This window comes from Rattus norvegicus, chromosome 15 (genome assembly GCF_021556685.1).
Source record: "Rattus norvegicus strain SHRSP/BbbUtx chromosome 15, alternate assembly SHRSP_T2T, whole genome shotgun sequence".
NCBI classification, from domain to species: Eukaryota; Metazoa; Chordata; class Mammalia; order Rodentia; family Muridae; genus Rattus; species Rattus norvegicus.
The window spans coordinates 29,433,091-29,975,000 of NC_141548.1; the positions used below are offsets into that span (position 1 = coordinate 29,433,091).

The 541,910-nt window shown below is 41.0% G+C and overlaps 2 protein-coding genes, 1 long non-coding RNA gene, 2 pseudogenes and 11 gene segments (V, D, J or C); all 16 read left to right on the forward strand.

Annotated features, from left to right (window-relative positions):
- Positions 1-10,093: 10,093 nt before the first annotated feature.
- Positions 10,094-10,920, forward strand: LOC120097160 (T-cell receptor alpha chain V region 2B4-like). The segment is given in 2 exon segments: positions 10,094-10,142; positions 10,321-10,920. Coding segments are annotated over 2 exon segments (399 nt in total).
- A 12,913-nt stretch (positions 10,921-23,833) lies between these two features.
- Positions 23,834-29,478, forward strand: LOC691067 (T cell receptor alpha variable 22-like). The segment is given in 3 exon segments: positions 23,834-24,298; positions 24,409-24,471; positions 28,515-29,478. Coding segments are annotated over 3 exon segments (420 nt in total).
- A 3,096-nt stretch (positions 29,479-32,574) lies between these two features.
- Positions 32,575-33,587, forward strand: Trav12-3 (T cell receptor alpha variable 12-3). The gene is made up of 2 exons (NM_001408611.1): positions 32,575-32,740; positions 32,920-33,587. The coding sequence occupies exons 1-2, from the start codon at positions 32,692-32,694 to the stop codon at positions 33,267-33,269; spliced, it is 399 nt and encodes a 132-aa protein (NP_001395540.1). The 5' UTR covers positions 32,575-32,691; the 3' UTR covers positions 33,270-33,587.
- A 55,050-nt stretch (positions 33,588-88,637) lies between these two features.
- On the forward strand, positions 88,638-89,338 carry LOC148000930 (T-cell receptor alpha chain V region 2B4-like). The segment is given in 2 exon segments: positions 88,638-88,791; positions 88,984-89,338. Coding segments are annotated over 2 exon segments (399 nt in total).
- Positions 89,339-131,860: 42,522 nt separating this feature from the next.
- On the forward strand, positions 131,861-145,819 carry LOC134482265 (T-cell receptor alpha chain V region PHDS58-like). The segment is given in 3 exon segments: positions 131,861-132,127; positions 132,222-132,563; positions 144,610-145,819. Coding segments are annotated over 3 exon segments (435 nt in total).
- Positions 145,820-164,903: 19,084 nt separating this feature from the next.
- On the forward strand, positions 164,904-487,296 carry LOC148000932 (T cell receptor alpha variable 22-like). The segment is given in 2 exon segments: positions 164,904-165,034; positions 486,547-487,296. Coding segments are annotated over 2 exon segments (348 nt in total).
- On the forward strand, positions 207,007-219,971 carry LOC134481963 (uncharacterized). The segment is given in 6 exon segments: positions 207,007-207,151; positions 207,311-207,616; positions 208,113-208,322; positions 212,118-212,310; positions 215,400-215,687; positions 215,783-219,971. Coding segments are annotated over 3 exon segments (678 nt in total).
- LOC134478812 (T cell receptor alpha variable 22-like) lies at positions 224,607-226,727 on the forward strand. The segment is given in 3 exon segments: positions 224,607-224,781; positions 224,957-225,982; positions 226,224-226,727. Coding segments are annotated over 2 exon segments (348 nt in total).
- Positions 246,792-249,626, forward strand: LOC134482191 (T cell receptor alpha variable 9-2-like). The segment is given in 2 exon segments: positions 246,792-247,008; positions 247,127-249,626. Coding segments are annotated over 2 exon segments (408 nt in total).
- Positions 335,057-346,217, forward strand: LOC148000933 (uncharacterized). The gene is made up of 4 exons (XM_087586739.1): positions 335,057-335,108; positions 335,268-335,554; positions 344,397-344,790; positions 344,886-346,217. Exons 1-4 carry the CDS (start codon positions 335,057-335,059, stop codon positions 345,197-345,199), a joined length of 1,047 nt encoding a protein of 348 aa, XP_087442865.1. The 3' UTR covers positions 345,200-346,217.
- LOC134482269 (T-cell receptor alpha chain V region 2B4-like) lies at positions 359,126-361,279 on the forward strand. The segment is given in 2 exon segments: positions 359,126-359,240; positions 359,781-361,279. Coding segments are annotated over 2 exon segments (477 nt in total).
- Positions 369,256-370,071, forward strand: LOC148000934 (T-cell receptor alpha chain V region 2B4-like; annotated as a pseudogene). Its single transcript, XR_015638752.1, has 2 exons — positions 369,256-369,386; positions 369,640-370,071. The product of XR_015638752.1 is annotated as a T-cell receptor alpha chain V region 2B4-like (transcript).
- On the forward strand, positions 382,080-388,669 carry LOC134482193 (T cell receptor alpha variable 8-3-like). The segment is given in 3 exon segments: positions 382,080-382,159; positions 387,868-387,986; positions 388,110-388,669. Coding segments are annotated over 2 exon segments (384 nt in total).
- On the forward strand, positions 390,601-395,812 carry LOC148000935 (uncharacterized). Its single transcript, XR_015638766.1, has 4 exons — positions 390,601-390,749; positions 390,879-391,937; positions 392,602-393,559; positions 394,131-395,812. It is a non-coding gene; the product is annotated as an uncharacterized LOC148000935 (long non-coding RNA).
- Positions 487,297-528,896: 41,600 nt separating the features above from the next.
- Positions 528,897-529,638, forward strand: LOC120093112 (T cell receptor alpha variable 9-2-like). The segment is given in 2 exon segments: positions 528,897-529,043; positions 529,162-529,638. Coding segments are annotated over 2 exon segments (408 nt in total).
- Positions 529,639-532,068: 2,430 nt separating this feature from the next.
- Positions 532,069-532,831, forward strand: LOC148000936 (T-cell receptor alpha chain V region 2B4-like; annotated as a pseudogene). Its single transcript, XR_015638751.1, has 2 exons — positions 532,069-532,220; positions 532,414-532,831. The product of XR_015638751.1 is annotated as a T-cell receptor alpha chain V region 2B4-like, transcript variant X2 (transcript).
- The last annotated feature ends 9,079 nt before the right edge of the window (positions 532,832-541,910 follow it).

The window sequence follows — 541,910 nt, forward strand, 5'->3', positions numbered from 1 at the left end:
TGTCTACAACCCTCGTTTTTATACCTGGCAGGATCTCAGAGGCATTCCTTAGCAGATAACCTATAGTTACCACACTCTTCCAAGAAACAGAGAGGGCAACAGAAAACCAAGGAACAGAACAAACATCCAATAAAGACAAAACCAGACACCATCACCTAGAATTGTAATGATCTCAAAGTCAAATGTCTAGGTTCCAGAATTAAAACAGCCAGGATGGTATCTTTCCACTAAATACCAGAAACCCTACTACAGTAGGTCCTGAGAAATGCAGTATAGCTGAATTATAAGACAAGAACTTCAAAATAGACTTTGTGAATATGATAAAGGTCTTTCAACCCAAACCTAAAGATGGACATGGTTATAAAGGTACAAAAATGTTCCAGACTACCAAATAAATTAGACTAGAAAAAAGAAGTCCCTTCATCACAGAATAATCAAAACACTATACACAGAGAACATAAAGAATATTAAAAACTAAATAGTGAAATACTGGACCTAGCAGCCATCATGAACCATATAGATACAAGATATCTACAGAAGATTTCAGTCAAGCATCAAAGAATATACCTTCTTAACAGCACATCACAGAAATTTCTCTAAAACTAACCACATGCTCAGTCATGGGTAAATATTTACAGACCCAAGAAAATTGAAGTAACCCTTTGTATCCTATGAGACCACTATAGATTAATACTGGATTTCAGCAATAGCAGAAATGATATAAAGCCTACAAACTCATGGAAATTGAACAACTCTATCCTGAATGATTACTGGGTCATGGCTGAAATAAAGAAATTAAAGACTACCTAGAGTTCAGTAAAAAATGAATATACAACACACCCAAATTCATGGAACATGATGAGAGCAGTGGTAAGATAAAAGCTTATAGCACCAATTACCTTCCTAAAGAATTGGAGATATGCCACACTAACAGCTTAATGGCATACCTGAAAGCACTAGAAGATAAAGAAGTAAACAGACTCAAGAGTAGATCAAACTTAAGGCTGAAGTCAATATGTGAGAGAGAGAGAGAGAGAGAGAGAGAGAGAGAGAGAGAGAGAGAGAGAGAGAGAGAGAAATCAACAAAACCAAGAGCTGGGTCTTTGAGAAAATCAACAAGATAGATAAACTCTTATTCACACTAATTAAAAGACACAGAGAGAATATCTAAATAAAATAGGAAATGAAAAGGGGTGCTATAACAACAAACACTAAGGAAATCTAAAAAAACACTAGGTCTTTCTTTAAAAACTCATGCTCATTGTCTGCTTGCTGAGTCCTCTGGATCAAGCAGAGCTGCCCTGAGCAGCCTGCTATCCCATGGGACCTCCATTTTCCCACAACTTCTCTGCCTACCTCATTGGATTTGCAGCTTCTAAACAATACAGACCTGGAGATCTGGAATGATACAACCAAAGGATAGCTATCAGAGGCCTGCCACACCAGGACCATTGAGGCTAAACCCACCTCCTAACACCTACTACAACAGCAACATCAAAGAACCAAAGCCATCCAGATGGGTAAAAGTCATTGAAAGAAAACAGTGAAAAACACAATATGACACCTTCAGAGCATACTTAGCCTTCTACAGCAAGCCCTGGATATCCTAAAACTGAAGCACAAGTAAATGACCTTAATTCCAGTCTCATAAAGATGATAGAGGCCTTTAAAGAGGACACAAATAAGACCCTTAAAGATACACAAGAAAATGCAAATTAAACTGGTGAAGGAAATCAATAAAATTGAGCAAATCCTGAAATTGGAAATACAAATAATAAAGAAAACACAAAATGAGGGAATCATGGAGATGGAAAACCTAGGGAAAAGAGCAGAAACAACAAATGCAAGTATCACCAGCAGAATACAGGAGATGGAAGAGAGAGTATCAGGTGCAGAAGATATAATAGAAGAAATTGATACATCAAAGAAAAGGTTAAATATAAAATATTCCTGACCCAAAATCTGGGATACCATGAAAAGTCCTAACCTAAGAATTATAGGAATAGGGGCTGGGGATTTAGCTCAGTGGTAGAGCGCTTACCTAGGAAGCGCAAGGCCCTGGGTTCGGTCCCCAGCTCCAAAAAAAAAAAGAACCAAAAAAAAAAAAAAGAATTATAGGAATACAAGAAAGTGAAGAGTCCCAGATCCAAGGCCCAGAAAATATCTTTGACAAAATCATAGGAGCAAATCTTCTCAACCCAACGAAAGAAATGCCTATAAGCATATAAAAAGCTTGTAGAACACCTCCTAGGCTGGACCAGTAAAGAAAATTCACCTGCCACATAGTAATCAAAACACAAAATCTACAGAAAAAAGAAGGAATATTAAAAGCAGTAAGGGGAAAAGGACAGGTAACATACAAAGGCAGACCGGTAAGAATTATATCTGACTTCTCAAAAGAGACTCTAAAAGTGAGAAGAGTCTAGACAGATACCTTACAATCTCTAAAACACCCAGATGCCAACCCAGACTACTATACTCAGCAAAACTTTCTATCACCGTAGAAGGAGAAAACAAGATTTTTCATGACAAAACTAGATTTAAACACTATCTATCTACGATTGCATCCATACAGAAAATAATAGAAGGAAAACTCTTGGATAACTACATCCAAGAAAATATAGGAAATAAATAATTCTATAGCAGCAAAAGCAAGGGAAGGGCTACACACACTCACACACACACACACACATTCACACACACACACACACACACACACACACACAAACACACACACCCCATCAACATCAAAGTAACAGAAAATAACAATCACTGGACATTACTGTCTCTCAATATCAATGGATTCAATCTCCCAATAAAAAAACATAGACTAACAGAATGGATATGAAAATGGGATCCATAATTCTGCTGCATACAAGAAACACATCTCAGGCATAAAGATAGACACCACCTCAGAGTAAGAGTCTAGAACAAAGGTTTTGAAGCACATGGACCCAAGAAGCAAGCTGGAATAACCATTCTAATATCTAATAAAATAGACTTTCAACCAAAATTTATCTAAACAGATGTGGAAGGGCATTTTATACTTAATCATCAGAGGAAATATCTACCAAGATGGTATCTCAATTCTGAACATCTCTGCCTCAAACACAAGGGCACCCACATTTTGTAAAAGAAACATTGCTAAAGCTTAAATTACACATTGAAAGCCCTGAGGGCCAGAAGAATGAATGGAAATATGCAACCTTGGTGGGGGAGGGGGTGTGGGGACTGTGTTCTAGAATGTACCTCTTGGGAAGTGAGAGACTCTCAAGACACAAAGGGCAGGACCTTAGACGAAATGGCCTGCAGTGAGGAGAGGGTACTTGTAGAGACCATCTCCAATAGAAAGACAGGGCCTCAAGTGGAGGGATGGAGTTGCCATCCCACAGTCAAAAACTCTGACCCAAAATTGTTCCTGTCTAAAAGAACTACAGGGACAAAAATGGAGAAGAGACTGAGGAAAGGGAGGTCCAGTGACTGGCCCAATTTGGAATCCATTTCAAGGGGAGGCTCCAAGGCCTGACACTATTCCTGATGCTATGGAATGCTTATAGACAGGAGCCTAGCATGGCTGTCCTCAGGCAAAACAAGCAGCTGACTGAGACAGTTGCTGATAGTTACATCCAACCAATGGACTGAAGGTGGGGATCCCTGTGGTTGAATTAGGGAAGTTGAGGAGGAGGGTGACCCCACAGGGAGTCCAGCAGTCTCAAGTAACCTGGGCCCCTGAGATCTCTCAGATACTGAGACACCAATCAGCCAGCATACTCTAGCTGGTATGCAGCCCCTGACATATATATAGCAGAGGACTGCCTAGTCTGGCCTCAGTGAGAGAAGATGAGCTTAACCCTCAAGGGACTTGAGGCCCCAGGAAGTGGGGAGGCCTGGTGGAAGTGTTCAGGTTGGGATGTGTGGGGTAGGGTGGGGACATCCTCTTGGAGATGGGATGGGGGCAGGGAGTGGAGAAAGGAATGGGATGAGGAACTGTGGGAGGGCAGACTAGGAGGGGATAACATTGGTGGAGGGGGTAACTGGGAAGTGGGTAAATGAAGGAAATGATTAATAAAAAAGTAAAAGTAATAAAAAATAAAAAATTAAATACAAAAAATTACACATCAAGCCAACACATTAATAGTAGAAAACTTCAACACTCCACTTTCATCAATTGACAGGTCATTCAGACAAAAACTAAACAAAGAAATAATGAAACCAAAAGACATTATGAAAGAAATGGAGCTAACAGACATTTGTAGAATATTTCACTGAAACACAAAAGAATATACCTTCTTCGCTGTCAGGAGCCTTAATAGGGCAAGCTAATAACTAGCAGGTGATCTTCCTGAGATGGTCTTCTTGGGATTATAATATAATCTGTGGCAGATTTACTCATATTTTGGCAAGGCCTAAGAGAATTTATTTTAGGAAAGATTTCTGCTACTAATATACTTTTACTGTTATTATTAAACATATATAACAATAACTAGGCATTAGTCCACCCTTTCGAGCAGATCTCTGCAGATCTACAAGGATGCACTGTCTTGTAGTGATGCTATATAGACAAATACGTGACTTCTTAAGTCTTAATGATGATCCTATAAGAATTCCTGAAATTATATCAGTGATTATTAAGCTCTTTTACAGTAGGACTGCTATTAGGTCCTTTTCTGATAGACAAAACTTCAGTGAGAACTTTGCCAGTCTCCCAAGTGTCACCAGTTAATTGTTCTTATATAGTAACCAGACTTCCTCCTACTCAGAACACATTCCAAGAGGTTGTAAAACAACCAAAGATCATCAAAAGGGAACTAATGATTTATGATCAGTGCTAGGACAGAAGATAAAACATTGACTGGTTTTATCTATACAAAACTTCACTAATAACTTAGTTATGGTTTAAATCTTCAGTGAACCTGTGCAGCTGAGACAGGTGAAGGATGTTTAGCCAGAAAATTACTCCCAGTGGATATGCATGAAAACATTCTCTGTTGTAAACTTCTATTTCAATTTATGATTTGATTTTTTGTGTGTGAATTTGTGATGAACTTTTCAACATGTGATCATGTATTCTGAAAGATGTATAAGTACTGAGGACAAAAAGATGAGAAGAGAGAGAGAAAAGAATATTTCCCTTTCCCTGCTTAGGATCTTTCCACTTTCCCCCTTAGATAGCTTTCATAGGAAATCTTTTACAACTTAGTAATAAATGCTATAATTACTTTTCTAAGTGTCCCCCTTTCTTCCTGTGACTTCCAACTAGTAGGCTAAAAGTTGGAGTAGTCATTTCCTGCTGATATAGAACAAAGGCCACACTACTTAATCTGAGCTGTTAGGCTACAGGTGTCAATCGCATAAACCAGCAGCTTTTTACCCTCAGAAAAAACAAGAAAGTTTTTAGGATTTTTTTAAAGAAGTTATCATCAACATTTCAGTACAGTTAGAGAGCTAGAATGTCTGGAGACCCTCAGACTCTAAAGCCACACCAGAGTCCTACTATGTGCCCCCTGACACTACCTTCTTCAGTCCAGGAGGCTCTTGGCACTTCACAGCACTTCATGGATCCTTCTTCAGAACTGACCACATAGCTGGGCAAAACACAAGTCTCAACAGGTCCAAGAAATTGAAATAATGCCTTGTATCCTATCAGACTACCAGGGCTTATTGCTGTACTCCAACAACAGCAGAAACACTCAAAGAAACCAGTAGCTCTCCTTCATACAAATGATAAACTGGCCAAGAAGGAAGTTAGAGAAACAACACCTTTTACAATAGTAATAAACAATATAACATATCTTGGTGCAATTTTAGCCAAGCAAGGGAAATATCTGTATGACAAGTAGTTCAAGTCCCTGAAGAAAGAAACTGAAGAAGATATAAGAAGAGTCCCTAAGCTCCATCTACTGATTGGCAGTTGGTGTCTGTATCTGTCTAGTTTGGCTGCTTGGTGGAGCCTCTTGGAGGACAACTTGATCATCTGCAAACATAACAGAGTATCATTAATATTGTTAGGGATCGGTGCTTGCCCATGGGATGAGTCTCAAGTTGGGCTAGTTATTGGTTGACCATTCCCTCATTCTCTGCTACATCCCCTGTGCCTTCATTTCTTATAGACAAGATAAAATTTGGGGTTAAAAGTTTTGCGGGTAGGTTGGTGTCTCTATTTCTCCACTGGGGTTCTTGCCTGGCTACAGGAGGTGACTTCTTCAGGTTCCATATCAACAATGTAGTGAGTCACAGCTAAGGTCACTCCATTTATTCTTGGTTCTTTCCCTTATCCCATGTCTCTGTGTTGACCTGGAGATGTCCCATAACTTCTGACCCCTGTCAGTTGCAGATTTTCATTCATTTTCTTGGCATCTAGCTATCTCGCCTGTCTTTCCCCACACCAGATTTTGAAGCCCTCATTCCATTCCTCCTCCCTCCAAGTTTCCTCCATCCATCTGCCTCTTATGACTATTTTATTCCTCCTTCTAAGTGAGATTCAAGCTTCTTTGCTTAGGCCTTCCTTCTTGCTTTGCTTCCTTGGGTTTGTGGAGTTTCTGTATTTTATGGCTAATAACCATTTATAAGTGAGTGCATACCATCCATGTCCTTTTGAGACTGGTTTACCTCACTCAGGATGATATTCTCAAGTTCCCTCTATTTGCCTGAAAAATTTACTATGTCTTTATTTTTAATAGCTTAATAGTATTGCAAAACATGTGCCTCTTACCAAGAGGAATATACAGATTTAACACAATCCCCATAGAAATTAGAACACAACTTTTCATAGACCTTGAAAGAGCAACTCTCAACTTCATGTGGAAAAACAAAAAACAACAACAACAAAACAAACAAACAAACAAAAAAACCCGGATAGCCAAAATAGTCATGAACAATAAGAGAACTTCTGGAGGCATCACCGTCCTTGTTCTCAAGCTGTACCACAGAGCAAGAGATACTGATGTAAACTGTATGGTACTGATACAGAGACAGACAGGTTGATCAATGGAATAGAATTGAAGACCCAGAAATAAACCCACACACCTGTGGACACTTGACTTTTTGATAAAGAAGCCACCACACACACACAACCGAAAGAAAGCATCTTTATCAAATGGTGCTTGTTGTGGTAATTATTAAATAATGGAAATAATGGAAGCTTATATCCCTCGCTAGTGCCGGCACCACTGGGTCACAAGGCATACCTTCATCTCACCAGTGGCTGGTTCCAGTGTGGCACCACACTATGTCACCTTTAGCTGTCTTCTAGCCCCAGAGGTCTGTCTCTCTACCTGCATTGCTAGCCATCTCTCCTGGCTGGTCAGTTGCAAACTCTCTGATCCCAGCTACCCAGTAAAATCAGGAAACTAGGGGTCCAGCAGTGGCTGGCCTATTAAGGCTTCCTTTTGCAGACTCTGCTCACACTCCCAGAAACTGCCCCCTGGTAGTTATAGTACAAACTCCCAGCAACACATTAAAATCAAGACTCTAAGCTGAAATTTAGCAATCAGATTTATATATTAAATTCTCAGTCCACAATGATTCCACACAATAGATTCACAACCAATTTATAAAGATATAATCCACTAACCTAGATAAGATAAATTGACCTCTAGAAATCCATTCCTTAAGAAATATTCATAACGACAGGTAAGACCAACTTTTCTGCTGCAAGAGACCTGCCTGGTGAACTCAGGACACACAGAGGCAAAATTCCTCTAGGACCGGGCACTTCCGGTGTTTACCGGGAGTCCCAAACCCGCGGATCCCGGCCCGCAGCAGTTCTCTGCTCCCAGACCCCATGGGAGAGAGACCTCACCGCCTGGTCAGGTGGGCACTCCTGAGGCTGCAGAGTGGAAGAGACCACCAACACTGCCCACCCCTGCCCACATCCCTGGCCCAAGAGGAAACTGTATATGGCCTCTGGGTTCCCGTGGGGGAGGGCCCAGGAGCGGCAGGACCTCTGTGCCTGAGACACTGCCGGAACCTGAAGGGACAGACCGGATAAACAGTTCTCTGCACCCAAATCCCGTGGGAGGGAGAGCTAAACCTTCAGAGAGGCAGACACGCCTAGGAAACCAGAAGAGACTGCACTCTGCACACATCTCTGACGCCAGAGGAAAACACCAAACGCCATCTGGAACCCTGGTGCACGGAGGCTCCCGGAAAGGGCGGCGCAGATCTTCCTGGTTGCTGCCACCACGAAGAGCTTGTAGGCAGCACCCCACGAGCAAACTTGAGCCTCAGGACCACAGGTAAGACCAACTTTTCTGCTGCAAGTGACCTGCCTGGTGAACACCAGACACAGGCCCACAGGAACAGCTGAAGACCTGTAGAGAGGAAAAACTACACGCCCGAAAGCAGAACACTCTGTCCCCATAACTGGCTGAAAGTAAACAGGAAAACAGGTCTACAGCACTCCTGACACACAGGCTTATAGGACAGTCTATCCACTGTCAGAAATAGCAGAACAAAGTAACACTAGAGATAATCTGATGGCGAGAGGCAAGCACAGGAACCCAAGCAAAAGAAACCAAGACTACATGGCATCATCGGAGCCCAATTCTCCCACCAAAGCAAACACGGAATATCCAAACACACCAGAAAAGCAAGATCTAGTCTCAAAATCATATTTGATCATGATGCTGGAGGACTTCAAGAAAGACGTGAAGAACTCCCTTAGAGAACAAGTAGCAGCCTACAGAGAGGAATCGCAAAAATCCCTGAAAGAATTCCAGGAAATCATAATTAAACAAGTAGAAGCCCATAGAGAGGAGTCACAAAAATCCCTGAAAGAATTCCAGGAAAACACAATCAAACAGTTGAAGGAATTAAAAATGGAAATAGAAGCAATCAAGAAAGAACCCCCAGTGAACTAGATTGTTGGGGGGAGGGCGGCAATGGGGGGAGGATGGGGAGGGGAACACCCATAAAGAAGGGGAGGGGGAGGGATTAGGGGGATGTTTGCCCGGAAACCGGGAAAGGGAATAACACTCGAAATGTAAATAAGAAATACTCAAGTTAATAAAAAAAAAAAAAGAACTTTCACAGATCAATTTCTGTCAACAGGACTTAATCAGGACAAGAGAATAATTAGAGAAATGAACAAGTTCACTAGTTTCCATTTACAGTTTAGGTGTTGCATTCACCCCCGTCTCCTGTGCCAACTCAAGTAAAATTCTGTTTACTTGGTCCTGGCTCCAAATAGAATGAAGAATTCCAGGCCTATCTAGCTCCCACCTAAATAAACAGCCTGTTTAGACCATTTCTGAAGCTTGAAATATATCGTACTGTGTCCCACAGTATATGTACAATGAGATTTTATTTTGTTTTGTTTATTTTTATTTGTTTTTTATTTTGCTTTTGGTGGGGGAAGGGAGGTTACAAGGAAGGAAGATGGATACAAAGTGCCCTGGATATGAATGGAATTGGGCTACATGATGTGAAATGCAGGGGATGAACAATAATAAAAAAACTCAGAAACAAAAACTAAATTTAAAAATGCATTTGAATGAAGATGTTTGAGGTGATAAGAGTTAAGAGTTATGCTGTCAAAAACAAAACAAAACAAAACAAAACAAAAAAACCAAAACAAACCAAAAAAGACCCAAAAAACAAACTCATTCAGATCTCCATTGCAGACTTTTCATAGGTGACTTTTTAGTGCAGGTGACTACTTATGAGTGAAACCTATTATTACAGAGAAAGAGGACAACATCTGCTAAGTGTAAACAAACAAGCTCGCCTATTCCCTTCTTCCTCCCCCAATCCTAACTTGGAGCAAACGTCTCTTCAAAACTCCAACTAAACTCTCAAGTGTTTTGCTTTTTACTAGTTAAGTCAGAATTCTTCACAGTTTGAATCTTTCTTTGGTCACTTTCATGAGTCCACAAGATGGCAATGTTTTCTTTGGGATCTCAAGATTTCAAGAGGGAGAGAAGTGGGGGATGGGGTAGAGTGGGGGAGAAGAAGAGTACAGGAAGAGGAGGAGGGGGCAAAGAAAGGGGTGGCAGAAAGGCTTGGTGCTTCTGAGGTCACAAAAAGATCCCTTTTCTAGTTGTCAACTTAGAGTTGAGGATTTCAGTCCTCAGTGAAGAGGGAGGAGGCGAGAATGAAATCCTTCAGTGTTTCCCTAGTGGTCCTGTGGCTCCAGCTAAATGGTAAGTTTGGAAATTCCTTTGGGATCCAATGTGGGATGTAAAGTTCTTGCCTGCTCCAGGCAAATGGTAGAAACTCAGGTATTTTAAATCTCCAGTTAGGAAGTGAGAAGCCCATGGAAAAGTGTTAGAATCCATATGCATCTAGTCTTGATTTTGTGACCTTTGTCTTTCTGCACAGGGGTGAGCAGTCAGCAGAAGGTGCAGCAGAGCCCAGAATCTCTCATTGTCCCAGAGAGAGCCAAGACTTCTCTCAACTGCACTTTCAGCAGTAGTGCTTCTCAGTATTTCGCATGGTATAGACAACATCCTGGGAAAGAACTCAAGGAGCTAATGTCCATCATCTCCACTGGTGAAAAGGAAGAAGGCAGATTCACAATTCAGCTCAATACAGCCAGCCTACATGTTTTCCTGCACATCAGAGACTCCCAGCCTGGTGACTCTGCTCTCTACTTGTGTGCAGTGAGCACACAGTGCTACCCAGGCACCTGCAGGCTGCATGCAAACCTACTGTGCAGCATCAAGTCCTGACATAGGTCACAGACCACACAGCAGAGACATTCTGTTTCCATTCTATTCTATATGCTGTGGGACTTATAAGCAGGAATACAGAGGGCATGATTATCCTGGAACATATTTTAACATTAAGAAAAAAGTAATCCTGATAGGAAAGGCACATTACTAGTTCGGGTGAAATGTTTTCCACTTTTTTCTTCTTACATGTGGATGGTTATACAATAATGCACACACTACTAAAGGGCATATGTTGTTGAGCTGGAAGAAAAAACACATGGCCATAAGGCTTACCACATACCATGCCATAAAGACAACCATCAACTCTACAGCCCTGTGCTTTTAAATATCTTTCAATAAAAAATATTTGTTTTCTAATTTTTGAAAGCTAACTTACGATGTAGCAGGTTTCTCTATGGCAGTTTCATACACATTTACTTTTGGTTGACCCATTCCCAAGCTTATCCCTTCTACCATTTCCTCGTTCCCCATTCTACCTTGTGCTCCATTACCTCCCTAGTCATCTCCCTGAGTGCCCCTTTCACTTTATGTGCAGCTTTCTACACACATTCATAGTCACATGAGTGCATAGAGATAAAAATTAGAAGCTAAGATTCATATGCACTTTTCTATATGAGGACAGAATAATTCACACTACAGTATTTTCATGGGAATTCTATAATTTCATTTTTCTCCATTGCTTAATTACACACACACACACACACACACACACACACACACACACACACACACACATATATCCACCAAATTTTCATTATTCATTCTTTTATTGATGAATATCTAGGATGCCTTCATTCCATAGCAATTTTTTTTTCTTATAAAAGAAAACCTTTAATTGGGGCTGGCTTACAGATTCAGAAGTTTAGTTCAATATCATTATGGTGGAAAGCATGGTAGCCTACAGGTAGACATGGTGCTAGAGAAAGAGCTGAGAGTTCTACATCTGGATCTGAAAGGAGCAAGCAGGGAACTATGGACTACCAAGGCCAGGCATAAGCATCAGACACCTCAAAGCCTGCTCCCACAGATACATACTTCCTCCAACAAGGCCATACCTACTCCCACAGGACCACACCTTCTAATAGTGCCAAGAATTCCAACAAATGAGTTTACAGGAGCCATTTCTATTCAAACCCCCACAAGCTGTATACCAACCCCTCAACCTCACATACACACAGACAGACAGACATGTACAGAGAATTCCTTCTAAATGTTTCATATCCTAACTCCTTTCATTCCCATTCAGATTTTTTCAGTTGAATAAAATTGCTTCCATTGTATCAAGTACTCAACACCATTCAATATAATGTTTGGGGTGAAAAGTACAAGAAGTCACTTGAATTTAGCATCATTACACATCTTCTTATATACTATGTCTCAATTTTTATACTTCAGCTAGAAACCTTTTTTTTCTCTTTTCTTTTTTTTTTTTTATTAACTTGAGTATTTCTTATTTACATTTTGAGTGTTATTCCCTTTCCCGGTATACGGGCAAACATCCCCCACCCCCCTCCCCTTCCTTATGGGTGTTCCCCTCCCAACCCTCCCCAAATTGCCGCCCTCCCCCCACCAGTCTAGTTCACTGGGGGTTCAGTCTTAGCAGGACCCAGGGCTTCTCCTTCCACTGGTGCTCTTACTAGGATATTCATTGCTACCTATGAGGTCAGAGTCCAGGGTCAGTCCATGTATAGTCTTTAGGTAGTGGCTTAGTCCCTGGAAGCTCTGGTTGCTTAGCATTGTTGTACATATGGGGTCTCGAGCCCCTTCAAGATCTTCCAGTTCTTTCTCTGATTCCTTCAACGGGGGTCCTATTCTCAGTTCAGTGGTTTGCTGCTGGAATTCGCCTCTGTATTTGCTGTATTCTGGCTGTGTCTCTCAGGAGCGATCTACATCCGGCTCCTGTCGGTCTGCACTTCTTTGCTTCATCCATCTTGTCTAATTGGGTGGCTGTATATGTATGGACCACATGTGGGGCAGGCTCTGAATGGGTGTTCCTTCAGTCTCTGTTTTAATCTTTGCCTCTCTCTTCCCTGCCAAGGGTATTCTTGTTCCCCTTTTAAAGAAGGAGTGAAGCATTCACATTTTGATCATCCGTCTTGAGTTTCATTTGTTCTAGGTATCTAGGGTAATTCAAGCATTTGGGCTAATAGCCACTTATCAATGAGTGCATACCATGTATGTCTTTCTGTGATTGGGTTAGCTCACTCAGGATGATATTTTCCAGTTCCAACCATTTGCCTACGAATTTCATAAAGTCGTTGTTTTTGATAGCTGAGTAATATTCCATTGTGTAGATGTACCACATTTTCTGTATCCATTCCTCTGTTGAAGGGCATCTGGGTTCTTTCCAGCTTCTGGCTATTATAAATAAGGCTGCGATGAACATAGTGGAGCACGTGTCTTTTTTATATGATGGGGCATCTTTTGGGTATATGCCCAAGAGAGGTATAGCTGGATCCTCAGGCAGTTCAATGTCCAATTTTCTGAGGAACCTCCAGACTGATTTCCAGAATGGTTGTACCAGTCTGCAATCCCACCAACAATGGAGGAGTGTTCCTCTTTCTCCACATCCTCGCCAGCATCTGCTGTCACCTGAGTTTTTGATCTTAGCCATTCTCACTGGTGTGAGGTGAAATCTCAGGGTTGTTTTGATTTGCATTTCCCTTACTACTAAAGATGTTGAACATTTTTTTAGGTGTTTCTCAGCCATTTGGCATTCCTCAGCTGTGAATTCTTTGTTTAGCTCTGAACCCCATTTTTTAATAGGGTTATTTGTATCCCTGCGGTCTAACTTCTTGAGTTCTTTGTATATTTTGGATATAAGGCCTCTATCTGTTGTACGATTGGTAAAGATCTTTTCCCAATCTGTTGGTTGCCGTTTTGTCCTAACCACAGTGTCCTTTGCCTTACAGAAGCTTTGCAGTTTTATGAGATCCCATTGGCCGATTCTTGATCTTAGAGCGTAAGCCATTGGTGTTTTGTTTAGGAAATTTTTTCCAATGCCCATGTGTTCCAGATGCTTCCCTAGTTTTTCTTCTATTAGTTTGAGTGTGTCTGGTTTGATGTGGAGGTCCTTGATCCACTTGGACTTAAGCTTTGTACAGGGTGATAAGCATGGATCGATCTGCATTCTTCTACATGTTGCCCTCCAGTTGAACCAGCACCATTTGCTGAAAATGCTATCTTTTTTCCATTGGATGGTTTTGGCTCCTTTGTCAAAAATCAAGTGACCATAGGTGTGTGGGTTCATTTCTGGGTCTTCAATTCTATTCCATTGGTCTATCTGTCTGTCTCTGTACCAATACCATACAGTTTTTATCACTATTGCTCTGTAAACTGCTTGAGTTCAGGGATAGTGATTCCCCCTGAAGTCCTTTTATTGTTGAGGATAGCTTTAGCTATCCTGGGTTGTTTGTTATTCCAGATGAATTTGCAAATTGTTCTGTCTAACTCTTTGAAGAATTGGATTGGTGTTTTGATGGGGATTGCATTGAATCTGTAGATTGCTTTTGGTAAAATGGCCATTTTTACTATATTAATCCTGCCAATCCATGAGCATGGGAGATCTTTCCATCCTCTGAGGTCTTCTTCAATTTCCTTCTTCAGTGTCTTGAAGTTCTTATTGTACAGATCTTTTACTTGCTTTGTTAAAGTCACACCGAGGTACATTATATTATTTGGGTCTATTATGAAGGGTGTCGTTTCCCTAATTTCTTTCTCGACTTGTTTCTCTTTTGTATAGAGGAAGGCAACTGATTTATTTGAGTTAATTTTATACCCAGCCACTTTGCTGAAGTTGTCTATCAGCTTTAGTAGTTCTCTGGTGGAACGTTTGGGATCACTTAAATATACTATCATATCATCTGCAAATAGTGATATTTTGACTTCTTCTTTTCCGATCTGTATCCCCTTGATCTCCTTTTGTTGTCTGATTGCTCTGGCTAGAACTTCAAGAACTATATTGAATAAGTAGGGAGAGAGTGGGCAGCCTTGTCTAGTCCCTGATTTTAGTGGGATTGCTTCAAGTTTCTCTCCATTTAGTTTAATGTTAGCAACTGGTTTGCTGTATATGGCTTTTACTATGTTCAGGTATGGGTCTTGAATTCCTATTCTTTCCAGGACTTTTATCATGAAGGGGTGTTGAATTTTGTCAAATGCTTTCTCAGCGTCTAATGAAATGATCATGTGGTTTTGTTCTTTCAGTTTGTTTATATAATGGATCACGTTGATGGTTTTCCGTATATTAAACCATCCCTGCATGCCTGGGATGAAGCCTACTTGGTCATGGTGGATGATTGTTTTGATGTGCTCTTGGATTCGGTTTGCCAGAATTTTGTTGAGTATTTTTGCGTCGATATTCATAAGGGAAATTGGTCTGAAGTTCTCTTTCTTTGTTGTGTCTTTGTGTGGTTTAGGTATAAGAGTAATTGTGGCTTCGTAGAAGGTATTCGGTAGTGATCCATCTGTTTCAATTTTGTGAAATAGTTTGGATAATATTGGTATGAGGTCTTCTATGAAGGTTTGATAGAATTCTGCACTAAACCCGTCTGGACCTGGGCTCTTTTTGGTTGGGAGACCTTTAATGACTGCTTCTATTTCCTTAGGAGTTATGGGGTTGTTTAACTGGTTTATCTGTTCCTGATTTAACTTCGGTACCTGGTATCTGTCTAGGAAATTGTCCATTTCCTGTAGATTTTCAAGTTTTCTTGAATATAGGTTTTTATAGTAAGATCTGATGATTTTTTGAATTTCCTCTGATTCTGTAGTTATGTCTCCCTTTTCGTTTCTGATTTTGTTAATTTGGACACACTCTCTGTGTCCTCTCATTAGTCTGGCTAAGGGTTTATCTATCTTGTTGATTTTCTCAAAGAACCAACTTTTGGTTCTGTTGATTCTTTCTATGGTCCTTTTTGTTTCTACTTGGTTGATTTCAGCTCTGAGTTTGATTATTTCCTGCCTTCTACTCCTCCTGGGTGTATTTGCTTCTTTTTGTTCTAGAGCTTTTAGGTGTGCTGTCAAGCTGCTGACATATGCTCTTTCCTGTTTCTTTCTGCAGGCACTCAGCGCTATGAGTTTTCCTCTTAGCACAGCTTTCATTGTGTCCCATAAGTGTGGGTATGTTGTACCTTCATTTTCATTAAATTCTAAAAAGTTTTTAATTTCTTTCTTTATTTCTTCCTTGACCAGGTTATCATTGAGTAGAGCATTGTTCAATTTCCACGTGTATATGGGCATTCTTCCCTTATTGTTATTGAAGACCAGTTTTAGGCCGTGGTGGTCCGATAGCACGCATGGGATTATTTCTATCTTTCTGTACCTGTGGAGGCCCGTTTTTTTGACCAATTATATGGTTAATTTTGGAGAAAGTACCATGAGGAGCTGAGAAGAAGGTATATCCTTTTGCTTTAGGATAGAATGTTCTATAAATAACCGTTAAGTCCATTTGGCTCATGACTTCTCTTAGTCTGTCTACATCTCTGTTTAATTTCTGTTTCCATGATCTGTCCATTGATGAGAGTGGGGTGTTGCAATCTCCCACTATTATTGTGTGAGGTGTAATGTGTGTTTTGAGCTTTAGTAAGGTTTCTTTTACATATCTAGGTGCCCTTGTATTTGGGGCATAGATATTTAGGATTGAGAGTTCATCTTGGTGGATTTTTCCTTTGATGAATATGAAGTGTCCTTCCTTATCTTTCTTGATGACTTTTAGTTGAAAATTGATTTTATTTGATATTAGAATGGCTACTCCAGCTTGCTTCTTCTGACCATTTGCTTGGAAAATTGTTTTCCAGCCTTTCACTCTGAGGTAGTGTCTGTCTTTGTCTCTGAGGTGTGTTTCCTGTAGGCAGCAGAATGCTGGGTCCTCGTTGCGTATCCAGTTTGTTAATCTATGTCTTTTTATTGGGGAGTTGAGGCCATTGATGTTGAGAGATATTAAGGAATAGTGATTATTTCTTCCCGTTATATTCATATTTGGATGTGAGGTTATGTTTGTGTGCTTTCATTCTCTTTGTTTTGTTGCCAAGACGATTAGTTTCTTGCTTCTTCTAGGGTATAGGTTGCCTCCTTATGTTGGGCTTTACCATTTATTATCCTTTGTAGTGCTGGATTTGTAGAAAGATATTGTGTATATTGGTTTTGTCATGGAATATCTTGGTTTCTCCATCTATGTTAATTGAGAGTTTTGCAGGATACAGTAACCTGGGCTGGCATTTGTGTTCTCTTAGGGTCTGTATGACATCAGTCCAGGATCTTCTGGCCTTCATAGTTTCTGGCGAGAAGTCTGGTGTGAATCTGATAGGTCTGCCTTTATATGTTACTTGACCTTTTTCCCTTACTGCTTTTAATATTCTTTCTTTATTTTGTGCGTTTGGTGTTTTGACTATTATGTGACGGGAGGTGTTTCTTTTCTGGTCCAATCTATTTGGAGTTCTGTAGGCTTCTTGTACGTCTATGGGTATCTCTTTTTTTAGGTTAGGGAAGTTTTCTTCTATGATTTTGTTGAAGATATTTACTGGTCCTTTGAGCTGGGAGTCTTCACTCTCTTCTATACCTATTATCCTTAGGTTTGATCTTCTCATTGAGTCCTGGATTTCCTGTATGTTTTGGACTAGTAGCTTTTTCTGCTTTCCATTATCTTTGACAGTTGAGTCAATGATTTCTATGGAATCTTCTGCTCCTGAGATTCTCTCTTCCATCTCTTTTTTTCTGTTGGTGATGCTTGTATCTACGGCTCCTTGTCTCTTCCTTTGGTTTTCTATATCCAGGGTTGTTTCCATGTGTTCTTTCTTGATTGCTTCTATTTCCATTTTTAATTCCTTCAACTGTTTGATTGTGTTTTCCTGGAATTCTTTCAGGGAATTTTGCGATTTCTCTCTGTAGGCTTCTACTTGTTCTCTAAGGGAGTTCTTCACGTCTTTCTTGAAGTCCTCCAGCATCATGATCAAATATGATTTTGAAACTAGATCTTGCTTTTCTGGTGTGTTTGGATATTCCATGTTTGTTTTGGTGGGAGAATTGGGCTCCGATGATGCCATGTAGTCTTGGTTTCTGTTGCTTGGATTCCTGTGCTTGCCTCTCGCCATCAGATTATCTCTAGTGTTACTTTGTTCTGCTATTTCTGACAGTGGCTAGACTGTCCTATAAGCCTGTGTGTCAGGAGTGCTGTAGACCTGTTTTCCTCTCTTTCAGTCAGTTATGGGGACAGAGTGTTCTGCTTTCGGGCGTGTAGTTTTTCCTCTCTACAGGTCTTCAGCTGTTCCTGTGGGCCTGTGTCTTGAGTTCACCAGGCAGCTTTCTTGCAGCAGAAAATTGGTCTTACCTGTGGTCCCGAGGCTCAAGTTTGCTCGCGGTCTGCTGCCCAAGGGCTCTCTGTGGCGGCAGCAACCAGGAAGACCTGTGCCGCCCCTTCCGGGAGCTTCAGTGCACCAGGGTTCCAGATGGCCTTTGGTGTTTTCCTCTGGCGTCCGACATGTGTGCACAGAGAGCAGTCTCTTCTGGTTTCCCAGGCTTGTCTGCCTCTCTGAAGGTTTACCTCTCCCTCCCGCGGGATTTGGGTACAGAGAACTGTTTATCCGGTCTGTTTTCTTCAGGTTCTGGCGGTGTCTCAGGCAGGGGTCCTGCCGCTCCTGGGCCCTCCCCCACGGGAGCCCAGAGGCCTTATACAGTTTCCTCTTGGGCCAGGGATGTGGGCAGGGGTGGGCAGTGTTGGTGGTCTCTTCCGCTCTGCAGCCTCAGGAGTGCCCACCTGACCAGGCGGTGAGGTCTCTTTCCCACGGGGTCTGGGAGCAGAGAGCTGCTGCGGGCCGGGATCCACGGGCGTGGGACCTCCGGCAAACACAGGACGTGCCCGGTCCTAGGTGAACTCTGCCTCTGTGTGTCCCGATCTCACCAGGCAGCTCTCTTGCAGCAGACAAGTTGGTCTTACCTGTGGCCCCGAGGCTCAAGTTTGCTCGCGGGGTGCTGCCCAAGGGCTCTCTGCGGTGGCAGCAAGCAGGAAGACCTGTACCGCCCCTTCCGGGAGCTTCAGTGCACCAGGGTTCCAGATGGCCTTTCGTGTTTTCCTCTGGCGTCCGAGATGTATGTACAGAGAGCAGTCTCTTCTGGTTTCCTAGGCTTGTTTGCCTCTCTGAAGGTTCAGCTCTCCCTCCCACGGGATTTGGCTGCAGAGCCATAGCAATTTTGAATAGAGTGGAAATAAGCATAGTTGAACATGTATCTCTTTAGTGAGATGCAACAACGTCCTTCAGATATATTTATCCAGAAATTACATAGATGGAATCTCTAAGTTTTTCTCTTTTAACTTCATGAGAATACTTCCCACTCATTTCCACAGTTGTTACATCAGTTTAATGTTTCCATCAATTTCTCCGGACTCTAGTTTTCCCTCTCTATATTCCTCCTAGTTGACTCACACTCTCCTCCTCCTCAGACACACTTGTCCATTTCCCTTCAGAAAAGAGTTGGCCTTCCAGGGACAGCAACTAAACACAGAATGGTAAGTTACAAAAGAACCAGGCAGAAACCTCCATATCAGATCTTGATGAGACAACCCAATAGGAGGCAAAGGATCTAATGGGCAGTCAAAAGAGACTGTGACACCCACACTTCCACTGTTAGGTATCCCACAAAAACACCAAGCTAACAATCCTAATATATTCGTGGAAGACCAAGAACAGACTCATGCAAGCTCCATGATTATTGCTTCAGTCCCTGTGAACCCCTCAGAGCCCTGGTTAGTTGGTTCTGTGGGCCATTTTTTCCTGGTACCTTCAACTACTTTGGCTCTACCACTCTTCCTCCCCTACTGGGCTCAGACATTGGCTCCAATGTGAGGAACCCAATGGAGAGCTCCAATGTGAGTCATTCCTCAGACTAATGTTTGCCTGTGAATCTCTGCATCTCCTCATATCAATTACTGAAGGACTCCTCTCTCATGATGACTGAGCTAGGCATGATCTACATGTATAGCAGAATATCACTAGGAATCACTTCATCGATTTTTCTTCTATACTAGGACTCTGGGCTATTTAACTTCCCCATCCTGGTCATCCAGGCAGTGTTGGGCACTGGCTTCCTTTGTTGGCACGAACCTCAAATTAGGCCAGCCACTGGTTGGTCCTTCTAACAATTTCTGTACCTCCAGTGCTTCTGCACATCATGGAGACAGGATAGATTGTAAGTCAAAGGCTTTGTGACAAGTTGGTTTCCCAGTGATACCACTGGAAGTTTTTTGGTTTCAGACGATATCTGGATTAAGCTTTGTGTCTTTCATTACTAGAAATCCTCACAAGGGCCACCCTAGGAGAATCTGGGAGTTTCTACTACACTAGATTTTTACATTGTCCCTGTGATGCACTCCAGCTCCAGTTATCTCCTACCATATTCTCTCCCCCCCTCAACATGTGATGCCTCCTGTTCTCATCCTACCTCACCCTCAGTATAACCATTAGATATGTTCTATTTCCTCCTCCCAGGAAGATACATGAATCCATCTCAGTGCCCTCCTTTTTACTTATCTTTTCTGGGTCTATGACTTGTCTCATGATTATCCTTTACAGCTAATTTATTTTATACGTGAGTACATAACATGTTTGTCTTTCTGGGTCTTGGTTACCTCATTTAAGATGATTTTTGCTTCTTGTTGAATTCCTTTGCCTGAAATTTTCATGTCATTTTCTTTTACAGAGGAGTAGTAACCCACTGTGTAAATGAACCACATTTTCTTGATCAAATCTTTGATTGAGGGACAACTAATTTGTTTCCAGTCTCTGGCCATTATGGATAAAGCTGCTAAGAACATAGTTGAACAAGTACCCTTTTGGTAGAACAGAACATCCTTTGGATATTCTGGTGGTATAGTTGTGTCTTAAGGTAGATTGATTTCCAATTTCCTGACCAACTATCATATTGATTTCCATAGTGGTTGTCTAAGTTTGCACTCCCACCAGCAATGGAGGAGTGTTCCCCTTGCTCCATGTCCTTGGCAGCATGAGGTGACATGTTTTTGAGTCATTCTGATAGGTTTAAGATAGAATCTCAGAGTCTTTTTCATTTGTATCTCCCTTATAGCTAAGGATGTTGAATATTTAAGTGTTTCTTGGCCGTTTAAGTTTCCACTGTAGATAATTCTCTGTTTTGACCTGAACCTCATTTTAAATTGGATTATTTTGTTTGTTGATGCCAGTTTCTTGAGTTCTCTATGCATTTTACATGTTAGCCCTCTGTAAGATGTAAAGTGGATCAAAATCTTTTCTCATTCTTCAGGCTCCACTTCTGTCCTTTTGAAGGTTTCCTTTGATTTACACCAAGTCTCATTTAATAATTGTTGATCTTAGTGTCTGGACTATTGTGAGTCTGTCCAGAAATTATATCTTAGGCCAATGAATTCAAATGGATTCCCACTTTCTCCCCTACGAGACTTAGTGTATCTGGTTTTATGTTTTTATATTTGATGCACTTGAAATTGGGTTTTGTACAGGGTGATAAGTCTAGAACTATTTGGATTCTTCTACATGCCAACATCCATTAAGACAGCACCATTTGTTGAAAATTCTTTTTTTATTGTATATTTCTGACTTCTTTATACATGTGTAGATTTATTTCTGGGTCTCTGATTCCATTGCATCGATCAATGTATCTGTTTGTATATCAAAACCATGTGGGTTTTATTACTATAGATTTGTAGTTCTCTTGAACCAGGAATTGTGATACATCTGGTAGTTCTTTTATTGTATAGGATTGTTTTAACTATCCTGTGTATTTTGTTTTTCAATTTTGAAGTTTTATATGATTTTTTTCAACGTCAGTAAAGAATTGTATTGGAAATTTGATGGGTATTGCCCTAAATCTGTGGATTGGAAGCATCTTTTGGTAAGATGGACATTTTTATTATGTTGATCCTATTGATCCATGAACATCAGAGATCTTTCTATCTTCTGATATCCTCTTAATTTCTTTCTTCAATAACTTGAAGTTTTTATCCTACAGGTCTTCACCTGATTCTGAGAGACAAGCAGAAGATGCTTTGGTTATTATACCTGTCCTAGTTTGATTTCTGTTGCTATGATAAATTATTCTGACAAAAACCAAGCTAGAGGAGTGTGCCTACACTCAGAACATATACTGCCATGTTATTTCTCATATATGCGTCTTAGGTTCTATCTTTAGATTTTTCTGTTTAAAGTGAAGTCACTGCATAGGAGTGTATAATGGGCCACTGGAAGAAAAAAGTCTTAATGGAAGGTAATAATATTGCATGTATACAAAGCAATAGATATCATTACATGAAGCCATGGGTTTGTAAATGATATTTCCAAAACTAGGTGTGTAATACCTTCATGTGAGTTATTGCTCAGGGAGGTCCCACAGGTCTCCAAAGCAGAATACAATATTGTCATTACTCTTTGCTATGTAACATAATTGATAGGATCCTACTGCTGAAGAGGTCATATATTTTCATATATAATGTAGGATATTTTCTTCTAGTTATAAGGCTGCTAGGGGAGATATATCATCATTGGAACTCTGGCTGTGTATCCTTCTGTGTGTTAAATGATCAACCTGCCAACAAGATGTGCCCACTGATTCAGTAGTGACATGGCTGTTTTAAGGAGACATCAACTATTATCTCATTAGACTTGAGACCTCTTCTTTGGGGAAAGGCATGCACATGGTATGTCAGCCTATACAAAAGCCTATGTCTATGAAATAAAAAATGAAAGAAAATTTTATTTTAATAGGTAGGTGATAATATGGGAACCCAGTGTTAATCACGTGTTATGAAAGAACTATTGAAGTTGTGCATGAGCAAAGTTCAGATGGATTCACCATTCATTACCTTGAATGTTAGGAAATAAAGGTTTTGTTCAAAGGCTGCCATTTATAGATTACATTCATAACTAAAAATACAACAAAAAATAGGAAACAGATGTGGCAAATGTAAGAAAGAGCAGCTTTGTGAGGAGACAAATTCTGTTAAGGAGAAAAAATTACTAAGAACAAAGGAAAGTGAGAAGGAGCTTCCATAGAAACATGTTAGCCCTGAAAGCCAGACTCATGAATGGAAGCACTGACACTTGAAAAACGGAGACTTTTTTAAGACACATAGGTGAACTGGCTTCTTGGGGTACCCTCTACACATCTGCAAGGAAGAGCCACAAATGTCTCCACAGTCCCAAATAATAGTCAACTTCCTGGTTCATAACAGCAGGCAACACAGGTCACAATGACATTTACAGAAAAGAAAAAAAGCCATACCCTGCATATGATGCAATGAAATAACAAGTGAGACCTGCACCACAGTCACAACTGCTTCCTTTGTTGTGGTTGTCCTGTGCAATTACTGTGCAAACATCATTTCTATACACCAATGACATCCTAACTAAATAGGCAATACCAGCCCATTATTTCAATCTTCTAGAAGGTGAAAAGAGCAGACTGTAATGAGTATACATTCTTTGGATCACCTGATAATTTCTCCATTTCATAATAACTTTAAGAAAAATTTAAAGATGTATTTGTCTTATTTTATGTGCATGAGTATTTTGCTTACATTAATATTCATGTACTTTGTGTGTCTGGTGGCCAAGGAGGTCAGAAGTGGGAGTGAGTATGGGGAACTGAAGTTACAGATGGTTTTGAACCAGTATATATGGGTTCTGAGAATCAAACCTGGGTCCTCCGAAAGAGCAACAAATGCTTTCAAGCAATGAACCATCACTCCATACACACATTGTATCTTACTACAAATTTAGATCAGTGAAAATAAACTCCTATAATGTAATTCTTGTCATTTGTTTATTAAGTGATAAATGCCAACACAGAAAATCTATCAGTTTGTGTACCCGACAATTCCATGTCAGGTAGAATGCTAAGAATGTTATCATTGAATACGTCAATGGCCATAGTTTATATTCATTACATTGATAAGAGATACTTTGTCCCGCGCTTCGTCTCGCCAGCAGGAACGACGCGGCACACACAGGATCCTACTACAGAAAAGCTTTAATGCGTCTTGAGAGGGAGAGCATAAGCTTACAATGCGGAGACGGAGAGTGAGGAATAACCGTCCCTTATATAGGAAACTATCCTCGCCTAGGACGTGTCACTCTCTGACTGGTCGCTGCCAATTATGCCAGATGACGTACCAAAACGTACGTGTCCCTTTGAGTAGGGACGTTACCAGGCGCCTGCGTATTGCCCTTTTTACTAGGTGCGTTCTGCCGGATGCCGGTGCCATCTTGTAATGGAGTTTGTGAGGACAGCTCCTCACATATGTGAGGACAGCTCCTCGGACAGCTCCTCACATCTCTGTGAGGACAGCTCCTCGGACAGCTCCTCACAATACTTCAAGTCTGATGTGTGCCTCACAAACAATTTTGAGGACAAGAACACATAAGTGATTCTGAGAGGTTTGCAAGAGGCCCTAGTTCGGTCTCTGTCCACCAGGGGGTGGAGTTTCCTAACACATGATCATTATCAGTGTGAACTATAAGTGTCATAGGTTCATCATTTTGTGTCATTCCCTCATGTCTTCATGTGAAGAGTTGAGAACATCACTCTGATGATGATGAACATGAACGCTTCTCCAGCTTTAGTGACTGTGATGCTGCTGTTCATGCTTGGTAAGTAAAATGTCTTCGAATTTCCACTCTTTCTTCTATGATGTTAGAATATATTGAACCATCTGTAAAATTTGTCCTTACTGAAAACAGATATCCTCTTCTTCTTCCAGGGATGAAGAAGACCCATGGAGACTCAGTGACCCAGAAAGAAGGTCAAGTGACCCTCTCAGAAGGTGACTTCCTATTTATAAACTGCACTTATTCAACCACAGGATACCCAACTCTTTTCTGGTATGTCCAGTATCCTGGAGAAGGTCCACAGCTCCTTTTTCAAGTCACGACAGCCAATAACAAGGGAAAAAACAGAGGATTTGAAGCTCTGTATGATAAAGGAACCACCTCTTTCCACTTGGAGAAAGCCTCGGTGCAAGAGTCAGACTCAGCTGTGTACTACTGTGCTCTGAGTGACACAGTGGCAGAAACCACAGGGGGAGCTGAGCACAAAGTATGAGAAGCAAAAAGAAGCCTCATATCTGATCGTCTGCCTTTGGATCACCCTGTTTTCTCCACAGTTAGTGCTATGTGCCCTTGTGTTTCTCTGGTTGATGAAAATCATACAAATGGTCTGAGCAGAACCAGAAAGAGATATTAGTACATCTGGAATTTCATATGGGAAACTGCAACCCTAGGCACATCAGTGGCTCCTCATGCAGGTAATAGTGATTTTACAGGAAAGCCATGGATATAGTAGCATTGTCAGTTGTCTTTATCTCCATGTACAAGTCATTATCTTCATGTTGTTGTATGCCATGTCCAGCATAACATAGAGGACCAAATATGCCAGGAATGGTGGCATTTAGATGATTATGGCTGATACTATGGAAGGACAGGTTATCAGAGGGCCACAGCCTTTCATACCTCAAGGTTTCTAACAAATATGGGAAGAGAAGAAAAGAGAAAGGATGACAGAGGTAGGTAGGCAATCTTTAGATTTTCAATGTTCCTGATCTTCTCTAAGTCCAGCTCCCTGGTTTCATCCTCAGTCTTCTAACAGACTACCTGCTTGGCCTCTCCTTCCTCATTGTGCCCATTCACAGAGGACAAAGAACACCATGATGTCATAATCTGACTTCCTACCTACTATGGATGCCCTTACCCCAGAGTTTTTTTTTGGCAATCCCCATGCAGAAGTGTCTGTACTCAATACCAAGAGGCACATTATTTCTAGAACTATAGTATTCACACCTGTCAAGATGTCAGAGCATTCCTTTGCAGGCAACCAACAGCAACTGAGCTCTCTTAAAAACCAAAGGGTGCAATGGAAACAAAGAAATCAAATAAGAACACACATCCAACAGAGACAAGACCAGATATTGTCATTAAGAATTTCTATGATCGGGTTGGGAATTTAGTTCAGTGGTAGAGTGCTTGCCTAGCAAGCGCAAGGCCCTGGGTTCGGTCCCCAGTTCCGGAAAAAAAGAAAAAAAAAAGAATTACTATGATCCCAAACACAAATGCCCAAATTTTAGCATAAAACAATCAATAACAGCCAGGACAATATGTATCCACTGAAGCCTAGAAAATTTACTCTAGTTGGCTCTGAGAATTGCAATATACTTGAAGCCCAAGACAAGGACATCAGAAGAACCTTTACAAACATGTTAGAAATCTTGAAGGAGAAACTGGATAATCCCTTTAAAGAAATCTTTTAAAACACAAATAATGGGATGAAATGAAGAAAATTGTTCAGGATATGTAAGTGGAAGTAGAATCGATAAAGAAAATAAACGCTGAGGGAAAACTAGAAACAAAGAATCTAGAAACTTAAACAGCAAACTCACCAAGAGGCAAACCTCACCAAGAGAGCATACAAGATAGAAGAATCACATCCATTGAAGACACAATAGAAGATATGGATAACTTGGTTTAAAAAATGTTAAATCTAAAAATATCCAGGCACAAAACATACAATAAATCTAGAATATTTTGAGAAAACAGAATATATAAATAATAAGAATAAATGAAGGAGAAGAAAGGTCAAAGGCACAGAAAATGTTTTCAACAAAATGATGTAACTTAAATGGCCAACCCTTAAAAGGAGGTATTTATCAAGGCACAAGGAATACACAGAACATCAGATAGTGTGGACTAGAAAAGAAAGTCTCATGTTACATGACAATCAGAATACTTAATTACAGGATGAATAATGGGCATGTACTGACTAGTTTTGTGTGTCAACTTGACACAAGCTGGAGTTATCACAGGAAAGGGAGCCTCAATTGTGGAAATGCCTTCATGAGATCCACCTATAAGGTATTTTCTCAACTAGTGATCAAGGGGGGAGGGTCCTGCACATTGTGGGCAGTGCCATCCCTGGGCTGGTAGTCTTGAGTTCTATAAGAGAGCAAGCTGAGTAAGCCAGGGGAAGCAAGCCAGTAAGTAACATCCCTTCATGCTCTCTGCATCAGCTCCTGCTTCCTGACCTGTTGAGTCCCAGTCCTGACTTCCTTTAGTGATGAACAGCAAGGTGGAAGTAAGCTGAATAAACCCTTTCCTCCCCAACTTGCTTCTCAGTCAAGATGTTTGTGCAGGACTAAGACAGGATATTAAAAAGTACAAGAAAAAGAAGTCATATATAAGGAAATAACATAAAAATGCAGTCATCTCAATAGAGACTGTAAATCCAGAAGGCTTTGGACTGTTGTTGTACAAAGTCTAAGCATCCACATATGTCACTCAGACTACTACACTCAGGAAAAATGCAGTCATTGTAGATGGAGAAGCCGAGTCAAAATATATTCCAAGTTAAACAGAATTTACCTACAATTTCAGCTTTACGTAAGGTGCTAGAAGGAAAACTTCAACCTGAAAAGGATAACCTCATCAAGTAAAACAAGGAATAAATAATGTCAGACCAACAATTAAAATAAAATAAAATAAAATAAAGCTAACAAAAAACACAAGGAAATATACCTACCACCATAACAAATACTCAGAATCAACAAATACTGCTCACTGATAACTCTTAATACCAAATGGTCTCAATGCCACAACAAGAAGAATGAGAGCAATAGAATGAGTTAAAAAACAGGACCCATCCTCGTGCTGCATCCAACTGACACACCTTAGCATCAAGGATAGACATTACCTCAGGGTGACAGGATTGAAAAAGTTATTTCAAGAAAGGACCTAAGAAGCAAGCTACTGTAGTCATTTTGTTAATGACTAAATAGACCTCAAACCAAGACTGCTCAAAAGTGATATGGCCTGAAATCACGTTTGTTGTTGGTGTCAGTCCACTAGGGGACATTGCAGGTACTTTTTCTTAAGTCACCCTGAGGTTAGAAGCACTGAGAAGAGACATAAGGACATAAGGCAATCGATTCCCAAAGCAAGAGGTACAAGCAATCTGTTGTAGTTCACCCGGGTCTTTAGTTCTCAATGGTTCTGTAGAAAGCCACAGATATCTAGAGCCTGTTTATTGGATCCGTGTGTCTATAAATCTATTTTAAGAGTAATTCTCCAAACAGATATAAACAAAATAGAATTACAGGGCATTATGACAACAGACACTCAAGAGAAAACATCTCTACTTTTTTTTGCTTTTAGGTTTAAGTCTAAAATTCCCCAAACTCAAAAAACTGGAATTATTCCAAAACAACTTATATCACACATGCGAACGAACAGACACACACACACACACACACACACACACACACACACACACACACACACACGATTAGTTTTTCCACCAGCATTCTGTATTTATGCATTCTCCTTCTTCAAACATCCTCAGCCCCTCAAACTCCTTATATTACAAGTTACATTAGAAACACAGTGTCCTGGGCTCTACATCAATGTCCTCCACAGTCCTGGAGCAATTACAGTGCAGTCATGAGGTGGAGGTGGGTGGAGTTTCTTGTTCAGATGGATGAGGAAGCTCAGTGACTCAGAAAGAACCTGTAGTCTGTAAGCACAAGTTGTCTGGGTACAAGGTTTGGCACCCTTTAGAGTTGGAGAGAAGACATCTCACCAAGTGGACAGGGGCCATGGAGAGGAACCTGGGAGCTGTGCTGGGGATTCTGTGGGTGCAGATTTGCTGTGAGTTGTGCTAAGCTAAGTTCCTATTAGGGATTCTCCAGAAATGTCGGTGGTGGAGGGGGAGAAAGTAGATGAAAATCTCCTGTGCATTCTTCCTCATGTGCGTCTCCTGGGTATTTGACTGGTGGGGGTGGATACCTCTCTTTGATTCTGTTTTGTTTTCTGTTTCCAACAGGGGTGAGAGGAGATAATGTGGAGCAGAGTCCTCCAGCCCTGAGTCTCTGTGAGGGAACCAATCCTGCTCTGAGATGTAATTTTTCTACCTCCATGAAGAGTGTGCAGTGGTTCCTACAGGATCCCAGGGGCAGCCTCATCAGTCTGTTCTTCCTGGCTCCAGGAACAAAGGAGAACGGGAGGTTAAAGTCAACATTCAATTCTAAGGAGCGCTACAGCACCCTGCACATCAGTGGTGCCCAGCTGGAGGACTCAGGCACCTACTTCTGTGCTGCTGAGGCACAGTGCTCCCAGTGAGCCTGCAGCCTGGCCCCAAACTGCAGCTGGCTGTGCAGGACAACCCCTGCCATGGAAGACTCTGCCTGAGGCTTTGCACAGCTGTGGCTTCATCAGATCTCCACAAATCACAAAGATGTGAGGAAACATAAAAATACCACTGTAGTTCTCACATTCTGATATGACACTGACTTCTAGAGTGCTAAATGCTCAGAAATATCAGCATGCATGACTAAAATATACCCCTTTATTTTTCCATGTTTGTGCTAATGTCATAGGATATGAACTTTTCTTACATATTGGAGAATCATTCAGGTCATTTGTTATAACTCGAAACTGTAAGCAACTGTTTTCATCCTTTGTTTAAAGAGCACAAGACAAAACTGAGGTAATCTGCTCAATATGATGTTGATAAATTTATTAATTCATCTAATAAATTACGTGGTAGAAAGGCAAGAGAAATCTTATTATTAGATCAAGACATTATAGAAATGTCTTGATATTATATTAAATATATAACACATTTAATTCTGCAGTGCAAAACAGATATTTTATATCATAATTAGGAGCCAAAAGATAAAATAAAAGTAGGAAGATGTATTTGCAATTTATGTCACAATAACACTTGTAGCCAATGATTCTACCTTATGTGCAAAACTTTTCATTAAAACACTGCTTTCAAAAGAAAAGTGTGAGGAAATATTCTAAATATCATACAATAGGGGACTGATTTATTATACAATAATTAAATGTGAACCAAATAAGTGGTTTATTTTCCAAGGGTTGAGTGATTATATTCCACAGTTGAAAACTATGGCATGTCCTTGTCTCTGTAAGGAACTGGGAGTCAGCCATGCCATTCATCCACGCATCATCTCTCCATTGTTTTTGAAAGAACCTAGCTCGAGTCTCAAGATGGTGCGCCCCAGGAAACACCGATCCCGGAGGAGCCCCCAAATGAAAGATCCCACGCAGAGAGAGACCCTTACTCAAGTCTCAGGAAATCGTGGACCCCAGACACAGAGAGACCATTTTGGATGTAATAAGCAAAGGCGAGGTTTATTACGGAGATCTATTATGGGGATCTCTGGGCCGACACGTACCCCACACAGGAGACAGAGGTGTCGACCCCGAAACTCAAAAGTCAGGGGTTTATATAGGGAAGGCTAGGGGGTTTGGCGCGGTTACACACAACTGGCTAATTTCTGGCATGGCTATAAGTGATTGGCTCATTCAAACAGACAACACAGCAGAAGAGTACGTGCTGACTGGGGCGTTCAGGATTTTAGAAGCTAGGGGCGTATCAGGGTTTGAAGGACATCTGGTTAAGGTATGACTCTGAGTAAGCTGGGGGAGGTGCCCTTCTGCATCTTTATGGCCTGTCAGTCCTGGCTGCAGGGCGGGCCCCGCCCTGACTGGATTTTGAAACTTATTCTTTTAATTTTATATTTTTAAACCTTAAATCTGTATAATTTTTCTTTTCAGTTTTCACTCAGGAACAGCGGCTTGTGTGAGTACAACAGCAACTGGATGGCCTTTCATTTTCTTTCTAGAGCTTCACAGATTAACTGAAACCTTGTGATTCATTCGGCTTCATCCCCATTGTAACTATACTTCCTTAAAATATATATTATCCTGACTTCCAGGACAATAAATAATCCCTAAGGGTTAATAAGATTTTGTGGGCATGGCTAGAAGTTATGTCAACATTCACGTAAAGATCCAGTCACCTCAGAGAGGTCACAGATAGCAGCCATCGGAACCCTTGCTCCTTGGTAGGGTACAGCCATGGAATCAGGTGAGATTGGAATGTGGCAGTTAGGCACAGGCAGGGGGTACTCTGAAAAGGCATTCTAACTGATCTTGGTAGATCTTTTTCCCAATCCCATTCTGACTTAATCTTGACTTGAAAGTGTTTGTTTAATAAACATATGAGCTTGAGGACTACACACAGCAGTTATAGAAAACTTTTTATACAAGCAGACAATATAGGTTTAAAAAAAGCACAATATAAATTATTGTCTGCTACAAAGTCTTAAAATCAAAATTGAAATTAAGTAAAAAACAAAATGAGAAAAGGTTGTATCAATTGAGGAAGGCACCCTTCCATTCTGCTAGTTCCGCATTGACAGCAACCAAGTGTGAATACCGTGTGGTCCACCCAGAAATCATATACATACAAATTGCATTATATACTCTGAGCAGGTGCTATCTATATATTTCAGACTCTATATGTAACAACAATTAAAGAAAAAGCAGCAAGACAACATTAATTGCGGGAGGGTCTATGTAGAAGAGGTGGAAGTGAGAAAGGGATATGATTTTGCTCTTATTTTTTCTTTTTTACTTTTTGTTTGTTACTTTGCTTTGTTTGTAGATATCTATAGATCTTGGGAGCAGGATGGTCATCCCAGACAAACACTCAATTTAAGCTATATTTGTGTATGTATGCATATACATGTATATAGATTTTTTTCATTTTATGTCCTTTTTGGTACATAGATAGTGATATGCTTCCTTATGACATTTTTAGACAGAGTCACTTAATCCCACATTCCTCCATCTCTCTCCTTCTATGGTGACCTCCCCTCCACTCCCAGCCACCTCCCTTCATCTTCCCTGTGTCTCCATTACAATATCAAATTACCAAAGTCTGAACCAACACTGCTGCTCTGTTGAGTTGATCCAAACTGATATTTACTTTCCTGGACGTGGAGCCTCAGAGTCCTGCAGGACAGTTGTTTCCTGACTGGTTTCTATGTGGTCCTAGTTCAGCCCTGGCAGAGATGTTCCCCTGTACATATGGTTTGATGATGTGTTAGAAATGGAGAGTGAGATAAAGTGAGAGGGTTGGGGAAGAAGAGAGAGAAGAAAGAAAGGGGAGAGATAGAGAAGGTAAGAGTCAGAAAGTGGGAGGGTGAGAGAAACCTCATCAAGAACTTTCACAGATCAATTTCTCTCAACAGAAATGAATCAAGAAAAGAGAATAATTAGAGGAATGAACAAGTTCACTAATTTTTATTTACAGTTTAGGTGTGGCATTCACCCCCGTCTCCTGTACCAACTCAAGTAAAATTCTGTTCACACACAAACTTGGTCCTGGCTCCAAATAGAATGAATTCCAGGTCTTTCTAGCTCCCATCTAAATAAACATCCTGTCCAGACCATCTCTGAAGCTTGAAATATATCATAGTGTGTCACACAGTATGTATGCAATGAGAATTTTTTCATTTTGTTTATTTTTGTTTGTTTTTTATTTTGCTTTTGGCGGGGGGAGGAAGGTTACAAGGGAGGAAGACAGATAAAAAGTGCCCTGGATATGAGTGGAATTGGGCTACATGGTGTGAAACACAAGGAATGAATAATAAAAAAACTCAGAAATAAAAACTAAACTTAAAAAGATTTAATGAAGATGTCCAAGGTGATAAGAGTTACAGTTATGCTGTCAAAAACAAAACAAAACAAAACAAAACAAAACAAAAAAACCCAAAACCAAACAAACTCATTCAGATTTCCATTGCAGACTTTTCATAGGTGACTTTTTAGTGCAGGTGACTACTTATGAGTGAAACCTATTATTACAGAGAAAGAGGACAACATCTGCTAAGTGTAAACAAACAAGCTCGCCTATCCCTGTCCCCTGTCCCCCCTCCCCCAGTCCTAACTTTCACGAGTCCACAAGATGGCAGTGTTTTCTTTGGGATCTTCAGCAAAGATCTCAAGAGGGAGAGAGGTGGGGGATGGGGTGGAGTGGGGAGAAGAAGAGTACAGGAAGAGGAGGAGGGGGCAAAGAAAGGGGGGCAGAAAGGCTTGGTGCTTCTGAGGTCACAAAAAGATCCCTTTTCTAGTTGTCAACTTAGAGTTGAGGATTTCAGTCCTCAGTGAAGAAGGAGGAGGCGAGAATGAAATCCTTGAGTGTTTCACTAGTGGTCCTGTGGCTCCAGCTAAATGGTAAGTTTGGAAATTCCTTTGGGATATAGGTGTGAGATGTAAAGTTCTTGCCTGCTCCAGGCAAATGGTAGAAACTCAGGTATTTTAAATCTCCAATTAGGAAGTGAGAAGCCCATGGAAAAGTGTTAGAATCCATATGCATCTAGTCTTGATTTTGTGACCTTTGTCTTTCTGCACAGGGGTGAGCAGTCAGCAGAAGGTGCAGCAGAGCCCAGAATCTCTCACTGTCCCAGAGGGAGCCAAGACTTCTCTCAACTGCACTTTCAGCAGTAGTGCTTCTCAGTATTTCGCATGGTACAGACAACATCCTGGGAAAGAACCCAAGGAGCTACTGTCCATCTTCTCCACTGGTGAAAAGGAAGAAGGCAGATTCACAATTCAGCTCAATACAGCCAGCCTACATGTTTTCCTGCACATCAGAGATTCCCAGCCCGGTGACTCTGCTCTCTACTTGTGTGCAGTGAGCACACAGTACTCCCCAGACACCTGCAGCCTGCATGCAAACCTACTGTGCAGCATCAAGCCCTGACAAAGGTCACAGACCACACAGCAGAGACATTCTGTTTCCATTCTATTCTATACTGTGGGACTTATAAGCAGGAATTCAGAGGGCTTGATTATCCTGGAACGTATTTTAACATTAAGAAAAAAAGTAATCCTGATAGGAAAGGCACATTACTAGTACAGGTGAAATACTTTCCACTGTTTTCTTCTTACATGTGGGTGGTTATACAATAATGCACACACTACTAAAGGGCATATGATGTTGAGCTGGAAGACAAAACACATGGCCATAAGGCTTACCACATACCATGCCATAAAGACAACCATTAACTCTACAACCCTGTGCTTTTAAAAATCTTTCAATAAAAATAATTGTTTTCTAATTTTTGAAAGCTAGCTTACAAAGTAAGCAGGCTTCTCTATGGCAGTTTCATACACATTTACTTTTGGTTGACCCATTCCCAAGCTTATCCCCTCTACCATTTCCTCGTTCCCCATTCTACCTTGTGCTCCATTACCTCCCTAGTCATCTCCCTGAGTTCCCCTTTCACTTTATGTGCAGCTTTCTACACACATTCATAGTCACATGAGTACATAGAGATAAAAATTAGAAACTAAAATTCATATGCACTTTTCTGTATGAGGACAATAATTCACACTACAGTATTTTCATGGGAATTCTATAATTTCATTTTTCTCCATTGCTTAATTACACACACACACACCCACACCCACACCCACACCCACACCCACCCCCCCACACACACACATATAATATATATCTCCACCAAATTTTCACTATTCATTCTTTTATTGATGAATATCTAGGATGCCTTCATTCCATAGCAATTTTGAACAGAGTGGAAATAAGCAGAGTTGAACATCTATCTCTTTAGTGAGATGCAACAACGTCCTTCAGATATATTTATTCAGAAATTACATAGATGGAACCTGTAAGTCTTCCTCTTTTAGCTTCATGAGAATACTTCCCACTGATTTCCACAGCTGTTACATCAGTTTAATGTTTCCATCGATATCTCCGGACTCTAGTTTTCCCTCTCTATATTCCTCCTAGTTGACTCACCCTCTCCTCCTCCTCAGACACACTTGTCCATTTCCCTTCAGAAAAGAGTTGGCCTTCCAGGGACAGCAACCAAACACAGAATGGTAAGTTAAAAAAGAGCCAGGCAGAAACCTCCATATCAGATCTTGATGAGACAACCCAATAGGAGGCAAAGGATCTAATGGGCAGTCAGAGGAGACAGTGACACCCACACTTCTACTGTTAGGTATCCCACAAAAACACCAAGCTAAGAATCCTAATATATTCGTGGAAGACCAAGAACAGACCCATGCAAGCTCCATGATTATTGTTTCAGTCCCTGTGAGCCCCTCAGAGCCCTGGTTAGTTGATTCTGTGGGCCATTTTTCCTGGTTCCTTCAACTATTTTGGCTCTACCACTCTTCCTCCCCTACTGGGCTCAGACATTGGCTCCAATGTGAGGAACCCAATGGAGAGCTCCAATGGGAGTCATCCCTCAGACTAATGTTTGCCTGTGAATCTCTGCATCTCCTCACATCAATTACTGAAGGACTCCTCTCTCATGATGACTGGGCTAGGCATGATCTACATACATGTATAGCAGAATATCACTAGGAATCATTTCATCGATTTTTTTCTTCAATCCTAGGACTCTTGGGTATTTAACTTCCCCATCCTGGTCATCCAGGCAGTGCTGGGCACTGACTTGCTTTGTTGGCACGAACCTCAAGTTAGACCAGCCACTGGTTGGTCCTCCTAACAATTTCTTTGCCTCCAGTGCTTCTGTACATCATGCAGACAGGATAGATTGTAAGTCAAAGGCTTTGTGACAAGTTGGTTTCCCAGTGCTACCACTGGAAGTTTTTTGGTTTCAGAAGATATCTGGTTTAAACTTTGTATCTTTCATTACTAGAAATCCTCACAAGGGTCACCCTAGGAGAATCTGGGAGTTTCTACTACACTAGATTTTTACATTGTCCCTGAAATGCACTCCAGTTCCAGTTATCTCCTACCATATTCTCTTCTTCCCCCCCAACATGTGATGGCCCCTGTTCTCATCCTACCTCACCCTAAGTATAACCATTAGATATGTTCTACTTCCTCCTCCCAGGAAGAGACATGAATCCATCTCAGTGCCCTCCTTTTTACTTATCTTTTCTGGGTCTATGACTTGTCTCAATCCTTTACAGCTAATTTATTTTTATACGTGAGTACATAGCATGTTTGTCTTTCTGGGTCTTGGTTACCTCATTTAAGATGATTTTTGCTTCTAGTTGAATTCTTTTGCCTGAAATTTTCATGTTTTCATTTTCTTTTACAGAAGAGTAGTAACCCACTGTGTAAATGAAGCACATTTTCTTGATCAAATCTTTGATTGAGGGACAACTAATTTGTTTCCAGTTTCTGGCCATTATGAATAAAGCTGCTAAGAACATAGTTGAACAAGTGCCCTTGTGGCAGGATAGAACATCCTTTGGATATTCCGGTGGTATAGTTGTGTCTTAAGGCAGATTGATTTCCAATTTCCTGAGAAACTATCATATTGATTTCCATAGTGGTTGTCTAAGTTTTCACTTCACCAGCCATGGAGGAGTGTTCCCCTTGCTCCATGTCCTTGGCAGCATGAGGTGACATGTTTTTGGGCTTAGTCATTCTGATAGGTGTAAGATAAAATTTCAGAGTCTTTTTCATTTGTATCTCCCGTATAGCTAAGGATGTTGAATATTTAAGTGTTTCTTGGCCATTTAAGTTTCCACTACAGAGAATTCTCTGTTTCGACCTGAACCTCATTTTTAAATTGTATTATTTTGTTTGTTGATGCCTAGTTTCTTGAGTTCTCTATGCATTTTAGATATTAGCCCTCTGTCAGATGTAAAGTGGGTAAGAATCTTTTCTCATTCTTCAGGCTCCACTTCTGTCCTTTTGAAGGTTTCCTTTGATTTACACCAAGTCCCATTTAATAATTGTTGATCTTAGTGTCTGGACTATTGGGGGTCTGTTCAGAAGTTATCTCCTAGACCAATGAATTCAAATGTCTATGAAATAAAAAAGGAAAGAAAATTTTATTTTAATAGGTAGGTGATGATATGGGAACCCAGTGTTAATCACATGTTATGGAAGAACTATTGAAGTTACGCATGAGGAAAGTTCAGATGGATTCACCATTCATTACCTTGAATGTTAGGAAACAGGCTGGCATTTATAGATTACATTCATAACTAAAAATACAACAAAAATAGGAAACAGATGTGGCAAAGGTAAGAAAGAACAGCTTTGTGAGGAGACAAATTCCGTTAAGGAGAAAAAAATTACTAAGACCAAAGGAAGGCTAGAAGGAGCTTCCATAGAAATATATTAGACCTGAAATCCAGACTAATGAATGGAAGCATTGACACTTGAAAAACAGAGACTTTTTTTTTTAATCTTTATTAACTTGAGTATTTCTTATTTAGATTTCAAATGTTATTCCTTTCCCCATTTCCAGGCCAACATCCTTTAACCCCTCCTCCTGCCCTTCTATATGGGCTTCCCCTCCCCATCCTCCTCCCATTACCACCCTCCCCCCAACAATCACATTCACTGGGGTTCAGTCTTGGCAGGACCCAGGGCTTCCCCTGCCACTGGTGCTCTTACTAGGATATTCATTGCTGCCTATGAGGTTGGAGCCCAGGGTCAGTCCATGTATAGTCTTTAGGTAGTGGCTTAGTCCCTGGAAGCTCTGGTTGCTTGGCATTGTTGTTCATATGGGGTCTCCAGCCCCTTCAAGTTCTTCCAGTCCTTTTTCTGATTCCTTCAACGGGGGTCCCATTCTCAGTTCAGTGGTTTGCTGCTGGCATTCGCCTATGTATTTGCTGTATTCTGGCTTTGTCTCTCAGGAGAGATCTACACCCGGTTCCTGTCAGTCTGCACTTCTTTGCTTCATCCATCTTATCTAATTGGGTGGCTGTATATGTATGGGCCACATGTGGGGCAGGCTCTGAATGGGTGTTCCTTCTGCCTCTGTTCTAAACTTTGCCTCCCTATTCCCTGCCAAGGGTATTCTTGTTCCCCTTTTAAACAAGGAGTGAAGTATTCACATTTTGGTCATCCTTCTTGAGTTTCATGTGTTCTGTTCATCTAGGGTAATTTAAGCATTTGGGCTAATAGCCACTTATCAATGAGGGCATACCATGTGTGTTTTTCTGTGATTGGGTTACCTGACTCAGAATGATATTTTCCAGTTCCATCCATTTGCCTATGAATTTCATAAAGTCATTGTTTTTGATAGCTGAGTAATATTCCATTGTGTAGATGTACCACATTTTCTGTATCCATTCCTCTGTTGAAGGGCATCTGAGTTCTTTCCTGTTTCTGGCTATTATAAATAAGGCTGCTATGAACATTGTGGAGCATGTGTCTTTGTTATATGTTGGGGCATCTTTTGGGTATATGCCCAAGAGAGGTATAGCTGGGTCCTCAGGTAGTTCAATGTCCAATTTTCTGAGGAACCTCCAGACTGATTTCCAGAGTGGTTGTACCAATCTGTAATCCCACCAACAATGAGGGAGTGTTCCTCTTTCTCCGCATCCTCGCCAGCATTTGCTGTCACCTGAGTTGTTTACACCTTTTGTTTGTAAACCTTCTCGAGTTCTGTAAATTGTATCCTGGGTATTCTGTTTTTTGTTGTTGCTGTTGTTCTTGTTTTTTGTTTTTTTGTTTTTTTTGTTTTTGGATTTTATTTGGCTAATATCTACTTATTAGTGAGTACATTTCATGCATATAATTTTGGGTCTGAGTTACTTCACTCAGGATGGCATTTTCTAGCTCCATACATTTGCCTGCAAAACTCATGATGTCCTCATTCTTAATAGCTGAATAGTGTTCTTTTGTATAAATGAAGGTCAAGCTATTGGTGGCTTCCCTTTCTCCTGAGTCCCTTCTCTAGCTCCATATGGCAGAAGTAGCAAATGATGCTAATGACATGGGCACATGACATGGCCATCTATTCAGATGGATTCCTTCCAGAGTTTGAGTGATGAATAATATGAGAAAGAAGAGGAGGAGGAAGAGGAAGAAGAGGAAGAGGAAGAGAAAGAGAAAGAAGAAGAAGAGGAAGGAAGAGGAGAAGGAGAAGATGACAATGAAGAAGATAATGAAGAAGAGAAAGATTTCATTTGTAGGAGCAGTGGAAATTAGAGCAAGGTGAAGTTATTGATAGGGGAGCTGACAGTGGAGCTGCACTGGTGTTTGTGTCTATGTGAGAAGCCTTGCAAGCACCTCCTGCACAGTTCAGAACTCAGAGGGACTGTGGACACTCAGAGGAGTGTCTCTGAAGAATCACATGCTTCTGTCTTGTAGTTTTGATGCTAATTCTCTGTATTTACTTGAAATTCTGAAGCAAAACTGGTTCGGTGAATTTCCTTTCTAGTCATCACAGCAAATCCCATTTCTGCTGTTTGCTAACTTAATGACAACCTCATTCCAGCACAAGACACAGCATTGACAGAAGAGCACACACACGTTCACGGAGACTGTGATAACTGCAAGAACTTCAGCTACAGCTCTTAAAGGTGTTTTGTAAATGCTGCCCTCAGGAACTCTTGTGAATTCTCACCTGACTCACATGTCAGTTTCACTCTAAGCTTGAACCAGGGTTGATAGAACTCCTTGGTCACAAGTCAGGATTTTTTACAAATGGCCTTTCTTACCTATTGGTCATCACAGAAAGAAGAAAATAATTCAGTATGAGAGCTGCCTTATCATTTTCCAGCTGCATAATGGCAGTTTTCCTAGCACCTGCAGCTGACCTGGAACCCTTTGGCTGAGTCCTGGGAAGCCCAGGGAAAGAAAGATTGCAGAACTGTCCTAGGTCCTTATGGATGTAAAAACATCCTCACCCCATCCTTATAAGGAGCCACTGCCACCCTTTCCCCACACAGACACTTTCCTATGGGAGAGAGTCTGTCCTTTACTGCTTTGGAATAAAGAGCCCAGCCTGTAGACATCAGCCTCTAGTCTCCTTTCCTGCCTTCTGTCTCCTTCCAGGACCTCAGAAATCTAACAAGAGTTCAGTAAGGGCAGAGACTACAACAGCATTGCATTCCAGCAGTGCACACTGCTCCCCACTGCAGCCATGCTCTCTTAGCAAGAAGATGGGGCCACCAGCAGATGTCAGGGTTCCTCTTCCTCAGATCTTGACTCAGATGCAGACTCTGGTTTGAAATCAGAGAGATGGGGGAAAGGAGGGAGGAGGACAGATGGTTGGGGAGAGAAGGGGGGGGCGATGGTGAGGGTGGTGTCTGAACTCACTTCTGAGATCTTCACAGCAGACACTCAGAAACCAACCAACCTGAGCAGGCCTGGAGCTCGTCCTTTGGGATCTGATCTTCATAGGGAAGAATGCACAGATTCCTGGGGGTGTCGATGGTGACACTGTGGCTGCAACTGACAAGTGAGTTTGGGTTTCCAGTGAGGGGAACAGGGACAGCAAAGTTCATAGTCTACATACATGTGAGGTGAAGCCTTTTTAATAATATGGAAATACAGTTTGAAAATGTAACCACTAACTGTTCTCTGACTTGTGTTTCTACGTAGGGTTGAACAGTCAAGTAGCAGAAGAGAATCCTTGGGCCCTGAGGATCCATGAGGGTGAAAATGTCACCGTGAACTGTAGTTACAAGACATCCATAGCTGCCCTACAGTGGTACAGACAGAAGTCAGGCCAAGGTCCTGCCCTGCTAATGTTAATACGTTCCAATGAGAGAGAGAAGCACAGTGGAAGACTAAGAGCCACCCTTGACACCTCCAGCCAGAGCAGCTCCCTGTCCATCAGTGCTGCTCAGTCTGCAGACACTGCTGTATACTTCTGTGCTACAGATGCACAGTGTGAGGCAGGCACCTACAGCCCTGACACAAACCCTCAGAGCTGCTCCCTAGACCCCAACTGTGGGTGAAATGCTTCTGTGTCATCTGAATGTAATGCTAAATCTGCAATTTTTAAACTTTATTTTTCTAACCAGAGTTGCAAAGAAAAGACACAGGAAATGGATACCTGATACCCCGAAATTCCAGGAAGGAGTTGGTAATGATCTCTATGGTAGTTACACAGAGCTACACTGGTTAGACAAGATCTTGGGAAATGGCCAGATTCCTCTTCAGCTTATAGTCTACTGTGGATAAAACAAGAAGAAAAGAAAAGAAAACAAACAAAAAACAAAATAACTCTCTCTCTCTCTCTCTCTCTCTCTCTCTCTCTCACACACACACACACACACACACACACACACACACACACACCATAAAACAAGACAGAAAGGCTTAAATCCACAGTGTCAAAAGAAGAAAGATCTCTACACAACACTACATCTAAGCTCGAAGACCACTGTGGCTTCTTAGACATCTGCATGTAAGCTGTGGTCTTTAGAATAAGGACAGAAACTTCCTTGTCATCTGTTTTCTGCAAACTATTAATTACCCTGTATTCTGAGCCTCCTTCCAAGTGGTATCATGGACAATATCCCCATGATTTATGAAGAAGACAGATTCTTTTCAGTTTCATTCTCTGTCCCATACAGTTGCTTGTTCATGTACATAGGTCTACACAATTTACTGTATACGAGTCTCAAAGCTACAGCTAGGAAAGGGAGAAGCAGGATTCTAGTACTGGGGTCATTCAAGGAAACTGCACTCATAGACTTCCTTTTCTGAAACACGATTATTTATTACTCATAATAATTTAGTAACATGATTATAAGTGAAAATTCTATTTTTCATGCACTTTTTAAACTAAGATGACTTTGAGGCACATTTCTGTATTATTTTCAAATTATTGGAAAGAATTCTGATTGTTAGTACCTTTATTTCCTCAATTCAATCCTGCCTTCATTAAATCAATTCAAAAAAATGGCCATGGTAGGACATGTCCTTCAGTTAGATAATGCCAGAGGATGTTTTCCACAGCACATCTTTTCTTAATGTTTTAAAACATGATGCACCTCCTTCACATGAGCCCCATCTCTTCTATCTACTTGACTTCATTCCACCTAAGATACTTTCAACCTCTAGGCCCACATTGCTCATACACCCTCTTTTCTGTCACAACCTGCTCTGTCCACATTAGACACAGAACTAGCAAAACATCACATGCCCAGTTACAATTGCAAAACTGCAAACAACATAAAAGATCAAGCCATCATCTCCATTTTAAAATCCAGTCCTACAGAAGCATTAGCCAATGAGAATTACTTTAATTAAAATCAATTAAATTCAGTAAAAATAACTTAGGAGAATAAATGCCTGAGTGGTGCCCAAAAAAACATAAACATAAGGCTTATGGAAATGAGGAAGACAATTCAGGAATTGAAAATGGAATTTACAGACACCGTGGGAGAGAGACCCGACCGCCTGGTCAGGTGGGCACTCCTGAGGCTGCAGAGCGGAAGAGACCACCAACACTGCCCACCCCTGCCCACATCCCTGGCCCAAGAGGAAACTGTATAAGGCCTCTGGGCTCCCGTGGGGGAGGGCCCAGGAGCGGCAGGACCCCTGCCTGAGACACCGCCAGAACCTGAAGGAAACAGACCAGATAAACAGTTCTCTGCACCCAAATCCCGTGGGAGGGAGAGCTAAACCTTCAGAGAGGCAGACAAGCCTGGGAAACCAGAAGAGACTGCTCTCTGTACATACATCTCGGACGCCAGAGGAAAACACCAAAGGCCATCTGGAACCCTGGTGCACTGAAGCTCCCGGAAGGGGCGGCACAGGTCTTCCTGGTTGCTGCCGCCGCAGAGAGCCCGTGGGCAGCACCCCGCGAGAAAACTTGAGCCTCAGGACCACAGGTAAGACCAATTTTCTGCTGCAAGAAAGCTGCCTGGTGAACTCAAGACACAGACCCACAGGAACAGCTGAAGACCTGTAGAGAGGAAAAACTACACGCCCGAAAGCAGAACACTCTGTCCCCATAACTGACTGAAAGAGAGGAAAACAGGTCTACAGCACTCCTGACACAGGCTTATAGCACAGTCTAGCCACTGTCAGAAATAGCAGAACAAAGTAACACTAGAGATAATCTGATGGCGAGAGGCAAGCACAGGAACACAAGCAACAGAAACCAAGACTACATGGCATCATCAGAGCCCAATTCTCCCACCAAAACAAACATGGAATATCCAAACACACCAGAAAAGCAAGATCTAGTTTCAAAATCATATTTGATCATGATGCTGGAGGACTTCAAGAAAGACGTGAAGAACTCCCTTAGGGAAACACAGGAAAACATTAATAAACAAGTAGAAGCCTACAGAGAGGAATCGCAAAAATCCCTGAAAGAATCGCAGAAATCCCTGAAAGAATTCCAGGAAAACACAATCAAAGAGTTGAAGGAATTAAAAATGGAAATAGAGGGAATCAAGAAAGAACACATGGAAACAACCCTGGATATAGAAAACCAAAAGAAGAGACAAGGAGCTGTAGATACAAGCTTCACCAACAGAATACAAGAGATGGAAGAGAGAATCTCAGGAGCAGAAGATTCCATAGAAATCATTGACTCAACTGTCAAAGATAATGTAAAGCGGAAAAAGCTACTGGTCCAAAACATACAGGAAATCCAGGACTCAATGAGAAGATCAAACCTAAGGATAATAGGTATAGAAGAGAGTGAAGACTCCCAGCTCAAAGGACCAGTAAATATCTTCAACAAAATCATAGAAGAAAACTTCCCTAACCTAAAAAAAAAGAGATACCCATAGACATACAAGAAGCCTACAGAACTCCAAATAGATTGGACCAGAAAAGAAACACCTCCGGTCACATAATTTTCAAAACACCAAACGCACAAAATAAAGAAAGAATATTAAAAGCAGTAAGGGAAAAAGGTCAAGTAACATATAAAGGCAGACCTATCAGAACCACACCAGACTTTTTGCCAGAAACTATGAAGGCCAGAAGATCCTGGAGTGATGTCATACAGACCCTAAGAGAACACAAATGCCAGCCCAGGTTACTGTATCCTGCAAAACTCTCAATTAACATAGATGGAGAAACCAAGATATTCCATGACAAAAACAAATTTACACAATATCTTTCTACAAATCCAGCACTACAAAGGATAATAAATGGTAAAGCCCAACATAAGGAGGCAAGGTATACCCTAGAAGAAGCAAGAAACTAATCGTCTTGGCAACAAAACAAAGAGAGTGAAAGCACACAAACATAACCTCACATCCAAATATGAATATAACGGGAAGCAATAATCACTATTCCTTAATATCTCTCAAAATCAATGGTCTCAACTCCCCAATAAAAAGAAATAGATTAACAAACTGGATACGCAACGAGGACCCTGCATTCTGCTGCCTACAGGAAACACACCTCAGAGACAAAGACAGACACTACCTCAGAGTGAAAAGCTGGAAAACAACTTTCCAAGCAAATGGTCAGAAGAAGCAAGCTGGAGTAGCCATTCTAATATCAAATAAAATCAATTTTCAACTAAAAGTCATCAAAAAAGATAAGGAAGGACACTTCATATTCATCAAAGGAAAAATCCACCAAGATGAACTCTCAATCCTAAATATCTATGCCCCAAATACAAGGGCACTTACATACGTAAAAGAAACCTTACTAAAGCTCAAAACACACATTGCACCTCACACAATAATAGTGGGAGATTTCAACACCCCACTCTCATCAATGGACAGATCATGGAAACAAATTAAACAGTGATGTCGACAGACTAAGAGAAGTCATGAGCCAAATGGACTTAACAGATATTTATAGAACATTCTATCCTAAAGCAAAAGGATATACCTTCTTCTCAGCTCCTCATGGTACTTTCTCCAAAATTGACCATATAATTGGTCAAAAAACGGGCCTCAACAGGTACAGAAAGATAGAAATAATCCCATGCGTGCTATCGGACCACCACGGCCTAAAACTGGTCTTCAATAACAATAAGGGAAGAATGCCCATATATACGTGGAAATTGAACAATGCTCTACTCAATGATAACCTGGTCAAGGAAGAAATAAAGAAAGAAATTAAAAACTTTTTAGAATTTAATGAAAATGAAGGTACAACATACCCACACTTATGGGACACAATGAAAGCTGTGCTAAGAGGAAAACTCATAGCGCTGAGTGCCTGCAGAAAGAAACAGGAAAGAGCATATGTCAGCAGCTTGACAGCACACCTAAAAGCTCTAGAACAAAAAGAAGCAAATACACCCAGGAGGAGTAGAAGGCAGGAAATAATCAAACTCAGAGCTGAAATCAACCAAGTAGAAACAAAAAGGACCATAGAAAGAATCAACAGAACCAAAAGTTGGTTCTTTGAGAAAATCAACAAGATAGATAAACCCTTAGCCAGACTAATGAGAGGACACAGAGAGTGTGTCCAAATTAACAAAATCAGAAACGAAAAGGGAGACATAACTACAGAATCAGAGGAAATTCAAAAAATCATCAGATCTTACTATAAAAACCTATATTCAAGAAAACTTGAAAATCTACAGGAAATGGACAATTTCCTAGACAGATACCAGGTATCGAAGTTAAATCAGGAACAGATAAACCAGTTAAACAACCCCATAACTCCTAAGGAAATAGAAGCAGTCATTAAAGGTCTCCCAACCAAAAAGAGCCCGGGTCCAGACGGGTTTAGTGCAGAAGTCTATCAAACCTTCATAGAAGACCTCATACCATTATTATCCAAACTATTCCACAAAATTGAAACAGATGGATCACTACCGAATACCTTCTACGAAGCCACAATTACTCTTATACCTAAACCACACAAAGACACAACAAAGAAAGAGAACTTCAGACCAATTTCCCTTATGAATATCGACGCAAAAATACTCAACAAAATTCTGGCAAACCGAATACAAGAGGACATCAAAACAATCATCCATCATGATCAAGTAGGCTTCATCCCAGGCATGCAGGGATGGTTTAATATATGGAAAACCATCAACGTGATCCATTATATAAACAAACTGAAAGAACAGAACCACATGATCATTTCATTAGATGCTGAGAAAGCATTTGACAAAATTCAACACCCCTTCATGATAAAAGTCCTGGAAAGAATAGGAATTCAAGGCCCATACCTAAACATAGTAAAAGCCATATACAGCAAACCAGTTGCTAACATTAAACTAAATGGAGAGAAACTTGAAGCAATCCCACTAAAATCAGGGACTAGACAAGGCTGCCCACTCTCTCCCTACTTATTCAATATAGTTCTTGAAGTTCTAGCCAGAGCAATCAGACAACAAAAGGAGATCAAGGGGATACAGATCGGAAAAGAAGAGGTCAAAATATCACTATTTGCAGATGATATGATAGTATATTTAAGTGATCCCAAAAGTTCCACCAGAGAACTGCTAAAGCTGATAAACAACTTCAGCAAAGTGGCTGGGTATAAAATTAACTCAAATAAATCAGTTGCCTTCCTCTATACAAAAGAGAAACAAGCCGAGAAAGAAATTAGGGAAACGACACCCTTCATAATAGACCCAAATAATATAAAGTACCTCGGTGTGACTTTAACTAAGCAAGTAAAAGATCTGTACAATAAGGACTTCAAGACACTGAGGAAAGAAATTGAAGAAGACCTCAGATGATGGAAAGATCTCCCATGCTCATGGATTGGCAGGATTAATATAGTAAAATTGGCCATTTTACCAAAAGCAATCTACAGATTCAATGCAATCCCCATCAAAATACCAATCCAATTCTTCAAAGAGTTAGAACAATTTGCAAATTCATCTGGAATAACAAACAACCCAGGATAGCTAAAGCTATCCTCAACAATAAAAGGACTTCAGGGGGAATCACTATCCCTGAACTCAAGCAGTATTACAGAGCAATAGTGATAAAAACTGCATGGTATTGGTACAGAGACAGACAGATAGACCAATGGAATAGAATTGAAGACCCAGAAATGAACCCACACACCTATGGTCACTTGATTTTTGACAAAGGAGCCAAATCCATCCAATGGAAAAAAGAGCATTTTCAGCAAATGGTGCTGGTTCAACTGGAGGTCAACATGTAGAAGAATGCAGATCGATCCATGCTTATCACCCTGTACAAAGCTTAAGTCCAAGTGGATCAAGGACCTCCACATCAAACCAGACACACTCAAACTAATAGAAGAAAAACTAGGGAAGCATCTGGAACACATGGGCACTGGAAAAAATTTCCTGAACAAAACACCAATGGCTTACGCTCTAAGATCAAGAATCGACAAATGGGATCTCATAAAACTGCAAAGCTTCTGTAAGGCAAAGGACACTGTGGTTAGGACAAAACGGCAACCAACAGATTGGGAAAAGATCTTTACCAATCCTACAATAGATAGAGACCTTATATCTAAAATATACAAAGAACTCAAGAAGTTAGACCGCAGGGAAACAAATAACCCTATTAAAAAATGGGGTTCAGAGCTAAACAAAGAATTCACAGCTGAGGAAGTCCGAATGGCTGAGAAACACCTAAAGAAATGTTCAACATCTTTAGTCATAAGGGAAATGCAAATCAAAACAATCCTGAGATTTCAACTCACACCAGTGAGAATGGCTAAGATCAAAAACTCAGGTGACAGCAGATGCTGGCGAGGATGTGGAGAAAGAGGAACACTCCTCCATTGTTGGTGGGATTGCAGACTGGTACAACCATTCTGGAAATCAGTCTGGAGGTTCCTCAGAAAATTGGACATTGAACTGCCTGAGGATCCAGCTATACCTCTCTTGGGCATATACCCAAAAGATGCCTCAACATATAAAAGAGACACGTGCTCCACTATGTTCATTGCAGCCTTATTTATAATAGCCAGAAACTGGAAAGAACCCAGATGCCCTTCAACAGAGGAATGGATACAGAAAATGTGGTACATCTACACAATGGAATATTACTCAGCTATCAAAAACAACGAGTTTTTGAAATTCGTAGGCAAATGGTTGGAACTGGAAAATATCATCCTGAGTGAGCTAACCCAAACACAGAAAGACATACATGGTATGCACTCATTGATAAGTGGCTATTAGCCCAAATGCTTGAATTACCCTAGATCCCTAGAACAAACGAAACTCAAGATGGATGATCAAAATGTGAATGCTTCACTCCTTCTTTAAATGAGGAAAAAGAATACCCTTGGCAGGGAATAGAGAGGCAAAGATTAAAACAGAGACTGAAGGAACACCCATTCAGAGCCTGCCCCACAGGTGGCCCATACATATACAGCCACCCAATTAGACAAGATGGATGAAGCAAAGAAGTGCAGACCGACAGGAGCCGGATGTAGATCGCTCCTGAGAGACACAGCCAGAATACAGCAAATACAGAGGCGAATGCCAGCAGCAAAGCACTGAACTGAGAATAGGTCCCCCGTCGAAGGAATCAGAGAAAGAACTGGAAGAGCTTGAAGGGGCTCGAGACCCCATATGTACAACAATGCCAAGCAACCAGAGCTTCCAGGGACTAAGCCACTACCTAAAGACTCTACATGGACTGACCCTGGACTCTGACCCCATAGGTAGCAATGAATATCCTAGTAAGAGCACCAGTGGAAGGGGAAGCCCTGGGTCCTGCTAAGACTGAACCCCCAGTGAACTAGACTATGGGGGGGAGGGCGGCAATGGGGGGAGGGTTGGGAGGGGAACACCCATAAGGAAGGGGAGGGGGGAGGGGGATGTTTGCCCGGAAACCGGGAAAGGGAATAACACTCGAAATGTATATAAGAAATACTCAAGTTAATTAAAAAAAAAAAGAAAATGGAATTTAATGAAGAGATAGAAACATTGAGGGGAGCTCAAGTTGAAATGAATTTGGAGTTGAAAATCCAATAACCGAACTAGAAAAGGGAATCCTTGCAAGTACACTGAATCTAACAGAAGACAAAATGCCAGGACTAAAATTTTTCTAGCAGAAAATCTAGACCACATAAAGAAGGAATATTAAAGATTTAGAAACACCCAGGAAAGGAACATGCAAGAACTGTGGACACTGTGAAAAGACCAAACCTCAGGATGATAGGCAAAAATGAGGGAGAGAATCCCAAATTAGTGACATAGACCACGTCTTCAATAAGATCATAGAAGGAAATTTCCCCAGGCTAAGGAAAGACATACTCATGAACATGCAAGAAGCACGCAGATCATCCAGATAAGGCCAGACAAGACAAGAATATCCCCATGGCATATCAAAGTTAAAATGTTAAAGATATGGAACAAAAAAGTGTATTGAAAGTTAACTTAGAAACACACAAACAAAAACCACAAATCACAAATATAGGAAAACCTATCAGAATAGCAGCCAATTTCTCAATGGAAACTTTGAAAGCCAGGAGAACTCCAGACAAATGCATCCTAAGTCCTAAAAGACCATGCATGACAGGCAACCTAATATAGTCAATAACACTATCCACCATAGTTAAGGAGAAAGTAAAGCTTTCCATGATAAAAAGCCTTCTAGAATTTATATTCAACAAAGCAAATCTAAAGAAAATGCAGGAAGCAGTGTTCTAGGCTGAAGAGAGAAATAAATATACCCAAGAGACTGTGGAAAGAAATATGAAGCCATAATTATTTGTGGTTTTGTGTTTCCCCTTGTGTCTGGGGTATCTGGATGCTACTTGGGGAGGTGAAACACAGAGCACTTGGGTATTTTCTCCCTATTTGGTGTGTCAAGTTCTTGGAAGTCTGATGCCCTGGCTCAGGGGAGGCAGAGTGCAACCTTAAAATATGGACAGGAAACTGGTAAGGGGAATAACATTTGAAATGTAAGTAAAGAAATATATCTAATAAAAATTAAAAAATTAAAAAAAATAGGGTACCTAGTTCATGTTTCTCTGGGTGGAAAATGGCACAGACTGGGACAAGTCTGTAATTCTCAAGCTCCTGGGCACCCAGATATCAATAGGAACCTTGAAGAATTGAGAGATGGTGGAGGAGGGGCTTGCGGGCTAAAATGGGCCCTGAGTGGCAGTTGGGGGAGGGGAGGATCTGGCTTAGCTCAGGGTGAGTGCCAGGAATGCAGAGAGAGACTTCTGTGGGAAATTAGGAGGGATCTGTATGATGAAGACTTACCCCACAGCAGTCTTTGAGTAAGGAGACAGTCCTTACTTGTCCGAACTCTTTATTCATGGTGGAAAAGGATGCATACAACTTACTCAAGGTGGACCAGAGATTAAGTACCTTTCTTAGTAGATACTTGGGAAGGGAAGCTCATTGGCTAGACATTCAGGACCTAGCTAGATATCTCATCAGTATGGAAAAATCTAGTCACTGTTGGGAGCAGCCTCAAGATGGCGGAAGCAGCCTTCAGGTTAAAAAGTAATTGTATTCTAGCCTTAAGTTTGAAAAGCAATAGCCTTAGGTTAGATCAAAGCAGCCTGTACCTACAGCTCTGCTTGAGTTCAATAGATAGAATAAATCTAGTTGTCAGATCACTGAGTACCGGGGGTCAGGCACTGGTGGTCAGGTCACTAAACAACCCACCCTGCTGTTCCCCCTGTGTGGCCGATTTACCCAGTCAATATCCGGGTCATCTAGCCACGCCCATTCTTTTGTGGTTACCCAACCCCTCCCCACATTTTGCTCCTACCAGTATATCTTCTGCCGGAGAAAAATTAAAAATTGTCAGCTTGATCAGACTTCTTGACTTGCTATCCGTTCTTCGCATCTCTTGTCCTCCATTCTTTCCTAGGTGGATCCCCGTCCCTGGTAAACTGCCCTGCAGGTCCGGGCAGGTTACATGATCAGTTGTCTTAATCCTTTTAGTGATGTATCATGGTCATGTGCCCCAGGCAGGAACCAGGACAGGGGCAGATTCAAAAGCTTATCATTTTCAATTATGAGAATTTCTGGGGTTCCTTAATCTGCTTGGCCTTACCAGTTTTTCTGTCTGGTGACACAGTTCTACTTGTCCCACAATTATTCAGATACAAAATTCCCCTGATAACACAAACAACACAAAAATTATTGTCCTAGGAAGCATTTATGAATCCCCAAAACCACCAAGGAGCTGATTCTGATGCAATCACACTAGGGTCTCTTTATTACAAGCTCGAACTTGGGCTCTGCCCCAATCTTGACACAGCAAGACAAGAAGGTGGAGTCCCAATTTCAAGCAGGCAAGAAGCAAGTGTTTAGCCTGGTACACAAATGACTGGGGGGACCATATATTCTTTAACATAACTGCCTGGTGCTGGGAGCCTAACCATAAACTTAATTTCTCTTTTCCTCCTGTTTGGTGGTTGTCTAAGAAGTGTGAGGTGTCAGGGGCAGGTTTATAACCTGGAGGTGCAGAACTGGTACCAGGTGTCAGTTTGTTAGTCAATTCGAGTCCAACCTTTGGTCAGGTTCTCTAAGATGAAGTCTGAACCCAAAAGATCTGGTCTCTCAAGGTCCACTACACAATGACTACATCTAAAACACACACTTCAGTAACATTAAATGTCAGTGATCGGGGTTGGGGATTTAGCTCAGTGGTAGAGCGCTTGCCTAGCAAGCACAAGGCCCTGGGTTCGGTCCTCAGCTCCGAGAAAAAAAAAATAAATAAAAAACAAATGTCAGTGATCTCAGTTCTCCAATAAAAAAAAAAAGCATACTAACCAAATGAATCAGGAAACAACATCCCTATGCTGCCTACAAGAAACTCATCTCAACTTTAAAGACAGTCACCGCCTTTGATAGGGAAACCTACTAGAGCTGGGTGGAACCAGGAAGCAAAGAGCTGCTCTCCTAACAGCTGATAAAATAGACTTCAAACTAAAATCAGTCAGAAAAGAGGGACATTTTGTTTCAATCAAGAGAACAGCTAATTACTCTTTTAAATATGTATACACCAAACTCAGAGATGGCAAGTTTTATAAAAGTTGTTCTTATGTATTTAAAGCACAGTTTGACATCAATGCATTAATAGTGGGTTATTTGAGAACCACAATTTCTCTAACAGACAGGTCATTGAGACAAAGGTAAACAGAGAAACATCAAAATTAAAGGCATCATACTTTAAATGAACTTAACAGATATCTACAGAATATTCCACTCAACCTCCAAAGAATACATATTAATACACATTAAACTCAGCAGCGCACAGAAGCTTCTTCAAAATGGAGCGCGTCTTGATGCCCTGTACAACAAAATAAATATTTTAAAACAATTTAGTTGTTTGTCTCTCATACAATCCCAACTGCAGTTTCCTCTCCTGTTGAATTTTGCTATCTATTGTAATGTTAAGTGCATGCCAGCACTCAAGACCTGGTTGTCCCAGAGATTAGGGAGTCCACATATACACCTTGGCCTCAAGTAAATTCTGATCAGTAAATAAAGCTGCAAACAGCCTAATAGCTAGGCAGAAGGGACATAGGTGGGGTTTAGGTTTCCCAGGCTTGGGAGTTCAGGGAGGAACCACAAGGAGAAGAAGCAGGTGAATGGAGGAGAGAGAAGCCCCCATGGGTTAAGAGGAGGAGGGAGAAGCCACTCTGCCCTAGGTGAGTCATAAAAACATGGCCCTGAGGGCTGGCTGATTGGAGTTAAGAACAGCCCAGATGAACATAGTAAATAGTGAGTAATAACTTGAGGTTATTGATAGGAAAGTAGATTCTAACAGCATAGAGGGTAGGCAGCCGCCCAGCTCTTGTACTGTTTAAGGCTTATTGTAAATATAAAGGCCGTATGTGTGTGCCTTTCAACCTGGAACTTAAATAGCTAAGGCAAGGTAGAAACCTCAGGATGGGATTAATACATGTTACAATACTCTTTCTCCAATCCCTCAGATCCACTTCTTCCCTTCAGTAAAATGTAGGCCTCTCAAGGATATGAATCACACAGGGCATAAAGAGAAAGATCAAATGTAGGCATAAACCCTTATATCAGGTCTGGCGATGGCAAACCAGTAAGAGCAAAGGGGTCCCAAGAGCAGGTAAAAGAGTCAGAAGCAATCCCACTCCCACTGGTGTCCCACAGAACATCTAGTTATCAGCCATAATATACATGCAGCGGGCCTACTGCGGACTCATGCAGGCCCCTTCACTGCTGCCTCAGTCTCTGTGAGCCCCTGTGAGCCTTGCTTAGTTGATTCTGTGGGCTGTGTTCTCCTGCGGTCCTCCTCTGGCCCCTATAATTCTTCCTCCCCCTATTCTGGGGGAGGAGGTTCCTTGAGCTTTGAGGGGAGAGATCTGACAAAGATCTCCACCTTGGGCTCTCTGCCCAATATGTGGCTCTGGGTCTCTGAGTCTGCCCCCATCGTCCCCTGGAGGATACCTCTTTCATGATGATTGGGCTACATTCTGATCCATGAATATGGCAGAATAGCATTAGGATTATTTCATTGATTTCTTTTCATCTTAGGTGTCTCAGAGATAGACACACACACCGTGTGTGAGAGAGAGACACACATACATAGAGACAGAGACAGGGACAGAGAAAGAGAAAGAGAGAGAGAAATGGAAAGGAAATCTCAGATCAAAGAGCCATCTGGCCAGAAGAACAAAACTAAACCTCAAATTGATTTCTCTTGTTCTGGTTTTCTATAAAAACTCTAATAAGAAAATAATGGGGAAGGCAGATTTTTTTCTGGCTGCCCAGATTGAACATAATACACTTTAAAGACTCAGTTTCTGGTGTTTGAATGTATGACAGGCAGCATGATTGTTTGCAGCTTCCTGCTTTTATACCCAAGTGATAATAGGCCCAAAATATAATGTTTTATCATGTTTTTCTAAAGAAAATGACCTTTTTTTCATTAGGTTAAAATTCAACATAGCATAGGTTAGTAAAATGAAGTGAGTTCTAGACAGAACACAGGTTTGCTTCAAAGATTCAGTTTCCACTGCCCACCAGAGGGCAACATTGCACAGACTACACATCTCCATATATGAAGTGACCCCCACCTCCAGCCCCTCCCCTTTTAACTCAGTCCCTCCCTGAATCAGGCTGAGTTCCTAGAGTATCTGACAACTGAAGACAATCAGAGGCCAGAAAGAAGTTCCAAGAATACGGACCACTTTTGCAGTCTTTTGTTTTTGTTTTTGTTTTTTGTTTTTTTAATTTTACCTAAAACAGGAAGGTGTCTAGTCAATCTTGTGACAAACTGTCTCCAATAACAGGGAACTGTAGTCATTTTCCTGTGAGAATCAAGCTTTTCCAGAAAGGCACATGAGCTGTTTCCAGTGCTCAGCCATGCTCCTGGTCCTCATCTCACTCCTGGGGATACATTATTTCCTGGGTGAGTCAAATATCCTGACAGTTGTAGATGCACACAGTTCACTGCTTTCTCACTTAATTTTGTTAAGAATATTCTTCTTTATGAAGCCTGTATCACAATATGGATTTGTCATTGATTTTGCAGGAGGTGTCCAAACACAGACAGTTTCTCAGTCTGATGCCCATGTCACTGTCTTTGAAGGAGACTCCGTGGAGCTGAGATGCAAGTATTCCTATGGTGGAACCCCTTACCTCTTCTGGTACATCCAGCACCATGGCCATGGCCTCCAGTTTCTCCTCAGGTACTATTCAGGGGACCCCGTGGTTCATGGTATGAATGGCTTTGAGGCTGAATTCAGCAAGAGCAACTCTTCCTTCCACCTGAAGAAAGCCTCTGTGCACTGGAGCGACTCGGCTGTGTACTTCTGTGCTGTGGGTGCACAGTGTCTGGGGCTGCAGGGGGAGCTGATCACAAACCTGTAAGATGCTGAGGAAGATTCTGCAGCTGAGCAACTCTCGATCATTCACGCTCATCATCCATGGAAGGACTAAGTAAACTCACTCATCCTCCAAGTCGGACTTCTCTGGAATTATTTTGGTCTATCCTCGGAACCCTATGTGGGGTATATCCAAATTTGGACATGGCTCCCAGGAAAAGTGACATAGCAAGATAAAAATCATTAAGTAGCCCTTGAGACACGATTGCCTTCTTAATGTTTGTTCTGTAGGTTGCGTTTTCTAATGACTAATTATGTCCATTAGACTTAAGATACAACTCAGTTCTACATAACCAGTAGCTGCAGTGGGTGCTTACACGGTGTGCAGCAGAGGGAGAAGTATTGGCTTCTGTCAGCTCCACACCGAGGTCAGTGATAAGGAAGTTCACTGCTTGCACTCCACACCTCAAGAGCCTCGGAAGCACTCCCCAACTGTGATCTTTAGTTTAGTTCCCTTGACTCAGTGTAGAATCATCCTGAAGAGGATCTCAATAAGGAGTTTTCTGGATTAGGTTGTCTTGTGTGTATGTCTGTGGCAGATTACAATAATCTCTGTGGGAAGACACAGTCTGCACATGGGACGCACCATTCCAGAGTTTAGTCCCTGCACACTGCATGAAATCCAGAAGAGTTAGTAGAGCATGGCATGCAAACACTCTATGCTCTTTGTTCCTGATTACGGATGTGATGTGACAAGTTGGCTCAAGCTTCAGTTACTGAGACAGGCACATGGTCCATGCTATGATGGACTGTGACCTTAATGATTAAGTCAAATAAACCATCTTCCTTCTAAGCTATTTTCATTAAGCTGTTTTGTCACAGCCACAGTTAGGGAAGTAGGAAGCCATCCTCACTCCAGCAGACATAAGAGCGCAGAGTTAAGAGACAGAAGGTAGGAAGGAGACCAGAGTCTGACCTCAGGAGATGAAATGATTTCAAACAGCAAAGAGCAGACACTCTTTTGCAGGAAATGGGCATCTTCAAGGAAGGAAAGGGAATATTTGGAGTTTATAGAGAAGATTGGGATAAGGAATCTTATGACATCGCAAGGGGCTATGTACAAGTCTGCTGTTTCTCGTTTCTAGTATTTCCTGCTCATTTGAGACAGACTATCATGGGAAACAGGCTATTTTACAAAAGCATTTCCTTTCCCAGGCTCACTGATAAAGGCTGGAGCAAGGACAGCGGGAGTCTTGCAAGGATTTTGTTTGTACAACTGAGGCACAGTATAATGTGTGAGTCATGCAGTATTATTTATTCCTCTGTAGGAATTCAATGATGCAGTGACATTTTGGCTCTTTTATTTCAACTAAGACACCTGGTAGCTATTGGATGGAATTTCTGTTATTCTGAACAGTAGTTGTGATAGGCTTATTTGCACCTTGTCTGTTGTCTTATCTGGGACCACCATTCTATGCCATTTCTAAGTTTCTTATGTAGCTAGTTGTGGACATGTGGTAGTCCACTAGGAAAATGGCACAAGCACGGAATGTATTTAAGAACACAAATGAAGAGGTGGATGCCCACAAAGCTTTGGATGGTTGTATTTGTTACTTGAACAAATTATAACAGTTTAGGTATATATATCTAAGTCAATATAATTTCACTCAGTATAAAGTTTAACTAACTTTAAAACCAATAAAATTGTCCTTTTTCAGATTTTTCTCCACAATGTTATTCCCTGTCATTCTCCAACAACAAAACTTATAATCTTTATTTCTCAAGTTTCTGTTTTACATTTCTAATATATATGTGTGTTTGTTAACAGTGTGTATCTCTGTGATTTTAAAATACATGCCAATAATAAAACAGTGTAACCGTGGCTGTGAAGCTTGTCATTTTCACTAAAATAATTTGGAGACATGGAAAATTTGCTATATTTCATTTCAATATTTTTAATTGCTATGCATCCCAATTCAGGAATATGTGACAGCCACTTTGATGGTCATTAGGGCACATGGTGCTGGCAGAAGCAGTGGCAGTCTAGGTCAGAGGTCAGGTTCACAGAGGTCAACAGGCCTCCCCCAGTCATGTTTCCAAGGTGGTGCTTCATCCCTCTGCACAGCTCAGTCTGAGAATATAGGTCAGCAGTCCTCTGGGTTAGCGCGAGTATGTGTGGGGGTGTGTCTATCCAGCACATACACATTTCCTGTTTTATTCTGAGCTTATATTTATCCTTTCCCTACAACCTAACCTTTCCTGTCTTAAGAGATTAGTATTCACACTCTCCAGTGGCTCAGAAAATGAACTCTTGTCCTGAACTGGTGATTGCACTCTTCTTAATGTTTGGTAAGTGGAATGGTACATTGAGCTTCTGTCTTGTGTCATGATATTGATGTAAAATTTAACAACAGTTTCTCTTGTGAGGCAGAATACAGGTCATCATTGCCCTGAATCGTTACTAATTTCACTGTTTAGGAGGAAGCAATGGAGACTCGGTGACTCAGACAGAAGGCCAAGTGACACTCTCTGAAGGGGCTTCTCTGACTGTGAACTGTTCCTATGAAACCACACGGTACCCAGCCCTGTTCTGGTATGTGCAGTATCCCAGAGAAGGGCCACAGCTCCTCCTTAGAGCCTCAAAGGCCAACGAGAAGGGAAGCAGCAGAGGTTTTGAAGCTACGTATGAGAAAGAAACCACGTCATTCCACTTGCAGAAAGTCTCAGTGCAAGCGTTGGACTCGGCCGTGTACTACTGTGCTCTGGGTGACACAGTGGCAGATACCACAGAGGGAGCTGAGCACAAACTCTGAGAATCAGGGGGCTGGCTGCTGAGTGTGTCTGTGATCACTCATTTAGGGTCCATGGGCAGGTCTGCTATTGTTGATACCACACATGAAAACATCCACATTAACACTAGGAACACATTAGGAGAACAGTAAGAAAGCATGCCGCACTTTAGGATTAATCAGAGCGAATGAAGGCAGTCACACATCACAGTGATCTCCTTTTTTTTGTTTTTGTTTTGTAGTTGGGACTTTATGTAGCCCAGGCTGGCCTTAAACGACTTTGGAACCCAAGGCTGGCTCTGAACTCTTCCTTCTGTCTAAATCGACACTGGTCTGGAGTTGCATGCATGAACCATCACACTAGGTTGAATTTGTGATTTCTTAAATACAAAATCTCTTGTTGAATGAAAGTATGTATTCATCATTGCCTATAACCCTAACCCTCTGACCCTGACTCATGTCATTCACGGAGCTATCATGTGTAGAGACAGCCCTGGCTTATATGGCTATATGTGCTCCATGTCTTCCTGCAATAAGAAAGGATTATTTCATTTTTCCCCCTCTCAAAATCTGATAATTTACTTGTTACTTGTACAGACTTTTAATTTTGACTGATTTAAAAGTAGAAGCTTTCAGTGGAGATAGTCCCCATCTTGTGGAAATAGGTTCCTGCCCTTCTTGTTTGGCTCCCTTCATTCTGTTGGCCCAAAAATGTAGCATATTCTTCAGCCTCTTCCTCATGTTTGTGGTGTGTTCTCTTTTTCAGTGTAATATGTCAACAGTTGGGATACACATGGAGTCAAAGGATGCTGAATGTTGGGGGCTTTGGTCCTCGGAGAAAGTGAATTAAGATGAAAAGATGAGTGTAGTCAATTCTGTTCATAGGTCAAGTGAAGGGAACTGAATAAGGCACTGGGAAAGCTGGAAGACATTGGTGGGAGAAAGAAACTTGGACTGTGGATTTAGGGGATAACAGAGGTTAAGAATTAGGTATAGTGGCATAGACAGCTACTCCAAAGAGATTCATAGACCTTGAACAAAACTAGGGACCAAGGCATGGATATACACGTGTTAATAGAAGATGTATTTATTCTTTCTGTAGTATATTACAAAAATATCCATTTTAAATTCCTCCAATTATACAGCATATAAAGAATACCTCAGAAGATCTGTTTAAGTTATAAAGCTCTAGAAAGATGAAAAATCATATTGTACAAATATAGCATTAAAAAACAAACAAGCAAAGGGAAATCCAGTGGCTTAACTTTTTAATTTGATCCAGAGTTTGTCTCCTTTTCACAAAGACTTATCCTTTTGTACCATTGAAATATCTGGTTGGTCCTAAAGATTTCAAGTCCTGTACACTGGGTTTCCTGGATCTCTACTTGGTAGAGTACATGTTCTTTTTAAAAAAAAATCAGTCATATAAATTTTTTTAAAAAAATAAGCAATCTTAATTATTAAAACAAACCAACAAAACAAAATAAACATCTCCTACCCAATCACTTCCTAGTTCATTCATGAGAAGCCCAAATGTTTTATTAACTTAAGTACTAGGTGTCACTGCAAACTCTAAGAAAAGTACTTAGTGGATATCTCTTCATTCTTGCTTTGAAAATCACCCCCTTGACTATGTTTATAATTTCCATTTTTTTTGCTCAAATCTACTTCAGTGACATTTTCTCTAAGCACCATATATAGAAGAGTAACTCTTTTCATGTCATCCATGTTAGGGTAGAAATCTCAGCTTGCATCTGGGCACAATGGGCCAACATGTTTCCACATGGAGATAGTTAATGAAAGAAGAAGACTAGAAGAGGAGAGGAATAGAGGCCATCAATAAGCATGTGGAGGGAAGGGGGAAGGGAATGGGGGAGAGAAGGGCCAGAGGGGAAGAGGGCAAGAGCAAGGAGCAAGAGCAAGAGAAGAAAGAGGGGAGAGAGGAGGGAACAAGCAACCCCTTTATAGTTCATCAGGCAAACCTAGCTGTTGCCAGGTAACTGTGGGAGTGGAGCTTAGACAGAATAGCAACAATTCAGCCTTAGTCTTTTCTGCATGGACACATGTATGCTGTCTGTCTGTCTGTCTGTCTGTCTACTTACCTACCTACCACAGTTCTGCAGGGTGGAATTCCAAGATCAAGATATTGACTAGTTTTCTCTAAGGTCCACCACTTGACTTGTATGCAGATGACCCCTCCTCCCTAAGTCCTCACACGCTTTTGCTCTGAGGATGCTCATCTATTCTTACGTGAGCATCAGTCTCATTTAATTAGAGTTGGCCTCATTTGCCTTGATCGTTTTGAAAGTGCCCGTCTTTGAATACAGACACATTCTGAACTTCTTAGGGTCTCAGCTTCAATGTAAACATGCTGGAGAGGGTGCAACTCAGGGTTTACCCGACCTGACATTAGATAAATACTAAATGTATAAAGAATGTAGACTCCTTCTTTACCAGTGCCCTTGAGATTTCTGGTGACACAGAAATCATATATACCCTGGATGATGAGGCTTCTCCACTTTTTCCTAAATGTATTTTTAGAGGAACAAGAAACATTCAGTCACAAAAATTTCTTCAGAAGTGATGATTCAAAACATAAAGGTTGGAGCTAAATGGACTAGTGATAAAAATTAAAAGTGTTTATTCAATTCAAGTGCTTTTTCCTCTGTGATTAGAGTATAAGTATATGGGATTCTCTTAATTTTAGTTTTATTCGTTTGAGTAGCTAATTCTTAATTTCTATTAATATTTTATCTTTGCTCATACTCCCACTTTCTAATTATCTTCCTGTATGAACTTTAATTCTGCTTTATTTTAACTTTTACATATTTTTCTCAGATTTTATCTTCTTAGGAGCTATTTTAGTTGAGTAATTTACACTTCTCCTTTACCACCACAGTTATGAAGCCTCTGAGAATTTTATTTTGGTGGTTGTAGTGAGGTAATGTGAGGGAGATGGCTGTGGTCCCTTTCTTATACAATCCAGGACCATCTGTCCATGAGTGACACTACTCACAACTCATTGGGCCCTTCCATACCAATCATTAACCAAGAAAGCATCCTACAGACATGCCCACAGGAAAATGGAATGGAGTCAAATCCTCAGATGACATTCTCTGTTCCCAGATGGTGCTAGATTGTTTCAAGTTGACAAAAACTATCCAGTAAAGTTCATCCCTTGACAGCTTGACACACAAATGATCATTATTGCATGATAAACTTCCCCCCAATATCTAATGCAAATATAAGAATATAAAACACAGTAAAACTTTTACAGTCCCATAGTCTTCAAAAAATGCAAACATTTTAAAAGTTCAGTCTTTTCAAAAATATCCAACCTGGGCTGAAGAAATAGCTCAAATGTTAAAAGCTATGAAAGAAAAGAAAAGATAAAATATCCAAAGTCTGTTTAAAAGCCCAAAGTCTCTCAATTGTACTTCTTATTCTGAGAGGGAAGAAGCAGGGCAGAGTTGCCATTAGATAAATGCAAATCCAAACTCCAACAGTGCAAATAGCTCAGGGTTCAGGGTCTGGGACTCACTTTTAATCTTCTGGGCTCCATAGGGCTTGGGTAGGCTTACCTCTTCATTTCTACCATCTGCAGCATAAGCAGCTTAACTCATGGGTTCAGTCTGGCTACAATCCACAGCTGCCAGTGTTCTTGGTGATCATTTCATGGTCCTAGGATCTTAAATGCCATGTGCTCTCCACTGCAACTGAGGCTGCACCATCACCAATAGCTTCTCTTCAGGAAGATTCTGATCCTGCTACATAGTATCAAGCCCTAATAACTTTTTCATATCCCTTTCACATTTTCAAAAAGTTCATGCGGGAAACACAGAATTGCCAACTTCTGCTGCAGTTTATTACAAAATCTATGTCATGACCTTGAGAAAATACTTCCCAGAAGAGATCGACTCAGCCATGCTGTTTTATTATTAAGAACAGTGGATTTTCAGCTCTATACAACTAGCATCAATTGTCCCTGCAAAGTGAAGAAGTTTTCACTTCTACAGATACTTAATTCAAATATATAACACAAATCATCCTGTTTCCATCTTTATTTCCCTCTGTTACTTCCCCAACCCTTCCATCCACTCCCTCCCATCTCCCTGCCCTGGCTTTCCCTACACTGAGGCATTGAGCCTTCACAGGGCCAAGGGCCTCTCCTCTCACTGATGCCGAATAAGGCCATCCTCTGTTCCATAGGTGGCTGGAGCCATGGGTCCCTCTATGTGTACTCTTTGGTTAGTAGTTCAGTCTCTGGGAGCTCTGGGGGGGGTCTGGTTGGTTGATATTTTTGTTCTTCCTATGGGGTTGAAAACCTTTTCAGCTCTTCAGTCCTTTCTCCAACTCCTCCATTAGGGACCCCGTTCTCAGTTTAATGGTTGGATGCAAGCACCTACCTCTGTATTTGTTGGGCTCTGGCAGAGCTTCTCAGGAGACAGCTATATCAGTGTCCTGTTAGCATGCACTTCTTGGCATCCACAATATTGTCTGGGTTTGGTGACAGTATATGGGATGGATCCCTGGGTGAGGCTGTCTCTGGATGACATTTCCCTCAGTCTGTGCTCCACATTTTGTCTCTATATTTCTGCCTGTGAATATTTCATTCTCCCTTCTAAGAAGGACTGAAGCACCCACTCTTTGGTCTTCCAACTTCTTGAGCTTCATGTGCTCTGTGAATTGTATCTTGGGTATTCCAAGATTTTGGGCGAATATCCACTTACCAGTGTGTTCTATTATGATTGGGTTTCCTCACTCAGGATGATATTTTCTAGTTCCATCCATTTGCCTATGAATTTTATGAAGTCAGTGTTTTTAATAGCTGGAGAGAACTCCATTGTGTAAATGTACGACATTTTCTCTATCTATTCCTCAGTTGAAGGACATCTGGGTTCTTTCCACCTTCTGGATATAATAAATAAGGCTGCTATGAACATAGTGGAGCATGTGTCCTTTTATACTTTGGAGCATCTTTTGGGTATATGATCAGGAGTGGTATAGCTGGGTCCTCAGGTTGTACATGTCCAATTTCTGAGGAACCTCCTGACTGACTTCCAGAATGATTTACCACGTTACTATTTTTAAAAATCAATCTCAGGATTCTAAATACCAGCTGTATATTCAATAGAGTTCAGAGTGCATCAGGTTGGCTTATAAATTGTCCTTGCAATGCATGAATAAGAATTAATAAAAACAATATGGAGAACATGATCTCTCTCCTCATAATCAGAGCCTCTACCAACTTCCCATTTTATCTGCTTGCTATATGGAGTTTGGAATTTTTATGCTCTTAGGTAAAATATCTCAACGTTCACAGACCAAGAAAGTTTTTTAGTTTTACAGATATCCAATATTTTCACAGAAAGTGCAGGCAAAAATATGCAGATAAGAATAAAACTAGGAAACTTAAGATACATAAGTAGAAAGGGATATAGAGGACAGTAGTGTGTATGACCAGTAATACATGGCATGATCAATCTCTATTCAGGAACTTTTGTCTGACTTGAACTTGCACAGGTCTTAGGCATCTATCACAACCATCACAGGTTCATATGTAAAACTGCACTGCTGTGTCTAGATAGACTTTGTAGTCACCCACCAACTCCACTCTTAAATTTTTTCCATTTTCTCTTCTGCAAAATATTCTGAGAGGTCCCATTTTCGGCTGGTCATTTTGCAGTCTCTTATATCTGTATCTTGACTGGTTATGGGTCTCTGTGTTAATTTCCATTGACTTCAAATAAAAGTTTCTCTTATGAGATTTGAGAAAGGCATTCACTTATGGGTATGGCAATAAGTTTTTAAGAATTGATTTAATATTGTATCCAGTTATCAGATTGACATTATTAGGTTCTCCTTTGTTTCAGAAATGGATTTCATCTCATAGATCAAGCCTTAAAAATCCAATCAGAAGATACGTGGTTGTCGTCAGTATATCCATGCCTCTATTAAGCCAGTGTTCATGGCTTGCCAGACCAGTTGTTATTACTGCACTCAGAATTCACAGCTGGCTAAGACTTACTCTTGTGGTAGGGTGCATAGCATCTTCCATTCCTATGAAAGTTGACCAGTAGAGGTGAAGCTTCCAAGTGAGTAAAAGCTCAATCTCTTCATGTTCATTCATTAACTAAAGGTGCATAATCTCTGTAATAAGTTCTTACCATCAAGTGCTGTAGTGTAACTAAGAGCATTGGCATTAGCCTGTAATGTTTGAGGAGAAGGTCAATGAGAACTCATTGGCCATCAATTCCAAAGAGGTAACCTATTGTTTGCACTGAACTCATTTTTAGCTTATCATGCCTAGTAGGGGCATAGTTTCCTGGTTATAGGATGACTTCATTAAAACTCTTTTTATAACTGTGATTGCATATCTTTTAGGAAGCTTCTAGAGGCTTCTATGGGACTTTTCTGAAAACTGCTCAGGGTTGGTTCTCCTTCCTCTTATGCAATAATATAAAAGGATAAAAGGAAATAGTGAAACAGAAACCAATTCTTAGTTGGCTCTTTGGAGTCAGTTTCCTTTTATACAACCCCTGCAGCAGATCCAGGAAATGTTTGACTATCCCAAGAATTACTCTAAAGGAGCAGTAAAAGCATCAGGAAATTAGAGTAGAACGAGATGGATTTTAGGCAAAAGGAAACAGTGTTGGGAATGTAGAGCTGAAAGGTTTTCTTTCAGTCTTTGTGGAAACACACTATTGTAAAGTTTGGGAGAAAAATGAGTGACCAATGCAGCCAGGACTCATGTTTAGAGGCTTGGCTCCCATGCTAGAGGAAATGCCAGTAATGCCATCCAGTCACTGCATTTAAGGATATAAAATCTATTTTAACGCCAGAAAATTAAGCATAGTCAAAAAATAAACTTTCAGGGCTAGGACATAGTTCAGTGGTAGAATACTTGTCTAGCATGCATGGAAATCTGGATTTGATTCCCATCACAAAGGAAAATAATAAATAAAGAGAGAATAAGTTTGTACATGTTTACCTTTTACAAAAGAGTAGCATGATGATTTTTGAGATTCTAATTTTTCTTTTACCACCCAGTCACAGGGAAACATTTCTCAGAGCAAGCCAGATTTCTCCTCGTAATTGCTGAGTCATTTTTTTTCTAATATGGGAGTAGAAACAATTCTAGGGCTTTTCTCAAAGCAAGTCAAACATTTCTCAGAGCAAGCCAGATTTCTCATTGCAATCTCAGACCAAAATGGTTTCTAATTTTAGAGTAGAAAGAGTTCAAGAACTCATTACCCCACCTCTTTTTCACAGAGATAGAATCTGTTCATTTTATTATAGTCATCTGTGTGATGAAGACAAGATTGTTGATTATTAATAATGCCTCAAGTGAGGTCTCTATCAAAACTATTCTTGTAGAGAAGAGTTTGAGATAATACACGACTTTCAATATAGAGTGCCTCTCTCACATTCATTTTAAAACGATTTTTATAAGGAAATCAGAATAGGGGTTCTTCAAAAAAATGAATTAAAAAACTACCAACAAAACAAACTAAAACTAGATATATTATGAAGACTAGCTATACCTCTTGAAATTTCTCCACATGTGTGTGTGTGTGTGTGTAAAAATGGTCTTATGTAAAATAAAATAAAAATTTAAAAGAAACAATGTGCTGACCAGTTGTGAGTCTATGTGTTTCCCACCAGCTACTGTACAAAAGATTATTTATTTATTTATTTATTTATTTATTTATTTATTTATTTATTTATTTATTTTATTAGCTTGAGTATTTCTTATATACATTTCGAGTGTTATTCCCTTTCCCGGTTTCCAGGCAAACATCCCCCTCCCCCCTCCCCTTTCTTATCGGTGTTCCCCTACCCATCCTCCCCCCATTGCCGCCCTCCCCCCAACAATCTAGTTCACTGGGAGTTCAGTCTTAGCAGGACCCAGGGCTTCCCCTTCCACTGGTGCTCTTACTAGGATATTCATTGCTACCTATGAGGTCAGAGTCCAGGGTCAGTCCATGTATAGTCTTTAGGTAGTGGCTTAGTCCCTGGAAGCTCTTGTTGCTTGGCATTGTTGTACATATGGGGTCTCGAGCCCCTTCAAGCTCTTCCAGTTCTTTCTGATTCCTTCAACGGGGGTCCTATTCTCAGTTCAGTGGTTTGCTGCTGGCATTCGCCTCTGTGTTTGCTGTATTCTGGCTGTGTCTCTCAGGAGCGATCTACATCCGGCTCCTGTCGGCCTGCACTTCTTTGCTTCATCCATCTTGTCTAATTGGATGGCTGTATATGCATGGGCCACATGTGGGGCAGGCTCTGAATGGGTGTTCCTTCTGTGTCTGTTTTAATCTTTGCCTCTCTATTCCCTGCCAAGGATATTCTTCTTCCCCTTTTAAAGAAGGAGTGAAGCATTCACATTTTGATCATCCGTCTTGAGTTTCATTTGTTCTAGGCATCTAGGGTAATTCAAGCATTTGGGCTAATAGCCACTTATCAATGAGTGTGTACCATGTGTGTTTTTCTGTGATTGGGTTACCTCACTCAGGATGATATTTTCCAGTTCCAACCATTTGCCTACGAATTTCATAAAGTCATTGTTTTTGATAGCTGAGTAATATTCCATTGTGTAGATGTACCACATTTTCTGTATCCATTCCTCTGTTGAAGGGCATCTGGGTTCTTTCCAGCTTCTGGCTATTATAAATAAGGCTGCTATGAACATAGTGGAGCACGTGTATTTTTTATATGTTGGGGCATCTTTTGGGTATATACCCAAGAGAAGTATAGCTGGATCCTCAGGCAGTTCAATGTCCAATTTTCTGAGGAACCTCCAGACTGATTTCCAGAATGGTTGTACCAGTCTGCAATCCCACCAACAATGGAGGAGTGTTCCTCTTTCTCCACATCCTCGCCAGCATCTGCTGTCACCTGAGTTTTTGATCTTAGCCAATCGCACTGGTGTGAGGTGAAATCTCAGGGTTGTTTTGATTTGCATTTCCCTTATGACTAAAGATGTTGAACATTTCTTTAGGAGTTTCTCAGCCATTCGGCATTCCTTAGCTGTCAATTCTTTGTTTAGCTCTGAACCCCATTTTTTAATAGGGTTATTTGTCTCCCTGCGGTCTAACTTCTTGAGTTCTTTGTATATTTTGGATATAAGGCCTCTATCTGTTGTAGGATTGGTAAAGATCTTTTCCCAATCAGTTGGTTGCCATTTTTGTACAAAAGATTATTCCTCTAATTAGGTTCGACTGCCACACTACTCTATTGGTATTGTGAAAGTAGAGGGAAGTTTGACAGTGCATCCATTAAGCAAAAATAATAGTAGTAGTTTCCCCATCTGAGACCTATATTTCCCACGGACATAAGTGCTTGACCTGTTTATAGTACCAGTTATACATTTTTCTACCATGAAGTAGGGCTGAAATTAAAATAAAAAGTAGTTCACCACTCTAATAACATTCACATTGTCCTTTTCCCAGTGGGCTTATCTGTATCTTGCCATGATGGTCACTACTGTAGATCTGAGGGCTCACAGCAGGCTAAGATTTGTTAAATTTTCTCCCCTGGCAGCCTTAGTCACACTTTTGACACTATAAAATGTGGTCAGTAAGGGGGAAGCTTCCTCATTAGTACTGGCTGGATTGTGCTAAGTCCTGTGACCAAAACATGCAGTGTCTTCAGCACTGTGGTCCTGCCGTCAAGTTCTGGTGGGTGACCAAGAGCAACAGAAACAGGTTCCATTATTTCAGGGGTCTCTGTGGCTGCTCCAGATCAACACTAGGGGATGTGTCCCATAGCTGGTTTTGAGCTTTTTATTTGGCATTATATTGCTTGGGGGGTATTATGCTAATTCACTTTGTCTCTCTCTGCCTGTCTCTTTGCTTTCTTTTCTGTTTTGTACACACACACACACAATTCTGAAACATCCTTAGTGTTAGTTGGCCCTCCATGCACCCATTCTTTCTGCCATACTCTCTTCTCTCTTCCTCCCTCTGTACTTAACCCTTCATTGCCCAGAAAAATGATATTGACTGAAAATTAAAAATTTACTTGCCTTCATACATAAGGATGAATCGAAGTGCCATTTTGATTTCAAATGTTTATCCTAGCCCATGATTCAGTGGTACAGAGTGTGTGCACCTCTTTCCAGGTTACTAATAATGACTCAGTAACATTCAAAAAAAAAACCAACCCCATCTCTATATCTTTATTCATGGCTTTCAGTAATTAGAGAGGTGGCGACAAGATGGCAGTAGGGCGCAGCTGATGAGAAGCACAGCAAGCTCATTTCCTTGCATCCTGAAGCACTGCATCCGTTTTCTTATTGGCTAGTAAGATAACACAGGAAGCTGCTATAACTGTTAGAGAAAAGGGACAACCTGGAAAGACAAAGAGCTTGCTTGGCAGGAGATTGCAAGTCTACATTAATCCCAGGCAGGAAGAACAATGAAGGCATCCATTCACACTGTATTCCTGTTCTCCTGGCTGTGGCTGGACTGTGAGTTGAAGATTTGGGGTCAAGAGAAAATATTTGGTGGATGTGTCTTAGAGATTCGTGGGCAGTCTATTTTATACAGTTCCCTCTAGTTGTTGTGGACAAAGAGATTAAGCAGAGCACTGCCTGACTGCTCTCCTCCTGTCTGTTTCCCTTTCTGTGTAGGGGAGAGCCATGGAGAGAAGGTCGAGCAGGTTCTTTCTACACTGAGTGTTCAAGAGGGAGACACCGCTGTCATCAACTGTACTTACACAGACGGTGGTTCATCATACTTCCCTTGGTACAAGCAAGAAGCTGGAAAGGGTCTCCACTTTGTGATAGACATTCTTTCAAATGTGGACAGAAAGGAAAATCAACGATTTAAAATTTTACTGGATAAGAAAGCCAAGAAATTCTCCTTGCACATCACAGCCACACAGGCTGAAGATTCAGCCATCTACTTCTGTGCAGCAAGTACACAATGTTTCCCAGGCACCTGCAGCCTATCCTCAAACTTGCTATGGGGGTTGGAGCCCAGTCCACATCCTGTGTCTTGTAGTAAAGCACTTGTCATATGGTTTAATTGCAATGGAAACTATAACATACACATATTTAAAACATATATGAGAAAGTTCAACTCTGTGTGTGTGTGTGTGTGTGACAGAGAGAGAGAGAGAGAGAGAGAGAGAGAGAGAGAGAGAGAGAGAGAGAGAGATAGTAGTGGTTCATACCTTTAATCCCAGAACTCAGGAGGCAGAGGTAGGTGGATCTCTAAATTCAAGGTCATCCAGGTTTAAACAGACAAATCTTATTTCGAGAAATAATTCCAAAATAGTTTATTTTTTAATTTAAAATTCCTAACCATTTTTTGTATACTCTTATATCTTAGTTTTGTATTGCTGTGAAGAGGTACGATGGCCAAGGTAACTTACAAAATGAAATCATTTAACTGGAGTGATGGCTTACAGTTTCAGGGGAGGAGTCCATGATCATCATGTCAGGGAACATGGCAACAATCAAGTAGGCAGGATGCTAGATAAGGTATTGGGGGCTTACATGTAGAGATGACAGCCTTAAAGCAGGGCAGGAGAGAGAGAGAGAGAGAGAGAGAGAGAGAGAGAGAGAGAGAGAGAGAGAGAGAGAGAGAGAGAATGGCATCCCCAGTGATACTCTTACAACAAGGCCACATTATTCAAGACCCAAGACATCTACCAACTGGTGACAAAATACCCAAACATATGATCTGATCCTATCGATGCTTATCACTCCTACCACCACATGATATGGGAGCTACACTATTCTTTGGGTATAGGTTCCAAGTTTAGAATACAGTTAGAAATAGGACTGGATTAGGGAAGTGACTTTAATAGTTTCTCATCCAGGGTTCATTGCTTAGTCAGACATGTATAGTGGGCTAGGCTTAGAGTATTGGGCATGGATTCCATCATGTTAAGTAGGCTTTATGCTGGCTAATTATGCCAATTTTACACAAGCTGAAGTCTTCTATCTGGATAATGGCAACAGAATATATAGTTTTGGGGGTCAATGGACTCCCCTGATCAACAATTCAAAAGGAGATATGCGTTGCCTGATGGTGGGTTTTTTTGGGGGGGTTGTTTTGTTGGGAATAATTGCCACATCAAAATGTCATAATTTCTTTAAATATATGCATGTATGTATAAGATGCACTTACATAAGCAAGTTTAAGCAAACATAAGATAGTATGATTCTCTATGGCTCTTTCAAACATCCTTGGAGTTGTTTATCCCTCTTCTCTCCCTCCCTCCCCCTCCCAGTGTTTGCTGCTTTCTGCTCATCAGGTAAGTATTCCTCCATGTTACCCATGTCTCTCTCATAGCTCCTGTGTCTATTATTCTCCTCTGAAGACCCCCATGCTTTCTTTTAACGCTCCTGCTTTCTGCACTTACTCCAGGTGATATATTCAGAGCTGAAGATTCAGAGATGGGTTCTGGAAGTAAGTGAGTATGTGTAGCATTTGTCTTTCTGAGTCTGCGATACTCCACTCAGTATATTTTCTAGATCCATCATTTACTTTCAAAGTTTACTGTACCACATTTTCATTATCTATGAATCTGTTAAAGGGCATTTAGTTCATATTTTCTAGCTACTATGAATAGAAGAGACATGAACATGGCTGAACAAGGATCTGTGGAGTAGAATGACCATTGGGCATGTGCCAAGGAGAGGTATAGATGGATCATATGGTAGATCTACTTTTAGCTTTCAGAAGATTAACCACACTGATTTTCACAAATGCATTAGTTTGCAATTCTACCAATGTGAATGAATGTTTCTCGTTCCCCATATCCTCGTAAACATATTCACTGGCAGTTTTTAATTTTTTCTTTTTTTATTGGATATTTTATGTATTTACATTTCAAATGTTATCCCCTGGCCTGGTGTCACCCTCTCCCATCCCCTCTCCCTCTGCTTCTATGAGGGTGCTCCCCCTCCTACACACCCACTTTTACCTTACCACCCTGGCATTTACCTATACTGGGGAATAAACAGATACCAGGTACCAAAGTTAAATCAGCATCAAGCAAATCTTTTAAACAGTTCCATAAACTCTAAAGAAATTGAAACAGTCATTAAAAGTCTTCCAACCAAAAAATGCCTAGGACCAAATGGATTTAGTGCAGAATTCAACCACACCTTCAAAGAAAACCTAATACCAATACTCTTCACATTATGGCACAAACTAGAAATAGAAAGAACACTACCCAGTTCATTCTATGAAGTCACAATTACACTTATACCTAAACCATACAAAGACAGAGTACTTCAGACCAATTTCCCTTATGAACATTGATGCAAAAACATACAATAAAATTCTGGCAAACTGAATCCAAGAACACTTCAAAACAATGATCTATCATGATCAAGTAGACTTCATCCCAGGGATATAGAGATGGTTCAACATACGGAAATCCATCAATGTAATCTACTACATAAACAAATTCAAATAAAAAGAACCACATGATCATCTCATTAGATGTTGAGAAAGCATTTGACAAAAATTCAACAGCCCTTCATGTTAAAAGTCTTGGAAAGATCAGGAATTTAAGGCCCATAACTAAACATAGTAAAAGCAATATACAGCAAACCAGTAGCCATCATCAAACTAAATGGAGAGAAACTTGAAGCAATCCCACTAAAATCAAGGACTAGACAAGGCTGCCCACTCTCTCCCTACCTATTCAGCATGGTATTGGAATTCTAGCCAGAGCAATTGGACAACAAAGGAAGGTCAAAGGAATACAAATTGGAAAGGAAGAAGTCAAAATATCACTATTTGCATAGGCTTTAGTGACCCAAAAATTCCACCAGAGAACTCCTAAGCCTGATAAACAACTTCAGTAAAGTGGCTGGATACAAAATTAACTCAAATAAATCAGTAGCCTTCCTCTTCTCAAAGGATAAATGGGCTAAAAAACAAATTAGGGAAATGACACCCTTCACAATAGTCACAAATTATATGAAATGTCTTGGTATGATGCTAGCCAAGCAAGTGAAAGATCTGAATAAAAAGAATTTCAAGTCTCTAAAGAAAGAAACTGAAGAAGACCTCAGAAGATGGAATGATCTACTATGTTCATGGATTGGTAGGATTAACACTGTAAAATGGCTGTCTTGATGAAAGCTATCTACAGAATCAATGCAATCGATCAAAAATCCAACTCAATTCTACACATAGATAGAAAGAGCAATTATCAAATTTATCTGGAAAAACCCAGGATATCAAAAATCATTCTGAACAATAAAAGAACTTATGAGGGAATCACCATCCCTGATCTCAAGGTGTATTGTAGATCAATAATGATAAGAACCACATGGTATTGTTACAGAGACAGACTGGTAGAGCAATGGAATAGAATTCAAGACCCAGAAATGAACCCACGCATCTATGATCACTTGATCTTTGACAAAGAAGCAAAACCCGTCCAGTGAGAAAAAAAAAAAGAGAGCATTTTCAGCAAATGGTGCTGGTTCAACTGGAGGTCAGCATGTAGAATACAGAATGCAAATTGACCCAGTCTTATCTCCTTGTACAAAACTAAAGTCCAAGTGGATCAAGGACCTCTACATAGAAGAAGATACACTGAAACTAATAGAAGAGATAGTAGGGTAGAGTCTCGAACACATGGGCATAGGGGAAATGTTCCTCAACAGAACACTAATGACATATGCTCTAAGAGCAAGTATGACAAGTGGGACTTCATAAAATTGCAAAGTTTTTCTAAGGCAAAGGACACCATCAATAGAACAAAGTGGCAACCAACAGACTGGGAAAAGATTTTTACCAATCCTATGTCTGATAGAGAGCTAATATCTAATGTATACAAAGAATTCAAGAAGTACGACCCCAGAGGACCAAATAACCCTATTAAAATGGGGGTACAGAGCTAAACAAATTCTCAGTTGAGGAATATTGAATTGCTTATAAGCACCTAAAGAAATATTTTTTTTATCTTGATCACTCTGCCTGAGGTAAGAGGAAATCTCAAAGTAGTAGAAAACTGAGATTGGATTCATACGTAGTAGAAGAATGAGATTGGATTGAAACTTACCACTTTAACAAAAATTAACTGGAAATGCATCAAGGACCTCAATGTAAAACCTAAAATGTTGAAACTGCTATGAGTAAACATTCACACCATTTGAATTAACATTCACACCATTTGAATTGCATTTCCTTAATTGCCAAAATTGAACAATCCTTCTGATATTTCCTAGATATTTTTATTTCTTCTTTGTTGGGAACTGTCCTGATTCATGGCCCATTTTCAAATTGTGTCACTTGTTCTGAGTTGTTTGTGTATTCTAAATATTAACCCTCTACCAAATGTTTCGCTGGAAAAGATTCTCTCCATCTCTGTGGGGTGTTTGTACTTCTCTCTGTTGCTTCCTTATCTGTAGGCGAGATTTTCATTTTACAAGGTCTCTTATGTCAACTATTGACATTAACTCCTGGGCAATTGGGGTCTGGTTTAGAAAGTTCTTTCCTAAACCTGCACCTTCTGGGATTGCCTGTGTTTTCTTCCAGCAGATTCATCATTTGAGATTTCACAATTAGATCTTTGATCAATTTGGAGTTTATTTTTCCTAAGGTGATAGATAGATCTAATTTCCTTCTTGCACACGTGGACAACCAGTTTTCTCTGCACCATTTGTTTATTTGTTTAAGATGTTGTCTTTTCTCCAATGTGTATTTTTGACATCTTTGTCAAGTATCAAATAGGTTGTTGTTCCGTGTACCCATGTTTCAATCTTCCATTTTGTTTCATTGGCTTCCTGTCTGCTTTTTTAATTAAACTATATCTTATATTACTGTGAATAAAATTGGACCCATAACTATCGCCTTCACAAAATTTAACTCCAGATTTTCCAGGTACCACTCCATCTGCCCCCACTTAACTCACCACACTTGAACATTCAAATTAGACCCCCTTTCTCCCTGATTCTGCTGCCTACCAAATCCCCAGTCATACCCGCATCCCTGAGCTAGCTTGCCTGGTGTCAGCCTAGCTCTACTGTTTGGCTACTGCTGCTGCTATGCTGGCCACCACCAGACCTGCCACACAAGGACTATCCAGGTTAGATCTGCCCTTCATTGCCCTGAGTCCCCTTGGACATACCCAGCTACTCTGAGCTGTTTCCTATCACCATGGCCAGATCACTTCCATTAGGCTTGCATCACCAAGGGCATCCAGGTTAGTCTCTTCCCTCTGTCCCCAATCCTCTCTCCTCCACCCCCTGGGTCATTTCCAGCTGCTCTGAGACTTGCACTGCCCCATTGTGTTTCATAATTCAGTCCCAGGAGGCCTGCTGCACCAGGGACATCCAGGGACAAGCAGATGGCTTGAGGCCAATTGTAAGATCACAATCAACAAAAGCCAGGGCTGTAGGGCAACTCCAGAGCACAACTGTCCCACTACAGCAAGCTCTGGATATCCTAACACAATTGAAGTACAAGAAAAATGACCTTAAGTTCAAATGTAAAAGATGATAGATACCTTTAAGGAAGAAAAGAGTAAATTTCTCAAAGAAATACAGGAAGGTACAATCAAACAGGTAGAGGACTTTAAAGAGGTGAGAGACCCCCCCTTAAAGGAGAATCATAGAAGCTTAAGATCTACAACTATAAAATTAAAAGAGTAAGCCCCAAAAGCCACAAACTCAGGGCTAAGCCGTGCCGCCAGGAATAGCAGACCATAAAGATAAAGAAAAGAAATACAAAAACCAGTTCAGGCTATCAAGGACTGACCCATAAACCATCCAAAGACATCCCTCCAGCTTACTCAGAGTCATACTTTAACCAGATGTCCTCCAGACCCTGATAAGCCCCTACTTGTGCTTTTCAGCCATTGTGTCCTACAGAGAGCATTCCAGGAAACCGGACAGCCCAAGCCTAACCAGAGGTGTTTCAAATACAGATGCTTCATCAATTTTGACAAACTTTTAAAAATAATGAGGACCTAAACACCCAACCGTTCTGCTGATTTAGTAGCTCTGTTCCAGGAACCAGGGGGCCATAAAACCTTTTAGCAAAAGAATCCTGTAACTTGTGGTACCTTCCCCTTTGACACCCCCATCCCCTGGGCTCACAGCCTCTGCCTTTAAATACTCTTTCTCCCAGCCTCTCGGGTGGACACCTCTGTCTCCTGCGCAAGAAACGTGTCGGCCCAGAGATCTCTGTAATAGGTCTCCGTAATAAACCTCGCCTTTGCTTATTACATCCAAAATGGTCTCTCTGTGTCTGGGGTCCGCGATTTCCCAAGACTTGAGTAAGGGTCTCTCTGCGTGGGATCTTTCAGAGGGATGAATAAATCTCTTAAAGAAATACAGGAATATACAGGTTAAGAGGTGAAGGATATGAATAGAACCCTTCAAGAATTGAAGTGGAAATAGAAGTAATAAATAAAACAGAACCTGAGGGAATCCTGGATTTGGAAAACCTAGGGAAGAGAATAGGAACAACAGACACAAGCATCACTAACAAAATATAGGAGATTGAAGAGAGACACAGGCACAGCAGATACAATAGAAGAATCTGATATATCAATAAAGAAAAGTTAAATCTAAAAAATTTCTAACACAAAACTTCAAGTAAATCAGGGATAATATGTAAAGACCTAACCTAAGAATAATAGGAACAGAAGAAGTTGAAAAGTCAGAAGGACCAGAAAATACAAAACCATTAAAAAAATTCCAACCTAAAGAGATGCCTATAAACATACACGAAGCTTAGGGAATACCAAGTCGCATGCAAAGGCTGACAATCAGAATCACATAGACTTCTCAACAGAGACCTTGAAAGCTGGAAGGGCCTGGACAGATGTCTCACAGCCTGTGAACCCTGAAGTGCTGACACTGCTATGAATACCAATTCTGGGGTGGTAGCCCCATCCCTAGCTCTATTTTTCTGCTGCAGATCACTTTAGCTAGCTTGAAACTTTTGTGGTTTCATATAAACTTTAGTTTTATTTCTGTGACAAATTGGGATTTTGATTGGTACTGCATTGATCTATAAATTGCTTTTGGTAGAAAGGTCATTTTCATAATGCTATTTCTATCAAACCCTGAGCATGGTATGTATTTTCATCTCCTAGGGTCCTCCCCAATCTTTTTTCTTTTCTTTTTTTTTTTTCTTTTTTTCGGAGCTGGGGACCGATTTTTTTTATTTACATAAATAAATTTCTTTATAGATTAGGGATCTTCCATTTCCTTGGCTAGGTTTATTCATAGACCTTTTTGGAAGTTGTTATGATGGGAATGTTTTCAAGATGCCTTTCTCAGCATGTATGCTATGGATGTATAGAAAGTCTATTGATTTTGTATATTACTATTTTACTGAAATTGCATTAATCACTTCTAGGAGTGCTCTGATGAAATATTTACAGTCTGCTATGTATAATATTCTACCTTCTACAAAGAGAGATGATTTAACTTATTTTTACATGTATCCCTTTAATTGCATCCTCTTGTCTTATTGCTATAGTCAGTTCTTCACGTTCTACATTGGAAAGGAGCAGAAATACTGGCTAACCATTTTTTGCAGGTTGTATGAGTTAATATTTCCAATACCAGGGAGACACGCAAGCGCATCACTTTCTGAGCTATCCCATGGACAAGACACTGTCAAAGGTCTCAAAAGAGGAGGACTGGACGTGTTTGCTCCTGCTCCTGGTCTTTGGTAAAGAGACTTCTGAGCATATAGCATGGACTTGGCCAATACTGAATCACTACTAGTTCCTCACTCATACTTGATAGATCCCCCTCCCTACCAAAAAGACAGAAACCTCATATGAAAAGTTGGGAGAGGAGGAACATTGGCTGTTCATGCCCATGTTTTTGTGCTGGGATCTAGGCATCTGTAGTAGTTATCTTTGAGGTGTTTTTTGGTGGCAATATCTAGTCTTGCATTTGATGGGTGAGTTTTATCTAACTGCTGTTGCCTTCTCTGGAACCTAGGCAAGGGTGGTGGCTATAGGTTTCCTTGTAGAGTGTTTCTGTGGGTTGTCAGGTGACAGGAAGAATTGGAGATTGACTAGGAGGGTATTCTGAGAGTGTCTAAGGGAAAGAGCTAGGAGGAATGGGTTCTCAGTCCATGGAATAGAAGTGAGGTTGGAGGAGAGGCTCCAGTAAGCAGGCTATTACTGGACTAAGAGTAAGTCTGGAGAGACTGTAATGAAAGATAGGAAGGCTCCTGAGTCCAGATCTAGTAAGACCTCTATGGGTCCCTAGTAGAAAGAGTTACACACACACACACACACACACACACACACACACACACACACACACACCTTCATTTAATACCTTTTTTCTTGTTTGTTTTTCTTTATGTTTAATATTTTATCAGCAAAATGCTATGGGACAATTAGTTTTCTGAGGCTTTATATTTTGTATTCTCCATGCTTTTTTATTTATTTGGGTTTGTCTTGCCTTAAAGTAGATGGTCTGCAATGCATTCATACTAAGTGTACTACTAAATTTTATTATGGAGTCAGTCATAGCTAACCTTGGGCCAAGAGCTAAAAGATGGCACACAAAAGTTCAATCTTGATAGACGTGTAACATTTATGTCAAGAAATTAAACATGCAGTAACACAGCAAGAATGAAAAACTATGCCCCTCTGTTTATTATGGAAAATATTGACTGTCTAGTGTGAAACATGTTTTATCATGGAAACTTATTGTATTTTATAGCCCTCCACAATTATAGCATAAAACGTCTCATTTCCTGTATCTAAGTTTATCTGCTGTGTGCCAATCCATGCTCTTATCAACAAGCCAATCATGATTAGTACCTCGAAGTCCACTGGAAAAATGACAGCTATGAGTCCTTTTCTTCAGCCTCACCCTTCACACAGTTCTTCTGAATTGGCATTCACTGCTGCCGTGTGGAGTTTTCTACACAGCCCCAGGTCTGCTACCATAAACACGTTCTCACCGTCCCAAATTCTCATTCTCTGACTCCTTCCTTCCGTCTCTCACATTATGTTCTATATGTGCACAAAGTTACAATGGTGGAGTTTGGCTAATAAATTATCCTGTATTGTAACCTCCTCTCTCTTTCCAAGTGGAACTCCAAGGTGGGGCTTAGGACCTATGAAAGGCACCAACTTTACAGTACTTGTAAGTGTGTTAAGTGATGCATGTTCAGAGAGAACGTTTACCACCTCACATATAGTATAGAAGTTGAAGGAAAAAACGTACAGGTTTGTGAAAAAACACGGTAAGTATATGTATAAAATTATCAACCAGTGAATTAAAAATTAGTAATAAAAATTTAGGTAATGTTAAGTACATGCATATTTGTTGCATACCCGTCTACCTGTAGAACTCTTTATTGTGTGAAAATAAAGCTACATACTTTAAAAAAAATCCTGTTTCATCCAATCCTTATGTTGTTGTCATGTATAAGAATTAATTTTTTATCTGGTGTTTTCTAAGTATCACAGCATAGTTCTGTAAAGAAGTCCTGCTGGTGTGACTTGTAAACTGGAAAAGAAGGAGAAGGGATTCATGAACTCAGAAGAGCAGGCCTTGAATTTGTTATTTGTGTCTGTATCTGAGGAATTTTCACGGTTGATTCTTTATGGAAAGTGGGTACCAGCCAGGCCCCAGTGCACATCAATGTGGAAGGAATCCTTCCTGCTGGACCAGCATGAATCACAGCATCAGCACCTGCCTGATGGTTGATTATCCCGTGTTGAAGACGAGAAAAGTTATGAGCAAATACGACATCAATATCAGATCATTCGGATTCAGTTATTTACGTTGTGGAGCTTGTTCTGCCTAGAATTCATACTTTCCACTTTCCAGTGAGTGATTCTGAAATATTAATTAGTACTTGTATATGGATTATACAATGTGAAAAACTTCTGTGGAAAGATGACAATCTGAAAATATAGTTCTTTTAGAACAGAGAAAATGACTTTGCATCCCAAACCATTCATTATTCATTTTTTTATTTCCTTTGATAAATATAAATTGTCAATAGCTCCTTTACATGTTCTGAAAAACAGAATCCATCAGCATGAGGAGACTTCTTAATGCTTTCTGTGAGTTTAACCTAAAGCACTTTCATGGGAGTTCCCTGGATTGCAGCTTGGCTCACAGTCGATACAAGAACATATAAATCTCTGTGTTATTTGTATGTGTGTGCTTAGAGCTGTGATCTGAAGTAAAACAACCTTGAGATATTTTCTTTTTAAAGTTGCAACAGTGTCTCTCTATGTTCTTTGTCCATCCAGGAACTCTATTTTCCAACCAGGCTGGCCCCAAATTCACAGAAATATACCATGGTAGATGGAAATATTGACATATGCCTTGTTGATAAGATCAGGAAGGCACAAGGCAAATGTTAATTCATGCTCAGTTCAGCTTCTGTCCACCAGGGGGCGCAGATTCATAGCACTAGCTCATGACCTGAGTAATTTCTATCTAAGAAGACTCAGAGTTTCTCTGAGTTAACACTTCATCATGCTAAACATCAAGACCACTTTCTAGAAGACACTAAAGATGGACTCTTCTCCAGGCTTCGTGGCTGTGATACTTCTCCTACTCGGTAAGTAAACAGAGAAGTCTTCAGCAGTGAGTTATGAAAGACCATTATCTTCAAGGAGACACAGAGCTCATCTCCCTCTCCCTTTCTCTCCTTCCATTGCACTGTAGGAAGGACTCACGGAGACTCCGTGACTCAAACCGAAGGCCAAGTGACCATCTCAGAAAATGGATTCCTGAGAATAAATTGCACTTATTCAGCCACAAGCATAGCTTACCCTACTCTTTTCTGGTACTTTCAATATCCTGGAGAAAGTCTTCAACTCCTCCTGAAAGTCATTACGGCTGGCGAGAAGGGAAGCAGCAGAGGGTTCGAAGCCACATACAATAAAGGAACCAGGTCCTTCCACTTGCAGAAAGCCTCGGTGCAAGAGTCAGACTCGGTCATGTACTACTGTGCTCTGGGTGACACAGTGGCAGAAACCACAGGGGGAGCTGAGCACAAACCGAGAGGCCACAGGTGGTCTGGCTGCTGAGAAGGTGCCTCTGAGATCACCTGACTTCAGCACAGCCTTCTGTGCGAGACCGAACTCAACTCTGTTGGTGAAAAATCATACAAGTGTCCTCCTGCCAGGCGACATTAACTTCAGAAATCATTAGAGAAACGAACAAGTCTCCGGGGTCATTGTGGTATCACATTTAAGTTATTTGTCTGCAGTGCTGGGTCAAACCCAGAGCCCCATGCAAGCAAGGCAAATGGTCTACCACATTTTAAACTCCATCTACGTTCAGACAATCAAATGTGCTGGGGAAAGTGGTGTCTGGGTAGTATGACCTAAACAGAGTCGGGAAGGAAAGATGTGAGAGAGCAGCAATCGTTCCCTAACAAAGGCCTGCGGAATTCTTGTCTGAAAAAGGTTATTATCCTCTAATATATTATAGTCCAACCACAGTTTTCCCTCCCTCTCATACCCTTAGTTTCTCCCCCTACCTTCCTCTCCCCTAGATCCACACCCCCACCTCCCCTCAGAAAAGAGCAGGGCTCATGTGACATTAACCAAACACAGTGTGAGGAGACCAGGCACATAACCGGCACATCAGGGCTGTCAAGGCAACCCAATAGGAGGAAAGGGTCCTACAAGTAGGCAAATGAGTCAGGGACAGTCCCTGCTCTCACTATTAGGATTCCCCCCAAACACTAAGCCACTTGGCCATAACATAGATGCAGAGGAGCTAGGGGAGACCCTATAGGATCCCTGATCTCTGCAAGTCTCCGTGAGTCCCAGTCAGTTGATTCTGTGGATCTTGTTCTTCTGGTGCTGTCGTCCTTGACGCCTCTGTTTCTTCCAGTCCTTCCTCCCCATCCTCTGCAGGACTCTGTGAGTGTAGCCGACTCTGAGGCTGTGGACTCTGTGAGTGTAGCCGACTCTGAGGCTGTGGACTGTGTGAGTGTAGCCGACTCTGAGGCTGTGGACTCTGTGAGTGTAGCCTGCTATGAGGCTGTGGACTCTGTGAGTGTCCCTGCGATGAGGCTGTGGACTCTGTGAGTGTAGCCGACTCTGAGGCTGTGGACTCTGTGAGTGTAGCCTGCTATGAGTCTGTGGACTCTGCATCTGCTCCCCTCTGCTGGTCTCTTTGATGATGATTCTGTTAGACTTGGTCCCAGAACACTCTGCAAACTTTCAAACATACTTTGGCATTTATTTTCAGGTGAGGAAAGTAAGTATTAACTGTCTTACATAGTCCTGAGATAAATTATTATAGACACCCTCCTGTGGTTCTTATACACACATACATACATACATACATACATACATACATACATACGTACGTACATACATAGGAGTTTACATTTGGCACCAAATTGCCAACAGTAAAAAGCAACCACAGAAAGCTGACTCAGAGATTTTGAGCAAGTACAACTCTGACCCCCAAGATGGCAGTGCGAGCGTTAGTCCTCCCTCAGGAGCTGGTGAGTGTGTGCCTGCCTGCGTGCAGGCCTGCGTGAGTGCGTGCGTGCATCAGTCTCTGACTGGCTGGCTGTCCTTCCTGAGAGTCTCCATTTAATGCTAGAAGAAAAAGCTGATGAATCACCAGCAGCTTTGGGCTAGGCTTCTGCAGAAAAACCATGGGGAAGCACCTGAGTGCCTGCTGGGTGCTTTTGTGGCTGCATCATCAGTGTGAGTGAGTGGAGGTGTTAGCTGGGGGCCACAGGAAGGCATCTTAGGATTTGGGGAAGGATGTAATTCTGTGTGCCAGGAGAGACACATGGGCCTGCTTGTGGATAACCTGAGATGCTTGTAGAGAGTAAGGAAGGATCTCATCTAAGCTTAGATGGTTGATTTCTGGACTCTCTCACTGTTTTCTGAATAGGGGTGGCTGGCAGGACCCAAGTGGAGCAGAGTCCCCAGTCCCTGGTTGTCCATCAGGGAGAGAGCTGTGTCCTTCAATGCAATTACACTGTGACTCCCTTCAACAACTTAAGGTGGTACAAACAAGACAGAGGCAGAGGTCCTGTGTCCCTGACAGTCCTTGCATACAAAAAGGAGACGACATCAAGTGGAAGATACTCAGCAACTCTGGATGAAGACGCTAAGCACAGCACCCTGCACATCACAGCCTCCCTGCTGGATGACGCTGCCACCTACATCTGTGTGGTGGCCGCACCATGCTCCCCAGATACTTAGAGCCAGTACCAAAACCTGCTCCTGGAGGCTTTGTGGAGGCATAAGTGACAGAGAAGTCTTTCAAATACTGTACTGGGAACTGAAATTCCCTTTTTGGGCCACTGTCTCATTAGAAAGACAATTTTAAAACAGTCTGAAACGAGAGATTGAAGGAATTTTCAATAGATTTCAAGAGAAAAACTTTGTAGGAAAGCAGAAAATCCTGGCAGCCACCATAAAGGGAGGAGGTAGAGAAAACATTAGCCTTTTCATTAACCAGGGAGGTCACAGAAACTGCTAGAAAGTACTGAATGTTATGGAAAAAAGTAAAGGAGGGCTGAGCCCTGCATTTGTGTGCAGAGGGAAGCCAGTACCGCACTCTTATGTCCCAGGTAAAAGGACTGCACCTGAGATATGTGCTTAGAAGTGACAACAGAAACTCATTTGATGGAACTGAACCAATCCCACAGCTCCCTGTACCCAAATCCTGTTGGGGAGAGAGCTGAACTCTCAGAAGGATGGAGAATCCTGAGCCCTCAGGACAGACAGCCATTTCTGGCCACTTCTGCCCACATTCCCAGCCTGAGAGGAAAATGCATAGTGCCTCTGGATACAGGAATATAGGAGCAGTCAGAGGCAGGAACTGGCTGGTTTCTACCTGCACCCAGAACTGAACTGACCCAGTACCACAGCTCCCTACAGCCAAATCCTCTGTGGGAGAGAGCTGGGGCCTCATAAGTGTGGACACTTCAGAGAACACAGAGGAGACAAATACTTTCTGCCCACATTCCTGACCCAAGAGGAAATTACTTAGTGCGATCTGTACCCTCTGGGCACAGGACCTAGGGGTAGTCAGAGGCAGGAAACTTCCGGTTTCTGCCTGTGACAAGAGTTGAAAGCCAGTCGCCAGGAGCACCAGGAGCGCCTACACACCTGAGAGCAGAACTCACTTTCCCCAGATCTGGCTGAAAGCAAACAGGTCTACAGGAGTGCTGACACACAGGACTACAGGAGGGCAAAGCCACTTTCAGAAACAGCAAGACAAGCTAACACCAGAGACAACCTGATGACGAGAGGCAAGCGCAGGAACCTAAGACTACTTGGCATCATCAGAGCCCAACTCTCCCACCAAAGCAGATACTGGATATCCAAACACACTGGAAAAGCAAGATTTGCATTTAAAAATCACATTTTATGATGATGATGGAAGACTTTTTTTAAAATTTATTCATTTAATGTATGTGAGTACACTCTAGCTGTCTTCAGACACAGGAGAAGAGGGCATCAGATCCCACTACAGATGGTAGTGAGCCACCATGTGGTTGCTGGGAATTGAACTCAGGACCTCTGGAAGAGCAGTCAATGCCATTAACCACTGAGCCGTCTCTCCAGCCCCCATGCTGGAGGACTTTAATAAGGACATACATAACTCCATTAAAGAAATATAGGCCAGCACAAGTAAACAAATAGAAGCCCTTAAATAGGAAACAAATATCCCTTAAGGAATCCATTAAAGAATTATAGGAAAACACAACCAAACAGGTGAAGGATATGGACAAAACACTCCAGGATTTTAAAATGCAAATAGAAACAATAACGAAAGCACAAAGGGAGACAACCCTGGAGATAGAAAGCTAGGACAGATTTCAGGAGTCACAGATGTGAGCCACACCGACAAAATACACCAGATAGAAAAGAGGATCTCAGGAGCAGAAGATAGCAAAGAAAATGACACAACAGTCACAGATAACATAACATGAAAAAAGCTCCTAGCACAAAACATTCAGGAAATACAGGACACAGTGAGACGATCAAACCTAAGGATAACAGGTATACAAGAGAGTGAAGACTCCCAACTTAAAGGGATAGGAATATCTTCAACAAAATTATAGAAAAAACTTTCCTAACCTAAGGAAAGAGATGCCCATAAACTTACATGAAGCCTACAGATCTCCAAATAGATTGGACCAGAAAAGAAAATCCTCCCGTCACATAATAGTCAAAACACCAAATGCACAAAACAGAGAAAGAATTTTAAAAGCAGAAAGGGAAAAAGGTCAAGTAACATATAAAGGCAGACCTATCAGAATTGCACCAGACTTCTCAACAGAGACTGTGAAAGCCAGAAGACCATGGGCAGATGTCATACAGACCCTAAGAGAACACAAATGCCAGTCAAGGCTGCTATATCCAGCAAAACTCTCAATTAACATAGATGGAGAAGCCAAGATGTTCCATGACAAAACCAAATTTACACAATATCTTTCTAGAAATCCAGCCCTACAAAGGATAATAGATGGAAAACTCCATCACAAAGAGGGAATCTACAACCTAGAAAAATCAAGAAAGTAATCTTGCAACAAATCCAAAAGAAGAGAGACACACAAGCATAACTCCACCTCTAACAACAAAAATAACAGGAAGCAACAATCACTATTCCTTAATCTCTCTTAACACCAATGGACTAAATTCCCCATTAAAAAGACATAGACTAACAGACTAGATATGTAAAGAGGACCCAGCATTCTACCGCACACAGGAAACAAACCTTAGAGACAAAGAGAGATACTGCCTTAGAGTAAAAGGCTGGAAAACCACTTTCCAAGCAAATGGCCCAAAGAAGCAAGCTGGAGTAGCCATTCTAATATAGAATAAAATCAACTTTCAACCAAAAGTCATCACAAAATGTAAGAAAGGATACTTCATATTCATCAAAGGAAAAATCCACCAAGAAGAACTCTCAATTCTAAATAACTATGCTCCAAATACAAGGAACCTACATTCATAAAAGAAAGCTTATTAAAGCTCAAAGCACACATTGCACCTCACACAATAATAGTAGGAGATTTCAAAACCCCACTCTCATCAATGGACAGATCATGGAAACATAAATTAAACAGAAACACAGAAAACTTAACAGAAGTTATGAGTCAAATGGACTTAGCAGATATTTACAGAATATTTCATCCTAAAGCAAAAGACTATACCTTCTTCTCAGCATCTCATGGTACCTTCTCCCAAATTGACCATATAATTGGCCACAAAACAGGCCTCAACAGATACAAGAAGATTGAAATAATCCCACGCATCCTATCAGATCACCAAGGAATAAGACTGGTCTTCAATAACAAGAGAAAGCCCACAGATACAGGGAAGTTGAAAAACACTCTACTCAATGATAACTTGGTCAAGGAAAAACTAAAGAAAAAAATTAAAGACTTTTTAGACTCTAATGAAAATGAAGGTACAACACACCCAAACTTATGGGACACAATGAAAGTAGTGCCAAGAGGAAAACTCAAAGCTCAGCCTGACTTCAAAAAGAAACAGGAGAGAGCATACATTAGCAGCTTGGCAGCACACATAAAGCTCAAGAACAGAAAGAAGCAAATACACCCAGGAGGAGAAGAAAGCAGGAAATAATCAAACACAGGACTGAAATCAACCAAGTAGGAACAAAAAGGACTATGCAAAGAATCAACAAAACCAGGAACTGGTTCTTTGAGAAAATGAACAAGACAGCTAAACCCTCAGCCAGACTAATCATATCCAAATTAACAAAATCAGAAATGAAAAGGGAGCCATAACAACTGAATCAGAAGAAATTTAAAAAAATCATCAGATCCTACGACAAAAGCCTATATTCAACAAAACTGGAAAATCTGGAGGAAATGGACAATTTTCTAGACAAATACCAGGTACCAAAGTTAAGTCAGGATCAGATAAATCATCCAAACAACCTCCTAACTCCACAAGAATTAGAAGTCATTAAAAGTCTCCCTACCAAGAAGGGCCCAGGACCAGATAGGTTTAATACAGAATTCTATCAGACCTTCATAGAAGACCTCATACCAATATTGTCCAAACTATTCCACAAAATAAAAACAGACAAAGAACTACCCAAGTCCTTCTATGAAGCTACAATAATTCTTATTCCTAAACCACACAAAGACCCAACAATGAAAAAGAACTTTAGACCAATTTCCCTTATGAATATTGATACAAAAATACTCAGTAAAATTCTTGCAATCTGAATCCAAGAACACATCAAAACGATCATCCATCATGATCAAGAAGGCTTCATTTCAGGGATGCAGAGATGGTTCAATATAGGGAAATCCAGAAACATAATCCACTATATAAACAAATTCAAAGAAAAAACCAAATGATCATTTCATTAGATGCTGAGAAAGCATTTGACAAAATTCAGCACCCCTTCATGATAAAAGTCCTGGAAAGATTAGGAATTCAAGGCCCATATCTAAACATAGTAAAAGCAATATAGAGCAAACTAATAGCTAACATTAAACTAAATGGAGAGAAACTTGAAGCAATCCCACTAAAATCAGAGACTAGAGAAGGCTGCCCACTCTCACCTTACTTATTCAATAAAGTATTCAAAATCCTAGCCAGAGCAATCAGACAACAAAAGGTCAAAGGGATACAAATTGGAAAGGAAGAAGTCAAAATATCAGTATTTGCAGATATGATAGTATCCTTAAGTGACCCCAAAAGTTCCGCCAGAAACCTACTAAGCCTGATAAACAACTTCCCCAAAGTGCCTGGTTATAAAATTAACTCAAACAAATCAGCAGCCTTCCTCTACTCAAAGAATAAACAGGCTGAGAAAGAAATTAGGGAAATGACACCCTTCACAATAGTCTCAAATAATAGAAAATATCTTGGTGTTACTCTAACCAAGCAAGTGAAGGATCTGTATGATAAGAACTTCAACTCTCTGAAGAGAGAAATTGATTTCAGAAGCTGGAAAGAGCTCCCATGCTCATGGATTGGCAGGATTAATATGGTAACAATAGTCATTTTGCCAAGAGCAATCTACAGAAGCAATGCAATCCCCATCAAATTTCCAACGCAATTCTTCATAGAGCGAGAAAGAGCAATTTGCAAATCCATTTGGAATAACAAAAAACCCAGGATAGCAAAAACTATCCTCAACAATAAAAGAACTGAGGGAATCACCATTCCTGACCTCAAGCAGTATTACAGAGCAAGAGTGATGCAAACTGTATGGTGTTGGTACAGAGACAGGCAGGTAGATCAGTGGAATAGAATTGAAGACCCAGAAATGAACCCATATACCTATGGTCACTTGATCTTTGACAAAGGAGCTAAATTCATCCAATGGAAAAAAGATAGCATTTTCAACAGATGGTGCTGGTTCAACTGGAGGTCAGCATGTAGAAGAATGAAAATTGATCCATTTTTATCACCATAAGATCAAGTGGATCAAGGTCCTCCACATCAAACCAGATACACTCGAACTAATAGAGGAAAGAGTAGGGAATGGGTACTGGGGAAATTTTCTGATAAAAACAGCAATGGCTTATGCTCTAAGATCAAGAATCGACAAATGGGACCTCATAAAACTACAAATTAATAAAATATAATAAATTAATTAAATAAAAATTAATTATTAAAATTAATAAAATATGGAGACTACTGCAAGCTGAAATACAAAAGCAACATTCAATAGCTTGGAGTGATGCAAAATTAATGAACATGATAAAAATTGATATATAGATAAATGCAAAATTAATATCTTTTGTAGCATGTTTCCTTTGACATAGCTCAAAAAATAAATGCATAAGATACAATAGATAAACACTAGATGTGTTCCTAATAACATATTAGATAACTACATGTATAGTTTTCTGTATATATAAGGGTTCTGACATAATTTTTAATAAAATTTTTATATTTGAGGTTTATATGCTTTGGAATAAATAGCCACTTATTCCCATTGAAAACAAAGGAGCAACACTAAATGTACTGTTGCTTTTTTTGGCTCATGGTCAAATGTAATACTCTCCTGTGTGAACCTGTAGGTCTTCACACTCCCTTACCATCATGTTTAGCTTTTCCAGTACAATCCTGATTTCAGCCAGTATAATTTGTTAGTTTATCATTGCTATGTGGTTCTTGCATTTCTACTGCGTTCAATGTATTATATATTTTATCTTGTCATTGTTAAAAATCATCTTATTAATAGGTGTGCTTATTATAAACACTGTGCCTCTGGTCCACGCATTGTCTTTAAGGCTTTCTATTGAATATTCAGACATTTTCTAAGTCATGGCAGATGCTCTCATATGCCATTGCTATGCATCTTTGGGCCTTCACATTTATTGAGAAATTCATTTGTTATGTTTTTAAAGAACAAGGTATTTGTGAAGAAAAGGATTTGGCTCCTTGGCTTCTACCACACACAATAGATAACTCTGGCTTCCTAGTTGGACACAAGTCTGTGATTAGTGCAAAATACAATGATATTTCCTAAGGGACTCTGAATATTTGTTAAACTTATATTTTAATGTCAAAAACAATTACAGTTAAAATAAATAAAATTATAGAAAATTATCATAGAAAACTACTATTATAGAAATTGTTATAACATTTAAAAGCGTTCCCAGTACAGCTTGATCTGTACAGACTTCCAGGCCATCCAGAACTACAAAGAGAGGCCCCGTGTCTTAGTTAGGATTTCTACTGTTATAAAGGGACATCACAACCACGCCAACTCTTATAAAGGGTAGCATGTAATTGTGGCTAGATCACAGTTTCAGAGATGTCAGCATGTCTACAAACATGGAAACATGCAGGCAGACACGTTGCTGGGGAGGAGCTGGGAGTTCTACACCCAAATCTGCAGGCAGCAGGAAGAAAGCGTCCCTGGTCTCTCGAAGTCTTAAAGCCCATGCCTAGTGACACACTACTCCAAAACCCATACGTCCTAGTAGTGCCGCTCACTCCCTGTGAGCCTATGGGGGGCATTTCCATTTACACCACCACGTCCTGTCTGACTTTTCTCCCAGTGTGATGAGTCCTTGTGAACAAGTTTAACGGGGGTTGACAGTTCAGAGGTTGAGTCCATAATCATCATGGCAGGTAGCATGGCAGTGGCAGGCAGGCAGGCAGGCATAGTGCTAAAGTAGTAAGTAAGAGCTTTCAGCCTGCTGTCTGAGAGCCAACTGTGAACAGCTTGGTGGTTTGAAACCTCTAAGCCCATCCCCAATAACAAACCTCCTCCAAAATCCCTCATCTATTAATTCTTCCCAAACAATTCCACCAGTCAGTGACAACGCATCAAATATATGATCCTAAGGGAGAAATTCCAGTTCAAACCACCACAGCGGACCCTGTCTCAAAAAAAACAAAAAACAAACAAAAAAAGAAACCCCAAAACCTCCTTATATTTATGATGGAACCATGTTTATTAAGTGAGATTTTAACCCAGTGGGTTTTTCCAGAAATCCTTTAGTTAGAGACAGTCTTTCCATTCAAAGGTGAAGTGTTTTACACAGGTGTGTTGTCTGGCACCAAGAGAAGCTGTTCAGTGTGAGATAATCCTGATCTATAAGATCTCACTTCGAGGTGGTCACAGAAAAAGTATCAGTCATTGGGCCCAGGAAAGTGGCTGCTTGAGGTAACAGGAAATATTTCAGTTCTAACTTGAAATACACGAAAACATACACTTTCTCCCACATTGTCTTGGAGTAAATGCCTCTTGATTTCGTTTTGTCACTAAGCTGTCAGACTTTTACTTTGAACATCTCAAATAGGAAAGGGCTTTTTTTTGTTGTTGTTTTGTTTTGTTTTGTTTTGTTTTGGTCACTGTCAATATCCACAAGATGGCAGCCTCTTCTCAGAGACTCTGGAGGAAACTCTCAAGTGTTTTTGAATGAGAGTCCTGGGGGAGTGGTAGGAGAGGAGGGGGAAGGGAAAAGGGAGGGGCTTGCTGATGAAACAAGGGTGTTGAAAAGTTGCTCTACTTGGTGGAACATCATTTTTATGTTTCCAGAAGGAGAAACATTAGAAATGTGAAACTCATTTTTAGGGGCTTAAGATCTGAATCCCCAGCAGAGAGAGATAAGGGGAAATGATGAAATCCTTGAGTGTTTCACTAGTGATCCTGTGGCTCCAGTTTAATTGTGAGTTTTGGGCATTTCTTTTGGATAGAAGGTGTGATGTATGATGTCATTGTCTATTTTAGGATAGTGGTAGAAACACAGATGTTTTAAGTCTCTAGTTAAAGGATGGGAGGCCCATGGAAAAGTTATTCTAGAATGTTACCATCCAAGTGCATCCAGTCTTATTTGTCTGACCTTTGTCTTTCTGCACAGGGGTGAGCAGCCAGCAGAAGGTGCAGCAGAGCCCAGAATCCCTCATTGTCCCAGAGGGAGCCATGACGTCTCTCAACTGCACATTCAGTGATCGTGCTTCTAACGACTTCAGGTGGTACAGACAGCTTTCTGGGAAAGGCCTTGAGTTGCTGGTGTCCATCTTCTCCGATGGTGAAAAAGAAGAAGGCAGATTCACAGCTCACCTCAATATAGCCAGACTGCAAGTCTCTCTACACATGAGAGACCTGGGGCCCAGTGACTCTGCTGTCTACCTCTGTGCAGTGAGCACACAGTGCTCCCCAGGCACCTGCATCCTGCACCCAAACCTTGGGCCCCACAAGGCCTGAGCTAGAGCAGACTTGATTTGAAGTCTTTACCTTATGCCAATACCTCAGTCTCAACAATACTGCTCTAAACTTCCTGAGTCTTCTCCCTCCTCCTCCGTTTTATTTTTCATAATCTAGTGACTCTAATGAGTGGTACCCCTCTGCTTATGGGTGTGGATCATTGACTGATACACGGGCATCCTACAAGGGCATCCTTTCTAAGGAATAATGACTCTCCTTGCCCCAACAGCCACCAATTCCTCCTCAGCATGGAAGGGGCCTCAGGAGCCTCTTTACTCTTCATACTTGAAGTTTTACATGTCTTGATCTTGTGCATGTCTGGTACAAGAACTGCAGGCCCTGTGAGTTCATGTTGGACAGCAGTTCTGTCATGTCCAAAGAAAAGATTTTAAAGCTTTCATCCTCTCAGTCTTAGGTTTTTTTTTCCACTTCTCTTCTAAGACTTTCCATAAGCTTTGTTGGGATGAGGAGTGGGTAGATGTTTCACCTGTGGCTAAGCACTCTCTGTCTCTTATTTTCATAACTGTGAGCATTCCTCTGATCCCTGACTTTCTACAGTTCTTCAATCCCCTCTTTTGTGACATTTCCCCAGCCTTGGAGTGGCTGATATAGATATCCCATTTAGGTTTGAACCCTCAGCACTTACTCTCCGCACCTCAGGTAGTTTTTATGCATCTCTGCATTAGTTCAATGAAAAGAAAGCTTCCTGGACCAAGGTTAAGAACAACACTATTCTGGTCATTGGCTTTTGTTTAAACTCAGTCACATTCCTTCCTTGCATCTTGTAGGCACATTTTAACTCTTCCTTTGGATGATCAGATTATCAATTTCGGTTCAAGAAAACTTCATAGATAAAGTCTCAGATCTGGTCATACTTTTATGACTTTCCTCAGGGCTCTAGGTATAAACACTGGCCATGCTCCTATGCAGCCCATGCTATCATCCTTTGTACTGTTTAAAGCCTGGGTCAAAGTCCTTATGTATATTTTGATTTCTGTCACTTTACCCCTTGTTTAATTTTGTGCAGATCCAATTTGGTTTCCTTTCTGCATTCTCACAGAATTTTCTGTCCCGTATAGCATTTTCTTATTGGTCCAAAGAATAAAAAGCTTAATATAGTTAACAGCACTAGAGGCATCTGAGATGCACAAGTGTCAACACCAGCCAGTGACTATCAGCTATTAGGCAGTCAAGGTCAGCATCCAAGAAAGCACAATTCTAAGGTAGGTAGAGGAAGCTTTGTCAACTTCTAATGGGTGGTTAGTACCTGAACATCACATGGTCATTTCCCAAGTTTAGACATGCATAGACCATGATCACCCAGATAAGTAACTAATATCAGCATAATTACACAGGCACATGTCCAGTCTCTTCCATAGCCCTATAAAGACCTTAGATAAGGTTGCCAGTTCTTTTCTTTCTGAAATCTGTCTCATAACTTTCTTTTACTTTTTCTTATTATCACTTTTCTATAATTCTCTTAATAAAGATTGCCTTGGCTTTGCATACACATATAAGAGTCCACATTTTTACTTTCATTGACTTGAGGTCACAAAATCATAGCCACTGTCCCAGGTCAATCTTTGGTGATGTCAGTGTCTGGCACCAGGCCCTTTGGTCATGCACAAGCTGAGTTGTGAATGGGCCTGCCAAACAGATCTCTGCATCCCTGGGAACTGTGTAAAACCCTTTCCACATCCATGTCTTACTGAATTAAACTGTTGCCTCTTAACTGTTCTAGAATGAAATGGCTTTGTAATTTCTCCTGAATAGCTCTGGATTCAGGAATCCCACAATATGTTCTAATGGCAGAATGAGGTGGCAAGTGCCAGATGGCAGATGGCAATGTGGCAGTGCTTCTGTCCCTTTAGGTGTGTGTGTGTGTGTGTGTGTGTGTGTGTGTGTGTGTGTGTGTGTAGACTAAGCTTTCTTCTGACTAAGGGCTCTGGAAAATAGACTAGAGTGTGTTTTCAGTATCGGGAACTAACTCTTCTTTTGTAGGAATCTATTTCCAAATAAGAGTTCAGAGCTGCATCCCGTGTGATAGAAGGGAGAATTGATCAACTCTGGGAGCCTTCACGGCTGCATGCCTTCAACTACCTGGTGAACTTAATCTATTGGTAACGGGAAAAGGGACATCTAAGTTCAGAGACTGTATCTTTCAAGAGGCCAGGTCTTGATAGTTTGGAAATGTACTTGGTAATGTAAATGCTAACCTCTGATCTCCAGCCTTTATTTCTGTCTAGAGGTGAACAACTTACAATAAGTGAATCCTCAGGCCCCACGCATCTAGGGGGCTGAACATATCACCAAGAACTGCAGTCGCATAGCTTCCATAGCTGCCCTGCAGTGGCACAGGCAGGACTCAGGTGGAGGTCCACCCAGCTACTTAATAAATTTAACTGTGACAAAGAAACAGTGGAAGACTAAAATCACTGTTGACACAGAGGGAGTAGGAGTGAAATAGATTCACTGTTAGGCAGACAGGTAGGGAGGAGGGCCATATAGTTACCCACAATGATGGACTTCAAAGATGGCTGGCTTCTTCTTCACCATCTTACCTGAGATGAAGCTTGGCAGTTTAAAACAGAGGCATGGTGTGACTTTTGTCCACAAGTAGCCCCTACCTACACTGATGCTAAATCTGAACATGGTCAAGACCTGATCAGGACAAGTTTACACCAAAGCTAGGGCCAATCAACCATCTTGTGTTTATTCAAACTGACCAGACATAAATGAGGGGAGGAAATCTTCTTAAAGATCCTTATAAACACCAGCCCTGCAGAAGACACTACACTTTTGGGTTCCTGAACGCCACCTCTGTTCTGCAGAGGTTCTTTCTCTGTTCTCTGTCTGTCTGTCTGTCTGTCTGTCTATCTATCTATCTATCTATCTATCTATCTATCTATCTATCTATCTATCTATCTATCATCTATGTGTTTTCTCATGATAATATAAGATTCTCATCATCAGTTGATGCTGTCTACTGTGTTCTCTCTGCTTCTATATTGTGCTCAAGATTTTCCTACCTACTAATTTTTTAACTGACAGAGAAAAGGAATTTATCACAGTCCCAGAAGGTGAAAAGACCTCTCCTCAGAGCACTTTTCTGTCCCTTTCCTGGCTGCACACACTGCTGCTGTGCTGTGGTTACAGTGCTTGTTATATCATATCATTTGCTTCCAACAAACCCCAACTATAGATGGAGTTAGTATTTATGTCTTCTCGAAAAGAAAAGGATGTTGTTAGTAGTTGAGGTGAACCCTTTCAAAACTTGTGACTTTTTAAAAAAAATATTTATTTATTTAATTTTACACTCAAGATTTTATTCTCCTCCTGGTCCACCACCCCTCCCCCAAGAGTTCCACATTCCATACTTCATCCAGGCCCCCCACACTCCCTCAACCCCTATCTCCACAAGGATGTCCCCACCCCACCCTCCCTACCAGACCTCTAAACTTCCTGGGGTCTCCAGTCTCTTGAGGGTCAGGAGCATCTTCTCTGACTGAACCCAGACCCAGGAGGCCTCTGCTGTATATGTGCTGGAGGCCTTATCTCAGCTGGTGTAGCTGCCTGGTTGGTGATCCAGTGTCTAAGAGATCTCAGGGTTCCAGGTTAATCCAGACTGCTGGTTCTCCTACAGGGTTGCCCTCCTCCTTAGCTTCCTCCATCTTTTCCTCAATTCAATCAGAGGAGTCAGCAGCTTCTGTTCACTGGTTGGGTGTACATATTCTCATCTGACTCTTTCAGCTGCTTGTTGGGTCTTTTGGAGAGTAGTCATGGTAGGACCCTTTTTGTGAGTGCCCCATAGTTTCAGTAATGGTGTCAGGTCTTGGGGCCTCCCCTTGTTCTGGAACCTACTTTGGGCCTGTCGCTGGACCTTCTTTTCCTCAGGCTCTTCTCCATTTCCACGCCTGCATTTCTCTCAGTCAGGAAGAATTATGGGTCAGTGCATTGTCTGTGGGATAGCAACACCATCCCTCACTTGATGCCAAGTCTTTCTGCTGGAGGTGGATTCAATAAGTTCCCTCTCCCATCTGTAGGGCCATTCATATAGGGTCCACCCCTTTGAGTCCTGAGAGTCCCTCACTTCCCAGGTCTCTGGTACATTCTGAGGGTCTTCCCAACCTCCTTCCTGTCAAGCTCACCTATTTCCATTCTCTCTGATGGCCCTCAGGCTTCAGTCCTTTTCCCCACCCAATACCAGATCATGTTCCTCTCTCCCCCACACCCATCCCTTTCCCTCCCCTGTCCTTTGATTGAGGCAAAATACCACGAGCTTAGATTAAAACCTGAAAAACCAGGCTCAACTCTGGCCATTCTTGTGTACACATCTTCAAGTGTAATGACCTTGCATTTCTTCAACTGAAATGAAAGATGTAGATGAACAATCACAAAATATTCTTCATACGCTAATATCAGAATAAAGAATTTTTCCTTTTGAATAAGTTAATAATTATTTTACTAAAATTAATTTGTTTTACTTATGGCTGCTGCCCTTCCAGTTACTCCCTCCCACAATCCTTCCCCCATGCCCTTCCCTTTCTCACTTTCTCAGGAGAGCAAGTGAGGGCTCTCCTGAATATCTCCCTCCCCATCCTAACATGTTAAGGCTTTACAAGGTTAGACACTTTCTCTCCCATTGAAGCCAGACAAGGCAATTCAGCTTGAAAAACATATCCCACATACAGGCAAGAGCTTTTCAGATAGCCCCCATTCCAGTTGTTAGGTACCGTCATGAAGACTAAGTTGCACATCTGCTACATATGTGTGGGGAGGCCTAGGTCCAGCCTGTGTATATTGTTTGGTTGGTGGTTGTGATGGTTTGCATATGCTTGTCCCAGGGAGTGGCACTATTAGAAGGTGTGGCCTTGTTGGTGGAAGTGTGTCATTGTGGAGGTAGACCTGGAGATCTACCTCCTATCCTCCTGAGGATGCCCAGTCTGTTCTTGGCTCCTTTGGAACAAGATATAGAACTCTCAGCTCCTCCTACACCAGGCCTGCCTGGATGCTGCCATGCTTCCACCTTGATGACAATGGACTGAACCTCTGAACCTGTAAGCCAGTCCCAATTAAATGTTGTCACTTATAAGACTTGCCTTGGTCATGCTGTCTGTTCACAGCAGTAAAAATCTAACCATGACAGTGGTTCAGACTCTGAGAGACCCAGGTTGGTTGATTTTGTTGGTCTTCCTTTGGAGTTCCTATCCCCTTCAGAGGCCACTCTTATTCTTCCATAAGAGTTTCCAAGCTCTGTTTATTGTTTGGCTCTGGGTGTCTGTTACTGTTTGAGTCAGCTGCTGGGTGGGGCCTATAAGACAACAACATGCTCCTGTTTGCAAGCATAACATGGTATCATTAATAATGTTAGGGACTGGTGCTTGTCCATGTGATGGTCTCCTGTTGGGCCAGTTATTGGTTGGCTATTCCCTCAGTCTCTGCTCCATCCCCTGTGCCTGCATTTCTTGTAGTCAGGATAAATTTTGAGTTGAAAGTTTTATGGGTGGAATCGTGTTTCATTGTTCCACTGGGGTTCCGGTCTGGCTACAGGAGGTGGCTTCTTCAGGTTCCATATCCTGTAATGAGTCACAGCTAAGGTCATCCCATTGATTCTTGGGCGCCTCCCTTATCCCAGGTCTCTGTCTCATCCTGGAGATGCCTCCTACTTCCTCACCTCCACTAATTGCAGTTTCCCTTCATTTTAATGGTCATTTAGCCATCTCTCCTGTTCTCCACACCTGATCCTGATTCCCCCATTCCCCTATCTCCCTTCCCTTCCTCACAGTACCCTCCCTTCATCAGCCTCTTATGACTATTTTATTCCCCTCTGTAAGTGAAATTCAAGCTCCCTAGATTGGATCTTCCTTCTTGTTTAGCTTCTTCAGTTTTGTAGAGTGTAACGTGGTCCCTGCATTTCATGGCTAATATCCACTTATGAGTTCATATCATGCATGTCTTTGGGCATTGTGTTACCCTACCCAGGGTGATATTCCCAAGTCCCATCCATTTGCCTGCAAAGTTCATTATGTCTTAGTTTTTGATAGCTGAATAGTATTCCATTGTGTAGATGTACCACATTTTCTTTATACATTATTCAGTTGAGAGACTTATAGAAGAATGAAAAGAGATCCATAGTCACCACCCTGGACAAAACTCATGTCCAAGTAGTTCAATGACCTCAAAATAAAACTAGATATGCTAAATCTCATAGGAGAGAAAGTGGGAAATACCCTTAATGAATTGGCACAAGAGATGAGTTCCTGAACCAATGGCTCATGCTATAAGATCAACAATTCATAAGTGGGACTTCAAGAAACTACAAAGCTTTTGTAAGGCAAAGGACACTGTCAATAGGACAAATAAGCAGCCCACAGGTTGAGAAAGAATCTTTACCCATCTTATATCTGACAAAGGACTAACATCCAAGATTTACAAAGAACTCAAGAATTTAGACACCAACAACCCAAATAACCAAAAACTAGGTAAAGAACTAAACAGAATCCTCAATAGAGGAATCTCAAATGGTCAAGAAACACTTATGGAAATGTTCAAAGTCCTTAGTCATCAGGGAATGCAAATCAAAACAACTATAAGGTCCCATCTTATATCCATCAGAATGACTAAGATTAAAAACTCAAGGGACAGCACATGCTGCAAGGATATGGAGCAGGGGGAACACTCCTCCATTGCTGGTGGGAATGCCAACATTTACAACCACTTGGGAAATCAATTTGGTGGTTTCTGAGAAAGCTGGGAATATTTCTGCCTCAATACCCAGCTATACCACTCCTAGGCATATACCCAAACGATGCTCCAACATCTTACAAAGGCACTTGGTCAACTATATTCATATATATATATATATGAATATATATATATATATTAGCAGATTTATTTATACTGTCCAGAATAAAAAGGTTTGAATACTTGTGGATCATGAGGAAGGACTTAGTAGTGAAAGGCCCCTAATCTCTGTGTGTAGCATTAAGTCCTAGATGGGCCCTTGACTTACTGAGGTAAATCTTCCAGTTCCAAGAAGTGCTGAACATGAGGTGTTAAAATGAGCAGCATCCTGAAATGGTATGGTTTGGAGGTAGGTGTTTGTCTTAGTCAGGGTTTCTATTACTGCGTAAACATCATGGCCAAGAAACAAGTTGGGGAGGAAATGGTTTATTCAGCTTACACTTCATCATGAAAGGAAGGCAGGATTGGAACTCAAGCAGGGCAGGAAGCAGGAGCTGATGCAGAGGACATAGAGAGATGTTACTTACTGGCTCGTTTCCCCTGGCTTGCTCAGCTTGCTCTCTTATAGAACCCAAGACTATCATCCCAGGAATGGCACAATTGGCTGGGCTCTTCCCCCTTGACCACTAGTTGAGAAAATGCCTTACAGCTGGGTCTCATTGACATATTTCCTCAACTGAGACTCCTTTCTCTGTGATAACTTCAGCTTGTGTCAAGTTGACACATATAACCAGCCATTACAGTATTCCTATGATTAAATGCACTCTAATATCTAGTTATACTTGCTTCTACTATGCACATGCATTAGAGTTTTCAAATCTTGCAGATTTGCTCAGCAGACATTTACTCTTCCTGGAATCTGAAACACTCAGTGGTCACCACTATGACTTGGGTTTTGCCAACTTCACCCTTTGGCCTCTCAAGGCTTTCAGGAATCTGGTTGTGCTGTACCGTGCCTGGTATCCCTAGCTTTCCTGTGGGCCTCAGTGCAGGCATTGGTGATACCAGGCTGGTACATTCTTCAAAACAAGCATTAGGCAAATGACACTGAATTCTCCTGCCAAGTTCCCCTGTAGTCTGGACCCTTTATCACTGATACAGGGAATGGCTCCTGAATGTCTAAGTGACTAAATTAAGGAAAACACTTCCCAGCATAAACTTTTTCCAGAAAGGGCCCGAAGAGACTGTTTTGCAGGAACCTTTTCTTTAAGTGAAAAATCTTCTATTCTTTTACTCTGGGGTATCTTACCGTCCAGGCACCATTTCCAGCATTCCAGTGAAAAGTAGCGTGTACTCTCTATACCAGCATTGATCTATTGAATGATTACGGTTGATGTTCGTCTGCACCTATCATGTCTGTAGCTTTAAACACGTTATATCTTTCTATTTTTATTCTCTCCATTCTCACTAAAAAGTCTGGGTAAAAGCAGCAAGTAATTACCTAGTGAAGGACTGGATGTCTTGGGACCATAAGGAAGTGAGTGAGTGAGTGAGGAGTGAGTGAGTGAATGAGTGAGTGAGTGAGAGAATGAGTAAGCCAGTGAATAAATGTGTCTGTTGGTGAGTTTCTAAGTGAGTACCAGCTTCATTTCTTAATGTTTTACTACTTAAGCATATGTTTCATTCAGAATAGGGTTTTATCATCAAGTTCTGGACAGTAACCAGAGCACTGCCAATATACAGCCAATATAGAGAACTGGCAATAAAGTGTAGTACTTGAGGGAATATAGAACTCCATTGGACAATAACTTCAGAAAATAATACTCATCCTGGCACTGGGATTTTAATTTGTTATTCCATGGTGTCTTTTAGGAGCCTTGTTGTCCCATTATAGGCTCAGTCTATTTAATATGTGTATAGACATAGGAAACTTATACAGTAGTAGATATAATTTTATGTGACTTTCCACTTCTGCTTTCCATTCTATACTCTGCTCTGACATAAGGTCAGCAAGCAATAAACAAGATCCAATGAAACTAAACACCTTCTGCACAGCTAAGTGCTCCAACACGTGCGTGGAGAGCCATCCTACAGAATGAGAAAATCCTTTTCAGCTATACATATGTAGAGTATACAAGCAACTAAAACCCATAACCATCAAGAAACAAGTCCAATTGAAAAATTAAAGATGGAGCTAAACAAAGAATACTGAATACTGAATGGCTGAGAAACATTTTACAATGTTCAGCATCCCCACTTATTACATAAATGAAAATTAAAGCTGCTTTGAGATTCTATATTACTTGGGTAGTACTAAAATGATAGCTAAGAACCAAAAAGCAAAGGATGAGAAATAATGCCTTTGATTTGGAGAAAGGGAAACATTAATTCACTGCTGATGGGTGTGCATACTAATGGATCACTATGGAATCAATGTAAAGTTTCCTCAAAGTCTAGAAATAGGTTTATCAGATGATCCTGGGATATTTTCTTTGTTCTGTGTTATTGACAACTCTGTAACTCTATAGACTGCATCTGATCATTCATGTTCATTGTTGTTCTGCTCATGGTAGTTAGGGAATACATAGAGCTGATGAATTGGTCATTAAACAATAGTACATTCATTGTTTCTGATTTGCTTGTTTATTTGTTTGGGCATTAGCCATTATTTCTGGGTAAAATGAAACCGTGAAGTACCTTTAATCTGTATTGTGATGATATCTAGAGGTGTTAACACTAACTGTCCTTCAGTTTTTGAGAACTATTTATATAGTTCCATGCTCCAATTTTATTTGGTTGTTTGATTTATTGATGTTTAGATTTTTATGTTCTTTTAATATTCTAGGTACTTAATGTTCTTGGATGTATATGTGAAAAAATGAAGCTCTTTTCCCATTGTGCATTTTGGAAATTTCACATCGAAATGAATTACAGATCCTTCCATAAATAAAATAAAAAGCAGAACATGATACAGAGAAGACGACGTTGTAGCTCACTCAGCCCCAGATGGAACATGTACATCCCACACCCTCCTCCCAAGACTCAGAGTTCATTGAGGACGAGGGGGTGGGAAGACTCTATGAACTTGTAAAGGAAACAGCATTTTCTGGAGACTGCAGGACAGCTGCACATATGAACTCACAGAGGTTGACAAGCCTTGCAAACGATCAGGTCAGTCAAAAATTCTGTCACAAAGAGGGAAAGTGGGCGTTCCCATCCTTACTAAGGAACTATTGGCAGTTGGTATCTGCTGGAGATGAGATTCCATTTTCTTTAAAGGTACAGACACTGGCACATAGATCACTCTCCACTGAAGGCCATGTATCCAAGAGTATATGAATAGTACAAGCTCTAACACAAAACTTCTTATGCTTTATTTTTAAAAGGGGTGGGGCAAATTGATTTGGTATGAAAGAGGGGATGGATTTGGCAGAAAGGGAGGGAGCAGGTGAGTACAAACAAAATTCACTGCAGAGCAATCTTTAAAAACTAAAAATCCAAGAGAATATAGATAGATTTTTAACAGATGTGTTTGTATACTTTATGTATAATCATTGTGCTAAATATCATAGGATACACGTAGTCCAGTAACAGTTGTGATTTCAGCCATCCACTAGGGGCTTGAGACCTTCCTCCTTTTGGTGAGGTTCTAAGTTTATTTACAAGGTGCTGATCTCTGTGGTACAGGTTGAAGGGAAATCAGCAGAGGGCGCTGCCTCTTCAGATGTGGCTAAGATCTCATTCAGGAGGTGACTTAACATGAGAGACTCACTGTGCAGACAGAGGTCCTTGTCTCTGAGTGAGGAGTTTGAGGAGAGCCTGCAGAGGACTTGCCCTGTGACTTTGGTGCACTCAAGGACCAAGTGTCATTTCTTCTATGAACATGCTTCCTGACACCTGCTCTGTTCTCGTGCTCCTCCTAATACTCAGTAAGTTATGTTTAACTCTAAGGGTTAATGACGTCCTTTTCTTACAACTCTAGAAGTCTTTAGTGTTCCTCTTCACATACAAAAGTAATTCTTATCTATCTATCTGTCTGTCTATCTATCTATCTATCTATCTATCTATCTATCTATCTATCTATCTATCTATCTATCTATCTATCTATTTCAGGAAGGAGCAATGGAGACTCAGTGACCCAGACAGAAGGCCTGGTCACTCTCACAGAGGGGTCGCTTGTGGTGCTGAACTGCACCTATCAGACTACTTACTCAGTTTCTACCCTGTTCTGGTATGTGCAATATCTCAATGAAGCCCCTCGGCTACTCCTGAGGAGCTCTACAGACAACAAGAGGACCGAGCACGAAGGGTTCCACGCCGCTCTCCATAAGAGCAGCCGCTCCTTCCGTCTGCAGAAGCCCTCAGCACAGCTGTCAGACTCTGCCCTGTACTACTGTGCTGTGGAGACACAGTGAGGGAGACGGCAGGGGAAGCTGCACATGAACCAAGGGTGCAGGAGGGCTGGGGGCTGAGGGTGGGAGCCTAAGAGCTTTCAGTAAGTGGTATTTCCCTAGCTTCCTGAAAAACACGAACAAATGTCAGATCAGACACCTAGAAATTTAGGAATTAGTGGATTTTCTGACAGGATAGCATGGAAGTCATTACTAGAGACAATCCAAGCTTTGATCCTCAGAAATAAAGTACTCTCCCTAGATGGGGGAACTCTCACAGCAAACATTTCCAAGAAAACCCTGACATGGGATTTATCTCTACCAGGATGTCTTACAAAATATAGTGATTTAAATTCTCCAACAATCTTCTTCCATTACCCCTCAAATTTATGACCGAAATGAGAAACATAGACTCTAGTCTTTAAAAATATGTTTGAGTTTCCCTCTATAAGTTACTTATATTCTTCTTTTCCTTGGTTCTTACAGAGAGTTCTGCCTGACTTCACATCTGAGGTTTTTGTTTATTGCTGTAAAGAGATGCCATGATGAAATCAGCTCATAAAAGAACCCATTAAATGAGGACTTGATTAGGGTTTAGAGGGTGAGCCCATGACTGTCATGGTAGGAAACACAGTAGCAGGCAGGACGGCCCTGGAGCAGTAGCTGAGAGCTTATATCTGATCACATAAGATGCAGAGAGGGAGAGACTGGGCCTGGCTTGGGCTTTGAGAACAGAGCTCACCACCTGCCTCCTCCATTAGCAAAGCCACCCCTCATACCTCACATCTAAATAGTCTACCAAGCTTGAATCAAACTTTCAGATATTTGAACCTATGAGCCATTCTCTTTCAAACCACCGCATTCCCTGACAGCCTTCACTTAGAGAAGCCGCTCATGAAACACAGCCTTTGGAACTCTCAAAATGATGCCCTGAGATGCAGGTCCTTCTTTGTCCTAAGCACTGTGTATAGTGCAGCCTGGTCCTAAAAGACTGTCCAGAAGTCCCTTCCTCTTAAAGTCTGCTCTTGTCTAACTTTTGTTAAATCCTGACATCCTGGTATCTTCAGTCATCTGATATTAGAATTAGATCCTCTGACAATTGTTCTGAAACATGGGAAAGAAGGCCAAGGTTTCTGAAAAAAATACTGGGTTAAAAATAAAATGCTCTAGTAGTCATATTTATATCTGTAAAGGAAGAAAGATCTGAAATCAAACACTACAGTGCCATAGAGTCTCTCAAGAAAGACTCATGTTTGTGTACACAAAGAAGATATCCTCATTATCTTACTGGTTACGGAGCAAAGTGGAATGTCTAATTAAGTTTCTTTTTTTAAATATTTATTTATTTACTTTATGTGTGTGAGTACACTGTAGCTGTCTTCAGACACACTAGAAGAGAGCATCAGATCTCATTTACAGATGGGTGTGAGTCACTGTGTGGTTGCTGGGAATTGAAATCAGGACCCCTGGAAGAGCAGTCAGTGCTGTTAACTGCCGAACCATCTCTCCAGCCCCCTAATTGAATTTATAAATGCCAAATCTACTTCAAATGGCACAACATAGAATAGAATCTGTCAGATGAGCAATCCTCAATCGTGGAAGGAATATCAGGTCTAATGAAAGCTCCAGTGCCAAGTATGGAACCCTTCCCTCGGGTGTTACCTGGGGGTGTCAAGAGACTCCTTTAAATAAAATAGGCCCTTGGTTGCCCTCCTAGATTTGAAGTTAAGACCCTGTTTTTAAGGAAACTGCAGGCTTCAGACATAAGAACCTGGAGGGATTTAGTTAGAACTAACTTGAAGATTCCTCCTAGGACAAGTTCTCATAGTAACCAATGGTGCTATGCATGAGTCCAGGGAAAAGAGCAGTAATTACTCCTACCAAGATGAATAAAGACGATAAAGTACAATGAACCATAACAATGTGCACCATGGCAATATGTCCACAGGGATGCAACAGTAGCACTTTTATCTTGGGGGAAACTAACATCTGCCCAGAAACCTAATTAACTCACATAGATAGAAAGGTCAGAGACCTTAGGGGAGAACTTACTACGGCCACTTTACTAAATCAATGTAGTTCCTACTGTATCCTATATATTTATAATTATACACACAGATCAGTGTAGTTCCCACTCTCATAAAAGACACGTATTTTTTTATATTTTAGGTATTTACATTCAAATTGTTATTCCTTGTCCCCCTCTCCCACACCTCCTGCCCTTGCTTCTGTGAAGATGCTTCCCCTCCCATCCACCAACTCGCACCTCAACACCCTGGTATTCCCCTACATTGTGGAAATGATCATGGGCTTCTCCTATTGATGCCAGACAATACCACCCTCTTCTACATATGTGACTGGAGCCATAGGTCCCTTCATGTGTCCTCATTGGTTGGCGGTTTAGTCCCTGGAAGCTCTGGGGTGTCTGGTTGGTTGATGTTGTTGTTCTTCCTACACAATTGAAAATCCCTTCAGCTTCTTCAGTCCTTTCTCTAATTCCTCCATTGGGGTCCCCATGCTCAGATTAGCTGCAAGCATCCTCATCTGTATCAGTAAGGCTCTGGCAGAGCCTCTCAGGAGACATCTACACCAGGCTCCTGTTAGCAAGCACTTTCTGGCATCAGCAGTAGTGACTGGGTTTGCTGATTTCATATGGGATTAATCCCTAGGTGCGGCTGCCTCAGGGTGACCTTTTCTTCAGTCCCTGCCTCACTCTTTGTTCCTGTATTTCCTCCCATGAGCATTTTATTCCCCCTTCTAAGAAGGACTGAAGTATCCACATTTTGGTCTTCCTTCTTCTTAAGCTTCACATGCTCTGTGAATTGCTTTTTGGGTATTCCGAGCTTTTGGGTAATATCCATTTATCAGTGAGTGCATACCATGTGTGTTCTTTTATGACAGGGTTACCTCACTCAGGATGATATTTTCTAGTCTCATGTTTGCCTAAAAATTTCATGTAGTCATTGCTTTTAATAGCTGAGTAATACTCCATTGTGTAAATGAACCACATTTTCTGTTTCCATTCCTCTGTTGAAAGGCATCTGGGTTCATTCCGGCTTCTGACTATAATAATTAAGGCTGCTATGAACATAGTGGACACATGCAGACACACACACACACACACACACACACACACACACACACACACACACGGAGTGGGGATCGATTACTGAGACTTGTTAACCCTCAGAATACCAGCTAGAGTAAGAATTGTGGTACTGGAATTAGAAGATGATGCTTATAAAACTCCTGCCCCCTGGTGCCTATGCACTGCATAATCTCTCCTGTGGGCAGGGCCTAGAATACAGCAGGTGACACTGGTGAATTGTTACATTTGGCAAGAAAACCCAAGGGACTGGTAATACTCAGAATAGGTAACCGAGGTTCTCATGAATTTGATTTCTGATGAATTTGAGTTCATGAATGAAGATTGTCTGTGGTGGGCTGTTGCACCCAACCTCGACCAGCAAGGAAGACACGACCAGAGGAGATCTTCTTCAAGCAGTTTACTCAGGAACCTTGATACAATCTTCTACCCTAGGGAACGTCCTACATCAGCTTAAGTACCCAACGCCAACCAACCCCAAAGTGCCACGTGGGTCATGCAGACAGGCTGTCACTATTCGGAACCTAGCAGGCCAGGCAGGCATAGCCAAATAAGGACTTGTTTACTACAAGGAGCGCACACCATCGGGAGGGTGGAAGGCAGAAACCAGAGCCATCTTTGAGGCGCAGCCCATTGCAGCTCCCTACAGTGGGCTTGTTTTTCTTTAATGCATGTTCCCAATGTTTATTCAAACTTATACTTCTTAATTCAGTCTCCATATTGTAATACACCTGCAGTGTTCTTGGCAACACCAATCACATCTTTCCCAGGCATTTTGACGGCATTGTGTAGAAGTCCAGTCACTCCTCAGTGTCTGAATTCTATCATCCTGGCTCTTGATTTGCAATACAGAAAGATGCTGTAATTTTATCACTCCAAAATATTTTCTCCATTCCAGTTCATAACTTTATACTCTTGTTAAAAAAAATTCATAAGTTTTGCACTTAGAAAGCATAAACTTTCCTCTGTGCATGATTAGAATCCCTTAGAATTCACCCTGGGGAGGCAGCAAGGGCAGTGGGAAGTCCACTGTAGCTGTGAACTTCTCCTTTGTTTATTGGGTCTCCAAAGCACACTCCCTTTAAAAGAGTAAATGGCTACTTCATTGATGAGAATAAACTCACACAAACCTCTGTCTTAGCCCTGCCCTGCCATCCTGTCCTGCTTCCCACTTACACACTCCTTCACGGCCCCCCTTTTGACATTAAACTATCTGCATTCTACTACCCTATCTTGTACTCTTAAACTTGCTTTTTCCCCACTGCCCTACTTTTAGGCGTTGGCAGGGGTGTGGTGGTGGTAGGGTGGGTAACATGTAGTGGGTTCTGGGAGCAGTTGTAATGGGAGAAGGGTGGTGGTGGATTTGGTCTGAATACATTATACTCTTATATTAATTTATTATATCATTTTAGAACCTCTTCAACTGCCTCAGTAGGTGTTCTGACAGAGCACATTTTACACAGATGCCTGAGGCAGGCCAAGGGAAAGGAAAGTGTCTCTTCCTAATTGTTTCTCCGATGTTATTAGGGTGAAGGTATCTAGGCCTCTGTAAGCTCAGAGCACCCACTGTCTACCTCTCCTCCTCTTCAGCCTTTATTTGCTTCCTGGGAATCTCTCAAGAAGGAGTGAGCTACTTTCTGCTCACCTTGGTGACCCTGCTGTGTATACAAAAGCTTGGAGAGCTCTGTGAATGTCACTCTGCCTCAGTAGGTGTTCTTCACAGAAAGAACAGTGTGTGGCTTTAGTCTGAACAGAGACCCTCCTGTGGCTGAGTTCCCCACACAGCACTGATGCTGTAGGAGGGTGCAGAACCAAGGGGTGCCCCACCATGATGGCTGCACCTGTGCAAGCTCAGCAGCTGCTCATCCCTTGTCCCTCAGGATCCTTCCCTGCATGTGTGACACTCTCATCTGGGTCACCAGTGCCTCCTGAAGCTCACACAGGAATTCTGTTTGTCTCAGGCGTGGGGAACTTTCAGGTTCAGTGCAGGAAGGGTGAACATCTCTCCACCTGAGGATCCCCTGACAATGGGACCAAGGGAGCTGGGTGCTCTACTGCCCTGAGTCACAAGTGCTGAGCTGGACACAACCTGAGCCTTGCAGAGTAGGAGACCAGGGTTCCAGCCTCAGGCACTTTCAGGGACTTGCCATGTTCTACAAAGGCAACGGTACAGAGAAAGTAGAATGGTGGGAAGTGCTTCATTCCCATGGGATAGCTATTAATTGGCACTCACTTGTTTAGAATTGGAATGATCTGATTCAGCTTGAGAAACAACATTTTTACTCAAGAGGAAAATTTTATCCTAATTGTGCCAAAGGATTGTGATCAAAGTAGAAATCATTCATTGTTCTAATATTATATGAGAGAATGATGGGCTCAGAGGGTAGGAGGTTGGCTGTAAGCTGTTTTTGATCAGATTATGTGATTTGTCTTTTATCACTAGTCTCCTTTCCCATCTAGTCTCTTCATGGTGAAACTTTTAAAACGCATTCCTCTGCACAGCACAGTGTTTCCTGCAGTCACCATGTGCACCACCACACCAGGGCTGCTGCCCACCCTGCCCCTGTCACTCTAGAATGCAGCACTCCTGCATTAGTTTTCCCCAGTGCACTTCTTTCTTATGGTGTCACATTTTTCACCAGCATTTAGAACACAAGTGACTGTTGCAGGAGCGTCCCACAGTTTAAAATGCACCCCAAAGCCAGGAAACATTACACTTGGCTGGATCTTTGTGTTCCTCTTTCTTTTTCTACAGCACTGATCTCACTTAAATTATTTCAGTGGTGAAGACTTTCCGTTTTTGGTCAGGTGTATGAGTGTGTGGGTCTGTGTAAACATCTGGTACCTGTGTCCAGGTTCTAAGGAGGACAGAAGACAGCATCTAATCCTCTGGAACTGGAGTAAGAGGCAGCCATGAGTCACCCGATGTGAATGCTAGCAAGGGAGCTAAGGCCTCTGGAAACAAAAGTAAGCTTAACTGCTCAGCCATCTTTGAGGCCCCAGTAAAAGGTCTTTTCTTAGAACATGCACCTGTTTCCTTAGTTTAAACTTTGTTTTTTTCCTGAGTTTGCCAGGCTCTGTACACAGCTGAGGCATGTTCTCTTGGAATGTCTTAGTCCTCCTCCTCCCTGGCTCCTGGTTTCCTAAACCCATATATCTCTTGGGTCATCTCAAAATGTACCCTCCCCTCACTGTCCTTCACCAGGACTCTTAGTCAGGTCTGGTTTGGGAGGAGGAGTTCCAGGCTTTGAAGGTTGGGAGGGAACTCAGCAGGGTGTCACCTGGCAGAGTTCCTGGGTGGAGCTGTCTGCAGAAGGAGTTGGGCAGAGGTTGGGGGTGGGGCTAACACCACAGCCACCCTGACACCACAGCCCAGGGTTTGGTTACTTGCTTCTCCAGCAGCCACACAAGCACCATGAAGAGGCTGCTGTGCTCTCTGCTGTGTCTTCTGTGCACCCAGGTTTGCTGTGAGTCTGGCTGTCAGCATTCAGGGCACCTGAGAGGATCTGGCTCAGCACATGGAGGGGTGGGAGAGCAGCTTAGGAGTCCTGCAGAGCTCCCACCTTCTCAGAGGACACGGGTGTGCTCAGGGCTCTGTGGGCACTGCAGTGACAGCCATCTGTGTCTCTTTCTCTGTTTCTAATCAGGGGTGAAAGGACAGCAAGTGCAGCAGAGTCCTGTGTCCTTGGTTCTGCAGGAGGGAGAGAAAGCAGAGCTGCAGTGCAACTTTTCCACCTCCGCAAACCAAATGCAATGGTTTTATCAGAGTCCTGGGGGAAGCCTTGTCAGACTGTTCTACAATCCATCTGGGACAAAGCAGAGTGGAAGACTGACATCCACGACAGTCACTAAAGAACGTCGAAGCTCTTTGCACATCTCCTCCTCCCAGACCACAGACTCAGGCACTTATTTCTGTGCTGTGGATGCACAGTGCTCCCCACACACCTGCAGCCTGTGCACAAACCTTCAACTGGGTGGGTGTGTCTCTTCTTAGTCACAAGACATCAGGAAACCCCAAAGAATATCTGTCCAATTTAATATTCCTTTCCTGTATTGGTAGAGTTGTAACCTCAGGTAAGCTTTTGGCCTCCTATGATCAGCACATTGGTGTTTATCTTCATTGCTCAATACACACCCCCCCAAAGCATAAATGTCCATCTTAGAACTAGCAGAGAAGCTTATGGGGGACAGAATCAATGTGATCATTTAAGCCACAATGTACAGAAATCATAAATGATGAGGAGAAAAGGAATGGAAGGGAAAGCAGGCTTCCAGGTAGAACTGCTCTGACTGGGTCAGGGTTAGCGAGGAGACAACCTCAGCGACAGTAAAAACAGTGAACCATGCGAGATGCAGGATGCACAGAACCTGCCCACTCCAGTCTCCTTCTTGCTGCTATGAGAAAACACTGAGTAAAGTTAACCTAGAAGGGGATCAGATTTATTTAGGTTTCACTTCCAAGTCATAGTTCACCCTTGGTGCTAATCAAGGCAGGGACAAAACAGAAACCGTGGACGAAGGCTGTTGTTAGTTCACTCACAGACGCATCCTTAATTAGCTTCCTTATACAACCCAGGACCACTTTCCCACACAAAGGTGGTACCCTCAGTGACTTTTGAATCTTCTAATTTATTAATTTTATTCATCATTAATTTAAAAATTTTCGAATAACTTTAAATATCTTAAAAGCTTTTACAACTCAAAGAGAATGATTGACTCATTTTATAATGAACAAAATAAGCAGACTCTCTAAATGCACATGCATGGGATAAGGACAAAAACTGAGAATGCAGCTAGGGGTTGTCTGGTTTAGTACAGCGTGGTTATGGGGTCTCCATGACTTTACTAGAACATGGAAGCCATTGCAGAAAACCACAGCAAATCAAAGTGAGGAGCTGTGGATCCTAGTGAAGGTGGGCGTGTCTACAGTACAACCCCTGCTCCTGCTGAGGTTCAGGAAACCCTGGAGAGGACAGCAGGAAGGATGGCGGGAGTCAGAGGATCAGGTGACACTGTGTAACTCACTGTGTCTCCGAGGAATGTTGGAAGCCGCACAGATGAGGTCTCACCAACATAACTGCCTCAACAGGAGCTGAAACACAGCAGCTAAAGTGGATGGGAAAAGCACACACAGTCTCCATTCTAGACAATGAACTACTGGAAACCGAGAATGCCGATGGTGGGGAAATGGTCTTTCCCTGAGACGAGCACACCGATTGGTTATCCAATACGGATTGGTCAGTCCTGAGGAATATATATAATATAATATATATTATAATATATATCATATATATATAATATAAAACAAGAATATAAAAAAAGAAGCCATAACTTTCAAAAGACAGCATGGAGGACTATATGGAAAGTTTTGAAGAGATGACAGGGAAGAGGGAATTTGTGTGATTATATTATAATCTCAAAGAATAAAATATAAGGATTTTAGTGAAAAAGAATATTTGTGGATTAATAATCACCATGTGTACAAGTAGTCTAACTAAGGGGTTAATAAATTATAACTCGTGTCAAATGCAGTCATTTGCTTATTACATAAAGGTCTATTGTAAGTAGTGAGCATTTTCATGTTTTTATTTTGTATGAGTGGATTTTCTCATTTCCCAGAAGAAAGTGGTTTTAGGCAGGATAGAAAGATGGGGACTCATGATGTCGCATGGAGAAAAGGCTGGGAGGGAAGGAAAGAAAACCATCCTTAACTGACCTCAACATAGACAAACTCTCTTTCCTTCTCAGAACTATTGTCCCCCAGAGAAATATTCAATGCATTTCCTCAGGCCTAGGTCTTAAGTCAGGAAACTGCTGAGTGAAGACCTTCCTGTGTGGCCACAGAGGGGCAGTGCTGCTTCAGGGCGGCTGAAGGCCCTGCCTCTTCAACGTGTTTCTCAGTAAACTAGGATTTAAAATTATTAAAATAATTCAAGGATTGTTTTCTATAGTGCCTAAGTTGAATTAGAGATCAAATTCATGTATCTATCCAGTCATTTACCTATATATCTGTTTATCCTGGGCCCATAGTGTTGACAAATAGGAATTTGCAGGTGAACACCATGAAGATGCCTGCTCTCCCTGAAGGCCAGGGCTATGCTTCTGCTCAGATGAAAGGGTTGCCTGAGACCTAGAAGCTCAGGAACCAACAGCTCTGAGGGATAAGGTATCCCAGTGGGAGGGAATCCAGATACATGGAGCCCAGAAACCACACGTCTCTGAGGTGGAACAGTATCACAAGGAAGGGCATTCCGAGACATGGGAGCTCAGGAACCACAGAGCTCTGAGTGGCTACATAGGGGATGGATTTTCATGTGTGGCAGTCTCTGGATGGCCTTTCCTTCAGTCTCTGCTCCACTCTTTGTCCCTATATTTCCTTCTGTGAGTACTTTGTTTCCCCTTCTAAGAAAGAATGATGTACCCATATTTTGGTTTTCTTCTTGAACTTCATAAAGTCTGTGAATTGTATCTTGGGTATTCTGATATTTGGGGTTAATATCCACTTATCAGTGAGTGCATACCATGTGTGTTCTTTTGTGAGTAGGTTAGCTCGCAAAAATATCAGGGAGATATTTTCCAGTCCCATCCATTTGCATAAGAATTTCATGATGTTATTGTATTTAATAGCTGAGTAGTACTCCACTGTGTAAATGTACCACATTTTTTTTCTGTCAATTCTTTGGTTGAAGGAAGTCTGGGTTCTTTCCAGCTTCTGGCTGTTATAAATAAGGCTTATATGAACATAGTAGAGCATGCGCCCTTGTTACATGTTGGAGGATCTTTTGGGTATATGCTCAAGAGTGGTGCAGAGCGTTTTCAATCCTCTCTCACTGATATGGAGACCACAGACTTTCCAGGGTGGATCATCCACTAACTCCTAATTTATTGTTCGCAGGCATATTTTCAGATACATTTAGTTAACCTGGTCTTTATTTTATAAAGATACAATTGTAAGAGGATGTAAAATGTGAACACCTGTAAATGATGATTACAAAACTTAAATTCCCTGAATTGAAAGGACCATATGTTTTCTTTGGTTCATCTGGTTCATAACCAGGACTAGTAATAAGATATTATAATTAATTATTGTCTTGAATATGTATGATTCATAATTGCAAAAAATCCCCAATGCTCAGCGCATGAAGAGTTGGCTCAGTGGTTAAGTGTACTTTCTGTATTCATGCTTATATTGTCTGTCCACGCTAGGATTTTGTCTGCCTTTACCTTGCACGGACCTTCTGCAGGCTGTCACTGAAACTGTGACTTCATCTAGGCAACTTTCCTGCTATACCCAGAAGACACTGTTTACTTAGAGTCATCGACCACCTCTGACACCTTTTATACTTTTTATTCGACAATAATCCCTAACCTTGGGAGGACAGGATGTGGTACAAATGTCTCATTAGGGCTGTCTATAACACAGACATTCCCTGCATATGGACCAATAGTGGGACACAGTGTTAATCATAAACTACTGCAATTAGTTCCTCTAACGAGAATTGAGATTTCCATTAATCTATGTGTACAATGCTAAGTGATTAGTGGTTGGATCTGTACTATGTGTACTTAGTAGAATAGTAATAAGTTCTCCCCTAGGGCATGGTATGCATAGTCAGAGATTCTTGATATAATAATGGTGCCAGTAGTGGGGTATCTCTTATGGAGTATTATCAGAGAGTGGTTGGTTAGTACCATGATATTTCCACAACTATTGCCCAATGGGTGTGTCTTGTCAGGGCGGTTTTTATTATAGCTCACAGTGCTCACAGCTAGGTGAGACTGATCATCACTTTTCTCCCCTGGTAGCATTCTTAGTGCTTTCCAGCAATATGAAAGCTCTCCAGTAGGGATGAAGTTTCCAGATCAGTACCAGGTGGATTTATCCATGTTCTATGACTCAAGTGTGTAATACCTTAAGCAATAGATTCTTACCAACAAGTTACTGCTGGTAAACAAGAGTATTTTAGTGTTTGGCCAGGATGGTCTATGGTTCTATTAGTCAACAGCAATGTTCTGGTTACATGTTTTCAAATATAGATATTCAGGGAAAGATAACATCTCCTGAGAAATTATTCCCCTCAGATTAGCATATGGGCATGATATGGTAGGGCCCAGTCCAGTCGTGCAGTGTCACTCCCCAGCAGGTAGTCATGGGTTGTATTAGAAATAAAGCTAAGCCATGGATTGCAAGCCATTAATTAATGTTCTTCCATTTTCTCTGCTTCAGTTCTTGACTTCCCGCAGTGATGGATTATAATCTGGGACTAGTAAAATGTAATAAACTCTTTGTTGGTTTTGGTCAGACTTTCATCACAGCAGCAGAACGTGATTAATATAGAAATTAGTATCTAGACATGATGATGATCCTGACCACGTTGCCTTTTGGAAAGACTGTGAAAATGTTTTGGAATTTGGGGCTAGAAAATACCATAGAGAGATCAGATTTAATGAGCTCTTCTGGGCAGTTGAAACATAAGTATGTTGAATGAGGTACACATAATGGGGCTTGGTTTGTAAAGCTTGAGGTAGATGAGTAGATGAGTAAAGCTGTGATCAGGACAATTGAAGAGTTATTTTGAATGAATAATCTGGATATGAAACCTGAATCAACTGACCCTGATTGGCTGTGGCTGAAGAATCAGCTTTAATGAATTAGATTAACTGAAGCCAATCTTCTGGGAGTTATCTAAGGTCCCACATAGAGAAACCGAGGCCTGGGGAGGTCAGGATTTCACTTCAATCTGTAAACCCAACCTGGTAATGTGTAAGAGTCTCCCATATGACAGGTTTTGCAGAGTGAAAGCTGCAGGACTGAAGGGAACATGGGTAGAAGCTAAGGCTAGGCACCGGGAATTTGCTTTGTTTGATTTAAGTGTGCCCTGGTTCTTATCAGTTGGATTATGAAGTTTGTAACTTGTTTTGAATTATATAGGAACCCAGTTGTAGAAGACTTTAAATGTTAAAGTCTTTGAGTTTTTTAAAAGACTGGTTACTTAAAATTTATAACTGTCTGTACTTTGTGTTCCAAAAATGAGGTCTTGGGGAATCAACAAGCAAATAAAGATTATGGTAAAAATAATGCTGTTTTTATATGTCAGGTTGACAAGTGGTAAGTTGTGATGATTAATTTTTATTAACTTGACACAAACTAGAGATACCCAAGGGAAGAGAGTCTCAGTCAAATGGTTTTATTTGTCTTACTGTTTTGGGGACATGTCTGTGTATATAATCTTCATGAATTATTGACGTGAGAGGGCCCAGACAACTGTGAGCATTGTCACCCCTAGACGGGAGGTCCTGGGTTGTGTAAACCAATAAGATGAGCAGGCCAGGGGAAGCAGGCCAGTAAGTGCAATCATCTGTTTCCTGCCAGTTTTCCAGCTTGAATCCCTGATTTGACTTTCTCCTGAGCCATCGATGATTTGGATGTAAACTGAAAGAATTTTATTCCCTATCTCAGTGGCTTCTTAGTTATTTATCTTAGTAATAGATCGAAAATTTACTGAAACACCCAAAGAGGTAACCCATTTCTGGCACTGCCTTTTTGTTCATTAGCCTGTGGTGTCTGGTCGGCCTATTTGTGACCCATGTATAGTGATTCCATTTTAAGTCTTTTTATGTATGTGTGTGTATAAGCTTTTAGAATGGAAAAAATTCATCCATTCTTAATCATAAATATCATAATTCTTAGCACACATTAATTGTACAAGTTAGTAGGTTTGCAGTAACATTTTAATATATGCATTTGTAGTGATTCCCATCTCCTTGCCTTCCCCTTTGCTGTCCTCTCCTTTCCCCCTCCAAATCCCCTCTTCTACTCCTTTATCCAATTTCTATTTTCTTTACTTTCATTTTCCCCTTCTTTCATTTTCTTTTTGTTTTTACACCAGAGAATACACATGTATGTGTATCTCTACACATCTGGTTTATTTTGCTTGACATCATGTCCTTCAATAACATTAATTTTTCTATAGATGTTCATATTTCTTTGTGGCTGCATATTACTCTCTTGTTTCAGATATAATTAATGTTTTGCTCATCCATTGTCTGACTAGGTTGCATACTTATCTTGGCGATGGTCAATGGTGCTAGAATAACATACAGACACAGGTATCTGTCTTTTATGGTGACCTCAGTTCCCTAGATAAATGTATATAAATGGTATTACATTAGCTGGATCATTGGTCTCCCTTTCTTCCTTTCTTTCTTCCTTCCTTCCTTCCTTCCTTTCTTTCTTCCTTCCTTCCTTCCTTCCTTCCTTCCTTCCTTCCTTTCTTTCTTTCTTCCTTCCTTCTTTCTTTTCTTTTTATTTCAGAAAATCCACACTGCTATACTTGGTGGCTTTATCAACACAAATTTTACCGACAACATATGATGGCAGAATTACAATGTCAGGGTTCCTGAGTCTCAGGACTCTGCTTACAGCAGTACTAAATTTGAGCAGAATGGGAAGTGCTTCATAGGTCAGAAAGAGCTTTAGAAGAAAAAGTGTTTGTGAAGGGTGGAGCCTCCTAAAAGGACGGAGGTGCCTGTGAAGTTGGAGACAGTGCTCTGTGGGGAGATAAAAGGCCACCTGAGTTCCCCACAAGCTTCAGTCTAGGAGGAATGGACAAGATCCTGACAGCATCGTTTTTACTCCTAGGCCTTCACCTGGCTGGTGAGTCATGGAGGAGAAACCCGAGGATATGGGATTCATGTGGAGGCACAAGAGAATTGGGGCACCAGGAAGTCATGATATCGTAAGCAGGAAGTACATTCCTGGGACGCTAACAACAGTTGTCATTTCTCTACACAGGGGTGAGTGGCCAGCAGGAGAGACGTGACCAGCAGCAGGTGAAACAAAGTCCCCAATCTCTGACAGTCTGGGAAGGAGAAACCACAGTTCTGAACTGCAGTTATGAGGACAGCACTTTTAGCTACTTCCCATGGTATCGGCAGTTCCCTGGGGAAGGCCCTGTACTCCTGATAGCCATAAGTTCAGTGTCCAGTAAAAAGGAAGACGGAAGATTCACAATCTTCTTCAGGAAAAGTGAGAAACGTCTCTCCTTGCACATTGAAGACTCTCAGCCTGGAGACTCAGCCACCTACTTCTGTGCAGCAAGGGCACAGTGTTCTCCACACACCTGCAGCCCAGACCCAAACCTGCAGCTGAGGCTCCAGCAAAGCCCTGCTGTGGGCTGAGCCTGCAGAGATGCACAGGAGTCGCCATTTGTAGGAACAGTGGGTGTAAGGATTAGACTCATTCAGTCCGGAGACTGCCCAAGCTAAAGTCACAGCTTCCTTTTCTCTACTCCCCTTGTTCCTCAGAAACAGCTGGAGTTTTCCATGAATTTAACCAGTTTAGATGAATAACTCTTCAGAGTAGTTGTACAACTAGTTCTCTGTGTGGTTGGTTTGTACTAACTGTAAGTTATAAAGGCCCCGTCTACCTACTCTATGTAAATGTGTATGTTACAACCCAGGGTCAGGAGACCTTGACTTTGACTTCTGGGATCGAAATCACATAGATGTTTGTTTTACCTTAATTTTGTCTCGTTACCAGAGAAGTGGTGATTTACATGACCTCTCACCTCTTCTACTTCCTCTAGCTTTGCCTCTCATATCCACATCTACCTTCAAGAAACTCAAATATGTAAACAGGAGCTCCTCACAAGGATGAAGGTGTATCTACAACAGACAAATGACGTCAGACGGGAAAGAAGAATTCAATTTACACACATAATGAAAGCTGACAGAGCCCCAATTCCAGCTTTCATATTACAGAGGGCTTAAGATTACTTGTATAAATTTGGGAATTCTATGGAATAATTATTAGGAATTATGGCATCATCAATTTGTCTTCATAGCATTGCTACAAAAAAGTATGTCTTAGTTGCTCTCCAGAAAATCTGCCCAATAAGGTGGGCTAATGCAAAGGAATTGTTATATTGATCTAATAATGACTGAAAAGCATATCAGCAATAAGACTCAATCCTGATGTCAGATTTCTGAAAGCCTTGCAATTCAGAATTATCCATCACAGCCTTGTAATATGATGTGTTATCTCCAGAAGGTCACTTGTATGTGTTAGCCTTCCTTAGCTGGCTCCTGACAGATAAATATCATTGAAGATGTTTGAATCACAGTGATCAGAGAGAGCAGAGAGAGCAGAGAGAAGAGAGCAGAGAAAGAAGACAGGCTTCTTTTAACCATGTGCTTTTCATACTCAATCAAAAGAAGTTTTTCTTTCTCTAAGCAATAAAGGGTAAAGCTTATTTTTCTTCCAGAATGTATGAAGTTTTCCTGGATTGGGATTTACTCTATGGAACTTGCTCATGGGGGCTTTTGCTCCATCCATATGCATACGCAAGTATAGGCATGTGCATGTATGTATGCATAAATACATGCGTGGTTGATGAGACAGGTGATCAGGCCCAGAGTGTGTGTTTGTGAATGAATATGTGTATGAATGTGTATGTATGTCTATGCATGTTTGCTTATGTAAAAGTACTTCTTTCTGTGCACATGACTTTCTTTTCCTGATTCACTAAATTTAATTGCTCTAAGCTTCCCTCTAGTAAGAGGCTGGACTTCCAGGCAGGAGAGAAAAGAACAAAGAATTTCTTTACTTAATCCTCAACTGCTATAAAGCATATGCTAATTGCCAGAGAACTATATATTAAATTTATAAAGTAAGAGTTAAGATTCCCAGCATTTATTTAAGCACTGAGAATTATAAAGTAAATTATAACAAGTTAAGAATTCCAGTACTTAGGCAAGAATAGAGAATTATAAAGTAAATAATGAGAGAGATAGAAACTTAAGTTTCCCCAGTGTTTAATGAAACACAGAACCGTAATAAAAATTTAAGTTTCTAGCACAGAACAGTAAGAAAGAGTTAAGTTTCATGCAAGGCCATAAACCATCAATCTTTTGACTCTCATCCAATGCTGTTTCACTCAACCCATTCCAGCTGGGGGAGGCCCTCAGTATTTATCTTCTCTCCTCTCCTTTATTGGCCAACCATCCCACTTTTGAATTAAGCACACCATTATCCTTATTTTCCTGAATTATTGATTTGTTTTTAATGATTCCTTAAATATTAAGCTTTATTGTTTTTAAAAGATTTTATTTTTGTTTGTATACGTATGTATGAGCATACTCAGACTTGTGTGTAGGCACACATGTGTGCATGTGAAGGCCAGAAGATTGTGTCTACTCCCTCAAAGCTGGAGTTGCAGGTTTCACAGGACACTAGCTTGTCAAACGGGTCCTGGGAGCTGAGCTTCTGCCTTTATCATGAGCAGCAAGTGCTTTTCATTGTTGAGCAATTTCCCTTAAGCTTTATCTTCACTGAAGTATTGTCAGTCAATTAAATCACAAGGAGAGACCAAGGAGCATTTAGAATGAGACAGATTTTCCAGCCCAGGACTCAAACCCAATGCACTCCAAAGCCACATCTCAGAGGCTGTGGTCATACAGAAGAACATCCACCTGCTCTGTGGAGAACTAGAGCAGGGGCAGAACCCTGCCATCCTGAGCTCCTCAGGCTTCTGTGGCTCCCATGGTCTCCTGCTTAGTACAGAGACTGCAGTCCAGGGCATATGATCTCAGCTCTCAGCAGTGAAATGGACAGAGGAAGATACCTCAGAGTTCAGACAGTAGTCTCTGACGTACTTGCTTATTAGTCATTTGATCTCAGAGAGACCTGGAACTCTTTCAGAGACCTTGTTTGTATTTTCTCTTTCGAGTCTCTTTTGAGTTATTGCATCCATTGGGATAATGAGAGCAAGTGAAAGATTATGAATTGCATTCTAAATGGCAATAGCATAGCACACAAAAATCCAACCACCAATGTACATGGCACTGACATGCCCCTCAGTGATTGCAGGTTATTTGTACCATGCACATGTAATAGTCTTGAGGCAGAGAGAGACATGGCAACCTTATCAATGACCATTTTGTAAATTGAAATTAAATAGAATTTAACAAGTAAGACTTCAGGGCAATGGTATGGAAACTTTTAGGACATATAATATGTAGAGTTCTCTATCTAAGAGTGCAAGAACCGTCTTCTGAATGAACCTTAATTTTAGACTTTTTAAAGTTAATCTGTGTTTATAAATATGGGTTTTTTAATTATCATACTTTATCTCTGTTTGTGTTTCTCGGATTCTATCTCTTTGTCTCTGTCTCTGTGTCTCTGTGTTCCTGTGTCTGTCTGCCTGCCTCTGCCTCCCTATTTGTCTGTCTGTCTGTCTGTCTGTCTCTCTCTCTGTCTCTCTGTCTCTCTCTGTGTCTCTCTGTCTCTCTTTCTCATTCTGTGTCTGTCTCTCTCTGTCTCTCTGTCTCTCTGTCTCTCTGTCTCTCTGTCTCTCTCTCTCTCTCTCTCTCTCTCTCTCTCTCTCTGTGTGTGTGTGTGTGTGTGTGTGTGTGTGTGTGTGTGTTTGTCTGTGCGTCTGTGTATATTAACCTGTGCTCATGGTCAACATTTGCTATCTTTCTCTATTGCCATCCACCTTTTTATTTGGGGTTGGGGTAGACACTCTCACTGAACTTGAATGTCACCAACTCAACTACACTGACTGACTTGTGAAACCCGAGAATATTTCTGTCTTCGCTTTCCCGGTCTGGAACTGCAGGTGTACCCTACAACATCTGAATTCTTATGTGGCTGCTGGTGATGCACACATAGGTCCTCATGGTGTACAGAATGGACTGACTCCATGAGTATCTCTGAGACCTCCAAAGACTATCATTCTATTACTGTCACAATTTCACAGAACTTAAGCAGACAGAGGTCTTCTGGAATCCGAATGGACTGCCCTTTACTACAGGATTTAGAACTAGCTTTGTTGATTACAGAATTTGAATAAACCCTAGCACTCATTAAAGGAGGAAGGTTATTTCAGATCAGTGTTTTATGGGGAGATGCAAGGGCCTGTGAGGACTTTTTCCTTGTTAACCTTTATTAGCAACTTGATGTAGAAAAGTCAACATAGGATAATGGTCTGTAAGTGCATTTCTTATCACATATGGTTCATGATAAATTATCCTACTGAATAATACACATGTGTGTAATGAGGTTCGTCCTCAGAATGGATTTCCCTATGCTCCCTTTAAAGTGCTGCCTCATTTATCTAACAAGAAAGAAAAGGATGTAAGTAAAAGTCTGCGGTGAACTACACCTTTTCTCTCTCTACGTAGAACTTGTTGCCTATGATCTTACAAAAACCCATTTCCTGTTTGGGGTGCTATGTAAGAATGTAAGCAGTGAACATGTACACTGTCAGGCACTCAGACACTGATCTCTGAGCTGAGAGAGAACGGACACACTCCTGCAGGGGGACATGTGCCATATGCCTCCTTACAGCCTGCTCTGTGTGCTGATGGCCTTGGCTTTGTCTGGTATGATGCATCATGTATAACTAAGAGTATCCAACAGGATCATTGCCCCAGGCATATGACAGTTCCTATAGACATGAGGGGCAAAAAGGATTGGAGGGAAGCCAGCACAATGTGTATTCAGTCAGCTTTCTCTTTGGATCCTAAGGTGCCCAATTCCAACAGTGTTTTGTTCACACTGTCACAGGATAAACTTTTAATTTGTTCTTCTGATTGCTTTTCAGGATTTAATGTGGCTCAGGTTCAGTCAACAGCAAGCATGCAGGAGGGGGAAGAAGTCACCCTGGACTGTTCATATGAGACAAGTCAGAACATATATCATCTTTTCTGGTACAAGCAGCTTCTTAGTGGAGATATAATTTTCCTTATTCGCCAAACTTCTTTTGATTCTCAGAACCAGAGGAGTGGCCGCTATTCTGTAGTCTTCCAGAAATCACTCAAGTCCATCAGCCTTGTCATTTCAGCCTCTCAGCCAGAGGATTCGGGGAAGTATTTCTGTGCTCTCTGGGAATTGACACAGTGGTAGAAGTGACAGCACAAGCTGAACAAAAACTGGGGCTCCTTAAACAGAGCCCCTCTGAGGGAGGGAGCCCAGCTGAGAAGCCCACCTGCACATCCTGAACAAGAAGATCTCAACTGTGGATGCTCCGTCTGCGGTCTTCGTCAAAACTGTGTTTCTAAGTAAAACCTCAGGGCATGCAATTTAGAAAGAATTATGGTGAGCGGCTTTCTATAATACTTTGTCTTGACACAGAGTTAAGAATAGATCACAGAGAACAGGTGTTGTATTTTCCTCAGTTGGGAATCTTGCACCACAGTAATTTGTTAAGTATCGGTTTCTCTTTAAGTTGAGAACGGCACATACCTCACATGTGGTATCTGGAATAACAAAACTTATTTCCTGGTAAAGGTTCCACTCAGAGAAGGAAATCCAGCATGAGTGAAGTAGGCGGAGACAGATTATAAGGAGTTTTCCCCATGAAATCGTTGGTGGTGACTGGGTTATCACCACAGAACTTTGTCTTTGCATCTGGGACTGAGCCTGAAGTGCTGAAGGTCAGCTTGACCAGCAACTGGGAGGGACAGCTGCATAAAGACATCTCATGTACTGAGATTTGTGAAAGTACAGTGAGACCCAGAATGCAATTGGTGCCTAGAAAAACAAATCTTTCTTATCCCAAATCTTGTATGTGTATGTGGCTGGAGTGGAGGGTGGAGGTGGGGGTAGGGTGGGGATGGGACTTCAGAAGAAGCTGTGTCACTTGCCAACATGCTGCACATACACTTAAATCAAGATGAAAATATGCTATAGGAAGTAAGGGTCCAGGAGTCAATAATAAAGCCATCAGGGACTAATTGACATCATACGTACCTTGGGCCTGAATTTTCAGAGCAAACAGAACATGAATATCAAACCTCTTTTTCAAGTTTTCTACATTTGCCTTTTCTATGTCCAACATCTAACCTGAGCAACATGGAAAGTAAATTCTGGGTAATGTGTTTTCAGTTATGTTTTTAAAGATTTATTTTTAAAGTATCACTTTTATAAATGTTTTGCTTGTATGTATGTGTGTGATTTGTGTTCTCTGATGCTCATGGATGCCAGAATAAGAAATTAGAGAGCTTTAACATCGAGTTATTGAAAGGAATGTGTTAACAGATGGGTGCTAGGCACGGAACCTAAATCATCTAAAAGAACTGCAAGTTCTTTTATCCAAATCTCCATCCCCTATTTCCAGGTAGTTCATGTGGAGACTACAGAGCTCCTAGCGCACATCTGGGTAAACTGTCAGACAGCACTTGGGTTTCTGGGATAACATGAAAAACGGCTAAGGTAAAAGCGCCATGTGTCATTGAAGAGAAAGAACTAAAGCAAACAAAAGGGGGCTGTCCTTTCTCCACATAGAACCAGCCAAGCAAGAGAGCTGTGCTGCGCTGTGTCTGCCTGACAGTACCCGCTGTGGTCAGCAGTGAGGCGTCCATCTGTGTGGGCTTTGTGAGAGTCACAGACTGAGAATTCAGCTGTGCTCATGAATTCTTTCCTCATCTCTGCTTCAGGTCCTGCCTCCAGGTTCCTGTCCTAAGTCCTGACTTCATTCCTCAACGGTGGACTGTGAGGTAGAGGTAGCATCTGAAATAATCTTTCTTATCCAAATTGATTTTGTCAGTGTTTCATTACAGCAACCAAAACAATCCAAACAGGGGTCTCACAACAGCAACAACAACAACAACAACAACAACAACAACAACAGCAACAACAACAACACTTCTGACAGAAAAGTGGTCTTTCATCTGGAAGGACCCACCGAGGACTTGGTTCAATTCATGAGACTGGCAGATCTTTCTACCTGTGGAAACTGATACATAATCCACCCAACCAGGGAGACCATGTCATCCTGAAGAGGAAGAAATAATGACTCTAAGCATGATATCTTCTACTTCAAGCTATTGGGTATTTTAAAATTTAAACTTATCCTTTATATATATATATATATATATATATATATATATATACACATATATATACATATATATATACATATATATATATGTATCTGTGTGTGTTTATTTATATATGTACTTTGATTGCATTCCTCCATTATCCTGACTATTCTTTCTATCTCCATGAACCCCATCTTCTTTCAACAGTTTTCATTCATGTCTTATATTTATGTCCTTCCCTTTAAGTGGCCCACTGCACTTAATTAGGGTTTCTTCCACTAGGGTGGATGTGAGTGAGGGAGTCATTGGAGCACAGATAAATTCCTTGTCAGTACCTATACCACTGAGGATATGGCTTTCCCTCCTCCAGCAAGCACCAACAGAATGTTGCTCCTCTTATAGGGTTGGAGCCTCATGACAATCATAGAATACTAAGAGGTCCAATATTGTGTATGTATCCATGGCTTTTGTAAATTCATGACTTCATCCTCAATGTCCTTCCTAGAAGACTGCATATTTGTTATTAGTATGTGTAGTTTTATATTTTGTTATGTTGTTGCCTTGCAATTTAATCTTGTTATCAAATCTAGTCTTACAACAGCTTCCTTCTCTACTGCCCAAAACTATGATCATCATGCTTCCTTTCTCATTTAAGTCCTTCTCTTTTGCGTTTCCTTAATCATTTCACTAGTTAAATATTAGTTCAAAATCTGAACATTTTCATCCAAATGTCATTAAATTCTACTGGGGATTTGGAAAAATGTTGTAGTGTTTTCCACTGCAAGTCATCACTGGAAATTTGGCTTAGTCATTATGTCTGGTAGTACAGACATATTCTCTGCTGAGCAGCCATAGGTAACACAAATCACCAGGAGAAATCATATATGGCAAACTAAAATAAAAAAAAACAGATGAAGAAAAAACTTAGAAGACACATCCATCAATTGCACAATGTTTAATGAATAAACAAAATACACGAGGCAGCTGCCCACTGTGACATCCACCCAAAGTTATAGCTCCCCAGTAATAGACATGGAAGGAGACAGCCAGCATATCAGATAAAGACAGGGTGATCTCCTTTGAAATAATATAAATGACCATATATGGTAGAGTCAAGTACATATAAGAACAATTTAGAAAAGTCAATCAGGATGTGGATAAGAAAGTTATAAAAATGAACAAAATAGCCAGTAACTTAGCAAAATAAAGCAAAGCAAAACAAAACAAACAAAAATGTAGGAAAGTGTCAGCAAGGAAATTGAGACTCTGAAAATGAACCAATTAGATAAAAGAGAAACATCAGAGAGTGTCATTAACAGGTAAGATGGATGAATTTTAGAGAAGGATGAGGTTGACATAGCAATACAACTAGAAAAATATATAGAAATAGAGTGAAGACACCCAAACTCCAAGACTGTTGGACACATCCAAAAGGCCAAATCCAAGAACTAATGGGGCAGAAGAAGGAATTTAGAAATGTCTGAGAACAGAATTTATTCAATCAAATGATACCTGAAGTCTTTAAACCAAGTAAAAATTAGGAGATCTAAACTAGAGAGCATTGAAAACTTAAACAGCCATGACCGAAGAAGAACCACTCCATGACATGTAAAAATGACATTAAGAACGATAAGTGACAAACGCCAATATAGAAATTCAAACCAGAAGCATCAGAAAAGACAAGGTTACTCACAAGAGCCAATTAAAAATGGGCTGACATATTTTAAAGCCTGAGAGTACTTAACTATCAGTCAAGGTGGCTATATTTGTCAAGTGATCTTTTCAATTCCATAGAGAAATGAAAAAATTTTTAGAAAAGCATGAATTTAAACAATTCACAACAACTAAGATAACACTGCAGAAATTCTTTAGAGCAACTCTATAAATGGAAGGAGAAAGAACACACACATAACAAATTTCATAGAAAGAAGGGATAAAAGGAGGAGAGCCAGGAAGGAACCTATCATGTCCAAGACAGTCAACCAACAGACCCCTAATATGACCATGAAAGGATGAGAAGACACCAATGATCCATGCAACCAAAACGTCAGCACAATCATGGCAGACAGCAGGCTGCAATAGAAATTAAAGTTAAAAGTAAATGGGTTGTTATTAAATGAAGATTAGAAGGTGAAGCGCGCTGGAATCGTCTGCACCAACTGTACATAAAGGATGATGCTAGCAATGATTTGGAATTCATTCTTCTTAAGGGTTACTTGATTAGACTTCATGGCCCCTGACTGTGGTTTCGAGTTCTGCTCTGTCCCTGGGGTGTGGGAATGCTTCTGGGCAGAGAGAATATGGAGCCTAAGCCTGGATTTACCCTGCACTGCCTTCAGGTGCTAGGCTTGAGTGAAGCGCCTGATACACAGCTCAAGGAGTGGGACAACACAGTCTGAGATGTGGGAGGCTGAAGCTAGGGCTCCCTGACTTTTGGACATCTAATTACCACTGGAAACTGCAGAGAGTTTGAAATGGAGGGTCTGGGTCCACAGGCCAGCGATGAGGTGTCCAGGGGCTCCCAGTTTCCTGGACATCCAGATACTACTGCGGTTTGCGGAGTTGGGAATGAAGTTGGGGAAATGGGCTGAGGAGCCCATGGGAGGAAAGGGAACTCTGCTTAGCTCAGTCAGTGGTGGTGAGTCTGGGAGTGCAGAGGGGCCTTCTGTGGGTGCAACTCTGTAGATGAAGGCCTTCTCCATGCTCCCTACAATGTTTTTTCGATGAAAGAGAAAGCCCCTGGTTCTAAACTGTTTATTGGTTGTTCATCCTGGAAATTGTGTGCAAACCACCTTCTCAGGGTGGACCAGAGACTAAATACCTTTTGTAGGAAGCTGTGTCCAGGAAGGGAAGCTTATTGGCTAAACCCCCAGGGCCTCTAGATACCTCATTAGCATGGAGAACTCTATTCTGATTGACCTGACCTGTCAAGTTCCTATGTAAGGAGTGTGGTCACGTGACAGGTGCCTGGTCAGAAGCAGGTGAAGCTCCTACTGTCCTCTCAGAGGTTTCCAGGGCATACAACCCACTCAACCTTCCCAAATTTCCTGGCACTGTCCACTGCCCCACACCTGACTGTAGATTTAAGTGACCTATACACTTGAATCAGAATCAAATACAACAGCTACAACCTCCCTAAAACAAAACAGCAATAAATTTAATTGGCACACTGGAATCTTATTTTTGCTATGAACAGTTTTTTTTTTACTGTCTTTGAAGAAATAGAGTTCTGCTATGCTGCCCTTTCTGATTACAAATTATTATTCTGTGCTCAAACGGCGGTCCTCTTTTCTCAACCTGTGTACTATAGGCAAGAGCCACGGTGTCTGTGTCTGCATTGTGCATTTTTTAAATTAATTCAAATACCGAGTATATAAGAAGTTTATAAATCCAGGAACATAAGGATCAATAAAAATAGTAAAGCTTGGCCATTTCACAAATTCACCTGCACCAGGCCTGCCCATGTGAAATCGAACAGTCCTCTGAGGGGGAGTGAGGATGATTATAGGAAAATCGGAAAGAAGACTATGAGACAAAATTAGAAATTGGGAGGGCTGCAGGGATGTACCATGCCAGCAGTGAATGTATTTCTCATCACCTTTATAAACTTTACAGTATGGTGGAAAAAAGGAGTCACAAGCTAACACAGACAATGGCCAATGTACACAGGGTTTCTGTTCCTACTCAGAGGCCTCCCTGTTCCTTCCACCAATATTAATAGAATGTTCAGCCCCTCACAGTGAGCTTAAAGTCTATCTCCTCTTATCATTCTATATGTTAGCAGGCCAGGGAATCTGCCAGCAGACCAAGACTTGTCTTGACTCTGGCTGACAGGCAGGCTTTCACATTATGTGACTCAATAAAGAAGCATATAAAATCAATTCCTTAATTGTGCCCCTCCTGCTGCTGGCTCCCTGACTCCCCCTTCGAGACCCTTCCAGTTTCCTGTTACCTGTATACTGTTACTCTGTCTTTCTGCTTATCTTCCACTTTCAGCACTCCATTAAGAGCTTGTTTTTTTCTCTCTCTTATCCTCTTCTAGTCCAATAGTCAATGACATTTTTCCACACATCTATGCATATATACACCTTAAAATCTAGGACCTGCGTATGCATGACCCCCGCCCCCTGTGTGACAAGGAAGGAAGGGATGGGTAGATGGGTTGGGGAACACCCTCACAGATGAAGGGGGTGGGGGAAAAGGTAGGGCTTTATGAACGGGAAACTGGGAAAGGAGATAACATTTGAAATGTAAATAAAAATATCCAATAAAAAAAGAAAAAGAAAAAATAACGCAATATTTGTGTTTCTGAAACTCAAAGGGAAGTAGTTTTTGACTGAATCTGCCACCAGACATCGAACTGAAGTATTTGATATTTCAGCTGAGCTCCTGGCTGCCCTCTAGTGTTCAGGAGTTAAAATGGAAGAATGCCTAGTGGTTGACACAGCTATCCTTGATGATCTGAAGATAGAATTTGGAATAATCATGGCAGGCAAGATTCAGTAAGAAGGTTGTGGTATTTGACCCTCAGCTGTCAGGTGCAATGGTGATTCATGCAGGAGTGTCAAATGTGATTCATGGGTGTTTTGAGCTGGAGAACAGAAGATTGCTTAAGATGTGGAGCTTGTTCAGATGTGGTCTAAAGAATACCCAGGTACATTATGTTCCCTGGATTGTTCTTGGACGTAATTTTGTGCCTTGTATGACAAACGCAATCAACTTATAAGGTATATTTATTCTTGTTGGCTATCAGAATGTATTTATAGAACCTAATCTGGTCAGTGTACCCTGAATCTGAATATGGCTTTCTGCCTTGTTTTCATTGCCTTCCCAGATATAATCTATACTACATGCCAGGAAGCTGTGTTCAAATTGGTCTGCCTTGAGAAAGTTCTGGAAAAGGGCTGCTTTGTTAATATTTAGTCTTTGCTTACTGGTGCTTATTTATATGTTTTTTGAACTCAAAAACAATCTTCCTCTCATCATTGCTTTCTTTGATACATTCATGTATAAAAGTGTACTGAAGCTGTAATAATGTGTACAGCATTAGATTGTAGTCTGCTACAAACATTCAGGTCCTCAAAGCCCAGAGCCAGCAGACAAGATATGCATGGCTTGACAAAAGTTCACAGAACTTAGACATGTTGCCTAAGTTGGGATTGTTTTTCTTTGCTAGATGAAATTTATGCCTATATTCTGACCCTTTGTGAACTAAAGAAATATCCTGAGTTGTAGAAACAAGTTATTGATGCAGAAGAAGCCCCTGTATGTAGCACGATATAGAGAGCAGCACAGCGAAACAAAGATGGCGCCGACATCCAGCCTTGTCTGGATATAAACGACTTACTGCGCATGTGCAGGCTTGTCCCCTTGCTAGGCTAGTGGTGAACAGCGGTACTGCACATGTGCGGTTTATGCACCAGGTGTCAGTTGACCGTTAATATGCTAATGAGGTGATTCATTCTCCGCCAATCCCTGGAGGACAAGTAGTGGGGTGATCCAAGCCCCACCAATCCCTGAGAGATAATTAGCATACTGTTGTCTATATAAGCCGAGCGATTTTGCTGCTCGGGGTCCCTGTTCAGAAGAGCTCTAACACTAAGAAGAGCTGTAACACTGAGAAGAGCTGTAACACTAAGAAGAGCTGTAACACTAAGAAGAGCTGTAACACTAAGAAGAGCTGTAACACAGTAAAGGCTTGCTTGCAGAAGAATCCTGTTGCCGCGCGTCGTTCTTGCTGGCGGGACATTGGGCACGCGACAGCACGACAGAGAGCTCTCACTACCTTCTACTCTGCCTCCCACCCTCCCAACATGATGTACTCCCATTACCATTAGGACATGTGACAGAACACAGATGTTTGTGAGAAGCTGCAAAAGCTTCAGATACCTATGACCAACCTTTGGACTGACCCTGGGGACCCCAGTGGAAGAGTGAGGGGAAGGACTGAAGGAGCTGAAGGGGATTGCATCCCCAAAAGAGTACACATGGAGGGACCCATGGCTCCAGCTACATGTGTAGCAGAGGTTGCCTTATCTGGCATCCATGGGAGGAGAGGCCCTTAGCCCTGTGGGGCTTGATACTTCAGTACAAGGGGATGTGATAGCAGTGGGGAAGGAATGGGTGGGCAGGTGGGGAAGCACCCAGGTTCACAAGAAGTTCTTTGATCTCTTTGGAGTTAGGTTTTGTACAAGGTGATAGGTAAGTACATTTGTTCTTCTCTATGTGGACATCAGAGTATCCCAGCATCATCTGTTGAACATCCTGTAGTTTATTCCAGTGTGTCTTTTTAGCATCTTTATCAAATATTAAACGGCTAAACTTTTGTGCACTAGTATTTGAATCTTTGTTTTCTATTGGTACATGCATTTTAATGCTAGCATCATATTATTTTATATATCACGTAGTTTGTTTTGTGTCTTATTTGGTATTTTGTGTCCTTGTATTGTATGCAAGTGTCTTTCCTTGTCTTAGAGGAATTTTCCTGTGTGATCTTGTTGAAGATTGGGGCTATACCATTAATCTGGGACTCTTCTTCTTCATCTCTGTCCATGATTTCAAAGTTTTAGTTTTTTTTTCATGGCATCTCAGAGTTTCTGCATGTTCCTTTCATGTATTAATTTTTCAAATTCGTTGCTAGTGTAGAGTAATTTATCTACCTGATTCTTCCTATGTTAAGGTTTCTCCCAGCTTTTCTAGTTGTGTTATTTAGTGTTTCCACTTCATTTCCATTTCACATTGAGGTCTTTTCATTATTTTTCCTGTTTCCTACTGGGTTTCAAATCCTAGACTTGCCTTCTTCATTTCTTTCCTATGTTTATATTTTCTTGGGCATAACTCAGGTGTTTCTCAGTGTTCTCATTAGAGCTATGTCTTCTTTGGATTACTTGCTGAACTGTTGTTTTATGTTCTGTGTCCTAAGGTTTAGATAGTTCTCATTGAGGAACATTTCTATAGGACGGATTGGTTTATGGGAAGATTTATAGGCTTGGTCTTTTATACTGTCCGTGTTTTTCTGGTGAGGCCTGAAGGTGTGAACTTCTTTTGTTCATTTGACTTCCAATGTAACTTTCTAGGTTGCCTCCATTGAGTGGAAGCTGTGTTTTGTTTTAGTTGTTGTCCAACCATTGTTGATTTTAGATCAGGTATATTGAGTTAATAATCAGGTTATACATTTAGTGTTTCTTTTTTTTTTATTCTTTTCTTTTTTCTTATTTGGATTTGGGTTGCAGGAGTAAAGGTGATTACAAAGTTTGAGGCCATGACAAATGAACAGATGTGCTCAATCTACCATACAAGCTGCACTACCTGAGTCATACCCAGGAGCAGGAGAATGACATGGGTGGCCTGAGAACTTAGTAAGTCACCAGGCTAGGCTAGCACACAGGGTTGGTAGCTTAAACAAAGCCTGGAGATTGGAGATAGCATGACAGTCACATTCCTGTGGCTCACTAGGCTAGAGAAATGCACAGCTGTGCACTGTGTAGTCCAGACTAGGTCAGACCGAACCCTGATATAGAGTGAGCGGTTTGGGAAAGGCCTAGAGATTGGAGGTGCTGTGGCCAGAGAAAATTCAGATGAGCTAACCAGACTGGGCTTTCGCACTTGATGCGAAACCAGGGCCCACCTTTATTTTGTGAATAATGGTCTCTCAGTAGCTTGGGAACCACTGACTAAGCTCGACTGACTGACAAGAAAGGCCAGGGATCAGCCTGTCTCTATATATCCAGTACCAGAATTACAAGCGAATGTTTGAACCTATATTTGTAGGTTTCATTGTTTCGTTTTATGTGTGTTCTGGAGACTGAACAAAGAACCTCATGTTTGTACAAAAAAGCACTTGCTGATCTCGGATATCTCTCCAGCCCTGAATAAGGTATTATTACAAGTGAATTTGTCCTTTCGAAATTAAATTTATTTTTTTATAATAATTGGTTATTATATACAAAATTAAATTAAAAATGTTATTTATTACTCTTTAAAAACTGTTTGTGTTTTGTAAGTCACACACACACACACACACACACACGTGCTATATTAGACAAATAGATAGATAATATAACCAAGGGATTTATACAGGATAAAACTGAAGTAGGATAGAAATCCAGGAGAACTGTGGGGTCATGAGGAAGAGGAGGGTCTCCTCATCCTGGAGCCTGGTTGAAACTTCTCACTAGCTGAGAAGCAAGAGCTCAAGCACAATAAACATTCACTTCAAGGGATGCCCGTGTTGAATTACTATCCCCTTCACATTGTGTTACAATTGCAGAGACACAGGTTTTCAGCCTGAATACACATGACCTTGGCCAGAGCTCCATCAAGTGTGGTGTGGGCAGTTTCTACTCAAATGTGTTCCTAGTTATATCCAGGTGTGAGAGTACAGGATCTGATCAGCCCTGATGTGTTTAAGTCCATGAGTAACAGTCCACAGTGTGTCTTTTGAATAAGTAGTTCAGGGTACTGTCATTACCCTACATGAAAAACAGGGACACATTTTGATGGCTCCATGTGAAAGTACTGGGACTCTTCTTTTTTATGCAATAAATAAAACCTAAGTCTAAACAGACCCCAGATTAGAATATTAATAAAAAAGCCATAGAACACACGTGAATAAACATTGGAGTGTGCATTCATGTGCAATGGTTTGAGCAATCCTTCTTAGGTATTATACTCAAATGGAGGGGAAAATGAAGATAGGAAAATTATCTTTATGCTCTAGAGGAGATCATCAATAGTATAAAAATGGCATCACAATGGGAATTTTTTTCACATATGATTTTTCTGATAACACCTTTCAAACAACAATGAGTAATTACCTCTATCCTACAGTGGAAAACAGAGAAATAACATAGGTTAAAAGTGAGCAAAAATGTGGATAGACAGTTTCCATGGATGATGTGAAAATACTAGATCAGAACATGAAAGAATGTTGAACATTGCATTTTTTAGAAAAGGAAAAGATACAACAAAATGTCCCACCATCGCCGCTAAAACAGGGTATCTAAATACAGATGATAGTCTTGTCTAGGTTGTGAGGAATGTGAAATCCACAGGTAGTGTTAATGGGAAGGAAAATATTGAATCTGCTTCCGGGAATACCAATTCATTTCCTAGTAACCTACTAAAGACAAATGAAGGTGTGTGTGTGTGTGTGTGTGTGTGTGTGTGTGTGTGTGTGTGTGTGTATGTGTGTGTGTGTGTGTGTGTGTGTGAGCGCTCATAACTTCATATTCGTAATGTCCCAAAGGGGCCATCAACTGATGAATGGAAAAATGTAGCCTACCTATGGAATGCAATGCCCTATAGCAATGGAAAGGAAGGACGTACTGACTCCTGCTATAAAAGGAAGTTTGAAGTACACAAAAGTACAAGAGACCACATGAAACAAATGTCTATTTCTATGTAACAGCTGGTATACAAAACTCTATCAGTGGCAGGATTTAATGGAAGGAGATGGGGTTACTGTTCCTAGGTATGGAGTTTCTTTTTGTGGCAAGGAATTTTGATAAAATCTATTTGATGCTGCTGAGAGAGTTCTGTGAGTAAAGCAATAATCTTCAAATACCCTTTGAATGGCTGCGTTGCATGGAGTCTGAATGGTATTTCAATAGAACATTTACAAGACAGATCTCTCACAAATTGAAATCCTTAATTAAGAGAGTAAATATCCATGATGTGAAAACAAAGCTTCCCTCTCCAAGCCTCTTAAGACTCTGCCCATTTTGATCGTGTCCTGGATTGGGACACTCACTGCCTCCTGCCTTGGGCTTCCCAGTCTGCTCACTGCACCAAAAGTTCTGTCCTTGTTGGAAGTCTGTCTTTAGACAGCAGGGTTTACCTAGTGTCCTAGTTTTCCTTTTATTGCAGCAATAAAATCCGAGGAAAACCAGCTTGTAAAGTAAAGGATTAATTTGGCTCACGAGTTACAGGCCATCATCATAGGAAGCCCAGGCAGGAATCAAGGAAGAACCCAGAGTCAGGAACTGAAATAGAACCATGGAGGGAAGCTGCTAATTGAGTTGATCCTCAATGATCCTCATGTTTCAGAAGACTTGATATTCTTAACCAACACAGGACAACCAGACTAGGAGTCACACTGCCACAGTTGGCTTGGCAATCTCATATTGATCACCAAGAAAATGCTCCATACATTTTCCTACTGCTGATTGATAGGGTTTTTGTCTTTTGCTTTTTTGTTTAATGTGAGGTTCCCTTTTTCCAGATGACTCTTGCCCCTGTCAAGTTGAGAAAAGGCAGAAGAAGTTGACACATTTTCTTCTTGACACACGAATCACCAATGCTAAAACCCTAACCCTGTGCGTCTTATTTGTTCCAAGGTGTGGTGGCAACACTACAATGGGCTTTGCCAAAGTTTTCTACATCTGTGAAACAGGAACACAGCAGGAGGCCGAATGGGGACCCGCAAGACACTTGGTTCCTCATGTGGCCTCCAGAGGGCGCTGCTGCACTCACTACTGCTCCTTCTTCCTTTAAGATCTCCACCTGTTCACCTCATCCTTCTTGCAGCTGGCTGAGTATTTAGCAAAGGCAAGAGACAAGAATCAGATATTCAAAACTTTCCAGGCTCCTATTTGCAGCGTCAGTTTTTATTCGAGCATAAGACTTTTCCAGCAGACTCTTCCCTACACCTGCTTTTAAGCTCCTGCTTTCCTCAGTCACTTTCCTGCCTGTCCTGTTCCAGAGTTTCTCCCCAACAGAGCTGCAGCCTTCCCAAGGCTCAACCATGTTCCTGGCGCTCCTCCCAGTGCTGGGGATAAACTTTCTTCTGAGTGAGTACAGCTTCCTTGTGGCCTCTGAATCTCTGGATTCTGACTGTCCTCACTGAATCTGCACTGTACTTACTGACCTAATATTCCTTTCCAGGAGTTGCCCAAGCTCAGTCAGTGACTCAACCTGATGCTAATGTCACTGTCTCTGAAGAAGCCTCTCTGCAGCTGAAATGCAAGTATTCCACCCCTGGGGCGCCTTCCCTGTTCTGGTATGTCCAGTACCCACAGCAAGGACTGAAGATGCTCCTCAAGTACTATTCAGGAGACCCCGTGGTTCAAGGAGAGAATGGCTTTGAGGCTGAATTCAGCAAGAGCAACTCTTCCTTCCACCTGCGGAAAGCCTCTGTGCACTGGAGCGACTCGGCTGTGTACTTCTGTGCTCTGAGCGCACAGTGTCTGGGGCTGCAGGGGGAGCTGATCACAAACACCCATGACCGTGGGTGCTCAGACACAAGATCTCTCCTTGTGCTCTCTGAAGCGTCTCTTTCAACTTGGCGAGGAAAGAAGGGAAGTTGTGCTGTCCCAGCTGCCTTTCTGCAACTCATTTCCAGCTAAACCGTCCACTATATCTAATGCTCAATCGTAGAATGAGCTCATTCTGTGGATTGGAGGCGACTGTGTTGTTATCCTGAATGTTATTTCCTGAGTGGACATTGCTTGGACAGTGACTAGACTAAGCAGATGATGGGGAAATACCAGATGCTGGACTTTGAGTTTGTCACTTTATGTATCATTTGCACAGAAAGTGAAAAGTGTACTCTACAGCTTTTGTCCTGGAATTTTCCTCCTCTTCTCAATCTTTTATGCTAATCTCCCTATAAACTCTTTTCCTGCTAAATATACTGATCAGAATTGGTCATTTATTTAAGTTCTGTCGTCTTGGAAATAATTTGATGCCTTGGTAGTCAATATAGGATTTCATCAGTGATACAAAAGTTTTGAAATCTGTCATAATTATGTAAGTTCTAGCCACTATTAAAAAGAAAACGGGAGAATAAGGAATTCGAGCTCATAGATTTTTTTTTCCAAAGAATTCATCAGATGTAAATGTACTGTCTTGTTTTTGTTACTGTCTCCAAATCTTCTCATCTCCGTGGTCTGAGTCCTTCTGCATCTTTTTTAACTGCTCATTGCTTTCACTCTAGGACAGAATTCCAATGATGGATTCCTTTTTTCTAACATAGTCCTGCCCTGCTCTAATACAGGCAAGAGTCACAGGGAAAGTGAGTGCTCTCTGACTACAGTGAGGAATTTTAGTTTCTTCTCCATCCGAATGGGAGGATTGTAGAAGATCTTATACTCTCTTGCATACAGCAGAGGAGGGTGAATAGTCAGGATAAGAGAGAAAGAAAGGAAGATTTTTCTAGTGCTGCTCAGCTCCGAAATGGAAGTAGGCGGGCACCATGAACCATGAGCACCTAAGCACGATTTTCAGCACACACATCAAAGCTGGGCATGGTGGCTGTGCTCTCCAGCCAGCCTAGACTAACCGTGAGCTCCAGGTAACAGTGAGAGAGCTTTCTCCAACAAACAAGGCAGATAGCTTCAGAAAAACGACATCCAAGATTGATTTCTGGCATCCACATGCAAGCACTTACACACACAAACACACAGACACACAGACACACAGACACACAGACACACAGACACAGAGAGACACACACAAGCTCTTTAAAACATGAAGAACATTCAAGGTTTTTCTCTAGTGCCTACATGTACACATACACATGTGCTTTTACATGCCCCACTCAGTTGTACCCACACACCAGGAGCACATACATGTACACATAAATATTTTAACATAGAACAGAAACACAAGTTAACTGAAGATTCTAATATTAAGTAATCTACCCCACACATTACTGTCACTCTCTTAGTTTTGACTTTCTTTATAATGAAATGAGAAGGCAGGGACAATATATACAATTGTAAGACACAGAGCCTACATCAGCCCAGGAATGCTCATGTATGCCTTTCCAGTCTACTCACCTGCTGCAAGTGATGAGGTTCCCCATTCTTGCCACTGCACATTTGGTCTGTTTGACCAAACACACATGCAGTTGATAGATAGATCCATGTATTCTTATGTGCGTTGTCATCATCACCATTATCATCACCACCATCACTATTATAATCACCATCATCATCGTCATCATCATCACCCATCACTGTCATTGCAGTACAGTACCTCATAACCAAACGTACTGCACTCTGTTCCACTGTGTCTCTCCATAGCTAGACAAGGAATTGTTAGGGATTAAATATTTGGTTATTAGTGGGTCTAGGTACAGTCTATACTATGCAACATGCTTCTACTCTTGCTAGAGAAATCTACCGTGTGATATCCCCTATGAAATGTGATGATACCTTGTGTATTTATCATGTTGTTGTCAACAGAATTTCAGTTTCTTCTGTCATTGTCTTTATTTAAAATGCCATCTGGCAACCCCTGGAAGGAGCATTCTTGAAAGGCTTGGCTCACACTTTGAAGTGAGAGTAACTTCAGTGGGACATAAGCAATAGAGCCTGTCTGAATCAAAATGATTTAATGTTAACTGTAAACCTACACAGTTGTACCTGTTTACAGATATTTTTGTGGTTGAGATGTGCAGACGTTGCAAAAATTTTAGAAATAGCGCCTGCACACTCTGAAGATTTATAAGATTTATGCCAAGCAGATTTTCCTTCTCCATATGTGTTCCGAGCAAACCTAAGATGTCCTGGTGCTGTGATACAAGCACAGGGTGTGAAAATATCAAAAGCCTTGTTAGAAACCTACAGGGGGGAATTCACTTCTTTACCTTAGCACTGGGGGCTCAGTGCAGGAAATGCAGACCCAGTCTTCTCAGCACCTTGACAAATTGGTGAGGCCATCAGACCTTTAGGTAGAATTCTCAGGAGGATTTTGGCAAGAATGGGGAAGTATTACCTGGGAGACAATAGCTCTAAAACAAAATAAAATAGTAGAATGACAAACGGTTGAATTATTTCATCTGTCGAGTTATGTCTCCAGAAGCTTTTTTGGCTGTGCTTGTGTAGTAGAATCTAAAAATGGCCAACTATATTCATTTGGAGGGGGGATTTCACAGCACACCACAGGTTGTGTGGCTGAGAGAACAAAACTTCTTTTCTTGAAGTCTTAGAGGGGACAGTCCAAGATGGAGTTGTGAGCAGGACCCACTTTCTCTGAGATCTCTCTCTGTGGTCCCAGAAGTCCACAGTAGTGAGTCCAAACAAGGTCAGAGGATGTGCAGGTCTGTGCTCATCATCAGTCTGATTGGTCTGGCCCTCGTGTGTACATTCATTTTACTTCAGTCAACTTTTAACCAACTGTCTTCAAGTGTCATCACACTGGAGTCCTTGGCGTGAGCACTCCAGCATATATATTTTGCGTAGCACATAATTCAGATTTTAATATCCTTTTAAGAATAATAATGTTATCTGTATGATATTATATGGAGTTCTGCTGTGCACGTGAATACATATACACACAGACACACATGCATGCATGTGCACAGGCACGCGCGCGCGCGCGCACACACACACTCACACTCATACACACACACACACACACACACACACACACACACACCTGGACAAATTCTATCCTATATGCTCAAATATTGGGTTGTTTTATTTTATATTGTTCTAAAGTAGTGCATTGCAGTACTTAACATGATAATTCAGCAAAACAGTCACCTTTTAATGTAATTTTATTCCATTTGGTGTATACATGTGAATAAGCATGGAAATGTATGTATATGTGAAGTGTATATATATATATGTATGTAATATATATATATTATATATGTGTGTGTCAGTGTATATGTATGTGTGTATATATATAAGCTTGAATGTATATAAGTCTAATAATGAGTCAAGCTGAATCACATGTAAGTTTGATGATTGCATTTACACACAATCACTTGCATGTTTCTAGAAGAACCTGAAACAAAATAAAATGAGGTAATTGTGAAGGAATGGAAGGAACCATTATCCAGAATTGGCTATGCAGCTCTCTATCCTCTCAGTACATGAAAATTTCTCAGTTTTGGCTTCATTTTTTTCTGCTTCATTTTTTCTTGGTCTTTCTCCTCTGCCTATTTCCCATTTTCTCTTTGATCTAAATGTTAAGTCAACCCTCACTCACACCTCTCAGAAACACGGTTTCTGTGTAGCATGAGCTAATTCACCTGACAAACTTGACTGTCTCCTAGGCCGTCCTCTCTCTCACCTGAGAGCAAAACAGGCCTGCTGTGGAGAAGGCTGTGGTGGTTATGGTGAGTGGGTTAGAGAGAAGGCGTCAATCCTTCCACAAGGGGAAACGTGTCCTATGTTGTCTTCAGCATTGGTGGTTTCTGATTAGAGTTTCCCAAAGTAACATGTGCTGTAACTTTAATTTTTCAAAACTATTTTTAATGATGGACCTTGTATGTTGATGTCTATATGAAGGTGAGGGTTGACTCAAGTTAGGTCAAGGCCATGACTGGACAGTAAATATAAGGCAGAAGCAAAGCTTTTGAAGGCAGAGGAGAAGGGGGAGGAGTGGAGAATCAAGACGAAGATGGAGAAGGATGACCCAGATCTGGGTGGTCTTGAACTGTCAAGGTAGTTGGGATGGATTTCTGTAGGCAATCTATGTAGAGCTTACCTATGTAGGAGGTTTATATCCTTATCAATTGGTTGTGAGTTCATTGGGAGGATGTATTGTGGATTGAGAATTTAACATATAAATCTGATTGAAAAATTACAGTTTATTGAGTCATGATTTCACTGGGTTGTTGAGATCATGAGCAGAGTCTGTGGCAGAGAGACATACTAGGCCAGCCCATGCTGGACTTCTAGAGCCCTGATTTTACTGGGCAGCTGGAACCAGAGAGTTCACAGCTAGCAGAGAGCCGCTGGCAGAGGTGCTAAGTTAGGATAAATTATGCTTAGTTCCATTTGGCTCCCTCTGTTGCTGGAACTAACTCTAGAGACCAGGGTGGCAAGGTTCCACTTGGAAGGGACTGCAGACCCCCAGGTTTAGAGAGGACTTGAGTGCAGTGTGGCCTCTGAGATAAAGATAACCCGCAGTGTCATTTGGTCCCATGGGTGCTGGCACTAGCATGGATAGTTCCTTTTGGCCCAATGAGGCTGGAAATTGTGAGAGAGCAACTGCCAAGGTTAGAGAGAGCCCAGAAGAGAAGCACAGGGCAGTAGGGGCAGGAACCGGTTGCAACACTTTTTATTACTGCAAGTGTTCTTAAATGTTTTACCCTCCCTTTTAGCCTACCACCCACCAGAAGTAGTGGATAAAAAAGGATACAGGGGAAGTGGATCTGTTTAGAAATGGTTCTTTGAAGCAAATCCTATCTGCATTGTCAAGAAATGAGCAGTTCAGTTCACAGGACAGCAGCTCAACCCACTTGGAAACACTTCATGGATACACCAGCAGTCCAGTTCAGTAGTGTCAGGATAGCACCAGCAGTGGCACAACCTAGTAGGAACAGCCAGGCCTCAGCTGAATCTCTGTGTAAGCAGGAGAGACCAGGATCACCAGGAATGTCAGGGAAAGTTCTTGGCTGTGCCTCTTTGGGTGAAGCCAAGATCAGCCAAAATGTAAGACCGAGAAGCATTTAGCTATGCAAGCAAGCCAAGCAAGCTTCCGTCACTGTCTGCTGAGTCCTTTATGTACTCCTCCAAACACCATGTGTCCTCCATGGGTCTTGCCTCAATAGGTGCGTCCATCTTAGATGACATCACTCTGCCAATCATCCTGAGTCTGAGGAAGTAGCAAGAAATAGCAACAGAAGTTTTCTGGTGCAGTCCTGAAAAATGGAGTTCAACTACATAGTGTGAGGCAGACCAATGCATGCATATCATTAATGAATCCTTCATCATCTGTTCTTTCACATGCTTGCTTCAGAAAAAATTCTTTCACCCGTGTCTGCTTCAGAGAAAGATTCCTTCATGTGTTTGCCCCAGAAAAACACTCTTCAACACAACTAACTTTTCAAAGAACCCTTAAGTTTCCACTTCAATGTACAAAGAATTAAAGTTTTGATTCATTCAAAAGATCTTTTTTGATAAACATTTATACAACTTTTACATTTTGATACCGTTTTAATACTTCAGTGTTTTTGGTAATCTCAATTTTTTTTCTTTTGTTGTTTTGACAAAGATTTCATTGTTCTCTTTGGCAAAATGAACTGGAACATCTGCATACAGAAGTGTATTTCAGTTCTAATGATGAAGTCCATTGTTGAAACTATGTGCATATATTGTTACACATAAATATGTATTTGTCAAGCTGTTTGAAGGTGGGATGTGTAACCTGAGATGTGTCCATAACGCAGTGCAAGGCAAAAGCAGAGGCTACAGCTGCTAACGTGAGAAAGACTCATTTGTTTGTTAGTTGTTTGTTGTGATGGAGCTTCATGGGGTTCAGGCTGACATCAAGTGAATTCAATTCTTAGCTCACAATGAGGTTGAGCTTCTGATCCTCCTTCCTTGACCTGCCAGTTGCTGGGATCCCAGACATGCCCCAGCATCCTCAGCTAAGGCTTATGAGATTGCAAATAAAATTACAAAAGGAGCAACACAAATTCCAGATTTTATATCAAACAGAAAATGAGACATGAAATACTCTACATTTCCTGTTAGTTTGCACATATAATATATAATTATGATTTTTGAAGAAAACACCAGGCAGCATCAGCTCCAAAAGGAAAGCTGAAGGAGAAGTTTAGGATGGTGAGTGATGAATTCAACAGGATGGACCAGGGTGTTCAGGGTATATGCTTTTACCATGAATGGAGTGTGCTTTTAGTCTTTTAAAAGTAACTTACGTGTTCATGAACTTATTCAAATACTAAGACTATTAAGTTATAAAGGGCAATTAAATCTTCCCACCTTTTCATTTTTATAATAAAAAAGGTGTAAAAAAATATACACCTTTAATTAACTTTGCATCCTAACTGCAGTTTTTCTTCCCTCCTCTTCTCGCAGTCCTCCCTCCCTCCACATCCATCCTCACCCCCACAAATTCCTTTTCCCTTTAACTTCAGGAAAGGGGACACCTACCACATGTATCAAACAGCCTTGGCATATAAAGTTACAGTAAGGCCAGGGTAGGTTCATCTTCTCCTGTTGAGGCTTAAGGATGCCACTCACTTTAGGGAAAGAATCCCAGAGGCATGAAAGAGAGTCAGACACAGCCCCTGCTGCTGCTGTCAGGAGACCACCCACATGAGGGCCAAGCTACACAACTGTCCCATAAGTGCAGAGGGCCTAAGTGAGTCCCATGCAAGCTCTCTGGTTGATGGCACAACCTCTATAAACACGATGGGCTCAGGGTAGTTAATTGTGTAGGCTTTCTTGTTTTTTGACTAGTATTGCTCCTACTGTCCTTCCTGTGCATCTTTCACAGGATTCCCCAAGCTCCACCTAATGTTTGGTCTCTGCATCAGTTTCCACTAGTTCCTCCATGAAGCCTCTCTGATGATGGTTATGCTAGGCACCCCTATGGGAAGCATAGTGTGTCAAGTGGGCAACCTCATGGCAAGGTTATCAGGCTGGACTGGTAACTGTTTAGGAATCCTTCATTGTCTGCTCCATCTGTACCCCTGCACATTTTGTGGGTAAGAAGGTTTTGTGGCTTGGTTGCTGTCTCAGTCCCTTCATTTGATGTCTTGCTTGGTTACAGGAGATGGCCAGTTCAGACTCCATGTCCTACATTGCTAGGAGTCTTAACTAAGATCATTTAGTAGATTTCTGGGAGTTGCCATTGCCCCAGGTTTCTAGCTCAACCCAGAATTCCCCCTCAACTCCAATTGTCCCATTATTCTCTCTTTGTCCTCCCTCAACGTGATCATATATGTTCACTGTCCTACCCTCAACCCCATTCTGTTCCAGCTCCACATCCACCCACCATGACTATTGTATTTCTCTTTCTCAGTGAGAATCATGTGTTCCCCTCCCCCATTCATCCTCCTTGTTACTTAGCCTTATTGTGTCTGTGGATTGTAGCATGATTCTTCTTCACTTCATGGCTAATGTCCACTTATAAGTGAGTCCACACTGTGTTTGTCTTTCTGAGTCTGGATTTCCTCAGTGCAAATGATTTTTTTTTCTTGCTCCATCTTGCTCTACTTTCCTGCAAGTTTCATGATGTCATTGTTTTGAAAACTGAGTAATACTCATTTGTGTACATGCACCCCATTTTCTGTGCTGACCTCCCATCCCTTCCCAGCTATCTCTGTTCTTCTTCCTATTGTTCCCATTAACTTATGCTTATCTTGCCCTTACTTTCTCGGGTGCTTCTCCCCAACCCCGTGTTCCCCTTTGTACCTTTCCGGCCTCTGTGGTTACTCCAGGTTCTATCTGTCCATCTGAAAATGTGGAGCTGGGAGTCTCTGCAATTTCCACTGCAGTCAGCTCAGTGTCGGAATGTGTGGTCTTTGTTTTTCTGGGTCTCAGTCAACTCATTTGAAATTATCATTTCTAGTTCTGTCTATCTATCTGCAAAATTTGTGGGGATGTTTTTCTTTACACTGAAAAATACTCCAGAGCTTATAAGTGCCACATTTTCATTCTGCACTCACCAGGAGGAGGACATTAGGCTGTTTCTATTTCCTACTTCCTGTGAGTGGAGCAGCGATGAACAAAAGCAGGAATCTGTGGAGCAGGATGGCGAGTTCTTTGGACGCACACTGAAGTAGAATAGATGGACCGTGTGCTACATCTGTCTTTAGGTTTTTGAAGATTTTCCACAGGATCCAGAGCAGCTCCACAAATTTTCAAGTTCCCCAACAATGAATGTGGGTTCCTTTCTCCCAACACCCACCTCAGCATTTGTTGTCAGTTGTTTTAATTTAGACGTTCTAACTGGTGTAAGTTGAAATCACAAAGTTGTTTTAAATTGTGTTCTCCTAATTACTAAGGATAATGAGCAATTTTGAGATTTTTAAAGCCATTTTTGTTTCTTCTATGGAGAACTCCATCTAGACACTCTTGTCTTCTGACCATTGACATTTCCTTCACCAGGAAGTAAAGGGCTGGTTTAATGAGGCTTGTGGAGATGGCCTGAAGTCACATTTGTTGGCGGTGTCAGTCCACTAGGGGGCACTGCAGGGTTCCTAGAAATTACTGATTCTTAAGATGCCCAGAGGTCTGAAAGGCTGAGCTGAGACACAGGACATAAGTCAATCCACGCACAAAGCAAGGAATAGTGGTGATGATTCAGAGTTATACAGACCCTTAGCTCCCTGTCACTTTTTTAATAAAACCACAGATATCCAGAGCCGGTTCACTGGATCTCATATGTGTATAAATCTCTTTAAAGAACAATTCTCTGATGAGATGTAAACAAAACAGAGTCTCCCTGAGGATGGACACACAAGAGCAACTTTTATCACTGTTTTTTCTGTATCTTAGAATTTCATCTATAATTCCATAAAAAACATACTGTGGTGTGTGTGTGTGTGTGTGTGTGTGTGTGTGTGTGTGTGTGTTGTATTCTAAACTGGAAAGAAAAAATAATTGCTTTTTTAAAAAGGAAAACTAGAAGATATAAGGTATGGAAACTAGAAGGGAGCGAGCCTCCCTGAACCTGAGCCGGCGTCCTTAGCTGTGCTTCCCTGCAGAACCCAGCAGAACAGCAGAGCAGACGTCCAGAGACAGAAAAGAAACCAGGGTTGAAACAGGGCATGTCTTGTTCTTCCTATAACCAACAAAACTGTGCTGATGATCTTAATTGCAAGATATTCTTTTTATTCGGTGTAGTAGATTATATGCTGATTTGCCCAATTGTGTAATTTAAGAGTCCTGCCAGGACTTCCTTGTGTATGCCTTTTCTATTGACCACACAGCAGAAGATGGCCAACTCACAATGCCTTATCACTTAGTTTGAACATGTTTTGTTTTAATGGTTCTTCGTCCGTATTTTATAGTTTCCTGTCTTGTGGTGTGTGTGTGTGTGTGTGTGTGTGTGTGTGTGTGTGTGTGTGTGTGTGTATGTGCATTTCATCTTTGTTAATTTTCATTTACTTCTGTCTGAGGGCTGTTTGTTTACGTGTTTGCTTTCTAAAGAGAGAGAAAAGAAAGGGCTGGACTTGAGGAATTGGGAAAAATTTGGAGGTGATAGAGAAGGGAAGAGAATGATCAGAATACAGTGTGTAAAAAACATTAGGACAGAAAAGGTCAAACAGTCTCGCTAGGACTCTAAAGGCTCCGCTTTACACACTGAGCCATTAGTTTTCCTATTGGCATTCATCATTAATGTGTTCCCGTTCCTCACACATTTTCCTCAAACTCTCTTATATTACGTGTTACATTAGAAACACAGTGTCCTGGTCTCTACATCAATGTCCTCCACAGTCCTGGAGCAATGACAGTGCAGAGTCATGAGGTGGAGGTGGGTGGAGTTCCTTGTTCAGATGAATGAGGGAGCTCAGTGACTCAGAGAGAACCTGTAGTCTGTGAGCACAAGTTGTCTGGGCACAAGACTGACGCCCTTCAGAGCTGGAGAGAAGACATCCCAGCAAGTGGACAGGGCCATGGAGAGGAACCTGGGAGCTGTGCTGGGGATTCTGTGGGTGCAGATTTGCTGTGAGTTGTGCTAAGCTAAGTTCCTATCAGGGATTCTCCAGAAATGTGGGAGGTGGATGGGGAGAAAGTAGATGAAAATCTCCTGTGTATTCTTCCTCATGGGTGTTTCATGGGGTAGTTCATTGATATGGGTAGATACCTCTCTTTAATTCTGATTTCTTTTTCTGTTTCCAACAGGGGTGAGAGGAAATAATGTGGAGCAGAGTCCTACATCCTTGAGTCTACATGAGGGAACCAATTCTTCTCTGAGATGCAATTTTTCTAGTGCCATGACAACTGTGCAGTGGTTCCGACAGAATTCCAGGGGCAGCCTCATCAGTCTGTTCTACCTGGCTTCAGGAACAAAGGAGAATGGGAGGTTAAAGTCAACATTCGATGCTAAGGAGCGCTACAGCACCCTGCACATCAGTGGTGCCCAGCTGGAGGACTCAGGCACCTACCTCTGTGCTGCTGAGGCACAGTGCTCCCAGTGAGCCTGCAGCCTGGCCCCAAACTGCAGCTGGCTGTACAGCTACAACCCCTGCCATGGAAGACTCTGCAGGAGGCTTTGCACAGCTGTGGCCGTATCAGATCTCCACCAATTACAGAGAAGATGTGAGGAAATATAACATCTTTGTAGAAGTTCACACTTAGATTTACCTAAATTCAGACTTACGAGACACTGACTGCTTGTATGTCAAATGCTCAGAATCATCATCAGCCCACAACACTAAAATACACACTTCGTTTTACTAAATGCTTGTGCTAATGTCACAAAATAACACCCCCCATATATACTCCAGAATCATTTGGGTCATTTCTCAGGATCAGAAACAGAGAGCAACTGTTTCTGTCCTTTGTTTAGAGAGCACCTGACCAACTGTCAGATAATTTGTCAAATATGAAGTTGATAAAAGTTTAATATTTAGATCTAATAATTTAAGCTGTAGAAAGGGAGAGTAAACTAATCTTATTATTTAATCAAGACATCATTTCTACCATGTCTTTGCATTTAACAAAATAATACATTTAATTACGCAATATGAAACAAATATTTCACATAAAAATTATGAGAGCCGAAAGACAAATGACTCACTAGAGAGTGATGTATTTGCAATTTGTATCACAGTAGTATTTACAGCAATTGACTCTTCTGAAATATTTATACATTTGCAATGTAATAGATATATAAAACTTCTCATTAAAACACTGTTTTCAAAAGAAAACTGAAAACTTTCTAAATATCACAATAGGGGATTAAGTCATTATATCATAATTAAGTGCGAGACAAACAATTGTTTTTCCTAAGTGGTGGCTGACTTCATATTGCAGTTGAAGGAACCTTGCTTATCCTAGTCTCTGTAAGGAACTACAGACAGCCATGCCATTCACTCACTCAGGTATTGTCTGTCCATTGCTGTTTTCACTTAGAACCAGCAGCTGAGTGGCTAAGACAGTGAGTTGATTGATGGAAACATCTCCTTTCTTGAGCTTCACTAACTAATTTACCCCCTTGTGATTCTCTCAGATTCTTCCCCAATGCAATTGTATTTTGAAGTGAAAATTTCTGGTTCTTTGGAAACTCAATTGTAACATGTGATGCTTTGCTGGAAGCTGTCCTATGATAGGATTCTTTGTTGAAGCAGACATGTGAGAGGGTGTTTTACTGGAGTGGACACTTGAGAGGTTTTGTGATATTTGGAAGTCTAAATGGTACCCAATAAACAGTAAGAGAACACTTTTGCATTGATATGCCTTGAAATACTTCACTGGTCTTCACTGGACTGTCTTCTCTTGGTGTCCCACACTTAGCAGGGCTTCACTGGGCGTCACCAAGAACACTATTGCATTGGTGTACCTTGTAATGCCTCATTGGTCTTTGCTGATTGATCTTGGTTTTCCTGATTTTATAGAGAAATGTGCTAAAGAACTTTTCGTGGTTTTTCTGGAAGCTTCTTGACATTTCTGCTGACTTGTGCTGATTTGACAGAACCTCACTCAAAGGTTCTGCTGTTGCTGGACCCCCATTACTGAATCATGCTTGATGTTTGCTATTGGACTGGATTGCTGCCATCCTGAGAAGAAACACTGGAAGCATCCCAAAGAACTACTTCTAAACAGGTCCACATCCTTGCCTTAGTAATCATCTTTCTCTTTTGGTTCATGGGCTAGAAGAGAAGTTGAAATGTTAAAGAACTCCAACTAAAGGAGGTTTTGAAAAGATCCAAGCCTACATATGGTGCTCCATGTATGAAACCATATGTTAAAAAATTATAGCTGATTGCTTTCCCAGTCCTGCTCCTGGAATGACGACTCTGAGGCTAAATATCTATTAATAAATTCCTAGGCCACAACCTTTTGCTCATTCCCTGACTAGCTCAGAACTTATTTACCCATTTAAACTATCCTGTGTCTGCCATGTGGTTAGTTACCTCACCTTCAGTCCCTGCCTGCTTCTTCCTTCATTTCTCCTCAGCGTCTCCCTTCTAGTTCATGTCCATCTCTTAGGTCCACCTCTCATCTCACCCTTCTCAGCTCTCTCCATGCCTCTGTTTTATCTCTTGCTATTTCCCAGAATTCTCTCTTCCTGCCAGGGTCCCACATCCTATTTCCTGCCTCAGCTCATTGGCCATCAGCTTTTTATTGACAGGTGATGTTTATAAGAGATTCTCTCTACAACCTTGTTTAAAATACAGATTATCTGAGCTTCCCAGATGATAAACAATTCCTATTTACCAGAAAGATTTATGAAAGCATGGCTAGAAGTTGTGTCACTACAGTGGCAGCCTTTGCAGTAAGAATTGTTGATTCAGTCATCTCAGAGAGTTCCCAAATTGCAACCTCCCTGATCCTAGTTCCTTTATAGGGTATGAATGTGGAATTAGATGAGATGGTGATGTGGCAATTTGGTGTAGACAGGGATACCGTGATAAGGCGTTCTAACTGATCTTGCTAGAATTTTTTCCTAATCCCATTCCTAATTATTTTGTACTCAGAAATTCCTGTTTAATACACAAATATGCCTGAGTATTATAGATGACTATTTAAGACTTTTTCTAGTCAAGACATAGAATTGAATTTTGAAAAGCAATATAAATGTTATGGTCTCTGAAAATCATTAAAATAAAATCAAAATTAACATTAATAAAAATAGAAAACGAGAGGTTTTATTTATTGAGAAAAGCACTTTCTATTCTGCTGTTTCCATCGACCGTCATCGTGACTGCATCCCTTTCATCCCATGCTCTCAGAAGGTCTGTGAGTTCTCACACTTGAAGTTGATGACGCCCATTCTCTTGTTAAATCTGGTTTACCGTAAATAGTATCTGTGTGATGCACAACTAACTTCATCCTGTTATAGTCATCTGTTCTCTGTTCCACTTCTTGTACTGATTCTTTTAGATATTTTTCTCATTTCTTGTTTTTGAATTTCAGTTTCCTCATTAGCTTCCATTAAGGTCTGAACTTCAACCAAATATTGAACAAGTTTACACTTCTTTTTAGAAGTGGCTGTCACTGTCTTCTCTTCCTGATCAAAGGGATTACTTTTATGAATCTACATATTTCTGGTCCTCAGTAATGTCCGACAAAGTTGCTGTTTATCTTCTTAATTAGCTGTTTCCATTTTCTGCATCCCCATTCACAGAGCCAAGTTTGCATTAACTTTTTTTCTATTCAACAATTTTCCACACTCTATAAGTTTTTATCTTTTTATTGCAATTGTTTTTCAAGTCAACAAATTTCATCACATAAAATGAGTACCATGTCCACCTGCAGACTACTAGACTATCTTAAATTTCACTTCTTTAGTCTTTAGTTGATTTTCAAATTCTTTTCCAGAATTTTCAACTTCTCCAAAGCCAGGGCTGCCTCTTGAGCTGTCACCTTCATTAGTGACTGAATAATTATGAATAGATGTGCCATGTTTGCTCCATCTTCATATTTAATTCATTTATTTCCACTCTTGATGAAGCAATCAATAATTTATCTGCCAACTTTTCTTGAAGTGGCAGGTCATCTGGATCAAATGTGATGGTTCTCAGTTTATACTAGTGAGCATTTTAAATTCTTTCATTGTCTTTCACCTTCTACACCGAGGCTCGCAAATGGTTGCGGTCACACATTGACAACAAAGCCCTCTCTAGGTTATCTCTGGCTCAGTCTCTCTCTTCCTGTAGCCCTCATCACACACTCAGGTTCCACCCACTCTGGCTGTACAATCTAACAAATGGTGGCTTGTAGGTGACACATTTCCCTTCATAAATATTTTTATATAAATTACAATGCTGAATTTTCAGTGTATAAGCTAATTTTCCTGAGTAAAAATTCTGTGTGTTTTAAAAGGTTGTTTTTTTCTGGATCTGCAGAGAGAAACAATTTTCTGTTTTACATCAGGTATCACAAGCTTTATCAGTTGAGAATTTGAGCCTCATTGTTGCCCGTGTGAAGAGGGTACATAACTCCAGAAAGCTTGCAAGATAAGACCATCAGCGTGACTTTCACTCCTATATTAATAAACAATCTGCCATTCTCAGGTTTTTAAAGTTGCAGGGTAAATATATTTCTTACAAGAAAGGTCTGTTAGATTTAGTGATTAAACCCCCCCTCATAAAGGAACATCCTGCCTCTCTCTGTGTAGGCTACAGAGTCTACCCCCATATCACATCACATATGATCATTATTTTTTAGCAAATTATATTTTATTTGACTATAAATATTAATGTCCCCATGATCCACTATCAATCCCTTTATGTTGTGGGAGGTTTAGAAATGTGGACAGGATCCTGTCTGATAATTCAGAGGCCCACGGTCATGTCAGTGAAATAGCAGGTTTGTTAGATGCATAAAAATGTGAATGAATGGTCTTAGGTTTCCATATTATTTGACACTTTCTCCCAGTCCCATTATACACTTTGTCTGACACTACTTTCTTTGCATAGTTTCTATGTTCAGTAGTACAAAAGAATTTCAGAGCCAGAAGAATTCATAGAAGTCCCTTATCCAATTCCATTACAAAACAGAAATTATGAGAAAATTATTCCAGATTTCCTCATTAGCGTTATGTCTCCACTTCATTCCTTCAGGAAGAATCACCCCGTAGAAAATCCACCATTTTCAGCTTGAATGCAGAATCTGGAAAGGAAATGTGTAATCTGTCTGACCTCAAGAATCAACAGCTCAAATATGTGTAACATGCGAATTTTGAGCAAGCAAGAATCAGGCTGCACACGACTGCTATTTTTGTTTTTAAGTGGAAGTGGATTTTTTCATGCAATGCTTTCTGCTCAGTGTTTCCCCTTCCTCATCTCCTTCCAGATCCAACCCAGGGCTGAAATCAACCAAGTAGAAACAAATGGACTATACAAAGAATCAACAAAATCAGGAGCCAGTTCATTGAAAAAATAAAAAAGATAGATAAACGCATAGCCAGACTAACCAGAGGGCACAGAGACTGTATCCAAATTAACAAAATCAGAAATGAAAAGGGAGACATAACAAAAGAAACTGAGAAAATCAAAAAATCATCAGATTATACTACAAAAGCCTATACTCAACAATACTGAAAAATCTGGATGAAATGGACAATTTTCTAGACCAAGATCAGATACCAATGTTAAATCAGGAACAGATCAACCATCTGTCACATATATACATTTACATATGAAAACATCACATATATAGCTTGCATGTGAAACAGAATAGTTATGATATGTGAGATTTAAATATAAATATTATCCACATTAGTGTGTAAATATACTTTTCTGGATTTCCAAGTCCAGGAACCCATTTAACATGACATATTGTGTGTTGTGAGTCTGGGTATCTCATAGGATAAGAGCACTAGTCCTTGCTTGTTAGGGATGCAACCACAAGGTGTTATTAGATCTCAAATATTGGGGAGAATGCAGAGAAATCTCTTTGGTGTATGTTGATGGTTCAGGCTTTGGGAAGAAGCAAAGCTGTTTTGTCAGTGGCTGAGGGGTTGACTCTAGATCTAGAATTATTACTAAGAATGAACAACCAATTTGGAGCAGAGACTGAAGGAAAGGCCATCTAGAGACTGCCATACATGGGGATGCATCCTACATGCATTCACCAAGCCCAGTCACTACTGGGGATGCCAAGAGGTGCATGCTGACAGGAGCCTGATATAACTGTCTTCTGGGAGGCTCAGCCAGAGCAAGACAAATACAGAGGGCGACACTCGCAGCCAACCATTGGACTGAGAATGGTGTCCCCAATGGAGGAGTTAGGGGAAGGACTGAAGGAGCTGAAGGGGTTTGCAATCCCATAAGAAGAACAACAATATCAACCACCAGATCCCCCAGAATTCCCAGGGATTAAACCACCATCCTGAGAGTACACAGGGATGAACCTATGGCTCCAGGCACTTATGGAACAGAGTATGACCTTGCTGCATCAATTGGAGGAGAGGCCTGTCAAGGCTGGATACCCATTGTAGGGGAAAGCCAGGGCAGGCAGAAGGGTGGGAGGGAGTGGGTGGATGTATGAGGAGCACCCACATAGATGCAGGGGATGGGGGGATAGAATGGGAAGGTACTGGAGGGAAAACTGAAAGGGAGATAATATTTGAAATGTAGATAAAAAATATCCAATAAAAATGAATAAAAAAACTAAACTAAACTAAATAAAAAACAATGAACAACACCCTGACAGCTATATAGTACCCACGAGTCATCACGATCTTCATTGGCTTTTACCTTATTTGGGAAGAACAATGGAGACATAATTCCTACATTATTGCTATTTCTGTGGCTGTATTGTATGATGAGTTAATATTCTAGGGCCACAGAATAATCAATGAGACATATAGGGGTATGCTATCTCACTCAGGTTTTCTCTAGCTACTGTAGAAAGAAGACGTCTGTAAAGTAATGGCCTCACAGTCTTTCTCCATCCTTCCATCTCTGCATAGGGATGAGCTAAGGTGGGCAGGTGGAGAGCAGCTCCACTCCATCCTGAGAGTCGAGGAGAGGACCAGTACTCGCATCAGCTGCACTTGTGTAGACAGTGCCCTGCTCTATTTCCCTCGGTACAAGCAAGAACCTGGGAAGCATCCTAAGCTCCTCATTGACATTCGTTCAAATATGGAAAGAAAGCAGCCCCAAAGATTTATAGTTTTACTGAATAAGAAAGCCAAACATTTCACTCTGCACAAGCCATTGAGACTCAGCCATGTGCTTCTGTGCCAAAAGTGCACACTAGTCAATGGCTCCTGTAGTCTGTCCTGAAACCTGCCGTGGGGCCTGGAGCCCCATCCACATCCTGTGTCACACGCCTTCCAGTGCAGCATTTGCCAGGGGTTCCTTTTAAGTGGCAGCTACAGTGTAGACATAAAAACAGAAACTTGAATGTCAGCTTCAACTCAACCCATTTAGGACAATTTTCTCTATCCTTTTTAAAAATAGTTTTAAAATTGAAATATAATTTTTTCTTTTTTTTTCTTTTTTTCGGAGCTGGGGACTGAAGCCAGGGCCTTGCGCTTGCTAGGCAAGCGCTCTACCACTGAGCTAAATCCCCGACCCCGATAATTTTAATACTTTCTGTCTGGCAGCACATGGAGGCTATGAGAGAACAGAACTCATTATGCTGCAGAGACAAAAAGACTGTAGCTGACTCAGCCCCATGTGGAACATCTACATCCCACACTCTCCTCCCTTGGCTCAGAAGTCATCGAGGAAGAGGCTGTGGACAAACTGTGAGAGTGGTGGATGACTACACAGAAGCAGTGTTTCCTGCACATAGCAGGGCAGCTGCACATGTGAATTCACAGAGGTTGACAGTACACACGAGTCCTGCAAAGGATCAAGCCAGAAAGATTCCATCACAGAGAAGGAAGATGGACATTCCCACCTTTTTTCATTAAAGTTGCAGCTCCTGGTGCAAAGATTGCCTTCCAATGAAGGCCACATATCCAAGAGTACATGGGCAGTGCAGCCTATAACACAAAACTTGCTGCATTTTATTTTAAATGGGACGATGGGACACAAACTGGGTTGTTATAAAAAAGTGGATAAATCTTTTCAGGACTGGAAAGAGCAGAGGATACTAAGCAAAATTCATTGCATAATATTCTGTAAGAACTAATAAAAATCTAAAAGTACATGAATTATCAGAAGTCTATTTGTGTGTGCATATTCTTTCATGTATACTCGCCACACTAAACACGGTAGGAGACACATAGCTCAGTAGCACTAGTGATTTCAGGAATCCACTGGGGACTTGAGACCTGCCTCCTTTGGGCGAGGTTCCAAGTTTATTTACACTGTGCTCTCCTGATCTCTGTGGTGCAGGTTGAAGGGAAATCAGCAGAGGGCGCTGCCGCTTCAGATGTGGTTAACATCTCATTCACATGGTTGTTTAAAAGGACAGACTCACTGTGCAGACAGAGATCCTTGTCTCTCAGTGAGGAGTTTGAGGAGATCCTGCAGAGGACTTGCCCTGTGACCTTGGTGCACTCAAGGACCAAGTGTCATTTCTTCTATGAACATGCTTCCTGACACCTGCTCTGTTCTCGTGCTCCTCCTAATGCTCAGTAAGTTATATTTAACTCTAAGGGTTAATGATGTTCGTTTCTTACAACTCTAGAACTCTTTAGTGTTCCTTCTCAAATAAAAAAGTAATTCCTCTGTATTTATGCATTTATGTACTTATTCATTCATTTTTTATTATTTATTTTCAGAGAGGAGCAATGGAGACTCAATGACCCAGACAGAAGGCCTGGTCACTCTCACAGAGCAGTCGCCTGTGATGCTGACCTGCACCTATCAGACTACTTACTCAACTGTTACCCTGTTCTGGTATGTGCAATATCTCAATGAAGCCCCTCGGCTACTCCTGAGGAGCTCCACAGACAGCAAGAGGACCGAGCACGAAGGGTTCCACGCCGCTCTCCATAAGAGCAGCCGCTCCTTCCGACTGCAGAAGCCCTCAGCACAGCTGTCAGACTCTGCCCTGTACTACTGTGCTGTGGAGACACAGTGAGGGAGACGGCAGGGGAAGCTGCACATGAACCAACAGTGCAGGAAGGCTGAAGGAGGAGGCTCTGTGAGGGAGCCTAAGTGCTTTCACTAAGTGGTGTTTACCTAGCTTCCTGAAAACATGAACAAATGTCAGATCAGATAGAAATCTAGGAATTGGTGGATATTCTAACAGGGCAGGATGGACATCAGTGCCAAAAAACAAAAAACAAAACAAAACAAAAACCCAACCAAACAACAAACAAACAAACCGAAACAGGATTTGATTAACTGACATATTGTTCTCTCCCTGGAGACCTCTTGCAGGAAACATCTCTGGGAAAACCCTGACCAGGATTTATCTCTACCAAGATGTCTTACAAAATTCAGTGGCTTAAATTCTCTTACAATCTTCTGCAAATCTCCATTAATTCATGACCTAATGAGGAACGGAGACTCTAGTCTTTAAATATTTTCTTCAGGCTCACTCCTTAAGTTATGTATATTCTTCCTCTCCTTGATCCATGAAACAGAAAATTTAGCCCAAATTCTAGACTTGCTTGCTTATCTATGACTGTGAAGAGACTATGTTCAAGACATCCTATTAACCATAAAAACAATGCCAACCAACAAGAGCTTCTGGGGACTAAACCACTACACAGACTGACCCAGGGCTGCAAATGCATATGTAGCAGAGAATAGCCTTGTTAGGACACCAGTGGAAGGGGAAGCCCTTGGTTCTGCCAAGGTTGGACCTCCCCCAGTACAGGGGAATATGAGGTGGCAGTAAGGGGGATGTATGGGGGGAATACCCATATGGGGGAGGGAAAGGGGAATAACATTCGAAATGTAAGTAAAGAAATTTATCTAATAAAATTTTTAAAAAAAGAAGAGACCAGCATCACTGAGATGTATTCTTCTGGGAAATGTCTTCTGACAGAATTAAGAAGCTGTAATTCAGAGATAGCGAAGGTTGTACCTTGTGCTGCAGCTGTATTTGGCTCATGTAAGAGTCACTCAAGTGGTACTGGTTTTAATGTCATGAAGAGCAGCTGACTCATTGCACTGTGAGAGATCATGGCAGGCTATTGGTGAAGGTTCAGACTCAGTTGCAGTTGATTGACCAGGACTGAAGGAGTCATGCAAAGGATTTGAGGCTTGGCATCGTGAAGAGTGCCTGTGAGAGACTATTAGTGAAGCAAAAGACCTTAGTGTATTGGAGATGCCAGTACCATGGGATGATCACCAAGAACAGCAGCAACACTGGAGTGGATCAACCTGAGCTTAGAGTGCTACAGAGGTCAGAGCTGGCGAAGTGACATCAGCCTTTTGGAGGAGCCCAGAAGATCATATGTTGCCTAGGAGACCCCAAGATGTTTGACATGCCATAGTGATGGGCAATCTGTTGAGGAAAGCTGCTAACAGGGAGTGGAACCAGCCCAGGAGAAAGAAGTTTGTTGCAGTCAACAAAGATGAAAAAGGAGCTGGAGATCTGAAGACCACCTTGACATCAGACATGGAGATGGCGGGGTTGGAAGTTTGCTCAGCTGGTTTCCTGTCTTGTTTTGGGGATTACAGTTAAGTGATTGGATGAATCTCAGAAGAGACCTTGAACATTAAACTTTAATATTGTTGAAGCTGCTATAGACTATGGGAACTTTGGAAGGTGGACTAAATGTGGTTTTTTATTGTGCTATAGGTAGATATGGCCCCCACAGACTCAGGTGTTTGAACAAGCCTATGGGGATCAGGGAGTGGAATTTGATTTGTATATGCTTAGCCCAGGAAGTGGTACTATTAGGAGGTGTGGCCTTGTTGGAGTAGGTGTGGCACTGTGGGCATGGGCTTAAAACTCTCATCCTAGCTGCCTGGAAGTCAGTCTTCCTCTAACAGCCTTCAGATGAAGATGTAGAACTCTCAGCTCTGACTGCATCATGCCTACCTAGATGCTCCCCTGCTCCTACCTTGATGATAATGGACTGAACCTCTGAACCTGTAAGCCAGCTCCAAGTTAATGTTGTTCTTTATAAGAAAAAAAGACAACCTACTAAAAACCATTTAATTGGGGGTTTGATTAAAGTTTCACAGAGTTAACCACCTTGGTGGGGAGTGTAGTAGCAGTCAACCAGGCATGGCATTGGACCTGTACCTGAGGCTGTACAACTTACCATAAGCAAGGGGTAGGGAGGGAGATATTGGTTCCAAAGCTCACCAACAATGACATGGCTCCTTTGACAAGACCAACTCTCATGATGATATCTAAACAGACTACCAACCAGGAACCCAACTCTCACACTTTCTGACTGCCTTCATTTGATGAAGCTTTTCATGAAATACAGATAGACTCCATGTATAAGAAGAGTCTAGAGGTGTGAGCACATGATATGTCATGGTCTTGAAATTCTTAACTTGATATAATTTATTTACATTTCAAAAGTAATCCCCTTTCCCAGTTCCCATTTATGAACCTCCTATCCCATCCAACCTCCCTGTTCTTCTATGAGGGTACTCCCTATTCAACCACCAACCCCTTCTCACCTCCCTGCCCTGAAATTCCCCTACACTGGGGGTGTCCAGCCTTGGAAGGTCCAAGGGATTCTCCTCTTATTGGTGTCCAACAAGGCCATCCTCTGCTACATATGCAGCTGGAGTCATGTGTCGGTCCATGTGTACACTTTGGATGGTGGTTTAGTCCCTAGAAGCTCTGGTTGGTTGGTATTGTTGTTCTTATGGGGTTGCAAACCCTATCAGCTCCTTCAATCCTTTTTCTAACTCCTCCAATGGGGACCCATTCTCAGTTCAATGGTTGGCTGAGAGCATCCACTTCTGCATTTGTGTTCTTTTAAGGTCTGTGTGACATCTGCCCAGTATCTTCTAGCTTTTGTAGTCTCTGGTGAGAAGTCTGCTGTAATTTTGATAGGTCTTCCATTATATATTACTTGACCTTTTTCCTTTACTGCTTTCAATATTCTTTTTTGATGTTGTTGTTTTGTTCGTTGGGTGTTTTGACTACTATGTGACAGGAGGAATTTCTTCTCTGATCCAATCTATTTGGAGTTCTGTAGGCTTCTTGTATGTTTATGGGCATCTCTTTCTTTAGGTTAGAAAAGTTTTCTTCTATAATTTTGTTGAAGATATTTACTGGCCCCTTAAGTTGGGAATCTTTACTCTTTTCTATACCTATTATCCTTAGGTTTGATCTCCTCATTATGTCCTCCATTGTCTGGATGTTTTGGGTTAGGAGCTTTTTCATTTCACATTGTCTTTGACAATTGTGTTAATGTTTTCTATGGTATCTTCTGCCCCTGAGATTCTCTCTTCTATATTTTGTATTCTGTTGGTGATGCTTATGTATAAGACACCTGATCTCTTTTCTAATCTTTCTATCTCCAGGGTTGTTTCCTTTTGTGATTTCTTTATTGTTTTTATTTACATTTTTAGATCCTGGGTGGCTTTGTTCAGTTCCTTTAACTGTTTGGTTGTGTTTTTCTGTGATTCTTTAAGGGATTTTTGTGTCTTCTCTTTAAGGGCTTCTACTTGTTTACCTGTGCTGTCCTGTATTTCTTTAAGAGAGCTATTTATGTCCTTCTCAAAGTACTCTATCATCATCCTAAGATGTGATTTTAAATCCAAATCTTATTTTCCTGTGTGTTGGGATATCCAGTATTTGCTTTGGTGGGAGAACGGTGTTCTGATGTTACCAAGTAGACTTGGTTTCTGTTGCTTAGGTTACTCCGCTTGCCTTTTGCCATCTGGTTTTCTCTGGTGTTAGCTTGTCTTGCTGTCTCTGACAGTGGCTTAACCCTCATGTAATCCTGTGTGTCAGCACTCCTGGAGATCGGCTTTCTCTCAGCCAGGTCTGGGTACAGAGAGATGGGTCACAGGGTCAGCTCAGGGAGCAGGCAGAAACTGGAAGAATCCTGTTCCAGACTGCTCCTAGGTTCCTGTGCCCAGACAGCTCCAGGCGAGTTCCTCTAGGGCCAAGAATGTGTGCAGAAGTGGTGGTATCCCCTGAGTTCTCAGGATTGTCCACACTTCTGAGAGTCCATCTCTCTTTCCCAAGGGATCTGGGTACAGAGAACTATGTGAAAGGGTAAAGGCCATGTTCTTGAATTTTAAATTGTATTCTAAAAGTAAAAGATTCTGAAGACTGTTCCTCAGCAAATACTCCTCAATTACAAATATTGTGGCAATAAATATATTTTGGATCTGGCTAGGATTCATGATTGCATTACGTTGGACTTATTTATGTGACCCATGACCTTTAGCTAATGCTGGTTTACATTTTGAGTATTTGCTCCCTGGTTCCTTAATTCAAAATCACATGTTTATTTCCAGACAGTGTCTGGTGTTGGAACATGTATCTCAACTCCGTACCTATGCAGTATGATATGTTTGGAGAGGATTCTGTCCTTCTTGTGCTGTATTTAGCAAAAAATTGCCTCACTGAATGGGCCTGTTAAGGTCTCAGTTACATCATTTTGGTGATCAACTTCTGTCTTATTTAGGGTTTCCATCGCTGTGAAGAGACACCATGACCAAGGCAAGTCTTATAAGAACATTTAATTGGGGCTGGCTTCCAGGTTCACAGGTTCAATCCATTATCATCAAGGTGGGGGCATGGCAGCATCCAGGCAGGTTTGGCAATGAAGGAGTTTAGAGTTCTACATATTCGTCTGTAGGCTTCTAGGAGAAAAATGACTTCCAGGTAGCTAGGAGGCACACTTCCTCCAAAAAAGTCACACATACTCCAACAAGGTACCATTGCCCAGGCCAAGCATATTCAAACTACCACAATCATACTCATGCACACATACATGCTGGGTACTGCAAATTGCCAAAGTAAACTGAAAGCCAGCAGGAATTGCTGGCCTTTGTTTTTCATGAGCTTCCTTCCTTCTGACCAAGTTTCAATGTGACTCTATCTCTTTCCATCTTCTTCAAGTATTTGTAAATCTGAATTCTTAGATGACTGTTATCTTCTAAGTCTTGTGAATTTTGGCTTGTTTGGGGGAAATTTGAAAAAATACTGAAACACACACACACACATCACAAACACACACACATCACAAACACACTCAATTGCTGGCATAGATAATGCTCCCTTCCCCCAGGAAAGACAATCACTACAAGAAAGAACAGGTAAGAGAAAACCCTTTGGAAGAACTTCCTTTTCCAAAAAACATATGTATTAACACTGAGCCATTGCATTCCATTGACCCAGAAAAAAACTAACATTTTTAATCCTGTTTCTTTCACAAAGGTCAGTACTATAACCAGCCATTGAGGTCTCACAGTTGCAATTCCTCTAGCTTTAGCAGTCAGCCTTTCTTATCTAGAGTCCTGTCTTGTCATTGACAGCAGAGGCAATCTCACTCCGAGTGTTTTTCATTGTCTCTGTGCTGCAGGGCATCCACCAAGGGCCATAGCTGTACCATAAAGCCTCACCATCATCGCTGTGCTAGTCATCCACACTCAGTCTGAGACAGTTGCATCTGAAGTCTGGGTTTAGTTCATAATCTGGTTTCATAAGGAATATTAACAAGCCATCCACGTCCACCAGATGCTATAACTAATGCCTCATCATACATTAGGAAAGGAGCAGTGTGCTTTGGGAAAGTTTTGCTTCGTTAAAACAGGAACAGAGCAGGAGGAAGGCTGTGGACCCTCAAGACATTTGGTTACTCATGTGGCCTCCAGAGGGCGCTGCTGCACTCACTAGTGTTCCTTCTTCCTCTGAAGATCTCCACCTGCTCACATCTCATTCTGGCAGTTGGCTCAGTATTTAGCAAAGGCAAGTAACAAGAATCAGATTTTCAAAACCTTCCAGGCTCCTGTTTGCAGCATTAGTTTTTATCTGATCGGGAGACCTCTCCAGCAGACCCTTCTTCACAAGAGCGTTCAAGCCCTCGCTTTCCTCAGCTATATTCCTACCTATCCTGTTCCTGAGAGTTCCAAGGCTCAACCATGTTCCTGGTGCTCCTCCCAGTGCTGGGGATAAACTTTCTCCTGAGTGAGTACAGCTTCCTTGTGATATCTGCATCTCTCCATTCTGACCGTCCTCACTGAAGACTGCACTGAACTTACCTAATATTCCTTTCCAGGAGATGGCCAAGCTCAGTCAGTGACTCAACCTGATGTTCGTGTCACTGTCTCTGAAGAAGCCACTCTGCAGCTGAGATGCAAGTATTCCTCCTCTGTGCCACCTTCCCTGTTCTGGTATGTCCAGTACCCACAGCAGGGGCTGCAGCTGCTCCTCAAGTACTATTCCAGAGACCCCGTGGTTCAAGGAGTGAACGGCTTTGAGGCTGAGTTCAACAAGAGTGACTCTTCCTTCCACCTGAGGAAAGCCTCTGTGCACTGGAGCGACTCGGCTGTGTACTTCTGTGCTCTGAGCGCACAGTGTCTGGGGCTGTAGGGGGAGCTGAACACAAACACCCATTTCAGGGGATTCTCAGACTCACGATTTCTATCTTTGAGGTTTATGAAGCATCTCTTTGGACTTGGTGAGGAGAGAAGTTGAGCAGTCCCAGCTGTCTTTGCTCCACTAATTTCTAACTAAAATATCCACTGTCTGACTTTGTCTTAGAAGTCCTTTGTGCATTTTCAAAATTCTCTAATGTTCAATGATAATTCTTTAGAATAAAGGAGACAACTGTTATTGTTCATGAGAACTATTTTCTGAATGGACGTTACTTCGAGAGTGACTAGACTAAATGGCTGATAGTGGATACCAGAATGTGGACATTAATTTGTCGTTTTATGTGTTGCATTTACAAAAATGAAAGGACTGCTCCTCAATTTTAGTCCTGAAATTTGCCTTCTCTACTCAGTCTTTCATGCTGAATTCCTTGCATATTCTTCTTTCAATGCTAAATATACTGATGAGAATTGGTCATAATATTTAAGTACTTTCATTTCAGAAAGAATTTGTTGCTTGTTAGTTAATATAAAAATTTACCAGAACCAGGAATTCTTAGAAATCTTTCATAATTATGTCATTTCTCACAACCACTAAAAATAAAAGAATAATGAATTCTAGCTCATTGGTATTTTTTTCCAAAGCAATCTTCACAGTTATAAATGTATTCTTCTATTTTTGTTGTCACCTTAAATTCTTCAAATCTACTTGAAAATTTGTAGTATGATTCCTCCTGTGTCTTTATTTTGTATGCATATGCATATTTTATATGCACCGTCTTCTCCCTGGTGTGTGTGATTCCACTATGGGAACATCAGAAATCGACTCTTTCATCCTAACATCTCCATGTCCTGCTGAGATGCAGGCAGGAGTCGCAGTGCTAGCACAGTAGTGCTCGCTGGCTCCAGGACAGAACTTTAGTTTCCTCTCCTTCTATCGGTGATGATTGTACAAGAAGATATTTTACTTCTATGAACACAGCCTAGGAGGGTGAATGCTTAGGAGTAAATAAAAGGAAAAAGGAAAAGTAAGAGGGAATTCTCAAGCTGTTGCTTGGCTTAGAAATGCAAGTGAGTAAACGCCATGTATCCGTGAGCACCTGAGTAGGATTGCAGCACACAGAAAGGTTGGGCAGGTGGCTGTGCTGAGAGGTAAGAACAGACGGATCCCTGTAGCCTGATACTCAACCATCAATAATGAACTCCAGGCATCAGTGAGAGAGCTTGTCTACAATATACAAGGTAGATAGCGTCAGAAAAATGACACCCAAGATTGACATCTGAGCTCCTCATGAATATGCACATATAGATAGCTAAACATATGCATACACACAGTATTATTATATTATATTATATTACATTATGTTATATCATATCATATTATATTAATCCCAGCACAGAGTTAATACCTACCTCAGTGGTTTATGTTCCCAAATGAAAGTCACCAAACAGCCTTTAGATTTTAATACGCCTTAAGCAGTACAATAACTGGATGACTGTCTATCCTCTATGCTGTTAGAATCTACCTCCTACCAATAACTCTGAGTTACAACTTACTAATTTCTATGTTCCATCTTGACTGCTTTTGACCAAATTGACCAGCCCGCTGGGTCATGTTCTCCTGGTCCCCTTATATGGTGGCACTGCTTCTCCCTCCTCACATTATTACCCCTCCATGGCAACTTCCATGTCGTCCTCCTTCCTCCTCCTGGTAGTTCCAAGCTCAGGAAGCCTAAACCACACCAATGTCTCTCCTTCCCAGCTATTGGCTACGGGCATCTTTATTTACCAATCAGAATTAACTGGGGGTATGCTCCCAGAAGCTACAGGCAGACCCTCTCGTCAAAACAATTTTGGTGGACCCAATTGGAATACAAGCTACACAGACACACACACACACACACACACACAAACACACACACACACACCTCTTCAGAATATGAGAAACAATATACAAGGTTTTTTGCCTATCTCTACATGTACACATGAGCATGCACATACATATATACATACATACATACATACATACATACATACATACATACATACACACACACATGTGATTGCATATACCCTGCACATTTAATTTGTGGCAAGCTTGCCACTGGACAAAGAAAAATGTTCTAATCATATCTACAGACTAAAATCTGTCCAAAAGAAAATGGATGCAGGGAAGTGGCTTGTTAAGCTCTGCCATTACAGGGAAGGCAACTCCTTCATAATCCCTGCTTCATAAAACATCTGTCAGACATACTGAGGCAGAAAATGGGTACTCCAATGCTGTAGAGCCAATTCTGGGGGCTGTCCAGCCAGTCTGCTTGTCTCTGCCATTTGTATAATGTTTGGAAGCTGAGTCCCTGCCTACCCAGGTAAAATTTATTCCTCACGTCTCTGATGAAATTGAAGACTATAAAGTTATAGTTTTACTATAAGCTTAAGTTGTTTAGGATATAAGATGATGATCTAGTCTAAGAAGGTCTTAGCATGGTAATGCTAGTTAGGATAAAAATATATTTAGATAAAGAACTCTAAGTATATCTATATAGGATGGATAATTTTACTTAGTTACCAAATTATATTTACTGGACCTTTAAATTGGGAATCTTCACTCTCTTCTATCCCTATTAGTCTTAGGTTTGATCTTCTCTTTGTGTCCTGTATTTCCTGGATGTTTTTGGTTAAGAGCTTTTTATGTTTTACATTATCTTTGATGGTTATGTCAATGTTTTCTATGGTATCTTCTGCCCCTGAGATTCTCTCTCTTATCTCTTGTATTTTGTGTGTGATGCTTGCATCTAGGACTCCTGACCTCTTCTTTAGGTTTTCTATCTCCAGGGTTGTCTGCCTTTGTGCTTCTTTATTGTTTCTATTTCCATTTTTAAATCCTGGATGGTTTTGTTCATTCCCTCCTCCTGTTTGGTTGTTTTTTCCTGTGATTGTTTAAGAGATCTTTCTGTTTCCTCTCTAAGGGCTTCTACTTGTTTACTTGTGTTGTCTTGTATTTCTTTACGGGAGTTATGCATATCCTTCTTAAAGTCCTCCATCATCATCATAAAATGTGATTTTATACCTAAATCTTGCTTTTCCAGTTTGTTTGGATATCCAGTATTTGCTTTGATGGGAGAAATGTGCTCTGACGGTGCCAAGTAGTCTTGGTTTCTGTTGCTTAGGTTTCTGGGCTTGCCTCTCGCCATCAGGTTGTCTCTGGTGTTAGCTTGTCTTGCTGTCTCTGAGTGGCTTGACCTTCCTGTAGTCCTGTGTGTCAGCACTCCTGTAGACCTGTTTTCTTTCAATCGGATCTGGGAACAAACTAGACGATTTCCTCTTGGATGGGAAATATGGGCAGAGAGTAGCCTACTCTGAATTCTCAGGAGTGTCTGCACTTCTTAGGATCCAGGTCCCTCCCACACGGGGCTTGGGTGAGGGGAGCTGTGTGACTAGTTCCGTTCAGTTCTGGGCGAAGGCTCAATCCAGCCTATCAATGAGCGTATTGGGTACCTGGAAGAGAATAGGGGGCAAGAGACACAAAGAAAGACACCAAGAGAAGAGTCTGATCAAGGAGACAATTTTATTTATCCCAAGGCTGAATTTATACCATAACAAGGGTAACAGAGGGAGGGGGGAAGTGTGACACATTTACACAGGCCAAGGACACAATATGTGTATGGTCAGGGAATGGACTGATATTGACAGGATGTCAGAAAGTTCACAGGTTTGTCATATTAGTCAGCAGGATGTTGGTTTTTCAGAAAGGTTACAGGTCATCACAGTGGGTGTCTTGACGTCAGATGTATTTCTTAGCAAGAGAAGTTTATCATATTATTATTCATCTTGACCACCAGATTTGTATTAGTCTTCTTCAGCTGGCTGGGGATTTTCCATGAACCCAGTCATACTTAAATCTAACTATAATAATAACATCACTAATGGAGGGCTTCAAGGGCATCGCTCCCAACACCAGCAGGTTTCTGCTGCTGACTGATCCTATACTCCTGTATTCAGAGGCGCTATGCAGTTTCATCTTGGGCCAGAGATGTGGGGAGATGTGGGCAGAAGTGGCGGTCTGTCGTGCGGTCTCAGGATTGTCTGCACTTCTGGGTGTTCAGCAATCTCCTCCAAGGGATTTGGGTGCAGGGAGATGTTGGGTCAGTTCAGTTCAGTCCTGAGATACTTATGTTCTTTTTAAAGGCATGGTTATTGTTATTTCATCTTTCTCCTTCTCCTTCTGTGTTGACATCCTTTCCTTTCCCAACTACCCTGCCTTTGTTTTTCCTATTTCTCCCATTAAATTTTGCTTGTCCTGCTCTTTCTTACTCTAGTGCTTCTCCCCAAACACATGCTCCCTTGTACCTTTCTGGTCTCTGTGGTTACACCAGGTTATTTACTTTATTTGAAAATTTGGAGCTAGGAACCTCTACCATTTCCTATGGAGTTAGGAATTCCGTGGCAGAATATGCGGCCTTTGTCTTTCCAAGCCTTGGTCAAGTCATTCATTATAATCATTTCTAATTCTATCGATCTACCTGCAAAGTGTATGATGCCATTTTTCTTTACATTGAAGAACATCCCATTATGAAGAACATTAGACACCACATTTTCATTATGCTCACTAGTTGAAGCACATTAGGGTGTTTCCATTCCCAACGTACTGTGAATAGAACAGCATAGAACACAGCTAAACAAGTATCTGGAGTAGGAAGTAGCATTCTTTGGACATATACCAAGAGGTGGCATTGGTAGGTCGTGTGATATATTTATCTTTAAATTTTTAAAGATTTTTCACACTAATATCCAGAGCAGCTTCATCTCCTCCAGCAATGAATGTGGGTTCCTTTCCCCATAGCCACCACTAGAAATTGCTGTCTGTTGTTTTTACTTGAGTGAGATGAAACTTCAAAGTTGTTTAAATTGCATTGCCCTGGTTGCTAAGGCTGATGAAAAAATTTCAGATATCTTTTAGCCATTTTTATTTCTTCTATTGAGTTCTCCATCTAGACACCCTTGTCCTCTGACTTCTGCATTTCCTTCACCAGGAAGCAAAGGGCTGAAGTAATGAGGCTTGTGAGGGTGGTCTGAAGTGACTTTGTTGGTTGTGTGGGTTCACTAGGGGGCACTGCAGGGTTCCTAGAAATTACTTTTTCTTAAGTTTCCCTGAGGTTTGAAGCACTGAGAAGTGACATAAGGACATAAGGACATCCACTCAGAAAGCAAGTAGTGGGGATGATGAAGTGTAGCTACCTAGCACTACAGCCATTAGCACTGGGTCATTCTGTATGAAAGCAGAGATAGCTAGAGCCTGTTTAAAGGACAAATCTCTGAACAGATTTAGACAAAATAGAAACTCCTCTATTATGAGGTTGGGCCCACAAGAGAAAAAAATCTCCACTGCTTTCTGTTTTTTAGTTTTACACCTAAAATTTCATAAAATCAAAGAGCTAGACATTAGTGTAATATCTTTTATATGATATGTAATAAATGTAATGTACGTGCTAAATTAGAACAAAAAATAGCTACTTCTAGAACAGAAAGTTGGTCAATTTAATGTATGAAAAACTAGAAGGAAGAGGGCCTTACTTAATCTGACCAGTCGTCTGTAGCCTGTTCTGAATCAGTTGTGTTTTCCTAATGAGCACAGCAAAAGAAGTCAAGAGTTAGAAAATAAATCAAGGTGAAAACACAGACATGCCTTGTTTTTCTTAAAACTGTGTTGGAAACATTTTCTATGCATAAGAATATTTTAATTGCAAGAAATTATTTTCATTTTGTGTAGCACATTGCACGCTGATTTGTTACATTGTGTAATTTAAGAGTCCTATCAGGGCTTCTCTAATTGGGTACAATGATCACACTTAAGGGTGGGCCCTACACTCAGCAGTAGAAGACCAATATGGAATGAATCCAGTGGTGTCCTTGTGTCATATTGCTTAATTTGCGCTCTCCTTCCTCCCTTCTTCCCTTCTTCCCTTCTTCCCTTCCTTCCTTCCTTCCTTCCTTCCTTCCTTCCTCCTTTCCTTCCTTCCTTCTTTCCTCCCTCCCTTCCTTCCTCCCTTCCTTCCTTCCTTCTTTCCTCCCTCCCTTCCTCCCTCCCTCCCTTCCTCCCTCCCTCCCTCCCTCCCTTCCTTCCTCCCTCCCTCCCTTCCTTCCTCCCTCCCTCCCTTCCTCCCTCCCTTCCTCCCTCCCTCCCTTCCTCCCTTCCTTCCTTCCTTCCTTCCTTCCTTCCTTCTTTCTTTTCTTTTTCTTGTTATACTGGTCTTTCATCTCTATTTTAGGGTTACATGCCTTGTGTTTTTATGTTTGTGTTTGTGTGTGTGTGTGTGTGTGTGTTTGTGATTCTTTCTTGTTGTTTTTATTTTAATTCTGTTTTAAGGGGTTTTTACTTGTTCCCCTGTTTGTTTGCTTTCTAAAGAGAGAAAAAAGAAAGGCCACAGAGTTAGGTGGGTGAGGAGGTGGAAAAGATCTTGGACGTGATGGAGGAGTGGAGACAATGACCAGATCATATTGTCTGGAAAAAATTCAGAACAACAAAAGGTCAAACAGTCTCGATAGGGTTCTGCAAGGCTCTGCTTTACACACTGAGCCATTAGGTTCCCCACTGGCATTCTTCATTAATGCATTCCCCTTCCTCACACATTTTCCCCAAACTCCTTATATTACACATTACATTAGAAACACAGTGTCCTGGGCTCTACATCAATGTACTCCACAGTCCTGGAGCAATGACAGTGCAGAGTCATGAGGTGGAGGTGGGTGGAGCTCCTTGTTCAGATGAATGAGGAAGCTCAGTGACTCAGAGAGAACCTGTAGTCTTCAGGCACAAGTTGTCTGGGCACAAGACTGACCCCCTCAGAGCTGGAGGGAAGACATGCCAGCAAGTGGACAGGGGCCATGGAGAGGAACCTGGGAGCTGTGCTGGGGATTCTGTGGGTGCAGATTTGCTGTAAGTTGTGCTAAGCCAGGTTCCTATTAGGGATTCTCCAGAAATGTCGGTGTGGAGGAGGAGAAAGTAGATGAAAATCTCCTGTGCATTCTTCCTCATGGGTGTTTCATGGGGTATTTGATTGATATGGGTGGATACCTCTCTTTAATTCTGATTTCTTTTTCTGTTTCCAACAGGGGTGAGAGGAGATGGGGTTGAGCAGAGTCCTTCAGCCTTGAGTCTTCATGAGGGAACCAGTTCTGTTCTGAGATGCAATTTTTCTATCACCACTACAATTGTGCAGTGGTTCCGACAGAATCCTAGGGGCAGCCTCATCAATCTGTTTTACCTGGTTCCAGGAACAAAGGAGAATGGGAGGTTAAACTCAACATTCAGTTCTAAGGAGCGCTACAGCACCCTGTACATCAGCAATGCCCAGCTGGAGGACTCAGGCACCTACCTCTGTGCAGGGCAGGCACAGTGCTCCCAGTGAGCCTGCAACCTTGCCACAAACTGCAGCTGTGTGTGAGACTGCAACCCCTGCCACAGGAAGACTCTGCAGGAGGCTTTGCACAGCTGTGGCTTCATCAGATCTCCACCAATCATAGAGAATGCATTAGGAAAAATAAAAATCTCACTGCAGAAACGCACAGTTAATTTCATACTGAATAATGTTGATTTGTAGAATGTTAAAAGCTCAGAAACATCAGTGATTAAAATATACACCGCATTTCATCAAATTCTTATGCTATTGTCATAAAATATAACCCCCTCTTAAATAGTGCTGAGTCATTTGGGTCATTTCCCAAAATGAGAACTGAGAGCAACTGTTTCCATCCTCTGTTTCGAGAGCACCACCAACTCTTCCAGCTAATCTGCTCAACATGAAGCTAATAAGAGTACTAATTCCTGAAGGTATAATAAATTAAGTCATCAAAAGGCAAGACAAACAAATCTTATTATTAAATCAAGACACCATTTCTATTGTTTTTACATTTTAAAAATATAATACATTTAATTATGTATTATAAAAAATATTTTGCTTTAGAAAGAATCAAAGCCAAAAGTTAAATTATAAATTACAGAGACCTTATTTGCAACTTTTATCACAGTCCTGCTTTTAGCAATGGATCTACCAAAATGTTTATATGTCATATAATAATATATTTTCATAAAGCATGTTGTATATCTATAAGTAGTATATCTATATATCTATATATATTTAAGTATACACATGCAAAACCTCATTAAAACAGTGCTTTCAAAATAAAAAGTGAAAACCTCCCCAATAACATACAATATTGGACAAATTATTTAATTAAATAATTAAATGTAATCTTAACAACTGATTTTCCCCACGTGTTGGCAGATTATATTGCACAGTTGAAAACACCTGCCTTGCCACTTTCTGTGAGGAACTGGAAACCATCCAGCCTTATGCATTCACGTATTGTCTGTCCATTGCTGTTTTCCCTTTACAACTGCAGCTGAGTGGCTACAATGGTGATGGATTGGCTGAAACCTTTTCTTTCTGGAGCTTCACAGATTGACTGACCCCATTGTGGTTCAGACAGCTTCCATCCCTATTGCAACTACATGCCTTTAAAATATAGACTTTTCTGAGCTTCTCAGACAATAAACAATTCCTAATTGCCAGTAAGATTTCTGTGAGCATAGCTAGAAGTGGTGTTACTAGAGTAATAGCCTTTACAGTAAGAATTATTGATTCAGTCATCTCAGAGAGTTCACAAATAGCAACCACCGTAAGCATAGATTCCTGGTAGGATATGGCTATTGAATTAGGTTAGATCTAAACATGGAATCATGGTCCAGAAATGTGGTACCCAGAACAGGCTTCCTAACTGATCCAATAGAGCTTTGTCCTAGTTCCATTCCTGATTAGCCTTGACTTGAAAGAGTTTGTCTCATAAACAAATGAGCTAGAGGACTACAGATAGCAATTTTAGATGTTTTCTAGACAAGATATAAAATGAACTTTTAATATTATTATTAATTTTAGTTTATTATTTAGGAATCTCACAGCATATGCCCTGACCATGCTCACCTCTCAATTGTCTCATACCCATGCCTTCTCCTCTTGACCTCCTCCCACATAAAAGAGGGGAAATGTCCCTTTTGTATGGTCCATTTCGTCACCAAAGCATCATCAAATTCCTAGTGGCAATACCCCAAAAAGAGAAAGAATCTTCCTCCTCCTGCATCCATGCCAAAAACCATCATCTGAAGAGAACTATGAGGTGTCTGGAGTTAGTTTTCCCATTCCTTACCCTCCCATACTGCAGTGCTTTGGGCCAGCTCTCCATCATCCATAGCTAGTGCCTCTGTGTGACTGCCACTAAGGGGAGGGGCCAACTCCTCCCGTAGTCTTGGGCAATAACATGGCTTCAGGCAGCACTGGCTTAGGTGGTAACATAGGTGAAGACATAACACTGACCTTGGTTATATCAGGACCAGTGACCAACTCATGGCCCTCAGTGACTGCATAGTCGAGGAACCTCAATGTGGTCTCCGGTGGTTTACATATACTGCTCACCTCAACATGGCTCCACGAGGGAGCAAAGCCCGAGAACTTCACCAAGGCATCAAGAAGTAGTACAGACTGTGTAAGTCCTCATGTTTCTCAGGCTTTGTTGCAGCCTGGCACAGCAGCATGGACCACCAACAGCAACATGGCATCCTGTGGAATCACAGACTACAGTGGTTCTTCAAGGAGGCTCAATTCAAAAAGTGAATCTTTCCTCATCTTGGGCCTCTGTCATTGCCTAGAACAAGGAGGTATCCTCCAGCCAGGGATTAGGCTTCTGTCTCCACCTCACTCCTGCAGAAACCATCACCTCTTGTTAAATCCACCATTTTCAGTTATGTATGTTGGGTCTGGAAAGGACATGGTCCAATCTGTCTACCAACAAGAAACAAGAGCTCCAATCTGTGTAACATGGGTACTTGGAGCAAGCAAGACACAGACTGAACAACTGTTATTCTATTTTTTATTGAAGATATATGGTTTTCATGTAATCTATCCTGACCAGAGCTTTGCTTCCGTCATCTCCTACCAGTACCTCCTCACCTCCCCACACATAGAACTCTACACCCTCCCTCTATTTTTAGAAAACAAGCAAGCAAATAAACATATCAGAATGGAACAAAAGAAACAATCAGAAAAAAAACACAACCAAGTAAGATGCATGAGAAGCACAAACACATGCAGAGACATGTGCACAAAAATCCATAAACACACAAATTTCAAAACCATCATGTACAAGAAAATGACAAATATGGTAAACAATGCCCAGACAGAACATCCTGAGAGGAGAAAATATTTCTGAAAATACTTTGAATTTATATGAGTTTGCCATCTACTTCTGGACATGAGGTTGCCTTCAAGTGTGGTTTATGTACACAGTCGAACTCTGTTGGAGAAAACTAAGTTTTTTGGTTTTTTTTGTTTTTCTGACATTGTCAATTGGAGACTTCTCGTTTAGGCCTGAGCATCATGCCCATTTCCTCCTGTCGTAAATGAAACTCTATCTGTATTTGATCTGTGCAGGCCGTGTGTAGGTTGCCGTTATTACTGAGTTCACATGTAAATCACTCTTAATGGTTCTAAAAGGCATTATTTCCTTATTGCCTTCCATGTCCACTGGATCTTACAATCTTTCTGCTTTTCTTCTATAAAATTACTTGAGGGAAGAAGTTCAATGAAAACATTCTATTTAGCACTGGAAGTTTCAGAATCTCTCATTTCTGTGCATTTTCCAGTCATGGACTTGTAGGTTTCTCTGTTTCCATCTACTACAGAGGATGCTTCCCTACTTATTTCCAAACAAGACAATGATCTCAGGCTATAGCAGAAGTCATTAGAAGTCATTATATTGATACATGCTTTAGGAGAACAATATGTGGTTTTCCCAGGGTCTATGCCCTATCTAGTTTGAGGTTTTTGTCCACCACAGAAGAATGAGGCACAGGTTCCTCCTCATGGAGTGGGCCTTAGTTCCATTCAGAGGTAGTCCAGTATCATTTGTGCCATTATTGCACTAGTGTACCATTTAGGCAGGTCAACATTGTAGGTCAAAGTGTTTAGAGCTGTGTTTGTGTTTATCTCTCTCCTCTGACAGTGTTCAGAGTCCTTTCCTATACCATGAACATTATTAATCCACAGGGCTGAAAACTCTAGTTAGGCAACAGCCTGACATTGCCATTTTTAATGGGATGTGTATGTATTGTCTTCAACAACAGTGTGTTACCATCAGTTTGTGGAGAGAAACCAATAGCCTTGAAAACTAGGAAATCGCTTGAGTTTTTTTAAATATTTCCATGGGGCACCTTTGGCTAACAACTCAGATGATACCCATTCTTGGAACTGGTGGATTCACTTGTTGGTAAGTGATGTCTACTTGGTTCTTTGTCTCCCTGTTATTTGATAATTTCATTTAGATTCCATTTACACATGCACACGCACACGCAGATGAATGTATTTATTAAGAAGCCTCCTCTGGGATTGGGGATTTAGCTCAGTGGTAGAGCACTTGCCTAGGAAGCGCAAGGCCCTGGGTTCGGTCCCCAGCTCCGAAAAAAAGAACCAAAAAAAAAAAAAAAAAAAAGAAGCCTCCTCTGTAGTAGGTTCCATATGACGTCTCAGTTGGAGCTTAGTTTCTCATCCTCTATCCCCTCCCTTATCCTCTCATCCCTCCTACTTTCTTTTAGTCCTCCTGTTCCATACTCACTCTGTCTCTTTTACTATCTATTCTATTTTTCCTCTACTCAGGAAAAATAATCCCTCTACCCTAATCACTATCTTATTCTGAACTTCTGTAGGAGTAAAGATTGTAGGAAGCCTATTGAAGACTTAAAAGCTAATATCCACATTTAAGCAAATACATACTATATTTGTTTTGGGGGTCTGGGTAACATGACTCAGGATGATTTTTTTCTAGTTTCAACCATTTACTTGTAAATTTCATAGCTCAATACTGAGTGATATTTCATTGTGTATATGTACCACATCTTCATTACCTATCCTGGGATCTAGGCTGCTCCCAATTTCTAGTTATTATGAATTGAAGAGCAGAAAACAAGTGTTTCTGTAGTAGGACAGAGTCCTATGAGGATGTGCCCAATGTGGGGTAGTTGAGTATTGAAATGCATCTAGTTCTGTCTTCCTGAAGAACATCGCACTTGGTTCCATAGTGGCTGTCAAAGTTAGCACTCTCTCCAGCAGTGGATAAGTGTTCCCTTTACACTACATTTTCACTCACATAAGGTATTTATTTTATTGATTTTGGTCCTTATTACTGATGTAAGGTGAAATCTCATAGAGGTTTTAATTCACATTTTTCCTGAGGTCTAAAGATGTTGAAATTTTCTTTGAATATTTTTCAGCCATTTGTGTTTTTTATTTTGAGAACATTCTGTTTAGATCATACCCAGTTTTACTTAGGTTGTTTCTTTTCCTGATGAGCAGTCTTTTTATTTTTTATTTATTTATATTAGATATAATTCCTTGTACTAGCTGGTTTTGTGTGTCAACTTGACACAAGCTGGAGTTATCACAGAGAAAGGAGCCTCCCTTGAGGAAATGAGGAAATGCCTCCATGAGATCCAGCTGTAAAGCATTTTCTCAATTAGTGATCAAGGGTGGGAGGGCCCATTCTGGGTGGTGCCATCCCTGGGCTGTGTTGTATAAGAAAGCAGGCTGAGCAAGCCAGGGGAACAAGCCAGTAAGCAGCATTCATCCATGGCCTCTGCATCAGCTCCTGCTTCCTGACCTGCTTGAGTTCTGCCCTGACTTCCTTTGGTGATGAACAGCAATGTGGAAGTGTAAGCTGAATAAACCCTTTCCTCCCCAATTTGCTTCTTGTGCATAATGTGTTTGCAGGAATAGAAACTCTGACTATGACAGTCCTATATCATATGCATAATTGATAGTGATAATTTCTCCTTCCATAAAGTCCCATATTGTTCAAATCATGGCCTATATACAAGTTTTTCAGTTTCATGAAGTTCCACTTATCAATTATTGTTTTTAGCAACTGTGCTATTGATGTCCTGATCAGAAGGTTTTTTTCCTGTACCAATGATTTCAAGACTATTCCACATTTCTCTGTTAGATTCAGAATATCTTTACATCTATTCATGTCCTTGTTCTATTTATACTTGAGTTTTATGGACTTAATGTCTGGTCTTTAATTATATTCCCTTGATCAACATGTCTGTTTTAATGCCAATACCATGCTCTTTTTCTGACAATAATTTTGTAGAACAACTCAAAATCCAGGATTGTGATATCACAAGCAGTTCTTTTATTGTTCTTGATTGTTTTAGCCATCTATGTTTTTGGTGTGTCATATGAAGCTGAAGTATTTTTCTACTTGTGTGAAGATTTCTGTTGGAATTTTGATGCAGATTGCATTGTATCTGTCAATTGCTTTTTGTTAGGATGGCCACTTTCACTATATTAATCCTGCCAACCAATAAGCCTGGGGTATCATATCTGATTTCTTCTATTTCTTCTGTGTTTTAAAACTGTTCTATATACACTTTTCATTTACATGTGTAGAGTTTATACAAGATATTTCTATATTTTTGAGACTATTGTGATATGTGTTGTTTCAATGATTTCTTTCTTAATGTGTTTGTTTTTACTATATGGAAGTCTACTGAGTTATACATGTTTCTTTTCTCTCTTGCTGCTTTGCTGAAAGTGTTATCAGCTGTAGGAGTTCCTAGGGGAGTCTTTAACATATAAAAATCATATAATTGTCAAGTAAAGATACTTGACTTCTTCCTTCCTTATTTGTGTCTTCTTGATCTTTAATTGTCTTATAACTCTAGCTAAGATTTCAATCACTAAATTGATTAAATGGACAACTTTGTATGGTTCCTGATTTTGGTGGAAATGCTTTAAAATTTGCTCCATTTAGGTTGATTCTTGGTTGTGAGTTTGCTGTATATTGATTCTTTATTTTGTTGAGCCATGTCCCTTGTGTCTAGTCTCTTCAGGACTTCTATTATGAAGTCATGTTTATAAAAGTATCTCTTATTCGCCAGATGTAATTGTAGTCTCTGGAGCTTACTGCCTGTGTATACTAGCCTCAGTCTAGTCCTGGAAGCGTGGGAGCATCTTCACAGAAGCGGGGCCAGGGGGAAGTATGGAGAAGGGGAAAGGGGGATAACATTTGAAATGTAAATAATAAAATATTCAAGAAATATAAAATTTAAAAAAAGAAAGGGGGTGGGGACACAGAACTGGGTTAGACTGGAAAGAACAGATAAATACAATCAAGCTTCATTGCATAACATTCTCTAAGAACGAATAAAATGAGAAAAGGTAGATAAATTTTATCAGAGGTGTATTTGAATGTGTATATTCTTTTATATATGCTCACCACACTAAATACCGTAGGATACAAATAGTTCAGTAGCACTAGTGATTTCAGGCATCCACTGGGGACTGGAGACCTGCCTCCTTTGTGGAGCTTCCAAGTTTCTTTACAATGTGCTCTCCTGATCTCTGTGGCACAGGTTGAAGGGAAATCAGCAGAGGGCGCTGCCGCTTCAGATGTGGTTAACATCTCATTCACATGGTTGTTTAAAAGGACAGACTCACTGTGCAGACAGAGGTCCTTGTCTCTGAGTGAGGAGTTTGAGGAGATTCTGCAGAGGACTTGCCCTGTGACCTTGGTGCACTCAAGGACCAAGTGTCATTTCTTCTATGAACATGCTTCCTGACACCTGCTCTGTTCTCGTGCTCCTCCTAATGCTCAGTAAGTTATGTTTAACTCTAAGGGTTAATGATGTCCTTTTCTTACAACTCTAGAAGTCTTTAGTGTTGCTTCTCAAATAAAAAAGTAATTCCTCTGTATTTATGCATTTATGTACTTATTTATTCATTTTTATTATTTATTTTCAGGAAGGAGCAATGGAGACTCAGTGACCCAGACAGAAGGCCTGGTCACTCTCACAGAGGGGTCGCCTGTGATGCTGAACTGTACCTTTCAGACTGCTTATTCAGATATTTCCCTGTTCTGGTATGTGCAATATCTCAATAAAGCTCCTGAGCTACTCCTGAGGAGCTCTACAGACAACAAGAGGACCGAGCACGAAGGGTTCCACGCCGCTCTCCATAAGAGCAGCCGCTCCTTCCGTCTGCAGAAGCCCTCAGCACAGCTGTCAGACTCTGCCCTGTACTACTGTGCTGTGGAGACACAGTGAGGGAGACGGCAGGGGAAGCTGCACATGAACCCAGGGTGCAGGAGGGCTGAGGAGAGGGAAGGCCGGGGGAGGGAGGCTATGTGCTTTGGCTAAGTGATTGTTTTCCTAGCTGTCTGAAAATACCTACAAATCACAGGTCAAATTCCTAGAAATGTAGGTATTTGTGGTTATTTTGACAAGATAGGATGGATGTCAGTGCTAGTAAGAACCCAGGTTTTGATCCCCAGAAATAGCGCCAGACCTCTCCCAGAAAATACCTCCAGGGAAACCCTACCATGGAACTTAGCTCTACCTGGCTGTCTTACAAAATTGAGTGATTTAAGTTTTCTAACAATCGTCTGTTATTACCCCGCGAATTTATGACAAATGAAGAACATAGACTCTAGCATTCAAAATCTGCTTCAGTCTCACTCCATACGTTATGTACATTTTTCCTCGCCTAGGTACATCTTTCAAAGATTCCCTCCTTATTCCCATCTCAGTTCTTGTCTTTTGTTGTGAAGAGACACCACAATCAAGACAATTTACAAAAAGGGCATTTAATTGAGGGTTTAATCACAGTATCAGAGGGTGACCATTATGATGGGGAGTGTAGCAGTCAGGCAGGCAGGCAGGCAGGCATGGCCCTGGAGCAGTAGCTAAGGGCTTACATCTTATAACAAGCAAGGGGCAGAGAGAGGGAGAACTGGGTCTGGTTTTGGCTTTGAGATTTCTAAGATCACCACCAATGACATGTTTCTCCTGACATGATCTCACCTCATGATCCTTCCTAAACAATCTACCATCTAAGAACAAAACATTCAGATATTTGAGCCTATTGGGGCCATTCTCATTCAAACCACCATACTCCGTGACAGTCTTCACTTAGTGAATGTGCTCATGAAATACAGCTGGTGGAGCTTTCAAGATGATGCCCGGAGAGGGAGCTCGTTCCCTCCCTTCCCAGTTCTACATCTTGTGAAGGAGGGAGCTTGTGTATCAAGAAAACTCTCCCTATTAATGACCACTCTCTTCCTCCATTGCACTTTGACTAAATCCTGATAATGTGGTGTAGCCACTCACCTGGGATTTGGGTTCTTTGATAATATGGGAAAGGAGAGAAAGGTTTTGAATCTTCTCAATTCTCTAAACAAAATATTAGTTTAAACTCAAATGCTCTGGTATTCATGTTTATCTCTTTCTAAAGAAAGAAAGACCTGAAATTTAAAAAATAAAAAAAACAAACTGTAATGTGTGTTAAGAAAGACTCAGTTTTCTGTACATAAAGAAGTGAATGTTATCTTACAGTTTATGTAGAAAAATGGAATGTCAAATTGTGTTTCTACTCCAAAAACTCTTACTAATGGCCCAGCATAGAACAGAGTCTCTCAGGTGAGAGCTTGTCAAGACTGGAATGAGTGCTAAATCTAATAAAAAATCCCAGTGTCAGGCAAGGGAACCCTCCTTTAAAGTTGTTGGTCAGGGGATTTCTAGAGTTTCTTCCAAATAAAATTGGTTACTACCACTGCCATTGATTGCCTCATAGAACATGAAGGTAAGACCATTTTGTTTAGGGCACCATGTACTTCAGACATAGGGCTTGGAGGAATATATAACTAGAACTGCCCTGAAGACTCCTCCCTGAGGTGAGTTCTCATAGTGTGCAGAGGTGCTCTGTAAGACTCCACTGGAGAAAAGCAATGAATAATCATACCAAAATGTAAAGTCTCTGAAAGAAAACAATGACCAACGTGTCAGGATATCCACAGGGTGTAATAGCAGCACTTCCACATTGGGAGAAGCTAACATATGCCTTACTGAACTTAAGGCACGTTCAGTAGGAGGGAACTTCAGCCTAAAACTCTAAACCTAGTAAACTCCCCATGGCTGAGAATGTCATAGACACTAAAGGAGAACCCACTCCAGCCGCTTTCCTAAATCAGTGTAGCTCCTAACTGTATTCAAATTATTTATAATTACACACAGAGACAAATGTAGTTTTCAGCCCTCATCAAGGAACTTTCGTTTTGAAGCAGATGAGGCCACTACAGCGATGACAACTGACCCGAATGCAGAGTGAATGGCTATGAGATGTCCAGTCCCAGTTGTGCTCCAGAGTCCCTTATCCAGATAGACTCCAGGTATAAGAAGTGCCAGTGGTGGGGTCACATGGCATAGTCTTGAGTTTTAAACTGTGTTTAAAAAGTACAACATTTTGAAGACTGTTCTTCACCAAATGCCCCTCAATTACAATTTCACCCACCAGGTGATGAGGAAGTGGCCATAAACATATTTTGGATCTGGCTCGGTTGCATGGCTGAGTCCACAGTCTCTCCATTGTAGATGCTGCCAACATCATTTCTCAGCTTTTAGCCAATGCTGGTTTACATTATGAGTATTTGCTTCCTGGTTCCTTAACTCAAATCAAAGTGGTTTATTTCCAGACAGTGTCTGGTGTTGGAACCTGTATCTCTCCCCCCTCCCTAACTGCTTCTAATATGCTTTTCTGCTCTCACTGTTCACTGCTTCGACACTTTGTGCTCTCTGACCTGTCTAAGGAGGATTTGTCCTTAGTGAGCTGCCTTTGCAAAAATTGCCTCACAGAATGGACCTGTTAAGGTTCTCAATGCCCTCATTTTGATTGATCACGCACACACGCGCGCGCGCGCGCACACACACACACACACTGGGGGAGGCAGGCAGGAGAAGAAGAGGGGGAGGGAGAGGGAGATTAACCCTTGCTAGACTGAGAATTGTGGTACTGGAACAGGAAGTCGATTCTCATAACCACTGCCCACTGGTGTCCATGCTCTGCATAGTTTCCTCCTGTAGGCAGGACTTACAGTATGGCAGGTGGCAATCCTAAGTTATGTTGAATTCATAAGAAAGGAAGGCACTACACAGGTAACTAAGGCTCTCATCACTTTACCATTTGTTGATGGGACTTAGAGTTCACCAAACTGAAGATTGTCTGTGCTGGACTTGTTATTTTAAATGTACTTTCACAATGTTTATTTGAATATATACTTCTAAATTCACTTATTCATATGGAAACACATGTGCAATATTCTTAGCTGCATAAATCACACATCTTTCTCCGCATTTTGATGACATATTCTAGAAATCTAGTAACTCCTCAGTTTCTGAATTCTGTGTTCCTGGCTTTTGTTTGAAATGAGTAAAGAAGCTGTGATTTTATCACTGTATAATATTTTTCTCCCATTTCATTTCATAACTTTATATTCTTCTTTTTAAAACCTATAAGCCTTACAGTTAGACACACATTACCCTTTCCATGTGGATGATTACCAATCCTCCTTATTCACCCTGGGAAGGCAGCAGGAACAGAGGAAAGTCCACAGCAGTTGGGAACTTCTCAGTTCTCAGTTGAGCCTCTTGAGGACACTCCTCTCTGCAAAATGAACGGTTTTGCCATAGATTACAGTCAACTCAAGGAAACCTCCCATCTCTGCCCTGCCCTGCCATCCCCTCTCATCTTAACTCACCTCTCCCCATAGCATATTTAGCTTTATACTACCTGTGCTTACTACCCTATTTTCTTACCAACTCATTCTTGTCTTACTACCCCATTTTAGTTTCCTGGCTTTGGGAGGGTGAATGGGATAATAGTGGGTTCTGGAACGAGTTGTAGGAGGTGTTGGGAGGTGGTGGTCATGAGTGTATTATGTTCGTGTATGAAATTACTGAATAATTATTTTTTAAAACCTCTTCCACTTTCAGTAAATGTTCCGACAGAACATTTGCTCTACCTTACACAGAGGGTAGAGGCAGGCCAAGGAAAAGAAAATGTCTCTTCTTAGTTGTTTCTTCAGTGTTATTAGGATGAAGGTTTCTAAAGCTCCTTCAGCTCAGAGCAACCTCTGTCTACCTCATCAAACTTTATTTGCTTCCTGGGAAGGAGTGAGCTGCTGTCTGCTCACCTTGTTGACCTTGTTGTGTACACGAAAGCTCAGAGAACCCTGTGAGTGTCACTGCCTCAGTAGGTGTTCTTCACAGAAAGAACAGTGTGTGGCTTTAGTCTGAACAGAGACCCTCCTGTGGCTGAGTTCCCCACACAGCACTGACGCTGTAGGAGGGGGCAGAGCCCAGGGGCGCCCCACCATGATGGCTGCACCCGTGAATGTTCAGCAGCTGCTCATCCCTTGTCCCTCAGGGTCCTTCCCTGCATGTGTGACACTCTCATCTGGGTCACCTGAAGCTCACACAGGAATTCTGTTTGTCTCAGGCGTGGGGAGCTTTCAGGTTCAGTGCAGGAAGGGTGAACATCTCACCAAATGAGGATCCCCTGAGAATGGGACCAAGGGAGCTGGGTGCTCCTCTGCCCTGAGTCACAAGTGCTGAGGTGGACACAACCTGAGCCTTGCGGAGTAGGAGACCAGGGTCCCAGCCTCAGGCACTTTCAGGGGGGTTGGCATGGTCCCTGAAAGCAACAAGCAGAGAAAGTGCAATCTTGGGAAGTGCTTCATTCCTATGGGATAAATCTGAGCTGCCATTTACTTGTGTTTTGTTAGAAAAAGATATCTGATTCTTGAGGAACATTTTCACCGAAGAGTAAAAATTGTACAAAATTACATTAATGAATTCTGATCAAACTAGAGGTAATTAATTGTTTTAATACTGTATGAGACAACTACAGGCTTAGATGTCATAATGTTTACTGTGAGCTAGTTTTGAGGAGATTGTGTGTGTGTGTGTGTGTGTGTGTGTGTGTGTGTGTGTATGTGTGTTCTTACTAGTTTCATTTCTTAAGTAATCTTCATTATGGTGAAACTTTAAAATGCACTCCTGTGTTGTTATGAATGCAAGCCCATGGTTTCCTGCAGTCACCATGTGCACCAGCACACCAGGGCTGCTGCCCCACCCTGCCCCTGTCACTCTAGACTGCACACTCCTGCATTAGTTTCCCCAGTGTTCTTCCTTCGTACACAGTCACCATTTTCTGCAGCATTTAGAACACATCTTGACTATTACAGGAGTGTCCCACATTTTAAAATGCATTCCAAAGCTAGGAAACCATTACACTTATGCTATATCTCTATTTTCTCTTTTTTTCTTCCTTTCTTCCTTCCTTTCTTTCTTCCTCTCTCTCTCTCTCTCTCTCTCTCTCTCTCTCTCTCTCTCTCTCTCTCTCTCTCTCCCTACTGCAGTGATTTCATTTAAATTATTTCACAGTGAAGACTGGTTTTTGTAAGGTTTGTTAGTGAGTCTATGCCAATGTCAACCCATGCAGAGGTTCTGAGGAAGACAGATGAGAGCATCAGAATCCCTGGAGCTGGAGTTACAGGCAGCTGTGAGGCACCTGGTGCAGATGTTAGGAAGGGAACTAAGGTCCTACCAGGACAGCAGGCACCATTATCTGCTGACCCATCTTTCAGGCAGCAGTTCATGGTCTTTCGGGAGAGCACGCACCTGTTCCCTGGTTGTTGTTTCTCTGAGTTTCCAGGCTACTGTGCGGCTGAAGCATGTTCTCTTTGATGTGCCCGGTCCTCCCCTGCTCCTGGTTTCCTAAGTACATAGAACCCCAGGGTCATCTCAAAATGTACCCTTCCCTCACTGTTCTCCACCCAGATTCTAGGCAGGTCTGGCTTGTGAGGAGCTTCAGACTCTGAAGTCAGGGAGGAAACAACACAGGGTATGGCCTCTTAGGGTTCCTGGGTGGAGCTGATTAGTCTCAGGAGGAGGGGTCACTTCACCATCCCCACTGTCACCACAGCCCAGGGGTTGGTTACTTGCTTCTGTTTCCAGCAGCCACACAAGCACCATGAAGAGGCTGCTGCGCTCTCTGCTGGGGCTTCTGTGCACCCAGGTTTGCTGTGAGTCTGGCTGTCAGCATTCAGGGCACCTGAGAGGATCTGGCTCAGCACATGGAGGGGTGGGGGTGAAGCTTAGGAGTCCTGCAGAGCTCCCACCTTCTCAGAGGACATGTTCAAGGCTCTGTGGGCACTGCAATGACAGTCATCAGTGTCTCTTTCTCTGTTTCTAATCAGGGGTGAAAGGGCAGCAAGTGCAGCAGAGTCCTGTGTCCTTGGTTCTGCAGGAGGGAGAGAACGCAGAGCTGCAGTGCAAATTTTCCACCACAGCAACTGAGCTGCAGTGGTTTTTCCAACGTCCTGGGGGAAGCCTGGTCAGCCTGTTGAACAATCCTTCTGGGACAAAGCAGAGTGGAAGACTGACATCCACGACAGTGGTTAAGGAACAAAGCAGCTCTTTGCACATTTCTTCCTCCCAGACCACAGACTCGGGCACTTATTTCTGTGCTATGAATCCACAGTGCTCCCCACACACCTGCAGCCTGTACACAAAACTTCAGCTGGGTGGGTGAGTGCCTAACCAGTCACAAGACATCAGGAAGCCACCACAGAATGTCTGCCAGGGTTAATATCATTTTTTTATTTATATTTGTAGAATTTTAACTTCATGTAAGCTTTGGCCTATGAGGTTAAGGACTTTGGTTTTTATCTTTATTGTTCAATACATGCTTTGTTCTGAGGCATAGATGTCCATTCTAGAACTAATAGAGAGGCTGACAGGAGGTTTGAATCAATGTGATCATTTAAGCCACACTGCAAAGACAGCTGCTGTGCTCTCTGCTGGGGCTTCTGTGCACCCAGGTTTGCTGTGAGTCTGGCTGTCAGCATTCAGGGCACCTAAGGATCTGGCTCAGGAAATGAAGAGGTGAGGGAAAGCTGCTCCATTGTTCTGCAGAGCACCCATCTTCTCAGAGGTCATGGGAGTGTTTACAGGGCTCCTGGATGCTGCAATGACAACCATCTGTGAAACAGCTATTTCTCTGTTTCTAATCAGTGGTGAAAGGGCAAGAAATTGTAAGGAGAAACGGAGTGGAAATCAAAGGCAGGCATCCAGGTAGTACTGCTGTGGATGGGGTCAGGGTTAGTGAAGAGAAATCAAACTGCAGCAACAGCCAGAAGATCAAGCCATGTAAGCTATAGGAGGCACAGAAAGGTGGATGCTCCAGCATTCTTATCGCTGCTATGAAAAAATGCAACCTAGAGGGTGAAAGAATGTATTGTGCTTTTGCTTCCAGGTCATAGTTCATCGTTGGTGGTAATCAAGGCAGGAACTCAAACAGGAGATTCAAATAGAAACCGTGGAGAAAGTCTGTTGCTAACTCACTCACAGACTCATTCTTCATTAGCTTCCTTACATAGACCTGGTCACTTTCCCACAAAATGGTGGCACCCACAGTGGGCTGGTCTCCAATACATCAAAAAATGCTCCTTAGCATTATAGTGTAATTTTATTAAATTTACAGAAAACTTTAGGGTATATTGAAGCTATTGAATCTTCCAGTTCATTCTTTTGAGTTATCTTTTCATTCATTTAACTTTACTTGTCACTGCTTTGAGATTTTCTAGACAGACATCTGAAGATCTTCAAGAAAATAACTATAAAATATGAAAAAAGAACTCAACCATGTATTATTATTAAACAGTATATATAACACTATTACACATAGTTTAAATAACTTTAAATAGAATGTTTTCAAAGCTTTTACAACTTGATAAAAGAGAATGACTGACTCATTCTATAATGAACAATATAATGACTCTCTTAATGCGCATGCATGGGATAAGGACAAATACTTAGAATTCAGCTATGGATTGTCTGGTTTAGTACAGCGGAGGTTGTGGGGTCTCCATGACTTTAGTAGGTGATGGAGGCCATTACAGAAAACCACAGCAATTCAAAGTGAGGAGCTGTGGATCCTAGTGATGGTGGGTGTGTCTACAGTACAACCCCTGTTCCTGCTGAGACTCAAGAAACCCTGGAGAAGTCAGCAGGAAAGATGGTGGAAGCCAGAGGGTCAGGTGATGCTGTGTAACTAACTGTGTCTCCTGGGAATGTTGGAAGCTGCACAGATGAGATCTCACCAACATAACTGCCTCAACAGGAGCTGAAACACAGCAGCTAAAGTGGACAGGGAAAGCACACACAGTCTCCATTCTAGACAATGAACTACTGGAAACCAAGAATGCCGATGATGGGGAAATGGTCTTTCCCTGAGAGGAGCACACCAATTGGTTATCCAATACTGATTGGTCAGTACTGAAGACATACACACAATTAACATAGAGACTGAAGAAATTGTATTTCTGTATGCATGAATAAATGTGTATGCACATACATATGTAACAATATTTAATGAAAACAGAGGACATAGATTTGAAGAGCAAGGAGAAATAGATGGCCAGTTTGGGGAAGAGGAAAGGGAAGGAGGGGTTGATGTGATTATATGTAATTCCCAATACTAAGAGAAACATAAAATTAGTGGAAAAGTTATGTTTATGGTTTAATAATAATTTGTACAAGTAGTTTGTATTCGGGGTAAATAAAACATAACTCATGTCAAATTCAGCCATTTACTTATTTTATGATGGTTTAATATAAGTAATGTGCATTTTCATTTCCTCATTTCTTATGAGTGGCTTCTTGTTTTCCAGAAGGAAGTAGTTTTAGGCAAGATAGGAAGATGGGGACTTGGAGAAATGTCTGGAAGGGAAGGAAAGAAAGCCATCCTGTGGTTGACCTCAACATAGGTCAGAAATATTGTCCCCCAGAGTGTCCATGAATTTCCTCAAGGCCTGAACCTTAAGCTCAAAAATCTGCTGAGGGAAGACTTCCCTATGTGGCCACAGGGGGGCAGTGCTGCTTCAGAGCAGCGGAGGGCTCTGGCTCTTCTGCACCGCTCAGTAAGATGGAATTTAAATTGTTTAAAATAAGTAAAGCCTTATGTCCTATGTTGCCTAAGTTTACTTAGAGATCAAATCCATGGATCTATCCAGTCATTTACCTATAGTATATCTGTTAATCCTGGGCCCTTCTTGTCAACAAACAGGAATTTGCAAGTGAACACTAGGAAGATGCACGTTATCCTTCAAGGACAAGGGCACATTAACTTCTCTATTGTCCATCTCTAAGGTTGTCACCCACATGTGGTCCTTCTCAAGCCACACTGATATAACCCAGTGCTTTCCACTGGGAAATCTGTGTTTCATTTGAAGCCAGTTCAATCTTCTCCATCAAGATCTTCTCTGACTGGATGGGGAGGCGATATCCACACTCTTTCCTTCATCATCTTCTCTAGACACATAGGTATCTGTGGTCGTCTTCAGTTTTCTGTTCCTGAGTGCTGAGGCTAGTTCAAAGACTAGAACTGTGCCTGTCATGGAAAGACACGGAAACACAACCCAGAGAGTTGGAAGTTAGGCACTCAGCGAATGATAGCACTTCTTCCTCATCCTTCTTTGACTTTTTCAGTTTTCAAGTCTCTGTATTCAGTCACAGTCTTAAAATAAATATTCAATGAGAATCTTAGAGATAGTTGAAATCACCCATCCTCTCTGGCAGTATCAGAGACCCTCACCATTGATATGGAGCAGCTTTGGCCAACGTCTCCCTGCTGTGCATGTTACAGGACTTTTTTACCAAGCAGCCATGTGTCACTATAAGGACTGTTCAGGTGTCACTGTGCTGTGTGGCTCCATTTTCTCTGCTTTGGATCCTGTCCTAACTACCCTCGGTGCAGGACTGTAATGTAGAACTGGTAAAACGGAATAACCCTTTGTTGTTTTGGGTCAGAGTTTCATCATAGCAGGAAGTAATTAATACAGAAATTAATCCCAGGAGCATGAGGGTGTTGCTATGTCGAACCTGACCATGCTGCCTTTTGGGAAGATTGTGGGAGTCTTTTGGAATTTTGGAAGAGAAAGGCCATAAGTGCTCAGAATGTAATGAGCTCTACTGCTGGGGTGTTAGGACATAAGAATCATGTGAGATGTACAGACAGTGTAGGCCTGGCTTAGAAGATTTAAAAGAGAAGAAAAACCCTACCAGGACAGTTGATTAGATGATTTGAATTAAAATCTGTGCAAATGAATCCTCTGCTTTTTGGGGACAATTTGTTCTGATGAGGTAGGCCTGAAGAGTCAGTTGTAATGAACATGGGATTAACTGAAGCAAATCTTCTTGGAATTCTCTCCTAAGGTTCCACACACAGAAACTGTGGTCTGGGGAGATCAGGGCTTCAACTGTAAAAACAACATAGCAATCAAAGTGTAAGAGTCTCACATATGACACCGTTTGCAGAGCAGAAGCTGCAGGACAGAAGGGAACGTGGGAGAAGCTAAGGCTTAGCACCAGGAATTTACTTTGTCTGCTCCAAGTGGACTCTGGTTCTTACCACTTGGAGTAAGAAGTTTGTAACTTGTTTTGGATTTTACAGGAACAGAGTGTTAGAGAAGTTTAGATATTAAAAAGGTTTTGAACCTTTAAAGTACTTAAAATATTTTAAAAGACTGGTTATTTAAAAGTTATATTTTGTTTTATATTGTGATACTAAAATGAGAACTTGTAGCTCAACAAGAAAAGAAAGATTGTCGTTTAATAATGATTTTTATGTATCAGGTTGACAAGTGGTAAGTTGTGATGGATAATTTTTTGTCAACTTGACACAAAGTAGATACCCAGGAAAAAGGAACCACAATCCAAAACTTGTATTTGACTTACTAACGGTTCGGAGGCATGTATGTGAACATTTTCTTCATTGACAATTGATATGAGCTTGACATCCATGTTTGACATCCATTTTGGTAGATATCCCTGGGAAGCTTGCCTTTTCCAAAGTTAGATGTAGGAGGAGAGAATCTGGAGAACAAGAAACTGGGAGGAGGGTCTGAGAAGAGAGGGTAGAGGGGAAACTGTACGTGGGATGTTATATATGAAGGAAGAATAAATAAAAATAATTGATTCGGAAGTGCCCAGCTCACTGTTAGCACTGTCACTCTTGGGCAAGAGGTCCTTGATAGTATAAAAATCAAGATGTGCAAGCCAGGAGAGCAAGCCAGTGAGCGCTTTTTGTTTATGTTTCCTGACACGATTTCAGCCTGAAATCCTGACTTGACTTGTTTAGGGATACACAATAATCTGAAATGTAAACCGCAGAAATCATTTCCTCTCCAAGTTGCTTCTGGTCATTATATTTATCTTGGCAGTAGAAAAAAAAAGCTAATTCACACACCAAAAGAGGCAGCCCATTCTTTGCGCTGGCTTTTTTATTTGCTAGCCTGTGGTGTCTTGTAGGAGCATTCCCCTTAGCCCATGTGTGTGTGTCTATGCTTCTAGGATTGAGAACCTTTAAATTTATCCTTTCTTTCATCACATCATCAAAGCTATCAGCACACATTAATTGTACAAATTACTGACTTGTGAAATATTAATATACACATATGTGGTGAGGTTTTTCATATTCATCTTGCCTTCACTCTCCATTGTCCTCTTGTTTTCTCTGCCCCTGTCCCCCTCCCCTTACGCATTTGTCTAACTTACAGTTTTAGGTCATCTTTACTTTCCCCCATCTTTATTTATTTGTGAGTGTGTGTGTGCTTTCATAAAGAAGAATACTTATGTGATGTGTGTCCCTACATGTCTGCTTTACTTATAATATCACGTCCTTCAATACCATCCATGTTCCTACAGATGTTGTGAGTTGCTATTTCCTCATAGATGAATATCACTCTGCTGTTTTAGGTACAAGATTTTCTCCATTCATCAGTAGACAGGTGGTGCATGAGTTGCACCTCCATTTTGGCAATGGTTTTAGTGCTAAAATAAATGTGCATATGCAGGTATCTCTTGAGCAAAATGGGAAGTACTTCTTATGTCAGAAAGAGCTTCAGAAAAAGTGTTTGTGAAGGGTGGAGCCTGCTGAAAGGACTGAGGTGCCTGTGAAGTTGGAGTCTGTTCTGTGGGGAGATAAAAGGCCACCTGAGTTCCCCACATGCTTCAGTCTAGGAGGAATGGACAAGATCCTGACAGCATCGTTTTTACTCCTAGGCCTTCACCTGGCTGGTGAGTCATAGAGGAGAAACCCAAAGATAATGTGGATTAATGGATTAATGTGGAGGCACAAGAGAATTGAGCCACCAGGAAGTCATGATATCATAAGCAGGAAGTAATTCCTGCGAAGCTAACAACAGTTGTTATTTCTCTACACAGGGGTGAGTGGCCAGCAGGAGAGACGTGACCAGCAGCAGGTCAAACAAAGTCCCATATCTCTGACAGTCTGGGAAGGAGGACCCACATTTCTGAGCTGCAGTTATGAGGACAGTGCTTTTGACTACTTCCCATGGTATCAGCAGTTCCCTGGGGAAGGCCCTGTACTCCTGATAGCCATACGATCAGTGTCCAATAAAAAGAAAGATGGACGATTCACAGTCTTCTTCAGGAAAAGTGAGAAACAGCTCTCCTTGCACATCGAAGACTCTCAGCCTGGAGACTCAGCCACCTACTTCTGTGCAGCAAGGGCACAGTGCTCTCCACACACCTGCAGCCCAGACCCAAACCTGCAGCTGAGGCTCCAGCAAAGCCTTGCTACGGGCTGAGCCTGGCAGAGATGCACAGGAGTTGTCATGTGCAGGAGCAGGTGAAGAGGTCACTCAGTGAGTGTGAGGATTAGACCATTGGTCCAGAGACAGACCAAGCTGGAGTCATGGCTTGCTTTCTCCAGTCTCCCTCAAGAGCAGCTGGCGTCTTCCATCCATTCCCTTAGCTAGTTTAGATGAACCACTTTGCTGCGTAGTTGTATAAATAGTTCTCTGTGTGATTGGTTTGTGGCAACTATAAATTACAGAGTCCCTGTCTCCCTGCACTCTTGTCAACAATGTTCTGAATGTGTGGTATTACAGTGCAGTGTCAGGAGGCAATGACTTTGGCTCCCGGATAGGAATCACATAGAGCTTTCTTTTACCTTAATTTCCTCTGATGACCAGAGTAGTGGTGATTCACATGACCACTTCCTCTTGTTTTGCCTCTCATATCCTCATCTACCTCCAACAAATTCAAGTACGCAAAGCAGGAGGTTTTCACAAGGATGCAGTCATGTCTACAATAGACAGAAGACATCAGTGGGGAATGAAGAATTCAATTTCCTCATATAATGAAAATGCATAACCTTCATTAAAGAAATAATTTCACATGTGTATTTCATAGATGAACAAAATATAAAGTAGATGTAAAACTCTTATCATATAAAATCAGCTCCCATCTGTACAGACATCTGCAATGCAAAGAATTGAAAAAGAACCTCTTATTGCATAACACTTTGCCAGGCTTACTCATTTGGTGCTGTAGAAATGCCAACCAGATTTCTAATGGAAAAACTTTCATTGTCTTATACGTTTAAATATTTTCTTGTCACAGAGTTGATGTGACAAGATGGAAGCCAAGTGAGGAGGAATGTGAGCCTAGGACTGGGAATCTCGCCTTAGCAACACAGTGGAACTCTGTCTCAGGAGAACAACATGAACAAAAGCACTGTGGAAGATATTTAATTTAAGAATGTGAACGCTATAAATTCTCTTTCTCATCCACAGTGAATAGATTTTTCAGTATCACAAAGGGAAAGTTACAAAGGAAAATAAAGCCAGTTGGCATTAAGCATAGGAGATATATCTCAAAATACCAGTAAGTGACCTTCCCATGTCCTTCAAAATCTTCTATCCTTGTCACATTTTAAACTAGAGTCAGAAATTGGAAACAGTATTTGCATCTGATTGGGTAGGATTCACAGAATGCAGACACTGAGCTTGGATGTCAGCAGGAGAGGGAAAGCATACTTAAGGATGTACCACAGAGAATTTGGAAACTCTGGGTACCTTGAGGCCGAACCCTGAGCTTCCTCTGGAATGAAAGGCTGCAAATTATTTAAAGAGAGCTGAGAGAGAGAGTTATGACAGATTGATGTAGTATAACATAACAATAACCACTTCGGTGTCTTCCTGTGGTGGGCAAGCAAACGTCTGCTTTTGGAGTTTGAGGTTTGACATAAATTCCTTTGCCAGATACATTTTCAGCCTGCAGTCAATTGTGTGTGGGGGTCTCCATGCTTCAGTGTCTGAAGCAATAAATATTTTGGCCATTGCTGATGTAGTCATGGTTTTGTGAGAGAAAGATGATTTACAGAAGGGTTTTCTTTTTCTGAAAACTCTAACAATAACTGAAGAACAACACCAACTATAGGCTCCTGTGACAGTGAATGGCATCACTGAACATCTAGATACTGAAGCTCCTCACTCTCATGCTTCTCCTTCTCCAACTCCTGCCAAGATTCCCAGAGCTGTGTCATCGGATAAGCCTTTGTCAGGGCCATTGGCTCTTCAGGACCCAACGTGACAGTTCAGTCTCACAAATCTGTTTTGATTTTATTTTTCTGTGATGCTTTGCGGATGTGAATTCCCAGTAGTTTGGGGGTAAGGAGGAAGGAAGGGTAAGGATTTCTGGTTTGTCTCTGCAAAAAGCCAGGACTGGTGATCATGCTTCACCTTTAATCAGACTGGACTCAGAACAGTTGACAGTTGAGTGAGTAAAGGCAATAGAGTGGGGACTCATGCTCATCTTCCCAACTCCCCTTTCCAGTCTACCAACTTCATGTTCTTTCTCCCTCTCTCAGTTTCAAAAATCAAAATAAAACAAAAATATCACCCACCCCAAACAACAAAATCAAAACCCACAAAATAATAATCAAAACAACAAACAGGCCAATAAATTTAAACGTGCCAAAACAAAGCAAAACTGACATGACAGGAGTTATGGGAGGGAAAACCTGAATAAACATGTAATAGGAACAAAGTGTTGATTGCAAAAGGGAAGAAGCTGCTGCAATTGGTTCCTGGTGCTAAAGAAACCACTTTTCTTCCCTGTCGACCACGACATCAGTGAGGCAGCTCTGTCTCCTAACTCCATTTTATGTCTGTTTTCACATTCCTCAGTTGCATCTGCCTTGACTACACATTGGGAATCTCTATAACCCTGACCTTGGTCCAGACATATTTACCAAAATGTTATTTATAGTGACTAAATATGAATAAAATAATTGAAGACAGAGTCGAAATAAATGTTATGTTGTACCTGAAATACCTACTACGTTCTGTCAAAATAGAAGTTACAAAGTTACTAAGACACTAGCTGAACTTTGATATAACTTGGTCTTTCATGGTTTTTATAAAAATGCTGTATGCCTGACCTTTGACACCAAGAGACTCTAAGGCATTACCACTTTATTGGTCACTGGCCAAAAATTAAAGGGCTCTTATAATCTTGATTACCCTAATTAGCATGGTAGTCTGCATTCCACCTACACTACAGGGCAGGACCCCTAACACATAATGGATTACACATTCTCTCTGTGCTTTTGATTTGGTTTGGTTTTGTCTTTTCACTGTTTTTTTAATCTATTACATTTTTTAAAAAAAATAATGGTTTTGAGGCAGACAGACAGACAGAGGAGAGAGAGAGAGAGAGAGAGAGAGGGGGGGGGAGATCATGGAGTTGGGTTAGGTAGAAGGTAGGGGAAAGGATTTGGAAGGTGTTGGGGTAAGGGGAAAGAATATGATTAAAAATATTGCATGAAAAACTTATTTTATGAGGCAATAAATAAAAATTAAAAAATTTTGTTCTGAGATGTCCCCTCAGGCCTTATCACAGATCACAGATTGATTTATTAATTTTGATATTTTAAGTTATTATTTTTATTTTAATTAAAACATATTTACCTCATTTTCCCCTCCTCTTCCCTCCCTGAAACACCTTCTGTGTCCACCACCTCCAGCTTCACTTAAGCTCTCCAATAGTAATTTCAAATCCATGGCCACTTTTTCTATGGTTACCCTTTTACACATACACATACACATACACACACACACACACACACACACACACAAACACACGCACGCACGCACGTGCACACACACACACAAACACACACACCTCTAATGTGTGTATATGACTATATAAATACAACCTGTTGTGTTGTGTCTGGTGTTGCTTGTGTGATTTCTGTGCTGACAACTTGATGCTGTAGCATTCATCAAATGCTCCTCCCTGGGGATGTCTATTTGTCCCTGGCAGCAGTACTCAGTTGTCTGTAGTTCTTTGTCTAGGGATGGAGCCCCATGACATTTACTATGTCTATGGGCGCCATCATTGTTCAGGACTAGTTATGCAGTCTGTTGTGGTATCAACCAAGAGCATTGTTCCATGTCATTTCTAACAGACAGTCTTACAGCAGACTTCCTGGCCTTCTGACTCTTAGACTTTCTTGCTGCCTTCTTTTCTCCAGTGTTTTCTGAGTATTCAGCATAGATGTGGATGTAGAGAGAGATACAGCGTCTTGCTGTAGATGTATTCAAGGGGCTGACTATCCCATGATCGATTGTTCGCTATATTTTGACCAGGAGTTTCCTATAACAGTCTCCATCTGCTGCAAAGGAAAGCTTCCTTGAGAAACAGGAGAGCGACACTTACTCATGGGCATAAGGAGGAGTATTTAGACTACAGTTTATAAAGGTTTCTAGTTTATTAAGTGGTAATAGTAGATTCTCCTCTAAGACCCATAACTTCATGAGGTTTGAGTAGGTAGCTACCGTTTAATGCCAAGCCTGGTTTCCCTCTTGAGAGGCATTGTTTACAACCATTGCACCTGTGTAAGTACCTTGCAGGGTTGTTCACTAATGTGATTCATAAGAATCACGTCAAGGTAGAACTATTGGTGTCTTCCCTGCTTTGGCAACTTGAATGGTACCTTTTGATGTTATGAAAGTTAGCGGTCAGCAGCGAGGTTTTCAGGTCAGATCCAGTTCAAGTCTTTAAAGTCCTATGAACAACGTGCACTGTATCTTCAATAGGGACTTGACTTCAATCTCTGGTATCCAAGGACAACAGGAATAGCCAGCACTCTTCCTAGAGCCTCTTGGATTCCCATGACCCACATATGGAGAGAAGTTTCTCATGCCTGGTATTTGGTTTCTTATTAGATGATCTGTCTCTTGAGGGGGTATTGCCACCTTGAGTGGGATAACTTCATTGAAAAATACAGAATCTAATTCAAGTAAAAATGAAACAATAAGTATCTTTAAGGCTATTTGAAACATCCTCAGTGGCATTATTCTCTCTCTCTCTCTCTCTCTCTCTCTCTCTCTCTCTCTCTCTTTCTCTCTCTCTCCATCTGTATTAAACTTCCTTTCCCCTTCTGAACTAAGCACACTATTATCCCAATTTTCCTGAATTACTAACTTCTTTTTATGACTTTTGAATGTTAAGCTTTATTCTTTTTACAAGGTTTGATTGATTGATTTTGTGTGTGTGTGTGTGTGTGTGTGTGTGTGTGTGTATGCTGTCACACACATCTGTGTGAGTACACAAAGACTTGTGTATATACATGGTTGATCACTCCTGTGTGCATGTGAAGGACAAAAGATGGTGTCCAATCCCTCAAGGCTGGAGTTGGAGTTTTTGCAGGACACTTAGCTTGTCAAATGTCCTGGGAGCTGAGCTTCTACCTCTATCATTAGCAGCAAGTGCTGTTCACTGATGAGCTGTCTCTCTGCCAATCTTAAACTTTATCCTCACTAGGAAGTATTGTCTATCAATAAGTCACAAGGAAAGACACAGGAGCATTTAGAATAAGACCAATTGTTCAGTCCAGGACTTAAACCCAGTGTACTCCAAAGCCACATCTCAGAGGCTGTGGCCATGCAGCAGAACATCCACCTGCTCTGTGGAGAACTAGAGCAGGGCAGAGCCCTGCCGTCCTGAGCTCCCCAGGCAGCTGTGGCTCCCATGGTCTCCTGCTAAGTACAGAGACTGCAGTCCAGGGCATGTGATCTCTGCTCTCAGCAGTGAAGTGAACAGAGGAGGATACCTCAGAGTCCTCAGTAGTCTCTGATGTACTTGCTTATTGGTCATTTAATCTCATAGAGAGGCCTGGAGCTGTTTCAGAGACCTTGTTTGTATTTTCTCTTTTGATTGCTTCTTGGATTAATGACTACACCTGGAAGATGAAGAGCTACATTCAGAATAGGATACAGCAGGACACAGAAATTCCACCACCAAGTCACCTGGAATTAGCATGTTTCTAAGTACAGACGGTTTATGTGTAGCATGGACATGTAATAGGTTTGAGTCACAGAGAGACCTGGCAAGTTTATTATGAGACCATTTTGTAAATTAAAAATACACAGAATTTAACAAGCAAGACTGAATATTCATGTCAGTGAGACAGAAACTTCAAGGACATGTAATAAGTATAGTTCTCTGTTTGGAGAGAAATGAACATACTTTCTGAATAAAACTTGATGTTAGACTTTAAAAACCTAATCATTTTTTGTAACAGTGGGTTTTTTAATTGGTATAATGTCTGTCTGTCAATCTTCCCCGCCCCATCTCTGTATGTATGTTTCTCTGTGTTTGTTCATCTGTCTCTCCGTGTGCCTATGTGTGTTTGTGTTTCTATGTGTCTTTGTGTATGTATGTATGTATGTATGTATCTCTGTCTCTCTGTTCATCTTTCTCCGTGTGTGTGTGTGTGTGTGTGTGTGTGTGTGTGTGTGTGTGTATATAAACAAGTAGTCAACATTGGGTATCTTCCTCTATTGCTTTCTACATTTATTGATTGGATAATTGTTTGTTTGTTTGATTAATTGATTGATTACTTAGTTGAGGCTTTCACTGAGACTGAAGCCCACCGACTGACTGACTAGTGAGATTCCAGGATTCTCTTGTCTCTGCTTCTTAGTGCTCAGACTTCAGGTGCATCCACAGCAACTGACTTCATGTGTGACTGCTGGAGATGACTCATGATTCGTAACTGACCCCTGACACACTGAGCATCTACTTAGCCTCTAAAGATTATTATGTCATTCCTCTCACTATTTTACAGACTATGAACAGACAGGGATCTTTAATAATTCTGATCTACTATCCTTCACCATGTGATTTAAAACTAACTTTGTTCACTGCAGAATTTAGATAAACCAACACACTCACTAAGAGGAAGATAATTTCAGATCCCAAAGGTTCATGGGGTAATTTATGAGATCCTTGAGAACTTTTTTTCTTTATTAAGCTTAATAGGACAACAGAATAGCACCCAGGTGTGTAAAGCAGCTACATCCTCAGCAGGCATGAGTTTTCTGAAGTTCCCTTTTCTAAGTGCTGCCCATTTTGATGACTAAGAAAAACAAGGAAGCAAGTAAAGGTCTGTGGTGAGCTACACATTTGATCTTTGTGTATGGAACTTGTGGCCTATGTTCACACAAAACCCCATTTCCTGCTTGAGGAAAGACACACAGGCAGTTCATCTGCACACTGCCTGTTGCTCAGACTGAGAGCTGAGCTGGGACAGAACGGACACACTCATGCAGAGGGACAAGTGCCACATGCCTCCTCGGAGCCTGCTCTGTGTGCTGGTGGCCTTGGCTTTGTCTGGTATGAAGCATCATGTATAACTAAGGGTATCCAACAGGAAGCATTGCCCCAAGAATATGACAGTTCCTATAGACAGGAGGGACAAGAGGGATTAGAGGGAAGCCAGCACAATGTGTATTCAGTTAGCTTTCTCTTTGGGTCCTAAGGTTCCCAATTCTAACAAGATTTGGTTTACACTGCCACAGGATAAGCTTTTAATTCATTCTTCTGATTGTTTTGCAGGATGTAATGTGGCCCAGAAAGTGACTCAGGTCCAGTCAACAGCAAGCAGGCAGGAGGGGGAAGACATCACCCTGGACTGTTCATATGAGACAAGTTATGTCACATATTATCTTTTTTGGTACAAGCAGCTTCTTAGTAGAGAGATGGTTTTCCTTATTCACCAAATTTCTTCTTCTACTGCAGAAAAGAGGAGTGGCCGCTATTCTGTAGTCTTCCAAAAATCACTCAAGTCCATCAGCCTTGTCATTTCAGCCTCTCAGCCAGAGGATTCGGGGAAGTATTTCTGTGCTCTCAAAGAATTGACACAGTGTTCAAAGTGACAGCACAAGCTGAACAAAAACTGGGGCTCCTTAAACAGAGCCCCTCTGAGGGAGGGAGTCCAGCTGAGACGCACACCTGCACATGCTGAACAAGAAGATTTCAACTGTGGATGCCCCATCTGTGGTCTGCATCAGAACTGTGTTTCTAAGTAAAACCTCAGACCATGCAATTTAGAAAGAACTATGGTGAGCGGCTTTCTATACTACATTGTCTTAAAACAGAGTTAAAAATAGACCACTAAGAATATATGTAATATTTTCTGCACTTGGGAGTCTTGCACTGCAATAATTTGAAGTTTCTCTTTAATTTGTTAACAGCACATATCTCAGAGGAGGCATCTGGAATAGCAAAGAACATAATTTCATGAAGAAAGTTGCACTCAGAGAAGGAGGTCCAGCATGAATGTAGTAGTCAAAGATAGACTATAAGGATTTCTCTCAATGAAATACTGGTGGTGACTGGGTTACCCCACCAATCTTTATCTTTGTATCTAGTACTGAGCCTGAGGTACTGAAGGTCAGCTTAACCAGCAGTTGGGGAGCACCGTACATGAGCATAGCACCTGGCTGTCCTGAGATTTGTGCGAATTCAGTGAGACCCAGAAAGCCAATGGAATCTAGAAGGATAAATCTCCCTCACCTCCTCAGTCCCTCTGGTTTGGGGGAGCATCAGAAGAAGTCATGCCATTTGCCAACGTGATATACACAGACTCGACCTGAATAAAAAAAAGCTGTAGAAGTGAGGAGTAGAGAGTTAATGGTAAAGTGAGCTGGAATCTAATGGACATCAAATATTTATGGGGCCTGAATCTGCAGGGCTATATAAAAATAACTAAATATATTACACCTGTTTCTTAAGTCTTCTACAGTTGTCTTTTCCATGTCCACCCCCAAAACACAGCAACATGGAGAAGGAAACTCTGAGAAATGTGTTTCCAGATATGTTTTTAAAGATTATTTTTATATCATGTGTGTAACCTTTTTGTCAGCATGTATCTACGGTATATACTCACTGGGTGAAGTCTGGTGCTCATGGAGGCCAGAAGGGGATATTTGATAATGGAAATTGGAGTTATCGAAGGAAAGGATTTACCATGTGGATGTCAGGCACTGAATCTAAGTCCTCTGCAAAAGTAGTGGCTGCTTTTAATTAGTGAGTGTATGTTCCAGCCCCTGTTTCTAGGTAATTTGCATAAACTGTACATAATAAAAGAGATAAATAACTTTAATTCACAAATTAAAAACAATAGGCTACCTGTGGGGCATTAACAAAGAATACTATCTGTGTCTCCAGGAAACACCTCCCATAGCTAAGAACATCAAACACTGAAAGTCAAACCATAGAGATCAGCATAGGAAGTAATTGAAAGCTGTAAACATGGCACTGCACGTCTCATATTTGACAAAGGAGACTTCAGGCCACAGCTAGTCAGAGAGCTGAGGAGAGCCACTGCATAATCACAGAGGGTAAGTCTTGTGCATGTGAGTACACGGAGCATGGCTCCCAGTTCAACAAAATAAACTCTAATTTTCAGAAAATGTCACATGTGTCCCTAATCAGTAATGATCTTAGACTTCAATGTTTCACTGTGACTTTAGCAAGTCTTCCTAAATTAAAAACCAACAAAGAAACTTCAGAGCAAAAGATTCTGCAAGTCCACCTCTCTGAATTTGGCAGGAGAATACCAGGCAGAGAAGGGAAACCAATGTGCACTCAGAGAACTCACTGAATGCAAGCGACAGAATCTTAACAGATGTAAAATTTATATTCTTTACTCTAAGAAATAAAAACCTGATAAGTCAACAAGGGACACAAATTTAAAGAACGTTTTAATGAATAAATAAGTGTAATATCCTATGAATTTGCTTGTAGTTGTCCTTTTTAAAGATTCCTCAGGAATTGTATAGCTGGGTCCTCAGGTGGTAGTATTCCCAATTTTCTGAGGAACGTCCAGATTGATTTCCAGAGTGGTTTTACCAGCTTGAAATCCCACCAGAAATGGAGAAGTGTTCCTCTTTCTCTACATCATTGCCAGCATCTGTTGTCACCTGAGATTTTTATCTTAGCCATTTTGACTGGGGTGAGGTAGAATCTCAGGGTTGTTTTGATTTGCATTTCCCTGACAACTAAGAATGTTGAACATTTCTTTGGGTGCTTCTCAGTGATTTGTTATCCCAGAAAATTTGACACAGTACTACCTAAGGACTCAGCTATACCATTCCTGGGCATATTCCCAAAAGATGCTCCAACATATAACAAGTACAGATGTTTCACTATGTTCACAGCAGCCTTATTTATAATAGCCAGAAGCTGGAAGCAACCTAGATGCCCTTCAACAGAGGAATGGATGCAGACAATGTGGTACATCTAGACAATGGAGTACTACTCAGCTATCAAAAACAATGACCATGAAATTCATAGGCAAATGGATGGAACTAGAAAATATCCTGAGTGAGGTAACCCAATCACAAAAAAAAGAAACACACACACACACACACACACACGGTATGCACTTACTGGTAAGTAGATATTAGCCCAAAAGTTTGGATTACCCAAAATACAATCCACAGAACACATGAAGTTCAAGAAGAAGGATGACCAAAGTGAGGATACTTCTATCCTTATGGGGAACAAACATATTCATAGGAAGAGATATGGAGGCAAAGTTTGGAGTAAAGGCTGAAGAAAAGGCCATCCAGAGACTGCCCCACCTGGGAATCCAGTCCATGTACATATAGCCACCAAACCCAGACAATATTGCTGGTGCCAAGAAGTGCATGCTGACAGTAGCCTGATATAGCTGTCTCCTGAGAGTCTCTGAGAGAGCCTGACAAGTACAGAGGCGAATGTTCACAGTCAATCATTGAACTGAGAATGGGGTCCCCATTGGAGGAGTTAGAAAAAAAGGATTGAAGGAGCTGAAGGGGCTTGCAACCCCAGAACAACAATACCAACCACCAGAGCCCCCAGGGACTAAGTCACCATCCAAAGAGTACACATGGACAGACCCATGTCTCCTCTGCAAATTCAAAGGATGGCCTTGTTGGGCACCAAAGGTAGGAGCCCTTGGTCCTGCCAAGGCTGGACCCCTCCAGTGTAGGGGAATATCAGAGCAGGGAGGGGAGGTGGGAAGTGTTGGGTGGCTGGGTGGGAGAAAGGAGATAACATTTGAAATGTAAATAAAAAATATCCAAAAAAATATCACACAGTGTTTGTTCTGACAAAGAAAACAATGTTTTTGACCAAATCTACCACCAGAGGTCTAACTGAAGTATTTGATATTTGAGCTGAGCTCCTGGCTGACCTCTAGTGCTCTTGAATTAAATTGGAAGAACACCTCGTGGTAGCAGTAGCTATCGTTGCTGATTTGCAGTTAGAAGTTTTTGACAATCTTGGCAGGGGAGGATCCAGGAAGAAGGTTATATTTTATCTACAGCTGTCAGATACAATGCTGATTCATGTAGTAGTGCCAAGTACGATCATCTATGTTCTGCACTGGTTAGCAGAAGACTACTTAAGGTATGGGGCTTGCCTTGTTGTCCAAGGTGGGGCATTTTTCTTTGCTAAGTGAAATTCATGCCTATATTTTGACCTTCTTCATACTACAGAAATATCCTGAGATCTAGGAACAATGCACTGATGGAGAAGAAGCTGCTGTAGGTAGTGTATCCTAGTGAGTTCTTGTTGCCTTCTATCGTGCATCTACCCTTCCAACTTAATGAACAGTTTCCCCCTTGGCAGTAGGGCAGGAGACTGATCACAGATATCTGTGAGAAGCCATGAAAGCTGTCGTTAGGATGCACTGTCAAACAGACCTCAGAAGACTCTATGAGTTTGTCTTATGAGAGACACTGGAACTTCAGAGCATGCCTGTTAGTCTGTATGGAGTACATGGTAAGCAAATCCAGTTAAGCTTTTGAAGTAGGGACGCTTCTGTGCTGTGTGGTTTCCATGTGCTTTCTTGTTTAGTACTTAGCAGACATGCCAAAGTTGTTGAATCTCCCGTCCTGGGACAGCATAGCGATGTTCAGGAGAATAGGGCCTGGGTTCAAGTTCTGAACCATCCACTTAGTAGCTGAGGGGACTTGAGCAGACTGCTTTATGAATTTTGTGCTTGGTTTCCTCATTCCTACATATGATTATTGGTAATATCTATTGCAAAATTCACTATGATGGCTGCCAATCCTTAGTAACCCATGTCAAAAAGTGTAAAAAGTCAATTACAGAAACTGAAATTGTGTATATGAGTAAATGAATACTTGTCAAGTTCCACAAAATGCCCATCACAGTTTGGCTTTCCTGTGCTCTTGTATGAGTATGCTGTCTTAATGAATGACACATCTGTGCTTAGCTGCATTCCTTTGCAATGAAATGCTTGTTAGAGTTCTCACAGGGGAAGAAATTACAGTCACTACGAGAATCTCAATTATTTTAGTCAATGTGCCCAATAATGTGTTTTTATGACATTTTCATCCAAATATATCATCGTTTGCTCATATTTACCTCAGCACCATCCCTTGTACCATCCCTACTCCTGCTATTGTGATCTTCCTCCAAATGTTCCCAGTCGGCATTTGTCTCTCCCTTTTTCTCCATATATATGTATACATACATATTTACACATACACATATATATACCTCATGTACAGATACATCATATACATATGCATCATATATACATCATATACATATACATATACATGTATAGTTCATGCAACCTACTGAATCCATTTGGTATTGTTCATGTGTACATGTGTTTAGGCCTCATGAGACAGGATTTGAAAACCTATGTGGGAGTTTGTTGCTGGAGGAAACTGATTCTACCTCTGTTTGCAGCTTTTATCACCTTATTCTTTCTATTTTGATGAATTGTGAATATTTGTCCTATTTGAATGGGGACCTTCATAGAGTTGTCTTTGGAAATTGTCTTGGTTGTTAATAACTGCTGGGAGGTCCAGCCCATTATGGGCCAGATCATCCTAGCCAGATGGTCCTACATTGTCTAAGAAATCTCTGTGTACAAGGTGACCTGCAGGCCAGATAGTAAACAGCATCTTTGATAGAGTAAAAGCTCTATCCTTTTGGCTGTAAAGTGGCCAGAGGTAATACGGGATAAAATAGCAGGCAGGGCTGCCTTCAAGTTTCTGCACTGACTTCTCTCAGGGATAGACTATCATCTGGAATTATAAGCTAAGATAAAGCTTTTTTCTTTCCCAAGTTGTTGCTTTGTTTGTTTGTTGTGGTCATAGCAACAGATACCAATTCCACTAAGTCTGGTCAATATTTATATTGGTGTGTGCATGGGAAACCTACAAATGCCTACATCTTCAAAGAATAGTTATTTGTCATTCTCCAGAAGTTATCAGCTGACAATAGTCCTTTGCATGGAGTGAGGCCCACGGAGCACTTCCCTATTCATCTGGCATATTTGGCTGGCTTAGTCTCATGTAAGGAGAGGTCATGTCAGAAATCACATATGCTAGGAATTCATAACTATGACAGCCATGTCATGCTGGGAAAACAGCAATCCCCAGCAATCCTTCCTATCTTCAGGCTCTCAGATCTTTGTCTGTATATCTACTTCCCCGCCTCCCTGTCTGTCTGTCTATTTACCTAATCTATCTATTTTTTCAAAATATTTTGAGACAGGGTTTTTCTCTGTTGCCCCAGCTGTTTTGGAACTTGCTTTGTAGATCAAGTTGGCCTCAAACTCAGAGATTAACCTGACTTAAGTTCTGGAATTATAAGTGCGTGCCACCACCACCTAGCTTTGATATTTGTTCTACCTCCTTTTCTTGAATGTTCCGTGAGCCTTTATCAGAGAGGCTAATAAAAATGTCCCAGTTAGGGTTGAACACTCTCAGTTGTTTATTTTTCGTTCTTTGATTTCTGCATTGAATGGTGCCCAATGCTAAAAGAAGCTTTTTGACACCACTGGCAGCCTAGGGGTATAAACATAAACATTTTGTCCTAGCTTGTGTCTCTGTTGCTGTGATAAAAATAACATCAACAAGGGATTATTCCACCTTGCCAATTATAGCCTGCCCTAGAAGGAATCTAAGGCAGAAACTCAAGGCAGGAGGCCAGAACTGAAGCAGAGATAAAAGAAAAATTTTGCTTTCTGGCTGTCTGGTTTTCTGGCCCACTCAGCTTTCTTAGAGAAGACAGGACCACCTGTCCTAGGAGGTTATCTGTAGTGGACTGGGCCTGCTCACAGACATTATTAATCAAGATAACACTACACAGATATGGTTAGACACCATTCTGAGTGAAGAGATTGCTCAGTTAAAGAATTTTTTCTTCCCAAATGACTGTAGATTGTATTGAGTTGCCTAATATAAATGCCACAGTGGAACACTTGTGTATTTGACGTAAACATACCAGTACTGTCATAACCTTTCCTTTCTTGGTGATTCCTAGGATTTCATGTTACTGTTACAATATATAACAGAGTATGACTTTAAAATGTTCACAGTCTTTAAACAATTCACATCTTCAGAGACCTTTTAAACGCTGTTAAAATCCAACTTAATATCTTAAGGATGGATTCTTGCACAATAAGAACAAATTAAAACCAGGGAACAGCTACAATCAGATTAAAGATAAGCCCACCAACATGAATGTTCATTGTTTGGTATCTGGAACTCACTCATGATTTTCTGAGCTCCAAGGGGCTTGGCTATCTCCACTTCAACAGGTTTGCCATGCACAGCACATGTGGCTTCTTTCATAGGCTCAAGGTGTGCCCACCCTACAGCTGCCACTGTCCCTGATGACTGACTGTCCCACAGCCAAGTCCTAATGTCTTCAACATGTCAGAGTCTCATTCTGCTGAGGCTGCACCCTCATTAAAGGCCTCTCCCTGCTGTTCACCATTGACTCCTTTAATCTTGGATCCCCAGTGAAATTATGTCTATATGTCTTCATCCTGCCATTTTAATTGTTTGGTTCTATAGTACATTTGAAATCTGTAACTCCCTCACCATCTTTGTTGTTTGTGATCGCTTTAGCTCTCTTTGGTCTTTTGTACCTCCATACAAATTTTGTAGATGGTTTTTCTCTCTTTGTCCATGAAATGGCTTTGAAATTTTGTTTAAGGTTTACGTGAATTAATCTTGTAAAACTTGCAATTCTACCAAAAACCAGAATGTACATATGATACAACCATAGTGAAAAAAAAACAAAAAAAAAAAAAACAAAACAAAATAAAAAACAAAAAAAAAAACCTGGTATATTCTTAATGTGATTTCCCTTGTCTTATCTTTTCAGTAATTAGTGTTTGAAGATCTTGTCTTAAATTTGGTTAATGTTTACTTAATTTTGCACAGGGTGACAGCCATCATTTCATTCTTTTACATAATCTATTTTTCACCAGCACCATTTATTAAAGAAAGTGTCTTTTCACTACTGCATGTGCTAGAATTGTGCTGTTTTACTTCTAAGTTCTCAAGTCCAATTCCACTGGTGTGTGTGTGTGTGTGTGTGTGTGTGTGTGTGTGTGTGTGTGTGCGTGCGTGCATGCGTGTGTGTGTGACTTGAGTTTTGTAGCAGGTAAAGCAGATATCACAGGATATTTTCATATATTTTCTTCAGTTTCTACAAATGGAACATGTTGAAAAGCATGGATATAGTTCATTAAAGGTCTGGGAGAATCTGGCATTCGGTGTCCTGTCCTGACCATATCTCTGTGTGGAGGCTCTGGTTGCTTCACTCTCACTGCCTGCTATGGATCTATTTATGTGGTTTAGGTCTTCCTGAAGTAAACTTGGCAATTCACATATATATCCAGGAATTTATCAACTTTTATATTTTCATCTAATTTTATATTTTCAACTTCTTAGAGTATAGTTTAAAAATAAACAACCTTAACAGCCCACAGGATTTATTTATAACTCAAACCACCCATTTTACCTATAGCTTTATGAATTTGTGTTAGTGCATCCCTTTGTTAATAGGGATAATAAAAGATTTTCAATCTTTTCCTTTAACAAACTATTTTTGTTTTATTTTTAATTTTTTGTCCTATACCTTCCATTTCATGTTCTGCATTATAATTACTTCTGTTTTATTACTTCTTCTGTTTTGAGGTTTTGCTTCTTTCTTTCTCTAGGACCTTGAGGTGTATCATTAACATTAGTTTGTTTAGTTAATGATTCTCCTACTTTATTTTTATCTTGCCTATCTTTTTAGTTGTTACTTGAGAATTTCATAATATATAACTTTTGTTTAATCAAATTCAATCCTCATTCCCCAATTTCTAAACACACTTCTATTCAACTTATAATACCCTTCCCATGAACCTCAAGTCCTATCTTTGTTTAGAGCTACTGAGTCTACTTAGAAGTTCGGTATGTGGATGAATGTGGAACCAGGTACTGGATCATCGGTAGATGTCCATGGCAACATGACTGAAGAATACTGACTCTCCTTCTCTAGCAGTTACTGGCCATTAATAGCTTGTTCCTTGGGGTGAAACTCCATGAGCCTATCCCCCATCTATGTGGTAATTTTGGATGGCTTGATTGTATACATCTTGTGCATGTGTCACAGCCAATTATCCATTCAATCGCTAATGGACTGTTATTCTGTTTCCATGTCCTAGTTATTGCAACCAGTGTAGCAATGAACACGGATAATCAAGTCTCTTTGTAGTAAGGATATAGTGTCCTTTGAGAATCTGCCCTGAAGTGGTATAGCTGGATCATAAGGTTGGTCTATTTTTACTTTTCTGAGTAACACCCACATAGTTCCCATAGTGGCGACACTAGTTTACACTACCAAGAGTGATTAAGAATCCCCCTGTCTCCACATCATCATCTGTCATTTTTCTCTTTGCCATTCTGACTGGAATAAAACTAAACCTTAAAATAGTTTTAATTTAAATAGCATCCTGAGTGAGGTAACCCAGTACAAAAGAGCACACATGGTACGCACTCACTGATAAGTGGATTATTAGCCCAAAAGCTTGGAACACCTAAGAAAAAATTACACAGATCATATGAAGCTCAAGAAGATGGAAGGCCAAAATGTGGATACTTCAGTCCTTCTTAGAACAGAGAGCAAAATACTCACAGGAGGAAATACAGGGACAAAGAGTGGAGTAGGGACTGAAGAAAAGGTCATCCAGAGACTGCCCCACCTGGGGATACATCCCATATGCAGCCACCAAACTAAGTCACTATTGCTGATGCCAAGAAGTATTTGCTGACAAGAGCCTGATATGGATGTCTCCTGAGAGACTCTGCCAGAGCCTTACTGAAACAGATGAGGATGCTTGCAGCTAACCACTGGACAGAGAATGGGGACCCCAGTGGAGGAGTTAGAGAAAATACTAAAGGAGCTGAAAGGGTTTGCAACCCCATAGGAAGAACAACAATATAAACCAACTAGACCCCACCAGAGCTCCCAGGGACTAAACCCCAATGAATGAGTTCACATAGAAAGACCCATGGCTCCAGCCACATATGTAGCAGAGAATGGCATTGTCCAGCATCAATAGGGGGAAAAGCCCTTGGTTCTGTGAAGTCTTGTTTCCCCAATTTAGGGGAATGCCAGGGTGTTGAGGTTGAAGTGGGTGGGTCAGAGTGGGAACATCCTCATAGAAGCAGGGGGAGGAGGAGGAAGTATGGGAGGGGGAGGGAAGGAGATAACATTTGAAATGTAAATACATAAAATATCCAAGAAAAAAAAACAAAAAAATTAGCTTTAATTTTCTTTTCCCTGGTGGGTAATGATTTTGATATATAAAAAAATTTATATTTGTATTTCTTCCTTTAAAAACTATCTTTATTTCAAATCCCATTTTTATTAGGTTGTTTCTGTCTTGCTATTTCGTACTTGTCTTCAGCAGTGTGCATCTGAGAAAGGTGTTTCCATTCCCTAGGCTGCCTCTTCACTCACATGATGGTCTTCTGTGCGGTATAGAAGGTTCCAGTTTCACAGAGTCCTGATCATTGATTGACAGTCTTGGTGCCTGTGCCACTGGAGCCCTGTTTAGAAAGTGCCTTTAAGTTGAAGCAAATTCCCTACTTTCCCTTCTAATAGTTCAGGATGTCAGGTCTTATGCTGAGGCTCTTGATACACTTGGAATTGAGCTTTGTTCAGAGTGACACATAAGGATCTAATTATAGTTTGTAGGAGAAAGCCTGTCTATCACGGTTGATGTGTTCTTTTTTGAAGAGTTCTTAAGTTTGATTTGAAAGTCCTTTATTGAGAGTTTTTGCTTGTATGTGCATTATGAAAATTTGTCAAATTTTTTTCTTTTTGTTAACTTTTTGTACTGGACTTGGTATCAGGGTAATACTGCATTCATTAAAAGAATTTAGAAATATCCCTTTCTTGTGGATTTATGGAATAATTTGAGGAATACAGTGTCAGTTCTCTGAAGGTCTAATAGAACTCTGTGCTGAATTCATCTGGCCTTTGTCTTTTTCTAGATGGAGAAAGGATTTTGTTTGTTTGGTTTAGTTTTTGTTGTGTTTTGTTTTGACAAAGTCTTTCTGTGTTGTAGCACTCACTGTCCTGGAACATGCTATGTAGACAAGGCTGGCTTGTAACTCAGAGTTATTCAACTGTCTCTGCCTTCCTACTGCTAGGATTAACAGCATGTGTCTTTTCCCTTCCTGGATAGGGGATTTTAATTACAGCTTTCATCTTGTAGATTGTAAAATGTCTTGTTCAATGTTTTTACTTCATTTTGATTTAACTTTGGTAAGTCTTAGGAAATTGATCTGTTCTCTTTAGATTTTCTAAAAAGACTTAAACATAAATGTTTGTAGTACATTCTTCTGATTTTATGAATTTCTTTTGTGTCTGTTATAGTGTATTCTTTTCATCTATAACTTTATTAATGTTGACTTTATCACTTTCTTTTGATTAATTTTGACTTTATCACTTTCTTTGGGTTAATTTGGGTAAAAGCATAATAGTCTTTTTAAAGACCAAGCCTGGGTTTAATAAATAAATTACATTTCTTGCTTTTAATTAAATTCATCCCTGATTTGATTATTTCTTTCTATTTATTATTTTAGGAGTGTCATTTCTAAGAACTTTCTAAGGCTTTTCAGTATATACTTAGCTACAAACTGGATATTTCTCAATTTGTTTTGATGTAGGTCCATCTCCTTTGCTGGGTGTGGTAAGCATGCCTTCAACCCCAGCACCCAGGAGGTAGTGGCAGGTGGATGTTTGTGACTTTGAGGCCAACCTGATGAGAACTCACAACTACATAGTGAATTCCAGGACAACCAGGATTAGAAATAGAGAGACTGTCTCAAAATAGAACAAATAAATAAACTTCCTTCTTATAAATGCCTCAGTGTGCCCCATAGATATTGTTATGTTGTGTTTTCATTTTCTTTGAATTCTAGGGGTTTAAAATTTCCCATCTTGGCTCCATTGCCAGTCACTAGTGTGGTATTTAGTCTCCATGGCTTGTGCTCTTGCTGCAGTTTCCACTGCTTTTATCAGCCATCTTTATTGCACTGCTATGAGATATAATACAAGATTTTATTACAATGTCCTACATTTGTTGAGACTTGCTTTCTGTCATAATACACGGTCAATCTGTAAACATTTTCATGGGACATTGAGATGTATGCATATTCTCCAGTGCTTGGGTTCAATATTCTATGTGATCTATTCTATTGGTAAGAATTTTCACCAAAGTCTCATTTCATTGATGGTTTAATTTTCTGCAACATTTCAGTTTGGTTTTCTTCAGCAATTGTATTATGTTGTTAAACTGTGTTTTCATGACTTGGATAACTCCCTTATTTCATTCATTTCTTTCATTTGTTTGCTTTGTTTTGGATTTGTTTTGTTTTGTTTTTACTGTATTTGTGTCTGTGTTCAGTTGTTTAAGCACACTTATAATCACTCTTTTGAATTCTTTGTCTGGAATTTCTTCCAGGCAATGTGTATGGGATTAGTGATGTGTGGAGTAGACCTATATCTTGGTTTTACACTTGTTTATGTATTGGAATTTCACATCTAGAGTACATTGTTGGTTATGGTTCTTCCTTCTTCTTTTCCTTCCTTTACTACTCCCCCATCCCATGATCCTGTTCAATCTGCCTTTCTTCTTAGTAGAGGCACGTTTAATGTACAGGAAAAGATTAAGTGTGAGTAATTTTCCTACATGGGTCTGGCATAGGATGTTCCAGAATAGTATGTGTTATCCTGAGCTGGAGCAGTCAGGTAGCCTACTTGTTACTGTGTGTGGCCTGGGCTCCTGGAACGAAGTTCCTCGACGTTTTAGATGGATCTAGTGCAGCAGGCTGGCCAGGGACTGGAGGATAATTTCTACGATGTGTACAGCTAAGCAGGGGAAACAAATCCTTTTCTGGAGGAAGCCCATGGATTGTGTTTCTTGTTTACTAAGTTTCTGGGTGAGGTAGGCACCTAAGCATAGGAATCCATGTTTCTTTCTTGTTGTAGGAAGCTGAGTATGATAAATTTCTGGAGCAAAATTTAAGGGATTCCTGGAAGCTGTTGGTGGGTCTGGTTCATGTGCCCATGGACAATCATGAAGCTTAGTTCCCAGGTGGTATAAGTGGGTCTCACCAGAAGAGGTTTTCTCTACTATTCTAATGAAAGGTTTATAATTATAAACCTTTCTTTTAAAACTTAAATCTTCTGTAAACCTTTTAACCTAAAAGTTATATTGAGAGAGAGAGAGAGGAAGAGAGAGAGAGAATGAACTTGGTGGTTAACATTTGATGGATAAAATATGCACATGTCTTTGGAAGGTAACTATGCTCACCATCACACCATCAGAGCCCCATTCATCTTTACATAGAACATGCTAACTAATAATGAGGAAAGAAATATCAGAATTAAAAGACAACATGGATCTAACAGACATCCACAGAACACTTCACCTAAAGCTGCAGAGTACACGTTCCTCCCAATAGCACATGGAACATTTTCTAAAACAGATCACACTACTGGCAATAATTTAATCCTTAACAAATACAAAAGAATTAAAACGAATGCTTGTTTCTCATAAGATTGTTGTGTAATAGTATCAAAAGTCAGTAGCAAGAAAAACTGAACAATTACATGGAGATGGGAAAAGAGTCAATGATTCATTGAAAACAAACAGGGAAAAACTTCAAAATTCTTAGAGTAAAATGAAAAATAAATCACAAAATATGGAAACATTTTAGGTACTTTAAAAGCAGTTATATAGACAGGAATATGGTTTACTGTGTAAACTGTCTGCCTTTCTCTTCCCTCCTCCTCCTCCTCCTCCTCCTCCTCCTCCTCCTCCTCTTCCTCCTCTTCCTCCTCCTCCTCCTCCTCCTTCTTCTCTCTCTCTCTCTCTCTCTCTGTCTCTTCTCTCTCTCTCTTTGTGTTTTCGAGGGTCAGTTGCTCAAAAGCATTGCATTCACTTTATGGGTGTCCATTTTCTGTGTACTTGTCTTGTTTGATTGCTATCAGTGTTAAAATCTTTTCACTGTGTAGGTTATCACTGGTTCCAGAAATTCCATATTTGTACATCTTGGGGTGGCTAGTGTCTGAACAGGCATTGTATCCTGGTTGGGCTGGCAGGAGAGCAGTGAGATCCATTAATGGAGTATCTGTCTCAATGTCTTCTAATTCTACTTAGCATTAACTATTCTGTATGATCATGAAGCTGTCAGGAATGTCTCAGAAATATTTATTCTAAGATCATAGAAATATATTAAACTGTGTGCTATAGGTAGATAACATTCAATCAGTTCTCAGCTCTGCATTCTATAACTATAAGACAAATTTTGAATAAAATCAAAAATTAAATGAAGAAAAGTAATATCATAAAGGGGACTGGAGCAGCTGGTGCAGCAGAAAGGAGCTATCCACAAGGGGGCAGAGCATCTCCGTGACTGCAAACTCACAAAGAGACTCTCTGCTTGCCTGTCCTAAGAGCAGCCTGCAATCAGCAGCCCTCTGCACAGACAGATGAAGAAGCCTCAATGCTTTGACACAGAGCTGATCACAGAAGCATCCTGTCTGACTGAAGGCCACAGTCCAGAGGGAGAGCAATGAAGACACTGACTGGATCTTTGTTCCTGTGCTTCTGGCTGCAGCTGAACTGTGAGTGAGAGCTTTGGGGGAAAAAGGTGTTTGTCAGTGTTCGTTATCAGTCTGTGGAGCAGACTGGCCTTTTCCAGATTTTCTGAAATCACTGGAGGAAGGAAAGCAATGTCTGGAGAATGACAGCCTCATGGTCTCCTGCTCTTTCCTTTTGCACAGGTGTGAGCAGAGGAGAGCAGGTGGAGCAGCGCCCGTCTCACCTGAGTGTCCGGGAGGGAGACAGTGCCGCTATCGTCTGCACCTACACAGACAGCTTTTCCTCTTATTTCTACTGGTACAAGCACGAGCCCGGAGCAGGTCTCCAGTTGCTTATGGAGATTTTCTCAAGTACAGAAGTAAAAGAAGGACAAGGATTCATTGTCCTACTGAACAAGAAAGACAAACAGCTCTCGCTGAACATCACAGCTGCACATCTTGGGGACTCTGCCACATACTTCTGTGCAGTCAGAGCACAGTGCTCCTCAGGCACGTCCTGTCTGTACATAAACCTGGGACCAGGTCCAGAGACAGATGCATTTTCCTCTGCTGAGACCAGGAGTTTCCTGTATTTTATGCTTAGGAAACAGATGTTCTAAAACATCTTAAAACCCTGTTTCTAAAACATACAATGAGTGCTAGAGCATCGTGAATGATGTCTTAGTGAGAATAACTAATTAGATGTCAAGACTCTAGAGTTGATTGACAGGTGTCATTTAGATTGCCCCCACTCTAAAGACATCTCAGTGCAACTGGTGGAGAATACTCATTATACAAAGGTTCTTATCTTTTAATAATGGTACTTAGTATGTTCACTAGGATATTAATGGACACTATAGAAAATCATTAAAATAGAAAGCAATTTTTTCAAGTATCAGAACTTGATATGTGTGTGATATGTATTTCATTTACATATAGCATATATTATTTTAGACAAACATTACATATGATGCCCTATGTTGGCTCCTTCTCCTCCTCCTCCTAGGTGTATCCTCTCCTACTGAGGCCAGACAAGACAGACAAGTTTTGGGAACAGGATCCACAGTAGGCATCAAATTCAGGGAGAGCTGCCACTCCAGTTGTTGACAGACCTGCATGATGATGCACTTCTGCTACCTATGTGCAGGGGGCCTAGGGCCAACCATGTGTGCCCTTTGATTGGTGCCTCAGTCTCTGAGAGCCCGCAAGGGTTCAGGTTAGTTGACTCTGTTTTTCTGTTGTTGTTTTGTTTTGTTTTGTTTTGTATTGTATTTTTTTTTGGAGAGACCTTGTGTTTTCTGGGTCTACCAGTCTGTCCCCTAACTTTTCCACATGACTCCATGAGTTCCATCTGATGTTTGGCTGTGGGTCTCTGTATTTGTTTGTGATAGTTGGAGCCTCTCAGAGGACAGTATACTAGGATCCTGTCAGCAGGCATAACAGAGCATCATTAGTAGTGTCAGAGATTGGTTCTTATCCATGGGATGGGTCTCAATTTGGGGGCAAGTCACTGTTTGGTTCCTCCCTTTGTCTCTATTCTATCTTTGTCCCTGAACATCTTGTAGGCAGGACAATTTTGGGTCAAAGTTTTTGTGGGTGGGTTACTGTCTTTATCCCCCATTAGTAGTCCTGCCTGGGCACAAGAAGTGGCCATTTTAGGATCCATACGCCCACTACTAGGAGTCTCAACTAGAGTTGCACATACAGACCCCTTGCTCCCCTCCCCCGTGCAGGTCTCTGGCACATCCTAGAAAAACCCCCTGACCACTCTCCACTCACCACCTCTGCCCAACACTGATTTCCGTTCTCTTTTTCCACACATGATTTCCCATTTCCTGCTCTTTTCCCTCCGTTCCTTCTTTTCATTCACCTTCAATATATATTTTATTTCCTCTTCTGAGAAAGACTCAATCAGCCTCCCTTGGATCCTCCTTGTTATTTGGACTCCTTGGGTCTGTGGATTATGATATGGTTTCCCTGAAATTTATGGCTACTCTCCATGTAAAATGAGTACATACCATGCATTTCCAAAAATGGTCTGCGTAACCTCACACAGCAAGATATTTTTTAGTTCCATCCATTTGCCTCCAAATTTTTTGATGTCCTTGGTTTTAATAGCTGAGTAGTATTCTACTGTTTAAACGAACCACATTTTCTTTATGTATTCCTCAGTTGAGGGAAATCTAGGTCGTTTCCAGCTTCTGGATATTACAAATAAATCTGCTTGAACATAGTTGAGCAAGTGTCCTTGTAGGATGGTAATGAATCTTTTGGGTTTATGCCCAGGAGTTGTACAGCTGGATCTTGAGATAGAACTATTTCCAGTTTTCTGAGAAACTGTTAAATTGATTTACAGAGTGGTGTGACAAGTTTCCACTCCCAGCAGCACTGGAGGAGTGTTCCCCTTGTTCCACATCCTCAGTGATCTTAGCCATTCTGATGGGTGAAGGTGGGATGTCAAGGTCACTTTGATTTGTAGGAGATTTCTCTGTTCTGTTTAGCTCTGTGCCTTATTTTTAAATTGGGTCATTTGTGTTGGGGTCTACCTTCTTGAGTTCCTTATATACTTTAGATATTAATCCTTTGTCAGATGCTGGGGAGGTGAAGATATTTTCCCAATATGTAGAGTGTCATTTTGTTCTATTGAAGAAGTCCTTTGACTTACTGAAGATTTTCAGATTTATGAGGTCCCAGTTTTTAGTTGTTGATCTTAGTGCCTGAGTTATTGGTGATGTGTTCAGGAAGTTGTCTCTTTACCAAAAAGTTTAAGGCTACTCTCTACTTTCTGTTCTATTAGATTTAGTTTATCTGGTTTTATGTTGTGGTCTTTGATCAACTGGGATTTGAGATTTGTGCAGGGTGATAAATAGGAATTATTTGCACTCTTCTACATGAGGACATCCAGTTAGATCAGCACTATTTGTTGAAGATGCTCTAGCTTTCCACTGCATGAATCTGGCTTCTTTTTCAAAAAATCAAGTGTTCATATGTGTGTGGGTATGTTTTTGCGTGTTCTATTTGACTCCACTGATCAGCCTGTCTGTTTACAAACCCAAACCAAGCAGTTTGTATTACTATTGCTGTGCAGTAGAGCTGGAAGCCAGGGATAGTGATATCTCCAGAAGTTTGTGCTTTTTTCATTTTGCAGGTAAGTTTAAGCTATCCTGTTTCTTTTTTCTACATGAGGTTGAGAATTGGGGAACAAATTTCGATGTTCCTGTGTGAAAAAGTATGATGACACCTCTATTTAAGTATGATGACACCTCTATTTTATTCAATACATAAAATCTAAGTCTGAATGGATCCTAGATTAAAAACAAAATAGCAAAGCTATAAACCATATGTTAACAAAAATGTTGTAGATTCTTGTGAATGGTCTAGGCAAGTCTTAAGTATTTTACTGGAATGGGAAGGAAAAATGAGAACAGATAAAATGATCTTTATGGTTCAAAGTACATTAATGATAACATGAAAATGGCCCCACAATGGGAACAAAGTACTTACAATTCCTTTGTCTGATAGCACACTTCAAACCACAATTCATAAGCCTCTCCTTACCTTAGTAATACACAGAGAAGTAACTTAGTTTTAAAAATGAGCAAAAAGATAAATAGATGGTCTACTAATTATTTTATGGAAATGCTTGATAAACACACAGAAGAACGTTGAACAATGCATTTTTAGAGAAGGACAAAATTACAAAGTATACTGTACAGGTGGTGGTTTGAATAGGTACACCCATCCACATAGATTCCTGTGTTTGAATATGGAGTGGCACTATTAGTAGGTATAGCTTTATATGAGGAAGTGTTGTCTTGTTAGTGGTAGTATGGCACTGTGGAGGTAGGGCTCTGAGGTCCTAAGTGCATCCAGCCTGTTTTCGTTGCCTGAGGATCAAGAGGCAGAACTTTCAGCTCCTTCACCACCATGACTGAGCATTACCAGGCTTCCCACCATGATGATAATGGGCTATACCTGTCTATTATCTGTAATGTCCATTAACTGTAAGCTAGCCCCAATTAAATGTTTTTATTGAAACAGTTGTCTTGTTCATACTGCCTTTTCACAGCAATAAAACCATAAGACAATACCACTCCCAGTAAAACTGAAAATATAAAATAGAGACAATATAACAAGTTTTGTCTAAAGTCTGGAGAATTTAAGTAAGCATGCATTGTTCATGGGAAGGAAAAATATTGAAGCTGCTTTGGAAAATAGTAATTAATTTCCTAGTAATGTACTAAAGAGAAGTGAGAGTGTGTATTACATAAGAAGTAGTATACAAGTGCTCATATCTGTGTACCCATAACTTCACAAAGTGGGAATAACCCAGTGGCTGCCAGTAGATGACTGGAAAATATGTAGCCAACCCATGGAAAGCAATGTCACACCGATGGGAAAAAATGACATATTGACCTCTGCTAAGAAATGAAGTGTGAAATACAAAAAAGCACATGATAGTAACCAACTGCAACAGACCACATATGTAATAGCTATTAACCTATTAACAAGATTTTATCAGTGGGAGAATTAGAGGGAAAAAGCCAGGAGTAACTATTCCTAGGTATAAAGTTGATTTTTGTGGTGAGGAACTTTGTTAAAATTTATTTGATGATGTTGAGATAGTTCTGTGTGTAAAACAATAATCATAGACTACACTTGAATGGCTGAATAATACAGTGTATGAATGCTCATTCAATAGAATATTCACAATACAAAGCTATAACAAACCGAAAAACATTAAGAGTAGACAGCTTGAAAGTGAAATCAAAGCTCTCCCCTCCAAGCCTCTTAAGACCCTGTTCATTTTGATCCTGTCATCTGGACTGGGACACTCACCACCTCCTGCCTGGGGCTCTCACAGCCTGCTCACTACACCAAAGCTTCTGTCCTTCTTGGAAGTCTGTCTTTAAACAGTGAGGTTTACATACTGTCCTAGTTTTCTTTCTATTGCTGAAATAAAATCCGACCAAAACCATATTGGAGAGTGAAGTGTTAATTTGGCTCACAGGTTACAGACCATCATCATCGGAAGCCAAGGCAGGAAGTCAAGGAAGAACCCACAGTCAGGAACTGAAATAGAACCATGGAGGGAAGCTGCTAACTGAGTTGATCCTCGTTGGTCCTCATGTTTCAGGAGAATTCTTATTTTGAAACAACACAGAACTACAAGAATGGGAGTCCCATTACCCACAGTGAGGTTGGTACTTTCACTTTGATCATTAACCAAGGAAATGCTCCATAGATTCGCTTACATGCCAGTGGAAATGCATTTTATCCAGTATCGGTTCCTTCTTTCTAGATGACTATTGCTTGTGTCGAGTTGACAAAAACTAGTACAAGTTTATCCCTTTACTTCTCACCACATAAACACCAGTAGTAAATCCATAACCTTCCATTTCTTGTTTGTTCCCAAAGATGTAATGCTAATACTGCAATTAAAATATAGTATAACTTTAAAAGTTCAACCTTATTTAAAATGTCTCTTTCAATATCCAATTTTCAATTGTGTGCTCCTATAAAAATTATATGTGTGTGTTTATATATATGTATACATTACATATTATAATTTAAACACATTATATTATGTATAACAATGTAGTAATATTATATAATGTTATTTTATATCATATATTATAATATTATAAGTAATGACATTATAATGTAAATATATCACATTATATAATAACATTATATATGTAATAAATGATAAAATTTTTATACAAGACAACAATTAAAAACTGCACTTTTGAATCAATCAACCAATCAGACACCACAGAGCTCACAGGGAATAAACCACCAACAAAAGTGTACGCATGGAGGTACCCATGGCTCCAGCTGCATATGTAGTAGAGGGTGGCCTTGTTGGGTATCAATGAGAGGAGAGGACCTTGTTCCTGTGACTACTGGATGCCCCAGTGTAGGGGAATACCAGGGCGGGGAGGAGGGAGAGAGTAGATAGGGAACACTGTCAAAGAAGCAGGGGGAGGGTGGATGGGGTAGGTGGTTGCCAGAGGATAACCTGGGAAAGGGAATAACATTTGATATGGAAATAAAAAGAATAATGAATAAAATAAATTAAATAACATAATATTAAAATACAAAAAACTGTACTTTTAAAGAGACACTGGATATTATAAATAGGCATCAAACTTTTAAAGTTAAAATGATATATAATGGGCTGGAGAGGTGGCTCAGAGGTTAAGAGCACTGTCTGCTCATCCAGAGGTCCTGAGTTCAATTCCCAGCAACCACATAGTGGCTCACAACCATCTATAATGAGATCTGGTGCCCTCTTCTGGCCTGCACGTGTACATGCAGGTGCAATGCTGTATACATAATAAATAAATCTTTAAAAAAATGATATATAATATATATTTATCACATAGATTGTTTCTGTGTGCTTGTGGCACTGTGTGTGTGGGTGTCTATGTTGTGTGTGATATGTATGTTAATATTTGTGTGTGCATGTGATGTGTTTCTGTCTATGTGATGTTTGTGATGAGTATGTATGTGTATGGCATATATTCAATAAGTGTCAGTACTGTGTATGGTGTGTGTGTAGTTGTGTGTGTGAGATGTTTGAGTGTAGTGTTTATGTATGCTCATCTCTGTAACTGAGGCATTCATGTGCCTTGGTGCATGTATGTTGGTCAGAGGACAACCCGAGGATATCATATATTACAATATTATAAATTTTAAAAAATGTAATATATTTACATATTTTCACATTCTACCTTGTTTGAGACAGGGTCTCGTCTTCAGCACTCTAGGTTACCTGCTCCCAAGTGCTTCCTGGGAGTATATTCTGTCTTTACCTCCCATCTTGCTTTGGATCAGTGGTTCTCAATTTTCCCAATGTTACCACACTTTAATACAGTTCCTATGTGTGATGACCCTCAACCATAAAATCATTTTCATTGTTACTGTATAACTGCAGTTTTGCTGCTGTTCTTAATTGTGACGTAAATATCTGAAACTTCTGATAATCTTAGGGGACTCCTGTGAAAGAGCCCTTTGATCCATCCACCTAATGGTCTTGACCCACAGATTTAGAAGTGCTGCTCTAGAAGAAACGGGTTTGTGGACATATGCTGCCATGCCCAGTCATACACGAGCTCTGGAAATCTGACCTCAGGGCTTCCTATTTGTGTGCTTTTAAGCACTGAGACATCTCCTAGCTGACGTATTAACATTCTTAAACAAGAATATGAGGTTAGTAATTCAAGTGATTTTTCTGATGTTCTTCAACTATGGGAGTTGAATTCTGTCAATGTAGACAAGTAAAGAATCCTGCTGTATTATATCACTGACAAGGAAGCCGGGTTGCTCTAGGCAATATGGCGTCCTTGGATTTTACACATGCTGGGCTCTGTAAATTGCCACAGTAAACTGAAAACCAGCATGAGTTGCTGGTCTCTTTGTGTTGTGTCTCTTTCTTTCTGACCAGACTTCTGGAAGTATTTGTCTATCTGACTTCCTAGATGATTGTCTTTGTTGTAACACTTGTGGATTTGAGTTTATTCTTTTTTCTACTGTTGCTCTTAAAGTTATGGGGAAATTTGAAAGAAACACACACACACACACACACACACACACACACACACACACACACACACACACACACACACAGAGCTTCCACAGCCTCATTCATAGGCTAAACATTCACACATTGCTGGCATGTTGCTGGCATAGGTAACTCTTCCCTGGGAGACAATCCCCACAGGGAGGAACAGATGAGAGCAGACCCTCTTCCTTCTTGTTCCTGGAAGGAAAGAGGCTGCTGTGACTCAGTCAATGTGCTCCACTGGCCCAGAAAAAGCTCAGGTTTTAATCACAAGTTTCTTTCCTGGGGACAGTCTTTCAACAGCCATGGAGGTCTCTAGGTTGTAATTCCGCTAACTCTAGCAAGAAAACCTTCTCATCTGGAGTCCCAGCTTGTCATAGAAAGCAGAGGCAATCTAACTTCGTAAAATACCTGTGCCATAATGCATTGTCACCATGGCTGTGGTCGTCATTCACACTCAGACTGAAAAAACTGCACACAAAATCTGAGGTACACTTCATAATCTGGTTTCATAGGGAATATTAACAACCCATTCATTTTCACCAAATACTAGAACTAATATCTTAAATTAGAAAAGACACAATGTACTTTGTGAGAGTTTTGCTTTGTCTATGAAATAGGAACATAGCAGGAGGCAGCAGGCTGTGGACTCTCAAGACACTTGGTTCCTCATGTGGCCGCCAGAGAGCGCTGCTGCACTCACTACTGTTCCTTCTTCCTTTGTAGATCTCCACCTGCTCACCTCATCCTTCTTGCAGCTGGCTGAGAATTTAGCAAAGGAAAGTGACAAGAATCGGGTATTCGAAACTTGTTTCAGGTTCCTGTTTGCAGCATCGGTTTTTATCTGTGTGGGAGACTTCTCCAGCAGACTCTTCCTGCTTTCAAGCTCTTGTTTCCTCTGGTACTTTCCAGTTGGTCTGTTTCAGAGTTCCTCCACAACAGAGCCGCAGCCTTCCCAAGGCTCAGCCATGCTCGTGGCGCTCCTCCCAGTGCTGGGGATAAACTTTCTCCTGAGTGAGTACAGCATCCTTGTGGTCTCTGTATCCCTGCATTCTGACTGTCCTCAATAAAGTCTGCACTGCACTTACTGACCTAATATTCCCTTCCAGGAGTTGCCCAAGCTCAGTCAGTGACTCAACCTGACGCTCATGTCACTGTCTCTGAAGAAGCCTCTCTGCAGCTGAGATGCAAGTATTCCACACCTGGGGCACCTTCCCTGTTCTGGTATGTCCAGTACCCACAGCAGGGGCTGCTGCTGCTCCTCAAGTACTATTCAGGAAACCCCATGGTTCAAGGATTGAATGACTTTAAGGCTGAATTCAACAAGAGTGACTCTTCCTTCCACCTGCGGAAAGCCTCTGTGCACTGGAGCGACTCGGCTGTGTACTTCTGTGCTCTGAGCACACAGTGTCTGAGTCTGTAGGGGGAGCTGAACACAAACACCCATGGCTGTGGGTGCTCAGACACAAGGTCTCTCCTTGTGCTCTCTGAAGCATCTTTTTGGACTTGGAGAGGAGAATAGGGGTGTCGCGCAGTCCCAGCTGCCTTTGCACGGCTCATTTCCAGTTAAAATATCCACTGTCTGACTTCGTCTAAGAAGCTCTTTGCATATTTTCAAAATTATATAATGCTCAATCATAATTCTTTAGAATGGAGGCTACTGTCATTTTTCCATGAGAACCATTTCCTGAGTGGCCATTGCTTGGACAATGACTGCGCTAAGCATCTGGTTGTGCTCGTGAGGAAAGACCGAAGCTTTCATTTGTCATTTTGTGTTTGTCTACACAGGAAGTGGAAGGTGTGGTCTTCAGCTTCTGTCCTGAAGGCTACCTTCACTCCTACCTTTTATGTCAATTTTCCTATAAATTCTTCTTTTGGTGCTATATACACCGATCAGAATTTGTCACGATATTTAAGTACTCCCATTTAGGAAAGAATTTGATGCATTTTAGTTGATATAGAAATTTATCAAAAACAGAAAGGCTTAGAGATCTGTCATTATTTTGTCAGTTCTAGCAACCATTAAAAATAAAACAGGAGAATAAGGAATTGGAGCTCATTGGTATTTTTTCAAAGAATTCTTCGCAGTTATAAATGTACTATTATAATGTACTATTCTATTTTTGTTGCCATCTTAAATTCTTCAAATCTAGTTTGAGAATTTGTAGTATGAGTCCTTCTGCATCTTTTGTTAGTATGCATTGTTTCCTCCCTACCTTCCATGATTTTACTACAGCAATACTAAACATAGATTATCTTATCCTAATATCGCCATGTCCTGCAAGACAACAGAGGCAAGAGTCATAGTGGACATTAGTGCTCACTGGCTCCAATATGAAATTTTAATTTCTTCTTCCTCTATTTGAAACAATGGTAGAAGATGACATTTTATTGCTGTGCATACAGGAGAGGAGGATGAACACTCAGGATAAAAGGAAAAGGAAGGGAGAATTTTCTAGCTGCTGCTGGCTCTGAAAAGGAAGTAGGTAGGCACCATGGAGTCATGAGCACTTGAGCATGATTTCTAGCATGCTCAAAAACGCAGGGCATGGTGGCTGTGCAGGGAGGTGAGGACAGACAGATAGATCTCTATAGCCTGCTATCCAGCCAGCCTAAGCTAACCATGAGCTCCAGGTATCAGTGAGAGGGCCTGTCTCCAATAAACAAGGCAGATAGCTTCATACTAAGGACATCAAAGATTGACTTCTGGCATCCACATATGTGCACATAAACACGCACACACACAGAGAGGGGGGAGAGAGAGAGAGAAAGAGAGAGAGAGAATCTCTTCAGAACATGAGGAAGAACATCCAAGGGTTTTCTCTAGTTTCTATGTATACCCATAGGCATGCACATGCATATACATGGGCTAGTACATGTCACCACGCACTTGTACCCACACACCATGAGCACATTCACATACACATGCACACATATATAATTTAGCATTGAACAGAAACATGCTCTCAGCTATATCTCCCAGGATTTCTCTACACCTGACCCCCTCACCCCCAGAAATCAGTGTGGGGGCATCTCTAGTGGGTGCCAGAGACATGATTTAAAGAAGGGTGCAGGGAGGCTATGAGATGACTCAAGCTGAGACTCCTAGTAGTGGGGAATATGGATCCTGAAGTGGCCACCTCCTGTAGCCATGCCATGTATCCCAGTGGAGAGATAAGGACACCAACACACTCAGAAATCTTTCAACCCCAAATTTGTCCTGCCTACAAGAAGTGCAGGGACAAAGATGGAGCAGAGACTGAGAGAGTGACCAACAAGTGGCCCAACTTGAGACCCATCCCATGGGCAGGAGCCAATCCCTGACACTGTGAATGACTCTGCTATGCTTGCAGGCATGACACCAGCATAACTGTCTTCTGAAAGGTTTTATACTGCAGCTGACCAAAACATGTGCAGAAACCCACAGCTAAATATTAGATAGAGCTCTGTAAATCTTGTATAAGAGTTGGGGGAAGGATTGAGGAACCTAGAGGGATAGATACTCCACAAGAAGACGAACAGAATCAATTAACCTGGACCTCAGAGACTGAACCACCAACCAGAGAGGATAAATGGGCTGGGCTGGACCTAGGTCCCCTGCATGTACATAGCAGATACATAGCTTGGTCTTCGTGCAACTCCTCCAAGAACTGGAGCTTGGGCTTACCCTGACTCTTGCCTGTCTGTGGATCCTGTTTTCTTAGCTGGGCTGCCATGTCTGTCCTCAATGGGAGAGAATATACCTAGTCCTACAGTGACTTGAGGTGCCAGGGTAGGTTGGTACCCAGGGAGGGGATCTCCCCCTTCTCAGAGAAGGGTTGGGGAGTGGGGGGCGCTGTGTGAGGAAAGGAATGGAAGGCAGGCTGCGATTGGAATGTAAAGTGAATAAATAATGAACAAAAAGCAAACAGAAGCACAATTTATCTGAAGATCTTATACCAAGTGACCTTATGTATTACTCTGGGTATCTCTTAGGTTTTTGTTTTTTTGTTTTTTGTTTTTTGTTTTTTGTTTTTTGTTTTAATGAAATGAGAAGACCATGGTATTTGTCCTATCTCTGATAATCTCTTAGTTTTGACTTTCTTTATAATGAATGAGAAGGCAGGGACAGTGTAAGCAATCATAAGACACAGAGCCTACACCAGGAATGCTCATGTCTGCCTTTCCAGTCCACTCACCTGCTGCAGGCCATAGGTTTCCCCATTCTTGCCACTGTGCAGTGGCTGAGAACTTCAGGCCTGGGGAGTTACATGACAGGGCTTTCTCTGTTTCTCATTCTGCTCACCCACATAGATAGATCCACATGTTCTTCTGTGCACTGGTGGCGGCAGCCGCCATCACCACCACCACCACCACCACCACCATCACCATCATCACCATCATCCATCACTGTCATTGCAGTACAGTACCTCATAGCCAAATGTACTGCACTCTGTTCCACTGTGTCTCACACTGGCTAGACAAGGAATTGTTAGGGATTAAATATTTGGTTGTTAGTGGGTCGAGGTACAGGAGATGAGATCAGTACCCGCTTTTTCAGAGATTTCTTTCTGTGGCCACAGATGGGTGCTGCCTTCCTTAAATCCTCACAGGGTCCTTCTCAGAGAATGTGCAGGTCCGTGGTCATCACCCACGAGGTATGCCATGTTTATTTGGAAAATTTATGTCTCTAATGTACTTTAGTCAAATCACAAAGAAGGGGATAGGGAGGCAAAGTTTAGAGCAGAGACTGAAGGAACAGCCATTCAGAGCCTGCCCCACACTTAGCCCATGTGTATATACAGCCACCAAAACTAAATAAGATGGATGAAGCTAAGAAGTGCATGCTGACAGGAACCGGATATAGATCTCTCCTGAGAGACACAGCCAGAACATGTCAAATACAGAGGTGAATGCTAGCAGCAAAACACTGAACTGAGGATGGGACCCCTGTTGGAGGAATTACAAGAAGGACTGAAAGAGCTGAAGGGACTTGCAACCCCATAAGAACAACAATGCCAACCAACCAGAGCTTCCAGGGACTAAACCACTACCCAAAGACTATACATGGACTGACCCTGGACTCCAACTCCATATGTAACAAAGGATGGCCTTGTTGGAGCACCAATGGAAGGAGAAGCCCTTGGTCCTGCCAAGGTTGGACCCTCAGTGTAGGAGAGTTTTGGGGGGCCATTATAGGGGATGAATGGAAAGGGAAAAACCTTATAGAAGGGGAGTAGGAAGGGTTAGGGGGCTGATGGACAGGAAACTGGGAACGGGAATAGCATTTGAAATGTAAATAAGAAATGCTCAATTTTTAAAAAATGGAAAAAATAAATAAATTAAAACAACAACAAATAACCAAAACTATCTATCCATGTGGGACAGTGGACCTTGACGGAAATCCCGGTAAAGGCTTAAATGGATTGGAAGCCCTGGAACCCAAAGGGACAGTAGGAGCTTCACCTGCCACATAGCCACAGTCCCCCATAGAGAGGACTGTGACCATCAGAGCCCCTAATTCTCTCGACATGCTTATGAGGCATCCCTAACATCTCAAAACAGGTCAATAGGAAACATATGCTGTCAGACCCCACCTCCCTCAAAACTGTATATAATCCTAACCAGACAGAATAAAGGTATGTGAGAATGATAATAATAAAAGAACCATCATTAAAAAAGATCTTTTAAAAATCATCTTTTTCTGTTTGGTCATACTATGTAATAAGCCAATGCTCTGCTAATGAAATGTGATGTATGCTATCCCGTGAGATGAGATGAGACTTTTGTAGTCACATTGTTGCAGTAGGATTTCAGTTTCCTCTGCTATGGTCTTCATGTAATATGGTAGCTGGCAACCCCCGGAGGGTACACTCCTACACATACATAGTTATACATGTGCACCATTTCTTTTGGTAGTTGATATGTGCACATGCTACTAAACAATGTTAGCAATGGTCCCTGCAAACTATCAAGGTCCACGCCATGCTACTTTGCCCTTTTCTATAGTTATCCTAAGCAAACTTAAGATATAGGGATGGATGCTTGGTTCAAGTGCTGAACCCAAAAACACTTAAAGCCTTTGCTAGGAAACTACAGTAGGATTTCATTCCTTTGTCACCAGCATTGGGTGCACTGTACAAAAGAGGCAGACTCCACTCTTCCCAGCACCTTGACAAAAGTAAGATCATCAGACCTTTAAGTATGATTCTCAAGAATGTTCTGTCAAGAATGGGTAACTTCATTGTAGGGGACAGCTGCTCTAAAAGAAAGGATGAAGGGAGAATGATTGAAGGTTGGGTATTTTCATCTCTACAGTTATGCCTTCCAATGGACTCATTTTCTCATTTCACAACACAGCACAAGGTGTGGCTGAGACAACACGAAGTTCTTTTCTTGAAGCCTTAGAGGTAGAAGTCCTGTATGGAGGTGTGATCTGGACCTACTTTTCCAGAGATCTCTTTCTGTGGCCACAGATGACTGCTGCCTTCCGTGAGTCCTCACAGGGTCCTTCTCAGAGCATGTGCAGGTCTATGGTCATCATTAATCTGATGGTCCAGGCCTCCTGTGCTATTTTATTTATTTTAGTTTGGTTACCATTTAATGTCCTATCTTCAAGTGTCACTGAAGTCCTTAGTGTGAGGGCTCCACCATAATTATTTTGGGAGAGACACAGTTCAGTCCTTAACAGCCTTATAAGATTATTCTTCACATATAAAGATTGTTGGGTTCTCCTTATTCTAATATTTATTAGTTTCTGCTGTGCATATGAACATGCACATGTGCACACATGCACATACGTACACACACACACACACACACACACACACACACACACACACACACACACCAGAAAGAATCTTACACTATATGGTGAAATTTCATTGTAGATTTTTCTAGAGTGGGTAGCAAGATTTAAGATGATTCAGCAAAACTGTTGCTTTTTATGTGATTTTATTAAATGTGAGTGTATAAATGTACATATGTGTTTAGTGTGTGTATGTGTGTGAGTGTGTATGTGTATGTGAGTGTGTATGCATTTAAGTATGAGTGAATGTGCGTGTGCATGTACAAAACTGAGTCCACTGGGAATCAGGTGAATTTTGATGACTGCCTTTTCTTACCATTGTCTGCATGTTTCCAGAAAGAATAAAAACAAACTTATAATTGATGAAGAAGCTAATTATGAAAGACTGTAAGTACAAGGACCTGTGGTAATAACTGAATCTGAAGGAATATTGGCTGAGTAGCAATCCAACCACCATTTCAGAATATGAAAACTTTAGATTTAGCTTCCTTCTTTTCTGCTTCATTTATTCTCGGTGTTTCCCTCAGCCTAATTCCCATCCCCCATTCTGTCTAAATATTAATTCAACCTTTACTTGAACCTCCTCCTGTTATCTGAGCTGATTCACATGACAGGCTGGCCACTCTCCTCACACACTCCCCCCTCTCTGGCCGCTGGCACAATGGACATGCTTTAGGGAAGGCTGTGCTGCTTACGAGGGGTTAGTGGGTTAGAGAGCAGATTTCAATCTGTTCAGCACTGTCAAGAGGACACAGCCTGCCCTACAGTGTCTCCTCAGCATTCTTGGTTTGGGTTACATTTTTCCAAAGAAGTATGTGCCAAGAATTAAAGTTCTGACTCACCCAGAAGATTGCCTTTTATAGACAATTTGCTAATTTCTATATCTGGGTAGTTTTAATATTTTCGTGTTTTTGGAAATCTTGATTTTTTTCCTCCTTCTGTTGTTTTGATTAAGCTTTCATTGTTCTCTATAACAACACGTACTGGAACATCAGCCTACGGAACTGTGTTTCAGTTCTCATGGTGAGTTCCACGATGCCTCAATGACATGGCTGCCTAGAGAAGACCTAAACAAGATGGCACTAATCGACAGCCACTACACATGTGAATGTTGAAGGGGAAAATCCCGCAGAGCCCCAACTGTACACAAACACTGTGGTCAGCTAAGAAATGCTGAGAACAGTCTTATCCAAGGAAGAACCTCCCAATTTATTATTGAATACCATGTGGTCTACCCTGAGATCATATACATACAAGTTACATTCTATACTCTGAGCAGGTGTTATCTCTATATCCCAGACTCTATATGTAACAACAATTAAAGAAATAGCAGCAAGACAACATGAATTGGGGGAGGGGCTATGTAGAAGAAGTTGAAGAGAGAAAGGGATATGTTTTTGTTCTTTGTTAGTATTTTTTTTGTTATTTTTTGTTCGTTGTTTCATTTTGTTTTTAGAGATCTATGGATTTTGGGAGCAGGATGGTCAGCCCAGACAAACACTTAATTTAAGCTAAGCTATGTTTATATATATTCATTTTTATTTTATGTACTATTTGGTACATAGACACTGATATGCTTCCTTATTGCATTTTCAGACAGAGTTACTCAATCCCACATTCCTCCATCTCTCTCCTTCTATGGTGACCTCCCCTCCCCTCCCTTCACCTTCCCTGTGTCTCCCATTACATTTTGCTTGCCTTGCTCTTCCCATCTCGAGTGGCTCTCCCCAGCCACATGTCCCTTGTACCTTTCTGGCCTCTGTGGTGACCCCAGGTCACACATTTCCGTCTGAAGATGTGGAGTTAGGAGCGTCTGCAGTTTCCACTGAGGTTAGGGCTTCAGGACTTCGGGGCAGAACACATGGCATTTTTTTTCTGGGTCTCAGTCAGCTCATTTACAAGAATCTTTTCTGGTTCCATCATCTAACTGCAACGTTTATGATGCCGTTTTCCTCTGCATTGAAGAACATTCCATACTATGTAGGCACCACAGTTTCATTGTCCATTCACCAGATGAAGGACATTTATGTTGTCTCCGTTTCCTCGTTACCATGAGGAGAGCAGCAGTGGACATAGGTAAGCATCTGTGGAGAGGGACAGAGACCAAGAAGTGGCATAGCTGGGTCCTGTGGTAGATTGAGTGTTCGTGGTTTAAAGATTCTCCACACTGGTTTCCAGAGGAGCTGCACCAATCGTTATTCCCCTGAGAATGCGTGCAGGTTCCTTTACCCTCTATGCACCTCCCCAGCATTGTTGTGAGGTGTTTTATAGATTTACATATTCTGACTGGTGTCAGATGAGATCTCAAAGTTGTTTTAATTTGCATTTTCCTAATTGCTAAGGTTGATGAACAATTTTAAGATTTTTAAAGCCATTTTTGTTTCTTCTATTGAGAACTCTCTCTAGATGCTCTTCTCTTCTGACCATTGGCGTTTCCTCCAACAGGAAGTGATGGGCTGGTTTAATGAGGCTTGTGAGGATGGCCTGAAATCACGTTTGTTGTTGGTGTCAGTCCACTAGGGGGCACTGCAGGGTTCCTAAGATTACTTTTTCTTCAGTCACCCTGAGGTTTGAAGCACTGAGAAGAGACATAAGGACAGAAGGCAATCCATTCCCAAAGCAAGAGGTACAGGTGATGGTGATGAGGTGTAGTTCACCTGGGTCTTTAACGCTCAAACATTCTGTAGACAGCCACAGATATCTAGAGCCTGTTTTCTGGATCCGTTGTTCTATAAATCTATTTTAAAAATAATTCTCTGAACGTATATAAACAAAATAGAATTACTAGGCGTTATGACAATGGACACTCAAGAGAAAACAATTCTACTTTTTTTTAAATTTCTTTTAGGTTTATGTTTAAAATTCGCCAAACTAAAAAAACTGGAATTATTCCAATACAATTCGTATCACACACATGTGAATGAACACACACACACACACACACACACACACACGTGATTAGTTTTTCCACCAGCATTCTGTATTTATGCATTCTCTTTCCTCAAACATTCTCACCCCCTCAAACTCCTTATATTACCTGTTACATTAGAAACACAGTGTCCTGGGCTCTACATCAATGTCCTCCACAGTCCTGGAGCAATGACAGTGCAGAGTCATGAGGTGGAGGTGGGTGGAGTTCCTTGTTCAGATGAATGAGGGAGCTCAGTGACTCAGAGAGAACCTGTAGTCTGTGAGCACAAGTTGTCTGGGCACAAGACTGACCCCCTTCAGACCTGGAGAGAAGACGTCCCAGCAAGTGGACAGGGGCCATGGAGAGGAACCTGGGAGCTGTGCTGGGGATTCTGTGGGTGCAGATTTGCTGTGAGTTGTGCTAAGCTAAGTTCCTATCTGGGATTCTCCAGAAATGTCGGTGGTGGAGGGGGAGAAAGTAGATGAAAATCTCCTGTGCGTTCTTCCTCATGGCGTCTCCTGGGTATTTGCCTGTTGGGGGTGGATACCTCTCTTTGATCCTGTTTTCCTTTTCTGTTTCCAACAGGGGTGAGAGGAGATAATGTGGAGCAGAGTCCTCCAGCCCTGAGTCTCCACGAGGGAACCAATCCTGCTCTGAGATGTAATTTTTCTACCTCCATGAGGAGTGTTCAGTGGTTCCGACAGGATCCCAGGGGCAGCCTCATCAATCTGTTCTACCTGGCTTCAGGAACGAAGGAGAACGGGAGGTTAAAGTCAACATTTAATGCTAAGGAGCGCTACAGCACCCTGCACATCAATGATGCCCAGCTGGAGGACTCAGGCACCTACTTCTGTGCTGCTGAGGCACAGTGCTCCCAGTGAGCCTGCAGCCTGGCCCCAAACTGCAGCTGGCTGTGCAGCTACAACCCCTGCCACAGAAGAACTCTGCAGGAGGCTTTGCACAGCTGTGGCTTCATCAGATCTCCACAAATCACAAAGATGTGAGGAAATATAAAAATACCACTGTAGTTCCCACTTACATTCTGACTGACATGACACTGACTTCTAGAATGCTAAATGCTCAGAAACATCAGCATGCATGACTAAAATATACCCCTTTATTTTTTCAGTTTTTGCTAATGTCATAGAATATAAACCTCTCTTACATATTGGAGAATCATTTGGGTCATTTGTTAAAATTCGAAACTGAAAGCAACTCTTTTCATCCTTTGTTTAAAGAGCACAAGACAACACTGAGCTAATCTGCTCAATATGATGTAGATAAATTAATTAATTCATCCAATAAATTAAGTGGTAGAAAGGCAAGAGAAATCTTATTAGATCAAGACATTATAGATATGTCTTGATATTTTAAATATATAATACATTTATTCTGCAGTGTAAAAAAATATTTCATGTATTAATTAGGAGCCAAAAGATAAAATAAAACTAGGAAGATGTATTTGCAATTTATGTCACAATAAAACTTGTAGCAACTGATTCTACCTTATATGCAAAACTTTTCTTTAAAACACTGCTTTCACTGGAATTGGAACAGGCAGTCATCCCCAGGGAAAGGAACAGGGAAAGACTAATTGTCTAACACCAAATGGTAAGTACTGAGACATAGTTAAAATGAACATTTTATGGAATCTACAGTGTATATTACAAATATATATATATATAATTAAAACAATTAATAAAACTATTAGTGAATAAAAAAGAATACTGCTTTCAAAAGAAGTGTTGAAACATTCTAAATATACAGTAGGGTACCGATTTATTATACAATAATTAAATGTGAACTAAATAACTCGTTTATTTTCTGAAGGTTGACTGATTATATTCCACAGTTGAAAACTCTGGCCTGTCCTTGTCTCTGTATGGAACTGGGAATCAGCCATGCCATTCATCCACGCATCATCTCTCCATTGTTTTCGCTCAGAAACAGCGACTGTGTGACTACAACAGCAACTGGATGGCCTTTCTTTTTCTCTCTAGAGCTTCACAGATTAACTGAAACCTTGTGATTCATTCGGCTTCATCCCCATTGTAACTCCACTTCCTTAAAATATATATTATCTGGGCTTCCCAGACAACAAATAATGTCTCAGGGTCAATAAGATTTTTGTGGGCATGGTTAGAAGTTATGTCAACATTCACATAAGGATCCAGTCGCCTCAGAGAGGTCACAGATAGCAGCCATCCTAACCCTTGCTTCTTGGTCGGGTACAGCCATGGAATCAGGTGAGATTGGTGTCTTTTTTTTTCTTTTTTTCGGAGCTGGGGACCGAACCCAGGGCCTTGAGCTTGCTAGGCAAGCGCTCTACCACTGAGCTAAATCCCCAACCCCTCAGGTGAGATTGGAATGTGGCAGTTAGCACAGGCAGGGGGTACTTGGAAAACACCTTCTAACTGATCTGGATAGATCTTTTTTCCAATCCCATTCCTGCTTAATGTTGACTTGAAAGTGTTTGTTTAATAAACAAATGAGCTTGAGGACTACATGTAGCAGTTTTAGAGATTTTTTTAGACAAGACAGACAATACCAAATTTTAAAAAAACGAATATAAATTATTGTCCGCTGCAAAGTCTTAAAAAATCAAATTTGAAATTAAATTAAAAAAAAAAAAAACAAAATGAGAAAACATCGTATCAATTGAGAAAAGCACCCCTTCTATTCTGCTGTGTTCGCCTGGACGGCCATCAAGCCTGGGTCCCTTTCATCCCTTGCTCTCAGAAGGTCTGTGAGTTCTTCTCACACATGAAGGTGATAACGCCATTCTCTTTTTAAATCTGGTTTACCGTAAATAGAATCTGTGTGATGCACACTTAACTTCGTCCTGTTATAGTCATCCGTCATCTGCTCCATTTCCTGAACTGACTCCTCTAGATCTTTTTCTCATTTCTTCATTTTGAACTCCAATTTTCTCACTACCCTTTACTAAGTCCTGGATTTCATCCACATGTCGAACAAGTTCACTGTACTCTTTAGACTTCTGATTAGTTGTCACTGTCTTCTCTACTTCCTGGTCAAAGTGATTACTTTCGTGAATCTATTAGTTTCTGGTCATCAATAATGTCCTGAGTAAGCTCTTCATTCTTCTTCATTTGTTTTCATTTTCTACATCCTCATTTCAAAGAGCCAGTTTTTCATTAACTTTCTTCTCTTCATCTGACTTGTTTTTGCACATTCTTTAATTCTCTAAATTTTTATTCCAATTGGTTTCAAGTTGGTGAACTCTAGCACACAACAACAGAGTATCATGTCCCCCTGCAGACTACTAAACCATCTTCAGGTTCATTGCTTAGTCTTAGTTGATTTTCAGATTTTGATTGTCCTTCTCCAGCCTTTTCAACTTCTCCAAACCAGGGCTGCTTCTCGAGCTGTCACCTTCATTAGTGACTGAATAATTCTGAATAGATGTGCCACATTTGCTCCATCGTCAGAGTTTCGTTCATTTATTTCCACCTTTGATGAAGAAAAGATAAATTAGCTGGCAACTTTCTTGAAGTGGCAGGTCATCTAAATCAACTGTGGTTAGTTATTTCTGGTTTAAATTAGGTGGAATCTTGAATTCTTCCACTGTCTTTCCTCTCCTAAACCAAGCCTTCCAACCAAGAACATTCACCTTCTACAGCAACTGTCACTCCTCAGGGTCCATCCCTGGCTCAACCTCTCTCCTGCTAGACCCTTCCTCACACACCTTTCCGACCAACTCTTCCTGCACAAGCCAGAGACTGTTGGCTGCTGGACAACACCACTCTCTGTATTGATATTTTTGTATAATTTACAACTACTTTTCAGTATGTAAACTAATTTTACCTCAGCACACACCCTGCTGTGTTTTAAAACAATGTAAGCCCCCTTCTCTGCATCTATAGAGAGAGAAATGATTTTCTGTTTTACATCGTCTCACAAACTTTATCACTATCCATGTTGAGAATTTGAGCCTCCATTTACCCCTGGAACAAGAACACTTAACTCTAGAAAGCCATATATTGTTAAACCATATGCCATTCTCAGGTTCTCCAAGTCACAGAGAATATGTGTTTCTTACAAGAAAAGTGTGTTAGATTTAATGATTAAACCAGATCCTCATGAAGGAGCATCCTGTTTATCTCTGCCCAACTCTCCAGTCTACAACCTTATCACACGACTTTATCACAATAGTTAGCAAGGTTTAATTTTATTTTATTTGGCTATACATTTCACCTCCCCATGACCCACTATCAATCCATTTATGTTCTGCATGCTATGGAAACCCAGATAGGATTTTATCTAATTTTTCAGGGATCCATCAAGGAAATGGCAGGCATGTCAGACGCCTGGGACTGAGAATCAGTTTAGGTTTCCATACTGTGAGTCAATTTGTCCCCAGTCCCAGGCCACTCTATGCCCCACACTTCTCTGTGTATTTTCTATGTCCACTAGCATAAAAGAATTTCAAGGCCAGAAGAATTCATAAAAGTCCCTTATCCAATTCTATTACTAGGCAGCAACTACATACAAAATGCCACAATAAAATGATCAATGAATGTGAATAGGAAGAAGTCTTGTTTCCAGATTTTCTACTTAGGAATGTCTAGGCCTTATTTCAGGAGGAACAAGCGCCTCATGGAAAATCTACTATTTTCAGTTCTGCATTTTAGGTCTGGAAAGAACATGGTCCAGTCTGTCTGACAAGAATCAAGAACTCCAATCTGTGCAAACATGGGCACTTTGAGCAAGTTAGACTCTGGCTGTACATTCCTCCTCCTCCTCCCCTTCCTTTGAAAATAGATTTTTTCATGTAATATATTCTGATCACATGTCCCCTTCCTCATCTCCTTCCAGATCCTCCAAACATCCCCACACATCGACCTCCACATCTTTTTCAATCTCTTTCTTTTTCTAGAAAATCAGCAAGCAAAAGCAAGCAAAAGCAAGCAAACAAACAAAAAACAGACAAACAAATGAACAGGGGGAAAAGTCTGAGAAACACATATACATGCAGCATCCAGAAACATACACACGCGCACACACACACACACACACACACACACACACACAATCTGTAAAACACAACATTTGAAACCATAATACATAAGAAAGCAACCAACGTCCAGATAAAGCATTGAGGGGCAAAAATCCCTCTAAACTACCACTCAGTTCAGTTGGATTGGGCTTCTACTGCTGAGGCCTGAGGCCTGCCTTTAAGTGTGGTTTGTATATCTAGTAAACCTCTGTAGGTGAAACTAAATTTCCCTGTGTGATTGGTTGTCAGTTGGATATAGTTTCTTGGTTAGGGATAGGGAATTACATGTGCTTCCCCTTTTAGTACTAGGGACACGTCTGTATTGGACCTATGCAGCACCCATGCATGCTGCCGCCATCTCTATGAGATTACATGTGAGCCATCTTTCTGAACGGCATTATTTCCTTAGTGTCTTCCATCTGCACTGACTCTCATAATCTTTCTGTTTCCACTTTTGCAAAATTCCCTGAGCCCTGAATGGGGAAGTGTCATGGAAACATTCTGTTTAGGACTGAGTGCTGAAGGTCTCTCATTCTCGGCACATTTCCAGTTGTGAAGTTGTGGGTCTCTGCGTTTGTTCCACCTACTCTAGATAGAAGCTTCTTGATGATGACTGAATAAGGCATCGGTCTATGGGTGTAGCAGAAAGCAATTCCAAGTCATTATATTGCTACTTATCTTTAGGAGAGCAATAATATTTGGTTTTCCTCTAGGTCTACAGCCTAACGAGTCAGGTTCTTGGCTGTTGGAGCAGTATAAGGCAGGGACTCTATCCAATGGAGTGAGTCCATTCAGAGTGTGGTTGGTTACTCTAATACCATTCGTGCCATTATCACACCAGTGTATCATGCAGGCGGGCCACCATTGCAGAACAAAGAATTGGTGTTTACCTTTCTTTTCAGGTAACATTCAGACTACCTTCCTGTATACCATGAACACCAGTCCAAAGAGATAGAAGCTCTAGTCAGTCACCAGCTCAACTTCTCCATGTTCAGTGAGATACGGAGGTGTTGTCTTCATCTGTTTGTGAAGAGCAACCAATAGTCTTGGCAATAGCTTGAGTTGTTCAAGCATTTCCATGGTGCCCCTTTGTTCAACATCTCAGTTAGATGGCATCACTTCTTAGCCATTCTGCAGGGTATAAGATGAAATCTCATAGTGGTTTTAATTGCAATTTCCTAATGACTAAGGATGTTGATCATTTCTTTCAGCATTTCTTAGCCATTTGTGTCTCATGCTCACTGTTAGATCTACACCTATTTTTTGTGTTATTTCTTTTCTCGATGTTTACAGTCTTTTAAGTTCTTTATATATTTTAGATATTAGCCCGGTACCAGATGCATAATTGGTAACAATACGTTCCATTGCCAAAACAAGCACTGGTTCAAATGATGGTGTCTTTTGCCCATACATAAACGTTTCAATATTTTGAAGATCCATTTATCAATTTTTTTTTTACTGATTGTGCTGTTGGTTGGTGTCCTGCTCACAAAGACTTTTCCTGTGAGCAATTTTAATCATTTTTCTTGTACTTGATTCAGAATATTTTGACATATGTTGAGATCCTTGATCCATTTGGACTTGAGCTTTGTACAGGGTGATAAAAATTATTCTATCCACATTCTTTTACATGTTGCCATTCAATTTGACCAGCATCATTTGTTGAAGATGCTGTCTTCTTTCTGGTATGTGTTTCTGGGTTCTTTATCAAATGAGAGGTTCATAGGTATGTGGATTTTTGTCTGGGTATTCAATGCCATTCCACTGATTAGCGTGTCTGATTTACATACATATCTGATGTTGGGCTTATTATTATTATTATTATTATTATTATTATTATTATTATTATTATTATTAAATCTTTTTTTTACAGGCCAGACTTTATTCCCCTCCCAGTCCACCCTCCGATTGTTCCATATCCCATACCTCTCCCTCTCCATCTCTATAAGGATATCCCTACCCAACGCCCACCCCACTCCCTACTCCCTGGGGCCTCAAGTTTCTCAAGGGTTAGGTGCATCTTCTCTGATTTAGTCCAGACCCAGAAGTGCTCTGCTTTACATGTGTTGGGGTCCTCATTGCAGCTGGTGTATGCTGCCTGGTTGGTGGCTCAGTGTCTGAGAGTTCCTGAGAGTCCAGGTTAGTTCAGACACTGATTTCCTATGGAGTCACCCTCCTCCTCAGCTTCTTCCAGCTTTTCCCTCATTCAACCACAGGGGTCAGCAGCTTCTCTCCATTGGTTGGGTAGAAATATCTGCACCTGACTCTTTCAGCTGCTTGATGGGCCTTTCGATGGGCAATCATTACAAACCCTTGTTTGTAAACACACCTTAGCATCAGTATTAGGGTTAGGCCTTGGGGCCTCTCCTGAGCTAGATCTCAGTTTGGGCCTGTCACTGGGACCTCCTTTTCCTCAGGATCTTCTCCATTTTTCTTCCTGCAGTTCTTCCAGACAGAAACAATTCTGGGTCAGAGTCTTTGATTGTGGGATGGAAAGCCCATACCTCTATTTGATGCCCTGTTTGTTTGTTTGTTTGTTTGTTTGTTTGTTTTTACTGGAGGTGAACTCTACAACTTCCCTCTCCCCACTGTGTGGCATTTCATCTAAGGTGTCTCTTTTTGAGTCCTGAGAGTCTCTCACCTTCCAGGTCTCTGGAGCATTCTAGAGGTTCCCCCCACCCCCTACTTCCCAAATGGAGTTTAGAACTAAACAGAAAATTCACAACAGAGGAATCTCGAATGGCTGAGAAACACTTAAAGAGATGTTCAAATCAAAACAACCCCGAGATCCCACCTTATGCCAATCAGAATGGCTAAGATCAAAAACTCAGGTGACAGAACATGTTGGCGAGGATATGAAGAAAGAGGAACACTCCTTCACTGTTGGTGGGATTGCAAACTGGTACAACCACTCTGGAAATCGGTCTGTGGGTCCTCAGAAAACTGGAAATAGACCTACCTGAAGACCCAGCTATACCAGTCTTGGGCATATACACAAAAGATGCCCCACCATGCCACAGGGGCACGAGTTCCATTATATTCATAGTGTGATAACCAGAAGCTGGAAACAACCCAGATGTCCCATAACAAAAGATGCCTCAATCCCACTTGGGAGGATCAAGAAAGCAATCACAAGAAGGGTGGAGGGAGGGAGGGATCTGGGTGGGAAAGGGAAGAGGGGAAGATGATCAGGTATTGGGGGAGAACAGGAACAGGAAAAAACCCCTGAGGTCCAGCAGAAAGATGTTGTTTTTTTTTTTTTTTAAACTATAACTTGAAGTCTGGGATGATAATGATGCCTCAAGTTCTTGTATTATTAATGGTTGACTTAGCTATCCTGTGCTTTTGTGATTCCATATGAATCAGAACTGGTTTGTGTTTTGTTTTGTTTTAATTGTTGTGAAAATTAATTTGGAATTTTTATAGTTTGAATTGAGTCTTTCAATTGCTTTGGGTAGGATGACTACTTTCATTATATTAATTCTACCAAACCATGAGCATGAGAGGACTTTTCATAGACTGATATCTTCTATTTCTTTCTTTCATGTTTTAAAACTTTTACTATACAAAATTTTTACTTGCATCGTTAGGGTTTTTCAAAGACATTTTTATTTTGGAGGTATTATAATCGGCTCTATTTCCATGATTTCTTTCTTAGTGTGTTTACCATTATAATACAGAAAATCTACTAAATGTTGCAAGTTACTTTTTATCCTGCTACTTTGCTGAGAGTGTTTTTAGGTCTAGGAGTTTCCAGTGGAGTCTTTAATATATAAAGTCATATCATCTTCAAAGAAACATACTTTGACTTCTTCCTTCCCTATTTGTGTCACCATACTTCATCATGGTGGATAATTTTGTATGATGTGTCTTGTATTCAGTTTGCAGTATTTTGTTAAGAATGTTTGCATCTATCTTGATAACAGACACCAGAGTGTAATTTTCTTTCTTTGTTGCACCTTTGTGCAGTTTAGATATCGGGACAATTGTGTCCTCATAAAAAGAATAGACAATGGTCCATCTGTTTCTGTTTTGTGAAATGATTTGAAGTTAGGGACAGTAATTATTCATTCACTGTCCATGAAATTTTATACTTTCTGTTTCTGATATTCATATATTGAATTTTTAATCTAATCTCTTAGTCTCATGTCTTTTTATTGGAAAATTGAGACCATCAGTACTGAAAATTATCAATGAGCAGTGTTCATTTACTCGTGTTATTTTGTAGCTGTGGTCTGTGCTTCCCCCACTCCTAATTTGCTAACTGGGATTATTTATTCCTTGTGCTTTCTTAGGCGTGGTTTACCTTGTCAGGTTCTCCTCTATCATCTTCTACAGACATGGATTGGTAGACGGTTATTGCTTAAGCTTGTTCTTATCGTGGAATGGTTTTGTTTCTTCATTACTTGATAGTTGTTCACATGGAATGGCATCTTTCTCTCAGTGTCTGTGTGTCATCTTTCCAGGCTCTTCTGGCTTTTGTAGTGTCCATTGAGGTGTCGGTTATTATTATGTCTGTTTATTGGAGTAGGGTTCCTGGGTTCTTGTGGCAACAGATTGTCTTGGGTATTAATGTTCGTATTTTTGTACTGGTCTCTGGGCCTGGGGTGACTTTGTTTCCAAGTGTTGATATATAGTATTGTCTCTGTAAAGTGGATGAATTCCTTGGTTTCTGTTGAATTCTTCAAATCTTGTTGAAGTGATTTTCTGTGAAAAAGTACTTCCATGGGCCAATGTGTAGCAGAAAGGAATAGAGGTGGGCTAGGAGAAAAGGCTGATAGATGCTTCAGTGACATGCTAAAGGGATCCTGTTCATACGTAGAGGTGGGAAACATAAGGGGTTGAGAGCATAGTGCAAAGAAAGGATCCTGTAAGTAGGCAAAGACTTATGTAAAGAGATGGGGGATTACAGGGCTAGGAACCCTGTGTCTGAATTAAGAGTTGAAGTGTCCGGTGAATGAAGTACAAAAAGGGGAGTTCTAAGCGGGTTTTTACCAGGCTAAAGATAAGAATGGGGATATTGCAGGGAAGGAAGCATTTTTATGCTTTGGAGGGTGTCAAGAAGGAAAGGGGATGAACTAGAGTCATTGCTTAAAAGGTTCACAGTAAATGGGGAGCTGCGTCATCTTCAAGGTTTGTTGGAGTCCCTGGGAATTGGAAATAGAAAGAAGAACGGAATCCTATGAGTGGTCTGCTACAGGGCTAGGGGTAAAACTGAAAATTCCAGTGTAGAACATGAACATGAGTTAAGATGGACTACCTGTTTTCTAGACAGGTGTGGCCACCAGGTTCACAGGTGGAATGTCTCTATTGGCCTTTGAAACAAAGGAACAGGGATGAGGAGAGGAAATGCAACAAGGTTCAGCTGAGTCCCAGTGGATGCAGGAAGAGTGAGAGAACAGCCCCTGTAGGTCATAGGGTTGAGAATGGTACCACGCGAAATGATAGAGAGGGCAGTGAGGATGGCCCACCTGCTTCCCAAGCCCATGTGAACATTGAGTTTCCAGATAGACAGTGTTTGTAGGTATTCATAGTTGACACATAGGAAAGTAAATGGGCTAGAATGGAGGCCCTTTGGGAGAGTCCACAGGAAGGAGAAAACCTGGGCTTTTTGCAAGATTTTGTGCATTCTCTGTGGCATTCACACTGCTATTTTATCAGCAATTCAGCCTCTCAACACTGGATGCTTTTGGAGTGAGCGAAATGAACAGTGCCATCCTCAAGGTCAAATGACTGCTCAGAACTTCCCTAAGAGTAGCTATTGGTATTTGTGATTCCAGGACAGATTCTCTAGAAGGTAAGATTCAAGTATTAAAAACATCACATCTGTAATGTCAGCTAGAATTCCCTGAAATAGGAGGAACAGTGTCCGGGAGGCCTTCCAGGAGGGCCTTGGAGAAATAGAGAAGAGAGATGAAGGATCCTTCCAAAAGAAGAGATAAGGAGTCAGCCAGAAGAGGAAGTGAGTCAGGCTTGATGGTCAGGGGAGATTCACAGCTGACTCGCTAAGCCTCTAATAAAAAGAGACATTAATTCTATAACCTATTCTGTCCAGTCAGAGTTTGTCAATTGTCTCTATTTGCCCAGCACCAATTATACTATTTGAGATAGTTCAGGGCAGATACCCCAAGAAGATTCCTAGAGTAATCTCATCTATGTGTTATATAATGTGCTCTCTATATAATGATCTCCAGGGAATATGGAATATTTCCAAATAGTGACCAGATAAAGTTAATTTTAGGATTTTTTAGGATTTTCCTAAAACAACTAAGGTATATGTCTTCTCAGGAAAAGACATAAAATGAATCATAATGCAGAAAGTGTCCAATAATGGAACATGCAGAGACCAAAATGCAAAGTTAGAGACGGAGGGACAGCAACTGCAGCCATTCCCTCAGCTCTGCTGAAACTGTGTAAAGCAGGGGTGCTGCTTCCATGACTCTCGCTATTTCTAGTGGATATGGCTGTGCTGGATTTGATTAGCAAATACAGTTCTAGACAGAAGAAATGTTTTACACACACACACACACACACACACACACACACACACACACATGAACATACAGCATATATACATTTATATATGAAAACATCACTTATGTACCCTGACATATGAAACATAATGTATATGATGTGTTATACACATATATATATCTTGATCTCTCAACACTAAAACTCACTTGAGATGACTTATTATTGTTTGATGTGTCTGAGTCCCTCATATGTTCGAAGAGAACTTAGACTGAAGCCTCAGTGGTTAGGAATGCAACCACAAGGTGTCAGTAGATCTTAACTGCTGGGGAGTATGCAGACAATGCACTTCCTTGTATGTTGATTATAAAGGCTTTGTGACAGAAGCAAAACATTTTTCTCAGTTGCTGAGCAGATGACTCCAGAGGTACAATTGTAACTGAGAAAGAACAACATCCTGATAATTATAGCTGACCTCCTGTGCATAACAATCTGTACTGGATTTTAATTTAGTTGGGAAGAGCAATGAAAACTTATGTTCCTGCATTATTCATTTTTCTATGGCTGCAGCTGGATGGTGAGTTAATATTTGAAGGCCACAGAACAATCAGGGGACATTTCTGAGACATCTATGGGGAACTCTATTTTATTCAGGTTTATTCTAGTTACTGTAGAAAAAGAGAATCCTGGAAGTGGATGACGTCACACCTTTCTCCTCTCTTTCCATCTCTACATAGGGATGAGCCAAGGTGAGCAAGTGAAGCAGTTTCCTTCCATCCTGAGAGTCCAGGGGGGATCCAATGCCATCCTCAACTGCACTTATGTAGACAGTGCCTCCCTCTACTTCCCTTGGTATAAGCAAGAGCCTGGAATGCATCCTCAGCTCCTCATTGACATTCGTTCAAATATGGAAAGAAAGCAGACCCAACGACTCATCTTATTACTGAATGAGAAAGCCAAACACTTCTCCCTGCACATCACAGACACCCAGCCTGGAGACTCAGCCATGTACTTCTGTGCTGCAAGTGCACACTGCTCCACGGGCACCTGCAGCCCAGACCCAAACCTGCCTGGAGCCCCATCTACATCCTGTGTCACAGGCCTCCCAGGGCAGCGTTTGCCAGTTGTCAGCTTGCAGTTCCTAACTAATATAGACATTAAAATACAAAATAAGAAAGTCACTTCAAGTCACTCAAAACAATTTAGGACATTTTCCTACAGTTTTTAAATTTTATTTTAAAATTTGAAATATAATTTCATTAATTGGCCTTCTTCTTTCATCCCTCCATCCCCTTATACATTTCCTTCATTCCCTCACAAACCCATAGTCTCTCCTTTTTAACTATTACTATTACATATATGTATAAAGACAATCAGTTGTATATCATTAACATTGGTCGTATTATATAATTTTAGATCCAAACATGTTGTGGTTTGCCTTGGAGTTCTCTCTGAATTTGTAAAATAAAGGCAAGAGCTCGAGATTTGGGCAGAGGGAGGAGTCGGGAGCGAGAGGGGAGGAGTCAGGAGAGGGGAGGTGTCAGGAGGGGGGAGGAGTCAGGGGAGGAAAAAGGAGAGAAGCGAGGAGAGAGTCGTCATTGGAGAAGGAGAAGCTGAAGACCTGGCAAGTAAAAGGTGCAAGGGATGAGGGATTTGGGAGCTAGGAATAGGACAGTGTAGGGTGGATCTGCCCAATCTAGACGCTAGATTGTTTTCATATTAATTGAGTTGCGTTTTCTTTGTACGGGCCAATTCGGGTTGGAGAGGATACTGCAACACAAACACTTACGATTGGATAGCTAATTAGGGAGATTATCCTCCGAGATGAATAATTTCCCCTCTCTCCCTTAATTGTTTGTAGTTATTTGTCTAGAAAGTAGACCACTATGAGATTTGAGCAACAAGATAAGACATGGATATCAAAAGGGTACGAACATGAAAAAAATAAATGAAGTTATCAGATGCTGTGGTATTATACATAAGAGATCTCCCAGACCCTACCAGAAAACTTCTAGAAATTTTCAGCGAGTACAGCAACATGGTAGGGTACAAAATCTACTTACAAACATCAGTAGCCTTTCTGCATCCCAACAACAAACATGCTGAGATTAAGATCATGCGCACATTCCCACTCACTGTAGTTTCAAAAAAATAAAATGTCTGTGAATAAACCTAAGGAAGTCAAATTCTTCTTCAAGAAAAATTATAAATCTCTGAAGAATCAGAGAAAGATACTAGAAAGTGGAAAATCCTCTTAATGCTCACTGATTAGTAGGGCTAATATTGTAAAAATTACCATTGCACTAAAAGTAATTAAAGATTCAGTGCAGTCCCAATCAAAACCTCACAGCAGTCTTCACAGACATAGAAAATAAAACACCTAATGATTTATACAGCAGCGCACAGAACACTGAATAGACAAAACCAAAAATGGTAATGTCCCATGTCATATCACAGTGAAAATACTAAGTATATCTAGAGAAGAAATTGTTATTGAAAACTGAAGGAGAAAACACACAGGTCCAAAATAAAGGAAAGCTTATTATAATGAGAGTTTATTTCAAAATGAAAATTGGAAAGCCAGAAGACCCTGGAGCAATGCATTCCAAATCCTAAAAGAGTGTAACAGCCATTCTAAAATAGTAATATGCAGCAAACCTATCTGTCATGATTGATTGGGGGAGCAAGAAAGATTGTATATCTAATAAAGCAAACCTAAAGAAAATATGAGAAGCATTATTTGGAGCTGAAGAGAGAAATGCGGATACGAGAGAGCCTTTGGACAGAAATACAAAGCCATAAATATGAAAACATACCATACCTCTGAGAACACAGACAACCCCCAACATCAACAACATGACGACCACATCTAACACACACATTTCACTAATAACTTTACATATCAAAAGGCTCAGTTATTCACTCAAAACCCACTGTGTGACTAAATGGATGAAGAGACAAGATCCATCTATCTGCTGCCAGCAAGAGAGGTGACTTAGTTTTAAAGTTAGGCACCACCTTAGAGTAAAAGGATGGGCAAAAGTATTACAGTCACATGGGTATGGAAGCAAGCAGCCATTTCCACCTTAAAAATCTGACAAATCTCCTGAGAGACACAGCCAGAATACAGCAAATACAGAGGTTAATGCCAGCAGCAAACCACTGAACTGAGAACAGGACCCACGTTGAAGGAATCAAGAGAAAGAACTGGAAGAGCTTGAAGGGGCTCGAGACCCCATATGAACAACAATGCCAACCAACCAGAGCTTCCAGGGACTAAGCCACTACCCAAAGACTATACATGGACTGACCCTGGGCTCCAGCCTCATAGGTAAGAATGAATATCCTAGTAAGAGCACCAGTGGAAGGGGAAGCCCTGGGTCCTGCTAAGACTGAACCCCCAGTGAACGTGATTGCTGGGGGAAGGGCGGCAATGGGGGGAGGATGGGGAGGGGAACACCCATAAAGAAGGGGAGGGGGGGTTAGGGGGATGTTGGCCCGGAAACCGGGAAAGGCAATAACACTTGAAATGTAAATAAGAAATACTCAAGTTAATAAAAAAAAAAAAGAAGTCATACAAGTTATTTGTATTTGTAGTGTTCCTTATTTGTCAAAACATAAAGAATGACAACCAACACCAGAGATATAACCAAACTAAATAAAACAATCTTGTTTAATAACTAAAAAAAAAATCTGACAAAATAAAAACTTCTTTAGCAATACACAGACTCATGGAGATTAAACAATTCATTACTAAATGATGAAGGAATCAAAGATGAAATATGAAAGTATTCCTGGAATTAAATGAAAATGAAAGCATAATACAACAAAACCCTTTGGCACACATTGAAAACAACTGTGAGTTTTATGGCTCTGAGTACCTACCTTAAAAGAATTAAAGCACAAATAAATGACTGAGTGATGCAACTGAAAAATTTGGCAAGAACAAGCAAAAGCAAGCATACAAAAAAATCAATGAATCTAATGGATGTTTTTGTTTGTTTGTTTATTTGTTTATTTTAAGAAGAGTAACAAGATTGGCAGATCTTTGGCCCAACTAAATAACAGAAAGAGGTGACTCAAATTATCAGACTCAGAAGTGAACAGGAAAACAATGCAAGAGACACCAAAGAAATCCAGAACAATTTAAGGGAAATGCATACTCTGTTGAGCTGGAAAACATAAAAGAAATGCATGAATTTCTAGATTCAGCCAAGTCATCAAAATTAACCAAGAAGAAACCAACAACCTAAACAGACCCATAGCAAATGAGAAATTTGAGTAGAAATAAAAAGGCTCCAACCTAAAAAACAATTCCTGGACCAGATATATTGATAGCAGAATTCCACCAGATATTCAAAGAAAATCTACAGACAGTCTTGTTTAAACAATTAAAGAAAATAGAAAGAGGGGCATTCCCAAAGTCCTCTGAAGCCACTGTCATTATTCCCCAACCAGGCAAATACAACAACAATAAATAAAACTACCAGACAATATCCCTGGTGAACATAGACTCTAAAATACACAATAAAATACTTGTGAGGAGAATACAGACATACATCAAAAAGATTATATACCACAACCACAACTGCTTTATCCCTGAAATGCAGAATTGGTTCAAAATGCACAAGACAATTAATGTAATAAAGCACATAAATGGACTTAAAAACAAAAGTCACATCATCATCACAGAAGATTCCGAAAAGACCTTTAACAAAATCAAAAATGCCTTTTTGATAAAGTCCTAGAGAATATAGGGCTAGGAGAAACATACCCCAACATAAAAGCTACACAGGAGAAGCCCAGAGCTTCATCCTAAATCTCAACTTAGGGAGTGCTGACCCTTTGGAATCAAATGACCTTTCCACAGGAGTCACCTAAAATCATCAGAAAATACAGATATTTACATTATGATACATGACAGTAGCAAAATTATACTTATGAGTAGCAATGAAATAATTTTATGATTTAATGATTGGTGGGTTGTCACAATATGAGAATCTGTATTAATGAGTTGACACAGTAGGAAGGTTGAGAACCACTGTGCTAAATAAAGAAAAGCTTGAACCAATCCTGCCAAAGTCAGAAATGAAATAGGGATGTTCACTAGCCCTGTTCCTTGTCAGCAGTGTGCTTGAAGCACTAGTTGACGCAATAAACCAAGAGAAGGAAATTAAGGATGCAAATAGAAAAGGAAGAAGTCAAACTATCCCTATTTGCAAATGATAGGATACTATAGAGATCCTATAGATCCTATAGAGTTTTTTATCAGAAAACTTGTAGAAGTTATTTAAAAATTCAACAGCTATTAAAAACAATGACTTCATGAAATTCATAGGCAAATGGATGGAACTAGAAAATATCATTCTGAGTGAAGTAACCCAGTCACAACAGAACACACATGGTAGGCACTCACTGATAAGTGGATATTAGCCCAAAAGCTTAGAATATCCATGATACAACTCAAAGATCATATGAAGTTTAAGAAGAAAGAAGACCAAAGTGTGGATGCTTCAATCCTACTTAGAAAGGGGAAAAAATAATCGTAGGAGTTAGAGGGAGGAAAGGGCCTGGGAGAGAGAGAGGTGGGGGAGGAGCAGGATCAGCTGTGGGAGGAGACAGGAGAACAGTACAAAGGTCAGGAAACAGAACAGAAATATGTAGCAATTGGGGATGGGGAGCTGGAACTAGAAAGTCCCAGACTCCAGGGAAGCGAGAGGTTCCCAGGACTCAACAGGGATGACTTTAGCCAAAATACCCAACAAAGGGGAGATAGAACCTGTAGAGACCACCTCCAGTAGACAGGCACAGCCCCCAGTTGAGGGATGGGACCACCCACCCATCTCAAAAATTTTAAGCCACAATTGTTCCTATCTAAAGGAAATACAGGGACAAATAAAATGGAGCATAGACCGAAGGAAAGGCCATCCAAAGACTGCCCCACCTAGGGATCCATCCCACCTGCAGACACCAAACCCATACCTTATGGCTGATGCCAAGAAGTGCTTGCTGAAAGGAGTCTGGAATAGTCATCCCCTGAGAAGCTCTGCCAGCACCTGGTCAATACAAATGCAAATACTCACAGCCAACCATCTGACTGAGTGAGCTCTGGAACCCCAATTAGGGAGTTAAGGGAAGGACTGAAGGAGCTGAAGGGGTTTGGAAGAACAACAAAATCAATTAACCAGACGACCCCTCCCCCGCCAGAGCTCCCACAGACTAAACCACCAACCAAAGAGTACACATGGAGGGGACACATGGCTCCAACTACATATGTAGAAGGGATTGCCTTATCTGCCATCAATGTCAGGGGAGGCCCTTAGTCCTGTGGAGGCTTGATACCTCAGTGTAAGAGGATGCTAGAGCAGTGAGGAGGGAATGGGTGAGCATGTGGAGTAGCACTCTCACAATCTGCCTCCAGGGTTTTGTCCTGCTTGAGCTACTGTCCTGACTTCCTTTGATGAAGAACAGTGACATGTAAATGTACGCCAAATAAACCCTTTCCTCTTCAAAAACATAATTCAACAATATGGCAGTATTCAAAATCAATTTGTGAAAATCAGATTTCTATACCCCACTGAGAAACATACAGAGAAGGAGTTCATGGACACATTTTCATTCTCAGTAACTTCAAAGAAATAATGTATCTATGAATAAACTTAACTGTGGAAGTGAAGGAACTCCACAAAGGAAACTTTAAGCCTCTGAAAAGAAAATAGAAAAAAATCATTAGAAAGTCGAAATACCACACACTCATGGATTGGTAAAATTAACATTGTAATAGCGACTATTATACCAAAAACTATTTAGAGATTCCGGACAATTCCAATCATTATTCCCACCTTATTCTTCACAGAAAAGTAAAAATCTACCCTCAGATTCATATAAAAATCACAAAACAATTGGTTATATAAAGCAATCATGAGCAAAAAGAACAATGCTGGTAAAAAATTGTAATTTCAAATCAAGTTATGTTACAGAGCCATAGTAATAAACACAATATGGTACTGTCATAAAAACAGATTAGAGTAGACTAATGGAACAAAATTGAAGGCCTACATGGGAATATGTATGTAACTTTAACCACTTAACATTTGATAAAGATGCCACAAAACATTTGCTGGAGGGAAAAAAGCATATTCAACAAATAGTGCAGGTAAAACTGGACGTTCATATACAGAAGGATGAAAATAGACCTATTATCTATCACCTGGCACAAAAAATAGTTACAAATGTAAAACCAAAGGTCTGAATGTAAAACACAAAACATTGAAACTGCTAGATGAAAACATAGGCAGTGCCCAACATGATGTAGGGGAAAGGACCTTCTGCTAAGACTCCATGGGTCCAAGAACTAAAGCCAACAATTGAAAGTGGGAGTTTATGGGGTTGGGGATTTAGCTCAGTGGTAGAGCGCTTGCCTAGGAAGCGCAAGGTCCTGGGTTCAATCCCCAGCCCCAAAAAAAAGAAAAGAAAAGAAAAAAAAAAGAAAAAAGAAAGTGGGAGTTTATGAAACAAAACAAAACAAAAAAGACACATTCAAAACTCGACCTGGGAAGGGAATAGGGAAGTCTCAAAACAAACAAACCAAAAAAGACTAAAATATCCACACACAAAAATGTGAATCGTTCCTAGAAATTAGAGAAATGAAAACAGAGCAACTTTGAGATTTCCACAAATATCCATGAAATAATTGAAAACAAACGCTGGAGAGGGTACAGAAAAAACGCAAACCTTGTTCACTATGGATACGATTGCAAATTGATGTAGCCATCATTAAAAGTAGTGTGGATACTTATCAAACGCTAAAAATTAACACCTCATTTGACCCAGCCAGCCATACTACACCTCAGCATATGCCCATAGGACTGGACACACTACTTCACAGACACTTGCTCTGTCGCGCTCACTGTAACTTGATTCACCATAGGTAGAGAGAGAAAACAATGTAAACATGGTATGGCTGATGAACGGAGGATGACCATGTGCTGCAGAAATACTATGGGGTGCTTTTCCTCTGTAAAGAAAAATGAAGTCAGAAACTCTGCAGGTAAACAGATTGATCTAGAAAAGACCATAGTGGGTGAGGTAATCTAGACCCAGAGAGGCAGACATCACATCCTCTCTTATTTTATGCTCCATCTCCAAATCTTCAGTGCTGAGTCCATGGGGTAACTACAGAAACCAGGGAAGTAAATAGGACCATTTCCAAGTTACGAGGTAACAGAACAACAGCGGGAGACAAATTATGTGATCGAAGAAATGGGAAAAACAAGGGCTCTTTAGGGAGGGGGAGGGATGTGAGCACAGAAGAAAATGAAGGAGGGTAGAGGGGACTATCAGGATACAAGTAATCTGATTACATGAGGTGGCCACATCAGGGTCTATATCCTCTGCTGCTGGGAGTCTCAGCTAAGGTCACCCCCATAGACTCCCAGGAGCCTCTCCATCCCACTGTTCATCTCTGACTCATCCCAGAAATAGCCTCTCCCATTACACTGATTTCCCTTCTCCTCCCAGCCCTCTCACTCCATCTCCCCAACACATCTCCCACCCAGTCCCCTCTATCCATCCACTGCCCCACCTCTATTGTATTTCCCTTCTGTGTGAGATTCTGGCATCCACCTTGGACTCTCCTTGTTATTTAGCTGCTTTGGGTGTGTGGGCTATCTTGGGTATCCTGTAATTTATGGCTAATATCTATAGAAGTGAGTACTACCATGAGTGTTTTCTGGGTTTTGGTTATCTCACTCAGGATGATATTTTCTAGAACCATCCATTTGCCTGTAAATTGTACAATGCCTTTGTTTTTAATAGCTGAGTAATAATCCACGGTGAAAATGTAACATAATTTCTTTATCCATTCTTTGGATGAGGGAAATCTAAATGGTTTCCAATTTCTGGCTGTTATCAATAAAACTGTTATGAACATAGTTGAGCAAATGTCCTTGGCTATGGTGGAGCATCTTCTGGGTAGATGACCAAGGATGGTATAGCTGGGTCTTCAGGTAAAGCTATCCTCAATTTTCTGAGAAACTATCAAATTTATTTCTGAAGTGGTTTACTAGTTTGCACTCCCACCAGCAATGGAGGAGTTTCCTCTTTCTCAGGATTCTCCCAGCAGGCCAGCGTGTGCTATCACTTGAGTTTTTGATTCTGACAGGTGTAAGACACATTCTCAGAGTCATTTTGATTTGCATTTCCCTGATAACTAAGTATGTTAAAATTTCCTTAAGTCCTTAACCCCTATCAAGGAAACGTCTTTTTGCAATAAAGACCACTGAAGAATACCACTGCCAATCAAAATGAAGAGCTGTGGAGCCCAGTTCCAGTGGATACATCTACAGAATACCCAGGAACATTGCAGAAGAGGAGGCAGAATGATTGTAAAATCCAGAGGTTGAGGAGTTTGCTGAAGCATCATGTCTCCTCTAATATCAGAATATATAATATATATATATATATTGCCCAAAAACACGATGTCTACAATAGGTAACTGAGAAAAACTGGGGATTAGAGGACCTGGGTTTTACACAGGGAGCAGCTCACTACTTGGTTGTCCAGAGCCACCCTAAAAACATTCATACACATTTAGGAATGTGTGTTCCATATATATATACATATATACATATATACATATATACATATATACATATATACATATATACATATATACATATATACATATATACATATATACATATATACATATATACATATATACATATATACATATATACATATATACATATATACATATATACATATATACATATATACATATATACATATATACATATATACATATATACATATATACATATATACATATATACATATATACATATATACATATATACATATATACATATATACATATGTATATGTATATTGTGTGTGTACGTGTGTGTTTATATATGTATGTATGTATGTATGTATGTATATATCCTCATATGCATGCAGCAACAAATAGTAGAAAATGAGATCATGGATTTGAAGGATAGTTTGGAAGGGGTGCATGGGAGAGTTTTGAAGAATGAAAGGGAAGATATTGTGATTAAATAATAATCTCAAAAATAGTAATAAAACAACAAAATAAAATCTGAACTAGAAAGATCAGGATGGTACCTCAAACTGCATCTTTTATTTCCTTTTCCCCCACATGGCTGTGTACTCTTATCCTAGAGAGGAAAGTCCATTACAGATGCTCCGTTTCTCCTACAGCTGATAATGCCATGGGATAGAAGCATGGCTTGCTTCTCAAGTGTTTTTCTCTATTGAAACAGAGAGGTTGTAATTATCTTAAGCTACTGGCATATCTCAGGATGTAGGTTTTTCTTATAGAAGAAAAAATGTAAACGGTGCATAAAAAAAGTGGCTGTAGATTTTGTTATTTGGTTCTGTTTTAGGACACAAAATGACCCATAAAAGAATTAAAACAATGACCACACATGGCGTCTAAACAATTTTATGCAAATAGTTATGAACACGGTAACAGGAAACTAGAAGAATGTCTATTGTTATTACATTTCATCTCAGAATTATCTTAGTAGAAGCAAGGAAAGAGATTTATATTTTAAATATATATTAGGAACTTAATGTAAACACCGAGAGAAGCCCAGTGCAGATGAAGGCAGAAAGTCAAGTCTGTTCTGCAGACATAGCTCACGTAAACCGGCTTGTTCATGTTAGGAGGAAATGTTTCAAGGGAGAGGGGAACCTTTTCCAAAAATTCAGGCCACTCCGTGGGATTCAATAACTTGTGCTTCTTCCATTTTCCTGAAATTTAGAAATATTGAGTATTTTTTATGGAGTGTGGTTTCTCTCCTGGATAACTTAAATTAAAAATTCCGTAAAATTGCCATTCTCTTAGAAGAGAGAAAACATGACCTTTGAAGTACAGGAGATCTCTCAACTCTCAAAGAGTTCTTTGTGTCTTTTAGCAAATATTGCTCCATTTAACTTGCTTTACTCTCTGGCCACCAGAGGGCAGAGCATCCCAACACTACAGCATTTCCTGTATGAATTTAAGTTTAGACTAATCGCTTCTCTCTGTGTTTTCAACATCTAAGGACCATGAACATTGTCGAGGTGTCTCTAAAGATGGACTCTTCTCAGGGCCTCCTGGCTGTGATGCTCCTCATCCTCAGTAAGTAACGTGACTTGAAACCGTCACCTTTTTATATCAGAAAAATCTCGAGCCCTAACTTCATCCCAGAGCTTTGTCTTTAATGACATTCATAGCTGATTTCCATTTTCTTCCCTAGCAAGGGCCCATGGAGACTCAGTAACTCAGACGCAAGGTCAAGTCGTCCTCTCAGAAAAGGACATTCTTACTATACACTGCAACTATTCAGCCGCAGGGGACCCGGCTCTGTTCTGGTATGTGCAGTATCCCGGAGAAGGTCTACAGCTCCTCTTTAGAGTCTTAAGGGCCAACGAGAAGGGAAGCAACAGAGGTTTCGAAGCTACGTATGATAAAGAAACCACGTCCTTCCACTTGCAGAAAGCCTCAGTGCAAGCGTCGGACTCGGCCGTGTACTACTGTGCTCTGAATGACACAGTGGCAGAAACCACAGAGGGAGCTGAGCACAAACTCTGAGAAGCAGAGGCCTAACCGCTGAGCCTCTGGGATTGATCTGGTTCCTCTTTGTGCTGTGTGCCTCTCGGTTTCTCTGGTTGGCACAAAAATTACACGAATCGCCTCAAGAGAAAGAACAAGAAGTAGACACTTTCACCCTGGTCTTGACTGGGACTAAACCAAAATCCGATGCAAAAATACCTCGTGCAGAGGGAAAGGAGCCTCACAGTAAAGCTCTGTGAATAAGGAAGTGGTCTCTCTGCTCTTCACAGTAGATGAAGTCTGTCCTCCAAATTTTCTTTCCACAGCTCTGGTAAAACTAGTTGTATTTTGTATTTGCAGGCAACAGGGTTTGCCAGGAAAGGGGGCTTCTGCGTATTGTCTTTGGAAAGTATGGCGGCAGAAGTCCCAGGATGAAGTGAAGGCTTCATCTCAACAAGGCCTTAGATTCTTCTGAAGGACTGAGCACCTCAGGGGCAGCTGAGCCAAGTCATTCATTTTCTTTTTTTAAAGTAAATATAATGACACCACTCCTGCTTCCTCTCGGTCCCCCAACCCCTCCCATGAGCGTCCCCTTGCTCCCTCAAAACTGTGGTCTCATGTATATGTTATCATTGCGCGTGCGCACACACACACACCCCCACACCACCCTCCCCACACACCCCTGTTTTAATAAAAACTGGAAGAGTAGAATTAGTCACTCCCAGGGATGAGACTTTTATTGATTAACTGATTGAGCAGTCAGTCATTCCTCAAGCCATACGAAAAGCAAAATGGACTCAGTAGGTTTTATTTGTGTATATTTGTGCGCATATACACACACACTCACACACACACATATACACACACTCACACACACATACACACACACGCACACACTACATGCTTGTAACAATAATAATGAGAGAAAGTGCTATCAATTTGAGAGTTGAGGACAGGAGGGTTCGAGAGATGGTAACTCTGAGAAGCTTAGAAGATGTGAAGGAGGGTGAAGTGGGTAATTTTATTTCAATTACAAATATATTTTTTAAAAAGCTGAACTGAAGCTAGAGGTGAAAAACTAAATAAACTGAATAAAAATTCAGAGGATGTATTCATAGGTAAGATTTAAAATGTTTAATTATTTTAATATTTTAATACAAAAGTCAATTATCAGCAAAAGCTCAAAATCTTATCAAGCCTTTAAAGAAAATGGAGACACTTTTTTTTTCTTCCAAGAAAAAAAATTAGTGGAAAGCCCCACCAGCATAGTGGATCACACAGAAGAGAGACTATCAAGGCTGAAAGACAAAGGAGACGTCATTCAATCAAGGAAAACGATGAATGTAAAATCCTTTGAACAGCTATTCACCAACTTTGGGACACTGAAATGATCAAATCTGTGAATTATGAGCACAGAAGTAAAAGAACTCAAGTTCAAGGGTCTAGAACCTAACTTAAGGGAATCACAGAGCAAAGTGTTACAAAGTCAAGGAAAGAAATGCCCATCTGGGTCTAAGAGGTACAAAGAACACCAAATGGATAACACTGGAAAAGAAACTTCCCATGTATTACAGGGAACAAAACGAAATATAGAAAACAAAAGTGGTTCTTGAAATCTGCAAGAGAGAAGCCACAAATCACAAACAAAAGGAAAGACATGATAATAGCAGCTGACTCCTGGGAAAAGTTAAAGGACAGAAGAGATTAAAGCAATGAATCACGTCCTAAAACGCGATGAATGCAAACCCATACTCTCTGGGATACATGGAAAGAGTCCTGAGGGAGAAAGTTATAGCACAAAATGTTTGCTCTTATCTGTACATGTTAGCTTTGAATTTAGATATGTGTGTTCCATTTGGAATATCCATAAAGGACCTAAAATTACAAAGGGGCCGTGGTGGGCTGGCAGGGGGGAAGGAGTGGTTTCAAGGAAAGGTTGAGAGAAGCATCAACATAAGATGTTTAAAAAGGAACTATAAAACAGAATGGATTAATGATTAAATGGGGAAAGAGGGAGATTGGATAGAGAAGTGGTTGCTGGGAGGGAAATTAACACCAAAGACTGAAAAAGTTCCATGGAAACCTACCACTGTAGAAGCTTCCCAAAGGATACATGGACCTGAAGAAAGGGATATCTGATATTTTTCATTGATTTTTGAGTTTATACTAAAACTAATTTAAATAAAATGGTTAATTAATTCTTTGAGAGTTTCATACAACTTTATCCATAGCTTAATCATATTCATTCTTCCCCAACTCCTTCCAAATCCACTTCACTTCCCTACCTGCCCAACTCCTCTCTCTGTCTCTCTGTCTCTCTGTCTCTCTGTCTTTCTCTGTCTCTCTCTGTCTCTCACTCTGTCTCTCTCTGTCTCTGTATGTGTTTGTCTGTCTCTCTGTCTATGTCTCTCTGTCTCTCTCTCTGTCCCTGTCTCTCTCTGTATCTCTGTCTCTGTCTCTCTCTGTGTCTCTCTCAGTGTCTCTCTGTCTCTGTCTGTGTTTGTCTCTGTCTCTCTGTGTCTGTCTCTGTCTCTCTGTCTCTGTCTCTCTCTCTGTCTCTCTCTCTGTGTCTCTCTGTCTCTAGCTCTCTCTCTGTGTCTCTCTGTCGCTCTCACTCTCTGTGTGTCTCTGTCTCTCTGTCTCTCTGTCTCTCTGTGTCTGTCTCTCTGTGTCTGTCTCTCTCTGTGTCTCTGTCTCTGTCTCTGTCTCTGTCTCTCTCTGTCTCTCTCTCTCTCTCTCTCATATGTTGGGAACTACTATTAATTGTAGAATCTGCCCTGCTGTGTGGCCCATATACCAGGAACCACACCTTTATAAAGAAACTAACTCCCCTCCTCCCAGCAGCTATCAAATGCTAGTTTCTGGTAAGAATCGCGATTTTTGCTCCCTCCCATCTTCCGTACAAGAATTTTGTCAGCGCTGAGCTTGGCACAGGTCATATGCATGCTGTCACATCTGCTGCGAGTTCACATGCACCTGGTTTGTTTTGTTTCCGTGAAGTCGTCCATTACCTCTGGCTCTTACAGCTCTTCCATTCCTTTTCCTGTGAGGAATCTTGAGTCCTTATGGGAGCGGTAGGGTATAGATGTCCTACTTAGGACTGAGCACTCCGAAGCCTTTTCTTCTCTGCACATTGACCAGTGGGGGGTCTCTATATTAATTGCCCCCTACTGTAAGAAGAAGCTTCTCTAGAGAGGGTTCTGTGGCGTACTGGTTTGTGGATATCACAACATGCCATTAAGCGGCTTTCTAAGGCTAAGTCCACTTAATAATAATACTAGGTTCTCTCTAAGTCCTATAGCCTATCTAGTTACATGTTCTTTGTTTTTTTTTTTCAATGTTCTGTTTCCTTTAATGACCCCCATCTCCCTTGAAGGGTAGGTGCAGGCAGCTAGGCGACTGGCAACACATGTTCACTTGAAGATCTCGCCTTGATTGACCACTTTGCCCACATGCTGGAAGGCCCCCTCCCAGGAAAAGTACTCTTGAACCAGGGACTGAGTCTCCTCGCTACCAGGATCCAGTTGCCGCCATGTATATGACTCATAATCCACCTGCCAATCTGGACTCAGGGGAAAGGCAAGCTCTTGGCCTCAGAAGACCCAAATGCCAGAAATGGAGCTGCTGTCGTTGGTTCCAAACAGGATAATACTAGCAAAGGCATTCTTCCTCAGTTTGTCCAATCACTGGAACATTCCAGTGATGAGGGTGCAACTCATGAAGGTCTGAATGAGCTCTTCAGGGAAGCAGTACTCAGCTCACCACAGGGAGCAGCCATCTTTATCAAAGTGCTCCCAAAAATATGGTAGAGAGGGTGTCCTCATTGGAGTACTTATGCTTAAACTCATCCACCACAAAGGTACTCTTGGGCAGGTGAGCAAAAGGGGCCTTGGCCTTGGGCTCAGCAGCCAATGCCTGCTCACCCTCACCCATCTCTTCCTCAGGAGCTGGGACAGCTGCCTATTTTCTTCTTTCTCCTCAGTCTGGGGCTTCTGTTTCTCTTCTTGTGAGCCCCTTTCTTTCTTTGGGGTATCCTTTTTTGGCTGGCTCTCTAGTTACATGTTCTTTAAAAATTGATAATTAGGAGATAATGTAGGAGTGTATGAGCTGTCACCAAGAATAAAGAACATCAACTATTATTTAATTGTAAAAACTTTAGAAATGTTATGGAAAACTGACTAGGGAGACACTTTTTAACTGAGAAAGTAAGCTGTCATTTGGTGAAAAACGTATGCATAAGCACACACATAGATAAACATGAGTGAACGTCTTCTCACCTGACTAAGTCACCACCTATTTTAATATTTCACATTAGAAGAATCTGGGCTTAAGTATTTATCTGACACTAAGGTGAACCTACAGGAGGGCAGTATCTTCACAAAGACCCAGAGGTACTGTCTCATATGGTCCTGTGTGTGTGTGTGTGTGTGTGTGTGTGTGTGTGTGTGTGTGTGTGTGTTAGAGGGTGGCTTAGAGAGAGGAGGAAGGCTTTTGATGTAGCAGTGAAAACTAGAATCTACTTTCTGATTGGATGAACAGTTTGGGGTTTTTCTTTTTTGTGCATCTCCAAGCAGAAGAACTTGAACTGCCCAAATGCCACCCCGTGTGCTGTGCTTAAAGTGCGAATCTTCAGTGAAAACAGTAATGCCTCCTCTATGAGTTTCACTAGTGGTCCTCTGGCTTCAACTGAGTGGTGAGTTTGGCCGTTTCTATGGGAAGATAAAAATACAGTATATCATATTGCCCATTTTAGCCTGGAGGGTAAAAATACTGTTTTTCTCATGCTGCAACTAAAGCAGGTGGGAGGCCTATTTAAAATTATTCTAGAGTATTAACGTCCATATGTATCCAGTTCAGTTTGTCTGACCTTTGTTTTTCCTCACAGGGGTGAGCAGCCAGCAGAAGGTGCAGCAGAGACCAGAATCACTCAGTGTCTCAGAGGGAGCCATAGCCTCTCTCAACTGCACTTTTAGCGACAGTGCTTCCCAGTCCTTCTGGTGGTACCAGCAGCATCCTGGGAAAGGCCCCAAAATGCTGATATCCATATTCTCCAATGGCAACAAGAAAGAAGGCAGATTCACAGCTCACCTCAATAGAGCCAGCCTGCGTGCTTCCCTGCACATCACAGACTCTCAGCCCAGTGACTCTGCAGTTTACCTCTGTGCAGCGAGCGCACAGTGATCCCCTGGCACCTGCAGCCTGCATCTAAATTTACTGGGCTTCCACATGGTCTGAGCTAGAGTTCAGAATGTAAAGGGGAGAGATTCTGCTTATTCTCTTTGTCCTCCATATGCAATGGGAATTGGGAGGCACATAAGGGTTTGGCTTATAGGGATACTATTTTATTATTCTGACGATGCATAGCACAATATTGGTATGGCTGAAATATTTTTCAGTTTAATTGAAAAAATATATACACTATATTCTTATTCTGATCATGATTTGAACTCCTCCTATTCTTCTGTATTCTCTCCACCTCCCCATACAACAAATATTATACCTACGTTCTCTATATATCTTTAGAAGACAATCAATCACATAAAAATTTAAAAGAAAGAAAACGCAGAAGATACACACATATGAGCCACTTGGGACTAGGAGGTGACATTCCTATCCTAATTCCCTGCCTGGCTCCAGTCCTCCCAGCAAACCCAGCAGTAGAAAGAGCACGTTCTGACTTCTCCTTTCTGTAATTCATTCCCTGAGTCACAGCTCTGACTCCCTGGAGGCCTGCTGTCATCTGGGACAACCAGGTGAAACTCCCATGATCCAATCACCTCCCTGCTGGTCCCCTGTTGTAAACCCAGCAGCCTTGAGGTCTGCTCCATCCCCTATATGCTTCAACTTCTTGTTCACATCTCTACACACATTCCTGGAGGTCTGCAGCTATTGGGGACCACCATCTCTGCCTGCATCCCTGGAGGTGATGTGGCTACCCAGGTCAACCAGAGGCCTGAAGCTATCAGGGACTACCAACTCTGCCTGCATCACTGGAAGCTTACTGCCCCCCAGACACCTGCTCTATCTGTAACCTCAAAGACATTAGGGACTTTAAGTTCTACGTGCAGTCCCAGAGACCTGTTACTATCAGGGACTACAAGGCCTGCCAAAACCAGGGACAACCAGATGGCTAAAGGCCAGCATAAGGACACAATCAATAAAAGCCTGGGAAATATTGCACATCCAGAACACAGCTATCCTACTACAGAGGCCCTGGATACCTAACACACCTAAAACACAAGAAAATGGCCTTAAACCTAATCTTATGAAGAAGATGATAGAAGCCTTTAAAGAGGAAACAAATAAATTCCTTAAAGAAATACAGGGAAATAAAATCAAGCAGGTGAAGGAAATGAATTAAACTGTTCATGTCCTTTGGAAATAGAAGCGATAGAGAAAACACAAATGGAGGGAGTCCTGGAGATGGAAACCTAGGGAAGAAAAGGAAACCCAGATGCAAGCATCACCAGCATAATACTAGAAATGGACAAGAGAATCTCAGTCACAGGAGATACAATAGAAGAAATTGACACATTGGTCAAAGAAAATGCTAAATCTAAAAAGCTTCTAGCACAAAACATCCAGGAAATCTAGGACACTATGAAAAGGTCACACCTAAGACTAATAGGATTAAAAGAAAGAGAAGATTCCTAGCTCAAAGGCCCAGAAAATATCTTCAACAACCTAACCTAAAGAGATTCCCATAAACATACAAGAAGCTTACAAAACACCAAATTAGTGTGCCTACAAACAGACTGATAGGCAGCCCACCCCCTAATGGAGCTGCCTTTGAGATCCTACACACTCAGTGTAGTCTAAGGTGCCACATGCCATTTACTAGCTTGTCACAAGGCATAATAACAGGTGTCAATTATGATTCTTAAAGAAAAAAGATACGATCTATTTTTATTAATGATTTTTGTTTGATCATCAAGGACCTTTAATTTTTTATTTTGTTTTAATCATGTGTGTGTGTAGGGGGCTGGGGGGTGACCACAACAGTGGTGGTTGGAGCACAGCTTTCCAGGGTCATTTCTTTCCTTCCCTAGTGAAAACTCAGGGTGATCTGAGTGTCAGACTTGCATAGGGAGGACTATCCAGTCCTTCTCTAAGCAAACACATTTTCCTTCTGCAAGTATTTAGTAGCTGTCTGTACGAGGAACAGGAAAAGTGTTCCAGGGTCAGATCACTGATATCGGCTGGGCTAACATGCCAGCAGTTCCATTTGTAGCACCATCACGTAAATGAGCACACACAGACTTCCTGTAACATCTGGCTGTCACCTTGCAAATGCCTGAGCCCAGCCCCAGAAACCACAGACACTCACTGTGGCAAGTGCTGTTCTAGTAATGTCTGTGTCAATGGGAATCACAAGCTACGAAGTGGTTAATTTTTATTTTCTTCATCTACATGTTTGTATATGACCTTGACAACAATTTGAATAAATAAGCAATTGATATTGGGCTACTTGTTAATTGTCATTTGAGTGAAATAGACAATAATCTGCATTGCTCATCTGTGAATGCTTAGCATCACAGTACTAGAGGCCTGAGGACCATCAACCCTCCTCTTTCCTTCTTTCCTTTCAGTAACTAACTTGATTCCTTCCTTCTCCACAGTGAGTCATGGTAAACATTGAATTAAAGAAACTTAAACGTTGGGCAGAGCAGTCTTCATGTCTCTGGAACTGTGCAGCTCAGTGCTGAGGGTGTGGCAGGAGTTATCAAGCTATGAGCAGAAGTCAGAAAGAAGAGTGGGCCATCTGTCTTCATAAATGGAGCTTTAGTGGTCAGCAGCTGAGCCCACTCACGTAGACACTGAGCACCCGACTTCATGCCAGAATGGTGAGCTGAGTACTTACATCAGAACTCAGAAACCAAACTACTCAGAGTCTGTACAGACTGGGCTTTCTGTGGAGAAGTTTTCAAAAACTGGTGTTTTTGAGATGTTGAGTTTTTCTTTTAGACAAAGGAATAACATTTTTTTTTGCTTTTAATGTTTATTTCATTACCACATTTGTTTTACATAATGTTCAATGAGATGATTCCATAAATGTGTACAGTATGCACTGATCATACATCATCTCCCTTACACATACCCCATACAATACTTCTCAGTCTTCAGCAACAATTAGGATGTTTTCACAGGGACCTTTTTTTTAACATCTAGGCAGAAGAATATGGGACATTTGTTTATTTTGGGCAACCTGTCTCATTTCACTTCTATTTTTTTTTGCTGAAAGTAATTAAGTTTTGGTCATCTTTTTGGCTGAAAATAATCTTCTTGACTCTACATGTGATCTACTCTGGAGAGAGCTACATACATGTGCATGTGCATGTGTAACCGTGTTATACCATAAACGTGTGTGTGTGTGTGTGTGTGTGTGTGTGTAAAACTATGTTTTCTGAGTGGGCTTCCAGACATGGGATAAACAGTAGTTATGATTTTGATTTTCTGAAGCATTTCACATGACTTTCCACAGTGGCTCTATTTATTTATATTCCCTTCACTATTCCTGAATCCGTTCACCATACTCCCTCCTCAGCCTGGTCTTTAATGGGATGAGTGACCTGGCGCCTAACCCTGGTTTTGTTTTCCATTCCTCCACCGGCTATCGACACTGTGCACTCCACATCCTTGGCTGTTTGACTCTTCTCCTCTCTATTCGCATCTTCTGTCTGTTATTAATTGTGTAACTTCTTTTGTTATTGTTTTCAATTTAACCCTGTGACAGAGAACAGTTGGAAAATAATTTCTCCTATTATGATTCTTAACTTTACAGATTGTTTGACTCCGTTGCAGACCTTTTTAATCTGATATAACACATTCCCTCATTTTTGAATAACTATTTCAAATTACCTAGATGACTAACTTACAATAGAACATCTTCCTTGATTTGAAGCTTTCATTTTATAATTTTCAGCAAACTGAGGACTAAGTGGGATAAAATATTCTGCAAATCCTTGTATCATAGATGTTTCTGTTAGTAAAGTTTTCAGAATAGCATGAGTATGACTTAAGCTATTGTATACAGAAGGACAAACTCAAATGAATCTGCATTAACACTGTCACTATTTTCTTTCTTTGCAACAGGGATATGAACTGGGTGGTGGTGGTGCACGTCTTTAATCCCAGCACTTAGGAGGCAGAGGCAAATGGATCTCTTGGGTTCTAGGCCAATCTGGTCTACAGAGTGAGTTCAAGGACAGCCAGGGCTACACAAAGAAGCCCTGTCTCAAAAATAAAAATAAAAAATGAAAAAGGTATGGGATATAGTGCTCATGCCCATTGTTTTCATGCAAAGCATGAAATCAAATGGACACAAATGCCAATAAATTCACAATATATACTTTCCAGAGAGGGCTCCTTGTAGTTTCTTTAAACAATAATATTATACAGTGAATGTTTATTAACAAATTCCCAAAGTAATTGACAAAATGAAAAGAACCTATATACTATTACTTATAACACAGAAATAGAAAACCAAGGGAAAAAAACTTAGTCAATTACACCGTTATCAGTCTGTTGTGTTATAACTGTGAGCAAACCCGTTTGTCCCATTATCCTTTTCAATAATACTCCAAGTTGAATTTTGTAGAATCTTTGTAGTCCTTTTTCGTTTGGTAATTGTGTAAAATCTGGGACATAAACAATTTGGAGCTAATTTTGCCTGCTCTGTGTAATTTTAGGGACCTAGAGAAGTGGCTCCTTACAGAAGAATCTTTATTTTTCTTAATTCTGAGAGGCACTGATACATCCGGGTTCTTGGAAGAAACTGGTCATGCTATGCTCTGAAACATATTTCTACAAGCTGAACCTCACACCTTACGGATTTGGCCACCAGTCATACTCACTGATATTTATATATTACATATTTACTCATTTTCAGACATTCTGGCATATTTTATGAGCTAAGGGCATATACATTTTAGAAACTGGACTACTGATGCTGATAATATCAAGCTTCTTAATTCAGTATTAAAATACCTAATACTAAGTATTTGGACTCAAGAATGCCAAGTACTGATTGGAGAAATGGGAAGCACAGGACACTGCTCTGACGTTTGAAGAAGAGGAATGGATGTTATATAAGTGTGGAGGGAGAAAAGATGCACAAGGACTCTTTCTAAAGGGATGACTGGTGCTCTCCTCAGGAGATCAGGAGGTGGAAACATATCAGTTCTTAAAGAATGAATGGACTAATCCCGGCAAGATGAGAGAGATGGGAAGGCATTAGAAGGCTCATGTCCAGGTATGTGTACCACATGGGACCCTGAAAGTGTACCTGCACCCGTCTGAACTCTCCTCAGAGCTCTGGCAGTGCTTCTGCAGCACAGAATATGTAGCCAAGTCTGACCCCTTCACAAATCGGTTTTCAAACTGAAGAAGCTGTGATCCACAGGGAAAATAGGGAGGACAGCTCTGCTTCCTGACTCCTCAACTAATGAATTCCTGAGGGGAAGCTTCAGGAGCTTGCACTGCAGCTATCAGTGAAAGAAAGTAAGGTGCCGGACTGGTACATGAGGTTCAGGCCTGGAACTGCTCATGAGGTAGGGCAAGTGGCCTCCTGTAGACCACAGAGACACCAGAGTTCCTGCTAAGAAAATAACGGCTTTTTGTGCTTGTGATGTAAGAAACTATCTTCAAGTTTGAGGGGCTGTCATCCTGAAACCAAGGAACAGAACATCTTGGGCAGTTGAGTAAATGTTACTCTTTGTATTTCAACAAGCCCAATGCCCTGAGTAGGAATTGCTGGCTGAGATACAGTGGACCTTTGCTTTCTTTTTCCTCCACATTGTTTGCTTACACCAACGCCGAGAGAGTTCTTTGACTAATTACTTGGTACCTTGTGGGATTTTTAAAAAAGAAAATCTGGCTCTTATATTAGCAAGACTAATACTTTCCTGACTGTTCGGGGCCAGAGGTAGAATCTGGGAAGAGCTGCTTAGAAGCCTTGAGTGAATTTGTATAAATCAAAGACATGAAGGACACTTCTCCCTGACAGTTCATCGCTGTTTGGCGCATGCTCTTCCTTTTGAATGTAGTGATTTTGCCTTACGTTGTAGACAACCAGGAAGGGAAGCAGATGTCTGTGGCCTGAGGGGGGCTGCAAGAAGAGTGCACCCCAACATCAGGTGTGTTCCTGAATCCTGACCTAAAGTCAGATTCCCTGCCTTGAGCTTGCTTCTTTTGTCCTGGCCAAATTCCTGCTAAGTATCTAGAAGCAAGTAGCACCAAAAGGCTCTCCACATCTCCCCCTTATTTATTTCATAAACAAGACTGAGCCTGTCTTAGGTCTTTCTGACAAGAATGCCTTCATTACCTATCCTGGAATATGCATTATAAGAAGCAATGCTATTGTGTTTTAGGTTGGTAAGTCTCTGTGCAGAATCTTATCCGTCCTTGGCTTGCCAGCCCGTTAAATTAATAACTCTGTATGGGGATCCACTTTTAGTTTCAAGCCATGTATTTTGGCAGACAACATATTGATGTTGTTAAAAGCAAGTTTTGTCACAATGGGCAGGAATAATATTATTCACAGGACAAAAAGGGCTAGCATGATCAAGTTATATATGCCATCCTTGAAGCTTGACCAAGATAGGAATACTGAACTCAGGCCACGAATAATTTTATCAGCAATATCTGTGGCATCAAAGCTCAGCAGAGCAGCATTCTTTAAATTTAATTTATAATCTTGGTTTGCAAAGTTAAAACTTCCAGAGGTTTTAGAATTATGCCAAATACTCTACAAGTGTCTTTCAACCTTTTCCCAATTATAGTGACTATCACTGTAAATTTTAGAACTAACACAAACTTATTGATATTTATCATGACACTCAAAATTGCCTCTTATTCTTAAACTCTGATCCTCATCTCCAATAATGTGAATGGTATCTTAAAGAACATCAATCTATTGTTCCAAAGGCCTATCTAAATGTTCCTAAATCCTCTTGAATACTTGTAACATTAGTAAAAAATTTTGCTAAATGATTAACAAAAATAGCTGTCTTAATTTCTTGTATCAAAGCAACTACAGAAACAGGGGTGCCAGCTATTAATGTAATTAAAGCTGCTATACCAGCCATAATCAAGCCCACTACCCACTTGCTTCTGCTTAAAGCCTGATTCACTTCTAGTATTTGCAAGCTTTGTTCAGAATAGCAAGGCCCTGTACTACAGGCAATAAAACAAAAGCCAGTTGATAGTCAATTATAACCGACATGCCAATTTCAATACATTAACAAAATTAGAAAGTGTACAATCAATACAACTTACATTAAATACTGTGGAAGAAACAAAAGTAATTTTAACATGAACAATCAATAAGAGATTGGGAGCCATAACACACTCACTAACACGTGTTTGTCATCCAGATCCTGTCCCATTCAATCCACTATAAATGTAACTTCATACAAGGCAACTTTCAATTCTCAAATGTCTCTGAGAATGTCCAGAATCAGCCTGCCAATTGGATTGATTTCTAGTCCAGTCTATGACTGAGTCAGAATAAATGGTCATATTACAGGAAGGAGAAGAGTCGTCATAACTTCTCTTATTTGATTAATATTTTGAAGGCAGTTTCCACAGTCTCCATGTTCTCTGTCCCACAAGGTCTGAAAGCTTAAGGCAAGGCAGCTTGTCCAATCTGGGATACAGACAAGAAAAGGTGAGTCAGGAATATATACCCAATACAGCTTCCCAGTCACCATTGTCAGGGCACTCAGCAAGCTCACAGGCCAACATCATACTCTGTCCCAGCATCAGCCTGTCTCACCAGTCACTCTGGCAACTAGCACACTCCTGCAGTATCCTGCAGAAAAAACACAAACATGCCATATGCAGGGTGCCATAGACACTCAGAGAGTTCCTTGGCAACCAAATTTTAAATTTTAAAACAAAAAGAGCATGATTTAAATAATTGTGTGGTGTACAGGGATATAACTCCCCCTTTTTATTTTATGAAGATATTGATTTAAAGTCCACAATACCTGTTTCACAATACTTTGTCCTTGAGGATTATAAGGAATCCCATAATATGAGAAATATTAAACTGTCAATAAAACATCTCAAATGCTTGACTACAATAACCATTTTCATTATCTGTTTTAATCTGATTTGGAAAACCAAACATAGAAAAACAACGGAGGCAATGACTAATTACATTTTTAGTTGCTTCTCCAGTTACAGCAGTTGCAACTAGAAAGCCTGAAAAGTGTCAATAGTCACATGTACATATTTTAATTTTCTAAAATCAGAAATATGAACAACATCCATTTGCCATAATTGATTAGGTACAAATCCTGGATTAACTCTTAAATATCCTATAATGTTAGAAACAGTACAGTCTCTTAAATTGAGTTGTATTTGCATAAATAATTGCCAAATTTGAGAATTAGCAGTATCTAAAAAAAGGAAACATGTCAAACAATTGCAAACCATTAGCTATGTTTTGGCTATCAGTATATAAATTAAACTTGATTTTTCAACATATCAAAAACAGTGGCTATAGCACATAATCCAATTTTTTGTTCTGAAGTGGAGGGGGAATGAACATGTGATCCAATTACATATGCTGCCTTCTCATTAGATGAGCCATCTATAAATACAATAAGTGCATTTTCTATGGGCTGCATGTGTAAATTTACAGGAAGTACAAAAGCATGCATAAAGGCCGACTGAAACAACTTGCCTTTTGGATGATTATTAATTTTGCCCAAAAAGTTTGCACATGCAATAGGCCAAATATCAGTCTCCTACAATAACCAATTTAATTGCTGTTTGGAATAAGAAATACATATTTATCAGGTTCTTAAGACATTCATTCCAAATACTTTCATGATTCTATCTTATAATTCTGTATTAACAGAGCAACAGCTTCATAATAGGGTGTTAAAACTATGTGGAGAAGAAGAAAGATAAATCTACATTAATGGTCCCTTTTATCAAAGAACTGCTGTGGGTACAAACAACCAACAATTGATCATAGGCTGTTTAATGTATCTGTTGTTGGCCAATAGCTTCCTCTACTTTCTGCAAAGCTATTCACCTCTCATCAGTTAATTGTTGATGGAGATTAGGATTTGCATCCCCCCTGAGAATATCAAATAGAAACTTAAGTCCTGTGGTAAGCTTAAAGTGAGATCTTAGCCAATTAATATCTCCTAACAGCTTTTGAAAATAATTTAAAGTAAGTAAACTATTTTTTACTTGAATTTTCTGTGCCACAATTTGTTTAGGAAATAACTGATGTCCCAAATATTGAAAAAGATAATGACTTTGAATCTTTTCTAGAGCAACAACTACTCCAAAAAGTTTAAAGCTTTTGTTTAAGAGCAGTAGTAATACTCTTTCAGAGGGATCAGCTAATAAAACACCATCCATATAATGAAAAACATACCCTGAAAGATTTAAAGTCCTAAATTCTTGTATTGAAGTAGCGACAAATTTTGTTACATAATGTAGGACTATTAGCCATTCTTTTCCAAAACTTTCCAATAATATCACTTACTGGGCTCTCCAAAATTATAAGCAAGCTCACTCAATGCAAACCTCCCACTGCTCCCAAAGGAGCAGTGTCAAAACAATCCCCCAAATTCTTAACAATTCTGTATGCATTTCCTGAAATGGCAGTTGGAGGAAGGGAACAGGTTGTGATGCTCTCACAAGTTCCATAGATATGTTCACTAGTGAAATCATGATCCAAATGTTATGGGAGTAATTACATGGCTTCTGATTGTATTTAAGCCATACACAAGATGGAATCCCTGCCTAGTAACACTAACTGGGACAAAACTCCATGTCTTGGTAAGTCACAGGCCCGAGGAGAGAGCTTAGTACTATCATTCCTCTAAATAAACTTAGCAATAAACTGTCACTTCACTAATAGTAAGCTGGTGAAAATTCCAATGAAATTAGGAGAAAAAGTAGTGGTGACTAGGGCAGGAATATAAAGGGCGGGTATGGGGTGCATTATATCCAATCACATTTATATGAAGGTGAGAATTTCAAATAAAATATTTAATAAAAATAATGTCATACAATAATAAATGAAATATAGCAATTTAATAAAAAATTCCTTTGGGAACGTTTAGGGTAAACAATCCAGAATATGTCCTTGTGCTTGGAGAAAGATTAATCAGACCCCTTTGCACAAACAAGTCGTATTGCAATAAAATTAAAAAAGGGTGCATGCTCTTCATGACTGATTTTGCACGCACCACTTCTCACCCTCTCTCCTGACCTCCTTCTGATCCAGGCAGTCTGAGAGCCATGGTAGTGTGGCACCCTGTCACGCTGCCCCACCTGCACTCACAGCTCCCTTAGGAGGGTGCCACCATACCAGGCACGCAAATCCCAATTCCATGGTCGGCCCAGTGTGTCCCGCCACCACATATTCTCTTGAACTCAATTAAGTCACCACATGAAAGAACACACCATACAATACTCTGACCCAATTGATAAGATATAATTTGCCCATCTAGATAACACAAAATCTTATATACACCCATCCCTTAAAAATAGTCATGACAACCTGTAACTATGCATAGAGAAGAATCTTAACCTCTGTCGCCATGTTCTCTCAGCTTCTTCTCATTCAAGCTTCTTCTCTTATCCTCTCCGACCCTTCTAAAAACTCTGTTCCTGCCTTCCCTCCTTCACATCCAGTGACAGGCCTCGTTTTGTCTTGTCTGCCCTCACCTGCATAGTGACATCAACCTATAAGTTCCAAGGACTGAGAAGAGCATGGGGGTATGTCCAAATGGTCTAAAGTTGCATATTGTTCTCTAAAGGTAAAGCATTTTGGAGGAGTCTCCCTTTCACATTCCTCTCAACTATAACTTTTCATTGCCAGGTGATGATAAAGTGGCCTTAAATATGTTTCAGATATGGATAAGGTGAATGGTTAGGTTGGACTGACTGATGTGATCGATCCACAGTCTCTATGTTGTATGCTTAGGGGTCACCACCAAATTTCGAAACCTTAAGCTACTATTTTACATTCTGACTGACTTCCTGGCTGGTTTCTTAACTCAAAGTCATGACTTATTTGCAAGCAGTTTCCAGTTGGAGTGTGTCCTCCCTTCCTGCTTCCAGTATTTTTTCTCTGCTCTCACTCATCGCGGCTACCTCACTCTGATCTGTCTGAAGAGGATTCTGTCCTTTGTGTTCTTCCTTTGGCACAAATTTGCCCCACTGAATGAAATGGCACCTGTTAAGGCTTAGAATGAGTTCTTTTTTTCTCCATTAATCTATTTATTCACTTTACACCCCATCCTGGCACATCAAGTCTGGGCACAATGTCTCCACTGAGGCCAGACAAGGAACTTGCTCCACTATGTTCACAGCAGCTTTATATGCAAAAGCCAGAGATTGGAAACAGCTCAGATGTCCCTCAACCAAAGAATGAATAAAGAAAATGTGGTACATCTACACAATGGAATACTATTCAGCTATTAAAACAAGGATATAGTGAAGTTTGCAGGCAAATGGATGGAATTAGAAAATATCGTCCTGAGCAAGGTAACCCAGACCCAAAAGGACATGCATGGTATGTATGTACTGACTCATAAGTGGATATCAGCCATAAGATACAGGACACCCATGTAGGATGATGTCATTATGCAATAAGGCAGATCCAGGATAAGGCAAAGCTTATCACTGGATGAGAAGGAAGGGTAGGTGGGGAAAAGTCGAGGAAGGACGATCGAGAGGAGGAGGATTTCGATCCAGGTGGTCTAGGTCAATTTTGTCTTGTCTAGGTGGGCAGTCTATATATATATATATATATATATATATATATATATATATATATATATATATATATATATATATATACATATATTAATTGGCAGTGAATTTATTCTGTGAATGTATTGTACATTGAAAATTTAATATATAAATATAACTTTTAAACTACACGTTTCTAGAGCTTTGACCTTACTGGGCTATAGGGGATGTGAGCAAAGTTCCTAGTGGGCAGAGAGACAAACTGCCTCAGTTCTGGGAGCCATGCTAGGTTATAGAATGCCTGGGGCTTGCCTGACATGGTGCCATGTTAGAACAGACTGCAGCATGAGGTGTAGGGGTGTGTGTGTGTGTGTGTGTGTGTGTGTGTGTGTGTGTGTGTGTGTGTTTAGTGGTAACTATCACCTAGGGGGCCCAGAGGAGAGGGCAGCTAAAAGGGAGACAGCTGGGAGTGGGTGGCTTGCAGACTGCAGAGTAGCAGCCAGATTGAGCAGATCTGGCTCACAGGAACTGATAGCAAACGATCCTTTTTTAATTTTTACCACAACATACCCATGCTACAATCTACAGACCCAAAGAAACTAAATAACAAGGAGAGTCCAAGGGAGCATGCTAGAATCTCACACAGAAGGGGTAATAAAATAGTTATCTGAGTTAAATGGAGGGAGAGAGCTGAATGGGAGAGGGACTAGTAAAGGGAAGTTGTGACTTCTTGGAATTGAAAGGTGATGCTTACAATGTTTGCCTCCTGGTGTGCAAGCATAGTGTAGTCTCCTACTGTAGGAAGGACCTAGAATATGACAGAGTTCACCCTGGAATTGGATTACATTTCATAAGAAAGGCAGCAAGATTTTTGCATCGGCAGCTAAGCCTCTAACACATGATGAGTTTGTCTTTGAGTTTATCAAAATAAAGTTATCTGTATCAGGCTGTCTAACACATGTTGATTTTGGCCCAGTACTTCCTAGCTGGTTCTTCTTGTGACAACACATTTGTCGTGTTTCCTGTGGAAAGAAAAAGGAAATGCAGCCTTTATTGCTAGCAGTATTAATCTAATTGTTTACTCTCTATGCACCTTGGCTATGTCATTTAGATTTTAGCAGTAAAATAGCATTGATTTTCTGAGTACTTAGGGCTTTTCTGACATTTTCCTTTGAAATATATAAAGGTGGGTGTTGTGATTGTCTCAAACTAAAACAGTTTGTGTCCATTTTCAGTGTATAACTTTATACTCTTGTCTTTGTAAAGGTCACAAATTTCGTGCTGTAGAAAGCACAGATCTTATTCTGTTTATGATCATGAAGCTTTGAAATTCAGTCCTAGAAAGGTTGTAAGACACACACAGAAATCATACAATTTTATTTCTCGGTTCAGCCCCTAGGGAGTACTGCTCTCTAACTGGGAAAGGGCTTTTTAATGCAGATTGAATCACAGATACCAAAACCTAATTTCTCTACAATTTAAATCATTGTTTTGACTGAACGTGTATTAGATAGTGCAAACACCAGAGACAGGCTGATTGCCAAGACTTACACTCCCTAATAGTTTGATCAATGTTGCTGTGGAAAAGGTATCAAAATCCCTCTGTCTACCTCTCCCATTGTTTTGTCTTTATTTCCTCCCTACGTATCTCCCAAGGAGTGAGCTGCTTCTTGCTCACTTTGGTGACCTTGTTGTGTATCCTGAGGGTCGGAGTAGCCCTACTGTTCAGTGTTACTCATCCTTAGTCCATCTTCACAGAAAGAACACGGTGTGGCTTCACTCTGAACAGAGACCCCCCCCCCCCCTGTGACTGAGTTCCCCATACAACACTGATGCTGCAGGAGGACTCAGAGCCCAGGGGTGCCCCAGCTTGATGGCTGCACCTGTGCATGTGCAGCAGCTGCTCTGCAGCTGAGGGGCAGCTGCTCATCCCTTGTCCCTCAGGGTCCTTTCCTGCAAACCCTCACCTCCATCTGCAGCCCCTCCTGAAGCTCACACAGGAAGGTGTCTGTCTCAGGCAAGGGGGTAGGGTAGTGTTCAGGGTCAATGCAGGAAGAATGACCATCTCTCCATCTGAGGATCCCCTGAGTGAGGGAGCTGAGTTCTCCTCTCGCCTGAGTCACAAGTGCAGAGTTGGACACAACCTGAGACTTGCAGAGTAGGAGACCAGGGTCCCAGCCTCAGGCACTTTCAGTGATATAACATGATCACTGAAGGCAGCAGTCAGAGAAAGTGGAATCTTGGGAAGTGCTTCATTCTTCTGGGATAGAAAGTTGGCATTGTTTCTCATTTTGCAAAGGAAGGGTCTGATTCCAGAAGGACAACATTTTAACCCAACTCAAGATTCGACTCCAATTATCCTTCAGGAGCCTCCTCAGTGATGGGCTGAGGTGAATAAGGTCGCCTGTGAGCTAATTTTCAGCAAATTCTTGTGTTGCTTTACATTGCTAGTCTCATTTCTCAATCAATTATATCTATAATAAAACTTTAAAGCACACTTCTCTGCTGTTAGGAATGCACAATACATTATTTCCAGTGGTCACCAAGCGCCAACTGCGCACTACCACAGTCCCCTGTCACTTTGATATGCAGCACCCTGCATTAGTTTGCCCCATTCCGCTTTCTTCTTATGGGTGGAGAGGGGCATTTAACAGTCAAATGTAACACAAACCCTTATTATAATTAAAATATCTATTAAAATAAACATTGTGAGTGTCTGAACACATTCATAATAGCCTCAGTGTACCCAAAATATTTCAATGTTGCTCTTTGAAAAAGAAATTAAAAAGCACTCTTTGGTATAATTTAAGAGAAAGCCTGGTTGTGAATTCTTTGCTCCTCCTTCCCTGTGATTTCTGTTATTCCAGGTCTCTGTCTGTCTGTTGTGTGAGTTATACCTGTGTCTCCTAAGCATGTTGTCTCATTTGTTCCTGTGTCTATGAAGGTCTATCTCCCACAAAGGACTTCTGTTCTATATTGAACAGCACAGAAAGCATCACATGGGGAAAGAATGAGGGATACTTTACATAATTTTTAAAAGAATTTTACAAACATCATTGACTCCAACCTATACCAAGTGGTCCAGATAACAAACAAGCAAACACTATTACATGATGTCTATGTGTTGTCTTTAATAGTCGTGGCAGATATTATTTTATGATTGATTTCAATGTATGTTTGCTATTTTAGGCACTTATCATCACAGCATACATACACACATGCCTTACTCTGGGTCAGGGGCATTGAAGTATACATGGTTTAATATCACAGCTGTGCATTAGCATACATTGTAAAACTTGACCAAGAGGGGAAACCAGAGCAAATAAGTTGGTTCTTAAACTGTTCTTTTGATGGCAGGTTAAAAAAACAGGTTGAGTCTACTCTAGGGTAGCAGCCCTCAGCGAAAGGTCCAGTCTCTTAGACTGTAAGGTATTTTTATAACAACGCATTTGCCACAAGATATATTTCATCCATTCCAAGAATAGGAAATCATTAAAAACAGTTAGATGTGTTTTACTTTCCATGATTGAAATGCTTCTCACGTTATTTAATTCATAGGTCAGTAAAGATTCTTCAGTTTCAGATACATCTGTTTCCTGGCATAAATATTTAAGTTGTTTCTTTTTTTTTTTCTTAGTGTTCTTTAGTCTCCTGTTATAGAGCTGAGACAATTTTCCTCAAAGATCATCCACAGAGCTAAAATACCACGGTCATCTCAAAAGGTCCCTCTCCACTCCACTGTGCTCCATCCAGACTCTCAGCCAGTCTGGGTTTGGGAGGAGCTTCAGGCTCTGAAGTCAGGGAGGGAACTCAGCAGGGTGTGGTCTGGCAGGGTTCCTGGGTGGAGCTGACTGGTTGCAGAAGGAGGACAGAATAGTTCAACAGCCACACTGACAGGGGTTGGTTACTTGCTTCTGTCTCCAGCAGCCACACCAGCACCATGAAGAGGCTGCTGTGTTCTCTACTGTGTCTTCTGTGCGCCCAGGTTTGCTGTGAGTCTGGCTGTCAGCATTCAGGGCACCTGAGAGGATCTGGCTCAGCACATGGAGGGGCGGGGGTGCACCTTAGGAGTCCTGCAGAGCTCCCACCTTCTCAGAGGACATGGGTGTACTCAGGGCTCTGTGGACACTACAATGACAGTCATCTGTGTCTCTTTCTCTGTTTCTAATCAGGGGTGAAAGGACAGCAAGTGCAGCAGAGTCCTGTGTCCTTGGTTCTGCAGCAGGGAGAGACAGCAGAGCTGCAGTGCAGCTTTTCTACAGGTTTGAACAGTATGCAGTGGTTTTACCAGAGTCCTGGGGAAAGCCTCGTCAGCCTGTTTTACAATCCTTCTGGGACAAAGAAGAGTGGAAGACTGACATCCACAACAGTCACAAAAGAACGTCGAAGCTCTTTGCACATCTCCTCCTCCCAGACCACAGACTCAGGCACTTATTTCTGTGCTATGGATGCACAGTGCTCCCCACACACCTGCAGCCTGTACACAAACCCTCAGCTGGGTGGGTGTGGCCCTTTGCAGTCACAAGAGATCAGGAAGCTGCCACAGAACATCTATCTAGTTCAATGTCTCTTTCCAGAGTTGGCAGTATTTCTCCCTCAGTCAAGCTTTTGGCCTTGTTGGGTTCAGGAGTTTGGTGTTAATACTCATTTCTCAATATATGTTCCCTCCTGAAACACAAATGTTCATCTTGAAATGAACAGAGAATCTGATGGGAGGAATGAGTCAACATGAAATTTGGATACATCAACAAAGCTTGTGTGTGTGTGTGTGTGTGTGTGTGTGTGTGTGTGTGTGTGTGTGCAGCTAAGTCTCAGGTAACAATATAGAGAGGGGGCAGAAAGATCACAAGAGCAAAAAGATTAGGAAGATCGCTGTGAGATTGTGCCTCCTTCTAACATCTGTTAACATCAGAAAGATAAATCTCACCAAAATGACTGCTCAAACACGAGATGAACAAGAATGACATCAATACACATTCTAAACTGAACTGGGGAAAGCCCGCAGCATTTAAGCCACATGTCCTGAACTCCTAAAAGTTATGGAGCAAAAGGATGATTGCAAAAGCTGTTATCTGACATTGATGTCTCAAGCACCATCACTCCTGGCCCTAGTGGCCCACAGCACGGGAAGACACATGTGTCCGACCTACTGATGGAGCAGGAAAACATCCTCAGATGTTTCTATGCTGTTAAGTAGACTCGAGGGGCACTTAGGGTTATTTTCCCTCCCTTGGGGTCTTGTTCATATCCGTGGAGTGTCTCTGGATTAGCACCTGTGTACAGCACTCTTCTTAGAAACAAGCATGTTCATAAGAATGATAATTTCCTAATACCCCTTCCCTAACACACTCAGGGGAGAATGCCATGCTTTGATGCTACAACCCTTGCCACAGCCCTGTGTGACTAGATAGACAGCCCATTTCCCAACACCTATATGGCAGCTAATGTCATCTGTACCTCTAGGTTCAGAGAACCCAACAGCCATGGGCTCCATGGACACTGAATACATGTGGGGCATAGATATACATGGAGGCAAAAACACTCATTCATATACAAATAAAAATAAATGCATGTTTATAAAACAAAGCACATGGCTGGCCATCCACCTTTTACCACAGGCCCTTGAGTGAAACACACCATTCTTATTTTACTACATTTTGCCCTCAGACTGTGATCTAAATGTGTGAGTTTATGTCCACAGTCTTGTATTCGCAGTGGGCAGCAGTCAACGAAGACATCAAACTGGTCAAAGTACTGAGAATGAAACACTGAGTGTGCAACCCTAATGAACGCCTTTACCAAGCCCACGAAGGTGCAAGGGGCATTGAGGAAGAAAGGGCAGAAAGAATGTGTGTGACAAAATGCACAGGGAGTGCTGTGAAATGCTGTCTTCTGCGCATGAGGGTCTGTCATACTAGTGAACTCACAGTAGCTATGGTTACATGCAAAACCTATACAAGACCAAGCCAACCAAAATTTGTACATAAATGGGAAAAAGGCCCAGTCCTTACTGAGGACCTATTGGGTGTTGATGTTTGCTGAGGGAGGAGATTCTTCTTTAAGGAAGTGGTTACTGGTAGATGTGCAGTGCTACAGTGGATTGCTCCACACCCATCCAAATGTGGACAGAAAGAATTGGACTTAGTGGGATATAGAAAGAGAAAAAGAAACAATAAAGTGGAGAGAGAGAGAGAGAGAGAGAGAGAGAGAGAGAGAGAGATATGTTTGGTATAGAGAAGGAAATAAAAGGGTTTATGAAATGCTCAAGGAGTAACAATAATTCTTAAAAAATACAAGCTTTTAAAATATAAAGAAAAACCCTGATAAATGTGTAGTTTAAGAAGGAAATCAGAACCAGAAGATAGGTGCACTGAAGCTGCAGGTCCCCTGAGCCCCAGACACTGCCGGAACCTGAAGGGACCGGATCAACAGTTCTCTGTACCCAAATCCCATGGGAGGGAGAGCTAAACCTTCAGAGAGGCAGACACGCCTAGCAAGTCAGAAGAGACTACACTCTGCCCACATTTCTGACTCCAGAGGGAAACAGCAAACACCATCTGGGACCCTGGTGCACTGGGGCTCCCGGAAAAGGCAGCGCAGGTCCTCCTGGTTGCTGCCCTCACGGAGAGCTCATAAGCAACACCCCACGAGAAAACTTGAACCTCGGGACCACAGCTAAGACCAACTTTTCTGTTCCAAGTGACCTGTCTGTTGAACTCAGAAAACAGGCCTACAGGAACAGCTGAAGAACTGTAGACAGGAAAAACTACAAGCCCAAAAGCAAAACACTCTGTTCCCATAACTGGCTGACAGAAAACAGGAAAACAGGTCTACATTACTCCTGACACACAGGCCTATAGGACAGTCTAGCCAGTGTCAGAAATAGCAGAACAAAGTAACACCAGAGATAATCTGATGTCGAGAGGCAAGTGCAGGAACCCAAGCAACAGAAACCAAGACTACATGGGATCATTGGAGCCCAATTCGCCCACCAAAGCAAACATTGAATATCCAAACACACCAGAAAAGCAAGATCTAGATTTAAAATCAAATTTGATCATGATGCTGGAGGACTTCAAGAAAGACTTGAAGAACTCCCTTACAGAAACGCAGGAAAACATAAATACATAAGTAGAAACCTATAAAGAGGAGTTACAAAAATTCCTGAAAGAATTCCAGGAAAACACAATGATACAGTTGAAGGAAATAAAAATGGAAATAGAAGCAATGAAGAAAGAACACAGGGAAACAACCCTGGATATAGAAAACCAAAGGAAAAGACAAGGAGCTGTAGATACACGCATCACCAACAGAATACAAGGGATAGAAGAGAGAATCTCAGGAGCAGAAGATTCCATAGAAATCATTGACATAACTGTCAGAGATAATGTAAAATGGAAAAAGCTACTGGTCGAAAACATACAAGAAATCCAGGACTCAGTGAGAAGATCAAACCTAAGGATAATAGGTATAGAAGAGAGTGAAGACTCCCAGCTCAAAGGACCAGTAAATATCTTCAACAAAATCATAGAAGAAAATTTCCCTAACCTAAAGAAAGAGATGCACAGAAGCATACAAGAAGCCTACAGAACTCCAAATAGATTGGACCAGAAAAGAAACTCCTCCTGTCACATAATAGTCAAAACACCAAATGCACAAAATAAAGAAAGAATATTAAAAGCAGTAAGGGAAAAAAGTCAAGTAACATATAAAGGCAGACATAACAGAATCACACCAGACTTCTCGCCAGAGATTATGAAAGCCAGAAGATCCTGGACAGATGTCATACAGACTCTAAGAGAACACAAATTCCAGCTCAGGCTACTGTATCCTGCAAAACTCTCTATTAACATAGATGGAGAAACCAAGATATTCCATGACAAAACCAAATTTACACAATATCTTTCTACAAATCCAGCACTACAAAGGATAATAAATGGTAAAGCCCAACATAAGGAGGCAAGCTACACCCTAGAAAAAGCAAGAAACTAATCGTATTGGCAACAAAACAAAGGGAAGAAAAGCACGCAAACATAACCTCACATCCAAATATGAATATAACAGGAAGAAATAATCACTATTCCTTAATATCTCTCAACATCAATGGTTTCAACTCCCCAATAAAAAGACATAGATTAACAAACTGGATACGCAATGAGGACCCTGCATTCTGCTGCCTACAGGAAACAGACCTCAGAGAAAAAGACAGACACTACCTCAGAGTGAAAGACTGGAAAACAACTTTCCAAGCAAATGGTCTGAAGAAGCAAGCTGGAGTAGCCATTCTAATATCAAATAAAATCAATTCTCAACTAAAAGTCATCAAAAAGGATAAGGAAGGACACTTCATATTCATCAAAGGAAAAATCCACTAAGATAACTCTCAATCCTAAATATCTATGCTCCAAATTCAAGGGCACCTACATACATAAAAGAAACCTTACCAAAGCTCAAAACACACATTGTACCTCACACAATAATAGTAGGAGATTTCAACACCCCACTCTCATCAATGGAAAGGTCATGGAAACAGAAATTAAACAGTGATGTCGACAGACTAAGAGAAGTCATGAACCAAGTGGACTTAACAGGTATTTATAGAACATTCTATCCTAAAGCAAAAGGATATACCTTCTTCTCAGCACCTCATGGTACTTTCTCCAAAATTGACCATATAATTGGTCAAAAAACAGGCCTCAAAAGATACAGAAAGATAGAAATAATCCCATGCATCCTATCAGACCACCATGGGCTAAAGCTGGTCTTCAATAACAATAAGGGAAGAATGCCCACATATATATGAAGTTGAACAATGCTCTACTCAACGATACCCTAGTCAAGGAAGAAACAAAGAAAGAAATTAAAGACTTCTTAGAATTTAATGAAAATGAAGGTACAACATACCCAAACTTATGGGACACAATGAAAGCTGTGCTAAGAGGAAAACTCATAGCTCTGAGTGCCTGCAGAAAGAAACAGGAGAGAGCATATGTCACCAGCTTGACAGCACACCTAAAAGCTCTAGAACAAAAAGAAGCAAATACACCCAGAAGGAGTAGAAGGCAGGAAATAATCAAACTCAGAGCGGAAATCAACCAAGTAGAAACAAAAAGGACCATAGAAAGAATCAACAGAACCAAAAGTTGGTTCTTTGAGAAAATCAACAAGATAGGTAAACCCTTAGCCAGACTAACAAGAGGACACAGACAGTATACAAATTAACAAAATCAGAAATGAAAAGGGAGACATAACTACAGAATCAGAGGAAATTCAAAAAATCATCAGATCCTACTATAAAAGTCTATATTCAACAAAACTTGAAAATCTGCAGGAAATGGACAATTTCCTAGACAGATACCAGGTCCCGAAGTTAAATCAGGAACAGATAAACCAGTGAAACAACCCCATAACTCCTAAGGAAATAGAAGCAGTCATTAAAGGTCTCCCAACCAAAAAAAGCTCAGGTCCAGACGGGTTTAGTGTAGAATTCTATCAGACCTTAATAGAAGACCTCATACCAATACTATCCAAACTATTCCACAAAATTGAAACAGATGGAGCACTACCGAATTCCTTCTATGAAGCCACAATTACTCTTATACCTAAACCACACAAAGGCCCAACAAAGAAAGAGAACTTCAGACCAATTTCCCTTAGGAATATCGACGCAAAAATACTCAATAAAATTCTGGCAAACCGAATCCAAGAGCACATCAAACAATCATCCACCATGGTCAAGTAGGCTTCATCCAAGGAATGCAGGGATGGTTTAATATACGGAAAACCATCAACGTGATCCATTAAATAAACAAACTGAAAGAACAAAACCACATGATCATTTCATTAGATGCCGAGAAAGCATTTGACAAAATTCAACAGCCCTGCAAAGAATAGGAATTCAAGGCCCATACCTAAACATAGTAAAAGCCATATACGGCAAACAAGTTGCTAACATTAAACTAAATAGAGAGAAACTTGAAGCAATCCCACTAAAATCAGGGACTAGACAAGGCTGCCCACTCTCTCCCTACTTATTCAATATAGTTCTTGAAGTTCTAGCCAGAGCAATCAGACAACAAAAGGAGAAAAAGGGGTACAGATCGGAAAAGAAGAAGTCAAAATATCACTATTTGCAGATGATAAGATAGTGTATTTAAGTGAACCCAAAAGTTCCACCAGAGAACTACTAAACCTGATAAACAACTTCAGCATAGTGGCTGGGTATAAAATTAACTCAAATAAATCAGTAGCCTTCCTCTACACAAAAGAGAAATAAGCTGAGAAAGAAACTAGGAAAACGAAACCCTTCATAATAGATCCAAATAATATAAAGTACCTCGGTGTGACTTTAACCAAGCAAGTAAAAGATCTGTACAATAAAACTTCAAGACACTGAAGAAAGAAATTGAAGAAGACCTCAGAAGATGGAAAGATCTCCCATGCTCATGGATTGGCAGGATTAATATAGTAAAAATGGCCATTTTACCAAAGGCAATCTACAGATTCAATGCAATCCCTATCAAAATAGGGATTCTTCAAAGAGTTAGACAGAACAATTTGCAAATTCATCTGGAATAACAAAAAACCCAGGATAGCTAAAACTATCCTCACAAATAAAAGGATTTCTAGGGGAACCACTATCCCTGAACTCAAGCAGTATTACAGAGCAATAGTCATAAAAACTGCATGGTATTGATACAGAGACAGACAGATAGACCAATGGAATAGAATTGAAGACCCCAAAATGAACCCACACACCTATGGGCACTTGATTTTTGACAAAGGAGCCAAAACCATCCAATGGAAAAACGATAGCAAATGGTGCTGTTTCAACTGGAGGTCAACATGTAGAAGAATGCAGATCGATTCATGCTTATCACCCTGTACAAAGCTTAAGTCCAAGTGGATCAACGACCTCCACATCAAACCAGATACACTCAAACTAATAGAAGAAAAAGTGGGGAAGCATCTCGAACACATGGGCACTGGAGAAAATTTCCTGAACAAAACACCAATGGCTTATGCTCTAAGATCAAGAATCGACAAATGGGATCTCATAAAACTGCAAAGCTTCTTTAAGGCAAAGGACACTGCGGTTAGGACAAAACAGCAACCAACAGATTGGGAAAAGAAATCAGTCTGGAGGTTCCTCAGAAAATTGGACATTGAACTACCTGAGGATCCAGCTATCCCTCTCTTGGGCATATACCCAAAAGATGCCCCAACATATAACAAAGACATGTGCTCCACTATGTTCATAGTAGCCTTATTTATAATAGCCAGAAGCTGGAAAGAACCCAGATGCCCTTCAGCAGAGGAATGGATACAGAAAATGTGGTACATCTACACAATGGAATATTACTCAGCTATCAAAAACAATGACTTTATGAAATTCATAGGCAAATGGAGGGAACTGGAAAATATCATCTTGTGTGAGGTAACCCAGTCACAGAAAAACACACGTGGTATGCACTCATTGATAAGTGGCTATTAGCCCAAATGCTTGAATTTCCCTAGGTGCACATAACACATGAAACTCAAGACGGAATATCAAAATGTGAATGCTTCACTCCTTCTTTAAAAGGGGAACAAGAATACCCTTGTCAGGGAATAGGGAGGCAAAGATTAAAACAGAGGCAGAAGGAACACCCATTCAGAGACTGCCCCACATGTGGCCCATACATATACAGCCACCCAATTAGACAAGATGATGAAGCAAAGAAGTGCAGGCTGACAGTTACCGGATGTAGATCTCTCCAGAGAGACACAGCCAGAGTACAGCAAATACATAGGCGAATGCCAGCAGCAAACCACTGAATTGAGAACGGGACCCCAGTTGAAGGAATCAGAGAAAGGACTGGAAGATCTTGAAGGGGCTCGAGACCCCATATGAACAACAACACCAAGCAACCAGAGCTTCCAGGGACTAAGCCACTACCTAAAGACTATACATGGACTGACCCTGGACTCTGACCCCATAGGTAGCAATGAATATCCTAGTAAGAGCACCAGTGGAAGGGGAAGCCCCTGGGCCTGTTAAGACTGAACCCCCAGTGAACGTGATTGTTGGGGGAACGGCGGTAATGGGGGGAGGGGAACACCCATATAGAAGGGGAGAGGGTGGGGTTAAGGGGATGTTGCCCGGGAAACTGGGAAAGGGAATAACAATCAAAATTTAAATCAGAAATTCTCAAGTTAATTAAAAAAAAAAAAGAAACCCAATTACAGTGGGGGTTGGGGATTTAGCTCAGTGGTAGCATGCTTGCCTAGCAAGCACAAGACCCTGGGTTCGGTCCTCAGATCTGGAAAAAAAAAGAAATGAACAGAAATAAAAATTGTTGGTAACATGGGGAAGTGAGATCCCCTCATGCACAGACTGTTGGGCAAAGAACAAATTATAGTTCTACCTTCTCCATAACGTTAGCTCCTTTCACATTTCTTAGTTTTCTATGGACCGGCATGGCTCCACCTTGGGTTTCATCTAACACTGACTATCCTAGACTCTTCTCCAGCACTGTCTAATCACACCTGCCCCACTCAACAGTCCCTCCCTTTCCTTTATCCTCCCTTTGTTTTTATTTCCTTTCTTTCCCTCTCCCATCATTTTTTCATACACAGAATATCTTAAATCCAAGCTCGCACATTACTGACACACTGTGGAGGATCTTGCCCCCTTTCACATGGCTCTGCATGAAGATCTCCTTTCCTGCAGCAGTAACAGAGTTGGAAACATGCCCTAATATGGTGGAACCCTATCTGTCTCATCATTGACTCTCCACATCTCTGGAGAGGTAGCGCTGCCCCACCATTGCTTGCATTATTGTCCATTACAAAGGATGCAGGCGGCTTCTGGGCGGGTAGATCTCAACCTACCTTGAAGGCCTGACTGGGACACCTGTTCTTCACCACCCCTACCTTTCCTGCCACAGAACCTGAAAATCTTAGATATGCGGTTCTTGCAAAACGTAGTTCCGTGTCATTCATGTGCTGAAACCTGAATGCCCAGTACCTCAAACATGGCTGACCTTAGATATTTGTGTCTTTGTCAAAGAGGACTTAGGGACACAAATAAACAGAGAGGGAAATGACCACATGAGAACAGTGAGAAGGCGATAATTTTCCAGTCAAGGAGAAAAGCCCCAGGAGAAGCTGAGGCTGCTAAACTTCAATTTTAAACACGAGGTCATCAGAACTATGAGAATACATTTTTGTCGTTTAACCTGCCCAGGCTATGGCATTTTGCTATAGCTGTGCTGGCATAAATAACGCTTGGAAGCTCTAGATGCCTGGATGTGAGCACATGGCTTAGACCCTAGTGTCAGATGCATTGTTGGCCACCTTTGACTTTGAAGTTCCTCACACAAACAGACACAATTAAGAGATTCCTTTTGTAGGCAGCTTTAATTTCACCAACATGAAGAAGAAGGCAGGACTGTGGACTGAGGCTGCACATAAGGTCTTTTGAGAGAGGCTTTGCATACACGGCTTGGAGTCTGCAGCTCAGACTACCGCCAATGGATCTTCTTCTTCTTCTTCTTCTTCTTCTTCTTCTTCTTCTTCTTCTTCTTCTTCTTCTTCTTCTTCTTCTTCTTCTTCTTCTTCTTCTTCTTCTTCTTCTTTATTAACTTGAGTATTTCTTATATACATTTCGACTGTTATTCCCTTTCCCGGTTTCCGGGCAAACATCCCCCTCCCCCCTCCTCTTCCTTATGGGTGTTCCCCTCCCCATCCTCCCCCCATTGCCGCCCTACCCCCAACAGACTAATTCACTGGGGGTTCAGTCTTAGCAGGACCCAGGGCTTCCCCTTCCACTAGTGCTCTTACTAGGATATTCATTGCTACCTATGAGGTCAGAGTCCAGGGTCAGTCCATGTATAGTCTTTAGGTAGTGGCTTAGTCCCTGGAAGCTCTGGTTGCTTGGCATTGTTCTACATATGGGGTCTTGAGCCCCTTCAAGCTCTTCCAGTTCTTTCTCTGATTCCTTCAACGGGGGTCCTATTCTCAGTTCAGTGGTTTGCTGCTGGCATTCGCCTCTGTATTTGCTGTATTCTGGCTGTGTCTCTCAGGAGATATCTACATCCGGCTCCTGTTGGCCTGCACTTCTTTGCTTCATCCATCTTGTCTAATTGGGTGGCTGTATATGTATGGGCCACATGTGGGGCAGGCTCTGAATGGGTGTCCCTTCAATCTCTGTTTTAATCTTTGCCTCTCTATTCCCTGCCAAGGGTATTCTTGTTCCCCTTTTAAAGAAGGAGTGAAGCATTCACATTTTGATCATCCGTCTTGAGTTTCATTTGTTCTAGGCATCTAGGGTAATTCCAGCATTTTGGCTAATAGCCACTTATCAATGAGTGCATACCATGTACGTCTTTCTGTGATTGGGTTAGCTCACTCAGGATGATATTTTTCAGTTCCTACCATTTGCCTACGAATTTCATAAAGTCGTTGTTTTTGATAGCTGAGTAATATTCCATTGTGTAGATGTACCACATTTTCTGTATCCATTCCTCTGTTGAAGGGCATCTGGGTTCTTTCCAGCTTCTGGCTATTATAAATAAGGCTGCGATGAACATAGTGGAGCACGTGTCTTTTTTATATGTTGGGGCATCTTTTGGGTATATGCCCAAGAGTGGTATAGCTGGATCCTCAGGCAGTTCAATGTCCAATTTTCTGAGGAACCTCCAGACTGATTTCCAGAATGGTTGTACCAGTCTGCAATCCCACCAACAATGGAGGAGTGTTCCTCTTTCTCCGCATCCTCGCCAGCATTTGCTGTCACCTGAGTTTTTGATTTTAGCCATTCTCACTGGCGTGAGGTGAAATCTCAGGGTTGTTTTGATTTGCATTTCCCTTATGACTAAAGATGTTGAACATTTCTTTAGGTGTTTCTCAGCCATTCAGCATTCCTCAGCTGTGAATTCTTTGTTTAGCTCTGAACCCCATCTTTTAATAGGGTTATTTGTCTCCCTGCGGTCTAACTTCTTGAGTTCTTTGTATATTTTGGATATAAGGCCTCTATCTGTTGTAGGATTGGTAAAGATCTTTTCCCAATCTGTTGGTTGCCGTTTTGTCCTAACCACAGTGTCCTTTGCCTTACAGAAGTTTTGCAGTTTTATGAGATCCCATTTGTCGATTCTCGATCTTAGAGCATAAGCCATTGGTGTTTTGTTCAGGAAATTTTTTCCAGTGCCGCCAGTGGATCCTCTTAGAGATGGTCTGTGTTATGATTTGTGCTGTTCCTGTCTATGAGGCTGTTGATCCTGATTCTCAGACCCTGTGGATTTTGTGGACATTGGCTTTAAGACCCTCATCCTAGCTCCCTGGAAGCCAGTCTTTGCCGAGCTGCCTCCTGAACAGCTCTTCCTGCATCATGCCTGGACGCCGCCACCTTCCTGTCATGTTAGTAATAGACTGAACCTCTGAACCTGTTGTGGATTTTGAGTGTAACCTATTATTAATTTATTTTATTCATTTTCTACTCAATCTAATAGGCGTCTGTTTCTTCTACACACCAGTAAGATACTTCACTTACACACAATATCATTCAAGCATTGGGAAGAAAAATCTTTTTTTTTAGGAAATTCACAGGTACATTTTAATTTGTACATTTTACTTATTACCGGTGTGTGTGTGTGTGTGTGTGTGTGTGTGTGTGTGTCATGTTTTATGTGGAGGTCAGAGGACCACGTCCTAGAGTTGGTGCTGTTCATCCATTGTGTGTCTATGGAATGAACTCCAGCCATCAGGTTTGCATAGCAAACACCACCCAGTGAGCCATCCTTCTGCCTTCTCAGGTACATTTTCAGGAATTGCACTGAATTGCTTAGTGTGATGGTTTGAATATGCTTGGCCCAGGGGTGGCCCTAGGAGGAAGTGTGACATTGTTGAAGTAGGTGTGGCCTTGTTGGAAGAAGTGTCATTGTGATCATGGGCTTTAAGACCTTAATCCTAGCTCCCTGGAAACCAATCCTCACCTAGCTGCCTCTGGGACAGCTCTTCCTGCACTGTGCCTGCCTGGACACCACCATGTTTGTGCCTTGATGATCATGGACTGAACCTCTGAACCTGTAAGCCAGTCCCAGTTATATGTTGTCTTTATAATTGTTGCCTTAATCATGGTGTCTGTTCATAGCAGTAAATCCTTAACTAACACACTCTAACAGGGCTTCGTTCAGATGTATTCTGTAAATCCTTGACTTCGGTATTCCTCTCCACTGACCTCTCACCAGAAATAGTCTATGCATTCTCTCACTCTGTGCCAGAAGAAGGCAAAGTAAACCAGGCTTGTAATTGCAGCACCCAGCTCTGCACAGGGCTCCATTCCAGAACCCTTAGGTTCCAGCCGCAGAATGCTGTGCCCACCACCAGAGGGCAGTGCATCTCCGCTAGAAAGATGGGAGTCGCAGTTAGGGTTGGGTGAGGGTGTTGAACCAAGCCTGTCTCTGATTGGCTAGAAAAACCCTGAGACTCAGAGGGACAAGAAATTAAATATTCATCATCCAGAACTGACTCCTCTGCCCTAGGAGCCAGGCTCCACTTCAGGGTGCAGCACAGCGTTTCCTGTGGTGTCAATAAACAAGAAGAATGAACGAATTCCTGAGAGTATCTTTGCTGATTCTCTGGTTCCAAGTGGCCTGTGAGTTGGGGCTGGTAGTGATAGGCATGGGGAGAACTGAGTTCAGAGGCCACATGGCTGAGAAGTGTTCATTTGGAAAAGCAATTTGAAAACATATCCACTGACTATTGTTCTCTGGTCTGTTTCTATGTAGGGGCGAATAGCCAACGGGGAGAAGAGAATCTTCTGGCTCTGAGCACCCAGGAGGGTGACAATGTCACCATGAACTGCACTTACAAGACTTATACAACTGCTGTACAGTGGTACAGACAGGACTCAGGCGGAGGTCCTGTCCTGCTAATGTTAATACGTTCCAATGAGAGAGAGAAGCACATCGGGAGACTAAGAGCCACCCTTGACACCTCCAGCCAGAGCAGCTCCCTGTCCATCACTGCTGCTCAGTCTGCAGACACTGCTGTGTACTTCTGTGCTACAAATGCACAGTGTGGGGCAGGCACCTGCAGCCCTGACACAAACCCTCAGGGCTGCTTCCTAGACCCCAACTGTGGGTGAAATACGGATTATGTCACTCCAGGAGTGTCTCCTGGTAACTGGAAGGAGAACTGCTTTAAATGTGTCATTTCTGTTTGTTTGTCTTTACCTCTGTAAGCTGGGTCAGAGGGCAGCAGGATGCTGAAATGACAGGCTTTGCTCTGCCTGTGTCCTCAAGCTCATGGTCAGTGTGAGGTCTCCAGTTTCTCCATATGAAATCTGAGCCAGTGAGCCTGAGGAGACTTCAGGCTTAGGTTTTTAATAAGCCTGGTGTCCTTGTGCAGGGTGAGGGAAGGTCCCATCTGTCCCTTGTGCAGCCCTGAGGTCTGGTTGGCTCCTCGAGAGGCCAAGATCATTCTTACATCTCTCTAGTTCCAGGTTAACGAGCATGTGCCAGACGTTAGAGGAAGAAGCCCTCCGCACGTTACCTCAGCCTCTCAGTTTACAACTGGGGCATGGGGCCACTGCATAGCAGGGAGGCAAAGATTCGAATCTCTAAGACAAAGAAACAGACATCTAAATCTGGTTCTGTCTTTAAGAGGACTGTGGTTTTTAAGACCCTGTTTTACACACTGGGAAAAGGAAAACTTAAAGTCAGTTCCCCTTCCAAGCAGGGAAGCACGCTCCCCGCTGCCCCATTCTGATGTGCTCTATAGAAGGAAGGATACTGAGAAGGGGAGGGCATGTAAGAAAAGTGCTCTTAGTGATAAGAAATGAAATCAGTTTTGGCTAGCATATGAGCTAGAATAGCAGCACACCCTCAATGAGGAAATTACCTCGTCTAGGAAGGAGCAAGTAGGATCCAGGTGAACAGAAGTCTTGTGTGTGGTGACAAGATCCATCATCCATCCTTGCCTAGATCACAGCATTCACTCTTTAAGAACCAGTTTTTCCCATCATCTTATGACAGTCCCCATTCATCACAGTTACATACAATCCTGGAACCCTTCCAAGAGGTGGCAGCCCAAACAAAGCTTGGCCTTCCCATAGCAATCAATATTCAGGAAGAAGTACCACACACTTGGTTACAGATCAAGCTGATGGGAACAAATTTTCAGTTGAGGATACCTCTTTCCAGGTGATGCTAGTGTGTGTCTTGTTGAAAAAAAATGCTACAGCATATAAATATATATATAAATATATATATAGCATTTATTTTACTAATTTATGTGTTATTAAGGTTCAGTGAGATGTTCCCATACATGCATACAGTATATCCACTGATCAAACCTCCTCTCTCCTCTGTATGCACACATCCCAAGCCTTCTAGGCTTTCAGGTGAACACAGTATACTTGTGTGCTTTATTTGTTTGTTTATTTATTTATTTATTTACTGTTTAGTTTAGTTTTTTCAGGGTAGCACAGGGGTAGGAATTTAAGTCTGGCTTTTTTCATTTAATGCCCTCCAGGTCATCGGTTTTCCTGAAAATGACAGTTTTATTCTACCTTTTCCTGAGTAGTGTTCTTCTTTGTGATGCTGCACTTCTGTCTGCCCATTTGCTGATGGTAACCTAAGTTGACTTCCAATCTAAGCTGCTATGACTAAAGGTACATAAACCTGTGGGTAACTATGGCGTGCCAATTTCGTCTTCTCTGAGTTTATTTCCAGAAAGAGAATAAACACTAGCTTTGCTTTTGATTTTCTAAGCATTTCACAAGGCTCGCTGCAGTGGCCCTCTTGATTAACCCCCTCTGCCCATCAGCATTCCTGAATCCCATTACCATGCACCCTCATCAGGCCTCATGGCTTCCACACAGTGAGTGATCTGCTGTCTAATACTTGGTTTTGTTTTGCATTCCACCAAAGGCCAATGACACCAAGCATGCCTCATCTGCTTCTTGGCTGTGTTTCCTTCCTCCTCTGTTCAGATCTTTTGTCCATTCTTTAATTTGTAACTTCCCTTTTTGTTCTTGTTTCCAAATCACCCCTGTGACAGATGAATAGGTGGAAAATAAGTTCTCCTATTCTGTAGGTTGTCTCTTCAGTATAAAAATTCTTTGATTTCTAAATAAAACCTTGTTAATCTGATATAATCTGTTCCCTCATTTTTCACATAAAATTGTATTTCTAATTACTTGGACGACCAGTTTGTAACAGAACATCCTCCTTGATTCGGGCCTTCTATTTTATAACTTCAGCAAACTAAGGACAAGTGGGATGATAACATTGACAATCCACACATCCTGGATGTTTCATAGCATCATAAGTTCATAATAGCACGAGTATGACTTTGGTTATGACCTACACAAGGGCAAACTCCAAGGAATTTGCATTAACAATGTCATGATAGTCTTCCCATTGGAAGAGCATTTTCACTATTTGTATGTATATACTTGAAATTCAATAGACACACAATGATGTTACAGGCACAGTATAGTTTCCTGAGGTGACCCTTTGTGGCTCTGCTACATAGTAAAATTTTGTGCAGGTTTATTAAAGAACTCTTGGGGTTAATTTAAAAATTGCAACCCCCCCCCATCAGAAATAGTCATGACGCAGTTAATAGGCAAAACAAGAGACAGACGAAAGCATCTAATCAAGGGGTCCATCCTGGGCTCCAGGGAAACGGTGACCAGACGTCAAGAGATCTCAGAACAGCCTTTGTCATGCTCACAGTGAGCTGGGAGATGTTTATAAAGAGAAGTAGTATAGACATTACATTTGAGGACTGGGGAAACATAGGAAGCCCTCTTTCCCTCACATGTCAAACAGTTAACAAAGCTAAAGCCCACTTTTGAAGACTGAGATACCCTGATAAACTCTGCAGAACGTTTTTGGTGTAGCATTCTTGCATTCCCATGCAGATCACAATGTTACAACTTAATGATCCAGGACAAATTACCACACATAGAAAGTCACGCTGCAGTACAGACAGGAACCACAAGGGGGAGCTACCCCTCTATGCTATTGATAAATACAAATTCACCCAGTGCCTCTAAACAGAATTCCCAGGCTGAGGGGAGTGATTGTCTTACTTAATATATGAGACGACAAATCTTTAAAAAATCTTGCAAATGATTTGATGCCAGTCATGTTTTTCTGCAAGAACCTTTGTTACTGCAAAAAGAAGCTTTTGATGAGGAACAGTGTGTGCGCGCGCGCGCGCGCGCGTGTGTGTGTGTGTGTGTGTGTGTATGTGTGTGTGTGTGTATGTTTGTATGTATCTATGTATGTATCTATGTATGTATGTGTGTGTTGTATGTATGTATGTTTGTATGTATCTATGTATGTATCTATGTATGTATGTGTGTTGTATGTATGTATGTTTTATGTTTGTATGTATCTATGTATGTATCTATGTATGTATGTGTGTGTTGTATGTATGTATGTTTGTATGTATCTATGTATGTATCTATGTATGTATGTGTGTGTTGTATGTATGTATGTTTGTATGTTTGTATGTATCTATGTATGTATCTATGTATGTATGTGTGTGTTGTATGTATGTATGTTTGTATGTATCTATGTATGTATGTATGCATGTATGCATGTTGAAATTATTACAGTTGGTCTGACATAAGAGCCACAGACTAACTTCAACCCAATACCATGACTCTCAAAATAATATACGCTGTTGTTCTTGCTCTTAGCTACAGCTCAGAGGTGGAACATAAGTCCCTATGCAGAGGACACCACACACTTTGGACATAGGACTCCACAGACTCCAATAGATCTAACCTGAAAGTCTTCTTCTGTCAGTCTACCATTCATGGTACATGAATGTGCTAGGTAAGCTTCCAAGAGAGTGAAGCAACCAACAGGTTTGTCCAACTGTGACACCTTTGAAGGACACAATAAACAGTGTGGCAAGATATCGCTACCTTCCTTGTAACCAAAGCTCTTTAATGGGAATTAAGATCTGATCAAGGGGAGGAAATTGTGCCTAATACTGGAAACGTAGTCAACTCCTTGGAGCTTGTAAGGTCACAGACCTTAGGGGAGACTGTACTACTTCCACTTCACTAGAGTGAAACAGTTTTTAATATCCCATTCTACAGAGAGGGACAGCAGAACACAGAAAGGGGAAAAGGGCTGGTGTGCTGATTTTATGAGGAATGAAGGTTTTAAGAGTCCTTGTGAGAAAGCCATTCCATCTTCTCATTCAATAAAAGTTTTGTGAATTTATTTTTGTTCATTCCTGTAAGTATGAAGCACACATTAACATGTAGATAGACAGACAGGTAGGGTGTGTGTATGTGTGTATGTGTGTTTATGTATGCATTTATGTGTATTTTCCTTCTGTTATTTGACATGTCACATATGCCTGATTTTGTTACTCAGGGGACATATGAAAGCTTTCACTAAGAACTACCAGGAGCCTGATATAGCTGTCTCCTAAGAGACTTAGCCACAGCATGACAAATACAGAGTAGAATGCTAGCACATGAACTGAGAACTGGGTCCCTGTTGGAGGAGTTAGAGGAAGAATTGAAGGAGCTGAAAGGATTTGCAACGCAATAAGAACAACAATACCAACGAACCAGAGCTCCCAGGGACTAAACTACCACCCAAAGAGTACACATTGACAGATCAATGGCTCCAGCTGCATATGTAGCAGAGGATGGCCTTGTTGGGCACCAATGGGAGGAGAAGCCCTTGGTCCTGCCAAGGCTGGATCCCCCAGTGTAGGGAAATGTTAGGGCAGGCAGGAAGGAAGAGGAACACCCTCATAGAAGAAAGGGGAGGGGGAATGGGATAGGGGGTCTATGCACAGGAAACTGGGAAAGGGAATAAAACTTGAAATGTAAATAAAACATATCCAATTAAACAAAAAGGATTTCTCTGATCAGTCATTTTATAGAAACTCATGAAAAATAAAAATGTTAGTTGCCAAAAAAGAAATCCTTATTTCTCATATAAATTTCCCAAATCCCATCATTAGAATTTTAGCAAGACTGAGATGAAGTTTTGCATTCTTTTTAAATTGTCAACCTTTTGTTTTTCTCTAGTGAAAAAAGGATGAATCTATAAAACCAGAAGCAGCATGGCTAGGTCATTCACATATTACTAGATTTCATAATAAGTTGCATGTCCTGCATTATCTATCTGAGCAATTTGAAAATTAGTTCATCTTCTTACGATGGTTTCCAGTCGATTATAATAAGATCGACAGGTCTTCAAAGCAGTCTAACATTCTCCCACATCCATACAGGAAGTTATCACAGGGCACAATTAAACCTGCCCCATAACTGACAGCGGTATTTCCTGTTGGGGTGGTTGCACCACACAGACCAGTAACTTTGCTTGTTCCTCTGAAGCACACAGTATAGGTTAAGATCTGGGTTGAAAGAGAACATAGAAAATTTCACTCAAGACAAGAGTTAACAAGATGCTGGTTCTAAGCCTTCTGGGAGCAGCTTTCAGCTCCATTTGCCTTGGTAAGGATGTTTCCCAGCATAGGGTCAGACCCTTATTCCTGAAGGTCACTGGGAGAGGTTATTGTTCTCTGCTGAGGCTCAAAAGAGAGAGATCATTGGAACTCTGGCTCATAAGCTACTTCATCCTTTGGACTCTCGCTGTTGTAGTTAAAGAGGCTGATATCTCTGTGTTTTGTCCTTTAGCAACCAGCATGGCCCAGAAGGTAGTGCAAACTCAGGCTTCAATTTCTGTGATGGAGACGAAAACTGTGGCAATGGACTGTGTGTACGAAACCCGGGACAGTTCTTACTACTTATTCTGGTACAAGCAAACGGCAAGTGGGGAAATGGTTTTCCTTATTCGTCAGGATTCTTACAACAAGGAAAATGCAACAGAGGGTCGTTATTCTCTGAACTTCCAGATGTCAAAAAGTTCCATTGGACTCATCATCAGAGCCACGCAGATTGAGGATTCAGCAGTATATTTCTGTGCTATGAGTGAGGGCACAGTGGCAGAGGCATCTAAAAGAGCCCCACAAAAACCTCAACCAGAGACAAAGGTTCTGAGAATATACTCCACAGACAGGAAGAGGCAAGGACTATGGTAGCACAGGAAAGGGTTTGGCAATAAACTTTAGTACAATTCATGTGAGATGTCCATTTTAAATCAGTTACCTGAGGTATCCATGTTCAGGGCTAGCACAGGTCGGCACTAAGTCCTCTGCATCTATCATGGCTTCCAATTGAGTGGTTTTGTGGGATCCTAAGTGTTCAAACAAGTGGGTTTCTGATTCTTGTGCCTTCCCTTGAATTCTTTTCTTTCTCTTGGTTTGTCTTGTTCAATTTTGATGTGATAGACTTTATTTTATCATTATGTTATATATTATTTTTTAAGTTTTGTTGTTTTTTTCTCTAATATTTTCTAATGAAAGGCAGAACATGAGTAGACCGAGATGGGAAGGTCAGTGGGGAGGAACTTGGAGCCAGATGCAGTAGTGAATGTCTGTAGTCCCAGAGCTCAGAGGTAAGCACAGACTAGCATTTGGAAAGTATTTCTTTGTCTACCCACAATTTGTATCTAAGCAAATCAACAGGACTCAGCCACTTGATTAAATCTGCCTGGGACAAAAACGTATATGTAGAAAAAAGTAAAACACAATTCAGTACAGCTTCATAATCTACTGTTGGTGTTATTCAGGTGGGAAAACTATTAAACTACTTTCAGATCAAATGAGTAATTCTACTGTTAAGTTTTTTAACTTGAAAAGTTGTTCTGTCATTTCTGCAGTATTTTTATGGAATGTCTAACTGCCAGACAAATTATTAAATAAGATGTCATACACTGACTTTTATCAAAGCTAGAATTGGGACCAATTAAGGCAGAAAAGTTTCTTTTAAGTTAGACCTCTTTCTATAATCATACTACAAAAGCCTTTGTGCAACAAGGACAAGTATAAAACTTCCACAAATGCCCTCTTCTGGGCAAAAATATAATTTTGAAATCTGCCTAAATATACCGATCTCATTTGGAGGCTTCTGCTGAGGGGACATTTCAGGTGGGTCGCCTGTCCAGGGTCTTCATTATAAACTGTGTAACTGAGAAGGAGTCAAGTCCCGGATGTCAGTACCATGCCAGCACACATCAGATAGTAGAAGGCAGTGTCTAAACAAGTGCGACTCAGGAGGAGAAGAAGACAGAGAAGGGGAGGAAGGAAAGGAGAGAAAAAGTTAGGATGGTGAAGGAGGTGGAAAAAAAACAGGGGGTGAGAATAGGCGATAACACATAAGTAAAGTGATTTCCCATTGAATTCATGTTATGGTTCCTTTCACAAAACGTTAGAAATGTTGTTAGTATGTTAGGCTGAAGAAATGTGGAAGATGCCCACATGATCATTCTGAACTTCACCAGGCATCTGGATTTTCCAGTGACCCCTCTTGTGAAAGATGAGAGTCGGGTAGTCATAGAGATCTTGAATCCTGGATTCCCCTTATAAAGTAATAGTAAAAGTTCATCTTTTGGGGACTTAAGAGCCTTGTTCCTAGGTGGGGTCTCTTCAACATCAAAGCCTCAGCTAGTGCTGGGTTACAAAGGCCAAGCTGCACAGCTGCTAAGAGCAGAGAGAAAAAGAGTATGGCCGGCCAAGTTTTTATAAAAGGTATGACCCTGGTTCTGTGTCACTTGGCACAGGACCCTGGCTTTCAGAGAATGACAGAGGTGACAGGGTAAACCCCGCTAATCCTCGGAGGTCTGTGATGTGTGTGGGGGGGGGGAGGCAACAGTTATTAACAGTGAACAATTTCAATTTAAATCCAAGTCCTAACTGATTCAGGCTGCAAGCATGTAAAAGGTGGACAGGCCAACGCAGGAGACATAACAGCGCACATCTTTCAGGGTGAGGGCCACAGATCCATTATCACAGACTGCAGGAGGGTTATTCCAACTTCTGTAAGTAAGGTGATTGATAATGGCCGCCAGGCTCCAGACTCTGCTGCAGTCTAGAGATTCTGCTGTTATTTTAGGGGTTTCCTGAAATTACTCACCATCCACCCCACATCTCAGAGACCCTTTCTTGCTCATCATAGCTCCTCTTTGTTGCTACCGAGTCCTCTGGTTGGAATTTTTTGTTAGGTCTATGTTGCACTCAGTAACTTGATTAAAAACTGCCTGTGACAAAAATGTATATGTAGAAAAAAGGAAAACACAATTCAGTACAGCTTTATAATCTAGTGTTGGTTTTATTCAGATGGGAAAACTATTAAATTACTTTCAGATCAAATGAGTAATTCTACTGTTAAGTTTTTTAAAGGAAAGTAAAACTAGCCTTCCCTTGCTGCTTCCCTCCTCCAACTGTCTAGGGTCTCGCACCTTTGCTTACCCGGCTTCCTATTCTGCATCCAGTGGACTGGGATACGTTTCTATTTTGAAAACAGAATGAAGGTAGTTATTAAGCAGGTACTACATTTGATACAAAGCATTGCTCGTCCTTACCTATTAGCCTGTCCCTTGTCTGTCTGTAACCATTGTCTTTGTCTTGCCCTAGCTGAACCTGCCCACAACCCACATGCTTTACTCTGCTTGTCCTTTTTGTCATCTTGTTCCAGACAAAAAGACACAGGCTTAGTAGCTTGATGTTCCCCGACATCAAGTGACATGATAGTACACAGGAGAACTGAAAGACAAGAGGTACGTGCTCAGTCAGCAAAGGGCTTATGTGCAAATGTGAGTTCCTTACTTCAGTCCCCAGCATCACCTCAAAGTAAAGCTAACTAGTACAAATGGTCGGTCCTAAAGGCTTATACACACAAGCAACACTCAATGGACTCACCAGGTTATATTTATATATTTATTCCCATGTTATATATAAATATACAACATACATACAACACACATATGATGTGTATGTGCACGTGTATGTGCATGCTTACATGCGTGCTTGCATGCATGCATGCATGTGTAACAATAATAGTTGAATAAAAGAGGCTGTGGATTTGAGAGGGGATAGAGGAATACAAAAGGGGCTGGAGAGAAAAGAGGGAGAATGAAATGGTACAATGCTATGTTAATTAAAATCAAAATTTTGAAACTAAAGCTAGGACTAGTGGCAAGTTCTGGCAATCTGAACACTAGGGAAGAAGGTCACTGGTGCTCAACTGACCCGAGAGCACAGCAGAATCAGTGAGCTCAGCATCAGGGAGAGACTCGTCTCAAAAAAAATGGCGAAGAGTGGTTGAAAAAAAATCTAACAATTTCCTCAGGCCTCTACATACTTGTATCCATGTTCATGTGCACATATATGTACATGCTCATAAAACATACACACACAGACACACACAGACACACAGACACACAGACACACACACACACACACACACACACCACAGAAAGAGAGAGGGGGAGCACTTTGCATAGATTTCAGTGACGTGGTTCTTTCTCATATTCCCAGCACACTCGAGGATACCCCCACGTCTAGCACAATAGCCAACCCAGGAAATATGATCTTGGAGTCCTGGATGAGTGACTCTGCCTAGCTCATGGAAGAACAAAGCTGACTGTGGATAGCAGAGGCTCTGGGTATACAAAGAAGGAAGATATTTAAAAACAAACAAACAAACAAAGGAAAAACCCGTCTTTGCTAGACATCAAGTACGAGTGCAAAACAGACTGAGCGCTAGCAGAAACCAAGAAAAGACAGCGGTCGCCAGACAGTCCCCTCTCCTGCACAGAGCCCACTTCCTCCAGTTTTTAAAGCACAAAAATGTTACCCAAAGCGTCATCCTTTTCTTTCTTTAAAACTGAATATTTAGCAGTGCATTTACTTAATTGTGTTTAATGAACCTTTCTAATGTTTTATCCCCCTTCATACACACCTCCAACTTTGTTCCCACGTCATCTTCTCTCTTACGGTCACCTGCGCTTCTCCATCTCTCTGTTACGCTGTTAGTAGTACCTTCATCGCTTCCCTTCTCGCATTCATTTAACTTCATTTTGAACTTTCATTGCCATGTCAATTTAACTCTAAATTCCTGGGAAGTTTTATTTTATTTCTTTTGCTTTTGTTATGTTCTAGTACATTGCTCTTTTCTGCTTTCCCCATATCATTGCCTCCGTTCCGTTTTATTTCTAGAAATTTATTTAATCTCATTTCTACTCTATTTCTGTCCTTCCTCCACCTCAACAGTAGGTTGCTCAATGCAAACTCTCAGAGGTTTCCAAAGCAATACATGGACAAATAACATCACAGAAACATAAGAAATGTGAAAACTATAACTTTATACCCAAAGCTCATAACTCTCCAACTACTAATTTTACACCTGAAGGGTTCACATTTTTATATTTTAGATTTTTTAAATAAATGATCGATGCAACACCTTAAGTTCCAGAAAATGACTGGTCAACTACTAAATTTAAAGATGAATTCAATACAGGGCATAGAGAATAAAGTCAGACTGCAGAGGGAAGGGAGTTGGTATGAGAAAAGCAGTTCTAAGAATGGAAAGACAATGTGGAAGAAAGATTCATGTTGCAATCAATGGCCCCAGACCCACGCGAGTATAAAAAGCCTTCATTGGAATTAATGGACTACGAAAAAAATAAAATTAAGTTAGGAAGGGAATATTGGGAGGTGGAGGATACAAAAGCCAGTATACAGATACCAGAGACCTTCTGTGTGCAAGTAATAAAAAAAAACAGGCATAAAGTAAATCAAGAAAAATTATTTCACTATGGCTTAAAAAATGCATAAACAAAGAGGTGGAAGATTCCCAAAGAAAACTTTAATGAAGGAAGAATTGAAAAGGACACTAGAAGGTTGTCTAGTTAAAGTTTCTATTGCTGTGATTAAACACTGTAACCAAAACAACTTGGGAAGGGAATGTTTTATGTTTCATTACCTACGAAAATCAAGGCAGAAACCTGGAGGTAACAACATGCAGAGGCTGTGGAGGAGTTCTGCTTACTGGCTTGCCCCATGCGGTATGCTCAGCCTGCTTTCTTATTCCATCCAGGACCACATGACTGAGCTGGGCCCTCCCACACCAATCTTCAACCAAGCACATGGCCTAAAGACTCACTACAGATCAAATTGTGGAGGTATTTTCTCAAGAAAACTCGAAGACCAAATCATTTAACCAATTTATGAATGAATGACCTGAATAGATACTCAAAAATTCAATGCAAATAGCCAGTAAGTATTATAAAAGGTTTTCAATCACTTTAGCTCTCAGGGAAACACAAATGAAGGCTTCAGTCAAATGAATGTCACTTCAGCTAAGTCATTATTATAAAACTAACACAGACACCACTAAGGACGTAAGGAAAGAGAAGTCCTTATACATTGCAGAGGGGTTATAAACTGGTATGGTCACTGTACCAACCAGTGTGGAGGTTGCTCAAAAATTGAAACCAGAACGGCCATATGATCCAACCACGTGATTAACACATATATCCAATGGACCCTCAGACCATGAACCACAAAAATACCTGTACTTACACACTTCCCACCAACTAGGAGATGGGTACAACCCAAGTGACCTCCAATGGGATAATAAATAAGTTATGCATTAGCTTAGGCTGTACAAGCTGATCACTCGCCTTCCTTATGTAAAAGGTCAGTGTCTGTATTTCTTGTTTTTCACTGGTATGAATATTAAGGTGATAAACGGATACATTAAAATATTTGTTGTATCATTTAGATGATAAATGATCTAAAAACTTCCACGTGGGATTAGAAAGTTCATGTTTCAGAGTTTCTTACTTTGAGTCGTAGGCCTAAGAAGAGCCCTCAGGGATGTCCGCATGGTTTTGAGTTTTATATTGTTTTTAAAACTAAAATGTATGGAAAGCCTTCTCTCTCCGAATTCCCTGTTATTACAATTTTATTTTGCTTTTAAGCTTTATTATAAGAAAGTCTTGAAAATAAATAAAAATATCACACACCAAAATTAACTAAACTCCGATTCTACACAACTTAATGAACCCTTTACCCACACTTAGGATTGGCCGATGCCAATCATTATGACTTTAATTTTCCAAGAGATGATAAGGTGGCCATAAAAAGTATTTTGGATTTAGAGGAAGTGAATAACTGAGTTTCACAGACTTGGGTGGCCAACGTATTTTTCATTGTACACTTCGGTGTCACCAAGATTCTACAGTCTTTAGCTGCAGCTTTTTTTTTTTTTTTTTTTTTTTTTTTTTTTTTTTTTTTTTTGGTTCTTTTTTTCGGAGCTGGGGACCGAACCCAGGGCCTTGCACTTCCAAGCTGCAGCTTTTTTATATTGTGATTTCTTTTTCAGTTGCTTAACTCAAGAGTCAGTTTATTTCCCAACAGGTTCCAGTGTTGGAATCCTTATCTTCCCTCCCTGACTTCCTCCAGTTTTCTTTTCTGCTCTCACTCTTCACTGTGGCCACACCGTCCCCTCTGGTCTTTCTGAGGGGGCTTCTGTCTTTTGTGTGCTGCCTTTGGCACAAAATTGCCTCACTGAATGGACCTGTTAAGGCTTACAATAACTATTCTGATTCTTCTATGTTTCTTTGCATAATTTAATACACAACCCCTCACTAGAACTACAATTGTGGCAGTAGAAATGGAAGGTGATGCTCATGACTGCCGCCCTCTGCTGTTCAAGACTGGAATAGTCTCTTGTTGACAGCCCTACACTATGACAGGCGTCATTCCTAGGACTTGGTGACACGTCAGAGAAATGGCAAAGAGACGTTCCCATGGCTAACTTAGTCCCTAATCAGTGTGACACCTGTTGAATTTAATTCTGAATTAGTGCAGCAAACTGGAAATTGTAAGTTTCAAGCCTGCTATAATAGTTTTTATTTACTTGATTTACTTCTGTAATTCTTTTTTAGGTTCAATAATTCTTAATTGGGTCTTCTTGTAACTGTACATTTTTAATGTTTCCTGGGAGGGGGGAAAAAAGAAATCCTGATGTAGTAGCATCAGTCGAATTTCTACCGACGGTGCATTTTGATGATGTTTTGAACTTTAGCAATAAAATATGTTATAGTTTTCTGAACTGTGATATTTCTGATAAATGCCTTTAATATATCAAGATATTGTATTTTTCACACTAAAATTTTTGTGCACATCTTCTGTTCACAAAAAATTTTAAAGTCACAAGTTTAACACTTTAGATTCTAACATTTTAGAATTTATAGCTAAATTTAGAAAATATAACTTTTCCTTGATACATGAATGTTCCAGCTACTTTTCCATTTGCTATAACAAACGATGGGCCAGAAGCAAGTTGTATATGAAAGCTCTTATTTCTGTTTAGAGGCTACAGGCCACCATTGAGGAAGTCAGGGCAGGAACTCCAGGCAGGCGTTAAAGCAGAACCAGGAAGATGTACTGCTTTTTGGCTGGCTTCTTGTGTTTGCTCAGCTCGCTCTCTCATACAAGCTAAGACCATGTACCTTCCCAGGAGTGGAATTGTCCACAACGAGCTAGGAAGTTCCAGATTAATCACCAATCAAGAAAGTACCTCAACAAACATGCCCACAGGCTAATCATAAGGAAGCAAACACTTAATTGGGGTTCTCTCATCCCAGGTGACTCTAGTTTGTGTCAAGTTGATAAAAAACTGACCCATAGAATTGACCCTTTTTCAATTTGACACACAAAGGCAACACAATTAAAACATGGCCTTTCTTTTCTTGTTATTTCTAAGATCTCTTGCTAATATGATATAAAGCACGGTATAACTTTAAAAGCCCTACATTTGTTGTTCGGTCTCTAAAATACTCAGACTCTCTTGCAGAATCAAAAATGATGGACCAGGGCACAGTTACAGTCATATCAAAGAAAATCCCAACATTCCCCAGTGCAAATCAAATAATGGAGCTAAGTATCTGGCCTCTGGAGTTCACTCATGGTCTTCCCGGTTCCAAAGAGACTGGCAGTTCAATTTCTCTGACTCTCCAAGCCACTACAAGCCGTGCTTGTCTCATATGCTTATATGAACAAGCTCTTCTTCATATCAACTGCAGTTCCTGGTGCTCCCCACAGAAGTCATGACATCTTTACTATGCTAGGATCTCCACTACCACTGAAGCTTCCCGTTTACTAAGACCCTCTTACAACATCTTCAAGGACTCTAACTCTACCTCAAATCACCAAGCCTCAAATTCTCTATATGACCTCTTCAATCACTATGTATTTTTCTGAAAGACATTTATACATTATTGACGAAATTTGGCTGCCATCTTGAGATGCAGTTTGGGTCCCCTCTGAACCACATCTGTGTGTAAACCTTGAGGAAATACTTTCTAAATTTCACTTTAATTATTCTTGTCTCTTCTTAATCATAGGTGATTTTTAATATTCACTTAACCAGCATTAATTATCTTAGTAAAGCAGAAATTTCACTTCACAGCTGATTCTTCAGTCCTACCTGACCAGAAGCCATAGATTCTTATCTCAAAATACCACACACACATTCCAAGTAGAGTCCATGGGGGAATCTTAAGCTTCCCTCAGAACTTTTCAAACGGGGATCATCACTAACATTCTTTTCTTCCATATTCCCACATCTCATTAAGCATGGTCAGAAGCTCCAAATTCTCTACCATTCATAAATAAAATCGTCCAAGGCATAAAAATTCACATGATCAGATCCATCAGAATTGGTACCAATTTCTGTTCTAGTTACTGTCCCTGTTAACTGAGATGAAACCAACTTAGAAAAGAAAGGGTCTATTTCAGCTTACAGGCTGTAGTCCATCATTAAGCAAAGTCTAGGTATGGAATCCTGGAGAAACTAAAGAAGCGCCATGGAAAAATGTTGTTTATTGGCTGGTTCCTCATGGCGTGCTCAGCTCGCTATTCTACACAGCCCAGGATACAAGGTCCACTGTGAGTCAGTTCCCCAACCTCAAGGAGACAATTTTTGAGTTGAGGTTTCCCATTCCCAAGTGACTTTAGTTCATGTCGGGTGAAAGCCAGACAGTGAGAAGCACATCAAAATTTTATACTTATTTTGAAATTTGTTCTCTACAGGACACTGTTCTCTAATTAGGAAGTGAGTTTTCTGTAGATTAAAGGAAAGATACAAAAACTTGCTTTCCCTACTGAAGTGGTAATTTCTGGTTTCTTTGGAGACTCGACTCTGTCATGTGATGCTTTTCTGGAAACTGTCTTATGAGAGGAGGTTTTGCTGAGACACGTGTGTTTTTTCTGGATGCTGTCTTGTGAGAAGGTATATGATGTTTTCCTGGAGCAGATGCTTGAGAGTGTGAGGGATGTTTATAAAAAGTATAAATATAACCCAACAGACAGTGAGAGGATGCTCTTGCATTAGTTTACCTTGCAATGCTTCACTGGTCTTTACTGAAAATGCTCTTGCATTGCTATGCCTTACATCACTTTGCTGGTCTCCAAAGATTTTTGATTGTCATGACTTCATAGAGAGAGATTTGCCAAAGAATTTCTCATAGTATTCCTGCTATTTCTGAAGACTTGTGCCAATTTGATGGAGCCTTGTGGTTTCTTCTGGTTATGGCTGCTGCTACCGTTCATGTTTGGGTGTTTGCTGACTGGACTGCAGCTACTGCTTGGATGGCAGCTCCTGATTCATGTTTGATGTTTTGGACAGGACTGCTCATATTCTGACAATGAACATTACAATCTCCCCATAGAACTACTTCTAAACAGCTGCGTTTCTCCTTATCTGATTATCCATCTTTCTCCCCTACCTTTGATCAATGTATTAGAAGGAAGGTTAAGCATTTACGAATCCTTATTAAAGTAGGTTATGAAAAGTCTAAGTCTGTACTCTACTGCGATGGCAATAGTCCTGACTAGGCATACTTTAGTCAGAAGATTTTTAACAATGGAAGAAGAATCTCAGATACCAGAGGAAGATCATCACCAAGAATTGCTCTTCTTGCCAGTCCTTCCAATCTCCCTGTAGTGAAGGAAGCAACATCTCCTTAAGCTCAGAGCAACCTCTGTGCTCTTCTCTGGGCACTGGTGGTGTCCTGGTTATATTTGTTTTCTAGAGAATCCCTGACAGGAGTCAGCTGCTTTCTGCTCCTCTTGGTGATCTTGCTGAGCATCCTGAAGCTTGGACAGCTCTGTGATTGTCACCCATCTTTAGTCCATCTTCAGAGAAAGAACACTGTGTGGTTTCACTCTGAACAGAGACCCTCCTGTGGCTCTGAAGCTACACACAGCACTGAAGCTACAGGAGGGTGCAGAGCCCAGAGGTGCCCCAGCATGATGGCTGCACCTGTGCATGTGCAGCAGCTGCTCTGCAGCTGAGGGGCAGCTGCTCATCCCTAGTCCCTTGGTGTCCCTCCCTGCATGTGTGACACCCTCACCTGGCTTTCTAGTGCCTCCTGAAGCTCACACCAGGAAGTCAGCTTGCATCAGGCATGGGGGCTTTCAGACTGAGTGCAGGAAAGATAAAAAAAAAAACTCTCTTGATCATTAGACTGAGGCAGCTGCATGCTTCTCTGCACTGAGTCACGAGTGCAGGCTGGACACAAACCACCTGAGAACTGAACATTAAGACACTCAGCCACTTTCAGGGATTTTGTCCTGTTCTGAAAAACTTTAAAATGCATACTTCCGTTGTTACAAGTGGGAAGTACACTGTTCTGTGCAGTCACCAAGTGCAATAGCACATCAGCACTTCTTGCTCCTGTTCCTCAGGAGTTTACAGACTGGTTTGTTTTCTCTTCCCACTTCCTCCTCACAGGCCCTTTAAAACTATTTACCACAAACTTTGGTTGTAAAAGGAGTGACCAAATACATGTGCCTTATCTATTCCAAGAAAAGGAGATCATTAAATCTATATTACATAATAATTATTATCTTGTTACTCTGTATGACTGGAGAATCTCCTTTAAATCAATTTATAGGGCAATGAAAGCATTTTAGTCAGAGCATGCACCCATATTCTGGATATAATATTCAGTTGTTCTTTTGTACACCACTCCTCAGGCCCTTGTTGATACAGTCGAGAGATTTTATTCTCAGGATAAACTGGTCCCCTCCTCCTCAAAGTTTCCTCAATTGTCTTAGGATCCCAATATCATCAAAGAACCATGTCCCCTCACCTCCTCTACTCAGACTCTCAGCCAGGTCTGGTCTGAGAAGAGCTTCAGGCTCTGAAGGCTGGGAGGGAACTCAGCAGGGTGTGGCCTGGCAGGGTTCCTGGGTGGAGCTGACTAGTTGCAAAAGGAGGGGACACTTCAACAGCCACCCTGACACCACAGCCCAGGGGTTGGTTACTTGCTTCTGTCTCCAGCAGCCACACAAGCACCATGAAGAGACTGCTGTGCTCTCTGCTGTGTCTTCTGTGCGCCCAGGTTTGCTGTGAGTCTGGCTGTCAGCATTCAGGGCACCTGAGAGGATCTGGCTCAGCACATGGAGGGGTGGGAGAGCAGCTTAGGAGTCCTGCAGAGCTCCCACCTTCTCAGAGGTCATGGGTGTGATCAGAGCTCTATGGTCACTGCACTGACAGTCATCAGTGTCTCTTTCTCTGTTTCTAATCAGGGGTGAAGGGGCAGCAAGTGCAGCAGAGTCCTGTGTCCTTGGTTCTGCAGGAGGGAGAGAAAGCAGAGCTGCAGTGCAGCTTTTCCACCTCAACAACCCAGCTGCAGTGGTTTTACCAACGTCCTCGGGGAAGCCTTGTCAGCCTCTTCTTCAATCCTTCTGGGACAAAGAAGAGTGGAAGACTGACATCCACGACAGTCACAACGGAACGACGAAGCTCTTTGCACATCTCCTCCTCCCAGACCACAGACTCAGGCACTTATTTCTGTGCTGTGGATGCACAGTGCTCCCCACACACCTGCAGCCTGTACACAAACCTTCAGCTGGGTGGGTGTGTCTCTTCTTAGTCAGAAGACATAAGGAAGACACCACAGAATATGTATCTAGCTTAATGCCTCTTTCCTGTATCTGTAGAGTTTCACCCTCATCTAAACTTTGAACCTCGTAGGTTCAAAAGTTTGACTTTTACCTTCATTTCTCCATATAAACTCCCTCCTGAAGTAGAAATTTTCAACTTAGAACTAACAGAAGTTGATGGGATTACTGAATCAATGTAAACATTTTAGCCACAGTGTGCTGAACTTGCAAAGAGTAAGGAGCAAAAGGAGAAACAGGCAAAGGCTGACATCCATGTAAAACTGCTGTGGACAGTGATGTAGCTTAGATGTGCCTCAAACACATTCAATCCTGAGCAGAGTGGTTCATGGCAAGGGTGGACACATCCGTTTGGCCTATTGATGCGCTGGGAAAGCATCCCCCAAATGTGTCTATGCTGTTAAACAGATGTGAGTGAGATTCACACTGTATTTTTTCCTCACCTAAGTTCTGTGCATATCCTTGGAGTTTCTCTGTACCAGCAACTTGCCCTATTCTGAAGAATGGCTCCTGCATATTTAAGAATATGTTCTTGGCTGAATGGATATTTATGAGTTTTGGGGTCCAGGAATTGCTTCACAAACCCCACGAACACCAATCTCAGTCAGACAGGAATAGTTCATTAAGCATATGCCAGGGTCACAGCCCTGATTAAGGAATTGAACCATAATACCAGGTGCAGGTCCTCCAGAACTTTTAAAGCCTGAGATCTACAAACACCTGTGCCAAGTTTTTCCACCAATCAGGATTTAGGGAGATTTCCTTAGGGACAGCTCATCGTTGTACACTACTCCCAATGGTTGGGGTATTCAACTGTGGCATGGTACTTGCCTTTTCTAACATCCATGTCTTCACTTGTCTACCAGGATGGGACTTGTCTAACACTCATGTTTCTTTTTGCCAAGTAGTATGTCAGTTCCAAGGAGGGCTTGGAAACTTAAACTTTACTCAATCCCTACTCAAAATGGAAATCTTATTTTAAATAGTTTCTTCTATCTCTTATGTTAGGGGTCCATGCCCCTGGTAGGCTATAAAAGCTAATACCGTAAAAGCTTACACACAGGTGCAGGAAGAGCTGCTGGGTGGTTAGTTTGGGTCCAAGTTTACAGTGAGTAACTATACCAACAGTTCTACTGATTCTATCATGATGGTTCCCAAGAGCTTAGAATATAACAGAATAAATAATCTCCTTGGGCATTAGAAAGTTTCCTAGTAACAGCAGAGAAAATTTCCCTATAATGACAGGTTAGCCAGGTAACTGTTACCTAGGCCTTAACATTTTACTTAGGCCTTAACATTCCATTAGGCCTGTACTGGCTAGTTTGTGTGTCAACCTGACACAAGCTGGAGTTATCACAGAAAAGGAGCCTCAGTTGTGGAAATGCCTTCATGAGACCCAACTGTAAGGCATTTTCTCAACTAGTGGTCAAGGTAGGAGGACCCAGCCCATTGTGGGTAGTGTCATCCCTGGGCTGGTTGTCTTGGGTTCTATAAGAGAGCAAGCTGAGCAAGCCAGGGGAAGCAAGCAAGTAAGAAACATCCCTCCATGGCCTCTGCATCAGCTCCTGCTTCCTGACCTGCTTGAGTTCCAGTCCTGACTTCCTTTGGTGATGAAAGAGCATGTGGAAGTGTAGGCTGAATAAACCCTTTTTCCCCAACTTGCTTCTTGGTCATGATGTTTGTGCAGGAATAGGAACCCTGACTAAGAAAGGCCTTAATACTTTACCTAGACCTTCACAGTGAGATAGTGTTGCTACCGTCTATTTTCTTTTTGTTATTTCTTCACTGTTCCTATTTATTACTAACAGTGAAATACTGGAGTCTCTGACTATTCTTGTTAAATGATCTGTTTCTACTGAAGCTCAGTCAGTTTTTGCTTTATGTATTTGGAAGATTTTTATTAAGTACAATGTAGATGTTTTATCTTCCTAATGAATACCATTTATTTCACCTAAGATCCAACTGAGGAAATCACTCTGGCACTAAGTTATGTTCCTAACTTTGAAACTGATTATTTGGCTGCCTTCCTGTGCCCCTTTCCATACTCTGCCTTTAGGTAGGGATATGTATCCCATGCTCACTAGCCTCACTACCCCCGACCAATCACCCTTAAGCTTCATCCCTATTTGAGTAGCCTAGACTCCTCCCAACTGAGCTCTACCCAGCCCTGCCAACCCCTTCCTCCTAACTGTACACACTTAGTCTCTCCTTTAGGGAGTCACCAGATTTAAAACACTATCCTACCCATCACTGCAAGGCAATGATTACCCCTTCCTAATGGGAAACACTAGACCAGCAACTCCACACAATCCCACTACTTGCTGAGGTACACATGGTGTCTAACACACCCGCCTTCCTTCATATCTTTTGGCATACCCCCATCAGGTAAGGGCAGCCAATTCCTTCAAATAAACACAGCCAGGCCCACTGAATATATTTGCCCCCATCTGTCGCGCCTGCCTCGTCCGGCAAGGAAGACGCAACACCTTCGGATTCTTCTCAACAGCCTTTATTGCAGGACCACCTCTTTGCTGATACGGGGACCTCGACCTGCAAAAGCACTCACCTTATATACACAGCAGGCTGAGGCTATGCTAATTGTCCTTCAGGGATTGGCAGAGCATGAATCCCTCATTAGCATATTAACGTCCCAGCCAACTGAAGCCAGGTGCAAAAACCGCGCATGTGCAGTACCGTTGTTCACCACAGGTATGCGCCGGATCACCTCATTATCCTACGGCCGTCCTGGCAAGGGGACAAGCCTGCGCATGAGCGATAAGTCGTTTACTACCAGACGGGACTGGATGTCGGCGCCATCTTTATTTTACCATGCCGCTCCCTACACCCATCCTCAACCGGGGAGACTAGATTCACCCCAAACTCAACTCTGTCTATCTACACTAATTCTACCCACCCTCATTGTTCACACCCTTTCTCTAAGTAGACACTAGAGTCACCCTACCAACTGTACTCATCAGTGAAACAGTGTGTTCTCTGGGGAGGAACACTAGACCCACCCTTTCACTCACCTGAGGATTATGTGCCCCACATCTGCCTTCCAGCACTCTTTCTTCTCCTTCTTTTTATGCAGGGAATCCGAACTCACTAATATTCATTACCTGAGGAATCAGCAATTCTACCAATGCCAATTTCTTGTGGTAAAGGCCAGAGTACCTATTCTGAACTCCAGAAGTTTCACTGTAAAATTCCTTTAACCCTACAGAAGTTCTGCTCCCGAGTTAAGAAGTCTCACTTAGCTTAAGCAGAGTTGGGACTACTTCTGAAACCCTCTTCGAACATTAACATTGATTTTTCCACAGACTGAAACCTAAACCCCATACAGCTAGTTGGAATAATAGTAGACACAGCTTCAAACACCAATTTTATAGAATAAAGATAATATTTCTATACCAAAAATCAGTAGCAATGATGTAACTCCAGATGTCTAGGTACCATTGCGAATACACAAACAAGAAAAAACAAAACAATTGGACTCTACCAAAAATTAGTGCTACCATAAGTAATATACCCCAAGAAAAGTGACTTAGATGATGCACAGACATGTTTTCAAAATAGCAATAACCAACATGATCAAAGAACTCAAAAGAACATGGATAAATGCTAGAATGAAGGCTCAAAAACATAAACAATTTGATGGAATATTGAATCAATACATGATACAAAATATAAAAATTTAATAAGTAAATGCTTTGAAAAAACACAAATGAAACTGTAAAAATTCAGAAACATGTATATATATATATATATATACACACACACACATATATATATACATACATACACAGAGGTAAACTTCAAAAATAAATGGGCCAATTAGAGAATGTCAAGTCTTGAAGACGGAGGAATTGAATTACTCAGAAAAAGAAATGTCAAGAAGAAGAAGAAAGGAGGAGGAGGAAAAGGAGGAGGAGGAGGTGGAAGAGGAAGAGGAAGAGGAAGAGGAAGAGGAGGAGGAAGAAGAAAAGGAGCATAGTCTCCTGTCCACTCAGAGGGTGAAACAAAATGAGACAAATGGTTTCCACATGGCATTGAATCTTGCAGGAATCCCAGGAGTGTTACAGTCCTCAGAAGAGAAGTGAGGAGGGGTCTGGGCATCTTGTAGAGAACAGGTAGCTGGGATCATGGGTCTCACATCAGCTACCATGGCAGCATCAACATCAACAGTAGAGGTGGCAGCAGAAGCAGCAGCAGCAGCAGCAGCAGCAGCAGCAGCAGATTCTTGAGCCTGGCCTGCAGCAAGGCAGGTTCAAGGCCCAGCAATGAATGCTTTAGGAGAGAGAATTCTTCCCCAATATGTGACTGATTGCCCATGGTCCTCTCAGGGAGGTGTTGTGGTTATATGTTCCAGAGCAGGTACTGAAATTGGTAGGAAGTGACTTGACTCCTGCTGATCTCAAGTCTCAGAGATTCCTGGGGTCTGAGCTCACTCAATCTTACCAGTTGAGTGAGCCCACTTGCCCTTCAGAGGAGGAGGAAGGGAAGGATGAGGATATGAGAAGAAATAGACCCACACAGAAATTCTGGACCAATAAAAATGTATAAGTAATAGATATAGAAGGAAAAGTGATTCAGATCAAATGCACAAAATATATTTTCAACAATATAGTAGATAAAACCTTTTTCAGTCTGAGGAGACAGATGCCTTTCATGATCCAAGAGGCATAGAGAGCAGCAAATAGAACTATAATGATAACCCTTGTATTTTCTGACCACCAACACATTAAATTTATAGAACAAAGATAATACATTGAAAGAAGCAAGAGAGAAAGATCAAGCCACATACAAAGGTAAACCTATCAGAATAACAGTATATTTTCCAGTGGAGATCATGAAACTCAGAAAGCAGTGGTCAGATGCTCTACAAGTTATGAAAGCCCACAGATGCCAGCCAAGACTATACCAGCAGAACTATCAGTCATAGTGGAAGGAAAATGGAAAATGTTCTACAATAGTCTTGAATAATATATAACCATTAAGCCAGCTCAAAAGAAGATGGTGGAGGTAATACCTAAGCTTGAAGAGAAGATTAAATGGTTTCATCACATTGAATCAAAATATGTCTAACAGGAAGTCACAAAGGCAAAACCCACAGCAATTAATACAAATTTTCAATAATTTTTAACATTTATGATATCAACTCCCTAATGATACAAGAGATACAGACTAACAGATTAGATCAGAAAGCAAGGTACAACATTTTTGCTGTTTCTAAGGAATACACCCCAGTACAGGTGGACACCATCTTAGGAAAGAAACATACCTCAAGACAGGTGGACACCATCTTAGAGAAGAGGAAAAATAGTCTTAAGCAAATGGGACGATGAACAAAGATGTGTAGGTACTCTAATATCTGACAAAACAATCAGAAGACACACCCCATGTGTAGATCCCAATTTGGGTCAGTCACTAGATGGCCTTTCCTTCAGGCTCTGCTCCAGTTTTGTCCCTGTTTTTCTTTTAGTCAGGAACAATGCTGGGTCAAAAACATTTCTTAAAGTGTGTTTCTTAAGACATAAAGCAGGATGCATAGAGCCAGGGGTCTTATAAGAGTTGGTAAAGTGGGGAGAATATGACCAAACACATTCTATGAAACTGTCAAGTAACAAAAATAATAGAAGCTGATTCCTTATCTCTATCTACTTTAGATCCACTTTATGTCTGATCTAACAGTAGTGTAGTGACCACGGCTCCTTCACAGTTGTCATACAGCATGTAAGCTTTCTAACTTATTTGAACTTGTACAGAGAGGATTATGAATGCCCCTAAAATGCTCAAGGTTAAAGGTTATGCTCCAGGTTGTAAATATTAAGATTCTAAGATTTGACATCACGGTTTATTTGGGTCTTGACCTGACAGAGATTTAGTAGAGATCTTTTGTTCTTTCACTCATTGATTGAGACTTTCTTCTCCCATTGTATTTATTATTCCTTTGATATCTATTACAATTGTAGCCTGATGGCCGTGAACTCCCTCAGCTCATGCTTATTTGAAATGTCTTTATTTCTCCACCAGTGCTAAAAGTTAATTTACAGAGTAGAGAAATATTGTTTAGCATTTATCTGCTTTCAGTGCTTCAATTATACCATTCTGCTTTGAAGGAGACTTTAACATTATTCTGGAATTTCTATCTTTGTATAGAGTGATATTCCGCCTTACATCTTTTTACATTTTCTGTTTGCTTTGTATTTTTGACATCTTGACTAAAATATTATCTAGACTGGTTCTTCTCTGTTCATGGATACTCAAGGTTCTAAGGACCTTTGGTTTCAAATATTTGCTTCTTTCTCTACATTTGGGAATATTTCTATCATAATATTTTGAATAGTCTCTCTATGCTATTAGTGTTTTTATCAGGTCCTTTTCCCCCCATGAGTTTGGGAGTTTAGTTTCTAGATAATTTCCCAGAAGTCTTGGTCATGCTCATTCTTTTTTTCTTTTAATATCCTAAATAATGTTTGAATGCAGTATTCATCACCTTCCCCCATCCATAATGTCAATCTCAGCAATAACCATTCAGTAATAGTTCCTTTATTCATTCATTCTGTTTGGTTAAGTATTTTAATAATGCTTTCCACTCTGTGTTTTCACTCATTATTTTTTATTTCCAACAATTTTTCTTTTCTTTTTTTAAATTTTTAAAAATTTTTTTACTCTTTCTTTTTTTCATTTTTCTTTTTTTTCATCTTCATTAAATTGGGTATATCTTACTTACATTTCTTTTTTTGTTTTTCATCTTTATTAACTTGAGTATTTCTTATTTACAGGATCTTAAATTCCTTAAATTCCTTGCCCTATTCTAGTTCAGTTTTGCTGACTTTTTTCTTTTTACTGCTTCCTCCCCAAGTTCTGAATTCAGAAGGAGTCTAATCAGAAATGCAGTGCCTGCGGGCCCACTGTGTGCTCTGTAAAAACCTCACTCACATCAGGTATGGTACAGACATCACATTGTAAAGGATCGTTCTTCCCAGTAATCTTAAGCAAATTCTCCAGATCCCTCTGAGGCTCGCCTCAGTGTAGGAGAGAAAGTGTGACAGCTGCTCTCAACAGGACAAAATCTCTTTCCATGGATAGGAATATTGGTGCCAAAGGAAAAGTTAGTGAGATAACGGTCTCTGCGTAGAAACTCTAGGAAGCTCTGGAAACTGTTGAGTGAAGAGCTCTGTATTTGGCCACAGAGGGGCAGTGCTCTATCAGAGGAGATGAAGTGTGTTTCCTCTAAGTACTTATCAATGAATCAACGAGATTATGTACTCAGATTGCATTTGCATATTTATTTGCATATATACACAATTTTAAAGGGTCCATGAATTTGTGGAAGGGAACAGAGGTAGGGTTATGAAAGAGATTGGGGGGAAGAGAGGAAAGAGGTAAGTTATATAAATATACTTTAAATTTTAAAAACTGCATACAAATAAATCATCTCCTAACATGCTTAAGTAGAATTACAAGGAAACAAATACACACACCTATCTGGCCATCTAACTATATTGTGCTTCTTTATCCCAAACTCAAAGGGTTGACAAAAGGACTTTAGAAGTGAACACTATTAGATTCATGCTATCCTTCGAGGCCAGTGCCACATTAACTTCTCTATTGTACATTTATAATGCTGACACCCATACCTTGCCCATTCTTCTGCCATACTAACATGACCCATACATAGAACTATGTTATTTATCCTTTCCACATGAAATTGACTCGTGGTTTGAAGCCATTTCAAACTCTTCTTCAATCAGAATCTTTTCTGACTGGATCAGGAAACTGGGTCCACACCCTTTCCTTCATGGACTTTGTCTAGACACACAGGTGTCTTAGGGAGCCTTCAGGTTTCTGTTCTCTGTAGAAGATTGGAACTGGGCATGTCATGAAAGACACCCAAGCGCTGCCCATGCAGTGGGCAGCTGGGCACTCAGCAAATGCATAGCAGGTCTGCCTCATCTTCAACCTAACTTGCTTCTGTCTTCAGATCACCTTATGTTTTCCTTTCTAGTTTTCACACATAAAAACAAATTATGATCTATTTCTTTATGTGTTGATGCTACTTAACATCATATCTTCCAGCTCTATTTTCCTACAAATGGCAGGATTTTGTTCCTTCACATGGCTGAGGACACTCTCTCTTCTCATGTGCAGTATCTTGTTCGTCTGGTGACAGGTGGTACCAGGCTGGTTCTGCATCTTGGCTATCATGGCCTTGCTGTGGTAAAATGCATATGTAGTATCTCCCTAGCATTGAGAAATACATAGAAGTAGAAGATCTCAATCATTGGTAATTTCCTTTCTTTTTTAATCTTTATTACTGTTTAAAAATTTTATTAAACTTTTAATAAAACTTATTTTGATCATAATTCAGCTCCCCTGCTTCTCTCCACAACCCTACCTACCTGAATTTATGATCTTTCTTCTTATCTCTCTTTCCACTAAAAATATAAACATCAAAATAAACAAACAAAAACTAATAATAGAAAATATAAAAACAAAACAAAATGAGTCAGAAAGCGCACACCAAAACAAAAACACAAATCAAAACAAAACCTCAATCATAGAGCCAATTTTGTAGGGCACTGGACCGACTATGGAACAAGGTTGATAGACCTGATAATACTCCACTGGGGCAAACTGAAATTAATTGAAAATACTGCATCTGTCTATCCCAGGATCATAGGACTGACAAATAAGACTTTAGAATTAAATGTTACCAGATTCAAGACCAGGGCCACATCAAGTCCTCTAATATACATTTGCAAAGCTGTCACCCAGACCTTGTCTGTTATTCTGCCACACTGATATGACCTGAGCCTAGAATTGTTATATCTCCTTCCCACTGGGAAATCTACTCATGATGTGAAGAGAGCTAAAGCATCTCCTCAGTCAGGATCTTCTCTGACTGAATTGGGAGCATTGTCCACACTCTCTCTCTCTTTCTTTTTTTTTTTCTTTCCTTCTTTCTTTTCTTTTCGTCTTCATTTCAGAAAATACACACTGCTATACTTGGTGGCTTTATCAACACAAAATTTTACCAACAACCTATGATAGCAGAATTACAGTGTCAGGGTTCCTGAGTCTCAGGACTCTGCTTACAGCAGTACTAAATTTGAGCAGAATGGGAAGTGCTTCGTAAGTCAGAAAGAGCTTTAGAAGAAAAAGTGATTGTGAAGGGTGGAGCCTGCTGAAAGAACTGAGGTGCCTGTGAAGTTGGAGACAGTGCTCTGTGGGGAGAAAAATGGCCACCTGAGTTCCCCACAACCTTCAGTCTAGGAGAAATGAACAAGATCCTGACAGCATCGTTTTTACTCCTAGGCCTTCACCTGGCTGGTGAGTCATGGAGGAGAAACCCGAGGATATGGGATTAATGTGGAGGCACAAGAGAATTGGGGCACCAGGAAGTCATGTTATCATAAGCAGGAAGTACATTCCTGGGAAGCTAACAACAGTTATTTCTCTACACAGGGGTGAGTGGCCAGCAGGAGAGACGTGACCAGCAGCAGGTGAAACAAAGTCCCCAATCTCTGACAGTCTGGGAAGGAGAAACCACAGTTCTGAACTGCAGTTATGAGGATAGCACTTTTAGCTACTTCCCATGGTATCGGCAGTTCCCTGGGGAAGGCCCTGTACTCCTGATAGCCATAAGTTCAGTGTCCTATAAAAAGGAAGACGGAAGATTTACAGTTTTCCTCAGGAAAAGTGAGAAACGGCTCTCCTTGCACATCGAAGACTCTCAGCCTGGAGACTCAGCCACCTACTTCTGTGCAGCAAGGGCACAGTGCTCTCCACACACCTGCAGCCCAGACCCAAACCTGCAGCTGAGGCTCCAGCAAAGCCCTGCTGCAGGCTGAGCCTGGCAGAGATGCACAGGAGTTGTCATGTGCAGGAGCAGGTGAAGAGATCACTCAGTGAGTGTGAGGATTAGACCATTGGTCCAGAGACAGACCAAGCTGGAGTCATGGCTTGCTTTCTCCCGTCTCCCTTAAGAGCAGCTGGCGTCTTCCATCTATTCCCTTAGCTAGTTTAGATGAACCACTTTGCTGCGTAGTTGTATAAATAGTTCTCTGTGTGATTGGTTTGTGGCAACTATAAATTACAGAGTCCCTGTCTCCCTGCACTGTTGTCAACAGTGTTCTGAATGTGTGGTGTTACAGTGCAGTGTCAGGAGGCAATGACTTTGGCTCCTGGGATAGGAATCACATAGAGCTTTCTTTTACCTTAGTTTCCTCTGATGACCAGAGAAGTGGTGATTCACATGACCACTTCCTCTTGTTTTGCCTCTCATATCCTCATCTACCTCCAACAAATTCAAGTATGCAAAGCAGGAGGTTTTCACAAGGATGCAGTCATGTCTACAATAGACAGAAGACATCAGTGGGGAATGAAGAATTCAATTTCCTCATATAATGAAAATGCATAACCTTCACTAAAGAAATAATTTCACATGTATATTTCACAGATGAACAAAATATAAAGTGGATGTAAAACTCCTATCATATAAAATCAGCTCCCATCTGTACGGCCATCTGCAATGCACAGAATTGAAAAAGGACCTCTTATTGCATAACAGTTTGCAAGGTTTACTCATTTGGTGCTATAGAAATGCCAACCAGATTTCTAATGGAAAAACTTTCATTGTCTTATACATTTAAATATTTTCTTGTCACAGAGTTGATGTGACAAGATGGAAGCCAAGTGAGGAGGAATGTGAGCCTAGGACTGGGAATCTCGCCTTAGCAACACAGTGGACCTCTGTCTCAGGAGAACAACATGAACAAAAACACTGTGCAAGGTATTTAATTTAAGAATGTGAACGCTATAAATTCTCTTTCTCATCCACAGTGAATAGATTTTCAGTATCACAAAGGGAAAGTTACAAAGGAAAATAAAGCCAGTTGGCATTAAGCATAGGAGATATATCTCAAAATACCAGTAAGTGACCTTCCCATGTCCTTCAAAATCTTCTGTCCTTGTCACATTTTAAACTAGAGTCAGAAATTGGAAACAGTATTTGCATCTGATTGGGGTAGGATTCAGAATGCAGACACTGAGCTTGGATGTCAGCAGGAGAGGGAATGCATACTTAAGGATGTACCACAGAGAATTTGGAAACTCTGGGTACCTTGAGGCCGAACCCTGAGCTTCCTCTGGAATGAAAGGCTGGAAATTATTTAAAGAGAGCTGAGAGAGAGTTATGACAGATTGATGTAGTATAACATAACAATAACCACTTCGGTGTCTTCCTGTGGTGGGCAAGCAAATGTCTGCTTTTGGAGTTTGAGGTTTGACATAAATTCCTTTGCCAGATGCATTTTCAGCCTGCAGTCAATTGTGTGTGGGGGTCTCCATGCTTCAGTGTCTGAAGAAATAAATATTTGGGCCATTGCTGATGTAGTCATGGTTTTGTGAGAGAAAGATGATTTACAGAGGAGTTTTCTTTTTCTGAAAACTCTAACAATAACTGAAGAACAACACCAACTATAGGCTCCTGTGACAGTGAATGGCATCACCGAACATCTAGATACTGAAGCTCCTCACTCTCATGCTTCTCCTTCTCCAACTCCTGCCAAGATTCCCAGAGCTGTGTCATCGGATAAGCCTTTGTCGGGGCCATTGGCTCTTCAGGACCCAACGTGACAGTTCAGTCTCACAAATCTGTTTTGATTTTATTTTTCTGTGATGTTTTGTGGATGTGAATTCCCAGTGGTTTGGGGGTAAGGAGGAAGGAAGGGTAAGGATTTCTGGTTTGTCTCTGCAAAAAGCCAGGATTGGTGATCATGTTTCACCTTTAATCAGACTGGACTCAGAACAGTTGACAGTTGAGTGAGTCTAGGCAATAGAGTGGGGACTCATGCTTATCTTCCCAACTCCCTTTTCCAGTCTACCAACTTCATATTCTTTCTCCCTCTCTCAGTTTCAAAAATCAAAATAAAACAAAAATATCACCCACCCCAAACAACAAAATCAAAACCCACAAAATAATAATCAAAACAACAAACAGGCCAATAAATTTAAACATGCCAAAAGAAAGCAAAACTGACAAGGCAGGAGTTATGGGAGGGGAAAACCTGATTAAACATCCAATAGGAACAAAAGTGTTGATTGCAAAAGGGAAGAAGCTATTGCAATTGGTTCCTGGTGCTAAAGAAAACCACTTTTCTTCCATGTCAACCACGACATCAGTGAGGCAGCTCTGTCTCCTTACTCAATTTTATGTCTGTTTTCACATTTCTCAGTTGCATCTGCCTTGACTACACATTGGGAATCTCTATAACCCTGACCTTGGTCCAGACATATTTACCAAAATGTTATTTATAGTGACTAAATATGAATAAAATAATTGAAGACAGAGTCGAAATAAATGTTATGTTGTACCTGAAATACCTACTACGTTGTGTCAAAATAGAAGTTACAAAGTTACTAAGACACTAGCTGAACTTTGATATAACTTTGTCTTTCATGGTTTTTATAAAAATGCTGTATGCCTGACCTTTGACACCAAGAGACTCTAAGGCATTACCACTTTATTGGTCACTGGCCAAAAATTAAAGGGCTCTTATAATCTTGATTACCCTAATTAGCATGGTAGTCTGCGTTCCACCTACACTACAGGGCAGGACCCCTAACACATAATGGATTCCACATTCTCTCTGTGCTTTTGATTTGGTTTGGTTTTGTCTTTTCACTGTTTTTTTAATCTATTACATTTTTTAAAAAAAATAATGGTTTTGAGGCAGACAGACAGACAGAGAAGAGAGAGAGAGAGAGAGAGAGAGAGAGAGAGAGAGAGGGAGAGGGAGAGGGAGAGGGAGAGATCATGGAGTTGGGTTAGGTAGAAGGTAGGGGAAAGGATTTGGAAGGTGTTGGGGTAAGGGGAAAGAATATGAGTAAAAATATTGCATGAAAAATTTATTTTATGAGGCAATAAATAAAAATTAAAAAATTTTGTTCTGAGATGTCCCCTCAGGCCTTATCACAGATCACAGATTGATTTATTAACTTTGATATTTTAAGTTATTATTTTTATTTTAATTAAAACATATTTACCTCATTTTCCCCTCCTCTTCCCTCCATGAAACACCTTCTGTGTCCTCCACCTCCAGCTTCACTTAAGCTCTCCAATAGTAATTTCAAATCCATGGCCACTGTTTCTATGGTTACCCTTTTACACATACACACACACACACACACACACACACACACACACACACACACACAAACACACACACCTCTAGTGTGTGTATATGACTATATAAATACAACCTGTTGTGTTGTGTATGGTGTTGCTTGTGTGATTTCTGTGCTGACCACTTGATGCTGTAGCATTCATCAAATGCTCCTCCCTGGGGATGTCCGTTTGTCCCTGGCAGCAGTACTCAGTTGTCTATAGTTCTTTGTCTAGGGATGGAGCCCCATGACATTTACTATGTCTATGGGCACCATCATTGTTCAGGACTAGTTATGCAGTCTGTTGTGGTATCAACCAAGAGCATCTCTTCCCTGTCATTTCTAACAGACAGTCTTCTTACAGCAGACTTCCTGTCCTTCTGACTTTTAGACTTTCTTGCTGCCTTCTTTTCTCCAGTGTTTTCTGAGTATTCAGCATAGATGTGGATGTAGAGAGAGATACAGCATCTTGCTGTAGATGTATTCAAGGGGCTGACTATCCCATGATCGATTGTTCGCTATATTTTGACCAGGAGTTTCCTATAACAGTCTCCATCTGCTGCAAAAGAAAACTTCCTTGAGAAACAGGAGAGCGACACTTACTCATGGGCATAAGGAGGAGTATTTAGACTACAGTTTATAAAGGTTTCTAGTTTATTAAGTGGTAATAGTAGATTCTCCTCTAAGACCCATAACTTCATGAGGTTTGAGTAGGTAGCTACCTTTTAATGCCAAGCCTGGTTTCCCTCTTGAGAGGCATTGTTTACAACCATTGCACCTGTGTAAGTACCTTGCAGGGTTGTTCACTAATGTGATTCATAAGAATCACGTCAAGGTAGAACTATTGGTGTCTTCCCTGCTTTGGCAACTTGAATGGCACCTTTTGATGTTATGAAAGTTAGCGGTCAGCAGCGAGGTTTTCAGGTCAGATCCAGTTCAAGTCTTTAAAGTCCTATGAACAACGTGCACTGTATCTTCAATAGGGACTTGACTTCAATCTCTGGTATCCAAGGACAACAGGAATAGCCAGCACTCTTCCTAGAGCCTCTTGGATTCCCATGATCCACATATGGAAAGAAGTTTCTCATGCCTGGCATTTGGTTTCTTATTAGATGATCTGTCTCTTGAGGGGGTATTGCCACCTTGAGTGGGATAACTTCCTTAAAAAATACAGAATGTAATTCAAGTAAACATGAAACAATAAGTATCTTTAAGACTATTTCAAACATCCTCAGTGGCATTACTCTCTCTCTCTCTCTCTCTCTCTCTCTCTCTCTCTCTCTCTCTCTCCATCTGTATTAAACTTCCTTTCCCCTTCTGAACTAAGCACACTATTATCCCAATTTTCCTGAATTACTAACTTCTTTTTATGACTTTTGAATATTAAGCTTTATTCTTTTTACAAGGTTTGATTGATTGATTTTGTGTGTGTGTGTGTGTGTGTGTGTGTGTGTGCTGTCATCCACATCTGTGTGAGTATACAAAGCCTTGTGTATATACTTGGTTAGTCACTCCTGTGTGCATGTGAAGGACAAAAGATGGTGTCCAATCCCTCAAGGCTGGAGTTTGAGTTTTTGCAGGACACTTAGCCTGTCAAATGTCCTGGGAGCTGAGCTTCTACCTTTATTATTAGCAGCAAGTGCTGTTCACTGATGAGCTGTCTCTCTACCAATCTTAAACTTTGTCTTCACTAGGAAGTATTGTCTATCAATAAATCACAAGGAAAGACACAGGAGCATTTAGAATAAGACCAATTGTTCAGCCCAGGACTCAAACCCAGTGTACTCCAAAGCCACATCTCAGAGGCTGTGGCCATGCAGCAGAACATTCACCTGTTCTGTGGAGAACTAGAGCAGGGGCAGAGCCCTGCCATCTTGAGCTCCTCAGGCTGCTGTGGCTCCCATGGTCTCCTGCTAAGTACAGAGACTGCAGTCCAGGGCATGTGATCTCAGCTCTCAGTAGTGAAGTGAACAGAGGAGGATACCTCAGAGTCCTCAGTAGTCTCTGATGTACTTGCTTATTGGTCACTTGATCTCAGAAAGGCTGGAGCTGTTTCAGAGACCTTGTTTGCATTTTCTCTTTTGATTGCTTCTTGGATTAACGACTACACCTGGAAGATGAAGAGCTACACTCAAAATAGGATACAGCAGGACACAGAAATTCCACCACCAAGTCACCTGGAATTAGCATGTTTCTAAGTACAGATGGTTTATGTGTAGCGTGGACATGTAATAGGTTTGAGTCACAGAGAGACCTGGCAAGCTTATTATGAGACCGTTTTGTAAATTAAAAATACACAGAATTTAACAAGCAAGACTGAATCTTTCATGTCAGTGGGACAGAAATTTCAAGGACATATAATAAGTATAGTTCTCTGTTTGGAGAGAAATGAACATACCTTCTGAATAAAACTTGATGTTAGACTTTAAAAACCTAATCATTTTTTGTAATGGAGGGTTTTTTAATTGGTATAATGTCTGTCTGTCTATCTTCCCTGCCCCATCTCTGTATGTATGTTTCTCTTTCTCTGTGCATCTGTCTCTCTGTGTGCATATGTGTGTTTGTGTATGTTTGTGTGTGTATGTGTGTGTATCTTTGTCTCTCTGTTCATCTTTCTCCCTGTCTGTGTATATTTGTGTTTGTGTTTGTGTGTGAACCAGTGGTCAAATTAGGTATCCTCCTCTATTGCTTTCTACATTTATTGATTGAATAATTGTTTGTTTGATTGATTGGTGTCTTTGGTTGAGGTTTTCACTGAGACTGAAGCCCACTGACTGACTGACCAGTGAGATTCCAGGATTCTCCTGTCTCTGCTTCTTAGTGCTCAGACTTCAGGTGCACCCACAGCAACTGAATTCATGTGTGACTGCTGGAGATGACTCATGATTCATAACTGACCCCTGACACACTGAGCATCTACTTAGCCTCTAAAGATTATTATGTCATTCCTCTTACTATTTTACAGACTATAAACAAACAGGGATCTTTAATAATTCTGATCTACTATCCTTTACCATGTGATTAAAACTAACTTTGTTCATTGCAGAATTTAGATAGATCAACACACTCACTAAGAGAGAAAGATTATTTCAGATCCCAAAGGTTGATGGGGTAATTTATGAGATCCTTGAGAACTTATTATTTTTATTTAGCTTAATTTGACAACAGAATAGCACCCACGTGTATAAAGCAGCTACACCCTTAGCAGGCATGAGTTTTCTGAAGCTCCCTTTTCTAAGTGCTGCCTCTTTTGACTACTAAGAAAAACAAGGAAGCAAGTAAAGGTCTGTGGTGAGCTACACATTTGATCTCCATGTATGGAACTTGTGGCCTATGACCACACAAAACCCCATTTCCTGCTTGAGGTAATGAAAGACACACAGGCAGTTCATGTGCACACTGCCTGTTGCTCAGACTGAGAGCTGAGCTGAGGCGGAACAGACACACTCATGCAGAGGGACAAGTGCCACATGCCTCCTCAGAGCCTGCTCTGTGTGCTGGTGGCCTTGGCTTTATCTGGTATGATGCATCGTGTATAACTAAGAAAATCTAACAGGAAGCATTGTCCCAGGCATATGACAGTTCCTATAGACACGAGGGGCAAGAAGGATTGGAGGGAAGCCAAGCCAGCACAATGTGTATTCAGTCAGCTTTCTCTTTGGGTCCTAAGGTGCCCAATTCCAACAGTGTTTGGTTCACACTTCCACAGGATAAGCTTTTAATTCGTTCTTCTGGTTGTTTTGCAGGATGTAATATGGCCCAGAAAGTGACTCAGGTTCAGTCAACAGAAAGCAGGCAGGAGGGGGAAGAAGTCACCCTGGACTGTTCATATGAGACAAGTCAGAACTTTTATCATCTTTTTTGGTACAAGCAGCTTCTCAGTGGAGATATAATTTTCCTTATTCGCCAACCTTCTTTTGATTCTCAGAACCAGAGGAGCGGCCGCTATTCTGTAGTCTTCCAGAAATCACTCAAGTCCATCAGCCTTGTCATTTCAGCCTCTCGACCAGAGGATTCGGGGAAGTATTTCTGTGCTCTCTGGGAAAGTGACACACTGTTTGAAGTGATGGCACAAGCTGAACAAAAACTGGGGCTCCTTAAGCAGAGGCTCTGTGAGAGAGGGAGCCCAGCTGAGACGCACGCCTGCACATCCTGAACAAGAAGATCTCAACTGTGGATGCTCCGTCTGTGGTCTGCTTCAGAACTGTGTTTCTAAGTAAAACCTCAGGGCATGCAATTTAGAAATAATTATTGTGAGCGGCTTTGTATACTACACTGACTTAAAACAGAGTTAAAAATAGACTGCTGAGAATATGTGTAATATTTTCTGTACTTGGGAATCTTGCACCACAATAATTTGAAGTTTCTCTTTAATTTGTTAACAGAACATACCTCAGAGGATGCATCTGGAATAGCAAAGAGCATAATTTCCTGGAGAAAGTTACACTCAGAAGGAGATCCAGCATGAGTAAAGTAGTCAGAGACAGACTATAATGATTTATCTCCATGAAATACTGGTGGTGACTGGGTTACTCCACCAATCTTTACCTTTGTATCTAGTACTGAGCCTGAGGTACTGAAGTTCAGCTTAACCAGCAGTTGGGGAGGACAGGTACATGAGCGTAGCACCTGGCAGTCCTGAGATTTGTGAAAATTCAGTAATACCCAGAAAGCCAATGGAATCTCATAGGATAAACCTCCCTCACCTCCTCAGTCCCTGTGGTTTGGGGGAGCATCAGAAGAAGTTGTGCCATTTGCCAACATGATACACACAGACTCGACCTGAATAAAGAAAAGCTGTAGAAGTAAGGAGAAGAGTGTTAATGGTAAAGTGAGCTGGAATCTAATGGACATCAAATATTTATGGGGACTGAATCTGCAGGGCTATATAAAAATAATTAAATATATCACACCTGATTCTTGAGTCTTCTACAGTTGGCTTTTCCATGTCCACCCCCAAAACACAGCAACATGGAGAATGAAATTCTGAGAAATGTGTTTCCAGATATGTTTTTAAAGATTATTTTTTATATCATGTGTGTAACCTTTTTGTCAGCATGTATAGACTGGGTGAAGTCTGGTGCTCATGGAGGCCAGAAGGGGATATTAGATTCTGGAAATTGGAGTTATCGAAGGAAAGGATTTATCACATGGATGTCAGGCACTGAATCTAAGTCCTCTGCTAAAGGAGTGACTGCTTTTAATTAGTGAGTGTATGTTCCAGGTCCTGTTTCTAGGTAATTTGCATAAACTGTACATGATAAAGGAGGTAAATAACTTCAATTCACCTATTAAAAACCATAGGCTAGGACACCGCTGGAACCTGAAGGAACCAACCAGATAAACAGTTCTCTGCACCCAAATCCCTTGGGAGGGAGAGCTAAACCTTCAGAGAGGCAGACACGCCTGGGAAACCAGAAGAGACTACACTCTGCCCACATCTCTGACGCCAGAGGAAAACACCAAACCCAATCTGGAACCCTGGTGCATGGAAGCTCCAGGAAAGGGTGGCGCAGATCTTCCTGGTTGCTGCCCCTGAGGAGAGCTCATAGGCAACACCCCACAAGCAAACTTGAGCCTCGGGAACACAGGTAAGACAAACGTTCCTGCTCCAAGCAACCTGCCTGGTGAACTCAAGACAAAGGCCCACAGGAACAGCTGAAGACCTGTAGATAGGAAAAACTACACGCCCGAAAGCAGAACACTCTGTCCCCATAACTGGCTGAAAAAAAAACAGGAAAACAGGTCTACAGCACTCCTGACACACAGGCTTATAGGACAGTCTAGCCACTGTCAGAAATAGCAGAACAAAGTAACACTAGAGATAATCTGATGGCGAGAGGCAAGCGCAGGAACCCAAGCAACAGAAACCAAGTCTACATGGCATCATCGGAGCCCAATTCTCCCAGGAAAGCAAACACGGAATATCCAAACACACCAGAAAAGCAAGATCTAGTTTCAAAATCATATTTGATCATGATGCTGGAGGACGTCAAGAAAGACATGAAGAACTCCCTTAGAGAAACACAGGAAAACAGAAATAAACAAGTAGAAGCCTACAGAGAGGAATCACAAAAATCCCTGAAAGAATTCCAGGAAAACATAAATAAACAAGTAGAAGCCTATAGAGAAGAATCACAAAAATCCCTGAAAGAATTCCAGGAAAACACAATCAAACAATTGAAGGAATTAAAAATGGAAATAGAAGCAATCAAGAAAGAACACATGGAAACAACCCTGGATATAGAAAACCAAAGGAAGAGACAAGGAGCCATAGATAAAAGCATCACCAACAGAATACAAGAGATAGAAGAGAGAATCTCAGGAGCAGAAAATTCCATAGAAATCATTGACTCAACAGTCAAAGATAATGTAAAGTGGAAAAAGCTACTGGTCCAAAACATACAGGAAATCCAGGACTCAATGAGAAGATCAAACCTAAGGATAATAGGTATAGAAGAGAGTGAAGACTCCCAGCTCAAAGGACCAGTAAATATCTTCAACAAAATCATAGAAGAAAACTTCCCTAACCCAAAAAAGAGATACCCATAGGCATACAAGAAGCCTACCTAACTCCAATTAGATTGGACCAGAAAAGAAACACCTACCGACACATAATAGTCAAAACACCAAATGCACAAAATAAAGAAAGAATATTAAAAGCAGTAAGGGAAAAAGGTCAAGTAACATATAAAGGCCGACCTATCAGAATCACACCAGACTTTTCGCCAGAGACTATGAAAGCTAGAAGATCCTGAACAGATGTCATACAGCCCCTAAGAGAACACAAATGCCAGCCCAGGTTACTGTATCCTGCAAAACTCTCAATTAACATAGATGGAGAAACCAAGATATTCCATGACAAAACCAAATTTACACAATATCTTTCTACAAATCCAGCACTACAAACGATAATAAACGGTAAAGGCCAACATAAGGAGGCAAGCTACACCCTAGAAAAAGCAAGAAACTAATCGTCTTGTCAACAAAACAAAGAGAAGAAAAGTACACAAACGTAACCTCACATCCAAATATGAATTTAACAGGAAGCAATAATCACTATTCCTTAATAACTCTCAACATCAATGGTCTCAACTCCCCAATAAAAAGACATAGATTAACAAACTGGATACGCAATGAGGACCCTGAATTCTGCTGCCTACAGGAAACACACCTCAGAGACAAAGACAGACACTACCTCAGAGTGAAAGGCTGGAAATCAACTTTCCAAGCAAATGGTCGGAAGAAGCAAGCTGGAGTAGCCATTCTAATATCAAATAAAATCAATTTTCAACTAAAAGTCATCAAAAAAGATAAGGAAGGCCACTTCATATTCATCAAAGGAAAAATCCACCAAGATGAACTCTCAATCCTAAATATCTATGCCCCAAATACAAGGGCACCTACATACATAAAAGAAACCTTACTAAAGCCCCAAACACACATTGCACCTCACACAATAATAGTAGGAGATTTCAACACCCCATTCTCATCAATGTACAGATCATGGAAAGTGAAATTAAAGAGAGACGTAGACAGACTAAGAGAAGTCATGAACCAAATGGACTTAACATATTTATAGAACATTCTACCCTAAAGCAAAAGGATACACATTCTTCTCAGCTCCTCATGGGACTTTCTCCAAAACTGACCATATAATTGGTCAAAAAACGGGCCTCAACAGGTACAGGAAGATAGAAATAATCCCATGCGTGCTATCAGACCACCACGGCCTAAAGTTGGTCTTCAATCACAATAAGGGAAGAACGCCCACATATACATGGAAGTTGAACAATGCTCTACTCAATGATAACCTGGTCAAGGAAGAAATAAAGAAAGAAATTAAAGACTTTTTAGAATTTAATGAAAATGAAGGTACAACATACCCAAACTTATGGGACACAATGAAAGCTGTGCTAAGAGGAAAACTCATAGCTCTGAGTGCCTGCAGAAAGGAACAGGAGAGAGCATATGTCAGCAGCTTGACAGCACACCTAAAAGCTCTAGAACAAAATGAAGCAAATATACCCAGGAGGCATAGAAGACAGGAAATAATCAAACTCAGAGCTGAAATCAGCCAAGTAGAAACAAAAAGGACCATAGAAAGAATCAACAGAACCAAAAGTTGGTTCTTTGAGAAAATCAACAAGATAGATAAACCCTTAGCCAGGCTAACGAGAGAACACAGAGAGTGTCTCCAAATTAACAAAATCAGAAATGAAAAGGGAGACATAACTACAGATTCAGAGGAAATTCAAAAAATCATCAGATCTTACTATAAAAGCCTTTTTTCAACAAAACTTGAAAATCTGCAGGAAATGGACAATTTCCTAGACAGATACCAGGTACCGAAGTTAAATCAGGAACAGATAAACCAGTTAAACAACCCCATAACTCCTAAGGAAATAGAAGCAGTCATTAAAGGTCTCCCAACCAAAAAGAGCCCAGGTCCAGACGGGTTTAGTGCAGAATTCTATCAGACCTTCATAGAAGACCTCATACCAATACTATCCAAAGTATTCCACAAAATTGAAACAGATGGAGCACTACCGAATTCCTTCTATGAAGCCACAATTACTCTTATACCTAAACCACACAAAGACCCAACAAAGAAAGAGAACATCAGACCAATTTCCCTTATGAATATCGATGCAAAAATGCTCAATAAAATTCTGGCAAACCGAATCTAAGAGCACATCAAAACAATCATCCACCATGATCAAGTAGGCTTCATCCCAGGCATGCAGGGATGGTTTAATATACGGAAAACCATCAACGTGATTCATTATATAAACAAACTGAAAGAACAAAACCACATGATCATTTCATTAGATGCTGAGAAAGCATTTGACAAAATTCAACACCCCTTCATGATAAAAGTCCTGGAAAGAATAGGAATTCAAGGCCCATACCTAAACATAGTAAAAGCCATATACAGCAAACCAGTTGCTAACATTAAACTAAACGGAGAGAAACTTGAAGCAATCCCACTAAAATCAGGGACTAAACAAAGCTGCCCACTCTCTCCCTACTTATTCAATATAGTTCTTGAAGTTCTAGCCAGAGCAATCAGACAACAAAAGGAAATCAAGGGGATAGAGATTGGTCAAAATATCACTATTTGCAGATGAATATGATAGTATATTTAAGTGATCCCAAAAGTTCCACCAGAGAACTACTAAAGCTGATAAACAACTTCAGCAAAGTGGCTGGGTATAAAATTAACTCAAATAAATCAGTAGCCTTCCTCTACACAAAAGAGAAACAAGGCGAGAAAGAAATTGGGGAAACGACACCCTTCATAATAGACCCGAACAATATAAAGTACCTCGGTGTGAATTTAACCAAGCAAGTAAAAGATCTGTACAATAAGAACTTCAAGACTCTGAAGAAAGAAATTGAAGAAGATTTCAGAAGATGGAAAGATCTCCCATGCTCATGGATTGGCAGGATTAATATAGTAAAAATGGCCATTTTACCAAGAGCGATCTACAGATTCAATGCAATCCCCATCAAAATACCAATCCAATTCTTCAAAGAGTTAGACAGAACAATTTGCAAATTCATCTGGAATAACAAAAAACCCAGGATAGCTAAAACTATCCTCAACAATAAAAGGACTTCAGGGGGAATCACTATCCCTGAATTCAAGCAATATTACAGAGCAATAGTGATAAAAACTGCATGGTATTGGTACAGAGACAGACAGATAGACCAATGGAACAGAATTGAAGACCCAGAAATGAACCCACACACCTATGGTCACTTGATTTTTGACAAAGGAGCCAAAACCATTCAATGGAAGAAAGATAGCATATTCAGCAAAAGGTGCTGGTTCAACTGGAGGTCAACATGTATAAGAATGCAAATCGATCCATGCTTATCACCCTGTACAAAGCTTAAGTCCAAGTGGATCAAGGACCTCCACATCAAACCAGATACACTCAAACTAATAGAAGAAAAACTAGGGCAGCATCTGGAACACATGGGCACTGGAAAAAATTTCCTGGACAAAACACCAATGGCTTATGCTCTAAGATCAAGAATAGACAAATGGGATCTCATAAAACTGCAAACATTCTGAAAGGCAAAGTACACTGTGGTTAGGATAAAACGGCAACCAATAGATTGGGAAAAGATCTTTACCAATCCTACAACAGATAGAGGCCTTATATCCAAAATATACAAAGAACTCAAGAAGTTAGACCGCAGGGAAACACATAACCCTATTAAAAAATGGGGTTCAGAACTAAACGAAGAACTCACAGCTCAGGAATGATGAATGGCTGAGAAACTCCTAGAGAAATGTTCAACATCTTTAGTCATAAGGGAAATGCAAATCAAAACAACCCTGAGATTTCAGCTCACACCAGTGAGAATGGCTAAGATCAAAAACTCAGGTGACAACAAATGCTGGCGAGGATGTGGAGAAAGAGGAACACTCCTCCATTGTTGGTGGGATTGCAGACTGGTATAACCGTTCTGGAAATCAGTCTGGAGGTTCCTCAGAAAATTGGACATTGAACTACCTGAGGATCCAGCTATACCTCTCTTGGGCATATACCCACAAGATGCCCCAACATATAAAAAAGACACGTGCTCCACTATGTTCATAGCAGGCTTATTTATAATCCAGAAGCTGGAAAGAACCCAGATGCCCTTCAACAGAGGAATGGATACAGAAAATGTGGTACATCTACACAAAGGAATATTACTCAGCTATCAAAAACAATACCTTTATTAAATTCATAGACAAATGGTTGGAACTGGAAAATATCATTCTGAGTCAGGTAACCCAATCACAGAAAGACATACATGGTATGCACTCATTGATAAGTGCCTATTAGCCCAAATGCTTGAATTACCCTAGATGCCTAGAACACATGAAACTCAAGACGGATGATCAAAATGTGAATGCTTCACTCCTTCTTTAAAAGGGGAACAAGAATACCCCTGGCAGGGAATAGAGAGGCAAAGATTAAAACAGAGACAGAAGGAACACCCTTTCAGAGCCTGCCCCACATGTAGCCCATACATATACAGCCACCCAATTAGACAAGATGGATGAAGCAAAGAAGTGCAGGCAGACAGGAGCCGGATGTAGATCTCTCCTGAGAGACACAGCCAGAATACAGCAAATACAGAGGCGAATGCCAGCAGCAAACCACTGAACTAAGAACAGGACCCCCGTTGAAGGAATCAGAGAAAGAACTGGAAGAGCTTGAAGGGGCTTGAGACCCTTTATGAACAACAATGCCAAGCAACCAGAGCTTCCAGGGACTAAGCCACTACCTAAAGACTATACATGGACTGACCCTGGACTCTGACCTCATAGGTAGCAATGAATATCCTAGAAGATCACCAGTGGAAGGGGAAGCCCTTGGTCCTGCTAAGACTGAACCCCCAGTGAACGTGATTGGTTGGGGGGGGCTTCAATGGTGGGAGGCTGGGGAGGGGAACACCCATAAAGAAGTGGAGGGGGAGGGATTACGGGGATGTTGGCCAGGAAACCGGGAAAGGGAATAACATTCGAAATGTAAATAAGAAATACTCAAGTTAATTAAAAAATTTAATTAAATTAAAAAATAAAAATAAAAAAAAACATAGGCTACCTGGGGGCATTAAGGAAGAATACTATCTGTGTCTCCAGGAAACACTTCCCATACCTAAGAACATCAAACACTGAAAGTCAAACCATAGAGATCAGCATCGGAAGTAATTGAGAGCTGTAAACATGGCACTGCACGTCTCATATTTGACAAAGGAGACTTCAGGCCACAGCTGGTCAGAGAGCTGAGGAGAGCCACTGCACAGCCACAGAGGGCAAGTCTTGTGCATGTGAGTACACGGAGCATGGCTCTCGGTTCAACAAAATAAACTCTAATTGACAGGAAATGTCACATGGGTCCCTAATCAGTAATGATCTTAGACTTCAATGTTTCACTGTGACTTTAGCAAGTCTTCCTAAATTAAAAACCAACAAGGAAACTTCACAGCAAAAGATTCTGCAAGTCCACCTCTCTGAATTTGGCAGGAGAATCCCAGGCAGAGAAGGGAAGCCAATGTGCACTCAGAGGACTCACTGAATGCAAGCAACAGAATCTTAGCAGATGTAAAATTTATATTCTTTACTGTAAGAAGCAAAAGCCTGATAAGTCAACAAGGGAAACAAATGTTAAAGAACGTTTTAATGAATAAATAACTGTAATATCCTATGAATTTGTTTGTAGTTGTCCATTTTAAAGATTCCTCGGGAGTGGTACAGCTGGGTCCTCAGATAGCACTGTTTACAATTTTCTAAGGAACCTCTAGATTGATTTCCAGAGTGGTTGTACCACCTTGAAATCCCACCAACAATGGAAGAGTGTTCCTCTTTCCCCACATCCTTGCCAGCATCTGTTGTCACCTGAGTTCTTTATCTTAGCCATTCTGACTGGTGTAAGGTGAAATCTCAGGGTTGTTTTGATTTGCATTTCCCTGACAACTAAGGATGTTGAACATTTCTTTAGGTACTTCTCAGTGATTTGATATCCCAGAAAATTGAACATAGCTTTACCTGAGAACACAGCTACACCACTCCTGGGCATATTCCCAAAAGATCCTCCAACATAAAACAAGCACACAGGCTCCACTTTGTTCATAGCAGCCTTATTTATAATAGCCAGAAGCTGGAAACAACCCAGATGTCCCTCAACAGAGGAATGGATACAGGAAGTGTGGTACATTTATACACCGGAGTACTACTCACCTATTAAAAACAATGACTTCATGAAATTCATTGGCAAATGGATGGAACTAGAAAATACACTGAGTGAGGAAACCCAATCACAAAAAAAAGAAACACACACACACACACACACACACACACACACACACACACACACACGGTATATGCTCACTGGTAAGTGGATATAAGCCCAAAAGCTTGGATTGCCCAAGATACAATCCACAGAACACATGAAGTTCAATAAGAAGGATAACCAAAGTGCTTATACTTCAGTTCTTCTTAGAAGGGGGAACAAACGTATTCACAGGGAGAGATATGGAGACAATGTTTGGAGCAGAGACTGAAGGAAAGGCCATTCAGAGACTGCCCCACCTGGGGATCCAGCCCATGTACATATAGCCACCAAACCCAGACAAAATTGCTGATGCCAAGAAGTGATGCTGACAGGAGCCTGATTTAGCTGTCTCCTGAGAGTCTTTGCCAGAGCATGACAAGTCGAGTGGCGAATGCTCGCAGCTGACCATTGAACTGAGAATGGGGTCCCCATTGGAGGAGTTAGAATAAGGATTGAAGGAGCTGAAGGGGCCTGTCACCCCTGAACAACAATACCAACCAACCAGAGCCCTCAGGGACTAAATCACCATCCAAAGAGTACACATGGACAGACCCATGGCTCCTCTGCATATGGAGACGATGGCTTTGTTGGACACCAAAGGAAGGAGAAGCCCTTGGTCCTCCCAAGACTGAATCTCCCTGTGTAGGGGAATGTCAGGGTGGGGAGGTGGGGAGTGTTGGGTGGTTGGGTGGAGGAAAGGGGATAACATTTGAAATGTAAATAAGAAATATCCATTAAAAAATTCACACAGTGTTTGTTCTGACAAAGAAAAAATGTTTTTGACCAAATCTACCACCAGACATCTAACTGAAGAAGTTGATATTTGAGCTGAGCTCCTGGCTGCCCTCTAGTGCTCATAAGTTACACTGGAAGAACACCTAGTGGTAGCAGTAGCTATCATTGCTGATTTGAAATTAGAATTTTGTGACAATCATGGAGTGTCAAGTATGACTCATCTATGTTCTGCACTGGCTGCTTAGCAGAAGACTACTTAAGATATAGGGCTTGCCTTGTTGTCCAAGGTGGGGCATTTTTCTTTGCTAAATGAAATTTATGCCTATATTTTGACCTTCTTCATACTACAGAAATATCCTGAGATCTAGGAACAATGCACTGATAGAGAAGAAGCTGCTGTAGGTAGTGTGAGCTCTTGTTGCCTTCTATCGTGCATCTACCCTTCCAACTTAATGGACAGTTTCCCCCTTGGCAGTAGGACAGGAGACTGATCACAGATATCTATGAGAAGCCAGGAAAGCTGTCATTAGGATGCACTGTCAAACAGATGTCAGAAGACTCTATGAGTTTGTCTTATGAGAGACACTGTAACTTCAGAGCATGCCTGTTAGTCTATATGGAGTACATGGGAAGCAAATCCAGTTAAGCTTTTGAAGTAGGGGTGCTTCTGTGCTGTGTGCTGTGCTTAGTAGACATGCCAAAGTTGTTGAATCTTCCCTCCTGGGACATCATAGCAATATTCAGGAGAATAGGGCTTGGGTTCAAGTTATGAACCATCCACTTAGTAGCTGAGGGGACTTGAGCAGACTGCTTCATGAATTTTGTGCTTGATTTCCTCATTCCTGCATATAATTATTGGTAATATCTACTGCAAAGTTCACTATGATGGCTGCCAATTCATAGTAACCCATGTCATAAAGAGTAAAAAGTCAATTACAGAAACTGAAATTGTGTGTATGAGGAAATGAATACTTGTCAAGTTCCACAAAATGCCCATCACAGTTTGGCTTTCCTGTGCTCTTGTATGAATATGCTGTCTTAATGAATGACACGTATGTGCTTAGCTGCATTCCTTTGTAATGAAATGCTAGTTAGAGTTCTCACAGGGGAAGAAATTACAGTCACTAAGAGAATCTCAATTATTTTAGTCAATGTGCCCAATAATGTGTTTTTATGACATTTTCATCCAAATATATCATCATTTGCTCATATTTACCTCAACACCATCCCTGTTCCATCCCTACTCCTGCTAGTGTTATCTTCCTCCAAATGTTCCCAGTCTGCATTTGTCTCTCCCTTTTTCGACATATATATATATATGTATGTATGTAAGTATGTATATATATGTGTGTGTGTATATATATATTCATTCACGACACATACATATATATCATATACATATGCATCATATATAAACATTATAGAAAAAATTTGCTTTCTGGCTTTCTGGCCCACTCAGCTTTCTTAGAGAAGCCAGGACCATCTGTCCAAGGGAGGACTACCTATAGTGGACCGGGCCTACTCACAGACATTATTTATCAAGAACACGCTACACAGATATGGTTAAACGCCATTCTGAGTGAAGAGGTTGCTCAGTTAAAGTTTCTTCTTCCCAAATGACTGTACATTGTATCATGTTGCCCAATATACATGCCACAGTTGAACACTCATCAATTTGACATAAACATATCAGTAAAAAATCATAAGCTTTCGTTTCTTGGCAATTCCTAGGATTTCATGTTAATATCATAATCTAAAACAGAGTATGACTTTAAAATGCTCACCGTCTTTAAACAATTCATACTTTACATTCTCAGAGACCCTTTAAATGCTCTTAAGAATCCATCTTAATATCTTAAGGATGGATTCTTGAACAATGAGAACAAATTAAAACCAGGGAACAGCTACAATCAGATTAAAGATAAGCCCACCAGCATGAATGCTCATTATTGGTGTCGGGAACTCACTCATGATTTTCTGAGCTCCAAGGGGCTTGGCTATCTCCACTTCAACAGGTTTTCCATGAACAGCACATGTGGCTTCTTTCATAGGCTCAAGGTGGGCCCACCCTACAGCTGCCACTGTACCTGACTGACTGTCCCACAGTCCCAAGTCCTAATGTCTTCAACATGTCAGAGTCTCCACTTCTGCTGAGGCTGCACCCTCATTAAAGGCCTCTCCCTGCTGTTCACCATTGACTCCTTTAATCTGGATCCCCAGTGAAATTATGTCTATATGTCTTCATCCTGCCATTTTAATTGTTTGGTTCTGTAGTACATTTGAAATCTGTAACTCCTTCACCATCTTTGTTGTTTGTGATCGCTTTAGCTCTCTTTGGTCTTTTGTACCTCCATACAAATTTTGTAGATCATTTTTCTCTCTTTGTCTATGAGAAATGGCTTTGAAATTTTGTTTAAGGTTTATATGAATTAATCTTGTAAAATTTGCAGTTCTACCAAAAACCAGAATGTACATATGATACAATCATAGTAAAAAAAAAAAACTGGTATATTCTTAATGTGATTTCCCTTGCCTTATCTTTTCAGTAATTAGTCTTTGAAGGTCTTGTCTTAAATTTGGTTAATATGTACTTAATTTTGCACAGGGTGACAGCCATCATTTTAGTCTTCTACATAATCTGTTTTTCACCAGCACCATTTACTGAAGAAAATGTCTTTTCACCATCGAATGTGCTAGAGTTGTGTGTTTTACTTCTAAGTCCTCGAGTCCAATTCCACTGGTGTGTGTGTGTGTAGGTGTGTGTGTGTGTGTGTGTGTGTGTGTGTGTGTGTGTGTGTGTGTGTGACTTGAGTTTTGTAGCAGGTAAAGCAGATATCACAGGATATTTTCATATATTTTCTTCAGTTTCTACAAATGGAACATGTTGAAAAGCATGGATATAGTTCATCAAAGGTCTGGGAGAATCTGGCATTCGGTGTCCTGTCCTGACCATATCTCTGTGTGGAGGCTCTGATTGCTTCACTCTCACTGCCTGCTATGGATCTATTTATGTGGTTTAGGTCTTCCTGAAGTAAACTTGGCAATTCATATATATATCCAGGAATTTATCAACTTTTATATTTTCATCTAATTTTATATTTTCAACTTCTTAGAGTATAGTTTAAAAATAAACAACCTTAACAGCCCACAGGGTTTATTTATAACTCAAACCACCCATTTTACCTATAGCTTTATGAATTTGTGTTAGTGCATCCCTTTGTTAATAGGGATAATAAAAGATTTTCAATCTTTTCCTTTAACAAACTATTTTTGTTTTATTTTTAATTTTTTGTCCTATACCTTCCATTTCATGTTCTGCATTATAATTACTTCTGTTTTATTACTTCTTCTGTTTTGAGGTTTTGCTTCTTTCTTTCTCTAGGACCTTGAGGTGCATCATTAACATTAGTTTGTTTAGTTAATGATTCTCCTACTTTATTTTTATCTTGCCTATCTTTTTAGTTGTTACTTGAGAATTTCATAATATATAACTTTTGTTTAATCAAATTCAATCCTCATTCCCCAATTTCTAAACACACTTCTATTCAACTTATAATACCCTTCCCATGAACCTCAAGTCCTATCTTTGTTTAGAGCTACTGAGTCTACTTAGAAGTTCGGTATGTGGATGAATGTGGAACCAGGTACTGGATCATCGGTAGATGTCCATGGCAACATGACTGAAGAATACTGACTCTCCTTCTCTAGCAGTTACTGGACATTAATAGCTTGTTCCTTGGGGTGAAACTCCATGAGCCTATCCCCCATCTATGTGGTAATTTTGGATGGCTTGATTGTATACATCTTGTGCATGTGTCACAGCCAATTATCCATTCAATCGCTAATGGACTGTTATTCTGTTTCCATGTCCTAGTTATTGCAACCAGTGTAGCAATGAACACGGATAATCAAGTCTCTTTGTAGTAAGGATATAGTGTCCTTTGAGAATCTGCCCTGAAGTGGTATAGCTGGATCATAAGGTCGGTCTATTTTTACTTTTCTGAGTAACACCCACATTAGTTCCCATAGTGGCGACACTAGTTTACACTACCAAGAGTGATTAAGAATCCCCCTGTCTCCACATCATCATCTGTCATTTTTCTCTTTGCCATTCTGACTGGAATAAAACTAAACCTTAAAATAGTTTTAATTTAAATAGCATCCTGAGTGAGGTAACCCAGTACAAAAGAGCACACATGGTACGCACTCACTGATAAGTGGATTATTAGCCCAAAAGCTTGGAACACCTAAGAAAAAATTACACAGATCATATGAAGCTCAAGAAGACGGAAAGCCAAAATGTGGATACTTCAGTCCTTCTTAGAACAGAGAGCAAAATACTCACAGGAGGAAATACAGGGACAAAGAGTGGAGTAGGGACTGAAGAAAAGGTCATCCAGAGACTGCCCCACCTGGGGATACATCCCATATGCAGCCACTAAACTAAGTCACTATTGCTGATGCCAAGAAGTATTTGCTGACAAGAGCCTGATATGGATGTCTCCTGAGAGACTCTGCCAGAGCCTTACTGAAACAGATGAGGATGCTTGCAGCTAACCACTGGACAGAGAATGGGGACCCCAGTGGAGGAGTTAGAGAAAATACTAAAGGAGCTGAAGGGGTTTGCAACCCCATAGGAAGAACAACAATATAAACCAACCTGACCTCACCAGAGCTCCCAGGGACTAAACCCCAATGAATGAGTTCACATAGAAAGACCCATGGCTCCAGCCACATATGTAGCAGAGAATGGCATTGTCCAGCATCAATAGGGGGAAAAGCCCTTGGTTCTGTGAAGTCTTGTTTCCCCAATTTAGGGGAATGCCAGGGTGTTGAGGTTGAAGTGGGTGGGTCGGAGTGGGAACATCCTCATAGAAGCAGGGGGAGGAGGAGGAAGTATGGGAGGGGGAGGGAAGGAGATAACATTTGAAATGTAAATACATAAAATATCCAAGAAAAAAAAACAAAAAAATTAGCTTTAATTTTCTTTTCTCTGGTGGGTAATGATTTTGATATATATATAAAAAAATTATGTGTATTTCTTCCTTTAAAAACTATCTTTATTTCAAATCCCATTTTTATTAGGTTGTTTCTGTCTTGCTATTTCGTACTTGTCTTCAGCAGTGTGCATCTGAGAAAGGTGTTTCCATTCCCTAGGCTGCCTCTTCACTCACATGATGGTCTTTGTGTGGTATAGAAGGTTCCAGTTTCACAGAGTCCTGATCATTGATTGACAGTCTTGGTGCCTGTGCCACTGGAGCCCTGTTCAGAAAGTGCCTTTAAGTTGAAGCAAATTCCCTACTTTCCCTTCTAATAGTTCAGGATGTCAGGTCTTATGCTGAGGCTCTCAATACACTTGGAATTGAGCTTTGTTCAGAGTGACATATAAGGATCTAATTATAGTTTGTAGGAGAAAGCCTGTCTATCACGGTTGATGTGTTCTTTTTTGAAGAGTTCTTAAGTTTGATTTGAAAGTCCTTTATTGAGAGTTTTTGCTTGTATGTGCATTATGGAAATTTGTCAAATTTTTTTCTTTTTGTTAACTTTTTTTACTGGATTTGGTATCAGGGTAATACTGCATTCATTAAAAGAATTTAGAAATATCCCTTTCTTGTGGATTTATGGAATAATTTGAGGAATACAGTGTCAGTTCTCTGAAGGTCTAATAGAACTCTGTGCTGAATTCATCTGCCCTTTGTCTTTTTCTAGATGGAGAAAGGATTTTGTTTGTTTGGTTTAGTTTTTGTTGTGTTTTGTTTTGACAAAGTCTTTCTGTGTTGTAGCACTCACTGTCCTGGAACATGCTATGTAGACAAGGCTGGCTTGTAACTCAGAGTTATTCAACTGTCTCTGCCTTCCCACTGCTAGGATTAACAGCATGTGTCTTTTCCCTTCCTGGATAGGGGATTTTAATTACAGCTTTCATCTTGTAGATTGTAAAATGTCTTGTTCAATGTTTTTACTTCATTTTGATTTAACTTTGGTAAGTCTTAGGAAATTGATCTGTTCTCTTTAGATTTTCTAAAAAGACTTAAACATAAATGTTTGTAGTACATTCTTCTGATTTTATGAATTTCTTTTGTGTCTGTTATAGTGTATTCTTTTCATCTATAACTTTATTAATGTTGACTTTATCACTTTCTTTTGATTAATTTTGACTTTATCACTTTCTTTGGGTTAATTTGGGTAAAAGCATAATAGTCTTTTTAAAGACCAAGCCTGGGTTTAATAAATAAATTGCATTTCTTGCTTTTAATTAAATTCATCCCTGATTTGATTATTTCTTTCTATTTATTATTTTAGGAGTGTCATTTCTAAGAACTTTCTAAGGCTTTTCAGTATATACTTAGCTACAAACTGGATATTTCTCAATTTGTTTTGATGTAGGTCCATCTCCTTTGCTGGGTGTGGTAAACATGCCTTCAACCCCAGCACCCAGGAGGTAGTGGCAGGTGGATGTTTGTGACTTTGAGGCCAACCTGATGAGAACTCACAACTACATAGTGAATTCCAGGACAACCAGGATTAGAAATAGAGAGACTGTCTCAAAATAGAACAAATAAATAAATAAATAAATGCCTCCAGTGTGCCCCATAGATATTGTTATGTTGTGTTTTCATTTTCTTTGAATTCTAGGGGTTTAAAATTTCCCATCTTGGCTCCATTGCCAGTCACTAGTGTGGTATTTAGTCTCCATGGCTTGTGCTCTTGCTGCAGTTTCCACTGCTTTTATCAGCCATCTTTATTGCACTGCTATGAGATATAATACAAGATTTTATTACAATGTCCTATATTTGTTGAGACTTGCTTTCTGTCATAATACGTGGTCAATCTGTAAACATTTTCATGGGACATTGAGATGTATGCATATTCTCCAGTGCTTGGGTTCAATATTCTAGGTGATCTATTCTATTGGTAAGACTTTTCACCAAAGTCTCATTTCATTGATGGTTTAATTTTCTGCAACATTTCAGTTTGGTTTTCTTCAGCAATTGTATTATGTTGTTAAACTGTGTTTTCATGACTTGGATAACTCCCTTATTTCATTCATTTCTTTCATTTGTTTGCTTTGTTTTGGATTTGTTTTGTTTTGTTTTGTTTTTACTGTATTTGTGTCTGTGTTCAGTTGTTTAAGCACACTTAGAATCACTCTTTTGAATTCTTTGTCTGGAATTTCTTCCAGGCAATGTGTATGGGATTAGTGATGTGTGGAGTAGACCTATATCTTGGTTTCACACTTGTTTCTGTGTTAGAATTTCACATCTAGAGTACATTATTGGTTATGGTTCTTCCTTCTTCTTTTCCTTCCTTTACTACTCCCCCATCCCATGATCCTTGTTCAATCTGCCTTTCTTCTTAGTAGAGGCACATACAATGTACAGGAAAAGATTAAGTGTGAGTCAGTTTCCCACATGGGTCTGGTACAGAATGTTCCAGAATGGCATGTGCTATCCCAAGCTGGAGCAGTCAGGTAGCCTGTTTGTTACAAAAGCCTGTGGCCTGGGCTGCTGGAACGAAGTTCCTAGAGGTTTTAGATGGATCTAGTGCAGCAGGCTGGCCAGGGACTGGAGGATAGTTTCTGAGATGTGTACACCTAAGCAGGGGAAACAAATCCTTTTCTGGAGGAAGCCCATGGATTGTGTTTCTTGTTTACTAAGTTTCTGGGTGAGGTAGGCACCTAAGCATAGGAATCCATGTTGCTTTCTTGTTGTAGGAAGCTGAGTATGATAGATTTCTGGAGCAAAATTCAAGGGATTCCTGGAAGCTGTTGGTGGGTCTGGTTCATGTGCCCATGGACAATCATGACGCTTAGTTCCCAGGTGGTATAAGTGGGTCTCACCAGAAGAGGTTTTCTCTACTATTCTAATGAAAGGTTATAATTATAAACCTTTCTTTTAAAACTTAAGTCTTCTGTAAACTTTTTAACCTAAAAGTTATATTGAGAGAGAGAGAGAGAGAGAGAGAGAGAGAGAGAGAGAGAGAGAGAGAGAGAGAATGAACTTGGTGGCTAACATTTGATGGATAAAATATGCACACGTCTTTGGAAGGTAACTATGCTCACCATCACACCATCAAGCCCCATTCATCTTTACATAGAACATGCTGAATAATAATGAGGAAAGAAATATCAGAATTAAAAGACGCCATGGATCTAACAGACATCCACAGAACACTTCACCTAAAGCTTCAAAGTACAAATTCCTCCTCTCCATAGCACATGGGACATTTTCTAAAGTAGATCACACTACTGGTAATAATTTAATCCTTAACAAATACAAAAGAATTAAAATGAATGCTTGTTTCTTATAAGATTGTGGTGGGATAGGATTAGAAATTATTAGCAAGAGAAACTGAACAATTACATAAGATGGGAAAAGAGCTGATGATACATTGAAAACAACAATGGAAAAACTCCAAAATTCTTAGAATAAAATGAAAAATAAATCACAAATTATAAAAACATTTTAGGTGGTCCCCAGCTCCAAAAAAAGAAAAGAAAAGAAAATCTTTTAGGTTCATTAAAAGCAGTTATAGAGACAGGAATATGGTTTAGTGTGTAAACTGCCTTTCCTCTCTCTCTCTCTCTCTCTCTCTCTCTCTCTCTCTCTCTCTCTCTCTCTCTCTCTCTCTGTTTTCAAGGGCCAGTTGCTCAAAAGGGGTGCAATCACTTTATGTGTGCCAATTTTCTGTGTAGTTGTGTTGTTTGATTACTATCAGTTTTAAAATCTTTTCACTGTGTAGGTTCTCACTGGTTCCAGAAATTCCAAATTTGTACATCTTGGGGTGGCTAGTGTCTGAACAGGCATTGTATCCTGGTTGGGCTGGCAGGAGAACAGTGAGATCCATTAATGGAGTATCTGTCTCAATGTCTTCTAATTCTACTTAGCATTAACTATTCTGTATGCTGGATGAAGCTGTCAGGAATGTCTCAGAAATATTTATTCTAAGATTATAGAAATATATAAAACTGTGTGCTATAGGTAGATAACATTCAATCAGTTCTCAGCTCTGCATTCTATAACTGTAAGACAAATTTTGAATAAAAGCAAAAAAATTAAATTAAGAAAAGTAATATCATAAAGGGGACTGGAGCAGCTGGTGCAGCAGAAAGGAGCTATCCACAAGGTGGCAGAGCATCTCCATGGCTGCAAACTCACAAAGAGACTCTCTGCTTGCCTGTCCTAAGAGAAGCCTGCAATCAGCAGCCCTCTGTATAGACAGATGAAGAAGCCTCAATGCTTTGACACAGAGCTGATCACAGAAGCATCCTGTCTGACTGAAGGCCACAGTCCGGAGGGAGAGCAATGAAGACACTGACTGAACCATTGTTCCTGTTCTTCTGGCTGCAGCTGAACTGTGAGTGAGAGCTTTGGGGGAACAAGGTGTTTGTCAGTGTTCGTTATCAGTCTGTGGAGCAGACTGGCCTTTTCCAGATTTTCTGAAATCACTGTAGTAAGGAAAGAAATGTCTGGAGAATGGCAGCCTCATGGTCTCCTTCTCTTTTCTTTTGCACAGGTGTGAGCAGAGGAGAGCAGGTGGAGCAGCACCTGTCTCACCTGAGTGTCCGGGAGGGAGACAGTGCCGTTATCATCTGCACCTACAGAGACAGCCTTTCCTCGTATTTCTACTGGTACAAGCAAGAGCCTAGAGCAGGTCTCCAGTTGCTTATTATGCAGGATTTCTGGAGTACAGAAATAAAAGAAGGACAAGGAATCATTGTCCTACTGAACAAGAAAGACAAACGGCTCTCGCTGAACATCACATCTGCCCATATTGGGGACTCTGCCACATACTTCTGTGCAGTCAGTACACAGTGCTCTTCAGGCACGTCCTGTCTGTACATAAACCTGAGACCATGGCCAAAGACAGATGCATTTTCCTCTGTTGAGATAAGGAGTTTCCTGTATTTTATGCTTAGGAAACAGATGTTCTAATACATCTTAAAATCCTGTTTCTAAAACATACAATGAGCATATTGAATGATGTCTTAGTGAGAATAACTAATTAGATGTCAACACTCTAGAGTTGATTGACAGGTGCCATTTAGATTGCCCCCACTCTAAAGACATCTCAGTGCAACTGGTGGAGAATACTCATAATACAAAGGTTCTTATCTTTTAATAATGGTACTTAGTATGTCCACTAGGATATTAATGGATGCTATAGAAAATCATTAAAATAGAAAGCAATTTTTTCAAGTATCAGAACTTGATGTGTGTTTGTGTGATATATATTTCATTTACGTATAGCATATATTATTTTAGATAAACATTAGATATGATCCCCTATGTTGGCTGCTTCTCCTCCTCATCATCTTCTTCCTCTTCCTCTTCCTCTTCTTCTTCTCCTTCTTCTTCCTCCTCTGCCTCTGACTCTGCCTCTCCTCCTCCTCCTCCACCTCCTCCTCCTCCTCCTTCTCCTCCTCCTCCTATTTCCCTTCCTCTTCTTCAATTGAGATGGTCTCACTATGCATCTCTGAATGTCTTGGAACTCACTGTGAATAAAAGGCTGACCTCACTCTCTCAGATATTCACCTGCCTCTGCCTCCCAAATACTGAGATTAAAGCCATGTGCTATTTCCTATGGTTTTTAAAACACACGTAGTGCTAGTCATTCCTCTTCCTTCTTCCTTTTTTTTTGTGTATATTGTTCTCTATCCAGTATCTCCAATTTTTCCTATTTCTTTATTTAAAAAAAAAAACGCACCCTTGGCATTCTAAGCCTCTCACTATAATGCTTTCTCCCCACTACGATACTTTTTTACTTTTCCAGTTTCTGCATTTCCTCAGGCCAATTACTCACATCTTAAGACTGTAATCTGGAAATCACAATTAAGAGAGACTTTGTGGGTCTGGGTTACCTCACTCAGTGTAATATTTTCTAGTTCCAAGTCCCATCCATTTACCTGCACAGGTCACGACTTTATTTTCTTTATACCTGAATAGTACTCCATAGGAAATGCACCAGTTTTTCATGAGCTCTTCATGAAAAGGCATTCAGTTTGGGGGCATTTAGCTCATTTCTACTTCCTAGCTATTATGAATATAGGAGCAGTGAGCATGGCTAAGCAAGTATTAATGGAAAAGAATGTCTAGTCTTTGAACACATACAAGGAGTAGGACGGCTAGGTCATGTGGTAGATTTATTTTTAGGGTTCTCCACATGGGCTTCCAGAGTGACTGGACCAGCTTCCCTTCCTATTAACAGTCAGTGAGGGCTCCAGGTCCCCACAGCCTTCCCAAGATTTGTTGTCAATTGTCTTGTGTATCTTAGCTATTCTTATTAGGATAAGATGAAATCTCAAAGTATTTTTAATCTGACAATTGTCAAGAATATTATATACTTTGAATATTTCTTAGCCACTTTTATTTCTTCTTTAAGTGCTCTCTATCCTAAACCATAGCCCATTTTGTAACTGAGTAGTTTGGTTTTGACAATTTAAAAATTCTTTTATATACATAGTAGTCCTTGGTCATGTATCTAACTGGCTATAATTCTCTCTCATTTTGTGAGCTTCCTCTTAATTGGCTTGTTTCTTTACTGTGTAGAAACTTTATAGTTCTATGAAGTCACATGCTTCCCTGCGTCCACTTACCTCATTTGGTAGCCAGGCCCATTTTTCCCCAGGCTGAACTTGATGGAGGGAAGCTTAACTGGATGTGTGTGAGTGCAGTGTAGCATCACACTTGGGAACACACTTGGGCCCAGCTTCAAAGAACTGGTTTGGATTTTTTAGGGCAAAGGTTGCATTTATGCCCCTGGGGAGGTGGCCAGGGTCTCTGGGACAAGATTTGTGTGGTTGTGTAGCATTGGCTAGGGCAGAGGCATTTGAAGAGACTTCATCTGCATACTCAGGGGCTGAACCAGGGCGGGGACTCATGAGGTGAAACAAGCAGTGAAGTAAGTTCTTCCTAGTGTGGATGGTGGGAGAGTCAGCTTGATGGTGCCAGACTGGGAGGAAGGAGGAAGCCAACTTCTGCCATCCTCCTGTTTGAGGTATTCAGGATTGAATCTCCCTTAGCCCTTCCTCCATAACCCTGGGCAATCAATTATGCTCCCCCCATCCTACAGGTCAGATTTTGTCCTTAATTTTTGGACAAAATGAATCCTCTTAAGAAACTCTTTCCCTACATCTACATGATCTAAGGTACTATCTATGTTTTCTTCTATCAGTTTCAGTGTTTCACATTCACAATGGGAACTTTGATCTACTTGGGTTTAGGCTTTGTGCAAGGTGATAGATAAGTAAGTTCATTTTTCTACAAGTGGGCATCAAATTTTTCCACATTGTCTGGGGAAGGTCCTGGTTTTCAGCACCATAGTCAAAATAGGAGATGGCAGAACTTTTATGCACTAGTGTTTGGGTCTTTGTTTTCATTTCATTGGTCCATGTTTTTAATGCTACTATCATATTATTTTATATGCCATGGCGAGTTACTTTTGTGATCCTTATGGCATGATTATACACACACATGTGCACGCGCGCGCGCACACACACACACACACACACACACACACACATACACACACATGACCGTGGCCAGAGCCCCATTCAAGTGTGGGCAATTTCTACTGAAATGTGTAAATGTGTTCCTAGTGTTGCTAGTTATTTCCAGGTATGATAATAAAGGATTTGATCTTCCCCAAACAGTTTTAACTTCCTGAACAATAGAGCAAAGTGTGCCTTGTGAATTGAACAAGACTAAAACCAGAAACATTTTATTATTATTATTATTATTATTATTATTATTATTATTATTATTATTATTATTAATGGATTTACTTATTCACTTTGCATCCCAATATCAGTTCTCCTTCTCACAATACCCTTTCACACAGATTTTACCTCCATTCTCTTCTTACTTTTTCCCCTGAGAAGGAGGAGACTATGAGTATATACTCTCCCCAACACCCCCCATCCATGCACATCCAGACACTGGATAAGGTGGAATGTCAAGGTTGCTTTGATTTGTAGGAGATTTCTCTGTTCTGTTAGCTCTGGACCTTATTTTTTAAATTGGGTTATTTGTGTTGGTGTCTACCTCCTTGAGTTCCTTCTATATTTTAGATATTAATCCTTTGTCAGATGTGGGTAGGTGAAAGTATTTTCCCAATATGTAGGGTGTCATTTTGTTCTATTGAAGGGGTCCTTTGACCTACTGAAGATTTTCAGATTTATGAGGTCCCATTTTTTAGTTATTGATCTTAGTGCCTGAGCTATTGGTGATGTGTTCAGGAAGTTGTCTCTTCACCAAGAGGTTTAAGGCTATTCTCTACTTTCTGTTCTATTAGATTTAGTTTATCTGATTTTATGTTGTGGTCTTTGATCAACTGTGATTTGAGGTTTGTGCAGGGTGATAAATAGGAATTATTTGCACTCTTCTACATGAGACCATCCAGTTAGATAAGCACTTTTTGTTTAAGATGCTCTAGTTTTCCATTGTATCAGTTTGGTTTCTATTTCAAAAAATCAAGTGACCACATATGTGTGGGTTTGTTTCTGGGTGCTCTATCTGATTCCATTGATCAACCTGTTTGTTTATATACCCAAACCAAGCAGTTTTTATTACTATTTCTCTTTAGTACAGCTGGAAGTCAGGGATAATTATATCTCCAGAATTTTGTGCGTTTTTTTTCTTTTTGCAGGTTAGTTTAAGCTATCATGTTTCTTTTTTCTATATGAGGCTGAGAATTTGGGAACAAATTTCGATGTTCCTGTGTGAAAGTATGATGATACCTCTATTTTATTCAATACATAAAACCTAAATCTAAATGGATTCTAGATTAAAAATAAAAGAGCAAAGCTATAAACCATATGTTAACAAACATGGTGTAGATTCTTGTGAATGGTCTAGGCAAGTCTTAAGTATTTTACTGGAATGGGAAGGAAAAATGAAAACAAATAAAATGATCTTTATGGTTCAAAGTACTTTAACAATAACATGAGAATGGCCCCACAATGGGAACAAAGTATTTACAATTCATTTATCTGATAGCACGCTTCAAACCACAATTCATAATCCTCTGCATACTTTAGCAATAAACAAAGTAATAACATAGGTTTAAAAATGAGCAAAAAGTTGCGTAGGTGGTCTTCTAATGATTTTATGGAAATGCTTGATAAACACATGGAAGAATGTTGAACACTGTGAATTTTTAGAGAAGGACAAAATTCTAAGAGTATACTGTACAGGTGGTGGTTTGAATAGGTACACCCACCCCAAAAGATTCCTGTGTTTGAATATGGAGCGGCACTATTAGTAGGTATGGCTTTATTGGAGGAAGTGTGGCCTTGTTAGTGGAAGTATTGCACTGTGGAGACAGGGCTTTGAGGCCTTAAGTGCATCCAGTCTGTGTTCATTGCCTGAGGATCAAGAGGCAGAGCTTTCATCTCCTTCAGCACCATGACTGAGCATTACCAGGATTCCCACCATGATGATAATGGGCTACACCTGTCTGTTATCTGTAATGTCCATTAACTATAAGCTAGCCCCAATTAAATTTTTATTGAAACAGTTGTCTTGGCCATACTGCCTTTTCACAGCAATAATATCATAAGACAACACCACTCACTCCCACTAATACTGAAAATATAAAATAGAGACAATAGAACAAGTTTTGTCTAAAGTCTGGAGAATTTGAAATCAGCATACACTGTTTATGGGAAGGAAAAATATTGAAGCTGCTCTGGAAAATAGTAATTAATTTCCTAGTAATGTACTAAAGAGATGTGAAAGTGTGTATTACATAAGAAGTAGTATACAAGTGCTCATACCTGTGTACCCATAACTTCACAAAGTGGGAATAACCCAGTGGCTGCCAATAGATGACTGGAAAATACGTAGCCAACCCATGGAAAGCAATGTCACAGCAGTGGGAAAAAATAACGTATTGACCTCTGCTAAAAAATGAAGTGTGAAATACACAAAAGCACATGATAGGAACCAACTGCAACAGACCACATATGTAATAGCTATTAACCTATTAACAAAATTCTATCAGTGGCAGAATTAGAGAGAAAAAGACAGGAGTAACTATTCCTAGGTATGAAGTTGATTTTTGGGGTGAGGAACTTTGTTAAAATTTATTTGATGATGTTGAGATAGTTTTGTGTGTAGTACAATAATCATAGACTACACTTGAATGGCTGAGTAATACAGTGTATGAATGCTCATTCAATAGAATATTCACAATACAAAGCTATAACAAACCGAAAAACATTAAGAGTAGACAGCTTGAAAGTGAAATCAAAGCTCTCCCCTCCAAGCCTCTTAAGACCCTGTTCATTTTGATCCTGTCATCTGGACTGGGACACTCACCACCTCCTGCCTGGGGCTCTCACAACCTGCTCACCACACCAATGTTTCTGTCCTTCCTGGAAGTCTGTCTTTAAACAGTGAGGTTTACATACTGTCCTAGTTTTCTTTCTATTGCTGAAATAAAATCCGACCAAAACCAGATCAGAGAGCGAAGGGTTAATTTGGCTCACACGTTACAGACCATCATCATAGGAAGCCAAGGCAGGAAGTCAAGGAAGAACCCAGAGTCAGGAACTGAAATAGAACCATGGAGGGAAACTGCTAACTGAGTTGAACCTCGTTGATCCTCATGTTTCAGGAGAATTCTTATTTTGAAACAACACAGAACTACAAGAATGGGAGTCCCATTACCCACAGTGAGGTTGGTACTTTCACTTTGATCACTAACCAAGAAAATGCTCCATAGATTTGCTTGCATGCCAGTGGAAATGCATTTTATCCAGTATCGGTTCCTTCTTTCTAGATGACTATTGCTTGTGTCAAGTTGACAAAAACTAGTACAAGTTGATCCCTTTACTTCTCACCACATAAACACCAGTAGTAAAACCATAACCTTCCATTTCTTGTTTGTTCCCAAAGATGTAATGCTAATACTGCAATTAAAATATAGTATGACTTTAAAAGTTCAACCTTATTTAAAATGTCTCTTTCAATATCCAATTTTCAATTGTGTGCTCCTATAAAAATTATATGTGTGTGTGTATATATATGTATACATTACATATTATAATTTAAACACATTATATTATGTATAACAATGTAGTAATATTATATAATGTTATTTTATATCATATATTATAATATTATAAGTAATGACATTATAATGGAAATATATCACATTATATAATAACATTATATATGTAATAAATGATAAAATTTTTATACAAGACAACAATTAAAAACTGTACTTTTGAATCAATCAACCAATCAGACACCGCAGAGCTCACAGGGAATAAACCATCAACAAAAGTGTACGCATGGAGGTACCCATCGCTCCAGCTGCATATGTGTAGAGGGTGGCCTTGTTGGGTATCAGTGAGAGGAGAGGACCTTGTTCCTGTGACTACTGGATGCCCCAGTGTAGGGGAATACCAGGGCGGGGAGGAAGGAGAGAGTAGATAGGGAACACTGTCAGAGAAGCAGGGGGAGAGTGGATGGGGTAGGTGGTTCCCAGAGGGCAACCTGGGAAAGGGAATAACATTTGATATGGAAATAAAGAGAATAATGAATAAAATAAATTAAATAACATAATATTAAAATACAAAAAAACTGTACTTTTAAAGAGACACTGGATATTATAAATAGGCATCAAACTTTTAAAGTTAAAATGATATATAATGGGCTGGAGAGATGGCTCAGAGGTTAAGAGCACTGTCTGCTCATCCAGAGGTCCTGAGTTCAATTCCCAGCAACCACATAGTGGCTCACAACCATCTATAATGAGATCTGGTGCTCTCTTCTGGCCTGCACGTGTACATGCAGGTGCAATGCTGTATACATAATAAATAAATCTTTAAAAAATGATATATAATATATATTTATCACATAGATTGTTTCTGTGTGCTTATGGTACTCTGTGTGGGTGTCCATGTTGTGTGTGATATGTATGTTAATACTTGTGTGTGCATGTTATGTGTTTGTGTCTGTGTGATGTTTGTGATGTGTATGTATGTGTATGGCATATATTCAGTGTCAGTACTGTGTATGGTGTGTGTGTAGTTGTGTGTGTGAGATGTTTGAGTATAGTGTTTATGTATGTTCATCTGTGTAATTGAGGCATTCATGTGCCTTGGTGCATGTATGTTGGTCAGAGGACAACCCGAGTAGATCATATATTACAATATTATAAATTTTTAAAAATGTAATATATTTACATATTTTCACATTCTACCTTATTTGAGACAGGGTCTCGTCTTCAGCACTCTAGGTTACCTGCTCCCAAGTGCTTCCTGGGAGTATATTCTGTCTTTACCTCCCATCTTGCTTTGGATCAGTTGTTCTCAATTTTCCCAATGTTACCACACTTTAATACAGTTCCTATGTTGTGATGACCCTCAACCATAAAATCATTTTCATTGTTACTGTATAACTGCAGTTTTGCTGCTGTTCTTAATTGTGACATAAATATCTGAAACTTCTGAAAATCTTAGGGGACTCCTGTGAAAGGGCCCTTTGATCCATCCACCTAATAGTCTTGACCCACAGATTTAGAAGTGCTGCTCTAGAAGAAATGAGTTTGTGGACATATGCTGCCATGCCCAGTCATACACAAGCTCTGGAAATCTGACCTCAGGGCTTCCTATTTGTGTGCTTTTAAGCACTGACCCATCTCCTAGCTGACTTATTAACATTCTTAAACAAGAATATGAGGTTAGTAATTCAAGTGATTTTTCTGATGTTCTTCAACTATGGGAGTTGAATTCTGTCAATGTAGACAAGTAAAGAATCCTGCTGTATTATATCACTGACAAGGAAGCCGGGTTGCTCTAGGCAATATGGCATCCTTGGATTTTACACATGCTGGGCTCTGTAAATTGCCACAGTAAACTGAAAGCCAGCATGAGTTGCTGGTCTTTTTTGTGTTGTACCTCTTTCTTTCTGATCAAACTTCTGGAAGTATTTGTATATCTGACTTCTTAGATGATTGTCATTCTTCTAACACTTGTGGATTTGAGTTTATTTTCTTTCTACTGTTGCTCTTTAAGTTATGGAGAAATTTGAAAGAAACAGAAGCACACACACACACACACACACACACACACACACTCACACACACATCTTCCACAGCCTCATTCATAGGCTAAACATTCACACATTGCTGGCATATTGCTGGCATAGGTAACCCTTCCCGGGAGACAATCCCCACAGGGAGGAACAGATGAGAGAGGACCCTCTTCCTTCTTGTTCCTGGAAGGAAAGAGGCTGCTGTGACTCAGTCAATGTGTTCCACTGGCCCAGAAAGAGGTTTTAATCACGAGTTTCTTTTCTGGGGACAGTACTTTCACCAGCCATGGAGGTCTCTAGGTTGTAGTTCCTCTAACTCTAGCAAGAAAACCTTCTCATCTGGAGTTCCAGCTTGTCATAGATAGCAGAGGCAATCTAACTTCGCAAATTATCTGTCCCATAATGCATTGCCACCATGGCTGTGGTCGTCATTCACACTCAGTCTGAGAAAACGGCACACAAAATCTGAGGTACACTTCATAATCTGGTTTCATAGGGAATGCTAACAACCCATTCACTTTCACCAAATACTAGAACTATTATCTTAAATTACAAAACACACAATGTACTTTGTGAGAGTTTTGCTTTGTCTATGAAATAGCAACATAGCAGGAGGCAGCAGGCTGTGGACTCTCAAGACACTTGGTTCCTCATATGGCCTCCAGAGGGCGCTGCTGCACTTACTACTGTTCCTTCTTCCTTTGTAGATCTCCACCTGCTCACCTCATCCTTCCTGCAGCTGGCTGAGAATTTAGCAAAGGAAAGTGACAAGAATCGGGTATTCGAAACTTGTTTCAGGTTCCTGTTTGCAGCATCGGTTTTTATCTGTGTAGGAGACTTCTCCGGCAGACTCTTCCTGCTTTCAAGCTCTTGTTTCCTCTGGTACTTTCCAGTTGGTCTGTTTCAGAGTTCCTCCACAACAGTGCTGCAGCCTTCCCAAGGCTCAGCCATGCTCCTGGCGCTCATCCTAGTGCTGGGGATAAACTTTCTCCTAAGTGAGTACACCTTCCTTGTGGTCTCTGTATCCCTGCATTCTGACTGTCCTCAATAAAGTCTGCACTGCACTTACTGACCTAATATTCCCTTCCAGGAGTTGCCCAAGCTCAGTCAGTGACTCAACCTGACGCTCATGTCACTGTCTCTGAAGAAGCCTCTCTACAGTTGAAATGCAAGTATTCCACACCTGGGGCACCTTCCCTGTTCTGGTATGTCCAGTACCCACAGCAGGGGCTGCAGCTGCTCCTCAAGTACTATTCAGGAGACCCAGTGGTTCAAGGATTGAATGACTTTGAGGCTGAATTCAACAAGAGTGACTCTTCCTTCCACCTGCGGAAAGCCTCTGTGCACTGGAGCGACTCGGCTGTGTACTTCTGTGCTCTGAGCTTACAGTGTCTGAGTCTGTAAGGGGAGCTGAACACAAACACCCATGGCTGTGGGTGCTCAGACACAAGATCTCTCCTTGTTGTCTCTGAAGCGTCTCTTTCAACTTGGCGAGGAGGAAAGGGGTGTCAGGCAGTCCCAGCTGCCATTGCACAACTCATTTCCAGTTAAAATATCCACTGTCTGACTTCATCTAAGAAGCTCTTTGCATATTTTCAAAATTATATAATGCTCAATCATAATTCTTTAGAATGGAGGAGACTGTCATTTTTCCTTGAGAACCATTTCCTGAGTGGGCATTGCTTGGACAGTGACTGCGCTAAGCAGCTGGTTGTGCTCATGAGGAAAGACAGAAGCTTTCATTTGTCATTTTGTGTTTTGTCTACACAGGAAGTGGAAGGTGTGCTCTTCAGCTTCTATCCTGAAGTTTGCCTTCACTCCTATCTTTCATGTCAATTTTCCTGTAAATTCTTCTTTTCGTGCTAATTAAACCGATCAGAATTTGTCACGATATTTAAGTACTCCCATATAGGAAAGAACTTGATGCATTTTTAGTTGATATAGAAGTTTATCAAAAACAGAAAAGCTTAGTGATCTGTCATAATTTTGTCAGGAACCATTAAAAACAAAACAGGAGTATAAGGAATTGGAGCTCATTGGTATTTTTTCTAAAGACTTCTTCACAGTTATGAATGTACTATTATAAATGTACTATTCTATTGTTGTTGCCATCTTAAATTCTTCAAATCTACTTTGAGAATTTGTAGTATGAGTCCTTCTGCATCTTTTGTTGGTATGCATTGCTTCCTCCTTTCCATGATTTTACTACGGTAATAATAAACATAGATTCTCTTTTTTTTTTTTTGGAAAGTTTTGTATTTGTTTTTAATTTTTTTAGTTAAAATTACAGTAGATTATGAAGTAATGGGTTTTATCATGGCGAGTTTATACATAAAATATTCATGAGGGGCTGGGGATTTAGCTCAGTGGTAGAGCGCTTACCTAGGAAGCGCAAGGCCCTGGGTTCGGTCCCCAGCTCCGGAAAAAAAGAACCAAAAAAAAATATTCATGAAATACATGATATATAATTATATATAATATATATATAAATGTATAATAAATATGTATAAAATTATACTTGATTTTCATTGATTTTCCTTCTCTACCATGTTTCCTCTCCCTTCCAACTGCTTCAGTTTCTTATCATCATTATTCCTAGTCTGTTTCCTTTTGTTTTTATGAGACAGGGTCTCTCTACTTAGAGCTGTTCTTCCTGGAATTCACTTTGCAGTCTAGGCTGGCCTCAAACTCACAGAGATCTGCCTACCTTTGCCTCCTGAGTTCTGGGATTAAAGTTGTTAACCATACAACCTGGCTATCTGTTGTTTCTTTCTTCTTTCTTTCTTTTTTTGAGATAGAGTTTTGCTGTGTAGTCCTGGCTGTCCTGGAACTTGTTCTGTAGATCAGGTTGACCTCTAACTGCCGGCCTCTGCCTCCCAAGCGCTGGGGTCAAAGATGTGCGCCACACTGCCTGTCTATCTCTCCTTCCTTCCTTCCTTCCTTCCTTCCTTCCTTCCTTCCTTCCTTCCTTATCTTTCTTTCTTCTCCTTCCTTCTTTCTTTCCTTCCATGTAGCCCTGGTTGTCCTGGACCTCATTCTGTAGACCATGATAGTTTCAAACTCACAGAGATGTGCCTGCCTCTGCCTAGTGAGTGCTGGATTAAAGGCATGTGCCACCATTGCCTGGCATTTGTTTTTTTTTTTTTTTTTTTTATTTATTTTTTTTTTTATTTACTTGAGTATTTCTTATATACATTTCGAGTGTTATTCCCTTTCCCGGTTTTCCGGGCAAACATCCCCCTCCCCCCTCCCCTTCCTTATGGGTGTTCCCCTCCCAACCCTCCCCCCATTGCCGCCCTCCCCCCATAGACTAGTTCACTGGGGGTTCAGTCTTAGCAGGACCCAGGGCTTCCCCTTCCACTGGTGCTCTTACTAGGATATTCATTGCTACCTATGGGGTCAGAGTCCAGGGTCAGTCCATGTATAGTCTTTAGGTAGTGGCTTAGTCCCTGGAAGCTCTGGTTGCTTGGCATTGTTGTACTTTTGGGGTCTCGAGCCCCTTCAAGCTCTTCCAGTTCTTTCTCTGATTCCTTCAATAGGGGACCTATTCTCAGTTCAGTGGTTTGCTGCTGGCATTCGCCTCTATATTTGCTGTATTCTGGCTGTGTCTCTCAGGAGCGATCTACATCCGGCTCCTGTCGGTCTGCACTTCTTTGCTTCATCCATCTTGTCTAATTGGGTGGCTGTATATGTATGGGCCACATGTGGGGCAGGCTCTGAATGGGTGTTCCTTCAGTCTCTGTTTTAATCTTTGCCTCTCCCTTCCCTGCCAAGGGTATTCTTTTTTAAACATAGATTCTCTTATCCTAATATCGCCATGTCCTGCAAGACAACAGAGGCAAGAGTCATAGTGGACATTAGTGCTCACTGGCTCCAATATGAAATTTTAGTTTCTTCTTCCTCTATTTGAGACAATGGTAGAAGACAAGTTTTTACTTCTGTGCATACAGCAGAGAAGGATGAATACTTAGGATAAGAAGGAAAAGGAAGGGAGAATTTTCTAGCTGCTGCTGGCTCTGAAATGGAAGTAGGTAGGCACCATGGAATCAGGAGCACCTGAGCATAAGTTTCAGGACATACATAAAATCTGGGCATGCTGGCTCTGCAGGGAGGTTAGGACAGACAGATAGACCTCTATAGCCTGCTCTCCAGCCAGCCTAGCCTAACCATGAGCTCCAGGTATCAGTGAAAGAGCTTGTCTCCAATGAACAAGGCAGATAGCTTCAGATAAATGACATCAAAGACTGACTTCTGGCATCCACATGCATGTGCACATATGTGCACATAAACACACACACACACATTCAGAGAGAGAAAGAGAGAGAGAGAGAGAGACACAGAGAGAGAGAGAGAATTTCTTCAGAACATTAGGAAGAACATCCAAGTGTTTTCTAAGTTTCTATGTATACACATAGGCATGCACATGTATATACATGTGCCAGTACATGTCACCATGCACTTGTACCCACACACCATGAGCACATTCACATACACATGCTCACATATATATTTTAGCATTGAACAGAAACATGCTTTCAGCTATATCTCCCAGGATCTCTCTATACCTGATCCACTCACCCCCAGAAATCAGTGTGGGGGAATCTCTAGGAGATGCCATAGACATGATATAGAGAAGGGTGCAGGGAGTCTATGAGATGACTCAAGCTGGACTCCTAGAAGTGGGAGATATGGATCCTGAAGTGGCCACCTCCTGTAGCCATGCCACATATCCCAGTGGAGGGATAAGGACACCAACACACTCACAAAACTTTCAACCCAAAATTTGTCCTGCCTACAAGAAGTTCAGGGAAAAAGATGGAGCAGAGACTGAGAGAGTGACCAACAAGTGGCCCAACTTGAGGCTCATCCCATGGGCAAGAACCAATCCCTGACACTATTAATGACTCTGTTATGCTTGCAGGCAGGACACTAGCATAACTATCTTCTGAAAGGCTGTACACATCAGCTGACCAAAACATGTACAGAATCTCAAAGCTAAATATTAGACAGAGCTCTGGAAGCCTTGAATAAGAGTTGTAGGAAAAACTGTGGAACCTAGAGGGATATTTACTCCACAAGAAGACCAAGAGAATCAATTAACTTGGACCCTTGGGGGTTCTCAGTGACTGAACCACAAACCAGAGAGCATAAATGGGCTGGACCTAGGTCTCCTGCATGTACATAGCAGATACATAGCTTGGTCTTCATGCAACTCCTCCAAGAACTGGAGCTTGGATTTACTCTGACCGTTGCCTGTCTGTGGATTCTGTTCTCTTAACTGGGCTGCCATGTCTGGCCTCAATGGTAGAGAATATACCTAGTGTTACAGTGACTTGAGGTGCCAGGGTAGGTTGGTACCCAGGGAGGGGGATCTTTCCCTTCTTAGAGAAGGGTTGGGGAGTGGGAGGGGCTGTGTGGGGAAAGGAATGGAAGGCAGGCTGCAATTGGATGTAAAGTGAATAAATAATGAACAAAAGACAAACAGAAGCACAATATATCTGAAGAACTAATGCCAAGTGACCTTATGTATTACTCTGGTAATCTCTTAGGTTTTGTTTTTTTTTAATGAAGTGAGAAGACCATGGTATTTGTCCTATCTTACATATTACTCTGATAATCTCTTAGTTTTGACTTTATTTATCATGAAACAAGAGGGCAGGGACAGTGTAAGCAATCATAAGACACAGAGCCTACACCAGCCCAGGAATGCCCATGTATGCCTTTCCAGTCCACTCACCTGCTGCAGGTGATAGGGTTCCCCATTCTTGCCACTGCACATTTGGCCTGGCTGAGAACTTCAGGTCTGTGGAGTAATGTGACAGGACTTCCTCTGTTTCTCATTCTGCTCTTCTGTTCACTACCACCACCACCACCACCATCATCATCATCATCACCATTATTGTCAGTGGAGTACAGTACCTCATAGCCAAACGTACTGCACTCTTCCACTGTGTCTCACAGTGGCTAGACAAGGAATTGTTAGGGATTAAATATTTGGTTGTTAGTGGGTCGAGGTACAGGAGGTGTGATCAGGACCTGCTTTTCCAGAGATCTCTTTCCGTGGCCACAGAAGGCTGTTGTCTTCCTTGAATCCTCACACAGTCCTTCTCAGAGAATGTGCAGGTCCGTGGTCATCACCCACAAGGTATGCCATGTTTATTTGGTAAAGGTATGTCTCTAATGTACTTTAGTCAAATCTCATAGGAGGGGATATGAAGGCAAAGTTTAGAGCAGAGACTGAAGGAACAGCTGTTCAGAGCCTGCCCCACATTTAGCCCATGTGTATATCCAGCCACCAAACTAGATAAGATGGATGAAGCTAAGAAGTGCAGGCTGACAGGAATGGGATATAGATCTCTCCTGAGAGACACAGCCAGAACGTGTCAAATACAGAGGACAATGCTAGCAGCCAACCACTGAACTGAGAATGGGTCCCCCGTTGGAGGAATTACAGAAAGGACTGAAAGAACTGAAGGGGCTTGTAACCTCATAAGAACAACAATGTCCACCAACCAGAGCTTCCAGGGATGAAACCACTTCTCAAAGACTATACGTGGACTGACCCTAGGCTCCAACTGCATATGTAGCAAAGGATGACCTTGCTGGGGCACCAATGGAAAGAGAAGCTCTTGGTCCTGCCAAGGTTGAACTCCAGTGTAGGGGATTTTCGAAGGGCAGTTGTGGGGGGTGAATGGAGAGGGGAAACCATTAAAGAAGGGGAGGGGTAGGGGTTAGGGGGCTGATGAACAGGAAATCCGGAAAGGGAATACATTTGAAATGTAAATAAGAAATACTCAATTTTTTAAAAATGGAAAAATAAATGAATTAAAAAATAAAAGAACAATAGAAAATAACCAAAACTATCTACCCATGTTGGGCAGTGGACCTTGCCAGAAATCCTGGTAAAGGTTGAAATGGATTGGAAGCCCTGGAACCCAAAGGGGCAGTAGGAGCTTTGCCTGCCACATAGCCACAGTCCCCCACAGAGAGGACTGTGACCATCAGAGCCCCTAATTCTCTCGACATGCTTATGAGTCATCCCTAACATCTCAAACCAAGTCAATAGGAAACATATGCTGTCAGACCCCAACCTCCCTCAAAACTGTATATAATCCAATCCAGACGGAATAAAGGTCTGTGAGAATAATAATAATAATAATAATAATAATAATAATAACAACAACAACAATAATAATAGAACCTTCATTTAAAAAGGTCTTTTTTAAAAAAGTCTTTTTCTGTTTGGTCATACTATGTAATAAGCCAATGCTCTACTAATGAAAACTGATGTATGCTATTTCCCTGTGAGATGAGATGAGACTTTTTTATTAGTCACATTGTTGCAGTAGGATTTCAGTTTCCTCTGCTATGGTCTTCATGTAATATTGTGGCTGGCAACCCCTGGAGGGTACACTCTTACACATACATAGTTATACATGTACACCATTTCTTTTGGTAGCTGATATGTGCACATGCTACTAAACAGTGCTAGAAATGGTCCCTGCAAAGCATTAAGGTCCACGCCATTGTACTTTGCCCTTTTCTATAGATATCCTAAGCAAACTTAAGATGTAGGGATGGATGCTTGGTTCAAGTGCTGAACCTGAAAACACTTAAAGCCTTGCTAGGAAACCACAGTAGGATTTCACCCCTTCGTCACCAGTATTGGGTGCACTGTACATAAGAGGCAGACTCCACTCTTCCCAGTACCTTGACAAAATTAAGATCATCAGACCTTTAGGTATGATTCTCAAGAATGTTCTGGCAAGAATGAGTAACTTTATTGTAGGGGACAGCTGCTCTAAAAGAAAGGATGAAGGTAGAATGATTGAAGGTTGGGTATTTTCATCTCTACATTTATGCCTTCTAATGGACTCATTTTCTCATTTCACAACATAGCACAATGTGTGGCTAAGACAACACGAAGTTCTTTTCTCAAAGCCTTAGAGGTGGAAGTCCTATATGGAGGTGTGATCAGGACCTGCTTTTCCAGAGATCTCTTTCTGTGGCCACAGATGGCTGCTGCCTTCCATGGGTCCTCAGAGGGTCCTCAGAGGATGTGCAGGATCATGGTCATCATTAATCTGATGGTTCAGCCCTCTTGTGCTATTTTATTTATTTTACTTTGGTTACCATTTAATGTCCTATCTTCAAGTGTCACTGAAGTCCTTAGTGTGAGGCCTCCACCATAATTATTTTGGGAGAGACACAGTTCAGTCCTTAACAGCCTTATAAGATTATTCTTCACATATAAAGATTGTTGAGTCCTCCTTATTCTAATATTTATGAGTTTCTGCTGTGCATATGAACATGCACATGTGCATACATGCACACGCACACACACACACACACACACACACACACACACACACACACACACCAGAAAGAATCTTACACTGTATATTGAAATTTCATTGTAGATTTTTCTAGAGTGAGTAGGAAGATTTAAGATGATTCGGCAAAACTTGCTTTTTATGTGATTTTATTGCATGTGAGTGTATAAATGTACGTATATGTCTAGTGTGTGTATGTGTGTGAGTGTGTATGTGTATGTGAGTGTGTATGCATATATGTATGAGTGCATGTGCATGTGCATGTACAAAACTGAGTCCACTGGGAATCACGTGTAAGTTTGATGACTGCCTTTTCTTACCATTGTCTGCATGTTTCCAGAAAGAATAGAAACAAAATTATAGTTCGTGAAGAAGCTAATTATGAAAGACTGTAAGGACAAGGACCTGTGGTAATAACTGAATCTGAAGGAATATTATCCAAATTGGTCGAGTAGAATTCCAACCACCATTTCAGTATATGAAAACTTTAGATTTAGCTTCATTCTTTTCTGCTTCATTTATTCTTGGTGTTTCCCTCAGCCTAATTCCCATCCCCCATTCTGTCTAAATATTAATTCAACCTTTACTTGAACCTCCTCCTGTTATCTGAGCTGATTCACATGACAGGCTGGCACTCTCCTCACACACTCCTCCCTCTCTGGCCGCTGGCACAGTGGGCTTGCTTTAGGGAAGGCTGTGCTGCTTACGAGGGGTTAGTGGGTTAGAAAGCAGATTTCAATCTGTTCAGCACTGTCAAGAGGACACAACCTGCCCTACAGTGTCTCCTCAGCATTCTTGGTTTGGGTACATTTTTCCAAGGAAGTATGTGCCAAGATTTAAAGTTCTGACTCACCCAGAAGATTGCCTTTTATAGATAATTTGCTAATTTTTATATCTGGGTAGATTTAATATTTTCGTGTTTTTGGAAATCTTGATTTTTTTCCTCCTTCTGTTGTTTTGATAAAGCTTTCATTGTTCTCTATAACAACACGAACTGGAACATCAGCCTACGGAACTGTGTTTCAGTTCTCACAGTGAGTTCCATGATGCCTCAATGACATGGTTACCTAAAGACCTAAACAAGGATGACACTAATAGACAACCAATACACATGCGAGCGTTAAAGGGGGAAAAACTCGCAGAGTCCCAACTGTACACAAAATACTGTGGTCAGCTAAGAAATGCTGAGAACAGTCTTATCCAAGGAAGAACTTCCCAATTTATTATTGAATACCATGTGGTCTACCCTGAAATCCTATACATACAAGTTACATTCTATACTCTGAGCAGGTGTTATCTATATATCCCAGACTCTAATATAACAACAATTAAAGAAAAAGCTGCAAGACAACATGAATTGGGGGAGGGGCTATGTAGAAGAGGTTGAAGAGAGAAATGGATAGGTTTTTGTTCTTTGTTAGATTTTTTTGTTATTTTTCGTTCGTTGTTTCATTTTGTTTTTAGAAATCTATGGATTTAGGGAGCAGGATGTTCAGTGCAGACAAACACTTAATTTAAGCAAAGATATATATATATATTCATTTTAATTTTATGTATTTTTGGTACATAGACACTGATATGCTTCCTTATTGCATTTTCAGACAGAGTCACTCAATCCCACATTCCTCCATCTCTCTCCTTCTGTGGTGACCTCCCCTCCCCTCCCTTCATCTTCCCTGTGTCTCCCATTACATTTTGCTTGCCTTGCTCTTCCCATCTCGAGTGGCTCTCCCCAGCCACACGTTCCCTTGTACCTTTCTGGCCTCTGTGGTGACTCCAGGTCACACATTTCCGTCTGAAGGTGTGGAGTTAGGAGCCTCTGCAGTTTCCACTGAGGTTAGGGCTTCAGGACTTCAGGGGCAGAACATGTGGCCTTTGCTTTTCTGGGTCTCAGTCAGCTCATTTACAAGATTCTTTTCTGGTTCCATCATCTAACTGCAACGTTTATGATGCCGTTTTCCTCTGCATTGAAGAACATTCCATACTATGTAGGCACCACAGTTTCATTGTCCATTCATCAGACGAAGGACATTTATGTTGTCTCCGTTTCCTCGTTACCATGAGGAGAGCAGCAGTGGACATAGGTAAGCATCTGTGGAGAGGGACATAGACCAAGAAGTGGCATAGCTGGGTCCTGTGGTAGACTGAGTGTTTGTGTTTTAAGGATTCTCCACACCGGTTTCCAGAGGAGCTGCACCAATCGTTATCCCCTGAGATGCGTGCAGGTTCCTTTACCCTCTGTGCACCTCCCCAGCATTGCTGTGAGGTGTTTTATAGATTTACATATTCTGACTGGTGTCAGATGAGATCTCAAAGTTATTTTAATTTGCATTTTCCTAATTGCTAAGGTTGATATACAATTTTGAGATGTTTTAAAGCCATTTTTATTTCTTCTATTGAGAACTCCTTCTAGACACTCTTGTCTTCTGACCATTGCATTTATTTCAACAGGAAGTGAAGGCTTGGTTCAATGAGGCTTGTGAGGATGGCCTGAAATCACGTTTGTTGTTAGTGTCAGTCCACTAGGGGGCACTGCAGGGTTCCTAAAATTACATTTTCTTCAGTCACCCTGAGGTTTGAAGCACTGAGAAGAGACATAAGGACATAAAGCAATACATTCCCAAAGCAAGAGGTACAGGCGATGAGGTGTAGTTCACCCGGGTCTTTAGCTCTCAATGGTTCTGTAGAAAGCCACAGATGTCTAGAGCCTCTTTACTGGATCCGTGTATCTATAAATCTATTTTAAGAATAATTCTCCGAACAGATATAAACAAAATAGAATTACTGGGCATTATGACAATGGACACTCAAGAGAAAACAACTTTACTTTTTTTTAAAATTTCTTTTAGGTTTATGTTTAAAATTCGCCAAACTAAAAAACACTGGATATTCCAATACAATTCGTATCACAAACATTTGAATGAACACACACACACACACACACACACACACACACAGACACACAGACACACACACACACGTGATTAGTTTTTCCACCAGCATTCTGTATTTATGCATTCTCTTTCCTCAAACATCCTCAGTCCCTCAAACTCCTTATATTACGTGTTACATTAAAAACACAGTGTCCTGGTCTCTACATCAATGACCTCCACAGTCCTGGAGCAATCACACTGCAGAGTCATGAGGTGGAGGTGGGTGGAGTTCCTTGTTCAGATGAATGAGGGAGCTCAGTGACTCAGAGAGAACCTGTAGTCTGTGAGCACAAGTTGTCTGGGCACAAGACTGACCCCCTCAGAGCTGGAGAGAAGACATCCCAGCAAGTGGACAGGGGCCATGGAGAGGAACCTGGGAGCTGTGCTGGGGATTCTGTGGGTGCAGATTTGCTGTGAGTTGTGCTAAGCTAAGTTCCTATCTGGGATTCTCCAGAAATGTCGGTGGTGGACGGAAAGAAAGTAGATGAAACTTTCCTGTGCATTCTTCCTCATGGCGTCTCCTGGGTATTTGACTGGTGGGGTGGATACCTCTCTTTGATTCTGGTTTGCTTTTCTGTTTCCAACAGGGGTGAGAGGAGATAATGTCCAGCAGAGTCCTTCAGCTCTGAGTCTCCATGAGGGAACCAATCCTGCTCTGAGATGTTATTTTTCTACCTCCATGAAGAGTGTGCAATGGTTCCGACAGATTCCCAGGGGCAGCCTCATCAGTCTGTTCTTCCTGGCTCCAGGAACAAAGGAGATTGGAAGGTTAAAGTCAACATTCGATTCTAAGGAGCGCTACAGCACCCTGCACATCAGTGGTGCCCAGCTGGAGGACTCAGGCACCTACTTCTGTGCTGCTTTCAGAAAGTCACGGTGCTCTCAGAAAGCTTAAAGTCTGGCTCCAAACTGCAGTTGGCTGTGCAGCTACAACCCCTGCCACAGGCAGAGTCTGCAGGAGGCTTTGCATAGCTGTGGCTTCATCAGATCTCCACAAATCACAAAGATGTGAGGAAACATAAAAATACCACTGTAGTTGCCACTTACATTATGACTGACATGACACTGACTTCTAGAATGCTAAATGCTAAGAAATATCAGCATGCATGACTAAAATATACCCGTCATTTTTTTCATGTTTGTGCTAATGTTATAGAATATAAACCTCTCTTACATATTGGAGAATCATTTGGGTCATTTGTTAAAATTCAAAACTGAAAGCAACTGTTTTCATCCTTTGTTTAAAGAGCACAAGACAACACTGAGCTAATCTGCTCAATATGACGTTGATAAATTAATTAATTCATCTAATAAATTAACTGGTAGAAAGGCAAGAGAAATCTTATTATTAGATCAAGACATTATAGAAATGTCTTGATATTTTAAATATATAATACATTTAATTCTGCAGTGGAAAACAAATATTTCATGTCATAATTAGGAGCCAAAAGATAAAATAAAACTAGGAAGATGTATTTGCAATTTATGTCACAATAACACTTGTAGCCATTGATTCTACCTTATATGCAAAACTTTTCATTAAAACACTGCTTTCAAAAGAAAAGAGTGTGGAAACATTCTAAATATCATACAGTAGGGGACTGATTTATTATACAATAATTAAATGTGAACTAGATAACTCGTTTATTTTCTGAGGGTTGACTGATTATATACCATAGTTGAAAACTCTGGCCTGTCCTTGTCTCTGTAGGGAACTGGGAATCAGACATGCAATTCATCCATGCATCATCTCTCCATTGTTGTTTTCGCACAGGAACAGCGGCTGTGTGACTACAACAGCAACTGGATGGCCTTTCATTTTCTTCCTAGGGCTTCACAGATTTACTGAAACCTTGTGATTCATTCGGCTTCATCCCCATTGTAACTCCACTTCCTTAAAATATATATTATCTGGGCTTCCCAGACAATAAATAATCCCTAAGGGTCAATAAGACTTTTGTGGGACTGGTTAGAAGTTATGTCAACATTCACGTAAGGATCCAGTCACCTCAGAGAGGTCACAGATAGCAGCCATCCAAACCCTTGCTTCTTGGTAGGCTACAGCCATGGAATCAGGTGAGGTTGGAAGGTGGCAGTAAGGCATGAACAGGGGGTACTCTGAAAAGGCATTCTAACCAATCTTGATAGATCTTTTTTCTAATCCCATTCTGGCTTAATCTTGACTTGAAAGTGTTTTTTTAATAACCATATGAGCTTGAGGACTACACATAGCAGTAATAGAATTTTTTTTAGGCAAGACATACAATATAGGTTTATTTTTTAAAAAACACAATATAAATTATTGTCTGCTGCAAAGTCTTAAAATCAAAATTGAAATGAAATTAAAAAAATGAGAAAACATTGTATCAATTGAGGAAGGCACCCCTTCCATTCTGCTAGGTTCAAATTGACAGCCATCTAGCCTGAATACCATGTGGTCCACCCAGAAATCATATATATTATATATATATATATATATATATATATATATACAAATTGCATTATATACTCTGAGCGGGTGTTATCTATCTATTGCAGACTCTATATGTAACAACAATTAAAGAAAAGGCAGCAAGACAACATGAATTGGGTGAGGGGCTATGTAGAAGAGGTTGAAGTGAGAAAGGGATATGTTTTTTGTTCTTAAGGTTTTTTTGTTGTTGTTGTTATTTTTGTTTGTTACTTTGTTTTGTTTTTAGAGATCTATGGATCTTGGGAGCAGGATGGTCAGCCCAGACAAACACTTAATTTAAGCGATTACTTGGTAGATATTGATATGCTTCCTTATTACATTTTTAAACTGAGTCACTTAATTCCACATTCTTCCACCTCTCTCCTTCTATGTTGACCTCCCCTCCCATCCCAGCCACCTCCCTTCATCTACCCTGTGTCTCCCATTATAATATCAAATTACCAAAGTCTGAACCAACACTGCTGCTCTGTTGAGTTGATCCAAACTGATATTTACTTTCCTGGACTTGGAGCCTCAGAGTCCTGCAGGACAGTTGTTTCCTGACTGGTTTCTATGTGGACCTAGTTCAGCCCTGGCAGAGATGTTCCCCTAGTACATATGGTTTGATGATGTGTTAGAAATGGAGAGTGAGATAAAGTGAGAGGGTTGGGGAAGAAGAGAGAGAAGAAAGAAAGGGGAGAGATAGACAGGGCTAAGAGATTCAGAAAGTGGGAGGGTGAGAGAAACCTCATCAAGAACTTTCACAGATCAATTTCTCTCAACAGGACTTAATCAGGAAAAGAGAATAATTAGAGAAATGAACAAGTTCTCTAGTTTTTATTTAAAGTTTAGGTGTTGCATTCACCCCTGTCTCCTGTACCAACTCAAGTAAAATTCTGTTCACACACAAACTTGGTCCTGGCTCCAAACAGAATGAAGAATTCCAGGACTTTCTAGATTCCACTGAAATATATCCTAGTGTGTTCCACAGTATATACACAATGAGAATTTTTTTCATTTTGTTTATTTTTGTTTGTTTTTATTTTGCTTTTGGCCGGGGCGGGGGGAGTGGGGAGGCTACAAGGGAGGAAGATGGATACGAAGTGCCCTGGATATGAATGGAATTGGTTTACATGATGTGAAATGTAGAGAATGAATAATAATAAAAAACTCAGAAACAAAAACTAAACTTAAAAATGGATTTAATGAAGATGCCCGAGGTAATAAGAGTTAGAGTTATGCTGTCCAAAAAACAACAACAACAACAAAAACAAAAAACCAAACTCATTCAGATTTCCATTGCAGACTTTTCATAGGTGACTTTTTAGTGCAGGTGACTACTTATGAGCGAAACCTATTATTACAGAGAAAGAGGACAACATCTGCTAAGTGTAAACACACAAGCTCACCTATCCCCCGCACCCCCCACCTCGTCCTAACTTTCATGAGTCCACAAGATGGCAGTGTTTTCTTTGGGATCTTGAGCAAAGATCTCAAGAGGGAGAGAAGTGGGGGATGGGGTGGAGTGGGGAGAAGAAGAGTACAGGAAGAGGAGGAGGGGGCAAAGAAAGGGCTGGCAGAAAGGCTTGGTGCTTCCGAGGTCACGAAAAGATCCCTTTTCTAGTTGCCAACTTAGAGTTGAGGATTTTAGTCCCCAGTGAAGAGGGAGGAGGCGAGAATGAAATCCTTGAGTGTTTCACTGGTGGTCCTGTGGCTCCAGCTAAATGGTAAGTTTGGAAATTCCTTTGGGATCCAGGTGTGAGATGTAAAGTTCTTGCCTGCTCCAGGCAAATGGTAGAAATTCATGTCTGGGACCGGACTAAGCAAAGCTAGTGCCCTGCCCTGAGCAGATTCCTGAGAAGGGCTTGACCTTTTCAAAGAACTTGTCCCCAGAAGACTGTTGCCTCCTTGTTTAAGGAGAATATCTTGCAGTTTAGAGATTCACCTTATGTCCTTGGGCACTTCCCAGTACTCCCCCGCCCTAAGCTTCAGTTTCTGCTTCAATTCCTGCTTCAGAGCTTTAAATGCTGTACATTCCTCTCAATAAACAGACCTTAACAAGGACACTGCTTGGTCTCGCTCCTCTTTCTCACCCTTTCTCCCTCAGGTATGGGTCCCTCTCGACCCCCACAAATAACTGGGTCCCCGCTGGCGGGGGCAAACTCAGGTATTTAAAATCTCCAATTAGGAAGTGAGAAGCCCATGGAAAAGTGTTAGAATCCATATGCATCTAGTCTTGATTTTGTGACCTTTATCTTTCTGCACAGGGGTGAGCAGCCAGCAGAAGGTGCAGCAGAACCCAGAATCTCTCACTGTTCCAGAGGGAGGCAGGACCTCTCTCAACTGCACTTTCAGTGATAGTACTTCTCGGTATTTCGCATGGTACAGACAACATCCTGGGAAAGAACCCAAGGAGCTAATGTCCATCATCTCCACTGGTGAAAAGGAAGAGGGCAGATTCACAATTCAGCTCAATAAAGCCAGCCTACATGTTTTCTTGCACATCAGAGACTCCCAGCCCAGTGACTCTGCTCTCTACTTGTGTGCAGTGAGCACACAGTGCTCCCCAGGCACCTGCAGCCTGCATGCAAACCTACTGTGCAGTACCAGCCCTGACATAGGTCACAGACCACACAGCAGAGACATTCTGTTTCCATTCTATTCTATATGCTGTGGGACTTATAAGCAGGAATAGAGAGGGCTTGATTGTCCTGGAACATTTTTTAACATTAAGAAAAAAGTAATCCTGATAGAAAAGGCATATTACTAGTTTGGGTAAATATTTTCCACTTTTTTCTTCTTACATGTGGATGGTTATAAAATAATGCACACACTACTAATGAGCATATTTTGTTGAGCTGGAAGATAAAACACATGGCCATAAGGCTGACCACATACCATGCCATAAAGACAACCATAAACTCTACAGCCCTGTGCTTTTAAAAATCTTTCAATAAAAATAATTGTTTTCTAATTTTTGAAAGCTAGCTTACAATGTAGCAGTCTTCTCCATGTCAGTTTCATACACATTTACTTTTGGTTGACCCATTCCCAAGCTTATCCCTTCTACCATTTCCTCGTTCCCCAGTCTACCTTGTGCTCCATTACCACCCTAGTCGTCTCCCTGAGTGCCCCTTTCACTTTATGTGCAGCTTTCTACACACAGTCATAGTCACATGAGTACATAGAGATAAAAATTAGAAACTAAGATTCATATACACTTTTCTATATGAGGACAGAATAATTCATTACAGTATTTTCATGGGAATTCTATAATTTTATTTTCCTCCATTGCTTAATTACACACACATACACACATAAACACACACACACACATACACACACACACATATATATATATATATCCACCAAATTTTCACTATTCATTCTTTTATTGATGAATATCTAAGAAGCTTTCATTCCATAGCAATTTTGAACAGAGTGGAAATAAGCAGAGTTGAGCATGTATCTCTTTAGTGAGGTGCAACAATGTCCTTCAGATATATTTATCCAGAAATTACATAGATGGAACCTGTAAGTCTTCCTCTTTTAGCTTCATGAGAATACTTCCCACTGATTTCCACAGTTGTTACATCAGTTTAATGTTTCCATCAATTTCTCCGGACTCTAGTTTTCCCTCTCTATATTCCTCCTAGTTGACCCACCCTCTCCTCCTCCTCAGACACACTTGTCCATTTCCCTTGAGAAAAGAGTTGGCCTTCCAGGGACAGCAACCAAACACAGAATGATAAGTTACAAAAGAACCAGGCAGAAACCTCCATATCAGATCTCGAAAAGACAACCCAATAGGAGGCAAAGGATCTAATGGGCAGTCAAAAGGGACAGTGACACCCACACTTCCACTGTTAGGTATCCCACAAAAACACCAAGCTAAGAATCCTAATATATTTGTGGAAGACCAAGAACAGACACATGCAAGCTCCATGATTATTGCTTCAGTCCCTGTGAGCCCCTCAGAGCCCTGTTTAGTTGGTTCTGTGAGCCATTTTTTCCTGGTGCCTTCATTTACTTTGGCTCTACCACTCTTCCTCCCCTACTGGGATCAGACATTGGCTCCAATGTGAGGAACCCAGTGGAGAGCTCCAGTGTGAGTCATCCCTCAGACAAATGTTTGCCTATTAATCTCTACATCTCCTCACATCAATTACTGAAGAACGCCTCTCTCATGATGACTGGGCTTCTTGGTTTCAGAAGATGTCTGGTTTATGGTTTGTATCTTTCTTTACTAGAAATCCTCCCAAGGGTCACCTTAGTAGAATCTGGGATTTTCTACTGCACTAGATTTTTACATTGTCCCTGAAATGCACTCCAGTTCCAGTTATCTCCTACCATACTCTCTCCTTCCCCCCCAACACATGATGGCTCCTGTTCTCATCCTACCTCACCGTCAGTATAACCATTAGATATGTTCTACTTCCTCCTCCCAGGAAGATACATGAATCCATCCTAGTGCCCTCCTTTTTCCTTATCTTTTCTGGGTCTGTGACTTGTCTCATGATTATCCTTTTTAGCTAATCTATTTTTATACATGAGTACATACCGTGTTTGTCTTTCTGGGTCTTGGTTACCTCATTTAAGATGATTTTTGCCTGGTTCAATTCCTTTGCCTGAAATTTTTATGTTTTCATTTTCTTTTACAGAGGAGTAGTAACCCACTGTGTAAATGAACCACATTTTCTTGATCAAATCTTTGATTGAGAGACAACTAATTTGTTTCCAGTTTCTGGCCATTATGAATAAAGCTTCTAAGAACATAGTGGAACAAGTGCCCTTGTGGCGGGATAGAACATCTTTTGGATATTCCAGTGGTATAGTTGTGTCTTAAGGCAGATTGATTTCCAATTTCCTGAGAAACAATCATATTGATTTCCATAGTGGTTGTGTAAGTTTGCACTCCCACCAGCCATGGAGGAGTGTTCCCCTTGCTCCATGTCCTTGGCAGCATGAGGTGACATGTTTTTGAGTCATTCTGATAGATGTAAGATAGGATCTCAGAGTCTTTTTCATTTGTATCTCCCTTATAGCTAAGGATGTTGAATATTTAAGTGTTTCTTGGCCATTTAAGATTCCACTATAGAGAATTCTCTGTTTCGACCTGAACCTCATTTTTAAATTGGATTATTTTGTTTGTTGATGCCTAGTTTCTTGAGTTCTCTATGCATTTTAGATATTAGCCCTCTGTAAGATATAAAGTGTGTAAGAATCTTTTCTCATTCTTCAGGCTCCACTTCTGTCCTTTTTGAAGGTTTCCTTTGATTTACACCAAGTCCCATTTAATAATTGTCGATCTTAGTGTCTGCACTATTGGGGGTCTGTTCAGAAGTTATCTCCTAGGCTAACGAACTCACATGCATTCCCACTATCTCTTCTATGAGAGGGTGTATCTGGTTTTATGTTTATATCTTTGATGCACTTGAAATTGAGTTTTGTGAAGGGTGATAAGTCTAGAACTATTTGGATTCTCCCACAGACCAACATCCAGTTAGACAGCACCATTTGTTGAAAATTCTTTCTTTTTTTTAATTGTATATTTCTGGCTTCTTTGTACAAAACAAAGTGTCCATATGTGTGTAGATTTATTTCTGGGTCTCTGATTTCATTGCACTGATCAATGTATCTGTTTTTATATCAAAACCATGTGAGTTTCATTACTATAGATTTGTAGTTCACTTGAACCAGGAATTGTAATACATCTGGAAGCTCTTTTATTGTATAGGATTGTTTTGACTGTCCTGTGTATTTTGTTTTTCAGTTTTGAACCTTATATGATTTTTTCAAGGTCAGTAAAGAATTGTATGGAAATTTGATGGGTATTGCCTTAAATATTTTAGATTGGAGGCATCTTTTGGTAAGATGGATATTTTTATTATGTTTTTCCTATTGGTCCATGAACAGTGGAGATCTTTCTATCTCCTGATATCCTCTTAATTTCTTTCTTCAATAACTTGAAGCTTTTATCATACAGGTCTTCACCTGATTCTGAGAGTCAAGGGGAAGAATCTTTCATTATTATACCTGTCCTAGTTTGATTTCTGTTGCTATGATAAATGATAAGGACAAAAATCAAACTAGAGGAGTATGCCCCCACTCAGAACATATACTGCCATGTAATTTCTCATACATGGATCCTAGGTTCTATCTTTAGATTTTTCTGTTTAAAGTGACTTGCTGCATAGGAGTGTATAATGGGTCACTGGAAGAAAAACACATCTTAATGGAAGGTGAACAGTATTGCATGTATACAAAGCAATAGATATCAATTCATGAAGCCTTAGGATTGTAAATGATATTTACAAAGCTAGGTGTATAATTCCTTCATGTGAGTTGTTGCTCAGGGAGGTCCCACAGGTCTCCACAGCAACAGACAGTATTGTCATTACTCTTGGCTATGTAACATAATTGATGGGATCCTACTGCTGAAGAGATCACATATTTCATATATAATGTAAGATATTTCCTTCTAGGTAGAAGGCTGCTAGGGGAAATATATCATCATTGGAACTCTGGCTGTGTATCCTTCTATGTGTTAAATGATCAACCTGCCAACAAGATGTGCCCACTGATTTAGTAGTGACATGGCTGTTTTAAGGAGCAACCAACTATTTCTCATTAGATTTGAGACCTGTTCTTTGGGGAAAGGCATGCACATGGCATGTAAGTCTGTACTAAAGTATATATCTATGAAATAAAAAGGAAAGAAAATGTTATTTTAAAAGGTAGGGTGTAATATGGGAACCCAGTGTTAATCTCATGTTATGAAAGAACTATCAAACTTGTGCATGAGGAAAGTTCAGATGGATTCACCATTTATACTTGAATGTTAGGAAACAAAGGTTTTGTTCAAAGGCTGGCATTTATAGACTACATTCAAAACTAAAAAAAGAACAAAAAATAGGAAACAGATGTGGCAAAAGTCAGAAAGAACAGCTTTGTGAGAAGACAAATTCCAATAAGGAGAAAAAACCTACTAAGACCAAAGGAAGGCTAGAAGGAGCTTCCACAGAAATATATTAGACCTGAAAGCCAGACTCATGAATGGAAGCATTGACACTTGAAAAACAGAGACTTTTTTTTTAATCTTTATTAATTTGAGTATTTCTTATTTACATTTCGATTGTTATTCCCCTTCCAGGTTTCCAGGCCAACATCCCTTAACCCCTCCTCCTCCTCCTCTTCTATATGGGCTTCCCCTCCCCATCCTCCCCCCATTACCACCCTCCCCCCAACAATCATGTTCACTGGGGGTTCAGTCTTAGCAGGACCAAGGACTTCCCCGTCCACTGGTGCTCTTACTAGGCTATTCATTGCTACCTATGAGGTTAGAGTCCAGGGTCAGTCCATGAATAGTCTTTGGGTATTGGCTTAGTCCCTGGAAGCTCTGGTTGGTTGGCATTGTTGTTCATATGGGGTCTCGAGCCCCTTCAAGTTCTTCCAGTCCTTTTTCTGATTCCTTCAACGAGGGTCCCATTCTCAGTTCAGTGGTTTGCTGCTGGCATTCGCCTATGTATTTGCTGTATTCTGGGTGTGTTTCTCAGGAGAGATCTACATCCGGTTCCTGTCTGCCTGCACTTCTTTGTTTCATCCATCTTATCTAGTTTGGTGGCTGTATATGTATGGGCCACATGTGGGGCAGGCTCTGAATGGGTGTTCCTTCTGCCTCTATTCTAAACTTTACCTCCCTATTCCCTGCCAAGGGTATTCTTGTTCCCCTTTTAAACAAGGAGTGAAGCATTCACATTTTGGTCATCCTTCTTGAGTTTCAAGTGTTCTGTGCTTCTAGGGCAATTCAAGCATTTGGGCTAATAGCCACTTATCAAAGAGTGCATACCATGTGTGTTTTTCTGTGATTGGGATACCATCACTCAGGATGATATTTTCTAGTTTCATCCATTTGCCTATGAATTTCATAAGGTCATTGTTTTTGACAGCTGAGTAATATTCCATTGTGTAGATGTACCACATTTTCTGTATGCATTCCTCTGTTGAAGGGCATCTGGGTTCTTTCCAGCTTCTGGCTATTATAAATAAGGCTGCTATGAACATAGTGGAGCATGTGTCTTTGTTATATGTTGAGGCATCTTTTGGGTATATGCCCAAGAGAGGTATAGCTGGGTCCTCAGGTAGTTCAATGTCCAATTTTCTGAGGAACCTCCAGACGGATTTCCAGAATGGTTGTACCAGTCTGCAATCCCACCAACAATGGAGGAGTGTTCCTCTTTCTCTACATCCTCGCCAGCATTTGCTGTCACCTGGGTTGTTTATACCTTTTGTATGTAAACCTTCTTGAGCTCTGTGGATTGTATCCTAGGTATTCTGTGTTGTTTTTTCTTGTTGCTGTTGTTCTTGTTTTTTTGTTTGTTTGTTTGTTTGTTTTGGCTAATATCTACGTATTACTGAGTACATTTCATGCATATCATTTTGGGTCTGAGTTACCTCACTCAGGATGGCATTTTCTAGTTCCATACATTTGCCTGCAAAACACATGATGTCCTCATTCTTAATAGCTAAATAGTGTTCTTTTGTATAAATGAACCACATTTTCTGTATCTGTTCTTCTGTTGTGGGACATCTGGGTTGTTTCCAGCTTCTGGCTCTCACAGATAATGCCCTATGAGCATAGTGGAACATGCACCCCTGTGGTGCTGTATCTTTTAGGTACATGCACAAGAATGGTATAGCTAGGTCTTCAGGTAGATATATTTGCAGTTTTCTGAGGAACCTCCAGATTGATTTCCAGAGTGGTTGTAACAGTTTGCCATCCCACCAGCAATGGAGGAGTGTTCCTCTTTCTCCACATCTTTGTCAACATGTGTTGTCACCTGAGTTTTTATAACTTAGCCATTCTGATTGGTGTAAGGTGGAATCTGAGGGTTGTTTGGATTTGCATTTTTTTGATGACTAAGACTTTGAGCATTTCTTCATGGAGTTGTGACCTTGTATCATCTTTAAACTCTTTGGTTTATTTAGTGAATTTTGTGATGGTTCTTTTAAGTTCTATGGTATGAGGTTCATAGAGGTAGTTCTGGTTTTGGTAGATGTGGAACATACTGTCTTGATCTTTAATATTTTTATGGGCTTTTTTGTCATTAAAGCTGGGCATATAGACTTCTTTAATTGGTTGTTTATATTGTGATGATAGACTAGGCTGAGCTGGTACGCAGGATCTACCACTTTGACGAAACCGAGAGGTTGGCCAATACACAAGTAGGACTCGGTAGTCTAAGGTTGGTCCCTGGTAGTGGGTATGGGTAAGTTTCTAGGTAGGGAAGGGTGCATGCAAGAAATGTTAGGCATATTTGGCAGGCTGTATAAAGATTGGATTGACTCTTGAGCTTAGGTATTAAGAATAAGAATTTTCTAAAGAAGTTCCCCTCCATGGCCCCAATGAACAAGCTCATAAGTTCTCCAGTTTCTGCTTGCGGTGAGAATCAAAGATTTCTTATCTTCAATTGTCTTTGCAGAGTGTCAGATTGTACATCTCTGAATCTTATCCAGACTTTTATTTCTCTTTGCTGAAAGCCCAACCTAGGGAAGTCTCCTCTCCTCTCTCACATTTTCAACACCACTGTTAGGATCCTTACTTTCTTTCAGATTTAAACTTTTGAGGTTTCATCTGGCTCTGTTGTTTACTTTACAACTCCCATTCTTTTGCATATCTCTCCTCTCACCTGGCAGCCACATACTTGGTGCTTTGTTTCGGTTCACAGTGGTGCAGGAAGTGCTGTGTGTGCTGGGCATTCTCCAGCTCTTCAGGGAATACTGTTTATCTAATTACATACATTTTATTACAAGTCTCTCACAGGGAGGTGTGTATTTTACAAAGACTGTGCTTCAAGTGTAGTTCCATGCTTCTTTTAGCCACTTCCTAAGCCCATGCCTTGTTGTTTTCATTCTTCTCATTATTACAGAGTTTTTGAGACTTGTCTCCCCTTATGTCACAGGCAGGACTTAAACTCACATCCTCTTGAGACTGAATCCCCTCTGGAATTTTAAGCATGTGCCATTCTGATTATCCCAGCCTCAGGGTTGATGTTTAGTGAGAAATGAACACTGTTATTATTGTCATGGATAATGTACTCTTGAAGAAAACTGTTTCAGTATGAACATCTTTCCCTCATCTGTTCCCTTTGTACTTGTTGATGTTGAAGGTCTGGTCAAACTGTATTTTGTGGATGCTTAGCTTTTCATGCACCAGCTTCGGCAAGATTTCAAAGCCAAACCTAGGACAGCTTAGGAGGCATAGAAGTCCTAGTGCTCACTGATATCTGCTGGGAATCCTGGAATGTGAAATACACATGGTTGTTCCTACAAAGGAATGAATGTAAAATCTGTTATTTGTCTGGAAGTCTGGGAGCAGAAGTGGTTAATAGCCTGGTGACCTTTACATTATCTGTGTAGCCAGAGACCACAGCAATCCGTTCCCCAAGTCCTTACTTTATTATAAGCTGGTTTTCTCAGTCATTCACCGAATGCATCATTATAGAAGGTGTACCAGGTACTTTACCAAAAGTTTCAATGTTGTCATATCCAATCTTTATTTAGCTTACTTTGTGCCTCAGTGAGAGTTATCTATGTTTTATTGTGTATGCAGGATTGAGTTTATTACCACCAATAAATCTTTCATCAAATTGTCCTGCATTTAAATATGCCTAAGAAAAAAATCAACTCAATGTCATCTTACCAAAGTGAGGAACCAACATCTGCTACTAGTTGTTTTGATTCAAACTGCCTGCTTGCATCTACAATCTTTACTCTCCTGGATGTGGAGGCCTCGGAGTCCTGCAGGTCAGTTGTTTGCTGTCTTCTTTCTATGTGGACCCAGTTCAGCTCTGGCACAGATATTCCCCTGGTGTGTATTGGTTTGATGACTATGTTAGATATGGAGATTGAGATAAAGGGGAAGGGTTAGGGCAAAAGAGAGAGAAGGAAGAAAGGGGAGAGATGGAGAGGGGTGGGGGTCAGAAAGAAGGAGAGTGAGAGAAACCAGATCTAGGACATTCAAAGATCAACTTTACTCAACAAGACTTTATTCAAGAGAAGATAATAAAAAAATTAGACACATGAACAAGTTGCCTAGGTTTTATTTAGAGTTCAGGTGCTCAACATCTATCCTGCTCCAACCCAAGTAAAGTTGTTTACACACAAGTGTGCTCTTGGCTCCAAATGGAATGAAGAATTCCGGGTCTTTCTAGGCTCTGGTCTAGAAAAAACAGTCTGTACGGCCATTTGTAAGCCTTGAAGATGTATTTGAATGGGAGTGACAAGGGGTAGAATTGTGCTGTAGATAAGACCCTCCCTTAGGTTTCCAGGGCTGATGTTTCATAGTGATTTTTCAGAGCAGTTGACTGACTGCCTGTGTGCCATACGTATTATTACAGAGAAAGGAAACATCTGCTAAGTGTGTACACACAAGCTCACCTCACTCCCAATCCTGATTTGGGGCAAATGTCTCTTCAATACTCCAGCTGAACTATCAGGGAGTTTTAGTTGTTTTAGTAGTTACATTAGAAGAATTTATAGTTTGACTCTTTCTTTGGTAACTATCATGAGCCCACAAGGTGACAGTGTTTTATAGGGATCCTGAATAATAAGTGGGAGAGAAGGGTGAAAGGGTTGGGCAGGAAGAGGAGGGAGGGGTAGAGAGGGCTGGAGGTGCTGTTTAGGTGGTGAAGACTCACTTTTCTGATTGCTAGCAACGCTGCTTTTCATGGTTCCTATAGTAGGAGTTGTGGAAACTTGTATGTGATTATATGAATTCAGGGTTGAGAATCTGAAATCCTCAGTGAAGAGAGAAGAGGAGAGAATGAAATACTTGAGTGTTTCACTAGTGGTCCTGTGGATCCAATTAAACTGTGAGTTTGGGAATTTCTTTGGGATACAGGTGTGATATGTAAAGTTGTTGCTTATTCCAGGCTAATGGTAGAAACACAGATGTTCTTAATCTCTAGTTAGATGGTAGAAACACAGATGCTCTTAATCTCTAGTTAGATGGTAGAAACACAGATGCTCTTAATCCCTTGTTAGGGGTCAGAGACCCATGGAAATGGAATGTTAGCATCCATATGTATCTAGTCTTGAATGTGTGACCTTTGTCTTTCTTCACAGGGGTGAGCAGCCAGGAGAAGGTGCAGCAGAGCCCAGAATCCCTCATTGTCCCAGAGGGATCCATAGCTTCTCTCAACTGCACTTATAGTGATCCTAATTTTCTGTACTTCTGGTGGTACAGACAGCATTCTGGGGAAGGCCCCAAAGCCCTGATGTCCATCTTCTCTAACGGTGAAAAGAAAGAAGGCAGATTCACAGCTCACTTCAGCAAAGCCAGCCTGCATGTTTCCCTGCACATTAGAGACTCCAAACCCAGTGACTCTGCTCTCTACTTCTGTGCAGCGAGTGAGCGCACAGTGCTCTCCAGGCACCTGCAGCCTGCACCCAAACCTACCCTGCCTTGCTAAGATCTAACAGAGAGCACAGACCACACAGAGAAGAAACTCTATTTCTATTCTGCATATGTGCAAGTGTTATAAAGAGGAGTTGATTGGTAAAATAGTTGAACAACTTAAAAATAAGTGATCATTAAGGGAAAGGCAAATTACTGGTTTCGTTGAATATTTTCCACTTTTCTCACATGCTGATGATTATGGAACAATTATACCCTCTTAATGTGTATGTCTTGTTGAGGTGCAAGACGAGCACATGGCCACAAGACTCACCCCATATCATTCCATAAGGACAACTGTCAACTCTACAGCACTCAGCCTTCATTGACTTTTAAAATATTTTAATAAAAATTGTTTACTAATTTGTAAAAAGCAGCTTACAAAGTAGCAGTTTTCCCTATGGCAGTTCCAGACATATTTACTTTCGGTCAACCTGTCCTGAAGCTTTTCTCTCCCATTACCTCCCTCTTTCTCATTCCCACCTAAGCCTCCTTGTGTCTGGTGTCTCCTCTTCCACTTCTGTATCTCGTGTTCTAGTCCCTTCCCATTCTTCTTCCTGTTGCTTCCCTTTCCCTCTCATTGGGACTTTTCTAATGTCCTGGTGTCTACACATACACTCTCCTATTCACATGAGTGAATACAGATAAAACCAGAAGCTAAGATTTGCACGTGCTACTCTCTCTGAGCCCAGATAACTCACTTATTATAGTATTTTCAAGTTGTGTACACTCCAGGCAAATTCTATAATTTTATTTTCTTTATTGCTGAATAATATTCATCTATCCGTTTGTCTATTGAGAGACATCTCTACCAAACTCTCCTTATCCATTCGTTTGTTGATGAACATCTAGGCTGTATTTATTCCCTAGCAATTGTGAATAGAGCACAATAAACAAGGTTGACCAAGAATCTCTGTAGTAGGATATAGACCTTTAGATAAGTGCCCTGGAATTACATAGCTGGACCACATAACACTCCTCTTTTAGGCTTCTGAGACCCCTCCCCACTGATTAGCATAGACGTTACATCAGTTTATGCTTCCAGCAATGTCGAATGAAGGCTTCCTATTTCCCATTATCCTCACCAGCATTTGTCCTCATTTGATTTCTTGATAATAACTATTCTAAATGGGATGCGACAAAAATCTCATATACCTTAATTTTCATTTCTCTGATGACTAAGGATGTTCAGTGCTGTGTTCTATTCCAAAGCCCAGTTTTAGATTAATTTTTTTATTGTTGAACAACAATAGACTGTGTGTGTGTGTGTGTGTGTGTGTGTTTTCACATGCGAGCATGTGAGTGTATATGTAGTGTTTCATCCTCTGTTGGGTAAGTAGCTGGCAATATATTGTCTCATTTGTAGTTTGTCTTTTGCTCAGTTAACTGTTTCATTCACTGCTTTCCTGTATTTATTTTTGAGACAGGATTTTGTTGTGAAGCCTAAGCTGGCCTAGTTTGTTTTTTTTTTTAACTTTTTTATTGGTTATTTTGTTTATTTACATTTTATATATTATTGCCCTCCCCAGTTTCCCCTCCAAAAAAACTCTCATTCCACCCCTCTCTTCCTGCCTCCATGAGGGAGTTCCTCCACCCACCCACACATTCCCACCCACCCATTTCCGCCCCATTCACCTATGCTTCTGGACATGGTCTGTACAGGTTCTTTCCCCTTTGTTGTGTATTTCAGCTAATGTCATCCCCGTTGGGTGCTGGGAGCTTCTTACTTTTTTGCCATCTGGGACAATCTGGTGGCTACCCCTAGTTCCCCATCTCCCATTGCTATACATCTCTGTTCAATTTCCTGACCCTCTGTACATCTCCTCCCATTTCCTCCCACACCCAATCCTGCCCTCACTTTTCCTTCTCCCCCTTCTCTCTTCCTTCCAAGTCCTTCCCACCCTCTAACTCCCGTGATTATTTTGTTCCCCATTCTAAGTAGGACTGAGGCACCCACACATTGGTCTTTCTTCTCCTTGACTGTCATGTGGTCTCTAAGTTGTATTATAAATATTCCGAGCTTTTTTTTCTAATATCCACTTATCAGTGAGTACATACCATGTGTGTTCTTTTCTGACTTCTGCCACCATTAAATATCTCCATTTCTTGCTTTTTAAATGGAATTGCTGAAATGTCCCCTTACTTAGCATATTCACCTTAGTGCTCTCTAAAGCTTTACCACAAATCATTTCAATAGTTGTGGTTTTTATCAAGCATTGTTACATGAAACTGTTATCATATGGTAACAGATCTTTAGAGTTAGTAATGTACTTCTTTCTCCTCAGTCTCTCAAGGCACTGTTTATGTAGTACATCGGTTCTGAAACACCTGGATAGGAAGGATTTGGTATTTTGTTTAGTTTTGTTTACAGACAGACTTATTGAATGGATAACAATTACTAAATGGATAACATAATCAGGATTATTTTTTACATGCTCAGTGTTTAGAAGTGGAGAGTTTCAATCACTCTTTTCAAGCTATGAAAGAGTAATTTGAAACACTTCAAAGCACATAGCTACAACACAACATATTTTACTGTGGGAGATAGATGTAAAGGGAAGGACATTCTTTTTTCTTAATCTGTGTGAAAAAAAGTATCAGGTCACCTGGAACTAAGGTTAGAGATAGCTGTGAGGTACCATGTAGGTGCTGAAAATCTAACTCAAGTCCTCTTGAAGAACTGCTAGTGTTCTTTAACACTGAGCCATTTATCCCTCCAGCCACATGGGATAATCATTTCTAATTCACAATATGTTATGTTTCCCATGCTTCAGTGTATGCCCCATAATGGAGATATGGGTAGCACAATATAGATAGAGTGTGATATAGGAAAAAAAAGACATGAAGTCTGTAGAGGAGCTTAGAAAAATATGAATGAAACAGCATTGAGGAAGAGTAAATAGTTGCTGTAGAAATTTGTTCAACTTCTTATTTTATAATTTATGGCTTTATGACATTTTAGCAAAAATCCAGGATAATGTTTTAATTTGAATATTGACTATATTACTACAAGGCATGTGGTATTTTGCTTGAGAATGTTCCTCATATTCTCACATATTGAACACTTGGTTCCCATGTAGCTGCACACTTTGCAGTGCCGTGCAGGAGAGGAGGCTGTGCTGGAGGAAGTTAGTCCCTGGGGCTGGGCTTCGAGAGTTACAGCATCATCCTGCTTCCAGTTCACTCTCTGCTTCCTGCTGTAGCTGCTGTGCCTTCTGCCTGCAGCCATGTCTTCCTCCCACTAAGATGGACTGTTCTGGAACCTAAGACAAAATACAGTCTTCCATAAGTTACTTTTGGCCTCAGAATTTTTCCCACAGAAACAGCAAAGAAACTGATTTAGGGTCATTTGCTATGTGATTTAATTTGATAAATATTTCAGTATTTGTTTCAGGATAAAAAGAAATAACACAGTGCCTTAGATTGCGTTTCTGAGAAGGAAAATCTGAACTTGGGAATACTTTGGCCAATGAATAACTGAGGAAAGCAGACTGAGACGGAGAGGCTGGGTGTGGAAATAGCACAGCTGCCAACTTGATTCAGTTTGGTCTTTCAGGGAATCTGGAGCCTGGGCTCCATCACGGAGATTCTAAGGGCACATTGGACATAGGTGAGCAAGACTCACCCTGAGATGTTTGGAAAGAATAGATAAATTCTTGAACAATAAGAATCACTATCTTGGTAAATCAATAAGCTTTTAAGATGAGCAAAGGATGAAGAGCAAAATTAATGGAAATAACCATAAAAATAAAATGACATAACTTCATAATTACCCCAAGTGTAAAGGTCCTATTTATCAATTAAAAGAGTTTTGCAAACACTAAAAACAAATGCTCAGCAGGATGCTACCTGCGAGACACTCACCTCACTGGCAAAGGTGTACACGTACTGAAAGTGAAAAGATGGAAATTATTCTAAGAAGATGGAGCTCAAAAGCAAGCAGAATCAGCTCGATTCGTATCTGACAAAGCAGACTTTAAGCCCCAACCAGTCAGAAAACACAAGGCACATGGACAAAGGGAACAGTCCAGCAAGAACATAGAGCAGTTGTAAAAATATGTGTGCCAGTTGTCAGTGCATCCAATTCTGTAAAGTCAAGTATATTAGACATAAAGCAACAGACTGGCCCAGATACAATAATGAGTACAATAGTGGGTAACTTCTATCTTATGACGACCAATGGGTAAATTATCCACACATAAAGTCAGCCATGGGACATTAAAGATAAACTTCCCATAAAATGAACAGCTTAAGGACATTGGTGAATATTTCATTGGATGGCCACAAAGTACATAACATTCTTGGCATCCCATCTACTCTTCCCTAAATGAGACCACATTTAGGTCAAAAGAAAATTTAGAACAATTTCTTACGTATTATCACACATGAACTATTCAGAGCGCATTACACAAGTTAGTAGCAAGTTAGTATCCAGCACCACAATTCAAATGTCAAATATTACACTTATTCTCATAGGCTTCCCAAAGTTGAGGAGGATTTCTGTTTACTCTGAGACAATTAACACTCAAAAATATTTCATAAATTTTATACACATATGTAACTCAAATATATATTATACACTAATATAAATTTATAAAAATACAGACAATTATAAAGGTATGATTTGAAATTATTATTTGTATTATTATCTGATAGGATTCTGTTGTTTAAAATATTAGGACAGTTTCACATGCAGATTTCAAGCATTTACATATAAGATACCTTTAATTCCGTGTGTCAAAAAATTAAGAAATTATTTTATTCTAAAATATATTTATAATTTCCTAAATCCCTTATTTATATGGAATCCTTGCATTCTTGTCATAGTGTCTAGAGCTATAAAATATGCTTTAAATTGCATTGGAATGTTTCACTTACTTCTGCAGTAGATAAGGAGGCTCACTCCAGTCTGGGAAATTCTGTAGTGGTCACTCAAAAACAAGTATTCCATGAACTGAATAGAAAGTGGCTAGTGCATCCGTGTTGTGTGTAACATTCAGCCTGGCCCTTCCTCTCTGTTGCATCAAAGACTCATGCTCTCAGTTTCCTGTCTATTGGCAGGCTCTACCTTCTTCATGATATATTGCCTTTCCTTTCCCTCTGGTGCCTTTTTGAGAACTTTGTTCCTCCTTTACACCATTTTTGTCCCTTAAGTTAGTTAGGTTTATGTTTCTCAGAGGTAAAATTGTCCCAACTGCAGTAACAACATTTAGCATTATATGTATATTTTAAAACAAGTTCTATAATTAAAGAATTGTTAATTATTGGGCCAACTCTAGGAAGATCTATCTAAACTTAGTCGTCTCATGTAACTTAACACAACTTGACCAGATTTCTCCATTTGCCCTTTCCCTCCACTCCTGCCATAACAATTTATCACTGACACAGAGTGGAATATACCAGAAATACTTATTTTCTCACAGTCATGGGGACCTGGAAACAGAAAATCAAGCTATCAGTGGGTTTCCTTTGTCCTGAGTCCCTTCTCTAGTTCCATATGGCAGAAGTAGCAAGTGATGCTAATGACATGGACGCATGACTTGGCCATCTATTCAGATGGAGTCCTTCCAGAGTTTGAGTGAGGAAGAATATGAGAAAGAAGAGAAGGAGGAGGAAGAGGAAGAAGAGGAAGAGGAAGAGAAGGAGAAAGAAGAAGAAGAGGAAGGAAGGGGAGAAGGAGAAGATGACAACGAAGAAGATAATGAAGAAGAGAAAGATTTCATTTGTAGGAGCAGTGGAAATTGCAGCAAGGTGAGGCTATTGATAGGGGAGCTGACAGTGGAGCTGCACTGGTGATTGTGTCTGTGTGAGAAGCCTTGCAAGCACCTCCCCCACAGGTTGAAGCTCAGAGGGACAGTGGACACTCAGAGGAGTGTCTCTGAAGAGTCACATGCTTCTGTCCTGTAGTTTTGATGCTAATTCTCTGTACCTACGGGAAATTCTGAAACAGAACTGGTTCACTGAATTTCTTTCTAGTCATCACAGCAGATCCTATTTCTGTTGTTTGGTAACTTAATGACAACCTCATTCCAGCACAAGACACAGCATTGACAGAAGAGCACACACACATTCTCGGAGACTGTGATAACTGCAAGAACTTCAGCTACGGCTCTTAAAGGTGTTTTGTAAATGCTGCCCTCAGGAACTCTTGTGGATTCTCACCTGACTCACATGTCAGTTTCACTCTAAGCTTGAACCAGGGTTGATAGAACTCCTTGGTCACAAGTCAGGATTTTTTACAAATGGCCTTGCTTGCCTATTGGTCATCACAGAAAGAAGGAAATAATTCAGCATGAGAGCTGCCTTATCATTTTCCAGCTGCATAATGGCAGTTTCCCTAGCACCTGCAGCTGACCTGGAACCCTTTGGCTGAGTGCTGGGAAGCCCAGGGAAAAAAAGACTGCAGGACTGTCCTAGGTCCTTATGGATGTAACAACACCCTCACCCCATCCTTATAAGGAGCCACTGCCACCCTTTCCACACACAGACACTTTCAGATGGGAGAGAGTCTGTCCTTTACTGCTTTGGAATAAACAGCCCAGCCTGTAGACATCAGCCTCTAGTCTCCTTTCCTGCCTTCTGTCTCCCTCCAGGACCTCAGAAATCTAACAAGAGTTCAGTAAGGGCAGAGACTACAAGAGCATTGCAGTCCAGCGTGCACACGCCTCCCCACTGCAGCCATGCTCTCTTAGCAAGAAGATGGGGCCACCAGCAGATGTCAGGGTTCCTCTTCCTCAGATCTTCACTCAGATGCAGACTCTGGTTTGAAATCAGAGAGATGGGGAAAAGGAGGGAGGAGGACACATGGTTGGGGAGAGAAGGGGAGGGGCGATGGGGAGGGTGGTGTCTGAACTCACTTCTGAGATCTTCAAGGCAGATACTCAGAAACCAACCAACCTGAGCAGGCCTGGAGCTCGTCCTTTGGGATCTGATCTTCATAGGGAAGAATGCACAGATTCCTGGGGGTGTCGATGGTGACACTGTGGCTGAACTGACAAGTGAGTTTGGGTTTCCAGGGAGGGGAACAGGGACAGCAAACTTCATAGCCCACATGCATGTGAGGTTATTATATTTCCATATAATAATATGGAAATACAGTTTGAAAATGTAACCACTAACTGTTCTCTGGCCTGTGTTTCTACGTAGGGATGAACAGTCAAGTAGTAGAAGAGAATCCCTGGGCCCTGAGGATTCATGAGGGTGAAAATGTCACGGTGAACTGTAGTTACAAGACATCCTTAACTGTCCTACAGTGGTATAGACAGAAGTTAGGCCAAGATCCTGCCCTGCTAGTGTTCATACGTTCCAATGAGAGAGAGAAGCACAGCGGGAGACTAAGAGCCACCCTTGACACCTCCAGCCAGAGCAGCTCCCTGTCCATCACTGCTGCTCAGTCTGCAGACACTGCTGTATACTTCTGTGCTACAGATGCACAGTGTGGGGCAGGCACCTGCAGCCCTGACACAAACCCTCAGGGCTGCTTCCTAGACCCCAACTGTGGGTGAAATGCTTCTGTGTCATCTGAATGTAATGCTTTTAAATTTGCAATTTTTAAACTTTACTTTTCTAACCAGTGTTGCAAAGAAAAGACACAGGAAATGGATACCTGATACTCTGAAATTCCAGGAAGGAGTTGGCATTGACCTCCATGCTGGTTACACAGAACCTCACTCATTAGGCAAGATCTTGGGAAGTGTCCAGATTCCTCTTCATCTTATATTCTACTGTGGACAAAACAAAAAGAAAAGAAAACAAACAAAATACAAAGAGCGTCCGCGCGCACGCGTGCGCACACACACACACACACACACATACACACACACACACCCCATAATACAAAACAAGACAGAAAGGCTTAAATCCACAGTGTCAAAAGAAGAAAGATCTCCACACAACACTACATTTAAGCTTGACGACCACTGTGCCTTCTTAGACATCTGCATGTAAGCTGTGGTCTTTAGAATAAGGACAGAAACTTCCTTGTCATCTGTTCTCTGCAAAGCGTTAATTACCCCATATTCTGAACCTCCTTCCAAGTGGTATCATGGACAATATCCCCATGATTTAGCCAGAAGACTGATTCTTTTCAGTTTCATTCTCTGTCCCAGTCAGTTACTTGTTCACGTACATAGGTCTACACAACTTACTGTATATGAGTCTCAAAGCTACAGCTAGGAAAGGGAGCAGTAGGATTCTAATACTGGGGGTCATGCAAGGAGCCTGCACTCATAGACTTACTTTTCTGAAACATTATTTATTACTAATAATAATTCAGTAGCTTGATTTTAAGTGAAATTCTTTTATTTTTTTAACAGTGCTTTTTAGACCAAGATGGCTTTGAGGCTCATTTATGTTTTATTTTGAAGTTACTGGAAATACAGAAAGAATTCTTTACTTTTAGTACCTTTATTTCTCCAATTCAATTCTCCCTTCACTAACATCAATCCAAAAAAAATGGCCATGGTAAGACATGTCCTTCAGTTAGATAATGCCAGAGGATGTTTTTCACAGCACATCTTTTCTTCAAGTTTTAAAACATGATGCACCTCCTGCACATGAGCCCAGTCTCTTCTACCTACTGGACTTCATTACACCTAAGATACTTTCAACCTCTAGGCCCACATTGCTCATACATCCTCTCTCCTGTCACAACCTGCTCTGTCCACATTAGACACAGAACTAGCAAAAGACCAAATGCCCAGTTACAATTGCAAAACTGCAAATGACATAAAAGATCAAGCCATCATCTCCATTTTAAAAACCTACCAGTCCTATAGAAACATTAGCCAATGAGAATTACTTTAATAAATCCAGGACAAAGAATTTAAAAGAACAATTATAAACTTCATCAAAGAGTTCCAGGCATTTAGAAAAGACAAATGCATGAAAAATCCCAGATCAATTAAAGTCAGGAAAAATAACTTAGGTGAATAAATGCCTGTGTGGTGCCCAAGAAAACATAAACATAGGCTCATGGAAATGAGGAAGACAAATCAGGAATTGAAAATGGAATTTAATGAAGAGGTAGAAACATTGAGGGGAGCTCAGGTTGAAATGAATTTGGAGTTGAAAATCCAATAACTGAACTAGAACACTCAAAGGGAATCCTTGCAAGTAGATTGAATCTAGCAGAAGACAAAATGCCAGGACTAAAAATTTTCTAGCAGAAAATCTAGGCCACATAAAGAAGGAATATTGAAGATTTAGAAACACACAGGAAAGGAACATTCAGGAACTGTGGGGCAACTGTGAAAAGACCAAACCTCAGGTTGATAGGCAAAAACGAGGGAGAAGAATCCCAAATCAGTGACATAGACCATTGAAATCAGTGTCATAGATCTTATCTTCAATAAGATCATAGAAGAAAATTTCCCCAGACTAAGGAAAGACATACTCACGAACATGCAAGAAGCACACAGATCATCCAGATGAGACCAGACAAGACAAAAATATCCCCATGGCATATCAAAGTTAAAACATTAAAGATCTGGAACAAAAAAAAGTGTATTGAAAGTTAACTTACAAACAAACAAACAAAACCCTCAAATCACAAATACAGGAAAACCCATCAGAATAGCAGCTAATGTCTCAATGGAAAATATGAAAGCCAGGAGAGCTTCGGACAAATGCATCCTAAGTCCTAAAAGACCATGCATGACAGGCAACCTAATATAATCAATAACACTACCCACCATAGTTAAGGAGAAAGTAAAGCTTTCCATGATTAAAAGCCTTATGGAATTTATATTCAACAAAGCAAATCTAAAGAAAATGCAGGAAGCAGTGTTCTGGGCTGAAGAGAGAAATAAATATACCCAAGAGACTGTGGAAAGAAATATGATGCCATAATTATTTGTGGTTCTGTGTTTCCCCTTGCTGCTGGGGTGTCTGGATGCTACTTGGGGAGGTGAAACACAGAGCACTTCGGTACTTTCTCCCTATTTGGTGTGTCAAGTTCTTGGAAGTCTGATGCCCTGACTCAGGGGAGGCAGAGTGCAGCCTTAAAATATGGACAGGAAACTGGGAAGGGGAATAACATTTGAAAAGTAAGTAAAGAAATATATCTAATAAAAAATTTAAAAAAATAGGATACCTAGCCCATGTTTCTTTGGGTGGGAAATGGCACAGACTGGGACAAGTCTGTAATTCTCAAGCTCCTGGGCACCCAGATATCAATAGGAACCTTGAAGAGTTGAGAGATGGTGGAGGAGGGGCTTGCGGGCTGAAGTGAGTCCTGAGTGGCAGTTGGGGGAGGGGAGGATCTGGCTCAGCTAAGGGTGAGTGCCAGGAATGCAAAGAGAGACCTCTGTGGGAAATTAGGAGAGATCTGTATGATGAAGACTTACCCCCCAGCAGTCTTTGAGTAAGGAGACAATCCTTACTTGTCTGAACTCTTTATTCATGGTGCAAAAGGACGCATACAACTTACTCAGGGTAGACCAGAGATCAAGTACCTTACTCAGGAGTAGATACCTGGGAAAGGAAGCTCATTGGCTAGACATTCAGGACCTAGCTAGATTATCTCAATAGTATGGAAAACTCTAGTCACGTGATCAGTTGTCTTAATCCTATTAGTGATGTGTCATGGTCATGTGCTCCAGGCAGGAACCAGGACAGGGGCAGATTCAAAACCTTATCATTTTCAATTATGAGAATTTCCGGGGATCCTTAATCTGCTTGGCCTTACCAGTTTTTCTGTGTCTGGTGACACAGTTCCACTTGTCTCACAAATATTCAGGTACAAAATTCCACTGATAACACAAACAACACAAAACTTATTGTGCTAGGAAGAATTTAGGAGATCCAAAAGACCACCAAGAGCTGATTCTGATGCAATCGCACTAGGGTCTCTTTATTACAAGCTCGAACTTGGGCTCTGCGCCAATCTGGACACAGCAAGACAAGAAGGTGGAGTCCCAATTTCAAGCAGGCAAGAAGCAAGTGTTTAGCCTGGTACACAAATGACTGGGGGGACCATATATTCTTTAACATAACTGCCTGGTGCTGGGAGCATAACCATAAACTTAATTTCTGTTTTCCTCCGGTTTGGTGGTTGTCTAAGAAGTGTGAGGTGTCAGGGGCAGGCTTATAACCTGGAGGTGCAGAACTGGTACCAGGTGTCAGTTTGTTAGTTAATTCGAGTCCAACCTCTGGTCAGGTTCTCTAAGATGAAGTCTGAACCCAAAAGATCTGGTCTCTCAAGGTCAACTACACAATGACTACATCTAAAACACACACTTCAGTAACATTAAATGTCAGTGGTCTCAGTTCTCCAGTAAGAAAAAGCAGACTAACCAAATGAATCAAGAACAACATCCCTGTGCTGCCTACAAGAAACTCATCTCAACTTTAAAGACAGTCACCACCTTTGATAGGCAAACCTACTACAGCTGGGTGGAACCAGAAAGCAAAGAGCTGCTCTCCTAACAGCTGATAAAATAGACTTCAAACTAAAATCAGTCAGAAAAGAGGGACATTTTGTTTCAATCAAGAGAACAGCTAATCAATAGGATATTACTCTTCTAAATATGTATGCACCAAACTCAGAGATGGCAAGTTTCATAAAAGTTGTTCTTATGTATTTAAAAGCACAGTTTGACACCAATGCATCAGTAGTGGGTTATTTGAGGACCACAATTTCTCTAACAGGCAGGCCATTGAGACAAAGGTAAACAGAGAAACATCAGAATTAAAGACATCATACTTTAAATAAACTTAATGGATATCTACAGAATATTCCACTCAACCTCCAAAGAATACATATTAATACACATTAAACTCAGCAGCACACAGAAACCTCTCCAAAATGGAGCACGTCTTGATGCCCTGTACAACAAAACAAATCTTTTAAAACAATTTATTTGTTTGTCTCTCATACAATACATCCCAACTGCAGTTTCCTCTCCTGTTGAATTTTGCTGTCTACTGTAATGTTAACTGCGTGCAGGCACCCAAGATCTGGTTGTCCCAGAGATTAGAGAGTCCACATATACACCTTGGCCCCAAGTAATTTCTGATCAGTAAATAAACTGCGAAAGCCCAATAGCTAGGCAGAAGGGACCTAGGTGGGGTTTAGGTTTCCCAGTCTTGGGGGTTCAGGGAGGAACCACAAGGAGAAGAAGCAGGTGAATGGAGGAGAGAGAAGCCACCATGGGTTAAGAGGAGGAAGGGGAAGCCACTCTGCACTGGGTGAGTCATAAAATCATGTCCCTGAGGGCTGGCTGATTGGAGTTAAGAACAGCCCAGATAAACAGAGTAAATAATAAGTAATAACTTGAGGTTATTGATAGGAAAGTAGATTCTAACAGCATAGAGGGTAGGCAGCCACCCAGCTCTTGTACTGTTTAAGGCTTATTGTAAATATAAAGGCCGTATGTGTGTGCCTTTCATCCTGGAACTTAAATAGCTAAGGCAAGGAAGACACCTCAGGATGGGATTAATACATGTTACAATACTCTTTCTCCAATCCCTCAGACCCACTTCTCTTCTTCCCTTCAGTAAAATGTAGGAATCCCAAGAATATGAATAACACAGAGCATGAAGAGAAAAATTAAATATAGGCATAAACCCTTATATCAGGTCTGGGGATGGCAAACCAGTAAGAGCAAAGGGGTCCCAAGAGCAGGTAAAAGAGTCAGAAGCCGTCCCACTCCCACTGGTGTCCCACAGAACATGTAGTTATCGACCATAATATACATGCAGAGGGCCTACTGCCGACTCATGCAGGCCCCTTCACTGCTGCCTCAGTCTCTGTGAGCCCCTGTGAGCTTTGCTTAGGTGGCTCTGTGGGCTGTGTTCTCCTAGTGTCATCCTCTGGCCCCTATAATTCTTCCTCCCTCCCTTCTGGGGGAGGGGGTTCCTTGAGCTTTGAGGGGAGAGATCTGACAAAGATCTCCACCTTGGGCTGTCTGCCCAATATTTGGCTGTGGGTCTCGAGTCTGCTCCCATCGTCCGCTGGAGGAAGCCTCTCTCCTGATGATCGGGCTACAGACTGATCTATGAATAGAGCGGGATAGCATTAGGATTCTTTCATTGATTTCTTTTCATCTTAGGTGTCTGGGCTGTTCAGTTTCCGGTTCCTAGTCATCGAGGCAACGCCAACCCTGGGCTTTCCAAGGTATGAACTTCGCATTAGACCAGTGATTGGTTAGCCACTCCCACGAGTTCTGAGCCTCCATTGTCCCAGCGAGTCTTTCAGGAAGGGTAGATTATAGTAGGTGAAGATTAGTGGTTAGGTTGGTGACCCAGTCTCATCTCTGAAAGTCGCCTGGTTACAGAAGGACAGGCTCTGTATCCTTCATTAGTGGGAGTCTCAGCCAGGGTTGCCCTTGTAGAAGAATCCTGGATGTTTTTAGTGCACTAGGTTTTCACACAGCCTCCCAAATGCCCTCCAGTTCCAGTTGTCTCTCCCCAACTCTCTTTTACCATCCCCCACTACATCCGATCCCTCATTCCCACACTTCCTGAGTCACAGTGCCATTACTCACAGTAGCCGGAAACTAGAAACAACCTAGATGTTTCTCAAAGTATGAATTAAGAAAAGGAATACATTTACATACTAGAGTGTTACTCAGATGTTAAAAAAATAACATCATGAAATTTTCTGGCAAATGAATGGGACTAGAAAAAAACATCCTCAGTGAAGTAACACAGACACAGAAAGACAAGCATGGTGTGTAATGACTTATAATTCAATGTCAGCTGTAAAGTAAAGGGTAATCTCCAATCCACAGATCCAGAGAGGCTAAATAACAAGGAGTGCTCTAAGGTACATGGATGCACAGATCTCCCTGGGAAGTGAAGTAGAACCCAACAAATCTTTAAAAATAAAATAAAAAAAGAACTTTATGTATCCTATGCAATAAAACATAAAAGTAACAGCAAATACATTTTAAAGATCTTAAATTTAAAAAGATACTGCGTCATGCAATAAATTTTAAGTGGGTCCTCAGATTATCCCAGTGAGCACCATCAGTGTGTGCTTCACTATTCAGTCTGTGGCCCCTGTGGTTCCAGCCTCAGCCCTAGTTGTTGTTCTTAAGCTCAGGCTTAGGTGCTGAGCTTAATGAGCTGAGCTGAGGAGCAGGTGGAACAGCCTTGTGTGGTTAGCCACACTTCCCAACCTGCGCAGACCTTGTGGTCTGGGAACCAAAGAACCTTTATTTTCTGATTGAGTGGTGGCAAAAGACAAGAACCCTAACAAGTCTTCCTCAGGGAACACAGCAGTTGGTTATGCAATACTGTTAGGTAGGGCAGAGAAGTCACTGAACCTCCAGATCAATATGTTGGGAAAAAGGTTTTCATTACAGATGGGAGACACGGAGGGAGAGAGAGAGAGAGAGAGAGAGAGAGAGAGAGAGAGAGAGAGAGAGAGAGAGAGAGAGAGAGAGAGCGAGCACTCTGGGGAAGTCCAAAGTAGGCATGACTATCTCTCTGGGGCAGAGAGGAGACTGCTGGTAAGGGTCAGGGGTCAGGGGTCAGGTGTCAAGGGTCAGGGATCTGGGATAGCTTTCACAGTATCAAAGCGAAGACAGAGTGAGAGATGGAGAAACATCCTGGGTTATAAAGAAAAGCCTGCAGGGCAGGGGGAAGGAATACTGTGATCCAGAGCAGCCTGGAGGTTTAGGGTATAGGGGAGGTGAGGAAAGCCAGGAGGCTAGAGTAAACTTGGATCAGAGGAGCTTGGAGACTAGCACTGGCTTTGGCATTTACCATAGGTACATGTTGACTGGGAATCTGGAGGAGGAGAAGCTTATCAGGTGCTACCCTACAAAGAGTACTCAGTCCTTCTCCTTCCTTTAATAGTCATCAATTGTCAACAGTTCCTTAGCTAGTGGTGGGAGTCATGTGTCTCTCCCATCCATGGCGGAATGCTGGCTTGATGCTGTGCAGGTCTGGTGTGGGCAAGCACAGTTGCTGTGAGCTCATGAGTGCATCAGTTGTGTCAAGTCCAAAAGCCACTGTTTTTACAGTCTTTTCACCTCTCCTTCCAATATGGGCCAAGAGCTGTGTGTGTGTGTGTGTGTGTGTGTGTGTGTGTGTGTGTGCGCGTGTGTGTTTTAGATGTGCCATTCATGGCCGGGCAGTCCATAAACAGTTCTTCTCTGTTCTTTGTCCAAGTCTGAGTTTTCTTCATCATAGTCCTCCATTGCATAAAGAAGCTTCTAGATGGTGTGCACATGTGTTTACATGTGTACACATGCATGCTAGGCTGTGATCCCCATATGAAGGAGATCTCTTTTTAGCTTCTGAGATTGTGTAACCTCTCTTCATGTTATACATTATATGCCCATCCATTTTCCTGCTTATCTGTGAGATTCATGCTAATAACACAATTTGATACTGTGCTCATTTAGCAAACTTGTCTGTTGATTTGTAGGGTCTATCATTTCCCAGCCGCAGATGCTTGGTAACATTTATAATATGCATCCTGTATGTATTCAGGCAAGGCTCACCACATTCTGAAAACGTTTACATCTATTTTTCTTTATTGAGAGTCAGTCCTTTGCACACTCCCTGTGGAGGGAGCTAGTAGTGTTTCACTGAAGCACTGCCCCCTGGTGTCCAACTGTAAGATCTGTGATGTTTTACTGGCTCCATTGCTGTGTTCATGTGTTAAGTATGATAAAGCCTCAGGGAACAGGGATGTCTGGTACGGAACTGAAATAAAATTCCTCCTGTAGCAATCATGGCAGACAGATTCAGGACGACTGGCTCTTCTTTCGTCTGCTGCTCTCCGAGGTCTGCTTGACTTGAAATACAATGCACAGGGCTGGAGGGTCAGGACTGCACTTTGGAAACGAAGCTTGGCATTGCTGTGCAGGTGGGAAGACATTTCTTCCTGCTAAGTGAAATTGTGTCTCCTGCTGTGTCCCTCACTGCACTGCAGAGATATTATGAGGAGGGGAAAAGAGTGTTGATGGAGAAAATCTGTCATTTAAGGATGGACACACAGTAGGTTTCTCTGTTCTATTTACAATACCTCCCAAAGTCACATTATAACATTGCAATATAGTGATTTCCAAGTAAGAAATTTGTTAGGCCAAAATATCTATGAATCTCCATGAAATATGCTGTATAAGTTGAAATTTATACCACAGAAAAATATTATCAACTTTGTTTTATGAATCAGCTTCACTTTGATTTCAAATGTGTCTCCCAACCCTTTGTTACATCTATGAAGGGGATCTGGTTGAGTGCCCAAGGTAAGGAGCTGTTATTCCATACTTTTTGTTTGTGAATTCTCACTGGAGTTCTTCAAGGTTTGAGTGCCACTGATGCCCTGTGATGTAGAGATTGACACTATAGAATTGGGATGGACGTTAACTTTTAGGGGCCTCTGGGGCTATCTTGATCAAGAACCTACAGAGATATGTATTATGTATGGCATTGGGATTTTAAAATGTTCATACTGAAATTGTCTGAATTATAATCTTATAAAATTTCAAAAACTCAGAAATAGAGGGATATTAAGATAAAGTGTAAGAGGAAAAACCAAAACAACAATAGTAAATCCTTCAAAAGTTAAGCACATATCAAAGTTGCTTTTGTTTCAAGTTAGAGCCTAAAATAATAACATTAAATATAAACAGCAAAGCATTCCAATCAAAAGAACCATGAAGTGAGTCTAATGCTCTGCCATGAATACACATCACTCTTTTTAAAAAAGAAATCCTCCTTTTACTGACAAAACAGACTGAAAAAATGAAAATGAGAGTATGGGAAAAGCTAAACACCATGCTAATACTCAGCATAAGAAAAAACAAACATGAACTAAAATCAGATAATTTTGTTTCATGTAACTTATTCCCCATATTTAACTCAATAATTGGAAGAAAAAGAGGGAGAATCCCTTTTCTTCATGGGTCTTGGTTCTAAGTTATCCATCAGATAATTCCACACCACTCATATACCAGGCAACACGAGGTGGACTCACTGGGTATTGATTTAAAACAAAAAAAGGGAAAACACGTAAGGAAGCAAGCACACACACACACACACACACACACACACACACACACACACACAATTGGAAGGGAGAAGTTGCAGGGCTATTCGAGGCATTGGAGGAAAGGAAATGGTAATGGATGGGATCCAAACACTTGATATGAATAAATATTAAATACACACAGTGACACACACACACACACACACACACACACACACACACACACACACACACGGAAAGGGACAGAGACAGAGACCGAGAAAGAGAGAGAGAAATGGAAAGAAAATCTCAGATCAAGAGCCATCTGGCCAGAAGGACGAGACTGAACTTTAAATTGATTTCTCTTATTCTGATTCTCTATAACAACACTAATAAGAAAATAATGGGGAAGGCAGATTTTTTTTCTGGCTCCCCAGTTTGAACATACTACACTTTAAAGACTCGATATCTGGTGTTTGATTATATGACAGGCAGCACCATTGCTTGCAGCTTCCTGCTTTTATACCCAAGTGATAATAGACCCAAAATATAATGTTTTATCATATGTTTTTTCTAAAGAAAATGGCCTATTTTTCATTAGGTTAGAATTCAACATACCATAGATTAGTAAGTTGAACTGAGCTCTAGACAGAACACAGATTTGTGTCAATGATTCAGTTTCCACTGCCCATCAGAGGGCGACATTGCACAGACTAGACACTCCATTTATGCAATGACCCCCCCCCCCACACACACACGCACACACAGCAACCCCTCTTTTCACTCAGTCCCTCCCTGAATCAGGCTGAGTTCTTAGAATATCTAACAATCAGAGGCCAGAAAGAAGTTCCAAGAACCAGGACGACATTTGCAGGGTTTTTTTTTTGTTTGTTTGTTTTTAGAACTTTAGAATTTTACTTAAAACAGGAAGGTGTCTGGTCAACCTTGTGCCAACTGTCTCCATTAACAGGGAACTGAAGTCATTTTGTTTCGAGAACCAAGCTTTTCCAGAAAGGCACCTGAGCTGTTCCCAGTGCTCAGCCATGCTTCTGGTCCTCATCTCATTCCTGGGGATACATTATTTCCTGGGTGAGTCAAATATCCTGACAGTTGTAGATGCACACAATCCACTGTTTTCTCACTTAATTTTAGTAAGAATATTCTTCTTTATGAAGCCTGTATCACAATATGGATTTGTCATTTATTTTGCAGGAGGTGTCCAAACACAGACAGTTTCTCAGTCCGATGCCCATATCACTGTCTTTGAAGGAGACTCCGTGGAGCTGAGATGCAAGTATTCTTATGGTAGAACCCCTTACCTCTTCTGGTACATCCAGCACCATGGCCATGGCCTCCAGTTTCTCCTCAAATACTATACAGGAGACCCTGTGGTTCATGGTATGAACGGCTTTGAGGCTGAATTCAGCAAGAGCAACTCTTCCTTCCACCTGAGGAAAGCCTCTGTGCACTGGACCGACTCGGCTGTGTACTTCTGTGCCCTGGGTGCACAGTGTCTGGGGCTGCAGGGGGAGCTGATCACAAACCTGTAAGATGCTGAGGAAGATTCTGCAGCTGAGCGACTCTCGATCATTCACGCTCATCATCCATGTAAGGACTAAGTAAACTCATTGGTTCTCCAAGTTGGACTTCTCTGGAATTATTTTGCTCTATCCTTGGAACCTTATGTGGGGTATATGCACATTTGATCATGGCTCCCAGGAAAAGTGACATAGCAAGAAAAAAAAATCATTAAATAGCCCTTGGGACACGATTGCCTTCTTAATGTTTGTTTTGTAGGTTGCATTTTCTAATGACTGATTACTTCCATTAGACTTAAGATACAACTCAGTTCTACATAACCAGTAGCTGCAGTGGGTGCTTACATGGTGTGCAGCAGAGGGAGAAGTATTGGCTTCTGTCAGCTCCACACTGAGGTCAGTGATAAGGAAGTACACTGCTTGCACTCCACACCTCAAGAGCCTCAGAAGCACTCTCCAGCTGTGATCTTTAGTTTAGTTCCCTTGACTCCGTGTAGAATCATCCTGAAGAGAATCTCAATAAGGAGTTTCCTGGATTAGATTGTCTTGTGAGCATGTCTGTGGCAGATTACAATAATCACTGTGGAAAGACACAGTCTGCACATGGGAAGCACCATTCCCAGAGTTTGGGCCCTGCACACTGCATGAAATGCAGAAGAGTTAGTAGAGCACAGCATGCAAACTATGCTCTTTGTTCCTGATTACGGATGTGATGTGACAAGTTGGCTCAAGCTTCCGATGCTGTGACAGGCACACAGCCCTTGCTATGGTGGACCGTGACCTTAATGATTAAGTCTAATAAGTCCTCTTCCTTCTAAGCTATTTTCATCAAGCCGTTTCTTCACAGCCACAGATAGGGAAGGAGGAAGCCATCCTTACTCCAGCAGACATAAGAGCACAGAGTTAAGAGACAGAAGGTAGGAAGGAGATCAGAGTCTGACCTCAGCAGACAGAACGATTTCAAACAGCAAAGAGCAGACACTCTTTTGCATGAAATGGGCATCTTCAAGGAAGGAGGGGGATATTTAGAATTTATAAAGAAGGTTGGGATAAGGAATCTTATACCATTGCAAGGGGCTGTATACAAGTCTTCCGTTTCTCATTTCTAGTATTTTCTGCTCATTTGAGACAGATTATCATGGGAAACAGACATTTTACAAAAATGTTTCCTGTCCCAGGCTCACTGATAACTGCTGGAGCAAGGACAGCTGAGGTCTCACAAAGATTCTGTTTGTACAACTGAGGCACACTATCATGTGTGAGCAGTGCAGTATTTGTTTCTCTGTAGGAAGTCAACGATAGAGTGACATGTTGGCTCTTTCATTTCAACTGAGACACCTGGTAGCTATTGGATGGCATTTCTGTAATTATGAATAGTAGTTGTGATAGGCTTATTTGCACCTTGTACATTCTCTTACTTGGGAACGCCATCTCATGCCATTTCTACGTTTCTTATGCAGTTAGTTTGGGGCATGTGGTAGTCCACTGGAAAATGACTCAAGCGTGGAATGTATTTATGATCACAGATAAGGAAGTGGCCGTCCACAAAGCTTTGGATGGTTGTATTTGTCATTTGAACAAATTATAATAGTTTAGCTACATATATCTAAGTCAACAAAATTTCACTCAATGTAAAGTTGTAACTAATTTTAAAACCAATAAACGGGTCCTCGTTCTCATTTTTCTCCACAATGTTATTCCCTTTCATTCTCTAACTACAAAACTTATGCACTTTATTTCTCAAGTTTGTGTTTTACATTTCTAATACATATGTGTGTTTGTTAACAGTGTGTAGCGCTGCGTTTTTTAAAATATATGCCAATAATAAAACATTGTAAACATCACTGTGAAGCTTGTTGTTTTTGCTAAAATAATTTGGAGACATGGAAAATTAACTATAATTCATTTCAGTATTTTTAACTGCTATGCATCATCCCAATTCAGGAATATGTGACAGTCACTTTGATGGTCATTAGGGCACATGGTGCTGGCAGAAGCAGTGGCAGTCTAGGTCAGAGGTCAGGTTCACTAAGGTCAACAGGCCTCCACCAGTCATGTTTCCAAGGTGGTGCTTCATCCCTCTGCACAGTTCAGTCTGAGAATATAGGTTAGCAGTCCTCTGAGGTTAGCACGAGTATGTGTGGGGGTGTGTCTATCCAGCACATACACATTTCCTGTTTTACTCTGAGCTTATATTTATCCTTTCCCTACAACCTAACCTTTCCTATCTTAAGAGATTAGTATTCACACACTCCAGTGGCTCAGAAAATGAACTCTTGTCCTGAACTGGTGATTGCACTCTTCTTAATGTTTGGTAAGTGGAATGGTACATTGAGTTTCTGTCTTGTTTCATGATATTGATGTAAAATTTAACAACAGTTTCTCTTGTGAAGCAGAATACAGGTCATCATTTCCCTGAATCGTTACTAATTTCACTTTTTAGGAGGAAGCAATGGAGACTCGGTGACTCAGACAGAAGGCCTAGTGACACTCTCTGAAGGGGCTTCTCTGACTGTGAACTGTTCCTATGAAACCACACAGTACCCAGCCCTGTTCTGGTATGTGCAGTATCCCGGAGAAGGGCCACAGCTCCTCCTTAGAGCCTCAAAGGCCAACGAGAAGGGAAGCAGCAGAGGTTTTGAAGCTACATATGAGAAAGAAACCACGTCCTTCCACTTACAGAAAGCCTCAGTGCAAGAGTCAGACTCGGCTGTGTACTACTGTGCTCTGAGTGACACAGTGGCAGAAACCACAGCGGGAGCAGAGCACAAACTCTGAGAATCAGGGGGCTGGCTGCTGAGTGTGTCTACGATCACTCATTTAGGGTCCACGGGCAGGTCTGCTATTGTTGATACCACACAAGAAAGCATCCAAATTAACACTAGGAACACATTAGGAGAACAGTAAGAAAGCATGCCGCACTTTAGGCTTAATCAGAGAGAATGAAGGCAGTCACACATCACAGTGATTTCCTTTTTTTGTTTTTGTTTTGTAGTTGGGACTTTATGTAGCCCAGGCTGGCCTTGAACAATTTTTGAACCCAAGGCTGGCTGTGAACTCTTCCTTCTGTCTAAATCAACACTGGTCTGGAGTTGCATCTATGAACCATCACACTAGGCTGAATTTGTGATTTCTTAAGTACAAAATCCCCTGTTGAATGAAACTATGTATTCATCATTGCCTATAATCCTAACCCTCTGACCCTGACTCATGTCATTCATGGATCTATCATGTGTAGAGACAGCCATGGCTTATATGGCTATATGTGCTCCATGTCTTCCTGAAATAAGAAAGGGTTATTTCATTTTTCCCCTCTCAAAATCTGATAATTTACTTGTCACTTGTACAGACTTTTATGTTTGACTGATTTAAAAGTAGAAGCTTTCAGTGGAGATAGTCCCAGTCTTGTGCAAATAGGTTCCTGCCTTTCTTATTTGGCTCCCTTCATTCTTTTGACCAAAAAATGTAGCATATTCTTCAGCCTCTTCCTTATGTTTCTAGTGTGTGAAAGACCCTCAGTGAGAATCTTCCCTTGGGAAGGAGATCCCCAAGCTCAATGACCAGGCCGAGACCACTGGATGCAATCAGCAAGAGGGTTTATTGTCCAGATACACAGGTACCTGAGGGCATCTCAGTCAGCTCGGAAGGACTGGCGCGCCCAACAGAACAAGGGACGGGTTTTTATAGGGTTCTGGGGAGCAGAAGCAGGCATACAGAAGCAGATGCGTGGTTACAGGGACTTGATTGGTGGATTCTAATGAGGCACGGATGCACGATTACACCCAATTGGCTAATTCAAACATATTTAAATGAGGTTTAGAGGTATGGCTACACAATTGGCTAGTTCAGACATATTCAAATGAGGTTAAAACAGAGCAAAAGAGTACGTGCAGGCTGGGACGTCCGGAATGTCAGGAGCTAGGGGCTTATCCCTTCCTTCCAGATGGCCTATGAGTCAGTTCTGATACCTCGGGCTGGTTCTACATTCCTTCTTCCTTATCTTTATGGTCTGTAAGTCTTAACACGGGGCAGGCCCTACAGGGCCTGGGCGTGCCTGGGCTCACCCGGGCCTGTTTCAGCTCTGAGTCTGTGGATCTTAAAACGTACTTTTTACTTTTATAGTTGTGGACTTATATAATTTCCCTTTCAAGATGGGGGTCTTTCAGTGTGTTCTCTTTTTCAGTGTAATATGTCAACAGTTGTGATACACATGGAGTAAAAGGATGCTGAGTTTTGGGTGCTTTGGTCCTGGGGAGAAAGTTGAATTAAGATGAAAAGATGAATATACTGAATTCTGTTGATAGGTCAAGTAAAGGGAACTGAATAAGGCACTGGGAAAGCTGGAAGACATTGCTGGGAGAAAGAAACTTGGATTGTGGATTTAGGAGATAACAGAGGTTAAGAATTAGGTAGAGTAGCATAGACAGCTACTCCAAAGAGATTCATAGACCTTGAACAAAACTAGGGACCAATGCATGGATATACACATGTTAATAGAAGATGTATTTATTCTTTCTGTAGTATATTACAAAAATATCCATTTTAAATTACTCCAATTATACAAGCATATAAAGAATACCTCAGAAGGTCAGTTTAAGTTATAAAGCTCCAGAAAGACGAAAAATCATATTGTATAAATACAGCATTAAAAAACAACCAAGCAAAAGGAAATCCAGTGGCTTAACTTTTTAATTTGATCCAGAGTTTGTCTCCTTTTCACAAAGATTTATCCTTTTGTCCCATTGCAATATCTGGTCGGCCCTAAAGACTTCAAGTCCTGCTCATTGGATTTCCTGCATCTCTACTTGATAAAGTGCATGTTCTTTTTAAAAAAAAAAAATCAGTCACATAATTTTTTTAAAAAAATAAGCAATCTTAATTCTCATAACAAACCAACAAAACAAAATAAACATCTCCTACCCAATAACTTTCTAGTTCACTCATTAGAAACCCAAATGTTTTATTAACTTAAGTACTAGGTGTCACTGCAAACTGGATATCTCTTCATTCTTGCTTTGAAAATAACCCCCTTGACTATGTTTATAATTTCCATTTTTTGCTCAAATCTACTTTAGTGACATTTTCTCTAAGCACCATATATAGCAGGTTAACTCTTTGCATGTTGTGGTTTGCCCAGAAGTTACTGTATTTTGATGCTAATTCCACTGCCCCAAGGACAACTGCCTAGTCAAGGACTCAGAACTCAGGTGACATCAGCAGAACCACCTCTCCATTGAATTGGTAAAGTACTGGTGAGCGGCAGATACAGGATAGAAGGAGGCCTGTCATTGGAGGAGAAGGACGAATAGGTGGGAGAGAAGTTTGAAGGAAGAGGAGGAGACTAAGGGAGAGAGGAAGAGACAGGAGGGAGAGAGGGGCAGAGGAGCGGTGGCAGGACAAGATGGCAGGTGATGTTAAGATTCTGCTCTGTGTATTTACAGGTTGTTATTAATGTTCTCAAGGGATGGATGGTACTGGGCTTTGCATGTTTAAGTGGGCAATTATATCTTATCAATTGGGTCAAAGATTATTGTGTTGTGTGTTCTTTTATGTGAGGGTTTGAGTGTAGGAAAGTGTGCGGCTGGGATGTGTTTCCGCCAAGATATCTAGCAGATATCTTGGGATAATGCAGTACGGACCCAGTGAGGTAAAAGACAACCATTACCTTTTTATTTTCATATTTTTACAACAACAGCATGTCATTCATGTTAGGGTAGAAATCTCAGCTTGCATCTGGGCACAATGGGCCAACATGTTTCCACATGGAGAGATTAAATGAAAGACGAAGACTAGAAGAGGAGAGGAATAGAGTCCACCAATGAGCATGTGGAGGGAACGGGGAACAGAATGGGGGGAGAAGGGACAAGGGGAAGAGGGCAAGAGCAAGGAGCAAGAGCAAGAGAAGAAAGAGGGGAGAGAAGAGGGAATAGGCAATGCCTTTATAGTTCATCAGGCAAACATAGCTGTTGACAGGTAACTTTGGGGGTAGAGCTTAGACAGAATAACAACAATTCAGGCTTAGTCTTTTCTGCATGGAAACATGTATGCTGTCTGTCTGTCTGTCTGTCTGTCTGTCTGTCTACCTATTTACCTACCTCCCACAGTTCTGCAGGGTGGAATTCCAAGATGAAGATATTGACTAGTTTTCTCCAAGGTCCACCACCTGACTTGTATGTAGATGACCCCGCCTCCCTAAGTCCTCACACGCTTTTGCTCTGAGGATGATCATCTATTCTTATGTGAGCATCAGTCTCATTTAATTAGAGTTGGCCTCATTTGTCTTGATCGTTTTGAAAGTGCCTGTCTTTGAATACAGACACATTCTGAACTTCTTAGGGTGTCAGCTTCAATGTAAACATGCTGGAGAGGGTGCAACTCAGGGTTTACCAGACCTGACATTAGATAAATACTAAATGTAAGAAGAATACAGACTCCTTCTTGACCAGTGCCCTTGAGATTTCTGGTGACACAGAAATCATATATACCCTGGATGATGAGGCTTCCCCACTTTTTCCTAAATGTATTTTTAGAGGAACAAGAAACATTCAGTCACAAAAATTTCTTCAGAAGTCATGATTCAAACCATAAAGGTTGGAGCTAAATGGACCAGTGATAAAAATTAAAAGTGTTTATTCAATTCAAGTGCTTTTTCCTCTGTGATTAGTGTATAAGTATATAGGATTCTCTTATTTTTAGTTTCATTCCTTTGTGTAGCTAATTCTTCATTTCTATTAATATTTTATCTTTGCTCATACTCCCACTTTCTAATTATCTTCCTGTCTGAACATTAATTCTGCTTTATTTTAGCTTTTACATATTTTTCTCAGATTTTGTCTTCTTAGGAGCTATTTTAGCTGAGTAACTTACACGCCTCCTTTACCACCACAGTTATGAAGCCTCTGAGAATTGTATTTTGGTGGTTGTAGTGGGGTAATGTGAGGGAGATGACTGTGGTCTCTTTCTTATACAATCCAGGACCATCTGTCCATGAGTGGCACTATTCACAATTCATTGGGCCCTTCCATACCAATCATTAATAAAAAAAAAAATCCCATAGACATGCCCACAGGAAAATCTAATGAAGGCAAATCCTCAGGTGACATTCTCTGTTCCCAGATGGTGCTAGCTTGTTTAAAGTTGACAAAAACTATCCAGCAAAGTTCACCCCTTGACAACTTGACACACAAATGCATCACTATTACATGGTAAACTTTTCCCCCCCAATATCTGATGCAAATGTGAGAATATAAAACACAGTAAAACTTTTAAAGTCACACAGTCTTTAAAAAATGTAAACATTTTAAAAGTTCAGTCTCTTCAAAAATATCCAACCTGCGCTGAATAAATAGCTCAAATGTTAAAAGCTAAGACTCACACAAATAAAAGAAAAGATAAAATATCCAAAGTCTCTTTAAAAGCCTGAAGTCTCTCGATTGTACTTCTTATTCTGAGAGGGAAGAAGCAGGGCAGAGTTGCAATTAGATAAATGCAAATCCAAACTCCAATAGTGCAAATAGCTCAGGGTTCAGAGCCTGGAACTCACTTTTAATCTTCTGGGCTCCACAGGGCTTGGGTAGGCTTACCTCTTCAGTTCTACCATCTGCAGCATAAGCAGCTTATCTCATGGTTTCAGTCTGGCTACAATCCACACCTGCCAGAGTTCTTGGTGGTTATTTCATGGTCCTAGGATCTTCAGTGTCATATGCTCTCCACTGCAACTGAGGCTGCACCATCACTAATAGCTTCTCTTCAGGAAGATTCTGATCCTGCTACATGGTATCAAGCCCTAATAACTTTTTCAAATTCCTTTCACGTTTTCAAAATTAGTTCATGTGGGAAACACACAGCTGCCAAGTTGTGCTGCAGTTTTATGTACAAAATCTATGTCATGACTTTGAGAAAATACCAGAAGAGAACGACTCAGCCATGCTGTTTTATTATTAAGAACAGTGGATGTTCAGCTCTATGTAACTAGCATCAATTGTTCCTGCAAAGTGAAGAAATTTTCACTTCTACAGATACTTAATTCAAATATATAACACAAACCATTCTGTTTCCATCTTTGTTTCCCTCTGATACTTCCCCAACCTGCTCACCCACTCCCTCCCATCTCCATGCCCTGGCTTTACCCTACACAGAGGCATCAAGCCTTCACGGAGCCAAGGTCCCCTCTTTTCACTGGTGCTGAATAAGGCCATCCTCTGTTGCATATGCGGCTGGAGCCATGGGTCCCTCCATGTGTACTCTTTGGTTAGTTGTTTAGTCTTTGGGAGCTCTGGGGGGTCTGGTTGGTTGCTATTTTTGTTCTTCCTATGGGGTTGAAAACCCCTTCAGCTCATTCAGTCCTTTCTCTAACTCCTCCATTAGGGACCCCGTTCTCAGTTCAATGGTTGGATGCAAGCACCTGCCTGTGTATTTGCCAGGCTGTGGCAGAGCCTCTCAGGAGACAGCAAAATCAGTCCCCTGTCAGCATGCACTTCTTGGAATCCACAATATTGTCTGGGTTTGGTGACAGTATATGGGATGGATTCCCAGTGAGGCTGTCTCTGGATGACATTTCCCTCAGTCGGTGCTCCATACTTTGTCTCTGTATTTCCTACTGTGAATATTTTGTTCTCCCTTTTGAGAAGGACTGAAGCACCCACTCTTTTGGTCTTCCAACTTCTTCAGCTTCATGTGCTCTGTGAATTGTATCTTGGGTATTCCAAGCTTTTGAGCTAATATCCAATTATCAGTGTGTTCTATTATGATTGGGTTATCTCACTCAGGATGATATTTTCTAGTTCCATCCATTTGCCTATGAATTTTATGAAGTCAGTGTTTTTAATAGCTGATTAGTACTCCATTGTGTAAATGTACAACATTTTCTCTATCTATTCCTCAGTTGAAGGACATCTGGGTTCTTTACAGCTCCTGCATATTATAAATAAGGCTGCTATGAACATAGTGGAGCATGTGTCCTTGTTGTATTTTGGAGCATTTTTTGGGTATATGCTCAGAAGTGGAATAGCTGGGTCCTCAGCTTGGACCATGTCCAATTTCTGAGGAACCTCCAGACTGACTTCCAGAATTGTTGTACCACGTTACTATTTTTAAATTAATCTCAGGAGTCTAAATACCAGCTGTATATCAAATAGAGTTCAGAGTCCATCAGGTTGACTGATAAATTGTCCTTGCAATGCACGAATAAGAAGTAATAAAAACAATATGGAGAACATGATCTTTCCCCCCATAATCAGAGCCTCTACCAACTTCCCATTTTACCTGCTTGCTATATGGAGTTTGGAATTTTTATGTTCTTAGGTAAAATATCTCCTTTCACAGACCAAAAAAGTATTTTAGCTCCACAGATATCCAATATTTTCACAGAGTGCAGGGAAAAATATGCAGATAAGAAGAAAACTAGGAAAAATAAGATACATAAGTAGAAAGAGATAGAGGACAGTAGTGTCTATGACCAGTAATACATAGCCTGATCAATCTCTATGCAGGAACTTTTGTCTGACTTGAACTTGCACAGGTCTTAGGCATCTATCACAACCATCACAGGTTCTTACGTACAACTGCACTGCTGTGTCTGGATAGACTTTGTAGTCACCCACCAACTCCACTCTTAAATTTTTTTCCATATTCTCTTCTGCAAAATATTCTGAGAGGTCCCATTTTGAGGTGGTCATTTTGCAGTCTCTTATATCTGTATCTTGACTGGTTATGGGTCTCTGTGTTAATTTCCATTGACTTCAAATAAAAGCTTCTCTTATGAAATTTAAGAAAGTTTTTACGAATTGATTTAATACTATATCCAGTTATCAGATTAACATTAGTAGGTTCCCCTTTGCTTCAGGTATGTATTTCATCTCATAGATCAAGCCTTAAATCCAATCAGAAGATGAGTGGTTATCTTCATTATATCCTTGCCTCGATTAAGCCAGTGTCCATGGCTTACCAGGCCCGTTGCTATTATTGTACTCAGAATTCACAGCTGGGTAAGACTTACTCTTGTGGTAGGGTGCATAGCATCTTCCATCCCTATGAAAGTTGACCGGTAGAGATGAAGCTTCCAAGTGAATACAAGCTCAAGCTTTTCATGTTCATTCATAAGTTAAAGGTGCGGAATCTCTGTAATAAGTTCTTACCGTCAAGTGCCATAGTGTAACTAAGATCATTGGCGTTAGCCTGTAATGTTTGAGGAGTAGGGTCTATGGGACCTCACTGGCTATCGATTCCAAAGAAGTAACCTATTGTTTGCACTGGACTCATTTGTTAGCCTATCATTCCTAGTAGGTGTATAGTTTCTTGGTTATAGGATGACTTCATTAAAGCTTTTTATATCTGTGATTGCATATCTTTTAGGAAGCTTCTAGAGGCTTCCATGTGACTTTTCTGAAAACTCTTCAGGGTTGGTTCTCCTTCCACTTATGCAATAGCATAAAAGGATAAAAGGAAATAGTAAAACAGAAACCATTTTTTAGTTGGCTCTTTGGAGTCAGTTTCCTTTTGTACAACCCCTGCAGCAGACCCAGGCAATGTTTGGATGTCCCAAGAATTATTCTTAAGGAAACAATAAATGCATCAGGAGATTAGAGTAGAACGAGATGGTTTTTAGGCAGAAGGGAACAGTGTTGGGAATGTAGAGCTGAAAGGTTTTCTTTCAGTCTTTGTGGAAACACACTATTGTAAAGTTTGGGAGAAAAATGAGTGACCAAGGCAGCCAGTACTCATGTTTAGAGGCTTGGCTCCCATGCTAGAGGAAATGCCAGCAATGACATCCAGTCACTGCATTTAAGGATATAAAATCTATTTTAACACCAGAAAATTACGCCTAGTCAAATAATAAACTTTCAGGGCTAGGACATAGGTCAGTGGTAGAATACTTGTCTAGCATGCATGGAAATCTGGATTTGATTCCCATCACAAAGGAAAATAATAAATAAAGAGAGAATAAGTTTGTACATGTTTACCTTTTACAAATGAGTAGCATGATGATTTTTTAATTTCTAACTTTTCTTTTACCACTCAGCCACAGGGAAACATTTCTCAGAGCAAGTCAGCTTTCTCCTCGTAATTGCTGAGTCAATTTTTTTTCTAATATGGGAGGAGAAACAAATCAAGGGCTTTTCTCAAAGCAAGTCAAACATTTCTCAGAGCAAGCCAGATTTCTCATTGCAATCTCAGACCAAAATGGTTTCTAATTTTAGAGTAGAAAGAGTTCAAGAACTCATCAGCCTGCCTTTTTTTCACAGAGATAGAATCTGTTCATTTTATTATAGTCATCTGTGTGATGAAGACAAGATTGTTTGATTATTAATAACGCCTCAAGTGAGGTCTCTAGCAAAACTATTCTTGAAGAGCAGAGTTTGAGATAATACACGACTTTCAATATCGAGTGCCGCTCTCTCTCAAATTCATTTTAAAATGATTTTTATAAGGAAATCGGAATGGGGGTTCTTCAAAAAAATTGAATTAAAAAACTACCAACAAAACAAACTAAAACTAGATATATTATGAAGCCTAGTTATACCTCTTGGAATTTCTCTCTCTCTCTCTCTGTGTGTGTGTGTGTGTGTGTGTGTGTGTGTGTGTGTGTGTAAAATGGTCTTATGTAAAATAAAATAAAAATTTAAAAGAAACAACGCGCTGACCAGTTGTGAGTCTATGTGTTTCCCACCAGCTGCTGTACAAAAGATTATTCCTCTAATTAGGTTTGACTGCCTCACTACTCTATTGGTATTGTAAAAGTAGAGGGAAGTTTGACAGTGCATCCATTAAGCAAAAACAATAGTAGTAGTTCCCCCACCTGGGACCTATATTCCCCCCGGGCATGAGTTCTTGACCTGTTTATAGTACCAGTTATACATTTTTCTACCATGAAGTAGGCCTGAAATTAAATTAAAAAGTAGTTCACCACTCTTATAACATTCACATTGATCTTGGGTATATCTGTATCTTGCCATGATGGTCACTACTGTAGATCTGAGGGCTCACAGCAGGCTAAGACTTGTTAAATTTTCTCCCCTGGCAGCCTTAGTCACACTTTTGACACTATAAAATGTGGTCAGTAAGGAGGAAGCGTCTTCATTAGTACTGGCTGGATTGCACTAAGTCCTGTGACCAAAACATGCAGTGTCTTCAGCACTGTGGTCCTGCCATCAAGTTCTGGTGGGTGACCAAGAGCAACAGCAACAGGTTCCATTATTTCTGGGGTCTCTATGGCTGCTCCAGATCAACACTAGGGGATGTGTCCCAGAGCTGGTTTTGGGCTTTTTATTTGGAATTATATTGCTGGGGGGTGGGGAGTATTATGCTAATTCACTTTGTCTCTCTGTATCTTTCCTCTCTTTTCTGTTTTGTACACACATACACATACATGCACACACACACACACACACACACACACACACACACACAATTTTGAAACATCCTTAATGTTAGTTGGCCCTTCATGCACCCACCCTTTCTGCCATACTCTCTTCCTCCCTCTGTATTTAACCCTTCACTGCCCAGAAAAATGCTATTGACTGAATATTAAATATTTTGTTGCCTTCATTCATCAGGATGAATCGTAGTGACATTTTGATTTCAAATGTTTATCCCAGCCCATGATTCAGTGGTACAGAGTGTGTGTACCTCTTTCCAGGTTACTAATAATGACTCAGTAACATTCAAAAGAAACCAACCCCATCTCTACATCTTTATTCATGGCTTTCAGTAATTAGAGAAGTGGCCACAAGATGGCAGTAGGCCGCAGCTGATGAGAAGCACAGCAAGCTCATTTCCTTGCATCCTGAAGCACTGCATCTGTTTTCTTATTGGTTAGTAAGATGACACAGGAAGCTGCTATAACTGTTAGAGAAAAGGGACAACCTGGAAAGACAAAGAGCTTGCTTGGCAGGAGATTGCAAGTCTACATTAATCTCAGGCAGGAAGAACAATGAAGGCACCCATTCACACTGTATTCCTGTTCTCCTGGCTGTGGATGGACTGTAAGTTGAAGTTTTGGGGTCAAGAGAAAATATTTGGTGGATGTGTCTTAGAGATCCGTGGGCAGTTTATTTTATACAGTTCCCTCTAGTTGTTGTGGACAAAGAGATTAAGCAGAGCACTGCCTGACTGCTCTCCTCCTGTCTGTTTTCCTTTCTGTGTAGGGGAGAGCCATGGAGAGAAGGTCGAGCAGGTTCTTTCTACACTGAGTGTTCGAGAGGGAGACACCGCTGTCATCAACTGTACTTACACAGACAGTACTTCATCATACTTCCCTTGGTACAAGCAAGGAGCTGGAAAGGGTCTCCATTTTGTGATAGACATTCGTTCAAATGTGGACAGAAAGGAGACTCAAAAATTTACAGTTTTAATGGATAAGAAAGCCAAGAAATTCTCCTTGCACATCACAGCCACACAGGCTGAAGATTCAGCCATCTACTTCTGTGCAGCAAGTACACAATGTTTCCCAGGCACCTGCAGCCTATCCTCAAACTTGCTATGGGGGTGCTATGGGGGTTGGAGCCCAATCCACATCCTGTGTCTTGTAGTAAAGCACTTGTCATATGGTTAAATTGCAATGGAAACTAACATACAGATATTTAAAACATATATGAGAAAGTTCAACTCTCTCTCTCTTTTTGTGTTTGTGTGTGTGTGTGTGACAGAGAGAGAGAGAGAAAGAGAGAGAGAGAGAGAGAGAGAGAGAGAGAGAGAGAGAGAGAGAGATGTGGTAGTGGTTCATACCTTTAATCCCAGAACTCAGGAGGCAGAGGTAGGTGGATCTCTAAGTTCAAGGTCATCCAGGTTTAAACAGAGAAATCTTATTTTGAGAAATAATTCCAAAATAGTTTATTTTTTAATTTAAAATTTCTAACTATTTTTTTGTACACTCTTATGTCTTAGTTTCGTATTGCTGTGAAGAGGTACGATGGCCAAGGTAACTTATAAAATGAAATCATTTAACTGGGGTGTTGGCTTACAGTTTCAGGGGAGGAGTCCATGATCATCATGTCAGGGAACATGGCAACAATCAAGTAGGCAGGATGCTAGATAAGCTATTGGGGGCTTACATGTAGAGATGACAGCCTTAAAGAAGGGCAGGAGAGAGAGAGAGAGAGAGAGAGAGAGAGAGAGAGAGAGAGAGAGAGAGAGAGAGAGAGAATGGCATCCCCAGTGATACTCTTACAACAAGGCCACATTATTCAAGACCGAAGACATCTACCAACTGGTGACAAAATACCCAAACATATGATCTGATCCTATCGGTGCTTATCACTCCAACCATCACATGATATGGGAGCTACACTTACCTTTGGGTGTAGGTTCCATATTTAGAATACAGTTAGAAATAGGACTGGTTTAGGGAAGTGACTTTAATAGTTTCTCATCCAGGGCTCATTGCTTAGTCAGACATGTATAGTGGGCTAGGCTTAGAGTATTGGGCATGGATTCCATCATGTTAAGTAGGCCTTATGCTGGCTAATTATGCCGACTTTACACAAGCTGAAGTTTTTTATCTGGATAATGGCAACAGAATATATAGTTTTGGGGGTCAATGGACTCCCCTGATCAACAGTTCAAAGGAGATATGCATGACCCAATGGTGGCTTTTTTTGGGGGGGTTGTTTTTGTTGGGAATAATTGCCACATCAAAATGTCATAATTTCTTTAAATATATTCATGTATATATAAGATACACTTATATAAGCAATTTTAAGCAAATATGAGATAGTATGATTATGGTTCTTTCAAACATCCTTAAAGTTGTTTATCCCCCTTCTCTCCCTCCCTCCCCCTCCCAATGTTTGCTGCTTTCTGCTCATCAGGTAAGCATTCCTCCATGTTACCCATGTCTCTCTCATAGCTCCAGCATCTATTATTCTCTTCTGAAGACCCCCATGGTTTCTTTTAACTCTCCTGCTTTCTGCAGTTACTACAGGTGGTATATTCAGAGGTGAAGATTCAGAGACGGGTTCTGGAAGTAAGCGAGTATGTGTTGCATTTGTCTTTTTGGGTCTGCGATACTCCACTCAGTATATTTTCTAGATCCATCATTTACTTTCAAAGTTTACTGTACCACATTTTCATTATCTACGAATCTGTTGAAAGACATTTAGTTCATGTATATTTTCTAGCTACCATGAATAGAACAGACATGAACATGGCTGAACAAGTATCTGTGGAGTAGAATGTTGAGCTCATTGGGCATGTGCCAAGGAGAGGTATAGATGGATCATATGGTAGATCTACTTTTATCTTTTAGAAGATTAACCACACTGATTTCCACAAATGCATCTGTTTGCAATTCCACCAATGTGAATGAATGTTTCTCTTTCCCCATATCCTCGTAAACATATTCACTGGCAGTTTTTAATTTTTTCTTTTTTATTGGATATTTTATGTATTTACATTTCAAATGTTATCCCCTGGCCTGGTTTCCCCCTCTCCCATCCCCTCTCCCTCTGCTTCTATGAGAGTGCTCCCCCTCCCACACACCCACTTCCACCTTACCACCCTGGCATTTTCCTACACTGGGGAATAGACAGATACCAGGTACCAAAGTTAAATCAGTATCGAGCAAACCTTTTAAACAGTGCCATAAACTCTAAATAAATTGAAACAATCATTAAAAGTCTTCCAACCAAAAAATGCCTAGGACCAAATGGATTTAGTGCAGAATTCAATCAGACCTTCAAAGAAAACCTAATACCAATACTTTTCAAACTATTCCACAAACTAAAAATAGAAAGAACACTACCCAATTCATTCTATGAAGCCACAATTACACTTATACCTAAACCATACAAAGACCCTACAAAGACAGAGAACTTCAGACCAATTTCCCTTATGAATATTGATGCAAAAATACTCAATAAAATTCTCACAAACTGAATCCAAGAACACTTCAAAACAATCATCCATCATGATCAAGTAGGCTTCATCCCAGGGATGTAGAGATGGTTCAATATACGGAAATCCATCAATGTAATCTACTACATATACAAACTCAAGGAAAAAGAACCACATTATCATCTCATTAGATGCTGAGAAAGCATTTGACAAAAATTCACCAGCCCTTCATGTTAAAAGTCTTGGAAAGATCAGGAATTTAAGGCCCATAACTAAACGTAGTAAAAGCAATATACAGCAAACCAGTAGCCAACATCAAACTAAATGGAGAGAAACTTTAAGCAATTCCACTAAAATCAGGGACTAGACAAGGCTGCCCACTCTCTCCCTACCTATTCAACATGGTATTGGAAAGTCTAGCCAGAGCAATTGGACAACAAAAGAAGGTCAAAGGAATACAAATTGGAAAGGAAGAAGTCAAAATACCACTATTTACAGATGATATGATAATAGGCTTTAGTGAGCCAAAAATTCCACCAGAGAACTCCTAAGCCTGATAAACAACTTCAGTAAAGTGGGTGGATACAAAATTTTCTCAAATAAATCAGCAGCCTTCCTCTTCTCAAAGGAAAAATGGGCTGAAAAAGAAACTGGGAAATGATACCCTTCACAATAGTCACAAATTATATGAAATGTCTTGGTATGATGCTAACCAAACAAGTGAAAGATCTGAATAAAAAGAACTTCAAGTCTCTGAAGAAAGAAATTGAAGAAGACCTCAGAAGATGGAATGATCTCCCAAGCTCATGGATTGGTAGGATTAACACTGTAAAATGGCTGTCCTGATGAAAGCTATCTACAGAATCAATGCAATCTTGATCAAAAATCCAACTCAATTCTTCACAGAGATAGAAAGAGCAATTATCAAATTTATGTGGAGAAACCCAGGATATCAAAAAACATTCTCAACAATGAAAGAACTTCTGGGGGAATCACCATCCCTGACCTCAAGCTGTATTGTAAATCAATAGTGAGAAGAACCACATGGTATTGGTACAGAGACAGACTGGTAGAGCAATGGAATAGAATTCAAGATCCAGAAATGAAACCACACATCTATGGTCACTTGATCTTTGACAAAAAAGCAAAAACCATTCAGTGGGAAAAAAAGAGCATTTTCAGCAAATGGTACTGGTTCAACTGGAGGTCAGCATGTAGAATGCCAATTGACCCATTCTTATCTCCTTGTACAAAGCTCAAGTCCAAGTGGATCAAGGACCTCTACATAAAAGAAGATACACTGAAACTAGTAGAAGAGATAGTAGGGAAGAGCCTCGACCACATGGGCATAGGGGGAATTTTCCTCAACAGAACACTAATGACATATGCTCTAAGAGCAAGTATGATTAGTGGGACCTCATAAAAATTGCGAAGTTTCTCTAAGGCAAAGGACACCATCAATAGAACAAAGTGGCAACCAACAGACTGGGAAAAGATCTTTACCAATTCTGCATCTGATAGAGAGCTAATATCTAATGTATACAAAGAACTCAAGAAGTACAACTGCAGAGAACCAAATAACCCTATTGAAATGGGGGTAGAGAGCTAAACAAATTCTCAGCTGAGGAATATTGAATTTCTTATAAGCACCTAAAGAAATAGTTTTTACATGGATCACTCTGCCTGAGGTAAGATGAAATCTCAAAGTAGTAGAAAAATGCGATTGGACTCATACTTACCACTTTAACAAAAATTAACTGGAAATGGATCAAGGACCTCAATGTAAAACCTAAAATGTTGAAACTGCTATGAGTAAACACTCACACCACTTGAATTGCATTTCCTTAATTGCCAAAATTGAACAATCCTTCTGATATTCCCTAGATATTTCTTCTTTTTTGGAAACTGTCCTGATCCACGGCCCATTTTCAAATTGTGTCACTTGTTCTGAGTTGTTTGTATATTCTAAATATTAACCCTCTACCAAATGTTTCACTGGAAAAGATTCTCTCCATCTCTGTGGGGTGTCTGTACTTCGCTCTGTTGCTTCCTTATCTGTAGGCGAGATTTTCATTTTACAAGGTCTCTCATGTCAACTATTGTCATTAACTCCTGGGCAAATGCGGTCCTGCTTAGAAAGTTCTTTCCTAAACCTACACCTTCTGGGATTGCCTGTGTTTTCTTCCAGCAGATTCATTGTTTGAGATTTCACATTTAGATCTTTGATCCCTTTGGAGTTCATTTTTCCTAAGGTGATAAATCTACTTTCCTTCTTGCACATGTGGACAACCAGTTTTATCTGCACCATTTGTTGAAGATGCTGTCTTTTCCCCAACGTGTATTTTTGGCATCATTGTCAAGTATCAAATGGGTTGTTGTTCCATGTACCCATGTTTCAATCTTCCATTTTGTTCTGTTGACTTCTGTTTTCTTAATAATACTATATTTTATATCACTATGAATAAAATTGGACCCATAACTATCACCTTCACAAAAATTAACTCCAGATTTTCCAGGTACCACTCCACCTGCCCCCATTTAACTCATCACAGTTTATCATTCAGGTTAGACCCCCTTTCTTCCTGATTCTGCTGCCTACCAAATCCCCAGAATCATACCTGCCTGCCTGAGTTAGCTGCCTGGTGTCAGCCTAGCTCTATTGTTTAGCTGCTGCTGCTTCTCACCTGGCCACCACTAGACGTGCCACACAAGTACTATCCAAGTTAAATCTGCCATTCATTGCCCGAGTCCCCTTGGACATTCCCAGCTACTCTGAGTTGTTTCCTATCACCATGGCCAGATCACTTCCATCAGGCTTGCATCACCAAGAGCATCCAGGTTAGTCTCTTTCCTCTGTCCCTAGTCCTCTTTCCTCCACCCCCTGGGTCATTTCCAGCTGCTCTGAGACTTGCACTGCCCCATTGTGTTTCATAATCCAGCCCCAGGAGGCCTGCTGCACCAGGGACATCCAGGGACAAGCAGATGGCTTGAGGCCAACTGTAAGAACACAATCAACAAAAGCCAGGGCTGTAGGGCAACTCAAGAGCACAACTGTCCCACTACAGCAAGCCCTGGATATCTTAACACAGTTGAAGTACAAGAAAAATGACCTTAAGTTCAAATATAAAAGATGATAGATACCTTTAAAGAGGAAATGAGTAAATTTCTCAAAGAAATACAGGAAAATACAATCAAACAGGTAGAGGGCTTTAAAGAGGGAATGAATAAATCCCTTAAAGAAATACAAGAAAATACAGGTTAAGAGGTGAAGGATATTAATAGAACTCTTCAAGAATTGAAATGGAAATAGAAGTAATAAATAAAACAGAACCCGAGGGTATTCTGGATTTGGAAAACCTAGGGGAGAGAATAGGACCAACTGACCCAAGCATCACTAACAAAATACAGGAGATTGAAGAGAGACTCAGGCACAGCATACAATAGAAGAATTTGATAAATCTATCAAAGAAAATCTAAAACATTTCTAACACAAAACTTCAAGGAAATCAGGGATAATATGTAAAGACCTAACCTAAGAATAATAGGAACAGAAGAAGGTGAAAAGTCAGAAGGACCGGAAAATACTTTAAACAAAATCATTCAAATAATCCCAACCTAAAGAGATGCCTATAAACATACACGAAGCTTACAGAATACCAAGTCACATGCAAAGGCTGACAATCAGAATCACATAGACTTCTCAACAGAGACCTTGAAAGCTGGAAGGGCCTGGACAGATGTCTCACAGCCTGTGAACCCTGAAGTGCTGACACTGCTATGAATATCAATTCTGGGGTGGTGAGCCCCATCCCTAGCTCTATTTTTCTGCTGCAGATCACTTTAGCTAGCTTGAACCTTTTGTGGTTTCATATAAACTTTAGTTTTATTTCTGTGACAAATTGGGATTTTGATTGGTACTGCATTGAACTATAAATTGCTTTTGGTAGAATGGTCATTTTCATAATGCTATTTCTACCAACCCCTGAGCATCGTATGTATTTTCATCTCCTAGGGTCTTCCCCAATCTTTTTTCTTTATTTACATAAATAAATTTCTTTATAGAGTAGGGATCTTCCACTTCCTTGGCTAGGTTTATTCTTAGACCCTTTTGGAAGTTGTTATGATGGGAATGTTTTCAAGATGCCTTTCTCAGCATGTATGCTATGGATGTATAGAAAGTCTATTGATTTTGTAGATTACTATTTTACTGAAATTGCATTAATCACTTCTAGAAGTGCTCTGATGAAATATTTACAGTCTGCTATGTATAATATTCTACCTTCTGCCAAGAGAGATGATTTAACTTTTTATTTTTACATGTATCCCTTTAATTGCATCCTCTTGTCTTATTGCTCTAGTCAGTTCTTCACGTTCTGCATTGGAAAGGAGCAGAAATACTGGCTAACCATTTATTGCAGGTTGTATGAGTTAATTTTTCCAATACCATTGAGACATGCAAGAGCATCACTTTCTGAGCTGTCCCATGGACCAGACACTGTCAAAGGTCTCAAAACAGGAGGACTGGACATGTTTTGCTCCTGCTCCTGGTCTTTGGTAAAGAGACTTCTGAGCATATAGCATGGACTTGGCCAATACTGAATCACTACTAGCTCCTCACTCATATTTGATGGATCCCCCTCCCTACCAAAAAGACAGCAACCTCAGATGAAAAGTTGGGAGAGGAGGAACATTGTCTTCCTGTTCATGCCCATGTTTTTGTGCTGGGATCTAGGCATCTGTAGTAGTTATCTTTGAGGTGTTTTTTGGTGTCAATATCTAGTCTTGCATTTGATGGGTGAGTTTTCTTTTAGTTAACTGCTGTTGCCTTCTCTGGAACCTAGGCAAGGGTGGTGGCTCTAGGGTTCCTTGAAGAGTGTTTCTGTGGGTTGTCAGGTGACAGGAAGAATTGGAGACTGACTAGGAGGGTATTCTGAGAGTATCTAAGGGAAAGAGCTAGAAGGACTGGATTCTCAGTCCATGGAATGGAAGTGAGGTTGGAGGAGAGGCTCCAGTAAGCAGGCTATTACTGGACTAAGAGTAAGTCTGGAGAGACTGCAATGACGGATAGGAAAGCTCCTGAGTCCAGATCTAGTAAGACCTCTATGGGTCCCTAGTAGAAAGAGTTACACACACACACACACACACACACACACACACACACACACACACACCTTCATTTAGTACCTTTTTTCTTGTTTGTTTTTCTTTATATTTAATATTTTATCAGCAAAATGCTGTGGGACATTTATTTTTTTGATGCTTTATATTCCGTATTCTCTGTGCATTTTTATTTATTTGGGTTTGTCTTTCCTTAATGTAGATGGTCTGTAATGCATTCATACTAAGTGTACTATTAAATTTTATTATGGAGTCAGTCATAGCTAACCTTAGGCCAAGAGCTAAAAGATGGCAGCCAAAAGTTCAATCTTGATAGACATATAACATTTATGTCAAGAAATTAGACATGCAGTAGCACAGCAAGAATGAAAAACTATGCCCTTTTGTTTATTATGGAAAATATTGACTGTCTACTGTGCAACAGGTTTTATCATGGAAACTTATTCTATTTTATAGCCCTCCACAATTATAGCATAAAATGTCTCATTTTCTGTACGTAAGTTTATCTGCTATGTGCCAATCCATGCTCTTATCAATAAGCCAATCATGATTAGTTCCTCGAAGTCCACTGGAAAAATGACAGATATGAGTTCCTTTTCCCCAGCCTCACCCTTCACACAGTTCTTCTGAGTCAGCATTCACTGCTGCCCTGTGGAGTTTTCTACACAGCCCCAGGTCTACTACCATAAACACGTTCTCGCCGTCCCAAATTCTCATTCTCTGACTCCTTCCCTCTGTCTCTCACCTTATGTTCTATATGTGCACAGAGTTAGAATGGTGGAGTTTGGCTAATAAGTTATCCTGTATTGTAACCTCCTCTTTCTTTGCAAGTGAAACTCCAAGGTGGGGCTTAGGAGCCATAAAAGGCACCAACTTTATAGTAGTTGTAAGTGTGATAAGTGATGCATGTTCAGAGAGAACGTTTACCACCTCACATATAGTATAGAAGTTGAAGGAAAAAACGTACAGGTTTGTGAAAAAACACATTAAGTATATGTATAAAATTCTCAACCAGTGAATTAAAAATTAGTAATAAAAATTTTGGTAATGTTAAGTACATGCATATTTGTTGCATACCCGTCTACCTGTAGAACTCTTTATTGTGTGAAAATAAAGCTACATACTTTAAAAAAATCCTGTTTCATCCAATCCTTATGTTGTTGTCATGTATAAGAAATAATTTTATGTCTGGTGTTTTCCAAGTTTCATGGCATAGTTCTGTAAAGAAGTCCTGCTGGTGTGACTTGTAAACTGGAAAAGAAGGAGAAGGGATTCATGAACTCAGAAGAGCAGGCCTTGAATTTGTTACCTGTGTTTGTGTCTGAGGAAGTTTCACAGGTTGATTCTTTATGGAAAGTGGGTACCAGCCAGGCCCCAGTGCACATCAATGTGGAAGGAATCCTTCCTGCTGGACCAGCATGAATCACAGCATCAGCACCTGACTGATGGTTGATTATCCCGTGTTGAAGACGAGGGAAGTTATGAGCAAATACGACATCAATAGCAGATCATTTGGATTCAGTTATTTATGTTGTGGAGCATGTTCTGCCTAGAACTCATACTTTCCATTTTCCAGTGAGTGTTCTGAAATATTAATTAGTACTTGTATATGGATTATACAATGTGAAAAACTTCTGTGGAAAGATGACAATCTTAAAATATAGTTCTTTTAGAACAGAGAAAATATGGCTGTTTGAGTAATGACTTTACACCCCTAAGCCAGTCATTATTCATTATTTTTATTTCCTTTAATAAATATAAATTGTCAATAGCTCCTTTACATGTTCTGAAAAACAGAATCCAACAGCATGAGGAGACTTCTTACTGCTTTCTGTGAGTTTAACCTGAAGTACTTTCATGGGAGTTCCCTGTATTGCAGCTTGTCTCACAGTAGATACAAGAACATATAAAGCTCTGTGTTATTTGTATGTGTGTGCTTAGAGCTGTGATCTGAAGTGAAACAACCTTGAGATATTTTCTTTTTAAAGTTGCAAGTATCTCTCTATGTTGCTTTGTCCATCCCGGAACTATATTTTTAAACCAGGCTGGCCCCAAATTCACAGAGATATACCATGATAGACGGAAAGATTGACATATGCCTTGTTGATAAGATCAGGAAGGCACAAGGCAAATGTTAATTCATGCTCAGTTCAGCTCCTGTCCACGAGGGGGCGCAGATTCATAGCACTAGCTCCTGGCCTGAGTGATCTATATCTAAGAAGACTCATTTTCTCTGAGTTAACACTTCTTCATGCTAAACATCAAGACCACTTTCTAGAAGACACTAAAGATGGACTCTTCTCCAGGCTTCGTGGCTGTGATACTTCTTCTACTCGGTAAGTAAACAGAGGAGTCTTCAGCAGTGAGTTATGAAAGACCATTATCTTTAAGGCGACACAGAGCTCATCTCCCTCTCTCTTTCTCTCCTTCCATTGCACTGTAGGAAGGACTCGTGGAGACTCAGTGACTCAAACCGAAGGCCAAGTGACCATCTCAGAAAATGGATTCCTGAGAATAAATTGCACTTATTCAGCCACAAGCATAGGTTACCCTACTCTTTTCTGGTACTTTCAATATCCTGGAGAAAGTCTTCAACTCCTCCTGAAAGTCATTACTGCTGGCGAGAAGGGAAGCAGCAAAGGGTTTGAAGCCACATACAATAAAGAAACCACGTCCTTCCACTTGCAGAAAGCTTCAGTGCAAGAGTCAGACTCGGCCATGTACTACTGTGCTCTGGGTGACACAGTGGCAGAAACCACAGGGGGAGCTGAGCACAAACCGAGAGGCAACAGGTGGTCTGACTGCTGAGAAGCTGCCTCTGAGATCACCTGACTTCAGCACAGCCTTCCGTGCTGAGACCGAACTCAGCTCTGTTGGTGAAAAGTCATACAAGTGTCCTCCTGCCAGGCGACATTAACTTCAGAAATCATTAGAGAAACGATCAAGTCTCCGGGGTCATTGTGGTGTCACATTTAAGTTATTTGTCTGCAGTGCTGGGTCAAACCCAGAGCCCCACGCAAGCAAGGCAAATGGTCTACCACATTTTAAACTCCATCTATGTTCAGACAATCAAATGTGCTGGGGAAAGTGGTGTCTGGGTAGTATGATCTACACAGAGTCCGGAAGGAAAGATGTGAGAGAGCAGCAATCATTCCCTAACAAAGGCCTGTGGAATTCTTTTCTGAAAAAGATTATTATCCTCTCATATATTATAGTCCAACCACAGTTTTCCCTCCCTCTCATCCCCTTAGTTTCTCACCCTACCTTCCTCTCCCCCAGATCCACACCCCCACCTCCCCTCAGAAAAGAGCAGGGCTCATGTGACATTAACCAAACACAGTGTGAGGAGACCAGGCACATAACCATCACATCAGGGCTGTCAAGGCAACCCAATAGGAGGAAAGGGTCCTACAAGTAGGCAAAGGAGTCAGGGACAGTCCCTGCTCTAACTATTAGGATTCCCCCCAAACACTAAGCCACTTGGCCATAACATAGATGCAGAGGAGCTAGGGGAGACCCTTATAGGATCCCTGATCTCTGCCAGTCTCCGTGAGTCCCAGTCAGTTGATTCTGTGGATCTTGTTCTCATGGCTTTGTTGTCCTTGACACCTCTGTTTCTTCCAGTCCTTCCTCCCCATCCTCTGCAGGACTCTGTGAGTGTAGCCTTCTATGAGGCTGTGGACTCTGTGAGTGTAGCCAACTCTGAGGCTGCGGGACTCTGTGAGTGTAGCCTGCTATGAGGCTGTGGACTCTGTGAGTGTAGCCAACTCTGAGGCTGCGGGACTCTGTGAGTGTAGCCTGCTATGAGGCTGTGGACCCTGTGAGTGTAGCCTGCTATGACGCTGTGGACTCTCCATCTGCTCCCCTCTGCCGGTCTCTTTGATGATGATTCTGTTAGACTTGGTCCAGAACACTCTGCAGGCAGGACAAACTCTAGGTCAAAGGTCTTGTGGCTGAGTTTTCCCAGTTGCTCCCCCTGAGGCTCTGCTGGTTACAGAAGAGGCCAATTCAGGCTGTGTTTGTGTTGCCCATCACTAGGAGTCTTTGCGAGTGGAGAGTAACCTGAGAGGAATCTACTCCACTGAATTCTTAAGGAGAAGGAGGAAGAGCAGGGATCCAGGAGCAACAACAACCTGGAGAGCTGAAGGGGACACTCAGTGTGCAAAAGACAGAGTTTCTACTATTTTATGGGAAACCACATCATTTTCTCTCTCTCTTTTCTTTCTTTTTAAAGTTGAGACAGTGTCTCTCTGTGTTGCCCTGTCTGCCCTGGAACTCTATTTGTAAACCAGGCTGGCCCCAAACTCACAGAGATACACTTGCCTCTGCCTCTGCCTCTGCCTCTGCCTCTGCCTCTGCCTCTGCCTCTGCCTCTGCCTCTGCCTCTGCCTCTGCCTCTGCCTCTGCCTCTGCCTCTGCCTCTGCCTGCCTCCTAAATCACAGGGAAAAGCTATCATCTTTCTCTTAAATCCTTCAAAATGATCATATGAGATCCAACTATTTCACAGTGAGATTTAGACAAGTGTTGGATTAACTATGTGGGTGCTATGGCCTGTCCATGCTGTCACAAAACCAGAGATCACACCGTCTTTACTTCTAGTAATTTTCCCGTAAAAACTTGCTGTGTCCTGTATGACAGGGTTATTCCAGGTTCCTTTAGATTTGTCATCGTCTCTGCGCATCAGATCTCAGACATACGGTAAATCCTCACACACTTAAACATTTCACAGTTCCATTTTCACTGAGAAGTGTGACGCCTGAAGAAAGGAGTTTTCAAAACCTTCAGCACTTTCCACTCATCGGTGTCTGTGCCAGACACTCAACTATTCCTGCATTAGTGTGTCATTTATGAGCACAGAGAATTGCTGATTCTTATGGACAATTTGGTAGCGTAGGTCTTGAAAAGCATTGTTGGACTAATAATGAATGATCAAAAATCATGCCATTACTATGAGAGGATAATTTTATATTAAATCAGAAACACATCGTGTGTTAGCACGAAATTGTCAAAGAATTAATAAACATACGTATTTTTTACACAGAATTTTAATGTACCTGCTTTTTGACAAAATTCGTCATTTGAAATTGGTAACATAGTTGCAAATAGAGCAGAGGAAAAGTCACATTCTAAAGACATTTACATTTTAGGGGAGCACTAAATTGAGGCTTGTCATTATCATTACCTTTTACCATGAATCATTTCTATTAAACTTTCAAAGATCCTTTGGCATCTATTTTCAGATGAGGAAAGTAAATATTAACTGTCTTACATAGTCCTGAGACAAATTATTATAGACACCCTCCTGTGGTTCTTATACATACATACATACATACATACATACATACATACATAGGAGTTTACATTTGGCACCAAATTTCCGACAGTAAAAAGCAACCACAGAAAGCTGACTCAGAGATTTTGAGCAAGTACAACTCTGACCCCAAGATGGCAGTGCGAGCGTTAGTCCTACCTCAGGAGCTGGTGAGTGTGTGCCTGCCTGCGTGCATGCCTGCGTGCATGCCTGTGTGAGTGCGTGCGTGCATCAGTCTCTGACTGGCTGGCTGTACTTACTGAGAGTCCCCATTTAATGCTACAAGAAAAAGCTGATGAATCAGGCAGCAGCTTTGGGCTAGGCTTCTGCAGAAAAACCATGGGGAAGCACCAGAGTGCCTGCTGGGTGCTTTTGTGGCTGCATCATCAGTGTGAGTGAGTGGAGGTGTTAGCTGGGGGCCACAGGAAGGCATCTTAGGATTTGGGGAAGGATGTCATTCTGTGTGCCAGGAGAGACACATGGGCCTGCTTGAGGATAACCTGAGATGCTTGTAGAGAGTAAGGAAGGATCTCATCTAAGCTTAGATGATTGATTTCTGGACTCTCTCACTGTTTTCTGAATAGGGGTGGCTGGCAAGACCCAAGTGGAGCAGAGTCCCCAGTCCCTGGTTGTCCATGAAGGAGAGAGCTGTGTCCTTCAATGCAATTACACTGTGACTCCCTTCAACAACTTGAGGTGGTACAAACAAGACACAGGCAGAGGTCCTGTGTCCCTGACAGTCCTGACAAACAAGGAAGAGAAAACATCAAGGGGAAGATACTCGGCAACTCTGGATGAAGGCGCTAAGCACAGCACCCTGCACATCACAGCCTCCCTGCTGGATGACGCTGCCACCTACATCTGTGTGGTGGCCGCACCATGCTCCCCAGAAACTTAGAGTCAGTACCAAAACCTGCTCCTGGAGGCTTTGAGAAGGCATAGGTGACAGAGAAGTCTTTCAAATACTGTACTGGGAACTGAAATTCCCTTTTTGGGCCATGATTTCATTAGAAAGACAATTTTAAAACAGTCTGAAAAGAGAGCTTGAAGGAATTTTCAATAGATTTCAAGAGAAAAACTTTGTAGAAAAACAGAAAATCCTGGCAGCCACCATAAAGGGAGGAGGTAGAGAAAACATTAGCCTTTTCGTTAGCCAGGGAGGTCAGAGAAACTGCTAGAAAGTACTGAATGTTATGGAAAAAAGTAAAGGAGGGCTGAGCCTGAGCCCTGCATTTGTGTGCAGAGGGAAGCCAGTACTGCACTCTTATGTCCCAGGTAAAAGGACTGCACCTGAGATACGTGCTTAGAAGAGGAAACAGAAACACATTTGATGGAACTGAACCAATCCCACAGCTCCCTGTACCCAAATCCCGTGGGGGAGAGAGCTGAACTCTCAGAAGTGTGGAGAATCCTGAGACCTCAGGACAGACAGCCATTTCTGGCCACTTCTGCCAACATTCCCAGCCTGAGAGGAAAATGCATAGTGCCTCTGGATACAGGAATATAGGAGCAGTCAGAGGCAGGAACTGGCTGGTTTCTGCCTGCACCCAGAACTGACTGAACCAGTACCACAGCTCCCTGCACCCAAATCTTCTGTGGGAGAGAGCTGGGCCCTCATAAGTGTGGACACTTCTGAGAACACAGAGGGGACAAATACTTTCTGCCCACATTTCTGACCCAAGAGGTAATTACTTAGTGCGATCAGTGCCCTCTGGGCATAGGACCTAGGGGTAGTCAGAGGCAGGAAACTTCCGGTTTCTGCCTGTGACAAGAGTTGAAAGCCAGTCACCAGGAGCACCTACACACCTGAGAGCAGAACTCACTTTTCCCAGATCTGGCTGAAAGCAAACAGGTCTACAGGAGTGCTGACACACAGGACTACAGGAGGGCAAAGCCACTTTCAGAAACAGCAAGACAAGCTAACACCAGAGACAACCTGATGACAAGAGGCAAGCGCAGGAACCTAAGACTACTTGGCATCATCAGAGCCCAGCTCTCCCACAAAGCTGATACTGGATATCCAAACACACTGGAAAAACAAGATTTGCATTTAAAAATCACATTTTATGATGATGATGGAAGACTTTTTTTAAAATTTATTCATTTAATGTATGTGAGTACACTCTAGCTATCTTCAGACACAGGAGCAGAGGGCATCAGATCCCATCACAGATGGTTGTGAGCCACCATGTGGTTGCTGGGAATTGAACTCAGGACCTCTGGAAGAGCAGTCAATGCTATTAACCAGCACCCATGATGGAGGACTTTAATAAGGACATACATAACTCCATTAAAGAAATATAGGCCAGCACAAGTAAACGAATAGAAGCCCTTAAATAGGAAACAAATATCCCTTAAAGAATCCATTAAAGAATTATAGGAAAACACAACCAAACAGGTGAAGGATATGGACGAAACACTCCAGGATTTAAAAATGGAAATAGAAACCATTTCAAAAGCACAAAGGGAGACAACCCTGGATATAGAAAACCTAGGACAGAGATCAGAAGTCATAGATGCCACACCGACAAAACACGAGAGATAGAAAAGATAATCTCAGGAGCAGAAGATAGCAAAGAAAATGACACAACAGTCACAGATAACATAAAATGCAAAAAGCTCCTAGAACAAAACATCCAGGAAATACAGGACACAGTGAGACGATCAAACCTAAGGATAATAGTTATAGAAAAGAGTGAAGACTCCCAACTTAAAGGGATAGGAATATCTTCAACAAAATTATAGAAAAAAAAATACTTCCCTAACCTAAGGAAAGAGATGCCCATAGACATACAAGAAGCCTACAGATCTCCAAATAGTTTGGACCAGAAAAGAAAATCCTCCCATCACATAATAGTCAAAACACCAAATGCACAAAACAGAGAAAGAATTTTAAAAGCAGAAAGGGAAAAAGGTCAAGTAACATATAAAGGCAGACCTATCAGAATTGCACCAGACTTCTCACCAGAGGCTATGAAAGCCAGAAGACCTTGGGCAGATGTCATATAGACCCTAAGAGAACACAAATGCCAGTCAAGGCTGCTATATCCAGCAAAACTCTCAATTAACATAGATGGAGAAGCCAAGATATTCCATGACAAAACCAAATTTACACAATATCTTTCTAGAAATCCAGCCCTACAAAGGATAATAGATGGAAAACTCCATCACAAAGAGGGAAACTACAACCTAGAAAAATCAAGAAAGCAATCTCCTTGCAACAAATCCAAAAGGAGAGAGACACACAAGCATAATTCCACCTCTAACAACAAAAATAACAGGAAGCAACAATCACTATTCCTTAATCTCTCTTAACACCAATGGACTAAATTCCCCATTAAAAAGTCATAGACTAACAGACTAGACATGTAAAGAGGACCCAGCATTCTACTGCACACAGGAAACAAACCTTAGAGACAAAGAGAGATACTGCCTTAGAGTAAAAGGCTGGAAAACCACTTTCCAAGCAAATGGCCCAAAGAAACAAGCTGAAGTAGCCATTCTAATATCGAATAAAATCAACTTTCAACCAAAAGTCATCACAAAATGTAAGAAAGGATACTTCATATTCATCAAAGGAAAAATCCACCAAGAAGAACTCTCAATTCTAGATAACTATGCTCCAAATACAAGGAACCTACATTCATAAAAGAAAGCTTATTAAAGCTCAAAGCACACATTGCACCTCACACAATAATAGTAGGAGATTTCAAAACCCCACTCTCATCAATGGACAGATCATGGAAACATAAATTAAACAGAAACACAGAAAAATTAACAGAAGTTATGAGTCAAATGGACTTAGCAGATATTTACAGAATATTTCATCCTAAAGCAAAAGAATATACCTTCTTCTCAGCATCTCATGGTACCTTCTCCCAAATTGACCATATAATTGGCCACAAAACAGACCTCAACAGATACAAGAAGATTGAAATAATCCCACGCATCCTATCAGATCACCAAGGAATAAGACTGGTCTTCAATAACAAGAGAAAGCCCACAGATACATGGAAGTTGAACAACACTCTACTCAATGATAACTTGGTCAAGGAAAAACTAAAGAAAAAAATTAAAGACTTTTTAGACTCTAATGAAAACGAAGGTACAACACACCCAAACTTATGGGACACAATGAAAGTAGTGCCAAGAGGAAAACTCAAAGCTCAGAGTGACTTCAAAAAGAAACAGGAGAGAGCATACATTAGCAGCTTGGCAGCACACATAAAGCTCAAGAACAGAAAGAAGCAAATACACCCAGGAGGAGTAGAAGGCAGGAAATAATCAAACACAGGACTGAAATCAACCAAGTAGAAAGAAAAAGAATCAACAAAACCAGGAACTGGTTCTTTGAGAAAATGAACAAGACAGATAAACCCTCAGCCAGACTAATCATATCCAAATTAACAAAATCAGAAATGAAAAGGGAGCCATAACAACTGAATCAGAAGAAATTTAAAAAATCATCAGATCCTACGACAAAAGCCTATATTCAACAAAACTGGAAAATCTGGAGGAAATGGACAATTTATTAGACAAATACCAGGTACCAAAGTTAAGTCAGGATCAGATAAATCATCCAAACAACCTCCTAACTCCACAAGAATTAGAAGTCATTAAAAGTCTCCCTACCAAGAAGGGCCCAGGACCAGATAGGTTTAATACAGAATTCTATCAGACCTTCATAGAAGAACTCATACCAATATTGTTCAAACTATTCCACAAAATAAAAACAGACAAAGAACTACCCAAGTCCTTCTATGAAGCTACAATAATTCTTATTCCTAAACCACACAAAGACCCAACAAAGAAAGAGAACTTTAGACCATTTTCCCTTATGCATATTGATACAAAAATACTCAGTAAAATTCTTGCAATCTGAATCCAAGAACACATCAAAATGATCATCCATCATGATCAAGAAGGCTTCATTTCAGGGATGCAGAGATGGTTCAATATAGGGAAATCCAGAAACATAATCCACTATATAAACAAATTCAAAGAAAAAACCAAATGATCATTTCATTAGATGCTGAGAAAGCATTTGACAAAATTCAGCATCCCTTCATGATAAAAGTCCTGGAAAGATTAGGAATTCAAGGCCCATATCTAAACATAGTAAAAGCAATATAGAGCAAACTAACAGCTAGCATTAAACTAAATGGAGAGAAACTTGAAGCAATCCCACTAAAATCAGAGACTAGAGAAGGCTGCCCACTCTCACCTTACTTATTCAATAAAGTATTCAAAATCCTAGCCAGAGCAATCAGACAACAAAAGGTCAAAGGGATACAAATTGGAAAGGAAGAAGTCAAAACATCAGTATTTGCAGACATGATAGTATCCTTAAGTGACCCCAAAAGTTCCACCAGAAACCTACTAAGCCTGATAAACAACTTCAGCAACGTGCCTGGTTATAAAATTAACTCAAACAAATCAGCAGCCTTCCTCTACTCAAAGAATAAACAGGCTGAGAAAGAAATTAGGGAAATGACACCCTTCACAATAGTCTCAAATAATAGAAAATACCTTGGTGTTACTCTAACCAAGCAAGTGAAGGATCTGTATGATAAGAACTTCAACTCTCTGAAGAAAAAAATTGATCTCAGAAGCTGGAAAGAGCTCCCATGCTCATGGATTGGCAGGATTAATATGGTAACAATAGTCATTTTGCCAAGAGCAATCTACAGAAGCAATGCAATCCCCATCAAATTTCCAACGCAATTCTTCATAGAGCGAGAAAGAGCAATTTGCAAATCCATTTGGAATAACAAAAAACCCAGGATAGCAAAAACTATCCTCAACAATAAAAGAACTTCTGGGGGAATCACCATTCCTGACCTCAAGCAGTATTACAGAGCAAGAGTGATGTAAACTGCATGGTGTTGGTACAGAGACAGGCAGGTAGATCAGTGGAATAGAATTGAAGACCCAGAAATGAACCCACACACCTATGGTCACTTGATCTTTGACAAAGGAGCTAAAACCATCCAATGGAAAAAAGATAGCATTTTCAACAGATGGTGCTGGTTCAACTGGAGGTCAGCATGGAGAAGAATGAAAATTGATCCATTTTTATCACCATAAGATCAAGTGGATCAAGGTCCTCCACATCAAACCAGATACATTCGAACTAATAGAAGAAAGAGTAGGGAATGGGTACTGGGGAAATTTTTTGATAAAAACACCAATGGCTTATGCTCTAAGATCAAGAATCAACAAATGGGACCTCATAAAACTACAAATTAATAAAATATAATAAATTAATTAAATAAAAATTAATTATTAAAATTAATAAAATATGGAGAGTACTGCAAGCTGAAATACAAAAGCAACATTCAATAGCTTGGAGTGATGCAAAATTAATGAACATGATAAAAATTGATATATAGATAAATGCAAAATTAATATCTTTTGTAGCATGTTTCCTTTTACATAGCTCAAAAATAAATGCATAAGATACAATAGATAAACACTACATGTGTTCCGAATAACATATTAGATAACTACATGTATAGTTTTCTGTATATATAAGGGTTCTGACATAATTTTTAATAAAATTTTTATATTTGAGGTTTATATGCTTTGGAATAAATAGCCATTTATTCCCATTGAAAACAAAGGAGCAACACTAAATGTACTGTTGCTTTTTTTGGCTCATGGTCAAATGTAATACTCTCCTGTGTGAACCTGTAGGTCTTCACACTCCCTTACCATCATGTTTAGCTTTTCCAGTACAACCCTGATTTCAGCCAGTATAATTTGTTAGTTTATCATTGCTATGTGGTTCTTGCATTTCTACTGCGTTCAATGTATTATATATTTTATCTTGTCATTGTTAAAAATCATCTTATTAATAGGTGTGCTTATTATAAACACTGTGCCTCTGGTCCACGCATTGTCTTTAAGGCTTTCTATTGAATATTCAGACATTTTCTAAGTCATGGCAGATGCTCTCATATGCCATTGCTATGCATCTTTGGGCCTTCACATTTATTGAGAAATCCATTTGTTATGTTTTTAAAGAACAAGGTATTTGTGAAGAAAAGGATTTGGCTCCTTGGCTTCTACCACACACAATAGATAACTCTGGCTTCCTAGTTGGACACAAGTCTGTGATTAGTGCAAAATACAATGATATTTCCTCAGGGACTCTGAATATTTGTTAAACTTATATTTTAATTTCAAAAACAATTACAGTTAAAATAAATAAAATTATAGAAAATTATCATAGAAAACTACTATTATAGAAATTGTTATAACATTTAAAAGCGTTCCCAGTACAGCTTGATCTGTACAGACTTCCAGGCCATCCAGAACTACAAAGAGAGGCCCCGTGTCTTAGTTAGGGTTTCTACTGTTATAAAGGGACATCACAACCACAGCAACTCTTATAAAGGGTAGCATGTAATTGTGGCTAGATCACAGTTTCAGAGATGTCAGCATGTCTACAAACATGGCAACACGCAGGCAGACACGTTGCTGGGGAGGAGCTGGGAGTTCTACACCCGAATCTGCAGGCAGCAGGAAGAAAGCGTCCCTGGTCTCTCGAAATCTTGAAGCCCATGCCTAGTGACACACTACTCCAAAACCCATACGTCCTAGTAGTGCCACTCACTCCCTATGAGCCTATGGGGGGCATTTCCATTTACACCACCACATCCTGTCTGACTTTTCTCCCAGTGTGATGAGTCCTTGTGAACAAGTTTAACGGGGGTTGACAGTTCAGAGGTTGAGTCCATAATCATCATGGCAGGTAGCATGGCAGTGGCAGGCAGGCAGGCAGGCATAGTGCTAAAGTAGTAAGTAAGAGCTTTCAGCCTGCTGTCTGAGAGCCAACTGTGAACAGCTTGGTGTTTTGAAACCTCTAAGCCCATCCCCAATAACAAACCTCCTCCAAAATCCCTCATCTATTAATTCTTCCCAAACAATTCCACCAGTCAGTGACAACGCATCAAATATATGAGCCTAAGGGAGAAATTCCAGTTCAAACCACCACAGCGGACCCTGTCTCAAAAAAAACAAAACAAACAAAAAAACAAAAAGAAACCCCCAAAACCTCCTCATATTTTAAGATGGAACCATGTTTATTAAGTGAGATTTTAACCCAGTGGGTTTTTCCAGAAATCCTTTAGTTAGAGACAGTCTTTCCATTCAAAGGTGAAGTGTTTTACACAGGTGTGTTGTCTGGCACCAAGAGAAGCTGTTCAGTGTGAGATAATCCTGATCTATAAGATCTCACTTCGAGGTGGTCACAGAAAAAGTATCAGTCATTGGACCCAGGAAAGTGGCTGCTTAAGGTAACAGGAAATATTTCAATTCTAACTTAAAATACATGAAAACATACACTTTCTCCCACATTGTCTTGGAGTAAATGCCTCTTGATTTCGTTTTGTCACTAAGCTGTCAGACTTTTACTTTGAACATCTCAAATAGGAAAGGGCTTTTTTTTGTTGTTGTTTTGTTTTGTTTTGTTTTGGTCACTGTCAATATCCACAAGATGGCAGCCTCTTCTCAGAGACTCTGGAGGAAACTCTCAAGTGTTTTTGAATGAGAGTCCTGGGGGAGTGGTAGGAGAGGAGGGGGAAGGGAAAAGGGAGGGGCTTGCTGATGAAACAAGGGTGTTGAAAAGTTGCTCTACTTGGTGGAACATCATTTTTATGTTTCCAGAAGGAGAAACATTAGAAATGTGAAACTCATTTTTAGGGGCTTAAGATCTGAATCCCCAGCAGAGAGAGATAAGGGGAAATGATGAAATCCTTGAGTGTTTCACTAGTGATCCTGTGGCTCCAGTTTAATTGTGAGTTTTGGGCATTTCTTTTGGATAGAAGGTGTGATGTATGATGTCATTGTCTATTTTAGGATAGTGGTAGAAACACAGATGTTTTAAGTCTCTAGTTAAAGGATGGGAGGCCCATGGAAAAGTTATTCTAGAATGTTACCATCCAAGTGCATCCAGTCTTATTTGTCTGACCTTTGTCTTTCTGCACAGGGGTGAGCAGCCAGCAGAAGGTGCAGCAGAGCCCAGAATCCCTCATTGTCCCAGAGGGAGCCATGACGTCTCTCAACTGCACATTCAGTGATCGTGCTTCTAACGACTTCAGGTGGTACAGACAGCTTTCTGGGAAAGGCCTTGAGTTGCTGGTGTCCATCTTCTCCGATGGTGAAAAAGAAGAAGGCAGATTCACAGCTCACCTCAATATAGCCAGACTGCAAGTCTCTCTACACATGAGAGACCTGGGGCCCAGTGACTCTGCTGTCTACCTCTGTGCAGTGAGCACACAGTGCTCCCCAGGCACCTGCATCCTGCACCCAAACCTTGGGCCCCACAAGGCCTGAGCTAGAGCAGACTTGATTTGAAGTCTTTACCTTATGCCAATACCTCAGTCTCAACAATACTGCTCTAAACTTCCTGAGTCTTCTCCCTCCTCCTCCGTTTTATTTTTCATAATCTAGTGACTCTAATGAGTGGTACCCCTCTGCTTATGGGTGTGGATCATTGACTGATACACGGGCAACCTACAAGGGCATCCTTTCTAAGGAATAATGACTCTCCTTGCCCCAACAGCCACCAATTCCTCCTCAGCATGGAAGGGGCCTCAGGAGCCTCTTTACTCTTCATACTTGAAGTTTTACATGTCTTGATCTTGTGCATGTCTGGTACAAGAACTGCAGGCCCTGTGAGTTCATGTTGGACAGCAGTTCTGTCATGTCCAAAGAAAAGATTTTAAAGCTTTCATCCTCTCAGTCTTAGGTTTTTTTTTTCCACTTCTCTTCTAAGACTTTCCATAAGCTTTGTTGGGATGAGGAGTGGGTAGATGTTTCACCTGTGGCTAAGCACTCTCTGTCTCTTATTTTCATAACTGTGAGCATTCCTCTGATCCCTGACTTTCTACAGTTCTTCAATCCCCTCTTTTGTGACATTTCCCCAGCCTTGGAGTGGCTGATATAGATATCCCATTTAGGTTTGAACCCTCAGCACTTACTCTCCGCACCTCAGGTAGTTTTTATGCATCTCTGCATTAGTTCAATGAAAAGAAAGCTTCCTGGACCAAGGTTAAGAACAACACTATTCTGGTCATTGGCTTTTGTTTAAACTCAGTCACATTCCTTCCTTGCATCTTGTAGGCACATTTTAACTCTTCCTTTGGATGATCAGATTATCAATTTCGGTTCAAGAAAACTTCATAGATAAAGTCTCAGATCTGGTCATACTTTTATGACTTTCCTCAGGGCTCTAGGTATAAACACTGGCCATGCTCCTATGCAGCCCATGCTATCATCCTTTGTACTGTTTAAAGCCTGGGTCAAAGTCCTTATGTATATTTTGATTTCTGTCACTTTACCCCTTGTTTAATTTTGTGCAGATCCAATTTGGTTTCCTTTCTGCATTCTCACAGAATTTTCTGTCCCGTATAGCATTTTCTTATTGGTCCAAAGAATAAAAAGCTTAATATAGTTAACAGCACTAGAGGCATCTGAGATGCACAAGTGTCAACACCAGCCAGTGACTATCAGCTATTAGGCAGTCAAGGTCAGCATCCAAGAAAGCACAATTCTAAGGTAGGTAGAGGAAGCTTTGTCAACTTCTAATGGGTGGTTAGTACCTGAACATCACATGGTCATTTCCCAAGTTGAGACATGCATAGACCATGATCACCCAGATAAGTAACTAATATCAGCATAATTACACAGGCACATGTCCAGTCTCTTCCATAGCCCTATAAAGACCTTAGATAAGGTTGCCAGTTCTTTTCTTTCTGAAATCTGTCTCATAACTTTCTTTTACTTTTTCTTATTATCACTTTTCTATAATTCTCTTAATAAAGATTGCCTTGGCTTTGCATACACATATAAGAGTCCACATTTTTACTTTCATTGACTTGAGGTCACAAAATCATAGCCACTGTCCCAGGTCAATCTTTGGTGATGTCAGTGTCTGGCACCAGGCCCTTTGGTCATGCACAAGCTGAGTTGTGAATGGGCCTGCCAAACAGATCTCTGCATCCCTGGGAACTGTGTAAAACCCTTTCCACATCCATGTCTTACTGAATTAAACTGTTGCCTCTTAACTGTTCTAGAATGAAATGGCTTTGTAATTTCTCCTGAATAGCTCTGGATTCAGGAATCCCACAATATGTTCTAATGGCAGAATGAGGTGGCAAGTGCCAGATGGCAGATGGCAATGTGGCAGTGCTTCTGTCCCTTTAGGTGTGTGTGTGTGTGTGTGTGTGTGTGTGTGTGTGTGTGTGTGTGTGTGTAGACTAAGCTTTCCTCTGACTAAGGGCTCTGGAAAATAGACTAGAGTGTGTTTTCAGTATCGGGAACTAACTCTTCTTTTGTAGGAATCTATTTCCAAATAAGAGTTCAGAGCTGCATCCCGTGTGATAGAAGGGAGAATTGATCAACTCTGGGAGCCTTCACGGCTGCATGCCTTCAACTACCTGGTGAGCTTAATCTATTGGTAACGGGAAAAGGGACATCTAAGTTCAGAGACTGTATCTTTCAAGAGGCCAGGTCTTGATAGTTTGGAAATGTACTTGGAAATGTAAATGCTAACCTCTGATCTCCAGCCTTTATTTCTGTCTAGAGGTGAACAACTTACAATAAGAGAATCCTCAGGCCCCACGCATCTAGGGGGCTGAACATATCACCAAGAACTGCAGTCGCATAGCTTCCATAGCTGCCCTGCAGTGGCACAGGCAGGACTCAGGTGGAGGTCCACCCAGCTACTTAATAAATTTAACTGTGACAAAGAAACAGTGGAAGACTAAAATCACTGTTGACACAGAGGGAGTAGGAGTGAAATAGATTCACTGTTAGGCAGACAGGTAGGGAGGAGGGCCATATAGTTACCCACAATGATGGACTTCAAAGATGGCTGGCTTCTTCTTCACCATCTTACCTGAGATGAAGCTTGGCAGTTTAAAACAGAGGCATGGTGTGACTTTTGTCCACAAGTAGCCCCTACCTACACTGATGCTAAATCTGAACCTGAACATGGTCAAGACCTGATCAGGACAAGTTTACACCAAAGCTAGGGCCAATCAACCATCTTGTGTTTATTCAAACTGACCAGACATAAATGAGGGGAGGAAATCTTCTTAAAGATCCTTATAAACACCAGCCCTGCAGAAGACACTACACTTTTGGGTTCCTGAACGCCACCTCTGTTCTGCAGAGGTTCTTTCTCTGTTCTCTGTCTGTCTGTCTGTCTGTCTATCTATCTATCTATCTATCTATCTATCTATCTATCTATCTATCTATCTATCTATCTATCTATCTATCTATCATCTATGTGTTTTCTCATGATAATATAAGATTCTCATCATCAGTTGATGCTGTCTACTGTGTTCTCTCTGCTTCTATATTGTGCTCAAGATTTTCCTACCTACTAATTTTTTAACTGACAGAGAAAAGGAATTTATCACAGTCCCAGAAGGTGAAAAGACCTCTCCTCAGAGCACTTTTCTGTCCCTTTCCTGGCTGCACACACTGCTGCTGTGCTGTGGTTACAGTGCTTGTTATATCATATCATTTGCTTCCAACAAACCCCAACTATAGATGGAGTTAGTATTTATGTCTTCTCGAAAAGAAAAGGATGTTGTTAGTAGTTGAGGTGAACCCTTTCAAAACTTGTGACTTTTTAAAAAAAATTATTTATTTATTTAATTTTACACTCAAGATTTTATTCTCCTCCTGGTCCACCACCCCTCCCCCGAGAGTTCCACATTCCATACTTCATCCAGGCCCCCCACACTCCCTCAACCCCTATCTCCACAAGGATGTCCCTACCCCACCCTCCCTACCAGACCTCTAAACTTCCTGGGGTCTCCAGTCTCTTGAGGGTCAGGAGCATCTTCTCTGACTGAACCCAGACCCAGGAGGCCTCTGCTGTATATGTGCTAGAGGCCTTATCTCAGCTGGTGTAGCTGCCTGGTTGGTGATCCAGTGTCTAAGAGATCTCAGGGTTCCAGGTTAATCCAGACTGCTGGTTCTCCTACAGGGTTGCCCTCCTCCTTAGCTTCCTCCATCTTTTCCTCAATTCAATCAGAGGAGTCAGCAGCTTCTGTTCACTGGTTGGGTGTACATATTCTCATCTGACTCTTTCAGCTGCTTGTTGGGTCTTTTGGAGAGTAGTCATGGTAGGACCCTTTTTGTGAGTGCCCCATAGTTTCAGTAATGGTGTCAGGTCTTGGGGCCTCCCCTTGTTCTGGAACCTACTTTGGGCCTGTCGCTGGACCTTCTTTTCCTCAGGCTCTTCTCCATTTCCACGCCTGCATTTCTCTCAGTCAGGAAGAATTATGGGTCAGTGCATTGTCTGTGGGATAGCAACACCATCCCTCACTTGATGCCAAGTCTTTCTGCTGGAGGTGGATTCAATAAGTTCCCTCTCCCATCTGTAGGGCCATTCATATAGGGTCCACCCCTTTGAGTCCTGAGAGTCCCTCACTTCCCAGGTCTCTGGTACATTCTGAGGGTCTTCCCAACCTCCTTCCTGTCAAGCTCACCTATTTCCATTCTCTCTGATGGCCCTCAGGCTTCAGTCCTTTTCCCCACCCAATACCAGATCATGTTCCTCTCTCCCCCACACCCATCCCTTTCCCTCCCCTGTCCTTTGATTGAGGCAAAATACCACGAGCTTAGATTAAAACCTGAAAAACCAGGCTCAACTCTGGCCATTCTTGTGTACACATCTTCAAGTGTAATGACCTTGCATTTCTTCAACTGAAATGAAAGATGTAGATGAACAATCACAAAATATTCTTCATACGCTAATATCAGAATAAAGAATTTTTCCTTTTGAATAAGTTAATAATTATTTTACTAAAATTAATTTGTTTTACTTATGGCTGCTGCCCTTCCAGTTACTCCCTCCCACAATCCTTCCCCCATGCCCTTCCCTTTCTCACTTTCTCAGGAGAGCAAGTGAGGGCTCTCCTGAATATCTCCCTCCCCATCCTAACATGTTAAGGCTTTACAAGGTTAGACACTTTCTCTCCCATTGAAGCCAGACAAGGCGATTCAGCTTGAACAACATATCCCACATACAGGCAAGAGCTTTTCAGATAGCCCCCATTCCAGTTGTTAGGTACCATCATGAAGACCAAGTTGCACATCTGCTACATATGTGTGGGGAGGCCTAGGTCCAGCCTGTGTATATTGTTTGGTTGGTAGTTGTGATGGTTTGCATATGCTTGTCCCAGGGAGTGGCACTATTAGAAGGTGTGGCCTTGTTGGTGGAAGTGTGTCATTGTGGAGGTAGACCTGGAGATCTACCTCCTATCCTCCCGAGGATGCCCAGTCTGTTCTTGGCTCCTTTGGAACAAGATATAGAACTCTCAGCTCCTCCTACACCAGGCCTGCCTGGATGCTGCCCTGCTTCCACCTTGATGACAATGGACTGAACCTCTGAACCTGTAAGCCAGTCCCAATTAAATGTTGTCACTTATAAGACTTGCCTTGGTCATGCTGTCTGTTCACAGCAGTAAAAAACTAACCATGACAGTGGTTCAGACTATGAGAGACCCAGGTTGGTTGATTTTGTTGGTCTTCCTTTGGAGTTCCTATCCCCTTCAGGGGCCACTCTTATTCTTCCATAAGAGTTTCCAAGCTCTGTTTATTGTTTGGCTCTGGGTGTCTGTTACTGTTTGAGTCAGCTGCTGGGTGGGGCCTATAAGACAACAACATGCTCCTGTTTGCAAGCATAACATGGTATCATTAATAATGTTAGGGACTGGTGCTTGTCCATGTGATGGTCTCCTGTTGGGCCAGTTATTGGTTGGCTATTCCCTCAGTCTCTGCTCCATCCCCTGTGCCTGCATTTCTTGTAGTCAGGATAAATTTTGAGTTGAAAGTTTTATGGGTGGAATCATGTTTCATTGTTCCACTGGGGTTCCGGTCTGGCTACAGGAGGTGGCTTCTTCAGGTTCCATATCCTGTAATGAGTCACAGCTAAGGTCATCCCATTGATTCTTGGGCGCCTCCCTTATCCCAGGTCTCTGTCTCATCCTGGAGATGCCCCCTACTTCCTCACCTCCACTAATTGCAGTTTCCATTCATTTTAATGGTCATTTAGCCATCTCTCCTGTCCTCCACACCTGATCCTGATTCCCCCATTCCCCTATCTCCCTTCCCTTCCTCACAGTACCCTCCCTTCATCAGCCTCTTATGACTATTTTATTCCCCTCTGTAAGTGAAATTCAAGCTCCCTAGATTGGATCTTCCTTCTTGTTTAGATTCTTCAGTTTTGTAGAGTGTAACGTGGTCCCTGCATTTCATGGCTAATATCCACTTATGAGTTCATATCATGCATATCTTTGGGCATTGTGTTACCCTACCCAGGGTGATATTCCCAAGTCCCATCCATTTGCCTGCAAAGTTCATTATGTCTTAGTTTTTGATAGCTGAATAGTATTCCATTGTGTAGATGTACCACATTTTCTTTATTCATTATTCAGTTGAGAGACTTATAGAAGAATGAAAAGAGATCCATAGTCACCACCCTGGACAAAACTCATGTCCAAGTAGTTCAATGACCTCAAAATAAAACTAGATATGCTAAATCTCATAGGAGAGAAAGTGGGAAATACCCTTAATGAATTGGCACAAGAAATGAGTTCCTGAACCAATGGCTCATGCTATAAGATCAATAATTCATAAGCGGGACTTCAAGAAACTGCAAAGCTTTTGTAAGGCAAAGGACACTGTCAATAGAACAAATAAGCAGCCCACAGGTTGAGAAAGAATCTTTACCCATCTTATATCTGACAAAGGACTAACATCCAAAATTTACAAAGAACTCAAGAATTTAGACACCAACAACCCAAATAACCAAAAACTAGGTAAAGAACTAAACAGAATCCTCAATAGAGGAATCTCAAATGGTCAAGAAGCACTTACGGAAATGTTCAAAGTCCTTAGTCATCAGGGAATGCAAATCAAAACAACTATAAGGTCCCATCTTATACCCATCAGAATGACTAAGATTAAAAACTCAAGGGACAGCACATGCTGCAAGGATATGGAGCAGGGGGAACACTCCTCCATTGCTGGTGGGAATGCCAACATTTGCAACCACTTGGGAAATCAATTTGGTGGTTTCTCAGAAAGCTGGGAATATTTCTGCCTCAATACCCAGCTATACCACTCCTAGGCATATACCCAAACGATGCTCCAACATCTCACAAAGGCACTTGGTCAACTATATTCATATATATATATTAGCAGGTTTATTTATAATGGCCAGAATAAAAAGGTTTGAATACTTGTGGATCATGAGGAAGGACTTAGTAGTGAAAGGCCCCTAATCTCTGTGTGTAGCATTAAGTCCTAGATGGGCCCTTGACTTACTGAGGTAAATCTTCCAGTTCCAAGAAGTGCTGAACATGAGGTGTTAAAATGAGCAGCATCCTGAAATGGTATGGTTTGGAGGTAGGTGTTTGTCTTAGTCAGGGTTTCTATTCCTGCGTAAACATCATGACCAAGAAACAAGTTGGGGAGGAAATGGTTTATTCAGCTTACACTTCATCATGAAAGGAAGGCAGGACTGGAACTCAAGCAGGGCAGGAAGCAGGAGCTGATGCAGAGGCCATAGAGAGATGTTACTTACTGGCTCGTTTCCCCTGACTTGCTCAGCTTGCTCTCTTATAGAACCCAAGACTATCAGCCCAGGAATGGCACAATTGGCTGGGCTCTTCCACCTTGACCACTAGTTGAGAAAATGCCTTATGGCTGGGTCTCATTGACATATTTCCTCAACTGAGACTCCTTTCTCTGTGATAACTTCAGCTTGTGTCAAGTTGACACATATAACCAGCCATTACAGTATTTCTATGATTAAATGCACTCTAATATCTAGTTATACTTGCTTCTACTACGCACATGCATTAGAGTTTTCAAATCTTGCAGATTTGCTCAGCAGACATTTACTCTTCCTGGAATCTGAAACACTCAGTGGTCACCACTATGACTTGGGTTTTGCCAACTTCACCCTTGGGCCTCTCAAGGCTTTCAGGAATCTGGCTGTGCTGTACCGTGCCTGGTATCCCTAGCTTTCCTGTGTGCCTCAGTGCAGGCATTGGTGACACCAGGCTGGTACATTCTTCAAAACAAGCATTAGGCAGATGACACTGAATTCTCCTGCCAAGTTCCCCTGTAGTCCGGACCCTTTATCACTGATACAGGGAATGGCTCCTGAATGTCTAAGTGACTAAAATAAGGAAAACACTTCCCAGCATAAACTTTTTCCAGAAAGGGCCCAAAGAGACTGTTTTGCAGGAACCTTTTCTTTAAGTGACAAATCTTCTATTCTTTTACTCTGGGGTATCTTACCGTCCAGGCACCATTTCCAGCATTCCAGTGAAAAGTAGCGTGTACTCTCTATACCAGCATTGATCTATTGAATGATTTCGGTTGATGTTCATCTGCACCTATCATGTCTGTAGCTTTAAACACGTTATATCTTTCTATTTTTATTCTCTCCATTCTCACTAAAAAGTCTGGGTAAAAGCAGCAAGTAATTACCTAGTGAAGGACTGGATGTCTTGGGACCATAAGGAAGTGAGTGAGTGAGTGAGTGAGTGAGTGAGTGAGTGAGTGAGTGAGTGAAGAGTAAGTGAGTGAATGAGTGAGTGAGTGAATGAGTGAGTGAGTGAGTGAATGAGTGAGTGAGTGAGAGAATGAGTAAGCCAGTGAATAAATGTGTCTGTTGGTGAGCTTCTAAGTGAGTACCAGCTTCATTTCTTAAAGTTTTACTACTTAAGCATATGTTTCATTCAGAATAGGGTTTTATCATCAAGTTCTGGACAGTAACCAGAGCACTGCCAATATACAGCCAATATAGAGAACTGGCAATAAAGTGTAGTACTTGAGGGAATATAGAACTCCATTGGACAATAACTTCAAAAAATAATACTCATTCCTGGCACTGGGATTTTAATTTGTTATTCCATGGTGTCTTTTAGGAGCTTTGTTGTCCCATTATAGGCTCAGTCTATTTAATATGTGTATAGACATAGGAAACTTATACAGTAGTAGATATAATTTTATATGACTTTCCACTTCTGCTTTCCATTCTATACTCTGCTCTGACATAAGCTCAGCAAGCAATAAACAAGATCCAATGAAACTAAACACCTTCTGCACAGCTAAGTGCTCCAACACGTGCGTGGAGAGCCATCCTACAGAATGAGAAAATCCTTTTAAGCTATACATATATAGAGTATACAAGCAACTAAAACCCATAACCATCAAGAAACAAGTCCAATTGAAAAATTAAAGATGGGACTAAACAAAGAATACTGAATACTGAATGGCTGAGAAACATTTTACAATGTTCAGCATCCCCACTTATTACATAAATAAAAACTAAAGCTGCTTTGAGATTCTATATTACTTGGGTAGTACTAAAAATGATAGCTAAGAACCAAAAAGCAAAGGATGAGAAATACTGCCTTTGATTTGGAGAAAGGGGAACATTAATTCACTGCTGATGGGTGTGCATACTAATGGATCACTATGGAATCAATGTAAAGTTTCTCAAAGTCTAGAAATAGGTTTATCAGATGATCCTGGGATATTTTCTTTGTTCTGTGTTATTGACAACTCTATAACTCTATAGACTGCACCTGATTATTCATGTTCATTGTTGTTCTGCTCATGGTAGTTAGGGAATACATACAGCTGATGAATTGGTCATTAAACAATAGTACATTCATTGTTTCTGATTTGCTTGTTTATTTGTTTGGGCATTAGCCATTATTTCTGGGTAAAATGAAACCGTGAAGTACCTTTAATCTGTATTGTCATGATATCTAGAGGTGTTAACACTAACTGTCCTTCAGTTTTTGAGAACTATTTATATAGTTCCATGCTCCAATTTTATTTGGTTGTTTGATTTATTGATGTTTAGATTTTTATGTTCTTTTAATATTCTAGATACTTAATGTTCTTGGATGTATATGTGAAAAAATGAAGCTCTTTTCCCATTGTACATTTTGGAAATTTCACTTAGAAATGAATTATAGATCCTTCCATAAATACATACCTACACATTCATAAAGAGTTTAAGTGGAGCTATCCTATGAGGGGGCAACAAAGCCCCATTAGACCAACACAGGATAATGAGCAAAATGCTAAGTGCCAGAAGTAGCTTACTTCCTATTGGCTAGTGAGGTTCTGTATTCCCCTCTATACTATGAGCTATTTCAATAGTGTTGGTCAACCCCCAGAACTCGATGGTAAAAACTTATTAATGAAATCACAAAACATGGAAAAATTAAGCTGGTACTTACCATGAACCATCAGTGTGATTGCACAGTTTTCATAGTGCTAGAATGTGTTACACATAATGCTGAAAGCGAAAACAGACGCCAGTCTCTCTGAGCTCTAGACCCTATGAGCTAAAACCATAGCCTAGCAGATATGCCCATTAGTTCAATAGTGGCACAAATGACAAGGAAGTAATCAACAAATGTCTGATTCAAGTCATGGTCTATTCCATAAACTGAAACCCATACATGGCACCATTTTCGTTTATTTATTTATTTATTTATTTATTTATTTATTTATTTATTTATTTATTTACTGTTTTCTTATCTACTTTTTGTATGCCAGTTTTCCATTGGATATTACTTATTTACATTTCAAATGTTATCCTCTTCCCACACCCAACCACCAACCCTTTCCAGTCTCCTCACCCTGACATTCCCCTACACCGCTGCATCCAGCCTTGAGAGGACCAAGGGCTTCTCTTCTCTTTGGTGCCCAACAAGGCCATCCTCTGCTACATATGCAGTTGGAGCCATGGGTCTGGCCATGCGTACTCTTTGTATGGTGGGAGCTCTGGGTGGTTGGTATTGTTGTTCTTATGGGGCTGAAACCACTTCAGTTCCTTCAATTCTTTAACTCCTCCAATGGCGACCCCATTCTCAGTTCAATGGTTGACTGCGAGCACTTGCCTCTGTATTTGTCATGATCTGGCAGGGCCTCTCAGGAGACAACTATATCAGGTTTCTATCAGCATGCACTTCTTGGCATCAGCAATATTATCTGGGTTTGTTGACTGTATGTATAAGGGCTGGATCCCCAGGTGCAGAAGGCTCTGAATGGCCATTTCTTCAGTCTCTGCTCCATACTTTGTTTCCATATCTCTCCTGGTAATATTTTTGTCACCCCTTCTAAGAAGGATTGAAGCATCCACACTTTGGTTGTCCATCTTACTGAGTTTTATGTGGTCTGTGGATTGTATCTTGTGTAATCTGAGCTTTTGGGCTAATATTCACTCATCAGTAAGTGCTTACACGTGTGTTCTTTTATGACTGGGTTACCTCACACAGGATGATATTTTCTAGTTCCATTCATTTGCCTTAGAATGTCATGAAGTCAGTGTTTTTCATAGCTGAGTAGTACTCCCTTATGTAGACGTACCACATTTCTGTATCAATTCCTCTGTTGAAGGACATCTAGGTTCTTTCCAGCTTCTGGCTATTATAAATAAGACTTCTATGAACATAATGGAGCACGTGTCCTCATTATATGTTGGAACATGCTTTGGGTATATGCTCAGGAGTGGTATTGCTGGGTCTTTGGGTAGCACTATGTCCAGTTAATTGAGAAACCTCCAGACTGATTTCCATAGTGGTTGTACCAGTCTGCAATCCCACCAACAATGGAGGAGTGTTCCTCTTTCTACACATCCTTGTCAGCATCTGTTGTCACCTGAGTTTTTGATCTTAGTCATTCTGACAGGCTGGTATGAGGTGTAATCTCAGGATTGTTTTGATTTTCATTTTCCTGATAACTAAGAATGTTGAGGATTTCCTTAGGTGCTTCTCAGTCACACAGTATTCCTCAGCTGAGAATTCTTTATTTAGCTCTGTACCCCATTTTTTAATAGGGTTATTTGATTCTCTGGAGTCTAACTTCTTGAGTTCTTTGTATATTTTGATTTTAGCTCTCCTCTCAAATGTAGGATTAGTAAAGATCTTTTCCCAATCTGTTGGTTGCCATTTTGTCCTAATGACAGTGTCCTTTGCCTTACAGAAGCTTTGCAATTTTATGAGGTCCCATTTGTCAATTCTTGATCTTAGAACATAAGACATGGATGTTTTGTTCAGGAAATTTTCCTCAGTGTCCATGAGTTTGAGGTTCTTTCCCATTTTTTTTCTTCTATTAGTTTGAGTGTATCTGGTTTGATGTGGATGTCCTTGATCCACTTGGACTTAAGCTTTGTACAGGGCAATAAGAATGGGTCAATTTGTATTCTTCTACATGTTGACCTCCTGTTGAACCAGCACCATTTGTTGAAATGCTATCTTTTTTCCATTGGATTGTTTTAGCTCGTTTGTGAAAGATCAAGTGATCATAGGTGGGTGAATTCATTTCTGAGTCTTCAATTCTATTCCATTGATCTACCTGCCAGTCTCTGTACCAATACCATACAGTTTTCATCACTATTGCTCTGTAACCCAGCTTGAGGTCAGGGATGATGATTCCTCCAGAAGTTATTTTATTGTTGAGGATAGTTTTTGCTATGCTGGGTTTTTGGTCATTCCAAAGAGCAAATTGCTCTTTCTCGCTCTATGAAGAATTGAGTTGGAATTTTGATGGGTATTGCATAGAATCTGTAAGTTGCATTGGGCAAAATGGCCATTTTTCCAATATTAATCCTGCCAATCCATGAGCATAGGTGATCATTCCATCTTCTGAGATCTTCTTCAATTTCTTTCTTCAGAGACTTTAAGTTCTTGTCACACAGATCTTTCACTTGCTTGATTAGAGTGACACCAAGGAATTTTATGTTATTTGTGACTATTTTGAAGGGTTATGGGGCCATTTTTCAGGGCTAAGAACCTGTGATTAGAAAAGTTGTAGACCCTATAGGATACCCTTTGGTTATTATTCTGCTAAATAGACATATTACCAAACCAACTCCTAATGAGTTACTGTTATATACAGTTTTCTTCTCTCTGTAGCATATAGTGATTAACCGGTGACCTGAACCCACCATGATACAGAGAAGACGACGTTGTAGCTCACTCAGCCCCAGATGGAACATGTACATCCCACACCCTCCTCCCAAGACTCAGAGTTCATTGAGGACGAGGGGGTGGGAAGATTCTATGAACTTGTAAAGGAAACAGCATTTTCTGGAGACTGCAGGACAGCTGCACATATGAACTCACAGAGGTTGACAAACCTTGCAAACGATCAGGTCAGTCAAAAATTCTGTCACAAAGAGGGAAAGTGGGCGTTCCCATCCTTACTAAGGAACTATTGGCAGTTGGTATCTGCTGGAGATGATATTCCATTTTTTAAAGGTACAGACACTGGCACATAGATCACTCTCCACTGAAGGCCATGTATCCAAGAGTATATGAATAGTACAAGCTCTAACACAAAACTCGATATGCTTTATTTTAAAAGGGGTGGGGCACATTGTTTTGGTATGAAAGAGGGGATGGATTTGGCAGAAAGGGAGGGAGCAGGTGAGTACAAACAAAATTCATTGCATAGCAATCTTGAAAAACTAAAAGTCCAAGAGAATATAGATAAAATTTAACAGATGTGTCTGTATTATTTTATATATAATCATTATGCTAAATACCATAGGATACACGTAGTCCAGTAACAGTTGTCATTTCAGCCATCCCCTTGGGGCTTGAGACCTTCCTCCTTTCAGTGAGGTTCTAAGTTTATGTACAATGTGCTGTGCTGACCTCTGTGGTACAGGTTGAAGGGAAATCAGCAGAGGGCGCTGCCTCTTCAGATGTGGTTAACATCTCATTCAGGTGGTGACTTAACATGACAGACTCACTGTGCAGACAGAAGTTCTTTTCTCTGAGTGAGGAGTTTGAGGAGATTCTGCAGAGGACTTGCCCTGTGACCTTGGTGCACTCAAGGACCAAGTGTCATTTCTTCTATGAACATGCTTCCTGACACCTGCTCTGTTCTTGTGCTCCTCCTAATACTCAGTAAGTTATGTTTAACTCTAAGGGTTAATGACGTCCTTTTCTTACAACTCTAGAAGTCTTTAGTGTTCCTCTTCACATACAAAAGTAATTCTTATTTATTTATTTATTTATTTATTTATTTATTTCAGGAAGGAGCAATGGAGACTCAGTGACCCAGACAGAAGGCCGGGTTCTTGTCACAGAGGGGTTGCATGTGGTGCTGAACTGCACCTACCAGACTACTTATTCAAATCCTTCCGTATTCTGGTATGTGCAATATCTCAATGAAGCCCCTCGGATACTCCTGTGGAGCTTCACAGACAACAAGAGGACCGAGCATGAAGGGTTCCACGCCGCTCTCCATAAGAGCAGTAGGTCTTTCCATCTGCAGAAGCCCTCAGCACAGCTGTCAGACTCTTCCCTGTACTACTGTGCTTTGAGTGACACAGTGAGGGAGACGGCAGGGGAAGCTGCACATGAACCAAGGGTGCAGGAATGCTGGGGGCTGTGAGGGAGCATAAGAGCTTTCAGTAAGTGGTATTTACCTAGCCTCCTGAAAAACATGGACAAATGTCAGATCAGACACCTAGAAATCTAGGAATTAGTGGATATTCTGACAGGATAGCATGGAAGTCATTACTAGAGACAATCTGAGTGTTGATCCTCATATATAAAGTTCTCTCCCTAGGTGGGGAAACTCTCACAGCAAACATTTCCAGGAAAACCCTGACATGGGATTTATCTCTACCAAGATGCCTTACAAAATATAGTGACTTAAATTCTCCAACAATCTTCTTCTATTACCCCTCAAATTTATGACTGAAATGAGAAACGTAGACTCTAGTCTTTAAAAATCTGTTTGAGTTTCCCTCTATAAGTTACTTATATTCTTCTTTTCCTTGGTTCTTACAGAGAGTTCAGCCTGACTTCACATCTGAGGTTTTTGTTTATTGATGTAAAGAGATGCCATGATCAAATCAGCTCATAAAAGAAACCATTAAATGAGGACTTGATTAGGGTTTAGAGGGTGAGCCCGTGACTGTCATGGTGGGAAGCACAGTAGCAGGCAGGACGGCCCTGGAGCAGTAGCTGAGAGCTTATATCTGATCACATCAGATGCAGAGAGGGAGAGACTGGGCCTGGCTTGGGCTTTGAGAACAGAGCTCACCACCTGCCTCCTCCATTAGCAAAGCCACCCCTCATACCTCACGTCTAAATAGTCTATCAAGCTTGAATCAAACTTTCAGATATTTGAACCTATGAGCCATTCTCTTTCAAACCACCACACTCCCTGACAGCCTTCACTTAGAGAAGCTGCTCATGAAACAGCCTTTGGAACTCTCAAAATGATGCCCTGAGATGCAGGTCCTTCTTTGTCCTAAGCACTGTGTATAGTGCAGCCTGGTCCTAAAAGACTGTCCAGAAGACCCTTCCCTCTTAAAGTCTGTTCTTGTCTAACTTTTGTTAAATCCTGACATCCTGGTATCTTCAGTCATCTGATATTAGAATTAGATCCTCTGACAATAGTTCTGAAATATGGGAAAGAAGGACAAGGTTTCTGTAAAAAAAAAAATACTGGGTTAAAAATAAAATGCTCTAGTAGTCATATTTATATCTGTAAAGGAAGAAAGATCTGAAATAAGACTACAGTGCCATAGTGTCTCTCAAGAAAGACTCATGTTTGTGTACACAAAGAAGATATCCTCATTATCTTACTGGTTAGGGAGCAAAGTGGAATGTCTAATTAAATTTATTCTTAAATATTTATTTATTTACTTTATGTGTGTGAGTACACTGTAGCTGTCTTCAGACACACCAGAAGAGGGCATCAGATCTCATTTACAGATGGGTGTGAGTCACTGTGTGGTTGCTGGGAATTGAAATCAGGACCCCTGGAAGAGCAGTCAGTGCTGTTAACTGCCGAACCATCTCTCCAGCCCCCTAATTGAATTTATAAATGCCAAATCTACTTCTAATGGCACAACATAGAATAGCATCTGTCAGATGAGCAATCCTCAATCGTGGATGGAATATCAGGTCTAATGAAAGCTCCAGTGCCAGGTATGGAACCCTTCCCTCGGTTGTTAACTGGGGGCGTCAAGAGACTCCTTTATATGAAATAGGCCCTTGGTTGCCCTCCCAGAATTTGAAGTTAAGACCCTGTTTTTAAGGAAACTGCATGCTTCTGGCATAGAACCTGGAGGGATTTAGTTAGAACTAACTTGAAGATTCCTCTCTGAGGACAAGTTCTCATAGTAACCAATGGTGCTATGCATGAGTCCAGGGAAAAGAGCAATAATTACTCCTACCAAGATGAATAAAGACGATAAAGTACAATGAACCATAACAATGTGCACCGTGGCAATATGTCCACAGGGATGCAACAGTAGCACTTATATCTTGGGGGAAACTAACATATGCCCACAAACCTAATTAACTCATATAGATAGAAAGGTCAGAGACCTTAGGGGAGAACTTACTACGGCCACTTTACTAAATCAATGTAGTCCCTACTGTATTCTATATATTTATAATTATACACACAGATCAGTGTAGTTCACACTCTCATAAAAGACATGTCATTTTTAAATATATTTTAGGTATTTACATTCAAAATGTTATCCCTTGTCCCCCTCTCCCACACCTCCTGCCCTTGCTTCTGTGAAGATGCTTCCACTCCCATCCACCAACTCGCACCTCAACACCCTGGTATTCCCCTACATTGGGGAAATGATCATGGGCTTCTCCTATTGATGCCAGACAATGCCACCCTCTGCTACATATGTGGCTGGAGCCATAGGTCCCTTCATGTGTCCTCATTGGTGGGCGGTTTAGTCCCTGGAAGCTCTGGGGTGTCTGGTTGGTTGATATTGTTGTTCTTCCTATGTGGTTGAAAATCCCTTTGGCTTCTTCAGTCCTTTCTCTAATTCCTCCATTGGGGTCCCCATGCTTAGATTAGCTGCAAGCATCCTCATCTGTATCAGTAAGGCTCTGGCAGAGTCTCTCAGGAGACATCTACACCAGGCTCCTGTTAGCAAGCACTTTTTGGCATCAGCAATAGTGACTGGGTTTGCTGACTGCATATGGGAGTAATCCCTAGGTGCGGCAGCCTCAGGGTGACCTTTTCTTCAGTCCCTGCCTCACTCTTTGTCCCTGTATTTCCTCCCATGATCATTTTATTCCCCCTTCTAAGAAAGACTGAAGTATCCACATTTTGGTCTTCCTTCTTCTTAAGCTTCACATGCTCTGTGAATTGCTTCTTGGGTATTCCGAGCTTTTGGGTAATATCCATTTATCAGTGAGTGCATACCATGTATGTTCTTTTATGACAGGTTTACCTCACTCAGGATGATACTTTCTAGTCTCATGTTTGCCTAAAAATTTCATGTAGTCATTGCTTTTAATAGCTGAGTAATACTCCATTGTGTAAATGAACCACATTTTCTGTTTCCATTCCTCTGTTGAAAGGCATCTGGGTTCATTCCGGCTTCTGACTATAATAATTAAGGCTGCTATGAACATAGTGGACACATGTAGACACACACACACACACACACACACACACACACACACAGGGAGGGGGGATCGATTACTGAGACTTGTTAACCCTCAGAATACCAGCTAGAGTAAGAATTGTGGTACTGGAATTAGAAGATGATGCTTATAAAACTCCTGCCCCCTGGTACCTATGCACTGCATAATCTCTCCTGTGGGCAGGGCCTAGAATACAGCAGGTGACACTGGTGAATTGTTACATTTGGTAAGAAAACCCAAGGGACTGGTAATACTCAGAATAGGTAACTGAGGTTCTCATGAATTTGATTTCTGATGAATTTGAGTTCATGAACGAAGATTGTCTGTGGTGGGCTGTTGCGCCCAACCTCGACCAGCAAGGAAGACACGACCAGAGGAGATCTTCTTCAGGCAGTTTACTCAGGAACCTTGATACAATCTTCTACCCCAGGGAACGCCCTACATCAGCTTAAGTACCCAACGCCAACCAATCCCAAAGTGCCACGTGGGTCATGCAGACAGGCTGTCACTATTCGGAACCTAGCAGGCCAGGCAGGCATAGCCAAATAAGGACTTGTTTACTACAAGGAGCGCACACCATCGGGAGGGTGGAAGGCAGAAACCAGAGCCATCTTTGAGGCGCAGCCCATTGCAGCTCCCTACAGTGGGCTTGTTTTTCTTTAATGCATGTTCCCAATGTTTATTCAAACATATACTCCTTAATTCAGTCTCCATAGTGTAATGCACCTGCAGTGTTCTTGGCAACACCAATCACATCTTTCCCAGGCATTTTGACGACATTGTGTAGAAGTCCAGTCACTCCTCAGCGTCTGAATTCTATCATCCGGGCTCTTGATTTGCAATGTGGAAAGATGCTGTAATTTTATCACTCTAAAATATTTTCTCCATTCCAGTTCATAACTTCATACCCTTCTTTTTTAAAAAAAAAAACTCACAAGTTTTGCACTTAGAAAGCATAAGCCTTCCTCTGTGCATGATCAGAATCCCTTGGAATTCACCCTGGGGAGGCAGCAAGGGCAGTGGGAAGTCCACTGTAGCTGTGAACTTCTCCTTTTTTTATTGGGCCTCCAAAGGACACTCCCTTTAAAAGAGTATATGGCTTTTTCATTGATGAGAATAAACTCACACAAACCTCTGTCCTAGCCCTGCCCTGCCATCCTGTCCTGCTTCCCACTTACACACTCCTTCACGGCCCCCTTTTGACATTAAACTATCTGCATTCTACTACCCCATCTTGTACTCTTAAACTTCCTTCTCCTCCAATGCCCTATTTTTAGTTTCAGGCTTTGGTAGTGGGGGGAGGTGGAGGGAGGGGTAGTATATAGTGGGTTCTAGGAGCAGTTTTAGAGGAAGCAGGGTGGTGGTGGACTTGGTCTGAATACATTGTGTTCTTATATTAATTTATTATATTGTTTTAAAACCCCCTCTACTGCCTCAGTAGGTGTTCTGACAGAGCACATTTTACACAGATGCCAGAGGCAGGCCGAGCAAAAGGAAAGTGTCTCTTCCTAATTGTCTCTCTAATGCTATTACAGTGAAAGTGTCTAAGCCTCCTCAAGCTCAGAGCACTGCTGTCTACCTCTCCTACTCTTCAGCCTTTATTTGCTTCCTGGGAGTCTCTCAGGAAGGAGTGAGCTGCTTTCTGCTCACCTTGGTGAAATTGCTGTGTACACAAAAGCTTGGAGAGCTCTGTTTCACTCTGCCTCAGTGGGTGTTCTTCACAGAAAGAACAGTGTGTGGCTTCAGTCTGAACAGAGACCCTCCTGTGACTGAGTTCCCCACACAGCACTGATTCTGTAGGAGGGTGCAGAGCCCCACCATGATGGCTACACTTGTGCATGCTCAGCAGCTGCTCTGGAGCTGAGGAACAGCTGTTCATCTCTTGTCCCTCAGGATCCTTCCCTACATGTGTGACATTCTCATCTGGGTCACCAGTGCCTCCTGAAGCTCACACAGGAATTCTGTTTGTCTCAGGCGTGGGGAGCTTTCAGGTTCAGTACAGGAAGGGTGAACATCTCACCAACTGAGGATCCCCTGACAATGGGACCAAGGGATCTGGGTGCTCCTCTGCCCTGAGTCACAAGTGCTGAGCTGGACACAACCTGAGACTTGCAGAGTAGGAGACCAGGGTCCTAGACTCAGGCACTTTCAGGGACTTGCCATGTTCTACAAAGACAACAGGACAGAGAAAGTAGAATGGTGGGAAGTGCTTCATTCCCATGGGATAGCTGTTAATTGTCACTCACTTGTTTAGAATTGGAACGATCTGATTCAGCCTGAGAAACAACATTTTTACTCAAGGGGAAAATTTTACCCTAATTATGCCCTAGGATTCTGATCAAAGTAGAAATGTTTGTTGTTCTATTATTATTTGAGCTCAGAGGGCAGGAGGTTGGCTGTAAACTGTTTTTGATCAGATTTTGTGATTTGTCTTTTTTTTTTTTTTTTGGTTCTTTTTTTTTTCGGAGCTGGGGACCGAGATTTGTCTTTTATCGCTAGTCTCTTTCAGCATCCAGTCTCTTTATGGTGAAACTTTTAAAATGTAGTCCTCTGCACAGCACAGTGTTTCCTGCAGTCACCATGTGCACCACCACACTAGGGCTGCTGCCCACCCTGCCCCTATCACTCTAGAATGCAGCACTCCTGCATTAGTTTTCCCCAGTGCACTTCTTTCTTATGGGGTCACATTTTTCACCAGCATTTAGAACACACCTGACTGTTGCAGGAGCGTCCCACAGTTTAAAATGCACTCCAAGGCCAGGGAACCATTACACTTGGCTGGATCTTTGTGTTCCTCTTTCTTTTTCTACAGCACTGATCTCACTTAAACTATGTCACTGATGAAGACTTTTCTTTTTTGGTCATGTCTAGGAGTGTGGGTCTATGTAAACATCTGGTACCTGTGTCCAGGTTCTGAGGAGGCCAGGAGATACCATCTAATCGTCTTGAACTCTAGCGAGAATGCTGTGAGTCGCCTGGTGTGGATGCTAGCAAGGGAGCGAAGGCCTCTGGAATGAAAAGTACCTTTCACTGCTCATCCATCTTTGAGGCCCCAGTAAAAGGTCTTTAGTTAGAACATGTGCCTGTTTCCTGAGTTAACTTTGTTTTTTTGTTTTTTGTTTTTTGTTTTCCTGAGTTTGCCAGGCTCTGTACACAGCTGAGGCATGTTGTCTTGGAATGGCCTAGTCCTCCCCTGATCCTAGTTTCCTAATCCCATACAACTCCAGGGTCATCTCAAAATGTCCTCCTCCCCTCACTGTTCTTCACCTGGACTCTTAGTCAGGTCTGGTTTGGGAGGAGCTTCAGGCTCTGAAGGCTGGGAGGGATCTCAGCAGGGTGTGGCCTGGCAGGGTTCCTGGGTGGAGTTGACTGGTTGCAGAGGACTGGGGAAGGGGGATGGAGGATGGGACACTTCAACAGCCACCCTTAGACCACAGCCCAGGGGTTGGTTACATGTTTCTGTCTCCAGCAGCCACACAAGCACCATGAAGAGGCTGCTGTGCTCTCTGCTGGGGCTTCTGTGCACCCAGGTTTTCTGTGAGTCTGACTGTCAGCAATCAGGGCACCTGATAGGATCTGGCTCAGGACATGGAGGAGTGGGGAGAGCACTTTAGGAGTCCTGCAGAGCTCCCACCTTCTCAGAGGACATGGGTGTGCCCAGGACTCTGTGGACACTGAAATGGCAGCCAACTGTGTCTCTTTCCTTTTTTCTAATCAGTGATGAAGGGGCAGCAAGTGCAGCAGAGTCCTGTGTCCTTGGTTCTGCAGGAGGGAGAGAAAGCAGACCTGGAGTGCAACTTTTCCACCTCTATATACCAAATGCAGTGGTTTTACCAGAGTCCTGGGGGAAGCCTCGTCAGCCTGTTTTACAATCCTTCTGGGACAAAGCAGAGTGGAAGACTGACATCCACGACAGTCACTGAAGAAAGTCGAAGCTCTTTGCACATCTCCTCCTCCCAGACCACAGACTCAGGCACTTATTTCTGTGCTATGGATGCACAGTGCTCCCCACACACCTGCAGCCTGTACACAAACCTTCAGCCTGTGTTTATGTCTCTTCTTAGTCACAAGACACGGGAAACCCCAAAGAATATCTGTCCGATTTAATCTCCCTTTCCTGTATTGGTAGAGTTGTAACCTCAGGTAAGCTTTGGCCTCGTATGATCAGGACATTGGTGTTTATCTTCATTGCTCAATACACACCCTCCTAAAGCATAAATGTCCATCTTAGAACTAGCAGAGAAGCTGATGGGGGACAGAATCAATGTGATCATTTAAGGCACAGTGTGCAGAAATCATAAATGATGAGGAGAAAAAGGAATGGAAGGGAAAACAGGCTTCCAGGTAGAACTGCTCTGACAGGGTCAGGGTTAGTGAGGAGACAGAACCTCAGCAACAGTAAAAACAGTGAACCATGCAAGATGCAGGATGCACAGATACCTGCCCGCTCCAGTCTCCTTCTTGCCACTATGATGAAACATTGAGTAAAGTCTACCTAGAAGGGGATCAGATTTATTTAGGTTTCACTTCCAAGTCATAGTCCATCCTTGGTGCTAATCAAGGCAGGGACAAAACACGACAATGAAACAGAAACCATGGAGGAAGGCTGTTGTTAGTTCACTCACAGACGCATCCTTAATTAGCTTCCTTATAAAACCCAGGACCACTTTCCCACACAAAGGTGGCACCCACAGTGACTTTTGAATCTTCTAATCATTAACTTTATTCATCATTACTTTTAAAATTTTCTAATAACTTTAACTATCTTAAAAGCTTTTACAACTCAAAGAGAATGATTGACTCATCCTATAATGAACAAAATGAGCAGACTCTCTAAATGCGCATGCATGAGTTAAGGACAAATACTTAGAACTCAGCTAGGGATTGTCTGGTTTAGTACAGCGGTGGTTGTGGGGTCTCCACGAGTTTACTAGGAGATGGAGGACATTGCAGAAAACCACAGCAAATCAAAGTGAGGAGCTGTGGATCCTAGTGACAGTGGGCTTGTCTACAGTACAACCCCTGCTCCTGCTGAGGCTCAGGAAACCCTAGAGAGGACAGCAGGAAGGATGGCAGGAGTCAGAGGATCAGGTGTCTCTGTGTAACTCACTGTGTCTCCTAGGAATGTTGGAAGCTGCACAGATGAGGTCTCACCAACATAACTGCCTCAACAGGAGCTGCAACACAGCAGCTAAAGTGGATGGGGAAAGCACACACAGTCTCCATTCTAGACAATGAACTACTGGAAACCAAGAATGCCGATAGTGGGGAAATGGTCTTTCCCTGAGAGGAGCACACCAATTGGTTATCCAATACGGTTTGGTCAGTCCTGAGGAATATATATATATAACAATGATTAATAAAAGAAGAAGCCATAACTTTCAAAAGACAGCATGGAGGACTATATGGAAGGTTTTGAAGAGATGATAGGGAAGAGGGAATTTGTGTGATTATATTATAATCTCAAAGAATAAAATATAAGGATTTTAGTGAAAAAGAATATTTGTGGCTTAATAATCACCATGGGTACAAGTTGTCTAAATAAGGGGTTAATAAAATATAACTTGTGTCAAATGCAGTTATTTGCTTATTAAAGCTCTATTGTAAGTAGTGAGCATTTTCATGTTTTCATTTTGTATGAGTGGATTTTCTCATTTCCCAGAAGGAAGTGGTTTTAGGCAGGATAGAAAGATGGGGACTCATGATGTTGCATGGAGAAAAGGCTGGGAAGGAAGGAAAGAAAACCACCCTATAACTGACCTCAACATAGACAAACTCTCTTTCCTTCTCAGAAATATCTTCCCCAGAGAAATATTCAATGCATTTCCTCAGGCCTAGGCCTTAAGTCAGGAAACTGTGAGTGAAGACTTCCTGTGTGGCCACAGAGGGGCAGCGCTGCTTCAGAGAGGCTGAAGGCCCTGGCTCTTCAACATGTTTCTCAGTAAACTAGGATTTAAATTATTTAAAATAATTCAAGAATTGTTTTCTATGGTGCCTAAGTTGAATTAGAGATCAAATCCATGTATCTATCCAGTCATTTACCTATATATCTGTTTATCCTGGGCCCATAGTGTTGACAAATAGGAATTTGCAGGTGAACACCATGAAGATGCCTGCTCTCCCTGAAGGCCAGGGCTATGCTTCTGCTCAGATGGAAAGGTTGCCTGAGACCTAGAAGCTCAGGAACCAACAGCTCTGAGGGGTCAGGTATCCCAATGGGAGGGAATCCAGATACATGGAGCCCAGAAACCACACGTCTCTGAGGTGGAACAGTATCACAAGGAAGGGCATTCCGAGACATGGGAGCTCAGGGACCACAGAGCTCTGAGTGGCTGCATAGGGGATGGATTCTCATGTGTGGCAGTCTCTGGATGGCCTTTCCTTCAGTCTCTGCTCCACTCTTTGTCCCTATATTTCCTTCTGTGAGTACTTTGTTTCCCCTTCTAAGAAAGAATGATGTACCCATATTTTGGTTTTCTTCTTGAACTTCATAAAGTCTGTGAATTGTATCTTGGGTATTCTGATATTTGGGGTTAATATCCACTTATCAGTGAGTGCATACCATGTGTGTTCTTTTGTGAGTAGGTTAGCTCGCAAAAATATCAGGGAGATATTTTCCAGTCCCATCCATTTGCATAAGAATTTCATGATGTTATTGTATTTAATAGCTGAGTAGTACTCCACTGTGTAAATGTACCACATTTTTTTTCTGTCCATTCTTTGGTTGAAGGAAGTCTGGGTTCTTTCCAGCTTCTGGCTGTTATAAATAAGGCTTATATGAACATAGCGGAGCATGCGTCCTTGTTATATGTTGGAGGATCTTTTGGGTATATGCCCAGGAGTGGTGCAGAGCGTTTTCAATCCTCTCTCACTGATATGGAGACCACAGACTTTCCAGGGTGGATCATCCACTAACTCCTAATTTATTGTTCGCAGGCATATTTTCAGATACATTTAGTTAACTCAGTCTTTATAAAGATACAATGAAATTAAGTAAATTTAAACCTACATTTGTAAGAGGATGTAAAATGTGGACACCTGTAAATGATGATTACAAAATTTAAATTCCCTGAATTGAAAGGACCATATGTTTTCTTTGGTTCATCTGGTTCATAACCAGGACTAGTAATAAGATATAATAATTCATTATTGTCTTGAATTTGTATGATTCATAATTGCAAAAAATCCCCAATGCTCAGGGCATGAAGAGATGGCTCAGTGGTTAAGTGTACTTGCTGTATTCATGCTTATGTTGACTGTCCACGCTAGGATTTTGTCTGCCTTTACCTTGCACAGGCCTTCTGCAGGCTGTCACTGAAACTGAGACTTCATCTAGGCAACTTTCCTGCTATACCCAGAAGACACTGTTTACTTAGAGTCATCGACCACCTCTGACACCTTTTCTACTTTTTATTCGACAATAATCCCTAACCTTGGGAGGACAGGATGTGGTACAAATGTCTCCTTAGGGCTGACTATAACACAGACATTCCCTGCATATGGGCCAATAGTGGGACACAGTGTTAATCATAAACTACTGCAATTAGTTCCTCTAACGAGGATTGAGATTTCCATTAATCTATGTGCACAATGCTAAGTGATTAGCGGTCGGATTTGTACGATGTGTACTAAGTAGAATAGTAATAAGTTCTCCCCTAGGGCATGGTATGCATAGTCAGAGATTTTTGATATAATAATGGTGCCAGGTGTGGGGTATCTCTTATGGAATATTATCAGAGAGTGGTTGGTTAGTGCCATGATATTTGCACAACTATTGCCCCAATGGGTGTGTCTTGTCAGGGCGGTTTTTATTATAGCTCACAGTGCTCACAGCTAGGTGAGACTGATAATCCCTTTTCTCCCCTGGTACCATGCTTAGTGCTTCCCAGCAATATGAAAGCTCTCCAGTAGGGATGAAGTTTCCAGACCAGTACCAGGTGGATTTATCCATGTTCTATGACTCAAGTGTGTAATACCTTAAGCAATAGATTCTTACCAACAAGTTACTGCTGGTAACCAAGAGTATTTTAGTGTTTGGCCGGGATGGTCTATGGGTCTATTGGTCAACAGCAATGTTCTAGTTACATGTTTTCAAATATAGATATTCAGGGAAAGATAACATCTCCTGAGAAATTATTCCCCTCAGATTAGCATATGGGCATGATATGGTAGGGCCCAGTCCAGTCGTGCAGTGTCACTCCCCAGCAGGTAGTCATGGGTCGTATTAGAAAGAAAGCTAAGCCATGGATTGCAAGCCATTAAATAATGTTCTTCCATTTTCTCTGCTTCAGTTCTTGACTTCCCGCAGTGATGAATTATAATCTGGGACTAGTAAAATGTAATAAACTCTTTGTTGGTTTTGGTCAGATTTTCATCACAGCAGCAGAACGTGATTAATATGGAAATTAGTATCTAGACATGATGATGATCCTGACCACGTTGCTTTTTGGAAAGACTGTGAAAATGTTTTGGAATTTGGGGCTAGAAAATACCATAGAGAGATCAGATTTAATGAGCTCTTCTGGGCAGTTGGAACATAAGTATGTTGAATGAGGTACACATAATGGGGCTTGGTTTGTAAAGCTTGAGGTAGATGAGTAGATGATAAAAACTGTGATCAGGACAATTGAAGAGTTATTTTGAATGAATAATCTGGATATGAAACCTGGATCAACTGACCCTGATTGGCGGTGGCTAAAGAATCAGCTGTAATGAATTAGATTAACTGAAGCCAATCTTCTGGAAGTTATCTAAGGTCCCACATATAGACACCGAGGCCTGGGGAGGTCAGGATTTCACTTCAATCTGTAAACCCAACCTGGTAATGTGTAAGAGTCTCCATATTACACAGGTTTTGCAGAGTGAAAGCTGCAGGACTGAAGGGAACATGGGTAGAAGCTAAGGCTAGGCACCGGGAATTTGCTTTGTTTGATTTAAGTGTGCCTTGGTTCTTATCAGTTGGGTTATGAAGTTTGTAACTTGTTTTGAATTATATAGGAACCCAGTGGTAGAAGACTTTAAATGTTAAAGTTTTTGAGTTTTTTAAAAGACTGGTTACTTAAAATTTTTAACTGTTTGTACTTTGTGTTCCAAAAATGAGGTCTTGGGGAATCAACAAGCAAATAAAGATTATGGTAAAATAATGCTGTTTTTATATGTCAGGTTGACAAGTGGTAAGTTGTGATGATTAATTTTTATTAACTTGACACAAACTAGAGATACCCAAGGGAAGAGAGCCTCAGTCAAATGGTTTTATTTGTCTTACTGTTTTGGGGACATGTCTGTGGATATAATCTTCATGAATTATTGACGTGAGAGGGCCCAGACAACTGTGAGCATTGTCACCCCTAGGTGGGAGGTCCTGGGTTGTGTAAACCAATAGGATGAGCAGGCCAGGGGGAGCAGGCCAGTAAGTGGCACTCATCTGTTTCCTGCCAGTTTTCCAGCTTGAATCCCTGATTTGACTTTCTCCTGAGCCATTGATGATTTGGATGTAAACTGAAAGAATTTTAATCCCTATCTCAGTGGCTTCTTAGTTATTTATCTTAGTAATAGATAGAAAATTTACTCAAACACCCAAAGAGGTAACCCATTTCTGGCACTGCCTTTTTGTTCATTAGCCTGTGGTGTCTGGTCAGCCTATTCGTGACCCATGTATAGTTATTCCATTTTAAGTCTTTTTATGTATGCGTGTGTATAAGCTTTTAGAATGGAAAAAATTCATCCATTCTTAATCATAAATATCATAATTCTTAGCACACATTAATTGTACAAGTTAGTAGGTTTGCAGTAACATTTTAATATATGCATTTGTAGTGATTCCCATCTCCTTGCCTTCCCTTTTGCTGTCCTCTCCTTTCCCCCTCCAAATCCCCTCTTCTACTCATTTATCTAATTTCTATTTTCTTTACTTTCATTTTCCCCTTCTTTCATTTTCTTTTTGTTTTTACACCGGAGAATACATATGTATGTGTTTCTCTACACATCTGGTTTATTTTGCTTGACATCATGTCCTTCAATAACATTAATTTTTCTATAGATGTTCATATTTCTTTGTGGCTGCATATTACTCTCTTGTTTCAGATATAATTAATGTTTTGCTCATCCATTGTCTGACTAGGTTGCATACTTATCTTGGCGATGGTCAATTGTGCTAGAATAACATACAGACACAGGTATCTGTCTTTTATGGTGACCTCAGTTCCCTAGATAAATGTATATAAATGGTATTACATTAGCTGGATCATTGGTCTCCCTTTCTTCCTTTCTTTCTTCCTTCCTTTCTTTCTTTCTTTCTTCCTTCCTTCCTTCCTTCCTTCCTTCTTTCTTTTCTTTTCTTTTTATTTCAGAAAATCCACACTGCTATACTTGGTGGCTTTATCAACACAAATTTTAACGACAACATATGATGGCAGAATTACAATGTCAGGGTTCCTGAGTCTCAGAACTCTGCTTACAGCAGTACTAAATTTGAGCAGAATGGGAAGTGCTTTCTAGGTCAGAAAGAGCTTTAGAAGAAAAAGTGTTTGTGAAGGGTGGAGCCTCCTAAAAGGACGGAGGTGCCTGTGAAGGTGGAGACAGTGCTCTGTGGGGAGATAAAAGGCCACCTGAGTTCCCCACAAGCTTCAGTCTAGGAGGAATGGACAAGATCCTGACAGCATCATTTTTACTCCTAGGCCTTCACCTGTCTGGTGAGTCATGGAGGAGAAACCCGAGGATATGGGATTAATGTGGAGGCACAAGAGAATTGGGGCACTAGGAAGTCATGATATCATAAGCAGGAAGTAATTCCTGGGAAGCTAACAACAGTTGTTATTTCTCTACACAGGGGTGAGTGGCCAGCAGGAGAGACGTGACCAGCAGCAGGTGAAACAAAGTCCCATATCTCTTACAGTCTGGGAAGGAGGACCCACAGTTCTGAACTGCAGTTATGAGAACAGTGCTTTTGACTACTTCCCATGGTATCAGCAGTTCCCTGGGGAAGGCCCTGTACTCCTGATAGCCATACGATCAGTGTCCAATAAAAAGGAAGATGGCCGATTCACAGTCTTCCTCAGGAAAAGTGAGAAACAGCTCTCTTTGCACATCGAAGACTCTCAGCCTGGAGACTCAGCCACCTACTTCTGTGCAGCAGATGCACAGTGCTCTCCACACACCTGCAGCCCAGACCCAAACCTGCAGCTGAGGCTCCAGCAAAGCCCTGCTGCGGGCTGAGCCTGGCAGAGATGCACAGGAGTTGTCATTTGTAGGAACAGTGGGTGTTAGGATTAGACTCATTCAGTCCGGAGACTGCCCAAGCTAAAGTCACAGCTTCCTTTTCTCTATTCCCCTTGTTCCTCAGAAACAGCTGGAGTTTTACATGGCTTTAACCAGTTTAGATGAATTGTTCTTCTGAGTAGTTGTACAACTAATTCTCTATGTGGTTGTTTGTATTAACTGTAAGTTATAAAGGCCCCGTCTACCTACTCTATTGTCAACAATGTTAATGTGTGGAGGTTACAACCCAGGGTCAGGAGACCTTGACATTGGCTTCTGGGATAGAAATCACATAGACGTTTGTTTTACCTTAATTTTGTCTCATGACCAGAGAAGTGGTAATTTACATGACCACTCACCTCTTCTACTTCCTCTAGCTTTGCCTCTCATATCCACATCTACCTTCAAGAAACTCAAGTATGTAAACCAGGAGCTCCTCACAAGGATGAAGGTGTATCTACAACAGACAAATGACGTCAGACGGGAAAGAAAAATTTAATTTACTCACATAATGAAAGCTGACAGAGCCCCAATTCCAGCTTTCATATTACAGAGGGATTAAGATTACTTGTATAAATTTAGGAATTCTATGGAATAGTTATTAGGAATTATGGAATCATCAATTTGTCAACATAGCATTGCTACAAAAAAAGTAAGTCCTAGTTGATCTGCAGAAAATCTGACCAATAAGGTGGGCTAATGCTCAGGATTGTTATATGGATCTAATAATGACTGAAAAGCTTATCAGCAATAAGACTCAATCCTGAGGTCAGATTTCTGAAAGCCTTGCAATTCAGAATTGTCCATCGCAGCTGTGTAATATGATGTGTTATCTCCAGAAGGTCACTTGTATGTGTTAGCCTTCCTTAGATGGCTCCTGACAGAAAATACCATTGAAGATGTTTGAAACACAGTGATAAGAGAGAGCAGAGAGCAGAGAGCAGAGTGGGCAGAGAGAGCAGAGAGCAGAGTGGGCAGAGAGAGCAGAGAGAGCAGAGAGAAGAAACCTAGTAAAGACAGCAGAGAAAGAAGTCAGGCTTTTTCTAATCATGAGGCAGTTTTCTTCTTTAACAGCAGGTTTCTTCTTGCTGTCCAGGACAGGGCTTTTCATACTCAACAAAAAAAGTTTTTCTTTCTCTAAGCAATAAAGGTTAAAGCTTATTTTTCATCCAGAACGAGTGAGGTTTTTCTGTATTGGCATTTACTCTATGGAGCTTGCTCATGGGGGCTTTTGCTCCATCCATATGCATATGTAAGTAGAGGCGTGTGCATGTATGTATGCATAAATACATGCACAGTTGATGAGACAGGTGATCAGGCCTGATGTGTTTGTTTGTGCATGAATGTGTGTGTGAATGTGTATGTATGTCTATGCATGTTTGCTTGTGTAAAACTACTTCCTTCTGTGAGCATTACTTTCTTTTCCTGATTCACTAAAAGTTAATGCTCCAAGCTTCCCTCTAGTAAGAGGCTGGACTTCCAGGCACGAGAGAAAAGAACAAAGAATTTCTTTACTTAATCCTCCACTGCTATACAGCATATGCTAATTTCCAGAGAATTATACAGTAAATTTATAAAGTAAGAGTTAAGTTTCCCAGCATTTATTTAAGCACTGAGAATTATAAAGTAAATTATAATGAATTAAGAATTCCAGTACTTAGGTAAGAATAGAGAATTATAAAGTAAATAATAAAAGAAATAGAGACTTAAGTTTCCCCAGCGTTTAATGAGACACAGAACTGTAATAAAAATTTAAGGTTTTAGCACAGAACAGTAAGAAAGAGTTAAGTATCATGCAGGAAACTTCTTTTGGCTCTCATCCAATGCTGTTTCGCTCAACCCATCCCAGCTGGGGCAGGCCCTCAGTATTTATCTTCTCTTCTCTCCTTTACTGACCAACCATCTCACTTCTGAATTAAGTACACCATTATCCTTCATTTCCTGAATTATTGACTTGTTTTTACGATTCCTTAAATATTAAGCTTTATTGTTTTTAAAAGAGTTTATTTTTGTTTGTGTACATATATATGAGCATACACAGACTTGTGTGTAGGCACACATGTGTGCATGTGAAGGCCAGAAGATTGTGTCTACTTCCTCAAAGCTGGAGTTGCAGGTTTTGCAGGACACTAGCTTGTCAAATGGGTCCTGGGAGCTGAGCTTCTGCCTTTACCATGAGCAGCAAGTGCTTTTCACAGTCGAGCAATTTCTCTTAAGCTTTATCTTCACTAGAAGTATTGTCAGCCAATTAAATCACAAGGAAGGACAAAGGAGCATTTAGAATGAGACTGATTGTTTAGCCCAGGACTCAAATCCAATGCACTCCAAAGCCACATCTCAGAGTCTGTGGTCATGCAGCAGAACATCCACCTGCTTTGTGGAGAACTAGAGCAGGGCAGAGCCCTGCCATCCTGAGCTCCTCAGGCTGCTGTGGCTCCCATGGTCTCCTGCTAAGTACAGAGACTGCAGTCCAGGGCATGTGATCTCAGCTCTCAGCAGTGAAATGGACAGAGGAGGATACCTCAGAGTCCAGACAGTAGTCTCTGATGTACTTGATCTCAGAGAGGCCTGAAAGTCTTTCAGAGACCTTGTTTGTATTTTCTCTTTCAAGTCTCTTTTGAGTTATTTCATCCATTGGGATAATGAGAGCAAGTGAAAGATTATGAACTGCATTCTAAATGGCAATACCATAGCACACAAAAGTCCAACCACCAATGTACACGGCATTAACATGCCCCTCAGTGATTGCAGGTTATTTGTACCATGCACATGTAATAGTCTTGAGGCAGAGAATCACATGGCAAGCTTATCAATGACCATTTTGTAAATTAAAATGAAGTAGAATTTAACAAGTAAGACTTCAGGGCAATGGTATGGAAACTTTTAGGATATAATATGTAGAGTTCTCTATCTAAGAGTGTAAGAACCATCTTCTGAGTGAACCTTAATGTTAGACTTTTAAAAGTTAATCTGTGCTTGTAAATATGGATTTTTTAATTATCATTCTTTATCTCTGTTTGTGTTTCTCAGGTTCTTTCTCTTTGTCTCTGTCTGTCTCTGTGTCTCTATGTCCCTGTGTCTGTCTGCCTCTGTCTCTCTATCTCTTTCTGTCTCTGTCTCTCTTTTTCATTCTGTCTCTGTCTCTGTCTCTGTCTCTGTCTCTCTCTCTCTCTGTGTGTGTGTGTGTGTGTGTCTGTGTCTGTGTATTTGTGTGTGTTAACCTGTGTTCATGGTCAACATTTGCTATCTTTCTCTATGGCCGTCCACCTTTTTATTTGGAGTTGGGGTAGACACTCTCACCAAACTTGAATGTCACCAACTCAACTACACTGACTGACTTGTGAAACCTGAGAATATTTCTGTCTTCGCTTTCCAGGTCTGGAGCTGCAGGTGTACCCTACAACATCTGGATTCGTATGTGGCTGCTAGTGATCCACACAGAGGTCCTCATGGTTTACAGAAAGAACTGACTCAACGAGTATCTCCAAGACCTCCAAAGACTATCATTCTATTACTGTCACAATTTCACAGAACTTAAGCAGACAGAGGTCTTCTGGAACCCGAATGGACTGCCCTTTACTACAGGATTTAGAACTAGCTTTGTTGATTACAGAATTTAAATAAACCCTAGCACTCATTAAAAGAGGAAGGTTACTTCAGATCAGTGTTTCATGGGGAGATGCAAATACCTGTGAGGACTTTTTCCTTGTTAACCTTTATTAGCAAATTGATGTAGTAAGTAAACATATGATAATGGTCTGTAAGTGCATTTCTTGTCACATATGGTTCATGATGAATTATCCCACTGAATAATACACATGTGTGTAATGAGGTTCGTCCTCAGAATGGATTTCCCTATGCTCCCTTTAAAGTGCTGCCTCATTTATCTAACAAGAAAGAGAAGGATGTAAGTAAAAGTCTGCGGTGAACTACACCTTTTCTCTCTCTACGTAGAACTTGTTGCCTATGATCTTACAAAAACCCATTTCCTGTTTGGGGTGCTATGTAAGAATGTAAGCAGTGAACATGTACACTGTCAGGCACTCAGACACTGATCTCTGAGCTGAGAGAGAACGGACACACTCCTGCAGGGGGACATGTGCCACATGCCTCCTTACAGCCTGCTCTGTGTGCTGGTGGCCTTGACTTTGTCTGGTATGATGCATCACATATAACTAAGGGTATCCAACAGGATCATTGCCCCAGGCATATGACAGTTCCTATAGACACAAGGGGCAAGAAGGATTGGAGGGAAGCCAGCACACTGTGTATTCAGTCAGCTTTCTCTTTGGGTCCTAAGGTGCCCAATTCCAACAGTGTTTTGTTCGCACTGTCACAGGATAAACTTTTAATTTGTTCTTCTGATTGCTTTTCAGGATTTAATGTGGCCCAGGAAGTGACTCAGGTCCAGTCAACAGCAAGCAGGCAGGAGGGGGAAGAAGTCACCCTGGACTGTTCATATGAGACAAGTCAGAACATATATCATCTTTTCTGGTACAAGCAGCTTCTTAGTGGAGATATAATTTTCCTTATTCGCCAAACTTCTTTTGATTCTCAGAACCAGAGGAGTGGCCGCTATTCTGTAGTCTTCCAGAAATCACTCAAGTCCATCAGCCTTGTCATTTCAGCCTCTCAGCCAGAGGATTCGGGGAAGTATTTCTGTGCTCTCTGGGAACTGACACAGTGGTAGAAGTGACAGCACAAGCTGAACAAAAACTGGGGCTCCTTAAACAGAGCCCCTCTGAGGGAGGGAGCCCAGCTGAGAAGCACACCTGCACATCCTGAACAAGAGGATCTCAACTGTGGATGCTCCGTCTGTGGTCTGCTTCAGAACTGTGCTTCTATGTAAAACCTCAGGGCATGCAATTTAGAAAGAATTATGGTGAGCGGCTTTCTATAATACTTTGTCTTGACACAGAGTTAAAAATAGATCACAGAGAACAGGTGTTGTATTTTCCACAGTTGGGAATCTTGCACCACAGTAATTTGTTAAGTATCAGGTTCTCTTTAAGTTGAGAACAGCACATACCTCACATGTGGTATCTGGAATAGCAAAACTTATTTCCTGGTAAAGATTCCACTCAGAGAAGGAAATCCAGCATGAGTGAAGTAGGCGGAGACAGATTATAAGGAGTTTTCCCCATGAAATCGTTGGTGGTGACTGGGTTATCACCACGAAACTTTGTCTTTGCATCTGGGACTGAGCCTGAAGTGCTGAACGTCAGCTTGACCAGCAACTGGGAAGGACAGCTGCATAAAGACATCTCATGTACTGAGATTTGTGAAAGTTCAGTGAGACCCAGAATGCAATTGGTGCCTAGAAAAACAAATCTTTCTTATCCCAAATCTCATATGTGTATGTGGCTGGAGTGGAGGGTGGAGGTGGGGGTAGGGTATGGATGGGACTTCAGAAGAAGCTGTGTCACTTGCCAACATGCTGCACATACACTTAAATCAAGATGAAAATATGCTATAGGAAGTAAGGGTTCAGGAGTCAATAATAAAGCCATCAGGGACTAATTGACATCATATGTACATTGGGTCTGAATTTTCAGAGCAAACAAAACATCAAACCTCCTTTTCAAGTCTTCTACATTTGCCTTTTTTATGTCCGTTATCTAACCTGAGCAACAGGGAAATTAAATTCTGGGTAATGTGTTTTCAGTTATGTTTTTAAAGATTTATTTTTAAAGTATCACTTTTATAAATGTTTTGCCTGTATGTATGTGTGTGAATTGTGTTTTCTGATGCTTATGGCTGCCAGAATAAGAAATTAAATTCCTTTAACATCGAGTTATTGAAAGGTATGTGTTAACAGATGGGTGCTAGGCACGGATTCTAAATCTTCTAAAAGAGCTGCAAGTTCTTTTATCCAAATCTTCATCCCCTATTTCCAGGTAGTTCATGTGGAGACTACAGAGCTCCCAGAGCACATCTGGGTAAACTGTCGATAGCACTTGGGTTTCTGGGATAACATGAAAAACAGCTAAGGTAAAAGCGCCATGTGTCATTTAAGAGAACGAACTAAAGTAAACAAAAGGGGGCAGTCCTTTCTCCACATAGAACCAGCCAAGCAAGAGAGCTGTGCTGTGCTGTGTCTGCCTGACAGTACCCGCTGTGGTCAGCAGTGAGGCGTCCATCTGTGTGGGCTTTGTGAGAGTCACAGACTGAGAATTCAGCTGTGCTCATGAATTCTTTCCTCATCTCTGCTTCAGGTCCTGCCTCCAGGTTCCTGTTCTAAGTCCTGACTCATTCCTCAACGGTGGACTGTGAGGTAGAGGTAGCATCTGAAATAATCTTTCTTATCCAAATTGGTTTTTGTCAGTGTTTCATTCCAGCAACCAAAACAATCCAACCAGGGGTCTCTCAACAGCAACAAGAACAACAACAACACTTCTGACAGAAAAATGGTCTTTCACCTGGAAGGACCCACCGAGGACTTGGTTCAATTCATGAGACTGGCAGATCTTTCTACCTGTGGAAACTGATATATAATCCACCCATTCAGAGAGATCACATCATCCTGAAGAGGAAGAAATAATGACTCTATGCATGATATCTTCTACTTCAAGCTATTGGGTATTTTAAAATTTAAACTTATCCTTACTACATAATTATACATACATATATGTATTTATACTTGTACTTTGTGTATATTTGTACTTTGATTGCATTCCCTCCATTATCCTGACTATTCTTTCTGTCCCCACAAACCCCATCTTCTTTCAACAGTTTTCATTCATGTCTTATATTTATGTCCTTCCCTTTAAGTGGCCCACTGCACTTAATTAGGGTTTCTTCCACTAGGGTGGATGTGAGTGAGGGAGTCATTGGCACACAGATAAATTCCTTGTCAGTACCTATATCACTGAGGATATGGCTTTCCTTCCTCCAGCAAGCATCAACCGAATGTTGCTCCTCTTATAGGATTGGAGCCTCATGACAATCATAGAATACTAAAAGGTCCAATATTGTGTATGTATCCATGGCTTTTGTAAATTCATGACTTCATACTCAATGTCCTTCCTAGAAGACTGCATATTTGTTATTAGTATGTGTAGTTTTATATTTTGTTATGTTGTTGTCTTGCAATTGAATCTTGTTGTCAAATCTTTTATGACTTTAGTCTTACAACAGCTTCTCTACTGCCCAAAACTATGACCATCATACTTCCTTTCTCTTTTTTCTTTCTTTTTTTTTTCCCCCGGAGCTGGGGACCGAACCCAGGGCCTTGCGCTAGTCAAGTGCTCTATGGCTGAGCCTAATCCCCAACCCCCATACTTCCTTTCTCATTTAAGCCCTTCTCTTTTGCATTTCCTTAATCATTTCACTAGGTAAATATTAGTTCAAAATCTGAACATTTTCATCCAAATGTCATTAAACTCTATAGGGGATTTGGAAAAATGTTGTAGTGTTTTCTACTGCAAGTCATCACTGGAAGTTTGGCTAAGTCATTATGTCTGGTAGTATAGACATATTCTCTGCTGAGCAGCCATAGGTAAGACAAATCACCAGGGGAAATCATATATGACAAACTGAAGTAAAACAAAAAACAGAGGAAGAAAAAACTTAGAAGACACATCCATCATCAATTGCACAATGTTTAATGAATAAACAAAATACATGAGGCAGCTGCCCACTGTGACATCCACCCAAAGTTATAGCTCCCCAGTAATAGACATGGAAAGAAACAGCCAGCATATCAGATAAAGACATAGTGATCTCCTTTGAAATAATATAAATGACTATATATGGGAGAGTCAAGTACACATAGAACAATTTAGAAAAGTCAACTCAGGATCTGGATAAGAAAGTTATAAAAGTGAACAAAATAGTCAGTAACTTTCAAAATAAAAAACAAAGCAAAATAAAACAAACAAAAATGTAAGAAAGTGTCAGCAAGAAAATTGAGACTCTGAAAATGAACCAATTCGATAAAAGAGAAACAGCAGAGAGTGTCATTAACAGGTAAGATGGATGAATTTCAGAGAAGAAGGATGAGGTTGACATAGCAATACAACTAGAAAAATATCTAGAAGTAGAGTGAAGACACCCAAACTCCAAGACTGTTAGACACATCCAAAAGGCCAAATCCAAGAATTAATGGGGCAGAAGAAGGAATTTAGAAAAAGTCTGAAAACAGAATTAGTTCAATTAAATGATAGCTGGAGAGTCTTTAAACCAAGTGAAAATAAGGAGATCTAAACCAGAGAGCATTAAAAACTTAAACAGTCATGACCAGAGAAGAACCACTCCATGACATGTAAGAAATGACATTAAGAACGAAAAGTGAAAAACACCAATACAGGAATTCAAATCACAAGCATCAGAAAAGACAAGGTTACTCACAAGAGCCAATTAAAAGTGGGCTGACATATTTTAAGGCCTGAGAGTACTTAACTATCAGTCAGGGTGGCTATACTTGTCAAGTGATCTTTTCAATTCCATAGAGAAATGAAAACACTTTTAGAAAAGCATAAATTTAAACAATTCACAACAACTAAGATAACCCAGCAGAAATTCTTTAGAGCAACTCTATAAATGGAAGGAGAAAGAACACACACATAATAAATTTCATGAGAAGAAGGGATAAAAGGAGGAGAGGCAGGAAGGAGCCTATCATGTCCAAGACAGCCAACCAACAGACCCCTAATATGACCATGAAAGGATGGGAAGGCACCAATGATCCATGCAACCAAAACGTCAGCACAATCATGGCAGACGGCAGGCTGCTATAGAAGTTAAAGTTAAAAGTAAATGGTGGTTATTAAATGAAGATTAGAAGGTGAAGCGCACTGGAATCGTCTGCACCAGCTGTACATAAAGGAAGATGCTAGCAGTGATTTGGAATGAATTCTTCTTAAGGGTAACTGGATTAGACTTCATGGCCCCTGACTGTGGTTTCCAGTTCTGCTCTGTCCCTGGGGTGTGGGAATGCTTCTGGGCAGAGAGAATATGGAGCCTAAGCCTGCATTTACCCTGCACTGCCTTCAGGTGCTAGGCTTGAGTGAAGAGCCTGATACACAGCTCAAGGACTGGGACAACACAGTCTGAGATGTGGGAGGCTGAAGCTAGGGTTCCCTGACCTTGGACATCTAATTACCACAGGAAACCGCAGAGAGTTTGAAATGGAGGGTCTGGGTCCACAGGCCAGCGATGAGGTGTCCAGGGGCTCCCAGTTTCCTGGACATCCAGATACTACTGCGTTTTGCGGAGTTGGGAATGAAGTTGGGGAAATGGGCTGAGGAGACCATGGGAGGAAAGAGAACTCTGCTTAGCTCAGTCAGTGGGGGTGAGTCTGGGAGTGCAGAGGGGCCTTCTGTGGGTGCAGCTCTGTAGATGAAGGCCTTCTCCATGCTCCCCACAATGTTTTTTCGATGAAAGAGAAAGTCCTTGGTTCTAAACTGTTTATTGGTTGTTCATCCTGGAAATTGTGTGCAAACCACCTTCTCAGGGTGGACCAGAGACTAAATACCTTTTGCAGGAAGCTGTGTCCAGGAAGGGAAGCTTATTGGCTAAACCCCCATGGCCTCTAGATACCTCATTAGCATGGAGAGCTCTGTTCTGATTAACCTGACCTGTCAAGTTCCTATGTAGGGAGTGTGGTCACATGACAGGGGCCTGGTCAGAAGCAGGTGAAGCTCCTACTGTCCTCTCAGAGGTTCCCAGGGCGTACAACCCACTCAACCTTCCCAAATTTCCTGGCACTGTCCACTGCCCCACACCTGACTGTAGATTTAAGTGACCTATACACTTGAATCAGAATCAAATACAACTGCTACAACCTCCCTAAAACAAAACAACAATAAATTTAATTGGCACACTGGAATCTTATTTTTGCTATGAAGAGTTTTTTTTTTTTTACTGTCTTTGAAGAAATAGAGTTCTGCTATGCTGCCCTTTCTGATTTCAAATTATTATTCTGTGCTCAAACGGCTGTCCTCTTTTCTCAACCTGTGTACTATAGGCAAGAGCCACGGTGTCTGTGTCTGCATTGTGCATTTTTGAAATTAATTCAAATACTAAGTATATAAGAAGTTTATAAATCCAGGAACATAAGAATCAATAAAAATAGTAAAGCTTGGCCATTTCACAAATTCTCCTGCACCAGGCCTGCCCATGTGAAGTCGAACAGTCCTCTGAGGGGGAGTGAGGATGATTATAGGAAAATCGGAAAGAAGACTATGAGACAAAATTAGAAATTGGGAGGGCTGCAGGGATGTACCATGCCAGCAGTGAATGTATTTCTCATCACCTTTATAAACTTTACAGTATGGTGGAAAACAAAGTCACAAGCTAACACAGACAATGACCAATGTACACAGGGTATCTGTTCCTACCCAGAGGCCTCCCTGTTCCTTCCACCAAGATTAATAGAATGTTCAGCCCCTCACAGTGAGCTTAAAGTCTATCTCCTCTTATCATTCTATATGTTATCAGGCCAGGGAATCTGCCAGCAGACCAAGACTTGTCTTGACTCTGGCTGACAGGCAGGCTTTCACATTATGTGACTCAATAAAGAAGCATATAAAATCAACCCCTTAATTGTGCCCCTCCTGCTGCTGGCTCCCTGACTCCCCCTTCGAGACCCTTCCAGTTTCCTGTTACCTGTATACTGTTACTCTGTCTTTCTGCTTATCTTCAACTTTCAGCACTCCATTAAGAGCTTGTTTTTTCTCTCTCTTATCCTCTTCTAGTCCAATAGTCAATGACATTTTCCCACACATCTATGCATATATACACCTTAAAATCTAGGACCTGCGTATGCATGACCCCCGCCCCCTGTGTGACAAGGAAGAAAGGGATGGGTAGATGGTTTGGGGAACACCCTCATAGAAGAAGGGGGAGGGGGAAAAGGTAGGGCTTTATGAACGGGAAACTGGGAAAGGAGATAACATTTGAAATGTAAATAAAAATATCCAATAAAAAAGGAAAAAGAAAAAATAACGCAATATTTTGTGTTTCTGAAACTCAAAGGGAAGTAGTTTTTGACTGAATCTGCCACCAGACATCGAACTGAAGTATTTGATATTTCAGCTGAGCTCCTGGCTGCCCTCTAGTGTTCAGGAGTTAAAATGGAAGAATGCCTAGTGGTTGACACAGCTATCCTTGATGATCTGAAGATAGAATTTGGAATAATCATGGCAGGCAAGATTCAGTAAGAAGGTTGTGGTATTTGACCCTCAGCTGTCAGGTGCAATGGTGATTCATGCAGGAGTGTCAAATGTGATTCATGGGTGTTTTGAGCTGGAGAACAGAAGATTGCTTAAGATGTGGAGCTTGTTCAGATGTGGTCTAAAGAATACCCAGGTACATTATGTTCCCTGGATTGTTCTTGGATGTAATTTTGTGCCTTGTATGACAAACGCAATCAACTTATAAGGTATATTTATTCTTGTTGGCTATCAGAATGCATTTATAGAACCTAATCTGGTCAGTGTACCCTGAATCTGAATATGGCTTTCTGCCTTGTTTTCATTGCCTTCCCAGATATAATCTATACTACATGCCAGGAAGCTGTGTTCAAATTGGTCTGCCTTGAGAAAGTTCTGGAAAAGGGCTGCTTTGTTAATATTTAGTCTGTGGTTACTGGTGCTTATTTATATGTTTTTTGAACTCAAAAACAACCTTCCTCTCATCATTGCTTTCTTTGATACATTCATGTATAAAAGTGTACTGAAGCTGTAATAATGTGTACAGCATTAGATTGTAGTCCGCTACAAACATTCAGGTCCTCAAAGCCTAGAGCCAGCAGACAAGATATGCATGGCTTGACAAAAGTTCACAGAACTTAGACATGTTGCCTAAGTTGGGATTGTTTTTCTTTGCTAGGTGAAATTTATGCCTATATTCTGACCCTTTGTGAACTACAGAAATATCCTGAGTTGTAGAAACAAGTTATTGATGCAGAAGAAGCCCCTGTATGTAGCACGATAGAGAGTTCTCACGACCTTCTACTCTGCCTCCCACCCTCCCAACATGATGTACTCCCATTACCATTAGGACATGTGACAGAACACAGATGTTTGTGAGAAGCTGCAAAAGCTTCAGATACCTATGACCAACCTTTAGACTGACTCTGGAGACCCCAATGGAAGAGTGAGGGGAAGGACTGAAGGAGCTAAAGAGGATTGCATCCCCAAAAGAGTACACATGGAGGGACCCATGGCTCCAGCTGCATGTGTAGCAGAGCTTGCCTTATCCATGGCATCCATGGGAGGAGAGGCCCTTAGTCCTGTGGGGGCTTGATACTTCAGTACAAGGGGATGTGATCGCAGTGGGGAAGGAATGGGTGGGCAGGTGGGGAAGCACCCAGGTTCACAAGAAGTTCTTTGATCTCTTTGGAGTTAGGTTTTGTACAAGGTGATAGGTAAGTACATTTGTTCTTCTCTATGTGGGCATCAGAGTTTCCCAGCATCATCTGTTGAACATCCTGTATTTTTTCCAGTGTGTCTTTTTAGCATCTTTATCAAATATTAAATGGCTAAACTTTTGTGCACTTGTATTTGAATCTTTGTTTTCTATTGGTACATGCATTTTAATGCTAGCATCATATTATTTTATATATCATGTAGTTTGCTTTGTGTCTTATTTGGTATTTTGTGTCCTTGTATTGTATGCATGTGTCTTTCCTTGTCTTAGAGGAATTTTCTTGTGTGATCTTGTTGAAGATTGGGGCTATACCATTAATCTGGGATTCTTCTTCTTTATCTCTGTCCATGATTTCAAACTTTTAGTTTTTTTCATGACATCTCAGAGTTTCTGCATGTTCCTTTCATGTATTAATTTTTCAAATTTGTTGCTAGTGTAGAGTAATTTATCTGCCTGATTCTTCCTATGTTAAGGTTTCTCCCAGCTTTCCTATTTGTGTTATTTAGTTTTTCCACATTATTTCCATTTCACATTGAGTTCTTTTCATTAATTTTCCTGTTTACTACTGGGTTTCAAATCCTAGACATGTCTTCTTCATTTCTTTCCTATGTTTATATTTTCTTGGGCATAACTCAGGTGTTTCTCAGTGTTCTCATTAGAGCTATGTCTTCTTTGGATTACTTGCTGAACTGTTGTTTTATGTTCTGTGTCCTAAGGTTTAGATAGTTCTCATTGAGGAACATTTCTTTAGGACGGATTGGTTTATGGGAAGATTTATAGGCTTGGTCTTTTATACTGTCTGTGTTTTTCTGGTGAGGCCTGAAGGTGTGAACTTCTTTTGTTCATTTGACTTCCAATGTAACTTTCTAGGTTGCCTCCATTGAGTGGAAGCTGTGTTTTGTTTTTGTTGTTGTCCAACCATTGTTGATTTTAGATCAGGTATATTGAGTTAGTAATCAGGTTATACATTTAGTGTTTTTTTTTTATTCTTCTCTTTCTTCTTATTTGGATTTGGGTTGCAGGAGTGAAGGTGATTGCAAAGTTTGAGGCCATGACAAATGAACAGATGTGCTCAATCTACCATACAAGCTGCACTACCTGAGTCATACCCAGGAGCATGAGAATGACATGGGTGGCCTGAGAACTTAGTAAGTCACCAGGCTAGGCTAGCAAACAGGGTTGGTAGCTTAAACAAAGCCTGGAGGTTGGAGATAGCATGACAGTCACATTCCTGTGGCTCACTAGGCTAGAGAAATGCACAGCTGTGCACTGTGCAGTCCAGACTAGGTCAGACTGAACACTGATATAGAATGAGAGGTCTCGGAAAGGCCTAGAGATTGGAGGTGCTGTGGCCAGGGGAAATTCAGATGAGCTAACCAGACTGGGCTTTCACACTTGATGGGAAACCAGGGCCCACCTTTATTTTGTGAATAATGGTCTCTTAGTAGCTTGGGAACCACTGACTAAGCTCGACTGACTGACAAGAAAGGCCAGGGATCAGTCTGTCTCTATATACCCAGTATCAGAATTACAAGTGAATGTTTGAACCTATACTTGTAGGTTTCATTGTTTTGTTTTATGTGTGTTCTGGAGACTGAACGAAGAACCTCATGTTTGTACAAAAAAGCACTTGCTGATCTGGGATATCTCTCCAGCCCTGAATAAGGTATTATTACAAGTGAATTTGTCCTTTCGAAATTAAATTTATTTTTATAATAATTGGTTATTATATACAAAATTAAATTAAAAATGTTATTTATTACTCTTTTAAAAACTGTGTTTTGTAAGTCACACACACACACACACACACACGTGCTATATTAGACAAATAGATAGATAATATAACCAAGGGATTTATACAGGATAAAACTGAAGTAGGATAGAAATCCAGGAGAACTGTGGGGCCATGAGGGAGAGGATGGTCTCCTCATCCTGGAGTCTGGTTGAAACTTCTCACTAGCTGAGAAGCAAGAGTTCAAGCACGATAAACATTCACTTCAAGGGATGCCCGTGTTGAATTACTATCCCCTTCACATTGTGTTACAATGGCAGAGACTCGGGCTTTCAACCTGAATACACATGACCTTGGCCAGAGCCACATCAAGTGTGGTGTGGGCAGTTTCTACTCAAATGTGTTCCTAGTTATATCCAGGTGTGAGAGTACAGGATCTGATCAGCCCTGATGTGTTTAAGTCCATGAGTAACAGTCCACAGTGTGTCTTTTGAGTAAGTAGTTCAGGGTACTGTCATTACCCTACATGAAAAACAGGGACACATTTTTAATGGCTCCATGTGAAAGTACTGGGACTCTTCTTTTTCATGCAATAAATAAAACCTAAGTCTAAACAGATCCCAGATTAGAATATTAATAACAAAGCCATAGAACACACGTGAATAAACATTGGAGTGTGCATTCCTGTGCAATGGTCTGAGCAATCCTTCTTAGGTATTATACTCCAATGGAAGGGAAAATGAAGATAGGAAAATTATCTTTATGATCTAAAGGAGATCATCAATAGTATAAAAATGGCATCACAATGGGAATTTTTTTCACATATGATTTTTCTGATAACACCTTTCAAACAACAATGAGTAATTACCTCTATCCTACAGTGGAAAACAGAGAAATAACATAGGTTAAAAGTGAGCAAAAATGTGGATAGAAAGTTTCCATGGATGATGTGAAAATACTAGATCAGAACATGAAAGAATGTTGAACACTGCATGTTTTTAGAAAAGGAAAAGATACAACAAAATGTCCCACCACTGCCGCTAAAACAGGGTATGTAAATACAGATAATAGTACAAGTCTTGTCTAGGTTGTGAGGAATGTGAAATCCACAGGTACTGTTAATGGGAAGGAAAATATTGAATCTGCTTCCGGGAATGCCAATTCATTTCCTAGTAACCTACTAAAGACAAATGAAGGTGTGTGTGTGTGTGTGTGTGTGTGTGTGTGTGTGTGTGTGTGTGCGTGTGTGTGTGTGTGTGTGTGTACTCATAACTTCATATTCGTAATGTCCCAAAGTGGCTATCAACTGATGAATGGAAAAATGTAGCCTACCTATGGAATGCAATGCCATATAGCAATGGAAAGGAAGGACATACTGACTCCTGCTATAAAAGGAAGTTTGAAGTACACAGAAGCACAAGAGACCACATGAAACAAATGTCTATTTCTATGTAACAGCTAGTATAAAAAACTCTATCAGTGGCAGGATTTCATGGAAGGAGATGGGGTTACTGTTCCTAGGTATGGAGTTTCTTTTTTGTGGCAAGGAATTTTGATAAAATCTATTTGATGATGCTGAGAGAGTTCTGTGAGTAAAGCAAAAATCTTCAAATACCCTTTGAATGCTGCGTTGCATGGAGTCTGAATGGTATTTCAATAGAACATTTACAAGACAGATCTCTCACAAATTGAAATCCTTAATTCAGAGAGTAATATCCATGATGTGAAAACAAAGCTCCCCTCTCCAAGCCTCTTAAGACTCTGCCCATTTTGATCCTGTCCTGGATTGGGACACTCACTGCCTCCTGCCTTGGGCTTCCCAGTCTGCTCACTGCACCAAAGCTTCTGTCCTTGTTGGAAGTCTGTCTTTAGACAGCAGGGTTTACCTAGTGTCCTAGTTTTCTTTTTATTGCAGCAATAAAATCCGAGGAAAACCAGCTTGTAAAGTAAAGGATTAATTTGGCTCACGGGTTACAGGCCATCATCATAGGAAGCCAAGGCAGGAATCAAGGAAGAACCCAGAGTCAGGAACTGAAATAGAACCGTGGAGGGAAGCTGCTAATTGAGTTGATCCTCATTGATCCTCATGTTTCAGAAGATTTGATATTCTTAACCAACACAGGAAAACCAAACTGGGAGTCACACTGCCACAGTTGGCTTGGCAATCTCATATTGATCACCAAGAAAATGCTCCATACATTTTCCTACTGCTGATTGATAGGGTTTTTGTCTTTTGCTTTTTTTTTTTTTAATGTGAGGTTCCCTTTTTCCAGATGACTCTTGCCCCTGTCAAGTTGAGAAAAGGCAGAAGAAGTTGACACATTTTCTTCTTGACACACGAATCACCAATGCTAAAACCCTAACCCTGTGCGTCTTATTTGTTCCAAGGTGTGGTGGCAACACTACAATGTGCTTTGCCAAAGTTTTCTACATCTGTGAAACAGGAACACAGCAGGAGGCAGAATGGGGACCCGCAAGACACTTGGTTCCTCATGTGGCCTCCAGAGGGCGCTGCTGCACTCACTACTGTTCCTTCTTCCTTTAAGATCTCCACCTGTTCACCTCATCCTTCTTGCAGCTGACTGAGTATTTAGCAAAGGCAAGAGACAAGAATCAGATATTCAAAACTTTCCAGGCTCCTATTTGCAGCGTCAGTTTTTATTCGAGTATAAGACTTTTCCAGCAGACTCTTCCCTACACCTGCTTTTAATCTCCTGCTTTCCTCAGTCACTTTCCTGCCTGTCCTGTTCCAGAGTTTCTCCCCAACAGAGCTGCAGCCTTCCCAAGGCTCAACCATGTTCCTGGCACTCCTCCCAGTGCTGGGGATAAACTTTCTTCTGAGTGAGTACAGCTTCCTTGTGGCCTCTGCATCTCTGGATTCTGACTGTCCTCACTGAATCTGCACTGTACTTACTGACCTAATATTCCTTTCCAGGAGTTGCCCAAGCTCAGTCAGTGACTCAACCTGATGCTAATGTCACTGTCTCTGAAGAAGCCTCTCTGCAGCTGAAATGCAAGTATTCCACCCCTGGGGCACCTTCCCTGTTCTGGTATGTCCAGTACCCACAGCAAGGACTGAAGATGCTCCTCAAGTACTATTCAGGAGACCCCGTGGTTCAAGGATTAAATGACTTTGAGGCTGAATTCAGCAAGAGCAACTCTTCCTTCCACCTGCGGAAAGCCTCTGTGCACTGGAGCGACTCGGCTGTGTACTTCTGTGCTCTGAGCGCACAGTGTCTGGGGCTGCAGGGGGAGCTGAACACAAACACCCATGGCCGTGGGTGCTCAGACACAAGGTCTCTCCTTGTGCTCTCTGAAGCGTCTCTTTCAACTTGGCGAGGAAAGAAGGGAAGTTGTGCTGTCCCAGCTGCCTTTCTGCAACTCATTTCCAGCTAAACCGTCCACTATATCTAATGCTCAATCGTAGAACGAGCTCATTCTGTGGATTGGAGGCGACTGTGTTGTTATCCTGAATGTTATTTCCTGAGTGGACATTGCTTGGACAGTGACTAGACTAAGCAGATGATGGGGAAATACCAGATGCTGGACTTTGAGTTTGTCACTTTATGTATCATTTACACAGAAAGTGAAAAGTGTACTCTACAGCTTTTGTCCTGGAATTTTCCTCCTCTTCTCAATCTTTTATGCTAATCTCCCTATAAACTCTTTTCCTGCTAAATATACTGATCAGAATTGGTCATTTATTTAAGTTCTGTCGTCTTGGAAATAATTTGATGCCTTGTTAGTCAATATAGGATTTCATCAGTGATACAAACGTTTTGAAATCTGTCATAATTATGTAAGTTCTAGCCACTATTAAAAAGAAAACGGGAGAATAAGGAATTCGAGCTCATAGATTTTTTTTTCCAAAGAATTCATCAGATGTAAATGTACTGTCTTGTTTTTGTTACTGTCTCCAAATCTTCTCGTCTCTGTGGTCTGAGTCCTTCTGCATCTTTTATAACTGCTCATTGCTTTCACTCTGGGATAGAATTCCAATGATGGATTCCTTTTTTCTAACATAGTCCTGCCCTGCTCTAATACAGGCAAGAGTCACAGGGAAAGTGAGTGCTCTCTGACTACAGTGAGGAATTTTAGTTTCTTCTCCATCTGAATGGGAGGATTGTAGAAGCTCTTATACTCTCTTGCATACAGCAGAGGAGGGTGAATAGTCAGGATAAGAGAGAAAGAAAGGAAGATTTTTCTAGTGCTGCTCAGCTCCGAAATGGAAGTAGGCGGGCACCATGAACCATGAGCACCTAAGCACGATTTTCAGTGCACACATCAAAGCTGGGCGTGGTGGCTGTGCTCTCCAGCCAGCCTAGACTACCCGTGAGCTCCAGGTAACAGTGAGAGAGCTTTCTCCAACAAACAAGGCAGATAGCTTCAGAAAAACGACATCCAAGATTGATTTCTGGCATCCACATGCAAGCACTTACACACACAAACACACAGACACACAGACACAGATAGACACACACAAGCTCTTTAAAACACGAAGAACATTCAAGGTTTTTCTCTAGTGCCTACATGTACACATACACATGTGCTTTTACATGCCCCACTCAGTTGTACCCACACACCAGGAACACATACATGTACACATAAATATTTTAACATAGAACAGAAACACAAGTTAACTGAAGATTCTAATATTAAGTAATCTACCCCACACATTACTGTCACTCTCTTAGTTTTGACTTTCTTTATAATGAAATGAGAAGGCAGGGACAATATATACAATTGTAAGTCACAGAGCCTACATCAGCCCAGGAATGCTCATGTATGCCTTTCCAGTCTACTCACCTGCTGCAAGTGATGAGGTTCCCCATTCTTGCCACTGCACATTTGGTCTGTTTGACCAAACACACATGCAGTTGATAGATAGATCCATGTATTCTTATGTGCGTTGTCATCATCACCATTATCATCACCACCATCACTATTATAATCACCATCATCATCATTGTCATCATCATCACCCATCACTGTCATTGCAGTACAGTACCTCATAACCAAACGTACTGCACTCTGTTCCACTGTCTCTCCATAGCTAGACAAGGAATTGTTAGGGATTAAATATTTGGTTATTAGTGGGTCTAGGTACAGTCTATACTATGCAACATGCTTCTACTCTTGCTAGAGAAATCTACCGTGTGATATCCCCTATGAAATGTGATGATACCTTGTGTATTTATCATGTTGTTGTCAACAGAATTTCAGTTTCTTCTGTCATTGTCTTTATTTAAAATGCCATCTGGCAACCCCTGGAAGGAGCATTCTTGAAAGGCTTGGCTCACACTTTGAAGTGAGAGTAACTTCAGTGGGACATAAGCAATAGAGCCTGTCTGAATCAAAATGATTTAATGTTAACTGTAAATCTACACAGTTGTACCTGTTTACAGATATTTTTGTGGTTGAGATGTGCAGACGTTGCAAAAATTTTAGAAATAGCGCCTGCACACTCTGCACACTTTATAAGATTTATGCCAAGCAGATTTTCCTTCTCCATATGTGTTCCGAGCAAACCTAAGATGTCCTGGTGCTGTGATACAAGCACAGGGTGTGAAAATATCATAAGCCTTGTTAGAAACCTACAGGGGGGAATTCACTTCTTTACATTAGCATTGGGGGCTCAGTGCAGGAAATGCAGACCCAGTCTTCTCAGCACCTTGACAAATTGGTGAGGCCATCAGACCTTTAGGTAGAATTCTCAGGAGGATTTTGGCAAGAATGGGGAAGTATTACCTGGGAGACAATAGCTCTAAAACAAAATAAAATAGTAGAATGACAAACTGTTGAATTATTTCATCTGTAGAGTTATGTCTTCAGAAACTTTTTTGGCTGTGCTTGTGCAGTAGAATCTAAAAATGGCCAACTATATTCATGTGGAGGGGGGATTTCACAGCACACCACAGGGTGTGTGGCTGAAAGAACAAAACTTCTTTTCTTGAAGTCTTAGAGGGGACAGTCCAAGATGGAGTTGTGAGCAGGACCCACTTTTTCTGAGATCTCTCTCTGTGGTCCCAGAAGTCCACAGTAGTGAGTCCAAACAAGGTCAGAGGATGTGCAGGTCTGTGCTCATCATCAGTCTGATTGGTCTGGCCCTCATGTGTACATTCATTTTACTTCAGTCAACTTTTAACCAACTGTCTTCAAGTATCATCACACTGGAGTCCTTGGCGTGAGCACTCCAGCATATATATATTGTGTAGCACATAATTCAGACTTTAATATCCTTTTAAGAATAATAATGTTATCTGTATGATATTATATGGAGTTCTGCTGTGCACATGAATACATATACACACAGACACACACGCATGCATGTGCAGAAGCACGCGCGTGCGCGCGTGCACACACACACACACGCACACACACACACACCTGGACAAATTCTATCCTATATGCTCAAATATTGGGTTGTTTTATTTTATATTGTTCTAAAGTAGTGCATTGCAGTACTTAACATGATAATTCAGCAAAACAGTCACCTTTTAATGTAATTTTATTCCATTTGGTGTATACATGTGAATAAGCATGGAAATGTATGTATATGTGAAGTGTATATATATGTATGTAATATATATATTATATATGTGTGTGTCAGTGTATATGTATGTGTGTATATATATATAAGCTTGAATGTGTATAAATCTAATAATGAGTCAAGCTGAATCACATGTAAGTTTGATGATTGCATTTACACACAATCACTTGCATGTTTCTAGAAGAACCTGAAACAAAATAAAATGAGGTAATTGTGAAGGAATGGAAGGGAATGGAGCCGCAATAGTAACTGAACAGAAGCACTTTATCCAGAATTGGCTATGCAGCTCTCTATCCTCTCAGTACATGAAAGTTTCTCAGTTTTGGCTTCATTCTTTTCTGCTTCATTTATTCTTGGTCTTTCTCCTCTGCCTATTTCCCATTTTCTCTTTGATCTAAATGTTAAGTCAACCCTCACTCACACCTCTCAGAAACATGGTTTCTGTGTGGCATGAGCTGATTCACCTGACAAACTTGACTCTCTCCTAGGCCGTCCTCTCTCTCCACCTGAGAGCAGAACAGGCCTGCTGTGGAGAAGGCTGTGGTGGTTATGGTGAGTGGGTTAGAGAGAAGGCGTCAACCCTTCCACAAGGACAGCAGGGGAAACGTATCCTATGTTGTCTTCAGCATTGGTGGTTTCTGATTAGAGTTTCCCAAAGTAACATGTGCTGTAACTTTAATTTTTCAAAACTATTTTTAATGATGGACCTTGTATGTTGATGTCTATATGAAGGTGAGGGTTGACTCAAGTTAGGTCAAGGCCATGATTGGACAGTAAAATATAAGGCAGAAGCAAAGCTTTTGAAGGCAGAGGAGAAGGGGGAGGAGTGGAGAATCAAGACGAAGATGGAGAAGGATGACCCAGATCTGGGTGTCTTGAACTGTCAAGGTAGTTGGGACAGATTTCTGTAGGCAATCTATGTAGAGCTTATCTATGTAGAGCTTATATCCTTATCAATTGGTTGTGAGTTCATTGGGAGGATGTATTGTGGATTGAGAATTTAACATATAAATCTGATTTAAAAATTACAGTTTAGCCCAGACCCGGTGAGAGAGAGACCCAACCGCCTGGTCAGGTGGGCAATCCTGAGGCTGCAGAGCGGAAGAGACCACCAACACTGCTCACCCCTGCCCACATCCCTGGCCCAAGAGGAAACTGTATAAGGCCTCTGGGCTCCCGTGGGGGAGGGCCCAGGAGCGGCAGGACACCTGCCTGAGACACCTCCGGAACCTGAAAGAAACAGACCGAATAAACAGTTCTCTGCACCCAAATCCCGTGGGAGGGAGAGCTAAACCTTCAGAGAGGAAGACAAGCCTGGGAAACCAGAAGAGACTGCTCCCTGCACACACATCTCGGACGCCAGAGGAAAAAGCCAAAGACCATCTGGAACCCTGGTGCACTGAAGCTCCCGGAAGGGGCGGCACAGGTCTTCCTGGTTGCTGCCGCTGCAGAGAGCCCCTGGGCAGCACCCCACGAACGAACTTGAGCCTCGGGACCACAGGTAAGACCAAATTTTCTGCTGCAAGAAAGCTGCTTGGTGAACTCAAGACACAGGCCCACAGGAACAGCTGAAGACCTATAGAGAGGAAAAACTACACACCCGAAAGCAGAACACTCTGTCCCCATAACTGACTGAAAGAGAGGAAAACAGGTCTACAGCACTCCTGACACACAGGCTTATAGGACAGTCTAGCCACTATCAGAAATAGCAGAACAAAGTAACACTAGAGATAATCTGATGGCGAGAGGCAAGCGCAGGAACCCAAGCAACAGAAACCAAGACTACATGCCGTCATCGGAACCCAATTCTCCCACCAAAACAAACATGGAATATCCAAACACACCAGAAAAGCAAGATCTAGTTTCAAAATCATATTTGATCATGATGCTGGAGGACTTCAAGAAAGACATGAACACACTTAGGGAAACACAGGAAAACATTAATAAAGAGTAGAAGTCTACAGAGAGGAATCGCAAAAATCCCTGAAAGAATTCCAGGAAAACACAATCAAACAGTTGAAGGAATTAAAAATGGAAATAGAAGCAATCAAGAAAGAACACATGGAAACAACCCTGGATATAGAAAACCAAAAGAAGAGACAAGGAGCTGTAGATACAAGCTTCACCAACAGAATACAAGAGATGGAAGAGAGAATCTCAGGAGCAGAAGATTCCATAGAAATCATTGAATCAACTGTCAAAGATAATGTAAAGCGGAAAAAGCTACTGGTCCAAAACATACAGGAAATCCAGGACTCAATGAGAAGATCAAACCTAAGGATAATAGGTATAGAAGAGAGTGAAGACTCCCAGCTCAAAGGACCAGTAAATATCTTCAACAAAATCATAGAAGAAAACTTCCCTAACCTAAAAAAAGAGATACCCATAGACATACAAGAAGCCTACAGAACTCCAAATAGATTGGACCAGAAAAGAAACACCTCCCGTCACATAATTGTCAAAACACCAAACGCACAAAATAAAGAAAGAATATTAAAAGCAGTAAGGGAAAAAGGTCAAGTAACATATAAAGGGAGACCTATCAGAATCACACCAGACTTCTCGCCAGAAACTATGAAGGCCAGAAGATCCTGGAATGATGTCATACAGACCCTAAGAGAACACAAATGCCAGCCCAGGTTACTGTATCCAGCAAAACTCTCAATTAACATTGATGGAGAAACCAAGATATTCCATGACAAAACCAAATTTACACAATATCTTTCTACAAATCCAGCACTACAAAGGATAATAAATGGTAAAGCCCAACATAAGGAGGCAAGCTATACCCTAGAAGAAGCAAGAAACTAATTGTCTTGGCAACAAAACGAAGAGAATGAAAGCACACAAACATAACCTCACATCCAAATATGAATATAAAGGGAAGCAATAATCACTATTCCTTAATATCTCTCAACTTCAATGGCCTCAACTCCCCAATAAAAAGACATAGCTTAACAAACTGGATATGCAACGAGGACCCTGCATTCTGCTGCCTACAAGAAACACACCTCAGAGACAAAGACAGACACCACCTCAGAGTGAAAGACTGGAAAACAACTTTCCAAGCAAATGGTCAGGAGAAGCAAGCTGGAGTAGCCATTCTAATATCAAATAAAATCAATTTCCAACTAAAAGTCATCAAAAAAGATAAGGAAGGACAATTCATATTCATCAAAGGAAAAATCCACCAAGATGAACTCTCAATCCTAAATATCTATGCCCCAAATACAAGGGCACCTACATACGTAAAAGAAACCTTACTAAAGCTCAAAACACACATTGCACCTCACACAATAATAGTGGGAGATTTCAACACCCCAGTCTCATCAATGGACAGATCATGGAAACAGAAATTAAACAGTGATGTCGACAGACTAAGAGAAGTCATGAGCCAAATGGACTTAACGGATATTTATAGAACATTCTATCCTAAAGCAAAAGGATATACCTTCTTCTCAGCTCCTCATGGTACTTTCTCCAAAATTGACCATATAATTGGTCAAAAAACGGGCCTCAACAGGTACAGAAAGATAGAAATAATCCCATGCGTGCTATCGGACCACCACGGCCTAAAACTGGTCTTCAATAACAATAAGGGAAGAATGCCCACATATACGTGGAAACTGAACAATGCTCTACTCAATGATAACCTGGTCAAGGAAGAAATAAAGAAAGAAATTAAAAACTTTTTAGAATTTAATGAAAATGAAGATACAACATACCCAAACTTATGGGACACAATGAAAGCTGTGCTAAGAGGAAAACTCATAGCGCTGAGTGCCTGCAGAAAGAAACAGGAAAGAGCATATGTCAGCAGCTTGACAGCACACCTAAAAGCTCTAGAACAAAAAGAAGCAAATACACCCAGGAGGAGTAGAAGGCAGGAAATAATCAAACTCAGAGCTGAAATCAACCAAGTAGAAACAAAAAGGACCATAGAAAGAATCAACAGAACCAAAAGTTGGTTCTTTGAGAAAATCAACAAGATAGATAAACCTTTAGCCAGACTAACGAGAGGACACAGAGAGTGCGTCCAAATTAACAAAATCAGAAATGAAAAGGGAGACATAACTACAGATTCAGAGGAAATTCAAAAAATCATCAGATCTTACTATAAAAACCTATATTCAACAAAACTTGAAAATCTTCAGGAAATGGACAATTTCCTAGACAGATACCAGGTATCGAAGTTAAATCAGGAACAGATAAACCAGTTAAACAACCCCATAACTCCTAAGGAAATAGAAGCAGTCATTAAAGGTCTCCCAACCAAAAAGAGCCCAGGTCCAGACGGGTTTAGTGCAGAATTCTATCAAACCTTCATAGAAGACCTCATACCAATATTATCCAAACTATTCCACAAAATTGAAACAGATGGAGCCCTACCGAATTCCTTCTACGAAGCCACAATTACTCTTATACCTAAACCACACAAAGACACAACAAAGAAAGAGAACTTCAGACCAATTTCCCTTATGAATATCGACGCAAAAATACTCAATAAAATTCTGGCAAACCGAATTCAAGAGCACATCAAAACAATCATCCACCATGATCAAGTAGGCTTCATCCCAGGCATGCAGGGATGGTTTAATATACGGAAAACCATCAACGTGATCCATTATATAAACAAACTGAAAGAACAGAACCACATGATCATTTCATTAGATGCTGAGAAAGCATTTGACAAAATTCAACACCCCTTCATGATAAAAGTCCTGAAAAGAATAGGAATTCAAGGCCCATACCTAAACATAGTAAAAGCCATATACAGCAAACCAGTTGCTAACATTAAACTAAATGGAGAGAAACTTGAAGCAATCCCACTAAAATCAGGGACTAAACAAAGCTGCCCACTCTCTCCCTACTTATTCAATATAGTTCTTGAAGTTCTAGCCAGAGCAATCAGACAACAAAAGTAGATCAAGGGGATACAGATCGGAAAAGAAGAGGTCAAAATATCACTATTTGCAGATGACATGATAGTATATTTAAGTGATCCCAAAAGTTCCACCAGAGAACTACTAAAGCTGATAAACAACTTCAGCAAAGTGGCTGGGTATAAAATTAACTCAAATAAATCAGTAGCCTTCCTCTACACAAAAGAGAAACAAGCCGAGAAAGAAATTAGGGAAACGACACCCTTCATAATAGACCCAAATAATATAAAGTACCTCGGTGTGACTTTAACCAAGCAAGTAAAAGATCTGTACAATAAGAACTTCAAGACACTGAGGAAAGAAATTGAAGAAGACCTCAGAAGATGGAAAGATCTCCCATGCTCATGGATTGGCAGGATTAATATAGTAAAAATGGCCATTTTACCAAAAGCAATCTATAGATTCAATGCAATCCCCATCAAAATACCAATCCAATTCTTCAAAGAGTTAGACAGAACAATTTGCAAATTCATCTGGAATAACAAACAACCCAGGATAGCTAAAGCTATCCTCAACAATAAAAGGACTTCAGGGGGAATCACTATCCCTGAACTCAAGCAGTATTACAGAGCAATAGTGATAAAAACTGCATGGTATTGGTACAGAGACAGACAGATAGACCAATGGAATAGAATTGAAGACCCAGAAATGAACCCACACACTTATGGTCACTTGATTTTTGACAAAGGAGCCAAAACCATCCAATGGAAAAAAGATAGCATTTTCAGCAAATGGTGCTGGTTCAACTGGAGGGCAACATGTAGAAGAATGCAGATCGATCCATGCTTATCACCCTGTACAAAGCTTAAGTCCCAGGGGATCAAGGACCTCCACATCAAACCAGACACACTCAAACTAATAGAAGAAAAACTAGGGAAACATCTGGAACACATGGGCACTGGAAAAAATTTCCTGAACAAAACACCAATGGCTTATGCTCTGAGATCAAGAATCGACAAATGGGATCTCATAAAACTGCAAAGCTTCTGTAAGGCAAAGGACACTGTGGTTAGGACAAAACGGCAACCAACAGATTGGGAAAAGATCTTTACCAATCCTACAACAGATAGAGGCCTTATATCCAAAATATACAAAGAACTCAAGAAGTTAGACCGCAGGGAAACAAATAACCCTATTAAAAATGGGGTTCAGAGCTAAACAAAGAATTCACAGCTGAGGAATGCCGAATGGCTGAGAAACACCTAAAGAAATGTTCAACATCTTTAGTCATAAGGGAAATGCAAATCAAAACAACCCTGAGATTTCACCTCACACCAGTGAGAATGGCTAAGATCAAAAACTCAGGTGACAGCAGATGCTGGCGAGGATGTGGAGAAAGAGGAACACTCCTCCATTGTTGGTGGGATTGCAGACTGGTAAAACCATTCTGGAAATCAGTCTGGAGGTTCCTCAGAAAATTGGACATTGAACTGCCTGAGGATCCAGCTATACCTCTCTTGGGCATATACCCAAAAGATGCCTCAACATATAAAAGAGACACTTGCTCCACTATGTTCATCGCAGCCTTATTTATAATAGCCAGAAGCTGGAAAGAACCCAGATGCCCTTCAACAGAGGAATGGATACAGAAAATGTGGTACATCTACACAATGGAATATTACTCAGCTATCAAAAACAACGAGTTTATGAAATTCGTAGGCAAATGGTTGGAACTGGAAAATATCATCCTGAGTGAGCTAACCCAATCACAGAAAGACATACATGGTATGCACTCATTGATAAGTGGCTATTAGCCCAAATGCTTGAATTACCCTAGATCCCTAGAACAAACGAAACTCAAGACAGATGATCAAAATGTGAATGCTTCACTCCTTCTTTAAAGGAGGAAAAAGAATACCCTTGGCAGGGAAGGGAGAGGCAAAGATTAAAACAGAGACTTAAGGAACACCCATTCAGAGCCTGCCCCACTTGTGGCCCATACATATACAGCTACCCAATTAGACAAGATGGATGAAGCAAAGAAGTGCATACCGACAGGAGCCGGATGTAGATCGCTCCTGAGAGACACAGCCAGAATACAGCAAATACAGAGGCGAATGCCAGCAGCAAACCACTGAACTGAGAATAGGTCCCCTATTGAAGGAATCAGAGAAAGAACTGGAAGAGCTTGAAGGGGCTCGAGACCCCAAAAGTACAACAATGCCAAGCTACCAGAGCTTCCAGGGACTAAGCCACTACCTAAAGACTATACATGGACTGACCCTGGACTCTGACCCCATAGGTAGCAATGAATATCCTAGTAAGAGCACCAGTGGAAGGGGAAGCCCTGGGTCCTGCTAAGAATGAACCCCCAGTGAACTAGTCTATGGGGGGAGGCGGCAATGGGGGGAGGGTTGGGAGGGGAACACCCATAAGGAAGGGGAGGGGGGAGGGGGATGTTTGCCCGGAAACCGGGAAAGGGAATAACACTCGAAATGTATATAAGAAATACTCAAGTTAATAAAAAAAAATTACAGTTTATTGAGTCATGATTTCACTGGGTTGTTGAGATCATGAGCAGAGTCTGTGGCAGAGAACCATGATAGGCCAGCCCATGCTGGACTTCTAGAGCCCTGATTTTACTGGGCAGCTGGAACCAGAGAGTTCACAGCTAGCAGAGAGCCGCCGGCAGAGGTACTAATTATGGATAAATTATGCTTAGTTCCATTTGGCTCCCCCTGTTGCTGGAACTAACTCTAGCGACCAGGGTGGCAAGGTTCCACTTGGAAGGGACTGCAGACCCCCAGGTTTAGAGAGGACTTGAGTGCAGTGTGTCCTCTGAGATAAAGATAACCCGCAGTGTCATTTGGTCCCGTGGGTGCTGGCACTAGCATGGATAGTTCCTTTTGGCCCAATGAGGCTGGAAATTGTGAGAGAGCAACTGCCAAGGTTAGAGAGAGCCCAGAAGAGAAGCACAGGGCGGTAGGGGCAGGAACCGGTTGCAACACTTTTTATTACTGCAAGTGTTCTTAAATGTTTTACCCTCCCTTTTAGCCTACCACCCACCAGAAGTAGTAGATAAAAAAGGATACAGGGGAAGTGGATCTGTTTAGAAATGGTTCTTTGAAGCAAATCCTATCTGCATTGTCAAGAAATGAGCAGTTCAGTTCACAGGTCAGCAGCTCAACCCACTTGGAAACACTTCACGGATACTCCAGCAGTCCAGTTCAGTAGTGTCAGGATAGCATCAGCAGTGGCACAACCTAGTAGGAACAGCCAGGCCTCAGCTGAATCTCTGTGTAAGCAGGAGAGACCAGGATCACCAGGAATGTCAGGCAACATTCTTGGCTGTGCCTCTTTGGGTGAAGCCAAGATCAGCCAAAATGTAAGACCGAGAAGCATTTAGCTATGCAAGCAAGCCAAGCAAGCTTCCGTCACTGTCTGCTGAGTCCTTTATGTACTCCTCCAAACACCATGTGTCCTCCATGGGTCTTGTCTCAATAGGTGCGTCCATCTTAGATGACATCACTCTGCCAATCATCCTGAGTCTGAGGAAGTAGAAAGAAATAGCAACATACCACCAGAAGTTTTCTGGTGCAGTCCTGAAAAATGGAGTTCAACTACGTAGTGTGAGGCAGACCAATGCATGCATATCATTAATGAATCCTTCATCATCTGTTCTTTCACATGCTTGCTTCAGAAAAAATTCTTTCACCCGTGTCTGCTTCAAGGAAAGACTCCTTCATGTGTTTGCCCCAGAAAAACACTCTTCAACACAACTAACTTTTCAAAGACCCCTTAAGTTTCCACTTCAATGTACAAAGAATTAAAGTTTTGATTCATTCAGAAGATCTTTTTTGATAAACATTTATACAACTTTTACATTTGGATACAGTTTTAATACTTCAGTGTTTTTGGTAATCTCAATTTTTTTCTTTTGTTGTTTTGACAAAGATTTCATTGTTCTCTTTGGCAACATGAACTGGAACATCTGCATACAGAAGTGTATTTCAGTTCTAATGATGAAGTCCATTGTTGAAACTATGTGCATATATTGTTACACATAAATATGTATTTGTCAAGCTGTTTGAAGGTGGGATGTGTAACCTGAGATGTGTCCATAACGCAGTGCAAGGCAAAAGCAGAGGCTACAGCTGCTAACGTGAGAAAGACTCATTTGTTTGTTAGTTGTTTGTTGTGATGGAGCTTCATGGGGTTTAGGCTGACATCAAATAAATTCAATTCTTAGCTCACAATGATGTTGAGCTTCTGATCCTCCTTCCTTGACCTGCCAGTTGCTGGGATCCCAGACGTGCCCCAGCATCCTCAGCTAAGGCTTATGAGATTGCAAATAAAAGTACAAAAGGAGCAACACAAATTTGAGATTTTATATCAAACAGAAAATGAGACATGAAATACTCTACAGTTCCTGTTAGTTTGCACATATAATATATAATTATGATTTTTGAAGAAAACACCAGGCAGCATCAGCTCCAAAAGGAAAGCTGAAGGAGAAGTTTAGGATGGTGAGTGATGAATTCAAAGGATGGACCAGGGTGTTCAGGGTATATGCTTTTACCATGAATGGAGTGTGCTTTTAGTCTTTTAAAAGTAACTTACGTGTTCATGAACTTATTCAAATACTAAGACTATTAAGTTATAAAGGGCAATTAAATCTTCCCACCTTTTCATTTTTATAATAAAAAAGGTGTATAAAAATATACACCTTTAATTAACTTTGCATCCTAACTGCAGTTTTTCCTCCCTCCTCTTCTCGCAGTCCTCCCTCCCTCCACATCCATCCTCACCCCCACCAATTCCTTTTCCCTTTAACTTCAGGAAAGGGGACGCCTACCACATGTATCAAACAGCCTTGGCATATAAAGTTACAGTAAGGCCAGGGTAGGTTCATCTTCTCCTGTTGAGGCTTAAGGAGGCCACTCACTTTAGGGAAAGAATCCCAGAGGCATGAAAGAGAGTCAGACACAGCCCCTGCTGCTGCTGTCAGGAGACCACCCACATGAGGGCCAAGATACACAACTGTCCCATAAGTGCAGAGGGCCTAAGTGAGTCCCATGCAAGCTCTCTGGTTGATGGCACAACCTCTATAAACACGATGGGCTCAGGGTAGTTAATTGTGTAGGCTTTCTTGTTTTTTGACTAGTATTGCTCCTACTGTCCTTCCTGTGCATCTTTCACAGGATTCCCCAAGCTCCACCTAATGTTTGGTCTCTGCATCAGTTTCCACTAGTTCCTCCATGAAGCCTCTCTGATGATGGTTATGTTAGGCACCCCTATGGGAAGCATAGTGTGTCAAGTGGGCAACCTCATGGCATGGTTATCCGGCTGGACTGGTAACTGTTTAGGAAATCCTTTATTTCCTGTTCCATCTGTACCCTTGCACATTTTGTGGGTAAGAAGGTTTTGTGGCTTGGTTGCTGTCTCAGTCCCTTCATTTGATGTCTTGCTTGGTTACAGGAGATGGCCAGTTCAGACTCCATGTCCTACATTGCTAGGAGTCTTAACTAAGATCATTTAGTAGATTTCTGGGAGTTGCCATTGCCCCAGGTTTCTAGCTCAACCCAGAATTCCCCCTCAACTCCAATTGTCCCATTATTCTCTCTTTGTCCTCCCTCAACGTGATCATATATGTTCACTGTCCTACCCTCACCCCCATTCTGTCCCAGCTCCACACCCACCCACCATGACTACTGTATTTCTCTTTCTCAGTGAGAATCATGTGTTCCCCTCCCCCATTCATCCTCCTTGTTACTTAGCCTTATTGTGTCTGTGGATTGTAGCATGATTCTTCTTCACTTCATGGCTAATGTCCACTTATAAGTGAGTCCACACTGTGTTTGTCTTTCTGAGTCTGGATTTCCTCAGTGCAAATGATTTTTTTTTTCTTGCTCCATCTTGCTCTACTTTCCTGCAAGTTTCATGATGTCATTGTTTTGAAAACTGAGTAATACTCATTTGTGTACATGCACCCCATTTTCTGTGCTGACCTCCCATCCCTTCCCAGCTATCTCTGTTCTTCTTCCTATTGTTCCCATTAACTTATGCTTATCTTGCCCTTACTTTCTCGGGTGCTTCTCCCCAACCCCGTGTTCCCCTTTGTACCTTTCCGGCCTCTGTGGTTACTCCAGGTTCTATCTGTCCATCTGAAAATGTGGAGCTGGGAGTCTCTGCAATTTCCACTGCAGTCAGCTCAGTGTCGGAATGTGTGGTCTTTGTTTTTCTGGGTCTCAGTCAACTCATTTGAAATTATCATTTCTAGTTCTGTCTATCTATCTGCAAAATTTGTGGGGATGTTTTTCTTTACACTGAAAAATACTCCAGAGCTTATAAGTGCCACATTTTCATTCTGCACTCACCAGGAGGAGGACATTAGGCTGTTTCTATTTCCTACTTCCTGTGAGTGGAGCAGCGATGAACAAAAGCAGGAATCTGTGGAGCAGGATGGCGAGTTCTTTGGACGCACACTGAAGTAGAATAGATGGACCGTGTGCTACATCTGTCTTTAGGTTTTTGAAGATTTTCCACAGGATCCAGAGCAGCTCCACAAATTTTCAAGTTCCCCAACAATGAATGTGGGTTCCTTTCTCCCAACACCCACCTCAGCATTTGTTGTCAGTTGTTTTAATTTAGACGTTCTAACTGGTGTAAGTTGAAATCACAAAGTTGTTTTAAATTGTGTTCTCCTAATTACTAAGGATAATGAGCAATTTTGAGATTTTTAAAGCCATTTTTGTTTCTTCTATGGAGAACTCCATCTAGACACTCTTGTCTTCTGACCATTGACATTTCCTTCACCAGGAAGTAAAGGGCTGGTTTAATGAGGCTTGTGGAGATGGCCTGAAGTCACATTTGTTGGCGGTGTCAGTCCACTAGGGGGCACTGCAGGGTTCCTAGAAATTACTGATTCTTAAGATGCCCAGAGGTCTGAAAGGCTGAGCTGAGACACAGGACATAAGTCAATCCACGCACAAAGCAAGGAATAGTGGTGATGATTCAGAGTTATACAGACCCTTAGCTCCCTGTCACTTTTTTAATAAAACCACAGATATCCAGAGCCGGTTCACTGGATCTCATATGTGTATAAATCTCTTTAAAGAACAATTCTCTGATGAGATGTAAACAAAACAGAGTCTCCCTGAGGATGGACACACAAGAGCAACTTTTATCACTGTTTTTTCTGTATCTTAGAATTTCATCTATAATTCCATAAAATAACATACTGTGGTGTGTGTGTGTGTGTGTGTGTGTGTGTGTGTGTGTGTGTGTGTGTGTTGTATTCTAAACTGGAAAGAAAAAATAATTGCTTTTTTAAAAAGGAAAACTAGAAGATATAAGGTATGGAAACTAGAAGGGAGCGAGCCTCCCTGAACCTGAGCCGGCGTCCTTAGCTGTGCTTCCCTGCAGAACCCAGCAGAACAGCAGGACAGACGTCCAGAGACAGAAAAGAAACCAGGGTTGAAACAGGGCATGTCTTGTTCTTCCTATAACCAACAAAACTGTGCTGATGATCTTAATTGCAAGATATTCTTTTTATTCGGTGTAGTAGATTATATGCTGATTTGCCCAATTGTGTAATTTAAGAGTCCTGCCAGGACTTCCTTGTGTATGCCTTTTCTATTGACCACACAGCAGAAGATGGCCAACTCACAATGCCTTATCACTTAGTTTGAACATGTTTTGTTTTAATGGTTCTTCGTCCGTATTTTATAATTTCCTGTCTTGTGGTGTGTGTGTGTGTGTGTGTGTGTGTGTGTGTGTGTGTGTGTGTGTGTGTGTATGTACATTTCATCTTTGTTAATTTTCATTTACTTCTGTCTGAGGGCTGTTTGTTTACGTGTTTGCTTTCTAAAGAGAGAGAAAAGAAAGGGCTGGACTTGAGGAATTGGGAAAAATTTGGAGGTGATAGAGAAGGGAAGAGAATGATCAGAATACAGTGTGTAAAAAACATTAGGACAGAAAAGGTCAAACAGTCTCGCTAGGACTCTAAAGGCTCCGCTTTACACACTGAGCCATTAGTTTTCCTATTGGCATTCATCATTAATGTGTTCCCATTCCTCACACATTTTCCTCAAACTCTCTTATATTACGTGTTACATTAGAAACACAGTGTCCTGGTCTCTACATCAATGTCCTCCACAGTCCTGGAGCAATGACAGTGCAGAGTCATGAGGTGGAGGTGGGTGGAGTTCCTTGTTCAGATGAATGAGGGAGCTCAGTGACTCAGAGAGAACCTGTAGTCTGTGAGCACAAGTTGTCTGGGCACAAGACTGACGCCCTTCAGAGCTGGAGAGAAGACATCCCAGCAAGTGGACAGGGCCATGGAGAGGAACCTGGGAGCTGTGCTGGGGATTCTGTGGGTGCAGATTTGCTGTGAGTTGTGCTAAGCTAAGTTCCTATCAGGGATTCTCCAGAAATGTGGGAGGTGGATGGGGAGAAAGTAGATGAAAATCTCCTGTGTATTCTTCCTCATGGGTGTTTCATGGGGTAGTTCATTGATATGGGTAGATACCTCTCTTTAATTCTGATTTCTTTTTCTGTTTCCAACAGGGGTGAGAGGAAATAATGTGGAGCAGAGTCCTACATCCTTGAGTCTACATGAGGGAACCAATTCTTCTCTGAGATGCAATTTTTCTAGTGCCATGACAACTGTGCAGTGGTTCCGACAGAATTCCAGGGGCAGCCTCATCAGTCTGTTCTACCTGGCTTCAGGAACAAAGGAGAATGGGAGGTTAAAGTCAACATTCGATGCTAAGGAGCGCTACAGCACCCTGCACATCAGTGGTGCCCAGCTGGAGGACTCAGGCACCTACCTCTGTGCTGCTGAGGCACAGTGCTCCCAGTGAGCCTGCAGCCTGGCCCCAAACTGCAGCTGGCTGTACAGCTACAACCCCTGCCATGGAAGACTCTGCAGGAGGCTTTGCACAGCTGTGGCCGTATCAGATCTCCACCAATTACAGAGAAGATGTGAGGAAATATAACATCTTTGTAGAAGTTCACACTTAGATTTACCTAAATTCAGACTTACGAGACACTGACTGCTTGTATGTCAAATGCTCAGAATCATCATCAGCCCACAACACTAAAATACACACTTCGTTTTACTAAATGCTTGTGCTAATGTCACAAAATAACACCCCCCATATATACTCCAGAATCATTTGGGTCATTTCTCAGGATCAGAAACAGAGAGCAACTGTTTCTGTCCTTTGTTTAGAGAGCACCTGACCAACTGTCAGATAATTTGTCAAATATGAAGTTGATAAAAGTTTAATATTTAGATCTAATAATTTAAGCTGTAGAAAGGGAGAGTAAACTAATCTTATTATTTAATCAAGACATCATTTCTACCATGTCTTTGCATTTAACAAAATAATACATTTAATTACGCAATATGAAACAAATATTTCACATAAAAATTATGAGAGCCGAAAGACAAATGACTCACTAGAGAGTGATGTATTTGCAATTTGTATCACAGTAGTATTTACAGCAATTGACTCTTCTGAAATATTTATACATTTGCAATGTAATAGATATATAAAACTTCTCATTAAAACACTGTTTTCAAAAGAAAACTGAAAACTTTCTAAATATCACAATAGGGGATTAAGTCATTATATCATAATTAAGTGCGAGACAAACAATTGTTTTTCCTAAGTGGTGGCTGACTTCATATTGCAGTTGAAGGAACCTTGCTTATCCTAGTCTCTGTAAGGAACTACAGACAGCCATGCCATTCACTCACTCAGGTATTGTCTGTCCATTGCTGTTTTCACTTAGAACCAGCAGCTGAGTGGCTAAGACAGTGAGTTGATTGATGGAAACATCTCCTTTCTTGAGCTTCACTAACTAATTTACCCCCTTGTGATTCTCTCAGATTCTTCCCCAATGCAATTGTATTTTGAAGTGAAAATTTCTGGTTCTTTGGAAACTCAATTGTAACATGTGATGCTTTGCTGGAAGCTGTCCTATGATAGGATTCTTTGTTGAAGCAGACATGTGAGAGGGTGTTTTACTGGAGTGGACACTTGAGAGGTTTTGTGATATTTGGAAGTCTAAATGGTACCCAATAAACAGTAAGAGAACACTTTTGCATTGATATGCCTTGAAATACTTCACTGGTCTTCACTGGACTGTCTTCTCTTGGTGTCCCACACTTAGCAGGGCTTCACTGGGCGTCACCAAGAACACTATTGCATTGGTGTACCTTGTAATGCCTCATTGGTCTTTGCTGATTGATCTTGGTTTTCCTGATTTTATAGAGAAATGTGCTAAAGAACTTTTCGTGGTTTTTCTGGAAGCTTCTTGACATTTCTGCTGACTTGTGCTGATTTGACAGAGCCTCACTCAAAGGTTCTACTGGATAGAGCTGCTGTTGCTGGACCCCCATTACTGAATCATGCTTGATGTTTGCTATTGGACTGGATTGCTGCCATCCTGAGAAGAAACACTGGAAGCATCCCAAAGAACTACTTCTAAACAGGTCCACATCCTTGCCTTAGTAATCATCTTTCTCTTTTGGTTCATGGGCTAGAAGAGAAGTTGAAATGTTAAAGAACTCCAACTAAAGGAGGTTTTGAAAAGATCCAAGCCTACATATGGTGCTCCATGTATGAAACCATATGTTAAAAAATTATAGCTGATTGCTTTCCCAGTCCTGCTCCTGGAATGACGACTCTGAGGCTAAATATCTATTAATAAATTCCTAGGCCACAACCTTTTGCTCATTCCCTGACTAGCTCAGAACTTATTTACCCATTTAAACTATCCTGTGTCTGCCATGTGGTTAGTTACCTCACCTTCAGTCCCTGCCTGCTTCTTCCTTCATTTCTCCTCAGCGTCTCCCTTCTAGTTCATGTCCATCTCTTAGGTCCACCTCTCATCTCACCCTTCTCAGCTCTCTCCATGCCTCTGTTTTATCTCTTGCTATTTCCCAGAATTCTCTCTTCCTGCCAGGGTCCCACATCCTATTTCCTGCCTCAGCTCATTGGCCATCAGCTTTTTATTGACAGGTGATGTTTATAAGAGATTCTCTCTACAACCTTGTTTAAAATACAGATTATCTGAGCTTCCCAGATGATAAACAATTCCTATTTACCAGAAAGATTTATGAAAGCATGGCTAGAAGTTGTGTCACTACAGTGGCAGCCTTTGCAGTAAGAATTGTTGATTCAGTCATCTCAGAGAGTTCCCAAATTGCAACCTCCCTGATCCTAGTTCCTTTATAGGGTATGAATGTGGAATTAGATGAGATGGTGATGTGGCAATTTGGTGTAGACAGGGATACCGTGATAAGGCGTTCTAACTGATCTTGCTAGAATTTTTTCCTAATCCCATTCCTAATTATTTTGTACTCAGAAATTCCTGTTTAATACACAAATAGCCTGAGTATTATAGATGACTATTTAAGACTTTTTCTAGTCAAGACATAGAATTGAATTTTGAAAAGCAATATAAATGTTATGGTCTCTGAAAATCATTAAAATAAAATCAAAATTAACATTAATAAAAATAGAAAACGAGAGGTTTTATTTATTGAGAAAAGCACTTTCTATTCTGCTGTTTCCATCGACCGTCATCGTGACTGCATCCCTTTCATCCCATGCTCTCAGAAGGTCTGTGAGTTCTCACACTTGAAGTTGATGACGCCCATTCTCTTGTTAAATCTGGTTTACCGTAAATAGTATCTGTGTGATGCACAATTAACTTCATCCTGTTATAGTCATCTGTTCTCTGTTCCACTTCTTGTACTGATTCTTTTAGATCTTTTTCTCATTTCTTGTTTTTGAATTTCAGTTTTCTCATTAGCTTCCATTAAGGTCTGAACTTCAACCAAATATTGAACAAGTTTACACTTCTTTTTAGAAGTGGCTGTCACTGTCTTCTCTTCCTGATCAAAGGGATTACTTTTATGAATCTACATATTTCTGGTCCTCAGTAATGTCCGACAAAGTTGCTGTTTATCTTCTTAATTAGCTGTTTCCATTTTCTGCATCCCCATTCACAGAGCCAAGTTTGCATTAACTTTTTTTCTATTCAACAATTTTCCACACTCTATAAGTTTTTATCTTTTTATTGCAATTGTTTTTCAAGTCAACAAATTTCATCACATAAAATGAGTACCATGTCCACCTGCAGACTACTAGACTATCTTAAATTTCACTTCTTTAGTCTTTAGTTGATTTTCAAATTCTTTTCCAGAATTTTCAACTTCTCCAAAGCCAGGGCTGCCTCTTGAGCTGTCACCTTCATTAGTGACTGAATAATTATGAATAGATGTGCCATGTTTGCTCCATCTTCATATTTAATTCATTTATTTCCACTCTTGATGAAGCAATCAATAATTTATCTGCCAACTTTTCTTGAAGTGGCAGGTCATCTGGATCAAATGTGATGGTTCTCAGTTTATACTAGTGAGCATTTTAAATTCTTTCATTGTCTTTCACCTTCTACACCGAGGCTCGCAAATGGTTGCGGTCACACATTGACAACAAAGCCCTCTCTAGGTTATCTCTGGCTCAGTCTCTCTCTTCCTGTAGCCCTCATCACACACTCAGGTTCCACCCACTCTGGCTGTACAATCTAACAAATGGTGGCTTGTAGGTGACACATTTCCCTTCATAAATATTTTTATATAAATTACAATGCTGAATTTTCAGTGTATAAGCTAATTTTCCTGAGTAAAAATTCTGTGTGTTTTAAAAGGTTGTTTTTTTCTGGATCTGCAGAGAGAAACAATTTTCTGTTTTACATCAGGTATCACAAGCTTTATCAGTTGAGAATTTGAGCCTCATTGTTGCCCGTGTGAAGAGGGTACATAACTCCAGAAAGCTTGCAAGATAAGACCATCAGCGTGACTTTCACTCCTATATTAATAAACAATCTGCCATTCTCAGGTTTTTAAAGTTGCAGGGTAAATATATTTCTTACAAGAAAGGTCTGTTAGATTTAGTGATTAAACCCCCCCTCATAAAGGAACATCCTGCCTCTCTCTGTGTAGGCTACAGAGTCTACCCCCATATCACATCACATATGATCATTATTTTTTAGCAAATTATATTTTATTTGACTATAAATATTAATGTCCCCATGATCCACTATCAATCCCTTTATGTTGTGGGAGGTTTAGAAATGTGGACAGGATCCTGTCTGATAATTCAGAGGCCCACGGTCATGTCAGTGAAATAGCAGGTTTGTTAGATGCATAAAAATGTGAATGAATGGTCTTAGGTTTCCATATTATTTGACACTTTCTCCCAGTCCCATTATACACTTTGTCTGACACTACTTTCTTTGCATAGTTTCTATGTTCAGTAGTACAAAAGAATTTCAGAGCCAGAAGAATTCATAGAAGTCCCTTATCCAATTCCATTACAAAACAGAAATTATGAGAAAATTATTCCAGATTTCCTCATTAGCGTTATGTCTCCACTTCATTCCTTCAGGAAGAATCACCCCGTAGAAAATCCACCATTTTCAGCTTGAATGCAGAATCTGGAAAGGAAATGTGTAATCTGTCTGACCTCAAGAATCAACAGCTCAAATATGTGTAACATGCGAATTTTGAGCAAGCAAGAATCAGGCTGCACACGACTGCTATTTTTGTTTTTAAGTGGAAGTGGATTTTTTCATGCAATGCTTTCTGCTCAGTGTTTCCCCTTCCTCATCTCCTTCCAGATCCAACCCAGGGCTGAAATCAACCAAGTAGAAACAAATGGACTATACAAAGAATCAACAAAATCAGGAGCCAGTTCATTGAAAAAATAAAAAAGATAGATAAACGCATAGCCAGACTAACCAGAGGGCACAGAGACTGTATCCAAATTAACAAAATCAGAAATGAAAAGGGAGACATAACAAAAGAAACTGAGAAAATCAAAAAATCATCAGATTATACTACAAAAGCCTATACTCAACAATACTGAAAAATCTGGATGAAATGGACAATTTTCTAGACCAAGATCAGATACCAATGTTAAATCAGGAACAGATCAACCATCTGTCACATATATACATTTACATATGAAAACATCACATATATAGCTTGCATGTGAAACAGAATAGTTATGATATGTGAGATTTAAATATAAATATTATCCACATTAGTGTGTAAATATACTTTTCTGGATTTCCAAGTCCAGGAACCCATTTAACATGACATATTGTGTGTTGTGAGTCTGGGTATCTCATAGGATAAGAGCACTAGTCCTTGCTTGTTAGGGATGCAACCACAAGGTGTTATTAGATCTCAAATATTGGGGAGAATGCAGAGAAATCTCTTTGGTGTATGTTGATGGTTCAGGCTTTGGGAAGAAGCAAAGCTGTTTTGTCAGTGGCTGAGGGGTTGACTCTAGATCTAGAATTATTACTAAGAATGAACAACCAATTTGGAGCAGAGACTGAAGGAAAGGCCATCTAGAGACTGCCATACATGGGGATGCATCCTACATGCATTCACCAAGCCCAGTCACTACTGGGGATGCCAAGAGGTGCATGCTGACAGGAGCCTGATATAACTGTCTTCTGGGAGGCTCAGCCAGAGCAAGACAAATACAGAGGGCGACACTCGCAGCCAACCATTGGACTGAGAATGGTGTCCCCAATGGAGGAGTTAGGGGAAGGACTGAAGGAGCTGAAGGGGTTTGCAATCCCATAAGAAGAACAACAATATCAACCACCAGATCCCCCAGAATTCCCAGGGATTAAACCACCATCCTGAGAGTACACAGGGATGAACCTATGGCTCCAGGCACTTATGGAACAGAGTATGACCTTGCTGCATCAATTGGAGGAGAGGCCTGTCAAGGCTGGATACCCATTGTAGGGGAAAGCCAGGGCAGGCAGAAGGGTGGGAGGGAGTGGGTGGATGTATGAGGAGCACCCACATAGATGCAGGGGATGGGGGGATAGAATGGGAAGGTACTGGAGGGAAAACTGAAAGGGAGATAATATTTGAAATGTAGATAAAAAATATCCAATAAAAATGAATAAAAAAACTAAACTAAACTAAATAAAAAACAATGAACAACACCCTGACAGCTATATAGTACCCACGAGTCATCACGATCTTCATTGGCTTTTACCTTATTTGGGAAGAACAATGGAGACATAATTCCTACATTATTGCTATTTCTGTGGCTGTATTGTATGATGAGTTAATATTCTAGGGCCACAGAATAATCAATGAGACATATAGGGGTATGCTATCTCACTCAGGTTTTCTCTAGCTACTGTAGAAAGAAGACGTCTGTAAAGTAATGGCCTCACAGTCTTTCTCCATCCTTCCATCTCTGCATAGGGATGAGCTAAGGTGGGCAGGTGGAGAGCAGCTCCACTCCATCCTGAGAGTCGAGGAGAGGACCAGTACTCGCATCAGCTGCACCTGTGTAGACAGTGCCCTGCTCTATTTCCCTCGGTACAAGCAAGAACCTGGGAAGCATCCTAAGCTCCTCATTGACATTCGTTCAAATATGGAAAGAAAGCAGCCCCAAAGATTTATAGTTTTACTGAATAAGAAAGCCAAACATTTCACTCTGCACAAGCCATTGAGACTCAGCCATGTGCTTCTGTGCCAAAAGTGCACACTAGTCAATGGCTCCTGTAGTCTGTCCTGAAACCTGCCGTGGGGCCTGGAGCCCCATCCACATCCTGTGTCACACGCCTTCCAGTGCAGCATTTGCCAGGGGTTCCTTTTAAGTGGCAGCTACAGTGTAGACATAAAAACAGAAACTTGAATGTCAGCTTCAACTCAACCCATTTAGGACAATTTTCTCTATCCTTTTTAAAAATAGTTTTAAAATTGAAATATAATTTTTTCTTTTTTTTTCTTTTTTTCGGAGCTGGGGACTGAAGCCAGGGCCTTGCGCTTGCTAGGCAAGCGCTCTACCACTGAGCTAAATCCCCGACCCCGATAATTTTAATACTTTCCGTCTGGCAGCACATGGAGGCTATGAGAGAACAGAACTCATTATGCTTCAGAGACAAAAAGACTGTAGCTGACTCAGCCCCATGTGGAACATCTACATCCCACACTCTCCTCCCTTGGCTCAGAAGTCATCGAGGAAGAGGCTGTGGACAAACTGTGAGAGTGGCGGATGACTACACAGAAGCAGTGTTTCCTGCACATAGCAGGGCAGCTGCACATGTGAATTCACAGAGGTTGACAGTACACACGAGTCCTGCAAAGGATCAAGCCAGAAAGATTCCATCACAGAGAAGGAAGATGGACATTCCCACCTTTTTTCATTAAAGTTGCAGCTCCTGGTGCAAAGATTGCCTTCCAATGAAGGCCACATATCCAAGAGTACATGGGCAGTGCAGCCTATAACACAAAACTTGCTGCTTTTTATTTTAAATGGGACGATGGGACACAAACTGGGATGTTATAAAAAAGTGGATAAATCTTTTCAGGACTGGAAAGAGCAGAGGATACTAATCAAAATTCATTGCATAATATTCTGTAAGAACTAATAAAAATCTAAAAGTACATGAATTATATCAGAAGTCTATTTGTGTGTGCATATTCTTTCATGTACACTCGCCACACTAAACACGGTAGGAGACACATAGCTCAGTAGCACTAGTGATTTCAGGAATCCACTGGGGACTTGAGACCTGCCTCCTTTGGGCGAGGTTCCAAGTTTATTTACACTGTGCTCTCCTGATCTCTGTGGTGCAGGTTGGAGGGAAATCAGCAGAGGGCGCTGCCGCTTCAGATGTGGTTAACATCTCATTCACATGGTTGTTTAAAAGGACAGACTCACTGTGCAGACAGAGGTCCTTGTCTCTCAGTGAGGAGTTTGAGGAGATCCTGCAGAGGACTTGCCCTGTGACTTTGGTGCACTCAAGGACCAAGTGTCATTTCTTCTATGAACATGCTTCCTGACACCTGCTCTGTTCTCGTGCTCCTCCTAATGCTCAGTAAGTTATATTTAACTCTAAGGGTTAGTGATGTCTGTTTCTTACAACTCTAGAACTCTTTAGTGTTCCTTCTCAAATAAAAAAGTAATTCCTCTGTATTTATGCATTTATGTACTTATTCATTCATTTTTTATTATTTATTTTCAGAGAGGAGCAATGGAGACTCAATGACCCAGACAGAAGGCCTGGTCACTCTCACAGAGGGGTCGCCTGTGATGCTGACCTGCACCTATCAGACTACTTACTCAACTGTTACCCTGTTCTGGTATGTGCAATATCTCAATGAAGCCCCTCGGCTACTCCTGAGGAGCTCTACAGACAACAAGAGGACCGAGCACGAAGGGTTCCACGCCGCTCTCCATAAGAGCAGCCGCTCCTTCCGACTGCAGAAGCCCTCAGCACAGCTGTCAGACTCTGCCCTGTACTACTGTGCTGTGGAGACACAGTGAGGGAGACGGCAGGGGAAGCTGCACATGAACCAAGGGTGCAGGAAGGCTGAAGGAGGAGGCTCTGTGAGGGAGCCTAAGTGCTTTCACTAAGTGGTGTTTACCTAGCTTCCTGAAAACATGAACAAATGTCAGATCAGATAGAAATCTAGGAATTGGTGGATATTCTAACAGGGCAGGATGGACATCAGTGCCAAAAAACAAAAAACAAAACAAAACAAAAACCCAACCAAACAACAAACAAACAAACCGAAACAGGATTTGATTAACTGACATATTGTTCTCTCCCTGGAGACCTCTTGCAGGAAACATCTCTGGGAAAACCCTGACTAGGATTTATCTCTACCAAGATGTCTTACAAAATTCAGTGGCTTAAATTCTCTTACAATCTTCTGCAAATCTCCATTAATTCATGACCTAATGAGGAACGGAGACTCTAGTCTTTAAATATTTTCTTCAGGCTCACTCCTTAAGTTATTATATTCTTCCTCTCCTTGATCCATGAAACAGAAAATTTAGCCCAAATTCTAGACTTGCTTGCTTATCTATGACTGTGAAGAGACTATGTTCAAGACATCCTATTAACCATAAAAACAATGCCAACCAACAACAGCTTCTGGGGACTAAACCACTACACGGACTGACCCAGGGCTGCAAATGCATATGTAGCAGAGAATAGCCTTGTTAGGACACCAGTGGAAGGGGAAGCCCTTGGTTCTGCCAAGGTTGGACCTCCCCCAGTACAGGGGAATATGAGGTGGCAGTAAGGGGGATGTATGGGGGGGAATACCCATATGGGGGAGGGAAAGGGGAATAACATTCGAAATGTAAGTAAAGAAATTTATCTAATAAAATTTTTTAAAAAAGAAGAGACCAGCATCACTGAGATGTATTCTTCTGGGAAATGTCTTCTGACAGAATTAAGAAGCTGTAATTCAGAGATAGCGAAGGTTGTACCTTGTGCTGCAGCTGTATTTGGCTCATGTAAGAGTCACTCAAGTGGTACTGGTTTTAATGTCATGAAGAGCAGCTGACTCATTGCACTGTGAGAGATCATGGCAGGCTATTGGTGAAGGTTCAGACTCAGTTGCAGTTGATTGCCCAGGACTGAAGGAGTCATGCAAAGGATTTGAGGCTTGGCATCGTGAAGAGTGCCTGTGAGAGACTATTAGTGAAGCAAAAGACCTTAGTGTATTGGAGATGCCAGTACCATGGGATGATCACCAAGAACAGCAGCAACACTGGAGTGGATCAACCTGAGCTTAGAGTGCTACAGAGGTCAGAGCTGGCGAAGTGACATCAGCCTTTTGGAGGAGCCCAGAAGATCATATGTTGCCTAGGAGACCCCAAGATGTTTGACATGCCATAGTGATGGGCAATCTGTTGAGGAAAGCTGCTAACAGGGAGTGGAACCAGCCCAGGAGAAAGAAGTTTGTTGCAGTCAACAAAGATGAAAAAGGAGCTGGAGATCTGAAGACCACCTTGACATCAGACATGGAGATGGCGGGGTTGGAAGTTTGCTCAGCTGGTTTCCTGTCTTGTTTTGGGGATTACAGTTAAGTGATTGGATGAATCTCAGAAGAGACCTTGAACATTAAACTTTTAATATTGTTGAAGCTGCTATAGACTATGGGAACTTTGGAAGGTGGACTAAATGTGTTTTTTTATTGTGCTATAGGTAGATATGGCCCCCACAGACTCAGGTGTTTGAACAAGCCTATGGGGATCAGGGAGTGGAATTTGATTTGTATATGCTTAGCCCAGGAAGTGGTACTATTAGGAAGTGTGGCCTTGTTGGAGTAGGTGTGGCACTGTGGGCATGGGCTTAAAACTCTCATCCTAGCTGCCTGGATGTCAGTCTTCCTCTAACAGCCTTCAGATGAAGATGTAGAACTCTCAGCTCTGACTGCATCATGCCTACCTAGATGCTCCCCTGCTCCTACCTTGATGATAATGGACTGAACCTCTGAACCTGTAAGCCAGCTCCAAGTTAATGTTGTTCTTTATAAGAAAAAAAGACAACCTACTAAAAAGCATTTAATTGGGGGTTTGATTAAAGTTTCACAGAGTTAACCACCTTGGTGGGGAGTGTAGTAGCAGTCAACCAGGCATGGCATTGGACCTGTACCTGAGGCTGTACAACTTACCATAAGCAAGGGGTAGGGAGGGAGATATTGGTTCCAAAGCTCACCAACAAAGACATGGCTCCTTTGACAAGACCAACTCTCATGATGATATCTAAACAGACTACCAACCAGGAACCCAACTCTCACACTTTCTGACTGCCTTCATTTGATGAAGCTTTTCATGAAATACAGATAGACTCCATGTATAAGAAGAGTCTAGAGGTGTGAGCACATGATATGTCATGGTCTTGAAATTCTTAACTTGATATAATTTACTTACATTTCAAAAGTAATCCCCTTTCCCAGTTCCCATCCATGAACCTCCTATCCCATCCAACCTCCCTGTTCTTCTATGAGGGTACTCCCTATTCAACCACCAACCCCTTCTCACCTCCCTGCCCTGAAATTCCCCTACACTGGGGGTGTCCAGCCTTGGAAGGTCCAAGGGATTCTCCTCTTATTGGTGTCCAACAAGGCCATCCTCTGCTACATATGCAGCTGGAGTCATGTGTCGGTCCATGTGTACACTTTGGATGGTGGTTTAGTCCCTAGAAGCTCTGGTTGGTTGGTATTGTTGTTCTTATGGGGTTGCAAACCCTATCAGCTCCTTCAATCCTTTTTCTAACTCGTCCAATGGGGACCCATTCTTAGTTCAATGGTTGGCTGAGAGCATCCACTTCTGCATTTGTGTTCTTTTAAGGTCTGTGTGACATCTGCCCAGTATCTTCTAGCTTTTGTAGTCTCTGGTGAGAAGTCTGCTGTAATTTTGATAGGTCTTCCATTATATATTACTTGACCTTTTTCCTTTACTGCTTTCAATATTCTTTTTTGATGTTGTTGTTTTGTTCGTTGGGTGTTTTGACTACTATGTGACAGGAGGAATTTCTTCTCTGATCCAATCTATTTGGAGTTCTGTAGGCTTCTTGTATGTTTATGGGCATCTCTTTCTTTAGGTTAGAAAAGTTTTCTTCTATAATTTTGTTGAAGATATTTACTAGCCCCTTAAGTTGGGAATCTTTACTCTTTTGTATACCTATTATCCTTAGGTTTGATCTCCTCATTATGTCCTCCATTGTCTGGATGTTTTGGGTTAGGAGCTTTTTCATTTCACATTGTCTTTGACAATTGTGTTAATGTTTTCTATGGTATCTTCTGCCCCTGAGATTCTCTCTTCTATATTTTGTATTCTGTTGGTGATGCTTATGTATAAGACACCTGATCTCTTTTCTAATCTTTCTATCTCCAGGGTTGTTTCCTTTTGTGATTTCTTTATTGTTTTTATTTACATTTTTAGATCCTGGGTGGCTTTGTTCAGTTCCTTTAACTGTTTGGTTGTGTTTTTCTGTGATTCTTTAAGGGATTTTTGTGTCTTCTCTTTAAGGGCTTCTACTTGTTTACCTGTGCTGTCCTGTATTTCTTTAAGAGAGCTATTTATGTCCTTCTCAAAGTACTCTATCATCATCCTAAGATGTGATTTTAAATCCAAATCTTATTTTCCTGTGTGTTGGGATATCCAGTATTTGCTTTGGTGGGAGAACGGTGTTCTGATGTTACCAAGTAGACTTGGTTTCTGTTGCTTAGGTTACTCCGCTTGCCTTTTGCCATCTGGTTTTCTCTGGTGTTAGCTTGTCTTGCTGTCTCTGACAGTGGCTTAACCCTCATGTAATCCTGTGTGTCAGCACTCCTGGAGATCGGCTTTCTCTCAGCCAGGTCTGGGTACAGAGAGATGGGTCACAGGGTCAGCTCAGGGAGCAGGCAGAAACTGGAAGAATCCTGTTCCAGACTGCTCCTAGGTTCCTGTGCCCAGACAGCTCCAGGCAGGTTCCTCTAGGGCCAAGAATGTGTGCAGAAGTGGTGGTATCCCCTGAGTTCTCAGGATTGTCCACACTTCTGAGAGTCCATCTCTCTTTCCCAAGGGATCTGGGTACAGAGAACTATGTGAAAGGGTAAAGGCCATGTTCTTGAATTTTAAATTGTATTCTAAAAGTAAAAGATTCTGAAGACTGTTCCTCAGCAAATACTCCTCAATTACAAATATTGTGGCAATAAATATATTTTGGATCTGACTAGGATTCATGATTGCATTACGTTGGACTTATTTATGTGACCCATGACCTTTAGCTAATGCTGGTTTACATTTTGAGTATTTGCTCCCTGGTTCCTTAATTCAAAATCACATGTTTATTTCCAGACAGTGTCTGGTGTTGGAACATGTATCTCAACTCCGTACCTATGCAGTATGATATGTTTGGAGAGGATTCTGTCCTTCTTGTGCTGTATTTAGCAAAAAATTGCCTCACTGAATGGGCCTGTTAAGGTCTCAGTTACATCATTTTGGTGATCAACTTCTGTCTTATTTAGGGTTTCCATCGCTGTGAAGAGACACCATGACCAAGGCAAGTCTTATAAGAACATTTAATTGGGGCTGGCTTCCAGGTTCACAGGTTCAATCCATTATCATCAAGGTGGGGGCATGGCAGCATCCAGGCAGGTTTGGCAATGAAGGAGTTTAGAGTTCTACATATTCGTCTGTAGGCTTCTAGGAGAAAAATGACTTCCAGGTAGCTAGGAGGCACACTTCCTCCAAAAAAGTCACACATACTCCAACAAGGTACCATTGCCCAGGCCAAGCATATTCAAACTACCACAATCATACTCATGCACACATACATGCTGGGTACTGCAAATTGCCAAAGTAAACTGAAAGCCAGCAGGAATTGCTGGCCTTTGTTTTTCATGAGCTTCCTTCCTTCTGACCAAGTTTCAATGTGACTCTATCTCTTTCCATCTTCTTCAAGTATTTGTAAATCTGAATTCTTAGATGACTGTTATCTTCTAAGTCTTGTGAATTTTGGCTTGTTTGGGGGAAATTTGAAAAAATACTGAAACACACACACACACATCACAAACACACTCAATTGCTGGCATAGATAATGCTCCCTTCCCCCAGGAAAGACAATCACTACAAGAAAGAACAGGTAAGAGAAAACCCTTTGGAAGAACTTCCTTTTCCAAAAAACATATGTATTAACACTGAGCCATTGCATTCCATTGACCCAGAAAAAAACTAACATTTTTAATCCTGTTTCTTTCACAAAGGTCAGTACTATAACCAGCCATTGAGGTCTCACAGTTGCAATTCCTCTAGCTTTAGCAGTCAGCCTTTCTTATCTAGAGTCCTGTCTTGTCATTGACAGCAGAGGCAATCTCACTCCGAGTGTTTTTCATTGTCTCTGTGCTGCAGGGCATCCACCAAGGGCCATAGCTGTACCATAAAGCCTCACCATCATCGCTGTGCTAGTCATCCACACTCAGTCTGAGACAGTTGCATCTGAAGTCTGGGTTTAGTTCATAATCTGGTTTCATAAGGAATATTAACAAGCCATCCACGTCCACCAGATGCTATAACTAATGCCTCATCATACATTAGGAAAGGAGCAGTGTGCTTTGGGAAAGTTTTGCTTCGTTAAAACAGGAACAGAGCAGGAGGAAGGCTGTGGACCCTCAAGACATTTGGTTACTCATGTGGCCTCCAGAGGGCGCTGCTGCACTCACTAGTGTTCCTTCTTCCTCTGAAGATCTCCACCTGCTCACATCTCATTCTGGCAGTTGGCTCAGTATTTAGCAAAGGCAAGTAACAAGAATCAGATTTTCAAAACCTTCCAGGCTCCTGTTTGCAGCATTAGTTTTTATCTGATCGGGAGACCTCTCCAGCAGACCCTTCTTCACAAGAGCGTTCAAGCCCTCGCTTTCCTCAGCTATATTCCTACCTATCCTGTTCCTGAGAGTTCCAAGGCTCAACCATGTTCCTGGTGCTCCTCCCAGTGCTGGGGATAAACTTTCTCCTGAGTGAGTACAGCTTCCTTGTGATATCTGCATCTCTCCATTCTGACCGTCCTCACTGAAGACTGCACTGAACTTACCTAATATTCCTTTCCAGGAGATGGCCAAGCTCAGTCAGTGACTCAACCTGATGTTCGTGTCACTGTCTCTGAAGAAGCCACTCTGCAGCTGAGATGCAAGTATTCCTCCTCTGTGCCACCTTCCCTGTTCTGGTATGTCCAGTACCCACAGCAGGGGCTGCAGCTGCTCCTCAAGTACTATTCCGGAGACCCCGTGGTTCAAGGAGTGAACGGCTTTGAGGCTGAGTTCAACAAGAGTGACTCTTCCTTCCACCTGAGGAAAGCCTCTGTGCACTGGAGCGACTCGGCTGTGTACTTCTGTGCTCTGAGCGCACAGTGTCTGGGGCTGTAGGGGGAGCTGAACACAAACACCCATTTCAGGGGATTCTCAGACTCACGATTTCTATCTTTGAGGTTTATGAAGCATCTCTTTGGACTTGGTGAGGAGAGAAGTTGAGCAGTCCCAGCTGTCTTTGCTCCACTAATTTCTAACTAAAATATCCACTGTCTGACTTTGTCTTAGAAGTCCTTTGTGCATTTTCAAAATTCTCTAATGTTCAATGATAATTCTTTAGAATAAAGGAGACAACTGTTATTGTCCATGAGAACTATTTTCTGAATGGACGTTATTTCGAGAGTGACTAGACTAAATGGCTGATAGTGGATACCAGAATGTGGACATTAATTTGTCGTTTTATGTGTTGCATTTACAAAAATGAAAGGACTGCTCCTCAATTTTAGTCCTGAAATTTGCCTTCTCTACTCAGTCTTTCATGCTGAATTCCTTGCATATTCTTCTTTCAATGCTAAATATACTGATGCGAATTGGTCATAATATTTAAGTACTTTCATTTCAGAAAGAATTTGTTGCTTGTTAGTTAATATAAAAATTTACCAGAACCAGGAATTCTTAGAAATCTTTCATAATTATGTCATTTCTCACAACCACTAAAAATAAAAGAATAATGAATTCTAGCTCATTGGTATTTTTTTCCAAAGCAATCTTCACAGTTATAAATGTATTCTTCTATTTTTGTTGTCACCTTAAATTCTTCAAATCTACTTGAAAATTTGTAGTATGATTCCTCCTGTGTCTTTATTTTGTATGCATATGCATATTTTATATGCACCGTCTTCTCCCTGGTGTGTGTGATTCCACTATGGGAACATCAGAAATCGACTCTTTCATCCTAACATCTCCATGTCCTGCTGAGATGCAGGCAGGAGTCGCAGTGCTAGCACAGTAGTGCTCGCTGGCTCCAGGACAGAACTTTAGTTTCCTCTCCTTCTATCGGTGATGATTGTACAAGAAGATATTTTACTTCTATGAACACAGCCTAGGAGGGTGAATGCTTAGGAGTAAATAAAAGGAAAAAGGAAAAGTAAGAGGGAATTCTCAAGCTGTTGCTTGGCTTAGAAATGCAAGTGAGTAAACGCCATGTATCCGTGAGCACCTGAGTAGGATTGCAGCACACAGAAATGTTGGGCAGGTGGCTGTGCTGAGAGGTAAGAACAGACGGATCCCTGTAGCCTGATACTCAACCATCAATAATGAACTCCAGGCATCAGTGAGAGAGCTTGTCTACAATATACAAGGTAGATAGCGTCAGAAAAATGACACCCAAGATTGACATCTGAGCTCCTCATGAATATGCACATATAGATAGCTAAACATATGCATACACACAATATTATTATATTATATTACATTATGTTATATCATATCATATTATATTAATCCCAGCACAGAGTTAATACCTACCTCAGTGGTTTATGTTCCCAAATGAAAGTCACCAAACAGCCTTTAGATTTTAATACGCCTTAAGCAGTACAATAACTGGATGACTGTCTATCCTCTATGCTGTTAGAATCTACCTCCTACCAATAACTCTGAGTTACAACTTACTAATTTCTATGTTCCATCTTGACTGCTTTTGACCAAATTGACCAGCCCGCTGGGTCATGTTCTCCTGGTCCCCTTATATGGTGGCACTGCTTCTCCCTCCTCACATTATTACCCCTCCATGGCAACTTCCATGTCGTCCTCCTTCCTCCTCCTGGTAGTTCCAAGCTCAGGAAGCCTAAACCACACCAATGTCTCTCCTTCCCAGCTATTGGCTACGGGCATCTTTATTTACCAATCAGAATTAACTGGGGGTATGCTCCCAGAAGCTACAGGCAGACCCTCTCGTCAAAACAATTTTGGTGGACCCAATTGGAATACAAGCTACACAGACACACACACACACACACACACACACACACACACCTCTTCAGAATATGAGAAACAATATACAAGGTTTTTTGCCTATCTCTACATGTACACATGAGCATGCACATACATATATACATACATACATACATACATACATACATACATACACACACATGTGATTGCATATACCCTGCACATTTAATTTGTGGCAAGCTTGCCACTGGACAAAGAAAAATGTTCTAATCATATCTACAGACTAAAATCTGTCCAAAAGAAAATGGATGCAGGGAAGTGGCTTGTTAAGCTCTGCCATTACAGGGAAGGCAACTCCTTCATAATCCCTGCTTCATAAAACATCTGTCAGACATACTGAGGCAGAAAATGGGTACTCCAATGCTGTAGAGCCAATTCTGGGGGCTGTCCAGCCAGTCTGCTTGTCTCTGCCATTTGTATAATATTTGGAAGCTGAGTCCCTGCCTACCCAGGTAAAATTTATTCCTCACGTCTCTGATGAAATTGAAGACTATATAGTTATAGTTTTACTATAAGCTTAAGTTGTTTAGGATATAAGATGATGATCTAGTCTAAGAAGGTCTTAGCATGGTAATGCTAGTTAGGATAAAAATATATTTAGATAAAGAACTCTAAGTATATCTATATAGGATGGATAATTTTACTTAGTTACCAAATTATATTTACTGGACCTTTAAATTGGGAATCTTCACTCTCTTCTATCCCTATTAGTCTTAGGTTTGATCTTCTCTTTGTGTCCTGTATTTCCTGGATGTTTTTGGTTAAGAGCTTTTTATGTTTTACATTATCTTTGATGGTTATGTCAATGTTTTCTATGGTATCTTCTGCCCCTGAGATTCTCTCTCTTATCTCTTGTATTTTGTGTGTGATGCTTGCACCTAGGACTCCTGACCTCTTCTTTAGGTTTTCTATCTCCAGGGTTGTCTCCCTTTGTGCTTCTTTATTGTTTCTATTTCCATTTTTAAATCCTGGATGGTTTTGTTCATTCCCTCCTCCTGTTTGGTTGTTTTTTCCTGTGATTGTTTAAGAGATCTTTCTGTTTCCTCTCTAAGGGCTTCTACTTGTTTACTTGTGTTGTCTTGTATTTCTTTACGGGAGTTATGCATATCCTTCTTAAAGTCCTCCATCATCATCATAAAATGTGATTTTATACCTAAATCTTGCTTTTCCAGTTTGTTTGGATATCCAGTATTTGCTTTGATGGGAGAAATGTGCTCTGACGGTGCCAAGTAGTCTTGGTTTCTGTTGCTTAGGTTCCTGGGCTTGCCTCTCGCCATCAGGTTGTCTCTGGTGTTAGCTTGTCTTGCTGTCTCTGAGTGGCTTGACCTTCCTGTAGTCCTGTGTGTCAGCACTCCTGTAAACCTGTTTTCTTTCAATCGGATCTGGGAACAGACTAGACGATTTCCTCTTGGATGGGAAATATGGGCAGAGAGTAGCCTACTCTGAATTCTCAGGAGTGTCTGCACTTCTTAGGATCCAGGTCCCTCCCACACGGGGCTTGGGTGAGGGGAGCTGTGTGACTAGTTCCGTTCAGTTCTGGGCGAAGGCTCAATCCAGCCTATCAATGAGCGTATTGGGTACCTGGAAGAGAATAGGGGGCAAGAGACACAAAGAAAGACACCAAGAGAAGAGTCTGATCAAGGAGACAATTTTATTTATCCCAAGGCTGAATTTATACCATAACAAGGGTAACAGAGGGAGGGGGGAAGTGTGACACATTTACACAGGACAAGGACACAATATTCATATGGTCAGGGAATGGACTGATATTGACAGGATGTCAGAAAGTTCACAGGTTTGTCATATTAGTCAGCAGGATGTTGGTTTTTCAGAAAGGTTACAGGTCATCACATTGGGCGTCTTGACGTCAGATGTATTTCTTAGCAAGAGAAGTTTATTATATTATTATTCATCTTGACCACCAGATTTGTATTAGTCTTCTTCAGCTGGCTGGGGATTTTCCATGAACCCAGTCATACTTAAATCTAACTATAATAATAACATCAATAATGGAGGGCTTCAAGGGCATCGCTCCCAACACCAGCAGGTTTCTGCTGCTGACTGATCCTATACTCCTGTATTCAGAGGCGCTATGCAGTTTCATCTTGGGCCAGAGATGTGTGCAGATGTGGGCAGATGTGGGCAGAAGTGGCAGTCTGTCGTGCGGTCTCAGGATTGTCTGCACTTCTGGGTGTTCAGCAATCTCCTCCAAGGGATTTGGGTGCAGGGAGATGTTGGGTCAGTTCAGTTCAGTCCTGAGATACTTATGTTCTTTTTTTTTTTTTTTTAACTTGAGTATTTCTTATATACATTTCAAGTGTTATTCCCTTTCCCGGTTTCCGGGCAAACATCCCCCTCCCCCCTCCCCTTCCTTATGGGTGTTCCCCTCCCAACCCTCCCCCCATTGCCGCCCTCCCCCCATAGTCTAGTTCACTGGGGGTTCAGTCTCAGCAGGACCCAGGGCTTCCCCTTCCACTGGTGCTCTTACTAGGATATGCATTGCTACATATGAGGTCAGAGTCCAGGGTCAGTCCATGTATAGTCTTTAGGTAGTGGCTTAGTACCTGGAAGCTCTGGTTGCTTGACATTGTTGTACTTTTGGGGTCTCGAGCCCCTTCAAGCTCTTCCAGTTCTTTCTCTGATTCCTTCAACGGGGGACCTATTCTCAGTTCAGTGGTTTGCTGCTGGCATTCGCCTCTGTATTTGCTGTATTCTGGCTGTGTCTCTCAGGAGCGATCTACATCCGGCTCCTGTCGGTCTGCACTTCTTTGCTTCATCCATCTTGTCTAATTGGGTGGCTGTATATGTATGGGCCACATGTGGGTCAGGCTCTGAATGGGTGTTCCTTCAGTCTCTGTTTTAATCTTGGCCTCTCCCTTCCCTGCCAAGGGTATTCTTTTTCCTCATTTAAAGAAGGAGTGAAGCATTCACATTTTGATCATCCGTCTTGAGTTTCGTTTGTTCTAGGGATCTAGGGTAATTCAAGCATTTGGGCTAATAACCACTTATCAATGAGTGCATACCATGTATGTCTTTCTGTGATTGGGTTAGCTCACTCAGGATGATATTTTCCAGTTCCAACCATTTGCCTACGAATTTCATAAACTCGTTGTTTTTGATAGCTGAGTAATATTCCATTGTGTAGATGTACCACATTTTCTGTATCCATTCCTCTGTTGAAAGGCATCTGGGTTCTTTCCAGTTTCTGGCTGTTATAAATAAGGCTGCGATGAACATAGTGGAGCACGTGTCTCTTTTATATGTTGGGGCATCTTTTGGGTATATGCCCAAGAGAGGTATAGATGGATCCTCAGGCAGTTCAATGTCCAATTTTCTGAGGAACCTCCAGACTGATTTCCAGAATGGTTTTACCAGTCTGCAATCCCACCAACAATGGAGGAGTGTTCCTCTTTCTCCACATCCTCGCCAGCATCTGCTGTCACCTGAGTTTTTGATCTTAGCCATTCTCACTGGTGTGAGGTGAAATCTCAGGGTTGTTTTGATTTGCATTTCCCTTATGACTAAAGATGTTGAACATTTCTTTAGGTGTTTCTCAGCCATTCGGCATTCCTCAGCTGTGAATTCTTTGTTTAGCTCTGAACCCCATTTTTTAATAGGGTTATTTGTTTCCCTGCGGTCTAACTTCTTGAGTTCTTTGTATATTTTGGATATAAGGCCTCTATCTGTTGTAGGATTGGTAAAGATCTTTTCCCAATCTGTTGGTTGCCGTTTTGTCCTAACCACAGTGTCCTTTGCCTTACAGAAGCTTTGCAGTTTTATGAGATCCCATTTGTCGATTCTTGATCTTAGAGCATAAGCCATTGGTGTTTTGTTCAGGAAATTTTTTCCAGTGCCCATGTGTTCCAGATGCTTCCCTAGTTTTTCTTCTATTAGTTTGAGTGTGTCTGGTTTGATGTGGAGGTCCTTGATCCACTTGGACTTAAGCTTTGTACAGGGTGATAAGCATGGATTGATCTGCATTCTTCTACATGTTGACCTCCAGTTGAACCAGTACCATTTGCTGAAAATGCTATCTTTTTTCCATTGGATGGTTTTGGCTCCTTTGTCAAAAATCAAGTGACCATAGGTGTGTGGGTTCATTTCTGGGTCTTCAGTTCTATTCCATTGGTCTATCTGTCTGTCTCTGTACCAATACCATGCAGTTTTTATCACTATTGCTCTGTAATACTGCTTGAGTTCAGGGATAGTGATTCCCCCTGAAGTCCTTGTATTGTTGAAGATAGCTTTAGCTATCCTGGGTTTTTTGTTATTCCAGATGAATTTGCAAATTATTCTGTCTAACTCTTTGAAGAATTGGATTGGTTTTTTGATGGGGATTGCATTGAATCTGTAGATTGCTTTTGGTAAAATGGCCATTTTTACTATATTAATCCTGCCAATCCATGAGCATGGGAGATCTTTCCATCTTCTGAGGTCTTCTTCAATTTCTTTCCTCAGTGTCTTGAAGTTCTTATTGTACAGATCTTTTACTTGCTTGGTTAAAGTCACACCGAGGTACTTTATATTATTTGGGTCTATTATGAAGGGTGTCGTTTCCCTAATTTCTTTCTCGGCTTGTTTCTCTTTTGTATAGAGGAAGGCAACTGATTTATTTGAGTTAATTTTATACCCAGCCACTTTACTGAAGTTGTTTATCAGCTTTAGTAGTTCTCTGGTGGAACTTTTGGGATCACTTAAATATACTATCATGTCATCTGCAAATAGTGGTATTTTGACCTCTTCTTTTCCGATCTGTATCCCCTTGATCTCCTTTTGTTGTCTGATTGCTCTGGCTAGAACTTCAAGAACTATATTGAATAAGTAGGGAGAGAGTGGGCAGCCTTGTCTAGTCCCTGATTTTAGTGGGATTGCTTCAAGTTTCTCTCCATTTAGTTTAATGTTAGCAACTGGTTTGCTGTATATGGCTTTTACTATGTTTAGGTATGGGCCTTGAATTCCTATTCTTTCCAGGACTTTTATCATGAAGGGGTGTTGAATTTTGTCAAATGCTTTCTCAGCATCTAATGAAATGATCATGTGGGTCTGTTCTTCCAGTTTGTTTATATAATGGATCACGTTGATGGTTTTCCATATATTAAACCATCCCTGCATGCCTGGGATGAAGCTTACTTGGTCATGGTGGATGATTGTTTTGATGTGCTCTTGAATTCGGTTTGCCAGAATTTTATTGAGTATTTTTGCGTCGATATTCATAAGGGAAATTGGTCTGAAGTTCTCTTTCATTGTTGTGTCTTTGTGTGGTTTAAGTATAAGAGTAATTGTGGCTTCGTAGAAGGAATTCGGTAGTGCTCCATCTGTTTCAATTTTGTGGAATAGTTTGGATAATATTGGTATGAGGTCTTCTATGAATGTTTGATAGAATTCTGCACTAAACCCGTCTGGACCTGGGCTCTTTTTGGTTGGGAGACCTTTAATGACTGCTTCTATTTCCTTAGGAGTTATGGGGTTGTTTAACTGGTTTATCTGTTCCTGATTTAACTTCGATACCTGGTATCTGTCTGGGAAATTGTCCATTTTCTGAAGATTTTCAAGTTTTGTTGAATATAGGTTTTTATAGTAAGATCTGATGATTTTTTGAATTTCCTCTGAATCTGTAGTTATGTCTCCCTTTTCGTTTCTGATTTTGTTAATTTGGACGCACTCTCTGTGTCCTCTCCTTAGTCTGGCTAAGGGTTTATCTATCTTGTTGATTTTCTCAAAGAACCAACTTTTGGTTCTGTTGATTCTTTCTATGGTCCTTTTTGTTTCTACTTGGTTGATTTCAGCTCTGAGTTTGATTATTTCCTGCCTTCTACTCCTCCTGGGTGTATTTGCTTCTTTTTGTTCTAGAGCTTTTAGGTGTGCTGTCAAGCTGCTGACATATGCTCTTTCCTGTTTCTTTCTGCAGGCACTCAGCGCTATGAGTTTTCCTCTTAGCACAGCTTTCATTGTGTCCCATAAGTTTGGGTATGTTGTACCTTCATTTTCATTAAATTCTAAAATGTTTTTAATTTCTTTCTTTATTTCTTCCTTGACCAGGTTATCATTGAGTAGAGCATTGTTCAATTTCCACGTATATGTGGGCATTCCTCCCTTATTGTTATTGAAGACCAGTTTTAGGCCGTGGTGGTCCGATAGCACGCATGGGATTATTTCTATCTTTCTGTACCTGTTGAGGCCCGTTTTTTGACTAATTATATGGTCAATTTTGGAGAAAGTACCATGAGGAGCTGAGAAGAAGGTATATCCTTTTGCTTTAGGATAGAATGTTCTATAAATATCCGTTAAGTCCATTTGGCTCATGACTTCTCTTAGTCTGTCGACATCACTGTTTAATTTCTGTTTCCATGATCTGTCCATTGATGAGAGTGGGGTGTTGAAATCTCCCACTATTATTGTGTGAGGTGCAATGTGTGTTTTGAGCTTTAGTAAGGTTTCTTTTACGTATGTAGGTGCCCTTGTATTTGGGGCATAGATATTTAGGATTGAGAGTTCATCTTGGTGGATTTTTCCTTTGATGAATATGAAGTGTCCTTCCTTATCTTTTTTGATGACTTTTAGTTGGAAATTGATTTTATTTGATATTAGAATGGCTACTCCAGCTTGCTTCTTCTGACCATTTGCTTGGAAAGTTGTTTTCCAGCCTTTCACTCTGAGGTAGTGTCTGTCTTTGTCTCTGAGGTGTGTTTCCTGTAGGCAGCAGAATGCAGGGTCCTCGTTGCGTATCCAGTTTGTTAATCTATGTCTTTTTATTGGGGAGTTGAGGCCATTGATATTGAGAGATATTAAGGAATAGTGATTATTGCTTCCCGTTATATTCATATTTGGATATGAGGTTATGTTTGTGTGCTTCCATTCTCTTTGTTTTGTTGCCAAGACGATTAGTTTCTTGCTTCTTCTAGGGTATAGCTTGCCTCCTTATGTTGGGCTTTACCATTTATTATCCTTTGTAGTGCTGGATTTGTAGAAAGATATTGTGTAAATTTGGTTTTGTCATGGAATATCTTGGTTTCTCCATCAATGTTAATTGAGAGTTTTGCTGGATACAGTAACCTGGGCTGGCATTTGTGTTCTCTTAGGGTCTGTATGACATCAGTCCAGGATCTTCTGGCCTTCATAGTTTCTGGTGAGAAGTCTGGTGTGATTCTGATAGGTCTGCCTTTATATGTTACTTGACCTTTTTCCCTTACTGCTTTTAATATTCTTTCTTTATTTTGTGCGTTTGGTGTTTTGACAATTATGTGACGGGAGGTGTTTCTTTTCTGGTCCAATCTATTTGGGGTTCTGTAGGCTTCTTGTATGTCTATGGGTATCTCTTTTTTTAGGTTAGGGAAGTTTTCTTCTATGATTTTGTTGAAGATATTTACTGGTCCTTTGAGCTGGGATTCTTCACTCTCTTCTATACCTATTATCCTTAGGTTTGATCTTCTCATTGAGTCCTGGATTTCCTGTATGTTTTGGACCAGTAGCTTTTTCCGCTTTACATTATCCTTGACAGTTGAGTCAATGATCTCTATGGAATCTTCTGCTCCTGAGATTCTCTCTTCCATCTCTTGTATTCTGTTGGTGAAGCTTGTATCTACAGCTCCTTGTCTCTTCTTTTGGTTTTCTATATCCAGGGCTGTTTCCCTGTGTTCTTTCTTGATTGCTTCTTTTCCATCCTCAATTCCTTCAACTGTTTGATTGTGTTTTCCTGGAATTCTTTCAGGGATTTTTGTGTCTCCTCTCTATGGGCTCCTGCTTGTTTATTTATGTTTTCCTGGAATTCTTTCAGGCATTTTTGCGATTCCTCTCTGTAGGCTTCTACTTGTTCTCTAAGGGAGTTCTTCACGTCTTTCTTGAAGTCCTCCAGCATCATGATCAAAAATGATTTTGAAACTAGATCTTGCTTTTCTGGTGTGTTTGGATATTCCATGTTTGTTTTGATGGGAGAATTGGGCTCCGATGATGCCATGTAGTCTTGGTTTCTGTTGCTTGGGTTCCTGCGCTTGCCTCTCGCCATCAGATTATCTCTAGTGTTACTTTGTTCTGCTATTTCTGACAGTGGCTAGACTGTCCTATAAGCCTGTGTGTCAGGAGTGCTGTAGACCTGTTTTCCTCTCTTTCAGTCAGTTATGGGGACAGAGTGTTCTGCTTTCGGGCGTGTAGTTTTTCCTCTCTACAGGTCTTCAGCTGTTCCTGTGGGCCTGTGTCTTGAGTTCACCAAGCAGCTTTCTTGCAGCAGAAAATTTGGTCTTACCTGTGGTCCTGAGGCTCATGTTCGCTCGTGGGGTGCTGCCCACGGGCTCTCTGCAGCGGCAGCAACCAGGAAGACCTGTGCTGCCCCTTCCGGGAGCTTCCGTGCACCAGGGTTCCAGATGGTCTTTGGCTTTTTCCTCTGGCGTCCGAGATGTGTGTGCAGGGAGCAGTCTCTTCTGGTTTCCCAGGCGTGTCTGCCTCTCTGAAGGTTTAGCTCTCCCTCCCACGGGATTTGGGTGCAGAGAACTGTTTATCCGGTCTGTTTCTTTCAGGTTCCGGCGGTGTCTCAGGCAGGGGTCCTGCCGCTCCTGGGCCCTCCCCCACGGGAGCCCAGAGGCCTTATACAGTTTCCTCTTGGGCCAGGGATGTGGGCAGGGGTGAGCAGTGTTGGTGGTCTCTTCCGCTCTGCAGCCTCAGGAGTGCCCACCTGACCAGGCGGTTGGGTCTCTCTCTCACCGGGTCTGGGAGCAGAGAGCTGCTGCGGGCCGGGATCCGCGGGTCACAAAGACCATTCTTGATCTCTCAACACTAACTCACTTGAGATGAGTTATTATTGTATGATGTGTCTGAGTTCCTCATATCTTTGGAGAGAACTTAGCCTGAGGCCACAGTGGTTAGGAATGCAACCACAAGGTGTCAGTAGATCTTAACTGCTGGGGAGTATGCAGACAATGCACTTCCTTGTATGTTGATTATGAAGGCTTTGTGACAGAAGCAAAGCCTTTTTCTCAGTGGCTGAGCGGATGACTCCAGAGGTAGAATTGTAACTGAGAAAGAACAACATCCTGATAATTATAGCTGACCTACTAGTCATAACAATCTTTACTGGATTTTAATTTAGTTGGGAAGAGCAATGAAAACATATGTTCCTGCATTATTCATTTTTCTATGGCTGCAGCTGGATGGTGAGTTAATATTTGAAGGTCACAGAATAATCAGGGGACATTTCTGAGACATCTAAGGGGAACTCTATTTTATTCAGGTTTATCCTAGTTACTGTAGAAAAAGAGAATCCTGGAAATGGATGACCTCACATCTTTCTCCTTTCTTTCCATCTCTACATAGGTATGAGCCAAGGCAAGCAAGTGAAGCAGCTTCCTTCCATCCTGAGAGTCCAGGAGGGATCCAGTGCCATCATCAACTGCACTTATGTAGACAGTGCCTCTCTCTACTTCCCTTGGTATGAGCAAAAGCCCAGAAAGCATCCTAAGCTCCTCATTGACATTCGTTCAAATATGGAAAGAAAGCAGACCCAACGACTCATCTTATTACTGAATGAGAAAGCCAAACACTTCTCCCTGCACATCACAGACACCCAGCCTGGAGACTCAGCCATGTACTTCTGTGCTGCAAGTGCACACTGCTCCACAGGCACCTGCAGCCCAGGCCCAAACCTGCCTGGAGCCCCATCTACATCCTGTGTCACAGGCCTCCCAGGGCAGCGTCACATTACATAATTTTGTATCTGAAAACTTACTATTGGATAGCTAATTAGGGAGATTATCCTCCAAGATGAATAATTTCCCCTCTCTCCCTTAATTGTTTGTAGTTATTTGTCTAGAAAATAGACCACTATGAGATTTGAGCAACAAGATAAGACATGGCTATCAAAAGGATTCAAACATGAAAAAAATAAATGAAGTTATCAGATGATGCTTATTATACATAAGAGATCTCCAAGACTCTACCAGAAAACTTCTAGAAATTTTCAATGAGTTCAGCAACATGGTAGGGTACAAAATCTACTTACGCTTCCTGGTTGCTGCCCCCGCCGAGAGCTCGTAGGCAGCATCCCACGAGCAAACTTGAGCCTCAGGACCACAGGTAAGACAAATCTTCCTGCTCCAAGCGACCTGCCTGGTGAACTCAGGACACACAGAGGCAAAATTCCTCTAGGACTGGACACTTCCAGTTTTTAGCGGGATTCCCAAACCCACGGATCCCTGCCCACAGCACGTCGCTGCTCCCAAACCCCGTGGGAGAGATACTTCACCGCCTGGACAGGTGGGCACTCCTGAGACTGCAGAACGGAAGAGACCACTAACACTGCCCACCCCTGCCCACATCCCTGGTCCAAGAGGAAACTGTATAGGGCCTCTGGGTACCCTTGGATAAGGGCACAGCAGCAGCAGGTCCCCTGCATCTGAGACACGGCCGGAACCTGAAGGGACCGACCAGATAAAGAGTTCTCTGCACCCAAATCCTGGAGGGAGAGCTAAACCTTCAGAGAGGCAGACACGCCTGGGAAACCAGAAGAGACTGCACTCTGCCCACATTACTGACTCCAGAGGAAAACACCAAACGCCATCTGGAACCCTGGTGCACGGAAGCTCCCGGAAAGGGCAGCACAGATCTTCCTGGTTGCTGCCCCCACGGAGAGCTCATAAGCAACACCCCATGAGCAAACTTGAGCCTCGGGACCACAGGTAAGACAAACCTTCCTACTCCAAGCGACCTGCCTAGTGAACTCAGGACACAGGCCCACAGGAACATCGGAAGACCTGTAGATAGGAAAAACTACACGCCCAAATGCAGAACACTCTGTTCCCATAACTGGCTGAAAGAAAACAAGAAAACAGGTCTAAAGCACCCCTGACACACAGGCTTATAGGACAGTCTAGCCACTGTCAGAAATAGAAGAACAAAGTAACACTAGAGATAATCTGATGGCGAGAGGCAAACGCAGGAATCCAAGCAAGAGAAACCAAGACTACATGGCATCATCGGAGCCCAATTCTCCCACCAAAGCAAACACAGAATATCCAAAAACACCAGAAAAGCAAGATCTAGTTTCAAAATCATATTTGATCATGATGCTGGAGGACTTCAAGAAAGACGTGAAGAATTCCCTTAGAGAAACACAGGAAAACATAAATAAACAAGTAGAAGCCTGCAGAGAGTAATCACAAAAATCCCTGAAAGAATTCCAGGAAAACACAAACAGTTGAAGGAATTAAAAATGGAAATAGAAGCAATCAAGAAAGACCACATGGAAACAACCCTGGATATAGAAAACCAAAAGAAGAGACAAGGAGACATAGATACAAGCTTCACCAACAGAATACAAGAGATAGAAGAGAAAATGTCAGGAGCAGAAGATTCCATAGAAATCATCGACTCAACTGTCAAAGATAATGTCAAGAGGAAAAAGCTACTGGTCCAAAACATACGGGAAATCCAGGACTCAATGAGAAGATCAAACCTAAGGATAATAGGTATAGAAGAGAGTGAAGACTCCCAGCTAAAAGACCAGTAAATATCTTCAACAAAATCATAGAAGAAAACTTCCCTAACTTAAAGAGAGAGATACCCATAGACATACAAGAAGCCTACAGAACTCCAAATAGATTGGACCAGAAAACAAACTCCTCCCATCACATAATAGTCAAAACACCAAAAGCACAAAATAAAGAAAGAATATTAAAAGCGGTAAAGGAAAAAGGTCAAGTAACATATAAAGGGAGACCTATCAGAATCACACCAGACTTTTCGCCAGAGACTATGAAAGCCAGAAGATCCTGGACAGATGTCATACAGACCCTAAGAGAACACAAATGCCAGCCCAGGTTACTAAATCCTGCAAAACTCTCAATTAACATAGATGGAGAAACCAAGATATTCCATGACAAAACCAAATTTACACAACATCTTTCTACAAATCCAGCACTACAAAGGATAATAAATGGTAAAGCCCAACATAAGGAGGCAAGCTATACCCTAGAAGAAGCAAGAAACTAATCGTCTTGGCAACAAAACAAAGAGAAGAAAAGCACACAAACATAACCTCATATCCAAATATGAATATAACGGGAAGCAATAATCACTATTCCTTAATATCTCTCAACTTCAATGGTCTCAACTCCCCAATAAAAAGACATAGATTAACAAACTGGCTACGCAACGAGGACTCTGCATTCTACTCCCTACAGGAAACACACCTCAGAGACAAAGACAGACACTACCTCAGAGTGAAAGGCTGGAAATCAACTTTCCAAGCAAATGGTCAGAAGAAGCAAGCTGGAGTAGCCATTCTAATATCAAATAAAATCAATTTCCAACTAAAATTCATCAAAAAAGATAAGGAAGGACACTTCATATTCATCAAAGGAAAAATCCACCACGATGAACTTTCAATCCTAAATATCTATGCCCCAAATTCAAGGGCACCTACATACATAAAAGAAACCTTAATAAAGCACAAAACACACATTACACCTCACACAATAATATTAGGAGATTTCAACACCCCACTCTCATCAATGGACAGATCATGGAAACAGAAATTAAACAGAGACGTAGACAGACTAAGAGAAGTCATGAACCAAATGGACTTAACAGATATTTATAGAACATTCTATCCTAAAGCAAAAGGAAATACCTTCTTCTCAGCACCTCATGGTACTTTCTCCAAAATTGACGATAGATTTGGTCAAAAAACGGGCCTCAACGGGTACAGAAAGAGAAATAATCCCATGCGTGCTATCAGACCACCACGGCCTAAAGCTGGTCTTCAATAACAATAAGGGAAGAATGCCCACATATACATGGAAGTTGAACAATGCTCTACTCAATGATAACCTGGTCAAGGAAGAAATAATGAAAGAAATTAAAGACTTTTTAGAATTTAATGAAAATGAAGGTACAACATACCCAAACTTATGGGACACAATGAAAGCTGTGCTAAGAGGAAAACTTATAGCTCTGAGTGCCTGCAGAAAGAAACAGGAAAGAGCATATGTCACCAGCTTGATAGCACACCTAAAAGCTCTAGAACAAAAAGAAGCAAATACACCCAGGAGGAGTAGAAGGCAGGAAATGATCAAACTCAGAGCTGAAATCAACCAAGTAGAAACAAAAAGGACCATAGAAAGAATCAACAGAACCAAAAGTTGGTTCTTTGAGAAAATCAACAAGATAGATAAACCCTTAGCCAGACTAACGAGAGGACACAGAGAGTGTGTCCAAATTAACAAAATCAGAAATGAAAAGGGAGACATAACTACAGATTCAGAGGAATTCAAAAAAATCATCAGATCTTACTATAAAGCCTATATTCAACAAAACTTGAAAATCTCCAGGAAATGGACAATTTCCTAGACAGATACCAGGTATCGAAGTTAAATCAGGAACAGATAAACCAGTTAAACAACCCCATAACTCCTAAGGAAATAGAAGCAGTCATTAAAGGTCTCCCAACAAAAAAAGAGCCCAGGTCCAGACGGGTTTAGTGCAGAAGTCTATCAGACCTTCATAGAAGACCTCCTACCAATATTATCCAAACTATTCCACAAAATTGAAACAGATGGAGCACTACCGAATTCCTTCTCTGAAGCCACAATTACTCTTATACCTAAACCACACAAAGACACAACAAAGAAAGAGAACTTCAGACCAATTTCCCTTATGAATATCGACGCAAAAATACTCAATAAAATTCTGGCAAACCGAATCCAAGAGCACATCAAAACAATCATCCACCATGATCAAGTAGGCTTCATCCCAGGCATGCAGGGATGGTTTAATATACGGAAAACCATCAACGTGATCCATTATATAAACAAACTGAAAGAACAAAACCACATGATCATTTCATTAGATGCTGAGAAAGCATTTGACAAAATTCAACACCCCTTCATGGTAAAAGTCCTGGAAAGAATAGGAATTCAAGGCCTATACCTAAACATAGTAAAAACCATATACAGCAAACCAGTTGCTAACATTAAACTAAATGGAGAGAAACTTGAAGCAATCCCACTAAAATCAGGGACTAGACAAGGCTGCCCAATCTCTCCCTACTTATTCAATATAGTTCTTGAAGTTCTAGCAAGACCAATCAGACAACAAAAGGAGATCAAGGGGATACAGATCGGAAAAGATGAAGTCAAAATATCACTATTTGCAGATGATATGATAGTATATTTAAGTGATCCCAAAAGTTCCATGAGAGAACTACTAAAGCTGATAAACAACTTCAGCAAAGTGGCTGGGTATAAAATTAACTCAAATAAATCAGTAGCCTTCCTCAACAAGCCGAGAAAGAAATGAGGGAAACAACACCCTTCATAATAGATCCAAATAATATAAAGTACCTCGGTGTGACTTTAACCAAGCAAGTAAAAGATCTGTACAATAAGAACTTCAAGACTCTGAAGAAAGAAATTGAAGTAGATCTCAGAAGATGGAAAGATCTCCCATGCTCTGGATTGGCAGGATTAATATAGTGAAAATGGCCATTTTACCAAAGCGATCTACAGATTCAATGCAATCCCCATCAAAATACCAATCCATTTCTTCAAAGAGTTAGACAGAACAATTTGCAAATTCATCTGGAATAACAAAAAACCCAGGATAGCTAAAACTATCCTCACCAATAAAAGGACTTCTAGGGGAATCACTATCCCTGAACTCAAGCAGTATTACAGAGCAATAGTGATAAAAACTGCATGGTATTGGTACAGAGACAGACAGATAGACCAATGGAACAGAATTGAAGACGCAGAAATGAACCCACACACCTATGGGCACTTGATTTTTGACAAAGGAGCCAAAACCATCAAATGGAAAAAAGATAGCATTTTCAGCAAATGGTGTTGGTTCAACTGGAGGTCAACATGTAGAATGCAGATCAATCCATGCTTATCACCCTGTACAAAGCTTAAGTCCAAGTGGATCAAGGACCTCCACATCAAACCAGACACACTCAAACTAATAGAAGAAAAACTAGGGCAGCATCTCAAACACATGGGCACTGGGAAAAAATTTCCTGAACAAAACACCAATGGCTTATGCTCTAAGATCAAGAATCGACAAATGGGATCTCATAAAACTGCAAAGCTTCTGTAAGGCAAAGGACACTGTGGTTAGGACAAAATGGCAACCAACAGATTGGGAAAAGATCTTTACCAATCCTACAACAGATAGAGGCCTTATATCCAAAATATACAAAGAACTCAAGAAGTTAGACCGCAGGGAGACAAATAACCCTATTAAAAGATGGGGTTCAGAGCTAAACAAACAATTCACAGCTGAGGAATGCCGAATGGCTGAGATACACCTAAAGAAATGTTCAACATCTTTAGTCATAAGGAAAATGCAAGTCAAAACAACCCTGATATTTTACCTCACACCAGTGAGAATGGCTAAGATCAAAAACTCAGGTGACAGCAGATGTGGAGAAAGAGGAACACTTCTCCATTGTTGGTGGAATTGCAGACTGGTACAACCATTCTGGAAATCAGTCTGGAGGTTCCTCAGAATATTGGACATTGAACTAGCTGAGGATCCAGCTATACCTCTCTTGGGCATATACACAAAAGATGCCCCAACATATAAAAAAGACAAGTGCTCCACTATGTTCATAGCAACCTTATTTATAATAGCCAGAAGCTGGAAAGAATCCAGATGCCCTTCAACAGAGGAATGGATACAGAAACCATGGTACATCTACACAATGGAATATTACTCAGCTATCAAAAACAATGACTTTATGAAATTCGTAGGCAAATGGTTGGAACTGGAAAATATCATCCTGAGTGAGGTAACCCAATCACAGAAAAACACACATGGTATGCACTCACTGATAAGTGGCTATTAGCCCAAATCCTTGAATTACCCTAGATGCCTAGAACACATGAAACTCAAGATGGATGATCAAAATGTGAATGCTTCACTCCTTCTTTAAAAGGGGAACAAGAATACCCTTGGCAGGGAATAGAGAGGCAAAGATTAAAACAGACACAGAAGGAACACCCATTCAGAGCCTGCCCCACATGTGGCCCTTACATATACAGCCATCCAATTAGACAAGATGGATGAAGCAAAGAAATGCAGGCAGACAGGAGCCAGATGTAGATCTCTCCTGAGAGACACAGCCAGAATACAGCAAATACAGAGGCGAATGCCAGCAGCAAACTACTGAACTGAGAACAGGACCCCCGTTCAAGGAATCAGAGAAAGAAATGGAAAGCTTGAAGGGGCTCGAGACCCCATATGAACAACAATGCCAAGCAACCAGAGCTTTCAGGGACTAAGCCACTACCTAAAGACTATAAATGGACTGACCCTGGACTCTGACCTCATAGGTAGCAATGAATATTCTAGTAAGAGCACCAGTGGAAGGGGAAGCCCTGGGTCGTGCCAAGACTGAACCCCTAGTGAACATGATTGTTGGGGGGAGGGTGGCAATGGGGGGAGGATCAGGAGGGGAACACCCAAAAAGAAGGGGAGGGGGAGGGGCTAGGGGGATGTTGGCCCGTAAACCGGGAAAGGGAATAACACTTGAAATGTAAATAAGAAATACTCAAGTTAATAAAAAAAATATCTACTTACAAACATCAGTAGCCTTTCTGCATACCAACAACAAACATGCTGAGAATAAGATCATGCACACATTCCCACTCACTGTAGCTTCAATAAAATGTCTATGAATAAGCCTAACTAAGGAAATCAAATTCTTCTTAAAGAAAAATTATAAATCCCTGAAGAATCAGAGGAAGACACTAGAAAGTGGAAAATCCTCTTAATGCTCTTTGATTAGTAGGGTTAATATTGTAAAAATTACCATTGCACTAAAAGTAATTAAAGATTCAGTGCAGTCCCAATCAAAACCCCACAGCAGTCTTCACAGAAATAGAAAATAAAACACCTAATGATTTATATAGCAGGGCACAGAACACTGAATAGACAAAACCAAAAGTGGTAATGTCCCATAGCATATCACAGTGAAAATACTAAGCATATCTAGAGAAGAAATTGTCATTGAAAACTGAAGGAGAAAACACACAGGTCCCAAATAAGGGAAAGCCTATTATAATGAGAGTTTATTTCAAAATGAAAATTGGAAAGCCAGAAGACCCTGGAGCAATGCATTCCAAAGACTGTACATTCCAAAAGACTGTAGTAACCATTCTAAAATAGTAAAATGCAGCAAACCTATCTGTCATGATTGATTGAAGAAACAAGTAAGATTGTATATCTAATAAAGCAAACCTAAAGAAAATATGAGAAGTGTTATTTTGGAGCTGAAGAGAGAAATGGGGATACAAGAGAGGCTTTGGACAGAAATATAAAGCCATAAATATGAAAACATACAATACCTCTGAGAACACAACGTCAACAACATGATGACCACATCTAACGCACACATTTCAGCAATAACTTTACATATCAAAAGGCTCAGTTATTCACTCAAAATCCACTGTGTGACTAAATGGATGAAGAGACAAGATCCATCTATCTGCTGCCAGCAAGAGAGACGTCTTAGTTTAAAGTTAGGCACCGCCTTAGAGTAAAAGGATGGGCAAAAGTATTATAGTCACACGGGCATGGAAGCAAGCAGCCATTTCCACCTTAAAAAATCTGACAAAATAAAAACTTCTTTAGCAATACACAGACTCATGGAGATTAAACAATTCATTACTAAATGATGAAGGAGTCAAAGATGAAATAAAGAGACAAATAAAAGTATTCCTGGAATTAAATGAAAGTGAAAACATAATACAACAAAACCCTTTGGCACGCATTGAAAACAACTGTGAGTTTTATGGCTCTAAGTACCTACCTTAAAAGAATTAAAGCACAAATATATGGCTGAGTGATGCAATTCAAAAATTTGGCAAGGACAAGCAAAAGCAAGCATACAAAAAAATCAATGAATCTCACGGATGTTTTTGTTTGTTTGTTTGTTTGTTTGTTTGTTTTAAGAAGAGTAACAAGATTGGCAGATCTTTGGCCCAACTAAATAACAGAAAGAGGAGACTCAAATTATCAGACTCAGAAGTGAACAGGAAAACAATGCAACAGACACCAAAGAAATCCAGAACAATTTAAGGGAAATGCTTACTCTGTAGAGCTGGAAAACATAAAAGAAATGCACGAATTTCTAGATTCAGCCAAATCATCAAAATTAACCAAGAAGAAACCAACAACATAAACAGACCCATAGCAAATGAGAAATTTGAATAGAAATAAAAGGCTCCAACCTTAAAAAAAATTCCTGGACCAGATATATTGATAGCAGAATTCCACCAGATATTCAAAGAAAATCTACAGACAGTCTTGATTAAACAATTAAAGAAAATAGAAAGAGGGGCATTCCCAAAGTCCTCTGAAGCCACTGTCATTATACTCCAACCAGGCAGATACAACAACAAAAAATAAAACTATAAGACAATATCCCCGGTGAACATAGACTCTAAAATACACAATAAAGTAGCTGTGAGGAGAAAACAGGCATACATCAAAAAGATTATATACCACAACCACAATGGCTTTATCCCTGAAATGCAGAAATGGTTCAAAATGCACAAGACAATTAATGTAATAAAGCACATAAATGGACTTAAAAACAAAAGTCACATCATCATCATCATTACAGAAGATTCAGAAAAGACCTTTGACAAAATCTAAGATGCCTTTTTGATAAAGTCCTAGAGAATATAGGGCTAGAAGAAACATACCCCAACATAAAAGCTACACAGGAGAAGCCCTGAGCTAACATCATCCTAAATAAGCATCCTAAATCTCATCTAGGGAATCAAACAACCTTTCCACAGGAGTCACCAAAAATCATCAGAAAATACAGATACTTACATTATGATACATGACAGTAGCAAAATTACACTTATGAGTAGCAATGAAATAAGTTTATGATTTAATGATTGGTGGGTCATCACAATATGAGAAACTGTATTAATGAGTCGCCACAGTAAGAAGGTTGAGAACCACTGTGCTAAATAAAGAAAAGCTTGAACCAATCCTGCCAAAGTCAGAAATGAAACAGGGATGTTCACCAGCCCTATTCCTTGTCAACAGTGCGCTTGAAGCACTAGTTAACGCAATAAACCAAGAGAAGGAAATTAAGGACGCAAATAGAAAAGGAAGAAGTCAAACTATCCCTATTTGCAAATGATAGGATACTATAGAGATCTCCAAATTTTATCAGAAAATTTCTAGAAGTTATTTAAAAATTCAACAGCTATTAAAAACAATGACTTCATGAAATTCATAGGCAAATGGATGGAACTAGAAAACATCATTCTGAGTGAAGTAACCCAGTCACAACAGAACACACATGGTAGGCACTCACTGATAAGTGGATATTAGCCCAAAAGCTCAGAATATCCATGATTCAACTCAAAGATCATATGGAGCTTAAGAAGAAAGAAGACCAAAGTGTGGATGCTTCAATCCTACTTAGAAGGGGGAAAAATAATCATAAGAGGTAGAGGGAGGAAGGGGCCTGGGGGGGGGAGAGGTGGGGGAGGAGCAGGATCAGCTATGGGAGGAGACAGGAGAACAGTACAAAGGTCAGGAAACCGAACAGAAATATGTAGCAGTTGGGGATGGGAAGCTGGAACTAGAAAGTCCCAGACTCCAGGGAAGCGAGAGGTTCCCAGGACTCAACAGGGATGACTTTAGCCAAAATACCCAACAAAGGGGAGATAGAACCTGTAGAGACCACCTCCAGTAGATGGGCACAGCCCCCAGTTGAGGGATGGGACCACCCACCCATCTCAAAAATTTTAAGCCACAATTGTTCCTATCTAAAGGAAATACAGGGACAAATAAAATGGAGCAGGGACTGAAGGAAAGGCCATCAAAGGTTGCCCCACCTAGGGATCCATCCCCACCCTCAGACACCAAACCCATACATTATTGCTGATGCCAAGAAGTGCTTGCTGAAAGGAGTCTGGAATAGTCATCCCCTGAGAAGCTCTGCCAGCACCTGGCCAATACAAATGCAAATACTCACAGGCAACCATCTGACTGAGTGAGCTCTGGAACCCCAATTAGGGGGTTAAGGGAAGGACTGAAGGAGCTGAAGGAGTTTGGAAAAACAACAATATCAATTAACCAGATGACCGCCCCCCTCCCCCGCCAGAGCTCCCACGGACTAAACCACCAACCAAAGAGTACACATGGAGGGGACACATGGCTCCAACTATGTATGTAGAAGGGCTTGTCTTATCAATGGCAGGGGAGGCCCTTAGTCCGGTGGTGGAAGCTTGATACCTCAGTGCAAGGGGATGCTAGAGCAGTGAGGAGGGAATGGGTGAGAGCAGGTGGAGTAGCACTCTCACAATCTGCCTCCAGGGTTTTGTCCTGCTTGAACTACTGTCGTGACTTCCTTTGATGAAGAACAGTGATGTGTAAGTGTAAGCCAAATAAACCCTTTCCTCTTCAAAACCATAATTCAACAATATGGCAGTATTCAAAATCAATTTGTGAAAATCAGATTTCTATACCTCACTGAGAAACATACAGAGGAGTTCATGGACACATTCTCATTCTCAGTAACTTCAAAGAAAATAAAGTATCTATGAATAAACTTAACTGTGGAAGTGAAGGAACCCCACAAAGGAAACTTTAAGCCTCTGAAAAGGAGATAGAAAGAATCATTGGAAAGTAGAAAGATCACACACTCATGGATTGGTAAAATTAACATTGTAATAGCGACTATTATACCAAAAGCTCTTTAGAGATTCAGGGCAATCCCAATCAATATTCCCATCTTATTCTAAACAGAAAAATAAAAATCTACCCTCGGATTCATATTAAAAAAATCACAAAACAATTGGATATATAAAGCAATCATGAGCAAAAGGAACAATGCTGGTGAAAAATTATAATTTCAAATCAAGATATGTTACAGAGCCATAGTAATAAACACAAAATGGTACTGTCATAAAAACAGATTATGTAGACTAATGGAACAAAATTGAAGGCCTACATGGGAATATGTATGTAACTTTAACCACTTAACATTTGACAAAGATGCCATAAAACATTTGCTGGAGGGAAAAAAGCATATTCAACAAATGATGCTGGTAAAACTGGACGTTCATATACAGAAGGATGAAAATAGACCCATACCTATCACCTGGCACAAAAATAGTTACAAATGTAAAACCAAAGGTCTGAATGGAAAACACAAAACATTGAAACTGCTCAATGAAAACATAGGCAGTGCCCAACATGATGTAGGGGAAAGGACCTTCTGCTAAGACTCCATGGGTCCAAGAACTAAAGCCAACAATTGAAAGTGGGAGTTTATGAAACAAAACAAAACAAAAAAGACACATTCAAAACTGGACCTGGGAAGGGAATAGGGAACTCTCAAAACAAACAAACCAAAAAAGACTAAAATATCCAAAAAAAATGTGAATCGTTCCTAGAAATTAGAGAAATGAAATCAGAGCAACTTTGAGATTTCCACAAATATCCATGAAAGAATAGAAAACAAATGTTGGTGGGGGTACAGAAAAAAAAAACGCAAACCTTGTTCACTATGGATACGATTGCAAATTGATGTAGCTATTATTAAAAGTAGTGTGGATACTTATCAAATGCTAAAAATTAATACCTCATCTGACCCAGCCATACTTCACCTTAGCATGTGCCCATAGGACTGGACACACTACTTCACAGACACTTGCTCTGTCGTGCTCACTGTAACTTGATTCACCATAGGTACAGAGAGAAAACAATGTAAACATGGTATGCCTGATGAACAGAGGATGATCATGTGCTGCAGAAATACTATGGGGTGCTTTTCCTCTGTGAAGGAAAATGAAGTCAGGAACTCTGCAGCTAAATAGATGGATCTAGAAAAGACCATAGTGGGTGAGGTAATCTAGACCCAGAAAGGCAAACATCGCATCCTCTTTTATTTTTATGTTCCAGCTCCAAACCTTCAGTGCTGAGTCCACGGGGTAACTACAGAAACCAGGGAAGTAAATAGGACCATTTCCAAGTTACGAGGTTACAGAACAACAGCGGGGGACAAATTATGTGATCGAAGAAATGGGAAAAACAGGGGCTCTTTAGGGAGAGGGGATGTGAACACAGGAGAAAATGAAGGAGGATAAAGGGGACTATCAGGATACAAGTAATCTGATTACATGAGGTGGCCACATCAGGGTCTATTTCCTCTGCTGCTGGGAGACTCAGCTAAGGTCACCCCCATAAACTCCTAAGAGCCTCTCCATCCCACTACTCATCTCTGACTCATCCCAGAGATAGCCTCTCCCCTTACACTGATTTCCCTTCTTCTCCCAGCCCTCTCACTCCACCTCCCCAACATATCCTCAACCCAGTCCCCTCTATCCATCCACTCCCCCTTCTCTATTGTATTTCCCTTCTATGTGAGATTCTGGCATCCACCTTGGACTCTCCTTGTTATTTAGCTGCTTTGGGTGTGTCGGTTATACCTTGGGTATCCTGTAATTTTTGACTAATATCCATAGAAGTGAGTACATACCATGAGTGTTTTCTGGGTTTCAGTTATCTCACTCACGATGATATTTTCTAGAAACATCCATTTGCCTGCAAATTGTACAATGCCTTTGTTTTTAATAGCTGAGTAATAATCCACGGTGAAAAGGTAACATATTTTCTTTATCCATTCTTTGGATGAGGGAAATCTAAATGGTTTCCAATTCCTGGCTGTTATAAATAAAACTGTTACAAACATAGTTGAGCAAATGTCCTTGGCTATGGTGGAGCATCTTCTGGGTAGATGACCAGGGATGGTGTAGCAGGGTCTTGAGGTAAAGCTATCCTCAATTTTCTGAGAAACTTCCAAATTTATTTCCAAAGTGGTTTACTAGTTTGCACTCCCACCAGCAATGGAGGAGTTTCCTCTTTCTGAGGACTCTCCCAGCAGGCCAGTGTGTGCTATCACTTGAGGTTTTGATCTCAGCCATTCTGACAGGTGTAAGACAGAATCTCAGAGTCATTTTGATTTGCATTTCCCTGATGACTACGGATGTTGAAATTTCCTTAAGTGCTTACCCCTATCAAGGAAATGTCTTTTTGCAATAAAGACCAGTTCTCTAGAACAAATGAAACTCAAGACGGATGATCAAACTGTGAATGCTTCACTCCTTCTTTAAAAGGGGAACAAGAATACCCTTGGCAGGGAATAGAGAGGCAAAGATTAAAACAGACACAGAAGGAACACCCATTCAGAGCCTGCCCCACATGTGGCCCATGCATATACAGCCATCCAATTAGACAAGATGGATGAAGCAAAGAAGTGCAGGCAGACAGGAGCCGGATGTAGATCTCTCCCGAGAGACACAGCCAGAATACAGCAAACACAGAGGCGTATGCCAGCAGCAAACCACTGAATTGAGAATAGGACCCCCGTTCAAGGAATCAGAGAAAGAACTGGAAGAGCTTGAAGGGGTTCGAGACCCCATATGTACAACAATGCCAACCAACCAGAGCTTCCAGGGAGTAAGCCACTACCTAAAGACTATACATGGACTGACCCTGGACTCTGACCTCATAGGTAGCAATGAATATCCTAGTAAGAGCACCAGTGGAAGGGGAAGCCCTGGGTCATGCTAAGACTGAACCCCCAGCGAACTAGATTGTTGGGGGGAGGGCGGCAAGGGGGGAGGATGGGGAGGGGAACACCCATAAAGAAGGGGAGGGGGAGGGGGATGTTTGCCCGGAAACCGGGAAAGGGAATAACACTTGAAATGTATATAAGAAATACTCAAGTTAATAAAAAAAAAAAAGACCACTGAAGAATACCACTGCCAATCAAAATGAAGAGCTATAGAGCCCAGTTCCAGTGGATATGTCTACAGAATACCCAGGAACATTGCAGAAGAGGAGGCAGAATGATTGTAAAATCCTGAAGACGAGGAGTTTGCTGAAGCATCATGTCTCCTCTAATATCAGAATATATATATATATATATATATATATATATATATATTGCCCAAAAACACGATGTCTACAATAGGTAACTGAGGAAAGCTGGGAATGAGAGGAGCTGGGTTTTACACAGGGAGCAGCTCACTACTTGGTTGTCCAGTGCCACCCTAAAAATATTCATACACATTTAGGAATGTGTGTTCCATATATATATATGTGTGTGTGTGTGTGTGTGTGTGTGTGTGTTTATATATGTATGTATGTATGTATGTATGTATGTATGTATGTATGTATATATCCTCATATGCATGCATCAACAAATAGTAAAAAAAGAGATCATGGATTTGAAGGATAGTTTTGAAGGGGTGCATGGGAGAGTTTTGAAGAATGAAAGGGAAGATATTGTGATTAAATAATAATCTCAAAAATAGTAATTAAAAAAAAACAAAATAAAATCTGAACTAGAAAGATCAGGATGGCACCTCAAACTGCATTGTTTGTTTCCTCTTCCCCCATAGGGCTGTGTACCTAATCCTAGAGAGGAAGTCCATCAAAGCTCCATCTCCCATATCTGATAATGTCATGGGATAGAAGCATGGCTTGCTTCTCAAGTGTTTTTCTCTATTGAAACAGAGAGGTTGTAATTATCTTAAGCTACTGGCATACCTCAGGATGTAGGTTTTTCTTATAGAAGAAAAAATGTAAGCGGTGCATAAAAAAAGTGGCCGTAGATTTTGTTATTTGGTTCTGTTTTAGGACATAGAATGACCCATAAAAGAATTAAAACAATGACCACACATGGCGTCTAAACAATTTTATGCAAATAGTTATGAACACGGTAACAGGAAACTAGAAGAATGTCTACTGTTATTACATTTCATCTCAGAATTATCTTAGTAGAAGCAAGGAAAGAGATTTATATTTTAAATATATAGTAGGAACTTAATGTAAACACCGAGAGAAGCCCAGTGCAGGTGAAGGCAGAAAGTCAAGTCTGTTCTGCAGACGTAGTTCACGTAAACCGGCTTGTTCATGTTAGGAAGAAAAGTTTCAATGGAGAAGGGGAACCTTTTCCAAAAATTCAGGCCACTCCATGGAATTCAATAACTTGTGCTCCTTCCATTTTCCTGAAATTTAGAAATATTGAGTATTTTTTATGGAGTGTGGTTTCTCTCCTGGATAACTTAAATTAAAAATTCCGTAAAATTGCCATTCTCTTAGAAGAGAGAAAACATGACGTTTGAAGTACAGGAGATCTCTCAACTCTCAGAGTTCCTTGTGTCTTTTAGCAAATATTGCTCCATTTAACTTTCTTTACTCTCTGGCCACCAGAGGGCGGAGCATCCCAACACTACAGCATTTCCTGTATGAATTTAAGTTTAGACTAATTGCTTCTCTCTGTGTTTTCAACATCTAAGGATCATGAACATTGTCGAGGTAGCTCTAAAGATGGACTCTTCTCAGGGCCTCCTGGCTGTGATGCTCCTCATCCTCAGTAAGTAACGTGACTTGAAACCGTCACCTTTTTATATCTGAAAAATCTCGAGCCCTAACTTCATCCAAGAGCTTTGTCTTTAATGACATTCATAGCTGGTTTCCATTTCCTTCCCCAGCAAGGGCCCATGGAGACTCAGTAACTCAGACGCAAGGTCAAGTGGTCCTCTCAGAAAAGGACATTCTTACTATACACTGCAACTATTCAGCCGCAGGGTACCCGGCTCTGTTCTGGTATCTGCAGTATCCCGGAGAAGGTCTACAGCTCCTCTTTAGAGCCTCAAAGGCCAACGAGAAGGGAAGCAGCAGAGGTTTCGAAGCTACGTATGATAAAGAAACCACGTCCTTCCACTTGCAGAAAGCCTCAGTGCAAGCGTCGGACTCGGCCGTGTACTACTGTGCTCTGAATGACACAGTGGCAGAAACCACAGAGGGAGCTGAGCACAAACTCTGAGAAGCAGAGGCCTAACCGCTGAGCCTCTGGGATTGATTTGGTTCCTCTTTGTGCTGTGTGCCTCTCGGTTTCTCTCGTTGGCACAAAAATTACACGAGTAGCCTCAAGAGAAAGAACAAGAAGTAGACTCTTTCACCCTCGTCTTGACTGGGACTAAACCAAAATCCAATGCAAAAATACCTTGTGCAGAGGTGAAGGAGCCTCACAGTAAAGCTCTGTGAATAAGGAAGTGGTCTGTCTGCTCTTCATAGTAGATGAAGTCTGTCCTCCACATTTTCTTTCCACAGCTCTGGTAGGACTAGCTGTATTTTGTATTTGCAGGGAACAGGGTGTGCCAGGAAAGGGGGCTTCTGCGTATCGTCTTCGAAAAGTATGGCGGCAGAAGTCCCAGGATGAAGTGAAGGCTTCACCTCAACAAGGCCTTAGATTCTTCTGAAGGACTGAGCACCTCAGGGGCAGCTGAGCCAAGCCATTCATTTTCTTTTTTTAAAGTAAATATAATCACAGCACTCCTGCTTCCTTTCCGTCCCCCAACCCCTCCCATGAGCGTCCCCTTGCTCCCTCAAAAGTGTGGTCTCATTTATATGTTATCATTGCGCGTGCACGCGCGCGCACACACACACACACACACACACACACACACACCTGCTTTAATATACAAAAACTGGAAGAGGAGAATTAGACACTCCCAGGGATGAGACTCTTATTGATTAACAGATTGAGCAGTCATTTCTCAAGCCATTCAGAAAGCAATATGGACTCAGTAGATTTTATTTATATATATTTGTGTGCATGAATGCTTGTACACACACACACACACACACACACCTACACACACACACACTCACTCACACACTACATGCTTGTAACAATAATAATAAAAGAAAGTGTTATCAATTTGAGAATTAAGGGTAGGAGGGTTTGAGAGATGGTAACTCTGAGAAGCTTAAAAGATGCGAAGGAGGGTAAAGTGGGTAATTTTATTTCGATTACGAACATAGTTTTTAAAAGGCTGAACTGAAGCTAGAGGTGAAAAACTCAATTAACTGAATAAAAATTCAGAGGATTTATTCATAGGTAACATTTAAAATGTTTAATTATTTTAATATTTTAATGCAAAAGCCAATTATCAGCAAAAGCTCAAAATCTTATCAAGCCATTAAAGAAAATGGAGACACTTTTTTTCTTCCAAGAAAAAAAATTAGTGGAAAGCCCCACCAGCATAGTGGATCACACAGAAGAGAGACTATCAAGGCTGAAAGACAAAGGAGACGTCATTCAATCAAGGAAAACGATGAATGTAAAATCCTTTGAACAGCTATTCACCAACTTTGGGACACTGAAATGATCAAATCTGTGAATTATGAGCACAGAAGTAAAAGAACTCAAATTCAAGGGTCTAGGACCTAACTTAAGGGAATCACAGAGGAAAGTGTTACAAAGTCAAGGAAAGAAATGCCCATCTGGGTCTAAGAGGTACAAAGAACACCAAATGGATAACACTGGAAACGAACCTTCCCATGTATTACAGGGAACAAAACAAAATATAGAAAACAAAAGTGGTTCTTGAAATCTGCAAGAGAGAAGCCACAAATCACAAACAAAAGGAAAGACATGATAATAGCAGCAGACTCCTGGGAAAAGTTAAAAGACAGAAGAGATTAAAGCAATGAATCACGTCCTAAATCGCGATGGATGCCAGCCTATACTCTCTGGGATACATCGAAAGAGTCCTGAGGGAGAAAGTTATAGTACGAAATGTTTTCTCTTATCTGTACATGTTAGCTTTGTATTTAGATATGTGTGTTCCATTTGGAATATCCACAAAGGACCTAAAATTACAAAGGGGCCATGGTGGGCTGGCAGGGGGGAAGGAGTGGTTTCAAGGAAAGGTTGAGAGAAGCATCAATATAAGATGTTTAAAAGGGAACTATAAAACAGAATGGATTAATGATTAAATGGAGAAAGAGGGAGATTGGATAGAGAAGTGGTTGCTGGGAGGGAAATTACCACCAAAGACTAAAAAAGTTCCATGGAAACCTACCACTGTAGAAGCTTCCCAAAGGATCCATGGACCGGAAGAAAGGGACATCTGATATTTTTCATTGATTTTTGAGTTTATACTAAAACTAATTTAAATAAACTGGTAAATTAATTCTTTGAGAGTTTCATACAACTTTATTCATAGCTTAATCATATTCATCCTTCCTCAACTCCTCCCAAATCCACTTCACTTCCCAACCTGCCCAACTCCTCTCTCTCTGTCTCTCTCTCTGTCTTTCTGTCTCTCTCTGTCTCTCTCTGTGTGTCTCTGTCTCTGTCCCTCTCTCTGTGTCTCTCTCTCCCCATCTCTGTGTGTGTCTCTCTCTGTCTCTGTGTCTGTGTCTCTGTCTCTCTGTCTCTCTGTGTGTCTCAGAGGAACTGTCTCATATGGTCCTCTGTGGTGTGTGTGTGTGTGTGTGTGTGTGTGTGTGTGTGTGTGTGTGTGTGTTAGAGGATGACTTGGAGGGAGGAGGAAGGCTTTTGATGTAGCAGTGAAAACTAGAATCTACTTTCTAATTGGACGAACACTTTGGGGTTTTCCTTTTTATGCATCTCCATACAGAAGAACTTGAACTGCCCAAATGCCACCCTGTTTGCTGTGCTTGAAGGGCGAATCTTCAGTGGAAACAGTAATGCCTCCCTTATGTGTTTCACTAGTGGTCCTCTGGCTTCAACTGAGTGGTGAGTTTGGCCATTTCTATGGGAAGATAAAAATACCACTTATCATATTGCCTATTTTAGGCTGGAGGGTAAAAATACTATTGTTCTCATGCTGCAACTAAAGCAGGTGGGAGGCCTATGGAAAAAATTATTCTAGAGTATTAATGCCGTATGCATCTAGTTCAGTTTGTCTGACCTTTGTTTTTCCACACAGGGGTGAGCAGCCAGCAGAAGGTGCAGCAGAGCCCAGAATCACTCAGTGTCTCAGAGGGAGCCATAGCCTCTCTCAACTGCACTTTCAGCAACAGTGCTTCTCAGTCCTTCTGGTGGTACCAACGACATCCCGGGAAAGGCCCCAAAATGCTGATATCCGTATTCTCCAATGGCAACAAGAAAGAAGGCAGATTCACAGCTCACTTCAATAGAGCCAGCCTGCATGTTTCCTTGCACATCACAGACTCGCAGCCCAGTGACTCGGCAGTTTACCTCTGTGCAGTGAGCGCACAGTGATCCCCCGGCACCTGCAGCCTGCATCTAAACTTACTGGGCTTCCACATGGTCTGAGCTAGAGTTCAGAATGTAAAGGGGAGCAATTCTGCTTATTCTCTTTGTCCTCCATAAGCAATGGGAATTGGGAGGCACACAAGTGTTTGACTTATAGGGGTACTATTTTATTATTCTGATAATGCATAGTACACATATTGGTATTCCTGAAATATTTTTCAGTTTAATCGAAAAATGTATACATTATATTCTGATCATGGTTTGAACTCCCCCAATTCCTTCCATATTCTCTCCACCTCCCCAAACAACAAATATTATACCGACGTTCTCTATATATCTTTAGAAGACAATCAGTCACATAAAAAAAATTAAAAGAAAGAAAAAGCAGAAGATACACACATATGAGCCATTTTGGACTAGGAGGTGACTTCCTATCCTAATTCCCTGTCTGGCTGCAGTTCCTCCCAGCAAACCCAGCAGTAGAAAGAGCAGGTTCTGACTTCTCCTTTCTGTATTTCATTCCCTGGGTCAGAGCTCTGACTGCATCCCTGGAGGCCTGCTGTCATCTGGGAAAACTAAGTGAAACCCCCATGATCCAATCACCTCCTTGCTGGTGCCCTGTTTTAGGTCTGCTCTATCCCCTATGTTCTTCAACTTCTTGTTCACCTCTCTACCTACAATCCTGGAGGTCTGCAGCTATTGGGGATCACCACCATCTCTGCCTGCATCCCTGGAGGTGATGTGGCTACCCAGGGCAACCAGAGGCCTGAAGCCATCATGGACTACCAATTCTGCCTGCATCACTGGAAGCTTACCAACACCTAAGACCCCCAGCTCTATCTGTAACCTCAAAGACATCAGGGACTATAAGTTCTATGTGCAGTCCCAGAGACCTGTTGCCATCAGGGACTGCTAACACCAGGGACAACAGGATGGCTAAAGGCCAGCATAAGGACACAGTCAATAAAAGCCTGGGAAATATGGCACACCCAGAACCCAGCTATCTTACTACAGAGGCCCTGGATAACTAACACACCTGAAACACAAGAAAATGATTTTAAACCTATTCTTATGAAAATGATAGAAGCCTTCAAGGAGGAAACAAATAAATCCCTTAAAGAAATACAGGGAAATAAAATCAAACAGGCGAAGGAAATGAATTAAACTGTTCAAGTCCTTTGAACAGAAATAGAAGCAATAGAGAAAACACAAACTGAGGGAGTCCTGGAGATGGAAACCTAGGGAAGAACAGGAATTCCAGATGCAAGCATCACCAACATAATACTCGAAATGGACTAGAGAATCTCAGGCATAGAAGATACAGTAGAAGAAATTGACTCATCAGTCAAAGGAAATGCTAAATCTAAAACTCTTCTAGCACAAAGCATCCAGGAAATCTAGAACACTATGAAAAGGTCAAACCTAAGAATAATAGGATTAAAAGAAAGAGAAGATTCCTAGCTCGAAGGCCCAGAAAACATCTTCAACAACCTAACCTAAAGAGATTCCTATAAACATACAGGAAGCTTACAAAACACCAAACTAGTGTGCCTACAAACAGACTGATCGGCAGCCCACCCCCTAATGGAGCTGCCTTTGAGATCCTACACGCTCAGTGTAGTCTAGAGGTGCCACATGCCATTTACTAGCTTGTCACAATGCATAATAGCAGATGTCACTTATGATTCTTAAAGAAAAAAGATACAATCCATTTTATTAATGATTTTTGTTTGATCATCAAGGACCTTTAATTTTTTATTTTGTTTTTATCATGTGTGTGTAGGGGGGTGGGGGGTAACCACAACAGTGGTGGTTGGAGCACAGCTTTCCAGGGTCATTTCTTTCCTTCCTTAGTGGAACCTCAGGGTGATCTGGGCATCAGACTTGCACAGGAAGGACTATCCAGTCCTTCTCTAAGCAAACACATTTTCCTTCTGCAAGTATTTAGTAGCTGTCTGTATGAGGAACAGGAAAAGTATTCCAGGGTCAGATCACTGATGTCGGCTGGGCTAACAGGCCAGCAGTTCCATTTGTAGCACCATCAGGTAAATGAGCACACAGAGACTTCCTGTAACATCTGGCTGTCACCTTGCAAATGCCTGAGCCCAGCCCCAGAAACCACAGACACTCACTGTGGCAAGTGCTGTTCTAGTAATGTAGGTGTCAATGGGAATCACAAGCTCTACGAAGGGTTAATTTTTATTTTCTTCATCTACATGTTTGTATATGACCTTGACAACAATTTGAATAAACAAGCAATTGATATTGGGCTACTTGTTAATTGTCATTTGAGTGAAATAGACAATTATCTGCATTGCTCATCTGCATTGCTTAGCATCACAGTACCAGAGGACTGAGGACCATCAACCCTCCCCTTTCCTTCTTTCCATTCAGTAACTAACTTGATTCCTTCCTTCTCCACAGTGAGTCATGGAATGTTGAATTAAAGAAACTTAAACATTGGGCAGAGCAGTCTTCATGTGTCTGGAACTGTGTGGCTCAGTGCTGAGGGTGTGGCAGGAGTTATCAAGCTATGAGCAGAAGTCAGAAAGAAGGGTGGGCTATCTGTCTTCATAAATGGAGCTTTAGTGGCCAGCAGCTGAGCCCACTCACGTAGACACTGAGCACTCGACTTCATGCCAGAGTGGTGAGCTGAGTACTTACATCAGAACTCAGAAACCAAACTACTCAGAGTCTGTACAGACTGGGCTTTCTGTGGAGAAGTTTTCAAAAACTGGTGTTTTTGAGATGTTAAGTTTTTCTTTTAGACCAAAGATTAACAATTTTTTTTGTTTTTAGGTTTATTTCATTAGCACATTTGTTTAACATAATATTCGAAGAGATGATTCCATAAATGCATACAGTATGCACTGAGCATACATCATCTCCCTTACACACACCCCATACAATGCTTCTCAGTCTTCAGCAACAATTAGGATGTTTTCATAGGGACCTTTTTTTTTAACATCTAGGCAGAGGAATATGGGACATTTGTTTATTCTAAGGCAATGTGTCTCATTTCACTTCTATTTTTTTTGCTGAAAGTAATTAAGTTTTGGTCATATTTTTGGCTTAAAATAATCTTCTTGACTCTACATCTGATCTACTCTGGAGAGAGCTACATACATGTGCATGTGCATGTGTAACCGTGTTGTACCATAAACGTGTGTGTGTGTGTGTGTGTGTGTGTGTGTGTGTGTAAAACTATGTTTTCTGAGTGGGCTTCCAGACATAGGATAAACAGTAGTTACGATTTTGATTTTCTGAGCATTTCACATGACTTTCCACAGTGGCTCTATTTATTGATATTCCCTTCACCATTCCTGAATCCGTTCACCATACTCCCTCCTCAGCATGGTCTTTAATGGGATGAGTGACCTGGCGCCTAACCCTGGTTTTGTTTTCCATTCCTCCACTGGCTATCGACACTGTGCACTCCACATCCTTGGCTGTTTGACTCTTCTCTTCTCTGTTCACATCTTCTGTCTGTTATTAATTGTGTAACTTCTTTTGTTATTGTTTTCAATTTAACCCTGTGACAGAGAACAGTTGGAAAATAATTTCTCCTATTATGATTCTTAACTTTACAGATTGTTTGACTCCATTGCAGACCTTTTTAATCTGATATAACACATTCCCTCATTTTTGAATAACTATTTCAAATTACCTAGATGACTAACTTACAATAGAACATCTTCCTTGATTTGAAGCTTTCATTTTATAATTTTCAGCAAACTGAGGACTAAGTGGGATAAAATATTCTGCAAATCCTTGTATCATAGATGTTTCTGTTGGTAAAGTTTTCAGAATAGCATGAGTATGACTTAAGCTATTATATACAGAAGGACAAACTCTAATGAATCTGCATTAACACTGTCACTATTTTCTTTCTTTGCAACAGGGATATGAACTGGGTGGTGGTGGTGCACGTCTTTAATCCCAGCACTTAGGAGGCAGAGGCAAATGGATCTCTTGGGTTCTAGGCCAATCTGGTCTACAGAGTCAGTCCAAGGACAGACAGGGCTACACAAAGAAGCCCTGTCTCAAAAATAAAAATAAAAAAATGAAAAAGGTATGGGATGTAGTGCTCATGCCCATTGTTTTCATACAAAGCATGAAATCAAATGGACACAAATGCCAATAAATTCACAATATATACTTTCCAGAGAGGGCTCCTTGTAGTTTCTTTAAACAATAATAGTATACAGTGAATGTTTATTAACAAATTCCCAAAGTAATTGACAAAATGAAAAGAACCTATATACTATTACTTATAACACAGAAATAGAAAACCAAGGGAAAAAACTTAGTCAATTACACCGTTATCAGTCTGTTGTGTTATAACTGTGAGCAAACCCGTTTGTCCCGTTATCCTTTTCACTAATACTGCAAGTTGAATTTTGTAGAATCTTTGTAGTCCTTTTTCGTTTGGTAATTGTGTAAAATCTGGGACATAAACAATTTGGAGCTAATTTTGCCTGCTCTGTGTATTTTTAGGGACCTAGAGAAGTGGCTCCTTACAGAAGAATCTTTATTTTTCTTAATTCTGTGAGGCACTGATACATCCGGGTTCTTGGAAGAAACTGGTCATGCTATGCTCTGAAACACATTTCTACAAGCTGAACCTCACACCTTACGGATTTGGCCACCAGTCATACTCACTGATATTTATATATTACATATTTACTCATTTTCAGACATTCTGGCATATTTTATGAGCTAAGGGCATATACATTTTAGAAACTGGACTACTGATGCTGATAATATCAAGCTTCTTAATTCAGTATTAAAATACCTAATATTAAGTATTTGGACTCAAGAATGCCAAGTACTGATTGGAGAAATGGGAAGCACAGGACACTGCTCTGACGTTTGAAGAAGAGGAATGGATGTTATATAAGTGTGGAGGGAGAAAAGATGTGCAAGGACTCCCTCTAAAGGGGTGACTGGTGCTCTCCTCAGGAGATCAGGAGGTGGAAACATATCAGTTCTTAAAGAATGAATGGACTAATCCCGGCAAGATGAGAGAGATGGGAAGGCATTAGAAGGCTCATGTCCAGGTATGTGTACCACATGGGACCCTGAAAGTGTACCTGCACCCGTCTGAACTCTCCTCAGAGCTCTGGCAGTGCTTCTGCAGCACAGAATATGTAGCCAAGTCTGACCCCTTCACAAATCAGTTTTCAAACTGAAGAAGCTGTGATCCACAGGGAAAATAGGGAGGACAGCACTGCTTCCTGACTCCTCAACTAATGAATTCCTGAGGGGAAGCTTCAGCAGCTTGCACTGCAGCTATCAGGGAAAGAAAGTAAGGTGCCGGACTGGTACATGAGGTTCAGGCCTGGAACTGCTCATGAGGTAGGGCAAGTGGCCTCCTGTAGACGACAGAGACACCAGAGTTCCTGCTAAAAAAAAAATATAACGGCTTTTTGTGCTTGTGATGTAAGAGAGTATCTTCAAGTTTGAGGGGCTGTCATCCTGAAACCAAGGAACAGAACATCTTGGGCAGTTGAGTAAATGTTACTCTTTGTATTTCAACAAGCCCAATGCCCTGAGTGGGAATTGCTGGCTGAGATACAGCAGACCTTTGTTTTCTTTTTCCTCCACATTGTTTGCTTACACCAACGCCGAGAGAGTTCTTCGACTAATTACTTGGTACCTTGTGGGATTTTTAAAAAAGGAAATCTGGCTCTTTTATTAGCAAGACTAATACTTTCCTGACTGTTCGGGGCCAGAGGTAGAATCTGGGAAGAGCTGCTTAGAAGCCTTGAGTGAATTTGTATAAATCAAAGACATGAAGGACACTTCTCCCCGACAGTTCATCGCTGTTTGGCGCATGCTCTTCCTTTTGAATGTAGTGATTTTGCCTTACGTTGTAGACAACCAGGAAGGGAAGCAGATGTCTGTGGTCTGAGGGGGGCTGCAAGAAGAGTGCACCCCAACATCAGGTGTGTTCCTGAATCCTGACCTAAAGTCAGATTCCCTGCCTTGAGCTTGCTTCTTTTGTCCAGGTCAAATTCCTGCTAAGTATCTAGAAGCAAGTGGCACTAAAAGGCTCTCCACATCTCCCCCTTATTTATTTCATAAACAAGACTGAGCCTGTCTTAGGTCTTTCTGACAAGAATGCCTTCATTACCTATCCTGGAATATGCATTATAAGAAGCAATGCTAAAATAAAACAAAACAAAACAAAACAAAAAAAACCAAAAAAACAAAAAAAAAAAAGAAGAAGCAATGCTATTCTGTTTTAGGTTGGTAAGTCTCTGTGCAGAATCTTACCCGTCCTTGGCTTGCCAGCCCGTTAAATTAATAACTCTGTATGGGGATCCACTTTTAGTTTCAAGCCATGTATTTTGGCAGACAACATATTGATGTTGTTAAAAGCAAGTTTTGTCACAATGGGCAGGAATAATATTATTCACAGGACAAAAAGGGCTAGCATGATTAAGTTATATATGCCATCCTTGAAGCTTGACCAAGATAGGAATACTGAACTCAGGCCACGAATAATTTTATCAGCAATATCTGTGGCATCAAAGCTCAGCAGAGCAGCATTCTTTTTTTTTTTTTTTTTTTTTGGTTCTTTTTTTTCGGAGCTGGGGACCGAACCCAGGGCCTTGTGCTTCCTAGGCAAGCGCTCTACCACTGAGCTAAATCCCCAGCCCCCAGAGCAGCATTCTTTAAATTTAATTTATAATCTTGGTTTGCAAAGTTAAAACTTCCAGAGGTTTTAGAATTATGCCAAATACTCTACAAGTGTCTTTCAACCTTTTCCCAATTATAGTGACTATCACTGTAAATTTTAGAACTAACACAAACTTATTGATATTTATCATGACACTCAAAATTGCCTCTTATTCTTAAACTCTGATCCTCATCTCCAATAATTTGAATTGTATCTTAAAGAACATCAATCTATTGTTCCAAAGGCCTATCTAAATGTTCCTAAATCCTCTTGAATACTTGTAACATTAGTAAAAATTTTTGCTAAATGATTAACAAAAATGGCTGTCTTAATTTCTTGTATCAAAGCAACTACAGAAACAGGGGTGCCAGCTATTAATGTAATTAAAGCTGCTATACCAGCCATAATCAAGCCCATTACCCACTTGCTTCTGCTTAAAGCCTGATTCACTTCTAGTATTTGCAAGCTTTGTTCAGAATATCAAGGCCCTGTACTACAGGCAATAAAACAAAAGCCAGTTGATAGACAATCATAACCAACATGCCAATTTCAATACATTAACAAAATTAGAAAGTGTACAATCAATGCAACTTACATTAAATACTGTGGAAGAAACAAAAGTAATTTTAACATGAACAATCAATAAGAGATTGGGAGCCATAACACACTCACTAACACGTGTTTGTCATCAGATGCTGTCCCATTCAATCCACTACAAATGTAACTTCATACAAGGCAACTATCAATTCTCAAATGTCTCTGAGAATGTCCAGAATCAGCCTGCCAATTGGATTGATTTCTAGTCCAGTCTATGACTGAGTCAGAATAAATGGTCATATTACAGGAAGGAGAAGAGTCGTCATAACTTCTCTTATTTGATTAATGTTTTGAAGGCAGTTTCCACAGTCTCCATGTTCTCTGTCCCACAAGGTCTGAAAGCTTAAGGCAAGGCAGCTTGTCCAATCTGGGATACAGACAAGAAAAGGTGAGTCAGGAATATATACCCAATACAGCTTCCCAGTCACCATTGTCAGGGCACTCAGCAAGCTCACAGGCCAGCATCATTCTCTGTCCCAGCATCAGCCTGTCTCACCAATCATTCTGGCAACTAGCACACTCCTGCAGTATCCTGCAGAAAAAACACAAACATGCCATATGCAGGGTGCCATAGACACTCAGAGAGTTCCTTGGCAACCAAATTTTAAAATTTAAAATAAAAAGAGCATGATTTAAATAATTGTGTGGTGTACAGGGATATAACTCCCCCTTTTTATTTTATGAAGATATTGATTTAAAGTCCACAATACCTGTTTCACAATACTTTGTCCTTGAGGATTATAAGGAATCCCAATAATATGAGAAATATTAAATTGCCAATAAAACATCTCAAATGCTTGACTACAATAACCATTTCCATTATCTGTTTTAATCTGATTTGGAAAACCAAACATAGAAAAACAACGGAGGCAATGACTAATTACATTTTTAGTTGCTTCTCCAGTTACAGCAGTTGCAACTAGAAAGCCTGAAAAGTGTCAATAGTCACATGTACATATTTTAATTTTCTAAAATCAGAAATATGAACAACATCCATTTGCCATAATTGATTAGGTACAAATCCTGGATTAACTCTTAAATATCCTATAATGTTAGAAACAGTACAGTCTCTTAAATTGAGTTGTATTTGAATAAATAATTGCCAAATTTGAGAATTAGCAGTATCTAAAAAAAGGAAACATGTCAAACAATTGCAAACCATTAGCTATGTTTTGGCTATCAGTATATAAATTAAACTTGATTTTTCAACATATCAAAAACAGTGGCTATAGCACATAATCCAATTTTTTGTTCTGAAGTGGAGGGGGAATGAACATGTGATCCAATTACATATGCTGCCTTCTCATTAGATGAGCCATCTATAAATACAATAAGTCCATTTTCTATGGGCTGCATGTGTAAATTTACAGGAAGTACAAAAGCATGCATAAAGGCTGACTGAAACAACTTGCCTTTTGGATGATTATTAATTTTGCCCAAAAAGTTTGCACATGCAATAGGCCAAATATCAGTATCCTACAATAACCAATTTAATTGCTGTTTGGAATAAGAAATACATATTTATCAGGTTCTTAAGACATTCATTCCAAATACTTTCATGATTCTATCTTACAATTCTGTATTAACAGAGCAACAGCTTCATATTAGGGTGTTAAAACTATGTGGAGAAGAAGAAAGATAAATCTACATTAATGGTCCCTTTTATCAAAGAACTGCTGTGGGTACAAACAACCAACAATTGATCATAGTCTGTTTAATGTATCTGTTGTTGGCCAATAGCTTCCTCTACTTTCTGCAAAGCTATTCGCCTCTCATCAGTTAATTGTTGATGGAGATTAGGATTTGCATCCCCCCTGAGAATATCAAATAGTAACTTAAGTCCTGTGGTAAGCTTAAAGTGAGATCTTAGCCAATTAATATCTCCTAACAGCTTTTGAAAATAATTTAAAGTAAGTAAACTATTT

Bases quoted from the DNA above. Each gene is read 5' to 3' on its own strand.
- Trav12-3 (NM_001408611.1), top strand. From the start codon at position 32,692: ATGAAATCCTTGAGTGTTTCACTAGTGGTCCTGTGGCTCCAGCTAAAT. The intron at 32,741-32,919 runs GTAAGTTTGGAA...CTTTCTGCACAG, and splicing joins CCTGTGGCTCCAGCTAAATG to GGGTGAGCAGTCAGCAGAAG.
- LOC148000933 (XM_087586739.1), top strand. From the start codon at position 335,057: ATGAAGACACTGACTGAACCATTGTTCCTGTTCTTCTGGCTGCAGCTG. The intron at 335,555-344,396 runs GTCAGTACACAG...TCTATGAAATAG, and splicing joins CTGCCACATACTTCTGTGCA to CAACATAGCAGGAGGCAGCA. The intron at 344,791-344,885 runs GTGAGTACACCT...ATTCCCTTCCAG, and splicing joins GGGGATAAACTTTCTCCTAA to GAGTTGCCCAAGCTCAGTCA.